Genomic DNA, 576,716 nt, shown 5'->3' with positions numbered 1-576,716 from the left:
AAGAGAGGAAGCAGGAGGCAAAAGAACAGAAGAAAAAAGTGTGAAACTGACCTTGGGACATTAACCTATCCCACTGTCATCCCTGCCTTGCGTCTGTACCCCTCCCCGCAAAGTTGAAGGAGGTGCCACCATCCCGGCCTCAGAGACGCCAGTTCCTGAGACTGCCCAGCCCTGGTTCAGCCTTAGCAAAAAGGTGTAACCAGGGGCTGCAGCTGTCCTGGAACTGTGGGAAAGCCTGGGGTCGGGTGTTGGGGGATCTGAAGCTGGGGTTGAGGAGGAGCTGATAGAAGGACTCTAGGAGGCAAGGTCCCACCTCAGCAGGGTGGGGCAGGTGCCTGGCACGTCACTGTCAAAGGTGTTGGAACCAGAGTGACTCCATCTTGAATAGGGGCTGGGTGAAATGAGGCTGAGAGCTGCTGGGGCAGCATCCCCAGGAGGTTAGGTATTCTCAGTCACAGGATGAGACAGGAGGTCACAAGATGCAGGTCACAAAGACCCCACTGATAAAGCAGGATGTGGTAAAGAAGCTGGCCCAAACTTGCCAGAACCAAGATGGAGACAAAAGTGACCTCTGGTTACCCTCACTGCTGATTATATGCTGATTAGAATGCATTAGCATGCTGAAGACACTCCCATCGGTGCATGACAGTTTACAAATGCCCAGAAGTTACCATGTACATCTAAAATTGGGAGGAGCCCTCAGTTCCTAGGGAAATCTCTGTCCCATTTCCCAGAAAACTCATGAATAATCCACCTCTTGTTTAGCATATGATCAAGAAATAAAAATAGCCAATAGCAGCCCTCGGGGCAGTTCTGCCTATGGAGTAGCCACAGTTTTATTCCTTTACTTTTTTTTTTTTTGAGACAGTCTCACTCTATCGCCTAGGCTGGAGTGCAGTGGTGTGATCTCGGCTCACTGCGACCTCTGCCTCCTGGGTTCAAGCGATTCTCCTGCCTCAGCCTCCTGAGTAGCTAGGACTACAGGTGTGAGCCACTATGCCCGGCTAATTTTTGTATTTTTAGTAGAGACGGGGTTTCACCATGTTGGCCAGGCTGGTCTCAAACTGCTGACCTCTGGTGACCCACCTCGGCCTCCCAAAGTGCTGGGATTACAGGCGTGAGCTACTGCGCCTGGCCTATTCCTTTACTTTTTAAATAAACTTGCTTTCACTTTACTCTGTGAACTTGCCCCAAATTCTTTCTTGTGTGAGCTCCAAGAGCCCTTTCTTAGTGTCTGTAACAGGACTTCTTTCCGATAACATCCTGACAGTGGTTGGGGGGCAGGGCTGTCCCATTCCTGCCTGAGGGAGGCTAAATAACAGCCCCCAAATATGTTTATGCCCTAATCCCTGGCACTAGGAATATTAACATATATCAAGAGGGACTTTGTCCATGCGGTTAAGGACCTTGAGGTGATTAGCCTGGCTTATCTAGGTGGGCCCCAGGTAATCACAAAGGTTCTCATCAGAGGGACCCAGGAGTCAGAGTCAGAGGAGAAGGCAGGAAGATCTGGGAAGCACAGACTGAAGTGATGCGCTTGCAGAGACTGGAGGGCTGTGCTTTGGGGACGGAGGAGGGGCCAAGGCAGGCCATGGATTGTCTTCCCCACACTTTGGAAGGAACCAGCCCCGCTGATACCTTGATTTTAGCCCCATTAGCCTTATTTTGGACTTCTGACCTCCAGGACTGTAAGAATAATACTGTGTTATTTTAAACCTCTGAGTTTGTGGTGATCTTTTGCAGCAACTGCAGGAAACAGAAAATTCACTGCCTATATGGACCCTCTGACTCCCCACCACCCAGGCTGGAGCGGCAAAGGCTGCCAGGAAGAGCCAGGAAACAGGTGAACCCAAGGCCACTCCCTCCCCAGCCTGAGGTAAGCAATTCTGGGAGGCGTGGGGCCGTGTGGGGCCTGCTGAGGCGGTGTGGGGCCTGCTGAGGACAGCAGCCCTTCCAGGTAGGGTTGGGGTCTTCCCTGTGCCCAAGGCAGGAAGGGATCTGAAGCCCAGGCGCCCCTCCCCTGACCCTCAGGACACTAGCCCCAGTGCAGGGGCCCTCCAGCAGCTGCAGAGCTCCTCTAGCACCTGGTGTGGCACAGCAGCTTCCTTTGTCTGATGATAGTTCACTGACCACCTAATACAGGCCAGGGCTGCTGGGAGGCCAGGAATATGGCCATGAGGAGCACAGCACGATGTTCCCTCTATCATGTGTGTATATTCTAGTGGAGGAAGACTGACAGTAAGTAGGTAAATATATGTACATCAGGTGGCGGCAAGGGCTATGGAACAAATGAGCAAGAGAGGGGCACAGAAAGTGGTAGGATGGAAGGGAGATAGGGTGGGCAGGGAGGGCCAGATAGAATGCAGTTTGAGCCACGTAGGTCTCTGAAGGAAGGAAGAACATTCCAGGGATATGGACCAGGAGGACACAGGTGCTGGGACAGGAGCATGCTGGGCATTTTCAAGGACAGGATGGAACCCAGTGTGGCTGGTGTGGAGTGACAGGTGGGGAAGGGATAGGAGCGGGAATGTGGAGGGAAGATGGCCTGGGGTCCTGTGGGCATTAGCCGGGCTCACAGGGGAGCTCTTGGAGGGTTCTGAGCAGAGGAGTGAGCTCCTCTGTGCATTCCAAGGGTCCCTCTAGGAGACCTGAGATACCTCCTTGCCCTGTTCTGCAGCTGTGCTGGCTGCAAGGTACAGATTTGGCCCTCAGCTAAATGGCAAGGAAGACATGGGAAGAGAGAGGAAGGTCCCATTCTCCTGTTTCTTGCCCATTTCTCCTCATCAGTGGGACCCTGCCTATGCATGGTCTTCTTCATTTGCACGCAGCTCCCTGCCCTCCCCAATACCTTACCAATGATTTACACTTTAGTAAAATCAAGGCTATGCATCCCATGACCCCTTCTCCAAAGTGATAAATTATGTCTCCAGAAAAGATATGTTGAAGTCCTAACTCCCAATTACTGCAGAATATGACCTTATTTGGAAACATGGTCATTGTAGATGAATTAGTTAAGATGAGATCATGCTGGAGTAGGATGGGCCCTTAATCCCATATGAGTGATGTCCTTTTAAGAAGATAATGTGGGCTGGGTGTGGTGGCTCATGCCTGTAATCCCAGCACTTTGGGAGGCCGAGGCGGGTGGATCACCTGAGGTCAGAAGTTTGAGACCAGCCTGGCCAACATGGTGAAACCCCATCTCTACTAAAAATACAAAAATTATCGGAGCGTGGTGATGGGCACTTGTAATTCCAACTACTCAGGAGGCTGAGGCAAGAGAATCACTTGAACCCAGGAGGCAGAGGTTGCAGTGAGCTGAGATGGCACCACTGCACTCCAGTCTGGGTGACAGAGTGAGACTGTCTCAAAAAAAAAAAAGAAGATGATGTGCGATACAAGGGAGGAATGCCACGTGAAGATGGTGGCGGAGGTGGGATTAGGCAGCTGCATACCAAGAACAAGGCCAAGGATTGCTGGAAACCACCGTGAGCTGGAAGAGGCAAGGAAGGACTCTTCCCCAGAGCCTCCCGAGGGAGCGTGGCCCTGCTGACTCCTGGATTTCAGGCTTCCGGCCTCCAGAATAATGAGAAAATGCATTTCTGTTGCTTTAAGCCACCTGGTTTGTGGTACTTTGTTATGGCAGCCCTGCAAACGAGTCCCAGGGATGTTTCTTAGGGTCCGATTTCTAATCATGAAATTTGAGATTTTATCCCATTCAAAGAGATATCCAAAGTCTTATTAGCCTACTAGTCAGCCTTTACCTGAGGACAAAAGTGCTTTGTTTTGGGGGAATCCTGGGGCTGTATGGGAATTCCGAAGGGCACATTTGGCTCAATGGCCTGGATGTCTTACCTTTGGGAAGCAGGGAGCTGGGAGGAGCCTAGCTGGACCCCTGCCCCTCTGCTGGATGGGTTCGGCTCAGGGTGTGGGTATTGGGCAGGTGGGGATACAAAGGCTTGGTCCTTGCTGTGGCAGAGAAGGTTGATAAAGGGGCCTGGGGAAAGTTAAATTAGATGCCAAACTTTGCCTTTTATTTATTTGCCTGAAGATTAAGCTGTCTGCAGGTTAATCTGCAGGTCTGTTCATAAGCCAGGGAAACAAAATGATCAAGACAGAGTCCCCTTCAAACAAACACCACACATGTATGTTCACTGTGGCATCATTCACAATAGCAGAAGGTGCAGACAATCCAAATGTCCATCAGTGGATGAATGGAGAAACAAAACATGGCACACCCACACAATGGAACGCTCTTCAGCCATAGATGGAATGAAGTACTGCCCCCTGCTACAGCATGGACCAACCTCAAAGACATCACGCTGCGTGAAAGAAGTCAGCCGGAAAAGGCCACATACTGTATGATTCCTTTCATGTAATATACCCAAAATAGGCAAAGCCGCAGAGACAGAAGGCAGAGTGGTGATTGTCAGGGCTTGGAGGAGGGAGAAATGGGGAGTGGCTGCTTAATGGGTATGGGTTGTTTCCTTTAGGGTGGTGAAAATGTTCTGGAACTAGGTAGTGGTGATGGTTGTCTAACACTGGGAATGTGCTAAATGTCACTGAATTGTGCAATTGAAAGTGGTAAATTTTATGTTATTTTACTACAATTTTAAAAAAACAACAGAGTGAGAGAAGACAATCAACAGAGAAATAGATATTTAACATATGCGCTATGAAGACCAAGAAGATGGGCTAAGGAGGCAGAGAGTGATGACGAGGGTGCTATTTTATGGGGTGGTCAAGGCTGGCCTGTCTGAGGAGGACGTGTGGGGAGAGCCAGGCACATGGCTGGGAGGAGACCCTTCCAGGATGTGGAGGAGGAGCAGCAAAGGCCTGGGGCAGAAGCGAGAAGGAGTGCTGGGGAACCAGCAAGAGGCTACCAGGACTGCAGCTGCAGTGGGAGGGGGTGGTGAAGGGATGGGGCGCGGGGGCGGCGGGGAGAAGAGGCCAAGCACCTGCAACCACTGTCAGGGGTGGGAGCAGAGTCGTGGAGGGAGGGGCGAGCGTGGAAGCAGGAATTCAGCCAGGAGGCGGTTGCAGACAGGGATCTGTTTCTGAAGATCCATCAAGACCGGAGACTAAACACTTGCTTCTTGCTTTGGCTGTGCTGCTATTAATTAGAGCTCTGCAAATGGCCTCTCTCCTGTCCTCAATTCCAGTGCTGCAGAGTCATGATTAAGCAGATCTGTCACTAAGTGAGGATTTTGTTGTGCTTTTTGAATGCAGTGCCTAGGTATGTTCGTTTATTTTTCATTCAAGTTTGTATTGAACGACGTATTATATTTCACATGGTAGGTCTCCTGTGCCCCACTGCCTGGGGCTCCCTGTCCCTCTCCACCTGCTTTCTTTTTCCCCATTGCACTTACTTATCACTACCCAACACATTGGACATGCATTTGGCATGCTTGGTTTTATGTGTCAAACTTGGCTAAGCTATAAGACCCAGTTATTATTTTTTATTTTTTTATTTTTAGTTTTGAGATGGAGTCTCGCTCTGTGGCCCAGGCTAGTGTGCAGTGGTGCGATATCGGCTCACTGCAAGCTCTGCCTCCTGGGTTCATGCCATTCTCCTGCCTCAGCCTCCCGAGTAGCTGGGACTACAGGCGCCCAACACCATGCTTGGCTAATTTCTTTTTTTTTTTTTTGTATTTTTTAGTAGAGATGGGGTTTCACCGTGTTAGCCAGGATGGTCTCAATCTCCTGACCTTGTGATCTGCCTGCCTCGGCCTCCCAAAGTGCTGGGATTACAGGCGTGAGCCACCGCGCCCAGGCAAGACCCAGTCATTGAAGCAAACGCTAACCTAGTGTTGCTGTGAAGGTATTTTATAGATATGGTAAACACGATCAGTTGTCTTTAAGTAAAGGAGATTACCCTTGATAGCTTGGTGGGCCTCATCTAATCGGTGGAGAGGTCTGAAAAGGAAAACTGACGTTTCCCTATGGAAGAAGAAATTCTGCCCCAAGACTGCAGCATGAATTCCTGCATGAGTTTCCAGCCTGCTAGCCTGCTCCACAGATCTCAGACTTGCCAGCCTCCAGAACTGTATGAGCCAATTCCTGAAATAAATTCCTTTATACATATATGTAATATGTCCACATACACACATCTATGTCATCTAGATTTAGAGCTAATCTAGCTCCTCCTGGCTCTGTTTGTCTGGAGAACCCTGACTGATACTGATGTGTTTATTTGCTTATCATCCTCCCTACCCCAGATGCAGGCTCTCTAAGGGGAAGATCTTTTGTCTGTTTCCTTCATGCTGTGTCTGAAGTGCCCGGGACAGCAGCTGGCAATAGGAGGTGCTCAGTCGATATTGTACAATGGATCTTCATAATTCTTGCTTATTTGTGTGGTTGTTGACTGTCTGAAATTCAAGAAAGAAGGAAATGAGAAAAGAAAAGGATAAAAGCACACTGGTCTTATCTGAGGCTGGGGATTTCCCCGTTGGGCCCAGCGTTGTGGATTCTGCAGTTGAGTGTGTGTCTGTTTGCAGCTGAAAGAAAGCTGTCGCAGTGAGGAGAGGTTGCAAATTTAAACTCAAGTTCAAGTTCTCCTAGCAACATGCATACCCCCACTGCTGGCTGGTGTGATCCAAGCAGCAAACCCGTGCAGCTGGGGCAGTGTGTGTTGCTAGGAGAACAATGACTCCTTTGCTTCCAGAGCTGGTAGGTGACTGCGGTATTACCAGGGGCGCACAAAGTGGGTGTTGCCCTTTGTCTCCCAAGTAATTGTTTTAAAGCAAGGTGAGGAGGAGCCTGGGGAGGGGTAGAATGAGAGAGAAAGCACGAACCCTGATTTGTGTTTGTTTGTTTAGGAACTAGAGGTTAGTGAAAAGCCTCTTGTTTCAGAATGGGTTTACAATTAGTGACAGAGTCTGTAGGAGCTTATGAAACAACCAATTCCCCACACTGTTTGGCTCTCAGCATCCACAGACCATCTGGATCAGCTGAGCATGAAGTGTGGGGGCGTGCATTGGGGGTGGGGTCCAGAAACAAAAAAGATCAAGCTGGCATCGGTTGGGGCGGGAGAAGGATTTGGGTTTTCAGATTTTGCTTTCGCTTAATTACATTCGCAGGCTGTCCTGATCCTCATTCCCCTTCCCCATTGTTTCTGCCCTGTCAGCGGGGTTGATCGGCTGAAAACAAACCAGACCACCCGGGCAGCCAGAAGAACTCGTGCCTGTCCAGGCAGCCCTGACTCTGGACAGGTGGTGTGGGGTGGTGTGAGGTGGTTGGGGGATGGGAGAACAGGGAAGCAGGGCCAAGGACAGTAATATCCCTGGCCACTCTTCATATACGTAGTCACCAGTGCTCAAAGTCCTCCACGCCCCCACTTCCATCCTGCAAAGGAGGAAGCTGAGCTGCCAAGGAGCGGCAGAGCTGAGAGCAGCACCAGCTCCGTCTCTCCCGAAGACCGCCTTCTTTCTCCCATGTCTGCCTGCAGGATTTGATGATGAGACATCGTCTGCTACAGGATTTGCAGGGAAACATGGAATATCACTTTGGGCCTATTTTCTAAGAGAATGGCCTGAAGAGAATAGATTCAAGTTTTCTCCCAGAAAAGCCTCTGCTTCAGGAGCAGGTAGCAGAAAAAATACAATATGTTCATCAAACAGGTTTGATTCCCCTCCTGGACACATGGAAAGGCTATCTTTTTTTTTTTTTTTTTTTTGAGACGGAGTCTCACTCAGCCACTCAGGCTGGAGTGCAGTGGCATGATCTCAGCTCACTGCACCCACTGTCTCCTGGGTTCAAGTGATTCTCCTGTCTCAGCCTCCCAGGTAGCTGGGATTACAGGCACCTGCCATCATGCCTGGCTAATTTTTGTATTTTAGTAGAGATAGGGTTTCACCATGTTGGCTAGGCTTGTCTTGAACTCCTGAACTCTGCCCGCCTCGGCCTCCCAAAGTGCTAGGATTACAGGCGTGAGCCACTGTACCCGGCTGGAAAGGCTATCTTTCTGAGCTTCCACTACTGTAAGGTGGAGTCATAGTGTTAGAGTAGGTAGCTAAGCAGACATGAGGAGGACAGGAGAGGACTCCCCACCCCCCCGCCCACAGGAATGTCAGGCAACCATCAGGTGATGGTCAGGCAGTTGTTAACTGTCAGTCTAAAATAATAATAGGGCATAGCTGGCACCAAGGAAAGGAAGTCTCCTAAAAGAAAACACCTGAAGCTGGTGAGCAGCCGCTTCCTGGTAAGATCTCAGGAGCTGGGCGAGTGGGCTCAAGCCTGGGCACTAAGAGGCAAAATGACAGAGTTTAACCTGTATATGACCTTCCTCTAGGAACGCTCAACTGGTAAGGGGAGAAATGCCTCAAATGAGCATATGCACAACTTCAGTAAACATGCTGTGCATGTGGCCCCTCCCGAGTGCCTGCAGGCCACCATGCAAGTGGACAGCCCTGGACAGCCCGCCCCTAGGGAAGAATCAAGGGAAGAGAAACAAACCCTGGAACTGTGCCAGTATATAAAACCCCAAGTCAAGGGCTGAATGGCACACTTGGATCTCTCAAGTCACCTGCTTGCTTGGCCCCCTTCCAAGTGTACTTTACTTCCATTTGTTCCTGCTCTAAAACTTTTTAATGAACTTTCACTCCTGCTTTAAAACTTGCCTCGGTCTCTCCCTCTGCCTTAAAACTACTTCTGCCCCTCAGCCGAATTCTTTCCTCTGAGAGGGCAAGAATCAAGTTGCTGCACACCCCTGCAGATTCACTGCTGCTAACAATGGGACTAGTTTTCTGGCCTGTGGTTTTCAGCCCTGCCTGGCTCGGTCCTAAAACCTGCCATACCATCCTCCCCCTGTTTTCTTCCCATCTGCTTGTTGGATGCAGGGGACCCAGGGTGGTACTCCAAGGCCCTGAAAGACAGTGGAGCTACTTGGGAGCCCAGGTCCCCGAATGCCTTAGTGGAGCAAAATGTCCCCTACACTCGACTCGTATTGGACTCTGAAGGCAAAACTCACCTTTGTTGTGTTGAGCCACTAAGCTTTGGGGGAGGATATCTGAAACAGGATGTGCTGATTAATACTGAGCGGCCAGGAGGGCATGGGAGATGATCAGTTTTGTGGGCCGGGGGAGAGGCAGTGGGATTTGGTGGAAGTGTTTCCATGAAGAGGCAGAGAGGAGCCTCCTGGGATAGAAAGATGAAGTGGAACGTGCTACCCTAAATTGAGAAAATGGAGCCAGTGTGTGTGCACCCTCTTATATTTGTAAATTAGAGTTAACACTTCTGGTGGGGCCCTCTGTAAACTGTAAATACAGATAATAATGAAGGTTTGTATTGCATACTCACTTTTCTAAGTGCTTTAGGTAGATGATCTCATTTAACCCTCATAACATCCCAATGAGGTAGGAACTATTAATATCAGCCTCATTTTAGAGGTGAGAAAACTGACCCCAACAGAGATGAAGCACTTTCCCCAACACTACCAGAAAGTAAGTGGCAGAGCCAGGATGGAGTTGAGGTATCCAGGCTCTTGAACCTGCCTCTTAACCATGATGTCTCTCTCTATGGACTGCGCACTAACACCTTTCTAATGAGGATGAAGAATTCTGCTGTTATACCTGGTGGTCTGAAATAAAGCAGGAATTTGGCTGGCTTAAATGTTCCAGGTTTGCTCAAGAAGCCATGCCATTCAATCCTCTCTGAAACGGTGCTGTATATTCCTGGAAGTATCCTACAGGGAACAGGGAGCGCTGGGCTGATGGGGGAAAATGAGGGTGGAGAATGGGGGAGGCCAGCCTGCATTATTTGTAGGCTCAGAGGAAGGGTCCTGAGTGGAGGACTAAAGGAGCCACCATGGCTAGACCCGTGCTCTTCTGACCCTGGTGCCACCCAGGAGTGTGTCTCACTGCTGGGGCTGGCCAGCCCTGGCACATCTGGAGAAAGGACTATTGGTGGGAGGAGACCTGGGCCACTCTCTCCAGACTGTGTCCTAAGAAGGAGGATGGGTCCGAAGGTGGGAAACATATCCTATACATCTTTTTCTTGAGACGGAGTTTCGCTCTTCTTGCCCAGCTGGAGTGCAATGTTGTGATCTTGGCTCACTGCAACCTCTGCTTCCCAGGTTCAAGCGATTTTCCTGCCTCAGCCTCTCAAGTAGCTGGGATTACGGGTGCGCACAAGCACACCCAGCTAGTTTTTGTATTTTTAGTAGAGATGAGATTTCACCATGTTGGCCAGGCTGGTCTCAAACTCCTGACCTCAGGCGATCCATCCACCTTGGCTTCCCAAAGTGCTGGGATTACAGGTGTAAACCACCACACCTGGCCTCCTATACATCTTTATATCTTATACAAGAGAGGTGTATAGCAAATCCTTAGCAAGGGCCTACTATGTTCCAGATGTAGTAGATGCTGTGATAGTGAACCATGGCATGGCCCCTTCCTCATGGAACTTTCAGTCTAGAATCTTCATCAGAGGAGGAGCTGAAGGTCATAGGCACTACAGGGGTGGGACTGGGATGGCAAAAGGGCTCAGAAGTTCAGAAACCTCCAAAGCTAAGTCATACAGTTTGAATGGGATTGGGTTGTTTACTTGCAAGTGTTTTCTGACAACTGGAAGCTGTTCCTAATGGCAATTTGTCCACAAGAACTTACACAGTGCGTTTTAGAGTTGTGGGAGAGTGAAGGAGCCCTCACCTGAGCTGGCTGCCCCCAGGGAGCCAGAAGGAGAGTTCTTGAATGGGAGTTTGGATAACTCTTTTTTAGGACAAGCAGAAATGATGCCCAGAATAGGGTCTTTCCATTTTCAATGTCACTTTGCATGAATAGCTACTTGAGAGGCTGAGGCAGGAGAATTGCTTGAACCCGGGAGGCGGAGGTTGCAGTGAGCCAAGATCATTTGGGATTAATTAAATCTACATTTAATTTTCTCAGTGCCACAGGCACTCAGATGGAGCTGAAACCTTGCATTGAATTAGGAAGAGAAGAAAAATCATTGGTGGGTCTAGAGCCTGCAGACATGATTTGCTGCTGGGACACTGCATGGAGGCAACTGCGCTTTTCCCCACGGTCTCTCACGCTTCCTTGGACAGCAGCTTTCGGTAGTGTAAGCGTTGGATGCTCAGCTGATGTTTGGCCTTAGGGTGCAGGCAGACTTGGTGTCTTCATTCCTTCAACAGATGTGCTCTAAGTGGGAACAGCCTCCCTGTGCCAGGGATGTGTCTGTCCCCTGTTCATGCAAAAGCAGTGCTGGGAGTGCAGAGGCAACGTGGTTGGGAGCTTGCTCATTTTCTTCATATTTCCTTTAAGCTCCGAGACCCCCATGCACTTTCCACATCAGGTTTAGTGCAACTCACACGAACTTACAGATGAGCAGGGCAGAATTCCAAAAATATCCCTCTGTGGTCACCTCTCCTGAGCTCCAGCCCTCTGTTCCTAGTTGCTTTCTGGATGTCCTGCAACATGTCCCAATCATTATGCCTCCTTTTACTCCACCACCATTTATTTAGAGTCTTCTCTGTGCCAGGCCTTGCTAGTGGTGAAGAATAAAGAGTCAAAGAAGAGCTAGCCCTGCATCGGTCCAAACGGCCACCTTCTTCCTCCACCGGACCAAGCATTCCTTGCTCCACAGTGAGTTCTCAGCACCTGGGAGTTAGAACATAGTAGGTGCTCAATAAATATTGTTGCATACATGTTGGATAAACTAAACACCTGTCTTCAAAAGGCTTTGGGAAGATTGGGGAAACAGAAGTGAACCAGTAACTGCAGTTCACCCAGCACAAGTGTTAAGATGGAGGTGAGTAAGAAGCTGTACTGGGGATGAAGAAGGGCATTTGACTAAGTCTGACTGTGGGACTCAGGGGCTGCTTCCAGGAGGAGGCAATGCTGGAGCTGAGAACTGAAGAATAAGTGAGAGACAGCCTGGTGAGGAAGGGGAGGGGAGTTGGGGGAATAACATTCCAGCTCTTGACAACAGCAGCCCAGGGACACCACTGCAGGTGTGTTCTGGGAGCAGTGGTAGTAGGTGAGGTGGAGAGGTCTGGGGCAGGTGGACAGGCTCATCTTTTTGCAAACCAGCCCCACCTTCCCCATCTTCCCAGGTTCTCTGGCAGGCACCCTCATTCTCCTGGAGCCGTTAGAGCAATCCTCCACAGTCCAGCTTGTCTCTTCCTTGGGATGAAGCCCTCCAGGTTCCATGCGCGCTCCAGCTGGGGCCTCTGGTCTAGCTCCACCACCCGGCCCTCACGTTCTGCTTGCCTAGATTGCTGTCTCTGCCTCCTAACTGGTCCTCCCGCCCCTTGTTTGGCTCCAATTCATCCTGCACACTTCTGCCAGAGTCATCCTTTTAGCGCTCAGATCCTTCCCCTGCTAAATAGCTTTCAGTGGCTCCCAGGTACCTACTAAATTAGGTGAAAACTTCTCCTTTTTTTTTTTTTTTAAGAGATGGGGTCTCATTGTCACCTAGCCTGAAAGTGCAGTGTCACAATCACAGCTCACTGTAAGCTTGAACTCCTGGGTTTGTTACATAGATATACATGTGCCATGGTGGTTTGCTGCACCCATCAACCCATCATCTACATTAGGTATTTCTCCTAATGCTATCCCTCCCCTTGTCCCCCACCCCCCGACAGGCCCTGGTGTGTAACATTCCCCTCCCTGTGTCCATGTGTTCTCATTGTTCAACTCCCACGTATGAGTGAGAACATGCGGTGTTTGGTTTCCTGTTCCTCTGTTAGTTTGCTGAGAATGATGGTTTCCAGCTTCATCCATGTCCCTGCAAAGGACATGAACTCATTCTTTTTTATGGCTGCATAGTATTTCATGGTATATATATGCCACATTTTCTTTCTTTCTTTTTTTTTTTTTTACACAAGTCTATCTTGATTTATTTGTAAATTTGCAAACAAAAGAATCATCTCATTTTTCCTACAAAACTTGGAAGGAAGATAGAATGATAAATCTATAAAAGCATATTGAACCCCTTGGGGAGTAGCCTTATCTACTTATATACATTAAGGTTATGTCAATTTTCAGCTTCTGATGGTCTTGTCAAACCAGAGCACTATTTCCAATAGAAATTTCTCCTTGACATTCACATTATGTTACGTCCTCAGTCCTCATATTTTAAGCTTGTTTGGCTCAAGCAGAAAAAAAATAGAAATTAAATCCAAAAATTGAAAGAACTGGCAAATAAAATCATAGTTTCAATCCTTTAATCCAAGAGGACCATAGAAATTAGATTTTTGGATCAACTTGAATACCTCACAACAGAAACAGCTGTTTTGTGTTGAAGCAGTTTAAATATTTTAAAGCTCATAGCTTGGAGAAGACTGTAATTCAGTAGTTTCTCTCTTTACCCACTTTCCTCAAGTGTTCACTGTTCCTCCCTGTTACCCATAATTGTGATTTCTTTTCTTCTATTTTCTTTTTTTCTTTTTTTTTATTATTGTACTTTAGGTTTTAGGGTACATGTGCACAATGTGCAGGTTTGTTACATATGTATCCATGTGCCATGTTGTTTTGCTGCACCCATTAACTCATCATTTAGCATTAGGTGTATCTCCTAATGCTGTCCCTCCCCACTCCACCCACCCAACAACAGTCCCCGGAGTGTGATGTTCCCCTTCCTGTGTCCTTGTGTTCTCATTGTTCAATTCCCACCTATGAGTGAGAACATGCGGTGTTTGGTTTTTGTCCTTGCGATAGTTTACTGAGAATGATGATTTCCAGTTTCATCCATGTCCCTACAAAGGGGATGAACTCATCATTTTTTATGGCTGCATAGTATTCCATGGTGTATATATGCCACATTTTCTTAATCCAGTCTATTGTTGTTGGACATTTGGGTTGGTTCCAAGTCTTTGCTATTGTGAATGTGCCACAGTAAACATACATGTGCATGTGTCTTTATAGCAACATGATTTATAATCCTTTGGGTATATACCCAGTAATGGGATGGCTGGGTCAAATGGTATTTCTAGTTCTAGATCCCTGAGGAATCACCACACTGACTTCCACAATGGTTGAACTAGTTTACAGTCCCACCAACAGTGTAAAAGTGTTCCTATTTCTCCACATCCTCTCCAGCACCTGTTGTTTCCTGACATTTTAATGATGGCCATTCTAACTGGTGTGAGATGGTATCTCATTGTTTTGATTTGCATTTCTCTGATGGCCAGTGATTATGAGCATTTTTTCATGTGTCTTTGGCTGCATAAATGTCTTCTTTTGAGAAGTATCTGTTCATGTCCTTTGCCCACTTTTTGATGGGGCTGTTTTTTTCTTGTAAATTTGTTTGAGTTCATTGTAGATTCTGGATATTAGCCCTTTGTCAGATGAGTAGGTTGCGAAAATTTTCTCCCATTTTGTAGGTTGCCTGTTCACTCTGATGGTAGTTTCTTTTGCTGTGCAGAAGCTCTTTAGTTTAATTAGATCCCATTCATCAATTTTGGCTTTTGTTGCCATTGCTTTTGGTGTTTTAGACATGAAGTCCTTGCCCATGCCTATGTCCTGAATGGTAATGCCTAGGTTTTCTTCTAGGGTTTTTATGGTTTTAGGTCTAACATGTAAGTCTTTAATCCATCTTGAATTAATTTTTGTATAAGGTGTAAGGAATGGATCCAGTTTCAGCTTTCTACATATGGCTAGCCAGTTTTCCCAGCACCATTTATTAAATAGGGAATCCTTTCTCCATTGCTTGTTTTTGTCAGGTTTGTCAAAGATCAGATAGTTGTAGATATATGGTGTTATTTCTGAGGGCTGTGTTCTGTTCCATTGATTTATATCTCTGTTTTGGTACCAGTACCATGCTGTTTTGGTTACTGTAGCCTTGTAGTATAGTTTGAAGTCAGGTAGCGTGATGCCTCCAGCTTTGTTCTTTTGGGTTAGGATTGACTTGGCAATGCGGGCTCTTTTTTGGTTCCATATGAGCTTTAAGGTAGTTTTTTCCAATTCTGTGAAGAAAGTCATTGGTAGCTTGATGGGGATGGCATTGAATCTATAAATTACCTTGAGCAGTATGGCCATTTTCACGATATTGATTCTTCCTACCCATGAGCATGGAATGTTCTTCCATTTGTTTGTATCCTCTTTTATTTTGTTGAGCAGTGGTTTGTAGTTCTCCTTGAAGAGGTCCTTCACGTCCCTTGTAAGTTGGATTCCTAGGTATTTTATTCTCTTTGAAGCAATTGTGAATGGGAGTTCACTCATGATTTGGCTCTCTGTTTGTCTGTGATTGGTGTACAAGAATGCTTGTGATTTTTGTACATTGATTTTGTATCCTGAGACTTTGCTGAAGTTGCTTATCAGCTTAAGGAGATTTTGGGCTGAGAAAATAGGGTTTTCTAGACATACAATCATGTCATCTGCAAAGAGGGACAATTTGACTTCCTCTTTTCCTAATTGAATACCCTTTATTTCCTTCTCCTGCCTGATTGCCTTGGCCAGAACTTCCAACACTATGTTGAATAGGAGTGGTGAGAGAGGGCATCCCTGTCTTGTGCCAGTTTTTAAAGGGAATGCTTCCAGTTTTTGCCCATTCAGTATGATATTGGCTGTTTGTCATAGATAGCTCTTATTATTTTGAGATACATCCCACAATACCTAATTTATTGAGAGTTTTTAGCATGAAGGGTTGTTGAATTTTGTCAAAGGCCTTTTCTGCATCTATTGAGATAATCATGTGGTTTTTGTCTTTGGTTCTGTTTATATGCTGGATTACATTTATTGATTTGCGTAAGTTGAACCAGCCTTGCAACCCAAAGATGAAGCCCACTTGATCATGGTGGATAAGCTTTTTGATGTGCTGCTGGATTCGGTTTGCCAGTATTTTAGCATCAATGTTCATCAAGGATATTGGTCTAAAATTCTCTTTTTTGGTTGTGTCTCTGCCAGGCTTTGGTATCAGGATGATGCTGGCCTCATAAAATGAGTTAGGGAGGATTCCCTCTTTTTCTATTGATTAGAATAGTTTCAGAAGGAATGGTACCAGTTCCTCCTTGTACCTCTGGTAGAATTCGGCTGTGAATCCATCTGGTCCTGGACTCTTTTTGGTTGGTAAGCTATTGATTATTGCCACAATTTCAGAGCCCGTTATTAGTCTATTCAGAGATTCAACTTCTTCCTGGTTTAGTGTGGGGAGGCTGTATGTGTCCAGGAATTTATCCATTTCTTCTAGATTTTCTAGTTTATTTGCATAGAAGTGTTTGTAGTATTCTCTGATGGTAGTTTGTATTTCTGTGGGATCGGTGGTGATATCCCCTTTATCATTTTTTATTGCATCTATTTGATTCTTCTCTATTTTCTTCTTTATTAGTCTTGCTAGGGGTCTATCAATTTTGTTGATCTTTTCAAAAAACCAGCTCCTGGATTCATTAATTTTTTGAAGGGTTTTTTGTGTCTCTGTTTCCTTCAGTTCTGCTCTGATTTTAGTTATTTCTTGCCTTCTGCTAGCATTTGAATGTGTTTGCTCTTGCTTTTCTAGTTCTTTTAATTGTGATGTTAGGGTGTCAATTTTGGATCTTTCCTGCTTTCTCTTGTGGGCATTTAGTGCTATAAATTTCCCTCTACACACTGCTTTGAATGTGTCCCAGAGATTCTGGTATGTTGTGTCTTTGTTTTCGTTGGTTTCAAAGAACATGTTTATTTCTGCCTTCATTTCGTTATGTACCCAGTAGTCATTCAGGAGCAGGTTGTTCAGTTTCCATGTAGTTGAGCGGTTTTGAGTGAGTTTCTTAATCCTGAGTTCTAGTTTGATTGCACTGTGGTCTGAGAGACAGTTTGTTATAATTTCTGTTCTTTTACTTTTGCTGAGGAGAGCTTTACTTCCAACTATATGGTCAATTTTGAAATAGGTGTGATGTGCTGCTGAAAAAAAATGTATATTCTGTTGATTTGGGGTGGAGAGTTCTGTAGATGTCTATTAGGTCCACTTTGTGCAGAGCTGAGTTCAATTCCTGGGTATCCTTGTTAACTTTCTGTCTCGTTGATCTGTCTAATGTTGACAGTGGGGTGTTAAAGTCTCCCATTATTATTGTGTGGGAGTCTAAGTCTCTTTGTAGGTCACTCAGGACTTGCTTTATGAATCTGGGTGCTCCTGTATTGGGTGCACATATATTTAGGATAGTTAGCTCTTCTTGTTGAATTGATCCCTTTACCATTATGTAATGGCCTTCTTTGTCTCTTTTGATCTCTGTTGGTGTAAAGTCTGTTTTATCAGAGACTAGGATTGCAACCCCTGCCTTTTTTTGTTTTCCATTTGCTTGGTAGATCTTCCTCCATCCTTTTATTTTGAGCCTATGTGTGTCTCTGCATGTGAGATGGGTTTCCTGAATACAGCACACTGATGGGTCTTGACTCTTTATCCAATTTGCCAGTCTGTGTCTTTTAATTGGAGCATTTAGTCCATTTACATTTAAAGTTAATATTGTTATGTGTGAATTTGATCCTGTCATTATGATATTAGCTGGTTATTTTGCTCGTTAGTTGATGTAGTTTCTTCCTAGCCTCGATAGTCTTTATAATTTGGCACGATTTTGCAGTGGCTGGTACTGGTTGTTCCTTTCCATGTTTAGTGCTTCCTTCAGGAGCTCTTTTAGGGCAGGCCTGGTGGTGACAAAATCTCTCAGCATTTGCTTGTCTGTGAAGTATTTTATTTCTCCTTCACTTATGAAACTTAGTTTGGCTGGATATGAAATTCTGGGTTGAAAATTCTTTTCTTTAAGAATGTTGAATATTGGCCCCCACTCTCTTCTGGCTTTTAGAGTTTCTGCCGAGAGATCTGCTGTTAGTTTGATGGGCTTCCCTTTGTGGGTAACCTGACTTTTCTCTCTGGCTGCTCTTAACATTTTTTCCTTCATTTCAACTTTGGTGAATCTGACAATTATGTGTCTTGGAGTTGCTCTTCTTGAGGAGTATCTTTGTGGCATTCTCTGTATTTCCTGAATCTGAATTTTGGCCTGTCTTGCTAGATTGGGGAAGTTCTCCTGGATAATATCCTGCAGAGTGTTTTCCAACTTGGTTCCATTCTCCCCATCACTTTCAGGTACACCAATCAGACGTAGATTTGGTCTTTTCTCCCATATTTCTTGGAGGCTTTGTTCGTTTCTTTTTATTCTTTTTTCTCTAGACTTCCCTTCTCACTTCATTTCATTCATTTCATCTTCCATCGCTGATACCCTTTCTTCTAGTTGATCGCGTTGGCTCCTGAGACTTCTGCATTCTTCACGTAGTTCTCAGCTCCATCAGCTCCTTTAAGCACTTCTCTGTATTGGTTATTCTAGTTATACATTCGTCTAATTCTTTTTCAAAGTTTTTAACTTCTTTGCCTTTGGCTTGAATTTCCTCCTGTAGCTCGGAGTAGTTTGATCGTCTGAAGCCTTCTTCTCTGAACTCGTCAAAGTCATTCTCCATCCAGCTTTGTTCCGTTGCTGGTGAGGAACTGCGTTCCTTTGGAGGAGGAGAGGCGCTCTGCTTTTTAGAGTTTCCAGTTTTTCTGCTCTGTTTTTTCCCCATCTTTGTGGTTTTATCTACTTTTTGTCTTTGATGATGGTGACATACAGATGGGTTTATGGTGTGGATGTCCTTTCTGTTTGTTAGTTTTCCTTCTAACAGACAGGCCCTCAGCTGCAGGTCTGTTGGAGTTTGCTAGAGGTCCACTCCAGACCCTGTTTGCCTGGGTGTCAGCAGTGGTGGCTGCGGAACAGCAGATTTTCGTGAACTGTGAATGCTGCTGCCTGATCATTCCTCTGGAAGTTTTGTCTCAGAGGAGTACCCAGCTGTGTGAGGTGTCAGTCTGCCCCTACTGGGGGGTGCCTCCCAGTTAGGCTGCTCGGGGGTCAGGGACCCACTTGAGGAGGCAGTCTGCCTGTTCTCAGATCTCCAGCTGCGTGCTGGGAGAACCACTACTCTCTTCAAAGCTGTCAGACAGGGACATTTAAGTCTGCAGAGGTTACTGCTGTCTTTTTGTTTGTCTGTGCCCTGCCCCCAGAGGTATAGCCTACGGAGGCAGGCAGGCCTCCTTGAGCTGTGGTGGGCTCCACCCAGTTCGAGCTTCCTGGCTGCTTTGTTTACCTAATCAAGCCTGGGCAATGGCGGGTGCCCCTCCCCCAGCCTCGCTGCCACCTTGCAGTTTAATCTCAGACTGCTGTGCTAGCAATCAGCAAGACTCCGTGGGCGTAGGACCCTCCGAGCCAGATGCAGGATATAATCTCCTGGTGTGCCGTTAAGCCCATCGGAAAAGTGAGGTATTAGGGTGGGAGTGACCTGATTTTCCAGATGCTGTCTGTCCCCCCTTTCTTTGACTAGGAAAGGGAACTCCCTGACCCCTTGCACTTCCTGAGTGAGGCAATGCCTCGCCCTGCTTTGGCTCGCGCATGGTGCACTGCACCCACTGTCCTGCGCCCACCATCTGGCACTCCCTAGTGAGATGAACCCGGTACCTCAGATGGAAATGCAGAAATCACCCGTCTTCTGCGTCACTCATGCTGGGAGCTGTAGACCGGAGCTGTTCCTATTCGGCCATCTTGGCTCACCACATTTTCTTTACCCAGTCTATCATTGATGGGCATTTGGGTTGGTTCCAAGTCTTTGCTATTGTGAATAGTGCTGCAATAAACATACATGTGCATGTGTCTTTACATAGTAGAATGATTTATAATCCTTTGGGCATATACGCAGTAATGGGATTGCTGGTTCAAATGGTATTTCTGACTCTAGATCCTTGAGGAATTGCCACACTGTCTTCCACAATCGTTGAACTAATTTACACTCCCAACAGTGTAAAAGTGTTCCTATTTCTCCACATCCTCTCCAGCATCTGTTTTTTCCTGACTTTTTAATGATCGCCATTCTAACTGGTGTGAGATGGTATCTCACTGTGGTTTTGATTTGCATTTCTCTAATGACCAGTGATAATGAGCTTTTCTCATATGTTTGTTGGCTGCATAAATGTCTTCTTTGGAGAAGTGTCTGTTCATATCCTTTGCCCACTTTTTGATGGGGTTGTTTTTTTCTTGAAAATTTGTTTAAGTTCTTTGTAGATTCTGGATATTAGCCCTTTGTCAGATGGATAGATTGCAAAAGTTTTCTCCCATTCTGTAAGCTGCCTGTTCGATCTGATGATAGTTACTTTTGCTGTGCAGAAGCTCTTTAGTTTAATTAGATCCCATTTGTCAATTTTGCCTTAAAATTTCTATGGAATCCTATGTGTCTTTCAAGGCCAGTGTTAAACGCCACTGTCTCTGTGAAGCCTTTCCTAACTCCCTGATGAAATCATATTCTAGCTCTTCCCTCTTCCCTCAGCACTGCGCTAGCCTCCTGCTGAGCTGGAGGGTGATGGCTCCTTATCAAAGCTATTGGCAGTACTGAGGTGCTAAACCATGTGTAAGGGCTAGGGCATCCAGGCAGACCTAGCCTCTAGCAACAACTACCTGCAAAGTCCCAAAGGGAGCCCTAGAGGAATAACAGAGGAGAAAGCAGAGTCACCTTTGCTGGTAGCTGGGCTTGGACCATAAACCCCATGCAGTGAACTGGGGTCAGCTGGGCTGAGTATGGGGGCCTTGTTCTCCCCAGATCTCTGTTCTTCTTGTTCTCTGGCCAGCCACATGGAAGGACAAGGACAGTGCCTCAGCCTGGGCCAGTGAAATGCATCTGCTGGGTGAACAGAGAACCTCTGCAGCCACATCCTCAGCTTATCTTTTATGCATAGTGACCACACCCACTTCCAAATATGTCAGTGTCCTGAAATCTGACCAACCAGATGAGTGCTCTTCTTCCTTGGGTCAGAATGAAAGGCGAGGTGAGGGAGTCTTGAGATCTTCTTATCCTGCCTTTAAGTTCCCCAATACCCAGCACATTGTTGAAGCCAGAGTAAGAGCAACAGGGAATTGTCGAATTAATTTGAAACCAATACTGCTACCATGAGACTGGGTCTGCCCCTCACCTCAGAATCCAGGACCTAGAACTTCTAAACAGGGTGAGAATTGACATCAGAGTGCTGTCCACTTGGCTGCTAGGCATCTCATCCCTCTGCCTGCCTCCGTGTGAGTGCACTTAGACATTGGAGCTCAGTAAAATCCAGCAACCCACGGGGCTTGGGGGACTCAGAGGAGATGTCTGTCAAGGCTCACTCCCAGAGATTCTGGCACTCTGGAGGACCACAGAGGAAATAGATATTGCATGGCACCATGTGATGCAAAGGGGAAGAAAAACCTGAGAAATAGAACAAACTGGGACAAAAACACTGTGAAGCAGAAATACACAGGCTGTGATGGTGTATGCGACCCCCTCTACTTAGGAAGGAAGACAGTAAGAGAGGGGGAAGGGAGGAGGAGGAGGCTGCTAGGATCTGCATAGGACCCTGCATGTCAAAAAGGACTTTAGGGCCGGGTGAGGTGGCTCACGCCCACAATCCCAGCACTTTGGAAGGCCGAGGTGGGCAGATCACGAGGTCAAGAGATCGAGACCATCCTGGCCAACATGGTGAAACCCCGTTTCTACAAAAAATACAAAAATTAGCTGGGTGTGATGGCGGGCACCTGTAGTCCCAGCTACTTGGGAGACTGGGGCAGGAGAATGGCGTGAACCCGGGAGGCGGAGTTTGCAGTGAGCCGAGATCGCGCCACTGTGCTCCAGCCTGGCAACAGAGTGAGACTCCGTCTCAAAAAAAAAAAGGACTTTGAGGAGATGTGTTAATCAGAGGAGCCGAAATCCCTCATTCGGGTCTGCCTTGCCAGGTGCTGGGCCCCTGCTCAGCTTGCCCCAATCCTCTTCCTGAAGCAGGTGATCTCGCTTTCCCCGCAGCTGCTACCCATGGTATCCAGGCAGTGAGGGAATGCTGTTTGGCTCGCTGCTCTGTTTTGGGGGTAGAGGTTGGGCCAGGGCTGCCTCTCTCCCTCACTCTGGGGTCAATTTTCATCCTGCCTTGAGATTCCAGGTCTGAACTCCGAAGTGGGGGACAGCTTTGTTCTTATGATACTGGGCCAATAGTCAGGGGCCTGGGTTCCACCGCTGTGGCTATCAGAATGGGGTCTGCAGGTGGATTTGTTCTTGTACAAGGAATAGCCCCGTACAAGTGGGCAGGTGGAGGTGTTCATGCGCACTCTGAATAGATGCTGGTGGCTGTAGGGATGTCCGAGGTCACTGTGAGGTTCTGTGATTGTGCTTTTGAAGTGGATCAAGTAGGATCCTAGTTAACGTTTGGCTTCTCCTTTGTCCTCCAAACGTCTTTGGGGATTGTAATGTCGATTCTACTGGTTTCCTGAAGAGTGAGCTGCCTTCTAAATTTTATATAGTAAAATCCTTAAGATCATTTAAATTTCCCATATGGAACTTTGTATTTTTGGATCTCAACTGCATGCTCCTTTCTTTCCTCTCCAAACAAAAGTCTCTTGTTTGAGGAGTTTTTAATGTCAGAACTTGACGGGCTTACTCTTTAAGTAAGTGTATTTGTAATTTCTTGTATTCACCTGGTTACTAAAGCTATCACAGATCAGAAAATTGGAATACCATGGTTTTTGGTCTTCAAAATGCTTTCGTCAGCATTATTTCGTGCAAGCCTCACCTCCCCCACCTCCGGAAAGGAGGTTGGGTAGATTTTTATTTTTATCATCATTTTTCCACAGATGGGCTGGGGCACACGTAGAGTCAGGGCAGAGCTGGGATTAGAACCTGGACTCGCCGCCAAGTGCTATTCCCCAGAGACCCCAGCCATGGAGTGAGGCGCTTCTCCAACGTCAGGGTGTAGAGTCCCGTCTTTGTCTTCTCATCAGCCCATAGCTGTGGCGCTGTGGGTGTAATGCGCTTGGCAGAGGGAAGCCAGGGATTCCAGGAGCAGGAACCTCAGACTCATGCCAAAGATTGTCCTACGGGAGGGGTCACCTGGAGCCGGGGATATCTAACCTACAGGGAGAAAAGGGCCCCTGCAGGCTCTGCGCACCGGCGTCCGTGCAGCCCTGCCCACGGATCACTGTTCCTGGACTGAATGAATTGCTCTATGACCTACAGACTAGCAGTCCCTTTGGTGATACGCCCTTCCTTCCACCTTCTCTCCCTTTTGTCACCCCCGATACCCTCTGGGCCTCCAGGCTCTTGCAGGCCGTCTCCGCCGCCGATTCCGCAGATGGCCACTGGGTGGCGCCCGCGGTGTGCGGGCCGGGCCTTGGCGCTGACTGGGGCGGTGCGTCCAGCCTGCAGCTTCCCGGACCCCCCAGCCCGCAGCGGGGCTGCTGGGGCACCTTCTGGAACACAACAAAAATAAGTGATGGCTCCCGAAGTTGTGCACTGCAGCAGCCCTGTCAGGAAGGTTACAACATAATGGTAGATAGCAGAATTGATCTCTATCTAAAAACTTGTGCTTTTCCCATTATAACATACTATCTCTTACCATGGTATCTTATTTATGGGTATGTAGCATACCTAGGGTTAAACACTGAATTAAAACAAAGAAACAAATCAAACACATCCCAGATATGGGTTTTTCGTAAGAACTTCATAGGCTTATTAAAGTGAATTTAATGGAATCCTGTAAGCACTAGCTACTTAACAACAAATTAAGGTGCTTGATATATTCTTAAACCATTACTTAATAGGAAAAATAAGGGTAAAACAGATATAAGAGCCCAACCATTTACTTTGGACTTGTCCAAAACAGATGAGGAGCTTTACAAAAACAAACAAACAAACAAAAAACCTCAAAGGACTAACACAAAAATTAAGATCATAAATCAATTTTCTGCAGACATTTCTTGAATTATCCCAAAATTTTAAGGTCAATTTCCCCCACAAAATGTTTTTATCATTGCTATTTTGACAAAAAATACCTAACCTTAGAAAGAAGCACATATTTAACTAGTTCTTTAAATATAAAAAAACTATTTAATTCATATTTATGCCAAGAACACTACAATTTACAAACATTTCATCCAAACTCTTACCCTGTGTCTACCTACACCAGAGGGAGGAACATGTCTTTGTGGAGAGGATTTCTTTGAGACTCTAAATATGCTTTGTTCAGGAAAGGGGAAGATGCAAAAATATAAAACAAAAAAGAATATTGGCTCATTCTACATAAGACAGGCCAGCCATTAAGAACTGTTATCAATACAATAAAAGGGAATACTGGCTAGAGATCCTCTAGGTGAGTAGCTAAAATGTGATCAAAAGGAGAAAGAGGAAGAAGCAAATACAGAAACGTTTTATGGGTATTAATAAAAATAAAGACATCTCTGAACAAATGATAAAATCCCTTCCCTGAAAAATTTCAAATGAGATCCACACAAATGCTGAAGCAGAATAAACTTTAGAAACATCTCATTTGGGCTGGGTGCAGTGGCTCACGCCTGTAATCCTAGCACTTTGGGAGGCCGAGGCAAATGAGTCACCTGAGGTCAGGAGTTCAAGACCGGCCTGGGCAACATGGTAAAACCCCAGCTCTACTAAAAATACAAAAAAAAAAAAAAAATTCCCAGCTACTCTGGAGGCTGAGACAGGAGAATCACTTGAATCGGGGAGGTGGAGGTTGCAGTCAGCCGAGACCACAATATCATACTCCAGCCTGGACAACAACAGCAAATCTCCATCTCAAACAAAACAAAACAGAATAAAATCTTATTTGACTGATGATAAATTTCACAGTAGTTAGATGACCTGTCCAAGGTCACATAATGCCAGAATTGTGACTAGGACACAAGTCTCCTGGCTTCCAAGTGTGTGTTTTCTTTCATGTGCTATACTGCCTATTATTTATCTGTCCCTAACCACTTGAAGTGGTCCCCCTAACTCTGCCTCCACAATGTCCCCCTTTGGGACAATTAGAGAAAGAATTCTGGACTGTGTAGACCGTGGAGCTACTGACCTAACACTGGATGAGGCATTATTTCAAACAATTACTGCACTAACATTCATTTACAGGTGGAGGGTAGAGGAATAATATAAAAGGAAATTCTGTACACAACATCAAGAAAAGCACAAGAGGAAATATTCTCCTCTTTTGTACTGTTATTTTATTTTGTTTAGTCCATATATTATATAAAACATAACAGGAAAAATGAACGAATTTATAAAATAAATTGAGGTGTTTGGATGAAAAAAAAATACAAGAGCTTTGCCTTCATGTCTACAGATCTCTTAATATATTGTTGGTCTTGCACCTTAGATATCAAATAAAGATATCTAGCTTGACACAAAAGTTGGTAGCTGCAAGGTTAAGCTGTATTAGTTTGATGATGGGCCAGGAAATGATGTATTTTCTAAATTTTGTCCTTAAATATTGGCTGTAACAAATGCTGACATAGCAAAAAGTAAGCTTCTATTAGACAGCAAGAGGGAAACTTGAGTGAATGAATGCAACTTACCTCCAAGTCCTCTTAAAGGAGGTAAAAAAATAAATACTGTGTTTTACCAGTGCTCCCCCCAAAGCATTATTCTAAGCATGCAGGAGGGTATAGTGAGCAGCTACAACAGTAAGATCCAACCCAGAGGTAGGTTCAAGGCCGAGAGTAGGAGAGTGGTTGAGGAAATCCTCCTAGAGCCAGTACCATTTCATAGAATGCCCATTTGTGCTGGGGGATGAGTCTATGGCCTATTTTCTTCTGATTCAAAAGGATATTCCCAGTTTCAACCTTGCTGAAAAACAGGCATTTTTGTACCTGCTATTACGAACAGCTAGGATACAGGATAAGGTTGGCATAAAATTATTTAGCAAGCACATGCTAGGTATTCCAGTTTGAAATCTACCAAACTGTAACATCGGGGAGAAATAAAAAGTTGAAGATGAAGTTGTTCCTCAAGATGAGGGAACAAAATCTTACAAAAGGAGGGATTAGGCACTCACTTAACTCTATATGGAGAACATCCTTCTCAAGTTAGGTGGAAGATGAGGAAGAATATTACCAAAAGCTGACCAGGCCATTTGGAGACCAAAAGGAGAGGAAAAAAGGCATTTAGGAAGCAAGCTAGTAAAAGAAGTTCTTCTGGGTCTGACTAGGTAAGTTAATCTACGGCAACCATACCAAAGATATGTTACCCATTACTCCAGCATGAAGCCAGTGGCAAAATACCTCAAGACATTTTAAACCCAGAGAAGTGTATGAAAAATATGATAGTTAACCAAGCAAATTAAAATCAAACCACTAATGGTAAAAATCTCTTCAGATCTGAAATCCAAGATACCCACTTTCCATTAATTCTGTGTCTTATGGGGGGAAATGAAAGGTAACAAATGTAAAGATTTTTTTTATTTCTACTGGGGAGGGAGGAGGATAAATAGAAGTGTTTTCCAATTTGCTCTCCACTGTATACACACATACCCACACACATACATAAACATACATACACCAAAAACACCCCAAACAAAAAACAAAAAAACCAGGAATCAAAAACCAAAACACCCTCAAACTGCACCAATACTTCATATTTTGACCAAAAAAATATCCTGGGAGGAAGTGCAAAATGCAAAATCAAATGACCGAAAAATGCTGAACAAACAGCATTATTAATATACAAAATATTTATATTACTGAACTAGTAACAGGTGATGTTCTCTGTGTCTGTAAAACTTTGGAACCACATAGCTGATTTGTTAAATCTAGTCCATGCCAGCTTCCAAAAACCAAACTTTTAGTTAGCTTCATTCTTTGAGGCCTCATCAAAATTTTCTACAAGATCTGAAAAAGAAAAACAAAGCATATGAATCAAAGAATACAAAAAAGGAAAAAGAGGTAAATGGAACTCCTAACTTCTAACCCCCCCAAAAAATAAACTTAGTACAACCAGAATTAGCCTGAAAACATAAGAAGGCAGAAATGAACTGGTGGCATTTTACTACCAATGATTTAATTATTTGCTTAGGACAGTAATCCTAAGGAAATGTTCATCTTTTGTCTATGCAAATTACTGAAGTGAATAGCATTTTCATATGTCAATTATAATTCACACGGAAATGTTATAACAATAGCTATGCAAATTTATAATCACAGTGATTTCAATTTAATAAATCCAGGCAGCAGAGCTTTGTGTGACAACTTCTGATTCTAGGTTCTAAGGTGGAGGCTTACATTGTTTTTCATTAGATCCTATCCACATTATTGTGAATCTATTTAAATTCATGAGCTTACAATCAACACAAACCTAAAAGTCATCTATGCAATGACTGAAAGGAGATAAACAGGATGCTTAAAATCTTAAGTCTAAGGAAATGTCACTTACCTGGAACATCATCATCTTCTTCATCAATGTCTTCTGGTTTTGGTGCTTTACTGTCCAAGACTACAAAAAGTTTATTTTAATATTAGTCATTGAGAACAAAGACCTTAAAGAAAACTTATAATGTTTATCCCTTTTTTCCTGTATAAATCACATACAGTTGCTCAGAAATAGCTAAATATTGTCAATCTAAAATGCCATTCATATTTTTTTGCTTGAGTAACATTAAAAATAAAAACTTTATCAGTTAATACATTGATAACACAGCTGGCAATTTCAATGTGTGACAAAGATGAAATTTATTTTATTTATTGAGACAGGGTCTCACTCTGTTGACCAGGCTGGAGTAGAGTGATGTGATCTCGGCTCACTACAGTCTCCACCTCCCAAGTTCAAGCGATTCTCCCTGCCTCCCAAGTAGCTGAGATTACACGCAAACGCCACCATACCCAGCTAATTTTTGTATTTTTAGGAGAGATGGGGTTTCACCATGTTGGCCAGGCTGGTCTTGAACTCCTGACCTGAAGGGATCCACCTGCCTTGGCCTCCCAAAGTGCTGGGATTACAGTCATGAGCCACCACACATGGCCTACAAAGATAAAATTTATATGCAAAGTGGAATAACTGATCACCGAATAAAAAGACTTTACAGTGGCCATATTCTCCAAATAAAAAATTAATATTAAGTTTTTTTTCAGCCAGGTATGGTGGTTCACGCCTGTAATCCACTGCACTCCATCCTGGGCGACAGAGTGAGACTCTGTCTCAAAATGAACAAACAACAACAACAACAAAAAGCTGGGCACAGTGGCTCATGCTTGTAATCCCAGCACTTTGGGAGGCTGAGGCCGGTGGATCACGAGGTCAGGAGTTCAAGACCAGCCTGGCCAAGACGGTGAAACCCTGTCTCTACTAAAAATATAAAAATTACCCAGGCGCGGTGGCGGACGCCTGTAATCCCAGCTAACTTGGGAGGCTGAGGCAGATAATTGCTTGAACCCGGGAGGTGGAGGTTGCCGTAAGCCAAGATCACGCTACTGCACTCCAGCCTGGGCAACAGAGCAAGACTCTGTCTCAAAAAAAAAAAAAAAAAAAAAAAAAAAAGATTTTTTTCATTTCTTTTGGTGTAAGAAAATATCTAGCTAGGTAGTATGGGCACTGCAATACTAGATTTTTTCATTTTTAGGGGCAACTTGACACTTTTGAAACCAGGACTATCTTGGAAATTCAGAACTTATGGTTGCCACATTATTAGGGCAATCAATATTTAACAAAAACATACATGTCTGACAACATTATTTTCTTTTTTCTTAGAGACAGGGTCTCCCTCTGTCACCCAGGTTGAAGTACAGTGGCATTCCATAGCTCACTGCAGCCTTGAAGTCCTGGGCTCAAGTGATCCTCCTGCATCAGCCTCCTGAGTAGCTATGACTATAGGCACGCGCTACCACACCTGGCTGATTTTTGTATTTTTTGTACAGATACGGTCTCACCATGTTGCCCAGGCTGGTCTTGAGCTCCCGGCCTCAAGAAATACTCCCTCCTCAGCATCACAAGGTGCTGGGATTACATGAGTGAGCCACTGCACCCAGCCATACAACAGTATTTTCTGATTGTCATTAATTAGCAGTGAATATCAAATTAACTATTTAAAATGATGGGCCAGGCATGGTAGCTCACGCCTGTAATCCTAGCACATTGGGAGGCAGTAGGTAGGTGGATCACTTGAAGCCAGGAGCTCAAGACCAGCCTGGCCACCATGGCGAAACCCTGTCTATACTAAAAATACAAAAATTAACTGGGTGCAGTGGTGCACACCACCTGTAGTCCCTGCTACTCGGGAGGCTGAGGCATGAAAATTGCTTGAATCCACAAGGTGGAGGTTGTAGTGACCTGATATCGCACTTCAGCCTGGGAGACAGAGCAAGACTTTGTCTCAAAAATAAATAAAATGAAATAAAATAAAATAAAATTATGGCCTGAAGATCTGGGCACTATCCTTTTAGGTAATTACTTCTCAACTTACTATTATTACTACCAAAATGTTTCTGAATATTTTTTTTTTTTTTTGAGACGGAGTTTCCCTCTTGTTGCCCAGGCTAGAATGCAATGGCATGATCTGAGCTCACTGCAACCTCCGCCTCCTGGGTTCAAGCGATTCTCCTGCCTTAGCCTCCCAAGTAGCTGGGATTATAGGCGCCCACTACCATGCCTGGCTAATTTTTGTATTTTTAGTACAGATGAGGTTTCACCATGTCGGTCAGGCTGGTCTTGAACTCCTGACCTCAGGCAATCTGCCCGTCTCGGCCTCCCAAAGTGCTGAGATCACAGGCGTGAGCCACCACGCCCAGCCATGTTTCTGAATATTCTGTGTCACACTACATAGTCATTAAACAAACTCAAAATTTTATGAAGCATAGAAATAACTTTATAGAAAGTAAAATAATTACAGGCAAATCCAAATTAAGATGGGACACCTTTTAAATGATTAGGTTCTTTAAGTAAGGTGGGGAGAGAAAGATTTACTAAATTGAAATACCTACCTTGCCGCGGGAACTGTTCAGCTAACTTCCTAAGGCTTGTTAAACTGTCAGCACCAAGCTGACTTAATATTCCAGGAAGCATTTCTGTGATTGGTTTGGCTTCTGCATGACCAGTAATTGCAAAGGTATTAGCAGAAAGGGAAGCTTGGACTTTGGGATTGTTGAAATGAATAACTGTCCCATCATCTTTAATCATATTCACCTGTATGATCACAGAAGAAAAATGTACTTCACATGCTAGGTACACTAAAACAATATATTTTTAAAAAGCAATTCAGCCAATTATGGTTTTTTACTTGGTAGTTATGTAATCCCAAGGTAGTAACTGGCCAAGCAATGGACATTCGTGGAAAAAGATCATAGTAATAAAGTAAAATGGTGTAGATGGCACAAATTACTAGGATGGACAAGAAATATTCAATTCATTATAGAATCTAGATTTTAAACTCAAAGACTTCCAAGAGAAAGAAGTACATGCCCATGTTTTTTAAAAAAATGGAAGTAGCAGCCACAAACCAGCTTCTTAATGAAATTACTCATTATCTTACTCAATTTATACTGTCAAACAAAATCAGTGCAATTTCCACTTGGTAGGGTAGCATCTTACTTAGGGGACTGGTTACAAAGGGGAAGTAGTATATGGTAAAAACAACCACTGAAAATCCATAAAGAACACTCAGAAATGTAACCAGGTGTTTCATTCCTTCAAGCACTTAGTACATTTATAAAAATTTCAACTTGTTCTAATCATGCCATTCTTTGTAGGGGATTTTGCTAGTTCCTCTAATTTTTTTTTTTTTTTTTTTTGAGACAGAGTTTCGCTGTGTCATCCAGGCTAGAGTGCAGTGGCATGACCTCGGTTCACTGCAGCCTCTGCCTCCCAGGTTCTAGCCATTCTCCTGCCTCAGCCTCCCACCAGGTAGTTGGGATTAGAGGCACGTGCCACTATGCCCGGCTGATTTTTGTATTTTTAGTAGAGATGGGGTTTCACCATGTTGGCCAGGCTGGTCTCGAACTCCTGACCTCAGGTGATCTGCCCACCTCAGCCTCCCATGGTGCTAGGATTATAGGCATGAGCCACCACACCCAGCCAGTTCCTCTAATTCTTAAGGGTAGCTTCTCAACAATCTTTAATGACCCCTGTAAAGGTCAAAGAAGTTGTCCCACCCACTTGCCTAGTGACCTGAACATGCTTTATCAACTAGGAAACCTTTAAAAATCATCCTCACATTCTTTCCATGACTTTCACCAATATGAACCGACTATTTCAGATTTGATTTCATCCATTGCCTGGGACTTACTGAAATGGAAGGTTTAACATGTGCTACTTAAGATTGTTATTTTTCTCTCTCACTCATGTACTTTGTTTTTTTCAGTAGAGTTGAATTTGCGTAAGTTAAATGTGTGAATAATGTGATTCCACTATGTAGTTGATTCCCCTGGGTAAGTTACCTTGGTGGTAACATGCTTACTATATAAAAAGGTTAGGAAGAGTTAACTCTTGGCTACTTTAGAAGCATTTCATGATCCATCTAAAATCTGCCCTGTCACAATCAAGCATAGATGCTGAGTGTTCTCCATGGACAGTGGGAAGAAGGCTTTTCTTCCTCAGAGGTGATCACCACCATTGATAGCACCAGAAAGGAAGGGCAAGAAAGGGACTTCTAAATTTCAGGCAAGACCTGAACACAGAGAAAATAAAGGCAAATCCCTGGAAAATTGTAACTAAACCCACAAATAATTTCCCCAGGTTTTTCTGACAAAAATCACTATTTAAATTCTATATCCTTCCCTCTCTCACTATTACACTTAGGGTTCTACTAATTATATCACACAATAAGCATTCAATCCATCTGTTCTAAAAACATGGCACTGTGAGTTATATTAACTTTGGAAAAGATAAATTATATAGTTTCGAAGATAATTACAGTTTTGGTAAAAAGTTAAATGTTAAAGTGGGTGAAATCTGGGCTTGAGAAGGATGACAGTGGATGTGAAATGGGATGTTGCTCTGCATTTAGCCTAGAATCACATAATTTTAGAATGGGAAAAGAATAAAAGATACGGTAGGACTATATTTTTCAAATCAAGACCAAATCCCGTGGTTTAAAAAAGGATTTCAGGCCAGGTGCGGTGGCTCACACTTGTAATCCTAGCACTTTGGGAGGCCAAGGTGGGCAGATCAAGAGTTCAAAATCAGCCTGGCCAACATGGTGAAACCCTGTCTCTACTAAAAATACAAAAGTTAGCCGGGCATGGTGGCAGATGCCTGTAATCCCAGCTGCTCGGAGGCTGAGACAGAAGTGGCTTGAACCGAGGAGTCGGAGGTTGCAGTAAGGTGAGATCGCACCACTGCACTCCAGCCTGGGTGACAAGAGTGAAGCTCTCTTTCTCAAAAAAATAAAAGGGCAGGCGCGGTGGCTCAGGCCTGTAATCCCAACACTTTGGGAGGCTGAGGCGGGTGGATCACGAGGTCAGGAAATAGAGACCATCCTGGCCAACATGGTGAAACCCTATCTCTACTAAAAATACAAAAATTAGCTGGGTGTGGTGGCATGTGCCTGTAATCCCAGCTACTTGGGAGGCTGGGACAGGAGAATCACTTGAACCAGGCAGTCAGAGGTTGCAGTGAGCTGAGATTGTGCCACTGCATTCCAGCCTGGCTACCCAGTGAGACTTTCTCAAAAAAAAAAAAAGGCCGAGCGCAGTGGCTCACGCCTGTAATCCCAGCACTTTGGGAGGCCGAGGCGGGCGGACTGCCTGAGGTCAGGAGTTCGAGACCAGCCTGGCCAGCATGGTGAAACCCCATCTCTACTAAAAATACAAAAATTAGCCAGACATGGTGGCAGGCACCTATAACCCTAGCTACTCAGGAGGCTGAGGCAGGAGAATTGCTTGAACCTGGGAGGCATAGGTTGCAGTAAGCCGAGATCGCACCATTGCACTCTGGCCTGGGCAACAGAGTCAGACTCCATCTCAAAAAAAACGAAACAAAACAAAACAAAAAAACCCCCAAAGATTTCTAAAATACTTCTGTGTGCAGAGAGTCTCAAATATTGGAATCTGAGACTTTTTTTATTTACAGACATTAAAGTCACAAGAAATTTGAAATCAATATTGTTCAAAAAATTCACGCTATATATTTGTTGAACTTAGAAGTCTTCCAGTTCAAATCCTTTATGTTAAAGAAATAAACACTGAAGACAAAAGCTCTTTGTTAGCAACATACCCAAGGACAAATAGCTTGTTAAGTGCAAACCAAGGACTTTAACCTGGGTTTTCCAACTTGTTCTTTAGTTTCCTTTCTACTAAGTCATTCTCATACTTAAAATGCTTATTTGCCTATAAAAATTCAATTCAGCTGGGTGCAGTGGCTCATGCCTGTAATTCCAGCACTTTGGGAGGCTGAGGCGGGTGGATCACCTGAGGTCAGGAGTTCACAACCAGCCTGGCCAACATAGTAAAACCCCATCTCTACTAAAAATACAAAAATTATCTGGGTGTGGTGGTGGGTGCCTGTAATCCCAGCTACTTGAACCCGGGAGGCAGAGGTTGCAGTGAGCTGAGATCATGCCATTGCACACTCTTCTAGCCTGGGCAACAGAGCGAGACACTGCCTCAAAAAAAAAAAAAAAAGAAAAGAAAAAGAAAATTCCATGGCCTCATGAGAGCTTGCCAGAGAATGATTTATTTCAGGATATAGGCCAAATCGAGAACACAAAAGAAAAACAACACAGGTATATAGATAAAATGTATCTTATTGGCTACAAAACAAGAGGCTAACACGGAGCCAAAAACAATAAACTCATGGAGTTTTTCCTTATGTTCAAGTTTCTCTTCTGAAGGCTAAATGTTGTTATATTTTACACCCTGATATATAGGTCTTTCTCGTTTGAAACATGCTTGAGTTTACTGTGAAAAGCAAGATGAATTCCATCTCAGATTGTGAAACATAAATAAATTTATTCATGGCTGTTTTAAATGGAGTGGTCTAAAAGATGCAGCTTCAGGAACAGAAAGGTCCAGAAAGGGATGGAGAGTTTAGTTAATTTTAGAATACAGAGAAATACTAGAAGGTAAAACAGCTAGCATATTTTCTTTCTTTTTTTTTTTTTTGAGATGGAGTCTCACTTTGTTCCCCAGGCTGGAGTGCAGTGACCTCTGCTCACTGCAACCTCCTCCTCTCCGGTTCAAGCGATTCTCCTGTCTCAGCCTCCCAAGTAGCTGGGATTACAGGTGTGCGCCACCATGCCTGACTAATTCAAATTATTTTATTTCTATCTAACATTCCTTCCTTCTGAGCAAATGACATGGTTATATAAGGCTTCTGGGCACAAGCTATTAGAAACTATCAAACGAATTGTTTGGCTGAACAAGAGCAGTTAGACACCTCTCCTGCCATTTTGGGTAAAAGAAGGGATAAGGAACTTGTTAAAAGTCATAAAGCAAATTACATGCATTTAATATCGAGACTTCACTTCCTTCAGTGATTTTATACTGTGTGGTTTAAGTAAGCCATATAATATATGTACAATATAAGAACAAGGAGCAGCCAAATAAAAAGGACTACTAAACTAGCAACTATACCAGCACTGAGGTCTCTTTTTCAACCAAACATCCCCTTTAGGTCAAATTTTTTTTTTTTTTTCCTAAAGATAACTGAAGGTAAAGGATGCCACTTGAGCTAAGGAGAAAGAGGCATTTTGAGACCCCAGTCCAAACCACAGAATGCCCTTGCTCTCATTTTTTGCTTTAATACTGATGTGTCTAGTAGTTAGCAGTAAACTTTGTCCTCTCATTCCTAGTGTATTTATATATGTTGTTTCACTGTTTAGAAGAACCATTTCCTACTTCTCCATCTTGCACATTCCCATTTATTCAAGGTTGAGGTAAGATGCTTCTTTCTCTGTGAAAACTTAAGGTGGTTTATGCACTTACTGCTATTATACAGAATCGTCTTGTAGTTTAATTGCATTTGTAAATCACTGACCATACTAGAAGGTTAATTTCTTAAGATCAGAGACCATGCCTTATTCGACATAGTACCTCCCCCAATATCTAGTACATAATAATCACTCAAATCTGCTGAATGAATGAATGGATACCTCCTACACAATTTATTCTAAAATCATGGCTGGGCATGGTGGCTCATGTCTGTAATCCCAGCACTTAGGGAAACTGAGGCAGGAGGATCGCTTAAGTCCAGGAGTTCAAGATGCCTGGACAACACGGCGAGAACCCCATCACTACCAAAAAAAAAAAGCAAAAGCAAGCCAGGTGGCATGGTGGTACATGCCTATAGTCCTAGCTACTCAGGAGGCTGAGTGGGAAGACCGCTGAGCCTAGGAGGTCGAGGCTGTGATCACACCAGTGCATTCCAACCTGGGTGACACAGCAAGACCCTGTCTCAAAAAAGAAAAAAAAAAAAAAAGGATGTTGTCAGACCAACTCCCCAAATGCTAGATGATGGGTCACATTAAGGTTTAAATATAGCACCAGCAGTGCCTCCAATGAAGATGCCCAGAATCTCCTGGGCTGTATCTTTAGCCTGACTTTTCCTATAGTTTTGACCTTTCAGAATCAGCCCAACCCACCCTCCAGAATTAGGGGCATTTTAAGTCACTCTTGGCAACTGCTGGGTGGCCCTTTTATGCTGCTATCAAACACTTTAACAAACCCTACCTTTGCTGGGCTCTGCATAGGGTATGTAAGTTAGTCCTAGCAGCCTCCTACCTGGTAAATCTGATGCTCACTTTGTTCCTATACTGCAGTACATTTTTGTGGCTAGAGGAGGCTCACAAAGTTATATTTGACTCCATAGCTCTTGCTAATAACTGCCCTCTCAGTTCATGGAGGCTTGAATTCTTCTTTGTGACTTTTTTTGAATCCAACTGAGAATGATAAAAGAGAATTAGCAGTTGTCTCTTTTTTTTTCTTTTTGAGATGGAGTCTCGCTCTGTCACCCAAGTTAGAGTGCAATGGTGCAATCTCGGCTCACTTCAACCTCTGCTTACTGCAACATCTGTTTCCCGAGTTCAAGTGATTCCACTGCCTCATCCTCCCAAGTAGCTAGGATTACAGGCGTGTGACACCACGCCCAGCTAATTTTTATATTTTTAGTAGAGATCGGGTTTCACCATGTTGGCCAGGCTGGTCTCAAACTCCCGACCTCAGGTGATCCATCCACCTCGGACTCCCAAAGTGCTGGGATTACAGGCAGGAGCTACCACGCCCAGCCAGCAGTTGCCTACTCCATCCTACATGTAATGGCAGTTAAATGTTTACCAGAAAATTCATCTTTTACTGACTTCTTCCTATATCTTTTAAGAGACAGGGTCTCATTCTGTCTCCCAGGCTGGAGTGCAGTGGCTTGATAAAAGCAGCTCACTGAAGCCTCAAACTCCTGGGCTCAAGGGATCCTTCCGCCTTAGCCTCCTAAGTTGGTAGGACTACAGGCATGTGCCACCATACCTGGCTAATTTTTTATTTTCTTTAGAGACACGGTGTCATGATTTTACTCAAGCTGGTCTTGAACTCTTGGCCCTAAGTGATCCTCCTGCCTTGGCTTCCCAAAGTGCTGGGATTACAAACACAAGTCACCACACCTAGCCTCTTCTTACAGCTTAATAGGGCGAAACAACAGACTTCTTAAGAATAAGGCACATAAGCGTCTGGGGTGTTGTGAGACTGAAGAATGTGAGATTTTGAGGATTATGGGCTTTGCACACGCTCTTACAAGTCAGTCAGTATCCTTCACATTCAATTCTAGCTCAGCATCTGCTTATTTCTAATGGCTATTATTAAGCTAAAGCTTAACGCTGTCATTAGTCTATAACATATGCTGGGATCACTTTCTCTTATTCTCTGGTGACAAGTCTGACAAGACAGGAATTCTTTTTTTTTGAGACAGAATCTCGCTCTGTCACCCAGGCTGGAGTGCAGTGGTGCGATCAATCTCGGCTCATCGCAACCTCTGGCTCACTGCAACCTCCACCTCACGGGTTCAAGCGATTCTCCTGCCTCAGCCTCCTGAGTATCTGGGATTAGAGTCATGTGCCACCACCATGCCCAGCTAATTTTTGTATTTTTAGTAGAGATGGAATTTCACCATGTTGGTCAGGCTGGTCTCAAACTCCTGACATCGTGATCTGCCCGCCTCAGCCTCCCAAAGTGCTCGGATTACAGGTGTGAGCCACTGCGCCCGGCCTTTTTCTTTCTTTCTTTTTTTTTTTTTTGAGACTGAGTCTCGCTCTGTTACCCAGGCTGGAATGCAGTGGCACTATCTCTGCTCAATGCAACCTCCACCTCCTGGGTTCAAGCAATTCTCCCACCTCAGCCTCCCAAGTAGTTGGGATTACAGGCGCACGCCACCATGCCTGGCTACTTTTTTGTACTTTTAGTACAAAAAAGAATTCCCGTGCCCCTCTAGGAATTCTCTTTATCTATGTTGTAGGTAGTGTGAACTGGCATATTCTTTCTGAAAAGCAATTTGACAAAATGCATGAAGAGTTCTAAAAATGTTCATGGCTCTTTCAGCCAGTAACTACACTTTTAAGAATCTACAGAGGCCGAGCGCAGTGGCTCACTCCTGTAATCCCTACGCTTTGGGAGGCTGAGGCGGGTGGATCACCTGAGGTCAGGAGTTCAAGGCCAGCCTGGCCAACATGATGAAACCCCGTCTCTACGAAAAATACAAAAAATTAGCTGGGCGTGGTGGTGCATGCCTATAATCTCAGCTACTCAGGAGGCTGAGGCAGGATAATTACTTGAACCCAGGAGGTGGAGGTTGCAGTTAGCCGAGATCATGCCACTGCACTTCAGCCTGGGCAACAAGAGAGTTGAAGGAACTCAGATTTATATATATATAAATATACATATATTTTATTACATATAAATATATAAAATATTTATTTACATATAATATATATAATTTATATATATATTTTAAAATATATAATTTAATTATATATTTTTTATTATATATATACAGTTTTTTTTTTTTTTAGACGTAGTCTCACTCTGTTGCCCAGCAGGCTGTAGTGTAGTGGTGCGATCTCGGCTCACTGCAACCTCTGCCTCTTGGGTTCAAGCAATTCTCTTGCCTCAGCCTCCTGAGAGTAGCTGGGACTACAGGAGCGTGCCACCATGCCCGGCTAATTTTTGTATTTTTGTAGAAATGGGGTTTCACCATGTTGGCCAGGCTGGTCATGAACTCCTGACCTCGTGATCCTTCCAAAGTGCTGGGATTACAGGTGTGAACCACCGCACCCAGCCCAGAGAGATATATTTATGTATAGGAAAGTTCAACACATGATTATTTTATTATCAAAACATTATAATGTATAATAAATAATAAAAAAGTGTTAAATTACAGTACAGTATATCCATATACTGGAATGTATGTAGATACCTACACATGATTAAAAGGAGGTTTTTTAATGACATAAAACAATTTTTATAATACAATGCTATTTAAAAAAATGATTATTGGCCGGGTGTGGTGGCTCATGCCCGTAATCCTAGCACCTTGGGAGGCAGAGGTGGGAGGACTGCTTGAGGCCAAGAGTTCAAGACCAGCCTGGGCAACATAAGGAGACCTCATCTCTACAAATAATTCTAAAAAGTAGCCAGACATGGTGATGGAATCACTCAGCCTGGGTGACAGAGTGAGACCCTGTTTCAAAATAAAAAAATTAAAAATTAAAAAAAAAATGATTCTTTTAAAACAAAAACAAGCCAGACACAGTGGCTCAGGCCTATAATCTCAGCACTTTGGGAGGCCGAGGCAGGTGGATCACCTGAGGTCAGGAGTTCGAGACTAGCCTGACCAACATGGAGAAACTCATCTCTACTAAAAATACAAAATTAGCCGGGCATGGTGGTGCATGCCTGTAGTCCCAGCTACTTGGGAGGCTGAGGCAGGAGAATCGCTTGAACCTGGGAGGCCGAGGTTGTGGTGAGCCGAGATTGCCCCATTGCACTCCAGCCTAGGCAACAAGAGTGAAACTCCGCCTAAAAAAAAAAAAAAAAAAAAAGAAATTAGCTGGGTGCAGTGGCACACACCTGTAATCCTAGCTACTACTTGGGAGTTTGAGGCACGAGAATCGCTTGAACCTGGGAAGCAGAGGTTGCAGTGAGCCAAGACTGTGCCACTGCACTCCAGCCTGGGCATAGAGTGAGACTCCATCTCAAAAAACAAAAAACAAACAAAAAAACCAAACCAAACCAAACAAGCAAAAAAAACAAAGTCTCGCTCTGTCACCCAGGCTGGAAGTGCAGTGGTGAGATCACAGCTCACTGCAGCCTATAACTCCTGGGCTCAAAGTATCCTCCTGTCTCACCCTCTGAGTAGCTGCGATCACAGGCGCATATGCACCATCATGCCCAGCAAATTACATTTTTTTTTTTTTTTTTTTGAGATGGAGTCTTGCTTTGTCGCCCAGGCTGCAGTGCAGTGGCACAATCTCAGTTCACTGCAACCTCCGCCTCCCGGGCTCAAGCAATTCTCTGCCTCAGCCCCCTGAGTAGCTGGGATTACAGATGCCCACCACCACGCCTGGCTAATTTTTGTATTTTTAGTAGAGATGGGGTTTCACCATCTTGGCCAAGCTGGTCTTGAACTCCTAACCTCATGATCCACCTGCCTTGGCCTCGCAAAGTACTGGGATTACAGGTGTGAGCCACCCAGCCCGGCCTTTTTTTTTTTTTTTTTTTTTTTTTTGTAGAGACAGCATCTCACAATGTTACCTCGGCTGGTCTCAAACTCCTGGCCTCAAGCAATCCTTCCACCTCAGCCTCTCAAAGTGTTGGGATTACAGGCATGAGTCATTGCACCTGGCCAAAAAAAAAAGGATTCTAAACTGTACATCTAGCTGTAATCATATATATATGTGTGTGTGTATGTGTGTATATGTAGCATATATATATTGCATATATATAGTGCATATATATAGTGCACATAAAGATGGGAAAGATTAAATACAAGACTAATAGTAGCTCTTTCTGGGTGGTAGAGATTATGGTTGAATATTGTCTTCTTGACATTTTCTCTATATTCCTGCTTTTCTACAATGGCAATATCTATTATCTATATAGATATACAGATACATATTTTTTTTTGAGACGGAGTTTCACTCTTGTTGCCGAGGTTGGAGTGCAATGGCATGACCTCAGCTCACTGCAACCTCTGCCTCCCAGGTTCAGGCAATTCTCCTGCCTCAGCCTCCTGAGTAGCTGGGATTACAGGCGTGCACCACCACGCCCCGCCAATTTTTTTTTTTTTTTTTTTTTTGAGACAGAGTCTTGCTCTGTTGCCCAGGCTGGAGTGCAATGGCACGATCTCGGCTCACTGCAACCTCTGCCTCCCAGGTTCAAACGATTCTTCCGCCTCAGCCTCCTGAGTAGCTGGGATTATAGATGCACGCCACCACATGTGGCTAATTTTTGTATTTTTGTAGAGATGGGGTTTCACCATGTTGGCCAGCCTGGTTATGAACTCCTGGACCTCGTGATGTGACCACCTCAGCCTCCCAAAGTGCTAGGATTACGGTTGTGAACCACCGTACTCAGCCGGCAATATATTTTTATACTGAGGGGAAGAAAGCTATTTTAAATACAAAAGATGCCAGTAAGGATGGATAAAATGTGGTATACGCATACAATGGAATATTATTCAGCTATAAAGCAGTGAAGTTCTGATACACTATGACCTAGATGAACCTTGAAAACACTAAGCTAAGTGAGGTACTCCAGGCCTCCAGGCACAAAGGGACAAATACTGCATGATTCTATTCATATGAAATATCTGGAATAGGCAATCCATAAAATAGAAAGTAGATTGGTGGTTACCAAGGGCTGGGGTACAGGGGAATAAGGAGTTATTGTTTAATGGGTATAAAGTTTCAGTTGAGGAAAATGAAAAAAGTTCTAGAGATGAACAGTAGTGACGTTTGGCCAACATTGTGATGTATGCCAATGAATTGCATAGTTAAAAACAGCTGGCTAGGCGCAGTGGCTCATGCCTGTAATCCCAGCATTTGGGAGGCCAAGGCAGGCGGATCACGAGGTCAGCAGATCAAGACCATCCTGGCTAACATGGTGAAACCCCATCTCTACTAAAAATACAAAAAATTAGCCAGGCGCGGCGGCATGCACCTGTAGTCCCAGCTACTCAGGAGGCTGAGGCAAGAGAATGGCGTGAACACGGGAGGCGGAGCTTGCAGTGAGCCCAGATTGCACCACTGCACTCCAGCCTGGGCAAAAGAGCAAGACTGCGTCTCAAAACAACAACAAAAAAACAAACAAAAAACAAAAACAAAAAAAACCCTGGCTAAAATGGCAAATTTTGTGATATATGTATAGATATATCTACACACACACACACACACACACACACACACACACACACACACAGTAAAAAACAAAACAAAAAGCCAAAAGAACAGGACCCTAAGAGAGAAAGAAGGATGCTATGGAATGGTAAGGTGAATAGGACATGGTGCTTCCCTTTTATTCTCATGTACTCACTCACAGCTGTCTATCTATGGGCACCTGAGGCTCTAGCTGGAGGAAGAAGGAACTACAGGAAGAGCCTGCCATTAACTTTAGGTCCTCTTTCTGTACAACTGGTTCAGAAAAAACAAGAACCAGGAAGAGGAAAATGTAAAAAGTAAAACTTATGTGTCCAATTACAAAATTTATATTCCCAGCCTTAAGCTTTCTCTAAGCCCTAGCTCCCTATAGCTAACTTACTGCAGAACAATCCCACCTGGAATAATCAGTACCTCTTAAATTTAACAGGCTCTAAGCAAACTCATCACAGAGAATCAGCATAAACATGTTCCCAGCCGTCAAGACTCTTTATAAGCTACTGAAAACAGACTACTGGGTTAATAAGTTACCATTATACACCACGATATGAGATAGTGGAAAACATACTATAGAAGAGCAACTTAGGCTAAAGCAGTAAAAGTACAGAGAAAGGGTTGATTACACCTGGAAAGACAGGGAAGGGTTTCATGGAGGCTGAATTATACCCTAATTAAGACAGAAGCTGTCCTCTGAATATAATTATAAAACTCTATGAAGCAACTTAGAACAATTAGGGCATCTGAATCAGCAAGTGCTTTTTGGTTACACTTCTTACTAAATAACCTGGAAAAAATCTGTTGTTTCTGAGAAATAAAACAGATCCTTTTGTCAATGGATTTATGCAATTAGGGGAAGAAAAGGTGCCAGCACAGTCACTACATTCAACTAGATTACCAAATAACAAGCACATTCAAATATTTTCAAATGTTACAGAACATAAAACATTTTCAGAAATTTGGTTCTGGATGATACTCTGTAAGTCTGCCTAAGAATTCCTTTCAAAAAGCTGGTTATTGGCCAGGCGCAGTGGCTCACGCCTGTAATCCTCCCAGGACTTCGGGAGGCCGAGGCAGGCGGATCTTCTGAGGTCAGGAGTTTGAGACCAGCCTGGCCAATGTGGTGAAACCCTGTCTCTACTAAAAATATAAAAATTAGGCCGGGCGCGGTGGCTCACGCTTGTAATCCCAGCACTTTGGGAGGCCGAGGCGGGCAGATCACGAGGTCAGGAGATCGAGACCACGGTGAAACACCGTCTCTACTAAAAAATACAAAAAAATTAGCCGGGCATGGTGGCGGGCGCCTGTAGTCCCAGCTACTCGGAGAGGCTGAGGCAGGAGAATGGCATGAACCCAGGAGGCGGAGCTTGCAGTGAGCCGAGACTGCGCCACTGCACTCCAGCCTGGGTGACAGAGCAAGACTCCGTCTCAAAAAAAAAAAAAAAAAAAAATATAAAAATTAGCCAGATGTGGTGGTGCGCCTATAATCCCAGCCACTCAGGAGGCTGAGGCAGGAGAATTGCTTGAACCCAGGAGGCAGAGGTTGTAGTGAGCCAAGATCGTGCCACTGCACTCCAGCCTGAGAGTGAGAACATCTCAAAAACAAACAAACAAACAAACAAACCTGGTTATTTCCTTGACCTTTATATGAAACTGTCTCTGAAATCCCCCTATCTCTTAGGTTTTTTTTTTTTTTTTTTTTTTGAGATGGAGTCTTGCTCTGTCACCAGGCTGGAGCACAGTGGCACGATCTGGGCTCAATGCAACCTCCACCTCCAGGGTTCAAGCGATTCCCCTGCCTCAGCCTCCCGAAGTCCTATCCTTCAGTTTTTGACAGCCTCGGATTTTTCTTTGTTTGGTAACATTTAAAAAAAAACCAAAACCGATATATAACTTATTATACCAAATCAATGAACTAATGAATACAAAAAAGGTCGGAGAAGCTTGTCTTATTCCAAATAGTCTTTTAGTTTTTTTTTTTTAGACAGAGTCTTGCTCTGTCGCCCAGGCTAGAGTGCAATGGCACGATTTCAGCTCACCGCAACCTCTGCTTCCCAGGTTCAAGCGATCCTCCTACCTCAGCCTCCTGAGTAGCTAGGATTACAGGCATGCACCACCACACCCAGCTAATTTTTGTATTTTTAGTAGAGACAGTGTTGTACCACATTGGCCAGGCTGGTCTTGAACTCCTGACCTCAGGTGATCCACCTGCCTTGGCCTCCCAAAGTGCTGGGATTACAGGAGTGAGCCAACCTTAGTTTTTAAAGTTTCTGAAGAGGACACCAATTAAGCTCCGGAAGGGGAAAAAAAAATCACAAATACTGATAGCTTGGATAGTACTAATGTTAGTGACATTCAGTACTGACAGTAGAAAATTAGGGGTATGGAGAAACTTTACTTGGCCTAAGTGCATTCAATGAATTTTGAGATCCACTACTGCTCTCCCTGTTCCTCACTCCCTAAACTGAGCACTTTCTACTTCTTTCATGTTTTGAAGGTCTAAGCACAGAAAGTACTATCATACTGTTTCACAATAATGGCAACAAGTGTCTTTTCTTCTCAAAAGTTTTTATCTCCTTTAAACTGCCAAAACTCAAAAAGGCAGTGTATTCCTGAGTTCACACTTTGTAACAAGTTTTAAACATCCCAAAGTAAAAATAGCAAAATTTTAATTAATGTGTTTCCTATTCTAAGACATATATATATGTTCATATCTGAGTGTTTCTGAAAATCATATCCATATTTTCATGTATACATTTAATGCAACAGCTTCTTTTTTCCTTCTCAAGAAGCTGTTTTTAACCCAAGTGTATGAGCAAGCCAGGTTATATATAGTATACTAGATGTTTCCCAAAGAGGAATATTTCAGATTTGTTAAGGGTTATATAAAGTAACAAATATCTTGGTTCTCAAAAAATCAATTTTAGAAAGAGGGAAAGAAGAACAATAAGTAAAACTCCTCTCCATCTTAGGTTCAAATATTCAGAAATTTTATGGTTGCCACCTTGTATTATTACTTTGTACGTTTTCCCTGCACAACTACCCTGTGAGGGTTAGAAGACAACACCAGGATCGGGGGAGGGCAGAGAAGCTGCTATAGTGTACACACATGCCACATACCTATTATGTGGCATTAATTCTCTGTGTGATGTTGTGAGGTATATTAACTCCTCAAAAAAATTGCAGTGGCAATATTAACAAAAAAGAATTCACAATATAATTTAGTAAGTGCTATAACAAAAAGCAGATACAGGGCATTGTGGAGGCACACACGAAAGGCACCTAACCCTTCTCTGCACAAATGCTGTACAGGTGCTACCGGGAAGGCTTCTGGGAGGAAATAATGCCTATATTAAGACCTGAAAAAGGAGAAACAGCAATGTCCTTGGAAATACTGATGGGGATTTCTTTTTTATAATGGTTTAAGGAAAGAATTCTGCATGGTAGGTGCTCAGTACCTATATAAGGCAGGTAAACCTCTTACTTTCCCTTTTTTTTGGTGGGGGAGGAGGGACAGGAGGAAATTAAAAGGCCAAGAATGAGTATAATCAAGTATAAATGAAAACAGCAAAAGCAGGATAAATTAACAAATAGTATGAACTCTGGTTTTGACACACCTTAGTTCAAACCTGGAATTCTAGCACTTACTAGGCTACGTGGTCTTAGGTAGGCACCTAACTCTCTAAGCCTCAGCTCTCTCATCTGTAACCAACAACAACCAACTCGAAGGGATATTGTGAAGCTGAAATGGGATATGATACATACTGATTTGTCTAGTTGTCTAATTAGTCTCCCCACCAGATCGTAAGCTACAAAAGACAGAGGCCATGCAAAATATCTTGTACCACTGTCTAGTAAGTCCTTGGCAAAATGCTTGGCATGCAGATGTTTAATAAATGTTGACTATCATTAAGTACTTTGTTATGATGATTTCAATTACAGCAACACCATGACCTCGGCACAGTATTATAGGTTTGATTATATTCTGAAGAGATAAAAAATTACTAACTGGTTCCTTATTTCAATGTAAAACACTTATAAAATCAATGCTGCCCCTACACTAAAAGTTTTACTAATTATGAGAGGCATAAAGTCTTCCAAATCTGAACAAAAACTTTAGAAAAACATGTCCTTGGAGATATTACACAGTTAAATCTATACTGCAAGGAAGGTATAATTTTTTTTCCTCTCTAAAGAAGTGTTTCTCAACTAAGGGTGCCTGCCCTTTGCCTGCAAGGTACATATATATGGCAATCTCTAGAGATATTTTTGATTGCCACAACTAGGAGTGTAGGGGTGTTACTAGCATCTAGTGGGTGAAGGCCAGGGATGCTGCTAAATATCCTATAATGCACAGGACAGCTCTCACAGCAAAGAATTATCTAGTTCAAAATGTCAACAGTGCTGAGGTTGTGGGGCAGAAGAGTTGAAGGGTAGAAAGGTAGGCAAAGATATAACATTGCATAAACATTTACAAGTAGGTTAGGTTTAATATTATCAGAATTCATGTGTATTACTGCAACTTATTCATTTTTACCAAGTTTTAGATTTTTAAAAAGGGGTTTGAAAGGACTTAGATTTGTTTTTTCTAATAATATCTAAGATTAAGAGAATGGTCTCTCTAAAAATATCTCAGGTCCATGAAAATATATAAAAGCTTTCAATAACTCAGAAAAAAATAATGTCTAAATATAATTTCAGGTCTTACAAATGAAGCTCTACTCTGTGTCTCAGAGTAAGAACGCACAGTCACATCAAGCTGAAAGGAAAAAGATGCATGTGGCTTACATTTTCTACTATTTTATCAGTACACTGATTTTCAATGTACAAAGCAGATTTAAATGATGTGTTAATTTTATTCATTTATATATGCAAGGTGGAAGGAACATGTGGCACTTTGCCATTCCACTACCTTTTCTTTGCCATTTAACTCTGCTATTTCTTTATTAATGATCCCTATCCACACTATTATTATTTTTTTTGAGACAGAGTCTCACATGATCTCTGCTCACTGCAAACCTCTGCCTCCTGGGTTCAAGCCATTCTCCTGCCTCAGCCTCCCAAATAGCTGGGATTACAGGCACGCACTACCATGCCTGGCTAATTTTTGTATATTTAGTAGAGACGGGTCTCACCATGTTGTCCAGGCTGGTCTCAAATTCCTGACCTCAGAAGATCTGCCTGCCTTGGCCTCCCAAAGTGCTGGGATTACAAGTGTGAGCCACCGTGCCCAGCCCCTACCTCCACATTCTTTCTGATTCATGTTTTATAGCACATGTACACTAGTCACCTATTTAAAATTGTGAGGTCATACCAAACACAGTAATGATTAAATTTTTTTTTTTTTTGAGACGGAGTCTCGCTCTGTTGCCCAGACTGGAGTGCAGTGGTGCGGTCTTGGCTCACTGCAAGCTCCCCATCCTGGGTTCACGCCATTCTCCTGCCTCAGCCTCCCGAGTAGCTGGGACTACAGGCACCCGCCACTGCGCCCGGCTAATTTTTTTTTTTAATTTTTAGTAGAGACGGGGTTTCACCATGTTAGCCAGGATGGTCTTGATCTCCTGACCTCGTGATCCGCCTGCCTCGGCCTCCCAAAGTGCTGAGATTACAGGCGTGAGCCACTGCGCCCGGCCGGTTAAATTTAACTTATGGCAGTGAAAGCGTAAACTTTGGTTACTATCACAGATGGAATCAGCTGGGTACGGTGGCTCACGCTTGTAATCCCAGCACTTTGGGAGGCCAAGGTGGGCAGATTATTTGAGGTCAGGAGTTTGAAACCAGCCTGGCCAACATAGCGAAACACTGTCTCTACTGAAAATACAAAAAAAAAAAAAAAAAAAAATTTATCCGGGCGTGGTAGTGGGCACCTGTAATCCCAGCTACTCTGGAGACTGAGGCAGAAGAATTGCTTGAGCCCAGAAGGCGGAGGTTGCAGTGAGCAGGGATCACACCACTGCACTCCAGCCTGGGTGACAGAGTGAGATTCTGTCTTAAAAAACAAAAAAACAAATGGAATCATCAGGCAGAGGTGCATCTAGGTGGTAACATCACAAGTAGTTGTTGTTGTTATTTATTAAGTATCTTCTGGAATAACATTAATCTTTGGTCTCATATTTGAGAAAAATAGTGTCATCAAAATACAATAAACTGACATACAATTTTTTTTTTTTTTTTTTTTTAAGACGGATGCTCACTCTGTCACCCAGGCTGGAGTGCAATGGCACAATCTTGGCTCACCGCAACCTCCGCCTCCTGGGTTCAAGTGATTCTTTTGCCTCAGCCTCCCGAGTAGCTGGGATTACAGGCATGTGCCACCACAGCTAGCTAATTTTTGTATTTTTAGTAGAGATAGGGTTTCACCATGTTGGCCAGGCTGCTCTTGAACTCCTGACCTCAGGTGATCCGCCTGCCTAGGCCTCCCAAAGTGCTGAGATTACAGGCGTGAGCCACTGTACCTGGCTGACTAACACATTTTAAACAATTTTTGAAACAGTTTTAATAAGAAATCTAACCCATGTAAAGCTATTGCTAAAGCCTTTTGGCTGAGGTAGTAACTAATGAGGCTCTATAGAATATAAAGGTGCATTAGGGTAAAAAAGTCTACCTCTGTTGAGCCATGAGTCCAAAATCTTAAATAATAAAAAAAGTCTGGCCAGGCGCAGTGGTTCACACCTGTAATCCCAGCACTTTGGGAGGCTGAGGCAGGCGGATCATGAGGTCAGGAATTTGGGACCAGCCTGGCCAGCATGGTGAAACCCCGTCTCTACTAAAAATACAAAAATCAGCCGGGTGTGGTGGTGCGCACCTGTAGTTCCAGCTACTTGGGAGGCTGAGGCAGGAGAATCGTCTGTACCGGGGAAGCGGAGGTTGCAGTGAGCCAAGATTGTGCCATTGCATTCCAGCCAGGGTGACAGAGCGAGACTCCATCTCAAAAAAAAAAGTCTATTTCATCTGAAGAAATGTTGGGGTTTATTTCTACCTTATTAGAGACATATTTTATATTAATATTCAAGAACAGTTACATAATTTTGTCATATATGCAAATATCTTGAGCCTGAAAAGTATGATGAAAATCCTTAACTGTCTACTAAAATTATTTTTTTGACCATCATTTAATTTCATACAAAAATCAAAGTGCCACAGTCCTTCAAAGACATCAGAGTGACAATATCAAAGATTTTTCTAAGCTGACATTTTACATCTGAAAGGTCTAGACAATTATTTGTGCATGTACCCACATAATTTAACAACTTGATCATACCTCTTCAATACCAGCTATATTATTCACAGCCAGTTTTTTTAGAGAACTCTGAAGCTTTTTGTCATCAGCTGTGGCTGTTCTATGTACCACCTTCTTCTTTCTGCGAGCTGTACCCTGAAAAAATAACCAAACAGAAGTGTTAGCATTCTTGGCATCTGGCAACTGCAATCACATCTTATGTATCACAATAATCTAAAACCCACATTAAAAAATGGACAAAATAATAATGATTAATATTATAAGACTTCTCAGAGGTTGTGATTGTCAGCCTAATGCAGATTTTTAAAGGTTGGTTCTAGCCAGTTCCTTTTTTTTCCTTATCAGCTTTCTCAGGTTGAATTATTCTTATCTAATATCCAGCCTTTATCATTTCAACACAAGATACTGTTTGCTAATAAAACATAATTTATAACTTCAAGACAATTTAAATACTTTATAACAATTTTAAAACATTATCTTTTCTTATAGTAACTACCACCCCCTGCCAGTAGTCTACAGATATTCTGAAATTTGGGGAATTAGGACATAACTGAAAATTAATGTCTACATTACAGTAGGAGGAAAAGAATCAATAAATATATAAACAAATTAGATAATTTCAAATGGGATTAAGTACTATTAAGACAAAACAAAACTAGAGCACAGCAAGAATGACTAAGTAGGGGTAAAGCACTACTTTATTAGAAGGTCCAGGAAAGCCCCCTCTGAAGAGGTAACATATGAGTTGAGACCCATAACTAGGGCAAGAATGATCCAAGCAGAATGAAACAAAGTTGAACTTGTCCTTTCTAGAAGAGAGAAAATGGGCCAGTATGGCTAGAGCAGAGTGAACAATGGGAACGGAGGAGGAATATGAAATCAGAAAGATAGGCAAGGACAAGATTATGTAGCCTAGAATGCCATGGGCAGGAGCTAGATTTTATTCTGATTGCAGTGGGAAGCCACTGAAAGGTTTTAAGCATGGGAGTGACTTGATCTGATTACTTATGACTGAAGCTGCTATGTGGAAAATGGATTATAGAGAGACCAGTCAGGAGGCTCCTGTAGCCATCCTGGCCAGAGATGAGGGATATGGCAGTGAAGATGGTGAGGGGTCAGATTCCCACAAGAGCCCACATGACTTTGCTGATGGATTACACGTGGGATATGAGAAAAAGAGGACATTTGGATGATGCTTAGAAACTTGGCCTGAGCAAACAGGTTGAAAATTATACTAGTTACTGAGAAAGAAAAAGTTCATTTCTAAATTGATACTATGAAACTCTAAATACATTTTTCCATTGAAATACAATTTAAAATAATAGATTAAATTCCTGGATCAGTTTATTAAGTCTTGAGGGTTAAATCTTTCTAAAACTGGTAGGAGTAAGGAGAAAGGAATAGTGGTTTCAATCTCTGGGTAGCTCCTATAGTAGTACTCAGGGAATCAGCCTTATAGAGGGAAGGTAGGGGCTTCAGTCTCAGCAATTCCGGTGGGAGTGGAGGAGAGATCTGACAACAGAGGATGCCTTGAAATCTAGTTGCTGAAGGACTATTTACATAGGCACTCACTTGAGTAGCATTTCTGACTCAGGGATAGCTCAATTGCTTGGTGAATACCTCAACTCGAATGATCCTCAGGCGCCTCAAATTCAATATGTCTTAAAGCTTATCAGTCCACCAATCTATTCTTTCTATATTTCCTAACTTTTGTAGCTGGTGGTACCACCATATACTCAAGTCTCTAAAATCATGAATCTGAGGGTTATCCTAGATTCTTCTGCATGCCCTCTACCCCCCATATCCCATCAGTCACTAAATCGTGTCAATTCCAACTCCTACATTTGTATCCCATATAACAGAGGTCCCCAACCCCCAGGCCACTGACCAGTACCAGTCTGTGACCTGTTAGGAACACAGCAGCACAGCAGAAGGTGGGGCAGGGGGCATGAGCGAGCATTACTGCTTGAGCTCCACTGCCAGTCAGATCAGCAGCAGCATTAGATTCTCGGAGCGCGAACCCTGTTGTGAACTGCATACGCGAGGAAACTAGGTTGCACACTCCTTATGAGAATCTAGCTAATGCCTGATGCTCTAAGGTGGAACGGTTTTATCCCAAAACCATCATCCTCCCATCCGTGGAAAAACTGTCTTCCATGAAACCAGTCCCTGGTGCCAAAAAGATTGCGGACTGCTGCCTTATACTATAGCAATAGCCTCTCAATTGTTCTCCTACATGCCAAACGGAAGACATTTCGTTCCATTTTCCACAACGCCAGCAGTTACCTTTCTAAAATGGCAGTCATTTCCTTCTGAAAATCCTTTAATAGTTGCCCACTGCCTATAGGATAAAACTCCAAGCTCCTCAGTATGGCATATAAAAGTATAACGGAATCCCAAACTACCTGGTCATTTCATTTCCTGCCATTCTCTATCCATTACGTACTCTACAGAATAGCTGTACTGGCCGAGCGCAGTGGCTCACGCCTGGAATCCTAGCACTTTGGGAGGCCGATGCGGGCAGATCACGAGGTCAGGAGTTTGAGACCAGCCTGACAAACATGGTGAAACTAAGTCTCTACTAAAAATACAAAAATTAGCCAGGCGTAGTGGCACATGCTGTAATCCCAGCTACTCAGGAGGCTGAGGCAGAATAATCGCTTGAACCCAGGAGGTGGAGGTTGCAGTGAGCCGAGATCACGCCACTGCACTCCAGCCTGGGTGACAGAGTGAGACTCCGTCTCAAAAAAAAAAAAGGCCGAGGCGGGCGATCACGAGGTCAGGAGATCAAGATCATCCTGGCTAACATGGTGTTAGCCATGTTAGAAACTCTGTGTCTACTAAAAAAAATACAAAAAATTAGCCGGGCATGCTGGCGGGTGCCTATAGTCCCAGATACTCGGGAGGCTGAGGCAGGAGAATGACATGAACCTGAGAGGCGGAGCCTGCAGTGAGCTGAGATCGCGCCACTGCACTCCAGCCTGGGCGACAGAGAGAGACTCCATCTCAAAAAAAAAAAAAAAAAGACTCCATCTCAAAACAACAACAACAACAACAACAACAACAAAAACACGCTGGGCGCAGTGGCTCACACCTGTAATCCCAGCACTTTGGGAGGCTGAGGTGGGCAGATCACCTGAGGTCAGGAGTTCAAGATCATCCTGACCAACATGAAGAAACTCCATCTCTACTAAAAATACAAAAATTCAGCTGGGCGTGGTGGCATATGCCTGTAATCCCAGCTACTCAGAGGCTGAGGCAGGAGAATTGCTTGAACCCGGGAGGCAGAGGTTGCAGTGAGCTAAGATTGTGCCATTGCACTCCAGCCTGGGCAACAAGACCGAAACTCCATCTCAAAAAAAAAAAAAAAAAAAAAAAAAAATAGCTGTACCAAATTAAAGCAAGCTATTCCATTAAGTACTGTGTTATTTTGGCACCATATCTGCCTTTGCAAGTATGGAAATGACAACCCTTTTTACTCTATCTCCATGAACCCTCTTACCTATTTTTTTTTTTTTTTTGAGATGGAGTCTTGCTCTGTTGCCCAGGCTGGAGTGCAGTGGTGCGATCTTGGCGCACTGCAACTTCCACCTCCCGGGTTCAAGTGACTCTCCTGCCTCAGCCTCCTGAGTAGCTGGGACTACAGGTATGCGCCACCACACCAGGCTAATTTTTGTACTTTTAGTGGAGACAGGGTTTCACCATGTTGGCTAGGCTGGTCTTGAACTCCTGACCTCAAGTGATCCACCCACCTCAGCCTCCCAAAGTGCTGGGATTACAGGCGTGAGCCACCACCCATTACCTTTCCGCCTAGTGATAAATTCTTGTTTATCCTTTAAACAAGAGCTCAGTGATAACTTCCTTGTCTCCACTAGGCAACAGCACCTTGTACTTCATTATAACACTCACTATTCTGCATTATAATTGTGAGCATCTCTCCCAAGCAGAGCTGTGATCTTGTTTATCTTCTATGTGCCTGGCACACAGTAGGTGCTCAATATACAATAGCTAAATTGAATGTACCAACCACAGTTTTAAAATACACAATGGCGATGTGGTACATCAAGCTCTTCTAGGTATATTCTATGGTTCTTGAATATCCCTAGTTTCTGCATTGGCACATCACATCACACTTGATGCTACAATGTGACTACTGTGGTTTCATGAGTGTGTTAATCTAACTCCAGACTCATATAACTGTATCACTGTGGAAGAAGGAGAAAGTACTGGCTCTTCTTCCCTTCCCTTCCCTTGTGCTCATCCCCAGGAACTGTGGTTTTCATCAGTGTAAATGACATAGTGGGAACCACTACAAAAAGTAGTGTCCTACCTACCACTTCAGGTCTGAGGTAAGTACTATTCTTTCTTTTGCTTTTGCAAAGATTGTATTGGGCAGAGATATGGGTAGAATATTCTCCTTGAGCCTGGTGCCACAGCTGAAGAGAATCAAAGACTTCGGTTGCTCACAACTAGCTCTTCCTTAGGCTTTAAAAAGTACAGGGAATAAGAAAGCTCATATTCATATTTACCAACATGGAAGAACAGGTAAGAATTTGTGAGGAAAACCTGGCAATGAACAAAATATATAATCAACTTAAGCATCTCCAGCTAAACCTCTGTACAAGTAGGTAACATCCAGTCAAGATGAAGTAACCCTAACATCTGGTACGCCCTGCAAGTGAGTCTAACCATAATAATAGGTATCGTTTATTAAGCATCTACTCTCTGCTAGACACCATGTTAGGTGTCTTATAAATATTACCCTAATCTTTAAACACCTTATGTAGGATTACTTCTATTTTGCAGATAAGAAACTGGAAGCTTAACAAGGTTGGATAACTTGTTCACATCATATAACTAGCAGATGGTAAGAGTTAGGATTCAAACAAATGTGGCTATTTCCATTGCATCATCAGAGAGAAAAGTGTTCTAGTTACCTATTTTAGATCTAGACAAGTTATTTTCAAATTGGAATGTGGTTTGATCTTGATTATTGAAAAGATTTTAGATTTTCAATGACCACAAATCCGAAATAATAACACTATCTGGTAATCATACATTCTCCTATCAATTTTTCTTATGCCACACTCACCTTGCCCCCTATCCGGACCTGAGCCTGAAGTTTGGCTAACTTTTCTTGATTCATGCTGTTGGTAAATCTAGGGGGGGAAAAATAGATTTGTTAAAGTCACTCTTTTGCCGAAATTAACAAACTGTTTATGCAACAGTACCTTCTGGTTCACTGAGCTTGTAGTATGCATCAACACCATGACCGTATTAATACTGTCTATATTCTTAATAAACATTAATAACTTGTTCTAGCTTCATAAACCAGGTATTTTTAAAAATCAAAATTAAATTACCATGAGGGAATCAAATATACAAACAGAAAATAGAATGGGATTCAAAGTCACCTATTCAAAGATCCCTCCTTAAAACATGATTCAATCCTTTAGCATTCAGTTAAGCCTAACCAATTATGAAATCTCTGTAGGCAAGCCAGTTTTTTTCCCCCAAAGATTTTTACAGCAGAGAGCTGTTACCAAATGTTATTAGCAAAATCTTCAAGTAGATTTTTTTCCTCCCAAATCACATTCTGTATTTCTTATAAACCATAAAGATGACAAAAGGAAAAAAAAGCTGAACAAAGAAGAAATTCAACAAAAGGCTGTCTAGCTGTCAAGATACCAAGTAGTCACGTCCTCTATTCAAGGTCAGATGGTATGTTAATAATGGAGAAAGAGAACCAGGTTTTCAGACATTTGGTGCTTCTGCAGCACTCTCCAGAGTTCATTCAATACCCTGCACTGATATAGTATGTTATACTTGTCAAGACATTGTTGCATACAGGGTAAAATGCTTCATTGCACAATTTAACAAAAACATATCTTTGCTACAGTAATAAATGCTGGGGGGGAGAGGAGACTCCTAAAACAAGCTTTTTAAAGCTAATCTTGATTTTGAAGATTCTAAAATTATAGTCATGAATCTAGTCTGGTCAGTGATATTCCCACTAAGAAAAAAACATTCTTAAGTTTATAATGGGTCATCACGTTCCGCATTACATAAACAAAGAAAAGCCAAATTCAGGCCGGCTGGGTGGCTCACGCCTGTAATCCCAGCACTCTGGGAGGCCGAGGCGGGTGGATCACCTGAGGTCGGGAGTTTGAGGCCAGCCTGACCAACATGGAGAAACCCTGTCTTTACTAAAAATACAAAATTAGCCGGGTGTGGTGGCACATGCCTGTAATCCCAGCTACTCAGGAGGCTGAGGCAGGAGAATCGCTTGAACCTGGGCGGTGGAGATTGCGGTGAGCCGAGATCGTGCCATTGCACTCCAGCCTGAGCAACAAGAGCGAAACTCTGTCTCAAAAAAAAAAAAAAAAAGCCAAATTAAAAGTCTTGTTTTACTTGTTCTGTGGATCAACAAATCATTACTGAGATGTGAGGGAGGGAATAAGGGACTAGGTTGTTATAAAATCTTCTTTGGCCAATTCTCTAAACCCTGTATAGTCATCATTCACATGAAAAAAATAGTTTGCTTCATTTGAGAGATTAAAAAAAGGAGCATCAAAGACTATATAATTACTAACCATTTTGTACTTTGACACTGTCCTTAGGCAATAACCTATATATATCTCTCTCTTCTTTAAGGCTAATGTCCAGATCCCAAATAATATTTAGAATTTATGAATCTTCACTCTGCTCAGCACTGCATCACAATGCTGAAGCAGCTAAAAACACTTTTATAAGAGGAAGTGTGTTTAGAGTCCAAAACAAGAAGTCTTCAGTGTGTGCCAATCTTAGCTCTGCCATAGACTTAAATTTGATGACTTAAATCCCAATTCCTATGCTCAAATATCCACAGAAAAGGACCAACATTCACTTTTCTCAAAGGAATGTGGCCATGAGAGGGTACTGAACTAACAAAGAGCCTAAGGAATTTATTGCAAAAAAAAGGGGCTAAGGAAAAACATTAGACCTAGATACTGGGTGAACCCTTTGGGATTCTTCTGCATTTTGAAGTAACAATTCCCAAGACAAGAGACAGAGGTTGGGATGCCAAGACAAAGTCTTGACTTGTTTGAAATAAAAGCAAGAACAAAATTAACTCTTCAAATCAAGGTATAGATGAAAGAACAGATTCCATTCCAGGTGGTCAGGACAACAGAATTGAGAAATTTTGTTCCTAAGGAGTATCTCAGAGAAAAATGATTTTAGGGAGACTGAGAGCTCAAGGCAGTAGGAGAGGAACAAGAGTAGTCTTTTGTTTCTTGGCAAGTTGTGGTGTGTGGAATTCAAGTAGGAAAGAGGACTGGACTCAGTCTATGAGATGTCAAGCTCAGAATCTGGAGTAGACCTCCAAGATCACCTGGTTTAATTCTCTATTCTCAATCAACCTCTACTTTATTGCACCCATCATTCATATCTGTGATGTCATCTCAACACCTGCTAGCAGCAGCAAAGTATAAATTACAAACAAAACAGTTCCCTCCCTCCCATCTTAATAGATGAGCAAATAAGGGCCCAGAAGGGAGAAGTCCCTTCCTAGGCCCAAAAGGGAGAAGTAACTTCCTAAAGCCACATGATTAATGAGTTCTTCCTTGGGGATCTCAGGATCTTTTAGCACTGTTCTCAAAGACTCAAGAAAGGGTGTAAACAGGTTTATCTATATTTATTAAGTGCCTAAGTTAGAAGCATTGTGGTAGGCACTTTCACATACATCATGTTTACACAGAGATAAAAATAATTGCAACCTTGAGTCCTGACTTTTTCTTATGCAGGGTTTCTCTAAGACAAGCGCAGGCTTTGGAATGAGAAAGACCAAGGTTCTACCACTTGGAAAAAGTATTTTTCTTCTCTGAACTTGTATTCCTCCTGCATTTGGAAAGGTGTAACACCACATACTTCACAGGGTTGTTTTGAGGGTTAAAACAGTATCAATCACAGGGAATGGTTCACAGAAGATACACAGTTACTGGTAACTATTGTTACCATTCCCGAGGGGACAACTATGGTAAACTGCAAGAATGTGGGAACGGAAGTTGAAACCGCCATTCACTAGCTGTGCAACACTGAGCCTGTCGGTCAGCAGGCAGTGGGAGGGGGGTTATAAATATGGGCAAGGGACGCCGACTTGTAAACAAACATTGCCATTACAAGGTGAAGAGCGCTGCAACTGAGTTCGGTTCCCTGGACTCAAGGGCGGGAAGTGGTAACTTCAGCTTCCCTATCTGTAGACTGGGAGCATCAAATGAGATGACAACAGAGAGCCTGTATAAAGCTCAAAGCACACAACACTACAGTTGTGAACGAGGAGTAATGGGACAGAGGAGGGGCGTCCACCCGCCTCCTGGGACAGGGTCTGGGCGGCAACAGCGCGGGCCCGCTCGCTCTCACAGGGGGCAGTGGTGCTGGGGACCTTCCCACAGGTGCCGACCCCCAGCTGCGCCGCCGGTAATCGACAGGCCAAGCCAGCCGCCTCCGCCCCCGCTCGCGGCACCACGGCGGAAGTGGCAGCCTGAGCGGTTGGCGGGTGTCGGAAGGAGAGGGCGGGGGGAGACCGTGCGCAGCGGCCGATGGCCGTGAAGTGGCGGGACCGCCGGGGGTCTCACCTGAAGCAGGGAGGGTCCTCCAACACCAGCACGCGGCAAGAGCAAGATGGCTGCCTCAGCCGAGACAGAGAAAGACGACGGCTGCGGCGGCGGCGGCGGCGGCGGCGGGAGCAGGTCCACGTGATACAGCCGACCCCGCCTCTCCCTCTCCGGGGCAGCCTATCCCGGGAGCGCACATCTGAACTCTAACGCCCCGCCTGCTTTGCGCATCCCTCTAGTGCTAGTGGCAGCAGGTGCAGGTGGCCGCGCGGCATCCTGGGGCTTGCAGTCTCCCGAGCGTTCCATTGTGTCCCTGCCTACAATTTTAGGGAAACGAATAAAAAGGTGGTCGGTATGTTTTTGTTTGGGTGTGTACTTTTATTAGGTCGCTTTTTCGCTATGCATGAAATACGGACTTTAGGACTCAACTAGTACCAGGAAGAAAAAGACCGGACATTTTCACCTGTTTGTTATACAGCGAAGGGGAAAAATTGGGAAGAAATCCTCAAGCTACAAGAAAAATAACCAGAAGAAGCTTTACACTTTAGCCTGCAGTGACTTCTATCCTGGTGTCCTAAGTCCACCTAAGTCAGTTTTGCAATAAGAGGTCCCAAGTTTGGTTTTCTCGGAGCTTGCATCAGTTGGTTGCATCATCCCTGAGTAGAAGATTTGCGGTTGCAAGGAAAAATAAGGTACAGAGCTTCTCCAGCGGGAAACTGCATGTCTGCACGGCACGAGCCCACGCACCGCAGAACAGGCTTGTCAGGTCTCCTCAGAGACCCTCGCAGGAACCTAACAATGAAATCCAGTTGTCCAGTCTTTATTTGTGGAGGGGTAAGGAGAATCCGAGGCCAGTAGGCAATCCGCCCACTGTTGGGAGCGACTGACCTCACGAATCAATAATTTGCTTTTGACTAGGAAGTGCAGCGGTTCTTGGGGGGAGGGGCTGGACTGAGTGGCGGACGCGAGCAGCAACGGTTCTCCCGAACCTCTCCCCCGCCCCTACTATCTTGGCGTACATTTTCCCGCTCCGTCCCGGGACCCGGACACCCAGAATCCACGGAAAGCAACTCGCTCTCGAGAACAGCTCTCGTACCCTTCTACGTGATCTGCACCTTTAAACTCACTCCATCCCAAACCGGACCCCGGAGGCACCACCCACATCCGTCTAACATCACTTCCTTCAGAGTTTGAAAAAAAAAAAATCTGGGAAGAAGAGGGGTTGTGCTGAGCCGCGCTCGGCGAACGGTGTGGACCATCTGCTGGGACTCCGGCCCTGCGTCCGCTCAGCCCCGTGGCCCCGCGCACCTACTGCCATGGAGACGCGGCCTCGTCTCGGGGCCACCTGTTTGCTGGGCTTCAGTTTCCTGCTCCTCGTCATCTCTTCTGATGGACATAATGGGCTTGGAAAGGGTCAGACCGCGTTCTTATCTTCTCTTTACTGATCCTGGGCCCCAGCCCAGTATAACCTCTTCTTGCCCTAGCACCGTTCCCCTCCCGTACTATCTCTTAGGCCACTCCAGATTTCTTTTTATCTTCCCCAACCGCTCCTGGAGTTTGAAGATTTCTTGGGGTAGAGAGTAGCGGGTCTGGGGAATGGAGAAGCTGTACTTGAGGCCTCTCTAAATTATTGGATTGTGGGGAAGGAATGGCCCGTAAATTAACGAAAGCATGTTTAAGAGCCCGGCATTAATGCCTAGCACTTGGGAGGTCCTGAGGAACGGTCACCTTCCCACTTGGGAGAAATAGAGCCGTTGGGGACCTGCATATGCAGAGAACCCTGTTCTGGGTCTGAAGATTTCTCTCCTTACCTCTTCCGCGAAGAGCTAGGTTACTGCCACTTGTCTGCCTTTGGGAGACAGCACCTGCATCCCAGGTAGCTGTATCTAGTGCATAAGAAGGGCCAAGTGAATGGTAGAAGGTCTGCTGTTTAAGGGTCCCCAACAATTGTCCTTGCTGTGGTTCAGCGAAGTTTTTTTGTAAGTGAGCGATCAGCGGTTATGAATGGAGGTTAGAAGGTGTGGCCCCCTACTCCACCCATTACCTACATCTCTATTCTAAGTTTTAACACCTCTCTCCTCATCAGCCCTTACTTAGTTGAAAGTTGGATTGACAGTCTGTGAACTCAGAGTTTATGCTTTTCTAAGTAGATGAATTGTAGCATGGATCCCAACCCCTCTTCCATTTTTTTTTTTCACTGACCTTACTGTATGGAATGATTCTGCTGCAATCCTTCTGTTTTTGTTTTCTCTTATCCTCTCTATTTTCACATCTATTGGTGAGTAATAAGATTGGGTGGGCATTCATTTTGCCTGAATGCAATCATTCCTTCATTCCGTAAATAATTTTTGATCACCTCCTATATTTCAGGCACTGTCCTAGGCACTAGGGATATAGCTGTAAACAGGACAGACAAGGTGCCTACTCTCGTGGAACTAATATTCATGTCAGAGAGACAGAGTAGACTCATGAACAAATTAATAAGACAGTTTCAACTAGGAACAAGTGCTGGGAAAACAAGACTGTGATGGAATAGGAAGTAGAAGGGCTGGGGAGGTTGCGGGAGCTGGCATCACTTGAATTATGAAGGTCAGGAGAAGCTTTTTGGAGAAGGTGATATGTGGGTTTCCATCTCAGTGATGAAACTGCATGACAAATCCTGTTAGGCCAGAAGTTTTAAATACTAACAATCCCATTTTAAAACAGACTACTGTTTTTTTTTGTTGTTTTATTTTTTAGATGGAGTCTCGCACTGTTGCCCAGGCTGGAGTCCAGTGGCATGATCTCGGCCCACTGCAACCTCCGCCTCCTGGGTTCAAGCGATTCTCCTGCCTTAGCCTCCCAAGTAGCTGGGATTACAGGTGCCCGCCACCACGCCTGGCTAATTTTTTGTATTTTTAGTAGAGACGGGGTTTCACTATGTTGGCCAGGCTGGTCTTGAATTCCTGACCTCATGATCTGCCCGCCTCGGCCTCCCAAAGTGCTGGGATTACAGGCGTGAGCCACTGTGCCCAGCCAGCTACTGTATATTTAAAGTAAAATTGTAAGTACTGAGAGTAACAGTAGAGTAGAGTGTTAGGTATGTGGGTTTAGATCTGAGTTTTTTCTTTGTTGTTTTTTCTGTTTGTTTGCTTTTGTTTTTGAGACGGAGTCTCACTCTGCCAGGCTGGAGTGGAGTGGTGCGATCTCGGCTCACTGCAACCTCTGCCTTCCGGGTTCAAATGATTCTCCTGCTTCAGCCTCCCGAGTAGCTGGGACTACAGGGATGTGCCACTATGACCAGCTAATTTTTTTTTTATTTTTTATTTTTTTGTATTTTTAGCAGAGATGGAGTTTCACCATGTTGGCCAGGCTGATCTCAAACTCCTGATCTCAGGTGATCCTCCCTCCTTGGCCTCCCAAAGTGTTGGGATTATAGGCGTGAGCCACTGCGCCAGGCCTAGATCGGAGTTTTAATTTCTTCTGCCACTCACTAGCTGAGTAGCCTTGGGCAAGTTTCTTAACTCTCAAAGCCTCAGTTCCTCATCTGCAAAATGGGCATCATAACTACCTCAGACACTCAACAAATAATTTACTGTGTTCAAGTTACTGTGTTAGGTGTAGGTAATACCTCGGAATCAGGTATTTTGTATCTTTATTCCTTGTTAGATGTTAAGCTTTATGTGGTTGTTCCAGTTACCATTGTTGTGTAATAAATCACTCCAAAATTTAGTGGGCATGAAGAAATCATTTTATTATGCTCACAATTGTGTGAGTAAGGAATTCAAACACGGCACACTGGGAAAGGCTTGTCCCTGTTCTATGATGACTGGGGCCTTGGCTAAGCTGGTTACCTCTCCATGTGATCTTTCTGCATGGGCTACTATGGGTTTCCTCACAGTAGCTTTATGGGAGGCTGGATTCCAAGAGTGAGTGCCATAAGAGAACAAGGTAGAAATGCATGGCATTTTTGTCACCTAGCCTTACAAGGCACATAGCATCACTTCCACAGTACCCTGTAGGGGCAGATTCAAGGTAATGGAATATTAGGACCCCCACCCTCACCCCCAGTGGGAGGTATGTTGAGGTCACATTGTAAGAAGGGCATATCTGCCACAGTGAACTAGGACTATTTCTGTCTTGTTCATGCTCAGGAATATTTGTTGAAAGAGGAAATGAATGATAAACATGATAATTGTGATTCCTGTCCTTTTTTAGCTTGCAGTCTGGTAAGGTACCAAGACAAGTAAGCAGACAGTTACATGGCAGCATGATGTGTGCTTTGAGCAGGGAAATACCGGGTAGCTGCAGGAGCACATAGAAGGGGAGCTTAGGGCAGTGGGGCTGGGTTGGGAGGATTCAATCAAAAAACAAAAGGCACTTAATATTGTGTCAAACACTTAGAAAATATTTAATAAATATTAACCAGTATTATTTCCTCCCATGGAAATAATAATAATAATCCCTAAAAGGAATTAATACTATTTCAAACTTTTGTTTTATGTATCTCTTGGGTATGGATTCTTGGGAAGTAGATTATACCCCACTTACCCTACCTCCCAAAAAAGTGCTACCTGAGGCAATCGTTGCTGAAAGTCTTAATGAGATGGATTTCTTCCCAGATGTTTAGCTCTAGCTCTTTCCGGACGATGGCCTGGTGGTTTGCAGAGAGGAAAGACTGAATGATCTCTACTGTATTCATTAAGAAGCAGCAGCACAGTGATGTGGACTTAGCACTAAATAGAAATTAGGAGGCCCAGGCTGGGCACAGTGGCTCACGCCTGTTATCCCAGCACTTTGGGAGGCTGAGGCAGCTCGATCACCTGAGGTCAGGAGTTCGAGACTAGCCCGGCCAACGTGGTGAAACCCCATCTCTACTAAAAAAAATACAAAAATTAGCCAGGCATGGTGGCACACGCCTATAATCCTAGCTACTTGGGAGGCTGAGGCAGGAGAATTGCTTGAACCTGGGAGGCAGAGGTTGCAGTGAGCCGAGATAGTGCCACTGCACTCCAGGCTGGGCAACAGAGTGATACTCTGTCTCAAAAAAAAAAAAAAAAGAAATTAGGAGGCCTGGATTTTAATCCTGGTCAGGCCATTTAGTTCTGGTCCTACGTGACAACCAATTAATCAATGAGAGAGTTGGACTAGAAGTACTTCCTAAGATCTCTTCCAGCTCTAACATTCTATAGAGTTCCAAAATAATTACATTGTTCCCCATGGACTAAAAATTTGGAATACATCACCCATGGGGAGAAGTAGTGACCAATATTTACTGTACATTTACTATCCTCCAGGTGCTGTTGTGTGCATTTTTCATGTATTGACTAAGCCTCATAATAACCCTATGAGATGGATAATGTTTTTATCATTATCCCCACTTCACAGATGAAAAAACCTCAAATGAGGCACAGGAGTCCAGTGGACTAGCTGGAATACAAATCCCAGAGCCAGTTCCCTTAACCAGCATACCATTTCAGTCTCTCAGTGCAGAAACTCCTCTAAAGTTTAAAGGAGAAACTAGAAAGCTGTCATTGGGAGTGGTTCTTGTGCTCTTCTGCCTGAAACAAAAATGGATAACTTTGTCAAGTCTCTGGAATAAAAATTTGGCACTAACACATATGAAGTGTGTTTACCTCCCACACAGTGTTCTACTCACATTCACAACAGCCTATGGGATACATGTTTTTGTTAGCCATATTTTGCATTTATGAAAATGGTAAGTGGCTGAACAAGAATTCTAATGCAGGTCTGTTTGACTGAGACAATCAATATTTAGCCACTGTGTTTTATGTCTCAGGTGCAGTGTTCCCTGTTTGAGAGGCTTGGCTGCCAGCTCTGATGCTTGACCTTTTGTTATTTAGGTTTCATCAGCTAGGAGGGGTGGATAATACTTTTCAGATGTCTTTAGCTTACATTCATTAAAACAATTTTTGGATGAAGGGATTGAAAATTCTGATGGAATGCTGTGTTTAGAAATGGTTGCTTTTCTTTCTTTTTTTAAAAATTAATGTTATAGGGTAAGAGCTGCTGATGTGGGAGACTTTACTTTGCAGATAACTGGCATAAATTAAGTGGCTATACAGGTGACACTTTAGGAAATTGGACTGCCTTCAGATGTTCCATGTTGGCACGGGTGGAAGTGTTAGTGGTGCTGGGGAATAGATGTTTTTAGTAACAAGGTAAACACTGTACCTTTTAAACATCTTTTTGAGGGGGAAACAAAAAGCCCAAGTTTTCCAGATCTGAAGTTGGTGTTCCCATTCTGCTTTGGTGAAGTTTCATTCATTTGTTCATTTAATCTTTGCTAGAGAGGCAGTAAAGTGTGGTGAATGGTTGTTAACTACAGACCCTGGAACCCAACCACCTAGATTCTAGTCCCTCTCTGCCACTTACTGGCAACATAACCTTGGGCAAGCTGTTTCAGTTCAGCTTCCTTATTTATAAAGGGATAATTAGAGTTTCTACCTCATAAAGTTATTGTGAGGATTAAATAAGTTAATACATATAAAAGCATTTAAGTACCTGGCACATAATAAATTTCATGTGTTAGTCATTAATATTGTTATTATAATATAATTATTACATAAAATAAGCACTTAGGCTGGGTGCAGTGGCTCATGCCTATAATCCTAGCACTTTGGGAGGCCAAGGCAGGCGGATTGCTTGAGGCCAGGAGTTCAAAACCAGCATGGGCAACATAGCAAGATCCTATCTCTACCCCCCCCCCCAAAAAAAAATGCAATTGCTTAATAAGTGATGGTGGTGATTATTACTATTATAAAAAGTTCCAATGTAAATTTTAATATGAATTCTCAAGGACATTTTGTACATGCAGTAGACTATTTTGTTGTTGTTGTTGTTGTTGAGACAGTCTTGCTCTGTTGCCTAGGATGGAGTGCAGTGACACAATCTCGGCTCACTGCAACCTTCCCCTCCCGGGTTCAAGCGATTCTCTTGCCTCAGCCTCCCAAGTAGTTGGGATTACAGGCACCCGTCACCACACCTGGCTAATTTTTGTAGAGTAGAGACAGGGTTTCACTGTGTTGACCAGGCTGGTCTCAAACTCCTGACCTTGTGATCCACCCGCCTCGGCCTCCCAAAGGCTTGAGCCACCGCGCCCAGCCACAGTGGACTATTTTCATGTTACACCTCTAGACTTACTCTAGGGATATTGCAGCAGAACAGCTTGGGAAGTATTGGGGTATTAGAAAAGAATGCTAATTAGGAGTCAGGAGACTTAAATTTTGGTTGTGGTCTACCTTGGAGTGTTGGATAACTTCTTTTCTAGGCCTCAGTAAAATAAGAGGGTTAGACTAAATCTCTAGTGTTGTGACTCTTTAAATTTATTAAAGTTAAATAAAAGAAAAAATTGAGCTCAGCTGGATTGTCCACATTTCAATTGTTCTGTGGCCACATGTGGCTAGTGACTACCATATTGAACAGCTCATTGCAGTAAGTTCTACTTTACAGTGCTGTTCTAGGTCTCTACTAGTAATAACCTTACATGATTGTAAGGTTTGACACCTAGCTTCTGAGTGGCCTGGGTACATGGAGAATTTATTTTAATTAAATAATTCTTTTTTTTTTTTTTTGAGACAGAGTCTCAGTCTGTCACTCAGGCTGGAGTGCAGTGGCCCGATCTTGGCTCACTGCAACCCCTGCCTCCTGGGTTTAAGCGATTCTCCCACCTCAGCCTCCCAGATAGCTGGGATTATAGGTGTGCACCACCACACCCAGCTAATTTTTAAATTTTTGGTAGAGATGGGGTTGGCCAGGCTGGTCTTGAACTCCTGAGCTCAAGTGATCTGTCTGCCTCAGCTTCCCAAAGTACTGGGATTACAGGCGTGAGCCACTGTGCCTGGCTGAGAAATTTTATTTAACCTTATATTAATCTAGCTTAATTGACTCTATTTTGTTTGGCATTGGACTTCTGTAAGTCCTTCTGTTTTAGGCATGCTTTTTTTTTTTTTTTTAAGAAAAGAAACAGGGTCACCCTCTGTTGCCCAAGCTAGAGTGCAGTGGTGCCATCATAGCTCACTGCATCCTCGAACTCCTGGCCTCAAGCAATCCTCTGACATCAGCCTCCTGAGTAGCTGGGACTATAGGCACATGCCACTGCATCCAGCTAATTTTTAAATTTTTTTTGTAGAGGTGAGGTTTCACTGTGTTGCCCAGACTGGCCTTGAACTCCTAGCCTCAAGTGATCCTCCTGCCTTGGCCTCCCAAAGTGCTGGGATTATAGGTGTGAGCCACCACAACTGGCTAGAGATGCTTTTGTAAGCATCATAGAGGTATTTTTTTCTTAAACCAAGTCTGACAATTTTTGTCTTTTCACTGTAATTGGCAAGTTTAGTCCACTTACGTTTGTTGTGATTATTGACAGAACTGCTTTTGTTTCTGTTATCCAGTTTCTACTCTACTGTTTTTTTCTGTGCTTTTTTTTCTTTTTGCCCTTTCTTTGGGTGTTGAATATTTGCTTGTTCTTATTTTATCTCCTTTATTAGTTTGGAAGTTGGCTTTCTAGTTCTTTTCTTTTAGTAGTAACTCTTGAAATTTTACTTGCATACTTAACAAAATCTAACACTATTATACCTCCAGTGGTAAGAGGGACTTTAGAACATTTAACTTCAATCACCCCCTCTTTACTTATAAGGAGTTGTCTCACATTTAGTTCTAATTTTAATTTTTTTTTCTAAACTTAGTTATTTAATTTTTAGAGATAGAGTCTCATCCTGTTTCCCAGGCTGGCCTCAAACTCCTGGGCTCAAGCGATCCTCTTGCCTCAACCTCCAGAGTAGCTGGGACTACAGGTGCACATTGTGCCTGGCTTAGTTCTCTCTTTCTTTTTTAACTCTACAAATTGGGCGTTATAAATTGCTATACAGACAATATTTACATATTTATCTCCATGTTTGCTGGTTTATTTGCTCACTATTCTTTGTATCTAGGCCTTCCTCTGGGATCATTTCCTACCTGAAATACATCCTTTAGCTATGCTTTTTATTTTCTCTGATTCTCTCCTAGGGGACTATTTCATACTTCTTCCTGTCTTTTCAAATCTCCAATACTTCTTCCATAGTCCTTGCTCTCAGTTAGTAATTATGGTCCTTCTTTACCAGAAGACAGAAGGAATCGGAAGAGGCCTTTCAAAAATTTTCACTACGGCATTTACCCACTAGTGTTCATATATGCTCCCTTTCCTATTGTTACCTGATAAACCATCATTATTCCTAGCAAAGGCTAATCCCTCGACTTGAGTGCTAAATCCCGTCTCCTCTCACCGACTCACCAACATTTTACCAGTGAGTCTCCCTTCTCCTGTTGTATTACCCCTTTTTCCTATCTTTACTGTATCATTTCTATCAGCTTTCAATTGTCCCTGGTACAGCAAAATTCTTTTTTTTTTTGAGACATAGTCTCACTCTGTTACCCAGGCTGGAGTGCAGTGGCATGATCTTGGCTTACTACAACCTTCACCTCCCAAGTTCAAGCGATTCTCATGCCTCAGCTTCCTGAGTAGCTGGAATTACAGGTGCGTGCCACCATAACTGGCTAATTTTTTTTTTTTTTTTTTTTTAGTAGAGATGGGGTTTCACCATTTGGCCAGGATGGTCTGGATCTCTTGACCTCATGATCCGCCCGCCTTGGCCTCCCAAAGTGCTGGGATTACAGGCGTGAGCCACCATGCCCAGCCTAAATTTTTGTATTTCTAGTAGAGATGGGGTTTCTTTTTTTTTTTTTTTTTTTGAGACGGAGTCTTGCTCTGTCTCCCAGGCTGGAGTGCAGTGGCACGATCTCAGCTCACTGCAAGCTCCGCCTCCCAGGTTCACACCATTCTCCTGCCTCAGCCTCCCGAGCAGCTGGGACTACAGGCACCCGCCACCACACCCAGCTAATTTTTTGTGTATTTAGTAGAAACGGGGTTTCACCGTGTTAGCCAGGATGGTCTCAATTTTCTGACCTTGTGATCCACCCACCTCGGCCTCCCCAAGTGCTGGGATTACAGGCTTGAGCCACCACGCCCAGCCCTACAGATGGGGTTTCACCATGTTAGGTTAGACCAGGCTGGTCTCGAACTCCTGACCTCAAGTGATCTGCCTGCCTTGGCCTCCAGAAGTGCTGGGATTACAGGCGTGAGCCACCGCACACTACACCCAGTCAAAAATTTTTTTTTTTTTTTTTGAGACAGAGTCTTGCTCTGTCGCCAAGGCTGGAGTGCAGTGGCGCGATCTCGGCTCACTGCAAGCTCCGCCTCCCGGGTTCACGCCATTCTCCTGCCTCAGCCTCCTGAGTAGCTGGGACTACAGGCACCTGCCACCATGCCCGGCTAATTTTTTTTGTATTTTTAGTAGAGACGGGGTTTCACTGTGTTAGCCAGGATGGTCTCGATCTCCTGACCTCGTGATCCGCCCGCCTCGGCCTCCCAAAGTGCTGGGATTACAGGTGTGAGCCACCACGCCCGGCCCCAAAATTTTTTGAAAGAGTTGTATGTATTTGATCTAATTTTTCTCCTTGGACTGTCTTGGTCATGCTCTAATCATGCTTTCATCCTCACTGTAAATGGCAGCTCCATCATTCTACTTGTCCAGGCCAAAAACCTTAGAGTGATCCTTGACTTCTCTTTTTGCTCTCATATCCCATATCCGTAGCAAAATCCTGCTAACTTTGCCTTTGAAATAAATCCAGAACGTATTGGTATCTTACCCCTCTACCACCCCAGCTGGTCCAGTCCACTATCATCTCTTGCCTGAATTATTGCAGTAGCTTCTTTATTAGTCTCCTTGCTTTTGCCTTGCTCCCCTGTATTAGTTTGCTAAGGCTACAGTAACAAAGTACCACAAACTGTGTCTTTTTTTTTTTTTTTTTTTTTTTTTGAGACAGAGTCTTGCTCTGTCACCCAGGCTGGAGTGCAGTGGGGCAATCACAGCTCACTACAGCCTTGAACCCCTAGGCTCAATCGATTCTCCTGCCTGTGCCTCCCAAGTAGCTAGGACTACAGGCATGCACCACCACCCCTGGCTAATTTTTCTGTTTTTTATAGAGACGGGGTCTCACTATGTTGCCCAGGCTAGTCTCAAACTCCTGGGCTCAAGTGCTCCTCTCACCTCAGCCTCCCAGAGTGCTGGGATTACAGGCATGAGCCACCATCCCCAGTCCAAACGGTGTCTTAAACAACAGAAGTTTATTGTCTCACAGTTCTGGAGGCTAGGAGTCCAAAATCAAGGTGTCAGCAGGATTGTTTTTTCTGAGGGCTGTGAGGGAAGGATGGAAAAATCTCTCAGCTTATCTAAAAATGTGTATTTTGCTTTTATTTTTGAAAGATAGTTTTGCTGGGTACAAAATTCTAGGTTTAGAGTTATTTTCTTTCAGTATTTCAAAGATGATATTCTGCTGTCTTCTGATTTCTGTTGTTCCTGTCAGTCTAATCATTGATCTTTTGTAGGAAATATGTCATTTCTCAGCGGGTCTGGTGGCTCACGCCTGTAATACCAGCACTCTGTAGGAGGTTGAGGCAGGTGGATCACCTGAAGTCAGGGGTTTGAGACCAGCGTGGCCAACATGATGAAACCCTGTCTCTACTCAAATACAAAAATTAGCCAGCCATGGTGGCAGGCGCCTGTAATCCCAACTACTCGGGAGGCTGAGGCAGGAAAATTGCTTGAACCCAGAAGGTAGAGGTTGTGGTGAGCCGAGATCACGCCACTGCACTCCAGCTTGGATGACAGAGCCAGAGTTCGTCTCAAAAAAAAAAAAGTCACTTCTCTTTGAGTGCTTTTAAGATCTTCCCAGTGTTTTTGTTGCTCTGCAGTTTCAACATTTAAATGTTTGTTTTTATAATTTATCCCAGTTAATACATATTATGAAGGAATCTGTGGATTCATGGTTGTATTTTGTTTATTTTTGAGATAGGATCTCTCTGCCACCCAGGAGTGCAGTGGCACAATCATTGCTCACTGCAGCCTCAAACTTCTGGGCTCAAACAATCCTTCCACCTCAGCCTCCCAAGTAGTTGGGACTACAGGCACATGCCAGTGTGCCTGGCTTTTAATTTTTTGTAGAGACAAGATCTCTCTGTGTTGCCCAGGCTGGTTTCCAACTCCTGGACTCAAGTGATCATTCTGCCTTGGCTTCCCAAAATGCTAAGATTATAGGTATGAGCCACTGTGCCTGGCCATATTAATGTTTTATCTTGTTCTTGAAAATGCTTGGCCATTATCTCTTCAAGTATGCCTAAAAAAAAAAAAAAAAAGACAGTTTCCTCTGTTGCCCAGGCTGGAGTGCAATGGCACAATCTCAGCTCACTGCAGCCTCCACCTCCCAGGCTCAAGTGATTCTTGTACCTCAGCCTCCCAAGTAGCTGGGACTACAGGTGTGTGCCACCATGCCTGGCTAATTTTTGTGTTTTTAGTAGAGAAGAAGTTTCACCATGTTGGCCAGGCTGGTCTTGAACTCCTGGCCTCAAGTGATCTGTCTGCCTTGGCCTCCCAAAGTGCTGGGATTACAGGCGTGAGCCACCATGCCCTGCCTTCAAATATGTCTTTTTCCTTCACCCTTTCATTCTGAGACTCCAAATTTATGTGTATTAGACTTTCACAATCTATTCTGTATCTCTTGGCCTCTCCATAACTTTCATCTCCTGTCTCTTTGTGTTGCATCCTGAATAACTTTTTCTGATCTATGCCTCTGCCTGCCTCTAATTTGCTGTTTTAACTTATCCATTGCATTTTTAAAAATTGATACTTTACGGCTGGGAGCAGTGGCTCACGCCGGTAATCTCAGCACTTTGGGAGGCTGAGGTGGGCAGATCACGAGGTCAGGAGTTCGAGACTGGCCTGACCAACATGGTGAAACCCCATCTCTACTAAGAATACAAAAATTAGCCAAGCATGGTGGCGCGTGCCTGTAATCCTGGCTACTCGGGAGGCTGGGGCAGGAAAATCGCTTGAATCTGGGAGGCAGAGGTTGCAGTGAGCCGAGGTCATGCCACTGCACTCCAGCCTGGGCGACGGCGAGACTCCATCTCAAAAAAAAAAAATTGATACTTTATTTTTGGAGCAGCTTTAGGTCTATAGAAAAATTGAGCAGAAAATACAGGGTTCTCAGTGAGAACACATGGACACAGGAAGGGGAACATCACACACCGGGGCCTGTTGTGGGGTGGGGGGAGGGGGAGGGATAGCAATAGGAGATATACCTAATGTTAAATGACAAATTAATGGGTGCAGCACACCAACATGGCACATGTATACATATGTGACTAACCTGCACATTGTGCACATGTACCCTAAAACTTAAAGTATAATTGAAAAAAAAGAAAATACAGGGTTCTCCTATATTCCCTTCCCTCTGTCCCTCCCTCCCCCAACTTCTAGTAACATGTGGCATTTATGTGGTACATTTGTTACGATTGAGGAACCAATATTGATACATTATTATTAACTAAAGTTCCTAGTTTACATTCGGGTTCATTCTTGGTACTGTACATTCTGTGTGTTTTGACAAATGTATAATAACACATATATTCGTTTGCTAGGACTGCCATAACAAATACACAGACTAACTGGCTTAAACAACAGAAGTTTATTTTCTTACAGTTCTGGAGGCTAGAAGTCCAATATGAAGGTCTTGGTAGGGTTGGTTTCTTCTTGTGGATGACTGTCTTCTATGTCTTCACATGATCTTCCCTTTAAGTTTGTCTGTGTCCTGATCTCCTCTTCTCATAAGGATTAGGGCCCACCCCAATGACCTCATTTTACCTCAGCTACCTCTTTAAAGACTTTAAGATATGAACTTTGGAGTGGGGCGGGGGACACAATGGAGGCCATAACAGTATGTATCCACCATTACAGTTTTATATAGAATAGTTTCACTGTTACAAAAATATCCTGAGCTCCACGTATTCATCTCTCTCCCCCAGAATCCCCGTTAACCACTGATCTGTTTAGTATCTCCATAATTTTGCTTTTTCCAATGTCATGTAATTGGAATTATGTAGTATATAGCCTTTTCAAAATGCTTTTTCCACTTAGTATATATTTAAGGTTCTTCAATGTCTTTTCGTGGCTTGATTACTCCTTTCATCACTGCATATTCATTCACTTTGTATTTCAACAAAACTGTATTTTTAATTTCTAGAAGTTCTATTTGATGACTTCACAGATTTGACTTTTTTTTTTTTTTTGAGACAGAGTCTTGCTCTGTCACCCAGGCTGGAGTGTGGTGGCGTGATCTCAACTCACTGTAAACTCTGCCTGCCAGGTTCAAGCAATTCTCCTACTTCAGCCTCCCAAGTAGCTGGGACTACAGGCTTGCACCATGGCACCTGGCTAATTTTTTGTATTGTAGTAGAGACAGGGTTTCACCATGTTGCCCAGGATGGTCTCGAACTCCTGAGCTCAGGTAATCCATCCACCTCGGCCTCCCAAAGTGCTAGGATTACAGACATGAGCCACCACACCTGGCCAGATTTGACTGTTTATTTTGCATGCTGCATGCCTGTTTTTGTGATTCCATGTGTTATTTCTTTAAACATTTCATGCATAGTTATTTCTGTATTTTGTGGCTGATAATATCTGAATTCCTCAGGGATCAAAATCTGTTTGTTGCTTCTGTTGTTGTGGTGACTTCTTTTCTTACATTTTTGGTGATCCATGATTGTGAGCTCATAATGGTGGTTCTTCTTCATTGGCTATCCTGGAGGCCTAAAGTGGAGAGTCTTTTCCTCCAGAAAGTTTTGGCATTGGATTCATCTGAAAACCAGGGGGTACCACTCACGTGGAATCACTTCAGTCTCTCTGGAGGGTTGTGTTAATGTGGGAGTTTCAGATTCATCTCCATTTTGCCACATCATAATGGACGCTTGCGTTCAGGGCAGCCTCACTTACTTGTTGCTCATAGGTTTTAGCTTGCTTTGTGTTTATGGAGGGGTTCTGTCATTACTGAGTCTAGTGAGCACCTTCTGAAAGTCCATTTTATCTAGGATTTCATTGTTTTGTAGGTGTATATCCCTTCAGACTGTCTAGTTGGACATCTTGCCAAAGCAGGATTCAGTTGCCTGAGTTTAGATATTGACCAATAGAATGATGGTGATCATGTTAGACACCTTCCAGTTCTCCTGGGCATCCTCTCAATTTCATTCTCAATCACTCACTCTTCAGAGTCAAATCTTGAGCCTTAGGCAAGTGACAGCATCTCATGCTGTTGGGAATGAAAAGTGAGGATGGTTAGTTTCGATACTGCCTGCATGTGCTAATCTGGATGACCTTTTGTTTCCCTGTGGTAGCACTGATGAAAATTAGATTTGAATTTATTTCTGAGAAGAAAAATCTGAAAGATCAGTGTGGTAAACCAAAATGGCACACGATTGCAATTTAAATCTCAGCTTGGCAATTTAGCAGCTATGTGACCAGTACAGATGATGTAACTTCTCTGAGCCTCAGAAGTCTCAATCGTATAGAATAACAAAAGCTACTACTTACTGATCATTTACAATATGCTAAGCACTATGCTAAGTTTTTGCATATATTTCTTATTTAATATTCAGTAACCTTATGAGATGTAATTATTATGCCTCTTTTAAAGATGAGAAAACTGAAACATACAGAGATTAAGTAAAACTGGGTTATTAATAAGGCCAAATTTAAATGAGATAACACGTGGTGTGTCAGGCACATATAAGGTGGTCAGTAAATAGCAGCTAGCATTATGATCACTAATAATTTTTGGATATAAAATTCTTTTATGTGATGTGATATAAATAAGATTCATTTGCTCAACAAATATTTTATGGAGCACTTACTGTGGCCATGTGTACTGCTAAATGCTAAGGAAACCGAGAGGAATAAGAAAGATATGGTCCAGAGATGGACACATAAACATTTACAAGTCAGCCTGGGGAGTGCTGTGATGGGGTAAGAATAGGGTGCTTTGGGAGTCAGGGAAGATATACCAGAAGAAATGCCCTCTAGGCTTATACCTGAAGAATGAGTTGGAGGTGAGGGACAGAAGGAATTGCATAGGTAGTAGTAATTGTGAAAGCCTGGAGGGGAGAGAGTGCGTGCTACTCTCATTTAAAGAAGTGAAAGGGTCGGGTGCAGTGGCTCATGCCTGTAATCCCGGCACTTTGGAAGGCTGAGGAGGCTGGCAGATCACCTGAGCCCAGGAGTTCGAGACCAGCCTGGCCAACATGGCGAAACCCTGTCTCTACTAAAAATACAAAAATTACAGTCCGGGCACAGTGGCTCACGCCTGTAATCCCAGCAGTTTGGGAGGCTGAGGCGGGCAAATCACCTGAGGTCGGGAGTTCAAGACCAGCCTGACCAATATGGAGAAACCCTGTCTTTACAAAAAGTACAGAATTAGCCAGGCTTGGTGGTGCATGCCTGTAATCCCAGCTACTTGGGAGACTGAGGCAGGAGAATCGCTTGAACCCAGGAGGTGGAGTTTGCAGTGAGCCGAGATCGCGCCATTACACCCCAGCCTGGGCAACAGGAGCAAAACTCCGTCTCCAAAAGAAAAAAAAAAAATTAGCCAGGCGTGGTGGCAGGCGCCTGTAATTCCAGCTACTCAGGAGGCTGAGGCACAAGAATCGCTTGAACCTGGGAGGTGGAGGTTGCAGTGAGCCAAGATCATACCACTGCATTCTAGCCTGGGTGACAGAGAGACTCTATCTCAAAAACAAAAAAAAAAAAGTGAAAGTATAGGGTGTGTATATAAGATTTTAGGAAAAATGTGGAAAGTGAGGCTGGAGAGGTGGGCAGGTGCCATATTCTGAAAGGCTTTGTAAACCCTACTGCAAGAGTTGGACCTTTATCTTTAGGGCATTGGAAAGCCTTTGAAAGTTTTTTTGTTTTTGTTTTTGTTTTTTTCCTGGAGTAACATGATTTAGAAAGACCATTCTGTGCTATCCTACAAAACATGTTCAAGAGTTTCAAAAAATAAAATAGAAAGATTACTCTGGGTGAATTGTGGGAATAATAATAACAATAGCTTTAAATACTTACTTCATTTAATCCTTATACTAACACTTGGAGGTAGGTCTTATTGTCTTGCTTTTACAGATGAAGGAGGAAAATAAGAAAGAAATTGGGACTTGGAGAGCTTATTTCACTCACAAAAATTCACACATGTAATAGGAAGTGGAGTCATGGACCTAGGTCTTTCTGAATCTAAAGCTGTATTGCTGAATCACCTTCAATTGGTTATGATTTGTTATAACCTGCTTTATGTTTACTCTGTGGGAAATTCTCATTCATTCTTATAGTATTATTAGCATATTCCGTGATAGTTTACAAAGCATTTAACGTCATTTTTTAACTTAGCCTCCTTTGAAACTGTGAATTAGGTGGTGGTGTCTCCATTTTGCAGGTATGAAAACTGAGGCTTGAGGTATGGTCCCATACACCTAGAAGGTGGCGGAGCTGGGACTTGAACACCAAGCTCTTGACGGAAGAAAACCTTCTTAGTGGGTATCTTGTGAGCATGCACACTTCCTTCTTGGGAGTGTGCCCTTTGTTCATTGTGTGAATGCTTATAAAGTTCTTTCCTTCCAGGTTTTGGAGATCATATTCACTGGAGGACACTGGAAGACGGGAAGAAAGAAGCAGCTGCCAGGTACAAGACATGGTTTTAGGTCATTTATGGTGGTAAAACACTTTTCAGCTATCAACTTAACGTTAATTTCAGGTGAAGGGCTATACCAAGGCAGAGCAAGAACTGAACAGTTGCCTAATTACAACAACAGCAATAATACTGGCTAACATTTGTAGTTGAGCCTTGAACAACATGGGTTTTTTTTCTTTTTTTTTTTTTTGAGATGGAGTCTCGCTCTGTCGCCCAGGCTGGAGTGCAGTGGTGCGATCTCAGTTCACTGCAAGCTCCACCTCCCGGGTTCACGCCTCAGCCTCCCGAGTAGCTGGGACTACAGGCGCCTGCCACCATGCCCGGCTAATTTTTTTGTATTTTTAGCAGAGACGGGGTTTCACCGTGTTAGCCAGGATGGTCTCGATCTCCTGACCTCGTAATCCGCCCGCCACGGCCTCCCAAAGTGCTGGGATTACAGGCGTGAGCCACCGCGCCCAGCCTTTTTTTTCTTTTTTGAGACAGGGTCTTGCTCTGTTACTCAGGCTGGAGTGCAGTGGTGTGATCTTCGTTCATTGCAACCTCCACCTCCCAGGTTCAAGTGATTCTTGTCAAGCCTCAGCCTCCCACGTAGCTGAGATTACAGGCATGTGCCACCATGCCCGGCTAATTTTTGTGGTTTTTAGTAGAGATGGGGTTTCACCATGTTGGCCAGGCTGGTCTTGAGCTCCCAACCTCAGGCGATCCGCCTGCCTCGGCCTCCCAAAGTGCTGGGATTACAGATGTGAGCCACCACGCCCAGCCAAACAACATGGGTTTGAACTGCACAGGTCCACTTATATGTGGATTTTTTTCAGTAATAAATGTATTGGAAAATGTTTTGGAGATTTCAAGCAGTTTGAAAAAACTTGCAGATGAACGGCATAGCCTAGAAACATCAAAAAACTTAAGAAAATGGTATGTTACAAGTGTATAAAATATATGTAGGTATTAGTCTATATTACCATTTGCTACCATAAAACATATAGAAATCTACAAGTTAAAATTTATCAAAACTTCTGCACACTGGCTGGGTGCGGTGGCTCATGCCTGTAATCTTAGCACTTTGGTAGGTTGAGGCGGGCAGATCACTTGAGCCCAGGAGTTTGAGACCAATCTGGGCGACATGGTGAGACCCCTTCTCAACAAAAAATACCAGTTACTTGAGGGGGCTGAGGTGGGAGGATCAATTGAGCCTGGGAGTTTTGAGGCTGCAGTGAGGTAAGACCATGCCACTGCACTGCAGCCTGGAAACAGAGTTAAGACCCTGTCTAAAAAGCTTCTGGCCAGGCATGATGGCTCACGCCTGTAATCTCAGCACTTTGGGAGGCTGAGGCGGGTGTTCAAGACCACCGTGGCCAACATGGTAAAACCCTGTCTCTACTAAAAATACAAAAATTACCTGGGTGTGGTGGTGCATGCCTGTAGTCTCAGCTACCAGGGGAGGCTGAGGCAGGAGAATCGCTTGAACTCAGGAGGCAGAGGTTGCAGTGAGCTAGATTGCACCACTGCACTCCAGTCTGGGAGACAGAGCGAGACTCTGTCTTAAAAAACAAAAATAAAAAATAAAAATAAAAATAAAAAAATAAAAAACTACTGCACACAAACACCTATAGACCACACATGATGCCATTTGCAGAAGGGAGAAATGTAAACAAATGTAAAGATGCCATATTAAATCATAACTGCATAAAAATTAACTGTAGTGTATAACATGACTGAAATAATTTTGTGGCCACCTCCTGTTGCTATGGAGGTGAGCTCAAGTATTGTGAGTATCCACTTAAAATGCTGTGCAACATTAATCTTCAGTGAGCAGTACGTCTCTCCAGTGTATCGTGTATCGCAGTATAACGTAGTTTCTCAGATGGGCGCAGTGGCTCACACCTGTAATCCCAGCACTTTAGGAGGCCGAGGTGGGTGGATCACTTGAGGTTAGGAGTTCGACACCAGCCTGGCCAACATGGTGAAACCCTGTCTCTACTAAAAATACAAAAAACTTAGCTGGGCGTGGTGGGCACATGCCTGTAATCCCAGCTACTTGGGAGGCTGAGGCAGGAGAATCGCTTGAACCTGGGAGATGGAGTTGCAGTAAGCCAAGATCATGCCACTGCACTCCAGCCTGGGAGACAGAGCGAGACTTGGTCTCAAAAAAAAAAAAAAAAAAAAAAAAAGTAATCTCTTACAACTCTTGCATATTTTTCCTGGTATTTAGTATAATATCATAAACCTAGAAAATACCATGAAACCCATACAAGGTGCCATTCGTGATGCTGGAAGTGTTCCCAAGAAGTAGAGAATGCTTATGACATTACAAGAAAAAATTGAATTGCTTGATATGTACTGTAGACTGAGGTCTACAGAGGTAGTTGCTTGTCGTTTCAAGATAAATGAACCCTTTTTCTTTTTTTTTTTTTTTTTTTTTTTGAGATGGTGTCTTGCTCTGGCCTGGCCAGATGAATCCATTTTGAGAGTTGAGGCAGGAGGATTGCTTGAGCCCAGTAGATTGAGACCAGCCTGGGCAACAAAGTAAGACCCTGTTTCTACAAAAAAAATTTTTTTAAAAGGTAAATCCAGCGTAAGGACCAATTGTGTAAAAAAGAAAAAAAAAGAAAATTCATGAAGTTGTCACTGTAGCTATGCCAACAGGCGCAAAAACCTTGCACTTTTTGCCAAATGCCTTTTTATGTGCATAATATGTAGCTTTTATGTGGGTACTATAAAAAGGCATACCTATTGACTCTAATATGATTTGAGAAAAAGCAAAGTCATTATATGGCAACTTAAAGCAAAAAGAAGGTGAAGGATCTAAAGCTGGAGTATTTAATGCCAACAAATGATGGTTTGCTGATTCTAGAAAGAGGTTTGGCTTAAAAAATGTCAAGATAGGCTGGGCGCAGTGATGCCGGTAATCCCAGCACTTTGGCAGTCCAAGGCGGGTGGATCATTTGAGGTCAAGAGTTTATGACCAGCCTGGCCAACATGGTGAAACCCCGTCTCTACAAAAAATACAAAAACTAGCCAGGTGGTGGTGGCCCATGCCTATAATCCCAGCTACTTGGGAGGCTGAGGCAGGAGAATCGCTTGAGCCTGGGAGGCGGAGGTTGCATGAGCCGAGATCCCGCCACTGCACTCCAGCCTGGGTGACAGAGTGAGACCCTGTCTCAAAAAAAAAAAAAACAAGATACAGGAGAAGCAGCTTATGCTGACCAAGAGGCAGCAGATGAATTCTCAGACACCATTAAGAAAATCATTAAAGAGAAAGGATATCTGCCTGAACAGGTGTTTAATGCAGATTAAGGTACCCTACTCTGGAAGAAAAAAAAAAAAGCCACAAAGGACATTAATAGTAAGGAAGACCAACCTGGGCAACATGGGAAACTCTGTCTCTACAAAAAAATACAAAAATTAGCTGGGTGTGGTGGCACACACCTGTTGTTCCTGCTACTCAGGAGTCTGAGGTGGGAGGATTGCTTGAGCCTGGAAGATTGAGGCTGCAGTTAGCCATGACTGCACCACTGAACTGTAGCCTGGGCAACAGAATAAGACCCTATTTCAGTTTTTAAAAAGGAAAAAAAAAATAGGAAGAGAAGCAAGTACCAACATTGAAGGCAAGAAGAGACAGGCTAACTCTACTGTTTTGTGCAAGAAAACCCAGCACATTGGGAGGTAGAGGTGGGACGATTACCAGAGCCCAGGAGTTTGAGTCAGGTTTGTCATCAGAACTGCCCTTGTCTATAAAGCTGTTAATCTCCAGCCTCGAAGAGCAAAGATAAACACCAGCTGCCAGGTGTTAGGTTGTGCAATAAGAAGGCTTAGGCAACAAGAACCCTTCTTCTGGATTGGTTCCATCAATGCTTTGTCCCTGAAGTCAGGAAGTACCTTGCCAGTAAGAGACTGCCTTTTAAAGTTCTTTTGATATTGGACAGTACTCTGGCCACCCAGAGCCCCATGAGTTCAACACCAAAGGCAAATAAAAAAGTCTATTTGTGGCCGGGCCCAGTGGCTCATACCTGTAATCCCAGCACTTTGGGAGGCCGAGGTGGGGGGATCACCTGAGGTCAGGAGTTCCAGACCAGCCTGACCAACATGGAGAAACCCTGTCTCTACTAAAAATACAAAATTCGCCGAGCGTGGTGGTGCATGCCTGTAATCCCAGCTACTCAGGAGGCTGAGGCAGGAGAATTGCTTCAACCTGGGAGGTGGAGGTTGCAGTGAGCCGAGATCACGCCATTGCATTCCAGCCTGGGCAACAAGAGTGAAACGCTGTCTCAAAAAAAAAAAAAAAAAAAGTGGTCTATTTGCCTCCAAACACAATATTTAAATCAGCTACTACATCAGGGGGTGATAAGGACCTTTAAGGCTCATTACACACAATACTCTATAGAAAACAGATTGTCAAAGCTATGGAAGATAACTGCAATAGAGAGAACATCATGAAAGTTTAGGAGGATTATACCATTGAAGATGCCATTGTTGTTATAGAAATAGCTGTGAAGACCATCAAGCCTAAAACAATAAATTCCTGCTGGATAAAACTGTGTCCAGATGTATACAAGACTTCACAGGGTTTATGACAGATAATCAAAATCATGAAAGATTGTGGATATGGCAAAAAAAAGGTGAGGGGTAAAGGGTTTTAAGATATGATCTTGGATAAATTCAAGAGCTAATAGACACCAAACCAGAGGAATGAACAGAAGATAACTTGATGGAGATGAGTGCCAGATGATGAGGAAAAACATGTAGAAGAGGCAGTGCCAGAAAACAGATCTGGCAGAAGGTTCTAATTATTTAGAGCTGCTTTTGACTTATTTTACAACATGGACCCTTCTAAGATATGTGCCCTGAAACTAAAGCAAAGAAAAAGGATTGGTATCGTATAGAAACATTTTTAGAGAAATGAAAAAGCAACAAAGTCAGACAGAAATTATAATATATTTCCATAAAGTTACACCAAGTGTGCCTGCCTGTTCTGCCTCCCCTTCTACCCTCTTCTGCCTCTGCCATCCTGAGACAGCAAAACCAACCCCTCCTCTTCCTCCTCCTCAGCCTACTCAGTGTGAAGACAAGGATGAAGACCTTTATGAGTATCCATTTCCACTTAATGAATACTAAACATATTTTTGCTTCTTTATGATTTTTTCCCCCCTGCTTCCCGGAAAGATTTTCTTAATAACATTTTCTTTTCTCTAGTTTACTTTATTGTAAGAATACAATATATAATATTACATTCAAAATATGTGTTAACTGAATATATTATTAGTAAGGCTTCCGGTCAATAGTAGGCTATTAGTAGTTAAGTTTTAGGGAGTCAAAAGTTATATGCTGATTTGTGTCAGGGGTCAGTGCCCCTCATCCTGGGGTTGTTCAAGGGTCAGCTGTACTAAGTGCTGCTGTGCATTAGGCATTAAATTATGCAAATCAACTCATTTAACTCTCACAACAACTTTTTGAGATTGGTGTTATTGTTATCTTAATTTTAGAGATGAAAAAAGTAAGGCACAGTTTTTTCTAAGTTTACTAAAATAACTTGCCCAAGAGCACACAGCTAGCAAGTGGCAGACCCAAGCACTCTGGCTTCAGAGCCTGTTCTTTAAACCTGTATACCATACTGCCTACTAGAGTCAAGTTGAATAGTCTATAAAGTCTCAAGTAGGTTTAGTTTATGCACAGACAATTCAGTGCATAAGGAGGAGGAAAAGGCAGGGCAGGGGAGGGAAAGCTAAGCACTGGTCTGTGTTTACTTTTATTTTTTTGAGACAGAGTTTCGCTCTTATTGCCCAGGCTGGAGTGCAATGGTGCGATCTAGGCTCACTGCAACCTCCGCATCCCGGGTTCAAGCAATTCTCCTGCCTCAGCCTCCTCAGTAGTGGGATTACAGGCACACGCCACCCCATCCGGCTAATTTTTTTAAAAGTATTTTTAGTAGAGACAGGGTTTCACCATGTTGGCCAGGCTGGTCTCGAGCTCCTGACCTCAGGTGATCTGCTCTCCTCTGCCTCCCAAAGTGCTGGGATTACAGGCGTGAGCCACCATGCCAGGCCTGTGTTTACATTTATTTAACCCTCACAACAACGTACTAGATTGGTAAACCTGTGAAATAACTGTTGTTATTTTATAGAAGGGGAAATTGAAGTACAGCAAAGTTATATAATTTGCCAGTAGTTACAACACTAGTAAGTGGAGGAGCCAAGACTTGAATGTTTTTTACTATACTGTACAAGAGAGATACAAAGACCCCAGTATATGTGCATCTACAATATACACACATGCACAGGCACACTCACATTTCTGCACCTACCATCCTATAGTGCTTGCTGTTTATACAAGAGATCCAACAGTTTCATGGCTCTGGGTCTCAAACCTTCTGCAATAATAGAGTTGCCAGATTGAGCAAATAAAAATAAAAGATGGCCAGGCATGGTGGCTCATGCCTTTAACCGTAGCACTTTGGGAAGCCGAGGCGTGTGGATCACCTGGGGTCAGGAGTTTGAGACCAGCCTGGCCAACATACTGAAACCCTGTCTCTACTAAAAATACAAAAATTAGCCAGATACGGTGGCGCACACGCGTAGTCCCAGCTATTTGGGAGGCTGAGACAGGAGAATCGCTTGAACCCAGGAGGTGGAGGTTGCAGGGAGCTGAGATTGTACCACTGTAGTCCAGGCTGGGTGACAGAGTGAGACCCTGTCTCAAAAAATAATAATAATAAAATAAAATAAAAGATGCAGGCCAGGCACCTTGGCTCACACACCTGTATTCCCAGTACTTTGGGAGGCAGAGGTGGCACAATTACTTGAGCCCAGGAGTTTGAGACCAGCCTTAGCAACATACACCTCATCTCTAAAAAAGAAAAAATAAATAATAATAAAAAAAGATGCCCAGTTAAATTTGAAGTTTAGATAAGCACCAAATAATTTTAAATATATCTATGCAATATTTGGGACACACTTAAGCTTAAAAATGTTTTTGGTGTTTATCCGAAGTTCAAATGTAACTGGGCATCCTATATTTTATCTGGCAACCCTACTAAGGAGAAAAATTCCTATTTGTCTTTCAAGTTCTAAGTCAAATGACTATTTCTACATAAAGTCTTCAGTGATTTCTCTGGGTAGTTTGTTTTTCCCTTCTCTTCTTTTATAACCTCACCTGCATCTATCCATTATAGTATTTATTACTCTGATTGTAGGCGCCTGATCCTTCCCATTCAGACCTTTTATCTTTTGTGGGGAAAGCGTTTTATGTTCATCTCTGAATTCCCAACCTTGGAGATGTTGAATGATTGAAATGGTAATTGAATAAACATTTACTGAGAGCCAGTAGGTTTAACAGGAGGAATGAAGGAGAACCAGCATTTATCAATTGCCTTCTATATGCTAAATATAGTGCTGATTGCGTACAATATTTAATGCCCCTTAGGCCTTACTAGTAAAATGGACGGGCAGTCTTTGGCCGCAGGAAGATCACATTCTCCTGAGGCCTAAACATTTGGCATAAATAACTGATGCCATTATAGTCTCTGTATCTCCTTTCTGAGAAAGCTGAACCTGGGCCTAGTTGGCGTAGAACTCCTGTTTCCATAGAAACAAGAGGGTCTGTAACAGTCAAAGGAGACAGGAAGAGCAGTTTGCACTTCCGGCTTACGTCGGAGACGCGTACAACGCGGAAGTTGACGCAGCGCGGTTGCCTACGGTCGCTCCCGGAGAGGATGCCGCTCGTGGTGTTTTGCGGGCTGCCGTACAGCGGCAAGAGCCAGCGTGCTGAAGAGTTGCGCGTGGCGCTGGCTGCCGAGGGCCGCGCAGTGTACGTGGTGGACGACGCAGCTGTCCTGGGCGCAGAGGACCCAAGCGTGTACGGCGATTCTGCCCGTGAGAAGGCATTGCGTGGAGCTTTGCGAGCCTCCGTGGAACGGCGCCTGAGTCGCCACGACGTAGTCATCCTGGACTCGCTTAACTACATCAAAGGTTTCCGTTACGAGCTCTACTGCCTGGCACGGGCGGCGCGCACCCCGCTCTGCCTGGTCTACTGCGTACGGCCCGGCGGCCCGAGCGCGGGACCTCAGGTGGCGGGCGCGAACGAGAACTCCGGCCGGAACGTCAGTGTGAGTTGGCGGCCACGCGCTGAGGAGGACGGGAGAGCCCAGGCGGCGGGCAGCAGCGTCCTCAGGGAGTTGCATACTGCGGACTCTGTAGTAAATGGAAGTTTCCAGGCCGACGTACCCAAGGAACTGGAGCGAGAAGAATCCGGGGCTGCGGAGTCTCCAGCTCTTGTGACTCCGGAATCAGACAAATCTGCAAAGCATGGGTCCGGTGCCTTTTACTCTCCCGAACTCCTGGAGGCCCTAACGCTGCGCTTTGAGGCTCCCGATTCTCGGAATCGCTGGGACCGGCCTTTATTCACTTTGGTGGGCCTAGAAGAGCCGTTGCCCCTGGCGGGGATCCGCTCTGCCCTGTTTGAGAACCGGGCCCCACCACCCCATCAGTCTACGCAGTCCCAGCCCCTCGCCTCCGGCAGTTTTCTGCACCAGTTGGACCAGGTCACGAGTCAAGTATTGGCCGGATTGATGGAAGCGCAGAAGAGCGCTGTCCCCGGGGACTTGCTCACGCTTCCTGGTACCACAGAGCACTTGCGGTTTACCCGGCCCTTGACCATGGCAGAACTGAGTCGCCTTCGTCGCCAGTTTATTTCGTACACTAAAATGCATCCCAACAATGAGAACTTGCCGCAACTGGCCAACATGTTTCTTCAGTATTTGAGCCAGAGCCTGCACTAACCAGAGGAGGTAGGGGGGGAAGCCGTGGCTTCTGATCTCCACTCCACTTTATTTCTCTGGGAAGAATAGGCTGCAGGTCTCCAGAGCATATCGATGCAGTACTGTACTAGAGCTGTTGTGACTGATTCAAACTTTCCTGCATACCCCTGTGCCAGGCCTTGGGTTTACAGCATAAGTTCAGACTAAAGAGAATGGAGAACTATTGTGGTGCAACCTGGCAAATCCCGCCAGTGGACAGAGCTGAGGTGGACAGGGATTACCTAGATTGGATCCTGCTTGGGCTATCACAGAGCATTGACCATTGGCTTCCCTCATGTGAGGCGTGGGAGAGCAGACTGGACAGATGAGAATTGTTTTAAAACAATTGTGAACAGAAACTGAAGATGGCACAGTTCTACATCTGCACCTGCCCTTTTTTCATACCACAAAAGTATTTTTTGAGTACTGTACTGACTTTTTGCTAGTCTCTGTTCTGGGACTGAGTTCACAGATAAATCCATTGGTTTGTATCCTTGGGAAACTTTGTTTTTGTGGAAGTAAGAAAGTTATCTACTAGATTATTTCCTCTAATAAAATCTTTTAAAATAGTCTACTGGAATCTCTTTCACTTAATCTTCCCTGTGTAACTTCATGTAACATTTTAGGTATACTTGTCATTGTTCTGCCTTTAAGTGAAGTAGTATTTTGATAGTTCTGAGAGAGTAGATGTTTTGATCTACTCTACAGTAATTATGATAATTTCCGTAACTGTTTTGCGTCATTCTGCATTTCAAGGCAAATATCATTGTAAGCTTGTCTTTCATTCTTCATGGATTTCATTGAACAAACGGTAGGTACCTACTTTAACAGTGGCTGTGAATTTCAAAGACCAAATAGATACACTATTTTTGCTCTTGAGATATGTGGTGAGAAGCCGGGTGTGGTGGTTCATACTTGTAATCCCAGCACTTTGGGAGTCCAAAATCGAGTCAGGAGTTCGAGACCAGCCTGGCCAACGTAAAAACCCCGTCTCTATTAACAATACAAAAATTAGTTGGGCGTGATGGTGTGCCTGTAATCCCAGCTACTCTGGAGGCTGAGGCACGAGAATCGCTTGAACCTGGGAGGTGGAGGTTGCAGTGAGCTGAGATCACACCACTGCACTCCAGCCTGGGCAACAGTGAAACTGGGTCTGGAAAAACAAACAAAAAGAGATAATGTGGTGAGAAATACAAGTAAAGGAATTAGGCCGGGCGCGGTGGCTCATGCCTGTAACCCCAGCACTTCGGGAGGCCAAGGCAGGTGGATCACAAGGTCAGGTGTTCAAGACCAGCCTGACCAACATGGTGAAACCCCATCTCTACTAAAAATACAAAAATTAGCCGGGCATGGCAGCACGTGCCTGTAATCCCAGCTACTCAGGAGGTTGAGGCAGGAGAATTACTTGAACCCGGGAGGCAGAGGTTGCAGTGAGCCGAGATCGTGCCACTGCACTCCAGCCTAGGTAACAGAAGGAGACTCCATCTCAAAAAAAAAAAAAAAAGATAGGTTGAAATGGGCTAGTGGTCAGAGGATGATGACAAAAGACAAAATGCTTTGGAAACCTGGTGAAGAGGACTAACTAGCTGTTGGGAGAGGTGGTTTTGGAAAGGTTTTACAGAGGAGTTAACATTTGAACCATCACTGTAGAATAAAGTCAGTAAAGGGCCAAATGGTAAATGTTTTTAGGCTTTGTGGACCATCAAATGCTGTTGCTACTTATAGATGGTAAGTAAACAAATAAGCATTAATGTATTTTCATAAAACTACACTGAAATGTGAATTACAATTAATTTTAACATATCACAAAGGAGTCTTTAGATTTGCTTTGCAAACATTGAAAAATGTAAAAATATACAACAAAATATTTGCATATCATGGGCCCTATGGAAGCAGACAGTGGGTTGGATTTGGCCTGCAGACCCTAGTCTGCCAACCCTGCTCTAGAAGGATAAATAGATGTTTGCCAGGGAGAAAAGAGAAAGCAAGACATTCTAAAACATGCGTGCTCTGAAACTATGGAGCTGTTAAAAGATAGGGTAGATGGGCTGCCTTGGTCGATGGTACATTCCTAGCTCATCAGGTAATCTATATCACCTTTTGTTTCTGATAAACAGGATTCATGTGTGAAATGGAAGTTTGGATGAGGCAAACTCAAATGGCTTTTTCCAACCTTCATTCAGTTGGTTATTGATTGAATTGGGTTTAACCATGGATTCTGGATTACCATTCTAAATTGAAGTAGACTGTAACTGTCAGAAAGAACATTGGTTTTGGAGTTGGACTTCTGAGTTAGCTAGTAAGTGGCAGAACCTAGGTTTTTGTTTTGGGTTTTTTTTTTTTTTTTTTTTTTGAGACGGAGTCTCGCTCTGTCACCCAGGCTGGAGTGCAGTGGCTCAATCTCGGCTCACTGCAAGCTCCGCCTCCCGGGTTCACGCCATTCTCCTGCCTCAGCCTCTCTGAGTAGCTGGGACTACAGGCGCCCGCCACCACGCCCGGCTAATTTTTTTTTTTTGTATTTTTAGTAGAGACGGGGTTTCACCGTGGTCTCGATCTCCTGACCTCGTGATCCGCCCGCCTCGGCCTCCCAAAGTGCTGGGATTACAAGCGTGAGCCACTGCGCCCGGCTTTGTTTTGGGTTTTTATTTTTATTTATTTATTTATTTTTGAGACAAGGTCTGGCTGTCTCCCAGGCTGGAGTGCAGTGCTGTGAGTAGCTGGGACTATAGGCGCACACCCCATGACCAGCTAAGTTTTGTATTTTTTTGTAGAGACGGGTTTTCACCATGTTGCCCTGGCTGGTCTTGGACTTGTGAGCTCAAGTGATCCTCCAGCCTCAGCCTCCCAAAGTGCTGAGATTACAGGTGTGAGCCACTGTGCCCGGCCTAGAACCTAGATTTTATGGGGCCAAATATTTACTCTATTGAGCATCTCAGCTTTCTCATTTCTATTGTGAGACCATTAATAGTATCTACCCTAGGGTTATTTAGAGGATTTAAATGAGATAATGCATATACAGCACAATGTCATATAATAAACGTTCAGCACATTTTGGCTATTATGGTTACCTATATCCTACTACCCACCTAAACTTGCCCTGCTCATTTGGTTTACAAGCTTTTACAAGTATTGGAGGCAGAAGTCCATCCAGATGTGAGGTAGGCCTAAGGTGAGGTGACTGAATGATTCATTTGACACTTATTAAATGAGTTAACTTATGTATATTTACAGTAGTGCCTGGCACATGGCAAATGGTATATAAGTGTTTGCTATCAATAATATATGTGTCAGACGTAAGGGATATAGAGGCAGCTAAGAGTTCCTTGTCTTAGGAATCTCCAAGTCCAGTGGAGGGAGATGTGTAAATAATAGGTACAGATCAATATGTTAAGTGCATGGTAGCTATTAATACAGCGTATGTTGTTATGGTGACATGGGGTTGTGTGATGGAGAAAGCTAATGGCTACCTACTTACATGGGGTCTTCCTACTGTCATTTGAGCCAAGGCTTAAGAGCGTCCTCTAGCCAGTCTGTTTCAGGTGGATTGCATTGCTCATTGTGAACAGTTTCCTCCCTGGTTATGAAAATTATATTGTAGAAAAATCATGAAATACAGATGTAGTGTAGGAAAACATCCACAGTCCCATCATCCACAGAAAGCTGCTATTACTATGTTTTGGTACATTTTCTTTTAGGCTCTTTTCTCTGTACATATTTTATAATTAAAGCCAGACTATAGATAAATTTGTATCCTAGTTTTTTATATAAGCTACCAATGAAAAATTATTTTCAATGATTATATAACAATAATCATTTAGAAATACTGTAACATTTTGTTTGTTTTGAGACAGAGTCTGTTCTGTTGGCCAGGCTGGAGTGTAGTGGTGCGATCTCAGCTCACTGCAACCTCTGCCTCCCAGGCTTAAGCAATTCTCATACTTCAGCCACCCCAGTAGCTGGGACTACAGGCACGTGCCACCACGCCCAGCTAATTTTTGTATTTTTAGTGGAGACAGGGTTTTGTTATGTTGGCCAGACTGGTCTTGAATCCGTGGCCTCAAGTGATCTGCCCACTTCAGCCTCCCAAACTGCTGGGATTACAGACACGAGCCACCGTGCCCAGCCCTCCCTAACTTTAAAGCCCAAATTTGCAGAATTTACAGAAGTGTTAGAATTTAACAATAATTTTGTTACAGCAATTATCTATTATTATTGAACATTTAAGTTGTCTAAAGATTTTCCCAATTGAAATAATACTACAGAAATGTCTTCATATATTAATCTTCATCATTAAATTTCAAGAAGTAGAATTACTAGATTATAATTTCTTTGTTTTGCTTTTAAGTGGACTGCCCCTGATGGTGATTATTCATAAATCCTGGTGTGGAGCTTGCAAAGGTAAGTGCAAATGCTCAATCTAAATTCAAAACTCAGATGTGTTGTTAAATATTAACATTTAACAAATATTGGCACTGACTCTGGCCCAGCACTACTGACTGTTTAACGAATACTAAAGAAATATATGACATAGATTTCCTGCCTTCATGAAATTTGCAGTTATATTTGGAGGGGATTTTAGGGAAGTTAAGGTGATTAAGATACAGTTATGTCACGTATGGGATTAAATGCTAAAATGTCACATGAACAATACATATTAGAGGAAGCTGAAATGTACAGACAGAGACATGAGAAGGAAGTAGGAACCAAATTAGAACCCAAGTTATCTGACTCTGTGGCATGTATTCTTTCTGCTATACTACCTTGCCACTTCCCCAGCCAGGTTTTTTCTTTTATTTGGTATGCTGCACTTAAAATCCTAGACGGAAAAGGAGTGTAGAAAATAGTGGAAAAGGCCAGGCACAGTGGCTTGTGCCTGTAATCCCAGGTTTGGGAGGCTGGGCTGGGCAGATCACTTGAGGCCAGGAGTTGACCAGCCTGCCCAACATAATGAAACCCCACCTCTACTAAAAATGCAAAAAAAGTAGCTGGGTTTGGTGGCATGCGCCTGTAATCCCAGCTACTCAGGAGGCTGAGAATCGCTTGAGCCTGAGAGGCGGAGGTTGCAGTGAGCTGAGATCGTACCATTGTACTCCAGCCTGGGTGACAGAGTGAGACTCTGTCTCAAAAATAATAATAATAATAATTGGAATGTATGTGTATATATAACATATATACACACATACATATATGTATACACACACATATACACATGTGTGGCACACTGTCACTCTATTGTCTTTCACATCAATGGTTTTTGAAATGTAACTATAAAAAGCAAATAATGCTTTCCCCCCTATTTGTATGCCATTATCCTTATTTTATAAATGAGGTAACAGCTTCAGAGAAATGAAGTAAGTCACTGAAGGTCACATAGCTGTGCAGGTTCAGAATCCAGGTAGCCTAATTCTTGTTTTTTAGAGTGTAAAAAAAAGTTTATTATATGAATCAACTAAACAAATGCCTAAACTACCAAAGAGAAATAGTGACGCTATGTTTGTTAAGGTTTGGTTGTGACAATGATGTTTTTTCTTCTATTCCAAAATCTTTTTCCCCCCAGCTCTAAAGCCCAAATTTGCAGAATCTACGGAAATTTCAGAACTCTCCCATAATTTTGTTATGGTAAATCTTGAGGTAAGACTTTGAGAGTTTCTCCTTTCTGCTATGATTTTAAGACTTTTAAAGTTAGTATCATTCATGCATATTCATTACAGCTTCGTTAGTGGTATAAAGTCAAATTTATGTATGTGTTTTTCTCTTGACCTCTAATACTAAGGCTTGCATCAGATATGTTAGAAAGCCATCTAACATCTATTTCTGGGAGGAACTAGGAGAGGAGAGATTGAATAAGATGACTAAATTTTTTTTTTTTTTTTTTTTGAGATGGAATCTGGCTCTGTTGCCCAGGCTGGAGTGCAATGGTGCGATCCTGGCTCACTGCAACCTCCTCCTCCCTGGTTAAATCAATTCTCCTGCCTCAGCCTCCCAAGTGGTTGGGACTACAGGCGTGTACCACCACACCAGGCTAATTTTTATATTTTTAATAGAGATGGGGTTTTGCCATGTTGGCCGGGCTGGTCTCGAACTCCTGACCTTTGGTGATCTACCCGCCTTAGCCTCCCAAAGTGCTAGGATTACAGATGTGAGCCACCGCGTTCGGCCAATTTTTGTATTTTTAGTAGATATGGGGGTCTCACAATGTTGGCCAGGCTGGTCTCAAACTCCTGACCTTAAGTGATCTGCCTGCCTCGGCTTCCCAAAGTGCTGGGATTACAGGCATGAGCCAGCATGCCCAGCCTTAAGATGACTTAATTTTAAGGTCCTTTTATCCTTAGTTTATGATTATGACATGTTTTATATCTTTGTAAAGCTAGACTAAAGGTATAGTCATACATGCAGACCACAACTTTCTGCAAAATGTGATTCAACTGAGCACCTAATCTGTGCTGGGCTTATATGTGCAACCTGCTTGTTTCCTTATGAAAATAGCTTTCACATACCTCATATAGGCTGCAGGTCTTGGAATCCTGAGTCATAGAATGTCAGATCTTAGAGTTGGAAGGGATTTTTAGGCTATTGGTACTATCCTCATTTTACAGAAAGAACCATCTTAGGCCTGAAGCAGGTATGTGATATGGTCAAGATCATAGAGCCTAATAAGTGATAAGAATAGGTACTCTCACCTAGCTGAGCTCTCTTTTAGGCCATACTTTTCACATATGAAGTACTCAGATGCTCTATGATGATACTGCTAGCCATATGTTTCTGTAAAAATAATGTTTACTTGGGCCAGGCGTGGTGGCTCACGCCTGTAATCTCAGCACTTTGGGAGGCTGAGGTGGGTAGATCACGAGGTCAGGAGTTCAAGACCAGCCTGGCCAATATGATGAAACCCTTTCTCTACTAAAAATATAAAAAATTAGCTAGGTGTGGTGGTGCATGCCTGTAGTCCCAGCTACTAGGGAGGCTGAGGCAGGAAAATTGCTTGACCCAGGAGGCGGAGGTTGCAGTGAGCTGAGATCGCGCCACTGCACTCCAGCCTGGGTGAGAGAGTGAAACTCCATCTCAAAAAAAAAGAGAAAAAAAAGATAATGTTTACTTAAACATAGGTCTGGGACTCTTGTGAACACATTAACAGTTAACAGTGAGGCAGCTAAGGGATTGCTTATATAGCTAGTGGATAGCCTGAATGCTGATACACCTCACCGTAGCGAAGTATTTAACCCCTGAAATGGGAACCACATCATAAATTGTAAAAGTATTGATTGCCTTTGCACATGAATTCCTCACCACTTTCTGTGGTGAATTAGGATTCCTACTCAAAGGAAACAGTAAAAACGTCTTCATAAAGGATTCTCCAACTTTGGAAATTTCTTAAAAAGAAAACTGATTAGGCGGGGCGTGGTGGCTCATGCCTGTGATCCCAGCACTTTGGGAGGCTGAGGCAGGTAGATCACAAGGTCAGGAGATTGAGACCATCCTGGCTAACATGGTGAAACCCTGTATCTACTAAAAATACAAAAAAATTAGCCGGGCATGGTGGCGGGCGCCTGTAGTCCCATCTACTCAGGCAGCTGAGGCAGAAGAATGGCCTGAACCCGGGAGGCGGAGCTTGCAGTGAGCCGAGATTGCACCACTGCACTCCAGCCTGGGCGACAGAGCGAGATTCCGTCTCAAAAAAAAAAAACAAAGAAAACTGATTGTGTAGGTTTTTAATCTCCTGGGAGGACTGTGAGTCCACAACTTTGACTAAAATGCCAGTCTTATTAATTCATGCACTAAAGAAATACTATGTGCAAGTCAATGATGTAGGTACTAGGAATATAGCAGTGAACAAAACAGACAAAATTTCCTTGTTGAAATAACATTCTAGTGTGGGAAGACAGAAAATAAGTATTTTAGAATATGTCAGATGGTGGTAAATGCTAGGGCTGAAAAAGAAAGGTGGAAGGGATGACTGTAGTTTTAAATAGATGGTTTGAAAATAAAGGGATATTTGAGCAAAGGTCTGAAACAGAAAAGGGAGTCAACCATGTGGATAATAATGGGGGAAGTGTGTCCAGCAGAGAGTAAGAGCAAGTCCAAAAGCCTGCGTTAGGATTATCCCTGGCTTGTTTAATGACAGCAACAGCAAGAGGTCAGTGTAGCTGAAGAGGACTTAACAAGGGGTAGGACATTAAGTTAGAGAAGTGCCTAGGTGACAGATCATGTAGGGCCTTATAGGCCACTGCAAGGAATTGGGGTTTTGCCCTGACAAGTGGGGAAGCCACTGAATGGTTTTGAGGAGAGAGAGGATGTTATCTGACTTAAGGTTTACATTTCATCTTAATAGGATGAAGAGGAACCCAAAGATGAAGATTTCAGCCCTGATGGGGGTTATATTCCACGAATCCTTTTTCTGGGTAAGGCACATGATCTTAACCTGGGAATCCATGATGTGGATGGAGAGAGAAATGAATCAAGGCACTGACTTCACCTAAGTGAAACTATACCGGGATGACCACAAACAAATAAAAACCAGTTTCAAGAGAGAGTGGGGGAGTTCTGAATGCTAGAACTACAAGTCTGAAGGAAAACTTTTCCCATTAACTAACTGCTTTTGTGAGCAATGACAAAAGTTTGGCCGGGCACAGTGGCTCATGCCTGTAATCTCAGCACTTTGGGAGGCCGAGGTGGGTGAACTGCTTGAGTCCAATTTGAGACCAGCACAGGCAACATGGCGAAAGCCTGTCTGTACAAAAAGTACAAAAATTAGCCAGGTGTGGTGGCATGGGCCTTTAGCCCCAGCTATTTAGGAGGCTGAGGCAGGAGGATCAATTGAGCCTGGGAGGTCAAGGCAGCAGTGAGCCATAATCACGCCACTGCCCTTGAGCCTGAATGACAGAAGGAAACTGAATGACCCTGTCTCAAAAAAAAAAAAAAAAGAGTTTGATCGTTTATTCACTCAATAGCCATTTGCGCATCAGCCATATGTCAAGCACTGTATTAGACACTACAGAGACAGATATAAGCCTTCTCATATAAGACAGATATAAGAATTCTCACCCTTGAACCTATAGTGCAGCTAAGGCAATGGAATAATATAACCAGACAAATGTCTTTCCACAAACAATTTTATAAGAGATATTTAATGACCATCTGATCTTTGTTCAGCATAAATTCTGCTAGGTTTTATGGGGGATAGAAGTCAAAATCATCAAGCAGAAAAGGAAGCAGAAATGTAGGAGATATTATGGTGAGGTAATGGGCTGCAAATATGGGCAGATCTTATTTCCCAGAGAGCCTGATGTACCATGTAGTGTTTGAAGTACCTGTCTATTGTAATTACTGCAAAACCCTGTGTCATTTTGTCTATAACAGATCCCAGTGGCAAGGTGCATCCTGAAATCATCAATGAGAATGGAAACCCCAGCTACAAGTATTTTTACGTCAGTGCCGAGCAAGGTATAGTTATGCTGAAGGGAGGGAGGATTATTGCTAGATTAAACTAGGATGAACCACATGCAAGGTCTGTGATAGGAAAGTAAATTCAGTATGTTAGCTGAGCATCTCCTGCATGTCTGTAGCTTTTGGCTAGATCCTGTGTAGGATATAGGAGGAAGATGAGACTGAGCCCCTTCCCTTGGAAGAGCTGACTGACCCGCAGGCAGCTGTGAAGAACTGAGCCACACAAGTGACTAAGGTAGTCACTTGCCCATAGTTTCATAGTTAATAAGTAGCAGAGCCAGAATTTGAGTCCAGAACTTAGTTTTTTTCCTACTGAGCTAATATTGTTTTTCCTATGAAAATTCAGTGGAAGAGGAATAGCGTTAGGTGAACAAGTCTAAGAGATGTTATAGATATTAAACTTAAATAGGCCGAGCGCAGTGGCTCATACCTGTAATCTCAGCACTTTGGGAGGCCGAGGCAGGCAGATCACTTGAGGTCAGGAGTTCAAGACCAGCCTGGCCAACATGGCGAAGCCCCATCTCTACTAAAAATACAAAAAATAGCTGAGAGGGCCGGGCGCGGTGGCTCATGCCTGTAATCCCAGAACTTTGGGAGGCCGAGGTGGGAGGATCACAAGGTCAGGAGATCGAGACCATCCTGGTTAACATGGTGAAACCCCGTCTCTACTAAAAATACAAAAAATTAGCCGGCACGGTGGCAGGTGCCTGTAGTCCCAGCTACTCGGGAGGCTGAGGCAGGAGAATGGCGTGAACCCGAGAGGCAGAGGTTGCGGTGAGCCAAGATCGTGTACCATTGCACTCTAGCCTGGGTGACAGAGCGAGACTCTGTCTCAAAAAAAAAAAAAAAAAAAACCCGAAACTTAAATGGACCTAGAAGGATAAAAATTTCATCTCTGGACAGATATGAGGAGGACATTTCAAGCTATGGAAGTGAAGTAGTGGTGGGGGGAGAATGTAGCCCAACATAGAGTTTGTAAGGCTTGCTAGAAGAAATGACAACTGGATTAAGCCTTAGAGAATGAGACCTTGTCAGTAGCAGAATGGGAAAAGCATGTTCCAGGAGAGAGAAGAGCACCAGCACAAACAAGTGAAGGAAGTTTGCAATCGTCAGCCAGTCATGCTTTTTTGTTCTCTAATCTTTGAGCACAGTCATTCTGAAGGCAGGGGTTGGAATTCATGCCATGTATTGTTGCTTTTTTCCTTCCTTTTCCCCTCATTTATGAAAGGGAGTTGTGTGCTAAGTTGCCATGTGTCCCTATTTGCCATGCTGCCAGGTTGTTGATCACTTTATGATTTGAGTCCTTGATACTCTTATTCTCAGACTAGCGATGGGGAAGAGATCTGTAGAAGCTATTACCTTCTTCCCCTGAGTAAGGAGAATGTCATGTTCCTTAACCAAATGCAGATCACTGGAGATTGGTATCAAAGGGAAATTTTCCACGTGGAGAAGGGCAGCTGGGCTTTAGGTCTCCAATTCTTGTATCTTGAGATTCACCTTCCCTTTAGAATTTCATCCAAGTTACCACTGCTGTCTCCACACTGACATAGTCCAGATGTGAACATGAGACCCTTCCCTGAATCCTCCATCTCTCAGCTGACATGAAACTGGAACATTCAAACCCAGCTTTACTAAAGGCATAGGCAAAACAAAACAGAAATAACAAACCATATTATCTGCCTCTTATGAGCTTATGGTTTGGCTTTGCAAGATTCATAGACTCTGGCTCAACCCAGCTTCTGGCCTGCCATTATATAGGGGTGCTTTGTAGAACCACCATTCAGGAGCCTATACTGAAATAGCTGTCCTCCTTGAGTCTAAATCCATAAGCAGGATGCCCCAAGACAGACAAGAAGTTTCATCTCGAGTCTACTTAAGGCCCTCCTTCCAGATTTCTCTCTTTCTCTCTCTCTCTTTTTTTTTTTTTTGGCCTGAGAACTTGGCTTCATCCATGTATAGTTGATACTGGAAATGATGACCCCCTTCAGTAGAGACACCCCCGCCCCAGCACACACACCCCTCAGTGTAATCTGTAACCTCCACAGGAAGTAAAATAAGTGCAACGTTCATCCAAAAGATACAATGGGGACGGTAGGAAAGTGTTTCCTCTTCCCTGGGGGTGAAGTGAACATCTACAGTCTAGGACAGGGGATCAGCTCTAATCCTAGAGGGTAAGCCAAAATAACTGCTAAGATTTTGGTATGACTTTATAGTTGATAAAGCACTTTTATTATCCATTCTCCCATTTAACTTTTATAATACTGTGTGAAGTGAATTATATTATTTCATTTTATAAATGAGGAAACAAATTCAAAGAGATAAATGACTTGCCAGGGCCAAAATCCAGAGCTAGATCTTGAGTCCAGATCTTGTACTTCTCTCATATTTCTTCTGAAACATTTAAAAGTGTACATTGGTTGTCAAATGTCAAACATTACTTACTTCATACTTTTTTCCTCCAATCTTTATTTCACAGTTGTTCAGGGGATGAAGGAAGCTCAGGAAAGGCTAACGGGTGATGCCTTCAGAAAGAAACATCTTCAAGATGAATTGTAACGTGAATATGCCCCTTCTTTCATCAGTTAGTGTTCTGGAAGGAAAGCAGCAGGGAAGGGAATATTGAGGAATCATCCAGAACAATTAAGCCGACCAGGAAACCTCATTCCTACCTACACTGGAAGGAGCGCTCTCACTGTGGAAGAGTTCTGCTAACAGAAGCTGGTCTGCATGTTTGTGGATCCAGCAGAGAGTGGCAGACTTTCAACCCCTTTCCTCTTCTCATGCTTGAGCTTCCCTGTTTGCACGCATGCGTGTGCAGGACTGGCTGTGTGCTTGGACTCGGCTCCAGGTGGAAGCATGCTTTCCCTTGTTACTGTTGGAGAAACTCAAACCTTCAAGCCCTAGGCGTAGCCATTTTGTCAAGTCATCAACTGTATTTTTGTACTGGCATTAACAAAAAAAGAGATAAAATATTGTTCCATTAAACTTTAATAAAACTTTAAAAGGAAATGTGCTGTGATGGCCTTTTTGTTATTGGAAAAGGAGGGAGGGATGGAGATCACTTCAGGAAGAAAACTAACCTAGAAGACCTAATCTAGGAGTCCTAAGCTAGGACTCCTGCTCCTTCGCCTCCCACATTCAAATGAGCACAATGGCTCATCTCTTTTACTTTTTAAATACCTGAATTTCCTCTCTCCACACTATCACTGTTTTAGCATGGGGCAGGCTTTTTCTCTCCTCGACTATTTATTGCTATAGCCCCTTAACTTGCCTATTGGCTCTAATATTCCCTCCTCCTGCAGTCTATCCATATCACTCCCCTGTTTAAAACCTTTCCTGGATGGGCACAGTGGCTCACTCCCGGCACTTTGGGAGGCCAAGGTGGGCAAATCACCTGAGGTAGGGAGTTTGAGACCAGCCTGGCCAACATGGCGAAACCCTGGCTCTACTAAAAATACAAAATTAGGCCGGGCGCGGTGACTCACGCCTGTAATCCCAGCACTTTGGGAGGCCGAGGCGGGCAGATCACGAGGTCAGGAGATCGAGACCATGGTGAAACCCCGTCTCTACTAAAAATACAAAAAATTAGCCGGGCTCAGTGGCGGACGCCAGTAGTCCCAGCTACTCGGAGAGGCTGAGGCAGGAGAATGGCGTGAACCCGGGAGGCGGAGCTTGCAGTGAGCCGAGATTGCGCCACTGCACTCCAGCCTGGGCGACAGAGCAAGACTCCGTCTCAAAAAAAAAACAAAACAAAACAAAATTAGCTGGATGTGGTGGCACATGCCTGTAATCCCAGCTACTCAGGAGGCTGAGGCAGGATAATCGCTTGAACCCGGGAGGTGGAGGTTGTGGTGAACTGTGATTGTGCCATTGCACTCCAGCCTGGGCAACAAGAGTGAAACTCCCATCTCAAAAAAAAAGAAAAAAGAAAAACTTTCCTGCCATCTTTAAGATAATAGTATTAATGGTAGGAAATATGTGAACCTCAGTCTGTGCCAAGTACTTTTCTAAGTGCTTTATATATGTTATCCCATTTAGTTTCACTTTAGTACTCCTAACAGCCCTGTGATAAAGGTACTACTGTAGTCCCAGAGTACAGAGGAAGAATTTGAAACATGAGGAAGCCAAGACACAGGATAAAGTCAAGATCTTTACCATGGCCTTTAAGAAGCTACCTACTTCTTCAACCTCATTTATTCCCATTTATGTCTTTGCATTATGTGTTGTTGTGATACCAGATTGCTTTGAGTTCTCCTGACAACATGCTGTTTTATGCTTTTCTATCTTCGTTCATCTTGTTTCCTCAGCCTAAAATATGTCCTTTCTGTTTTGAACCACTTCTTCCAGAGAGTCTTCCCTGATCTTTCTCATGAGGATAAAATATCCTTTTCCCAATACATCTATCATAGCCCTGGACAACTTTATATTGAAGTAACCCAATTGCACACCTGGGGCTGTCATCAGGTGGCCATTCTCGAGGGCAGAAGCTAGTCCTCTGTCCTGTGTATCTAAAACTTTCAGGTGACTTGCCAAGGTCTGTGTTAGGTTCCTTTCATCCATTCTCTAAACACCATCAGTGGTCCCGTGGGATAGGTATTAGTAACCTCATTTTAAGGGGAACTTTGGAAAAGGCAAAGACTAGCCAGGTTCTTTTGTTGTTGTTGTTGTTGTTGTTGTTTGAGACAGATTTTCGTTCTTGTTGCCCAGGCTGGAGGGCAATGGCGAGGTCTTGGCTCACCGCAACCTTGAACGCCTCCCGGGTTCAAGTGATTCTCCTGCCTCTGCCTCCCAAGTAGCAGGGATTACAGGTGCCCATCACCATGCTCATCTAATTTGTTTTTGTTTTTTTATTTTTGGGACAGAGTCTGACTCTCGTCGCCCAGGCTGGAGTCCAGTGGTGCGATCTCGGCTCACTGTAACCTCTGCCTCCCGGGTTCAAGCTATTCTCCTGCTTCAGCCTCCTGAGTAGCGGGGATTACAGGAGCCCCCCCACCAGGCCCAGCTAATTTTTGTACTTTTAGTAGGGACAGGGTTTCGCCATGTTGGCCAGGCTGGTGTCGAACTCCTGACCTTCAGGTGATCCACCTCCATCAGCCTCCCAAAATGCTGGGATTATAGGTGTGAGCCACTGAGCTCAGCAGACTTCAGGTTCTAAACTAAGTAAATACTGGATTCTAACCAGCACTGTCTGATTCCAAATCCATGGTTTTCCAACCACATTACTTCCTTTATGTTCTGAGGTGTCTCATTGGAATGAGTTTTATTTTTTCTTTCTTTTTTTTTTTGTTTTGAGATCAAGTCTCGCTCTTGTCCCCCAGTCTGGAGTGCAATTGTGCGATCTTGGCTCACTGCAACCTCCACCTCCCAGGTTCAAGTGATTCTCCTGCCTCAGCCTCCCGAGTACCTGGGATTACAGGTGCGTACCACCATACACAGCTAATTTTTTGTATTTTAAGTAGAGACAGGGTTTCATCATGTTGGCCAGGCTGGTCTTGAACTTCTGACCTCAGATGATCCACCCACCTCAGCCTCCCAAAATGCTAGGATTTTAGGCATAGCCACCACGCCCAGCCACCCCATTCATATTTTAAAGTCCTAACCCAAGTACTTCAGAATGTGACTGCATTTGGAGATGAGGTCTTTAAAGAAGTAATGACGTTAAAATGAAGTCATATAGGTGGGCCCTAATGCAATAGCACCAGCATCCTTATTAGAAGAGGAGATTGGGACATAGTTGAACACGGAGGGAAGACCATTGGAAGACACAGGGAGAAGTAGGCCATCTACAAGCCAGGGAGAGAGTCCTCAGAAGAAACCAATCATGTTCTCAGACTTCTAGCCTCCAGACTTAGAAAATAAATTTTTGTTGTTTAAGCTACCCAGTCTGTGGTACTTAGTTATGGCAGCCCTAGCAAATGAATTCACTCCTCTTCACCCCCATCATTACTACCATGGTCTAAACCATCAGCATTTGTTGCCTAGACACTTTCAGTGTAAGATCCACCATCAGGATGGGGCTTTTATCTGTCTTCTTGTTCACTGATATGCCTTCAAAACCTAGTATACTGAATGTCGTGAAGATATTGTGAAAGAGGCCAGGCTCGGTGGTTCACACCTTTAATCCCAGCACTTTGGGAGGCTGAGGCGGGTGGATCACCTGAGGTCAGGAGTTCGATGCCAGCCTGGCCAACATAGTGAAACCCCATCTCTACTAAAAATACAAAAATTAGCTCGGCATGGCGGTGTGCACCTATAACCCCAGCTACTTGGGAGGCTGAGGCAGGAGAACCACTTGAACGCTGGAGGCAGAGGGGTTGCAGTGAGCCAAGGTCTTGCCACTGCACTCCAGCCTGGGTGACAGAGCAAAACTCTGTCTTAAAAAAAAAAAAGGATATTGTAAAAGAAAGAAAAAACAAAACCTAGTATATAGGACCTGCTGTGTGTGTGTGTGTGTATTATATACATGTGGTATATATATATAGCCATCCCACAAGTATTTATTGAATATATATGTATATATATAATGTCTGAGGTCCAAAAGTAGTACAAAGGAAGGGGTGATTAAATTATCTCCAAGTAAGTTGGATGGGATGGCAGGATGTGTAGGAAGGAATTTTCTAGATCAGGGAGGGGTATTGAGGAAGTCACCTAAGAAAGAGACAAAGGCTTGGGCAAAAATGCTGAGATTTAAAGCAATTTCTGAGAACTCTAAGTCATTCTGTGTGGCCAGAGCACAAGGACCAAGGGGGTTAGTTGGTTGAAAATAAAGTTGAAGATAAAAGAATTTAATCATATTTGCTAAGGAGGTTGGATTTTATCCTGTAGTACAATCGATATCACTGATTTTTTTCCAGTTTTTCCCTTTAGGTCTGTTTTATATTTTATTATCCACGAATACCTGGAGAAGTCATTTAACCTTGCTGAGTTTCAGTTTTCCCTTCTGTTGAATGGTTGATGAAACATGAGATAATATATGGAAGTTACCTCAGAAGGTTCCCGGAATATAGCAGGTGCTTAACAAACATTAGTTCCCTGCCATTCAGCCACTATACCCAGGTTGATTTCAGCACCATGGCTACTGGTCAGTCCACAGAGAGTACAGTTCCAATTTTGGACACAAGAGGGAGTATGAGACTTACCTTTGCCAAAGGTCACAGGCTGGCCTAACAGCCTCCCTTACTTAGCAAGCCCTCTAGGAAAGACAAATAGGAGACATTCTTCCAAAATTAGAAAGGCATCTGTCTTATTTTTGTTTCTCTGAGAAACAGAGTGTTTTTTGAGAAACAGAGGGTCTCACTCTGTCACCCAGGCTGGAGTGCAATGGTGCAATCACTCCTCAACCTCCCTGGGCTCAGGTGATCCTCCCACCTCAGCCTTCTAAACAGCTGGGACAACAGGTGCACATCACCACACCCAGCTAACTTTTGTATTTTGTAGAGATGGAGTTTTGCTATGTTGCCCAGGATGGTCTCAAACTCCTGGGCTCAAGCAATCCCCCTGCCTCGGCCTCCCAAAGCGCAGGGATTACAGGCATGGGCCACCACGCCCGGCCTACTCTGACTTGTTTTATAGATACTAAGCCATTGGTAACTGTTCTTGATTTCCTGGACGCATATTTGAAGGTGGACTCATTGGCAAGCATAATGTACTTAGTTATCATGCTGAAAGTAGCTGATGTTATTCAATAGTCTAGTATGCACCACCTATTTTACATACATTAGCATCTTTAATTTAACTCTCTCAAAGAGCCAATGAAATAGTCCTCATCCTCATTTTAGAGATAAGCAACCTATGGTCTAGAGGAATTCAATCACATAATTAGTGAATGGTAAAAGTTGGATTTGAACCCAGAAATGCCTGTTTCCAAAACTTAAATTTATCATATTATATTAATTGATTTATTTAATGTATTTATGTATTTGAGATAGGGTCTCACTCTGTTGCCCAGGCTGCAGTGAAGTGGCACAATCAGGGCTCACTGCAGGTTCAACCTCCTGGGCTCAAGTTAACCTCCCACCTCAGCCTCCCGAGTAGTTGAGACTACAGGTACGTGCCACCAAGCCTGGCTAATTTTTTTTTATTTTTAGTAGACATGGGGTTTCGTCATGTTGCCCAGACTGGTCTTGAACTCCTGGACTCAAGCAATCTGCCCATCTTGACCTCCCAAAGTGCTGGGATTACAGGTGGAAGCCACCACACCCCGACGATTATACTTATTTTAATTCAATTCCCTCATTTAACAGAGGTCATCCAGAAAGGGGTCTGGTCAGTGGTGGTTGATATGAGACCAAGGAAGAACTTTGTGCCTAGGGTGAGCACAAATTTTTTTTTTTAGATGGAGTCTCGCTCTGTCACCCAGGCTGGAGTGCAGTGGCACAATCTAGGCTCACTGCAACCTCTGTCACTTGGATTCAAGTGATTCTCGTGCCTCAGCCTCCCAGGTAGCTGGGACTACAGACGCACGCCACTATGCCCGGCTAATTTTTGTATTTTTAGTAGATATGAGGTTTCACCATGTTGTTCTGGCTGGTCTCGAACTCATGAGCTCAAGTGATCCTCCCGCCTCGGCCTCCCAAAATGCTGGGATTACAGGCATGAGCCACTGTGCCCAGTCAAGGGGGGAAGGTTCTAGTTAGTTGTTTACCTGTTGTCTTGCCCTGGGAAAACCATTTGTTCTCTCTGCATCTTAATTTCCTAAATCATCTCTAAAATGGATTGATTCTTTTTCATCCATCAGGTCTCAACTCAAATGTCACTTCCTCAGAGAGGCTGTCCCTGTTTAATCATCCTAAGATAATCATCTCTTTGGAATATTTCCTTAAATATGGTTATCACCATCTGAAATTATCATAGATAATTTGTGTACTTGTTGTTTGTCTCTTCTCTGCGGATTCCTAACTTATGTGTGAGCAGGGGTTCTGCCTGTCTAGTTCACGTTTGTGTACTCTGTGCTTAGAACAATGCTTGGCACATACTAAGTGATCAACACATCTTTGTGCAATGAATGAACGAATAATATAATGGACAAAGAACCAGGACCAGAGGGTGGAAGCTACAAACAGGCAGATTTTAGCAGAGGACTTTACTAACAGTAAGGGTTATCCCAAGGCAAAGTGGTCTGCCCTAGAGAAGGTGGTCTCCCCATCCTTGGAAGTGAGCAGATTAGGGCTACAGAGGGGACCCCATGTTGGTTTGGTGGGCGGCTGATTTGAGGTTCCTCTGGCTCCTCATTAAAACCTTGATTAAGTTTTAAACTAATACTCCGATAACAGGATGCTATCCAGTCATTGTGTTAAATTATAGAATGGGTATTCTCTCTGTTTAATAACTGGAATAAAAGAGGCCCAGAGGGCCAAGGAAGCAGAGACAGGGGACGGATAGTGCTAGATTCTGCTTCTGGGCTCTGTGGGAGAGGCCTGACTGAGACAGTAATGGGCTCTATTAAATTTAAATACAATAAATAAAGTATAATAATTATTTCCAGAGCAGTTGCTGCTTTTACCACCATTCCCCTTCTTCTGGCCCCTCTGTCCCCATGACTGTCTCTTTTGTTCTCTTGCGCACAGCAAATGATACTACCCAAGTTAGAAAGCTCTCCTGGTTGCCTCAATTTTCTTTTGCCTCATCTACATCCAATCAGTCACCAAATCTTGTTTCTTTCATATCCCAGTGCATTTCCCAGGTCAGGTCTTATAATCTCTCTCTCTTTTGTTGTTGTCGAGATGGAGTCTTGCTTTGTTGCCCAGGCTGGTCTCAAACTCGTGGTCTCAAACTCAAGCGGTCCTCTGGCCTCAGCCTCCTAAATAGCTGTGACTATAGGCACATGCCACTGCTCCTAGCTATTTTGTTTTGTTTTGTTTTTTGGAGGCAGAGTCTTGCTCTGTCGCCCAGGCTGGAGTGCAGGATCCTGGCTCACTGCAACCTCTGCCTCCTGGATTCAAGTGATTCTCTTGCCTCAGCCTCCCAAGCAGCTGGGACTACAGGCTTGTGCTACCACACCCGGCTAATTTTTTGTATTTTTAGTAGAGACGGATTCTCACCATGTTGCCCTGGCTGGTCTTGAACTCCTGAACTCAGGCAATCTGCCCACCTCGGCCTCCCAAAGTGCTGGGATCACAGACATGAGCCACTGCATCCAGCCAGCTGAGCTATTTTTTTTTTTTTTGAGACGGAGTCTCGCCTTGTCACCCAGGCTGGAGTGCAGTGGCGTGATCTCGGCTCACTGCAAGCTCCGCCTCCCGGGTTCACGCCATTCTCCTGCCTCAGCCTCCCGAGTAGCTGGGACTACAGGCGCCCGCCACCTCGCCCAGCTAATTTTTTTGTATTTTTAGTAGAGACGGGGTTTCACCGTGTTAGCCAGGATGGTCTCGATCTCCTGACCTCGTGATCCACCCGTCTCAGCCTCCCGAACTGCTGGGATTGCAGGCGTGAGCCACCGCGCCCAGCCAGCTGAGCTATTTTGAAGTCACTCCACCAGCATTTTCTCTGGTGTCCCTGCTCCCAGTATCTTGGAACTTCCAATCCAATCCCTATTGTGCAGGCTATAAGATCTTTCTAAAACACAACTTTTGCCAAGTCTTCCCCTCGGATAAAGGCCTGTAACAGCTCTGCACTGCCCTGATCATGGAATCCATTGTCCTTAGCATGGCCACCCAGGCCTTGCCTGACCTCTGGCTCCAACTTAGCTCTCCTGCCTCACTCATCACTTGCTGCTCTGCCCATTACGCCTATGCTTCTAGAGACTCCAAGTTCTCTGAAGACTTCACATCATTTCTCACCCTTTGGGCCTTTGTTCATGCTGGCCTATCTGCCTAGGTGGCTTCTCCATGCATTTAACTCCTACTTTTCCTTGGTGGCTCAGTTTAATTAATTCTTAAGTCTACATCCCAGGACCTAGCATGGGGCCAGGTCTAACATCTCAGGTTCCTCCCAGCTGATCTGTCCCACTGTGAGAAAATAGTCATGTCTCACCAAATCTCTTATTGTGGCTAATTTGAGTCCTGGCTTTCCTTGCTTGCAGTAGCTGAGAAACCATGGGCCAGTTACTACTTGCTCACATCTAAGATGGCATGAATCAGTCCCAACTCCACAGGTTCATTGTGAAAGTTAAATGAGATGGTAGATATGAGAAGAAATCCTTTGTTAATACTTATATACTTATTTATTCAGCATTAGTATAAGTATTTAATATTTATATACTTATCCCTGAGCTCTTTTAAGAATGGTTTAGGAGGCCCCGTGTTGGGTACTAGTATGGCCTTTCCTCTTGTGGAGTACAGATTAGTGGATCTTGTAGTCTACTGTCCTACACCAGACACTGAGTTCCTTGGGTCAGGGACCATATATTAGTCATCTCTGCACAGCAGGTGTTCAGGAGATATTTGCTAGTTGGGTGAGTGAACCAGCAATGCATTGAATAAATGACTGAATGGCATTCTAGGTAGAGAGAAAAAAACAGATGCAAATTCACAAAGATGTTATGGAGCAGGCCACATTCAAAGAATTGCAAGTAGTTTAATGTCGTGGGAGCTCAGGGTGTGAAGGGGGTGTGACCAGCAGTGAGGCTGGAGGGTAGATGAGGCCAGATCACCAGGGGCCATTAGGCTTATTAAACAGATAAGCTTCTGAGTAGAGCAATGGGAGGTTTCAAGCTGGCTTTAGGAAGACTCCTATGCTGCAGTGTGGAGTGCGGACTAAGGGCAGATTGCAGGCTATTGCAGGAGCAGGATAGGGAGGAGACTGTGGCTATGGAATGAAGAGTTCCTGGGAAGTAGGATGGGCTGGGCTTGGTGAAGGATTGGCAGGGTTGGGGTGGGGAGGGAAGGGTGGTGGGTGGTACCGGGGTTCTGACCATTCACATGTTGAATGTTTCCCATGTGTGTGTCTCAGATTCCACCCCTGCTGACAGTGTGCGCCCTGGCGATGGAGCAGTGTCCTTGTTGTACATTTTAACCACTTTCACCTCGTAAACAGCAGCTGGTGAGAGGAATGGACTTGCACATTCATTCATTTTACAAACGAAGAAACTGAAGCACAGAGAAGGAAGGAATGATTTGCGCAGGAGGTGGTATTTGAGGTACTCATCATTTTCTCTCATTACCCACATTTGTTTCTACTCTTGTAGTAGTTTGGTTAAAGGCAATAGACTCCTTGTTCCTTATATTGTGCCTTTTTGTGATGTGACTTTGCTCTTCTTCCCAATCAAAAGTGGAATTTATTTCTTCCACCCCTTAAATCTGGACTGGGCTTGTGACTTGATTTGGTTAATATAATGCAGCATATGTGAGGTTGTGCGATTTCTAAGGCTTGGTCTTTAGAGATTGTGTCTTCTGCCTTTATACTCTTGGAATGCTGCCTTGAGACCACCATGTAAGCTTGTCTAGCCTACCAGTGGATGAGAGGTCACATGCAGAAAAACTGGGGTGCCAGTCCTCAGCTGGCACTGATTGCCAGACCTATGAATAAGGACATCTTAGACCTTCCAGGCCAGCAGCGCTTCCAACTGAATGCAGCTCCTGAATGATCGCAGGTGAAACCAGCAAAGGAGGCAGTTAGCCACTCACAGAATTATGAGAAATAGTGAATTATTGCTGTTTTAAGCCACTAAACTTTTGGGAGTGTTTTTTAAATGCAGCAATAGATAACAGAGACAACTTCTTTGCTCTCTGTTTCAGTAAATGGTTTTACTATCTACCTGGTTGTTTAGGCTGGTGCCCTTTTCTTTATATCTCACATTTAATCTGTCACCAAGTCCAGGGAACTTTACCTCCTAAATATATATCAAATCCCTCTGCTTTCTACCTTTCCCATTGCTATGACATTAGCTCAGGTACTAGTCATCTCTTATCTAGATTATTACAGCAATCTCTTGTTTTCTCTATCTCCTATCTCTCTGCTCCCTATCCTTCCCATCCAATCTATTGTATTCCCTCCCCGTAGGCAGAGCTATCTTTCTTACAAGAATATGTAACCATGTTACCCCATTGCTTAAAACCTTTTTGTTTGCAAGGTAAGGTCCCAAATCCCTAATATGATGTACAAGGCCTTGGACCATCTGGCTTCTGCTTCTCTTTCCTCCCCAATCTTCCATCACTTCTCTCACTGAATCCTGTATTTCTGAACTGTTTCACAGGTACCTGCTTCAGCTACCCTATTGCATGGAGCAATCTATTGAATGGGTTGGATGGAAATGTCTGACCTGTCAACACATCTGAGTTCCTAAGCTGGACATGAGGGACTCACACTAGGGTCAAGATTCACCTTGTGAAAATTTGAACATTCCAAATGACATCCACTTGTGCCATTTTCTAAGCCACTGATTCTCATTCAATAAAAAGCTTACACCTGTGATCTTAGCTTCTTGGAAGGCTGAGGTGGGAGGATTGCTTGAGACCAGGAGTTCAAGACCAGACTGGGCAATATAGGAAGACCCCTGTCATCCCTAATAACAACAACAAAAGAGCATCAATTTTATACTTCTTATAAAACTAGGAGTTGGAGAAGGCTGATTACTCTGGCAACTACAAAAGGAAATTTTGTTGTAGGACTCTATTATTTATTTATTTATTTTTTGAGACAGGGTCTCTCTCTGTCACCCAGGCTGTTATGCAGTGGTGTGCTCTCGTCTCACTGCAACCTCTGCCTCCCACGTTCAAATTATTCTCCTGCTTCAGACTCCTGAGTAGCTGGGACTACAGGCGTGTACCACCATGCCCAGCTAATTTTTTATATTTTTAGTAGAGACGGGGGTTTCACTCTGTTGGTTAGGCTGGTCTCGAACTCCTGACCTCAGGTGATCCGCCCACCTGAGCCTTCCAAAGTGCTGGGATTTCAGGCATAAGCTACCGTGCCTGGCCTATTTATTTATTTTTCAAATATAGAGACAGGGTCTCTCCATGTTGCACCAGCTGGAGTACAGTGGTTATTCACAGGCATGATCCCACTACTGATCAGCACGGAAGTTCTGACCTGCTGTTTCTGACCTTGGCTTGTTCACCCCTCCTCAGGCAACCTGGTAGCCCCACACTCCTGGGAATTCACCATATTGATGCTGAACTTAGTGAGAACACCTGATCTGCATAACACACTATAGCCCAGAACTCCTGAGCTGAAATCATCCACCCGCCTCAGCCTCCTGAGTAGCTGGGACTACAGGCAGGTGCCACCTTGCCCTTGCAAGACTCTTAATCACAATGATGTTCGCTGGGCAATCAAAATATAACTTTAGAGTCTAATAGAAAACGCCCTGGCCTTGGAGTCAGACAGACCTGCTATCTGGCTCTGCCACTTACCAGTTGTATGACCTTGGGCAAGTCACTTAAACTTTCTCAATTCTCTTTCTTTGTCTATAAAAAAGGGATGATAATCTATAACTTGCATAATTATATTGAGGATTAAATGAGATAAAAGATGTGAATAATCTTAGTGTAATTTAAGGAGTCAATGAATATAATTGTTAACTAATCTCAGCCAAGACAAAAGGTAGAATTTTGTCTTCATTCAGGGGCCGGGTGCAGTGGCTCGTGCCTGTAATCCCAGCACTTTGGGAGGCTGAGGAGGGGCAGATCACCTAAGGTCAGGAGTTTGAGACCAGCCTGACCAACATGGAGAAACCCTGTCTCTACTAAAAATACAAAATTAGCTGGGCGTGGTGGTACATGCTTGTAATCCCAGCAACTCAGGAGGCTGAGGCAGCAGAATCGTTTGAACCCAGGAGCCGTAGGTTGCAGTGAGCCAAGATCACGCCATTGCACTCCAGCCTGGGCAACAAGAGCAAAACTCCATCTCAAAAAAAAAAAAAAAAAAGAATTTTGTTTTCCTTCCCATTCTGACTTGGGCATTTGGATCTGGAAGTGAAGACAGTCCAGTATAATTTGATTTGTGTTGTTCTTCCCTCAGGTGGTTACCTTAGTCAATAAGAAGGTAGCTTATGGGGGCATAAATGATACAACCCAAATGTCACATGTGGCCTCTCTGCCTCCTTTTTTTTTTTTTTTTTTGAGATGGAGTCTCGCTCTGCCGCCCAGGCTGGAGTGCAGTGACGCGCTCTCGACTCACTGCAAGCTCCGCCTCCAGGGTTCATGCCATTCTCCTGCCTCAGCCTCCCGAGTACCTGGGACTAAAGGCGCCCACCACGACGCCCGGCTAATTTTTTGTGTTTTTAGTAGAGATGGGGTTTCACCGCGTTAGCCAGGATGGTCTTGATCTCCTGACCTCGTGATCCGCCTGCCTCGGCCTCCCAAAGTGCTGGGATTACAGGCATGAGCCACCGTGCCTGGCTTTTTTTTTTTTTTTATTTGAGACCAAGTCTGACTCTGTCACCCAGGCTAGAGTGCAGTGGTGCGATCTTGGTTCACTGCAACCTCCGCCTCCTCGGTTCAAGCAATTCTCCTGCCTCAGTCTCCCAAGTAACTGGGATTACAGGCATCTGCCACCATGCCGGCTAATTTTTTTGTAGTTTTAGTAGAGATGGGGTTTCACAATTTTGGCCAGGCTGGTCTCGAACTCCTCACCTCAGGTGATCTGCCAACCTTGGCCTCCCAAAGTGCTGGGATTACAGGTGTGAGCCACTCTGTCTGGCTGCCTCTCTGCCTGTTCAAGATCCAAATGCAATGGGCTTGAACCTCAATATTCACATTTCCCAACTCATGTAGGTGCAAAGTCCTACACAAGTCTTTGCAAGTTCTACAAGGGCTTGTGGTCTCACAGTTACCTCTGCTTCCAGTCCCCTTTTTCAACTGAGACCTAACAATGCTCATGCTCAACTCCCTACTCATGCACTCTCACAATTCCCCTCTCTCAAAAAGCATTCCTGGGTGTAATAGCCCTTCCTGAAGTCTTGAGGGTCACATAGGATGGTCACATCCTAGTGTAACAAACAACTTATCCCATTTTAGGCATCCCACTGCTGAAACACTCTTGTCAGCATACCATGGAGAGTTTCTTCTGACTCTTTACCTGTGTAGCACCTATCCTTACACTGATTTTCTTACTCATCTTTTTTCCTTTTCCCCTTCAATCTCTCTTTATTAGCTTGCCCTCCCATTTTGTCAAGTGAATTCCAAATTCTCCCTCCCCCAACCCTCCCACCCCCACCTTTTTTTTTTTTGAGATGGAGTTTCACTCTCATTGCCCAGGCTGGAGTGCAATGGCGCAATCTCAGCTCACTGAAACTTCCACCTCCCAGGTTCAAGTGATTCTCCTGCCTCAGCCTCCCGAGTAGGTGGGAGTACAGGCACCCACCACCACGCCTGGCTAATTTTTGTATTTTTAGTGGAGACAGAGTTTTACCATGTTGGCCAGGCTGGTCTCGAACTCCTGACCTCAGGTGGTCCCAAAGTGCTGGGATTGCAGGTGTGGGCCATCATGCCCCACCTACCCCTACCCCCTTTTTAAACATAGAAAGCAATTTATTCTCCCAAAGTTACATATTCACTCTCATCAATTGAGGCCCCAAGCAGGACAAAAGGACTTTCCGTGCATTGGAATCTGTCATTCCTGGAAGGCAGTTGTGGTTTAAAAATAGCACTTTTTTTTTCTGTTATACGAAGCACAGTGTTTCCTATTTATTGAATGCTTACTGTGTGCCTAGCACTCTATCAAGTCCTCTCCAGTAGCTTCTGTTCTCATTTGATCTTCCCAACAACTCTGAGAAGCAGCTCTTATTATTGCTCTTTTTACAAATGAGGAAGGGGTGTGGGTGCGAGAGAAATGAGGTAATTGGCATAAGATCACACAGCAAGCAAGGACTGAAGACCAGGTCTGTCTGGCCCCAAGCCTGTGTGTGCCCTTTCTAATTTACTATACTGCCTTTCAGGGGAGGGAGAAGGAGAAAGCAACCAGAAGAACTGAGGCTACATAAAAGCAATACCATCTGTTCTCATATTGTCTCACAACTTTAAAAGGATGGCTCTATATGCTGTCTCATTATTCCTGGGAAGAAAGAATAATCATTATCATCTCATCTATTTTGAAATGAGGAAAGTAGGGCCTTGTGAGAGAAAGGGAGTGAGGGAGCAGTTCAGCATAGCATGTTTGATTTTGCTATTACAGAGGTACCAGTAGTGGGTGACTAAGAGCTTAAGAGTGACCACGGGAGCTGGTGGCCAAGGTGATGTGGAGGCCAAGGACTGAGGGACCAGGAAATCCCATAGCTACTGAAGTCACCAGGAGGATGGCAGGACAGGGGCTAGTGAAGATGACCATGAGCCAGGGGCTGCAATCTTTAATGCATAAGGAGCAATTGGGGGGTCAGTGATGAGGAGGGGTTGAGGGGGTTATGGCTGGAGAGCACAGGAGAAAGAATTTTTGTACAAGGGTGGAAATGGCCATGCCAACCCCACATCCTGGTTTTATAGTATATAGGGAGTGGAAAAATGAGATGCCTTCTAGCAGAGGGTAGCAAAGGAGGCAGTACCTGGAGGAGGCTCAGGCAAAGAAGTCACCTGAGTACTCTGAAGAAGCAGAGGGTATAGGAGAGTTTGTTGACAAAAGAACAGTATTCTAGGAGGCACAGAGGAAAGGGCTGGCAACGTGGCAGGCAGTGTGAGTGAAAGGGCTGGGCAAGAAGCTCAGAAGAGTAAGTGTCTGAGGCAGAGGCCAGACAAGCAGAGGAGCTGTCAGCTTGGGTGGTTCCTAGGCTGGAGATGTACACTGTAGACAGGGTAATAATGGAACGTGGGGGGAAAATGGCTTTGGTATTTGACTCAGACCTCTAAGATCTGAGATGGGGGAGAAGTGTGGGGAAAGACAATGATTCTAGACCAAGCTGTCAGCTGGCTCCTGTGACCTCAGGAAGACTGGAAGTCCACGTCAAGATTTGAGGGTAGGGTATTTATTGCCTCCTGTATCTGCCTCCTCTGGTGGAAGTGGGACTTCCTAGGGCCAGGCCAGGCAAGAACATTTTCCTACTCCTGTTGTCAGCCTCCTGGTAATGGGAAACCATTGAGAGGTGTTTGTTTGTTTGTTTGTTTGTTTTGTTTTTTTGACGGAGCCTGGCTCTGTTGTCCAGGCTGGAGTGCACTGCTGGAGTGCAGTGATCTTGGCTCACTGCAACCTCTGCCTCCTGGGTTCAAGCAATTCTGCCTCAGCCTCCCAAGTAGCTGGGACTACAGGCATGCGCCACCATGCCCAGCTAATTTTTGTATTTTTAGTAGAGACAGGGTTTCACCATGCTGGCCAGGTTGGTCTCGAACTCCTGACCTCAAGTGATCCGCCTACTTTTGCCTTCCAAAGTGCTGGGATTACAGGCGTCAGCCACTGTGCCTGGCCGAGAGTTTTCTTAAACAAGGTTGATGGTAACATGGTGACATTTTTTAAAGGGTTGCTCGGGCTTATGCCAAAATGATTTTGGTATCTGACTCAGAATGAATGGGACCAGGAAGTCTCATGGCTACCGAAGTCACCGGGAGTATGGCAGAACAGGGGCTAGTGAGGATGACCATGGGCCAGGGGCTGCAATCTTTAATGCATAAGGAGCAATTGGGTGTCAGTGATGAGGAGGGGTGGAGGGTGTTATGACTGGAGAGCACAGGAGAAAGAATTTTTGTACAAAGGTGGAAATGGCCATGCTGACACCACCTCTTGGTTTTACAGGAGGAATTGGAGAGTGAAGGCAGGAATTAAGAAGCTGTTGCATTAGTCCAAGCAAGAAGTGATGATGCTGGGGTCAGAACAAGGGCAATGGAGACACAGAGGAAGGGCAGGGATATGTTAAGGCGGTGGGATGTGGGGTGTGAAGGAAACACAGATAGGGTAGAGGACAGCGTCCAGGTTTCTGGCTTCGTTTCTGCTTGTAGTCAGCCTCCCTCTCTGGGCTTTTGTGAAGACGGAGCCATAGAACGGACCAGAAAGCAGTTTGGAAATGGCAAAACTGCTACCCATCATCAGCTACATTATCATCAAAGCTCTCTAATTACCCTAGTAAGTTCAGTCAATGGAACGAGGCATGACAATTAAGATAAATCACGAGAGTCACCCAGATATGGGGCACCTGGAGGTCCTGAGTCACCTCGGATTCCTTACACCTGCTAGGAGTTGGGGGCCGGGGCGGGGCGAACACAGACTCCGCCCCTGGGCGGGGCCTGGATGCGGCCGGAGCCGAGCCGCGCTGGAGCCGGAGCCCCAGCCCTCAGGCGCCACTGTCAGGACCTGACCGGACCTGACCGGACCCGACCATCCCGCAGCGCCCCGCCCCGGCCCCCTCCGCGCCCTCCCGCCTCCAGGTCCTGCCGTCCCGCCGACCGTTTGGGAGCGAACCCGTCGTCCCGCACTCGGAGTCCGCGGTAAGGGGCGCGGCCCCGGCAGCCCGTCCGCGGAGGATCAGGGACCGATCCCCGGCGCGGGGCGCTGGGCACCGAGAGCGGGCGCCGAGAAGGAGCGCGGGGCAGCGGAGGGAAGCCGGGGGAGGAGCGAGGGAGGGGGCTCCGCGGCGGCAGAGGTGGGGCTCACCTAGGGAGGGGGCGCCGAGGGGGTCTCCCGGACCTTGGGGGCAGCCGGGGGAGCTCCAAGGGCGTGAGGGGAGCAAGAAAGACGGCGCTGGGGCTGGGAGGAGAGATGGGGGGCAACAGGAGGGCAGTGAGGGATCGCGGGGGGAAACGGGGGCGTGGGGAGCGGAGGAGCTTCGAAGAGGGCGGAGAGGGGCTGTGCGGAAAGGGGGTACCGGGCAGCCGAGGGGCAGCGAAGGGGGCGCTGAAGGGAGCGGACTGGGAAGCTAGAGCGGGGGTGCGGGGGGAGGCATGGAGGTGAGGAGCTGAGGGGAGGGGACTGGCTGGGCGGGGGTCGTTTGGAGCTGGAGGGGACTGAGGTGCCGAGGGGAAGGGGCGCTGGGCAGTTGGGGAGTGTCTGGTCGGGAGAGGGTCAGGGGGTGGGGATGTGGGTATGGATAGCTGGGATGGAGAAGGGCAGCAGGGCAATGTCTGGTAGAAAGAGGGTCATTTATGGGGGATGTGGGTATGGATAGCTGGGGTCGGAGGTTGAGCCCGGCTGGGGACCGGCGTGGGGGTAACTGTAGATGGAAGGTGAGGGGTGGGGCTTGGGGGCGGGAAGCTTGGGAGAATGGAAGGGTGAGAGGCCAGGTTGGGTCTACCCTGCTGCAGAGGAAGGGGGCAGGGAGCCGGTGGAGACACAGGGAAGTGGCCTTGGAAATGGACACAGGGGCCTATATTCTGGTCAGGAGTGGGGAGGAGGCTCTGGAATAGAGTAGGGTCTGGCGGCTGCAAGTGGAGGAATCGTGAGAGAACTTGGAGTGTATAAATAGGGTGGTGGGGTGCTGGGTCAGGCTGGGGAGGAGGCCAGGTGTGGGTTGTGGTGTAAGGGTGGAAAGATAATGGGGGCTGGAGTGGTGTCCACGCACTAGCGGTGTCTTGGCCACTCAGGAGTCCAAGGAGGGGACCCAGGCACTGGACCCTGTTACACGGGCACCGGGGATCACAGAAAATAAGAGAATCGTGGACAGAAAAAGTCATCCAACTCTGTTCTGTAGTCCAAGCGTGGAAGCAACTTTGGGGAGAGCAGGGCAGCAGCCTTTGGAAGCTAAGAGAGATGTGGAGGAGGTGGGAGAAAGATGGGCCCTCAAAACACACACACACACACACACACACACACACACACACACACACACAGAAACAAGATGGGCCCTCTTCCCCCAGCTTCCTGGAATCCAGATGGAAAGGGGTGGGAGACAGTAAAAGGAGAGGACACGTGTGTGTGTGTGTGTGTGTGTGTGTGTGTGTGTGTGTGCGCGCGCGCGCGCACAGGTGGGTGTCCACCTGTTCTGTGCCTGTAAACAGAGGAAGACAATGGAAGCCGTGAAAGGCCCTACCTATAGAAGTGGAAAGCCCTGGTGCCCTGTGGGAGCCAGAGAAGAGGCACAGGGAGGTGGGTGGGTTGGGGAAGGCTTCCTGGTCATGAAGGATTTAGCTAGCAGTGGAGGAAAGTGTGTTCCTATCAGAGGAAACCGTATGGGAAAAGGCAAAAATCTAAAAGCATCTCCAGTCCAAGAAACAGATCTTCAGTTTCTTAAAGATTATGACATGAATGGAGGCATCAGTAAGCTATACAAAATATTTAAATAGGTTCCCCCTCTAAGCTTGAAGCTCCTAGGGTTTCTCTCCATCTCCCTAAAGTATAGCACAGGGCCTGGTGCATAGTAGGTGCTTGGTGAATGTTGATTGAATGAATAATTGTGCTCCTGCCTCAATTTCTTCATTCTCAAGAATTGTTGTGAGAATCAAATAGGATAATGTGGGCGAAGAGAACTTTGTAAACTGTAAAACAATGTACAAAGAGAGAGGCCACTGATGTTATTCTGCAGGTGTTCCTCTGTTTTGTCAGTGGACACACCCATGGCTATCTCTTTCCAATCTGGAGGAGGAAGGAAATGAATATCAAGCATCTGTTGGTGCAAGATGGAATGCATTGAAAGCATCTTGTAGAATGCTAGACATTTAGTAGGTGCTCAATAAATGGTAGCTATTGTGATATTGTTTCTGTGGCTCTAGGAGACCTGGGAAAACAATGAGAAGGTGGTGATGGGTCAGCAGTGGGGAATGGTCTAAAAACAGATTGAATTAGAAAAGTAGGGTATGACTTAAAGGAGGAGGATGAGGTCCACATTTGCCCAACTCCCTTCTTATTCTCACTGAAATGCTCCAAGTGGGAAGACAGGGAATTACATTTATTGAGCCCCTGCTATATTGCATATACAGTTTATCTTTGAACAGCATGGGTTTGAACTGTGTAGGTCCACTTATACCCGAATTTTTTTTTCAACCAAACACTGATAAAAAAAAAAAAATACCATGGTGGGTCAAGCGCAGTGGCTCGAACCTGTAATCCAAGCTATTTGGGAGGCTGAGGTAGGAGGATTGCTTGAGCCCAGGAACTTGAAGCTACAGTGAGTTATGATCAGGCCACTGTACTCCATCCTGGGAAACAGAGTGACACCCATCTCTTAAAAAAGAAGAAAAAGAGAAGAAAATACAGTAGTGAAGGGAGGTGAAGTCTGTATATTCAGAGGACCAACTTTTAGTCTAGGTGGGTTCCACTAGGCCAACTGTGGTTCTTGAGTAGGCATGGATTTCAGTATATATGGGGGTCCTGTATCCAATCCCTTGCCTATACCAAGAAATTACTGTACTATTCTAGATGTATTACCCACATTACCTATAATTTTCCCAACAACACTTGTTTTATGAACGAGGAAACTGTCTTAATCATGTAAAATTTCTTGCCAAGGTCTCATAGGTAATAAATGATAGACCTGGAAACTGAATCTAGTTTGTTTGATTTGGAAATCCGTGGTCTCGATCTCCTGACCTCATGATCCGCCCGCCTCGGCCTCCCAAAGTGCTGGGATTACAAGTGTGAGCCACCGCGCCTGGCCTACAGCTTTTAATTCTTGCAACAGTTTTGCCAGGAAGCCATTTTATGAGCTCCTTTTATAGATAAGGAAACTGAGGCCAGGAGACTGTTTTGCCTAAGTTTACAGGACCACTGAAAGAGCCAGGGCTTATCTTTCAAATGCCAGGTCTCTTGGACTCAAGTCTCATGTTCTTTCCAACAAAAGGTAAGTTCCTTCGTTCACTTCTTCACTCCATTTATTGAGCTGATCTCTTCTCGCTGGATTTTAGGGCTCTCTCCTCCTCTTCCCTGCTGTTTCCTGGCTGAAGTTGGCTTCTTCCTTAGGTGCTTATTTCTGCTGCCTATCAGACTGAAAGGGTTGTTTTTCACAGCCACCCTTTGAGGAGTCATTTCTTTCCCCCAGCCTGGGACAGGGATGACTTCCCAGATGGTCCCTGGGCCTTCATCTGTATTGCTTGTCACGGAGATAGCTCTATCATTTTATGTGACTGTCACAAAATAGAGGAAAGATTTGATTGATGCTTATCTTACAAATGCAGTTCTGCACGCACCACTGTGCAGTGACCTGTCTGCTTAGATCTGCCTCAGGCAGCTGCCTGCTGGGATGCTTTTTGCCTGTCTTCCAAATGTCTGAGTAGCCCCTGGCCGCCCCCTCCTAAGAAGATCCCCTTGGGGGCTTCCGTCTGAATGAACCTTCCAACTGAACTCAGCTCTCTGCCTCTCCCCGTTCTCACACCACCTACTGGGAAAGCCATGCTGTGTGTGCATAAGCAGATGTTGACAGTGTGGTATGGCAAATACAGTACGGCAGCAAGACACTCAGGATGTTGGGGATGCTTCTTTTTTTTAATTTTTATTTTTAGAGATAGGGTCTCACTCTGTCACCCAGGTTGGGATACAGTGGTGCAATCATAGCTCACTCTAACCTCGAACCTCTGGACTCAAGTGATTTTCCTGCCTCAGCCTCCCAAGTACCGAGGACTACAGGTGCACACCACCACATCGGGCTAATATAAATTTTTTTGGCTGGGCGCAGTGGCTCACGCCTGTAATCCCAGCACTTTGGGAGGCCAAGGCAGGCACATCACAAGGTCAGGAGATCAAGACCATCCTGGCTAACACAGTGAAACCCCATCTCTAGTAAAAATACAAAAAATTAGCTGGGCGTGGTGGCGGGCACCTGTAGTCCCAGCTACTCTGGAGGCTGAGGCAGGAGAATGGCGTGAACCTGGGAGGCGGAGCTTGTAGTGAGCTGAGATCGCGCCACTGCACTCTAGCCTGGGCAACAGAGTGAGACTCTGTCTCAAAAAAAAAAAAAAATTTTTTTTCATAGAAATGGAATCTCACTATGAAGTTTCCCAGGCTGGTTTTGAGCTCCTGGCCTCAAGTGATTTTCCCACTTTGGCCTCCCAAAGTGTTGGGATTACGGGCATGAGCCACCGTGCCCAGCCAGGATGCTTCTTTATTCACCCTAAAATTGTTGTGGTTTTCGTTTCCTTAATTCCGTCAAACCTGGAAGCCATTAGGTAACAGAAGTTCCATTCATGACCCTGCAACTGACTTGCTCTGTGAGCTTGGACAAATCACTTGTGTTTGCAGAGCCTCAATTTTTTTTTTTTTTTTTTTTTTTTTTTTTTTTTTTTTTTTACCTGTAAGATAAACGGAGGTAGATCGGGAACTGAAACAATTTTTTACTCTTGCCATCACTTCCTAGTCTCATATCTGTGGCAGTCATAGCTAATAAAAGCAGGCAAATTTCTCACTGATTCTACACGAGGCTACATGTATTTTTCTCAGCACAGTGTATGAAACATACTTATATACGTTCTCTTATTTAAAATTCACAGCACCTTGTGAAGTAGGTATTATTGTCAGATGAGGACACTGAGGCATAGAATTTAAGTAACTCGGCCAAGTTTACACATTGAGTTACTGGGAAAGCTGGGCCCAGTAGCCAGGCTTTTTGTTACAATAAAAAGCTACTACTCCAAAGTCCCTTCTAATTCTAGCAGTTTAAGAGTGTGAAGCTGGGCTACATCAGAAAAATGAGGACCAGTAATCTGACATTTACAGTGATAGTCTGGCGCTTGAAAAATGCTCTATATGTGTTTCTTGAAAGACATAACACCCTCTAAGGATTTACTATAGGTCTAGCGTTGACCAGATGTAAGGATGGATAAAGCCCTCTTGAATCCAGAAGAGAGAGCAAACCGTTAATTGTAAAACAGGCCCAAATAATGGAGCCACGATCAGGGAGAGGGCAGTTGAACAAGATTTGCCTACAGAAGTGAAATAAAGGGGCCAGTGAAATAATATGTATTCAGTACCTCCATGGGCCGACAAACCGTGTCAGACTGTTTACATATAGTACTACTCATTCTATTTGTACCAAGCTCTGTGAAGTAGGTGGTATTTTCTCTATTTTAAGGTAAAAGTGCTGTGGCTTAGAGAGTCAATCCTAAGAATTCATCTGAGGGGTAGAGCATTGATTTTAAACTTTTTCATAACACTGCAGGGTACTAAATCTAGTCTCGCTGTTAGCTGTGAAATTTGGGCAAATCCTTTTAATTTTTCATTTTCAGTTTCCTTCTTGATCAAATGGAAATAATAATCCCTGTCTTTCCAGCTTTATTTCCCAGGTTTATTTAGAGATAAAAGAAGATAAAGGATATGAAATTGTGGTAAAGATCACATTTATGTTTTAGTAAAGTGACTCTTTGACCAGCAATTCCACTTCAAGGAATCTCTCTCAAGGAAGTAATCAGGAAAATTTACAAAAATTTATGTAAAGAAATGTTCACTGCAGTTTCACATATAATAATTAAGAGTAGAAAAACAACTTAAAAACAACTTCCTAAAGAGAGTGACAACATTAAATAATTGATCTGGCTGGGTCAACATGGTGAAACCCCGTCTCTATTAGAAATACAAAAATTAGCCAGTGTGATGGTGAGCACCTGTAGTCCCAGCTACTTGGGAGGCTGAGACAGGAGAATCGCTTGAACCCAGGAGGTGGAGGTTGCAGTGAGCCAAGATTGTGCCATTGCCCTCCAGCCAGGGTGACAGAGCAAGACTCCATCTCAAAAAAAAAAAAAAAAATTATTGGTCTTATGACACATCTATAGGATGGAATATAATGTAGTCAACTGAAATGATTTTTTTTTTTAGAGTTTTCAAAGTCTCATTCATATATATATATTTTTTTTAATTAGAGAGTCTCCACTATTGCCTGGGCTGGAGTGCAGTGGCACAATCTCCGCTCACTGTAACCTCTGCCTCCCAGGTTCAAGTGATTCTCCTGCCTCAGCCTCCAGAGTAGCTGGGATTACAGGCGGCTGCCACCATGCCCAGCTAATTTTTTGTATTTTTAGTAGAGATGGGATTTCACCATGTTGGCCAGGCTGGTCTCGAACTCCTGACCTCATGATTTACCCGCCTCAGCCTTCCAAAGTGCTGGGGTTACAGGCATGAGCCACCGAGCCCAGCCCATACTTTCTTTTTTTTTCTTTTTGAGACAGTGTCTTGCTGTGTCACCCAGACTGGAGTGTAGTTGTGCGATCTTGACTCACTGCAGCCTCTGCCTCCTGGGTTCAAGCAATTCTTGTGCTTCAGCCTCCTGACTAGCTGGAATTACAGGTGTGCACCACCACGCCCGGCGAATTTTTGTATTTTTAGTAGAGACTGGATTTCACCATGTTGGCCAGGCTGATCTCAAACTCCTGAGCTCAAATGATCTGCCTGCCTCAGCCTCACAAAGTCCTGGGATTACGGGCCTGAGCCACTACGCCTGGCCTCAAAATCTCATACTTTTGTAGTACTTTCGGAATTATTGAAGTACAGTCTTGCATTGCTAATGACAAGGATATGTTCTGAGAAATGTGTCATTAGCCGATTTCATAGTTGTATGAGCATCATAGAGTATACTTATACAAACCTATATGGTATATGGTATAGCTTACTATACACATAGTCTATATGGAATAGATAGCCTATTGCTCCTAGGCTACAAACCTGTACAGCATGTTACTGTATTGAATATAGCAGGCAATTGTAACACAGTGGTATTTGTGTATCTAAACACATCTAAACATAGAAAAGGTACAGTAAAAATATGATGGTTTTTTTTTTTTTTGAGACCGAGTCTGGCTCTATCACCCAAGCTGGAGTACAGTGGTGCAATCTCAGCTCACTGCAACCTCAGCCTCCCGAGTAGCTGGGATTACAGGTATCTGCCACCATGCCTGGCTAATTTTTTGTATTTTAATAGAGACAGAGTTTCATCATGTTGGCCAGGCTGGTCTCTATCTCCTGACCTCAAGTGATCCACCCACCTTGGCCTCCCAAAGTGCTGGGATTACAGGTGTGAGCCACTGCACCCAGCCATAATATGGTATAAGAGATAAAAAATGGTACACCTATGTATGACACTTACCATTAATGGAGCTTGCAGGGCCGGCAGTTGCTCTGGGGGAGTCAGTGAGTGAGTGGTGAGTGAATGTGAAGGCCTAGGACATTACCATACACCATAGGAGACTTTATAAACACTCTACACTTAGGCTACACTAAATTTATTTAAAAATATGTTTCTCCAATAATAAATTAACTTTGGCTTACTATAACTTTTTAAACTTTATAAACTTAAAAAAATTTTAAAACCTCTTAGACTCTTTTATTTTTTTATTAATTTTTTTTTTGTTTTTTGAGATTGAGTCTGCTGAGTAGCTGGGATTACAGGTGCACACCACCACACCCGGCTAATTTTTGTATTTTTAGTAGAGATGGGGTTTCACCATGTTGGCTAGGCTGGTCTCGAACTCCTGACCTTAAGTGATCCGCCTGCCTCAGCCGCCCAAGTCTGGGATTACAGGTCTGAGCCACCATGCCCAGCCATAGACTCTTTTATAATAACACTTAGCTTAAAGCACAAATACACTGTATGGCCTTTTTTGAGATGAAGGCTCAGTGTGTCACCTGGATTGGAATGCAGTGGTACAATCATGGGTCACTGCAGCCTCAAACTCCTTGGCTTGAGTGATCCTCCCACCTTGGCCTCCCAAAGTGTTGGGATTATAGGCATGAGCCACTGAACCTGGCCTTTTCTTTATTTTCTTCCTTAGTTTTTAAATTTATGTTTAAAATTATTTTGTTAAAAAGGAAGACACAAATACACACATGAGCTTAGGCCTACACAGGGTCCAGGAGCATCAATATCACTGCCTTCCATTTCCACATCTTGTCCCACTGGAAGGTCTTCAGGGGCAATAATAGGCATGGAGCTCTCATCTTTTATGGCAATGTCTTCTTCTGGAATACCTCCTGAAGGACCTGCCTGAGGCTGTTTTACTGTTAACTTTTAAAAAAATATTAAATATAAATAGAAAAAGTACACTCTAAAATAATAAAAAGTGTAGTAAGTAAATACAGAAACCAGTAACGTAGTCATTTATTATCAATATCAAGTATTATGTATAGCACATAATTGTATGTGCTATACTTTTATACAACTGGCAATGCAGTAGGTTTGTTTACACCAGCATCAACACAAATATGTGAGTAATGTGTTGTGCTACAACGTTACCATGGCTACTATGTCACTAGGCAATAGGAATTTTTCAGCTCCATTATAATCTTATGGGACCACCATTGTACGTGTGGTCTGTCATTGACTGAAATATTGTTATGCGGTTCATGATTGTACTTTTAAAATTTAAGTGATTTGCTAAATGATAACATACCATATATTCTAGCCTATACCTTGTGCATATGATGTCAGCTATTACAATATGCATAGAAGGTATAGACTAGAATGCACGGTATGTTATTTATATAGAAATAAAAATTATAAATAGGCCTCTTTGCTTATATATGCAAGGGCTATCTCTGAAGGATATATAAATTGATAACATGTATGCCTCTGGGGAGGGGAACTGGATCAGGAATCAGAGATGGAAGCAAGACTTACTTTTCAGTGTAAACCTGTAGGTTTCATATTACTTGTATTTTATGCCAGGAATTAAGAAAATAATGCGGCTGGGTGTGGTGGCTCTCGCCTGTAATTCTAGCACTTTGGGAGACCACAGAGGGCAGATCACTTGATCCCGGTTTGAGACCAGCCTGGACAACATGGTGAAACCCCATCTCTACAAAAAGTACAAAAATTAGCTGGGCATGGTGGCACATGCCTGTAGTCCCAGCTACTCGGGAGGCTGAGGTAAGAGGATTGCTTGAGCCCAGGAGATCAAGACTGTAGTGAGCCAAGGTAGCGCCACTGCACTCCAGCCTGGGCAACAGAGTGAGACCCTGTCTCAAAATAAAATAAAATAAAATAATAATAATTGAACTACAGCTGGTAAAAAAGGTAATACTTGCAAGTAGGATATACTTGAATTATTTTCCATAAGTATGTATTACCTTTTAAATTAACAAATAAAATATAATATTAAAATAGATTGCTTTTTTTTTTAAGTACAATTTCCATTTTATTTTTCTCCAGAGAATAGTCCATCTTCAGTCTTTAAGGACTCAGCTCCTTACATAGGCTTTGGTGGGGGTCGTGGGGCAGCACCCACAGGTCTAAATCAGGGTCGGGTGTTTGGTCCTTGCAGACTTCACGAGATCGATTCCTGACTACTTTGCTGTGAATTGCACAACTCACACAGTAATGTAGCTTCACATACTGCTTGGGAAGCACATAGGCATCGAAGACGCTTGTTTCAGAAATGTCCCTGACTGCTGTGGCCTCCACTATGTTTCGAATGCCGAATTTCTTAATGGCCTTGTCCTTGGGCACACATTGGGCACAGTTCATGCAGTGAATAGGCTGCACGTGGCTGCGGGCCTTTTTGGCACGACTGTTGTTCCTTCTTTTCTTTGTCGTCTTGGAGGCACGGACTGGAGAGAGGAGGTTTTTTGTTTTTTTTTTTTTTGGTAGAGACAGTCTTTCTCTGTTGCCCAAGCTGGAGTGCAGTGGCACAATCATGGCTTACTGCAGCTTCAAATTTCTGGGCTCAAATAATACTCCTGCCTCAGCCTCCCAAGCAGCTGGGATTATAGATGTGTGCCACCATGCCTGGCTGTTTTTTTACTTTTTGTAGAAATGAGGTCTCCCTATGTTGCCCAGGCTGGTCTTGAACTCCTGGCCTGAAGCCATCCTCCCACTTTGGCCTCCCAAAGTCCTGGGATTACAGGTGTGAGCCATTGCACCTGGCCTTAGGTGGCACTCTTTTGTATGAAAAAATATTGGAGGAAATACACTAAAATGTTAACAGCCATAGTTTCTGAGTGGGTGGGATGTCAGTTAATTTTTTTTTGGGGGGGGCAGAGTCTCGCTCTGTCACCCAGGCTGAAGTGCAGTGGCTTGGATCTCAGCTTACTACAACCTCCGCCTCCCTGGTTCACACCATTTTCCTGCCTCAGCCTCCTGTAGCTGGGACTACAGGCACCTGCCACCACCCCTGGCCAATTTTTTGTATTTTTAGTAGAGATGGGGTTTCACCGTGTTAGCCAGGATGGTCTCGATCTCCTGACCTCGTGATCCACCTCGGCCTCCCAAAGTGCTGGGATTACAGGCGTGAGCCACTGCGCCCAGCCGTCAGTTAATTTTAAATTCTCTTTTTTACACTTTTGCATAATATAATTTTCAAATTTTTTATAATGAATACATTCATAGTAGAAATTTTCTCTTGTAAACAAAGAAAGATGACTTGCAGGCAGCAGAGTGGAGGATGGTGTGAGGTTGTTGTGGTTGCTTCCCTTGTTTTAATGTAGAAAAAGCATAATGTGGTCGGGTGTGGTGGCTCACTCCTGTAATCCTAGCGCTTTGGGAGGCTGAGGCAGGTGGATCACCTGAGGTCAGGAGTTCGAGACCAGCCTGGCCAACATGGCAAAACCCTGTCTCTACTAAAAATACAGAAATTAGCTAGGCATGGTGGCAGATGACTGTAATCCCAGCTACTTGGGAGGCTGAGACAGGAGAATCGCTTGAACTCAGGGGGCAGAGGTTGCAGTGAGCCGAGATTGTGCCACTGCACTCCAGCCTGGGCGAAAGAGCAAGACTCCATCTCAAAAAAAAAACAAAAAACAAAAAAACCATAATGCCATTACATGGCAAGTTCTTGCAACAGCCTTTGCACCTAGTACCATGAAAAGCTGAAAAGTTAAGGCTGTGAGACAGTTTAAGCAGCCAATGGCACCCTCCCTTCCAACCTCACTTTCTTCCTCCATGTGAGTGCTATGCCTCAGTCTCCAAGTGTCCTGGGCATGTTCCACACTTGCCTAGTGAGTCTTGTCATGGGACAGATTGATACAGGGATGTAACTTAGAGTTTCAGATAAGGATTGAGAGCTGGGAACAAAGGGAAGGAATAACAGAGACCACAGGAGTCCAGTGGTGACATATGCAAGAAACTTTTATTAAAAGGCTGCTAACAATCTTACATATTTGTCTAACTTTTCTTCAAGAGAGCTTTAAACCTACGTTAATCAGCTCCTTATCCTTACAGCTCACCTGAGAGGCCCAAAGAGCCACACCCACCAGCCTCATGCCCTTTCTTTGCCCTTGGGGAAAAAAGCAGGAATTCCTAAAAAGAATGAAAACCCAGACACCATCACACTTGAATGCTGTCCTCCCACCCTCCTCTGACCACTCATCCAGCTACCTGGGTACCCTTGTGCTGAGAGGAAGGGGAGATTTCAGGTGGAGAAGAAGGGTACCTGAGGCTTCCAAGACATAGGAGAAGCAATTAAAGACTTAAATAAGACCACGTGACCAAGTGCTGAATTATGGAGTTCAGATTCGGGTGTTCTAGGAAAGCAGATGGTGACAGAACTGAGAAGGCTGGGGTCTCAGGAAAGGCCTGGCATGTATTAAATATTTACTGAATGAACGAGTGAACAAATAAAGGACCTAGGCTTTGAAGGCTTTGGAATAATAAGGACATATGTTCACACCTGTGTGGAATTTACCAGTTGATAATGGTTTCATCCATTCTTATCTCATTTGAGTCCTGTGATAGCCCTGTGAGAAGAGTAGGGTGGATTGTTCTCCCCATTTTCCAGATGAGGAGATTGAGCCCGAGAGTGATGAAGTGACTGTGATGAATTCAGCACACATTTCCTGAGTGCTTATTATGTGCTAGGATTCATGCTGGAAGCCACACATGTAGGAATGAAGTCCATTAAGGCCCAGATGCTCATTCCAACAGTGCTGAAGTGATACAAGGGCTGTTACAGTGTTCTGGGAGCACAGGGAAGCTGGCACTTGACCTGGACCTCCAAGGATGGGTAGGAGTTTGTTAGGAGGAAAAGAGAATTCTAGGCAGAAGGAATACACGTATAAAGGGACAAAGGTAAGGAATAATGTGGCTTATTTGGCGTAAAGTGTGTAATTAGATCTAAGGGAAGCACAGGTTGGTAAAGAGAAGGGGTATGGGAAAATAGTTTAGAGAATTGGCTCTTTGGTTAGTTGGTTATTTGTCAAGTTGAACAGTTTGGACTTGATCTTTAGAGCTGTGGAAAGCCATGAAAGTTTCTATTTTTTATTTATTTTATTTTTTAGAGATGAGGTCTTGCTCTGCTACCCAGGCTGGCATTCAGTGGCATGATCATGGCTCCCTGCAGCGTCGAACTCCTGGGCTCAAGTGATCCTCCCACCTCAGCCTCCTGAGTCATAAAAGTTTTTAAAGCAAGAGAATGATAGCCCTTTACTGAGTCTTTCCTTGGATGTGCATGTGTTTGCTGTTCTTGGCTTTTTTTTTTTTTTTTTTTCTTTCCCCAAAATAGCTCAGGAGCTGCTTCCTCCAGGAGCCTCTCCTTGATCACCGGGCCTCCAGGCTGAGTGAGATGCTTCTCATGGACTTCCTCAGCCAGGACTCCTCTGTATTATCACTTATCTACTGCTTTGTTACTCTGTGTTGACCCACCTTTTATTCTAGTTTTTGTCCACCTAGAGGTCAGGCACCATGTCTGACTCATGTTTGTAAGCCCCATGCCCAGCACAGGGCTTGCCCTAGATCAATGTGCCCAGTAAATATTTGCTGAAGGAATGAATGGGAGGAGCTGGGTTCCACCTCAGTGCTGAGACAACATTTGGGGCAGGTGTAGTGATGGGGTGATTCTGAGTAGTGTGCATTTCCTCAGTGGTGCTGGAGTAAGGAGTGAGTGTGTGAATGATGGGGTGACCATTAGAAGGTTGGTGACTCAGGGTGACACTGAAGGTCTGTTCCTGAGTGACCCTAGGTCTCTCTTGCAGATGGCTTCAGTGACGGATGGTAAAACTGGAGTCAAAGATGCCTCTGACCAGAATTTTGACTACATGTTTAAACTGCTTATCATTGGCAACAGCAGTGTTGGCAAGACCTCCTTCCTCTTCCGCTATGCTGATGACACGTTCACCCCAGCCTTCGTTAGCACTGTGGGCATTGACTTCAAGGTGAAGACAGTCTACCGTCACGAGAAGCGGGTGAAACTACAGATCTGGGTGAGTCCCGGGAATCTTGGGCAGGATTTTCCTGAGAAGCGGCTGGCCTGCCAGTACAAGGGCTTAGAGGTGGGGCCAGCTTGGAACTTCTGGGCCTTACAGCATCAGGCATTAATGCTCTTTCAGGTGTGGCCCCTGATCTACCCTCTGCTAGTTTTATACAAGTTTGCTCTCCTCCAGGGGTTCAGTTGCTTCTGCTGTTTAACTCTCCAGGAGGTTTTATGTTGGCTTGTCTAAATGAGTGACCAAGAAACTGGGGCTTGGAGTTAGAGACTTGGGTTCAAATTCTGCTTCTACCACTTACTAGTCATGGAAGTTGACTGAATTGCTTAACTTCTCTGGACACCCTTTCTTCTTTGGGGATTGTAATAGCATCTACATCATAAGGCTGTTGGGTCCTTAGGTCCTTGGCTTAGTTCCTGGAACATAGTAAATGCACACTAATGTTAGCTATGGTATCAGTTATCTACTGTCGTATAACAAATCACTTCATAAGTTCATAGTGCCAAACTGGGCAACATTGTGAGACCTCATCTCTACAAAAAAATAAAACAAATTAGCTGGACATGGTGGTGGGTGCCTGTAGTCCCAGTTACTTGGGAGGCTGACGTGGAAGGATTGCTTGAGCCCAGGAGGTCGAGGCTGCAGTGAGCCATGATCATGCCACGGCACTCCAGCCTGGGCAACGGAGCAAGACTCCATCTCAAATAAATAAATAAATAAATAAATTGGTAGTGTCAAACAACTATAATAATTAATTATCTCATAGTTTCTGTGGATCAAACATTTGGGAGTGGTTGGGGCCTCATGAGGTGTAGCCAGGTGTTGGCTTGGGTTGCAATCATCTGAAACATAGACTGGAGCTGGAGGATCTTTTTTTTTTTTTTTTTTTTTTAAGACGGAGTCTTGCTGTGTTGCCCAGGTTGGAGTGCAGTGACATGATCTCGGCTCACTGCAACCTCTGCCTCCCGGGTTCAAGTGATTCTCCTGCCTCAGCCTCCCGAGTAGCTGGAACTACAGGTGCCCGCCGCCATGCCCAGTTAATTTTTGTATTTTTAGTAGAGATGGGGTTTCACCATGTTGGCCAGGCTGTTGGCCAGGCTGGTCTTGAACTCCTGACCTCGTGATCCGCCCACCTCGGCCTCCCAAAGTGCTGGGATTACAGGTGTGAGCCACCATGCTTAGCCTGGGGCTGGAGGATCTTAAGACTGCACACTCACATATCTGGTGCTAGCTGTTGGCAGAAGGCCTTACTTCTTTCCCATTTGGCCTCTTGGAGTGTCTTCACAGAGCTGCTTAAGTGTCTTTATTTGTGTAGCAGCTGGCTTTTGCCAGAGTGAGAGATGTAAAAGGCCAGAGGAAGTGGCAATGTCTCTTATGAGTTAGCCTTAGCCTTACAGCGTTCTGTTGGTCACTGATTCAGCATGGGAGGAACCTACACAAAAGTGTGGATATTGGGAGGAAAGTATCACTGGGGACCATCTTGGAAGCTGGCTGCCACAGCTACTATTATTATTAGTATCTGCCAATAGTACTAATAAATTATGTACATATTTTAGATGATAATAGCAACATGTAGATCATATAGTTTTCAAAAATGAATTAGTACCTGGATTGGAAATTTTGAAAATTTGTGATTTAACGTATTTAAAACATGTATTATTATTATTTTATTTATTTTTTTTTCGAGACAGAGTCTCACTCTGTCACCTGAGCTGGAGTGCAGTGGCACTATCTTGGCTCACTGCAATTTCCACCTCTTGGGTTCAATCGATTCTCTTGCTTCAACTCCCCAAGTAGCTTCAATTATAGGCGTGTGCCACCACGCCTGGCTAATTTTTGTATTTTTAGTAAAGATGGGGTTTCACCATGTTCACCAGGCTGATCTTGAACTCCTGACCTCAGGTGATCCACCCGTGTTGGTCTCCCAAAGTGCTGGGATTACAGTTGTGAGCCACCACGCCCAGCCAAAACATATATTATTTATTATCTTTCTATTCTACGTGTTAAATGTACATTAATACATTATGCATATATCTTATTGGGGCAGTCTGTATATAGTACTTTTCTTTTTACAAATTATTTCCCATATTCTATCTCACAATTAACACTATGAAGTAGGTATGACTTTAATACACTCCTGTTTTGTAGAATAAGAAACTCAGAGATTTGTTAACTTGCCTTAGGTCAACGACACTGCTATAAAGTGGGATTTCAACAAGATCTTCTGATTCAAAAGTATGTGCTCTTTTCTCTACACTGTGCATCTGAGGTATTATAGAGTTCATATTTCCCTTCATGATAATGTCAAATATTATATAGGGATAAAAGTTCACTTTGTTCATTTGCTCTCTATTAAAGGCATTGAGGATTCAGAGATCATTAGAAATAGAAGAAGCTATACGGGTCGTCTAGTTCACTGATTCCCAGACCCATGGCATCAGCATCACCTTGGAATTTGCTAGAAATGCAAATTCTCAGGCCCACCTCAGAACTATTGAGTCAGAAACTCTGGTGGGTGTGTGACAACCATCTGTGCTAGAACAAGTTTTCCAGGTGGTTTTGTGGCTGGCTAACATTGTAGAACCACTTTGTTTAACTAGCTTGAGGTGAAAGTCAACACGCATTTACTAAAAGCACCTATTAGGTGCCAGGTGCTTTCACTTGTGTTATTTGATCTCATCCTTGCAGTTCGTGCACAGGGGGATGTGAGAGCACAGAATATTTGGGGCGTGGTGAGCAATACAGTAAAACTGGATCAAGGTTGTGAAAGAGCAGAGAATGGGTGCTGAGAGAAATTTGCTGGAGAGGCTATAGGTGGCAGATTGGGGGTCAAAGAGATCTTCCACAGCAAACAGAAAGTTCTTGTCATCGGTCAGAGGATTCATGATTGATGATTCCTTAGGGAACTGAAGAAATTATTAGAGCTTACTTTTAATCTTTGAACATAAGATATTTTTTATTGATATTTACTATGTGGATTGACAGAAGTGTCTTTGTTTGACCCCCATATCAGATGGTCAGATAGCCTACACTCAAAAAATCTTGAGATAGGAGGAGGCATTCTGCCCTTCTGAGGGGTTGACAGTGGACTGACTCACTTCTTTGTTTATGTTCAGCCAATTGTGAGCTTTTGTGGTTTTCTTGTGCCTGGTTAAGTGGATTTATTGATTACATGGTCTAGTTTTAACTAAATGAAACCTCATAATGGATATGTGGCTTTTAAAGAGTCCTATAGAGAAACCTCTGATTGAAGACTATACTAGAAGATTATAGTGAACCCAAGTGAGCATAAAGAAAATGGCTGAACTGATGTTTTTCCAACTCCCAACACAAGTTCATTGTCAGCCACGTTTCGAGGTAAAATCAATGATAATCTAATTAGATCCGACATAGTCAATCTCCCATCCAAGTACTAACCAGGCCCAACCCCTCTTAGCTTCCAAGATCAGATGATATTGGGCGCGTTCAGGGTGGTATAGCCATAGATGACATGGTCAATCTCATTGCTTTTGCTGAAGGGAAATTAGCAAAGGGTTTTTATGTGTGTGTATGTGCTTTTATGCAGCAAAAAATAAAGTTTTCTGGACTATTCATGAATACATTAGATTTTAAACATTTAAATATTGTTTATTTTAATTTTATATATTTTAATATCTTTTGTGTATAGAAGTAGACATATAGATAAATAATCTAAGGAATACACATATACTGTGCATGCTGTACCTACATTTTTCTTACTTAAAGGGATACAAGTTGGAGACCACCACCATAGGCACTGGGGAGCCATAGAAGGGTTTAAACAAGTTAGATCTGCATTTTAGAAAAATTCCTGGCTTCAGTTTGAAGGGTAGATGGAAATGAGGCAAAGAAACCAGGGTTTTGGATCCAAACTCATCAAATTGTATACATTAAGTAAGTGTATTTTTTTGTGTATCAATTATACCTCATAAAGCTATCTAAAAATTAATAAACAAATATAGTAGTGACCAACTATAAAAGAAAGGAAGCAAGCAAGCAAGGGCTTGGGTAAATTATATGGGGCTGAACTAAGTGTATTATTCTGCTCTGGCTGCCATAACAAAATACAATTGAAATTAATTTTCTCACAGTCTGGAGACTGGAAGTCTAAGATCAAGGTGCCAGTAGGGTTGATGTCTGATGAGAGCTCTCCCCTCGGGCTGCCTTCCCACTCTGTGTTCTTGTGGCCTTTCCTTGGTGCATGGGCAAGGGGAAGAGATAGTGCAAACTCTTTGGTGTCTCTTCTTATAATGACACGAATTCTGTTGGATCAGGAACTCACTCTTATGACATCATTTAACTTCGATTACTTCCTTTGAGGCCTCATCTCCAAATACAAGCACACTGAGGGGTGAGCGAGATTCCATCTCAAAAAAAAAAAAAAAAAAAAAGAAAAAGAAAAGAAAAAGCATAGTGTATACTGTATAGGATTAGGTACTATCTAGGGCTTCATACAAATTTTGGGAGGCCATAGACATTCAGTCCATAATGCTAACAGTGACAAAATGACATAAGGGATGGAAATGAGGAGAAAGATTTGGAACTAGAATTTACAGAATTTGATGATCAATTACTGTCCCCTCTTATCCTTGGTTTCACTTTCCAAGATTTCAGTTACCTGGGGTCTTCTAGATCTGAACATACTAAACAGAAAATTCTAGAAATAAGCTAATAAATTTTAAATTGCACACTGTTCTTTTTTTTTTTTTTTTTGAGATAGTCTCACTCTGTCGCCCAGGCTGGAGTGCAATGGCATGAGCTCAGCTCACGGCAACCTCTGCCTCCCGGGTTCAAGCAATTCTCCTGCTTCCGGAGCAGCTGAGATTACAGGTGTACACCACCACACCCGGCTAATTTTTGTATTTTTAGTAGAGATGGGGTTTCACCATGTTGGCCAGGCTTGTCTCGAACTTCTGTCCTCAAGTGATCCGCCTACCTCGGCCTCCCAAACCTCTGGGATTACAGGCGTGACCCACCGTGCCTGGCCTAAACTGCACACTGTTTTGAGTAGCATGATGAAATATTGCACTGTCTTGCTCTGTCCTGCCCAGAGCGTGAATGATCCCTTTGTCCAGCATATCCATGCTGTATCTGCTATCTGCCCATTAGCCACTCAGTAGCCATCGTGGTTATGAAATTGAAAAAGCACAGTGTGGTCTGGGTGCAGTGGCCCACGCCTGTAATCCTAGCACTTTGGGAGGCTGAGGCGGGCAGATCATGAGGTCAGGAGTTCGAGACCAGCCTGGCCAACATAGTGAAACCCCGCCTTTACTAAAAATACAAAAAATTAGCTGGGTGTGGTGGCAGGCACCTGTAATCCCAGATACTCAGCAGGGTGATGCAGGAGAATTGCTTGAACCTGGGAGGCAGAAGTTGCAGTGAGCCAAGATTGCGCCATTGCACTCCAGCCTAGGTGACAGAGCGAGACTCCATCTCAAAAAAAAAAAGAAAAAGCATAATGTATACTGTATAGGATTAGGTACTATCTGAGGTTTCAGGCATCCACTGAGGGTCTTGGAACTTATCCCCCGAGGATAGGGGGAGACTGCTTTCATTGTAAAGGGAAAGGGGGAACATTTATGTGTGTTTATACATATCACTTCTGTACACAAAAATTTTGTGATTTTTTTTTTTTTTGGTTTTGTGAGCTTTGATAAATCATTTCATTTTTATGAATAGTTAATGTCTTCAACTGTAAAAGCCTCACAGGTTTGCTGGTGGTGAGGGGGCCTAAATATGATAACATAATATTGTGTCTGGGGAATGCAATAAATAATGGGTTCCTTCCTTTCTCTACCTTTGGGTCCACATGGAAGGGGTCACTAGGTTGCTTTCTTTCTTTCTTTCTTTTTTTTTTTTTTTTTTGAGACGGAGTCTCGCTCTGTCACCCAGCCTGGAGTGCAGTGGCACGATCTTGGCTCACTGGAAGCTCTACCTCCTGGGTTCACATCATTCTCCTGCCTCAGTCTCCCGAGTAGCTGGGACTACAGGTGCCCGCCACCACGCCCGGCTAATTTTTTGTTGTTGTTGTTGTATTTTTAGTAGAGACGGGGTTTCACCGTGTTAGCCAGGGTGGTTTCATTCTCCTGACCTCATGATCCGCCTGCCTCAGCCTCCCAAAGTGCTGGGATTACAGGTGTGAGCCACCGCGCCCGGCCTGAGGTTTTCCATCTGTGGTTCCAGTGTTGGAACAGCATTTAGTGACTCACTGGCACAGTATGAAGTGTTCAGTTAAATTCCTCCAGCCCATTTGATCTCTCTTAGGGGATTCTAGACACAAGAAGAGGAGGTTATGAGCATTGCTGAGCAGGGCCACCCACAATAGGAATTTCTGTCATCTCTGGGGGATGAGGGTCTTGGGAGTGCCTTATTGCCTGGAGCCCTTCACCGCAAAGGTCCCTGAGAGCTCCCTTTGTTTCCTGAGAAGTTAATGATTGTGGATCAGACAAGAAAGTCTTACTGGGGAGGTAGGGATAGGAGAGAAGCCTCATTGTTAGGGAGCGAGAGCATGCACAGGTGTGAGAGGAGACTTGGTAACTCCACAGCAACGGATCCAACTAGAGGCTACTTATTGCTGGGTCCTGGTTGCCAAGCAACCCCTGGAGACCTGTGGGAATGGAAGAGCGGAGGGGGCTTCCACCACCTCTATGTGGAGCCCGTTGCAGAAGCTGTCTGGTGCTGATCAAGAGAAAAATCCAGAGGACTGAGCTCACCTAGGACTCTGGGTCCTGGATTCTAGTTTTTGTTTGTTTGTTTGTTTGTTTGTTTGTTTTGAGATAGGGTCTAACTCTGTTTCCCAGGCTGGAGTACAGTGGTGCGATCTCAGCTCACTGGAACCTCTGCCTCCTGGCTTCAGGTGATCCTCCCACCTCAGCCTCCCTAGTAGCTGGAACTACAGGTGTGCCTGGCTATGCCATGCCTGACTAAATTTTGTATTTCTTGTAGAGACTGAGTGCAACCAGCACCCAGCAGTAAGTGGCCTCTAGTTGGATCTGTTGCTGTGCTGGTGATGATTTAAAAGCTCTTAGTGTAACTAAAGACATACATACATAATATATATAAAGCACTAACATAGTGCATGGCACAGAGTAAACACTCAACAAATCGTAGTTTTTATTAAGGTTCTAGGGAGATTGATAAATAGCATTCCTTTTCTTCCCCACCTAAACCCATTGAGAAATAGATGCAGGAGTCAGAGAGATGAGGAGTAATGGGAAAAAAAAAGCCTTATTACTCATAAAAGTGAGGATAAAGCCATGGCTAAAGTCTTCCGGCAAGTGCGGCTTGCTAATACTTTACTCTGGAGTCAGAAAGACACACAAACCCAGTCATAGGCCAATGTGGGCTGCTGGCTATAATTAGCCCATACACCATTCACTCAAAGTCAAAGTCCATGTGGCCCAGATTTACTAATATTTAAGGCCTAAAGCATTCCATCAGGTCTGTAGGAGGAGCCTATATTTCCATGGACAAGCTTCCTCATGGACAGAGAAAGGAGGGTCCCTCCTCCAACAGCTCTTTTTTAAATTATCATTTTATTCATGTATTTAATTTTGAGACAGGGTTGCCCAGGCTGGAGTGCAGTGGTATGCTCATGGCTTACTGCAGCCTCGACCTCCTGGGCTTAAGCAATCCTCCCACCTTAGCCTCACCAGTAGCTGGGACTATAGGCATGTGCCACCATGCCTGGCTAAGTTTTGTATGTTTTGTAGAGACAGAGTTTTGTCATGTTCCCCAGGCTGTTCTCAAACTCCTGAGCTCAAGTGATCTGCCCGTTTAGGCCTCTCAAAAGTGCTGGGATTACAGGTGTGAGCCACTGCTCCTGCCCAATAGCTCTTACTGTAATTAAAGACATAGATAAGAGTGACCATGGATTCCAAAGTGGGGTTAGACAGAATGACAAACACTGGGACAAATAGAAGGAGTCTTAAGAGATTTCCTGGGAATCTGAATTCCACAGTGATGCGAGTAACTCCTCATATAAACAGGAACTGAGAACAAGGTCAAGGTGAGATGGGGTGCTGGGCAGTCAGCAAGGTTCGATTATCAGTCATCTGCCTTATGTCCACACAGCAGGCTCCATGAAATGTTAGGTCACAAAATGGCTTTGGAGTCATAAATATTAAAGCTAGTGAGTATTAAGTCTGGGATTGTCAAGGATCTGTATCTTAGGGCCAGTAATATAAGAACAGGTGAAATGTAAGGGAGCATAGAAATGTGGGAAAGGTAATCATACCAGAAACTTGGAAGGAGGATTGTGGCTCTTCAGCAGCCATTTAACAAATATTTACTGTGCCAGACACTGGGGATAGAGATATTAATATAAATGTGACGTTCCCTGCTCTCCAGGAATTAATGAGACTGAAATTATGAGCCCAATAAAATGAATACCATAGCTCTCTTGTTCTGATTAGAGGAAGAAGAATAGGATATCAAGAGACTTTTCCCTAGAATTTAAGAATGTATAGTAATGGATTATTATATGAGATTGGGTAGCTGTCTAATGGGCTTCTGTATTAGTTTCCTATTGCTGCACTAAAATTACTACAAACTTAGTGGCTTAAGACAAAACAAACTTATTATTTCACAGTTCTGGAGGTCGGAAGTCTAAGGTGGGTCTTACTGGGTTAAAATCAAGTTGTTGGCCGGTTTCAGTCTGTGTTCTCTCTGGAGGGCCTCATCTGGGGGGGCATCTTTAATTTGCCTTTTCCAGCTTCCAGAGGCTACCTACATCCCTTTGCTTGGGGCCCCTTCTTCCATCCATCTTCAAAGCTGCAGTGGAACATCTTCCAACCTCTCTGAATCTCCCGCTTGTCTCTTATAAAAACCCTTGTGATTATAATGGGCCCACCTAGGCATTCCAGGTCAATCCTCCACTTTCAAGATCCTTAATTTAATCACATTTGCAAAAATCCCTTTTGCCATGTAAGGTAACATATTCACAGATTCTAGGGATTATATATTTGGGGGACTATTATTCTGACTACTATAGCATCTGTTAGTAACATATAAAAAACCTGGCTGGGTGTGGTGGCTCATGCCTGTAATCCTAGCACTTTGGGAGGCCAAGGCAGGAGGATCACTTGAGCTCAGGAGTGAGACCAGCAACATACTGAGACCTTGTCTCTACAAAAAATTTAAAAATTAGCTGTGTGTGTGGTGGCATATGCCTGTAGTCCCAGCTACTCATGAGGCTGAGGCCAGAGGATCACTTGAGCCTGGGAGGTCAAGGCTGCCTTGAGCTATAACCACACTACTACACTCCAGCCTGGGTGACAGAGCAAGATCCTATCTCAAAAAAAAAAAAAAAAAAAAAAAGAAAAGAAAAGAAAAAGGAAAATACCTGATGTAAATTCCCTCATCCTTTAAGACTCTGAAGGAGGTAATGTCCATGTTTTAAGTTCACACTGCCGATTAAGATTCCCTGTTACCTTGTTAGGTGTCAGCAAGCCTGTGAATTTAGAGCACATCACATCTCAGTCTCTCATTTAATTAAATTAAATTATTTATTTTTTGAGGTGGAGTTTCGCTCTTGTTGCCTAGGCTGGAGTGCCATGGCGCAATCTTGGCTCCTCCCTGCAACCTCCACCTCCTGGGTTCAAGCGATTCTCCTGCCTCAGCCTCCCGAATAGCTGGGATTACAGGCATGCACCACCACGCCTGGCTAATTTTTGTATTTTTAGTAGAGACGGGGTTTCACCACGTTGGCCAGGCTGGTTTCAAACTCCTGACCTCAGGTGATCCTCCTGCCTTGGCCTCCCAAAGTGCTGGGATTACAGGCGTAAGCCACTGTGCCTAGCCTCAGTCTTTCATTTTAGACAGGAGGAGGCTGAGGCTCAGAGTGAGATAGGGACTTTACTGAGGGCTCATGGTGATGTCCCTTGACCCATTCCAGTGCTTTTACTGCCACCTTCAAGAAGGTGCAATCTAGTCTTGAATGTAAGCTGGAGACCTGTAGAGAGATCAGCAGGCAGCACAGAAGAGTCTGGAGGCTGAACAGGGAAACTGGGGCTCTGACAAGTCTCTGTGTCTCCAGGAATGTGAAGACAGTTCCTGAGTACACCATCCTGTGCTCAGCTCTTATGATAATCAGAATTGATTTTTCTAGGCAGCAAGTTTCCTGGTGTGGCTGCAGAAACATGCTGACACTTTTATCTCCCCAAAGCCTGTAGGAACCAGCTGCTGGAGGAGGTTTAATCTGATTTTTAAAATCACAACAAAGACCATGGGAAGTCAAATCAGGCTTAGTCGGCCTCTGTAATTTTCAAATGACTTAACAAGCTATCCTGACTGACTATTCAAGGGGTCTCCAAGACACACCCCCCTTTCCTTCGGACCACAACCCCCTTTCCTTCCATCCAAACTGGCATGGGAGAAAAAGAAATAATCTACAAGCCATTTGTGTATTCATTAATCCATTCAATAAACATGTGTCATGTACATATTATATGCCAGGCACTGTCATGAGAGGGCAAAGAAACAGCTACAATGTGATATAAGTGATGTAATAAAGGGATGAAGAGAGTGTTGTAAGAACAGCTACCTCTGCCTGGGAAAATCATTGCAGGCCTCATAAAGGAGGGGACATTTGAGCAGGGTCTTGACAAATGAGTTGAGTTTTTTCAGGTTAATGTAGAGTAAGAGCTTTACAGGTGGAAGAAATGACATTTGCAAGAGCATAATTGCTTTCAAGGACCCTTTGTGTGCCTAGCTGTGCTAGGCTCTGCAGCGATTGGTGAGAAAACATCCCTACCTCTTAGGGGCACTCAGTGAAGCAGGGGAGAAGGGGGATATACAACAGGCACACACACATTGAAATGCATTGCAGACATTGAGCAGTGGAATGACATGCTCTGTCTTACATTGTTTTAATAAATTTTTAAATCTTTGGGTAATTTTAGGTTTATAGAAAAATTGTAGTGATAGTATAGAGTTCCCATGTGTCCTTTGCCCAGTTGCCCTAATGTTAACATTTTATATAACCATGATACATTTGTCAAAACTAAGAAATTGACATTGGTACAATATGATTAAACTACCATCTTTATTTGAATTTCACTAGTTTTTTTCCCACAAATGTTCTATTACCATTGCAGGATCCAATCCAAGATACCGTATTGCATTTAATAATATTTTTTCAATTGACATATAACTTATATACCATAAAATTCACCTTTTTTTTTTTTTTTTTTGAGATGGAGCCTTGCTCTGTTGCCCAGGCTGGAGTGCAGTGGTATGATCTCAGCTCACTGCAACCTCCGCTTCCTGGGTTCAAGCAATTCTCCTGCCTCAGCCTCCCGAGTAGCTGGGATTATACGTGCCCCCCACCGTACCTGGCTAATTTTTGTACTTTTAGTAGAGATGGGGTTTCGCCATGTTGGCCAGGCTGGTCTCGAACTCCTGACCTCATGATCCACCCATCTCAGCCTCCCAAAGTGCTCGGATTACAGGTGTAAGCCATCAGGCCAGCCAAAATTCACCCTTTTAAACAGTATAGTTCAGTGATTTTTAGTATATTTACAGACTTGTGCAACTATCATCACTAATTCCAGAACATTTCAACATTTTAGTGACTTACATCTTTCTTTCTTTCGTTTTTGTTGTTGTTGTTGTTTTTGAGACAGAATTTCACTCTGTCACCCAGGTTGGAAGTGCAGTGGCGCAATCTCAGCTCACTGCAACCTCTGCCTCCCAGGTTCAAGTAATTCTCGTTCCTCAGCCACCTGAGTGGCTGGGATTACAAGTGTGCGCCACCATGCTAATTTTTGTATTTTTAGTAGAGCCCATGTTGGCCAGGCTGGTCTTGAACTCCTGGCCTTCAGTAATCCACCCGCCTTGGCCTCCCAAAGTGTTGGGATTACAGGCGTGAGCCACTGCGCCTGGCCAGGTGACTTACATCTTAACACTTAACAGGATTTCTCTGAGGCAGAGTTATGCCTGTTTCAAGAATAAATTATGAAGAGCAAAGTGCAGAAGCAGGGAGAACCAGTTAGGATTTGTAACAATTGAGGCTGGGAATGATGGTGGCTTGAACTAGGGAGGTAGTAGCGGTGGTAGTGAGAGTAGTCAGATTTTGCATGTATGTTGAAAATACTGAATATTGAATTGGATGTGGAGAGAGAAAGAAGGAGAGAAGTCAAGGATGTTGCTGAGGGTTTGGGCTGAGTGACTAGAAGTTTGGAGATTCCTCTAACTGAGATGGGGAAGACTGCAGGAAGAACAGGGTTTAGGGAGAGAGTTGGGGATTCAGTTTGGTTATGCTAAGTTGGAGATGCCCGTTAGATAACCAAGTAGAGATATGGAATAAGCAGTTGGATAAATGAGTCTGCATGTATGTATTAGCAAGTAGTATTTTAAATGATGAGACCAAATAAGATTAACAAGGGAAAGAGTGAAGGCAGGAAGAAGAAAAGGTTCACAGACTGAGCCCGGAGACATTCCAACACCAAGGTGTTGGGAAGATGAGGGAGAATCGGCAAAGGAGACTGAAAAAGAGCAACTGAAATGAGAAAGTGTGGTGTCCTGGCAGCCAAGTGAAGATAGTTTTTCAGAGGAAGGAGAGATCAACTGTGTCAAATATGGCTGCTAGGTTATGAATATGGGAACTGAGGATTGACTGCTGTATTTAGCAACACAGAGTACATTGATAACCTTGATACAAGTTGTTTTGGTGCAGTAGGAGGGGTGAAAGCCTGGTAAAAATGGCAGAAGAGAAATTGGAGACACCAAGTATGACATAGCACTTTCAAGGATGTTTGCTCTAAAGAAAAGGAGACAATTGGGGTGGTAGCCGAAGGGGAATGGGGAAGTGAATCAGAAGAGGTTTTTGTTTTTTAAGATTTGAGAAGTAGCAGCATGTTCGTATGCTGGTAAAACAATTGAATAGAGATCAACAAACCAAGCCAACAAAGAAACAAAAATACAAAGCTGATGCTTTGGAAACAAAGGAGAACTGCTGGGACAATATCCTTGAACCGGGGAGAGGGGATAGGATCACATGCAGAGGGTGCGTCCTTGCTAGGAGCACAGACTGTGCACCTACATTCCCAGGGGAGAAAGCAGAGGGTTTGGGCACAGGTGCAGCTTGGGGTTCCATGTGCTGGTTCAAGTTCTCTTAAGCACAATTTTCTGATAAAGCGAGGTCATCAGTGGAGAGTGAAGATGAGGGAGAAAGTTTGGAGAGTCGGAGAGGAGAATGTCATCTAAGAAGGTGGGAGAGTGAATAGACTGCGGAAATGTAATTTGATTGCTGATTAGCATGAAGACTTCATTTGAAATTAGCGATCATAAATTTAAATTCATCAGCTCATGAATTTGAAGCATGGTTGTGTGTTTTTCTCCAGCCATGTTTTGCTCTGAGGATAAACGCATAGAATAGGCAAAGAGTTGACTTTAAGTAAAGTGTAGTTATGTTGAGTATAACAAAGCAAGAGGACCTGGGGAGTCAGGGGCATGTGAAGGGAAGCTGTTGTCATGATTGACCTTAGAATTCAAGTTGGGCCGAGAGGGAGGTAACAACACGAGGTATGAAGGGCAGTGAAAAGGTGGTAGGGAAAGAAGACTGTTGATGCTGGGAATCTACAAGGAGTGAGCTGGAAAGAGCATAGTGGTCTGAGTATGAGAGGCTTGAAATTACTATTGGTAATGATAAGGTTCAGAATATGACTGTAAGAGTGAGTTACTGAGGTGGGGTCAGAGATCAATATCACTGGAGGAGAAGCATTCAAGGAAATGAGAGTCCAAGGTGATGGAAGCCTCATCTATGTGGATATTGAAATCACCAAGAATTATGGAGAGAGTAACAGTGAAGCAGAAGCTGTTCACTGGCCAGTAGAGGGATAAGTGGGTGGTATAATCTCATGATATTGAAAGCTGGAGGTGTTTTATTTTGTTTTTTTGAAGGAGGGAAAGAGAGTGATACGAAAGCAGGGGTGAGAAGCAACAACATCTATCCCACCTCCGGCCCGGTGATTCAAGGGTGATGAGAGAGGAAGTGAGCAACAATTTAGAGGCTTTAGGAGAAGCCATGTCCTCAGGGAGAGCCGAGTTTTGATTACAGCAAGGAGGTAAAAGAAACGTTCGGATGAGAGGCTGAGCAAAAATAGATTTTTCTGATGACTGACTGAATTTCAGAAGACTCAGGGAAAGGTTTCAGTGGGGAGGGGAGGAGACAGTGTTAGAAAAGATGATGATGTACCGAGCTATACGGCAATTGGAGTCCAGTGATCAGGGATGGCTTTGGAGACATGGGCTTCTTGCCATGATTGACATGAACAGAGGGATAAAGAGAATACAAAACAAATTATAAAGCAGACAGGTGGTCCCAGGACAGACAGTGGTTGTGTGGCGTGTGTGGGAGGATCCCTGCTTCCTTTTGATCCCTGCATTTAGAGGCCCAGAGTCTGGCAAAAGTGCCGTTCTTATTCTGAATGCCTGGCATCCCTCTTGACTTCACACAGCAGTAATTGTGGCAATGAACAGCAGCTTTCATTTAGACCTTCACCTGTAAATGGGACTAATACTATCTCCCACAAGGCTGATGTGAGCTGACAGTGGCACGGGCTTTCATGCCAGCACTGTGCTCAGTGCTTTTATGAACTGATTTCATCCTGACACTAACCCTGTGAACTAGGTGCTGTTATTATCCCCATTTTACAGAGAAGTAAACTGAGATCCAGAGGAGTTAGATGGCTGTCTCAAGTTCACACAAACAGTAAGTGGCAGAGTCCAGATTTGAATCAGGGTCTATCTGGCTTCAGGCTGGGTGCGGTGGTTCACGCCTGTAATCCCAGCAGTTTGGGAGGCCAAGGCAGGTGGATCATTTTAGGTCAGGGGTTCAAGACTGGCCTGGTCAACATGGTGAAACCCTGTCCTTACTAAAAATACAAAAAAAATTAGCGGGGCTTGGTGGCTGGCACCTGTAGTCCCAGCTACTTGGGAGGCTGAGGCAGGAGAATCACTTAAGTGCAGGAGGCAGAGGTTGCAGTGAGCCGAGATCTCCCTACTTCACTCCAGCCTGGGTGACAGAGCGAGACTGTCTCAAAAAAAATAAAAATAAAAATAAAGGTCTGTCTGTCTTCAAAACCCATGTATGGAGTTTTGAATCCCTTGTTATATCTTCACATAGGTAAAGCACTCTGTAAATGGTGAAATTGTTAATAATTATAATTTTTTGGGCAGCAATTACATACTTTACAGGTGCTTTACTTGCAGTTTTTTCCTTATAATTATCACAGTGATAGTACCCAGAACAGATGAGGAAACTGAGACTCAGAGAAGTTAAGGGACTTGACCAAATCTTACTAAGCCTGGAAAATAGCACATCCGGGACTCAAAATTAGGGATGTTTGCCACCAGAGTGTTCTTTTCACATCAAACTGCCTTCCCCACTCTTTCCACTGCCCTGTGGTACCCCAGGAACCTCACAGGTGGTTGAGAGTCAACGTCACAGCTAAAAATCAGAACCTCCAAGCAAACACTCTCAGAAAGGGAGGTGTTATCTGTTGCAAACTATCACCTTTTAGTTTCCAGCTCCCCTCCTTTCCTACCAGCCCTCCTCTCTCTCTGTCCCACTACAACTTCACAGGAGAGTCTAGTGGGCATCCAAGGTTGAGCAACACCAGTGTATAGGTATGTAATTAAGTGACTTGGCACTGAATGTAGTGGTCTCTGAAGAAGCCGCTGCACATTCTGGCATAGGGTGACAGGAGTGGTTGGGGGCTTAGTTACTTCAGCTGTGGTGTAAGTGGAATGAACACATGGTACCAGCAGTGTGATAAGTAATGTCTCTGAACCTCTGTTTCCTCAGCTGTAAAACAGAAGAATATTAATGCCTACTTCTTAGTGTTGTAGTAAAGATTGAATGAGATAATATAGGGAAAGGATCTAGAATGCAGCCTGTAACATACTAGGTGCTAAATAAACTTACCCAAAGTCATACAGTGAAGGGGAGAGCCAGGATTAGCTCATGAGGTTTCTATTATGCTGTACTACCATGACTAATCTTAGGGTTACCACCACTTTAAGATTGCGAGCCACGGGACTTACAAGGCGGAGTCATCAACAGAGAAATTAGTTGTGAGTTGTGGCCCATTTACTCCCATTTTCAATGGATGGAGAGAGCAGCAGCGCTCTGCCCCTGAAGACGTCCAGTTGCCATCTAAGGCTGGAGATTCTCCTAGCTTGCTTGGAACCTGCCTGATGTGTTGCTAAGGACAGGGGTGGGATGGGGGAGGCCATTCAACTGAGGATTTATAATCCCTTCCTTCTACAGAATCCTCCTTCCCCCACACCGTTGCCCAACACCATTGCCCCACACCTTGGGTTGCCAGGCGACAGTTGGAAACTCTTATCCTGCCTGTGCTCCTGTGCTTCTCACCTTCCTCTGTGAAGTCTGTCAGCTCTGTGCTAATGACGCAGGGGCTCTGCGCTCAGGCCCAGAAGGCTGGGAGGGCAGGTCCCAGGGGATACTGTGCCCCCTCTCTTGAGTGCCCCACCACTACCCCCAGCTCAAAACTGAGGGTCATCCTTTACTCCTCTCTGCTCTTGTCCTATTCATCTGATTGTTCATGAGAAATATCCATTCTATTTCCCAAATTTCTCTTGAATGCATCCCCTAGTCAGTTCTGTTCCATAAACATTTATTGAGAGCCGACTGTGAGCCTGGCGCTCCCCTTTGTCCTTTCCTACCTTAGATTGCTATTCCCCTTGGACTGCAGCTGCCGGAGTGGCGCTCCCTGCCCTCAGGCTTGCCCTCCATAATCGCTGTCACTGCAGTGCCTAAAACCCAGGGGGGCTCCCCTGCATACCCCTCAACACATTCTTGGCCCTTTCTGCCTCCCCAGCCCCACCTTCACCCGTCAGGCAGTCCATGCACCACCCATGTGTACTCTAAACCCCCAACCCAAACACAGGATGCAGTTTTAAAAAAACAAAACCTTTATTTTTTAGAACAGTTTCAGATTTACAGAATTGCAAAGATAGTACAGAGAGTTCCCATTTACCTCACACCTGGTTTTCCCTGTTATTACCATCGTACATTAGTATGGTACATTTGTTATAATTAACCAATATCGATATACTATTATTAGCTAACGTCCCTAGTTTATTCCACTTTCCTTAGATTTTACCTAATTCTCCTTTTCTGTTCCAGATTCTAGATTCAAGATGGGAATCTAGAACACAACTGACTTGAATTGTCGTGTCTCCTTAGGCTCTTCTGGGCTGGGAGTCAGGATGCACTTTTTCTCTCCTTGCCTTGCCCAGGTTGTTTCCTCCTCTCTAGAGATTCCCCCTCTCCCCCCATTTCCTTTTTGTTTCTCTTCCATTTTTTTGGAATAGAGTCTTGCTTTGTCACCCAGGCTGGAGTGCGGTGGTGTGAACATGGCTCACTGCAGCCTCGACCTCCTGGGCTCAAGCCATCCTCCCACCACAGCCTCCGGAGTGGCTGGGACCATAGGTATGTGCCTCCACACCCGACTAATTTTTTTATAAAGACGGGGTCTCACTTTTTTGCACAGGCTGTCTTGAACTCCTGGGTTCAAGTGATCCTCCTGCCCAGGCCTCCTAAAGTGCTGAGATTACAGGCATGAGCCACTGCACCTGGCCTCCTCCCCCATTTTCTATCAGCAAACTCCCATTTGACTTTAAAGACTCAGTTCAAGTATCATATCTTCTGGGAAACCTTTGCTGACCCACCTCCCCGCAACTCAGTGGCAGTTAAGGACCCTCCTTAACTTTCCATACTAACCAGCTGTATTGCATGTGTCTGGAACTCACCTGTCTTCCTCCCAGTCTGCATGCTCCCTGAGGGCAGGGGCCAGGTCTGACTCATGTCTACAGCTCCAGCACCAGGCACAGGGCCTTGCCAATTGTAAGGGTTTAACAAAGATTGGCAAAATGAAAGTGAGTGCTCAAGCTAAGGCTGTATACCTCTCAAAGTTGAGGCCATCTCTTCTCTCTGCACTTGCAGTGCCTGATCTCTCCCTTGGCCTCAGATCAAGTTTTGTGCCACTCCCACCCCTATCAGTTCTGCCCCTCAGTGGCTGGGAGGTCTGAGGCTCCTCTTGGGTGAGGCTCTCTGGAATGAATGCCACTTTCTTTTTCTTTTCTTTTTTTTTTTTTGAGACGGAGTTTTTGCTCTTGTCGCCCAGGCTGGAGTGCAATGGCACGATCTCGGCTCACCACAACCTTTGCCTCCCGGGTTCAAGCGATTCTCCTGCCTCAGCCTCCCAAGTAACTGGGATTACAGGCATGCGCCTCCACGCCCGGCTAATTTTGTATTTTTAATAGAGACGGGGTTTCTCCATGTTGGTCAGGCTGGTCTCAAACTCCTGACCTCAGGTGATCTGCCCACCTCGGCCTCCCAAAGTGCTAGGATTACAGGCGTGAGCCACTGCGCCTGGCCGAGTATGCCACTTTCTTACCGGCTTTCCTGTCAGCACCACTGTGGATGCCAGTCCAGTCCGATCATCTGATACATATGAGATCTCATTTGATCACAAGAGGAGGTCTTGTCATCCTCATTATACACTTGAGGAAACTGAGGCCCAGAGGGTAAAGTGTTGTACTGTATTAGAGTTGATAAATGGGCTAAGTGGGCCCTGAATGCAGGCTTTTAGGACTCATTCCCTTGCCTGGGCTCTTCCTACTGGACCCCACTTCTGCATATAAAAAGTGAGACCTAACCTCAGTCAACAATCAAGTGCTGTACTAGAGCCATCCCAGGACATCCCAGCCTCCTCTGTGCCTGGCTGAACCCTTCAGGTTCTTCAGCTAGAACATGGGGAGAAAGAGATAAGGAAGGTAAGAGAGAAGAGAAAGGGAAGATAAAGAAAATTGGTGGCAATTCTGAGGTTGGACCCTGTGTTCAGGCTGCCACGAGGTGCCATTTTTTGAGGAGAGAAAATGTCCTCGCAGGATACTGGCCTCCCCCACTGGTGTGTTGCTGTGTCAACTGATTGAGCCCAAAGGCTGGCTTGGAAATTTACCACCAACAGAGGCTTAATTAGCCCTTTAATTTCCTTCCAGCGGAAGTTTGCTCAGGCAGCTCCCAGCCCTGCTTTCTTGGGCTCCTCCCTCCTCTCACTTTCCTACAGCTCTAGCTCACCAGGAATCTGAGGCCCATTCTGGGTGTTGACACCAGGGGGAAGAACAGCAGATTACTGAGGGCAAGCAGTAAATTAAATGAACACTACTGTTTATACAGAACTTTACCAACGCACTGTCACAACACTTATCTTACTTTATCCTCCCAACAATACTAAGAAAAGGATATTATTATAAAACCGGTTTTGCAGTTAACAGATCTGCAGCTCAGAAAGTCAAAGACAGCAACTGGTCCGAGATCACATGCCAAGAAGTGGCAAAGCTAGAATTTGCCTGACCCCAAAATGCATACTCTTTCTGCTGCCCTTCACACTCTCTGTTCATTAAGTGCTTACAGTGTTTAATTAAATGACACATAAGTGCTGAAGGGACACTAAAATTGAGGGGCGGATGAGAATGAGGGTAATTTTAAGAGGCTTCTTGGAGGATGTGATGAGGACAGAAGTGGGTGCCAAGGTGCAGGGAATATTTTTAAAATATATTTTTGTCTTGTTCCCATAGGGATTTAAAGTGGCAGGGAAAGATCGACAGAGTGAGGGCCTTCACCATTTTTTTCTTCCTTCTAGTCCTGACTCTAGCCTAAGTTTTCCACCAGTTGTGCTGCTACAGATTATCTCCCAGCAGTTCATTTGATCACTCAAAAACAAACAAACAAAACCATGAAAAGAGTTTATATAGACTTTACATAAAAACCACTAGAAGATTTTATAGTCTGGTGGAAAGACAAGCACCTGGGCAATTCATATACACAGTTTCATTGGAGAGAGGATAGAAGATAATTTAGGAAGGCTGTGAAGTTTGACTTTCTGGCTCAGGTCTTTTACCAGCTGTATGGCTTCAGGCAAGGTGTTTAATCTCTGAATCTCATTACTTCATCTGTAAAATAAGTATGAAAATGGGACCTCGCTCAGAAAGTTGTAAGAATTAGCACAGTGCCTGGCACAGCCCATCTGAACAAATGGCAGCCAGTCATTATTTCTGCCTGTGGGTATGGGAGGAAATGCAAGTCATACAGGACGAAGCATTTGAGCTGAATTGGAATGGTAATTAGCTACTGCTTTGGCAGGGAAGGGGAAAAGGCTGATCCAGGCAGAGGGTGCAGCATGAGCAAAGCACCGAGACTTAGAGGAACACAATGTTTGGGGCCTTTGGAGTTGTCCAGGTTGGTCAGAACCTGAGGAGAGAAGAATGGAGAGGGGTGGCAAGAGCTGAAGGCAGTGAAATTGTTAGGTTAGAAAACCAGGGATAAGTTTAGCATCCTAGCAGGCAGTATAACATAGGGGTTAAACTCCCAGCTCTGACATTTGCTAACTTGGGCAAGTACTTAACCTCCCTGTGCCTCTCAGTTTCTTTGTCTTACTCCAAAGAGCTGGTTGTGAAGATTGATGAAGTAGTGCATGAAAAGTGCTTGTCACAGTGCTTGACAGTAAGTACTCGATTCATGTTAACAATTATTATTATTTGATTATAACAATTATTACTATTTATCCTGACTCCTTAGAGCTAGAAGGGGCCTTAAAAAAGTAATCTAGTCTAATATCCCTATTTAAAGAGGAGAATCCAAGGCCCAGGGTGCACAGTATTCATAAGCCCACAAAGCAAGTTAGTGGTAGGATTAAACCATACCCAGGCCTCCTGCCTCCCAGCCTCACAGCTGTGTGGCTCCCTTGCCATTCATTGTCAGGCTGCCTCTGACAGGCTCTTCCTCGCTCCTCAGATGTTTGTCCCCTGTCACTTGTAAATAAATTTCAAGGCATTTGCTTTGTGGAGATGAGTGTTGATCCTATTTTTAGAACACTCTGCCACCTGTATGCAAATGATCCTCGGGGGACTCGCCTGCTATGGTGACTTGGGCCAACTCCTGAAAGAAAGCAGCTATGAGACCAGAGGGAAAACAGCCCAGGGTAGGATGGGGATCCTGGACTCCTGATTTCTTTCTAGTTAAGTCTCAGAACTCCTCTTGCCTGCTCTGTATATGTTAACTCCTTGTGTCTCCATTTGGAAATGAGTTCAGAAATAGGTCCCTGGGGCCAGGCGCAGTGGTCCATGCCTGTGATTCTAGCACTTTGGGAGGCTGAGGCTGGCGGATCCCTTGAGGTCGGGAGTTTGAGACCAGCCTGGCCAACATGGTAAAACCCTGTCTCTACTAAAAACATAAACATTAGCTGGGTGTGGTGACACATACCTGTAATCCCAGCTACTCAGGAGGCTCAGGCAGGAGAATCGCTTGAACCCGGGAGGCAGAGATTGCAGTGAGCCAAGATTACGCCACTGCACTCCAAGCCTGGGAGACAGAGGGAGACTCTGTCTTTAAAAAAAAAAAAAAAAAAAGAGTAAGTAAGAGTAAGTCCCCGGGTCAGGTGCCAAGCCGAGGTTTTGGCTTTGGAATGTCATGTCAGAGGGTGCTGTAGAACCCAGGGCTGTGGACATTCACATCAGCTATGGTGTTGGCTCAGCTTCTGGGGAAATATTTATTGCTTTCAGGAAAATAGAAGTAATTGGGGGATTAGAGGGAGAAAAATCACCTTAATATACAACCCAATGATTCTGCCCTGCAAAACGGGAGAGAACTGGAACTCATGAGATGACAAGAAGGAGAGGGAGGGCAAGGCCTCAAACTTCGCTCATAAAGGTCAACGCCCCCGGGCCTTTGGCAGAAGCAGCGGTGACCTGATCTTCAGTGGCCTTACTATTTAGCACACACTAACGGAATGTCTTCCGGGTGATAGGCCCTATGTTGGACACACTAAACCCTTCAGTGGCTTTCTGTTCTCGTCAGGACGACATCCAAGCACCTTGACCTGGCATTCAAGACCTCCATGATCTAGCTACAGCCTCACTTCCTACTTCCTCTCCTGTCTACTATTTTAAGTACTATGTTTCCAAGAATCTAAGATGCTATCCATTCTAAGATACATCCTTTTTTAAAGATGCTAAAATGTGAAAAAGTGGACATCTGAGAATCTATAAAATACGGTATTTTACAAACCATTGAAAATGGAACTGCTTGCTTTCTCCCCAGATGCTGTGCTGTTTCAGGCTTCTCCATTTTTTAAGCTACTTTTTTATGGAAAATTTCAAACACACACTCAAGTAGGGAGAATAAGTAGTACATGAACTCTGTCCCCCAGCTACAACAGTGATCCACTCATGGTTGGTTCACATCCTTTTCCTATACTTCCTTCTCCCTGGACTAGTAATAATAATAAGAATAGCAACTGCCAGTGCTTACTAAGGATTTAGTTTTTTTCTTAACTATGTAAGTTAATATATGCTTATTTAAAACATATTTTGAAATCACAGCCAAGCATAAAGAAGAAAATGTTACTGACATTTGGGTTGGTGGTTGGTTCCTTTCCAGTTTCTTTTCTATGAATTTTTAACATAGTTGAGGTCAGATTATATATTAAATTTTATTAAACATAACATTATAACATAAACATAGCTAACATTGTTAGAAAATCTTTATATGTGTTTGATGAGTTCATTGTACTTTATACAAAAGATGAACCATATCCATTCATTCATTTATTCCAGCAATATTTGTTGCACTTACCATGTGTCAGGCACTCTCAACAGTGGTAAAAGAGTGAGGCCCAATCTCTGGCCTCTCAAAGCTTAGTTTCCCCCCATTGTTTGACATTCAACTACTTTCCAATTTGGAGCTGTTATCAATAATGTGGCAGTGATTATCCCTGTGTGTAAAACTTTTCCTAGGTTTCAGATGATTTCCTTTAGACAGATTCTCGGTAGTGAAATTCCTATTTTACTTTACCTTTGTGAACACTGAATGTTATCTTAATTTTAGTTTAGCTAATTCAATAGGTTAAAAAAAGTATCTCATAATTTCAATTGCATTTCTTTGATTATTTATGGAATAAGTCATCTATATATTCATTAACCATTAGGTATTTTTTTGTTTTTTGTTTTTAAGATGGAGTCTTGCTGTGTCATCCAGGCTGGAGTGCAGTGGCACGATCTTGGCTCACTGCAACCTCCGCCTCCCAGCTTCAAGTGATTCTCCTACCTCAGCCTCCCAAGAAGCTGGGACTACAGGCGTGCGCCACTGCGCTCAGCTAATTTTTGTATTTTTAGTAGAGATGTGTTAGTATGTTGGTCAGGCTGGTCTTGAACTCCTGAACTCAGATGATCTGCCCGCCTTGGCCTCCCAAAGTGCTGGGTTTACAGGAGTGAGCCACCGTGCCTGGCCTACCATTAGTTTTTGTGAATTGTCTTTTGACAAGAGTCCTACTTTTATCACCTGCAATTTCTCAGCACAAGGCCTGACTCTGTTCATTTCCTTTTGCTTGCTGTGATCTGGGGATGTATTAAGTATAATCATGTTTCATGCTGCTTTTTTTCCTCCTGGCTCTCTTCCACCTCACTTCTTTCCCCACATTTTCCTGTCTTGAAAGGGAGTTGGGTGAGTCACATAAAGGGTACAGCAGGTGGCATATGAAGTAAATTCCCCAGAGAGACTTCTCAGAATGCTGTGAATGGTGCTGATGTCAATTTGGAGGCAAAAAGAGTGATGAGGAAATGGATTGGCAACTCTGATGCTAAATTTGTCCATGCCAAAGCACTGGGATATTATGAATGATGGTTCATTCTGCAGGCATCTTTAGAATACTGCTATATGCCCAGATGTGTGTGGGGTACTCATAAGGGCTTAATAGCTGGAGAAGACACAAATGAAATAGGTCATAATTAATAGTCAACCATATACATGTTGGAAAGTGGAGATGCCCAGCAGACAGTTGAAAATTTCCATCTGAAACTTGAAAGTGAGGGCCCAGGGGAGGATAGGGAGCCAGTGTAGGAGACACAGCAGGAACCGGCAGAGCTGAAGGGAGAGAACAGGGGAAGAGAGACTTCACAGAAGCTGAGGAAAGAGGGAGTTTCCAGAAAAGGGGTGTGTTTGGGGGTGATGTCATGTTTTTTATTTAAGGCAACAGAGTGATTATATTATCCATCCTTCTTTTATTTTCCTTTTTCTTCATTTTTATCTTCTTTTTTCTTCATTTATTCATTCCTTTGTTCATTCCTTTATTCATTTATTCATTCCTTTGTTCATTCGGTATTTTTGGAGTACCTTCCAGGTGCCAAGTATTGCTCTAGACACTGAGGGTACAGAAACAACAAGGCACAGGCCCTCCTCCACAGTCTAAATGAGAGATATAGGTGAGAGTGGAAGCAAATTCCTGACATAGGTGCTATGATCCATTCATTAAAAAATATTTATTGAATACCTAAGATATGCCACATACATTGAGGAACAATGCAAGGAAGCCCTATGACCTTCAGCTACTCCACTTGAAGTAAAAAGTAATGCCTTTATCTTGGTGGAAATCGTGGAAATCAATAGCCATATCCATAAGAGTTTTTGAGTTTAGAGTATTTGAGGGCTTTGTGTGAGAGACCAATGCCAAAAATAAGAATACAGGGCATTCATCTCTCTCCTGTTTCCCATCTGTAAAATGGGTGTGTACACCTCTCATAGGATTCATCACATGTGTCTAACTTCCCCACTAGACTGTGAGTGTTCTGAGGGTAGGGATCACACATGGCACAGACTAAGATCAGTGAATATATGTGGAATTAATTACTGTCATAAAGTCGTTCTATCTTTAATGGTCTGTGCTCTGCTGTCACTAAAATAAAGGTCCAAGTACATTCTGTGGAAGGCCAGAAGCGATAGTGATGAATTTAGACACGGTCCTGAAGGACTTCCCAAAAAAGGTACACTTTGACCTGGACCTCAAAGGTTAGATAGGATTACAGAGGGCAGGGAGGCTCTTTAGAATCCTTAGTCCTGGATTCCAGTGACTTCTTTTCTACCCTCTGCCCTCAAGGACCTAACCAGTTGCTACCTATGTGTTCTTGGACTCCAATTATTTATTTTTTTGAGACATGGTCTTGCTCTGTCACCCAGGCTGGAGTGCAGTGGGATGTCCATGGCTCACTGCAGCCTCCATCTCCTAGGCTCAAGTGATTCTTCCATCTCAGGCTCCTGAGTAGCTGAGGGACCACAGGTGTAGGCCACCATGCCCAGCTAATTTTTTGATTTTTCGTAGAAACACAGTCTCACTTTGTCGCCCAGGTGGGCTCCAACTCCAGGGCTCAAGCAATTCTCCCACCTCAGCTGGGACTGCAGGCATGAGTGACTGCACCTGGCTGACTCCATTTTTATTACCTGTTAATCAGTAATGACAATGACACATGGTGGGCTAGAAAGAGCACTGGATGTAGAGTCAGAATATTTGAATTTGAGTCCTAGTTGAGCCTAAAAATAAGGAGCTATGTGGCCTTGGGAAAGTCACTGAGTGTCTAGGTCTCAGTTTTTCTGTCTGTAAAAGAAAGGAGTCAGACTGGATGAACTCTAAGATTGATTTCTTCTGGTTCTAAAATGTCTGCACTGGGGACAAGGGCTGCAAAACTGCCCACTGGGTACTATGCTCATTACCTGGGTAATGGGATCAGTCATACCCCAAACCTCAGCATCATGCAGTGTACCTATGTAACAAACCTATACATGTACCTCCTGAACCTAAAACAAAAGTTGAAATTGTTTAAAAAAAAAAAAAGTCTGCATCACAGAATCATTGTCGGGCTCCTGTGAGATGATGTAATAAAAGTACTTGTAAACCGTAGGGTGCTCTATAATGTGGTCTATATGGCTAAGGACAGATAGGTATAATATTAAGTTAGCTCCAAAGGACCATTTTTACCACTTTCAGTTCTCTGTGTCTCCCAAGCTCCACTGAACTGCTCTCTCCTTCCTAAAGAGCTCTCCCCTTCCAGTTTCCTTCCATTCCCATGGGACATAATTTAGTCTCAGCTCCCAGCTGCTGCAGAAAAGCAAAGTGCTTGGAGCTGAGCAGCTGTGGGTGGGTCAGAGGGTAGGGCATGGGGGAAAGCTAGCTTGAAAGTTCTCATTACTTGCCTCCCTGGTGCTCATCGTCCCCCCAACTAATCTTGCCTGGATCGAAGACGGGAAGAGAAAGCAGTCTGGCTGGAGGAATGCACAGGCAACAGGGCATGACCCAGGGATGAAGATCCCAGAGATAACCTCTCACTCTTTGTGTGACCTCTCAAGTTGTCACTGCTCTGGGCCTCCCTCTCTTTGTCTATGACAGGGAAAGTGCCTAGAAAAAGGAGGTGGTATGTATGAGCTCACAGACCCTATTCCAACCAGTCCTGAAGTTCTAAATGAGTTTTCCCTTCTCAGCACAGTCAGTCCTTGAGTTTCATTTGCTAGCATTTTTATAAGTTCCTAGTATGTGGCAGGTGCTATAGTTGAGGGCCTGATATTTAGCTAAATATGACTTGATTTTAGGGTGCTCATAGCCTGAAAGAAGAGACAGAAAAACAAACCGGTAACTATAACAAATGTGATGTGTGCAGTGATATTGATAGCAGCAGGAGGCAGACAAATGCCTAGGCAGATAGGGACAGGTCCCTGGTGAAACCCCACCTTCAAGCCCAAAACAGCCTGGACTGCTGCTGGTTCTGGATGAAACCCATGACACAGAGTGAGAACTTCTGTTCCTGTTTGCCCACCCTTTCCTGGTTGGTTCTTTCTGAATAATACTTTTTAACCAATTAAATGTTGCCTTTTCCAATACTACCCATGGCCCACCCCTCCCCTGTCCTGTGCCTAAAAATACCCCAGACTCAGCCACACTGGGGGAGATGACTTGACTTTGGGTGAGAGACCCCACCTTCCTGATCCCTCTCTACTGAGAGCTATTTCATTGCTCAATAAAATTCTCCACCCTCATCACCCTACAGTTGTCAATGTTACCTCATTCTTCTTGGATGTGGGACAAGAACTTAGGACCCACCAAATGGGAGTACCCAAAAGGCTGTGGCACTGTGGCCCTCTGCCCTCCACCGGTGGAAGGCAGCCATCCCGTGTGACAGAAGCAGTGGTGGGGCCAAGCCAGTCCCGGAGCTGTGGGCTAGAGTGGAGCAAGGAGCTGACTGAGCTGTTAGCATGCCACTGTCTGTCGGGCTGCTGATGGTGGGGCTGAAAGAGCTAATTAGCACACTGTAACAGCCCTCTGGGGCTTTGGGGTTGTAGGCATCCCTGCCTGGCACTGCCACCTTCTCCTTGGGGTGACATGCCTGGTCAAGCCACAAGCCCCTCACAGAGCCTGCTTTCATGTCAGCACTCAGAATGGCTGGCTGGACCCTGCACTTGCTCACTCACACATCCCCTCCCGCCAGGGGCTGAATGTGCAGTTGCAGTGGCCATGGGATTTGTGCTGGAGGCTTGCCCTCAGTTGCAGCCCAGAGGGCCCGAGTCGATGGGGTGTCTCCTTCTGTAAGTCTGGCAAAAGGACTGAGAAAAATCCTGTGCCAGTGTAATGGCAAACATTTAAAGGGCAGGGGAGGAATTAGTGGGGAAAGAAGGTTAGGGGAAACTTCAGGGGATTTGATCTTTGAATATGTTTGTGAATTATAGAAGGCAAGGGCATTCCAGGCAAATATCAGCATATGCAAAGGCCCAGGGGTGTGAATGAGCTGCGTGTTTGGGAAACCACAAGTAGTTAAGGCAAAAACTGGAGCTCACTGTTTCAGTCAAGGAATGACAGGAAAGGAACTAGCAGGCAAGCCTGAGCTAGATCCTGAAGGGTCTGTATCTACTGAGAAGCTTGGATTCCATCTTGTAGGCTTTGGGAGGCCAGCAGATGGAGATGGGAAGGTATGGATTTTTCCAAAGGACCATCTGACATTCTGTGTGCTCTATCCAAATTGTTACAGACACCCCCATACATTTATCCTTTTAACAAATATTTATTGGAACACTCTGGCCCTGTGTTCCAGGTGCTGTGGCATGCACTGGAGATGCAATAGTAAGCAAAACCAGACATCCTGTTCTTGTGGCACTGGTAGTTTGGCAAGGGAGACAGACCTTAATCAAATAATTACACAAATAAATACAAAATTACAGTGGGAGTGAGTGGTACAAAGGAGAAGCTCATGGTGCCAGCAAAGCATATAATTGGAGCATGTGACTTTTCCAGGATGGTCAGCTTCTCTGCTGAGCTGAGCTCTGAAGAGAGGGCATTACCTCAGGGAAGGGCACTAGGAAGGCTCTCTGGGAATGGGCCTCTGTCTGGGAATGGGCTTCAGAACCCCCACCCAATACATGTTTACCTCCTATGGTAACAGACACTGTAGACTTTAAGCAAGTACCGGCTTGTATTCATCTGTTTGTCTTCAGGACCTAACCAATGCTTGGCACAGAGTCAGTACCAAGTGAAGATTTGAAAGGAAAAGAGAAGTGCCTTTAGGTGCTCTAAATAGTTGAAGATAGCAGTACTATCCCCCCAATGGTTAAACATCTTCCTTCACCTGGTTTCAAGTTCCCTTCACTCTTCTCTGGCTGTTCTGCTAATAGTCAAGGCCCCTGTGACAAGAGATTTAAATCGGTGAAGTAGCCTTGTGAAAGAGGATGGTCTGTTGGGAGACAGAAGACCCGGTTTTATTTAAGCCCCTTTTCATGATTTCCTGTCATTCACCTCTTCAAGCCTAAGTTGCCGTTTTTATAGAATAGAGATATTGGTCCTTCTCTCACAGGGTTTCCCAGGGAATAAACTGAGATAATAAGAAAAAAACATTGTAAACTCTATGAGTTAAGGAAGTGTAAGGATTTGAATATTTGGAGGGCTGCCACATGAGTAAAGAATTAGATTTATTCTTTGTGTCTCCAGAGAACAGTATTAAATCAGTGGATAGAAATTACTATATGTAGATTTCAGCTCAACAAAAGGAAGAAATGTTCTAATAATCAGAACTGTCCATCAGTGGAATGGCTGCTTTGTGAGGGGGTGGGTGTCCAAGTTGGAAGCACTCAATACAAGGATGTTGTGGAAGGAATTCCTATTTTAAGTGAGAGGATGGATTGAATGACTTCTAAGGTTTCCTTTTAACCCTAGAATCCAAAAATCTGATGGTCAAGACAAGCAGAGAAGCTGGGAGAGGGTGTATCGTGGCAGAGAGTGGCATGAACAGAGATATAGAGCAGAAATGAATGTGGCATATGTGACGACCATGAGGAAAACTTTACGAAGAAATGAAGAGTGTGTGTTGGGTCACATGTGATTTCATTTAAGCTTTCCAGGTGATTTCCGATCTTATGCTCTGGTGGAGGGGAGACTGTTGGTCCCTGGAAGCCTTAGACATGGTTAGAGGACTTCCTGTATTGGGAGGCTGCAGAGGATCTTGGGGGCTAAAGAGGATCAAGAATACAAATCAGGTTGGACTTTAGGCTGTGTTGAAAATGCACAGGCTTTGGTCAAAAGACAGAATTTGAATTCTTTTTTTTTTTTTTTTTTTTGAGGCAAGGTCCCACTCTGTCGCCCAGGCTGATGTGCAGTGTGCAATCTCAGCTCACTGCAACCTCCACCTCCTGGGCTCAAGTGATCCTCCCACATTAGCCTCCCAAGTAGCTGGGACTACAGGAGCATGCCACCATGCTCAGCTAATTTTTGTATTTTTTGAAGAGACAAAGTTTCACCATATTGCCCAGGCTGGTCTTGAATTCCTGAGCTCAAATGATCCGTCTGCCTCGGCCTCCCAAAGTGCTGAGATTACTAGCATACGCCACCATGCCTGGCCAGAATTTGGATTCTGTCTGCCTCCTTATTGTTTGTGACCCTAGCAATTTACTTAACCTCCATGAGCCTCAGTTAATTCGTATATCAAATGGGGACTCAAACTTGTCGTCCTTCAAGCTGATACAACAATTAAGAGAAATTATGTAAACGGCATCCTGGAAACAGCACAGGCTTTGGAATCAGACAGACCAGGTTTGAATCTGTCTGGAATGAACTGACTGCAAGATCTTAGGCAAGTTATTTAAAACTTTACCTCATCTGTAAATAGAGATGGTAGTATTTCAGAAGGGTGTTTTGAAAATCAAATAAAATAAGAAAGGTGCCTACTAACATGTGCCTGGCATGTAGTAATGCTCAACTAACAGTGTTACTTTGTTACCACAAATAATATAATGGTTCTCATATATAAAGCACTTACCAAAGTGCTCAGAACATAGTGGGTGTTCAGTTAACATTAGTCCCCTTTTCTCTTGCCCGCATGTCTGTCTGACACACTGACTGGGCTATGGGAGACCGGAGCAGTGGTGCTCACTCTCATGTCTGTTCTCTAGCATAATCCTCTGCCCACATGAAGAGCTCAATGAACGTCTGTTGCGTAGAAGTGAATTGATTTCTCTTGATGACATGGTCTCCTTCCTCAAGTAGCCAGTGAGTCATTCCTCTTTCTTTCTCCTCCTTCCCATCTCCTCTGTGGTTCTATTTCTGACTCTCATCAGTAGGAGGAGAATCAATGTTCCTCAATGTGATTTTTAAAAATAAAAGGGAGAGATTTAGGAGTGATTCTCTGGGCTGCTTTCCATAGAGCACAGGATAGTGAGAGCTGGAGTGTTGTGTTTCCAACTTGCTTTTCTTTAAGTGAAATAAAAATGTCAACAATATCAACAGTAATAGCAGCACTTACTATGAGCTTTATTGAGCACCTACCATGCGGCCAGTGCTCTGCTAGGCTCTACCCCTACATTATCTGTCATTCTCACACAATCACTTCAAAGTATAATATTATTATCACCACCTCACAGTTGAGGAAACTAAGGCTCAATTACTTAAAAAAATTCATTTAAAAGTTAAATAATAAATACTTCTATATTTGGATACCTATTATAAGCCAGACACTTAAAAAACCTCTTATTATGAAAACCCTATCAAGTAGGCATTTTTATTTCCATTCCAGATGTGAGGAAACTGAGCCTCAGAGAGGTAAAATAACCAACCAGTCCAAAATCACATTGCTGGTGAATGGCAGAGCTGGGAGTTAGGCCAAGGCCTGCTCAACTCTTAAGTTCACCCATTCTCTTTCTAACAGGTCATGTTGCTACTCTTTAAGGGACACATTATATTGACACACTGGCTGGAGGCAGCCCTGGGCAGGTTTGAATGGAATGGGAAATGACACATATAGCATGAGACCCATCCACTCTAGCAGGGCAGACCCTGGGAAGCTGGCCCTGCTCCTGGAACTGTCTTTGGAAGTGCAAAAACAATAACTGATGCCTATATGGTATTTACTACACACCAGGAACTGTACTAAGCATTTCGCATATGATAACATTATTAATCCTCACAAAACTCTGAGGTAGGTACAGGCATACCTTGGATATGTTGCAGATTCAGTTCCAGATCACCACAATAAAGTAAATATTGCAATAAATCAAGTAACATGAATTTTTTGGTTTCCCAGTGCATATAAAAGCCATGTTTATACTGTAGTAGTCTATTAAATGTGTAGTAACATTATGCCTAAAACAATTTACATACATTAATTTAAAAATCCTTTGGCCAGATGTGGTGGCTTATGCCTGTAATCCTAACACTTTGGGAGGCCGCGGTGGGAGGATCGCTGGAGCCCAGGAGGTTGAGGCTGAAGTGAGCTATGATCTCGCCACTGCACTCCAGCCTGGGCAACAGAGTGAGACCCTGTTTCAAACAAACCAACAAAATACTTTATTGCTAAAAAATGCTAACAATCATCTGAGCCTTCAGTGAGTGTTAATCTTTTTGCTGGTGGAGGTCTTGCCTTGATGTTCATGGGTGCTGACTGATCAGGTTAGTGGTTGCTGAAGACTGGGGTGGCTGTGGCAATTTCTGAAAATAAGACAACAGTGAAGTTTGCTGCATCGATTGATTCTTCTTTTCATGAAAGATTTCTCTGTTGCATGGTGATGCTGTTTGATAGCATTTTACCCATAGTAGAACTTCTTTAAAAATTTGAGTCAGTCCTCTCAAACCTTGCTACTGCTTTATCCAACTATGTTTATGTCATATTCTGAATCCTTTGTTGTCATTTCAAGGATGTTCACAGCATCTTCACCAGAGTAGACTCCATCTCAAGAAACCATTTTCTTTGCTCATCTGTAAGAAGCAGCTGCATCCATTCAAGTTTTATCATGAGATTGCCGCAATTCAGTCACATCTTCAGGTCCCACTTCTAATCCTAGTTCTGCTATTTCCACAAGATCTTAGATCTGCAGTTACTTTATCCACTGATGTCTTGAACCCCATAAAGTCATCCATAATTCCAAAGTTTGGAATCAATTTATTTCAAACTGCTATTAATGTTGATATTTTTATCTTCTCCCATGAATCATGAATATTCTTAATGGTAGAATGGTGAATTCCTTCCAGAAAGTTTTCAGTTTACTTTGCCCAGGTCCAAATAAGCCTTGAAAGTCAAAATTACTCCTTGATCCATGGGCTGCAGAATGGATGTTGTGTTAGCAGGCATGAAGACATTAATCTCCTTGTATATCTCCATCAGATATCTTGGGTAACCAGGCACATTGTCAATAAGCAGGAATATTATGAAAGGAATATTTTTTCCTGAGCGTAGGTTTCAACAATGGGCTTAAATTATTCAGTAAACCATATTGTAAACAGATGTGCTGTCACCCAGGCTTAGTTGTTCAATTTCTAGAGCACAGGCAGGGTAGATTTAGCATAATTTTGAAGGGCCCTTGGATTTTCAGAATGGTCAATTAGCATTGACTTCAAATTAAAGTCATCAGCTGCATTAACCCCTAACAAGAAAGTCAGCCTGTTCTTTAAGCTTTGAAGTCAGGCATTGACTTCTCTCTAGCTATGGCATATTCTTCCAATGCTGTTTTGTCTACATTGAAAATCGCTTATTTAGTGTAGCCACCCTCATCAATGATCTTAGCAGGTCTTCTGGATAACCTTGCTGCAGCTTCTACATCAGCATTTGCTGCTTCACCTTGCACTTTTAGGTTATGAAAATAGCTTATTTCCTTAAACCTCATGAACCAACCTCCGCTAGCTTCAAACTTTTCTTCTGCAGTTCCTTCACCTCTCTCAGCCTTCATAGAATTGAAGAGAGTTAAGGCCTTGCTCTGAATTAGGCTTTGGCTTAAGGAAAGATTGTGGCTGGTTTAATCTTCTATCCATAAACCAGTAAAACTTTCTACATATTGCCAATAAGGTTGTTTTGCTTTCTTATCACTTATGTGTTCGCAAGAGTAGCACTTTTAATTTCCTTCAATAAATTTACATTTGCATTTACAATTTGGCTAACGTTTGGTATAACAGGCCTAGCTTTCGGCCCATCTCAGTTCTTGGCATGCCTTCCTCACTAAGCTTAATTATTTCTAGCTTTTGATTTAAAGCAAAAGATGTGTAACTCATCCTTTCACTTGAACACTTAGAAGCCGTTGTGGTGGTATTATTACTATTATTATTTTGAGGCGGAGTCTTGCTCTGTCACCCAGGCTGGAGTGCAGTGGTGTGATCTTGACTCACTGCAGCCTCCATCTCCTGGGTTCAAGTGATTCTCCTGCCTCAGCCTCCTGAGTAACTGGGATTATAGGCATCTGCCACCATGCCTGGCTAATTTTTGTATTTTTAGTAGAGACAGGATTTCACCATGTTGGCCAGGCTGGTCTCAACCTCCTGACCTCAAGTGGTCCACCTGCCTCGGCCTCCCAAAATGCTACGATTACAGGCATGAGCCACCACGCCCAGCCCATTGTAGGGTTATTAATTGGCCTAATTTTAATACTGTTGTGTCTCAAGGCATAGGGAGTCCTGAAGAGGGGGAGAGAGATGGGAGAATGGCTGGTTGGTGGAGCATTCAGAACACACACAACATTAAGTTCACTGCCTACAATTACAATAGTAACATCAAAGATCACTGATCACAGATAAACATGACAGATATAATAATAATGAAAAGACTTGAAATATTGTGAGAAATACCAAAATGTGACACAGAGACATGAAGTGAGCACATACTGTTGGAAAAATAGCTCTGATAGACCTGCTTGAGATAGGGTCATCGCAAACATTCAATTTGTAAAAAATGCAATATCTGCAAAGTGTAATAAGTTGAAGTGCAATAAAATGAAGTATTATTATTATTCCCACTTCATAGATGAAGAAACTAAGGCTCCAATAGGTAAGTTGCCTAAAGAGAGGATTACACAAAAGCATGAATATCAGGAGACATTTTAGAAGCCATTTTAGAGGCTGTGTACTATAGTCACATAGTGAGTAAGTGGTAGAATAGGGATTCACACCCAGAAGCCTAACTCCAAAGATCATGGTCTTAACCTCAAGACTATATGGCCTTTTTGTTTAACAAACAGTGGTTGAATTGCTACCGTGTGCACAGCCCTGTGCTACGTACTGGTAGTACTGAGATAAAACTGACTCCATGTCCAAACTCATTTATGGGGTATATACCAGAATTTCTAATTAGTTGGGATTCAGTTGGGTGACAAGACTCTTCTGTTGGAGAGCTTGGGCACAGGGCTAGCCTCCAGGCAGAGATGGAAGACTAGACACTCTCACAGAATAACAGGGCACAGTGTAGGGAGACTGAGGAGAGCTGAGGCCTGATGGCAGTGCAGGCACTCAGAAATCCTGCCTGGGCCTCTAGACCAGGAAGAATGGCTTAATTCCAAATCCTGCAGGACAGGATTTAGGGACTGAACCTACAGATTGGTGGGAGGTCTATTCTTTGGAGTTGGCTCCGAGCAGCTCAGGAAGCAGAGGCAAGGGCATAGGAGTGGATCAAATACTCCTTCGATGTTTCTTAGTCACAAACACACAGAGCTTTGATGTGGATATGGCAGATTTCTCTCAATAATGTCTAAGATTTCCAGTGTTAAATGTTCACTCCCTCATTTATTCATTCACTCATTTATCCATTCATCTATTCATTTATCCTCCCACTCACTCATGAGCTGGAGAAAATATCTTCCAGAACTCATAGGGAGAACTGCTGTACATACAGTCAGAAGGAATACTTTGATAAGCTGATTGTGATGGAGAGTAAGATGCTCAAAGACCTTGCTCAATGAAAAGAAGATGGTGATTCATATGCTCTCCAAGGAGGGTGAGTATGTTAGATGCAGGTTTTGTTTTATGGAGTAAGGTTATGCAAGTCTGGGCCAGAGCTGAAATGCTGGGGACATGGAGAAGCCAAGCCCTGACAGAAACAACTGCTATCTTTGTTTTTCTTCTCTTCACATCTAATCTATCACCATTCCCTATAATTTTACCTCTTAAATACCTCAATGAATCTGTTCTTACTCTATGCCTGTTGTTACCACTCTAGCTCAAATTCTTATTTAGTCTGACCTGTACTACTGCAAAGATCTTCTAACCAGCCTTACTGCCTCCTCTCTCTTCTCCTTCCATTCCGTTCTCTACACCATTGTTAGAGTGATCTTTCTAAATCTCAGATCTAATTATGTTAATCCCTTGGCTCAAAATCTTTGATCTTAAAAAATAAAGTCCATACCCCATAGCATAGTATTCAGAGCTCTTTCTAGCTTCATCACCTACCTATGTCCCATCTCCTACCATTCCTTAAGTTCTTCAGGAGTACTCACTGTCAAAAAGCCTCCCTTCTGCCAAAATACCACTCCTTTACTTTTCTGCTTGGAAAACTCTTCTTTAGAAAAGTTGTTCTCCTTATATTGCCAAATAAGCACATTTTCATGTGATGCTCCTGGGCTTGGTGCAGATTCCACCCATGGGAATCATTATGCCTTCTACCATATAGTCCCAGTTTTCCTCCTGAGCCTATGATAGTATTGCACTTTCTTACCCCTTGAAAGTTGGGTGTGGGTTTGTGACTTGCTTTGGCCAGTGAAATGGGAAAAGTGGAAGTTTTAAGAGCCAATACATGACTCACATACTTTCTTCCCCTCTGGTAGTTGCTCTGTCAGTCTTTATCCTGGAATAAAGGTGACAAAAAGCAGAGCACCCAGCCAATCCTTAATGGATATGTAATAATAATAAAAAATAAAACCTTGTTGTTTAAGCTACTGAGATTTGGGATTGCTTGTTCCTGAAGAACCCAGCCTATCCTACAGGATATATTATCTCCACTTTGACATCTTCCATAACTACCCCAAATCACTATGTTTCTACTTTACCTGAACTTGTGTGATTCTTTTTTTTTTTTCTTTTGAGACAGTCTTGCTCTTTCACCCAGGCAGGAATACAGTGATGCCATCTCAGCTCCCTGCAACCTCTGTCTCCCGGGTTCAAGCGATTCTTGTGCCTCAGCCTCCCAAGTAGCTGGGATTACAGGTGCACACCACCAGGCCTGGCTAACTTTTGTATTTATTTATTTATTTTTTTTGAGATGGAGTTTTGCTCTTGTTGCCCAGGCTGGAGTGCAATGGCTCAGTCTTGGCTCACTGCAACCTCTGCCTCCCGGGTTCAAGCCATTCTTCTGCCTCAGCCTCCTGAGTAGCTGGGATTACAGGCATGCGCCACCACACCCAACTAATTTTTGTATTTTTTGTAGAGATGGGGTTTCTCCATGTTGGTCAGGCTGGTCTCGAACTCCCAACCTCAGGTGATCCACCCACCTAAGCCTCCCAAAGTGCTGGGATTACAGGCATGAGCCACCACGCCCGGCCAACTTTTGTATTTTTAATAGAGACAGGATTTCACCATATTGGCCAGGCTGGCCTCAAACTCCTGACTTCAAATGATCTACCTACCTTGGCCTCCCAGAGTGCTGGGTTTACAGGTGTGAGCCACCATGCCTGGCCAACTCATTTTTTTTTTTTTATACCGCTTATCTGGTGCTGATGACATATTACCTCATATTGCTAATTATCAATTTGCTATTATATCTTAGCCACCTTCACAACTCTATTGAGGCTTCCTGAGGGCAGGGGTGGTGGTTGTTCTATGTTATTATCACACTAAGTATAGTTCATGGCTAAGGCAATATGTTGTAATGGGTGCAGGAGAGAGACAGATTAGTTCTGAATGAATCTTAGTTTCCTCACCTGTAAGATGAGAGTAACAACATATATTCTCCAGGGTTTTCTAGTATTTGTGGATAACAGGTGCAACCTATATAAAAATAGTGGCATACTGAAATTATTTTTCTCATTATTTTTATTATAACTATAGATGGTGTTCAGTAGATGCTTGTGAATAAATCAATCTTTCATTGATGGAGGTGTGGTGGTACCTGCATTAGACATGGAACCAGAAGTCCTGGATTTGGCTGGGCACGGTGGCTCATGCCTGTAATCCCAGCACTTAGGGAGGTTGAGGTAGGAGAATCACTTGAGTTCAGGTGTTCCAGACCAGCCAGGGCTACATAGTGAGACCTTGTCTCTACAAAAGTAAAAAAAATTAGCCAGGCGTGGTGGCACGTGCCTGTGGTCCCGGCTACTTGAGAGGCTGAGGTGGGAGGATCACTTGAGCCTGGGAATTTGAGGCTGCAGTGAGCTGTGATCATGCACTCAGGACTGGGTGACAGAGTAACATCCTGTCTCAAAACAAAAAAAGCTGGATACACTAGCGAGCACCTGTACTCCTAGCTATTCGGCAGGCTGAGGTGGGAGGATCACTTGAGCTTAGGAGTTCAAGGCTGCGGTGAGCTATGATGATTGCACCACTGCTCTCTAGCTTGAGTGACAGAGTGAGACCCTGTCTCTTTAAAAAAAAAAAAAAAAAAGTCCCAGATTTAAGGCCTAGATTTGTCACCAGCTTTGTGACCTTGACCTTGGGAAAGTCACTTGCCCTTTCTGCAATTTTTGCATTCTCAACTATAAAATTTAAATAATAATGACACCTACCTCACTGGAATCTCATAGAATTTAAATGAGATAATATATGAGGACATGTTTTATACATGCTTAAGCATCACACATTCTGAGACTTTAATGGTACAGAGAAGATTGGCTGGTCCCTCACACGAGGACTGTGTGGAAAATTTGGAAGCATCCCAATGTGCCCTGATAACCCTTTGCTGTTGGTCTGGTCTTTGTTGCTTGCTTACGTGTTTGTCTTTCCAACTAGACTATGAGCTACTTGTGATTAAGAATTGTCGTAAAGTCATTTTTTGAAAAAATGTTTCTTTCTCCTTACATAAGAGTAATACGTGCTCATTGTAGAGATAATAAAAATACATGAAGAAGTCTGGGCACAGTGGTTCACACCTGTAATCCTAGCACTTTGGGAGGCTGAGGTGGGTGGATTGCTTGAGCTCTGGAGTTTGAGACCAGCCTGGGCAACATGGTGAAACGTCATCTGTACTAAAAATACAAAAAATAGCCGTGTGTGGTGGTGTGCCACTCAGGAGGCTGAGGTGGGAGGATCATTTGAGCCCAGGGGGCGGAGATTGCAGTGAGCCAAGATTGCTCCACTGCACTCCAGCCTGGGCCACAGAGTGAGACCATGTCTCAAAAAAAAAAAAGTTTACATGAAGAAAATCAAAATCTCAGTAATTCTTGTCTCTTATTCAGAGAAAATCTCTATTAACCTTTTGATGTGTTTCTTCTATTTTTTTCTGTGCCCATATAGTTATAAAACTAATAGATCACACATACAAATATTGTTTCATATCGTTAAATATTCTTACATACATGAACTTACATAAAAATTCTTACATTTTAACCATTCTCCTATTGTTGAATATATAAGTTGCTGATATGTTTTTACTGTCTAGATAAAATTGTAACAAATGTGTTTTTGTACATACATATTTGTCTGATTTTCTATTTTTATAGGGAAAATTTTTCTAATTTTGTGGGAAAAATTCCCAGAAGGAATATTTCTGGGTCAAAGAGTATGAACATTTTTAATGCTCTTAAGACTTCCAAATTGATTCCCAGAAAGGCTAAACCAAGTTCCACTCCCACAAGCAAGATGTGAAGTTGTATATTTCACTGCATGCTTATCAATCATGGGAATTATTATTAAAAATAAGGGGCTGGGCACAGTGGCACAAAACCTTAGTCCCAGCTACTCAGAGACTGAGGTGGGAGGATTGCTTCAGCCCAGAAATTCAAAATTGCAGTGAGCTATGATTGTGCCAGGGCACTCAGCCTGGGCGACAGAGTAAGGCTTTGTCTTTAAAAAAAAAAAAAAAAAAAAAAAAGAAAAATAAGGTTAAAACTTTTTATGTAATAATTACCCACTCAACATTTCTTCTGTGCTTGTTCATGCCTCTTGTCCACTTTTCCATTAGGATTTTAATTATTCTTATTAAATTCTATGAGATTTAAAAAATCGTTTTAATCTAGTCAGCAAGCACAATACAAGACACATAATAGATGCTCCTTAAATATGCCTTGGGTTGGGCACAGTGCCTCACCCCTGTAATCTCAGCACTTTGGGAGGCCGAGGTGGGTGGATCACTTGAGGTCAGGAGTTCGAGACCTGCCTGACCAACATGGAGAAACCCTGTCTCTACTAAAAATACAAAATTAGCTGGGCATGGTGGCGCATGCTTGTAATCCCAGCCACTCAGGAGGCTGAGGCAGGAGAATCACTTGAACCTAGGAGGCAGAGGTTGCAGTGAGCTGAGATCGCGCCATGGCACTCCAGCCTGGGCAACAAGAGCGAAACTCCATCTCAAAAAAAAAAAAAATGCCTTGGGTTATTAGTTAATTGTCTTGGGGACTTTTTAGGAACCAAAGCAGACTTTCTAAGAGATTGTTTCTTTTCTTTTCCTGCCCAGGACACAGCTGGGCAGGAGCGGTACCGGACCATCACAACAGCCTATTACCGTGGGGCCATGGGCTTCATTCTGATGTATGACATCACCAATGAAGAGTCCTTCAATGCTGTCCAAGACTGGTACGAGACTCATATTCATTCATTCATTTAGCAAACTGTTCATTAAAACTTAACATGTGCTAGGTCCTGTATTGTGTGCTAGGGAAGCCCAGATGAATCAGACATGGTTCCTGGCCTCAGTTCACAGATGAGAGGAGAAGACAGATCCATAAGCAGGAATGAAAATATCATGTGATAGGCCGGGTGCAGTGGCTCACGCCTGTAATCCCAGCACTTTGGGAGGCCTAGGCAGCCAGATCACCTGAGGTCAGGAGTTCGAGACCAGCCTGGCCAACATGGTGAAACCCCGTCTCTACTAAAAATACAAAAATTAGCCAGGCATGGTGGCATGTGCCTGTAATTCCAGCTACTCAGGAGGCTAAGGCAGGAGAATTGCTTGAACCTGGGAGGCAGAGGTTGCAGTGAGCTGAGATCACACCACTGCACTCCAGCCTGGGCAACAGAGTGAGACTCTATCTTAGAAAAAAAAAAAAAAAAAGAAAAGGAAAGAAAAGAAAAGAAAATGTGTGCTAGGTGCAGTGATGAAGCGAGGCATCAGGGCTGTGGGAACCCAGCAGAGGGCTCTCTGACCCAGTTTAGGGAGTCAGAGAAGGTGCCCTGGAGTTGCTGACACATATGCTGCATTTTGTAAGATGAACAAGAGTTAGCCCGAGGGACAAATGCATAAGGATGTTCCAGAAAACAAGTACAGATGTGCAAAGGTGAGAAGGTAGGTGCGAGTGTCGAAGGGCATAGGTCATGAAGGGTTTTGTGTACTGCTATAAGGAGTTTGGATTCTGTCCCGTAGGTGATGACGTATGAATTAGAAACCAACAGGTTCACATTTGTGTTTCAGGAAGATTACTGTAGCTCCAGTGGAGAGTGAATGCACATAGCTCTTAAAGTTTATCCCTAGGCTGAGCCAGGTGTCCAGGAGCACATACAGTCCAAGTTCATCAAGGCTCAATATGCAATGGAAATCAGTACAGCACCCCAGAGTTGCAACCTCCGAGCAACTTATAGCTTTCCTCCTGGGGCACGATTCCCAGGAGAAGGGAGCCTGAGGGGAAGGACATGTGAGAGGGAGGGCCAGGACCCAGTGTCCCTGCTCAGATGAGGATGGGGGAAGGTAGGACATCTGTGTGGTGGCTGTCCTTCAGAATCGGAAAGGCCGAGCAGGCCAGGCATACAGCAGCAGTGCTGGCCAGTGCTGGGCTTGTCTCCTCCCTTTTGCCTAATAGTGACCTTCGAGGACTTCGCTTCTCCCAGGGAGCAGTTGTCATAATTGTGTGAAGCTGTGTTGGCTTCACATACACAGCTTGAGCTGAGAGTGACCTTGTGGGCTGCCTGCTGCACTCCCCTGTTCTGACCAGCAGTTCAGGGTGTCATCAGCATGTCTGTCATTCCTGGGGGTCTCTGTTCTCCTTTTCTGCCTCTTGGTTATCCTCTTCTTCCTCCTTTCTGCCCCTTCCTTTTTAATAACTCTTTCTTCCCTCTACCTTGGATCTTTCTCCTCTCCTTCCTCTGTTCTCTTCCCCTTCCCTTTACTTTCTCCACTCATCATTTTCCTCCCTTCCTCCCCTCTCCCTGCTCCTCCTCTTCTCTCTCATCACATCTCCCCTGAAGTGTCTCCACACTGCCCATTTCCCTGTTGGCCTTGACCCCCTTCCTTTCCTCCCTCAGTCTCTGTTCATTCTGCCTCGGGAACACGGTGACTTTAACACCTGGTGACGATTCCTCCAAGAATAACCTGAGTTTGTTGCTAATCTGGGAGCTGAGAGGAAATGGGGTGGGAGAAGGGAGGAAGATGAAGGAAAGAGTAGCATGGGAGATAAGGAGAGCTGGCCCCAGTTACCTGCCTTGAGTCTGAAGACTGAGGGTCTATCTCTCCCAAGCCCTGGCCTTTGAGTTTTGTCTGTGAGTAACTTGGTCTCAGCCTCACCCCTACCTGCCATCCAAGCCCCAGTGCCCAGAATTTGGCCTGGTTTCCTGTGGGCCCACAAGAAGTGGTGTTTGAGTGAATTCCATCCTTTGAGGGAATGGCTTTTCACCATAAATGAGAAGGTTGCTGGTAAGATCAGCTTTAAGAGCAGGGTCAGTAATAGGTTCAGGTTGCAGTTAGGGTTGAGTTAGGTTGTCAGTGTCAGGGTAGAGTCAGATTCAAGATCTGCTTCAGGACTAACCATTCACTGGCTCGTTCATTTATCAACATTCACTGACACCTTCTTTGCTCTGTGTTCTGTGCTGGGTATTGGCATCCCAAAGATGAATAGGCCGGTCCTTGCCCTCAAGGAGAAATAGAAATTCAGCCAAGTGTAATAGGTGTCATGGTAAATGTGCAGGAGACCAAAAGAGGAAGTAATCATTTCTACCTGATGGGGTCTTTGGGGAATGTTAGGCCCATCTCCACAAAAAGATGTCTTCATAATATAAGAGAGTCCTTTTTTATTTCCTCTTAAAATTTTGTTTTTAATTATAGAAGTAATACATGCTCACTTTCAAAAATGTGAAAAGTACAGAAATTTGAAAAGGTTTTTGTTTTTTTTTTTTTTTTTGTTTTTTTTTTGAGATGGAGTCTCACTCTGTCACCCAGGCTGGAGTGTAGTGATGCGATCTTGGCTCACTGCAAGCTCTGCCTCCTGGGTTCACGCCATTCTCCTGCCTCAGCTTCCCGAGTAGCTGGGACTACAGACGCCCGCCACCACGCCCGGCTAATTTTTTTTTTTTTTTTAATTTTTAGTGGAGACGGGGTTTCACTGTGTTAGCCAGGATGGTCTCGATCTCCTGACCTCATGATCTGCCCACCTCGGCCTCACAAAGTGCTGGGATTACAGGCGTGGGCCACCGCACCCGGCCGAAAAGTATTTTTTAAAAGTCTTATAATCATCTTATATGAAGGTAACCACTGCTGACATTTTGGTTTCTGCAAATAATCATAATCCGAGGCTTCAAGGAAGGTTTATGAATCATATAGGAGGAGGTGGAGGCTAAGTGGATCTAGGGGAAGCTTGAAGAGGCTCCCCTCAAGGTGTTGTGGGATCAGCACTGGGCCCTCGAGGATGAGTTAGTTGTGGGGAAGGAATTCCCAGTGTAGGCAAAAGCACAAGCTGTGGAAGCGTTTTTGGGGAATGAGTAAAAAGGTTTGGGAGGCAGGAGAATGGGTAATGAGGCTGGAGAGACACAGCATGAGTAATCTTGAACTGAGGAATCTGGACTTGATCACATAGCTAGCTGGGGGCCAGAGAAGGCTTTTAAGAAAAGATACCTTGTGATCAAATACCTGTTTTAGAAAGACCTCTCTTCCCAGTGAGGAGAGGGATGGCCAGATATGGTAGAGGTGGACTTCAAAAAGATGGATGAGGTTTGCAGCTAGGGCTTAGGAGTCAGCATCTGTGACAGCCAGCAGGGACAGGTATCTGTCTGTCCTCAGCTGAATTAATTGGCAATAACTTGGGTGTTGCTAGTCCTGTGGAAGAGAAACCATTTCTTCACACTTTGCAGTTTTCTTTTTGTCATAGGAGGGTATGTGTCTTGGTCGGTTTGGGCTGCTATAACAAGAATACTATAGACTTGGTGGCTTAAATAACAGACATTTCTTTCTCACAGTTCTGGAGCTAGGAAGTCTAAGATCAAGGTGCCAGCAGCTCCAGTATCTGGAGACAGCCAGCTTCTTGTTGTATCCTCCCATGGCCAAGAGAGAAAGAGAGCTCTAGCTTCTTTCTCTTCTTATATGGACACATTTATTAGGACTCTAGCCTCATTGACATAATTACATCCCAAAGACTCCACCTCCAAATACCATTACATTGGGGATTAGGCTTCAACATGTAAATTTGGAAGTGGGGACACAGACATTCAGTCTATAGGAATATGATTAACATATCTCTTTCTATCTCATTTTAGGGCTACTCAGATCAAGACCTACTCCTGGGACAATGCACAAGTTATTCTGGTGGGGAACAAGTGTGACATGGAGGAAGAGAGGGTTGTTCCCACTGAGAAGGGCCGGCTCCTCGCAGAGCAGCTTGGTATGTACATGACACATGTGTGTGCACATGTGCATTTGTACACATGTTCATGAGAGTGGAGTAAACAGAAGGCACGAGTGTGTTTGTATTTATGACATTAGTGTTGTGATTGTGAATTATGTACCTATGTGATCTGCGTGTATTGTTTTATATTTGTATGATGTTCATATGGGCTTTGTGCTGTGAGTTTTAGATAATTCATCATTTTTGATATATTTTTATATCAATATATATATTTATATATATTTTATTATATTGAATATGTAAAATAAATTTATATTGAATATGTAAATAAATTTTAAATTTATAAACTCTTATTTTAGGCCGGGCGCGGTGGCTCACGCCTGTAATCCCAGCACTTTGGGAGGCCGAGGCGGGTGGATCATGAGGTCAGGAGATCAAGGCCATGGTGAAACCCCGTCTCTACTAAAAATACAAAAAATTAGCCAGGTGCAGTGGCGGGCACCTGTAGTCCCAGCTGCTTCGGAGGCTGAGGCAGGAGAATGGCGTGAACCCAGGAGGCGGAGCTTGCAGTGAGCCAAGATCGCGCCACTGCACTCCAGCCTGGGTGACAGAGCAAGACTCCGTCTCAAAAAAAAAAAAAAAACCTCTTATTTTTACCAGTTCCTTCCACAAAGGACTTGAGATGTCTTATAAAAATTGTCACAATACAACAATAAAAATAAATAAATAAGTGAGAAAATTGGAGCAAAGGGAAAGCAAGGGTGAGGGAAAAATAAGACGAAGCTAGGATAAGTATTAAGTTCTTGGACACCTGCAAGAGTTGGGCCAAAATGTTGCCTTTGAGCTTCCTAGCAACCTTTGCCAAGAGGGAAACATAATCAGTTACATGGTTTAGAGTGTCCTAGTATAAAAACAAACCCATTATTCCAGAGAAGCACTACTCTTCATCATCAACTGTAGAGCAGACTCTGTATGCTGAATGTGACCATGTTCTGAATATCAAACATCCTTCCAGCACTGAGTATTTATATGCTGTTCTTACAGTTTATCTCAATGCAAATTCATGCTTCTCACCAAAACACAATTCACAACGAAAGTAATAGTATGAAGGAACAAAACTATGTGGTTTGAGTATGTAGCTCATCGATGTCCTGACTTTTTCCAAGCTTAACATATTTTGATCCTCGTGCTCCTTTGAGGCCTAGGTGCCCAGGCATGTCTCAGTGGCCCCAAAGCAGAACTCTACCTACCTTTGCTTAAAAGAAGAGCTTTTATTTTATGTATTGGGGTCCAGGGTGAGGTTGCCTTACACAAAGAGTTCCATGCCTGTAGGTGTGAAAGTTTGAAATCTTCCTCTAGAATAGATGTACTGCTTAGCTCTTAGCCAGTCTCCCTAAGTATATCTCACATCCTAAGGGTTGTAAGTATTGAGGAGTGGAGAGTTTAAAGTCTCTGACAGTTTCTGAAGAACAGATATTTGGGCTTATAGGTGGGTAATCTGTATAAAATACAAGTGTGAATTGTGTGTGTTATATATTTGCATTATGAGTATGTGTGTATGTGTGTGTTGTATACTTTTTTCTCCCCAAGGTGGCCTGTAAACTGTAGCAAACTGTAAGTGCTTAATAAACAGGGAGGTTGGGTCATCTTGGGCCTTGCTGTTTCTACACTATCACAGAGGTTCTCAGAGTCCAGAAAATGCCTCCATGTGGTCCATAGAACAATAAGCAAGTGATGAAGCCCACACCTGGAGAACTTCAGATGCTCCCTTTAGGCTTTCAACCTGTAGTCTCCCTGGAGGCTCCCAGCCCTCTCCTTGGACTGACTATATTTCATCTGCTTGGAGTGCTGTCTTCTACTCCCCATCTTCTACCCTCATCCAGCTGGTGAGCCCCCACTCAGCTTTCAAAACAGCTCACACTTCACATCTTCTATGAAACCTTTCCTAGCCCCCCGCTGGAGCTCTTTATTTGTTCTCTCAATGCACCCCATACATAGAAGAGTCACAGTACCCATCACACTTGGATGCACTCATTTACTTGTCTGTCTCCCGAAAGTTCCTTGCAGACAGGAAATGAATCTTGTTTGTCTTTGTGCCTACTGTGCCTAGCATACGGCCGGGCACGGAGGATGCAAAAATATGTTTTGATTAACTTTGTGATGTTAAGTATTTGGGTACTTCATTTTATTGTCCAATGAAGACTTCCTGAGTGCCTACTCTGTTCTAGGCCCTGAGCTGTGAAATAGCCTACATTTCCTGGTCTGAAGAAGCTCGATCCAGTGAGAGAGCCTACAGTGACAGTCATAGTCCAGTTGGTCAGGGCTGTGACAGAGGGATGTTGGGGGAGCATAGAGGAGGAATCTGATTCTCCTGGGATCAGAGAACATAATGCCCAAATGGAGTCTTGAAGATAAGTAGGACCAGTCAAGTGAAGAAGAGAGTTAAGGGCATTCCGGGCAGGGGCATAATCCCGGCAGAGGCAAGGAGCAACCTTGTAGGTCAGGGAACCATAAATCACCGGATAGTGTGAGTCTGGAGTAGTGTTGCCCAAAGAGGGGACTCACGCCACTGGAATTGTGCAGGATGATTTTGTGTATTTATTTTCTAATACATATTTGGATATGTATTAGAAAAAAATATACCAGCATACCAAGCCCTTCTCACTAAGATTTTTTTTTTTTTTTTTTTTTGAGATGGAGTTTCACTCTTGTCACCCAGGCTGGAATGCAGTGGGATGATCTCGGCTCACTGCAACCTCTGCCTCCCGGGTTCAAGTGATTCTCCTGCCTTAGCCTCCCGAGTAGCTGGGATTATAGGCACCCACCACCATGCTCGGCTAATTTTTTGTATTTTCAGTAGAGACAGGGTTTCATCATGTTGGCCTGGCTGGTCTCGAACTCCTGACCTCAGGTGATCTGCCCACCTCAGCCTCCTAAAGTCCTGGGATTATAGGCATAAGCCACCTCGCATGGCCATTCTAAGATTTTTTTTTTTTTTTTTTTTTTTTTTTTTTTTTTTTTTGAGACGGAGTCTCGCTCTGTCGCCCAGGCTGGAGTGCAGTGGCGCGATCTCGGCTCACTGCAAGCTCCGCCTCCCGGGTTCACGCCATTCTCCTGCCTCAGCCTCTCTGAGTAGCTGGGACTACAGGCGCCCACCACCATGCCCGGCTAATTTTTTGTATTTTTAGTAGAGACAGGGTTTCACCATGGTCTCGGTCTCCTGACCTCGTGATCCGCCCGCCTCGGCCTCCCAAAGTGCTGGGATTACAAGCGTGAGCCACCGCGCCCGGCCCATTCTAAGATTTTTTAAAGGTGAATTGGTTAAACATTTATTAGGTGCTTACCATGTGTCAGGCACTATTTATTCTAAGTGTTTTAAAGTATTACACATCTAATTTAATCCCTCTAAAACTCTCCAAGATATGTTCTTTCCTTATCTCCACATTTTGTGTGTGTGTGTGTTTTTTTAACAGATGAGAAAAGCGAGGCACAGAGAAGTTGAGTAACTTGCCAAAGTCACACAGCTAGTAACAGGGTAGAACCAGTATTTCAACTCAAGCAGTAGTCTGGCTCTCAGAGCCTGTGCTCCTAACCACTTAACTTTACTACATAGCAAATGTGGTAATCATAGCTGATATATATTGAACAAGGTACTATGTGAAATGTTTAGCATTAATTATCTCATTTAAGTCTCTTTATGAACCTTCAAGCTAGGTACTATAGAGCATGTCCAATACTCTCAAAAATGAGGTTCAGAGAGGTTAAATAACTTGCTCAAGCTTATACCATTAGCAAGTGGTGGACTCAGTATAAACCTATCAAATTTATTTAGGAACACGTGAGATTAAATCTTAGTGCCGTGTTTTTAGGAAGGCACTTGAAGAAGACCTTAATGAATTGGTTAGGTTTGGGCAGGTCAAGGTAACCCATCTCTGCCTAACTCAACTCCCTGAGCTTTCTGCTACTGATCACCAGAACTTGCCTATTTACATGTTTATCTCTCCTTCTAGGCTTCTACTGCATGGATTGTGTCTGATTTGTTTCATTATCCTAAGGACCCAGCATAGGGTAGATATTCATTAATACATTTTACTTATTCAGCGAAAAACATTTATTGAGCCCGCTGAGCCAAGTTCTGCCCTGGCACTTAAGACATAATGAATGATGAACAAACAGCTGCAATCCTTACTGTCATGGAACTAATGGGGAAAGAGACATTAAACAAATACTTACACAAATATTAATTAAAAATTGTGCAAAAAAATGGGTGAATTGTATGGTATGTGAATTATGGCTCAATACAGTTGTTAAAATTGTGATAAGTTCTGCTTGAGTTAGGACTTTTGTTATTGCAAGTGATAAAATTGCAAATCAAACTAGCTTTAATAAAAAAAATAGAATTGGCTGGGCGCAGTGGCTCATGCCTGTAATCCCAGCACTTTGGGAGGCTGAGGTAGGTGGATCACTTGAGGTCAGCCTGGTTTGATACCAGCCTGGTCAACATGGTGAAACCCCATCTCTACTAAAAATACAAAAATTAGCCAAGCATGTAGTTCGGGAGGCTGAAGCAGGAGAATCCTTTGAACCCAGGAGGCAGAGGTTACAGTGAGCTGAGATTGCCCCACTACACTCCAGCCTGGGTGACAGAGCAAGACTCCATCTCAAAAAAGAAAAAAAAAAAAAAAGAGAGAGAGAGAGAATGTATTAGCTCCTGTAACTGAGAAGTCCACGAGACCCAGGGCTCAATTGCACTCTCCATTTCTCAGCTTTACTTATCCCCTCTCCTCCTTCTATAGCCAGACTCTCTGCATGGAGAGTTAGAGGGATGATGGCAGATTCACGGCTTCCCAATTCCTCTGAAAAGAGACCTTCTCTCTCCCAACCACTATGAATCAATCCCCGGGAATACTATGATTGGTCACCTGTGAGTCATGTGCCCATCCCAGTGGCTGGGGGAGGCAAGTATGGCAACATAGTCCCAATATAACTGTTTAAAATGGTGGTTTCCTAAAGGAGGGAATGAAGGGGGCAGATAGAAGTTAACATAAGTCCACCACAAGTGCTATGAAGAAGTGCAAGAGAGAAACCTAATTTTAGGCTGGAGAGTTAAGGTTTTCTGAGAAAGTAACACTTAAGGTGAGAACAAAAAGATGAGAAAAGGCTAGCCAGGCAAAGAGTAGAGTGTGGGGAGGGGCATGTTCCACATCCAGAATAGTCCCAATGTGGGTTAAAGCGTGAAATATTTATGAAATTGAAAGAAGGCCATGGCACAGGGACTAAATAATCAAGGGAGAGTAGCATGAGATGAAGATGGACAGATGGGCAGAGATCAGATGATGCAGGATCTTGTAGACCACGTTAAGAATTTCGCAAGGATATGATCAGATCTGGGAACAGTGAGGGGGGATGCTCAGCCTTCCTCACCCTCACCCAGTGACTACCCCTCTGCTGTCTCAGGTATTAAGTCAGTTTCAGTGGTATCTTTGCCAGTGCAGTAATGCCATTCTCTGCTTTATGGGATCCCTCCTCAGGATTCCCTTTCTTGTAGCTTTTCTCAGCACACTCAGTCAAGACTATTGATATGGCCAACAATTCGCATTTATTAAAGCTGTGAGGCCGGGCTTGGTGGCTCACGCCTGTAATCCCAGCACTTTGGGAGGCCAAGGCAGGTGGATCACCTGAGGTTGGGAGTTCGAGACCAGCCTGACCAACATGGAGAAACCTCATCTCTACTAAAAATACAAAAATTATCCAGGCGTGGTGGTGCATGCCTGTAATCCCAGCTACTCGAGAGGCTGAGGCAGGAGAATCGCTTGAACCTGGGAGGCAGAGGTTGCGGTGAGCAGAGATCGCGCCATTGCACTCCAGCCTGGGCAACAAGAGCAAAACTCTGTCTAAAAAAAGAAAAAAAAGAAAGCTGTGTGTTGTGGTCGGCCTTCCATATCCTCAAAGTTCCTGGGACTTTGTTGAGATCATATAGATGCTGAGGCAGATGGGTGTTTGGAACAGTAGAGGAGTTTTAGGGACTTTTATTTCAGGAAGCATGACCTTTTAGGGTTCTGCCTCCACGTGCTCCTCGGAAAGGGGCTTCTTGTCCCTTTCCTGGATCTGACTGGAGATCTGGCCAGAACCCAGGGAAGCTAGTAAAAGGGAAATGTGCTTCTGCCTACAAAGGAAGGAGAGACCATCTACAATGTATTTTTTTGTTTTATTTTGTTTTGAGACAAGGTCTTGCTCTGTCATCCAGGCTGGAGTGCAGTGACGCAATCTTGGCTCACTGCAACCTTCACCTACTGGACTCAAGCAATCTTCCTGCCTCAGTCTCCTGATCCCAAATAGCTGGGATTACAAGCATGGCATGCACCACCATACCCAGCTAACTTTTATGTTTTTTGTTTGTTTGCTTGCTTTTTTGGTAGAGATGGGGTTTCACCGTGTTGCCCAGGCTGGTCTCAAACTCCTGGGCTCAAGTGATCTGCCAGCTTTGGTCTCCCAAAGTGCTGGGATTACAGGCTTGAGCCACCATGCCTAGCCCAAAATGTAGTTTTGAAACACACACATACCAGCATAGTGTAATGGGAAACGCACACCCAGACTAGGAATTAGGAGATTCAGAGTTTTATCCTGCTTCTGCTACTACTTTACTATGTGACTTTGAGCATTGCATTTGCTGTCTCTGGGTCTCTGCATTTACCTATCTGTAAAACATGCAGTTTGGATTAGTTGAGTAGGAAGATCTGTTTGGCCCTTTCCCACTTTGATTCTGTGATTTCAATTTACCCAATTCCCCATTCATCACTCAGACCCCACAGACTCTCATACACTGCCTTGCTTATTTTAGGGGCTCAATAAATGTGTGTGTGTGTGTGTGTGTGTGTGTGTGTGTGTGTGTGTGTGTGTGTGTGTGTTTTCTAGATTGAAATGAACCAAGGAACCTTGCGTCATTGAGTCTGGTTGCAGAGAAAGAAAGGCCTAGTTGGCATTGATAATAACTAACAGTGACTTAAAATTCACAATATGCTTTCACGAAAATCCTCTTGTGACCTTTGCTGTCATTCCTAGCATGGAAGGCTGCATTATCATCAGCTATAGTAATACAGTATCTGTATTGCTGTATAGTACATAGTATATTATCACCAATACAGTAGTAAACCAGTGATTTTCTTGATGAAGAAGCTGAGTCCAGACCACTTGCATTTTCTTGCACACCATGAGCTGTGCCACACTTCTGTATCTTTATTTTCCCACTCTAAGATTATGTAACTTTTCTAAGCCATGTAAGTAGTAGATGGCAGGCCCCGTACTCAAACTCAGACTTTGACTCAAAATCCTAATGTTCTCATATCATCCAATGATGTTTTCCCGAAAGCCTGTCATAGTTTCTCTTCACATTTCCACCCTCAGCCACAATGTTGGTGAGATTTCTTTAGATTATGCTGTGGTAACACACAACCTGAGTCAGGAGAATAAGGGTTTCTTTCTCACTCATTACATATCAGCTACAAGTCAGCTGCAACTCTGTTCCATGCATTTTCTTACTCTGGGGTCCGTTTGGGATGGCTAAACCACGCAAAGCCTCTTAAAGCTTCCTTGGGACTTAGATCACATCACTTCTGTCCACATCCATTGGCCAAAGCAAGTCACATAATCAAACTTGATGTCGCTGGAGTGGGGAGACGTATTCTTCCCACAAGGAGGCACTGCAAGCTAGTGGTAATGTGGAGGTATAAAATCTCTTGCAGGCAGGGCAGTTCACAGTCACTGAACACATCATGGACTCTGGGGACACAGAGATGAATGGGTTCCCTTCCCTCAAGATGCACACTGACTAGGGAAACAAAATTGTAAACAGATAATTATAACCTTCTTTGAGTCGATGGCTATGCCAGTCCTCATCCTACTTGTGATTATTCTTCACCCTCTCCTGTTGTTTTTCCTGCAACCCCCTCTGAGGGGTTGACCTTTGCAGGCTATGTTTCCCAGGCTCCTGTGATAGTAGCTTCTGGCTGGGACTAGCCAAGGGAAGACATTGGCAGGTGATTGGAGATGCAGAAAAGGGAGAAATCCAGGTATTTTCCCCCTGCCTCAGCTGGCCCCCCCAGCAGGGGCTGCTCCTCTACTGTGACTCCTGCTCTCATGGTTCCAGCTTCTTTTAGCTCTAATACTAGTATTTTTTGCTTTTGATAATCTCTGGGTTTCCTCAATATTCTGTTTAGCTTCTTAGTTCTTCCATCACCTATATAAGCAATTCCTTCTGGTGTAAAGAAGAGTTCCCATTTTTCTGGTTGGAATCTGACTGAAACAATCACACAAAGTTCCATGAGAGTACAGGGGAGAGAGATATTGTATGTTCTGAGTGGTAGAGGTGTTGTGGGGAAGAAAAAGTGAAGCTTCTCTGGGATCTGTAATTCCACAGATGAATAATGAAGATGATTAGGAGTAGTAGCTAGAGATTAATAACATGAGCAGTGGCACAAAACGAGGAAGCACTGATGTTTCTGGAGCATAGTGTGAGCCAGGAAGATGAAGCTGGGGGAGTAGAGACCAGGCCATGCCAGGTCTTGGGTGTTCAGCCAGTGAGGCTGGATATTGAATTGATCAGACCTCTTTCAATTCCAGTGACACAAATCCAAGTCAAAGTAGCTCAATTTATAGGGACAGGTGAATAGCTGAAGCAAAATGGAAGAGAAGGTCCATCCAAGGTGCCGGATGGATTGTCCACATGACACTCAAAGTTCCAGAGAATGAAAACAAGCCTTGAATAGAAAGGAAGACAGTGAGTCCCACTGAGCCCAAATCATCAGTGACCAGAGGATGTGAGTTGAAGGCTGATAAATGACAGAGATGAGGTGGTGTCAGAGCAGGATGGACAAGGGATCTGAACCGTGGAGGACACATGTTCTGGAGCAGTGTTGGGATGAGGAGAGGTGAGTTTAGCTGGTTGCAAGTTTCTGAATAGAATTCTGAGGTCATATTCAGAAGCAGGCAGTGTGGATGCAGTCTATGGGTCTGTGACAGCTGGCTTTGGACAGAGTAGATAAACATGATCATTTTGGTGGGGGGGGGGTGGGGGAACATCTCAGATTCAGTTAAGAATGAGCCCCATTAAAGACAGCAGAAATGTCATTGTTCTGAAGCCAGTTAGGAGGAGAAAAGGACTGGGGGCTAGTCTGGTTAATTGGTTGTCATCTTCCTGGCCTCACTAGATTCTCAGCTCCTAAAAGTCCTTATTAATGAACTGAGGAAAAGGTTACCATATGGACCTACTAATGAAGAATATTTCAGGAATCTGACAGTAATTGGGTGCGGTGCATTTGGGGTTATTCTGCTAAGCAAAAGAGGCCCTTGAGCTGGCTAGACCCATGAGTTGGTAACTTGAGTCACAGTTCTCACATTCCGGGTACCTTTGAGATGACAGTAAAGACATCTCCTTGCATGACACAAGAGCTCCCCCTGTTTGGCCCCCTGCTGACTCAACTCGCACCACTTAGGGTTTCCTGCTCTAAGGATAACAAACTGCTATGGCCCTTTTTGCATAGACCAAGGCTGATTTTGCCCCCTTATATGTGCTCTATTCATGCTGTCTCCCCTGCCTGTTGTGCTATGCTAGACATGCCTGTGCTCACACATACACTCACAGTGACATGTCTTTGTCTAGCTGATATCTGCTTAAGCATCAGCTTCTCCAAGAAACCTTCCCTGGTCTCCAGGCCTGGTTAGATGCTTTCTCTGTGCCCTGACAATCCCCTGGCTTCCCTCCATTCCAACACTTACTGCCCTGTAATATTGTCAATGTGTCTATCTTCCACAACACACTAGGGGCTCCTCAAAGGTAAGGGCTGTGTCTGATTCACCTCGCTGTCCCCAATGCCCAGCACAGGGTCCACCGTGCTCATTGAGCTGAGCTTTCATGACCCACACTATCCGCATCCCCTCAACCACAGCCTCCTTGCTCATTCCCACCTCCTTAATTCAACTATTCATTCCACCAACATTCACTAAGCACCTACTCTTCCAGGTGGTGCTGGGGCTCAGAATGACATAGTTCCTGTTTGGGGAGCTCCCTGTCTATATGGACTTCTGCCATGCAGGGTAAAAAGTGCTATGGCAGGAGGAAGCACAGAGGAGAATGAAGATACCATATGTAAGCTGAGTCCTAAAGAATGAGAAGAAGTTACGTGAAGAGTTTTGCTTAATTATTTTTAATGTAATTTATTTGTGTATTCATTTATTTATTTATGGTCTCGAACACCTGGCCTTAAGCAACCTTCCTGCCTTGGCACCCCCAAAGCACTGGGATTCCAGGCTTGAGCCACTGGCACCTAGGCAGTTTTGCTCAGTTCTGACTTTTTTTTTTTTTTTTTTTTTTTTTGGGACAGAGTTGCACTCTGTCGCCCAGGCAGGAGTGCAGTGGTGCAATCTCAGCTCACTGCAACGTCCGCCTCCCAGGTTCAAGCGATTCTTCTGCCTCAGCCTCCCGAGTAGCTGGGATTACAGGCAGTGCCACCACACCCGGTTAATTTTTGTATTTTTAGTAGAGACGAGGTTTCACCATGTTGGCCAGGCTGGTCTCTAACTCCTGACCTCAGGTGATCCACCCACCTTGGCCTCCCAAACTGCAGGGATTACAGGCATGAGCCACTGCACCCGGCCTGAGTTCTGACTTTAAAGGCTCACATCCTCACTAACTTCAAGAAGCTTCCTCCTCCTCTCCTTCCCTGCCAGCTTCTCTCTCTCCTGCATCCCTGCATGGCCTCTGGTTTCTTCTACCTGGGTTAGAATGTTACAGCTTGTTCTGTTGCTGTTCCAACTGAGAGTGAGACAAGGAGGCATAAGGGATAGACCCCTGGCCCATCTCTGAGTCTCAGTTTTCCTGTCTGCAAATTACAAGTGCTAACCTTTGCCTTGCCCCACCCCACTCACATGGTTGTTTTCGTATTTGTGAACTGTTAATGTGAACTGCAGATGGGAGAGACTGATGCCTTTATTAGTATGTCTTTTCTACAACTATAATTGATCTCCCTGTATCTGTATCTCTAACACTCAACACAAGACATGGCACAAGGTCAATGCTCAATAAAGACTTGGTGGGCCAGTCACTGTGGCTCATGCCTGTAATCCCAGCACTTTGGGAGACCGAGGTGGGCAGATCACCTGAGGTTGTGAGTTCCAGACTAGCCTGGCCAACATGGTGAAACCCCGTCTCTACTAAAAATACAAAAATTAGCCGGGTGTGGTGGTGGGCACCTGTAATCCCAGCTACTCGGGAGGCTGAAGCAGGAAAATCGCTTGAACCCGGGAGGCAGAGGTTGCAGTGAGCCGAGATTGTGCCATTGCACTCCAGCCTGGGCGACAGAGCAAGACTCTGTTTCTCAAAAAATAAATAAATAAATAAATAAATAAATAAATAAATAAATAAATAAAAAAGAGACCTGGCTTATTGATTGACCATAAGTGATGAAGACAAAGAGATTTCCCCAAAGGCCCTGGAGACAGTAGAGGTGCAAGGAAGCTGGGAGTAAGGTAGGCCAGGAACATATAGGAAAGAGAATTGCCATGTATTCACATGCCAGTCACGTCATATACTTTCATGGATTTAATTTTCATTACTATCCTATGGGGTAGGTAATATTCGCCTCATTCTATAGATGAAACAGAGACTGGGAGCAATTAGGCAACTTGTCCAAGATCACACAGCTAGTAGCTGCCCTCTGTACAATGTGGCATGTCCTCCCCTCAGTGCCACTTCCTCACAAGGGATTTGTGCCCCTGGCCTTGAACTGTGTCCTCATCTTCATCTGAGCTGAAAACCTATTTACTTATTTACTGGTCTGCCTCTTTCCTAAATAAGCAATGCACTCCCCGCACCTCCCCAAACACTGCCACTTGTGATAAGGCAGTCAAAGACTGGGGAGTCAATTTTTGTGATGTTCATTAAGGAAAAACGATATGCTGGAGGGTCTCTGAAGCTGACTGGGTTTCTATGGCCTGAGGATAATGAGCCAGCAGCTGCCGCCTCCTTCATCACATGTCCACAATTAGCAGGCACTTCTGCTGCTTGTCTTTCTCAGGTCAGGAAATGGGCCATAGGAGAGGCTGTCAGCTGGAGGTGGGCTGGCAGGAATGGCGTGTGCCTTCCAGCCAAAAGGCTGGGAAAATAGAGGCCTTGTTTATACCTGGGGGGCTTCAGCCCTCTCTATGGACAGTGGAATAATAGGGAGAAAGAGGGAGGGGGGAAAAGATCCCTCCTTTGTTAGAGAAGATGATAAAAGAGGGAGAAAGAGATGGAGAGGAGGTGGGAGGAACAAGTTGAAAGAACAGAAAGAAACTGTCTTTATAACAGGCCACTTTTTTACAGCAATGTATTCATCATCTCACTCACTCCTCCCACCTGTTCTTGGTAGGAAGACACTGTTGTTTTTCTTATTTGACAACAGGGAGTCTGAGAATTGGAGAGGTTAAGTGAGCAGAGAGCTGAAGTGACTTGCCCAGACTCAAATACTGTTAGTCAGATTAAAGCAAAGGAGGCCAAAGAGACTTGTAAAGGAAGAAAAAGGTATAATCGGAAAAAAAAATGCAAAGTGAAAGAGAAAAGGGGGAAGAAATGAGAAGCAGAGCTGTGTGTGGACTTTGGAGACAGCCAAACCCAGGTCTAAACCCAGTTTCCACTAATACAGCCACATGACTTTGTGTGAGTTATGCAGTCTCTCATATTCTCATTTATAAATTGGAGATGATGTTATTTACCCAACTGGTTATTGTGAGGATTAAAGAAGATGATATCAGTAAAGCTCCTAGCATAGTGTCTGGCTTATAGTAGTTGCCCCAAAGATATTAGGAATCCCAAGGAGAGAGAGCAAGGGACACAGGGGAAAGGCTCCAAAAGAAGGGAAAGAGGAAGGCAGACAGACAAGAGAAGTGGGAGAGGGCCGGGGACTGATGGAGAGGGCCACTTTTGCTTCTAAGGGCTGCCACCAAGCTGACCAAGATTCCTCGGGTGGAAAGCAGCCTTTTTGAATCAGGAGGGCCTTTGCTGTGTCTCTTGGGACAACCAAGTTCTTTTCATCACAGAAAGTGATGCTAAGGGTCTCAAGATAAAATAGACAAGAATGTTGCACACCTCAGATGTAGTTTTCCATGGGCCTTTTGCTGGGTTTGTGGAGGGAGGGTGAGATCTATTGGATCGTTTTAGTGGAATTCAGGGAGGAGGAACCCCACTGAGTGGAAATAAACCAGTGTGGCTATGGGTGGAAAGGGCAAAGAAGACTTATTCAGTGTGAATCTTGAGGTGCCTCCTAGAGCCCAGACTAGAGCTGGCCAGCCTAGGGGGAATGAGAGGCAGGGGAAAGAGGAGGAAAATCCCTGCGAAAAAGTCCAAAACTGCGGCTTCTCATACTGGTGCTTTTCCTTATCTTGGACAAGCTAGCTTACTTCTGTAAGCTGGTGCTTATATTAGTGAAGTGGAGAAGATCTGACTGAGACTCCTTCCTCAGGGGCAACATGAAGATCAAATAAAATAATCTATGCGATAAGCGCTTTGGAAACTGTAAAGTGCTGTGGACACAGATTTATGCATTTGCTCTGTCAGCAAACACTAATGACCCCCTCTGTGTCAGGCACAAGGCTATACATTTCACATACATTGTCTTGCCTGATCCTTGAAATAACTCTATGAAGTAGGTAAAATTATCCCTTTTTGCAAACCAGGAAATTGATTTGTAAAGAGAATAAGTGATTCGGCCCAGAATTGAACAGCTGGGCAGTGGTAGAGCTGGGATCAGTCTGACTGAAAGACCAGTGCAGGAAACTCCTGCCCTGTACCATCTCCTTGAAGCAGAATCCCCTGCCTGTGGAATTGGGCCTCTTTGCTTCACTGCTGAGCACAGGACATATTAATCCAGAGTGCTTGGGCTGAGGGCACAGAAGGGTTCCAGCAGAAGGGATGTGAAAAGTCCTTATCTGTATCTCTCCTCTTTCCAGGGTTTGATTTCTTTGAAGCCAGTGCAAAGGAGAACATCAGTGTAAGGCAGGCCTTTGAGCGCCTGGTGGATGCCATTTGCGACAAGATGTCTGATTCACTGGACACAGACCCGTCGATGCTGGGCTCCTCCAAGAACACGCGTCTCTCGGACACCCCACCGCTGCTGCAGCAGAACTGCTCATGCTAGGCAAGGCCCACCTTCCTGACCTCCCCTCATTGTGGCCCCACACCCAGTCTGCTTCTCCCTGTTATACACTGTCCACTCTCAGCCCACTCTCCCTGTTACACACTGCCCACACTCAGAGCAAGATGAGTTGCTGCTATTCTTTGCCTGCCCCTGGGGTTCTCTGCAGATGGTCCCAGTAATAGATACTCAGCACTAGACTAACAGGACAGGTCACTACACGGGTGGGGAATCACTTTACAAAAGAAGACTCTGTTTTACCAAGGGGATTCACTACAGGGACTTAGAAAACAGTCTCTTCTCTGCCTTTAAAATGAGAGTTCCTCCATTTAGCAAAATTTGACGCACACACATTCTTCAGGGGCATGCCAATTGCGTAAAGTGAGGCTCGCCTGCATAGCTAATCCTGTTAAAGACAACTTCTCAAAGCACAACGTGCTTGTTTCCCATCGGGCTCCCTGTGGAGCTTTCTCTCACTACAAGTCAAGCTTGGGCCCTCAAAGCCCTGTGCCTGTTACCACCGATGCCCACAGGGCCGGGGCAGTTGCTGTGGCGACAGGAAGAGCTAATCTTCAGAGAGCGCAGACTCTCTAATGATGCTGAAGGAGCAAAGGCTGAGCCAGAAACACACTTAAGAGAAGGGATTATCCCCTACAAAACGCCAGAGGTTCCTGCTATATGAAAGAGCAAGTAGGTATGCTCAAGAAAGACAAACAGAGAAAAAGAGAAACAGGCAAGATCAAGAAACAGATCACGAGTTTCTGATTTTGCTGCTTTCCAGTTGGTTCTTCACTGTGGGAACTTAGTGAAATTGGTTATTGGTTCTTAGACTCCTAGAACCTGAGGATTTTAGATTTGATGGGATTCCCAAATTTACCTAGTCTGACTAGTCAGGTCTAACCTTCCTTTTTCTGACAAGTGACTGTCAAGCCTAACAATCAAATCTCTTTCTTGTAAAGCACACCTTCTAGGCAGGGACAGGAGCTCATTTTCCACACCATCTTTGTCAACTCTCATAGAAAGTTTTCCTTGCTTCAAGCTCAAATCTGCCTCCTGGAAATTCTTCTTCTTCTTCCCTCCCTGTTGGTACCAGCTGTGCTGTCAGAGACTTCACAGTCTGTGCTTCCTCTGCCCTGTGACACCTTCAGACTATTTGAGAACAGGAATCATGACTCCTGGGACTTGCCTTTTCTCTAGGTCAAATACCTCTATAATTCCATCTGCTGTTCTTCACAGGGTCTTCTCCCTATCTTGCCCCTTTCCTCCAATCCATCTTTTAACTGCTCTTGATCAGTCTAACTGAGAAGTATGATTCAAAGCAAAATAAATCTTAAGGTGGCATGACCCTGAAAAAATTGAGAAAATTGAACTCAGAGATCCTGATCCCAACCCCTTTCTCCTAGGAGTGAAACCTTAGTTTCTACCAGAGAGCATGGGAAACCACTTCTGGTGGAAGCCCCTTAATTAAACACCTGAGGAAAAAAAGAAAAGAAACTCAGAGACCAGAATAAATTAGCTCATTATTCTAGCTTGCTTGGCCACAGGGACATATTTGGTTTTGGCTGAAATAATGACGTGGAACTGGCAGTGATTCCAGAAAACCTTTCTTCTCTGTCATGGCCTGAATCCTCAGCCACCTCAAAAGTCAGCGGGCAGGGGGAGGCTCGCCCCAGTTTTCTCTTCATTTCAAATGCGGCTCATTGTCCTAGAAAAGTACATTAACTAGCACCCAGTCCAATGACTAAATAAAAGGACCATCCAGCGTGCTGTGGCTCACACCTGTAATCCCAGCACTTTGGAAAGCCAAGGCAGGAGGAACACTTGAGGCCAGGAGTTTGAGACCAGCCTGGGCAATGTGGTCAAATTCTATCCCTACAAAAAAAAAAAAAAAAAAAAACAACAACATTAGCCAGATGTGATGGTGCATGCCTGTAGTCCCAGCTACTTGGGAGGCTGAGGCAGGAGGATTGCTTGAGCCCAGGAATTTGAGGTTGCAGTGAGCTGTAATCATGCCACTGCATTCCAGTCTGGGTGACAGAGTAAGACCCTGTCTCTCTCTCTCTCTTTCTCTCTTTTTTTTTAAAGGAGTCAGCTCTACAAAGATGTTGCTTTCTTTGATGCAATGCAGGGAACCAGAGACCTGGACTCTGTCATTCAATCAACTGTGACTCTGGGCCAGTTACTTTCCATTTTTGAGTCTTGATTTCCTACTTATAAAATGAGGGAGCTTATTTGGATGATCTTTAAGGTCTCTTTTGGCACGAATAACTCGGTGACTCTTTTTTTTCACCTTCGCCATTTTAGTTGATCCACCAAACAAACCTGAGAGATCCAAGAGTTGTTTTAGCCAACTCTGATGTCATGCTTACCCTGTACTAGACATTGTTCCAAGCATTTTACATGCATTAACTCATTTATCTTCCCAGCACCTCGTGAGGGAGGCACTATAGTGAGCCTCATTTGAAGATGAGGAAACAAAGGTACAAAGAGGTTCTAGCTTGACCTCTAAGGTCACATAATAAGTAAGTGGTTGAGCTGGAGTTCACATCCAAGCAGTAGGCTCCAAGGTCTGTGCTGTTAACCACATTCTGGGCTGCATCTTTTATAGACAAACTATGATCCAGAGAGACTACGAGACTTGGATCACATACCAAGAGAGTGTTAAAGCCACATTAGGATTCAATTCCAGGGCCATCAGATTCCAAGTCCACTGGAGAAAAGACGTATATCTCTAATCTGTTAACAAATTGCTCAACTACTCAGACTAATCCCAGGTGATGGATGTCTCATGCTGAGGAAAGGCGAGTCAGTCTCTGAGATAACAGATCCCATGGGCCTGGGTAGAAAATGCCCAGTGCTTCCCAGTCCCAGGTGCTGGCTTTCCCTGTATCCGCCTCTGCCAGGCAACACTTATCAGGCTCCCAATCAGCAGGAGCCTCCATGCTCCACTTTGAACAGCCTCTGTGCTCCAGCAATGGGGTATTTGTGAAGAGTGACTTGATTAACTTTTCTGACCATGGGTATAATACAGTTGCTTCAGAGGGTAGTGGTTCTGGGTGTGATTTTTACACCGTAACGTTGTATACACTGTCATGGATAATTACTATTTTTTTCTGGTCATTAACACTCACCTACTCTAGTACTAGGATTTCAGACCAAGGTCCTCATGACGCCTGGATATTTTAGTATCTATATCCAATAATCTTTTCTCTCCTACTGAACATCCAGGCAAAGATCAAATCGTTTTCTTTAAAACTGTCAAATTCTGTAAAACTCAGGAGCCAGTTCAAGGGAACAAGCACCTTCACAATAGATGGAATCAAGGGTTAAATGTTGTAGTGGCAAGCTCGTCTACTGGGCAACAGACAACCAGACCTGCTTGTGAGATGGCAGCTCCCAAGCCCTGCTCTGTGACCTCATTTCTGTCAAATGAAAGGCAGCAGCTTCCAGCTGATTGCAGCATAGTGTTCATCAATCACAGTAATAGCGCAATTAGCCACCAAGGTTCAAGCTGTGTAATATGCGTTAGTGGCAACTTGTCCTGGATTTAATCTTCCTAAACAATCCAAATAAAATATTTAAAAACTCTTGACTTCTGGCTGGGCGCAGCAGCTCATGCCTGTAATCCCAGAACTTTCGGAGGCCAAGGTGGGCGGATCACCTGAGGTCAGGAGTTCAAGACCAGCCTGGGCAACATGGTGAAACCCCATCTCTACTAAAAATACAAAAATTAGCCAGGTGTGGTGGTGGGCACCTGAAATCCCTACTCAGGAGACTGAGGCAGAGAATCGCTTGAACCTGGGAGGCAGAGGTTGCAGTGAGCTGAGATCATGCCACCGCACTTCAGCCTGGGTGACAGAGCGAGACTCCATCTCAAAACAAAACAAGCAAACAAACAACAACAACAAAAAAAACCCTCTTGACTTCTAAAGAGGCAAAAGTGCGACACAGTATTGTGTTTGTTTACATCTATTTTAAATGCATGTGTATCTGTAAATACAAAGTGATTCGTGACTTTTTGTCTCCTCAGTCTATAGCATTATTAACTTCTAGGAGCAGCAGTGGAGTAGAGTGTACTGAATGGTCACAGACTCATTATCAGATCTGGAAAGGAGCTTAGAGAAGATCTGTTCCAGGCTCCTATTTTATAGAAGGGAAGGTTGACATGCAAGGAATGGAAGGAAATCTCCTAATTATTCTGAGAGTACCGCAGTGATGGAGCCAGGACTAGGTCCTGGATCACCTCTAAGAAGACACTTAGCTATTTGAGTATCGACTAGGGCCTAGCATTATTAAGCACTAGATAAATACACATGAAAGAAAATGATCCCTGCCTGCAAGGTCCTATGATCTAATGCAGATGCTGTTTCTAAAATATTATTATCCCAATTTGGCAGTCAAGGAAACAGTCCTGGAAAAGTTAACACGCTCAAGTCACCCACTAGCATCATTTGAACCTTCCTTTGTCTGACTCATGCTCTTTCAAATTTTTTTCTTCAGATTGTCTTAGAAGAAGGGTAGATGGGATATACCCTCTGGTAGTACCAGGCTCCCAAGGATTCTTAGAGTTAAATAACCTCAGTTAATTAAATAACCACAATTGCCTGGTGACCGAAGCCTTATAACATCCACAGAATAAGACCATTCTCCAGACCTGACTCCCCAGCTCATATCACCTGCTCCTGCCGGCCACTAAGCTCCTTGCTTGGCTATCGAGTTTTCTGGAGTATCCTGAGGAATGTTTGTTTGACTTTGTTTGCCAACAGTTTGGGGGAAGGGGAAAGAACTACACAATAATCAGTGTCCCGGGATCTCATTGATTTCAGATTCCCTACCCCAAGCCAACACCCAATTACCTGCCATAGTTGGGGAATCAAGAAGCATCCTGTGACTGGAAGTAGATGCAAAACACTAGTCCATGAGATATAAATACTGTTAAATGATGGTTTTTTAAGGTCCTGATCCACTCTATGAAGTAGACAAAATTCAAATTTATTTATTCATTTATTTTCTCAACAAATGAATATATATTATGTGCCAGGATACAAGTAGTGGCAAATTGGACACAGTTCTTGCTTTCATGAAACGTGTAGCTTCATGATTTAGTCTAGACATTGTCAAATCATCACCCAAATATAATTACAAAGTACTCTAAAGGAAAGGCACATGATGCTGTGAGAACACTCAACTGGGAAACCGGAATCACCTTTGAGAAACTGTTTCAGGGGCTCTTGGAAGAGTCTACTGCTCCCAAATATCTCTGCTACCCACTGGCCATTGCTTTACATTCCTCAACTAAGCCTCATCTTTTAGTACTAACCTTTGATGGCTGATCAAATACAAATGCCCCAAGAAAAGTGAGGATAGGAGAAAGAACATCTCTACCTGTGAAACATTGTTAGACTGCCTGGCTAGGAGTTCATTGTTGTTTTCTGAAGGACATAACCAACCACTCCAAAACCTATAGGCTTAAAACAACAAATATGTGTCATTTCTTATGATTCTGTGGGTTGGCTGGGTGGTTCTTCTGGCTGAGGCAGGATGGTCTAGGATAGCTACATCCACATATCTGGGGTCCCAGCTGAGATGACTGGGGCTGTTGAGGCCTTTCTCCCTGGGGTGTCATCCTCCAGAAGGTTGCCCAGATTTGTCCATGTGGTAGCAGGAGTTTCCTCCAAGCAAGAGAGGGCAAGATCCAACACAGAAGCACTTTTCAAGCTCTGTTTCCATCACATTTGCAAATGTCTCACTGATGAACCACAAGTTCCATGGCCAAGCCCAGTTTTAAGAAATGGAGAAATAGGGCTGGGCTCAGTGGCTCACGCCTGTAATCCCAGCATTTTGGGAGACCGAGGCATGCGGATCACTTGAGGTCAGGAGTTCCAGACCAGCCTGGCCAACATGGTGAAAACCCATCTCTACTAAAAATACAAAAATTAGCTAGGCGTGGTGGCGGGCATCTGTAATCCCAGTTACTTGGGAGGCTAAAGCACGAGAATTGCTTGAACCCGGGAGGAGGAGGTTGCGGTGAGCCTAAATCGCACCACTGCACTTCAGGCTGGGCGATAGAGCCAGACTCAGTCTCAAAAAAAAAAAAAAAGGGAGAAATAGATGACATCTCTTTATGGGAAGAGCTACAAAATATAGTGACCAATATTTCAGTCTATCACAGGAAGCATCCTCAGTCCTCTGAAACTAAGTCTGGTAGATGTCCTGGGGTCTTAAAACATGGCTCTGATGATATCACCAAAGACAAGTGGCAAAATCGTTTAGGGCAGGGCAGTCTTATCATTTGTTTAGTAGTTATCTAAAGGATTTACTTTGGAGGAATCGAGACACCTCTAGATGAAGAAGTTTTGATGCTTGTTAAACAGTCCGTTTGGATACTTCTTAGCTATCCCCGAGGGACGAATCTGACTTCTCATTTCACAGGATTCACTGTAGATAATGGCTGTAATTCCTACCTGAAGTTCCTGGCCAGAAGCCCAGCAGAAAGATTCAGTATATACAGAAAAGGTGGCTCCAAGAACAGCTGGGTCTTCTGTTCTAACTGTACTTCCTTCCTTCATGTATTCGTCTAGTCCCAAGGCTTTAGATGTCAAGTCTTTGATAATAACATGTGTACCTAAGAGCCTACTGGACATTTTCGTGTCTGAAACTTAACATGTCCAAATTGAAACTCTTGATTCTGCCCCCAAACTTGTTTGAACCCCAGTCTTCACAGAAAACTCATCCTTAATTCTTTGATTTTTCTCTTTTTCTTAGCCTCCTTGTCTAATCTAGCAGCAGATCCTAGGGTTTTACTTCTAAATATATCTCAAATCTGATCATTTTCCTCCATTTTCATTGCCATGACCTTGGTCCAGGCCACCATTGTTTTCTGTCCTAGAGAGCTACCACAGAGTTCCTAACATTTCCCTACTCAGATAATTACTCCACTCTAGTCCATTCTCTCTCACAGGAGTAACATCATATATATATATATATATATATATATATATATATATATATTTTTTTTTTTTTTAATAGAGGCAGGGTCTTGCTATGTTGCCCAAGCTGATTTCAAATTCTGGCCTCAAGCGATCCTCTTGCCTTGGCCTCCTGAGTCACTAGGATTGTACGTATGAGCCACCGCATCCAGCCTCAATGGCAATCTCTTAAAAATCTAAATAAATCAACGGCTCAGTAACACTGAGGTTTACTTCAGTACCCCACGCGAAAACAATCCAAACCTTGGCAAGATGGTGAAACCCTGTCTCTACAAAAAATACAAAAAATTAACTGGGCATGGTAGCCTGCACCTATAGTCCCAGCTACTTGGGAGGCTGAGGTGGGAGGATTGCTTGAGCCCTGGAGGTCAAGAATACAGTGAGCCATAGCCATGATTGTACACTGTGCCACTCCAGCCTGGGTGACAGAGCAAGACCCTGTCCCCCTCTCAAAAAAAAAAAAAAAAAAAGAGAAAGAGAAAAGAAAAGGAAAGAAATGAAGAGAATTCAGAGACTTCCATTATTATTAATACCTATTTTATTGATTCTGTTTCTAGCCCTGAGTCCGCTCCTAACTTGCTATAGGATCTCTGGTAAATAATTTCCTGTAATAAGCAGCTATCACCTCTCTCCTTGTTTCTTCCAGAAATAGTAATGTCTTCTTTAGTAGTACTGCTACTCCCTAACCCAAACCAGGTGATTCTAGTGAAGACTGTGAATAAATGGAGCATGTGATCAAGCAGGGCCCATCAGAATCCTTCCCTAAGATTTTTATAAAAAGCTGGACCTATTCTTTTTCCATTTGAGTGGCAAATATTTGAAGATATAAGGCCTAAAGCTGTGATGGCTTATTCTCCACCCCTGTGTAAATTCTGGTCTATAGTAAGTGAAAACAAGGCCATTAGGCAGAGGGCAGCAGAGACATAAGGTGAGAAAGAGTGTGGCCTCTGGTTTTCCAGACCCTGATTCTGGTTTGGAGGCCTGGCTGATCACCTCTTCCTTTGATTCTGATAGAAAGTTCAGCGTATCTTTCTAATAAAAACCCCCTTTGCTGTGCTTGTTGGAGTTAGATTCTTATTACCTGCAACCAAAAATATATTGTCTCCTCTTTTGTCCCTCAGTTTTCTCATTTATATATCCTTCTAGCTCCAAAGCACGGAAATTAAAAAAAAAAAAAAAAAAAAAAAAACTGGGCCTTTCAGAAAATCCCACTGATACAGACTTTCTGATCCAGAATGTATAATCTGGAAAAGAAGCCTACCCTTGTCTCCATCCTCTCTTCTTGTACCTGAAGGAACGAAGAAGAGGGATTTCTCAAGGTGAGAAGCAGTTCTCCGTGGACACTGATGACAGCACAGGCAAAGGTTCCTATGACTAGGGATCACTGTCCGCACAGAGTCTGGCTTCCCAGGTATCCAGCAGGTAGACAAAACAGCTAACTCCACTGCCACTCCTTTCTCCACATCCGTTCCTATTTCTCAGCCATCTCAGTGACATCCGCCATCTTGAGGGTCAACTACTGACTGGACTGAGTTGGGTGGTATATGCTTCTGTTTACTTCTCTTCTGTCTTTTTTAAGTGGCCAAATAGCAAACGCTTAAATAGGAAATCTCTGGGAGACTTGAATAAAAGACTTTGCTTCGTAGAAAATCATGTCACAGAAAGGCTAATAGACAGCGAAGTAAGTCAGCAAGTCCCTGAGCAGTAGGATTAGGATTCGTGTCTCCTTTCAGATTCAACTGCATCTCTTTCTGGGGTTAACAGTGGACTCAAGAGGCTGTGCAGCTTGGGTTAAGTCACTCTTATCTCTGGGCTTCAGGAGCTTGGTCCAGATAGTTTCTACAGGCTCTCTTGGTGCTGATGCCTTGGGATTCTGTGGCTGTTTTCTGTAAGAGTTGCAAGGCGCAAACAGGATTTTGGCAGCAATCCTTTCATTACTAAAGCTTCCTTTCTTTTTGGGTACAGTGAAAAGAGCCAAGGCTGTGTGACCCCCTCATCACTTAGCCAGGCATATGGTCCTGGTTTCTGAGGCTGCCAGAAAGCATCTTAGCAATGTGTGTCTGGATGGTCCATGCCTGACTATTCTAGGCTGGAGGTTCCTAAAGAGTAACAAGAGGAAGAGAAACAAGAATCTCTGACACTTGTGGAGAATAGAGCACAGTCCCATTTGTTTGAGAAGAGACACCAGGCAGCTATGTTTATGTGCCAGAAATGCATTCCACCTCAAGGAGGACTTAATTTATGGACCAGTGTGTGCCAGGCTGAGCTGGGCAAGATCTTTCTGAGGACAAACTCTGCCATGCAGCTAAAAGCCTGGAAACTAAAAGGATTTCATGTAGTAAACTATCTTCCAACCCCTGTAAGCATCAGACCACAGGATGAGGTTTCAGAAGGTCATAAGGCAGAGTAGTTAAGCCTACAGGGCTTACAGTCTGACAGACCTGGGTTCAATTCTTGGGTCTTCATCACTAACTAGTTTTGTAACTTTGGGAAGATGACTCCCAGAGCCTCAGTGAGCCTCAGTTACTTCATATGTAAGTGAAGTAATAATGCCTACTTCACGAGGCTGTTGAAAGGATTAAATGGAGAATGGGTGTAAAACCCTTAGTGCAGTGCCATGCACACACTGTAGATGCCGAACGTGTGATGTTGGCAATACACAATGTGTAATCCCAATCAGGCAGAGCTAGGCAGGCAAATCTAATCCAGGATCTTTGTAAGGGGACTGAGAACCAGAGACTGGAGAAAGCCAGTGTAAACACCATGAGCAAAGGAGCAAGAGAAGGGGTGTTGTGTAAGTAGGAGATGGAGCCTGGACTTACTAAGTGGATCAGGGTAGAAGAATCCAGTCAGGACCAAGGGAGGAGTGTCCAGGAAAATGCCGTGAGCAGCTCTGTAGCATGAGCTTTTTGGCTGGGTTAAAGTAGGGTCTGCCACCAGTCATCTGACAGAAAGGTACCTCCTGCACTTCCTCCTTACCCCAGAGATCAGCCTCCAGGAGTGAGGAATGAGCCCAGAATGAGAGTTTAGAGTGCTCCAGAGCCTTTGTTAGAGGTGCCCTCCAACACTCAGAAAACCAGGGTTCCAGAGACCTGGGTTTGAGTCCTGACTTTGCAGCATACTAACTGTGTGATCTTGAACCAACTTATTTTCACCTAATGAGGCTGACAGTCTTTCCTACTTCACAAAATAGTTATGAGAGTCAAATAAAAGTACATTTTAGAAAGTGAAATGCTGTGGACATTTAAGGTGGAGCCACTGTTGAGAGTCTAGGGGGGTAGATGGTATTCGTCTCCAAATGAAACTGAATACACCCCTCCCAGAGCCCTTTCCAAGGATCCCCTCCTTCTTTCAGCTCCTTCCCTCCACCTCAATACACATTCCTGTCCCAGGAATTCCTACTTTAACCTCATCTAGAAATACCAGGGCCAACATGCCTTACACCCAGAGGTTTGGTTGGCTTCAGAGAAACTTCTGGAGGCTAAAAGCAGCCAAGAAGAATCAGCCACTACATGTTGGGCCTGGATGAACAGAGCAGTGAGCTGTGATGGGGCTGGGGCCCAGGAGGAGCAGGCAGGAGAGTTTGTATGCACCATGATTCAAATATTATAACAAAAATCATCGATCATGTGTTCAGCACTTTACAGTTCCCAAAGCGCTTTCCCATCCATGCCCTGATGATCTTTAACACAACACTGTGAGGTGGGTTTTATTATTTCCAGTACAGATGAGGAAAACTGAGGCCTGCGTCAGTGAAGCAACCTATCCAAGGCTAAATAGAGAAGGCAGTAAATGGCAGGGTTAGTCTCAGAACAGGGGAGGGTCTATACCCCCCGCAGGAGGCAGTCCTAATTCTGAACTTCACCTATCTGGGGGTGATAGAGGGGAGCAAGGGGAAGGCTGCTGAAGAGAAAACCTAAACATCTGTTTTGTCTACATATGACTTCCTTTGCTTGTGGGAGAGAAGGAAGGAAAGGAACACATTGTTGTCAGCCCCACAACCCCAACAAAATTAAACCCTGGAGCAGGTTGAGCAGCAGACGCTTCCCTCAGATCAAGGAGCCAGGGGCAGATGATCTATCTCTGCGGCCACACAGAGAGATGGCACCTTACGCAATTTGCATATCATCTTCAATTCCCCCAGCTGCTCTTTCTAATTTATTCAACTGGGGGCCAGGCTGGTCTCATGCCAACCTAGGAGATGCACCATAGCAGTATGAGCAGAATTCCTCAGGAGGAACAATTAGCAAAAACTGGAGTTGCCTCTCAGCAGGCCTGAGCAGAGAGAGGAGCAATAGCTCTCACGTCTCTCCTCATTAGATTCTAACTAAGCAGATGTTCTCATGCTTTTTTATTCTTCCTATGTTCTGTATACTGACACCTCTTCTCAGTGGCATATGAAATATGAAGTGTCATGTGTTGTGAGTTTGTATAAATATAAAGGAATATATATACACAGTAGCAAAAGAGGAGATCTCATTTACAAATATCTATGGTGTTTCCTTGTTCTGTGTTGATCTGTTTTATTGATACTGAATTTTCTTAATGTATCTTCTATCTTTATTATAGTGGCAATGATGGTATATGCATTAAAATTCATCTGAATTATATATCATTTGTAAAGTGACTCTTTCCTGAGTTTGTGCTAAGAACTTTGGGCAGAGAAGGCTGGGCGCAGTGGCTCATGCCTGTAATCCCAGCACTTTGGGAGGCCAAGGCAAGTGGATCACTTGAAATCAGGAGTTCAAGACCAGTCTGGCCAACATGCCAAAACCCCATCTCTACTAAAAATACAAAAATTAGCCAGATGTGATGGTGGGACCTGTAATCCCAGCTACCGGGGAGGCAGAGGCAGGAGAATTGCTTAAACCCAGGAGGCAGAGGTTGCAGTGAGCCGAGATTGCTCCACTGCACTCCAGCCTAGGCGACAGAGTGATACTCTGTCTCAAAAAAAAAAAAAAGAACTTTGGGTAGAGATTCTTGCATTCAGAAATATTTAAGAGGAACTGGGAAACAGGTCCAGCACCAATGCAACAAGAGACACAATATGATGCAATAGCTCATGATGGACTCAGGAAAGGGGGAGATCAGGATGGACTACAACAGTCAGGGAAGGCTTCATGGTAAAGGAAGGACTGACATTGCAAGAGGTCAGCGAGTGCCTATTAGTGTGCACTTCTGGAGACCTGCTGGGCTGTGGCTCTCTGCTAGGTGGTGTAGAGGTTGCAGAGAATAACAAGGGGCAATGTGTGCCTCCCAGCAGCTTAGCTCAGTGTTAGCTCATAGCGGAGATTTAAGATACACTGCTGGATGGGACGTGGGAACAAGGCTGCTGAGCTGGAAAGTAGAGAGCCCACAGGAAAATGAAACCAAATGTAGACAGAACTCGCAGCCCCAGGAAGGGGCAGAACCTACTCCCTACCCCCACCTCTCCTCAAAAAGTTTAATAAGTCTAAGTAGGCGGGATATTCAGTACAATTTTACACCCATCTCCACCATGATGTGCTAGGAAACCTTTCCCCTTTCTTAGCCTCGTTAACTTCTACTCATCTGCCAGGACTCAGGCATGGAGACCCTAGTGGGCCAGGGAGGACACAGAGCTTTGGAAGCACAGAGCAGAGATAATGGAGGTGTCAGAGATGCATTCAGAGATTGGAATACCTTCCTTCCTTCCTTCCTTCCTTCCTTCCTTCCTTCCTTCCTTCCTCTTTCCTTCCTCCTTCCTTCCTTCCTTTCCTTCCTTCCTTCCTCTTTCCTTCCTCCTTCCTCCCTCCTTCCTCCTTCTTCCTTCCTTCCTCCTTCCTCTCTCCTCCCTCCTCCCCTTCCTTCTTTCCTTCCTTCCTCCCTCCCTCCTTCCTCTTTCCTCCTTCCTCCTTCCTCCCTCCTCCCTCCTCCCTCCTCCCTCCTTCCTTCCTTCCCTTCCTTCCCTTCCTTCCTTTCCTTCCCTTTCTTCCTTTTCTTTCTTTTCTTTCCTTTCTTTCTTTCTTGGCATTTTAAAGAATCCCTGTATAGGATTCTTTCAATTACAAGGGACATAGACCCACTTTTAGTAGTCACACAGTAAAAGGGGATCATGGTGGGAGGGAAATTTGTTAGCTCATGTTACTTATAAAGTCCAGGGCTATATCTAGCTTTAGGCATAGATAGAAGCAGGTGACTAAATTATATTATCAGGATTCTCTCTTTCTCTCAGCATCACTTTTCTCTGGGTCAGCTTTATTCTCAGGCCACTCCAGGCTTATCCTATTCATATAGCCATCTGGACAGGGAGAGAATGCCTCTCCTTCAGTAGTTTTGGCAAAAGTCCCGGTCATGTTTAGAATAGTCTGGGATTAATCATTATGCCAGGGGATGGGGTGTTCTGGTTGGCCAACAGTAGATTTTATGCCAATCTCAAGTTGGAATGTGGGGTCAGTCCCACCCAAACCAGATGAACTGCAAGTGGGAGAGGGATGGTTGCCCCAAAGGAAAGTTAGGGTGCTGTTTCCAGAAGAGAAGAGAAGAGAATAGATGTTGTCCAGGCAAACATACCAGCTAGTCACAGGAGCTACAGAATCAGATCATTCCACAAAAGACATCCAAAAACTGGACTGAGAATGAGAATGGGTTATACCCTCAGGATATGGGGATGGAAGGAATAGGATGGGTAGGGATGTGGGGAGGGGCAGAATGGAAGCAGCCAGCTGAGGGCAGAGTAGTCAAAGGTCAGTACGTATGATTGAACAGGCTGTGTCCTGCTGAGAGGGCCAGAGGGAGGCTAAATGGGGGTTGAAATCAGCCTAGATTCCAAGTGCAAAGCCTTGTGTCCTGGTGTGGGGCTGCACGAGGAGAAAGGGCTCTTTGGTGTAATTCACACAAGGGTGCTGTCTCCTCACTAAGCCATGAGCAGAGGGGCAGCATCCATCCAGAGGGGATACTGTCTCCATTCTGCACAAAGATGCAGTCATGGGTTGAATTGTATCCTCCCAAAAGATTTGTTGAAGCCCTAACCTCTGGTACCTGTGAGTGTGACCTTATTTGGAAATAGCATCTTGGCAGATGTAATCAAGTTAAGATGAGGCCATACTGCATTTGGGTAGACCCTAAATCCAATGACTGATGTCTTTAGAAAAGAGATGAGAGGGAGATTCAGACAGAGGGACAAAGGGAAGAAGGCTTTCCAGGGACAGAGTCAGGGATTGGAGCACTGCAGCCATGAGCCAAGGAGTGCAAAGGATTGCTGGCAGCCACCACAGGCAAAGAGGTGGGCATGGAGCAGATGCTCCCTCAGAGCCTCCAGATGCATCCAGCCCTGTTGACACCTTGATTTTAGACTTCCAGCTCCAGAACTGTTAAGAGAATCTGTTTCTGTTTTTTGAAGCCACCCAGTTTTGTGGTACTTTGTGACAGCAGCCTAGGAAAGGAATCCAGGTGCTATATGAGCTAGCAGCAGCCTGAGAGTAAAACTCTCCCCCGCCCTGCCCCCTCAGTGTCCTGGTGGAAGATAGAAACACTTGAGGTACCCAAGAGATCCCAGCAGAAGTATGAGGGCCTCCTCATGGGCACTACTGCCTACAATATCCTGAAGTGCCTGTTTCCTCCACCTTCACACACAAAGTAAACAGTATTTTGAAACTATAGGGCTACCAGAAAAATGAGAGGCAAGCTTTCATTGAGAAGATGACCAGGGCACACTTTATGTATTTATTTGTTTATTTATTATTTTTGGGGGCACACTTTAGATGAGAGCCTCTGCATATGCTATTCTTTGTACTCCTCTGCCCACCAAGCTCAGTTAGGCACCTCCTCTGGGAAGCCACAGTCCCTTTTCCTTTCCTTTGCCGTAGAACTTCCTGTGCCGTATTGTAATTTTCTGGTTATCTGTGGAGTAGGTTGTCCAATGATGCAGAATACATTTTCCTGTGAAGTAAAACAAATAAGCAGTAGGCAAATGGCCATTAAGGGGTCTGCGGACCTCCTTAAACAAAGGAAATGAGACTCCAGTAGCTTCACCAAGATGCAGAATTACTGAAGTATGTTGAGGTAAACCACAGTGGCTCTGAACACAGGCCAGTAGCAGGAAAGGGCAACAAGTCCCTGGAATGTCACTTCCTTAGAGAAGTGACCGTATCACGTACCTTCATCTTTTTTGTTTTGTTTTGTTTTTTGAGATGGAGTCTTGCTCTGTTGCCCAGGCTGGAGTGCAATGGCATGATCTCGGCTCACTGCAACCTCTGCCTCCCGTATTTAAGCGATTCTCCCCCCTCAGCCTCCAGAGTAGCTGGGATTACAGGCATGTGCCACCATGCCTGGCTAATTTTTGTATTTTTAGTAGAGACAGGATTTCGCCATGTTGGCCAGGTTGGTCTCAAACTTCTGACCTCGGGTGATCCGCCCGTCTCGGCCTCCCAAAGTGCTGGGATTGATGACAGGCGTAAGCCACCGCGCCCGGCCTACCTTCATCTTATTTTGTTTTCTTCATTGCATTTATCATCATGAAATTATTTCATTTGTTTAATGAAGTTTCCATGATAACAGAGATCTTGCCTGTTTTGTTCACGCAGTACTGTCAGAGGCTTGGGCAAGTTACTTAGCCGCTGTTTTACTTAAAACTTCTGTTACAAAATCTCTCATTGATAAATGTACCAACCCCTTAGGGTGATTGTGAGGATTAAATGAGTTAATATTAGAACTTAGATCAATTCTAGCTAACATTTATATTGCTCTTAGTATGTTCCAAGCACTATTCTAAGCCCTTTATATATTCATCAATTTAATCCTCACAACGACCTTATGAGACAGGTTCTATTATTATCCTTATAGTAATATTATTATCCCCAATTTATGATGAGGAAACAAAGAGGACAGTTAATCAGCCTAAGGTGATACAGTTAGTAAACACACAGCTGGGATTGAACTCCCAGAATTTCCACCCTTAACCTCTACATTGTACTTCTGCCTAGTAAAAATCCTTCTTGAATGAATACAGTTACCAAGAAAATGGAAATAGATGGAAGCAATGAACTAACTCAGGAATCAGGACAGGTACTGAAGGGGAACAGTGGCTTGGGATCTGTCAGTGATACTGGAATTTGCATCTATTCTAACTAAGCAGGCTTGGATCTGGGAAAATGGCTATGAGGGTCAATTTACAATGCAGTAAGGAGGAAGGAGCAAGGTAATTCTTGGCTGAGTGTAGCACTGGAATAGGGTATTGTCTTCCTTCACATCCGGAAGAGCCTCCGAAACCTGCGCAGGGATTCACGCTGATAGCAAGAATACGGACTGGTGCTGGAAACACAGCCCCATCACATCTCATGGGACACATTCAAAGGAACCCACTCCAGCACTGGCAGTAAGAGAAGCAAAGAAGAGGACCTCTCTCAACTATCCACGTTTCAACCTCCTCTGGCCTTGGCAGCTGCACCCAGTGTTTTATGGGATACTACTGGGAGATCCTTTAAGATACAGAGTGTTAGGTGACCCAGCTAGTTATGTGAGTCTTTGCCACCACTAGTAGTGAGCTTCTGGAGGCTGGGGAAGAAAGTTTTGTTTCCTTTTCAATCCCTGGGTCCCACACAGGTTCTGGCACATTGAGGGTATCCAATGCCCATTTTTTGAATGAAGAGAACTGAATGCTCATTCTGAACAGATGGGATGATACCTAGAGAAGGAAGTTGCTGAGATCTTAGATGTTTTAGCTGAAGGGTAGTGGTAATGATGGTATTTTGGAAGGACATTGAGAGAATGGAGAAATCATAGTCTAGCTAGTTCTAGAGAGGTCCGTGAAGAAAACTGTTTAATCCATCACAAATTTAAAGTCCTGCCCAAGGTCTTATTTAAATCCTTTCCTAAAACCTCTGCAGTCTGCTTAAGTTGGAGAATTCTTTTCCCTATTTTTATTCAAGAATGAGTTGGTAACAGTACACAGAGTCCACTATTGTGCACCTATTGGAACTGTTTTTCTTTTCTTTTTGGGGGTGAGGGGCAGTGTCAGGGTCTCACTCTGTCACCCAGGTTGGAGTGCAGTGGTGCAATCATAGCTTACTGTAAACTTGAACTACTGGGCTTAAGCAATCCTCCCACCTCAGCCTCCCAAGTAGGTAGGACTCCGGCACATGCCACCATGCCTGGCTAATTCAAAAACAATTTTTTTGAGAGATAGGATCTCGCTATGCTGCCCAGGCTGGACCTGAACTCCTGGCCTCAAGTGATCCTTTCACCTCAATCTCTCAAATTACAGGCATGAGCCACAATCCCCAGCCAGGGAGCTGTTTTTCCAACTCCCAGCTTTTGCAAGAACTGCCTGAATAAAAATTGTGCCTATAGAAAGGGAGGCCTCTAGCCCCTCCTTAATGATGTGCTTCTGCTTTGCACAGTGGATATAGAGGATGTCTTTGAATCAGCTATTAATTTTCTACATTAAATACTTGGGTTGTCTCTGTATGACTCAATAAACCAACTCTTTAAAAGAACAGTAGCTAAAAATAAGTATCTATTTTCAACATAGGTGTGTGTGTGTGTGTGTGTGTGTGTGTGTACAATATGCATATGTATGTATATATTTTACCCATCACATGAGCAGATTTCTTTACATTATATTAAAAATATGATTGTAGAAATACTTCTGTTCCATAAGACTGCTCATCCTCAGCAAGTTAGATCTGCATAAATATCCCGTGACTACTAGGATCAGGGTCACCCCTTTCCCTTCCTTCACTTGTTCCCTTTTCCAAAGGACTCCACTTATCTTTGTTCGTGCTGCTATAACAAAATACCCAAGACTGGGAAATTTATAAATGGCACAAATTTATTTCCTCACCGTTCTGGAGGCTGGAAAGACTCCATCACAACTGGTGTCTGGTGAGGGCTATTCTCGGCTTCCAAGATGGCACCTTGTTGCTGCATTCTCTGGAGGGGAGGAATGCTGCATCCCCACAAGGTGGAAAAAAACAGAAGGGGCAAAAAGGGCAAACCCCCTCCAGCAAGCAAGCCCTTTTTTTTTTTTCTTTTTGAGACGAAGTCTTGCTCTGTCGCCCAGGCTGGAGTGCAGTGGTACAATCTTGGCTCACTGCAACCTCTGCCTCCCGGGTTCAAGCAATTCTCTTGCCTTAGCCTCCCGAGTAGCTGGAACTACAGGCGCCCGCCACCACACCCGGCTAATTTTTTGTGTTTTTGGTAGAGATGGGGTTTCACCATGTTGGCCAGGCTGGTCTCGAACTCCTGACCTCAGGTGATCCGCCCACTTTGGCCCCCAAAAGTGCTGGGATTACAGGCACGGGCCACTGTGCCCAGTCCCAGCAAGCCCTTTTTTTTTTTTTGAGATGGAGTCTCGCTCTGTCTCCAGGCTGGAGTGCAGTGGCACTCAGGGAATAATTTCCTAGGACTACTGAGTCATTCATTCATTCAACAAATATTATAGAGTAGTTACTATGTGCTTCATATGATAAGAGTAACTAAGGATAAGGGTATAAATCAGGACTAGTGGAGCGTGGCGGGGAGAGAGACATATAAACCAATAAATGTGATATCAGAGTTCAAGACAGTCATAAAAACAACAAAAGTACTGTGGGCATCCAAAGGAAAGGAAGGGCTGGTTTGATCTCAGGGTGGTCCTTAGCCACAGAGGATGGCACTTGAGAGCTAATATTTCTAAATTCCAACAGGTGCCCCTCTGTTTCTCTGGGATGATTTATTAATAAAGATTTATTAAGAGCCAAGTGTGGTGGCTCACGTCTGCAATCTCAGCACTTTATTTGGGAGGCCGAGGCAGGTGGATCCCCTGAGGTCAGGAGTTTGAGACCAGCTTGGCCAACATGGTGAAACCCCGTCTCTACTAACAAACAAACAAAAAAAATTAGCCAGGCGTGGTGGTGGGCGCCTGTAATCCCAGCTACTTGGGAGGCTGAGGCCTCATCCAGCCCAGGTGACAAGAGCAGGACTCCATCTCAAAAAAAAAAAAAAAAAAAAAAAAAAAATCTGGCACGGTGGCTCACGCCTGCAATCCCAGCACTTTGAGAGGCTGAGGCAGGTGGATCACCTGATGTCAGGAGTTTGAGACCAGCCTGACCAACGTGGTGAAACCCCGTCTCTACTAAAAAATTACAAAAGTAGCCAAGTATGGTGGCAAGTGCCTGTAATCTCAGCTACTGGGGAGGCTGAGGCAGGAGAATCACTTGAACCCAGGAGGAGGAGGTTGCAGTGAGCCAAGATCGTGCCATTGCACTCCAGCCTGGGCAACAGAGCAAGACTCAGTTTCAAAAAAAAAAATCTGTATTCATAACCAATGCATCTCATTGCTTCTTGCTCTCAATTGATCCTCCTGGGATTAGCAACAATCTCTCTTAAATTTCTTCATTTTTCCCCATTCCATTGATATTGCTGCAATTTTTTTTTTTTTTTTTTTTTTTGAGACGGAGTCTCGCTCAGTCGCCCAGGCCAGAGTGCAGTGGCACAGCTCACTGCAAGCTCTGCCTCCCAGGTTCACGCCATTCTCCTGCCTCAGCCTCCCGAGTAGCTGGGACTACAGGTGCCTGCTACCACTCACGGCTAATTTTTTGCATTTTTAGTAGAGACGGGGTTTCACCGTGTTAGCCAGGATGGTCTCCATCTTCTGACCTTGTGATCCGCCTGCCTCAGCCTCCCAAAGTGCTGGGATTATAGGCGTGAGCCACCGTGCCCGGCCTATTGCTGCAATTTACACCATCAACTTACCTCACTAGAAGAGCCTAGTAGTTAAGAACACAGGTTCTGGAAACAGACTATGTAGATTTGAATTCTGGCTCACTAGCTGTGCATTTTTGGGAAAATTACTTAATTGCCTTAATCTCTCTGTATCTCAGATTCCACATCTGTAAAGGAGGGATACTTCTTAGGGTTGCTGTGAGAATTAAATGAGTTAATATATATAAACTGCTTAGAAGAATGCCTGGGAGGCAATAAATGCTAGCTACCACACTATTCCTGGTTTCTTTCTGTATCAGAGTCCTGCAGGAATCAGATGGCACACTCAAACTAGATAATTTGAGGAGTGCTTAATAAAGGAATCATTTACAAAATGAGTGCAGGGTTTAGGGAGACCAAAAAGGGATACGAAGTTTCCCCAGTGCTAGCTAGCAACAGCTAGCTAATCATCACTACCCAAAGGTAGTAACAAGGGATGGGGTGGGAGTGATTTGATTACCAGAATCTGAAGAGGGCAGTTGTGTGGCAGATGCTGTCTGCTAAGAGCAGTGACCTTTGGTGGAGAGAAGTGTCCTCACACAAAGACTCGCTAGGGAGGGAGATGGGGGATAAATTCTTGGACCTGTCTTTCCCCTGACCTCTGATCTCCTACTGCTATCTCCCAATGCTGGACTCGACCAAAAGCCAGAGGGCAAAGGAGTCCAGCAGGAGCCCACATAGGTCAAACTTTTGGGATACGCAGCAGGTAGAGTAGAGGGAGTACAGCAGGTCTTCGAATAATGTCATTATCTTCAACGACGTTTCATTATAACGTTGATGAAAAAATAGATTCCTGGCAGAGGCCACTGTGTGGGAAGTCTGGACATTCTCCCCATGACTGCGTGGGTTTTCTCTGGGTACTCTCGTTTCCTCCCACATCCCAAAAATGTGCACATTAGGTGAACTGGTGTGTCTAAATGGTCCCAGTCTGAGTGAGTGTGGCGTGTGGGAGAGTGTGCCCTGTGAGGGAATGTCGTCCTGTCCAGGACTGGTTCCTGCTTTGTGCTGTGCTGCTGGGATAGGCTCTGGCCACCTGTAACCCTGACCTGGAATAATTGAGAAAATAATTATCTTATACTTGTTTTTATTAATCTTTCTTAAATGTATGTACAGCTCACATTTATTATATTTCAAGGTTTAATATTAGAAGTGTTTTGGGTCTTTATTTAGATATTTGATGATGTTTTGTGACCAGAAATATGCCATAGGAACTTAATTATTTATATCAATTAGACTACAGCTAAATTGGTTTCTTTATATGTTGTTTCCCTTAGTCACGGTTTCCAAGAATCTATCGATGACATTGAGGACTTACTGTATATGGAGATGCAAACAGAAAATATCTAGCACACCTTCCCCCTAGCCTTGCCCTCCTCCGTTCTTTGTCTTGCAGCCAGAATGATCTTTCTAAAGCAGGAAATGATATTGTTCTGCCTCATCTGATACACGTTGGTAGCTCCCCTTCTCTCAACATAAAGTCTATACTCCTTAACATAAAATGCAGGGCTTAATAACTATCTCCAGTTCACCCCTCCAGTTTTAACTCTCGCCATTTTCCTCTCGACCTTTCCAGTTGAGCCATATGTAATTACTTTCAAACCTACAAGAGCATTCCTTTCTTTGACCTTTCTCATGTCCTGGAACTCTGCCTGGAATCATCCTTCTCCCCTTTCATTCTCCTTCACTTAACTAACTCTTACTCATCCTTTATTTATACAGAGAAATGAAGGGGTTTCTCTTACCCAGCTAGATTCTGGGGGAATCTAAGCTCTGTTTCTGTGGCAATGCTTTTTTTTTTTAGATGGAGTCTTGCTCTTGTCACCAGGCTGGAGTGCAGTGGTGCAATCTCTGTTCATTGCAACCTCCGCCTCCCAGGTTCAAGTGATCCTCCTGCCTCAGCCTCTTGAGTAGCTGGGATTACAGGCAGGAGCCATCTCACCTGGCCAGTAGCAATGATTCTCTGAGTTCTGAAAGTAGTGTCATGTTAAGGCTAACATTTGGTAGTATTTTCATTTTTATGTGGATTTTTTTTTATTCTCATGAGGTTCTAATTATATATGATAGGTACTTAGCCTACAAGATGGTACTGAAAGTAATGAGTTGAGTTTTTAATGAGCTTATCAATATATAACTTCAAAGGGATCATTTGAAAACCACTGAAACCTAATCTATATTCCTGGAATCTTTGGATGCTAAGATAGACTTCTAGGAGTCTTACTTACATTGAGAAATATGGGAGCTATCTCTCGTATTTCCCAATGAGAAATATGGGAGCTATGATAAGTATTCCTTTTGGAAAGATGACTGGGCTCTGACTGGAAGTCAGTCACATGAGTGGAATGTAGACAAAAGCTGCTTTTGGCCTGTGGGCTGAAGAATGAGAGGAAAATAAAATGTAATAAAGGTTTGTTTTTTCAAAACTATATAGTCATCTTCTATGTACCAGATAACGTATTTTCTCCAAGTAGAAGTGAACTCACAATATTAAAGAACTTCTAGGCTGGGCGCAGTGCTCATGCCTGTAATCCTAGCACTTTGAGAAGCCAAGGTGGGAAGATTACTTGAGCCTGGCCAACATGGCGAAACCACCCACCTCCCCCAAACTCCGATCCCCACACAACCTCCCCGCTTCCCCCACTCCGTCTCTACAAAAAATACAAAAATTAGCTGGGTGTGGTAGCACATGCCTGTGGTCCTAGCTACTTGGGGGCTTAGGCAGAAGGATGGCTTGAATCCCAGAGGTAGAGGCTGCAGTGAGCTGAGGTCGCGCCACTGAATTCCAGCATGGGCGACAAAGTGAGACCCTGTCTCAAAACAAAACAAAACCAAAACCAGAACAACATCTATTGAATGCTCCTTTGTCTGACTCTTTTTTTGACAACAAAACCCAAAACAAACAAACAAAAAACCCCAAAGGCTCTCATAATGGAGGAACATAGGTGGTGGTTTAAAGGGAGATAGGATGTGTCCTGGCAAAATTAAGATGGAAAGTCTGCTTCTTTTTCCCCATTAAGACCAAACATTCGTGTTGAAGAAGACACACGCTTCTGTGTCTCTAGCTCCACCTTGAGGTTTATCAAGAAATCACCTATTCCGGCCACAAGGGGTGAATTAGGTTAAAAAGAGCCGAGATCTTTATGCTGTGCCAACAGCTCTTGAACGTGTACTTTGGGCCACGCTCTGTAATAAGTGCTCATTGTGCATAATGACATTTAATCCTCACAATAATCTTATGGCAAATGTATTTTATAATGAGAAAAATTAAGATTAAGAGAGTTTCAAGAATTTTGGACTCGTCTAAGATCACACAAGTGGCAGAGTCAGGATTTGAACCCAGCATCTTCTAGGCCTTTGTTTTCGTTCACAAGTGTCTGTGTATACACTCTGTGCACATCTATCACATATGTTTTTCTTGTCCTTTACAACACACTTGTACATCAATCATTTTATTTAATTCTCACAACAACTCTATTAAGTGGGAATTAATGTCCCTTTTTAGAAGAAGGTGAGGCTTAGAGAAATAACCTAATTTTCCCTACGTCATATGGCTCTTAAGTAGTGAGTTTAACCCAGGGCTCCTTTCTCAACTATATGAATAACATGCAACTTCTCAAGCTGACTTGTGATGACTCCTCACAACTTCTTGTCAATAGCTCCTTGATATTACCAAAGAATTCATCTGAAGACTTGCAAAACCCCCTACTTTAGGAGTGACACTGTAGAATATAATGTCCAAACAAGACACACGTACAATGAGAAGAGTACAGTAAATCAACGTTAAGGCTTGGATGAGGTGGGGCATGGTGGCGCATGCCTGTTATCCCAGCACCTTGGCAGGCCGAGGTGGGTGGATCACTTGAGCTCAGGAACTCAAGACCAGTCTGAGAAACATGCTGAAACCCCGACATTACAAAAAATACAAAAATTAGCCAAGCATGGTGCTACTCATCTATAGTCCCAGCTACTCGGGAGGCTGATGTGGTAGGATTGCTTGAGCTGGGGAGGCAGAGGGACTTGGATGCTATAGGAGATTGACTAGGCTGATTTACTTTTCCCACATTTTCCCACAGACCAGCATCATGGTGCATGATCTAAACTGGCCCTGTAATGTTAAAAATTATTCCAGGTCAGGGACCACTGGGGTTCATCACTTTTGATTAATGGAAATGAATATTAATATTAAATCCATTAAATTCAAAATATATTTAGTGATGGTATGCTCCTACTGCTTGAATTTGCATTTTCTTTCTTTTTTTGTGTGATGTCCTCCTTTTGCCTGCAAACACTTTCTCTCCTTCTGCCAATGGAACAGAAAATTTGAGAGTTGTGAGATAAATGATAACACCAAGTGCTAGAGGAAAGAAGACAGGTATCTGTCTGTACCTGGAGAGCAGGATAAAGTTGAGAAACAGGGCTAAAGGACTAGGAAGTATTCTCTAGGTATAAATGTCTGGGTGTTAGGGATGGGAGAGAGTTGAGAGGACCTCCCAGGAAGAGGGAAAAGAAAGGGCAGATACAAGAAAGTCCGCACACAGAGTGGCGTGAGTAGGTCATGTGGCTCCTGATGGTTGAAGTTTAAAATCAGAAGGGAGATTTGAATAGATGCTTACTTCTCAACAGGCTGCTCTGTTTTCTAAATATACCAGAGCAACAGTAAATAAGCATTTAATGCAAAACTTGCCTTCTTAAAACAGTGACTTTGGGATCATCAAAATTGCATTGTAACTGAGGACAACAGAAGCACAGGGGAGTGAATAGATGACCTCAGGACAGCTTATTCTGGGCTGAGATAGAATACAACATTCTCTCTCACTGCTTTTTTTTTTTTTTTTTTTTTTTTTTTTTTAAGTTCTGGGATACATGTGCTGAACATGCAGGTTTGTTACATAGGGATACATATGCCACGGTGGTTCGCTGCACTTATCTAACCATCCTCTAGGTTTTAAGCCCCGCATGCATCAGGTATTTGTCCTAATGTTCTCCCTCTCCTTGTTCCCCACCCCCTGACAGGCCCCAGTGTGTGGTGTTCCCCTCCCTGTGTCCATGTGTTCTCATTGTTCAACTCCCACAAACGAGTGAAAAACATGCAGTATTTGGTTTTCTGTTCCTGTGTTATTTTGCGGAGAATGATGGCTTCCAACTTCATGCATGTCCCTGCAAAGGACATGAACTCATCCTTTTCTATGGCTGCATAGTATTCTATGGTGTATATGTGTCAAATTTTTTAATCCAGTCTATCGCTGATAGGCATTTGGATTGGTTCCAAGTCTTTGCTATTGTAAATAGTGCTGCAATAAACATAAGTGTGCACATGTCTTTATAGTAGAATGATTTATAATCCCTTGGGTACATACCCAGCAATGGGATTGCTGGGTCAAATGGTATTTCTGGTTCTAGATCCTTGAGGAATCACCACACTGTCTTCCACAATGGCTGGACTAATTTACACTGCCACCAACAGTGTAAAAGTGTTCCTGTTTCTCCACATCCTCTCCATCTGTTGTTTCCTGACTTTTTAATGAACACCATTCTAATTGGCATGAGATGGTATCTCATTGTGGTTTTGATTTACATTTCTCTAATGACCAGTGATGATGAGCTTATTTTCATATGTTTGTTGGCCACATAAATGTCTTCTTTTGCAAAGTGTCTGTTCATACCTTTTGCCCACTTTTTGATGGGGTTGTTTGTTTTCTTGTAAATTTGTTTAAGTTCCTAATAGATTCTGGATATTAGACTTTTGTCAAATGGATAGATTGGCAAAATTTTCTCCTATTCTGTAGGTTGCCTGTTTAGTCTGATGATAGTTTCTTTTGCTGTGCAGCTCTTTAGTTTAATTAGATCCCATTTGTCAATTTTGGCTTTTGTTGCAATTGCTTTTGGTGTTTTAGTCATGAAGTCTTTGCCCATGCCTATGTCCTGAATGGTATTGCCTAGGTTTTCTTCTAGGGTTTTTATGGTTTTAGTTTTTTTGTTTAAGTCTTTAATCCATCTTGAGTTAATTTTTGTATAAGGTGTAAGGAAGGGGCCCAGTTTCTGTTTTCTGCATGTGGCTAGCCAGTTTTCCCAGTACCATTTATTAAATAGGGAATCCTTTCCCCATTGCTTGTTTTTGTCACGTTTGTTGAAGATCAGGTAGTTGTAGATGTGTGGCATTATTTCTGAGGCCTCTGTTCTGTTCCATTGGTCTACGTATCTGTTTTGGTTCCAGTACCATGCTGTTTTGGTTACTGTAGGCTTGTAGTATAGTTTGAAATCAGGTAGCATGATGCCTCCAGCTTTATTCTTTTTGCTTAGGATTGTCTTGGCTATACAGGCTCTTTTTTGGTTCCATATGAAATTTAAAGTAGTTTTTTTTCTAGTTCTGTGAAGAAAGTCAGTGGTGCTTGATGGAAATCGCATTGAATCTATAAATTACTTTGGGCAGTATGTTCATTTCCACGATATCAATTCTTTCTATCCATGAGGATAAAATGTTTTTCCGTTTGTGTCCTCTCTTATTTCCTTGAGCAGTGGTTTGTAGTTCTCCTTGAAGAGGTCCTTCACCTCCCTTGTAAGTTGTATTCCTAGGTATTTTATTCTCTTTATAGCAATTGCGAATGGGAGTTCACTCATGATTTGGCTCTCTGCTTGTCCATTATTGGTGTATAGGAATACTTGTGATTTTTGCACATTGATTTTGTATCCTGAGATTTTGCTGAAGTTGCTTATCAGCTTAAGGAGTTTTTGGGCTGAGACTACGGGGTTTTCTAAATATACCGTCATGTTATCTGCAAACAGAGGCAATTTGACTTCCTCTCTTCCTTGAATTTGCATTTTCAAGGCAGTCCATAAAGAAGTGGATAATCCAAATGAACGAATTAAGGTTTAAACCACAGGCATTTGATGTAGGCCCTAGGAGTAGCTATTATTGGTGATAAAATGGTGTAATGGAAAAGCTGTAAGCTTTGTAGTAGGACCTAAGACTGAATTCCTGCTCTGCCACTTGCTAGCTGTGTGTCCTCGGGCAAGTTATTAATGTTTCTGGCCTCAATTTCCTTATTGTTGAATGAGGAGTCAGTGGACTCAGAGGATATTAACTTTTGTAAATCTGTCTTATTTTTCATAGAAAGTAATTGCTAAAGTTGGTATACCAGTAAATAAATTGTCTTGTTGGAATCTAATGACTGATTTTCAATAGATGGAAGAAGTGGTCACACCATGAGTTAAGGTGTGAAAGCACTCAGTAGATCTTTGGGAAGTGAAATTTTGAAGAACATATACACAATAGGCAGAATAATGGCCTCCCAAGGATGTCCACGTCCTAATTCCTGGAATCTGTGAATATGTTAAGATATAGGCAAAGGAGAATGAAAATTGCTGAAGAAATTAAGGTTACTAATCAGCTGAATAGGGAGATTATCTTGGATTATTGGAGTTGGCCCAACGTAATCTCAAGCATCCTTAAAAGTAAAATAGGCCGGGCATAGTGGCTCACGCCTGTAATCCTAGCACTTTGGGAGGCCGAGGTGGGTGGGTCACGAGATCAGGAGATCGAGACCATTCTGGCTAACACGGTGAGACCTGTCTCTACTAAAAATACAAAAAATTAGCAGGGCGTGGTGGCGGGCGCCTGTAGTTCCAGCTACTCGGGAGGCTGAGACAGGAGAATCGCTTGAACCCGGGAGATAGAGGTTGCAGTGAGCCAAGATCGTGCCACTGCACTCCAGTCTGGGGGACAGAGCAAGACACTGTCAAAAAAAAAAAAAAAAAAGTAAAATAGAGAATCAGAGGAAGATACACTATGGAAGAAGTACAGAGAGATGCAATGTTGCTTTGAAGATGGAGGAAGAAGAACACACACTAAAGAATGTGAGCAACATCTGGAAGCTGGAAATAGCAAGGAAACAGACAATCTTCTAGAGCCTTTAGAAAAGAATGCGACTCTGCTGACCCCTTAATTTTAGGCCAGTGAGAACTGTGTCGGACTTCTATCCTACAGAACTGTGAAATAATACATTTGTATTGTTTAAGCCACTACGTTTGTGGTAATTTGTTACAGCAGTAATAGAAAATTAATACAACCCACATAAGTCCATCATTGTCCAGTGATGTTACCTGTTTCCTATAGTGGAGTGGAAAAACCACTGGACTTGGAAGTTGTGGGGTTTTTTTGTTTTGTTTTTTGTTTTTTGTTTTTGAGATGAAGTCTTGCTCTGTCGCCCAGGCTGGAGTGCAGTGGCACGATCTTGGCTCACTGTAACCTCCACCTCCCGGTTTCAAGCAATTCTCTGCCTCAGCCTCCCTAGTAGCTGGGATTACAGGTGCCCTCTGCCACGCCTGGCTAATTTTTATATTTCTAGTAGAGACAGGGTTTCACCATCTTGGCCAGGCTGGTCTTGAACTCCTGACCTCGTGATCCACCCACCTCTGCCTCCCAGAGTGCTGGGATTACAGACGTGAGCCCCTACGCCCGGCCAATGCATCCTATGCATGTAGGAAATTATTATTTACAGTGCCTGATACACAGTTGGTATGCAAAAAGCATTTGCTAAGTGAGACTAATTATTACTTGACAGTCCTTGGGATGTGGAAATGTGATTGCAAAACATGCGTTCGGTATTTTGGGAAGGAAAAGAGATCATATATGGTATCTACTCCTAGATTAATTACAATATAATTAGGGAGGCAATATTCACAAGAAGATTTAAACAGGAGTTCAAAATTTATATAAGACAATAGTACAAGAGAAGTCACAGGTTATATATGATTTACTGCCAAGGAAGTGATACCAACAACATGTATCCCAAGTTCAGGTATGGAATGGATATGGGCTATAATAGTCAAAGTTCAGGTATGGAATGAGTGTGGGCTGTAATAGTCAAAGAAGGCTTCTAGGAGGAGGTAGGTCAACCAGACTGGAGCACAGTAGGATCTTGGGGAGTGTGGGTAGAGGAAGAATAATCACTACTGTAACCCCCACAAACACCATTTTTCTGCCCCCAATTTCAGGAATTTACATTGTTCATTTAAGACAATGATAGTTCCAGTGTTTCAAATGGTACCTTTTTTGTCTCCCTTCTGTAACATTTTTCCTTTTTATTTTGAAATAATCTCCAACTTATAGGAAAGTAACAAGAACAGTACAAAGAAGTCATTTTTTCCCCTCTGAACCTTTCGAGGGTAGGTTACTCCTGTGATGTTCAATCATTCACAAATTCTCAAAATCAGGAAATTAACATTGATGTATTACTATCATCTAATCCACAGAACCCATTCAAGTTTAAGCAGTTATTCCCAATAATGTCATTGAAAGTGATGCATTTAGTTATGTCTCATTAATCTTTAATCAGAACAATTCTTTAGTCTTTCTTCGACTTTCATGACCTTGCTACTTGTAAAGATTATAGGTGAGTTATTTTATGGAATATCCCTCAATTTGATTTGTCTGATGATTTTTCTTGATTAGATTCAAGTTATGCATTTTAGGCAGGAATAGCACAGAAGGCATGCTGGGTTTTTCCTCATGACATGCTATCAGGCTGTAGCAATTTCAATTTGTCTCCTTACTAATAATATTAGTTTACAGATTAAGTGGTGTTTGCCAAGTTTTTCCACTTTTAAGTTATTCTTTGTCCCTTCTTAATTAATAAGTATTTTGTGGAGAGGTACTTTGAGACTATGTAAATATTCTATTCCTCATCAGATGTGTACCAAGAAGTTTAGCATACATAGATGTTTCTTGGTTGATTTATTATGGTTATCATTGCCAAATGGGGATTTTCTAATTCCATCATTGCTTGTACATTTATTGTTGGTATTATACGGTAACAAAAAGTTTTCTCCTTTCATTCATTCATTCAGCAGTTTAGACACATTAATTCCCATTAATACTATTGTTATTTATTTTGAGGCTCAAATTGTCCACACTCTGGCCCTGGGAGTGAGAGTCCCTCCAAGCTGGCCTCCGTGTCTTTTTGACATGTTCTCATTATTCTATGAATACTTCTTTACTTTGTGGCTTAGCAAGATGTTCCAGGTTCATCTTGTACCTTCTCTGCCCTAGGCTTGGAATCAGTCATTTCTCCAGGAAGCCCTGGTTCTTTTTATTGGAAAATGGCCTTTCAGTGCAGAATGCATTTGGAAACCAAAATGGAGGTGTTAGGTATGCTCATTGCTGTTGGGGTGTCACTGCTCCTAGGTCCTCTTAGTGAACATAGCTAGAAAATATATGTATGTATATACGTACTCACATACACATACACACACACATCTTATTATTATTTTTGAGACAGAGTCTTGCATTGTCACCCAGGCTGGAGTGCAGTAGTGCAATCTCGGCTCACTGCAACCTCCACCTCCCGGGTTCAAGCGATTCTCCCGCCTCAGTCTCCCGAGTAGCTGGGACTATAGGCGAGAGCCACCACGCCAGGCTAATTTTTGTATTTTTAGTAGAGACGGGGTTTTGCCATGTTGGCCAGGCTGGTCTCAAACTCCTGACCTCAGGTTATCCACCCACCTTAGTCTCCCAAAGTGCTGGGATTACAGGCATGAGCCACGGCACCCGGCCACACACACACACACATCTATGTTTTATTCTGTGTCCACCTATTGCAAATCATGAGTTTACACAAATACCTACAATTCCAATCCAACACCACAGAGTTCATTCTAATTTTCTGCTTTTCCATATTTGTAACTCCTTACACCTACAGTGAGAAGCCTGGCTCCCATCTCCCATTATCTTCAATATATTTATTTATTTGGTAAATCACCCCTGTTTGTAACCAATCTCCCATTGTTACTGCGGCCCTCACCCCTCCCCTCCTCCCTCTGCTTGGATTTTGACAGTTTGCACTATCAGCCTACGTGGTCACCCTCCTTAACTGTGCATGCTCTAACAAATATCATCATGCTGTTACCACACATGCTGGGCACAGGTGCCAGGCTTGCTTAGCTCTACCTAAGTAAATGATTTTTATTCTTCATCTATAAACTGGTGAATAACATATTTAGGTTGCTGTGAGGATTAAGTGAGTTAATGAAAGTAACAGTCTTAGAGGCCGGGTGCGGTGGCTCATGCCTGTAATCCCAGCACTTCGGGAGGCTGAGGCAGGCAGATCACCTGAGGTCTGGAGTTCGAGACCAGCCTGACCAACGTGGTGAAACCCTGTCTCTACTAAAAATGCAAAAATTAGCTGGGCATGGTGGCAGGTGCCTGTAATCCCAGCTACTCAGGAAGCTGAGGTAGGAGAACTGCTTGAACCCAGGAGACATAGGTTGCAGTGAGCCGAGATTGCACCACTGCACTCCAGCCTGGGCAACCGAGCGAGACTTCTTCCCCCTCACCCCACATCCCCCCAAAAAAGAAAGTAACAGTCTTGGCACAAAGTATTACAGTTACTCAAGAAACAGAAACTACCACCTGGGCTTGGCTTCAAGACATGTGAAATTTAAACAAGCAAAAAAAAAAAAAAAGAAAAAAAAAAGGCAAATATCGCATTTACCAGTTCCCATGAAAGCAGAACTTTCTATACTACTACCTATCCTTTCAGTCCCAACATTGACTTTGTATCATGTTTCAAAACAAAACAAAACAAAACAAAACAAAAGGAGGCTGGGGACTATTAGAAGGGAACTCTTTTAAATTCCTGTTGCTTCTTTCTGCTTCTTTCTTCCTAAAACTATTTAAAATTTTTGTTGCATTTGCACCTATCTGTGTATCTTTCCTTCTAGGCCAAATGATAATGGTGTTCCTCTCCAATTTAAGGCTAATCCCACTCTTCTGTCTCTCCAGGGATCTTGAAACTTCAATTTCCCGTATCATTCATTCATCAATTTGACAAGTATTTATTGAATACCCACTACATGCCAGGCCCCATTTTTGACTCTAGGGATGTAGTGGAGAACAAGACAAATGAACTACCAACTTTCTCATGGGCCTGTAACATAGAGAGAGTATGTATAGACAGTAAGCTTTTTTTTTTTTTTTTTTTTTGAGATGGATTCTCGCTCTGTCACCCTGGCTAGAGTGCAGTGGCACGATCTTGGCTCACGGCAACCTCCGCCTCACAGGTTCAAGGAATTCTCCTGCCTCAGCCTCCCGAGTAGCTGGGACTACAGGTGCCTGCCACCATGCCCGGCTAATTTTTTATTTTTAATAGGGACGGGGTTTTACCATCTTGGCCAGGCTGGTCTCGCACTCCTGACCTTGTGATCCACCCACCTCGGCCTCCCAAAGTGCTGGGATTACAGGCGTGAGCCACCGCGCCTGGCCTAAACAGTAAGCTAATAGACAAATAATATAATTTCCAATGATGAGTATTATTTTAATTAATTATTTTGAGACGGTATTGCTCTGTCATCCAGACTGGAGCACAGTGGCATGATCATGGCTCACTGCAGCCTCACTCTCCTGGGCTGAAGCAACCCTCCCACCTCAGCCTCCCAAGTATCTGGCGTGTACCACCACACCTGGCTAATTTTTTTTGTGTGTGTATGTTTTGTAGAGACGGGGTTTCACCATGTTGCCCAGGTTTGTCTCAAACTCCTGGCTTGAGCAACCCACCCACCTCGGCCTCCCTAAGTGCTGCGATTATAGGTGTGAGCCACTATGCCTGACCATGAGTACTATTTTAGATAGAATAAGAAAAGGCCTCTCTTAAGAGTGACATGTTTGCTGACATATGACTGGTGTGAAGAACTCAGCTATGCAAAATTTAGAGTAAGAACACTCCAGGCAGAGGAGCAGCGGTAATGGCCCTAAAGCAGGAACTACTCTAGTGTGTTGAAGAACATTAAAAAGCCAGTGTGACTGGAGCAAAAAGCTGAATGGTAGATGAGATGGTAGACTTAGAGGAAGGACAGAAATAATTAATAAGCAAGCCATATAAGCGATAGCAAGAGGCTGGATTTTATTCAAAGTGCAAAGGAATGCCATGATGGGTTTCTTAAAAGCGAATACTATAATTAGATTTTTAAATATTGTTTTGTGACTTCACATTCTTCTTTCCAGGCAGAATCTCAAAAAATATGTATCTTTACTCCAGAGATGAGGAGCAACTTAGCTTGATCTGTGATAAAATAATATTTCATTTGTCACATTTTTTAGAGTCACTCTTTATCATGAAGTTTTGAACATCAAATTCTTCTAGAACTATGTTTATAGTATAGGAGAAAACTTTTTTTTTTTTTTGAGACAGAGTCTCACTGTGTTGCCCAGGCTGGAATGCAGTGGTGCAATCTCAGCTCACTGCAACTTTTGCTTCCTGTGTTGATTTTTCTGCCGCAGCCTCCCAAGTAGCTGGCATTACAGGCATGAGCCACCATGCCCGGCTAATTTTGCTATTTTTTAGTAGAGATGGGGTTTCACCATGTTGGCCAGGCTGGTCTCGAACTCCTGACCTCAGGTGATCCATCTGCCTCGGCTTCCCAAAGTGCTGGGATTACAGGCATGAGCCACTGTGCCTGGCTGAGAAAACTATTTTTATGGTCACACAAATTGCTTGGTATATTGTGCACACATTAAGTTTCGGGGGAGAAGACTCCATAAGAACATGCCTACTTCTTGACCTAGATACAAAGCTGCCAAATGTGGATAGCAATCAGTGGGTGGGACAATTAATAACCAGAGCTCCAAAGGTATAATTTCTTAGCACGTGGGCCCTGGACAAAATGTTGAAGTGGGTAATATTTCTCTTGTTACCTACCTCTTCTTTCTGTGTCTTTCCCCCTAGATTTAGCAATCTCTTCACTTACCCCAGATTCATAGTGATCTGAAGTTGCCTAGAGTGTGCTTCAAACTAGAGGAAATAAAACATATCCTTTCACAAAATGGGTTAGCTTTTCAATCCTTTCGAGGGTGTTATTGGCATTTAACAAGAGTTATAAAAAGGGACATAAATCACTAATGGAGGAATTTTAGACATTAAAGCAAGGGGGAGATAATTTTGGGTTTGAGATGTTAATGGGCTCATACTATTCCAATCTACTCAATGTAGAATCAACATTCCACATTTCTGCCTTATCCTGACTTTCAATTATAAAGATGGATAATTAAGAATAATTTATCTTTTAATTTTTAAAAGTAAGGCTGAGGCTGGGCACGGTGACTCACGCCTGTAATCCTAGCACTTTGGGAGGCCGAGGCAGGTGGATAACCTGAGGTCAGCAGTTCGAGACCAGCCTGGCCAACATGGCAAAACCCCGTCTCTACTAAAAATACAAAAAATTAGCCAGGTGTGGTGGTGCATGTCTGTAATCCCAGCTACTTGGGAGGCTAGGCAGGAGAATTGTTTGAAACTGGGAGGCAGAGGTTGCAGTGAGCCGAGATCACGCCATTGCACTCCAGCCTGGGCAACAGAGTGAGACTCCATCTAAAAAAAAAAAAAAAAGTAAGGCTCAGATCTGACCCTTCTGCATTGACTAGGGGATTGAACACAGAAATGAGCTGTTTTTAATTTTCATGATTTCTAAACTTTCACCAGAATAGGGAGACAAGGCTCACCAAGTCTGATGGGAGGGAAATCCTTGAGGTAAAAATGGAAAGGAGTTTAGGGTGGCTGATGACGAAGTGGAAATGTAAAAAAGCCTTTAAATACTGTACTCTAAGAAAGTCTGTCAGGGTCTGAAACCGAAGAAATATTAAAAAATTAAAAATAAACTTAAAGAAAAAGTCTGGGTTGAGCCCAGTGGTGCACACCTGTAATCCCAGCACTTTGAGAGGCCAAGGTGGGAGGATTGCTTGAGGCCAGGAATTCAAGACCAGCCTGGGCAACATAGTGAGACCCCCATCTCTTAAAAATAAATTAGCCAGGCATGGTGGTGCATGCCTGTAGTCCCAATTACTTGGGAGGCTGAGGTGGGAGGATTGCTTGAGTCTAGGAGGTTAAGACTGTAGTGAGCTATGAATGCACCACTGCACTGTAGGCTGGGTGACACAGAAAGACCCTGTCTCAAAAAAGAAAAGAGAAGGTCTCGGTAAATGAGGTTAAAAATTATAATCTTGTACTCTTTAACTTTATTGGGGATCTCAAGTTCTTTTTAACTTTCTGATGCCTCAGTTTCCTTTTTTTTTTGGAGACAAGAGTCTCACTCTGTTGCCCAGGCTGGAGTGAAGTAGCACAATCTCGGTTCATTGCAACCTCGGCCCTCAGTTTCCTATATAATAGTTATACTTTCACTGGGTACAGTGGCTCATGCCTGTAATCCCAGGATTTTGGGAGGCCGAGGCGGGCAGATCACTTGAGCCCTGGAGTTCAAGACCAGCCCGCACAACATGGAGAAGCCCTGCCTCTACAAAAAGTACAAAAAATTAGCTGGGCATGGTGGTGCATGCCTGTGATTGTGGTTCCAGCTACTCGGGAGGCTGAGGCAGGAGAATCACTTGAGCCTGGGAGGCAGAGGTTGCACTGAGCCGAGATCATGCCACTGAATTCCAGCTTAGGTGAGAGAGCTAGACCCTGTTTCCAAAAAGGAAAAAAACAAAACAAAACAAAACAAAAAACAAACAAGCAAAAAAAGTAATAGTTTAATTTACCTGTTTCCTCTGAGGAATACTCTTTATAATACAAATGAGAGATGGTAACTTTCCAAATTATTTTAAATAGGAAAACAATACTTCCGGTTTGGAAGTCCTGGCTATGCCTATTGGTCATTTTTGAGTTTCACCTGAATAGGTATTTTTCTTTATATCTGAAGACACCAGACTAAAATACTTCTGAGATCCCTTGCCAAATCTTATATTTTATATATCTAATCTGACGCTTCTTTTTCTTTGAGGCAGAGTTCAATTCTCCTGCCTCAGCCTTCCAAGTAGCTGGGATTACAGGCATGCGCCACCCAAGTAGCTGGGATTACAGGCGTTACCACCACAGCTGGCTAATTTTTGTATTTTTAGTAGAGACAGGGTTTCGCCCTGTTGGCCAGGCTGGTCTTGAACTCCTGGCCTCAACTGATCCTCCCGCCTTGGCCTCCCAAAGTGCTGGGATTACAGGCATAAGCTACTGCACCGAGCCTCTGATCTGACACTTCTAACATGTGCTGTGGGTCAGAATTGTATTGGGCTCAGCATCAGAGGTATTTTTCCTGTGATCACACAGGTTTTCTTCTTAACACCCTGGTAGTTCCTTCTCAGTCTCTTTTGTGAGTTCTTCCTCTTCTGTAAGTTCCTCAAGGCTTTCTCCTTGGGCCCTTTTTTGACTTCACAATCTCAGTGGAGGTGATCTCATTCAATAAGCTTTGGTTACCACCTAGAAACCAACAAACCTCAAATTTTTATCTCCAATTTAGGTCTCTTTTCTGAGCTTCAGACCTGATCTTCATCTGTGTGTCTCACAAATAACTCAAACTTAACATGTCCAAAACTGAGCTAGTATACTCTTCTCCTACCAAAACTGCTCCTTTTTCAGAATTTCCTGTTTACTGAGTTACTGGCACCATCATCGATCCATGCAGAAAACCAGACAGCAGGAAGTTATACCTAACACTTCTCTCCTTATTCTCCCACATCAAATCAATCACTACCTAAAACTGGGCAATTCTACTTCCTGAATACATATTATTTATCTACATCTTTCCATCGCCACTATCACTCCTCAAATCCAAGGTATCATCTTCTATTGCCTATATTACTTCAGCAGCCTTCTAACTGCTCTCTTTTCTTCCAGTCTTGCCTTTGCCCCCACCATCCAATGTTTTTCATACATGAGCCAGAGTGGTCTACTTGGAAAACACTTGTGATCATACCCTCTCTTTCCTTTTGTTCAACCATTATTTACTGAGTACCACAGTGTGCCAGAAACCATTCTAGAAGCTGGGGATCCAATGATATATAAAATAGATAAGGCAATGACCTCTTACTCATAGGAAGGTTCTGTATGATCTCAACCATGGACTCCTTTCCTCTTTGCTTCCAGATTAGTACACTACAATTTAGCCATACTGACTTGCTTTCTTAGGGCTTTCGAACAAGTATGTATATTCCTACACCCAATTCCTATACATTTTTCAAATGTTAATTTACATTTCCCTTATTTACCTTTTTTTTTTTTTTTTTCAGTTGGAGTCTCGCTGTTACCCAGGCTGGAGTGCAGTGGCACGATCTTGGCTCACTATAACCTCCGCCTCTCAGGTTTAAGTGATTCTCCTGCCTCAGTCTCCCGAGTAGCTGGGATTACAGATGCATGCCACCATGCTCAGCTAATTTTTTTTTTTTTTGTATTTTTAGCAGAGACAGGTTTTCAACATGTTGGCCAGGCTGGTCTCGAACTCCTGACCTCGTGATCTGCCCGCCTCTGCCTCCCCAAGTGCTGGGATTACACAGGTGAGCCACCACAGCTGGCCTATTTCCCTTCTTTAGAGAAACTCTCTGACCAGTCTAGGTCCCTTTGTATGTATCTTTCCAGAACTACTCACAATTATAAATTTAAAATTTGTGTGTTTGTTTAATGTCTGTCTCTCCCACTAGTTCTCTTTTATGTTCCAAGAGAACAGGGAAATTTCTTGTTCATCACTGTATTCCCAGTTTCTGGCACATATCATGAGCTCAATTTGTTGGTTGAATGAAGAATGGACTGCCTCACATGTGCTATGGAGTTAGAACTGTATTGGGCTCAGCATCAGAGGTATTTTTCCTGTGCGTGTTACCATATTTCTACAGTCTGGTAACCTTTAAGATTCAGAGACTTTTATTTTTATTTATTTTTGGGGGACGGAGTCTCACTCTGTCGCCCAGCCTGGAGTGCAGTGGCACAATTTCGGCTCACTGCAACCTCCGCCTCCTGGGTTCAAGCAATTCTCTGGCTCAGCCTCCTGAGTAGCTGGGATTACAGGTGCCCGCCACCACACAGACTTTTTTTTTTTGAGACAGAGTCTCGCTCTGTCACCCAGGCTGGAGTGCAGTGGTGCAATCTTGGCTCACTGCAACCTCCGCTAGAGACTTTTTTTTAAAGCAGCTCACACTCAGGATGCAATTTTTGTCTCTTTTTTTTTTTTTTTTTTTTTTTTTGGAGACAGGGTCTCACTCTATCACCCAGGCTGGAGTGCAGTGGCATGATCATGGCTTGCTGCAGCCTTGACCTCCTGGGCTCAGGTGATCCTCCCACCTCAGCCTTTCAAGTGGCTGGGACTACAAGCATGCAACACTACACCCAGCTAATTCTTTGTATTTTTTGTGGAGACAGGTTTTCTCTATATTCACTGGTCTCAAAATCCTGGGCTCAAGTGATCCACCTTCCTCGGCCTCCCAAAGTGCTGGGACTACAGACACATGCCATTGGATCCAGCCCATCTTTGTATCTAGTTAGAAAAATTTAATTAAAAACCACTGCTGTGAGCTAGGTGCACTAGTTTATGCCTATAGTAATCCCAGTGATTTGCGAGGCTGAGGTGGGACGATGGCTTAAGGCCAGGAGTTTGAGACCAGCCTGGATAGACATAGTGAGAACTCATTTCTAAACAAACAAACAAATAAAACCAACAACAACCCACTGCTCTGAAGAAGGGAAGTCTAGTGGAGTTGCTCAGTTTAAAAAGTGGTAAGTTCTTGAAAAGATGTATGGAAACAAACTGGGATATTTGAACAATATTTTTCAATTTACCTCATCTAATGCTCCAGTTTAGGTTCCATCATTTTCTACCTGAATCATTGTACCCTTCCTCCCTAACTCCTTATCTTCCGATTCCATACAATTTGTCTTCATTGCATTCATTGTTTTTTGTATATGTGAGACAAAGTAGCAAACATAAGAAGCCATGTCTGCTCATTCTGTTTACCCGCAGAATTTCACAAACTCTCTTGCCAGCAGAATTTCACAGCCTCAGTGACTGCGCACAGCCCTCCAGAATACCCTGAAGATAAGCAGGATACAGCACAAGTTCCCATGTCTCTTGCCTGAATCACTGCATTTTTAGAAAAGATAAATCCAATGATCCTTGACTTTGCCTCTTCCTGTACATTTCTGACAGGATTAATGACTATGCCTCCATGATCTATAAACATGTGTATTCTTCCACCTAAACCTTCATGAGATTTTGCTCTAGTGTAACTGCTGGGTACATTTTTTTCTTTTTTATTAGAGACAAGGTCTTGCTCTGTCACCAGGCTAGAGTGCAGAGGCACAATCATAGCTCACTGTAACCTCAAACTCAGGAGTTCCAGCAATCCTTTTACCTCTGCCTCTCCCGTAGCTAGGACTACAGGGATGTTCTACCGCGCCTTGCTTTTTCATGTGTGTGTGGAGACAGAGTCTTGATACGTTACACAGGCTGGTTGTAAATGCCTGGCCTCAAGCAATCCTTCTGCCTCAGCCTCCTTAATCACTGGGATTACAGGCCCAGCCTTTCTGAGCACATTTGATTTAACTTCCAGGCACATGCAGAGCGGCCACCACCTGTGTAGAAGCTGCGGGCTGAAACACTGCTTTGGAGCAGTCTAAAAAAAACTCTGACTCTCCCAGGTGGCAGTCCTCAGTAAGACTTCTGAAGAAAGCTAACTTGAATTATTTAAAAGCCTGATTTACTTTAGTTGACATATGTTACTGTTCCTTCCCATTAGAATGCAAGCTCCTCCAAGGCAAGGCTCTAAATTTTTGTTGTTGTTTAGACAGGCTCTGTGTCAACCAGGCTGGAGTGCAGTGTTGCAATCACGGCTCACTGCAGCCTCGACTTCCTAGACTCAAGCATTCCTCCTGCCTCAGCCTCCTGAGTAGCTGGGACCACATGCACGCATCACCAAGCCTGGCTAATTTAAAAAAAGAATTTTGTAGAGACGGGGGTCTCACTATGTTGCCCAGGCTGGTACCAAATTCCCGGGCTCAAGCAAACCTCCCGCTTTGGCCTCCCAAAGTACTAGGATTACAGGTGTGAGCTATCACGCCCAGCCTAAGGCAAGTTTTGTTTTGTTCATGGTTGTATTGCTTGCATTTGGAACTCAGAAGAGGCCTCGAAAACCTCGAAGATACAGTAAGTATCAACACATCTCCCTGCTTCACGTCTTTCTCCGCTCATTCATATGTATGAGCTAGGATCTCTTACCCCACAGTGTCAGTATAGTGCATCTTACTAATTTCGGCTGCTTTTTAGCTTTCATTTATGTTCGTATTTCCGTCACATTTTACATTGCTCACCAAAGACCACTGCTAGCGGGAAAAACTGGGAAAGGAGACTTGAAGGCAGCAGACGCTGTAGCTACTCGATAAAAATTGGCCGAATTTAACAGGTTGGAGGAGCTAAAAAATGTTTTCGCATAGAATAGTGAGCACATCCAGACTGGTCTTTTTAGCACTTTCTTAGGCCTTGAGGATGAAACCCCACCACTGTCGGGCCGACTGTAGGGTAAAGAAGAGCCAATTAGTATTTGCGGCGCCCGGGAGCAGCGTCCATCCGGCGGGTGTAGGAAAAGACTTCCGGCGTTCTGGTTTTTTACGTGCTGAGTCACAACCGAAGTCTCGCCCCGGGTCTGAAGGGTAGGGTACCCAAACTATGACACGAATGGGAAAATTTAAAACTTTGGAATTAATTCTCTGCACTCGTTTCTCAGTTTTCTTATTAGGGGAATATTTTTCTATGACACGCGGAGCACTACTCAGTGGTTACCACAAAACACTCCCCGCGTACGTCATAAACGCGCCGGATGCCCTTTTCCCGTCGTCCTCCGCGCCACTCTCTCCGCCTCTTCTCCCTCGCCCCGCCCACTTTGGGTTTCGAAATGTTCGCTGGCTGTTCCGAGAATCAGTCCGGGTCACGTTGGTTCCTCTCCTTTCCTGTTCTGATTGGTTGCTTACGTGAGCGTGACTACTTTCTTGCCTCATAATTGGCTGAAATCAGTAGCGTCATCGGCGGCCTGGAGGGCGGAGGGATGAGGGAAGTCGGCGTGAGGGAGACTGGGTTGGGGGAGGGGTTCAGGCCTGTTCCCCGCGGCTGCGGCAGCACCAGCGCCGGCCGCCACCGCCTCTGGAACGCGGAGGAGGTGGGTCCCGGGAAGCGGGATGTCCATCGCTCCAGTTTGGTGGTGAATGCTGAGAAGAGTCACTGTTGCTGCAGTCTGTGCCACCCGGAGGAAGTTGTGTGAGGCCGGGCGGGAGCTCGCGGCGCTCTGGGGAATCGAAGCGCGGGGTCGGTGCGAAGACTTTGCTGCTGCCGGACCCTTTCCTATTCTGGCCATGCCTGGAAGGAACAAGGCGAAGTCTACCTGCAGCTGCCCTGACCTGCAGCCCAATGGACAGGATCTGGGCGAGAACAGCCGGGTTGCCCGTCTAGGAGCGGATGAATCTGAGGAAGAGGGACGGAGGGGGTCTCTCAGTAATGCCGGGGACCCTGAGATCGTCAAGTCTCCCAGCGACCCCAAGCAATACCGGTGAGGGAGGAGGCTTGCAATGGGGAGGCGAACAGTGTGCCGGTTTCTCTGTCGGTGCCGCCGTCACTTCTTGTCTCCATGTCTCCCAGTGGAGCAACAGGGCACACTTTCCACTCCAAATGTTTTCATGGGTGGAGGTGGCAGGCGTGATTAGAGGCTTCCCTGTGGTGTCAGCTGGGCAAGTGGGAGATCTTGGGTTCTAAGATGTCAGAATGGGAGAAGCTTTTCGAGTCATTTGAATACAGTCGCTAAAGCAAGAATGGAGGTTTCTTTGAGGAACGCAGCCTGAATGGTGAGGGAGTCTTGATATTATGTTACCAGGAAAGGTTGACGGAGTTGGATACTTTAATTTTGGAGGACAGGGTATTTAAGGGGCGTATTATCACTATCCAAAATATTTGAGGGACACTTAAGTGGTAGGTGAAACTAGTGGACGAAAGTTACCAGAGGATGGTGTGGCTTCAGTAAAGTAACTTTGCATCATACTTGGTCTAAGTTGAAGTGGCTTGTTTCCGTGGGTAGTTCTCCGTTACCAAAATGGTTGGGCGACCTCTTCCAGGAATATATTAGAGAGGACTTGGGTCTCAGTTGGGTGAGTTTCTTCTAATCTTGAAATTCTCTACTTTTGGTTTGTGCAGGAGTCCTCTAAACATTTCTAATAATTGGTGATTCAGTCCCCACCTGAATTATTTCCCTCAGAGGTAGCTTATTTCATGGAGTATCATGACTATGATGTATCTTGTGTGTGTGCGTGCTTGTGTTTTAATAAGAGTCTGGGTCTTGCGATGTTGCCCAGGCTAATTTCAAACTCCCGGGCTTAGGGAATCCTCCTGCCTTGGCCTCCCAAAGTACTGGGATTACAGGCGTGAGCCACTGTGCCCGGCCTGGACTTTGATGTATTTTAAATAGAGTTCATATTGTCCAATAACTTCGTTGAACAGGTTGAGGAAATTGAGACCCAAAGAGTTTGCTTCTTGCTCAGAATCACACAGCTAAATAACAGAGCTGGTATGATGACCCCTACTATCTGACACCAAATTCAGTGTATCATTTGCTGATTTTTTTTTTTTTTTTTTTTTTTTGAGACGGAGTCTTGCTCTGTCACCAGGCTGGAGTGCGATCACTGCAACCTCCGCCTCCCGGGTTCAAGCGATTCTCCTGCCTCAGCCTCCCCAGTAGCTGGGACTACAGGTGCTCGCCACCACGCCCGGCTAATTTTTTGTATTTTTAGTAGAGACGGGGTTTCACCATATTGGCCAGGATGGTTTCTATCTCTTGACCTCATGATCCGCCCGCCACTTCTCCCAAAGTGCTGGGGTTACGGGCATGAGCCACCGCGCCCAGCCCATTTGCTGATTTTTTACAAAGTTCTTGCTCATGTGAATTGAAAGCTGAAGGATTCTAGTTCTAAATTTGTTATAAGCCCCTACAGCATTAGCGCAAGAAAGAACTTTATAATCTTTTCCACTTCCCACCACACGTCTTTGACAGATGACACTTAGCTCCAAGTTCAGGACCAGCCTAATTTCTCCTTTCACTTCAAGTTTAGATATATTTTCTCCAGGCTGCCAGAGTCAAGAGATCTTTATAAGTGAGCTAAACTTTCATTCTCATCAAAGATGTGGTTGTACAGGTTGAGTATCCCTAATCCAAAAATCCAAAATGCTCGGAAATCCAAAACTTTATGAGCGCCAACATGACACCACAAGTGAAAAATTCCACACCTGACACCTTTGCTTTTTGATGGTTGGTTCATGTACACAAACTTTGTTTCATGCACAAAATTATTAAAAACATTGTATAAAATTATCTTCAGGTTATGTGTATAAGGTATATATGAAACATAAATGAATTTTGTATTTATACTGCGTCCCATCCCCAAGATAACCTCACTATGTATACGCAAATATTCCAAAATCCAAAAAAATCCAAAATTTGAAATACTTTTGGTCCCGAGTGTTTCGGATAAAGGATACTCAACCTGTACTGGCAATGTATAAATGAGCAAGTTGAAAACTTGATAAAAGGTGCTTAGTTTTTGCCTTCCAGATCAAATGTTCAATAATGGTTTCAGGGTTTTTTCTTGCCTATATAAAGTTATATAATAACTAATGTTTATGGAGTCTACACTATGTTTCAGCTACTGTTGTAACTGTTTTAGATGTGTTATTTCATTTACTGACCTCATTTTTGGTAAATTTGTTTGATAAATACCTGTTAAGTCCTACTGTGTGCTAGGCACCAAGCTAGATTAAATATTTTCTGAAACTTGGTCAAATATAATGTAATAAATAACATGTTAGTCTGGGTGAATATACAAAAATGATTGAGCTAGTACCTTCCTTCAGGGAGCTTACAATATTAGAGAGGGACACAGACACATAAAAAAAAAAAATAAAGGCTGTTGTGGTGGCTCATGCCTGTAATCCCAGCACATGGGGGCCGAGTTGGGAGGATCACTTGAGCGCAGGAGTTCGGGACCAGCCTGGGTAACATAGTGAGACCCTGTCTCTACACAAAAAAAATTAGCCGGGTGTGATGGTGTGTGCCTGTAGTCCCAGCTACTTGAGAAGCTGAGGTAGGAAGATTCCTTAGCCTGGGAGGTTGAGGCTGCAGTGAGCCATGATCGTGCCACTGCACTCCAGCCTGGGTGGCAGTGAGACAGTCTCAAAAAACAAATAAATAAAATTAGGGCATTAAAGTTTTATAGAAGCCATAATGGAGGTATGTCCTAGATATATTGAGGAATGAAATACGTTGATAAATTCCACCGGGGGAGAAAGGAAAGACTTCAAAGAGGAGATAATGCTTAAGAGTTGTTCTTTGAAAATTGTTGCGTTTTTGTCTTTATATGGCTTTTGCCAAGTCATTGTCCTTCTTAGTGTCTCAGCTTATTTTAAAAACGAAGGGGGTTGGTTAGAACAGCAGTGTTTTTCAATAACCCTCCCCTTTCAAAAGAGCAGTTCTTCCGTATTACCTGTTTTATATACTGGAGTTTCAATTAGACTTTTGAAGAAAATATGTTATTAGTTTAAAATAAAGGTGGAAAACCTCAGGACTAGGTGATCTTTAAAGACTTATCCAAATTCAATTCTATGAATTTTTGTAACCAGAAACACACTCAGACGCATCTGCAGCCCACAGAGCTGAATTATCCTTCCAGATTCTGCTGAGATATTCCCTCTGTGAAGTCTTTCTAGGCAGAACTAATTCCTCCTTCCATTGTATTTCAGTAGGATTTTGTACATGATCCATTACAGTATATAGCATCATATTATATATCTTTTGAATAAGTACCAGAGGAGGACCCATTTAGAGGAATATTGTGGTGAAATAATACCTTGAAAGATTTACCAGTCTGCATTTATTAATAGCCTGCGGAATTTTACTTCAGCATATGTGTAATTTGTATTCCGGTTTTTTGAAATGTTGGGCATATTTCCAGGACACCTATTATGCTTTTATAGGGATCTGTATTAAATGCTTACGAAGTATTGATTCCCTTCCCTTCTGGAAGGGTTAAGGGACTTCAGGTTGGGAATTGATATTCAAATTTTTATTGGTGTTGAGTGGAAATTCTAGTTGGGCAGGATTAGTAGTGGTGTATTCTATTTATTTTTTATTTTTATTTTTATTTTTGAGATAGGGTCTCACTTTGTAACCCAGGCTGGAGTGCAGTGGTGCCATCATGGCCCACTGCAGCCTCGACCTCCCAGGCTTAGGTGATCCTTCCACCTCAGGCTCTCCAGTAGCTGGGACTACAGGCACGTGCCATCATGCCCAGCTAAGTTTTTGTAGGGATGAGGTTTCGCCATGTTGTCTAGGCTGGTCTCGAACTCCTGACCTCAGATGATCTGCCCTCCTTGGCCTCCCATAGTGCTGGGATTACAGGCACAGGTGAGCCACTGCACCTGGCCTGGCCATGGAACATTCTGAATAGTAAATTTTAACAATGAAGAACACTTAACGTTAGGTATTTTGGATTGACTAAAACAAGTACAGAGCACTTTCCATGTTTAACCTGCTTATAAAAAGACCTGTATTTCTATGGAGGAGGAAAGAACAAATGAAAAGGTATGTAAACTTCTTTTTTATTTTTTTTAACGATTAAAAAAAATTTTGAAACAGAATTTCAATTCATTGCCCAGGCTGGAGTACAGAGGCACCATCACAACCTGCCCCACCATGTCTGGCTAATTTTTGGGAGGCCGAGGCAGGCGGATCACGAGGTCAGGAGATCGAGACCACGGTGAAACCCCGTCTCTACTAAAAATACAAAAAATTAGCCGGGCGTGGTGGCGGGCGCCTGTAGTCCCAGCTACTCAGAGAGGCTGAGGCAGGAGAATGGCGTGAACCTGGGAGGCGGAGCTTGCAGTGAGCCGAGATTGCGCCACTGCACTCCAGCCTGGGCGACAGAGTGAGACTCCATCTCAAAAAAAAAAAAAAAAAAAAAAAAAAATGGAGGTAGGGGGCAGTGTCTCACCAAGTTGCCCAGGCTGGTCTCGAACTCCTGACCTCAAGAGATCTGCCCGCCTGTGCCTCTCAAAGTGCTGGGATTACAGGCGTGAGCTACCACGCCCGGTCAAAAAGGCATATAAACTTCTGAAGGGCAAGTCCTTCTAATTTAAATTTTGGTCAGACTTACAAGTGAGGAGATGATTATCTTAATAAATTTTCAGGCTGGGAGTGGGGGCTCACGCCTGTAACCCCAGCACTTTGGGAGGCGGAGGTGGGTGGATCATCTGAGGTCAGGAGTTCAAGACCAGCCTACCCAACATGGTGAAACCCTGTCTCTACTAAAAATAAAAAAATTAGCCAGTTGTAGTGTCAGGCGCTTGTAATCCCAACTACTTGGGAGGCAGAGGCAGGGGAATCGCTTGAACTTGGGAGGCAGAGGTTGCAGTGAGCTGAGATCGTGCCACTGTATTCTAGCCTGGGCAACAGAGCAAGACTGTCTCAAACATAAATACATAAATAAATAAATAAAATTTCCATATATTATAGAAAATAATGGGTGGGTGTATGCTGAATAAGTACAGGCTATTTCTGAATATTATGTTGTTTACTATTGTATGCTGTTGAACAGGAGGAGGATCACAATTCAAGTGAGTGGAACAGTTGCATTGAGAACACTAACATTTGTTGGCTTCCTGAATAGTTTGCTAGTGAAGTGGCTCACTTCTGAGCAGAAGGCTTTTGCTCACTTTGGCAGCACGTATACTGAGCAGAAGCCTTATACAAATCTGAGGTATCAGAGGAAAACTATATACCAGAAAAGAAGAGAACTTTTTTTTTTTTTTGTATTGGATGGGAAGAACAGGTTTATTTGTTGATATTTACAATGAAAACTCCTGGAACAGTAATGCTTCAATACGTGAGCCAGTAATTTCATTTGTGTGTGTTTCATTTCACATACACACAGACACACAAATATTGCTAAAATGATCACAAAATCTCACAGCTACGAAAGAAATCATTATGACTTCCATGTGTATAAATTCCATGAGATTGACAACAATTCCTTAGTCTGATACAAATGAACAAATGAATCTAAATCTCTTTTTTTTTGCACTCCCACTTGTAAAGGTAACCTAGGTGTTACTTCACGAGGTGCAAACTCATTTAACAAAGTAAGCGCTTTTAAGATTGAAATATGTTAAGTCTTATGAATACTAGTATAACTTTAATAAACATATCTTTTGTCTCTTACTGTTCCTTAGACTGATTTCCTTATTTTGTTTTGTTTTGTGTTTGAGACACTCTGGCTCTGTCACCCAGGCTGGAGTGCAGTGGCATGATCTCAACTCACTGCAGCCTGCGCCTCCCAGGTTCAAGCCATCCTCCCCACCTTGGCCTCCTAAGTAGCTGGGACTACAGGTGCACACCATCATGCCCAGCTAATTTTTGTACGTTTTTGTAGAGTTGGCTTTTGCTCTGTTTCCCAGGCTAGTCTCAAACTCCTGAGCTCAATCAGCCCACCTTGGCCTCCCAAAGTGCTGGGAGTACTGGCATGAGCCACTGCACCCGGCCTGACTGATTTCTTTAATGTGGGCTGATGGGCTAGTAAGAATAGAAAGAGTATATATTGTTTCTAACTGAAATTGTGTGTGTGTGTGTGTGTCTGTGTGTTTTAGGAAAATAAGATTTAGTGTTAAAAAGCTCTCTGTTGGCCAGGTGCAGTAGCTCACACCTGTAATCCTAGCACTTTGGGCGGCCAAGGCAGGCGGATCACCTGCCTCTGTCTCAAAAAAACAAAAACAAAAAAAGCTCTCTGTTTTTCTGGCTGGGCGCAGTGGCTCACGCCTGTAATCCCAGCACTTTGGGAGGCTGAGGCTGGCAGGAGTTGAAGACCTACCTGGTCAACATGGTGAAACCCTGTCTCTACTAAAATACAAAAATTAGCTGGGTGTGGTGGCGGATGCCTATAATCTCAGATACTGGGGAGGCTGAGGCAGGAGAATTGCTTGAATCCGGGAGGCAGAGGTTGCAGTAAGTCGAGATCGTGCCCACTGCACTCTAGCCTGGGCCACAGAACCAGACTCTGTCGCAAAAAAACAACAAACAAAAACGCCCTGTTTTTAAGGAACTGAATGATGGTAAAAGCTCTTTTGCTTTTAAGCTTATGATCTGCTATAGGAGAGTCAGATACTGAAACTGAAATGCATTAAATATAATAGGTGCTAGAATAGGGATATGTAAAGTATGACTTTTTGTTTTGTCATTTGTGTTTCTAGTTTGCTATCTACTGGTTATGTGACCTTTAGCAAGTTAACTAATGTCTCTAAGGCTAAGGATCTTCATAAGGACACAGAATAAGAGCAACCTGTAAACAATTGAAATTGAAAAGGAGCAGTTGGGAAGCAGGTGATAGTGGCTTTTTTTTTTTTTTTTTAATGAACCAGTGGAGGAGAATGCTTGAAGCAAGGAGCGATGATAGATAAAACTGAGAGGTCAAGTAGTACTAGGACTGAGTCTCTTTTGGAGACTCAATAAATTATTACTGGTGAAAGCAGTTTCAAAGGAATGGTATGGAGGCAGAAACCAGATTGTAGTGAGTTAAGGATGAATGGAGAGTGAGAAATTGATTGATTGAGATGGAGTCTTGCTCTGTCACCCAGGCTGGAGTGCAGTGGCGTGATCTCGGCTCACTGCAACTTCCACCTCCCGAGTTCAAGCAATTCTCGCGTCTCAGCCTCCCAAGCAGCCGGGATTACAGGCATGTGCCACCATGCCCAGCTAATTTTTGTGTTTTTAGTAGAGAGGGGGTTTCATCATCTTGGCCAGGCTGGTTTTGAACTCCTGACCTCAAGTGATCCGCCTGTCTCAGCCTCCCAAAGTGCTGGGATTACAGGCTTGAGGCACCACGCCCGGCCAAGAGTGAGAAATTTTGAATGGTGAGGTACACATTGTTTGGTTTTAAAGGGGAAGGGATGAGAAGAGATTTTAGGATAAAAACAGTACATTGTAGCAAGAGAGTGTTTTTTTTAAGATGAGTAAGAGGTGAGCATGTCTTGCTTGAGAAAAAAAGAATCAGTAGAGAAGTTGAAGATACAGACAGTAATAGATTACTAGTAATAGTAATAGATTCTTAGATAGTTGTGAGGTGACAGGATTAATCTTAAGAACATACCCAGAGAGACTCATTTTAGAGAGACGAGAAAATGTCTTCACTTAAAGTGAAGGAAGTTGTAATGAGTGTGGATGCAGGCAGTGAAAACTTGAAAGGGTGACTTTCCCCTCTTATTTGTAAAGTAGTCATTGAAATGTACTTAGGTGGTCCTCTGGGAAACTAGGGGAAATAGTGGGATGCATAGGGGAAGCCTTGAGTATGAAGGTTTGAAATGGCTAATGTAGTAAATGGGTGAAGTATATACGTGGTAAATACTAAGAAAATCTGTGGGTTCTTGAGCATGAAAATGATAAAAGTAAGCAGTAAAGCAGTAGTTTAAATCCATAGGATGTGGCAGACTGGTTTAAGAATCAGTTATAATTGTGTGTTGACACAAATGGTACTAGTCTTTCTGTAGCTGATGTGTTCCCCTCTTCACTTTTCTTTTTGCTTTCCACTTAATTCACTTTAAATGTTTGCTAGGCTAAATGCCCATGAGTATGGAGATCATGTCTGTTTTATTCACTCAAGGTCCAGTACATTTTAGGTTCTCAAATAATATTTGTAGAATGTATGAATGTATGAGTGCTTACATGCCAGGCATTTCCACAGAACTCATGGGGATATTTTGCCAGAAATTTCTTAGATTAAAATTGTATTCTGAAGCTGGGCACAGTGGCACATGCCCATAATCCCAGCTACTTGGGAGGCTCAGGTGGCAGGATGGCTTGAGCCCAGGAGTTTAAGACCAGCCTGGGCAACAAAATGAGATCCCTCCATCTCTTAAAAAAAATTTTTTTAAGTGTATTTTGGCCAGTTTTAAAGCAATTGATTTTCAGAGAAAATGAATGTGGACAGGTTACAGAGGTGCAAATAATACAAATACTACAAATGCATATGCTGATATTGTATATTTTATGTGGAAGCTTGTGCTTAACATAGTAAGCACTCAAATGTTAGCTATTACTGTTTTTATATGTTTACAGTTATTGGATAAGGCCATGAATAAAGCTTGCTTTGTAGCATTTTTTGTAGTAGTAAAAAGTTGGTACAACTTTATTTTCCATTGGTTGAATAAAGATTAAATTATGATACAGTTTTACAATGAAAATAATACATAGCTATAAAAAAGGTTAGGTGATTTTATATATTGAAATAGATCTCCTCTGATTTATTGTTGAATGAAAACTAGTGGCAAAACAAAATGTATAATTCCATTTTTAAAAGGAAAAAACGTTACTGTTATATGTTTACTTAAATTATAGTTTTTAACGTATTCATATGTATGTACAGAAATGATTATGGATGGTATTCAGCAAGCTTATTTCTCTGGGGAAAGGAAGGTGAGATTTAACTTTTGTTTTATTTATTTTTTAGTAATTACAAGAAGATAAGTGTTAAATAACAATAAAGAAGTATTATGTGGTCATCATAGGGAAGGAACTTTAGATAAAAAGAAAATTTAAGAATTCCTGGCTGGGCGCGCTGGTTCATGCCTGTAATCCCAGCATCTTAAGTCAAGGCAGGAGGATCGTTTGAGATCATGAGTTTGAGGCCAGCCTGGGTAACAAAACAAGACCCTACCTCTACAAAAAATTAAAAAATTAGCTGGGCTGGGTGGTGTGCACCACCAAGCTGGTGTGGTCCCAGCTACTTGGAAGGCTGAGGTAGGAGGATGGCTTCAGCACAGGAGTTTGAGGTTGTAGTGAGCCATGATCACACTGGTACACTCCAGTGTGGGCAACAGAGTGAGACCCTATCTCGAAAAAAGAGAATTCTCCATAATTATTCTACCCTGCATTAACCAATGGTAACATTTTAAATAATTTCTATGCCTTATTTTATTTTTTGAGATGGTGGCTCACTCCATCTCAGGATGCAGTGCAGTGGTGTGATCTCAGGTCACTGTAACCTCCACCTCCCAGGCTCAAGTGATCCTCCCACTTCAGCCTCCTGAGTAGCTGGGACTACAGGCACGCACCACCACACCTGGCTGATTTTTGTAGAGACGGGGTTTCATCATGCCACCCAGCCTGGTCTCGAATTCCTGGATCCTGGAGTCAAGTGATCCTCCTGCCTTGATCTCCCAAAGTGCTGGAATTACGGGCATGAACCACTGTGCCCAGCCAGACAGTACTGTTATTACATGATAGATTTAAGTGCTATTCTATGAAAATACATTACTGAGCAGGTACTAAGCAGTAATTAGAGTATAAATGGATTGTATTCTCTCATTTTATTCCTTCTAACAAACTTCTCATAATGGCAGGTAATGTCCAAGGCCTTCTATTTTGTTCTTAACGTTCTATCTTCATCTTCATCTTCTGTTGTGCTATTTTATGCTCCTTTTCTTGGCACATGTTTTGTTTGGTCATATTTGCTTTTTGAATTCATGCATGAGTATCTCCTCTCTTCTTTTCCTTCAATTGTCCCTTCCCACATGTAGTTAGTGACTCTTGTGTGGCCCTCTAGCAATGTTTTTTTCCAAGCGATTTCATATTTTTGTAGTTATTAGTTGTCTTTCCACGCTATTATGTTGAAATTTTTGAAGGGAGGGAATTTGTTTCTTTTAGTCTTTGCATACCTTCTCTTCTGTTACTAATAAATGAATAGTCTGTACTCCTAAGACCTATCTCTACTCTCCAGTTGTGTACTGGATCCCATCTCCTTACACCTTTTATGTTCCACTAATTATTCCAGCAATTGTTCTCCTTCCATCCTGCATCATCAGTTTGTCTTTTGCTGGATCATCCCCAGGAGCATACGAATATGCTGTAATTGTTTCCATCTTCAGGAGAAAAAATTTCTTTATTCTGTATCCCCTTGGAGCTATGTCCTTCTAGCTATTCAGTTTCTCTGGTAACTCTGTAGCAAAACTTGTTGAGTTATCTGTACTTGCAGATTGTAATTCATCTGTTCCCATTATTTCGTAAGCTCACTCAGAGTAGACTTCTGCCACTATTGTTACACTGAAATAGCTAGTTCAAGGCCACCAATATCTTTACATTAGTCAATTCTCAAGTTATCTTACTCAACCTATCAGCATCATATTGCATAGTTCACCATTCTTTCCTTCTTGAAATGCTTTGATCAGTTGACTTTCAGGTCACCACTGTTTATAGTTCTCTTTCTGCTTATTCACAGATCTCTTCTCATTTCCCTGACTTCTAAATTTTGGATTATCTAGGGCTCAATTTTCAAACTTCTCATCTACCCTTACTCCGTATGTTGTCCGGTCTCATGACTTTAAATATCAGCCTGTATAAAATAAGTTTTGTTTTCCTACCTCCATGTTTTTTCTTACTCTTTTTTTTTTTTTATAGCACTTATTGTCATTTGACATAAATTTACTTGTGCATTGTCTTTCTGCTGCACTGGAATGTTTCATCACAAGGGCAAGGAATTAGTTTTGTTTACTGCTTATATCCCCAGTGCCTAGAATAGTGCCTGTTTTAAACTCTTGCTTCTATTTCTGTCTTCTTCCTTTTCTCCTTTGGCTTGTTACATAAGGATATACTTTTCAGTCTTTTTTTTTTTTTTTTTGGTTACTTTATTTCTTGCTTTTTGTCTGGATCAAAACATAATGTTTAGGCTGGGCACAGTGGCTCATGATGCCTGTAATCCCAGTGCTTTGGTAGGCTGAGGCAGGAGTATTGCAGGAGCCCAGGAGTTTGAGGTTACAGTAAGCTATGATCACGTCATTGTGCTGCAGCCTGAGTGACAGACTGAGACTCTGTCTTTGAATATATATATGACATATATGTATATATAAAACATACATATATATAGAAACAAAACCTTACAGATACAGTTGAAGCCCTCTTTATATTGCCTCTTTCCATTACCTTCTCTGCCTTCTTTTTTCAGTGTTAACCATTATCTAAATTTCATGTATATACCATACTATTTCTATCTATAGTTGTATACTTTTTATTAAACATACTTTTTAAACAGTATATATCATTGTTTTTGCATGTTTTAAAGCATTATAGAAATAGAAAAGTATCACATTAGATGTCTCATAATCTTTTTTTTTTTGGTTTAACATTGCTTTTGAGATTTATCCATGTCAATAAGTGTAATACTAGTTATTTGTGTTAACCAATGTTTAATATTTTGTTGATGAATACATCATTATCTATTTTCCTATTGTCATTTGGTTACAATTTTCTGTTATATTTCATTTTACGACTATGCCACAATTTAGCTTTTTTCTTTTTGTTTTTCATTTAAGTTGTTTCTGGCGTTTCAGAGGACTGTCTATGGTTCCTTGTGCACACATTTGAGAATTTATCTAGGGCACATACCTATGAGTGAAATGATACCTATAAGTGAAATGACTGGGCATACTCATTTTTAACCTCACTAGATATTACCATTAGTACTCTTCTAATGGGTTGTGCTCTTTTACATTGACACCAATAGAACATGAGAGTTCCTGCTTCTTTACGTTCTTACATTTTTGGCAGTTATTGATATTGTTAGTTTTTTTCTTTTTTTTTTTAAAGATAAGATCTCACTCTGTTGCCCAGGCTGGAGTGCAGTGGTGGAATCATAGCTTACTGTAACCTAGAAGTCCTGGGCTCAAGGGGCCCTCCTGCCTCAGCCTCTGGAGTAGCTGGGACTGCCACCACATCCAGCTAATTTTAAAAAATTTTTCCTTTTTTTTTTTTACTTGAGATGGAGTCTTGCTCTGTTGTCCAGGCTGTGCAGTGGCGCGTTCTTGGCTCACTGCAACCTCCGCATCCTGGGTGTAAGTAATTCTTCTGCCTCAGCCTCCCGAGTAGCTGGAACTACAGGTGCCTGCCACCATGCCCAGCTAATTTTTTTTTTTTTTTGTATATTTAGTAGAGATGGGGTTTCACCATGTTGGCCAGGATGGTCTCGTTCTCCTGACCTCCTGATCCGCCCTCCTTGGCCTCCCAAAGTGCTGGGAATACAGGCGTGAGCTATCATGCTTGGTCGATATTGTTAGGTTTTAAAAAAATTACTATCTGTGGAAAATTGTATTTCTCACTTTTTTTTAAAGGCTAGTCAAAGTGAAGCAGTGGGAGTGGAGAAGGCATCATTTAGTTGTGAATACCACTGTACTCAGATCAGCCTATATTTTTCTTTCTTAAAAAACCTTTTTAGGCTGGGCACAGTGGCACATGCCTGTAATTCCAGCACTTTGGGAAGTCAAGGTGGGCGAATCACCTGAGGTCAGGAGTGCAAGACCAGCCTGGCCAACATGGTAAAACCCCATCTCTACAAAAATACAAAAATTAGCCAGGCATGATTATGGGTGCCTGTAATCCTGGCTACTCGGGAGGCTGGGGCAGGAGTATTGCTTGAAGCCGGGGAGGCGGAGGTTGCATGAGCCATGATCGCGCCATTGCACTCTAACCTGGGTGACAAAGCGAGACTCTGTCTCAAAAAAGAAACCGAAAAACTTAAAAAATTTGTATTTCCCCTTATTACTAATAAGATCAGGCATTATTTCATACTTTCTAGACATCAGGATTTCTCCTTTTATGAATTGCCTGCTTTTCTGTTGGGTTTTTTCTTTTTATAAATTTGACTTGTAAAAATTCATTTTATTTTGAATGCTAATTTTTTGTTGATTATATGAGTTGCAAATGTATTCTCTAAGTCCATAGCTTACGTTTGCTCCTTGTTTATAAAGTCAAACATTTAATCAGTTATTGATCTTTTATGGTTTGCACTTTTTGTATCTTATTCTAAAAATTTTATTATAGTTTTTTACATTAAAAAATCTAATTTTTTTTTTTTTAAGACCAGGTCTCACTCCGTCACCCAGGGTGGGGTGCAGTGGCATGATCTCAGCTCACTGCAACCTCTGCCTCCTGGGCTCAAGTGACTCCCACCCCAGCCTCCTGCGTAGCTGGAACTACAGACGTGCACCACCACGCCTGGCTAATTTTTGTATTTTTAGTAGAGACAGGGTTTTACCATGTTGGCCAGGCTGGTCTCGAAGTCCTGGCCTCAAGTGATCCGCCCTCCTTGGCCTCCCAAAGTGCTGGGATTATAGGTGTGAGCCACCATGCCTGGCAAAAATCTAATTTTATTACTATTTAAAAAAATATGGATAACCAATTGTCCAGTCATACTTTTAAAAAAGTATAAATCCCAGAGATCACCAAATATTTTCTGTTAAAGTTCCAGCTAATAAATACTTTGGGCTTTGTCAGTCAGGAGGCGAAATTGAGGATATTATGTAAGTACTTGTATATCAAAAAAGAAAATAAATTTCTGCAAATTTTTGGTGAAAATTTTTATGAAATTCAAAATATAGTATGTTTTTTGGTAATACAGTTCTAGTAAGAATGATGGAATTGTTTTTATTGGGATAACATTTTGCTTTATTGGGATCAAAATTAAGTGTTCATCAGTCAGTTGCCAATGTTCATCTGTTAAATCTGATTTGCAATGAGATTTTACATATCTTATCTTTGAAAATGTCTTTCCACATAGCTAGGTACCGCCAATATATTAATATTGAAATACTAATAGCAATCTATGAGTACAGATGGTCCCTAATTTATGTTGGTTCAACTTAGGGTTTTTCCACTTTCCATGGTGCAAAAAAGTGATATGCATTCAGTAGAAACCGATCTTTGAGTACCCATATGATCTTTCTGTTTTTCACTTCAGTGTTGTATCAGTAAATTACATGAGATATTCAATGCTTCATTATAAAATAGACTTTGTGTTGGATGATTTTCCCCAGCCGTAGGCTATGTAAGCATTCTGAGCATGTTTGAGATAGGCTAGGTTAAGCTATTGATGTTCAGTAGGTTAGGTTAAATGCATTTCCAATTTACAATATTTTCAACTTAAGATGGGTTTTTCAGGACCTAACCCTGCTGTAAGTCGAGGAGCATCTGTATGTGACTTTAATTGAGCATATTCATTGCTTGGAAAACATTTATATAATTCTATTAGATTCTTCTCATATTTTTTCCTTTTAACATTATTACAGATTAAATAGATCAAACACTATAGATCAGTCACTTCCAATTAAATTAGGTGCGATCTCCTCAATTGCACAGTTAATCGGACTTTGAAATATGGAAGTTTCTTTGTGGTTGCAACAAGGTCTGGAAGGCACTGTTGAAACTATAGTTTGTGGGGGAATGGAGGTATTGCTTCTTGTTTTAACTTTTTATAGCACAGGAAGTATATGAAGTAGCTTGCCATTACTTGTGATTCAAACATCATTGTTGATTGAAATGACTTAAATACTGTTTTGTCTTGTAATTTTAGGTTGAATTCATTAAAGAAACATTATTAAATCTGCACCAAAAGCTAATTTTTTTTTTTTCTTGAGACAGAGTCATGCTCTGTCACCCAGGCTGGAGTACAGTGGTGCAATCTTGGCCCACTGCAGCCTCTGTCTCCCGGGTTCAAGTGATCCTTCTGCTTCAGTCTCCCAAGTAGTTGGGACTACAGACGTGCGCCACCATGCCCAGCTAATTTTTGTATTTTTAGCAGAGACGGGGTTTCGCTGTGTTGGCCAGGCTGGTCTTGAACACCTGATCTCAAGTGATCCGCCTGCCTTGGCCTCCCAAAGTGCTGGGATTACAGGTGTGAGCCACCATGCCTGGCCTCGTTTTGAACTTCTCTGAAGAAATTCAACAGTGATGTGATACTTTGTTTTAAATTTTCTACTTCTTCTGGTTATTGCTTGTTTTTTTTTTTTTTCACACAGAGTCTCACTCTGTCATCCAGGCTAGTGTGCAGTGGCCTGATTTTGGCTCGCTGCAACCTCTGCCTCCCAGGTTCAAGCGATTCTCCTGCTTCAGCCTCCCGAGTAGCTGGGATTATAGGCATGTGCCACCACACCTGGCTAATTTTTGTATATTTAGTAGAGACAGGGTTTTGTTGTCCAGCTGGTCTCAAACTCCTGGCCTCATGTGATCTGCTTGCCTTGGCCTCCCAAAGTGCTGGGATTACAGGCATGAGCCACTGCTCCCGGCCTTTTTTTTTTTTTTTTTTTTTTTAAGACAGGGCCTCCTCAGTCTGTTCCTAGGCTGGAGTGCAGTGTCATGATCATGGCCCACTGCAGCCTAAACCTCCTGGCTCAGGCCATCCTCCCACCTCAGCCTCCTGAGTAGCTGGCACCACAAGTGTGTGTTACCACCTCGGGCTAATTTTAAAAATTATTTGCAGAGATGAGGTCTCCCTTTGTTGCCCAGGCTGATCTTGAACTCCTGGGCTCAAGCAATCCTCCCACCTCAGCCTCCCAAAATTCTGGGATTACAAGCATGAGCCACCACACTCAGCCTCTTTTTTTTTTCTTTTTTAGAGAGATGATCTTACTGTGTCACCCAGGCTGTACTGCAGTGGTGTCATCATAGCTCACTGCAGCGTCAAACTCCTAGGCTCAAGTCATCCCCCCGCCTGTGCTGCCCAAAGTGTTGGAATTACAGGCCTGAGCCACTGCTTCTAGATGGATGTTTTTTATTTGGGGCAAAAGCCCTATATATATATGTATGTATTTTTTTTACTAATTCTAAAACTGCTAACCCAAGCAGGACAAAATTTAATTGAATACCAAGAAAATAACCATGCCAGATTTTCATGCTAAATCAGCTAATACTAACATTGTTTAGATACGCAATTGGAATGAACTCCATGGTCCGAAGTCAAATTACCTATGATAACTCATTCTAATAAACAGTTCTATGCATCTAAATTGGAGAGACAAAATTGGCATTTAGGAGGATATTAAGTCCAGTGTTATCCATGGACTCATGGAGAACCTGGACCCACCTGGCCCTTCCTGAGTTGTCAAAGTTTCCATTACTAAAAGCTCTGCAGTCAGTGACTCATCACAGACGAGACTAAGTAATCCCAATTGAATATAAATGTGTACGTGTGTGTGGCGAATGTTCTAAATGCGAAAATGGTTTATGACCAGTGTTTGGTTTGTCAAACCCATAATCAATCCTGGGAAGATAATAAAAACTTCAGGTATATTTCTGCCCTGGTGGGCCATTTAAACATTTATAGAGGTATTTTCTTCACTTGTCCTTTTCAGTGTATGTTTTCAGGTGGTACAGAATCTTTCTCATGTGGCCAGGCACAGTGGCTCACCACTTATAATCCTAGCACTTTGGGAAGCCAAGGTGGGTGGATTGCCTGGGCTCAGGAGTTCAGGACCAGGAAACATGGTGAAACCTCGTCTCTACTAAAATTAAAAAAAAAAAAAAAAAAAAAAAAAGCCAGGCCTCATGGCACGCGCCTGTAGTCCCAGCTACTCGGGAAGCTGAGGCACAAGAATTGCTTGAACCTGGGAGGCGGAGGTTGCAGTGAGCCAAGATCGTGCCACTGCACTCCAGCCTGGGCAACAGAGCAAGACATTGTCTCAAAAAAAATAAAAGAAGAAATTTGATTATCTCTGTGGCAGAGTGAGACCCTGTCTCAAAAAAAAAAAAAAAAAAAAAAGTAATACCACTTGGGCAGCCGGGTGCAGTGGCTCACGCCTGTAATCCTCATACTTTGGAAGGCCAAAGTGGGTGGATCACCTGAGGTCAGGAGTTTGAGACCAGCCTGGCCAATGTGGTGAAACCCCATCTCTGCTAAACATACAAAAATTAGCTGGGCATGGTGATGCCCGCCTATAATCCCAGCTACTCGGGAGGCTGAGGCAGGAGAATCACTTCAACATGGGAGGCAGAGGTTGCAGTGAGTCAAGCTCGCGCCACTGTATTCCGACTTGGGTGACAGATTGAGACTCTGTCTCAAAAAAAAAAATACCACTTGGAACATCTTTGTCCATATAATTTTTCATACTCTGGACAACTTAATTGGGAAATATTAACAAAAGTAGAATAATTACGTCTAATTAATAAAGATGTTTTTAAGGCTGATACTGTCCCACACTATCTCTCTTGTAATATTCTAGCTACTATATTATAAAGGTGGTGATAAGAAGAGAAAGGAAGATTCTTGTAGGTAGCACTTCTCTGTTCCTTATTATTCTAGACACGTAAGTTTATACTGTGAATAAACATATTTTTGGTTTTGATTTAAAGTCACCCCCAGAAAAGTAATAGTAATTGCAACAGGAAGACCAATTGGAAGAAAACTTTTACTTTCTACTGGGGATGAAAAAGTAGATAGAAGTAAACTCTCCCGGTGACCAAGATGTATGTGAAATGCCATTTTAAGCTAGCTGTAGTGGCCAGAAGGCACTGGGAGAGTCGAGTAAGAGAAAGAGGTGGCAGTCTCTACAATGAGCTAACTGCGGCAGCAATGAACACAGAGGCAGCTATGAGTGTGAATGATAGACATAAGTCTGTATACAACTGTAGTTAAACTGTCTCCAGATAAGAAAGTTCTAGAGCAACTATCCTGTATTTTTGAAGAAAAAACAATTCTATCTGGGGAAGTTTTATTCTTTAGGAAGAAAAACTTACGGAATAGGAAAATCAATCCTATCTAAATCAACCCTGACTAGTCAACCCAAGTCAACTCCGAGTATCTCTGAGGTGAAAGATGAAGCATGCTGATGGGTCTCAAATCCAATCTTGTATGAATAAAATAAGCATCGGGGAAGCATAGATGTCATCTTCTAAGGCAAACATTCTGAGGATCTGGCAGCATAAATCCATCAATTAATTTATAATATAATTGGACACCACTATGGCCAAAGTGAAAGACACGGGCAAATCTGGATCACCTTACAATTTTCAAGATACCTTCAAGATCCCTCTTGTCCTGTTATGGCTGAGGGAAGCAGTGATGGGAGTAGGCACCATAGTCTGTAACCCCTCCCCTTCTGTCTCAGTACAGACAAAGCAGATGAGCTGGGGCTCTGGTAATCTCACACAGTTTACTTCATGCCAATTTTTACGCTCCATGAGATCCAGGTAAACAGAATGCTATGCATCTCCTACATCTAACTACATCATTTCTAAATACTTAGAAATATTTTAAGTTTTAATACTTAGAAGTATTTTAAGTTACACTTAGAAGTATTTTAAGTTACCGTAAAGACTTTGAAACTGTGACACAGTTACCCTCCCCTCTGATGTTTTTCCTGGTCATCCTGGGTCTCAAGTAGCCACATGGCACCCAAGATGGGTATGAAGGGCAGGTCCTGTCTGAGTCCTGAATTTACGCACCAGCTGTAGACCTCATGACAGAAGACAGAAATGGGAAGACAATGCCTGGAGGATGGAACCCTCCCAGAATAGCCAGGAGGCAAAGCTAGGGCAGGGGAAAAGGGGATATATTGGGCTTGATTCTGCCTTGCAGCTGGTGGCCTAGGCATTGAGAATGTGTCCTTATGCCTCACTGTGGGCATACATCCAGACCTCTGACTCCAGAGGCTCAAAACCAAAAACAATCAAATCAAGCAAGTATCAAATTATATTTAACTGATAATTTTGAAGCCATTTCTATTTTAGTAACAATTTAAACCTACCTTTATTTACTAAATATTACATACACGTAACACATATAGACACAGACACAAAGTCAGAAGCAGATATTATAGGTTTCATAAAAGATTCTCATTTGCTGGCTTTTAAATAGTTTTTCTTTTCCCCATTGAGACTATCATTCTTCCATTACCTGTTTCATTGCCCTAAGCAGTTGTTAGCTAGGCAACCTTAAATTTGCATTTCTAATGGGACAACTCTTAGGTGAAATAAGGTAGAAAATTTATATCTCAAAAGCACAACCTAAGACTTTAGGCGTACATATTGTACCATCGTTTGCTCAAACCAAGGAAAAAATGGTGTGAGTAAAATTTTAGTTAAGATGTCCAGAAAAGCACCTTAAACAAAGGTTTGACTTGTTACATAAATTTAAAACTATGGTAAAAGTTTCTAATATACACAGGAAGACACCCTTACAAATGGAGATTTCCTTTATAGATGTAAATTTCTTTTACAGAAGAGTTTCAGGATAGCCAGTTAAATGCCAGAAAGGTGTATTTTAGTTGGGTAGGTGGTTTATTTAACTTAGCTACTGTCTCTTAGCTAAAATTACTGAGTTCAGGGTAGATGGAGCCCACTGAGGAATAGGGCAAAGAAAGCATTACTCTGTGCTTGGACTCAGACTGGATAGATCTAAAAAAGAAGCAAGTCTGCTTTACCCACTGGTTTACATTTTATAAACATTTTATCCAGGATATCTTTATTTTCACCCTTGAGGCAGGATAGTATTTATGCCAAAAGTTTAGCAGATTTAATTTTTCTTGTCAATTATTCACCTGAGCTTTTTATTTGCCTTTTTTTTTTTTTAAAGACAAGGTTTCCCTCTGTGTAATCACAAAGGCGCAATCACAGCTGATTTGCAGGCTTTACCTCCTGGGCTCAAGTGGATTTCCCACTCAGCTTCCTGAGTAGCTGGAACTACAGGTGTGCACCACCACATCCAGCTGATTTTTAATTTTTTGTAGAGAGGAGATCTCACTATGTTGCATAGGCTTGTCTTGAACTGCTGTGCCCAAGCGGTCTTCCTGCTTTGATCTCCCAAAGTGCTGGGATTACAGGCACGAGCCACCACACCTGGCCTTATTTGCCTTTTATGAAGTCTTTTAATGAAGCAACAAAAATATTGAAATGTTTTTAGAAGCTTCTGCACATCAATAGGCATCCTTGAAGACTAATTCAGGAGCCCTCATTTTCAAGTGCTGTGTTGTTCATTAGGAACGGTCCACTGTAATTTTAAGTTACAAAGATTTTGCCATTTCTGTAAGTAGTTACTACTTCTGGGGCCTAATATTTATACATTCTACCTTCTAGCTGGAAGGTAGAATACTGTGTTCTTCACATACTAAGGATCCAATATTTCCCTTGAATCCTGGATTTGGTCCTGAGATCCCCTTGATCAATTTAGTTAATGATTTTTCCCTACCTAAGGGTACAAGAAAAAGAATGTAGAACACAAAAATCTCTGCAAATTTCTGAAGTCTGCACCCCCTGTAATATTACAATTTCTGCTAGTTTCTGCCTGATCCTGGACATCTGCGGCCTCTTAACTGAATCCAAGTCAGTTAATTATCAGATTCAATCCAATCATGGACCCAGTCCAGTTTCTGTTGTGACTTCCAAACCCTGTTTGGATCAGAAGTTTTCTCAAAACTCAGTTCCAAACACAAATCTGTCGAGCTTCAGAATCTCAGCGAGAACTTACCACGGTATCAGTTGCTTCCAGAAAGCAATGGACAAAATGAGTCTGAGGGGTACCTTGCTTAGTCACTCCATGCTCCTGGGCATGACATCTATTGAAAACCTTAGACATATTAAATTTAACAGCGTTTAACTGAGCAAAGAATGATTCACAAATTGGGTAGCCCAGGAACCAGAATAGGTTCAGAGAGGCTCTGGTGCAGTCCCATGATTGAAGATTTATGGACACAAAAAGGAAAGTGATGTGCAGAAAACAGCTGAGGTTCAGAAACAGCCAGATTTGTTACAGTTCGGGCATTTGGAGTATTTGAACATAGTTTGAACAGTTGGCTGCCTTTGATTGGCTGAAACTCGGTAATTAGCACAAAAGTAGGTTACGGTCTGTTTATACATCTAGTTAAGTTTCAGTTCACTGTGTAGAGAGAAACCTTTAGGCCAAACTTAAAATATGTAAGGAGGCAGCTTTAGGCTCGACTTAATTTAACAAATGTTATATATATTGGTTTTCATCCATTGTTCCTGGCTTGTAACTCCCATAGCCCTTGTTAAAGTCTTTTTGTTACAATGTTGGGTGTGTCAGGTCTCATGGGCAGGCCTCAGGAAATAGAATTTCTCAGAGGTTCTCCTACCCATCTCTCATCTGCCCCAAGACAAGACCCTATAATCTTCCCTGCCTTTCTGATTGGGAGTTACAAGACCCTCCTCAGAGGGCATCCCACCCTATCCTTGGAGGAAGGAATGCTGATATTTTGAAATTTCCATAAAAACCCAGGAGGACTAGGTTCCAGGAGCTTCTGGATGGCTCAACACGTGGAGGTTCTTGGAGGGTGGCCTGCACAGGAAGGGCATAGAAGCCCTGTGCCCCTTCCCCCATACCTCACTCTGTGCATCTCTTTATCTGTAGTATCCTTTACAATAAACCAGTAAATGTAAGTAAGTGTTTCCCAAAGTTCTGTGAGCCCTCCAGCAAATTAATCAAACCCAAAGAGGGGGTCGTGGGAACCCCAACTTGAAAGCCGGTAAGTCAGAAGTTCCAGAGGTCTGGACTTGAAACTGGTATGTTTGTTTGTTGGCAGGGCAGTCTTGGGGACTGAGCCCTCATCCTGGGGGATCTTATGCTATTTCCAGGTAGTGTTGGAGCTGATTTGGAGGACACCCAGTTGGTGTCCACTGAAGAATTAATTGCACGGATTTGGTCACAGAAGACTTTGGTTGATGACCATTGTAGTAGTAGGAGAGAAAAAGAAAAACAGTTTGAGAGTTTTTCCAAAACAAATACCTAGAAATGAAATTACTGGATTAAATATTCAGTTTACATTAAAAATAAAAATGGCTGTATTTCCCTACAAGAATGTGATAGCATTTGAGATACATCAGAAATGTGTGAGAATAATCTGTCCACTTATCAGCACTGGATAGCAATTGTTTTTATTTTTTGTTTAATTTGTTAGATGAAAAATATTTCATTGATTTAAGTTGATTATCTTTTATTTCTAGTGAGATTGTGCATGATTTTATTTGACATCTTGTGTTCTTGTAATGTGTGTAGTATATATTATTATCATTATTACTATTTTTTTTTTGAGACAGGGTCTCCATCTGTCGCCCATGCTGGAGTGCCATGGCGCAGTCTTGGCTCACTGCAACCTCTTTCTCCCTGGCTCAAGCGATCCTCCAGCCTCAGACACCTGAGTAGCTGGGATTACAGGCGTGCATCACCATACCCAGCTACTTTTTTTTGTATTTTTTGTAGAGACAGGGTTTTGCCATGTTGGCCAGGCTGTATAGTACATATTTTTAAATTTTTTTTAATAGGGTTTTTTTTCTCTTAATGATTTGAAGGAACTCTTACATGTTATTAGTTTTTCCTCCCAGTATGCAATTTGCCATTTGATTTTGCTTATGATATTGTTTTATAAAAGCTTAAAATTAGTATACAGTGAAATCTTTTCTTTTTGTTTCTTTATAAGGGTCTGGATTTTTTATCTTGTTTGGTACAAATTTTCTTCACCCAAATATTATACCAATTTTTTTTCTTAAAAACGTTCTTTCCTTTTAGCTCTGTTATGGAACTGAACTTGGGTCTGCTTGCCTGGCACAATAAGGACATAACCACACTGAGGTTTTGCAGCAGTAGAAAGGAAGGCATTTATTTTCAGGATGCTACGCAAAGAGGACCAGGTAGCTAATGCTTAAATCCTGACCTCCCCGATGATTTGCAGTAAGGGTTTTTAAAGGCAGGGGTAAATTTCTGAATAGCAGAAGTTGAGGCAAAATCATAAACCATACATGGAGGGTTACACATTGATTTTGGCCTAAAAGGTTGGGATATCTTGAAGCAGCGGTGTATAGGTCATAGGTATAGTAGAAGATTTTCTGATTTGCAATTGGTTAAGGAGGCAAATCTTTGTCTAAAAATTTGAGATCAGCAGAAAAGAACGTTAGCACTGGCTCATGGGTATAACCTTCTCCAGGCTCCTCAGAAAGAAATTTAGAACAAAGAAGGGTAGTCAGAGTTCAGTCCCCAGTTCTTCTATATATGAGGTTGCTGTGCTGGCAGGTTCTTTTGGTGTGAGCCCAGGTTTCTGAAAAACAACTGGAAACATATGTTAACATGTTATCTTTAGTTTTTATAGGGAAGCAAACATTCTTGTGACTCTTAACTTCCTTGGCTATTTTTGTTGTTGTTGTTAGAGATGGGGTCTCGCTATGTTGCTCAGACTGGTCTTGAACTCCTGGCCTCAAGTGATCCTCCCACCTTGGCCTCCCAAAGAGTTGGGATTACAGGTGTCAGCCACCATGCTGGGCCACCTTGGCTATTGTTACTATTACCTGCTTGTTTATCAAGTTGCACATTTATTTTTCAGGGCTAGCTAGGTGCCTGAAGTTTCCCTTGAAATAACTCAAGATTTTCCTTTTTTCTATGCTTGGGGTCCCTGTGTCATCTCAATTCCCCATCTTTTGTCACCCATCAATCTTGTGGGGTACGTGGATGCAGACTGCTCTGCCTACTTCCTGTTGAATTGGGGCAAAGATTGAGGACTAGGATATGAGGATATTAAGTTTCTTTTATTTATTTGTTTATTTTTTTGAGATAGCATCTTGCTCTGTCGCCCAGGCTGGAGTGCAGTGGCATGATCTCGGCTCACTGTAACCTCTGCCTCCTGGGTTCAAGTGATTCTTCTGCCTCAACCTCCCGAGTAGCTGGGACTACAGGCACGCGCCACCACACCCAGCTGTTTTTTGTATTTTTAGTAGAGACGGGAGTTTCCTCATATTGGCCAGGCTGGTCTCGAACTCCTGACCTCATGATGCACCCACCTCGGCCTCCCAAAGTGCTGGGATTACAGGTGTGAGCCACTGCCCCCGGCCGAGGATAGTAAGTTTCTAGCACGGAATTCAAGGTATCCATGAGTCACAGGCATGGCACCATGGTGCCGAACTGTCATTATTTGTATTAGTCACTGCTTTATTACATTTTAACACACATTTGGTTATTATATAAAGCACAAGAAAAATTGAGATTGATATGCGTAAGTTTAGCAATCCAGAAAACATGGATTTTATTCCATGAGGAATCCAAGAAAATAAAGAAGAAAACCAGTCCTTAGGGACAGTCAGGGAGACCTGTTGTAACCAAGTGACTTGTTCTCTAATTTATCTTAGATGAGTTTCTACCTCAGCAGATTCATTTATATAAGTATAGCATGTGGGATTTGCAACCATACACACTCCTTCCTGCTTGGCTAAGATGTAATCTAAGGCTATCCTATTATCTAAGACACCTGAGCCAATGAATTCATTCTTTTCTGCTAGGCAGCTATTGCTGTTGAAGTTTCCTTAGCAAGAATTCCTAAAGTAAGAGATTTCTAATCATGTGCTCATAGGATGCCAATCCCCACCAAGGTAACAAAGTCCATCCAAAGAAATAACCCACCTCCATCTTTTTTGGGCAAGAATAGATTTGTGGATCCCAGAGTGAGTATGTGGACTTGTTTACTTTTAATGAGTTAATTTATTTGCAGCTAAGATAGGGCATTTCTGACATGTTTAGAGAGCAGACTTCTAAAGAGGGAGTAGGGCTCTTGCTCCTCTCAAGAGGCAAAATCAAGGTAAGCATTTTATATAGAGGCAGAGTCTCGTTATTTCTGGCAAATCTGTTTGAGATAGCTTCAAGTGAAGGAACTTACAAAATAAAGGAATTCTTTTATATAATATTCGTTTTTTTTTTTTTTTGGAGACAGTCTCCCTCTGTCACCCAGGCTGGAGTGCCACGTCTTGGCTCACTGCAACCTCCGCCTCCTGGGTTCAAGTGATTCTCCTGCCTCAGCCTCCTGAGTAGCTGAGATTACAGGCACATACCACCACATCTGGCTAATTGTTTTGTATTTTTAGTAGAGACGGGGTTTCACCATGTTGGTCAGGCTGGTCTCGAACTCCTGACACCATGATCTACCTGCCTCGGCCTTCCAAAGTGCTGGGATTACAGGCATGAGCCACTGTGCCTGGCCAAGAATTCTTTTATGTAATATTCTGAAAGGGGCCCTAAGAATATGACAATTGAAGGAACTTGAGTATTATTGTTCTATTAGCTGGGTCGGATGACATATCTATAGGTTACCTGTCTTTGTCAATGTCTCAGAAATTCTAATTATAAAATTGCCCTTTTAATTTGGGAGGATGAAAGTCCACAAGGAAGCATAACAGAAAGGCAATTATATTTATAGTTCACTGTGATCACCTGAAGTAATTAAGTCCCCAGGACAGCACACAGAATTTGCTAAGCCAGTAGTAGAGAGAGAAAATAAGAAAAGTGGCTGGGCGTGGAGGCTCACATAAAAAACTGTAAAAAGCTATAAACTATATAAAACTCTAAAAAACCTATAAACTATATAAAACTATAAAAATATATATAGTTTAAACTATGAAACTATATATATAAAAAACATAAACTATATATATAAACTATATAGTTTAAAACTATATATATAAACTATATAGTTTAAAACTATATAAACTATATAGTTTAAAACTATGTAAACTATATAGTTTAAAACTATAAACTATATAAACTATATAGTTTAAAACTATAAACTATATAAACTATATAGTTTAAAACTATAAACTATATAAACTATATAGTTTAAAACTATATATAAACTATATAGTTTAAAACTATAAACTATATAAACTATATAGTTTAAAACTATAAACTGTATATAAACTATATAGTTTAAAACTATAAACTATATAAACTATATAGTTTAAAACTATAAACTGTATATAAACTATATAGTTTAAAACTATAAACTGTATATAAACTATATAGTTTAAAACTATAAACTGTATATAAACTATATAGTTTAAAACTATAAACTGTATATAAACTATATAGTTTAAAACTATAAACTATGTTAACTATATAGTTTAAAACTATAAACTATGTGAACTATATAGTTTAAAACTATAAACTATGTGAACTATATAGTTTAAAACTAGAAACTATGTGAACTATATAGTTTAAAACTAGAAACTATGTGAACTATATAGTTTAAAACTAGAAACTATGTGAACTATATAGTTTAAAACTAGAAACTATGTGAACTATATAGTTTAAAACTAGAAACTATGTGAACTATATAGTTTAAAACTAGAAACTATGTGAACTATATAGTTTAAAACTAGAAACTATGTGAACTATATAGTTTAAAACTAGAAACTATGTGAACTATATAGTTTAAAACTAGAAACTATGTGAACTATATAGTTTAAAACTAGAAACTATGTGAACTATATAGTTTAAAACTAGAAACTATGTGAACTATATAGTTTAAAACTAGAAACTATGTGAACTATATAGTTTAAACTATAAACTATATAGAGTTTAAAACTATAAACTCTATATAGTTTAAAACTATAAACTCTATATATAGTTTAAAACTATAAACTATATAGTTTTAAGGCCTCATATACATGTTATATATAATTATGTATATATAGTTATACAGTTATATAATTTTATATACATAGTTATATATACATACACACACAAATATGGCCTAAATATTAGTTTTAATTAGACTTTTGACTATAGAGTTCTTAAAAAAATATCCTTTCAAATCTCTTATCAGATTTTTAGCTAGGACAAACAGTTGATATTTCTGGCTTTTGAACTCATTCTCACCCCAAAGATATTCTCCCCCACGAAACTAAGAAGGCTTAGCCAGGGTTATGACTTCAACAAGGACACATGAGGTCTCGAAAGAGGTGGAAAGCAGTTTTCACAAGATTCAGAGCTGCCCCAAAGACAGCTTAAAGAAAGGAAAATTTCGTCAGCCATAAATGGAGTACAGACCACATTTCTGTTTGGCCATATTCTCTAGAGCCTCAGTTTATCAGCTGACTATCCACACACAAAACCCGTACCAAAAAACATACCAAAAAACCTGTAGGCTGTGCCCCGCACAGATGGAGGGCAGGAAATCAAAAGCTGCCCATAGAAGGAAAAAGGAACAATAAATGGCAAAAGTCACACAAATATCAAACCAAAAAAATGATGTGTTCCCTGGCTGGGAATTCAACCCAGGCAGCCTCAGTGCTTCACCACTGTTCCTGGAGGGGATCTAAAGCAGGCAGTTTTGAGCTTGCAAAGGATTTTAACCTTGTTTTAGGTGAGATATTTGTTCTATAATTTAGTCAAGTGAATTCTCAAGGCTAGTCACGACACTATTAAGTGTCCTTTGTAAAATTTGTTTAGAAAATAATTTTTTTTTTGTAAAATCAATTGTTTAGAGAGATGCCTGAGATTATTTTAAAATTTAGGGGTCCAGTTTAAAGGTTCCCCTTTTCAGGCTTTTTTCTGGAGTCTAAAGAATATTGTGGCCAAGCACTACTGCAATAAAAAAAAAAATCTGTGTTTTTTTTTCCCTTGGGCCCACATCTAAAAATGGCCCAATTCTGCAGAATACACCCTAATGGGCTACAAAGGAAATAGAACTTGTGTTTCTCAAGTGAAACAAAACCCTGGCCAAGGCATTAAAGATTTGTCACAAAACCTAGGTGACAAACTTTTTAATGCCTTGGCCAGGTGTTAAGTATTAAATAGATTTTCAAGCAAGCAAATCACAATCAATTTGTGATTTTTCAAGGTTTCAGTCTTCAGCTCTGGGGTATCTCCCACCAAGTGCATTCTGATGAAGTAGAGCCCAATACCTTGCTGAAGCAAGGCCAGATTTCCTGCTGAAAGGAAAAATACTATGGGGCTATCACACATCAACCCCCCACTTACCAAAAGACATCTTCTCAGGTGATTGTTTCTAATGCTGTGAAAGTAGAAGCACCACAGGCCAACAGTGTCTGATTGCCCGCCAAATACATGGATCTGTCCCTGAATAAAGTAATTTAGGCAGCTGCTGGATTGGGCCCAAGGGTGGCTGCGGACAGGGACACGTGGTACAGATGAGGCACCCACTCTAGACTTTTGTCCCTTTTTGGTTGCCAGTGTTTAGAGAACCAAACCGGAGTTGGCTCAACCAGTGCAATAAGGCCGGATATCCATACCAAGATTTTGCAGTGGTAGAAAGGAAGGCATGGTGTTTATTTACAGGGTGTCAAGCAAGGAGGACCGGGTGACTAACCCTTAAATTCTGACCTCCCCTATGATTTGCAGGTAACAGTTTTTAAAGGCAGGGGTAAATTTCAGGATAGCAGACGAGTTCAGTCCCCAGTTCCTCCTTATTTGAGGTCTGTGTGCCCGCAGATCGTTTTGCTGGGAGTTCAGGTTTCTGAAAAACAACTGAAGAGACAGATGTTGAGATGTTATCTTTAGTTTCTGTAGGGAAGCAAACGTTCTCATGACTCTAACTTCCTTGGCTATTTTAAAGTTACTATTACTTGCTTATTAAGTTGCATGTTTACTTTCCAAGGCTAGCTAGGTGCCATAAATTTCTCTTGAAAGAACTCAAGATTTTCTTGTATTTCTATGCTTAGGGGCCCACAGGCCCTTAAGAGGTGTCCCTGTTCTGTTTCAGCTCTAAGTAATCTGGAATTTATATGTGTTGAAGGTAAGGTAGACATGGCTACATTAAGGTAGACATGGCTTACATTTTTTCCCCACTGAATGAATAGCCTGTTGTTTCAGCATCATTTGTTGAGTTGTGCTAGTAAATGGCATTGTAACGGTATTATATACACTGTTCTGTTTTTAGAACCTCTTCTCTTTCATTGATCTGTTGGTGTTCCTGTTAGTAGTTTAGCTTCATTTCAGTCACCTTAAAAGTCTTTTTAAGTTTTTTTTTTAAGTCTTTTAGTTTGTTTTTGTTTTGTTTTGTTTTTTTTTTTTTGAGATACAGTCTCGCTGTTGCCCAGGCTGGAGTGCAGTGGTGCAATCTTGGCTCACTGCAACCTCCGCCTCCTGGGTTCAAGTGCAATCTTGGCTCACTGCAACCTCCGCCTCCTGGGTTCGAGTGATTCTTGTGCCTCAGCCTCCAGAGTAGCTGGGATTACAGGCACGCACCACCAGCCTGGCTAATTTTTGTATTTTTAGTAGCCACAGGGTTTCGCCACGTTGGGCAGGCTGATGATGAACTCCTGGGCTCAAGTGATCTGCCTGCCTCAGCCTCCCAAAGTGCTGGGATTACAGGCGTAGGCCACTACACCCAGCCTAAAGTCTGTATTTTTATACCTGGTAAGGCAATTCCTTCCCCTTGTTCTTCCTTTCCTTTTCTTTTTTTTGAGACGGAGTCTCTCTCTGTCGCCCGGGCTGGAGTGCAATCTCGTGATCTCGGCTCACTGCAAGCTCTGCCTCCCTGGTTCACGCCATTCTCCTGCCTAAGCCTCCCGAGTAGCTGGGACTACAGGCGCCAGCTACCACGCCCGGCTAATTTTTTGTAGTTTTAGTAGAGACGGGGTTTCACTGTGTTAGCCAGGATGGTCTTGATATCCTGACCTCGTGATCCGCCCGCCTCAGCCTCCCAAAGTGCTGGGATTACAGGCGTGAGCCACTGTGCGCGGCCATCTTTTTCAAAATATTCTTGGCGTTTTTGTGTGTTTTGGTCCACATGAATTTTAGAGTCAGTATGTCAAGTTCCACAAAAAAATCTTGGGTTTTTTTTTTTTTTTTTTTTTTTTTTTTGATACGGAGTCTTGCTCTGTCGCCCAGGCTGTAGCAGTGGCGGGATCTCGGCTCACTGCAAGCTCCGCCTCCTGAGTTCAGGCCATTCTCCTGCCTGAGCCATTCCCCTGCCTCATTCTCCCACGTAGCTGGGACTACAGGTGCCCACCACCATGCCTGGCTTTTTTTTTTTTTTTTGTATTTTTAGTAGAGACGGGGTTTCACTGTGTTAGCCAGGATGCTCTGGATCTCCAGACCTCATGATCCGCCCATCTCGGCCTCTCAGAGTGCTGGGATTACAGGCATGAGCCACCGTGCTAGGCCCTTGTTGGTTTTTTTTATGGGAATTGCCTTGAATTTATAGATTAATTTGGGGGAAGAATTGGTATCTTTATAATATTGGATATTCCCACCGAGTAATATAGTATGACTGTTTAGTGAGGTCTTTTATTTCACCTGTAAAATTTTCTAGTTTTCCTAACGTTGGCTGTTTAGTAGTATTGAAAAGAACGTGTTCTAGTGTCATGCTACTTACAGTCAGTCCCTGCTAAGCCACAATAAGGTTGGGCAAATAACAGACCTTTTTTGTGCTTCAATTTCCTCATCCATAAAATGGGAATAACTCATTAGGATTATTGTGAAGGTTAACTGGGTTAAGACACACAAGTTAATACATTTAAAATGTGAGCTATTGTTATTAGGTATATTTATGCATTTATAGTTTATATTGCTTTTGCCAAAGGGATTTTAAAAAAATCTTACTTACCTTTGATGTATAGGAAAGCTACTGATTTTTGTTTATAGTTCTTTGATTTTGGCTACTTTGCTGAACTCTGTTTATTAGTAATAGTTTTTGGGTTTTGTTTTTGGTAATTCTCTTGCTTGTTCTAGGTAATAATATGTTTTGCAATGATTCGTTTTAGCTTTCAATATTTGTACCTCATTATTATTATTATTCTGAGAAGGAGTCTCGCTCTGTCACCCAGGCTGGAGTGCAGTGGCGCTATCTCGGCTCACTGCAAGCTCCGCCTCCTGGGTTCACGCCATTCTCCTGCCCCAGCCTCCTGAATAGCTGGGACTACAGGCGCCCGCCACCACACCTGGCTTTTTAATTTTTTTATATTTTTAGTAGAGACGGGGTTTCACTGTGTTAGCCAGGAAGGTCTTGATCTCCTGACCTCGTGATCGGCCTGCCTTGGCCTCCCAAAGTGCTGGGATTACAGGCATGAGCCACCGCACCTGGCCATAATTATTTTTTATTTATGTACATTTTGCATCTTTTTGCATTAATAGGACCTCCAGTATAATATTGAATAGTAGTGACGATAAAGGACATTTTGTTCATGAGTGTCTTAAAATGGATTTGATGTTGATGTCTTAAAATGGATTTGATGATTTATAGAAGTGATCCTCCATAAAGCTAAGGGCTTTATGTGTATGTTCTTAATTTGCTAAGGAGTTTTGTATTTTTACAAAATCATTTTTATTGTACAAATCATAAATGAGTATTTTTTATTACAAAATGAGAGGTGACAGCGTGCTGGCAGCCCTCGCAGCCCTTGCTTGCTCTTGGCACCTCGGCCTCAGCGCCCACTCTGGCTGCGCTTGAGGAGCCCTTCAGCCCTCCACTGCACTGTGGGAGCCCCTTCGTGTGATGGCCGATGCCGGAGCCGGCTCCCTCAGCCTGTGGGGAGGTGTCGAGCGAGAGGCATGGGCGGGAACCAGGGTTGCCTGTGGCGCTTGTGGGCCAGCTAGAGTTCCGGGTGGGCGTGGGCTTGGCGGGCCCCACAATTGGAGCCACTGGCCGGCCCTGCCGCCGGGGCAGTGAGGGGCTTAGCACCCAGGCCAGCAGCTGCGCTAGGTCCCCCAGCAGTGCTGGCCCACCGGCACTATGCTCGATTTCTTGCCGGGCCTTAGCTGCCTCCCCGCAGGGCAGGGCTGGGGACCTACAGCCAGCCATGCCTGAGCCCCTGCCCCACCCTCCATTCTCCATCCCGTCCGTGGGCTCCTGCTGCACCGCGCCGGGTCTGGACTACCCAAGGGCTGAAGAGTACAGGCGGAAGGCTGGACTAGCAGGAAGCTCCACCTGCGGCCCTGGTGGGGGATCCACTGGGTGAAGCCAGCTGGGCCCCTGAGTCTAGTGGAGACTTGGAGAACCTTTATGTCTAGCTGGGGGATTGCGAGTACACCAATCAGCACTCTGTGTCTAGCTCGGGGTTCGTGAATACACTAATCAGCACCCTTTGTCTAGCTCAGGGTTTATGAATGCACCAGTCAGCACTGTGTGTCTAGCTCAAGGTTTGTAAATGCACCAATCTACGCTCTGTGTCTAGCTGATCTGGTGGGGACTTGGAGAACCTTTATGTCGAGCTAAGGGATTGTGAATGCACCAATTGGCACTCTGTGTCTAGCTCAAGGTTTGTGAATGCACCAATCAGCACTCTGTGTCTAGGTCAGGGATTGTAAATGCACCAATCAGCACCCTGTCAAAACAGACCAATCAGCTCTCTGTAAAACAGACCAATTGGCTCTCTGTAAAATGGACCAATCAGCAGGATGTGGGTGGGTCCAGATAAGAGAATAAAAGCAGGCTGCCCAAGCCAGCAGTGGCAACCAGCTCTGGTCCCCTTCCACACCGTGGAAGGTTTGCTCTTTAGCTGTTTGCGCTAAATCTTGCTGCTCACTCTTTGGGTCCACGGTGTTTATGAGCTGTAACACTCACTGCCAAGGTCTGCAGCTTCACTGCTGAAGCCAGCCAGGCCACCGGGAGGAAGAAACTCTGAACATGTTGAAACATCAGAAGGAACAAACTCCGGACACGCCACTTTTAAGAACTGTGACACTCACTGCAAGGGTCGGTGGCTTCATTCTTGAAGTCAGTGAGACCAAGAACCCACCAATTCCAGACACAAAAAGATTGAAAAAGTTTAAGAATTATCAAGTGTCGCCTGGGTGCAGTGGCTCACGCCTGCAATTCCTGTACTTTGGGAGGCCGAGGCGGTTGGATCATTTGAGGTCAGGAATTCGAAACCAGCCTGGCCAACTTGGTGAAAACCCCCTCTCTATTAAAAATATAGAAATTAACCAGGTGCGGTGGTGCGCGCCTGTGGTCCCAGCTTTTGGGGAGCCTAACGCAGGAGAATCACTTTGAACCTGGGAAGTGGAGGTTGCAGTGAGCCGAGACAGCACCACTGCACTCCAACCTGGGCGACAGAGTGAGGCCTGGTCTCAAAAAAAAAAAAGAAATAATTATAAAGTATAAAAGATCTTTGTACCTCTCTTTACTTTTTCTCCTTTCCCCAGATATACATTACCATTATATTTGGTTTGTATACTTTTCTATTGTTGTACCTTTATATGCATTTAATGTATACATGTCTTACACATAGCTTTCATTTTTTTTTAAACTAGGTGTTAGATTTTGTCTCATATTTTGTTTAAGTAGATATTAAGTACCTCCTATGTATCAGGTCCCCTCCAGGTATTAACATTCTTTTATTGGCCGGGCGCCGGTGGCTCACGCCTGTAATCCCAGCACTTTGGGAGGCCGAGGCGGGCGGATCACGAGGTCAGGAGATCGAGACCATCCTGGCTAACACGGTGAAACTCCGTCTCTACTAAAAATATAAAAAGTTAGCTGGGCGCGGCGGCGGGCACCAGTAGTCTCAGCTTCTCGAGAAGCTGAGGCAGGAGAATGGCGTCAACCCGGGAGGCGGAGCTTGCAGTGAGCCGAGATAGCGCCACTGCAGTCGGGCCTGGGTGAAGGAGTGAGACTCTGTCTCAAAACAAAACAATACAAAAAAAAAATTCTTTTGTTTATTCAACATCTGTTTCTTAAATGTTCGGTATATATATATGCCTGGTGTTGTCTCAGGATATAACTGTGAAGGAAAGAAAAGCTCTCTACTCAGAGACAGCATTCTAATGGTGCAGGCAGAAAATAAAATCAAGTAATGATAAATGGTGCAAAGAAGGTTAAAGCAGGATGAAAGAGAATAGAAATGGGTGAAAGAGCTGTTTTAGATAGTGTGGTCAGAGAAGGCATTTCTGAAAAGGGGACATTTCTTTTCTTTTCTTTCTTTTTTTTCTTGAGGCGGAGTCTCGCTCTGTCGCCCAGGCTGGAGTGCAGTGGTGCAATCCTGGCTTACTGCAACCTCGGCCTCCCGGGTTCAAGTGATTCTCCTGCCTCAGTCTCCTGAGTAGCTGGGACTACAGGCGCGTGCCATCACACAAGCTAATATTTGTATTCTTAGTAGAGTCGGGGTTTTGCCATTGTTGGCCAGGCTGGTCTTTAACTCCTGACCTCAAGTGATCTGCCTGCCTTGGCCTTCCGAAGTGCTGGGATTACAGGTGTGAGCCACTGCGCCCGGGCCAAAAGGGGACATTTCATGAAAGACTTGGAAGAGGTAGAGCAGTCGGACAAATACTTTATCTGGGTCAAGAGTCCCTAAGGCCAACGGAACAGCAAGCACAAAGGCCCTGGACTGAGAGTGTTGGCAGTGTTTAGGAAACAACAATAAAGTCATTTGGTCAGAGCAAACAGAGTGAAGGAAGAGTAGTGGGAAAGAAGGTTGGAGAGGTAAACGGGAACGAGATTACGTTGAGCACTGTATAGGCCATGGTAAGGATTTTGGATTTTAAGTATGATGGGAAGCCAATGATGAATTTTGAAAAGGGAAATCGCCTCGTATTAGTTTGATAAGGCTGCCATAACAAAATAACAAAGACAGAGTAGCTTAAATAACAGCTATGGGGTCTAGAAATTCAAGATCAAGCTGTCAGCCTATTTGGTTTCTTTTCTTCCTCTCTCCCTCCCTCCCTCGCTCCCTTCCTTCCTTCCTTCCTTCCTTCCTTCCTTCCTTCCTTCCTTCCTCCTCCCTCCCTCCCTCCCTCCCTCCCTCCCTCCCTTCCTTCGGAGTCTTGCTCTGTTGCCCAGGCTGGAGTGCAGTGGCATGATCTCGGCTCACTGCTGCCTTCGCCTCCCAGGTTCAAGCAATTCTCCTGCCTCAGCCTCCTGGGTAGCTGAGACTACAGGCACGCGCCGCCATGCCTGGCTAATTTTTTTGTATTTTTAGTAGAGTCGGGGTTTCACCACATTGGCCAGGATGGTCTTGATCTCCTGACTTCATGATCCGTCCGCTTCGGCCCTATTTGGTTTCTTCTCAGGCCTTTCTGGCTTGCGATTGGCCTTCTCCTTGGTATCTCCTCACATGGTCTTTTCTCTGTGTGCACATATCTGGTGTACCATTGTGTTTCCAAATTTCTTCATTTTATAAGGATACCATTCAGATTGGATTCAGACCTACTCTAGAGGCCGGATGTTTAGCTTAATTACTTCTTTAAAGGCCCTATCTCTAAATACAATCACATCCTGAGGTAGTAGGGTTTAGGGATTCAACATAGGATTTTGGGGGAACACATTTCATCCCATAGCAGGGCCCATTTGCTTTACTTAGCCTGCTGAGAATTGACTTGAGGTGTGTTGGGGCGTGGGGGGATGGTGGTGGTGGAGGCGAGTATAGCCAGGGTGTTGAGGTTAGAATGGAAACAGAGAGTTAGGAGGACATTAGACATGATGGCAACATGCTCTAAGGAAATACCTGTGGAGTTGATGAGAAGTTATCAGAATTGTGATTTATTTTGAAAGTAGAATGCATAGGATTATTTTGATAGTAGATTTTTAGATTTTTTCTGTTCTGTTTATTTATGAAAACTTTAAGCTGAAAAAAAAAATGCACCTTACAAAGACCAAGTAAAGTTCCCCTTCCCTGGCTTTTTTTTTTTTTTTTTTCCAACCTGAGTTGATATCTGATACAGATATTGGGACTACCTCAAACTCTGCTTCTCTATGATTCTGCATCTCTGAGATTCATCTTAGAATTTATTTCTGGACAGATTGTTCATATTCTTGGAAAATAGCTCTTGGATTTTAACTTGTCCTGCTGTTGGGTTGTGTAAGGGAGGAAAACAATTTTTTTCAACCCTCATAAGTTATTATTTGGAATGGTCCCCTGTAACAAAAGAAAAACAAATATAAGTTTGTTAACATGTATAATTCACAAATACATGGGAGATACTCAGAGAATGAGTTGGCTTTTAATTCCAGCTTATATAGTATCTTCAACAAATGTTTAGCAAAGTGTCAAGACAAAGAAAAAGGACTTTGAGTCTGTAGGGGCAGCAACTTGTGGAAAGGCAAATAATGGCAGGCAAAGCATAGTTAGTAAACTTGTTAATGTGAATTCCTTTGGTGTTGTATCCAGACCAATACAGGTGTAAGGTTGTATTTGGTGGTTAACTTGTGTTCTTCCACAGTAAAAAGGGGGTGGGTTTTTTTTTTTTTAACCTTTTTGTCTTTGGAGTAAATTTATGTCGTCCTGCTTTTAGGCAAGTGGAGGGCAGAGAGCTTTCTTGCATCTGCTTTTTAATTGCCTTCAGTTCAACAGTCCTTATGCCAAGGAGGCATATTTTGAGGTGGCATATTGCTGTCTCCTGCAGTTGACTATTTAGCACAGAAGTACATGGCCTGACTAGCCAAGTTATTATAGAATGAAGACCTTTACAGCTTCTTTGGAAGTGGTGAATGACAAATCCAAAACTCCTCAATTTAAAAACTAGGATCTACTTCTGGTGGTCTCGAACATTTTAATCCCTCTGTATCCTTACATGTTGCCCTGCCCTCCCACCCCAACAAGTAGTTAGCTTTTTTTTTTTTCTTTGAGACAGGTTTTTGCTCTGTTGCCCAGGCTGGAGTGCAGTGGCATGAACATGGCTCACTGCAACTTCCACCTCCTGGGCTTAAGCCATCCTCCCACCTCAGCCTCTGGAGTAGCTGGGACCATAGATGCACCTTGCCTAGCTAATTTTTGTATTTTTTTGTAGAGATGGGGTTTTGCCATGTTACCCAATCTGATCTTGAACTCCTGGACTCCAGCGATCTACCTGCCTCGGCTTCCCAAAGTGCGGGGATTACAGGTGCAAGCCACTGTGCCTTGCTCTGTTTTGCATTTTGTGTTTATCATTCCTTTGCTTAAAAAAAGTTTGATCACATATATATATATGTATACCTAAATAATATACTGTTTACTTTTGCTCGTTTTTTGGCATTATATGAATGGTACTCATGTAGTATTTTTTCATGATTTGCTTTTTTCATTCATGTTTTTAAGATTAACTTAAGATTAACCACTGTCGTAGTTTGCTGAATTCTGTATTTCCCTGTGTTACAATATTCCACTGTGAAGAAAATTTTCATTATATGAATATACCACAGGTTTTTTATTCTGCTGTCAGTAGACTTGGATTGCTTCCAGTTTAAATAATTGAGCTTATTGCCCTGAGGCTCTCTTTGCTCTTATTTATTGATCTGAAGCTTAGACTTTTTCTAGGGTTTCCTGGGAAGAACCAATATCTTACTACATGTTTATAGGTCTGTGGTTTTCTCTGCTGTTTTCTCCATTAATCTGATCAAATTTGCGTGTCTTCTAATGATTTCTAAAAATTTGTGATCTGCTAACAGTGTCCTTTCCTGTTTTCTGTCTGTCATGATTTTATTTTCACAAACAACAACAAAAAAAACATTTTTTCTATCACTTAAATGTGATTATTTTTTATTATTTATTTATTATTTTTTGAGACAGGGTCTCATTTTTCGCCCAGACTGGAGTGGAGTGGCCTGATCTGGGCTCACTGCAGCCTGGACCTCCTGGGCTCAAATCATCCTCCCACCTCAGCCTCCTAAGTAGATGGGACTACAGGCGCATGCCACCATGCCTGGCTAATTTTTTGTATTTTTTGTAGAAATGAGGTTTCGCTACATTGCCCGCTGGTCTTGAACTCCTGAGCTCTAAATGTGATTATTTTATATGGAAAGTAGATAAATCCCAGTGTTCAGTCTTACATCTTAGGCCAAAGGTTCTCTTCCTTGTCTTTCTTTGCATGTTATTCTTAGTTTTTGCTTGACTTTTTATCTTCAGGGATTTACTTAAGTGTACCTTGTCTTAGACGCCTTCCCTGACTGCTTCTTTCTTACATTCTGTATTTATCTCTGTCATTCTGGATTATATTGGCTTATCTCATTATTAGACAGTGAATGCCTGATGGTGAGGAATTTTGTTTTTACCCTTTTTATCCTTAATGCAACATGGTATCTGATATGTAAAGGGTGCTAAATAAATGTTTATTGAATGAATACATGAAAAAATTAGTATAAATGGGGCTGGATGCGGTGGCTCATGCCTGTAGTCCCAGCACTTTGCAGGGCCAAGGTGGGTGGATTGCTTGAGCCCAGGAGTTCAAGACCAGCTTGGGTAACACGGCAAAACCCTGTCTCTAAAAAAATACAAAAATTAGCCAGGTATGGTGGCCTGTGCCTGTGATCCCAGCTACGCTGGAGACTGAGGTGGGAGGATTGCCTGAGCCCAGGTGGTAGAGGCTGCAGTGAGCTGAGATCGTGCCACTGCACTCTAGCCTACACAACAGAGTGAGACCTTGTCTCAAAAAAAAAGGAAAAAAAAAAAAGAATTAGTGTAAATGGGAGTGGTCTGTAATAGATACCTAGTCATCAAACTGGCACAGTAGTTTTGCAGATAAGAATCAGGAGCTTGAGATGATGGCACATGCCTGTGATCCCAGCCACTCAGGAGGCTGAGGTGAGTTGCTTGAGCCCAAGAGTTTAAGATCAGCCTGGGCAGTAAAGCAAACTCTGTCTCAAAAAAAGCAGAATAATCTTCCTGCGGGGCTACCAGTCTGTGGGGGATTTCATTTTCATAGAGATGTAACCACTTTTTAGTTCATAAAGGCAGCTTTGGAGACTGATATGTCAAATATTTTATAGAAAAGAAAATCAACAGTTTAATTTTGTGTAATTTTGCTTTAATATTAAGCTGACATGACTGCTGTGTATATTGAGGGATACAATTTATCTTAGGCTAAGTCTTCTGGTATGATAGAATGTTTAAATACTTACAAACTGAGAAATAGGGGAGGCCGAGTGGTGAGTTGTATTTCTTTAACTACTAAAATGTGTTTTTTGAATAGGTAAATATATTTATGTAGTTCAAAATTTAAAAATACAAACAGCGTATATTATGAAGTGTTCTTACCTTCATTTCCCTCCAGCTGTTCAAAAACTGGTTAGCTTTTGGGGTTACCTCTCCAGAGCAACCAATTTTATTAGTTTACAGATAGTGTTAGTTGTGTGTGTGTGTGTTTGTACTTGTACTTGGATTCTTTTTTTAAAATTCTGCTAAGCTGATTACTTGTATGGGTGTAAAGAACAGCTGAATCAAAATGTGTGGTTTTTTTTTTTTTCCCCCAGATACATCAAATTACAGAATGGCTTGCAGGCACTTTTGATTTCAGACCTAAGTAATATGGAAGGTAAAACAGGAAATACAACAGATGATGAAGAAGAAGAGGAGGTGGAGGAGGAAGAAGAAGATGATGATGAAGATTCTGGAGCTGAAATAGAAGATGATGATGAAGAGGGTTTTGATGATGAAGATGAGTTTGATGATGAACATGATGATGATCTTGATACTGAGGATAATGAATTGGAAGAATTAGAAGAGAGGGCAGAAGCTAGAAAAAAAACTACTGAAAAACAGGTGCGAGTCATGTCTGTTTTCTTCTAATTTGGGAATTCTTTGGGTAACTTCTAAACTCAAGCTTTATTTCTTAATGGCAAAAAGGAAGTATATAGTTATCTTTTGGTCTTCAGTAAAGGTCTATTCTGTATCAGGATTACATTTTGAAAACATTTTGCTCCAATTATAAAAGTAATAAATGCTCACTATATAAACTAATGGAATATAAAGAAAACAAAAATACAAAAATCACCCATAGCTATGTCTCTCAGAGGTAATCAACACTCAGAGGTATTTGAATTTATGTGTATTTGTATACATTATATATTTTAAAAACAAATACTGGTAGATGAGGAGCTGCAGAATTCTTAGCCTGGATTAGAGAAGTAAGAGTATGTTATCCTTGGTGAGACTGGAAAAAGAAGAAGAAAATGGGGCTAGTGTGAAACCTTTACATGGGCCTAGGGCTCTGAGAGTTATTGTATGGGTAGCTTCTATATAGATAATTAGATAATTGAGTTTGATTTAGCTCTTTATATGGGAAAGCAAAGGTCTGGACAAATAAGTACTTTGGAAGAGTTGAAATAGAAACTGGGCAGTTAAGCTTATTTAATATGTAACAACAATCAGTGGATAGATAAATAAGGCTTGATAGGGAGAATTTCTTAATATCTTTTGAAGAATACCCCCATTTTCGTAGTAGGGAGTACCCAGAGGATAATTTTCGGAGCCAGTACAGTGGAATTGACCAGCAAAAGTTGGTTAAAGCTAGTTTCTTGAATACTGATAATATATTAAACATGGTACAGTCTACATACAAAGAGGCCGAGATGGGCAGATCACTTGAGTCCAGGAGTTCTGAGACTAGCCTAGGTAATGTGGTGAAACCCTGTCTCTCTAAAACATTAAAAAAAAATTAGCTGGGTGTGGTGGCACATGCCTGTGGTCCCAGCTACTTGAGAGGCTGAAGATGGGAGGATCACCTGAGCCCAGGGAGGTTGAGGTTGCAGTGAGCCTTGATTACACCACTGTACTCCGCCCTGGCTAACAGAGTGAGACTTTGTCTCAAAAAAAAAAAAAAGAAAAAGAAAAAGGAAAAAAGTGGTCACCTTAAAGATGGGAAGAGTTGAGATATAAGTAGTAGATATGATTTAATAGTCATTCTTTTGGAAAAAGTTATTTTTTTAAAAAGAAAGGTTGTACCAGTTTTTTACTAAGTTGTTGGATTGAGTAATATTTTTAAGAAGCTTTTTGCTGTTTGCTACTCAGATTATTAGTGATCCTATTTTTGGGTAGCATGATAGACCAAGTATTAAATAGTTTTAACTTGGAAAGCTGTAGAGATGAACATCAAAACACTGGGGGAAAAAAAGGTATATATATGTCACTTGATAGTCTGTATGCTAAGGTCTCTATGAACAGATTGGAAATTAATAGATTCACTTTTAACTTAAAATAGATCTCATAATTCCAAATAGAGCATTAATAGGAAGAAATTATAAAAGTCACAAAATGAAAAGAACACTGACAGGAAACCTGGGTTCTACTTCTGGCTCTGTTCCTTTCTTTCTGCATGATTTCAGGTGTTTTCATTTTCTTTCTTTTTTTTCTCAGTTTTAAAACAAGAATATAAAATTCTGAGGCCTATTTTAGCTCTAAGCCTGACCATGTTATAACTTCTTAACTGAATACTTCTTATCTATACATTTTTTTCTATATCTTTCCATCTATCTATAAGTAGCTTTTCCCATGATCTGACTTTATATTTCCTATTAACTGACAAAGCATTTTGAAACAATTAAAAATTGTTTTGACAGCCATTTTAATGTCAAAACATTATAAAATACTTTAGATTTATACAGGAATTGTGAATACCTTTGACAAATGAACATGTCTGTTCAGCCTTTTTGGTACCCCTTTTTATTTTGCTTAGGTAGATCAAATTCTAAGTTGATCTTTTCTAGCAGCAGGGTCGGAGTCTAGTGATCGTTTTTAAAATGGCTTAGACGCTACCTTTCTTTTCTGAGAACTCAGTGTGATATAATCCTTATAAGATATTGACAGCTAATTTTATGGATTATCCTACTGGGACAGTGGAACCTAAGTAGTTTGAAGACGAGATCAAATTGTTTTGATTCAGAAGCGATGGGTTCACTAGTGAAAGGAAAGATCCCACGATCGTAAGTGGTAAATGTTTATATTTGTTGAATAACTTTCTGAAAAAAGGAAATATAGTAGATTAGCTTTGGTAAGAGGTGGCTTAAGAGTGGTTTTATGATCTAGTTTTTATTTGAAAAATGTGTGAACCTTGTTTAAGGTAAATGTGAGAATTATTAAAGGAATTGAGAAGAAAGATATTTGATCGTTTTTGGGATAACATTTACCTAATTAAGAAGTTAACTACTTTTCTGAGGCATCTTTTTTATCTCTCTCCATTTTCCTCCTCCCAAAAGAAGTTGTTCTTGATTTTAAAAGTTTGATAAATTAACAAGGTTGAAATTTAAATATGATATACCTTGAATTAAGATTTGTTCAGGGCTTTCTTAATTCAATTCTCAAGTATGAATTTCTCAGGTATGAATTTTTTAGGTAGAAAATTCTCAAGTATGAATTTCTTTTCTAGCAATTGCAGAGCCTGTTTTTGCTGTGGTCAAAGCTGACTGATAGACTGTGGTTTAAGTCAACTTATTCAAAAATGTCTTCAACCCTGCTGGTCGAGACAAGAAATCTTTATGGGGTAGTTGGAGCTGAAAGCAGGTTAGGCACCTATTAAAACATCACAGAACAGGTTAGATTGTGGTTTGAAGAACTGGATATTCCCCAATGTTTTAACTGAGTTTATGTGCCTAAGTCTTCAAAATGGGGTTTATAGTATCAAGTGAGGCTGTTTGGTTCTTCTGAAAACACACTTTCATTTTCTGACACATGGCTAGACTTTATGCCAGGTACATGCTATTTTTGAAAAGCCTTTTTTTTTTAAGAAGTTAACTGTTTATTAAAACAATCTGTTTCACCAAATATGTTAGCCCTGTAAAATTGACATTTACAAAGTTTGAAGAAAACAAACAAATTTGGGAAAGTTAATAATTCGCCTTTCTATCCTCAAAGATTCAAATTGACCATTTTTTCTCCTTTTTTTGTCTTTTAACTTACTGTAATTATGCCCCAATAGTTCGGGTGCAGTGGCTCACGCCTATAATCCCAGCACTTTGAGAGGCTGAGGTGGGAGGATTGTTTGAGTCCAGGAGTTTGAGACTAGCCTGGGCCTCATAGCAAGACCCCTGTCTTAAAAAAAAAAAAAAAAAAAAAAAAAGCCCCAATCATTTTAAGTGCAATTTGGTGTACCTCTTGGCCATCAATTTTGTTAAAAACTCTGATTTTCCCAAAGTATTGGGAGAATATATACTGATAAGTAATGTATGCTATATATCTTCAATTAGAAGTGAAGAACTAAAAAGCCTCTTTAAAATTTAGTTATACTTTTTAATGGCTACCGATTTTATCTTTTTTATCACTTACTATTTTTGTTAGATGTTTTCCTAAAATATTATCTTATTCTATCTTAACAAAATTTTCTAAGTTACATGTTGACAGGTTTCACATCTAGTAACTGAGTCACTCAACACAAAGCTTTTAATTGCTTAGAGATCTTCAGAGATATCTACCTAGATATGTTACTTCCGCAGATTTCCAAAATCTAGTAATTCAGGGAAAAAACTTGGTTCAGAATTCTGAAATGCTGATATGAAATGATATTTGCGTGGGCTGTCCAGTCCCTCTTCCCTTTTTTTCTGTCTGTTTCTGCTTTTTTTCCTTAGGTCTGCACCTGTTCAGCATTTGGCAGGATGGCAAGCGGAGGAGCAGCAGGGTGAAACTGACACAGTTCTGGTGAGTTTCACTTTGCTGCTCCTCCTGATTCTCAGGGAAAGAATTTTGTTACTCCTATTGGAAAACATCCATCTCCAAATGAATCCTTAAGATAAGATGCGAATATTATTCCTTTAGGGTTGACTCAACTATCTGTATGTGTTCTAATTACTCCAGTCTGCAGCGGCTCTTTGTGTTGGAGTTGGGAGTTTCGCTGATCCAGATGACCTGCCGGGGCTGGCACACTTTTTGGAGCACAGTAAGAATTTGTAAAATATCATTCCTGGTGTGTTTTTTTTCCCCCTCCGAACTTATATGAATTGATATCAAAGATTAGTAGTTGATTTGACAGAAGTATGATATATTTAGCAAGAGAAAAGGCCAAGAAAAAATCCTTGATTTATGGATATCATGGGGGAAACTTAATCTGAGTGTACTTATATTGAGAGTTAGAATGAAACCACATAGAAAACTTTTAAAGTGTAGATGTCACTATTGTTGAGCTATGTTAAGGCCAATGGATCAGAAGATGATTGCCATTTTCTAGGAAATGACCAGTCCTGGGGAGGGCAGTCCCTTCCAGGGTTAGCAAGGCCCCCAGCCAAAGCATCAGAAATACAGGAATTCCCTGAGTGAGGTGGCTCATGCCTGTAATCCCAGCACTCTGGGAGGCTGAGGTGAGTGGATCACTTGAAGTCAGGAGTTCGAGACCAGCCTGGCCAACATGGTGAAACCCTGTCTCTACTAAAATACAAAAATTAGTCAGGCATGGTGGCATGCGCCTGTAGTCCCAGCTACTTGGGAATCTGAGGCAAGAGAATCATTTGAACCTGGGAGGTGGAGGTTGCAGTGAGCCGAGGCTGTGTCACTGTACTCCAGCTTGGGTGATAGAGCGAGACTCTGTCTCAAAAAAAAACAAAAAACAAGAAACAAAAAAAACCTAGAAATTCAAAAGGCATGATTAATATAAAAAAAAACAATAGAAACTTTTCATTTAATTTGGAATGTACCTAAATAAAACTTAGGTGGGGCCGGGCATGGTGGCTCACTCCTGTAATCCCAGCACTTTGGGAAGCCAAGGCAGGTGGATCACCTGAGGTCAGGAGTTCGAGACCAGCCTGGCCAACATGGTGAAACTCCATCTCTACAAAAATGCAAAACTTAGCCAGGCATGATGGCGCACACCTATAGTTCCAGCTACTCTGGAGGCTGAGGCAAGAGAATTGCTTGAATCTGAGAGGTGGAGGTTGCAGTGAGCTGAGATCACGCCACTGCACTCCAACCTGGGTGACAGAGAGAGACTCCAGCTCAAAAACAAGCAAACAAACAAACCCTATGTGGATGTTATATAGTTACAAATATTTATTTTTATTTTACAAATATTTATTTTAAATTACTCTTTTTTTAATGGTCTGGTTTTCTAAAGTATTTGAGGGTATACTTCTTACTTTGTGAATTTTTATAGTAGCCATTAATCTGCATATATTTGTGCTTAAATTTTAATCTCCTTAAATTTAATTAAAGAGATTAAGTTGTAAAAGCAGTAGCAGTTAATCTGCATATATGTTTGTGAATTTGTTTGAATTTTAATCTAATTAATAAAAGGTGAATTTTAATCTATTTAGACTTAAATATCTTTTTGATCTCTTTGTAAGTTATATGTTCATCTTATTTTTAAAGATGAAATATTTGTTTTTTTTTAGTGTAAAAGTAACATGAGCATTATAGAAAGTTACAAAAACAAATGTAATGAAGAAAGTATTACTTAGGGTCAGGTGTGGTGGCTCACGCCTGTAATCCCAGCACTTTGGGAGGCCGAGGTGGGCGGATCACTTGAGGTCAGGAGTTGGAGACCAGCCTGGCCAACCTGGTGAAACCCCATCTCTACTAAAAATACAAAAATTATCCAGGCGTGGTGGCACGTGCCTGTAATCCCAGCTACTTGGGAGGCTGAGGCACAAGAATCACTTGAACCCGGGAGGCAGAGTTTGTAGTGAGCGAAGATTGCACCACTGTGCTCCATCCTGGGCAACAGAGTGAGACTCTGTCTCAAAGAAAAAAAAAGAATTCAGACATAACCATTTGATGTGTTGGTCTATTTTCTTTCAGTTTTTCTATGCATATAAGAAAGTTCATACATGATAAAAATATTGTTTATATCTTTGTGTTATGTGACTTTGTGTTCTTTCCATTTAGTGGTATTCATGGGTAGTTTGAAATATCCAGATGAGAATGGGTTTGATGCCTTCCTGAAGAAGCATGGTGGTAGTGATAATGCCTCAACTGATTGTGAACGCACCGTCTTTCAGTTTGATGTCCAGAGGAAGTACTTCAAGGAAGCCCTTGACAGGTAACTAACTCTAAATGTATTTTAATTTTAATGATCGAATGACACTTTACAAATGTGAATAGAGTGTTCTTGTACGGTAGAATTGTCACAATACTTTACTTGGACCAGGCATGGTGACTCATGCCTGTAACTCAAGTAGTTTGGGAGGCTGAGGTAGAAGGCTCGCTTAAAGCCAGGAGTTTGAGACCAGCTTGGGCAAAATAGTAAGAACCTGTCTCTACAAAAATAAGTAAATAAAAAATTAGCCAAGCATGATGGTGAGTATCTGTAGTCCTTGGTACTCAGGAGGCTGAGGTGGAAGGATTGCTTGGGTCCAGGAATTCGAGGCTGTAGTGAGCTACAGTCACACCACTGCACTCCAGCCTGGGTGACAGAGTTTGTTTGAGACCCTGTCTCAAACAAACAAAACTTTGTTTGGAGAAAAAAGCTGTTAAACTGTTAAATACAGTTTGATTCTTGTTCTGTTATATATAGTCTTTGTATTAAAGATTAAAATAAAACTCAACACCTTTTGGGTTTTATTAATTTTATTAATAATGTATTCTCTATTGACTCATTATGACTTTTTTTATTTTTATTTTTTAAGAGATATGGTCTTGCCATGCTGCCTAGGCTGGAGTGCTGTGGTGGAATTGGCCATCAATTGCATGAATGCATGGCTCAGTGCAACCTCAGCCTCCCGGGCTGAATGTGCCACCACCCCCAGCTAATTTTTAAATTTTTTTGTAGAATTGGGAGTCTCACTGTATTGCCCAGGCTGGTTTCAAACTCCTGGCCTCAAGTGATCCTTCTGCCTCAGCCTCTCAAAGTGCTAGGATTATAGGTGTGAGCCACTTTGCCCAGCCATTTAAAAAACAGAATTTAGTAGAAAATATGGAGAAACAGAGAAGCAAAAAAGGGATAAGATTGCCTCCAATTTTATAATGTAGAGATAACCACCATTAATGTTTTGTTATAGACCCATCTATATTTTTTAATGTATACTGATCATATTGTTCATACCCTTTTATAATTGTTAATTTTAACCAAGATATATCATTTTAACTTATATAATTTATAAAACATGATTTTTAGTGATTATATGTTATTTACACTGTATAGAAGTACCATAAGGTGTTTAATCAGTTGCATATGATTGGACAGTTGAGTTGTTTCCAGTTTTCTAATACTGTGATGACTATCCTGATCTCTGTGAATATCCTTAATTATTTCTATTAAGTTCTAAGAAGTGAAATTGCTGAGTATATTTGCAAATATGTGACTTTTTTTCTTTAAGCTTTTGATATTCATTGCAAAATTGTTTTCCAGAAAGTTTGTCAGTACAATAGTAGAAGTTTGAGATTACAAGGTTGCAGACCAAAGTCTACACTGGAAAAAAGTAGAAAAGTAGAAAAAAGTTATACCTAATTCTAGATATATGCAAGATTGAAATGTAAAAGAAAAAAGAACCCTCACATTTGTCTAGCATAATGTAAGCTCCTTCAGAGCAGGAATTTTTGTCTATTTTTTGTTGATACATCTGCAAATCAAGAATTTGGTAGATACTCAGATTTGTTAAATGAATTAATGCAGTTCCTTTATAGCAAAAATTACCATAAAATCAAAAAGTAAATGACCAAAAAAAATTTTTTTAAAACATGACAGAGATCTAATATTTTTTAAAAAAATTGGCCTGGTGCGGTGGCTCACACCTGTAATCCCAGCACTTTGGGGGGCCGAGGTGGGCAGATAACTTGAGGCCAGGAGTTCGAGACCAGCCTGGCCAACATGGTGAAACCCTGTCTCTACTAAAAACAAAAATTAGCTGGGCTTGGTAGCATGTGCGTGTAATCTCAGCTACTTGGGAGACTGAGACAGGAGAATTGCTTGAACCCAGGAGGTGGAGGTTGCAATGAGCTGAGATCATGCCATAGCACTCCAGCCTGAGTGACAGAGTGGGACTCTGTCTCAAAAACAAAAAAAGATAAAATAAGAAGAAATTATCTCTTTTCTTAAGAGATTAGTTTGATCTGGAAAAATCTTTTGGACATATTCCTATAAATTGGAAGCATATGCCACTTTTTTTTTTTTTTTTTTTTTTTTGGAGACAGTCTCACTCTATTGCCCAGGCTGGAGTGCAGTGGTGTGATCTCGGCTGACTGCAGCCTCGTGCCTATAATTCCAGCACTTTGGGAGGCCAAGGTGTGCGGATCACTTGAGCCCAGGAATTCGAGACCAGCCTGGCCAACATGGTGAAACCCCATCTCTACTAAAAATACAAAAATTAGCTGGGTGTGGTGGCGCAGGCCTGTAATCCCGGCTGCTTGGGAGGCTGAGGCACGAGAATTGCTTGAACCTGGGAGACAGAGGTTGCAGTGAGCTGAGATCGCACCACTGTACTCCAGCCTGGGTGATGGACCGAGACCCTGTCTCAAAAAAAAAAAGAAAGATAAATCAATGAAGGCAATGCAAATGGTGCTTGAGATGATCTTTCCTATAAATTTAGACAGGATCAGCAATACCTTCAGAGGAGGCTTTAACCATACAACTTTGAAGAAAACTGCATCTTTACTCTTGTTACAGAGTTCTCAGCTCTTAAGTTTTACAAAATCCAAACAGGTCTTTGTATGTGTGAAGAAATCTTAAGCAGAAGACAAGCTGAATTTTTACAACTTTATATTTAGCTATGTCTATATATAAAGAAGGAAAAATAACTGATTTTATTGGGAAAAAGGATAGGCAAATGGTATGTATGATATGAATACATTCTGGCCATCTCAGAGATGATGAAATTTGGTATAAAATGTAGTTAAGAAATTTGTTTTGTTTCCCTTTAAAGAGTTGTTCTAAATATATTTTGTACAAGGACTGCTTCAGCATCTAAGAATATCACCTTACACATTTATTTTTATTTAAAAAGAAAGCCACCCAATTAATAAGAAAGCCACTGCATTAATAGGATAAATTAATGAGAATATCAAATCATAAATTTATGCCATAAGTAGAGCATTATAGGATGCAAATACTATAATAAATGCTGTAATATTATACTTCTACAGTGTATAAGGAAAAGCCTTTATACATGTGTAATATGCTCTTACATAACATGGATTAAGTACCTGTTTTTAATAGGTTAGCAAAATCTGATTCCCTCACACAGGCCACATTGTTTATAAGTATCTTGGATCATTTAAATAAACAGCTGAGGAAATGACTAAATTTTTACTCCAGTTAAGTAAATGAGCATGGAAGCTGTCTTTACCATGGTGGCATCTTCTGTTTTCAGTAAATTTGAACTTTATTTTATCAGTATTTCATGGTAAGAGTGACAAATATCAAAGCTTAGGATGTCAACTTCTAACAGGAGACCCTCCCCATTATAAGCTGGGAATACAAAATCTTCACCTTCAGGTTGTGGAAAAGGATGAGGCATCCTGAGTAGTTATAGCCTAGATTCCAAGTGCCTGAGTATTCTGGGGAGCCCCAAGTCTTGATTGTAGCTTCAAAGGGCCAGAACTGGTAGTGTTCCCAGGAGCCTGGGAGAAGCAAACATAAGGCATCTCAAAAGGAAGATGCCTTCCTCCTAGGCCCTAAATTGTTACAAATATTTTTTCAAGTAAAATAACCAACATTCAGTCAAAAATAAGCTGGTACTCAGGAAAATAATACAACATGATTGAGAACAGATAACACAAACAGCTTCTTAGACATCTCAAGTATTGGCATAGTTACGCACAATTTCTAAAATAATTATACTTTCTATTTTTTAAGAAATAAAGGCCAGATGCGGTGGCTCATGCCTATAACCTCAGCACTTTGGGAGGCCAAGGTGGGTGGATCACGAGGTCGGGAGTTTGAAACCAGCCTGGCTAATATGGTGAAACCCCATATCTACTAAAAATACAAAAATTAGCTGGGTCTGGTGGCGGGTGCCTGTAGCCCCAGCTACTTGGGAGGCTGAGGCAGGAGAATCACTTGAACGTGGGAGGCAGAGCTTGCAGTGAGCCGAGATAGTGCCACTGCACTCTAGTCTGGGTAACAGAGCGAGACTCCATCTCAAAAAAAAAAAAAAAAAAAAAGAAATAAAGGACAAATTTGAATATACTTGCAAGGAATAAGAAACTGTCAAATATGACCTAGGAAATTTGTAAAATGAAAAGATACATCTTGAACTGAACTATGATAAAAAAAAAAATGGAAAACATCATGGACAAGTTTAAGAGTAAATAAAGTTGAAGATAGAATTAGTAAGCCAGAAGATAAGACAGATGGAATTAACCCAAATATAGCATAAAGAACATATATAACCCAAATATAGCATATAGCACAAAATTAAAAATACAAAGAATATGAAGCATAGAGGATAGAATGAAAACATCCCATGTATTTTACTTGTAGTCCTAGAAGGAGGAGAGAGAAAATTGAAGTAGAGACAACATTTGAAGGGATGATCACTGGAAAATTTTTAGAACCTGTTGTAAGACATCAAATCAGAGGTTAAAGTCTAATAACTTCCAAAAGGATACATTAGAAGAAATATAGAAAATTTTTGCCAGATAAATGAGAAAATTCTCTTCAAAGGAAGATGAGTTACACTTACAGATGACTACTCAACTTCAGTGCTCTGAAGGAAAATAACTACCAACTAATAACTAGAATCATAAATTGTACACTAAATAAAAATATCTTTTAAGAATGTTAGTAGGCTGGGCATGGTGACTCATGCCTATAATCCCAGCACTTTGGAAGGCCAAGGCAGGTGGATCACTTGAGCCCAGGGGCTGGAGACCAGCCTGGGTAACATGGTGGGGGAAAAAAATTTAGCAGGGCATGATGGTACATGCCTGTAGCCTCAGCTACTTGGGATGCTGAGGTGGGAGGATCACCTGAGCCTGGGGAGGTCAAGGCTCCAGTAAGCCATGATGTGCCACTACACACTCCAGTCTGGGTAACAATTAAATAAAATTAGTTTCATTATTTAAGTCAACAGAAATTATCCAACCCATCATTAATCATACCAAGTACTGAAAAGAAAAAAATGCCCCAATATATCTAGCAGGTAGTTAAGTTAAAAGTTACCTTATTGCAAGCAAAAGTTAAAAGTTTTTAAAAGAAGCCTGAGCAATGTAGGGAGACCCTGTCTCTACAAAAAATTTAAAGATTAAAAAAAAAATGGTAGTGCACATCTCTAGTCTCAGCTACTTTGGAGGTTGAGGCAGGAGGATTGCTTGAACCCGGCAGTTTGAGGCTGCAGTGAGCAGTGATTGTGCCACTGCATTCTAGCCTGAGTGATAGAGTGAGACTCTATATCCAAAAAAAAAAAAAAAAGGTTTACTAAACATTTTAGGAAATTAATTTTTTAAATTGTTTTATTTTGCTGGAAAAACACCAATACACCAATTTTTGAATAATTTTTAACAATTTAATTGCATTAGTATTATGTATTTATATAATTTGTATATGTAATTTGATATATCAGTTTATATAATTAAAAATTAATTTAAAAAGCAGATAAAATTATAAGATTAACTTAAATACCAAGTCTTTAAAATTCTAATTTAACTTTTAATTGAAACGTTTTTAGTCATCTGTAACCTTGCATTGAACTAAAAAAGTAAGCCTTATATACTCTCTATAAAAACATGGATATACATAATATTACATAGACTATCTGTGGTATTACAATTTTACAAAGGAATGAATAGGAGAAAATTTCTGAAAAGGCTCCTAAGGGTTGATAATGGAAATAAAAAGGGTTGATAAACATTGGTTTAGAAATAGGTATATAGGTAATAAAACTATAAAGAAAAGGAGAGAAATTACTACTATACATTCAGGATATTTCTTGAGGTGAGGGTAGGAGCCGGGTGCTTCTAGAGTGTTGACTGTGGTCTGTTTCTTCACCTGGGTGGGCCACTCAGGTGTAGTTTATATGTTCATGTTTTGTTAACTTTTCTGTATGATTGTTATTAAATATATTTCACAATGAAAAAGTTAGATATTAGTTTAAAATATAGAAACACGGATTATTTAGATTTTATATACTTAGGATTGTGAATTAAATCTCCAACTTAGTAAGTTTCTTAATTAAAATAATAGATGTTGATTGATGAAAGTGAACAAAAACAGAAATGCCAGTTTTGTTTTTTGTTCAGATGGGCCCAGTTCTTCATCCACCCACTAATGATCAGAGATGCAATTGACCGTGAAGTTGAAGCTGTTGATAGTGGTAAGAGGAGTACTTTATGTGTAACTACAGTTTTTTCCTTCATGAAACCACTTATTACATTTATCCTTCTTTATCTCTAGACCATTTTATCTTTATGTTTTAAAGGACTAAATTGAAATATGTGTTATGTTTGTTCCTGAAGTCATTAAACATCTAATTCAGTGTAGATTTGAAGTAAATGAAAAGGATGGTGGATTTTAGTTTTTCCATCCTTTGTTTTTCGAAGGTTTTGCCATAGGGGCTAATCTTTTGAGATTCAAAGATTGAAGACTTTTATAAAGGAAAATAATGTGCTTATATAGGGTGAGCCTTCATTATAGCTCTGTGCTATAAATATTCCTTAATTACATAGTACCAATAAATATCACCATTGTATATTATCCCTGCTTGATTTATTTAAGTATTAGAAGCATTTAATACTAGACTTGAGGGGACTTCCAGTTCATATAGGTTAGGCTTGGCTTATAGCGACTGCAAGTCTCTGTATTTGTTCCACTTTTTGTAGTATTTTCCTCCTTGGTTTGATGCAGTGTCTAGTTCTAATAATGATGTAAAGCATTTACTAGGCTGAGTAAACTACAGACGGCTAGAGTGATCTCTCTGGAAGTCAACAGACCCCTGTTTAACTTACAGAAGTGTCTAGCTGTGGCATTCAGTTTATTTGTAAAAAAAGGATGGAATGGTTAGGCTCTTTCTAGCTGTAGTAGCTCCTTGGAAATCAAGGATTTATTTTCTTCATTTTTTTACTTGCCTACCACAGTGTCTGTTTTACCTTAAACCCAGTTAAATACCTGTTGAATGCATGAAAAAAAAAACAACTAAGGATAACTGTAAAAGCACTTTCCCTGTTTTGAGACTCAAGAACTATTATCTGTGTCTTAAATGCTTTCTAGTATGTTTTTCTTTATACAGTTTCTAGAGTGGGTTGACACCAGTGTTTAAACAAGCAGACCTTTAATTAGATTTTACAATTTTAAGCCAGAATATATTTTATTATGCTTTGAAAAATTATGCTGAAAGAAAACATATGTATATACACACACAGTATGGAGTTTTGGTTTATGCTGAACTAAAGTAAAAATTCTGTTGTGCTTTTGTTCATGATCTGCCTGCCTTGGCCTCCCAGAGTGCTGGGATTACAGGTGTGAGCCACCACGCCCAGCCGAGAAATTATTTTTAATAATTGACTTTTTATTTTAATGATGGTTTATACTCACATAAACATATATAATTGCCTACATAGTATGTCTTAGTGATTGAGATGAAAGGCATGTCCAATGCCTTTTTAAATCTTAATTATGTGTCAAAGTGCAGTCTCTATTTTTATTTACTTCTTTATTTTTAATGTTTGTTTCCTTTCCAAATATGGTCTCTAAGTGCTCGTATATTTATACTCTTTTTTATCAATTGCAAGGGGTCTTAAATCACTTTTCGTAGATATGTTTACATGTCTGCTATATTACCTGTTATTGCAGAAACATGGTGGTTTAAAATAAAACATTTATTTTCTTACAGTTTTGGAGGAATGGAATCAGGTACGTTGGATAACTTCCTCAAGGTTGTTGGGCTTAGTGTCAGAACTGCAATTCTAACGGTTTTTAGTCCATTTGGGCTGCCTAACAGAATCCCACAGACTGGGTGGCTTATAAACCACAGAATTGTTTCTTACAGTTTTGGAGGCTGAGAAGTCCAAGATCAAAGAACTGGCAGATTTGGTGTCTGGTGACAGCCTGCTCTCTGGTTCATAGAAAACTGCCTTCACTCTTTGTCCTCATACAGCAGAAGGGGCAAGGGAGCACTCTGAGGTCTCTTTTACAAGGCACTAATCCATTCATGAGGGCTTTGCCCTCATTACCTAATTATTTCTCATTGGCCCCTACCTCCAAATACCATCACATTGGGGATTAAGTTTCAACACAGAAATTTTGGGTGGGGGGGGACATAAACATTCAGTCTTTAGCGGTAGCTAAAGGTATTTCTGACTTCAAAGTGGATTGTTCTTAGCCATCATACTTTATTACCAACATAGTTGGTTTTGGAAGAAGTTTAAACAATATATATGACCAAGTTCCCAGATAAAAGGATTAATATTTTATTAGCATTTTCATCAGTAAAATCTTGTACATAGCATCCTAGAGCTGAAACTTTCAGATCATTAACTACCTTGTGTTTCATTTGAAAAATAAGGATAAGACTCTGGTAAGCTGAATTGATTTACCCAAAATTACAGGTCATATTAAGTCATAGAGCCAGGCCTGGATCATTGAGTTTCCCACTTCAGTCTTATAACACGTGATTCATGAAGTTAATTTTGTTACTTCCTTGCTTTCCGTTCTGTAAGTTTGAATTTCCATATAATAAAGGAGATACTGAATTTTGTTTTATTACGTGTTTCTTTAAAATTGACAGAATATCAACTTGCAAGGCCTTCTGATGCAAACAGAAAGGAAATGTTGTTTGGAAGCCTTGCTAGACCCGGACATCCTATGGGAAAATTTTTTTGGGGTAAGATACTAAATACATCATCTTATTTCATATTTTCTAGTTAAGATTTAGAATAAGAAAAGTTGATAAAGAACTGAAAATTATAAAGCTAGACCCCCTAGGTACCTTTTACCTTTTAGGATAGCTAGTTAGCCTTTCAAACACGAAGTTGTTAAATATACCTGTATTTGGTTCTCTAACAGTGAATGTAGCAAGAGTAACACCTAACATTTTGTGAATGCTTTTTAAGTGCCAGATACTATGCTAACACTACATGAATTATTTCATTTGATCATTATCACAATGTTCAGAGATAGGTACCATTATCATCTCCATTTAAAGATAAACAAGTTTAAGCCAGGCGTGGTGGTTCACACCTGTAATCCCTCTGGGAGGCTGAAGTGGGAGAACCACTTGAGACCAGTTCAAAACCAGCTTTGGCAACATAGTGAGACCCCATCTCTATTTTAAATTTCAGTCAAGTTATCTCATTGTTTAAATCACACAGATAGTAAGTGGTGGATTTGAGATTTGAACATCTGTTTATCTGATTATAAAGTCTGTGCTCTACCTCAGCCTGACATTTCCATTTGTCAACAGAGTTGGCAATAGTTTCTGTAAGAGTTTTGAACTGTGACTTAATTTTGTTCATCTGGTAAACTGTTTAACTGGTGTCTGTTTTTCATAATGGCATTTTCTTAGTGGTAGGATTTAGTTACAGCCTTATATTAATCCTATTGACTATAGAGTAAAATTTAGGATGAGATGATCTAAATTATTCTTTAAAGGGTGTTTTGTCTCCCTGTATATTTCTGTACAGTTATATACATTTTATAGGGCATTCTTGCTTCATGTGTTTTATTTTTAAGAATTAAATAGCCGGGCGTGGTGGCTCACGCCTGTAATCCCAGCACTTTGGGAGGCTGAGGTGGGTGGATCATGAGGTCAGGAGTTCGAGACCAGCCTGGCCAAGATGGTGAAACCCCGTCTCTACCGAAAATACAAAAATTAGCCGGGTGTGGTGGCTCATGCCTGTAGTCCCAGCTACTTGGGAGGCTGAGGCAGGAGAATTGCTTGAACCCAGGAGGTGGAGGTTGCTGTGAGCTAAGATCATGCTAATTGCACTCCAGCCTGGGCGACAAGAGCGAAACTCTGTCTTTAAAAAAAAAAAAAAAAAAAAAAAAGAATTAGACAAAAATATTATTAAAATAATTAGAAAGAACCTGGATTGAATACTGCTGGACTAATTATTAAGCAAGGAAGCTTAGGGAGTTATTGTCTGTTTTTTTAAGGTTTTCCCAACCAGAAATTAATTCCTTGGATATTAAAATATACTTCAGAATTGTTTCTTATGCATTTTTGTCTTATTAATACATTATTGCACACTGGTTCAATATTCTTGAGTCCCTTGGGTTATTTCATTAATCATGTATGGCAGCAAAATATGCATTGATGATGTAGAAGACTTTTAACAAAGTGAACTTAGTTATATCTATGATTTTTTTCATTCTTTTATAGGAAATGCTGAGACTCTCAAGCATGAGCCAAAAAAGAATAATATTGATACACATGCTAGATTGAGAGAATTCTGGATGCGTTACTACTCTGCTCATTACATGACTTTAGTGGTTCAATCCAAAGGTAACTATTTATTATGGCTCTTAGAGTTACCTTGAAGTAGTGCTTTCTTAGGATTTGTTTGCCTGTATCAGTGTTGCAGTGTACTATTAATTACTTTAGTGCTTGACCTTAATACAAAGTAAAGGAAATCAGAACTTGGAGATGTCACATAGCTAGTGGCAAAGCTCAGGGAAACACAAGATGATGAGATTCTCAGGCAAATTTTTTTCTCTTACAGAAATAGGTCTTATCTGTAAGATAAGATATGTAGGCTGGTCTGTGAATGTACTAATATTCTAATAGGTCATGAATTGATCTTTTAAGCCACCTTCAGCTGCAATTGTATCTGTGGTTTTACATTTACTCTATATTGATTACAAACTCTTACAGGGCAAAGTGTTGGTTTGTTCATTCTTCCATAAGTTCCTGTAAAAATGGCATGATTAATTGAGATTGATCATGGTGACAATGGCAGAAGTATCTTAAATATAAAATACTGATGAATACCTCTATGGCAGAAGTATCTTAAATGTAAAGACTGATGAATATCTCTATTTTCCTTCTTTTATCATTGTCTTCAGTAACTCACATTAACTTCTTCTCATTAAGGAAGTCATGGAAGCTTTCTTTTGTTTTCTTTACATTTCAACCTACTTGTTTTTCAAAGTCCGTAAATTGCTAAGTTATTCCCTTTAACATACCTTATAGTTTGCACATTCCTATTTGAAAGGCTAATCCTCTCACCCTAATGTGATTCCCCTTTTTATAAAGTTTTGCTTTTTACATTATCAAAATTAAGATCAAATCTGACTTGTCACTTAGATGTAAAACATTTTTGCATTTATGATCAAAACGAGTTCACTAAAGTTGACTTGAAGGTAACGTTTCATGGTATGGTAGATTCTTTTGTTCAAATTGCTTCTAGTTTCCTTTTACATTTGCTAAATTAGGTAATTCCATATTTGGTATTCCCCAAGTTAATTCACAATTTTTGATTATTGTGTTTGCAAATAATTCCATGTGTTTTTCTTGAACTAGTTATTCTGTTTCTTTTGTATTCTCTTCCTGTGTGATGGCAGATATAAGAGCTTATTAATGCTTATTTCAAAATTTTAAAACAAGTCCTAGAGTTTTTGTTTTTTAACAAGTAGGATTTTGCTCTGTCATTCAGGCTGTAGTGTAGTGGCACAATCATAGCTCATTGTAACCTCAAATGCCTGGGCTCAGGTGATCCTCCTGCCTCTGCCTCTGAGATAGCTGGGATTACAGGTCCCAGCCACTGTGCCTAGGCTAGAGTTTTGTTGAAAACTATGTACAATGTAGATTTCATAGGATTTAGAATTTTAGCATTAATTATACCATTTAAGAGTCAAACATCTATACAAATAGTATAATATAAATTCAGAAATCGATTAGTCTGAATCCCATGTTTTATATAATGGGGTTCTCTATTGAGAATTAGTGAAATTCATGTGCCTGGTAGAACTAACAAATACTCTTCAATGATGGTCACTCAGATAAAGCAGAAAGTTTCCTTTTTCATTTAGATCTTATTTTTTACTATACATTTCAGAATAATTTCTTATTAAATATAAGAAGTGAATCAAAGGAAAACATAAATCATATATATGTATGATTTATATATATAAAGCCTAAAAAGAAGACCTGTGAGTTAAAACCTCAGCAAGTATAAATTAATGTAAAACAAGTGGAATATAAAAGTACTGATGAGATGGCAAAAAGGAGAGGTTAATGTAATATGGGTTAGTATGGAAAAACCTTCCAAGAGGATGTAAGTTTTGGAATGGGCGTAGGATGGTTGGCATACTCTTATCTCTTGGTCCTTCACACTAGCCTAATGCTAAAGATACATTTTTTGTTAAATTTGTGTGCCTTTTCTAACTCTACCAGGGAGAAATAAAGGAGTCTCACAAAATTCTGTGTGTCATAAGGTTTTCTTTTCTACTGTTATTTTTCCTGTTAATCCATTACTGGTTCAGGAGTGGCAAGTAATGGCCAAATTAAAATATCCCTTTGTTTTGTAGCTAAAGATCTCTGAGAAATCTAATTGCATTTCTACCTTGAATAATGTCATTGCATTTTCCTGTCTCTTCCTTGCCCTCCCCTCTCAAGAAACACTGGATACTTTGGAAAAGTGGGTGACTGAAATCTTCTCTCAGATACCAAACAAGTAAGATATTTATTTGCATACATCATACATCTTCAGAGTTAAAGAGAGCATTATCTTATATGAGTCCCAAAGGTTTTTTGCTTTTTTATTTTTATAAAGGTGATAGAATTAAGACCTAAACAAACTTAATGACTGTCAAGATCACACAGCTTTTGAGTGGGTAAACTAAGATGATAAGCCAAATTTCCATAGTTCAAAATTTACAGGCTTGTAAATGTATATAGTAAGCAATAATTCTGAAAAATTTATGCCTCCTTTTACATTTATTTAGAGCTTTTCTGTGATACAAAAGAAAATACTATATGAGAGGCAGAAGAATATGCACACTTACATCCCCCGCATTGGGACAAATTGTGTTCTGAAAATTTGTTTTTTTTAAGTCAGTTGTTTGGATATTGCACTGGTTTTCCCCATAATCTTTTAGATGATGGCTGACTTTCCATACTGCCTGAAAAACTTATTTCATATAGTCAAACCAGATGTTCTTTTATAAGAAATTGTATGTAGAGTTTCAGTTCAGGATGATATAAACATTTTTTCTCCACTCAAATTCATCAAAATAGTACAAATATTTAAAAGATACATTACTGCTACCTTTTTGTTACAAGTTTACAAAAAATTTAATTCTAAAGCAATGAAATCTTTCTTCCCATACCTAGTAGTTTGCATTTTAACAAAATTAATGAAAACAGATATTTTTTCTTGCATCAGACGAGTAACCTGTGGATTTTCCCAGTTAATCTTCTAATACATAATTATTTTAAATTTATGAAAGAAACCAGCATAAAATGTTAGAATAATTTATAATGACAACTGATTGGTTATTATTAATTTGGCTTTATATGAATTGCCATTGATAATTAGCAGTGCTTTTTGGTATGTAAAGGTAATCAAGAGCATGACAAATTTGTGGGGCTTTTTTTTTTTTTTTTTCTGATTAGAAGTCTTGAGTGTGAACCATGGAAATGTCAAATGTGAAACTTTAATGAAATCAGAGGTGTAAGTTTAATAGAGGAATTCATTAGGTTCTGTCAGTCCCTGATGAGCATTAAAAAAAATCTCATATATTATTCACTAATAACTTTGGTTCCTTAATTAGACAGGTTAAAAATTCTTCAAGGCATTTAATATTAATTTGCATCGACTGTGTTTTGGAAGAAATATTAAAGTTACGATATCTTCAACCAGAGTAGAAGCCCCTAGGAGGGACCAAGTCTTTTAAATACCACAGTGCCTAATATAGTGCTTTATACCTAATATTCACTTCATGTATAATCGTTGATTTTAAAAAAGTATTATCTCTAGTTTAAGTTTCTTTCTGAAATGGCTTTGTCTAGGAGGAGAACTGAAATTAAATGGGGCTGATAGAGTCAGTAAATATTGGGGTGAGAGGTGGTCCTTTAAATTCATTCTTCTCTATCTCTTGAGTTGTAAAAACTTTTGAGTTATTGGGCTGAGGCTAAGAACAGATTGTGTAACTGAAGATTTTGTGGCTGTGTTGCCATCTATTTGTTCATGCCTGGAATGCTTTCCAAGAAGGAGTATGTAGAATAGATTATAAATATCTCTCAGTTAGATATCCCTAAAGGTATTGCTTATAAAGGCTTTTGCCAACTAAATTTGTATGTATTTGTTTTATTTTCAGTGGGTTACCCAGACCAAACTTTGGCCATTTAACGGATCCATTTGACACACCAGCATTTAACAAACTTTATAGAGGTTTGTGAACCAAAAGTTTAAAACTGTTTGAAATAATGTTAGCACATTCTCTATAACCTAATTGAAGCTGCCAATTTTCATTGAAAATGAGAACACAACAGAAAATACAGCTGGGTTGGAAAGGGAGTAGATGGGCAATGGAGATCTAATTAATAATAGATAGCAGACCATTGACTAGCTGCAGATCGATTGATTCTGGTGCCCTGCTGCTACTCAGTCTATTTTCATGCTTTCTCCTTGCTTTACCTTTCTTCCCTTTTGTTCTCTGTTTTGTTAAATTTCATTCATGTTTCATTTTATTTATATTCTGTTCTTTTTTGCCTTTGAATAAAAATAGAGGAGAGGGAAAACACTTTGGAAATAGTTTCCTTTTAAATTCATTATGAAAGCAATATTTGCTAAATAAAAATATAAAATGTCAAGAAATGGGAGAAAAATCACCCTTAAATCTTACCATCAAGAGAAGTCATTTGTATCGGATTTCTTTCTTTTTTTTTGAAACAGTCTCACTCTGTTGCCCAGGCTGGAGTGCAATGGCATGATCTCAGCTCACTGCTTCGCCTCCCAGGTTCAAGCGATTCTCCTGCCTCAGCCTGCTGAGTGGCAGTGATTATAGGCACTCACCACCATGCCCAGCTAAGTTTTGTATTTTTAGTAGAGACAGGGTTTCACCATGTTGGCCAGGCTGGTCTTGAACTCCTGGCCTCAAGTGATCCGCCTGCCTTCGCCTCCCACAGTGTTGGGATTACAGGCGTGAGCCACCACGCCCGGCCTCCTGATTTCTTTCTGATTTTCTAATAGGTGTATTTTCTTAACAAAGTTGAGATTATAAAGTATATATATAATTCTGTCTCCTGCTTTGTTTGGATTTAATAGTATACCTGTAATAACTACATAATGAGTTGTGTGATTACATTATAATTACTTAACAATTTGCCTACAGTGAATATTGCAGAAACATTCTTAATTCACCATCTCTCTTTCTTTATTCTATGACGGCAGATTTTTTTTTTTTCTGTTTTTACTAATTGCCTTAGGTATTCCCTCTTCTTCACCCCATTACCAGTCTCTTTCCTTTTGCTTTCCTCTAATTAATGACTGTTTTGTTACACCCTTCTGCTGCTGGCTCCATTCTGTTAATATTAAGCTAGCTCTTTCCAGAGACAACTTATTTTTGATTGTATTCTTTCTGGTTTTAGGTTGCCTGTTCATAGAATAATAGCATTGGGAAGAATCCTAGAGATACTTTAACCCAACTCACTCATTTTACTATGAGTAAACAGATTCAGAAAGATTTAAATGCAAGTGATTTTCTCAGGTCATATAAGCACATATAGCAAGATAGTGGTAGGACTGGATTTCAGCCATGGGTCTCCTGACTCCTAGTTTTGTATCCTTTCTTGCAAGAAGAGATCCATACACAGCAGCATTTCATATCCTCATAGTTCTTTTATCCCTGCTTTCTCTACCTCTGAAACCAAATAAAAAAGAAATTTACAAAAATTGCATTATTTGAATTGGAAAATTGGCAAGTTGAAATAATAAGTGCATTGTACTTAACCTTCCCTTGTTTATTGGAGGATAAATATATTGAATTTTAAACATTCTTGTAATGTAGTAACAGTTATAGAGAAACACTTATACCTGTTCTTCTGGAAAATATTTTTGTTTAGTTGTTCCAATCAGAAAAATTCATGCTCTGACCATCACATGGGCACTTCCTCCTCAACAGCAACATTACAGGTAAGAGTTTAAGGGAAAATTTACTTCATTAGAACCGAGTGAGAATAATTTTTAAAGCATGCTAAATGGTTTAAGTTTGGGGGTTCTGAATTTATAAACATAGCACTACGGTAACCTGGAACTTGATTACTCGGGGAGCTTTTAAGCCTTGCTGTGTATTTTGCTATTTTTTGGATATAAAAACTAGAGCTTTCTCAGTTATAGTGGCCTTTCTTAAGTCTTTGAAATTAGGTGTTTAGTGTGAATGCTAACTTTTGTAATTTGTTTTGATCTTGTCAAAAGTAAAGTTAAATAGTTTGGGCCTGGCAGACTGGCCAACATGGTGAAACCCCGTCTCGACTAAAAATATCAAAAAACTAGCCAGGCATGGTGGCACACACCTGTAATCCCAGCTACTCAGGTGGCTGAGGCACGAGAATTGTTTGAACCTAAGAGGTGGAGGTTGCAGTGAGTTGATATTGCACCACTGCACTCCAGCCTGGGTAACAAAGCAAGACTCTGTCTCAAAATAATAATAATTTGGACTGGTAATATGATTAGGGTACATAAATCCCAAGGATTTACTCCTCTGAATTAGGGCAGGTTTATGCAAATTGGGAAAGGAGTTCCACTTGTCTATATAGTTATCTTATATGAGCAGTATAGCATGGGCCAGAGAATTATTTAAGATAAGGATCAGTCAGTGCCTACAAATGCTTTTCTAATTAGAAATAAATGCTAATCAACTGATAAAAATTTAACTTTTTGGTGGGGTGGGGCCCAAGCAGTCCACCCACCTTGGCCTCCCAAAGTGCTGGGATTACAGACGTGAGCCACTATGCCCAGCCAAATTCATATTTTAAACAAGGTTGTATGGGCTTTAAGGATTGCTTAACATAGTTGAAAATCATATCTTGACTTTCAAGAATTTACTGAATTTAACTGTGTAACCTAATTAAATTTTCTCATATATACAGAAATATACAGAAAACTCAATTTTTTTCTGTATGTCTTTGTGGTAGGAATACTTTAACAAAATTACAGTAGAGGCCGGTGGGAAAAACAATTTGAACAGCATGTGCACAATTACTCGGACTATTACATTATTAGTATGTGATAAAGCATTTTTATACTTGTTATTGCATTTTCATGAAAACTCTATGAGTAAGTAGTTGGGCAAGTGAAGAGAAAAAGAAGAATATGGTTAAGTATCTTGCTGAAGGTCATGATCTACTTAAAGGAAAAACTAAAACTAGAACCAAGATTTTCTGACCCTTTGAACAACACATTTCCCTTTACCGCAGAGCCCAATGTAGTACCAAAAGCTTTTACAGACAGTGATTCATACCTATATTAGGTTCTAAACCGATAAGGAATCTACATTTCATATTGGTTGAAGCAAAAAGATTTATCACGAGAGCAGGTAAGTTTGGTGTCCAAGAGAAAAAGTGGTGCCCTTAAATTTGGGGATGATTGTACTCTTCAGTAACCTCAAATGAAAGAGTTAATTTTACTATATTTTCTGTTTTTATCTCCCTGCTACTAAATTAATTACAATTTCATGTTTAGTGGACATATGTGAGAATAAGTTTGTGATTATATTTTCAATTATTGTAGCCTTAGAGGTAAGATTTTCTGGTGTATTTATACCTTTTATTTTTTTCTTCTGACCATTAAATTTTTTTAAAAGGGTGAAGCCACTTCATTATATATCCTGGCTGGTTGGACATGAAGGCAAAGGCAGCATTCTTTCTTTCCTTAGGAAAAAGCAAGTATTCAATTAATAAGTATTTTCAGTATAGCAATCTCTGAAAAATAATATACAATAAGTATTATATAATGCATTCTTTTACTTTAGCTGCCAGGAAGCCTAGAATAAAATTTAATGCTTAATTATAGTCATTTTAATAACTTACATTATTTTAATGGCCATATTATATTTGTGTATTTCCTTGTAAGCTACCTTTTAGCCCATTGTTGGAAGTTATTTGTACACAAAATTTTAAAAAATCATAAATGAAATTAATAGATTCCAGAATTACATAAAAGAATTAGCTCTAATCAAGAATTTGTATTTGACTGAATGGTAAAGAAATCAATTATTTAAATGCTATGGATCTCCAGGCTTTCCCAACCCCCAAGGCTAGACTTTAATGAAAACTTCATTGGGTAGGTAAATCATAATTAATAGCTGGGGCTGCAAATGGTATATGCAGCCATGTTAGCAGAATGTTTCCTAAGCATTAAAGCACCTGTTTAAGTCACCTATAGCCAAATAATAGAAATATAATTTTAGAATCAGGACTAATACATTAAAGTAATTCCTTGTTTGATTTTTCTATAAATGAATAGTATGAGAATGGAAGGATAGATGAGACATTTAAATAAGTATTTTTAAGACACTTTTGTGTACTAGAACATTCAAAGAAAACTAAGAGGGGAGAGTTAACTATAAAATAATAAACTAATGGTATTGGGTTCATATGTACCTTACACAATATATGTTATATGCTTTGAGCTGTGCACAACCTTTCTACCTTACTGAGCTTTATTAGAATTGCAGACTCTATTCTGGTGTCCTCTCTTTTTAATTTTTCAGAATTAATCTAGTCAGGGAAAGGTATAGTCTCACTGCTTCTTTCTTAGACAACCTATGTAGGTTAGCTGACAGCCTCAAAGAACTCACTTGACATTCAATGTAAGTATGTATTAGAAGTGTCTTAAGGCTTCTCCTAGGAGACAGGTTCAAAAATGATGAGGCCGGGCGCGGTGGCTCACGCCTGTAATTCCAGCACTTGGGAGGCCGAGGTGGAGGATTGCTTGAGCCCAGGAGTTCGAGACCAGCCTGGGCAACATTGTAAGACCCTGTCTTTATTTAAAAAAAAAAAAAAAAGGTAAGCAAAATGCTTTCCAGCAGCCGTCATTTTAATATTTTGTGCTGTTCTCTTCAAAAGGAATGGTTTTGGCTTAATAAAACTGTTAATGTTTTACTATGTTGCCATATCTATTCGTATTTGCATTAAGCAAAGACTGTTATTTCCTTCTGGTGATTCCTAAATGTACCACAATTCCTTGGGAGGGCTTGTGCTTTTAAAATTCACACTTTTAAATTTACTGTTGGAAAGTATATGTTTACATCAAAGGCTGAGGTTTCCACATTTTACATAGAAAGCCTCTATATTTTGTTAATTTGAATGTCTGTAGACTGTCAATCCAGGAATATTGATTGGGTTAATTTTTCCCCCACCTGTAGATGCTGGGCTCTTGCACTGTTTGGTGGAAATGGTGAGACAGGATTTGAGCAAAATTCTACTTATTCAGTGTTCAGCATTTCTATTACATTGACTGATGAGGGTTATGAACATTTTTATGAGGTAAATAATTCAAATTCAGTTGTTTTTTCCTTTTACGTAGATATCATTTTATGCAAAAGACTAATTGGATGTTTTGTTTTCAGGTTGCTTACACTGTCTTTCAGTATTTAAAAATGCTGCAGAAGCTAGGCCCAGAAAAAAGGTAATAAACACTTCCTGGAATGAGGCCAGGAGCCAGTCTTGGTATATTTGAGGCTTCAGGCTGTCAGTAGACATGCTTTAGTCTTGCTTTGATGGCTTTTCAGGCATTTTCTGCTCTGTTTCCTTTATTGGCTCCATATCCTTATCCTTCTACATGTGAGTGTACACTAAGGCTTTACACATATGTGGCTAATCCCTTTATTTTCATGCTGCTCTTTTATTGTTGATGTTTCTATTGAGAATTTTTTAAACTTTTATTATAGGTTCAGGGGTATATGTGCAGGTTTGTTATGTAGGTAAACTTGTGTCATGGTGGTTTGTTGTACAGATTATTTTGTCACCCAGGTACTAAGCCTACTACCCAATAGTTATCTTTTCTGATCCTCTCCCTCCTCCCACCCTTCTCCCTCAAGTAGGCAGAAATTTTAATGTATCTTCTAATTATAGTTTTCTCCTTTACAGAATTTTTGAAGAGATTCAGAAAATTGAGGATAATGAATTTCATTACCAAGAACAGGTACTGGAAGTCAAATTCTTTTTGCATGTTATCTGTGACTGAGTTGAAACTGGTGTCGACATTGTTCCTCTTTTTGAAAGTGTCGGTGGAGTTTTAATTTCTGTCATTCTGTGTCATGGGAGTCTCCAGGTGGCCTTGAAGCTATCTGAAAATTAACTATTGGGTTTTTGAGTATTTATATTGAGTAAGATAAGGCAGTGAGAGGATTAAGCAGATGACACAGATGATGATGTGTCTTAATCATTTATCTACATAGTCATCCATCTATCCCTTCAATAAACATTCATGGAGACTTGTTATGGTATTTAATATTTTGGGAATTCAAGTATTGTGAAGACATTCGATAAGGTAATTTATGTTTACCATGTATAATGTTAGAAACATTGTGCTTTGGAGTTCAGGGGAAGGAGAGCATTTTCCTTCATTGAAATAGGCTCACAGGCTGGGCAGTGTGGCTCATGCCTGTAATCCAAGCATTTTGGGAGGTCGAGCAGGCAGGTTGCTTGAGCCCAGGCTTCTAGTAAAGGACTGGGCAGTGGTGTTTTGGGAAGCATATGGGATGCTATGAGGTCAGAGTTCTGATGTCTGCTCTGCCTGTCGTTTACTCACTGTGTGACCTTAGGCAAGCCATCTAGCCATCTAGTCAGGAAAAATCCGACTATGTTTCCTCATTGTAAAACATGGGACTGGAACCACTTGGTATCTGAAGGACCTGTCAGTTTTAAGAGTCTGTGTATCTGGGTGCTCAGTAAATACTTGAATTGACTGCGTTCCTCTGGAAAAATATTTCCATTTCATGTATCAGTGAACCGGTGATCATTCTTTCAGTTTTAAATTGAAATAATGTTTTTATTAATATAACTTCTTATCTTAAGACTTTTATCTGACACTCACATTTTAATTTTTTTAGAATTTTAATTAGAGATGGGGTCTTGCTATGTTACCCAGGCTTACCTCGAACTGGGCTCAAGTTATCCTCCCGCATTGGCCTCCCAAAGTGGTAGGATCACAGGCATGAGCCACCATGCCTGGTCAACACATTTTGATTTTTTGTTTGTTCGTTTTTTTTTGAGAAAGAGTCACACTCTGTCATCCGGGCAGGAGTGCGGTGGCATGATCTTGGCTCACTGCAACCTCCGCCTCCCAGGTTCAAGCGATTCTCCTGCCTCAGCCTCCCAAATAGCTGGAACTACAGGCATGAGCCACTGTGCCCGGCCCAACACATTTTGATTTCTACATTGATTTGATTCATGCTTACAAATAGTTTTTAGTGCTGTAGTGATAGGTCGCCTGTCTTTATTGCTCACATAATCATGTGGGGCACTTGACTGGTAAACAGGCATTCATAGTCCAGTGTGGTAATTGCTCTCATGAAGAGGCTGTGATATGACTAGAACCTAATGGGTTATAGGGCTCAGAATGATGCTTGAGGGGTATGAGTTTAAGCTCCCTAAGGGAGTAGCTATGGCTGTATTTTCTTAGAATTTTTTTTTTTTTTGGAGATAGAGTCTTGCTCTGTTGCCCACGCTGGAGTATAGTGGTGCAATCTCAGCTCACTGCATCCTCAACCTCCTGGGCTCAAGCAACCTCCTACCTCAGCTCCCCAAGGAGCCGACACTGCAGGCGTGCACTGTCATGCCTGGCTTATTTTTGCATTTTTTGTAAAGACAGGGTTTTGCCATGTTGCCCAGGCTGGTGTCAAGTAATCTAACCACCTCTGCCTCCAAAATGCTGGGATTACAGGCGTGAGCCACTGTGTCCAGCCTACTGAGCATCAGATTCTTAAGCTGCAATTATATCTCGTTATGTCTGTTCAGAAGCTTTTGGTTTTATTGTTAATAAGAAGGGGAGAAAGTATTTGTATGTTGTGGTAAATCAAATATAATAATGGAGAGGTTCTGGTGTGAAATAATTTACCTCTTTACAGACAGATCCAGTTGAGTATGTGGAAAACATGTGTGAGAACATGCAGCTGTACCCACTGCAGGACATTCTCACTGGAGATCAGCTTCTTTTTGAATACAAGCCAGAAGTAAGGAGGTTTATGTCTAAAACTTACTTTTAGGGGAAGAGGAGGGTGAGAAAGTATGAAGATGTATTTAAGAACCATGGGAACGAAGAAAACTTAGTTATATTTAGTCAGGATTTTTGTTTGTTTAAACAGAAGTATCAATGGTTTTGTGAATAATTTCTCATGGTTCTTTTACATAATTAAGTTTTAATATAAGAGGAGAAAATCAAAATCAGTACTTGTTAGGTCCTATTTTAATAATTTTCAAATGTTGAAACATGTACTGAAATAGATGAAGTGATTCCTAAGAATTATGTGGTTTCCCTGTGAAAAATACGTAGTTGTTTAGCTTACCTTTTAATTCAGTTGGAGAGTCAGGACAATTAAATTTTTAATCATTTTGAAAATATTTATTAAAAAAAATGTAAGGTTCCCGAATTAGAAACATATGACTTAGGGATAATGTTACCCAATACATTGTTGGTCAGGGTCATTCCTTCACTAGTGGAGAATAAGTCACTTTGTTTCATACAGGGTAGCACGTGTCAACCAGAGGTGACTTTTGCCTTCCAGGGGATATTTGTCACTGTCTGGAGACATTTTGGTTGTCACAACTCAGGATGGGGCGTGGGGTGTTCCTGGGATCCAGTGGGTAGAAGCCAGGGATGCTGCTAAATGTCCTATAATGTAGAAGACAGGATCCTACAATAGTTATCTGACCCAAGATGTTAATAGTGCTGAGATTAAGAAATTATAACATAGGACATTCCTTGAGAAATTTTAGCATAGACGTTCCTAAACTATTAATTTTAAAGAGGACAGGGAAAGGTAAAGGAGGAAGGAACAACCACACATTCTTGCCACGTCACTAGGATGGTTGTGCCCGGTAGTGGCTGGTTGTGTTTTTTTCTGAACCACCATTTGTTGTTTTATACTTAAATAAATGGTGTTTAAGTAGTAGTTAAGGCTCCAAACTAAGCCACAAAATTCTGTTTAGTCCTTATTGTAGCTGGAGGATTATTGAAGGAGGCCCTACCTTGGCAGTGTTTTGCTGATTCCTGGATATGAAGTGATATAAAACATAGCTGTTAGGAGCATAGTCCTTGGTAGCATGTACAAATTTAGTTAGAACTCCACTTTTGCCACTTCTAGCTGGTTATTCTGTACAAGTTACATAATCTTTAACCTGAGCAAATTACTTAACCATTACCCAAAGCTGACTGTTACTTTGTGTAAATAAGTATATCTTAGGATTGTTTTTAGGAATAAATGAAATAATGTATGTTAAATACTTCCTGGCTCACAGTAGAAGCTTAGTAGTAAAGGATAGCTATTTTTACTGCTAATGCTGTTAATATGTAGGATTTAAGATAAACACTGTTTAAAGCATTATCAAGAATATACTTGATATTTGTCAACTATACCTCAATAAAGTAGGAAAAAAGTTTTTGAAACACTGATGAGACTTTGTAAATTAGGGTGTTCATGAACTGTAGGTATTTTTATGAGCATAGATCTTGGAGGTGCCTAACAATGTGATTTTTGCCTTTTTAACAGAGATGTATTAGGTTAAAATTGTGTGTGTGTATCTCTTTCCCCTCTTCCCACTTTACTAGGTCATTGGTGAAGCCTTGAATCAGCTAGTTCCTCAAAAAGCAAATCTTGTTTTACTGTCTGGTGCTAATGAGGGAAAATGTGACCTCAAGGAGAAATGGTTTGGAACTCAGTATAGTATAGAAGGTAAAATATTTTAACAATTGTCTTACATTTAGGTATATTTAACTTACCTGGAAATGTTTATTCTTTAATAATTTAATGGTTCTAGAGGTGGAAAAAAGTATAATTTTTTAAAAAGTTCACTTTGAAATGAAAATTACTTATACTACTGCACAGGAAGTTATTTTCTGCTATGTTTATATTTACTAACTAGTGAAAAAATTCTGTTATCTTGGTATTTGGGGGGCAGAGTTTTGACTTAGTTTTGGAAGAATGCTTTTCAAATGTCAGTGTGCATTTTTGTCACCTGGAGATCTTAATAAAATACAGATTCTGATTCAGAGGGTCTGGGTAGGGCCTGAGATTCTGCATTTCTCTTTTTTCTTTCTTTTTTTCTTGAGACGGAGTTTTGCTCTTGTTGCCCAGGCTGGAGTGCAATGGCGCGATCTTGGCTCACTGCAACTTCTTCTGCCCCCTGGGTTCAAGCAATTCTCCTGCCCCTGCTTCCCAAGTAGCTGGGATTACAGGCATATGCTACTATGCCCAGCTAATTTTGTATTTTTAGTAGAAACCTGTCTGGGGTTTCACCATGTTGGTCAGTCTGGTCTCGAACTCCTGATCTTAGGTGGATCCACCCACCTCAGCCTCCCAACGTGTTGAGATTACAGGTGTGAGCCACCGTGCCCGGCCAGATTCTGCATTTCTGACAATCTCCCAGGTGATGCCAGTGCTGCTAGGATCACACTCTGAGTAGCACGATTCTAGAATGCCTGGATATGTGTCAGTCACAGTTTTTCTGAGAAAGGAGAATTGATTTGTAGGCCAGTTGATAACTAGTTTATTATTAAGAGAATGTTGAACATTGCATTGTTTATTGGGTCAGTTTATTTTTCTCCTTTACAGATATTGAAAACTCTTGGGCTGAACTGTGGAATAGTAATTTCGAATTAAATCCAGATCTTCATCTTCCAGCTGAAAACAAGTACATAGGTCAGTAAAATAGCAATTTTTATACATAATCCATCCATGTAGTAATAGGCACCTGTATAGCACATTATATTTTACAAAGTATCATAGGAATTTATATTTGAGATTCCCAGTAACATTCTGAGGTTGGCATTACTATTTTCTTACTTTTCCAGATGAGAAAACTGGGGGTCAAAAAAGCAAAGTGACTGGTACAAGACTATTCAGTTGGTGAATGAGAAACCAGGATTTAAACACAGATCTTGGGACCCTGAAGTTTATGCTTTATCTTGTATAGCGTAGCTGATCCTTTCATACCAGTCTCCTTAGGGATTGCCATTATCTTGCCAGATTGTTCTATTGCTTTTCAAACTGCAGGTGGCAGCCCATTAGAAAGTTGTGAAGTCAATATAATAGATTGTAAGGTCAGTGTAATGAGCCATGAAAGCATTAAAAAATCAGTTAGAATAGAAAATAGCAAATCATTGCATGTAGAAAGAATGTTATTTTAAGAAGTTTTGTTTCAGATATCTGCCTGTCTACTAGCTTGCAGTGGAAAACATATTTCTAAGTGAGTTGCAGAAAAAAATAATTGAAAGCTACTAATCCTAGGTCCAAGGTTTTAGAGTTGCTTATAACTGTAATTTACTCAGAACACTGTATTTCCCAGCCATTCATTACATGTCTAAGTATATACCCAAAATAATTGAAAACAGGTACTCAAACAAATACATGGACCTTCATGTTCACACGGCACTATTCACAATACTCAAAAGATGGAAACAGCCCAAATGTCCATCAGTGGATGAATGTATAAACAAATCGTGATGTATACATACTTTACAATATTACTCATAAGAAGTGTAGTACTGATACATGCTATAATGGGGAAGAACCTTGCAAACATCATGCTAAGTGAAAGAAGCTAGACACAAAAGGTCACAGATAAGTCCATGTATACGAAATGTTCAGAATAGATAAATCCATAGAGACAGAACATAGACTGATGATTGCTAGGGGCTGAGGTGAGTGGGTAATGAGGAGCAGTCCCTTAAGGAGTAGGGGGTTTCCTTTTGGGGTGATGAAAATGATTTTGAACTAGCAAGAAGTGGTAGTTGCACAACATCGTGAACGTATTAATGCTTCTGAATTGTTCACTTTGAAATAGCTAAGTTTATGTTATGTGAATCTCCCTTCCATTAGGAAAAAAAAGCCTTTTAAAAAAAGTATTAGCCAGGTGCCGTGGCTCATGCCTGTAATCCCAGCACTTTGGGAGGCCAAGGCGGGCGCATCACCTGAGGTCAGGAGTTTGAGACCAGCCTGAGGAACATGGAGAAACCCCATCTCTACTAAAAAATACAAAATTAGCCAGGCGTGGTGGTGCATGCCTGTAATCCCAGCTATTTGGGAGGCTAAGGCAGGAGAATCACTTGAACCCAGGAGGCCGAGGTTGCGGTGAGCTGAGATTGCACTGTTGCACTCCAGCCTGGGCAACAAAAGTGAAACTCCATCACACACACCAAAAAAAAAAAAAAAAAAAAAAAAAGTATTATCTGTGTTAGACATTTCAGTTTCGTATCTTGAACTGTAAATAATGTAAACAACCCAGTTAGCTTATTATTTTAGTTTTTTGAGTTAGGGTTTTACTCTGTTGCCCAGGTTGGAGTGCAGTGGCATGATCATGGCTCACTGCAGCCTTGACCTGCTGAACTCAAGCAGTCCTCCTGTGTCAGCCTCTTGAGTAGCTGGGATTACAGGTGCGCACCACAATGCCCAGCTAATTTTTTATTTCTTTCTAGAGATGTGGTCTCTCTATGTTGCCCAGGCTGGTCTCAAACTCCTGGCTTCAAGTGATCCTCCTGCTTCAGCCTTCTAAAGTGTTGGGATTACAGGCATGAGCCACCATGCCTACCAAATCCAGCTCTTTTACCTAAATATAGCAAGTACTCAAATTTTAAAAATTAGCTATTTTTCATCTATGTGTTGATAAAACTGTTGTTTTAATTAACCAAAAGGACAAGTTTGACTTTGAGCAGAACTATTTTGTAACTTTTCAAATGTATAGCATAAGGTTGGTAAAAGGCATTCTTATGAATTAATGGATTGTTTAATAAACTGGTTTATGAAACTATCCTGACTAAAGGCTCCTCTCTAAGTTAAAATTGTCTTTAAGAAAGGGAATGAAGCAGAATGTGTAGCAACCAGAATCAGTTCTTGGGAAATTCCAGATCTTTAGGGTTTATTTATTTTAAGACCAACATAGTTTTCCCTTCAGTATTGGTCTACTAATTTAATGTATTCCAGCATTGGAATTTGGCTTATTTTTACCACAGAGAAAAGTTACTTAGACTCCTGAAGCCAATAACAGATTACTGGGGCTCCTGCTGAAATACTTGAGTGAATTATTATTATCTTCTTTTATTAGCCACGGACTTTACGTTGAAGGCTTTCGATTGCCCGGAAACAGAATACCCAGTTAAAATTGTGAATACTCCACAAGGTTGCCTGTGGTATAAGAAAGACAACAAATTCAAAATCCCCAAAGGTAAAATGTTGCCTTCCTGTTACTTCCCTGCTGAATTCCAGTGTTCTCTTTAGATGCTCTGTTTCACATGTGATTATCTTCTTGCTATTTTGGTTTTCCTTTGTGGAGGAGGCTGGGGCTGGGTGCCTCTATCAGCCACCTTGACACCCTCTCACCCTCCCTAAAAGGAGTAAAATAAATAAAACAAATATTTCTCCACTTTGCAGTAACTTGTTTCCCCTGTGTATATCACCTGCTTCTCTTTCCTTTTCCCCTTCCGTTTGAAGACCTTTTCTAGGCTTATCTACGAGATTTATACTGTGCTCCTATGCTGTCACAGAAATCCTTATGGACACTCCAGTGTCCAGGAAATGAAAATTTAAGGCTAGAATGAAATTGTTTTTAGGTTTTTTTCTTTCAGTTAAATGAAAGCAGAGCCAGGTATTTGGCCATCTTAAGGAACTGGTGTTATTTGAACGTTGTTTTTAAAAAGAGATAAGAATACACAAAGGAATTATTCATAGACATAATAGCCTAGTCCAGCATTACAAATGTGAAAGCCCCACCAACTGCCTCCTTCTACCATTTTGTTTTCAGCATAAAGGAAGCATAGTATAGAGTTAAGTAGACTCTAAAGTCCTTATCTGTAATGTTGTGGCCCTAACTGTGTTGCTTTTTACCGTTCTGTTCTTGAACATGGCATAAGGAACTTATTGAAGCCACATGGAATCATAGGCTGGGTGCTCTTGTATGTCATTTAACCCATATCCCCAACCTCAAAACACAACTATATTGTAGCTCTGTGGGAATCTTGAGTTTATTGGGAAGTTATTTTCATCATTTTTTTTGAATAGCTTATGAGTTTCTAAAAATCTCCTTAAATTCAGTTTCCTTGGAAAGCCTTTGCTGTAAATTTGTGTGAACGTTGGGGTTGTTCCCTTAATGTTCTTAACATCTGTCCTCTAAAAATTTTTCCTGACTGAAGCTATTAATAAATAAGAGTATTTATAGGCCTCTCTATGTATCTGCCCATATGTCTGGTCTTCCCATAAAGAATGCCTTTTGAAACTCTTTATTTGGAATGGTAAATACTACTTTTTAAAAACCCTTAAGAATAAAGATGTAATGAGGATTTAAGGATTAGTAGTTTACTTCAGAATTAAAAAAATATATGTATTGGGGAAAATAACAGATGTATAAAATATTTGAGGCCCCTAACCTTTTTTATCTATGGTCTTTTTTCTTTTAGCATATATACGTTTCCATCTAATTTCACCCTTGATACAGAAATCTGCAGCAAAGTAAGCAATTGTCTTTTTTTTTCTGGAAAATATATTTTTTAGTTATTGAAAAACTATTTTGTCTGTTTCATTCTAAATCATTCTGTCATTTTCTCTATCCATATTTGAGCTATGTTGCTGATTTATGTATTTTCTTCTGTACTCCAAACAAGTTATTTGTATTATTACCAAACATTAAAATGGAACTGTGGCTGCTCCATTACCAGCACCCATTGGTAAAACATGCTGATAGTGTAGACTAGAGCAATTAGTTCCCAGTTACTGGATGGGGAAAAATCCTTAAAGATCAGTTTGGGTGAGTGTCCAGTCTATAATGAGACTGATGGAGCTGTTGATTCTGTATTTATAGAATACCAAGGAATGTGATTGTTCCTGTTCTTAGCAAATCCCTTATATATTTATGTGGATAGCTTTCATCGTGGGAGGTCAGAGAGCCTAAAGTGTATCTGAACATAGGAGATACTTGGGAAATGTATATGAACGTAGGAGATACTTGGGAAATGTGTCTGAACATAGGAGATACTTGGGAAATGTTGGTGCAGTTCTTCTTTCTTTTCCTACTTGACTGTAAAATCCAAACTTAAAATGACAAGCAACACTAGAATTTGTTAATATTCACTCTAAAAAATGCATTCCCGAACTCATACTTTTAATTAGTCAGAATGCCTAGACTTGGAGGGTAGACAGAACCTTCAGGCCAGTGCTGCTGATGCCTATTCCATTTACCTCATTGTACAATATAAATATTATCATTTTGTATGTGTACATGACATGAAAAAGATTGGGAAACACTGCTGAAGGTAGGAATTCTGTAATACACCTCTGAAACTGAATCCTGAGTAAGCTGTATTACCTTTTACATTCTGGAGTAGAGAATTTATACTTTCTAAGAATGAAGCTGCTTACTCTAAATTGAAGCAAATCTATTTCATGTGTCTTTCTTACCAATTAAAGATGCCATTTGCATTTTGTACTTCTTAGTGTGGTCCTCTTTGATATCTTTGTCAATATCCTTACGCATAACCTTGCGGAACCAGCTTATGAAGCAGATGTGGCACAGCTGGAGTATAAACTGGTAGCTGGAGAACATGGTTTAATTATTCGAGTGAAAGGATTTAACCACAAACTACCTGTAAGTACAAGTACTCTATTTTCCTTATAGAGAGCATTAAAATACCATATTTATATAGAGGTTTGTGCATGGGATGCTGTACAGAGAAATAAATGTTTATTAATGTGGATTATCTTGAATATTCTTGGCTTATGACAGCTATTCTAACTGTGACTGACTATACATATGTTTCATTAATTACTGGCAGTGCATGGGATTATAGCCCGTGCTTTAGGATTGATTGCACTTCCCTTTGCTGTCAGTTTCTCCACAACCAACACTGGCATTTAGGATTGGTTCTAGCTAAATTTTTTACCATATAGGAATAAACTTTTTTTTTTTTTGAGACAGATACTTACTCTGTCACCCAGACTGGAATGCAGTGGTGTGATCTTGGCTCACTGCAATTTCCGCCTCCCAGGTTCAATCAGTTCTCATGCCTCAGCCTCCTGAGTAGCTGGGACTACAGGCACGCACCACCACACCCAGCTAATTTTTGTATTTTTAGTAGAGATGGGGTTTCTCCATGTTGGCCAGGCTGGTCTCGAACTCCTGACCTCAAGTGATCTGCCTGCCTCAGCCTCTGAAAGTGCTGGGATTATAGGCGTGAGCCTCCATGCTGGCTGTGGAATAACAAATTTGGTGTTTTGTCTGAAATGGAGTAGAACTCAAATGCTTGTGCCCTTACTTCCTTATCTTATGCTCCTTCTCATTGTTTCAAGTATGTGTGTCTTGTTTCCCTTCTAAGTTTATGAGCCTTTTCGAAACAGGGTCTGTATCATGTCAGTTATTAATCTCTTAGTGAGAAATATGTTCCAGTATTGCTTCATCAAAAACTTCTTAAGAGGAGGGAAAAATAATGGGTTGTCAGCTAAGAGAGTTAGATTACTGAATACCAGGTAAAGTAATATCAGATACTCAATAATAAATTTTATATCTAGGTTTCTTGGGTAGCATATATATTATATTAAGATTTAGGGAAATAGGTTTATACAAGAAAAATTTTAGAGGAAAGGACCTGCCAGAAAGACCTGTGCTAGGTGGTAATAGCCTTCATCTGGGCAAAAACCCGAGAGAAGAGTATAGCTCTCACCTTTTTATGCCTTTTCCCTTCTCCATCTCCCCACGGAACAAAGATTGGTCTCAGAAGGAGACACCATGGAATATTTTACTTTGTCAACCTTCTAAGGCCTAAATATAATGTAGCTTAAGTTTCAAGCAGATTAAAGCCTAATTCAGTGGTTGTCATTTGGAAAATATGTTTTAGAATTACCTGGAGAGCTTATTAAAAATACAAACCATGGAAAAGTATTTGATGTTGTTGAATTTGTGAGACTTACTTAGCCTTAATATTAAAACCTAATATAGAACATATATATATATATGTATGTATGTATGTATAGAAAACTAGAGGTCAATTTTATCTGTAGAATATAGATGTAAACTTTCTAAAAATTAAGTCCAGTTTAGCAAAAAGAATAATTCAAGTACCAGGAATGCTAGGGTTGTGGAATATTAGGAAATTGATGATTGTAAGTCACCATAACACAAATCAAAGGAGAACCACTGTATGAATATAGTGATAAATGCTGATAAATCATTTGATAAATTTGAGTTGGCATTCCTAATAAATAGGAATGGAAGGAAATTAATTAAGTATAAAAACCTCGGCCTGGCGCAGTGGCTCACGCCTGAAATCCCAGTGCTTTGGGAGGCTAAGGCAGGCGGATCACGAGGTCAGGAGATCGAGATCATCCTGGCTAACACAGTGAAACCCTGTCTCTACTAAAGATACAAAAAATTTGCCAGGCATGGTGGCGGGCGCCTGTAGTCTCTGCTACTCAGGAGGCTGAGGCAGGAGAATGGTGTGACCCTGGGAGGTGGAGCTTGAAGTGAGCTGAGATTGCACCACTGCATTCCAGCCTGGGCAATAGAGCAAGACTCCTTCTCAAAAAAAAAAACAAAAAAACCCAAAAAACCTCAGGTAAAGAACTATCAGCAGACATTACATTAACTGATAAAATGATGAACACTGACATCAGCAACAAGCCAAGAATAATCCACAATCATCTCTATTATTCTGTTATTGTTTTAGAGGTTCTGGCTATTACAGTAAGATGAAAAAATGAAATAAAAACTTTTTTGGAAAAAATATTTTTCCTTGCAGATGATATGATTGTATTCTTAGAAAACCTCATATACCACTAAAATTAAAAAAAAAAATTAGGTGTGATATGGCTGGTCAAAAGACTAGTATATCAGAATCAATGGCTTTTTTTCCCCCATAGTAGCAGTAACCACTTAGAAATGGAAGCCAGGCACAGTGGGATGTGCCGGTGGTCCCAACTCCTCCGGAGTTTGGGATGTGCCGGTGGTCCCAACTCCTCCAGAGTTTGAGGCAGCAGAAATACTTGAGTTTGAGGATACTTAGCTATGATCGTGCCACTAGCCTGTGCGATATAGCGAGGCTCTGTCTCTTAGAAAAAGAAACAAATGGATGGAAACAATCTTACATTTATTTACAATATTGAGAAAAAAAACCAATAAAGTGGCCAAGAATAAACAGGAAAAGTATAGGATCTATCTAAAGACAAACTACAAATCTTATTGAGAACACCCATGAAATGATAAAAAAGGAATAATTGTTCCAAATTTGACAATTATTTAGAATTTTGGACCCTTAAGATTCTTTGAGGCCAGGAGGCTGAGGCAGGAGGATCACTTGAGGCCACGAGTTTGAGACCAGCCTGGCAACATAAGAAGACCTTGTCTGTACAAAAGCAAAAAAATTAGCCGGGCATGGTGGCCCCTGTCTGTAGTCCCAGCTACTCAGGAGGCTGAGGTGGGAGTATGGCTAGAGCCCAGGCATTCGAGGTTACAATGAATTATGGTCGATACTACCACTGCACTCCAGCCTGGGTGACCAGAGTGATATCCTGTCTCCAGGTAACACCCAAACAAACAAACGAACAAACTGAGTTGTTAGTAATTTTCTTATGTCCCCCCACAATGCCTAGTACCATGCTGGGTACCTGGTAAAAACCAAAGAGAAACATTTCCCTCCCTAATACCTAGTGGATTTCCATGCTTCTTAAAGTGCTTCCTTCTTTTTCTTTTAGCTACTGTTTCAGCTCATTATTGACTACTTAGCTGAGTTCAATTCCACGCCAGCTGTCTTTACAATGATAACTGAGCAGTTGAAGAAGACCTACTTTAACATCCTCATCAAGCCCGAGACTTTGGCCAAGTGGGTATAAATGAGATGAGCTTATATTTTGAGGACCTGAAAGTATTAGTCTTCCTAGTGGGTAGGTGTGGGGGATAAGGCTATAGTTTCAGTGCTAATTTTCATCCATGTTTGAACTGTGCTATAGTTTAGGAAACCCGTCCATAGTGTTATAGTATTTCTAAACCCAGCTTATGTAGCTAGCTGTGAATGGAACTGAAAGCAGCCTACTGTAGAGACTAAAAGTAAAGAAGGGTGTTTTCACCAATCATTATACCTAAATAATAGTTAAAGAAGTACTGGTTTTGGGCCGGGCATAGTAGCTTATACCTGTAATCCCAGCACTTTGAGAGGCTGAGGTGGGAGGATCACACGCCTAGAAGTTCAAGACTCGCCTGGGCAATATAGCAAGACTTCATCTCTACAAAAAATTAAAAAATTAGCTGGGTGTGGTGGCACATGCCTGTAGTCCCAGCTACTTGGCAGACTGAGGTGGGAGGATTGCTTGAGCCCAGGAGGTTGAGGCTGCAGTGAACCATGATCATGCCACCGCACACCAGCCTGCATGACAGAGATAGACCCTGTCTCGTAAAAAAACAAAAAACAAACCAGAAGAAGTATTTAGTGGTGATTTTAGTATGTTGGTGATTAGTAGCTGAGTTAAATTGCTAAACATGTCACTTATCTAGCAATCTTAACTATCCAGAATTCAGCCAAGCTTCCAGAAGAGAGCAGAAAGGCAGCTACACAGTCTGTATGCTAATACTTAAACCCTCTGCTCACAGGCAACCCCCTTGGGTCTTCATTCAGAGCCTGTTCTTACTACTTTAGTCCAGGGCTAATTGTAGCCTGTGGGATACTTTTGCGTGAATCAGAAAAAAGTATCCCTCTGGGGTACCCTCTATTAGCAGGTAGAGCCTGTGGGAGGGAGAGAAAAGTCCTCTGAACAGACCTACCCCTTTGTGCACATGACTGGCTAGCCCCTACTTGACATTTTTGCCCTGGGCATCTATAAATAGTGAACAGCGTAAAGGTTCTGCTTTTGACACAGCTATAATGAACCCATCGGTTTCCAGAATTAGAAAGAAGGGATTAGGAGTCAGTCACGTAATAACTGATATTCTGATCACAGAAAGTTGCAAAAACTATTAACCAGATATATGTTAGAAAGGACATGGACACAGGGAAGGAACATCACACACCGGGGCCCGTTGGGGGATTGGGGAGCTGGGGGAGGGATAGCATTAGGAGAAATACCTAATGTAAATGACGAGTTGATGGGTGCAGCAAAACTAACATGGCACATGTATACCATAACAAACCTGCACATTGTGCACATGTACCCTAAAATTTAAAGTATAATAATAAAAAAAAGGAGAGTTATCTGCAACCATTGATACAATGAATAGCCCTGCCAATAACTCATGAATACTACTTTATTTATAAAAATACATTATTAAACACAACCTTCTATTTTATTAAAATTCAGCTCCTGAAATTTACTTTATAAAAGATAGAATAATAATAAACCTGTTTGTTGAAGATTTTTGTGCTAGATCTAAGAACTTTTATATAAATTCATTAATTTAATTCTATCCAAAACGGTTACCTCTCACGAATACTTCCCCTATTTTACAAATGAAGAAATTGAGTCATAGATGTTAGTAGATTTGTCAAATTCAAACAGCTTATTTGGGGTGGGGTTGTGGAGATGGGGGATGAAGTTAATCTGATTCTGGACCAGAGCTGTTACCTATATTATATTGTCACTGCAGTAATAGATATCCCAAATGATGGCTTCTAGTAATTAATAAAATATTAGCGAGATTTCAAACCAAAATAGTAATAATTTTAAGTCAGTGTACAACTAAGTAAACTTGACTCATCTGGCAGCTTTACTTTTATATGAAATATTTTACCCTGCAACTGAGGCAGGTAAGTGCATTTTTGTACTGCTAAGTAAATTTGTTTAAAAGTTTGTGTATGTGATTTTCAGTACTTTTTTGGTGAATCTGATACTGTTTTGCCATCTTACATTGTGATAAAAATGGTCTCTCTTTAGAAACACATCCTTTATAGAACTTTGACCAAACATTTCTTTATTCCGAAGATTCATTTCTAATAACAAAACTTTGAGTATTTTTTTTTTCTGCCCTCTGTACAGAGATGTACGGCTTTTAATCCTGGAATATGCCCGTTGGTCTATGATTGACAAGTACCAGGCTTTGATGGATGGCCTTTCCCTTGAGTCTCTGCTGAACTTCGTCAAAGAATTCAAATCCCAGCTCTTTGTGGAGGGCCTGGTACAAGGGAATGTCACAAGCACAGTGAGTGTGAGATGCTCTGTAGGCCAGGTCTGAATGCAGTTGTGAACTCTGGAATTGCACTAGTTCTTCCCTAAAGGGGAAGCTGTAGTTTTGGCAGGCCAGCATTATCATATTCTGTTTAGAAGGGAACCTGACCCCTCTGATGCTGGGCAGCCTTCTTCTTAAGATGAAGACTGCTGGGCTGGGAATGGTGGCTCACGCCTGTAATTTCAGCATTTTGGGAGGCCAAGGCAGGAGCATTACTTAAGGTCAGGATTTCGAGACCAGTCCAGGCAACATAGTGAGAACTCTTCCCTACAAAAAATAAAAAATTAGCCAGGCATGGTGGCACATGCCTATAGTCTCCGCTACTTGGGAGGCTGAGGTGGAAGGATCATTTGAGCCCAGGGGTTTGGGGCTACAGCATGCTATGATTGCGCCACAGTATTCCAACCTGGGCAACAGAGTAAGACCCTGTCTCAAAAGAAAAGAAATAGAGAGAGAAAAATTGATTGCTGGTAATAGACCAGGACTTTGAATGAAATGGGTTTGGCGTGTCTATACTGTTAGTTACCTTTGTTGAAGATTATATGTGGAAACCATAAACAGTTTAGTATAGAGGCTAAAATGGGAAGAAGGAAATGGTGAGGGATGTGTGTGCATACATATGGATACATACACAGCTACATACATACATACATAGCCAGAACAAGTATGTCAAGCCTGTGTGTGAAGCTAAGTTGCTGGGCTTTATCCTGTAGAAATGGAGAACCATTAAAGGATTTAAGAAGATTTGTGCTTAAGAAATATCCAGAGAGACAAGTTATGAAGCTGTTTTAAAGTGTAGATATGATTTCACTCATAGGAGTTACCTAAAGTAGTGAAACTCATAGAAGCAGAAAATATAATGGTGGTTTCCAGTAGTTGGGGAGAAGAGGGAAGAGACAAGTTATTTTATGGGTACAGAATTTTCGTTTTGCAAGATGAAAAAGTTCTGAAAATCTAATCTACTGCACAACAGTGTGAATATAGTTAACATTATTGAACTGTACCCCCTTTTTTTTGAGACAGAGTCTCGCTCTGTCACCCAGGCTGGAGTCCAGTGGTGTGATCTTGGCCCAACTGCAATCTCCGCCTCTCCGGTTCATGCCATTCTCCTGCCTCAGCCTCCCAAGTAGCTGGGACTACAGGCACCTGCCACCTCACCCAGCTAATTTTTTGTATTTTTAGCAGAGACGGGATTTCACCGTGTTGGCCAGGATGGTCTTGATCTCCTGATCTCGTGATCTGCCCACCTCGGCCTCCCAAAATGCTGGGATTACAGGCACGAGCCACTGTGCCGGGCCCTGAACTGCACACTTTTAAAAATGGTTGAGATTGGCCGGGTGCGGTGGCTCACGCCTGTAATCCCAGCACTTTGGGAGGCTGAGATGGGCGGATCACAGGGTCAAGAGATTGAGACCAACCTGGCCAACATGGTGAAACCCTGTCTCTACTAAAAATACAAAAATTAGCCGGGCTTGGTGGCACGCGCCTGTAGTTCCAGCTACTCGGGAAGCTGAGGCAGGAGAATTGCTTGAATCCGGGAGGCAGAGGTTGCATTAAACTGAGATTGTGCCACTGCACTCCAGCCTGGGCGACAGAGTGAGACTCCTCATCTAAAAAAAAAAAAAAGTTGAGATTATAAACTTTATATTATTTTATCAAAATAAAAAGCGGGAGTGAAGGCTGTGCGAGGTGGCCCACGCCTGTAATCCCAGCACTTTGGGAGGCTGAGACAGGCAGATTGCTTGAGGCCAGGGATTCAAGACTAGCCTGGCCAACATGGTGAAAACCCGTCTCTATTAAAAATGCAAAACTTAGCCAGGTGTGGTGGTGGGCATCTGTAATCCCAGCTTCTTGGGAGGCTGAGGCAGAAGAATCACTTGAGCCTGGGAGGCAGAGGTTGCAGTGAGCTGAGATCACGCCACTGCACTCCAGCCTGGGTGACAGAGTGAGAGTCTGCCTCAAAAAAAAAAAAAAAAAGTTGGAGTGAAAAATATTGAAGCCTGATGTTAGGCCAAATAAATGAAAAAGAATTGCTTAAGGCTGGACATGGTGGCTTATGCCTCTCATCCCAGTACTTTGGGAGGCTAAGGTGGCAGAATCGCTTGACCTCAGTAGTTTGAGACCAGCCTGGGCAACATAGTGAGACACCACTTCCATAAAAAATAAAAAAGAATTAGCTGGGTGTAGCAATGCACACCTGTAATCTCAGCTACTTGGGAGGCTGAGGTGGGAGGATTGCTTGAGCCCAGGAAGTGGAGGCTGCAGTGAGCTGAGATCATGCCACTGCACTCCAGCCTGGGCAATAAAGCAAGACCCTGGTTTGTTTGTTTGTTTGTTTGTTTGTTTAAAGAAGTGCTTAAGAAATAGAAGATGATGGAAATTCACTCAGGGGGAGTGAGAGAGAAGGCGGTCTAGAATGATGCCCAAATTTCTTTCTTGAAGCAGTGGGTTGGTGGAGCAGGATCAGTAGTAAGAGTGGGAGCATATGAGGAGTTTGTTCTGATACATATTGAGTTGGAAATGTCTGTGGGGCCTTGTACCTGACTAAGGCCTTTTCCTCAGTCAGATGCTTGTTCAAGATTCTCTCCCTAAACTGTTTGGTTATTAACCATCCTCCTCCATGGCTTCCCAGTTTCTCAGGGCTGGCCCTTTGATTGGAATATATAAATGGTCACTCTTGAAATTGTGGCTGCTATCGTCCCCTTTCTCTCTATCTTCATTCTGCAACCCCAAAACCAGCCTTAGTTTCTGTCTTGGCCACCAAAAGAATTTTAAGTCTCAGTCCACAAAGGAAGAGAAGAAATAGGCTGCCTGTTTTTCCAAGCACTGTTGAAGTACCAGGCAAGGGCTTTTGGCACAGAGTCCTTAGTACCATGAATTTCCTCCAGTAGAAATCACTTTAGAGAAGAGCTAATCCCTCCACTTATCCCTTATTTTATAGTTAAGAAAACAGAATTCTTAAGAAGGGAAGAGGATGTATTCACTCAGTATTAAATGTTATTTTCTTTGCTTTATCCAGGTTCTGTGTCAATGGGCCCAGGATTCTGAAACATAGTCCATGTTGTCATAAAGGCCACAGCCTAGTTGGGTAAACCAACACTGAACAATTAAGTTTGATCCAGTTGGGAAACTGTATTATGGGTAAACAGATTGCCAAGAGAGCCAGAACAGTTAAGAGCCACTTAGTGTTCCACAAACACAATCAATCTTGAATCAGTCAATGAATAACTTGCCAGCATTTAGGTCACCAACTATATCTGCTTTCCTAAAGCTATGCAGGGCTCCCCAAGCAATTGGGACATTGATATTAGCTGATCGTGGGTGAAATGAATGTCTAAAGAGCTTAATGTAGTTATTCTCTTTTGCCTCTTAGGAATCTATGGATTTCCTGAAATATGTTGTTGAGTAAGTATTTGAATTTTCTCTTTGGGGTTATGTGTTCTTACCAGCGAGAGGGCATGGAGCCACAATTCAGTTAATTATTACTAAACACCCAATTGAAATACTACTTGTAGTAGATTTTTTTGAGGCTGGTGTACAAAGCAATTGAAAAGTTAGAAGGCCTAGCTTCTTAACAGTTTTTGGGTGCCTCAGTGACCCATACTGATTCTCTTGCAGCAAACTAAACTTCAAGCCTCTGGAGCAGGAGATGCCTGTGCAGTTCCAGGTGGTAGAGCTGCCCAGTGGCCACCATCTATGCAAAGTGAAAGCTCTGAACAAGGGTGATGCCAACTCTGAAGTCACTGTGTACTACCAGGTCAGTTGGCGGTACTAAAGACTGGCGGAAGGTCTAGTACCTGGGGATAAGGGACCCCGTGACCTTCAAGGCCCTTTTATAGTTACTTCTGTAGTTTTATGCTCGGGGCCATTTGTCCTTTAGAAGCAACTATATTTAAAAATTGCTCCTGTTGGTAAAATGGATCCTTTTTCAATCACAGTGAGGTATTGCTTCATTAATCACCTAAGTACTAATCTAGAGGGCCAGAAACCGAGGTGTGGGTGGAAATCCCTACATGTGCCCCGATAGAACTCCAAGTAGCAGAAGGACATTTGTTAACGGGCAGTTTTGAAAAGAAGACAGAAGGAAACACAGCCAAACAATTAAGACACAGCAAAGAGAATGACTACTAGAGTCATAAATGTTTAAAGCACCTGAGAGGAAGGATTTATCACCTCTGTTTTAGGGTGACAACTCCATGATCCAGAGCCCCTTACTTCTTGAGGTCATACCAGCTGGGTCTCAAATTTATTCCTTTTGTCTTCAGATTCTGTGTTCTTTCCACACCATTCTATTGGGGTGTGTGGTGCTTAAAGGAAGGAAGCACTCGGCAGTATCACAGTTAGCTCTAGCCCATAGCCTGCTTTAACCTGTGGTTGGTCCCACTCGCTTCTAGAGCCATGGGGATCTTCCTTAAACCTTGCCTGTCTAGTCTGATTACTGACTTCCGAAATTCTGGGGCTCCTGTAGCCGCTGCTGTTATTTTTGTCAGGTCTTGTGAAGATCCCTGACTGGGCTTTGGGTGGGATGGCCTGATTATCATTTCTTTGTCTTGTATCTCTGGCCCTGGGCCTCAGCCTTATTCTGACATTATCCTGGTCTGGTTGTCAGGAGCAAATTCACTTGCCCGATGTCACGGTCATCTCTTGTTAGTGAAGTTGTGTCTTGTCCTAGTCTTCTTAATGAGTACTTTGATTCAGGAGCAACAGCAGTTTTGGAGCTAGGTTGATAATATTTTTGTCCTTCCGTAGAGGCCCTGCTTCTCTCTGGAGCCTCTGTGGCTGTAGCATTCCAACCTGCAGCCTCTTCTAGGTTATGACTACCAGGTCCCAAACTCCACAAATGGTACAGCCTAGCCTTTCTTAACCTAGTCTGCATTTTCAGTGCCTCTGACTGCTTACAACCCCGGGACTGGAGTACTCATTTTCGGCAGGATTTCACATTGTAAGACTATGAATGCTTTCCATCAGTCACCTCTTAGCACTAGCTTCTAATACAAACTGTTCCCTTTTGGAAACCATATCCTTTTCCAGAGAGCATTGGTTTTGTTGTGGTCTGTTTAGAGGGAAACAGAAAATCTCAATGCTGACTAATCAGGTCTTGCAAGGGCACATAGGCATTAGCCTCTTCCTCTGGTGAGTGGAAAGCAAATGAGTCTGTGTGAGAGGAACCTGCAAGATCCTGACTCTGGGAGGCACTAGCAACATCCTTGTTTACTGGCCTCGTGTTCTTTCATTCTGAATGCATTATTTTGCCAGTCTTGGGCAGCTAGCATGTGGTCCCAAAGCGTGGCTTCTTCCTCTGAAGTATTTTTCTTATCAACTGGTTTTGGTCCTTGTGTGTGGAACTGATTCTTGTGTGTGGCACTGTTCATTTTCTCTCCTCCTGAGGAATAGATCCAGATACATTTCAGGATCCCAAAACATTTCTTGCTGTCTTCCTTAGGGCTTTGAGTTGCAAGTACTTAATTTTAGAACGTGTCCTCTGACAGGATCTGGCAGGTCAGGGATTATTAATCTCACCGTCGTTTGCACCTGCAATTCTATGCTAGTGCCGGGAGTACAAATGGTCAAGCATGACTCCTGTCCTCATAGACCTTCAGTCTGGTGGGAAGGCAGATATGTAAACAACATCAAAGTATGATTAACTCTCTTGGGGGAGAGCGATTGGTGGTGATACCTAAGTGGTTGCCTAGAATAGCTGGATTATTTAAAAGCCCTATAAACCACTGGATATTCAGTTGGCCTGACAACCTTCTCTTTTCAGTCAGGTACCAGGAGTCTAAGAGAATATACGCTTATGGAGCTGCTTGTGGTAAGTGCATAAAGGAGATGCTGAGGTTTTCAGCAGCCCCTGACCCACTATGAGGCCCAGCCTTTTCTGCCTGGGATAGGGACATGGGGTAGTCAGAGACCTGTGATTTGAAGGTGAGATGGTCATCTACTGTTCTCACCCAGTATAAGCCTGGGCCAATTAGGAAAAAGGCACTTAAGGGAGGCTGGACTTGGGAGGTATGTGAAACACTCTGGGGAGAGAAATGGAGGCTTCTCTGCTGGGAGGAGTTGGGCTGATGGGCAGTATGTTGAATTACAGATGCACATGGAAGAACCTTGTTTTGACTTCCTTCGAACCAAGCAGACCCTTGGGTAAGTCTGCTGGCAAGGCCACTGAGCTCAAATAAGGGCCTAGGGCTTACTTTGCAGGCTGAAGTTCATCAGATATCCTTACTGAGCAGTCTGTTAGAGCTTCCTTCCATCTCATAGGGTGATACTTACTCATCCAAACTTTTGGAATTTGTATCTTTGACTATAATCAGGTTTTCAGTTTGGTTAAGTTTCAAGATAAGAAAAAAGGCTAGTTTGTGGCCCCCAATTCAGGAGAGGTATGGACACCTTAACATTTTTGGGTCCTGTTTCAGGACTTCCAGTTCCAATAAGGATGGGCAGAAACTTTTCCCACTCCTATCTAGTGCCTCCAAGGCCAGGGCCCAGATGATCACCTGAGCTCATATAACTTTTCTCTCTGGCTGTAGGTACCACGTCTACCCTACCTGTAGGAACACATCTGGGATTCTAGGATTTTCTGTCACCGTGGGGACTCAGGCAACCAAATACAAGTGAGTGAGTGAATAGATGAGTGTAACCTCCTATTATGGGCATGGAGAGTAGGGGCTACATGTGTTTCCTTAAACCTTGGGCAACCCTGACCAAGCAGGTTTGCTCTGTTTAGTCAGTGGAAGCTGGGAAGATGGAGGTTGTTATAGATGGCCTGTTCCAGGACTGATCAATAGTTCCAGTGGCCCTTTAGAACTTGATTCAAGTCCTGTGGTCATTGTGTGGGGCTTGCCAGTGTTTATCTTCAGGCAGACCTGCGGACAAGAAGAGAAAGAATGCCTGACCTGACAGGCATGCTGAAACCTGTTAGTTTTCAGCTTTGGAATGGTGAAACATGGTTGTGACTGCTTCATTATGAGGATACCAGGAAACTGGGCTGGAGGTGGGGTGAGGGGGAGGGTTCTGTTCTCTTCAACGTCAGGTGGAATATTGAGGCCTGGGAAAACACTTTACCTTTTTTTCCTGGAAATATGTCTTAGTCTTAATTCCTTCTTTTGCCTTCTGCCTGAGATCAGGTTTCTGATGACTTAACTGAGGATGTTTCAGTTCTGATTGAAGATGTTTTGTTTCAGTTCTGAAGTTGTTGATAAGAAGATAGAAGAGTTTCTTTCTAGCTTTGAGGAGAAGATCGAGAACCTCACTGAAGAGGCATTCAACACCCAGGTGACTGTGCCAGCCTGGTCTTTTGGCCTTTGGCCCACACAAGCCCCCAGATACAAGTCTTAACAGGGCTTCGCCGGCCAGTTTTTGAGCTTTGCAGCCCTACCTTCCTCTTACCATAGTGTCTCCCTAGCTTCATCCATGCCTCTCATACTGGCATGTCCATCACAAGCCAGGCTGGACAGTGCCCAGTGTGTTCTGGGGGAAGTGGTATGTTGCCCCACCTGAGCATCTTTCTTTTTGGTGGGAACAGGTCACAGCTCTCATCAAGCTGAAGGAGTGTGAGGACACCCACCTTGGGGAGGAGGTGGATAGGAACTGGAATGAAGTGGTGACACAGCAGTACCTCTTTGACCGCCTTGCCCACGAGGTAACATGGTTTTCAGAGTAAGATGGCTGAAACTGGTCAAGGTTCCTGATTCTACAGGAATCACAGGTCCGTGCACACCAGCATTGTGTGGAAGAGAAACTCGAAACACTAGTCCTGACCTGATTACTCGCTCACTTCTTGAGTTTTCAGACTGGCCTCTCTAGCACCTTAGGTGGCCACGTGAGCTGGGTGCTAATCCTTACCACACCACCACCAATTTCAATCAGAGCAGCTCTATTTTTGCGCTATATATTGAGGTTTACAAGATTTTGTGGAGAAAAAGAGTTTTGCTATTTAAAGAAAATTGAGGACTCTTTGTCTTTATGGAGTTCATTATTCCAAGTGCGTGTCTTTTGACAACTTCTATTCCAAAGTAGTAAAACCTATGAAAAAGATCTGGATCTTGTACTCCAGTGTGACTTTGGTTAATATATAGCCCCTATATGGTGAATTACCATAGGACATCATTGCTCTGTGATGGAAAGAGGTTATTTAGTAAAAGGCTTCATCTTAACACATTCTAGTTTTCTTAATAGAAGCAAGGTAGATTTCCTCAAGCCGTGGTATGCAGCTACCATGTAATTGGGAGGTGACACTAAGGAGATGTGGGTGTTGGGCTCAGTGTATGGTATTTAGCTGTAATTAGAACATCTGCTAACCTCTCTTGCCATTGTAGATGATTGGTATAAAATGTGAAGGCATGCCAGAGAGCGTCATCATCGTTTTGGTCTGGAAGGTTAGGGGTAACCTGAGAATAGGAAGAATAAAATGAGGTCTTCAGATGCTAAGCAGGTCTAGGGACATCTGCGTGGGGGTTAGGTTTAAGAGCTATCTATCTTTCTTCTTGAATTTCTTTCCTATCATCTTCCCTTCCCTTGTAAGATTGAAGCACTGAAGTCATTCTCAAAATCAGACCTGGTCAACTGGTTCAAGGCCCATAGAGGGCCGGGAAGTAAAATGCTCAGCGTTCATGTGAGTATGTTTAACTAACTCCATGCATTCTAGGGTTGTCATTTACTGAGTCTGGGTGGTTATCAGAACTCTTAAACCCCTAAATCTGGTCAGCATATTTTTCACTTTTGTCTTTGTCCTCTTTCAGGTTGTTGGATATGGGAAGTATGAACTGGAAGAGGATGGTACCCCTTCTAGTGAGGATTCAAATTCTTCTTGTGAAGTGATGCAGCTGACGTACCTGCCAACCTCTCCTCTGCTGGCAGATTGTATCATCCCCATTACTGATATCAGGGCTTTCACAACAACACTCAACCTTCTCCCCTACCATAAAATAGTCAAATAAACTGCAGTCACATTGGCCTGAAGCAATGTGTATTTTAAAATGTGTTTGTATTTTATGGAGTTAGTTATACTACTGCCTTAGGGCTGCCATTGAAGTTTTGCATTGGCATCATAGCATTTGATTTACTTTTTATCCTTTCTTTGTTGAGACTAATAAACCCAGGGTTACTGTAGGAGCTGGCAAAGGAAAATTAGCAGAGTGGGCCAAGTGAGACCAGAAAGCCTGCAGCAGCACTTTGAGAAGCCCTGGCCTGTGTCCTCTCAGACTGAGAATCTACTTCTTGAAAGGCCTTATGTAACCAGTATATTGAATAACTAAATGCTAGGTACTAATAAATACCTGGTTTTTTTTTTTTTTGATGTATTTTTAAATAAAGATAGTTCTGTATTTCCCTTCAGAATGAGCCATTTGCTGCTCTGGCATTCATTTTATTATATTTATTTATTTTTGTTCACTGTGGGGTGGGGATCTATAAATACATACTCTTCCCAAACCCTCTAAGGCAATAATACATTTTTGGATAAAATGTTGGTAGACAGCCCTACATGTGCAATATGAGTTAAGTGAAGATTCTGGGGACTTGCCTGGCAAGGGCTAAAGACAGAACATACAATCTGAGACAGGAAAAGAATGGATCTTCCATTATTTCAAGTGTCTTTTTGAAAAGCTAGCTCTTATATTCAAGGTTGCCAAATAATTGGCTTCCAAGTTTAACCATAAAAGATAATAAAAGATGCACATTTTTTAAAAAAAGTTTGGAAAAATTACTTTATGAAGCCTTAAACACTAAGAATAATTAATTAAACTGTAATCCAGGATTAGATACAATTTAATAAGTTCAATTCCAAAATAAAAGTTATTGTAGGTAAGACCATGAAATTTCCTAACACTTGATTTTAATACATTGCGCTAATTTTCTAAAACAACTCAGGAACCCATATTTACAGTAGGCAGAATATGAAAAAATCTGGCATCAGGTATATTTATATATATGTATGTGTGTGTATATATGTGTGTGTGCGTATATGTGTGTGTATGTATCCCGAGATTATATGAAGAAACAGGTTGTATATCTTAACAGCAGTACTAGAGCGCAGAGTTTCAGACTTGGATTTATAAATGCTTTCAACATGTGGTGTTTGGAAAAGGAGAAGACATCTGGTTTTCAAAACCTGAAGTTTTTCTCAGGACTGAAGTCAAAATCGTAACTGCCACAGAGGGAAAAGGGAAGCTTTTCCCCTTAATTGTTCATCTGCGTCAGAAAGTCCAGTATCCCTGAGATAGGAACCACTGTAATTAGAAGGGAGTGAACAGGTTTCTCCCAAAGGAAGATTGTTTGTTGCTGAATTATGCCTACTGCCCTGATCATCAGGTATAAACTTTGCATTTTCCAACCTAATGCTTGGCAGCACCAAGACGTTTCAGTAACGGTTCATCATAAACCCAGCATTCTCCATCTTCATGAAATAACTGTAAGGCAAAGAGGAAGAATTTAGTTACATATTTGCTTTGTACTTCTATAATATACTATTTCATGTCTGCTCCCCACCCCGCCATTAGACTGAAATGAGTTTCAAGTAGGGACCAGCGATCATCCTGTTTATAAACAGTGTTTGGCACATCACTTCTTCAACATTCACTGAAATAAATTAGGAGGAACAGCACTTAGGAGGGTGGGGCAGGCAAGCTTACCCTTGTCTCCCACTGAATTTCCTTCTCCTTCCTTTCTCGGGCTTCTGCTCTTTGTCTTTCTTCAAGCCTGTGCTTTGCTTCAGTTGCTGCATCAATGTCTCTGATTTTTAAGTTGAAAGTGACATCCTTCCAAAGGCTAAAACAAAGAGATAAGAGGAGCTGGCAATGTTGAGAATGAAAGCCTGCAGCCATCCTGAATATAGTATAATACAAGTCAAATGGCTTTAAGTGCTGTAGGTCACAGACTAAATCTCCTTATGCTGGCACTAGGGCACTGGAGTAAGGAACAGAGATATGGGCTCAGAAGACTCCACTGCTAGTTGTCAAAGAAGGAAATAAGGGCTGCCTGACAATATGATAAGGTCAACAGAAGAAAAAGAATAGTGGAAGCTGAGACCTGGGATTCTACTTCTGGCTCTATGTCTAACTTACTGTGCAACTCTGGGTCAATCAGTTTACCTCTGTAGGGCGAATGTCCCTTAATAGATACTGTTGTTAGAGGAACTGAGAAGTTCCATTTCAGAAAAACTCCCTTGGATTTAGCAATATGATGGAGAAAATAGTATGAATGGAGAGAATAAGGGTCAAGAGGTAAATTACAGAGGATTAAGGTAGTTAACATGTGGCTTCCTCCCAAGGCCTTTATTCCCATTTCAGGAAAGAAGGTAAAGAGAAGTTAGCTGACTGAGCCATCCATGGTCACAAAGGTAGTAAGTGGTAGTTCTGACATACGAACCTGGGCATTCAAACTTGGTCTATACTATTATGCTCTGCCCTACTGTCTCTCAAACCCAGTCCTGTGCCTACGCCCAGGCAAAGTTTAAGCACTGCAGCAATGGTTCCACTTAACAATGTTGGCTTACCTGCGGGATTCATACTCGTTCTGATCTTCCAACTTCCTCACTTTCTTCTTGATTATAGGCAACTTCTTGGTATCTACAAAGACTGTATTTTCCTGGAAAACAATAGAGGTGGATGGGAACTAGACCCATAAACCCCTAACCTAATGATAGATGCACTGTAGTGCTTTTGACATTTCAAATTCTCTAGGTCCAAAATGCAGTTCACTGGCTCCTCCTGTTAATTTCATAACATATTTCCTCTGTTTAAGAACACTGAGTGGGCAGTAGTACAGAGTGCAAGTTCCGTAAGGAAAGGTCTATCTTAACTCATTTTGGTATCTCTGGTGCCAGGCAGTCAGTAAATTTTATTATACAAAATCTTAAACTGTGTGTATGGAAACACGCAGATTAGTGCTTCATATTATAAACATACCCCACACACCTAACATTTACTGGGTTCTTACTGTGTGCCAGGCATTGTTTTACATATATTATTCTCAAGTGTTTTGAGAGCCAAGAGAAAAGTAAAAATGATTATAATTACCTATACTGCTGGGAGAAGGTGGGGGAAGGAAAGAAAAAGCTTGCCCTGAAGAGATGACATACATTGGAGCTGTCCTAAAGTTCCAGCTCTAATATACTGTAGAAGGAAGTGCATCATGAAGGAAGTACTGATGAAGGAAGCCAGAAAAAGGGATAGAGTACAATCTAATGTGGCCTAAAACAAGTGGCAAAATGAGGATCTTACCCCTGTTGCATATTTTGCATACATCACACCATTCCATTCCCCTTCAATTGAGCAAAAAGACTTCTTGTCATTTGGAGAACTGAACAGAAAAGGAAATGCTTGTGTTAGTCTCAAGTTGAAAATTATTCTACCAAAGAATCTGCTCAGTGTGGCCCAACTACAGAGTAGAGCACAGAAGAGCAACTGTGAAGTTTCTGATGAAAGCATCTTAACTGGATAAGTCCATGTTAGTTAGAACTGGACTCCCCAGGGCTAACTATAAATGAGGGCCTTCAACAAGACACTTATGAACTTGAGATCCCAAGAACAGTGGGTATGGGCAAGAACGTCCTATTCTGGGTGCAAGGACCATAACAGAGTTGGCAAATTCCCTATCCTCAAGCTGTTCACAGCCTAGTGGAGAGAGACATCCCACTATTGAGATTCTAGGTGGTAGGTGCTGTGGTGAGCTTACATAGGCACTGGGGGTCAGGGAAGGCTTTGCTTAAGAATATAATGCAGGCTTTCATCCTCAGGTTGAAAGGGACCTCTGTGCCAGATGGTGTGAATACTTTCCCTGAGCAAGGATCCATTCTGCAAAAGCCGTAACAGACCTCTACTTGGACAAACAAGTATGGAATGTGAGAAGATAAGCAACACAGCAAAGGCCTGGTTAGGAAGGGCAAGGCATAAACAAGATTGAAAGAGGCCAGAAGAGGGAGAAATGACCAGGGCAGAGGGAGGAGAGCTGCTATCAACGCCTGAAACTTTCTTTCCCACTGTCCCCTTCCCCCCAATTAAGGGTTCCAGAGGCAGAGAAAGTCATGGTGCCATCACTGTAGACTTTCCACTGACTGGCACAGTCATCTGCATCTGACCCAAGAGTATCAAATGGAAGCAAGCCAGATGCCTGCAAAATGTGATGGTTACTGTGTTTCCCCGGCAAAGGTACAGAAAAAGGGATAGCTGTGAGGACTTGGAGGCAGTGCTGCAGGGGTCACGAAGTCTGCTGTAAGGACCAGCTCATCATTCAATCTGGCAAGAATAAATTAGGGATCCATAATCTGGTTTAGCTAGGCAACCTACAAAGGCCTCTTTTAGTTCAACACTGCAAGTCAGGTTCTTAGGAAGGAAACCTATCAATGACCTCTGACTGCTCTGAATATATGTTTTAGGTCTTCTTCTGATATGGGACTTTAGCAAAAGACATGACACATAAAATGTGAAACACGCTTACAAAGACAGAACCATTCTTTCACACTCCTAATCCAGAGGCTATAGTTCAAGACAAAAGGCAGTTATTTCAGAAAAGCATAAGAGCTCTAAGGCAGAAAAAATACCTACAAAATCTCAGCAGTAATTCTGTGCTTCTTGCCCCCATAGAAGGGTTTAGTGTGGAAGATGATAATTGCACTATAGCCTGTTTTGGAACAATTAATATTGCATTCTCCTCCTAATTCCACCCAGGGCACTGTGAGGATAGACCTGCAAAATCAAAAGTTTTTAGGTAAGGTTGACAGTTAAGAGGAAGAGGGGGAAGAGGTATGTCTCAAGGAACAGCAGAGTCTACTGCTGATCAGAGGAAATGAACACACTTGCCTTCCATAGCCATTGGGGAATGTGAGAATGTAATGTTCATCATAGTCTAGACATGAGACACAGCCTGTGGAGAGAAAGGACAGAATCTCTGATGAGTAGTGCCAAGTGGCCACAAGGCTTTCTTGTCGAGTTGATGGTTACTCCAGGATACTCCATTCAATTTAGGGATAACCTATCTAGTTCCCCACCCTTGCTCTCACCCCCAATACCAACGCTTAGTTGCTAACAATGACATCTAGTCTAGCCATTTTCTTTTACTAGACAAGTGTCCATCACACATTAGAATGACATAAAATTCTCCTATAACATTGTAGTCCACCCAATGCCAACACACTTACCCTGCCCTATGTTGTGCACCCCAATTGACATCCCAAGGAATTTTGATTTGGTCCAGATATGAGCATTGAATTGTATTTTCTTGTTAAAACACTCAGCATAAAAGGCTGAAACTGAATAGAAATTTTCAGTTAGTAGATTATATATACCTACAGCCACCTCTCCAAAATCACATAACCTGGGGGAAATAATTGGCTTCATGGGGAAATCCTTTACCCTTCAAACAGCCTCCAATTAGGCCAGGAGGTACCTACCTGCCTTTTATACCCTTTTCCCCAATGCAAGCATTCATTCAGAGCCACGTGGGCAGGATCATGCCTGAAATGATGCTGTGGCCAACCCAGGAAGCTTAAAACCAAAAGGGCTATCTGTTCTGGTCTGCAAGTATGCCCAGGCTCCAGCCCCAACCTAGGCCCAGCCAGTGTTTCCAGTTTTAATACTGCACTCAACAAACAAGATGTTGAGGGTATGTACAGTTGACCCTCCATATCCATGGGTTTTGTACCCACAGATTCAGCCAACTGTGGATTTAAAATATACAGAGGCTGGGCTCAGTGGCTGACGCCTGCAATCCCAGTACTTTGGGAGGCCAAGACGGGAGGATCATTTGAGGCCAGGAATTTGAGACCAGCCTGGGCAACACAGTGATACACTGACTCTAAAAAAAAAAAAAAAATAAGAAAATTAGTTGGATGTGGTGGCACATGTCCATAGTCCCAGCTAATTGGGAGGCTGAGGTGGGAGGACCATTTGAGCCCAGGAGGCTGCAGTGAGCTATCATTGTGCCACTGCACTCCACCCTGGGGGACAGAGCAAGAGCCTGTCTCAAAAGAAAAAATAAAAAAATACAAAATAAAAATAATACAAATAAAATAAATAGTGAAACAACTATTTACATAGCATTTACATTGTATTAGGCATTATAAGTAATCTAGAGATGACTCAAGTATACAGGAGGGTGTGCATAGGTTATATGAATATAAAAGACACCCTTTTACGTTAGAGACTTCAGCATCCTCGGATTTGGTATCTGCAGTATGCCAGGAATATACTGTGTAGAAACTACATATCACTTATATAAACTGTCTCACAGTTGCTGAGGTCTCTACAGCACAAATTACTATATATAAGATGACTCTGGAAGCATTAAAAGTTGGTTTCCTAAATCCCTTCTTTTTATACACACTTAATTTGTGAAGCTAAGAGTCTGGAGCATACAAAAGGAAAAGATATGAGGAACCAATCAACTTGAGTTTCCACTTCAGGGAATAAGAAACACACAGCTAGTCACACAACTGACAGTAACCTCAGCCATGGAGCTTTTAATGACCCTCTTTAGACAGAATAGTTTTGAGAGCAGAAGTTGCAGAGGAGCTCTGTAACTTACTGGGTGGATGATGGGAAACCTGCTCAGCCACAAATGTTACACTGTTTTTGGAAACCCAGGGAACTGGTCCTTCTGAAACTAGTTCCTGCAAGCAAATATAACATAATTTTCTTTTGATGAGAAAACACAAATGACATTTCAGAGAATCTGATAATTGGGGTCTCTGCTCGCTCTACACACACCAAGCACCCTATATATATATTTCTATTGTAGAACTTAATTACAATATTTTAATTGCTTTGTGTCAGTCTCCCTGACTAGACTAAGACATTCTTAAAGGCAAGGATTGTGTGCCTCACTCAGGGCTGCCAAGAGTAGGCACTTACCAATGTCGGCCAAATGAGTAAGAACAGACACATACTTGTCTGTCTTCAGTATAGACTATATGTAATGTGTCACTTGGAGAGGGAACTATATGGAGAATCATGTTTACCGACAGATTATTATGTGTCAGGTGCTGTGGGCTATGGTTTTGTTTTTTTCACTTCTTAAAGCCTTTTTACATGCATTTGAGTCTTCCTTGTTGGTCATTTTCTTCAACCACTAAATTTGTTGGAGCCTCAGAGCCAGTTCTGGGTTACCTACTCTTCTGTAGCTATGCTGTCTTCCTAAATAATTTTATCCAATCCTAGAGCTTTAAAATGTCATCTAAATACACTATAATCTTTGAAAGCCCCATCTCCATCTCAGACCTCTCCTTAAACTCCACACTCTTAAATTCCATCTCCCTACTTGACAGCTTCACAGACCTCTAATACTCTATATTTTATATTAGCTTTTGATTTTTCCCTCCCCAAATCCAATCTTTTCCTTATCAGTAAATGACACTGCCACTGCTTAAGTCCACATGCAAGGATTCATCTCTGATGTCTCCTTTCCCTTACCTCCCCCAATCCATCCATCAGTTCTACCTCCAAAATAAAGCTTGAATCACCATGTCTCTCTTGAAATAATGTCAAAGCCTCCACAATGGTCTCCATGCTTCTATATTTGCCCCTTCTCAATTTATTTTTCACAAAATCATTCTAATGATCTTCTCAAAACAAAAATGAGATCCTGAAAAGCCATAAAATTATATCATGGTCTACAAGACCTTGCAAGATCTGATTTCTACATCCCCATCCTCATCTCATCCTACTCTTTTTCCTCCTCCTCACTACATTCAAACTATGCTGCTCTAACAACAATTTCTTCTATGGGTGGTGACCATCTTTTGATCATTGCTTTCATCATTATTATCTGCCCCTAAATAAAATCTTGAATCAGTATACAATTAAGATAATTTAAAAATGTCAATGCAGAACTCACTGTGTTCTCTTCAGTATCATTTGGTAACGTCCAATGACACTGAAAAATCTCGCCCAAAATGGGATTGTATGGCTTTTTGGCAACTGATCCTTTCCTTCCCGCATGAAAGGCTGAGAGGTACCATTTCACAACCTGAACCATTCGATCCTTGGGATCCTTCTGGTCACTAATGCTGCAAGGGAGAAAGACAAAATTTAATGTCCTGCTTTCTGGTAGAAGACAAGATGATGCAACAACCCCCAGTATGGTCCACCTAAGTCAGGCTGAGAGGACTGAGGACCTAGGACCAGGAGTTAGCTTACAGTTTCATTTTAAAATTGAAGTATAATATATATAATTAAATGCATTGGTCTTAGTGGTTTTTTTCTTTTTTTTTTAAATTTCAACAGGTTTTTGGGGAACAGGTGGTGTGTTTGCTTACATGGATAACTTCTTTAGTGGTGATTTCTGAGATTTTGGTGCACCCATCACCTGAGCAGTGTACACTATATCCAATGTGTAGTCTTTTATCCTTCACACCCCTCCCACCCTTCCCGTTGAAGCCCAAAGTCCACTGTATCATTCTTTTTTTTTGAGACGGAGTCTCGCTCTGTCACCCAGGCTGGAGTGCAGTGGCGTGATCTTGGCTCACTGTAACCTCACCTCCCAGGTTCAAGCAATTCTCTGCCTCAGCCTCTCGAGTAGCTGGGATTGCAGGTGCTCGCCACCAGCTTGGTTTTTCATTGCTGAGTTTCTTCACTTAGAATAATGGTTTCCAACTCCACCTAGGTTGCTGTGAATGCCATTATTTCGTTCCTTTTTATGGCTGAGTAGCATTCCACGGTATATATATGCCACATGTTCTTTATTTGCTTGTTGATTGATGGGCATTTGGGCTAGTTCTATTTTTGCAACTGCAAATTGTGCTGCTATAAACGTGTGTGCATGTGTCTTTTTCATATAATGACTTCTTTTCCTCTGAGTAAACACCCAGGAGTGGGACTGCTGAATCAAATGGTGGATCTACTTTCAGTTCTTTAAGGCATCTCTATTCTGTTTTCCATAGTGGTTGTACTAGTTTACATTCCCACCAGCAGTGTAAAAGTGTTCTCTTTTCACCATATCCACATCAACATCTATTTTTTTTTTATTTTTTGAATATGGACATTCCTGCAGGAGTAAGGTGGTGTTGCATTGTGGTTTTGATTTGCATTTCCCTGATAATTAGTGGTGTTGAGCATTTTTTCATGCTTGTTGGCCATTTTTTTTTTTTTCTTTTTGAGATGGAGTCTCGCTCTGTTGCCCAGGCTGGAGTGCAGTGGCGCAATCTCGGCTCACTGCAAGCTCCACCTCCCGGGTTCACGCCATTCTCCTGCCTCAGCCTCCCCAGTAGCTGGAACTACAGGCACCCGCCACCACGCCTGGCTAATTTTTTTGTATTTGTAATAGAGATGGGGTTTCACTGTGTTAGCCAGGATGGTCTCAATCTCCTGACCTCGTGATCCGCCTGCCTTGGCCTCCCAAAGTGCTGGGATTACAGGTGTAAGCCACTGCGCCCAGCCAACCATTTATTTTATTATCATGATCTTCTTTTGATAATTGTCTATTCATGTCCTTAGCCCACTCTTTGATGGGATTATTATTATTATTTTTTTTTTTCTTGCTGATCTGTTTGAGTTCCTTGTAGATTCTGGATATTAGTCCTTTGCTGGATGCATAGTTTGCAAATATTTTCTCCTACTCTCTGGGTTGTCTGTTTACTCTGTTATTTCTTCTGCTGTGCAGAAACTTTTTAATTTGACTAAGTTCCATCTATTTATCTTTGTTGCATTCACTTTTGGATTACTGGTCATAAAGTCTTTGCCTAGGCCAATGTCCAGAAGTTTTTCCAATGTGATCTTCTAGAATTTTTATGGTTTTAGGTCTTAGATTTAAGTCTCCAATATATGTTGAGTTGATTTTTGTATAAGGTGAGTGATGTGGATCCAATTTCATTCTTCTACATGTGGCTTGCCAGTTATCCCAGCACCATTTGTTGAGAAGGGTGTCCTTTTCCCACTTTATGTTTTTGTTTGCTTTGTCAAAGATCAGTTGGCTGTATTTGGCTTTATTTCTGGGTTCTCTATTCTGTTCCATTGGTCTATGTGCCTTGGTCTTAGTGTTTTGCTTGAGGATTTGACAAACGTACATATCTATTTAATTAATCATCACTTAATCAAAAAACAGAATATTTCCATTAATCCAGAAAGTTTCTATATCTCCCTTTCCAAACAATCGCCACATCTTACTTACCCTGAGGCAAACACTGCTTCTGGTTTCTAGTATCATAGATTAAGTCCATGTAAATGCACTGCTTAATTGCCAAATAATTGGAGATTTTCTGTATGTTACTAATTACTAATTTAATTCATGGGTGTAGAATATACACCCTGTATGATTCCAATTATTTTAAATTTATTAAGACTTCCCTGTATATGTTCTATCTTGATAAACATTTCACATGCACCTGGAAAAGACTCTGTTATACAATTGTTGGGTAGTGTTTAGAAAGGCCAACTGGGTCAAGTTGATTTGATAATGCTGTTCAAATCTTCTAGAGCCTTCCTGATTTTTTGGGGGGGGGGCGGGGAGGTGGTGAAGGCAGAGGCTACTTGCTTCATGAGACCCTGACGGATGAATTTGTGGACTTGGCTATTTCTCTTTTTAGTCAATTTTTGTTGCTGCATGTATTTTGAAGCTGTGTTATTAGGTACATACATATTTAGGAGTATTATTTACTCTTGATAAATAGATGCTTTTATCATTACAAAATATTCCTATTTGTCTCTAATAATATTTATTGTCTTAAAAGTCTCCTTTGATACTTATACAGATACACCAGTTTTGCTATGCTTAGTGTTTTGCATAGCATATCATTTTGCATCCTTTTACTTTTAACCAGTGTCTTTAAAGTTTCTCTCTTGAAAATATCATATAGATAAATCCTGCTTTTTTAATCCAGTCTGACATTAAATGGAGTGGTAACTGTTGATATAGTTGGGATTAACTCTACCATCTTGATAGGTTTTCTACATGTCCCCTTTGTTCCTTGTTCATGCCATTATTTCTCCTTTCTTAGAGTTAATGGAGTATTTGTACGATTCTGTTTAATCTTGTCTATTGGCTTTTGAACTGTACTTTTATTTTTTTAAAGATAGGGTCTTGCTCTGTCACCCAAGCTGCAGTGGTGTGATTACAGCTCACAGTCACAGCCTCAAATTGCTGGGACTGCATGACCCTCCTGCCTTAGCCTCCCAAGTAGCTGGAACTACAGGTGCACACCACCATGCCTGGCTTATTATTATTATTAAAAATTTTTTTGTAGGGACAGGGTTGTGCTGTGTTGCCCTGGCTGGTCTCCAACTCCTGGCTTCAAGCAATCCTTCTACTTTGGCCTCCCAAAGTGCTGGGATTACAGGCATGAGCCGCTGCACCTGGCCTGTAAATAGTTCTGGGGGCCTCAAAGTTTAAATTCTCACACATAAAAACTACCCTTAAATCTCAAATCTATACCCAATGAACAACTGGTATGCTCCATTTTTGCTTACACGTTACTAATAAATGCTTAAATTTTACTTCTTAAATTATCTGTTAATTTAAACACTGCCATATTTATTTAAATTTCTGCCTTTGGCGAATTGGTTGTTCTTTTAAATCTTCATCAAGAAAAAAATATACATATATTTATCAATGTCGGCCAATGTATCCACCCAGCAAGAAACTTCAGTGGTATGTATCTAACTTCAGTAAACCACAGTCCGAGACTACGGAATGCAGAGAAGACAAACTAACAACATTCCCCATTACAAAAAAATTTCCTGCTACCAGCGAAAGGCAATGTGAACTCACCTCCTTGTAAATCAATTTCACCTTTACATTACTTCTATCTCATACATATATAATATTGCAAGCTTTATATTTAAAATTTATAAATCATCTATAATTTGGATACTATATTGTAAGCTCAAGGGCAGACACTGACTTTTCCTTTCTCCAACTTGTAAGAAAGTGCCTAGCAAACAACAGGTGCTTTAGAAAGGTTTGCTGAACTTAGAAAATTAAGCTTCATTAGGATATAGTACAAATAATTTGACAGTGATTGCCAGTGCCTGGATTAAATAAACTTATACCATTGGCCTTGTGAATATTGGCTACCTATTAATGAGCTCTTCAGAATTTTTTAAAGTGTTAAACTTGGTTGCCTAACAACATCACCACCATATAACTTAAGCAAACAGATACGCATCCAGTGTAAACACATTATTCAATACCACAGAATACCCAGAAATGTTTGAAAGGTGACAAGGAATCCATCTATCCTGCAAAAAAAGGGCAGAAAGCTGCTGAGTAACATCTGTAAACACTGGAAACTACCATGTTCAGTCAAATACCTCACAAACAGGTCCGGATGTGCAAAAAAGTCTGCATACATTTCTAAAAGAGATCTTCTTTCAAGAATAAACGTTGGAAGAACTACCTGAAAAACATACACATTCGACCCTTGAAGATCAAATTTCTCTTCAGATAAACAGATTAAAAAAAAGAAAAGAAAACAAAACAAAACACCACCTCATCATTCAAATCATGGTAACATCCACCACATATTGCCCAGGCATGCTCCAAAAACTAATTCTCAACCTGTCAGATTCAGAAATGACCATTAACCTGCCTAGCAGATCAAAAACAGAGAAGGGGTTTTGAATGTTCAAATGTCACTTCCTCTATGCAACTTCCTTTTTCTCCCTAAGTATAGTAACAACAACAAACCACTCAACAAACTCACTCAGAGGAATCCTTTGATGCCTCCTATCTGCTGGACATTACATATACATTATTTTATTATTTGTATATTACATACATATTATCTTACAATAGCCCTATGATGAAGAAATTATTACAGTGAAGAAATATGAAGCTCAGAAAGGGTGAGAAATTTTCTCATTGTCCCACTATTAATGTGGAATTCAAACTGGATCTGAGTTTGGGGCGTGTGTACACTTTCCTCTCTACTGCTGTTGCTCTATCATCATTAGACAAATGTATAGGAAATACATGATGAGCACCTACAATCCAAGGATTAAGTTTTATTCATACTCACGCTCTCACTACTATTTACACAGTAAGAAACTTTTAAATGAGCAATTAAAGGAATAAACAAAAAGAAGAAGAGAATACAGACGGGGAAACAACAAACTGGAATATGGGAAGACATGAGAAAGATGAGGATTAACCAATAAAAAAAAAGAGAAGAATTTCATTAGAGAATGGGAATGGAAGAAGAGTTTTTGAAATGAGTATCAGATTATCAATTATTCATTATGAAGTAGAACACCTCAGAGTAAGCAAAAATTTCTTAACATTTAGTAATAACTACATATCCACTATATTCAAGGTCCTGTGTTAAAAGCTATGGTGGAGGCTGGGCATAGTGGCTTGCGCCTATAATCCCAGCACTTTGGGAGGCTGAGGTGGGTGGATCACCTGAGGTCAGGAGTTTCAGACCAGCCTGGCCAACACAGTGAAACCCCAACTCTACTAAAAATACAAAAATTACCTGAGTGTGGTGGTGCACACCCGTAGCCCCAGCTATTCGGGAGGCTGAGGCAGGAGAATTGCTTGAACCCAGGAGGCAGAGGTTGCCGTGAGCCAAGATTGCACCACTATACTCCAGCCTGGGCGACAGAGCAAGACTCTGTCTCTAAATAAATAAATAAATAAATAAATAAATGCAAGCAAGCTATGGTGGAGACAAAGGTAAGTATGAGAGAATAAAAAAAGCATTTAAACTGTAGGTGGAATGTGACAAACATCATACAAGAAATGCTCTAAGCACCTTGGAAGTTCAGTTCAAGGAAAGATCATGTTCTGTTTGGGGGACCAGAATGAGGGCAGAGCTGGGAAACAATTTACTGAGGTGGCACTAGAGAAAAGCCTTAAAGAAGAATAAGGCTGTGATAAAAGAATAAGACATGGAGACGGGAGAAAAAAAAAAAGACAAGGAAAGGATACGAAGAGGAGTGTGACAGAGATTAATCAGTGAACCAGTGTGGCTGGACATATAATCAAAATATAAAGTGGGCTGATGAACACAAGCTTGGAAAGGGACACTAAGACTGTAACACTTAGAATCTCTATTATCAGACTCTCAGCATTTAAATTTTAGGTAAACATTTTTCTTTCACAGAACATGTAAATTCATAATCCAAATAGGGTTAGATTAGCAGGTAAGCTTATATACTGACTTGGTACAATTTCTTACCACTTTAGGTAACGCAGAATTATAAACCACCGAGTAAAAATGCTGAAGAAGAAAACACATTCAGTAAAAAATAATTATGATAATATCATTTATAATATAACAAGCTTTTTGCTATGGACTCAAATATGGTTTATTTGGCAGAGAAAATTATGTGAGGCAAGAATTACAAACTTGATTGTGGCAAACACATCTGGTTACCTCTTCACATCCATGCTTCACCCCCAAGAACTCTGATTCAGTTCAGGTTCAGCTGTGGGCTGCCATGGCCTTCTCTCCCACGTCTCAAGGGGTGAATGTGGATTCATTTAAACCAATCATTTAACCTCCTCCTTGCCAGTGGCAGGTTTAGGCACGAGAATATGCCTGATACTGGCCAATGAGATTCAACAGGAAGCCTAATGAGCCACTTCTGGAAAAGAATATCCTTCCTAACAACAACAACAACAACAACAAAGCCAGCAGCTGTGCAATCTAATGATTACTGAAGCAATTCTGGGGACAAACTCCTGCAAATGTTCTCCTACCTAGAACATTCCTGGTAAGTGTGTTGGGCTCCACAAATAAATGTTGTCCTTGTGTTTCTGTTCTCACTTAGATTAGGGGTAAAAGGTTTTATTACAGACACTTATTTGAAGGTATTATGAATTAGTCTTTTTCTTAATGGCCCTCTAAATCCAAAACAAAAAGGAGTTCACTACTGACAAAGACTGTAACACTGGAGTTGATTTTGCCCTAACAAAAGTGAGAACCTAAATTTAATCAACTCCCCAAAGCTCGGCAGAACAATAATCAATATGAAAGTTACTACAGTTCAAGCCTTCAAGACAAAGGCAGTAGTGGAAAGATTACAGGTTTTAAAATCATGGAGCAGATTAGAATCTCAGTCTGCCACTTAATATGACTTAACACGACTCAGCCACATTACTTAACTTCTGAGTTTTAGTTTCCTGATGAAATGAAGTTAATAACACCTACTCTGTGGTACTGTGGTGAGAATTAAGTGAAAGGTGGGTGTTTCTAGCACAGTGGCAGGAATATACAAAGGCACCCGTACACCAGTCTCCTAATTCAAGCGTGAATTCTGTTGAGAGCTCCAAGTTTAAATTCAAATTCAAATCCAGACTATGGTAATTTTGCATGACTCAATATGTGTCATTTTGCGTGCCTGTAATCCCAGCTACCAAGGAGGCTGAGGCAGGAGAATCGCTTGAACCTGGCAGACAGAGGTCACAAATATGTCACAATTTTACATTTACTACCACTTCCAATCCTTACAACAACCCTCTGAAACAGTTAACTATGTGTCCAATTTGCACAGAGAACCCTGAAGTCCACAGAGGAAGAAACAGAAGAAGAAACTCACTGAAGCCCGTGCGTGGTTTGCTAATATTAGAGATAGGACGAAAACACAGATCCTCTGACCCTAAGATTAGAACTCTAACAAATCTTAATCCATACAACTCATACACACTGTTCTCTATGAAATTATCCCAGCTTGACTTTTTCATCATTTATAAAATTTTGTTTACTTATCTACATCTATATTAAATCATAAGAAGACACAAGTATAAAAAGAAATTATGTCATTTTACTACATTTGCAGGCACACTCACCACGCAATCACTGAGAATCCATACATACCCATACAGACTTACAGCAAATTTGGTCTTACCTTAGTAAGATCCATTCCAAGTCTAACCTGTGACAAGAGGTGCATGATAACGCTCTTGTGCTCCTCCACAGACCCTGCCTCCGCATCATCATCTCTGTCATCATGTGAATCGAAAAGGTCTAATAAAATAAAGCAGATCTTATTAGAATGGTGCTAAATTGGGCCAATCTGTGCTGATACTAGAATTACAATTTTTTTTTGTTTGTTTGAGATGGAGTCTCATTCTGTCACCCAGGCTGGAGTGCAATGGCACGATCTTGGCTCACTGTAAACCTCCGTCTCCCAGGTTCAAGCGATTCTCCTGACTCAGCCTCCTTGGTAGCTAGGATTACAGGCACACACCACCACACCCAGCTAATTTTTTGTATTTTTTTTAGTAGAGACAGGGTTTCACCATGTTGGTCAGGCTGGTCTTGAACTCCGGACCTCAAGTGACCTGCCCACCTCGGTCTCCCAAAGTGCTGGGATTACAGTGTGAGCCACCGCGCCTGGCCACAAATATTTTTAAAGAAAAAAAAGTTAAATTATCAAAGGTCACTCACCAGCATCACTTGTTCCATTGGACATGGAAGAATTAAGTGATTCTGTGGTATCTGGGCGTTTTAGACTATTTCCCGAGCTGCTGTGTGTCAGGACTGAGGCAGATCCAGAAGAACTATAAAAACATTACCTTATTTAAGCTAAAGAAAGCAATTTAGAATCATAGTAAGCTAGACTCGTACAGTTAGCGGGTTCCATGCATGCATATATACACTTTAGAATTCTCTCAATGACAAGGTCTCCTGTCTTATCCTTTATGCATGGGGTGTGCTCAACAAAGCCATGTTGATAGTCAAGACCTAGAAGTCATCAAAACTTAGTGAGATCTTTGCCTCTGCATTTAAGTTTAAAACTAGAGTTCCTTTTCTGATTTTGTTACTGGGTATAAATCTAAATGTGTCACAATTCTTGGCAACAATTCCAGAAACTCAAAAACAGCAAGTCTCAGAAACATGTCTTGTCTTTATGTTTGAGATCTTTGATAAAAGCCCACATTGGTATTAATGCTCTTCCTAATCATTAAAAAACTGTACTTGAAATTATAAAATAAAAAAAATCTTATTTATGCAAGTAAATTTATGCTAACTGGCTTTTATGAGCCAGTTAACAGGTCTAAAGAAAGATTATTCTATTATTAATAGATTATCATACCTGTGATATTTTACCCACGGAAGTGTGTGTGTGTGTGCGCGTGCGAACACACGCACGTATACTTATATTTTTCTTAAGAGACAAGGTCTCCCTATGTTGCCCAGGATGGACTCGAACTCCTGGCCTCAAGTGATCCTCTCACCTCAGCCACCCAAGTCACTGGGTTTACAGGTGTGAGCCACCACACCCAGGTGGTATTCGTATATAAATAAAGGAAAAATAAAAAAGGCACACAATTTACTTATTAAATGTAAAAACTGAAATCAAATTTCTCACATTGTAGATACTTATATAACAGTACACATATAATAGTCTTATTACAACTCTACATGTGTGAAAACATATTATGTATTCTAATCTAATCATAATTTGCCCTTGTTACTTACCTTCTTTTGATTTTTTAAATTAATAAACTTTATTTTTAGAGCAGTTTTACGTTCATGGCAAAACTGAACAGAAAATATAGACAGCATGCATATATTCCCTGTCTCTACACCTGCAAACCTCCCTCACGATCAACATCCCATACCAGAGAGGTATATTTCTTACAACCAATGAGCCTACATTGACACATCATTATCACTCAAAGTCTACAGTTTATATTAGGGTTCACTCTTGGAGTTGCCTGTTCTATCGGTTTTGATAAATATATGACAACATGTATCCACCATGGTATCATACAGAATAGTTTCACTGCTGTAAAAATCCTCTGGGCTCTGCCTGTATTAGAACACTAGAATATTAGGATATTCTAAAATTAGAATATATTATGTATTCTAGTTTGCCCTGGTTACTTACCTATTTTTCAAAATTCCTTGAGTAACTAAGTATTACTTCTTTGATTATTTAGTAGTATATATCACAAGGTACTATAACTAATGTCCACCTCACCAGTTTTGAGAGGCAATGAAAAATATGTCTAAAAGACGCAGCTAAGAGAAATCAAATGATCATTAAATGACAGAACTGGGGCCAGGCATGGTGGCTCAAGCCTGTAATTCCAACGCTTTGGGAGGCCAAGGTGGGAGGATCACTTGAGCCCAGGAGTTTGAGTCTAGCCTGGGTAACATGGTGAGACCCCATCTCTACCAAAAATAAAAAATTAGGCTGGGCATGGTGGCTCAGGCTTGTAATCCCAGCACTTTGAAAAGCCAAGGTGGGCAGATCACTTGAGGTGAAGAGTTCAAGACCAGCCTGGTTAACATGGTGAAGCCCCATCTCTACTAAAAATACAAAAAGTTTGCCGAGCGCGGTGGCATGCGCCTAGTCCCAGCTACTCTGGAGACTGAGACATGAGAATCGTTTGAACCTGGGAGGTGGAGGTTGCAATGAGCCAAGATCGCACCTCTGCACTCCAGCTCCAGTTTGGGCGACAGAGTGAGATTCTGTCTCCAAAAAAAAAAAAAAAAAAAAAAAATTAGCTGGGCATGGTGGTGTGTGCCTGTGGTTCCAGCTACTGGGGAGGCTGAGGTGGGAGGCTCACTTGAGCCCATGAGGTTGAGGCTATAGTGAGCTGTGTTCATGCCACTGCACTCTAGCCTGAGTGATGGAGGGAGACCCTCTGTCTCCAAAAAAAAAAAAAAAAAAAAAAAAAAAAGCATGAAAGTTACCTTTAAAATGCTTTGTGCCTCTGTGATGTATCTCAAAATAGAGTCAATCTTTTAAATCAATTGACCTAAAAACCCCAAATCCTATAATATATGAATCTTATTTTAGATGTAATTTCAAAGGTCCTATTTATGCTGTGTTTTTTCTCCTTACCCATGGTTAGAAACCATGTCTGAGCCAAGTGAAATACTCAATAAGACTGTAAATTGAAAAAAAATGGGATAAATTTTCAGCCATTTCATAATTTACCTTGTTCAGAACAAATGATATAAAGAAAACAGTTAAAAACAACATCTGTGTATACAGGAAAGTTTTATCTGCAATGGGCTAAGTTGTCTAGAATTTAGGCATAAAATCGTAAAGTATGCAAAAACAATTTAAAGCTATGAATTATAGTAACAATTTATTGAGTATCTTGTATGCACCACACATGGTGTGTCTGTATCTACATTACAACCCTAAGGTAAACACAATGACGCTCATAATACACACATGCTCAGAGGTTCAATGACTGGCCTGAAGTCACACAACTGGTGAGTACTGGAGACCTTTCAAACACTTCTGGCTCCAAAGTACAAGTTCTTTCCAACATGTACTTTTATCTAATTTATAAATGTGTAAACTACAGTGCTCAGTTACACAGCAGCTATCATTAGTATAGGTCTTTAGAAAAAGAATAGTGAAACGACTTAAACTTTCAAGTTCTCTTCCTTCAGAAAGACAAAAACAAAAAATAGTAAAAAGAAATTTGATCTCAGAGTTACAAAATCAGCAGTAGCAGCTGATGACCAGCAGGTGTCACAAGCTCAAATACCTACAGATGCCAGGCAGAGAATATGTGGATAGGACCAAGACATAAAGATATATATGGAACTGGGGAGCCAGCATAACCTGAAAGGATCTAAAGCCTTGTTAAAACAAAAAACAAGTCAACAGAACACTGTGCTGCCCAAATAAAACATCTGCAGTCCTTAGTGGTTTGGGCTTCTAGATTAGAGTATACAAACAAGGAAGAGTGAAATTGAGGGAGAAAAGGAACACAGAGTGGGTTAGTTGGACATAAAAACTCAACTCTGGACCCTTTCAAAGAGATGATCATGAACTGTGTGTTTATTATGGGACAGGGTACTGGGAGAGCAATGAAGGAACCTTAACAGCAGGAATAGAAGAAGCCCATGAGCCTGTGCATGACTGTAGACCTGCCTATTACAGGTACAACAGGTGTTTTAAATGTTTCGATTTCATAGAAATTTTGGGAGAATCCCTTAAACCGGGGCCAGAGAGTGTCTATCAGTGATGTTACCAAGAGCTAACCACATATTACCAAGCTTTTACTGAATACAGTCATATGCTTTTAAAGGATGGATAGATGAGTGATTTACTAGCAAGTGACATTCAATTGCACTTTGTTTAGAACAACAGCTAACGTATTGTCTTTAGGCCAGGTGCAGTGGCTCATGCCTGTGATCCCAGCACTTTGGGAGGCCAAGGCGGGCGGACAGCCTGAGGTCAGGAGTTCGACACCAGCCTGGCCAACATGGCAAAATCCCGCCTCTACTAAAAGTACAAAAATTAGCTGGGAATGGTGGTGGGCACGGTGGTGGGCACAGTGGTGGGCACCTGTAATCCCAGCTATTCAGAGGCTGAGGCAGGAGAATTGCTTGAACCCAGGAGGCGGAGGTTGCAGTGAGCCGAGATTGCGCCATTGCACTCCAGCCTGGGCAACAAGAGTGAAACTCCGTCTCAAAAAAAGGCTGGGCGCAGTGGCTTATGCCTGTAATCCCAGCACTTTGGGAGGCCAAGGCAGGCCGATCATGAGGTCAGGAGATCGACGCCATCCTGGCTAACACGGTGAAACCCCATCTCTACAAAAAATTAGCCGGGCGTGGTGGTGGGCGCCTGTAGTCCCAGCTACTTGGGAGACTGAGGCAGGAGAATGGCGTGAACCCGGGAGGCAGAGCTTGCAGTGAGCCAAGATGGCACCACTGCACTCCAGCCTGGGCAACAGAGACTCTGTCTCAAAAAAAAAAAAAAAAAAAAAAAAAAAAAAAAAAAAAAAAGATGGTCTTTGATTCTCTTTTAAAAAAAATAATGATTGAACCCTTCAAAAATTAATAATAACCTTTCATTTTGGAATTTTCTTCCAAATGCTTATTTTCTTTTAACCCATTATAAAAACTTTTTTCCAAAATTAAATTTCTATTGGCAAACTGCTAACAATGGTTCCTCAATAGTTTATGTTTTAACATTCAAAATGAAGAAAAGAAACCAATATGCTAAACTAAGCCCTTTCTGCTACACTGGCCTTCTTGAGTTGTAGATTTAAACCTCCCTTCCATGTCTTAACTATATATATTCACCTAGACCACATATATTTCACTTTTTCTCACATTCAACAGCTGAACTGATCATAAGACAAAAAACTTGATGAATAGTCATTTTCCATATACATGCTAACATTTTGAGCAGTTATGATACAGTCATAATACAAATGCTGTATTTCTCAATTCATGTGCATACTTAAGAGAGCTAGAGTCTTAATGCAACATTTCTTATTTAAAGAAACCAGCATTCAAGGTCTAAGGACTGGCTGAAGGTAATTGGCTTGCAAATTCACCTTTAATTATTTCCAAATTTGTACTGTCTTAAAAAGCAAAAACCCTAGCTATAGTAACAGTACTAACTCCTGAGAAAGCAGAATTAGAAGTAATTCCCAACAAAAACTAAGCTAACTATTAATACATCTACAACAAACACAAGTAAAATGAAAGTAAATCAGTAATTCTACTTCTTTTTTTTTTTTAAGACAGAGTCTCACTCTCGTCACCCAGGCTGGAGTGCAGCAGCCCAATCTCGGCTCACTGCAACCTACACCTCCTGGGTTCAAAAGATTCTCCCATCTCAGCCTCCCAAGTAGCTAGGACGATAGGTGTGTGCCACCACACTCAGCTAATTTTTGTACTTTTTTAGAGACAGGGTTTTACCATGTTGCCCAAGCTGGTCTCAAACTCCTGGGCTCAATTGAGCCTCCTGCCTCAGCCTCCCAGATTGCTGAGATTAGGGGCATAAGCCACCACACCTGGCTCCCTAAACTGTTTTTGTTGTTGTTGTTTGTTTGGAGACAGAGTCTTGCTCTGTCGCCCAGGCTACAGTGCAGTGGTGTGATCTCAGCTCACTGCAACCTCCACCTCCCAGGTTCAAGCGATTCTCCTGACTCAGCCTCCTGAGTAGCTCGAATTTATAGGCATGCACCACCATGCCTGGCTAACTTTTTTTTTTTTTTTTGGTATTTTTAGTAGAGACAGGGTTTCACCATGTTGGTTAGGCTGGTCTCAAACTCCTGACCTCATGATCTGCCAGCTTCGGCCTCCCAAAGTGCTGGGATTACAGGCATGAGCCACCACACCTGGCCTCCCTAAATGTTTTTAAATAAAATTAGTGCCTTAAAGCCAGTGCAGAGAGACAGATTTGAAGTGGACTTCTGTTTCCCTGTAAGTAGACTTGCAATAAAAAGCTTTTCTTTCCTCAAAAACCTGGGACTTAGTAATGGCTTCTAGTGCATTGTGCAGCAAACCCCTTTTGCTCCGTAACACTGTAGGAAATAAATTTCTGTTGTTTATAGCTACCTAGATTACTGTATTTTGCTATGGCAGCTTAAAGGGACTAAGATACCATACCATGTATTCCATTAGATTATAAATGCCTGCCTATTCCCCCAAAAGTTCCCTGTGGGCAGGGCCTGGATCTTTGTAATCTTGATATCAACCTAGCACAGTGCCTGGCTGATAGGTGTTGAATATTTCCACTCTAATTAAAAAAAGAAAAAAGTAATAGAAGCCTCTTATTTGAATAATGCTTCATAGCTTATTCACTCTCATTGGACCCTCTCCTAATGTTGGTACTGTAGAAATGGCCAGGGTTCAACTAATAATAACACTGGTACATTACTATAGGTGATACTATTTATTCCATTTGGAGTAACTCAGGACTAAAATCAAAACTCTCACACAACTGGCTTTGCTCAATAAGCCAACTAAAAACAAGTTGTCCATACGAATATTATTTATCAATAAAAAAACTTCTATTAAAAAGGTTGCCCTTTTAATTTTCCCAAATAATAACTGATGAGGCAAGTCTGTCATTAACACTAGTCTCAAAATCAAATTAGATTTTTAAAAATCACGAGAATCATTTAAATACGTATTCTGTTCATCTACTTACTCTATTAAGCGCTTTGGGGATGAGCCACTTTGATGGAATTCATCAGCATCATAAAATTCATCTTCACTGCTGGAGTAAGAGAACTCTGGGACTGTATTTGGAGACAAGTTCACATGGCTTGGAGAAGTGAGACTGCTACTCGGTGGTGAATGCCCACTGCCTAGGAAGTTAAAAGGGTTTTAGAGAAAAATGTTGGTGAAAGAGAAGAAACTAGGGAGATGGAGTCAAAGCAGACTTTTCTAAAATCAAAAAAGAGTTTGGTTAAGTTTGGAAAAGTCGCTACACTATTTATAAAGAAAATCAACATTTAAACGCCACACAGAAAATGGCAAATCATGATATAAAATGAGGACACAGCCTTTTAAATAAATGAAACAAAAAGCTATGTCCTCATTCTATAATTAAAGATTATCATTAATACTAGGAAGGGGGCCCTTTTGATTATATGAGTTGTGGAGTTGCAAGTCCAACAACAGATACGATTACCAATGGGATACTGGGGCTCTTATTTTACACTGCAGATCCAGATACCTAAAAATGCAGCAGTGAGCCACTGGGAATGCAAACTGGAAAGAATATTAAGACCACATAAACATTAAAATATTGCAGGATATCACATTCTTATCATTCGATATTTTTTGGCAATCACATGGAAAATACACACACCATCCAAATTCCTCTCTTCTTTTCCACCTAAGTCAGGGGCTCAGAGGTGGAGATAAAAATAGAGGACTACAATGAGAAGAATGCAGAAAATGAAAAGATTCAGAAGAACATTTTTCTATTCCTAAACAGTCTAACTAAAGAAATGGAAATTAATGAAGACCCAGAGAAAGAAGCCTGCCATCTAATCTCTGAGATGATCATCTGGTACCTTGTCTAGTAGTAAAGCAAGAACAAAAAAGTATCAAACCAATCGACAAATGGAGTATTAAGATCAGTTTAACTTATTGAGCATTTAAGGGCTGTCAGGCAATTTATACTAATCTACAGATGTCTGGTGAAGACTAAAGTTTATTAAGACACTGATGGCAATCTGAAAGCCAGGGCCACAGTTCTGGAAGAAATTGAAGACAGCAATAAAAATGAATCCAGGCTAGGCACAATGGCTCATGCCTGTAATTCCTGCACTTTGGGAGCACCAGATGGGAGGACTGCTTGAGGCCAGGAGTTCAAGACCAGCCTGTGCAACAAAGTGAGAGCCCCATCTCTTAAATAAATAAATAAATAAATTAGCTGGGCATGGTGGCATGTGCCTGTGGTCTCAGCTACACGAGAGGCTGGGGCAGGATCACTTGATCTAAGGAGGTCAAGGCTGCAGTGAGTTGTGTTTGTGCCACTGCATTCCAGCCTGGGTAAACAGAGTGAAACCTTGTCTCAAAAAAAAAAAGAATCCAGAGTCACTTACAGATTTTTTGCCCATTCCTATATCTATGGTTCAATAGCTGTGAAAAAGAGCACATCAGTTTGCCACATTTAGTCATCATATTCACAAAGGTATTTTAAAAAGATAACACAAAAAGTTTAACCCCTAAAAGGTAACGCTTATTTTGGAAATTCCAAAGGTAGCTCACCTTATTAGTAAACAACTTCATATTCTTTTTATTACCCAACAGAAAAAGTCAGAGAGAAAAGCAGCTTTTTCTTATTGGAATTAAAAAAAAATTGACCAAGAATTGCAAATGATTAAGTAGCATGCAAATATTCCAGGTGATCACACAAGTGAAACTGTATCTAAGAAGAAAAGTTTGAGTGGGAACTGCAAACAAAAGATCCTGAGATTTACTTAGGAGAGCAAACATTGTATCTTATTCCTTTATTTCTTTTTTGTATTAACAAGAGAAGTAAGGGAAAGAAAAGTGGAGAAAATGAAGTTAGGATGAAAAATCAAGTAAGATATAAATCACAGAAATTTAATTTTAAATTTTTCTTTAAATCTACTCTAAAGTGTTAGATTTTTGAAATATCTTCGACTGAAATAGTTTTCAGAAGATTATCTTCTGGAAATAATTTTTACTAAAATTAATGTACATAAGAAGAGCTTCTCACTTTCTCAAAGTCTGTTGCTAGTTTTATGTATTTCCAAACAGGAAAATTTTGGAATTTTGGTTGTTTCAAAATTCCGACATACAAATACGAACAACAACAAACAGGTACTATTTTTTAAATGAAGAAGAGGTGACACAGCTCAGGAAATACAGAAGTCAACCAAAATATTTCAATTTCATTATTTTAATTGCTTATCAGCCTTTTCCCAAGAGCTTCAAGTAAGGGAGCTATTTTTTTTCTTTTAAAATTCAAAGGTGACTGCCCATGCTGTTAAATAGTAAAGATCAAAGTAATAGCATCAGTACTTTTACTAACTCGAATTTTTAAAATCACAGGGTAATTATTCATCATTACATAGGAAAAATCCTACCCGGGAAAAAAATCTGAGGATGAACAAAAGGGGCTGATCTCCCACTTCTTCAAGAGTGGTTTTGGTTTTGGTTTCCAGGTTTAACAGCGTGAAAAGTGCTAGATGCTTCCTTGAGTTTGGTTCTACAAGTTATTCAGCATACATTTAATTTTAAAACAAGATAAATCTACTATCTAACACTGATAGTATCCCTGTAAAATAGACAAAAAATAAAGACCATAAGCCTAAACGAATTAAGAAAATGCAGGCTGGGCGCGGTGGCTCACACCTGTAATCCCAGCACTTTGGGAGGTGGAGGTGGACAGATCACCTGAGGTCAGGAGTTCGAGACCAGCCTGGCCAACATAGTGAAATGCTGTCTCTACTAAAAATACAAAAATTAGTGGGGCATGGTGGCGCACACCTTTAATCCCAGCCACTCAGGAGGCTGAGGCAGGAGAATCACCTCAACCCAGGAAGTGGAGGGTGCAGTGAGTCGAGATGGTGCCACTGGACTCCAGCCTGGGCGACAGAGTGAGACTCCATCTCAAAAACAAAAAACAAAACGTTTAAACAAACAAAAAGAAAATGCAAATTAAAATGAAGTATCTTTTTTTCTGACTATAAAACTAGCAAAAAGGTGAAAGATTGATAAATGTTTTCTAAAAAAATACACATATGCCAAAGGTGCTGTACAAGGATATCACCGAAGTGTTGCTTCTAGTGGAAGAACACTGGAAAAAACTTAAATGTCCATCAGTGGAAAAAACAAGCAATACCTGCCCAGGCAGCTGTAAAAAGAATGCTGTAGACCTAATTTTACAAACATGGAAAGTGCTCTAAGTGTTCTTTGTTAAAGGAAAAACGCAAGTCACAGAAACACATAACCTAACTTAGGTTCAAACAAAAACAATAAAAATACACAACATAAGTGTATATGCACATACATGCATGCAAATTACTGGGGGGAGAGTAAAGAGGACTTTCACTTTTTATTCTGTGCACTTCTGTGTCAGCTTCATAATAAGAAAGTATGCAAGTCTAGCTGGAGTACATTTTTCAAAAAGTCAACACAGATCACCAAAAAAATGTTAAGGTAACAAACAAACAAAACTCCGTAATATTTTATTTTATTTAAATTATTCCAGGCATGGTGCCTCATGCCTGTATAATCCCAGCACACTGGGAGGCTAAGGCAGGAAGACTGCTTGAGCCCAAGAGTTTGAGACCAGCCTGAGCAATACAGGGAGACTCCTCTCTACAAAAATTAAAAAATCAGCCAAGTGTGCTGTGTGTGCCCATGGTCCCAGCTACTTGGGAGCCTGAGGCCTGGGACGTCAAAACTACAGTGAGCCCTGATCGTACCACTGCACTCCAGCCTGAATGACAGAGTGAGACCCTGTCTCAAAAATAAAAATTTTAAAAATTTAAAAATAAATAATACTTACTTACTAAAGCTTCTCTTTCAAACACAAAGCTAACCACTTCACGTATGGAACTGTAATGTTCAAACTAAGATATCTCCAACAGAAAATATACAACACATTTCTTCAACTTTCCCCCTCCTCATGAGAGGTCACAAACCAACCTCAAATGTTAATAAATAGTTATGAGACATAAAGAAATTATGCCAATCTGTACCTGTACTATTTGGTGTAGGAGTCTGATGATGTCCCAAGGTAGCCAACACAGGTCCAACTGGTAGGGAAGATGGACGCTGCTCTGACTTACACAACTGAACAGGTTCTAGGAGATTTGAACGTATAAAATAAGGTACAGAAACAGCCAAACACACATTCTATTGGCTGTAATTGTCTGGGATTCAAAATCCTAAAGGCCAGTAATTTTTGAAACTTTATTTCATTAAGTCTAGTTCCATGCTACTCCTTCCTTTTGACTTCCTAGCCTCTTAAACTCAATGATGATAGGCTACAGAGTACGAAGATACCAGGCAGGATATCAAAAGACCAGCCACAGTAGGCCAATACTGCAGTATAAGTACGCTGTAAAATCAACAAATGCTTCTGATGATAATGTGTTTCTGAGCCTCAAATCACATAAAATCTGAAGTGGAGTACAGTACCTCCTCCTCTTTAGCCCGAGAGGTAGTTTAAGCTAATTCACTTAAGAAGTAAAAACTCGGCCGGGCGCGGTGGCTCACGCCTGTAATCCCAGCACTTTGGGAGGCCGAGGCGGGCAGATCACAAGGTCAGGAGATTGAGACCATCCTGGCTAACACGGTGAAACCCTGTCTCTACTAAAAATACAAAAAAAATTAGCCGGGCGCAGTGGCAGGTGCCTGTAGTCCCAGCTACTCGGGAGGCTGAGGGAGGAGAATGGCGTGAACCCGGGGGGCGGAGCTTGCAGTGAGCCGAGATCGCGCCACTGCACTCAAACCCGGGTGACAGAGCAAGACTCCGCACCCAAAAAAAAAAAAAAAAAAAAAAAGAAGTAAAAACTCACAAAAGGATTTCACATACTTACTAGTATCTTTAAAAAGAGTTTTCCCTTTTACAGTACAATTTCTGACTTCACTATGCCATCATTGAGAACATAGAAATGTTGGCTATAACAAAAGGGCAAAATGAATCAGTTAGTATAGCTAGGTATTGGTCCTGAGTCCTTCTTTGCCAGTTTTAAAAAAAATTGCATTTATTGCTCTAAAAAAAAAACCAAAAAAAAAACCAGATGTCATGTGATCAGTAGGCATCATAAATTTCCTTCTTCACTTTCTCATTATCTTAAAATCTACCATGAACATACCATTTGTATAGTTCAGAGCTACACAGAATACCTCAAAACGGAACATCCCTGGATTATCCAGAATAAGGTATAGTAATTTTTCCTTGCTAGCCATGAATTCTGAGTCATAGAATTCTGTCCTACCAGGGAATCCAAATCTTAGTAACCACGTTTGTTTTCTGTCTCACTTTGAATAACAAAACCACTTTCATCACACTTCAGTAAAGCGCCAATATCAAAACATTATCGTCTTTTTCCAGTTCACTTTCGGCTGTATTATTTTTTGAGTCCTTTTATTTATTAAAAACAATGAAAACCAAAGATAAACAGTAATAGCTAAGACTGCTATGACAGCCACACAAATTATTTTTTTCTCATCAATGAATCTAAGAAACATTTTCCCAAATTACCTGGAGGTAACACAGTCTGGGAAGGCATTGTGCTGATCACAGGTTCCAAAGGACTAGGTTGATATATTGCATCTACAGGATTAATAGTACTCTAAAATAAAGAAACACAATATAGTTATTTTTAATTAAATGCTCTTCTCATGCTACCCTCCCAAATGCCCACATTTATGACTGCAAAATCCTGAAGGTAGCTATATAGATATGTTGATGAAAATGAAAAGAGGAAATGAAACACCTCTTCTATACAGAAGTGTTAAGAGTTTCTTAAAGCACAGTAAGGAAAGAAAATGAATGAATCTCTGTCACGGAAGAAGGTAAAGCTAAATGGAAAAACTGAGGAGTTATAAAATGGTGTGGGGAGATTTCAGGAAGTCAAAACCACCTCTCAATTCAATTCGGTGCTTCTCAATTTCTTAATTCACCACAAATACTGTTTCTCTGTTTTTTTCACTTTTGGTGAGTTACACCAAATGTCCAACTAATGTACCTGTACCACCAGGATCTCATCTTTCCATCCCATACTGCTGCTATCACACAGCACAGTCACTCCTCAGGTATCCAGGGGAACTGGTTCCAAGCACCCCCCAAGGATGCCGAAATCCACAGATACTCAAGTCCCTGATAAAATATGGTGTAGTATTTGCATACAACCTACACATACGCTCCCATATAAGTTAAATCATCTCTAAATTACTTATGACACCTAATATTATGTAAATATTACATAAATCACCATTATACTGTACTGTTTAGGAAATAATGACAAGGAAAACAGTATATACATATTCAGTAAAGAGGTACTTTTTTTTTCCTCAAATATTTTTAATCCACGGTTGTTTGAATCCACAGATACAGAAGGCCGACTGTGTGTCTAGTTTTATGGTCAATAAAGAGAAAGAGATGTGTCTTCTAATTGGGGAGTGTAGAGAAGAGGGCTTGCTTTCTGAGGATTTGGAAGAGAGGGACAAAAAAATTCAGACATGTAGTTAATTTTAGAGGGGAGAAAAGTCTAGGATTCTCTGATTCTAAGTCAAGAAATTATTCTGACAGCATGAAGGCATTTTAAAAAGAAAACTCCATAACTTACTGATAGGGCGGCGGGGGGGTGCGGGTGTGTACATGTTAAACCAAAGTCTTTGCCACAGCAAAGTTTACATTTACCATTTAGAAGACTAAACTGGGAAAACCCAAGAAATAAAAATGTAAGTTCTTTACCTTTAATTGATCTGGAAAACTGAACTTCACATATATATTAAGTAGTGCTTATAACAGAAGATACTAAAACAGAAATATAAGGGAAATACTTTGCCAATAAATAAGTCCAAAAAAGCAGTTGTAAAAACTTAAAATCACCTAATAATAGAAACTGAAGTAATGGTAAAGTTTTTGTAGCATTCTCATGTAATATCTAAGTTAAAAATTTTTTTTCCAGGCCATGTGAAAAACAAACAAACATACATTATGTTCAGGACTGTTAAAGAAAAAAAATTTTAAACCAAAAAAACCCAGCCCTCTTTCTGCATGAATATCTAAAACTCATTAAATAAGGTCTTTTCAATCAAGTGACTTGAACACAGGAATTCTGATTCTTGTCACTACAATAGTTTATCTGCCATAAATACTTTCACTGAAAAATGAAGGACACTTAGAGAAAACACCCCCAAAACAATCAGTAATAATTTAAAAAAAAAAAAAAAAACTAAGAAACTGAAGTGGGGAATGTTTTGAAGCACTGAGAAAAGCAAAGAAACAGAGACTTGGAGTTTTTAATAGCTTAGAATCTTTAAGTCTCTTATCCTCTATGGGCCTCAGTTTCCCGGTCTGCAAAATAGAGTCTGTATTTACATGGGTGCTAAGGGTTTTCTGGTTATTACTTTGATTCTATTTTCAGATACCAGACCAAGCCATAACAACTAAACAAGTATCTCAACAAATGTGGAGTTGTTCTTAAAATAAATTCCTTGTTTATACAGCGCTTTTCTTGAAAATAACTCCAAATGTTTTACAATGACAAAATTCCACCATTAACGCTTTGATATATATAGCAGTGAGAATATGTCACACTTCCTTACCCCTCCCACTGAGGGGAATAAGAAATAAAATAACTTTGGAACAAGGGACCAGAATTCTCTTTTGGATGTAATCTTTTATTTTCCAGATGAAACGTTCTTACAATTAGGCTGGTCAATCAAAGAAAACACTTAAAAACTTTTTGCACTGTTAAGCAAAAATTATGGGAGGCCACAGTTTTGGATTGAGCTCTCATACTAGGGCCCAACAGATCAGACCAAACCAAAATGGAGTCACTCTTGCTAAATGCCGTATCATTAACCTCTAAGGAAGCAAGTAAATCCCAAAATAGAGCAGTTTTTTTTTCTGAAAATAGGAGATTCCAGTCTACCCGAATCAGTGTAATATGGAAATGCTCTGTTTTAATCCTTAAAAGAAATCTGATGTTAACCAATCAGCATTTTTTCCTGTTACAGTTCTCACCTTACAAAACCCACTGCTTTGCCACTGCCCAGTGAGACCTCTCATTCTATTTCGTAGAATGGAGGCTGATCCGATTTATGCATCTTGAATAAAAGCCAATTAGATCTATGATTAAATTTGTTGTAATTTTGTCTTTTGACAGCATGGATATTAAAAGTACTTAATCTTTTTGTTATTGCTGTTGTTTTCGATAGAAAAAATAACTATGCTACACTTATCCACAGTCCTTGGTCAGTCAACTTCAGGCTAAAATATGTCACATTACATTCTACAACTTGCTTTAAAAATAAATGCACAGAACTTGAGAAGCGAAAATACTACTACTCAGCCCTAATCTGTTTTGACATTAATGAAACCCATGTAATACAACGTATTGCACATACACATACATGTGCGTATAGCTAACATTTATTGAATACTATGTGCTTGTTCTGTACCTTACAACAAACTTCTAAGGTAGAACCTTTCAGCTTTCTTTACAGGAAAAGAAATTAAGACTCAGAAAGGGTAAGTAATTTGCCAAGGTCACAGGTAGTGAGTGGCAGGGCTATTTTATTTGAACCTAAGCAGACTGCCTCTAAGGCCTATTCCATGAATAGTTCCTCTATTTTTTCAAAATAAAAATTCTTAAGGAAAACATGCTCTAGTCCCTGGGCAAATGATTCAAAGATATTTTTCTATTACTTTAAATTTTCTATGAGTATAAACTTTCTATATGTTTTTCATTGCAAATGATCAAGTGTTTTTGGTATGTTTTATAAAATCCTGCCTGTTTTATTTAACATAATATAACTAATTTGGCTTTGAGGGAAAAAGAGATAAAAATAACAGCCAACATGGTTTTCCTCTGGAGTGTTTGGGGACCATAAAATGCTAGACAATACATACAGTCCTTTCCCATGAGGCTAACAATCTTCGATAGTATCTCATGAAGAGATTATTTCAGTTTGTATTACATTTACATCATACAATTGTATTATCTCACCATGGATCATACTTTGAACTGGCAAAAATTCTGATGTATTTAATTCAAATTCCAAACATGCTTATTTTACTTCTGCTTTCTTAAGAAATACACAAACACAGATTTAACTTAAAAAAAATTTTTAAACCAAATATAAAGATAACATGCTCATCCTTTCAAGTACAATCAGGAGATGTTTTTGAAAATTTACAGAATGTTTTTCTAGATCTCAGACAAGCTGGCATTTGTAAAGTCTAGGACAAACAAAAAAGCTGCCTCCTGCTTCAGGAATACAGACTGAGGTCACTCAGTTACCATAAAACTAGGGTACACACAAACTACAAACCTTCAAACTCTTTTATTTCCATCTGGAAAATACTAACAATACAATTTTCTTCTTTCTTTTTAGAGGGGAAGTTGAATATAAAAGAAAGGTAAAAAGATAAGAGAGAGGAAAGAGTAAGAAGATGGTTATAAGAGAAAGAATTCATGTTGTAAATTGTTCCAACAAAAATGCAGTACATACCACATTAACAATGATAGTTAACACACACACAAAAACTAAAAATAAAAGATAAAATAATAGGAACCTATTAAATATATTCAAATAGAATAAGGTGTGTTTCAATATTGTACTCCCCCCACCCTCACTTTCATCTGAGAAAAAAAGAAATTAGACAAGAAATGTGGCACTGAGTTATGCATTCTTTAATTGTAAAAGCTGAGTATTCATACCATGATTAAACCTTCAAGTTAATACATGCAAAGTGATTCAATCTTAACCCACACTTAGAAAAATTTTAAGATTGTCATTTCCCCTGCAAATGATTGCTGAAAGAAGGGAGCTTAAAGGAAATTGCAAGAGTCAACAACAAAAAGCAGTGAGTAGTTGGCATTGAAAAATGAGTAGTAATTCAGGCTTCTCCTGATATGACTGGTTATAATGCTCTGCAGAAGTAAAGGGAAACAAAAAGATTAGATTAAACTTACTATCATTCCATCTGCGTGCTTCTCCGCATTACTCTGGTCCTTAAGGAAAAATGTTAAAAATATTAACTTCATTCTTACATTTAAGTAACTCCTTGTGTATTTCTCCTACAAGAAAGCTTATTTACTAGGTAAGTAATAATGTTAGAACATGATTTATCTGCCTCCACTAAGATTTTAATTCCATGTGTACATTCTTAGCCAAACATAATTCTACCTCTGGCTACACAACAATCAACACCAACAGCATGGCAATTATTTTCCTATATAGGGATTTAACTAAGTTCATCATGGAAATATCCTGTAGAACTGCAGTCACGTTCAAAATTCCAGGCAAAAGCGATCTCTACATGGATGAACCTTTGAAAACATGATGTTAAGTGAAAGAAGCTAGTCACAAAAGACCACATACTGTAAGATTCAACTTACATGAAGAGTCAAGAATAGACAAATCTAGAGAGAGAAAGCAGATTAATAGTTGCCAAGGGCTGGATGGGGTGGGGGGTAGGAGGCTGTTGGAACAGAAAGGGAGGCACTGACGCTCCTCAACTTACAATGGAGTTTACCTCCCAATAAACCCATCTTAAGTTGAAAATATTTTAAGTCAAAGATGCATTTAATTCATCTAACCTACCAAACAGCATAGCTTATCCTAACCTACCTTAAACGTGTTATAGAACACTTACATTAGCCTACAGTTGGGCAAAAACCATCTCGCAACACAGTACACAGTGCAGTTTCAGCTGGCTACCCTTGTGACTGCGTGGCGGACTGGGAGCTGTGGCTTGCTGCCACTGCCCAGTATAGTGAGAGAAGATCATACAGCATTATCAGTAGCCTGGGAAAAAACCAAAACTCAAAATTCAAAGTACAGTTTCTATTGAATGCATATTACTTTTTTGCCATCATGAAGTCGAAGAATCCTAAGTAAAACCATTGTTAAGTCAGGGACCATCTATATAGAAAATCTATATAGAAAATGATTGCTTAATAGGTATAGGGTTTCTTTTGCGGTGATAAAAGTATGCTAAAATTAGATTATGGTGATGGCTGTACAATTTTGTAAATATAATAAAAACCATTGAAATAAACCATTTGTTTATCTCTTTATTGGCCATCTACCCTAGAGTACAATCTTGGTGAGAACTTTGCTTATCTTACCACTTGTATTAATCTGCTTGGGCTGCCATAACAAAATACCATAGACTAGGTGGCTTAAAGAACATCCACGACTTTCAAGATTTGGTGCAAAAAGAGAAAGAGTCATGCCAGCATTTTGGAAGGCCGAGGATGGAGAATCACTTGAAGCCAAGAGTTTGAGACCAGTCTGGGCAACAAAGCAAGACCCTGTCTCTACAAAAAATTAAAAACTAGTCAGGCACAGTGGTGAGTACCTGTAGTCCCAGCTACTCAGGGGGCTGAGGCAGGAAGATCGCTTGAACCCAGGAGTTTGAGGTTGCAGTGAGTTATTTATGATTGTGACACTGCACTCCAGTCTGGGTGACAGAGCAAGACACTATCTCTTTAAAAATGAGAGAGAAAGAAAGAAGAGAGAGGGAGAATATGAACTATCTCATTAGTAAATTTTTATACTGATTACATGTTGAAATAATATTTTTGGTACACTGGGTTACTAACATACATTATTAAAATTAATCTCACTTGTTTCTTTTTACCTTTCAAAATGTTATAAGAAAATTTTAAATTACATTTATAGCTCTCATATTTTTATTGTATAGCACTGGTCTAGACTTAGGATATTCAAAAGGAACTGACAAAATTAAAGCCCCAAATTCTAAGTAATCAACAGTATTTATTTGCATCTATTTTATGCAAGACTATAAAAACTACATAAATCAAATTGATCTGTGTCTACCTTGAAAAATGTTAATAGTCTCTATCTTTGCCTGTAAAAATAACCATTTAAAGTGCCTGATTTTAATTGTATTGAAATACTGTTTTACTGCATGATTTAACTGGTGAAAATCAACCAGAGTTTAAGTTTGTAGCAACTATACCTCATAACCAAAGCATGCCTAGCATAGCCTTTCTCTCAATTTCAGTGATAATTAAACAATGCAAAAATAGTGTTCTAGTAAATCACAGTCAACCCCCTGGCACATGCCATTCTGACAGGCATTCTGAGTTGTGGTATGTGGTCACATCACCTGACTCTGATACTGGTTAAGTCTCCACCTGCAGGGGCCTCCTAGCTTATCTCCACTCTGTCCTGCCCTACTCCCCTTCTCTCCCCTTACTCCCCAGCTCCACTGCAGTCTCCCAGGAGAAGAACAGCAGCTGTCTCCACCAAGGGGAAGGGGAAGGATGTCTTCTGAGATAACAAAGCCCACTTGAAAATTCCACTAACCAGGTGGTCTCAAAACTTTGTTGCACATTAAAACCACCCAGGGGTTTAAAATAATCCCAATACCCAGGTGATATCCCACACAACAGAATTATAACAGAATGTCTAGGGATGGGAGCCAGGAATCAGAACTGATTTCCAAATGAGTCCAATGTGCAGTAAGGTTTGGGAACCAATACACTAATCATTTAGGCAGGAGAGAATCTACTGGGAATGGGAATTCAAATGAAAGAATCAAAACTGGAAGGAGCTTAAAATTAAAATTTTTACCTACAGCATGCTGCCTCTAAGAAGCCGACACTAATCAGCCCCAAACAAGAAAGGTATCAAATTAGCTATCTTCTCATAGCACTGTGGGGTCTCAAATGGCATTATCTCCCTCAAAGTAGTTGATTCTGATATTTTATTAACCTGCCAGTGAATAACAGTCTGCCAAATTGGCTATAACAATTTATATTTCCATCAGTACTCAATGGAAGTTCTCCAATTTTTACCAGATGTGTTACTGTCACTTTAAAATTTGCATCCATTTTTTTAAATTTAATAAACACTTATTTAGAGCTTATTACATGCCAGCTACCAAGAGCATCACAAATAATCATTTAGTCTCACAGCATCAGTAAAAGACAGACATTACTATTATCCCTCTCGTATATGGAATATAAACCAAAGCACAGAAAGGATAAATAAACTTGCTTCAGTGGTGTGGCTTGGATTCCAACTCAGTATGGGGCCATAATCCGTGCTCTTTAAGACTATGCAAAGTTGACTGTTGTTATTATTTTAAAATCTTTTATCTTAATCACAGATTAACTGATTAAATTTACCTATAGATTAGTTTATAGGGATGGTGATCACAGCACATCAGAGAGGTGGCTAAGTAAAAAAAATCATACATATAGTGAAAATACTAAACCATGCAACCATTAAAAGTAATGCATTAGAAAAATCACTCAGTAATTCAGTTATTTATCAGGCACCTCCTATATGGTAAGCAACTGTAGGCACTGAGGATACAATGGGGTTATGGACTGAATGTTTGTGTCCCTCCCCAAATTCCTGTGTTGAAGCCCTAACCCCAAAGGTGGCTATATTTGGAGATGAGACCTCTATAGAAGTAACTAAGGTTAAATGTGATCATAAGGGTGGGGCCCTGATTCAGTAAGATTAGTGTCCTTGTAAGAAGAGAAACCAAACAGCTTTCTATCTCACATGTGCACGCTCCCTCTCTCTGTACATACTCACCAAGGAAAGACTATGTGAAGACATGGCTATCTACAGACCAAGAGAAGAGCCCTCATCAGAAACTGAACACGCCAGAATGTTGATCTTGGACTTCTGGCTTCCAGAACGGTGAGAAAATAAACTTCTGTTCTTTAAGCCACCCAGTCTATGGTATTTTGTTATGGCAGCCCATTCAGACTAATACAAGTGGTAAGACAAGCAAATTCCTCACCAAGATTGTACTCTAGGGTAGACAGCCAATAAAGAGATAAACAAACAAATATATCGTGTAAACTTGACTAGTGATATAAGGCCATGAAGAAAAAGAAACCAGTGGGAAGTATAGGCTATTTTAGATACAGGAGTCAGGAAAAGTCTTTCCAAAGATGTTCCTTGTGGCAGAAATCTGAATAAAGTGAGAGAGTCAGCCTAGTGGAAATCTGTGGTAAATGCCCTCCACGTGGAGGGAAGAGCAAGTAAAAATCCCTAAAGCGGCGGGGAAGCTTGTCTTGCCTGAGAAAAAGAGCCAATGTTACTGGAATGGTGTGACCAAGCAAGGGTAGGACACAGGTAAGAGGGCAGTGAACGTAAGTAGTTTCTATTTCATTCCAAATGAGATGGAAAACGTCAGGGGTATTTGAGCAGGCAAGTGACATGGTCTCATTTACATTTAAATTAAGTTTAAAGATACAGAGTCCCTATATGGTACAAATATAATTGAGGATTGTATTTGCACATAAGAAGCCTTAACAACAATAAAACTTCCTTCTGGAATAAATAAAAGGCCAAATTTCATTTACGTGATCCAAGTTACCCATTGTGAAGAACCCTAAAACGTAGTTTTATTAAGCCGGGCTAACACAGACAGGTAGCAAGTACAAATTACACTAAAAATGTTCTCGATGAGTGGCTAAACAGTGAGCTACTGAAATATGCTAGGCTGACCTACTGTACAACTATCTAAAGTCCTGAATGATTGTCAGAGATCACCCAAACTGGCCTAAACACTGTATCAGCTCCTCTGCTTCCTTAATCTTCAAGAGAAGGCAGTATGGATTCCCTAAAATACCTAGTCACTCAAACAGGGCATGGTGTAGTTTACTGGTTATCTGTAGGTAAGCTTTTGGTTATCTGTAGGTGCTTCTACTCACCTATGTAATTCCAGAGCCAAGAAAAACTAAAATAAAAACCTTATCTCTTTTGTGCCTCCAATCCTATTTTTCCTTCTGCTTGGCTTTGGAATATACTATGATCTACAACAGGAAATGAAAAGTTTAGACACATACATAGGAAATCTAGATATCACTAACATCTAGAAACAGAACATAAGCCCTAAGTTCTGACACTTTAAGTATAATATATTGGGCTGGGTTTGGTAGCTCACGCCTGTAATCCCAGCACTTTGGGGGGCCAAGAGTTCAGACCAGCCTGGGCAACATGGTGAAACCCCCGTCTCTACTAAAAATATAAGAATTAGCCAGGCGTGATGGTGCATGCCTGTAACCTCAGCTACTCAGGAGGCTGAGGCACGAGAATCAGTTGCACCCAGGAGGCAGAGGTTGCAGTGAGCCGAGATTGTGCCACTGCACTCCAGACTGGGCAACAGAGCAAGACTGTCTCAAAAAATAAAAAATATATTTTAAATCTGGCCTCAAAAGAAAATGACATTGCCCCATTTAATTTATAAGCTAAATATCCTTACTATCCAAACACAAATGGATTGTCCTATGCCATTGTGTCATTAACAACAGTAGGTTAAAAGTCTCTATTATTTGGCAAACAAACATATGCAACTGAAGAAGTAAAAGAGATGAGTAATTATAAACTCATTCAAACAACATTTCTCAACTTGGCTGGTCACCCACCCCTTGCTAGCCACTTGCTGGAAATAAAGGGGTGTAGTGAGGTAGAAATAGTTTTAAAAATTCCTATTCTCAAACAATAATATTCTTATTTCAGAAACTCTCAGGCAATAAAATATATATTTAGGTTGAATACACCAAAATTTTTCAGAAAAAGAGAACATACAAAATTTTTAACCCACAATAATTCAAAATATATTTTGTTTCATGAATAAAGAATAATTAAAATCCACTAATGTAGTTCACTAGCAGAAAAAAATTCATAAAATTTTTAAAAATATATCTCTATTACATTCTTCATTATGGACAATAACTGTCAGAACTTACTTCTCTATTTTCTAAGACAAACTTTTTTTGTGGAAAGTTTTGTAAAATATGTCGCTGTTCCAAGCAGTGATAATGGATAAAATGGAAGGAAGGGATGAGTACTCAAACATGCTCCCCTCCTTCCCAGCTACCAGAAATGACATTACCAGAAACAGTAGCTAAGATAATATCCAAACACAATAGTTGTTCCATAGAATAAGCTTACAATACAGTTTAATGTAGAAAGGTACTGTGTTTCAGATCCGAGTTTTTTCGCTATTAAAGAAAAAAGCCATTATAATTTTTGAACTCCATACACAAAGGTAATTGAAAGTAAAATTTACTTACTTTGGCAATCTGCAGCAACACAATGCAGTGTTTAATTGATTCTACCATGCTCTATAAAAACAAAACACTGATTTTAGGATCTTGGCTCAAATAAATGGATATGTAATGTTAAAGCTTAAAATATAAAAATCAGTTCAAATGTATAGAGTTTAAGTCTATACTATACAAGAAATATCCTCTTTGGATCTAGTGGGTTCTAGTATGCTGATAATGCCAAATGAAGTTATTCATTAGCAGTTCTATGAATTTTAACGAATGCCACAAATTGTTAATTTGTACTAAATAATATCTAATTTTTTTCTTTTTTTTTAAGAGACAAGGTCTCACTATGTGATCAGGCTGGATTGCAGTGGCTATTCACAGGCATGATTATAGCACACTACAGCCTCAAACTCAGGGGCTCAAGCGATCCCCCTGTCTCAGCCTCTGGAGTAGCTGGCACTACATGCACATGCCACCGTGCCTGGCTCTAAACGGTTTTTCAACACTTCAAACAGAAAGACATACGAATCTGATTAACTTATGAATTCTTACATCAACAGCAAGCAACCCTAAGAAATCTACCTAAGACGTTGATAGGCTGGGTATGGTGATTCACACCTGTAATCCCACTGCTTTGGTAGGCCAAGGAAGGAGGATCGCTTGAGGCTAGGAGACCAGCCTAGGCAACATAGCAAAATCCCATCTCTATAAAAAATTAAAATAAAAATTAGCTGTGCGTGGTAGCGTGTGCCTATGGCCCTAGCTACTCAAATGGCTGAAGCAGGAGGATTGTCTGAGCCCAGGAGTTCGAAGTTGCAGTGAGCTATGACTGCACCATTGTACTCCAGCCTGGATGACACAGCAAGACCCTGTTTCTTAAAAAAAAATAAAAAGACTTTGATGGAGGTATGGAGAATAAAGGATCCAGTCAAAACACTGGTGAATCAAATTATTATTTTACCTGTTTTAAAATTTTGGGCAAGGTACACATCTCATTAGTAGCCCATTATAGAATGTCCGAAGTCCACTATATCAGAAAACTTGAATTACAATATATTTTAATAAGAAAGAAGCCAGCTGCAGTGGCTCATGCCTATAATCCCATCATGTTTTTTTGTTTTTTGAGACACAGTTTTGCTCTTGTTGCCCAGGCTGGAGTGCAATGGCACAATCTCAACTCACTGCAACCTCTGCCTCCCCGGTTCAAGTGATTCTCCTGTCTCAGCCTCCAGAGTAGCTAGGATTACACGCATAAGCCACCACGCCTGGATAATTTTGTATTTTTAGTAGAGATGGGGTTTCTCCATGTTGGTCAGGCTGTTCTGGAACTCCCAACCTCAGGTGATCTGCCCACCTCGGCCTCCCAAAGTGCTGGGATTACAGGTGTGAGCCACCGTGCCCGGCCAATACCACCACTTTTGAAGGCTGAGGCAGGAGGATCGCTTGAGCCCAGGAGTTGAGACCTGGACAACATAGTAAGACCTTGCCTTAAGAATCAAAGAAATTAATTAATTTTTTAAAAATATGAAATAACATATCCATTGTGCGTGGAAGACACCTTTTATCCAAGGTTTCAGACGAGACCAGAAACAGGTAAATGGTACATGAAGTCAATTTCAATTAAGGGGCTTATTCTATTGGTATTATTTTAAATTCCTTTAAAAAATAATACAATGCTTAAGCACCCCTGCATAAATTCATAAAAACTAACATCTCAATTGCTGCCATCAATAGTGGCAGCTTAAAATAGAAACAACTTTTTAAAACATTTTCTAATGCAAAGTCAGTGTATCAAACATATAACTTACATTTGTTGTCTCTTTGAGAGTTTCAATTTTCTGTGAAAAATAATAAGTTTAAACAGAAATAATCAGAAGCACAAAGAAGCACAGTTATTTTTTACTGGCTAGTCATTTAAAGAATTTTACCAAAATGTACTCATTCTAAGTGAGTACAAGCAAGTTGGGAAGGGAGTACTTTTTGTTATATTTTGTTTTTTATCTAAATCAATTATTTGTATAAAAATTCCGGACTTTTATGAATTATATACTCTCCTTAATAAAATTCATGTGATTCAATTTAAGGTTTGTAAGAATAATATAAAACATTCTTATTCCTGGCTGGGCACGGTAGCTCGAGCCAGTAATCCCAGCACTTTGGGAGGCCGAGGTGAGCGGATCATGAGGTCAGGAGATCGAGACCATCCTGGCTAACATGGTGAAACCCCATCTCTACTAAAAATACACAAAATTAGCTGGGCATGGTGGCAGGCACCTGTAGTCCCAGCTACTCGGGAGGCTGAGGCAGGAGAATGGCGTGAACCTGGGAGGCAGAGCTTGCAGTGAGCTGAGATCACGCCACTGCACTCCAGCCTGGGTGACAGAGCAAGACTCCATCTCAAAACAAAACAAAAAACAACAACAAAAAAAAATTCTTATTCCTTACCTGAAAACAAGTTTTGGCGTTTCTACGAATTTCACTTATTTTAAAATCACGTTTATCTTTCCTAAGTTGTTTTAAATTGACATGGGACTAAATCCCAAAACTAAAAATGAAAGGTGAGTTATAACATGAGTTACTATTAACAGGTATAAAAGAGCCAAATGCAAGGCTATACAGTCAACAGAAAAGCAAAAAAAAAAAAAAAATAGCCAAGGAGAGGAAAAATGTTAATTAGAAAAAAGACAATATGCAAACTACAAAGTAGCTGTCAGAAATGCAAGTGGGGGGACAATAGCAGAACCATAATTAAAGCAGTATTTGATTTGTTTCTTCATATATGGCTTTTTATTTATTCTGAACATTCTTGCTGGTTGGTTTATTGGTATCTGAAGTGACCATATGTAACCAACTTTCTACCTTCAACATATGATACATGAAAAGGAAATAACTTACTCCTAGGAATATGATACAGAAAAGGTATTATATTAAAACTCTGGGCTGGGTGTGGTGGCTCACACCTGTAATCCCAGCACTTTGGGAGGTGGAGGTGGGTGGATTACCTGAGGTCAGGAGTTCAAAACCAGCCTGGCCAACATGGTGAAACCCTGTCTCTATTAAAAATACAAAAATTGGCCAGGTGTGGCACATGCCTGTAATCCCAGCTACTTTAGGCTGAGACAGGAGAATCGTTTTAACCCAGAAGGTGGAGGTTGCAGTGAGCTGAGATCGTGCCACTGCACTCCAGCCTGGGCAGCAGAGCAAGACTGTCTCAAAACAAAACAAAACAAAACAAAAACTCCACAACTCTGTACATTATCCTTTTGTTTAATTATGAAACGATAACAGAAATTTATCAGAAAAGTGCCCTTGAGGTCCATATGGCAGTAATATTATACTAGGTCAATAACATTATTATAGTAAGTAAAAACAAACTAAGATACTTAGTGTTCTCCAAAAGGCTGAATTTAAAATTTTTAACGTCAAAATCATAGTTATGGAAGTTACCTTTCTCTGTTCATCTTCTTTGCAGTTTTGAAGCTTGTCATCAAAAAGCTACAAGATTTTAAAAAATGGTTATAGTATCAAGCCACTTTACTACACGGTGTACATTCACTAAACACAGAAAAACAAACATTAGTTCTTAAACACATTTCGTCCAGGGATGATTTATATGTTATTTTCAAGACAACATGTATTTTTTTTCAAGGCACTCAATCAAAGTCAAATTCTATTGTATGAAATCATTTCAACTGGTCAAGATCAATCACTCTGGAAGAATTATAAGCAAAAGAAAACAGATGACTTTTAAGAAATTAAACTATCAATTCAAACTTGAAGTTTTTTTCTGCTTTGTTTTCCAAGTTTATCAACAGTCCTTTTCCCAGCACCTCTGCTTTTAATTAATTTTAAGTAGGAACTGAAGGAGACAATTCATTTCAGTAATGATAAAAGAGGTAGAGAAATCACCTCCCCATATTCCATCTCCCTCAAATTAAAAAAGTGTTAGAAATTGAGCTGCTAGGCAGGGCACGGTGACTCATACCTGTAATCCCAGCACTTTGGGAGGCCGAGGAGGGCGGATCACAAGGTCAGGAGTTCAAGACCAGCCTGGCCAATATGGTGAAACCCCGTCTCTACTAAAAATACAAAAATTAACCACGTGTGGTGGCAGGCACCTCTGTAATCCCAGCTACTTAGGAGGCTGAGGCAGAAGAACAATTGCTTGAACCTGGGAGGCGGAGGTTGCAGTGAGCCGAGATCGTGCCACTGCACTCCAGCCTGGGTGACAGAGTGAGACTCTGTCTCGAAAAACAAACAAACAAATAAAAAAAGAAATTGAGCCACTGAAACACAGTTTCATGGAAATTTTAAACAGAATATGAACCAAATCTTGCCTTATTTTTTTCTAATTATGCCTACATATTTACCTTTTTCTTAATGACCAAAAAAGCATTATATAAATATGGTATTTACCAATATAATTAGAGATAAAGACCTTTAAATAAGTCAGCTAGATCTTTTAAGTCTGCTTTAAAAACTGCTGAAGAACCATAAGAGGGCTGTAAATTAACATCAAGTAACTGTTTTTACTCAAAAATCAAGCTCAGTAACATTTTCTATTTATATAAATTTAATATACAAACTAATGCCATACCTTTAATTGTTCAATCAAGATTTGTAGGTAAGCATCAGCTTCTGTAAGTTTCTTATCAAAATCTTGGACACTAGGAACAAATCCTGAATCCAAACCCTAGAGAAAGAGAATTTGCAATAAATCTACCAGAACCCAAGCAATGGTACAAAAAATATTTCTTCCTTCATACATGAAGACATTTCACTTTTTAAAATACAGTTCTACTTTGACACAAATAATAGGTCTATTTAAGTGTTAGGTCTATTTAAACAGTGCTACATCAATCTTCCTCATTAACTTGGAGCACTGCTTCCCTTCTCAGCCGTTACACATGCTGCTGCTCATATTGGATTTACTCTTTTCTCCCGAATCACTTTCTTATCTCCCCCAAACCCTGTAATTGGCTCCCAGTCACCACCAGAACAACAGTAATTTAACAAAGGAACATAAACAAAACCCACGTAGGTTACCTCCTATTTTCCCCTTTTTCGTTCAGTTCATTCCTCTCTTCCCTTAATGTTGACTTCATACTCTCACTGTTTAGTTCTCCCATTCCTCAACCCACCCCATGATCTCTGAAGTTTTCCTCCCTCCTCCCCTACTAAAGAAAGAACCTCTAAATTTTCTCCTCTTCTAAGAGGTGGCCCCTCTCTAAGTAAAGTAACAATACCTCTTCTAATCAAGTTTCCTACTCACTTTCACCCTTGGCATGAACATTACACTTAGAGGTGGTATAGATGTTTATTTATTTAGAAGGCCTACTTACTTCTCGGTCTAAAAGTGCAGCATTTGCATGTCCTACTTTTTGCATACTTAAAAGAGTTTTAAGCTCCAAGAGCATGGGATTCTTATGTTTTAACTTTAGCCAAAGAAACTTTCGAGTTCTTAAACTTCTCTGACTAAAAAATACATCAATCCTGGGTATAAACCACAAAACAGTTGGAGACAATATGACAACCACCGTGCCACATTTTCATGCCTAGTCATCATACTGTTAAGCAGGGGACTGAGGGTTAGGAACCGCTACTGTAAAAATCCCAACCCAACCACAAAATTCTGTACTAAATGGGTAAAACATACTTGGATCAACATACCCATCTCACACTTGACTTTCACTTGTCATCTCCTCCCTGCCTTCGCCCAAAGCATGCTGATTATTTTCACATTCTCATTTTAGTAAACTGAAGCCAAAGTTTATTTTATAATACAGCAACACCTGATCTTTGTATACTTTATCATTAAAGCACTTTTACAACCATTATCTCAAAACACCAAATTGAGATGGTATGGTATTATGGAAACAGCAATGGGCTGGCAAATCTGGTTTCTAATTCTGGTGCATTCACTAACACAATATTGTGGCTGTCCAAACCTCGGTTTTCTTACCAGCCAAATACGGGCATCCTCCTCCTCCTATTATTAGTACAGCAGCTACTACCTCTACTAAAGGCAATAACTAATTACACTATCAATTACTACTATTATAGTACTTTTGTTGCTTTTCCCAAACTAAAATTCAAAAATTCAAAAAACAAAACCAAAGAAAAAATCGCATTTTATTAAAAATCTAAGTCCTATTAAGACCATGGGAAAAATCAACTTATCTCATAATTTGTTTTCTTTTTCAAATTCAAAGGCGATAAATATGTCTATTTTACATACATGTCAAGAAACTGTTTGACAATGAGTATTACAAAGCCCCTTCCCAATGAGAGATGACATGTACAAAAACAAAGTTGAAAAAAAAAATCTTAATAAACAATGTATACAAAATCCAGACATATTTATAAAACTGTGTTTAAACATCTTCATTTTTAAAGATAACCCAAAGAAGTTCCTGTTAGAGACATTTAAAATACACAGTTTGGTGACAAAAGATATAGAAATGGATAAATACATCATATTTCATAGATATTAGAGTACTGTACTATGAAAGAAATGAGCAATTTATTTCCATGTTACTGTGCCACAGAAAAATCAGGACTGTTTGGCTTGTTTTTTGGTTTTATTTTGTTTCACACAGCAATGTAACATGATTATCAATAATTAAACTATCAAAACCCAGTTAAAATCAGCTAAATACATTGTTTTTAGTAAACATTTTAAAAGGTTAATGGCATATTCATAAATGAATAAAAAAAGCATCTAAATGAGAGGGGAAACGTGATCTTTAAGTATTTTCATTCTTCTGAATCCATTTAGAATTAACATTGTAAAAATCTAACTAAAACATCCTTGTTAAACAAATTACCGATTAGATTAAAAATTGTTCAGTGACTGAATGGAAACAGATTTAAATTACTGCTATCTAAACCTTACCTAAATCAATTCTTCAGAAACAACTTTTTGATGTTCGTAGAATCATATAAACCTCACCTTGCCTCTCTTCTTAGACTTGCCTTTAGTCTTCCTCAACCTTCTTTTAACTCAAGAATAAACTTTACACTTCGCAAGGTCCAAGCCAAAGATATACTCATCAACCCATTTTTCTTTAGGTAATGTGTAACAGGAGATTTATAATGACAGTCCCAGAACTGGCCCAATCACTCCTGCATAGTAATGCACACATTTTTCATGTACTTAAAAGGAAAATTTATGTATATAGTTGCCCCATCTGCAACCAATAAAATATCATGTAAAATTCATCAATAACATGAACAAGTAGTTAACAAGTGTTTTCTCAAATCTAGTAAAACTAATACTCTAGAAGAAAGCACAAGTATGACTTTATATTGTGACTTACAGCAGTCACCTAATCCAACCTCCCATTCACAGTTCTTTTCATAACATCTTTGAAAGTCATCTAGTCTTTTCTTAAGTATCTCATGAGACGAGAAACCCACTACTTCCTAATGTAGAATATTTCATAAAAATTCTCCTGAAGTATTAACTGTTCCTCTTTCCATTTGACATTTAGAACATTAAGCCACAACACTTATTCATATTAATCCTTTTTAATGGAGATTTATTTTTATTTATTTTTTGAGATAGGGTCTTGCTCTGTCACCCAGGCTGGAGTGCAGTGGTGCAATCAGGGCTCACTGCAGCCTCAACCTCCTGAGCTCAAGGAATCCTCCCACCTCAGCCTCCCAAGTAGCTGGGACTATAGGCATGTGCCACCAAGCCCAGATAATTTTTTATTTTACTTTTTTTGTGGAGACAGGGTCCTGCTATGCTGCAAGACCCTGTCTCCGCAATAAAATAAAAACTCCTGAGCTCAAGCAATCCTCCCACCTCAGGGTCCCCAAAAGTGCTGAGATTACAAGGTGTGGGCCAATGCACCTGGCCGAGTTTTAAACAGGACTAAGAATATATAGTCCTTTACCATATTGAGGGTGGTCTGTCTTTGAAAAGAACTGAAAATAGGGCAGATCCTTTCAGACGGAGTGTGACTTCATACTTCTTACGGTAGCTGTTGAGAACAAGTAAGCTGGAATTCAAGTAGATACACATTCTAGTACTCTGTACTTGCTCTATCTAACATTTATCACATTTTATCATAATTGAATATTTGAGTGACTTCTCTGAAGGATTAAAACTCCACAAGGGCAGGAACTATGTCATTCATTCATCACTAGACCCATCAGGGCCAGCTCAGTGTTAAATGAATGCACATGGCACTGGCTACAGTGACTGGAAATTGTTGATGCCACAACATCGGTCTTCCCCCGATCTCCTCTCCCGAGATTTCTCTTGCCTTTCTGTTCTCTTTCTCCTATTCTCTACTCCCTCAAGACTTTTCTCCATGTTGTCTTTTTTTCTCTTTTGTCCAGGTCCTTCAGTAGTAACTGAAGGGATTATGTCGCATTATTGGCACTCAGGACCAAAGAGGTTGCTGCTCTTTGGTTTATTACACTGATGTGAGCCACAGCTCTAATTAGATGATTCCTGTATGAATTCATTTAAAGTTTAAATTATACGCAACAATTACAGAGAAATAAAGACAAAATGGTCTGCGATGTAATAAGAAATTAAATTAGAAGAATCTCAATAGAAATTAAACTTCACTCTAACCATAAAATTTACAAATCTATGTAAAGAAAAACCACTTTTGTGGTGAATATGCTAAAAAAAAAAGTCTCTGGTTTTCAAAAACACTTTATTAATAAAGCTACTCTAGCCTGGGCACAGGGTAAGACCCTGTCTCAAAAAAAAAAAAACAAAACAAAACAAAAAAAAGAGAGACAGACAAAGAAAGGTTGGGGGAGGGAGGCGGGAGACGAGGAAGGGAAGGGCAAGGGGAAGAGGAAGGAAAGAAAAAAGGGAAGGAAAGGAAAGAGGAAAGGAGAGGAAAGGAGGAAGGAAGGAAAGAAGGACAGGAGAGAGAGAGAGAGAGAGAAGGAAGGAAGGAAGGAAGGAAGGAAGGAAGGAAGGAAGGAAGGAAGGAAGGGAGGGAGGGAAAGAGAGAAAGAAAAGAAGCAAAACCTAAAGTAGATACATAAAATCAAGAAGAATAACACATACTTCTGTATCATCCAGGATCTATGTATCCAGTTTAATAGAGAGAGAAAGAGAAACATATACATCTGGACCAATTTAAGGGGAATTTCTAAAATAATGTATCTAGACTTGTAGAAGAATATCAAACTGCCTCAAAACTGTATGTCAGTACTTCCTACTACCTTTCTAATACTTAAGTTAAATAACGTTACTTTTCTCAGAAGGAACTTAAAAGCTAACAAATGTCAGCAAAATCAATTCTTAATGATTTCAGTTGGGACATTAAACACTATTTATACTTTACACATACACATAACTGAATGTTTTACCCCCATTAAAAAGAGTACTGCAAGAGAAGTCCTTAAAACTGTCTGAAGTACATATAAATTATAGTTGCTTTGGAGACACTTCCTTAGTAAAACAATACAAGAGTCAATTCCTGAGGCAGAGTAGGAGCTTTTAAAGTAATTCCTGCTGACAGAGGAAGAGTAATGAACAGTGGAGATAAAGGTGAAGTTCTTGAGTCCAGAATCCGGAAATTAAGAAACCTATGGGCGACCTGAGGAACCGAGAATAAGGTAGAACAGGAAGTCTGAGTAATAACATTGTAAAAAGAAATTCATAAATGAGTAATTGTTTTCATATCTAATTTTATTTCACAGTGAAAACTTAAAGGATTAAGTGTCCTATATGCAGTACTTTCTTATAGGGCAAAATCAAATATAATAAAAACATGTTGTAAAAAGAGAAAAAGAAAATATATTAGAAGTAAGTTATTCTTTATCTCACAGAAAAAGTCAGAATAACGAGAAAAACAGGTAAGTTATCAGTAGTAGAACTGTAAATTAAACAACAGCTTAAAAATTTAACAAAGGAAAAACACAGAACAAGCCTCCTAATGAAAAATAAATGGCATGAATCTGGACAAAAGTAGACATTTTTTTTAAAATTAGTAAAACACACACCCTATAATAAAACTAATGAAAACTTAGCAGGAATGTAATTTTGATTAAAATGTGAGAATATTGGAAAGTTTATGTTCACAATTAGCAATTTGAGATGACATGCATCACAGATAAGCTTTCATCCAATGAAAGAAGTATAGAGCATACTTACAATTCAATCACTTACAATTATTTTTGAAAATTCAAGAACTGGAGAGATACCAGAAGACTGGAAAAAAGCAAGTGTGGTACTGATCTTCCATAAAAGTAAGGAAAAGAGAGAATAGAAAGTTACCATGCTGTGAGTCTAACACCAATAATCAAGTAAAGGAATAATAAGAGAAAAATCTGTAACTACACAGAGGAAAAGTAGGTACATGAGCAGCAAGTGGCAAGTTAAAAAAAAAGATTATGCCAAACATAATGGCTTTTCTTAGAAATTTAAGTTATCAAATTAAGTTTTTAGAGAAATGACATCTTGTCTCCCTACCAAAAGTGGTTTGATGATGAAAAAAAGTATATTAAAGAGACCAGAAATATTAATTATACTATGATTTTATGTGAGGCACACTAATCTGTGGTTTCCTTGGATAACTGAAAATTCGGAAACATTTACAATCCCTACTGTCCCCGTGGTTTATCCATTTCTGCTAAGGGAAGAACAGGACTTAGAAGAACAGGGAAGTTCTGGGGTTAAGATTTTCACCTCTTTTAATCCTAAGGAATAGTCAACTATCAATTCATTTGGAGTGAAGATTATCAATTAAAAAATATCCATAAAATTGAGCCTAGTATTAAACCTTTCCTTTCACTATACCTTAGAGAAGTTATTTTCCATTTAAGCCAATGTCTTGATAATCTAAGGCTTCAAATTAGGTTCTTTATTGTCAACATGGTATCTGTGGCTACCTTACCAACTGCTAGGTGCCCCAAGAATGCCCTGAAAAGTAAGGTCTTTTTCTGTAGTGCTAAGTAAGCAGCTCTAACACCATGGATGCACAACGTATATTAAATTTTTTTCAGAGTATTAGGTACTCTACTAGACATTTTACAAGCTTTCTCACTTGAGCATTATAATACAGTAAGGTAGACAGATATTAAACCTGTTTTTTTTTTTTTTTTGAGACGGAGTCTCGCTCTGTCGCCCAGGCTGGAGTGCAGTGGCGCAATCTCGGCTCACTGCAAGCTCCGCCCCCCGGGTTCACGCCATTCTCCTGCCTCAGCCTCTCCGAGTAGCTGGGACTACAGGCACCCGCCACCACACCCGGCTAATTATTTTGTATTTTTAGTAGAGACGGGGTTTCACCGTGGTCTCGATCTCCTGACCTCGTGATCCGCCCGCCTCGGCCTCCCAAAGTGCTGGGATTACAAGAGTGTGCCACCGCGCCCGGCCTTAAACCTGTTTTATAAGTGCTTACTCAAATCATCCAGCTGAATTTTTTTTCAATTGGGATATCAACCTAGTCCTCTGACCAAATCCATTATACTTTTCTATTAAATCACGATGATGTTTAAAAGGAATTAATGACAGAAGGGCACTAAAATGTAATCTAAAAACTGCCTGAAGACCCTTGACATAGTGGAAATGAGCACAGCTTTAAGCACTCATCTAGTTTTAAATCCTGAATCTGCAACTTTCTAATGAATTACCTGTGTGATCTAGCCAAATTACTTTTTCCACCTCCATTTTCTCATCCACAAGTATAATAATAAACTACTCAAGGTTACTGGAGAGATTAAATGAGTAATGCGTGTAAAGTAACACAGTGGTAGGTGTTCTACTTCCCCTTCATAATTTGGAGCCTTAGATAACCAGGATTCACCACTATATCTCCAGGCCCTTATGTATAGAAGGCACTCAATGAGTACTGATGGACAAAAACAAAACGAATGAAGAACTAGATAATACTATAACCACAGGCAATTTTCATAGAGATCTACAATCAAGTAAAGGCTATATGCATAAGTTAAATTGTATTTAACATCCGTTTTAAAAACAAGCTATAAGCTGATGAACTCCCAAGAAGATAATAGAGAATGGTAATAAAAAAGAAATGAGTAATGGACAAAACAAGTGGTAAAACACAGTATGGAAAACAGACCAGGAAAAATATTCCAATATGAGATGTTCAGGAAAGCACTGGGTATTATGACTGAACCACAAAAGGTAAACTGTACTTAATTATTACCTTGGTAACAAAGAGTCAAACAATATAAAGAAAGGTTTTTTTTCATAAAAGAATCTAATTTTTGAACATGTTAGTGCTTTGAAAAACCAGAATTGCGTTTATCTTTAAATTTACAAAGAAAGGTTTATGTGTAATGTTCAGTTTCTGCTAAAAAAATAAATAACACAAAACAAATCTGAATTACTCGCATATAGTCCTGACAGAAATGAGCTGCTTTACAAACAGGAATCAGGTACAGCTAAAATGCAAGAACTTCAATCATAACCCTTAGTACAATGCCTTACTCTTCATGATACCCTCATCTGATACTAATACACCCTTTGACTTATAGAACAAAACACAAATACTAACTCCATAAAGTGATTTGGTTACTTACACAACTAAACAATAAAGATTTGGAATTCGTACCATTTTCCTCTATTTAAATCACTGACAGCTTGTCTTTCCCAGACACTCCCAATTTATTCAACAAACCCATATAAGAAGTTACTAAACTAACCAAAACAAACAAAAAACTTAAGTCTGTAAATAGGATGACCATATATTTTAGTTTGTCTGGGATAGTCAGTGTATGCCTGGTTGTCTCAGCAAAGTTATTATTAGCAGCCTCCTTCACTCTCAAGTATCCCAGTTTAGGCAATAAATTATATGGTCACCCTCTCTATATAGGATGTAGCTAGGATTTTTAAGACACAAATGTGATTAAAGGCATATAAAATTGCCTCAGATGATTCAGAATCCAGCAAACTGCCTTTTAAAAAAACTACAAAACCTAAAATGAAATGAGTTTACAGGTTCTGAATGCAGAAAGCAAGCTACAGAAATAAAAGACACTGGAATTCAATGCAGTTAATATTAACTGAGTGCTTACCTCATGCTAGATAAGTACACACATGAATAATACTGAAGTTGCAGTTTTATGTAATTTTACTTACGCACAAGAAGTTTCATTTTAAAAAATGTACACACACACACACACACACACACACCCCTGAAATAAAACACATGAAACAAAAGAAACAAAACACCTGCAGTTACCCCTAGGGAATGGGGCTGAGGAATGGGGGCATTTGAGACAGGGACTCTGAGTTTTTATTTTACACATTCATGTTGTTTAATTTTTTAAAATAAATACGCATTTATTTTATAATTTACATTCAAAAGCTTTAGGTAAAAATGTTCGGAAGCTACAGGTTATGAACATTTTTAGAAAATTTTATAACCATTTTAGCATGCAAGGTGATAAGCATTATTCTTTTAAAATTATCTATAAAATTCTAAAATGTTTTCCAGGAGTAAATCTGGCAAATGCTAAAGCTGCTCAGATACACCTTTCCAAGCAAAAACGTAGACTAACAAATTTATAATATCATTTAAAGGTAAAGCACACACTAGCAAAAAGCAGTTAAAACTTCATAATCACTATACTGGAATAAATAAAATAATGAAAAGTGGCCAATACAACCAAGCGAAATGGCAAAGTTTTTTTTCCACATCCTTCCTGCCAACAACATGATCATGACTCAACATCCAAGAAAGCAATCTCTTAAAGGAGAAAACACCTACTACATCACACCACCTAACAAAAGCACTGCTGGACTATGTAGTGCCGGCAATCAGCCAACACTTTTCCTCTGAGATACTTTAGTTGGTTAGGCTACTTGCAGTATCTTTCTTAAAAGTCATGGAGTAAATCATTCCAGGATCTAAATAAACTCTGAGAGGTTTACTAGTACAGGATGAAAGAAAAATATTCTTCCATTCCCCAACCTCAGATTAAGAGCATTTTGGAAAGCCTATCTGGAGTCTACTTTTAAGGATCCATCAAAAATGAGTAAACTTCCTGGAAATGTGTTCTACAAATAACTAGGAAAAATTAACATTAAATACGTGAATCCTTAAACTGAGTATTTTAGTAGTTAGTTCAGGTTTTGAAATAACTGCAAAATTCTTACAGCCTAATACTTGTTGAAAATTTGATTATGAAATGTTTTCAAAAACAAAACCTGATATATTAATCTAACAAGACTGAATCTCTACAGCAGAATATAACAAATTGACAAATTAACACTCAAGGTGATAGCTAGTCATGACTAACAGATGATCAGTCACAGGCAAACAAAATAAAACAACGACCCTGACTTGAATAGACTCAACGATTGTTCTGACACTTATCTCTTAGAAATTATATATGCCAAAGCTGTCTTCATATATCTGATTTTAGCTGCCAATGAGTATCAGAAAAAAACAGATTTGGTTTTCACTAAAGTTGTTAAAAAGTGCATACAAAATTACTGATTTCGTTTAATTGTCAGAAATCTATCAAGATGATATAAAATACAAGCCAATGAAGACAGGACTTCGTTTTATTCTCTACTATCTCCACCAGGCTAGTGTTTGGTTTGTAGCAAGTCCTCAATAAAAATTTTGTAAATGAATTAAGGAATTCTGCAATGTGCCCACCTGTTAACATTTAAACACAAAAAGTAATCAAGGAACTAGAAGTTCTTGCAGATTATAAATCAGAATATTCATGGAAAAATCATAAATAATTCAGAGTTATTTTAATGGATTTATTATATTAGTTGGTTGCTGTAATGTATGGCTGCTGAATTTTTCCAAGGCTAAACGTTTTTAAGAAGAAAGAGAAACTGACTAGGAGAAAAAGACATTGAAATAAATGGTAGTAAAACAAGAAACAAGATGAGGCAATGACAATCTTCTTGTCTCTCTAAAAACTCATTCTCTCACACCAAATCTTATCCTAAGCACATTTTTACACACACTATGCTGGGCCTTAGAATTCAGTGTTACAATAATTACTTATTCACTGGGCATCTCTTATGACTATGGCCCTGTGCCGGATGCTTTGGGGATGCCAAGATGAAGCAGACATAGATCTAAAAGAGTTTCATTCTATTAGAGGGAATATATATCTGTCTACAAATAATTGATTCAAGCATGGTAAAATGTTATCAGAAAGGCACTAAGAAATTCAAAGGAGAAAGTTACAAGGATGAGAAAGCTTTCACAGAGGATGCAATTGAGAGTGTAGGGTTTGGACAGAAATGGGAGGGGTAAAGTATTATAGCAGTGGGCCCTGGTAGGAAACAGCATAATCAGATACAATGTTTGAACTTTTCTTTAACCAAGTGACTACAGTACCCGTAGAAGTGAGAGTAGGGCTAAGAAAACTAACAAGAGATGCTGAGGTACTCAGGAACTAGGAGCTGCAAGTAGCCTGAAGGGGCAAGGAAACAAACAAGGTTCCCACGGGCTAGAGGAGGAGCTACTCAGTGGACGTGGATGGCTGTAAGACAGTCACTGCCAGAACTGCCTCAAAGCATGGAAGGAGCAGAAGGAATAAATACTCCAAAGGCCTTTTTTCCCTTCCATTTTCTGTCACTGCTTCCCATTTGCTAAACCCCAACCAGAAGCCAAGGGATAAAGGATCCCAGATGCTGCAAGTTGTAAAAGTCAGCCTCCTAGAGCACAGAAGAGAGAAGGCCAGAGAACAAATCTGCAAGAAAATGGAGAATAACCAGAAAAGGCATACTCCCAGACTGAGGAGCAGAGAAGCACAAGGAGGCCAACTGAGGAACAATATTCTCTTACAGAAGAATGTATGTTTTTTGGATCTGGATGCTGAATCTCAAGGAAACCAAAATTAGTGGCTAAAAATGGTAATAAGTACTAGGGTTTGAGGGGAAAGGTGACCAAGGGGTGGAGACTGCCAGGGCAGCACCCTGATTCTCTCTGGAGAAAATAAAAGAGCAAGAGTCATCTAGGCTCTGGCCCTAGTCATTCTACTCTCTAGCTATGCGGCCATGGGCAAATCGTTTGGCTCCTTTGAGACTGATTTCTCCACAATAATAAAAATTTTAAAAAAGGTAGAAATGGAATTAGAACTTGAAAATTCTCTCCAGCTCTAGGATTCTGTGATGCCAATACTTCCAGGTAAACAACTAGGTTCACTCAGGAGGATAAATTCCTAACCATATTGGAAAACCTGGGGCCCATGTATTCACCTTAATAAAAATTAATTTCATTTAAATAAACACAGTAAGAATTTATAGGTTCTAACTGCAGCCAAGTCCTCCAAGGTATGACAAAATATGTCAAAACACAAGCAAACTCTGTCATTTAGTGTAACCTTGAAACTGAGTGAGAAAGACTAACACAACCAGATTTTAAAACATGCTCTGGAACGCAGAGAATGCAAAGAAACAACGGAGTAAGCAGAATAACTTAATTGAAGTGGCACATTATGGAAAAAATGAGTTGTTCAGTCAATACAGCAAAGAAGCCAAGTTCCTAAAGGTATCTCCAGAAATAAATGAACTCCAATATGGGAGGAACTACAGTGCTCTTCTCTCTCTCCTGCGCACGCACATGTACACACACACATACAGAGCAACCAAACCATTCATTCATGATACATATATTTATTTAATGTCTATTACAGCCAGGTACTATCATCATCTTCAAAGGATGTCTTTAAGGACAATAGAGATAATATTAATAGCAAATATAATTAAGCATTAGCTAATCATCTGGAATGAGCTCAAATTTCATCCCTTTAAAGCAGTTTCCCTGACATTCTAGCTAGCCTACATGCTATTTCCTATGATACTAACAGTACTCCAGAACCAATTAGTACTCGTACTATTAGCATTATTTTAATCACGTTAGAGGTCCTATAGATTGGGTAGGGGAAGGTGGGGAGTCCTGGGAGTCTGCCCACTTTTTTGTTTTTTTTTTTTTTTTGAGACAGAGTCTCGCTCTGTCACCCAGGCTGGGGTGCAATGGTGTGACCTCGGCTCACTGCCATCTCCTCCTCCCAGGTTCAAGCAATTCTCCTGCCTCAGCCCCCCGAGTGGCTGGGCTTACAGATGCCCACCACCACGCCCAGCTAATTTTTGTATGTTTATTAGAGATGAGGTTTTACCATGTTGGCCAGGCTGCTCTCCAACTCCTGACCTCAGGTGATCTGCCAGCCCGGGCCTCGCAAAGTGCTAGGATTACAGCGTGAGCCACCGCACCCGGCCCTGCTCACCATTTTTAACACAGTTTCTAAACATTTTTCCAATCTCCTGTTTCTCATGTCTGGTAGCAACCAGAAAGCTTGGTGACCTAGGAAGCATTTTTAACTTGCAGGGAAAAACCTAACTCCAGTAAAACTGAGTCAAAGGTTTACACACTTAAGCTATTATCGTCACATATTTTGATCACTTAAGCACTTATTGAACACCTACTATGTGCCATGCACTAAACTAGGGACAAAGTCCCTGGGGATACAAAGATGAGTAAGAATCCCAGATCTCTAGGAAATCAGGGTCTAATGCAAGTATCAGATATGTTTAAAAATTTACAATACAACTTAGTGATGGCTGTGATATGGAGAGATGAGCAAAGTGCTGTAGTAGCACACACAAGAGTAACAAACTCACCCTGCCTGAAGGAAGGCACCATAGAAAAGGTTAACACAGGAGCTGTATGCTAAGGAAGAACTGCAGGATTACCACTTGAGATACAGTGGGGTAATCTAAGCAAGAAGGAAAGGCTGTGAAAAGACAAATAACTGTGAGAGGCGATGGCATGTTCTCAATGAGAAACAGTTTACAGCGGATGCCGTGGGTAAAGCACCTGGAGCTAAGTCTGGACTCAGAGATAAATCAGGACCAGAATACGAAGGGCCTCCAGGACATGCTGGGCAGCTGGACTCTGGCAAGGAGGAGCCAAAACACATTCTTAACTATAAGAGCGGCGACCCATTCCAAATTTGTTTTTGGATAAAAAGGATGGGTAAGAGGAGTCCAGTGACAGACTAGTCAGAAAGCCTTGCAAAAGTCTAGGTGAGAGACCATGAGGGCCTGAATTAAAGCATTATCATCTAGAAAAAAGTGACGAATCTGAAAAATATTACTAAGACAAACGTAACAGGACCTGGTGACTGGAGATGGAAAATAAGGAAGATGGAAAGTAGCTTTAAATGCCTGTGTGTGGTAGAACTTCATTAAAATATTCAAGGAGGAATACTTGGCTTAATTACATTGTCAGCGTAAGAACTATTCTTTCAAGCATAACAATCTTTGTTTAAACCTTTACTGAAAAGCTTCCTAAATATAATTTTCTAAGTATACTACAGTAATCATAAAAAGTCTTTTTCCTATATAACAATCATCATAAACATCTGTTTTCACTCTACAGTATAAAGTTTAGCTATAGATAGAACTCAACATACCCCAGGGGACATCCTAGAATTTGCTTCTCTGAACAAAAGCCTGATTATCAGATTTTCTTGTCATTGTCCTCTTTCTTAATCAATAGCGTGCAAACCACGTGAGTGCCTGACTTTCCAACCAGCAGAACACGGTGCTATCAAAATAATGCTCTTTCCTGGCTGAACCAAACTTACAGTTAAATTCCCTGCTAATCTTAATATCAACAGAGATTGAAGTGGGGATGGCTGAGCGTACAAAATATAATAATCTTTTCACATTAAAAAACATTTTAAAAAGTTCACATTAAAAATATCATAGAACTTTAGAAATACCAAAATGAACGTGACCAGTAGACAGCCTTTGCAGCCTCGTATTTACTGAAGGGCACTTCCAAATACATCGTCATCTCTGTCAAAGTCAAACTCAGGACACTTTGGAAACAGATGAAACTTATCTGTTGTCTTTCTTGTTTCTCATTTAAGCTCTCAAATCAGACTACAAATCTGTGTTTTTCTTTGAGAGATTTTTTTTTTTTTTTTTTTTTTTGGAGACAGACTCTTGCTCTGTCGCCGGCTGGAGTGCAGTGGCACAATCTCGGCTCACTGTCAGGCTCCCCCTCCCGGGTTTATGCGATTCTCCTGCCTCAGCCTCCCGAGTGGCTGGGACTATAGGCGCCCGCCACCACGCCCGGCTAATTTTTGTGTTTTTAGTAGAGACGGGGTTTCACCATGTTGGCCAGGCTGGTCTCGAACCTCTGACCTCAAGAGATCCGCCCACCTCGGCCTCCCAAAGTGCTGGGATTACAGGCAGCACTGTAATTACAGGCGTGAGTCACTGCGCCCGCCTTTTTTTTTTTTTTTTTTTTTTGTTCTGTTTTGCTTTGAGACAGTCTTGCTCTCTGTCATCCAGGCTAGAGTGCAGCGGTGCAATCATAGCTCTCCACAACCTCAAACTCCTGGGCTCAAGGGATCCTTCCGCCTCAGCATCCCAAGCAGGTGGGACCACAGGTGCACATCATCACCATGCTCAGCTCACTTTTAAATTTTTATTGGGGCAGGGGCGGGGGGAGGGTTCTGGCTTTGTTGCCCAGGCTGGTCTCCAGCTCCTGGACTCAAGCAATTCTCCTGCCTCAGCCTCCCAAAGTGTTGGGATTGCAGGTCTGAGCCACCACGCCTGGCCCAAATCTGACTTTTAATCATACACCTTCCCTGAACTAGAAAAGGTAATACGGTATTTTTATTTAGGTTGTCTCTTGTCGGGCTGCACCAAAAAAAAAAAAAAAAAAAAAAAAAAGGGGGGGGTGGAAGGAGTAAAACAATATATTTAAAGTACAAATAAATGACAGATGCTAACAGTATTCATTAAAGGGCTTCATCACCTACTTAGTTCAATACAGGCAGTGTTCAAGAGAGATTATTCATAATTAACTGCGTGAGAATTTCCAGTTTTAAAGTTCACTGTAAAAACTTAAAACTGCTACTACTATTCTAAGATGCTTCCAGCTTCTCCACTGAGAAACTAGGAATTACTTGATTTTTTTTAACTTCCTTAATACAGCTAAAAGTAAACAGTTTAATCAAAAAGCAAAACAAAGTATTACTTCAAATTAGCAAAACTAGTTTTCCTGTTCAATACATCTCTCAACCTTTCATAACAAATACTTATAATGTATGTATTATATGTATGAATGTCAGCAAAAAGTGCATTACTCAAATATGCTTCCTAGTCCATTAATTATACTCAACTTTCCATAACTCAGCTGGGCTAAGAACCCCATAAAACTATACCAAAGTTGTCAGTATTTTTGCACAAGCTACCCAAAAAGCGTAAAATCACCTCCTTCCCGACACACATACTCAAAAACAATAGCATCCGTAATTACTTTATACACATAAAATACAGAGCCAGGCACGAACACAGTGCCAAAAATAAACCACCACCAAAAAACACTTGGCCTGCAACCGGAGATTCTATTAATGGGCAACTGGTCAAAATTAAGCTTTCACATAAGAGAAAGCTTAACTTTTCTGCTTAAAATCATATTCTGAGACAGCTTTCAAAAGGAAAATAGAGTTCCACAAAAATGAATACAAAAAAAGAGACCTCCTCCAAAGCCTGATTTGGGGGCGAATGCCCTCTCGGTGGAACTGGAGGCCCTGACCTCAGCCTCCACCCCATCTAGGCTGAGGAAGTGAGGAGAACTCCCGAGGAAGAGGGGCCCCGGCAGCCACGTCGTCCTACTCACCCCAGGGGGCGGCGGGGAGGAGGCAGGGTGAGCACGACATTCGCGCCCCGGCCTCGCGGCCGGGACCCCGGGGACTCAGGGGTAGGGGCCGGCCCCTCTCTCAGACCCTCGGGGTCTACTCACTCCGCAAGTGGCCAGCAAGAAAGCCATTCGCCAAGGCCCCCGCCCTCTGTGCCTCCAGGGGAGGGAGACGGGGGCTGCTCCCGAGCACCCCTTTTTCTTCTCCCCTCGACCGACTCCCCGGACTGCGGCGCAGGCGGTCCTGACTGAGGTTCAGCCCGTCCCCCGGGACACCCCCTTCACCTCCCACCCCTTCCCCGTCCCGGGGCCGCCCCGATTGGCTGGCCCTGGCGGCTCCTGGCAAAGAGACCCCTGGCGATTGGCCATGGGTCACCTGCTGTAGGAGGTGAGAGGCCGACGATTGGCGCTTGGGCCAGTTTTGGGTGGAGAGGTCGAGGAAGCCAGCAGCTCGCGGGGGAGGTGCGCAGCGGCGAGAGTGTCCGGACGGCCCCGCCCAGACCCGCGACCCAGCCGCCTCCGCGGGGTGCGGAGGCTCACCTTGGGGGAGTGCGCCTGGGGACACGCGGCTTCTGCGGCGCCGGCGCTGCTGGGGGAAAAGGAGGTTGCGCTCTGGGAAGCTCAGCCTGGTTTCGGGGCTGGACCGCGGATTCCCACTGGGTAGCGACTGGAGAAGGGCCCGCGGGCGCCAGCGTGCCTCACCTACACCCACCGGCTTCTAACGTGCCATCTAGTTTATGGCAGCTGTGGAGCCTGGGCCCCGGAGTTTCATCTTGATAACGGATTTTGCTTACTTCCGGAAAGTTATGTCGCGTGGGGGTTGATGGAGTGACGGGAGGAGGAGATACTATATCAGTAAACAAAAGCATGAGCGCCTATATTTTTATTAATCCGGTGAGACATCGTGGGCTTGCTGTTGTGCCACAGCTCCATAAGGAATGTAGGTGGCTTGTAAAGATGCTTCAGGAATCCAAATGGCGCAAACTGCAAATTATATCAAAAGTCTGGACTTAAGAGGACCTCGACAGAGAATCACCCAAAATGCAGGGTATCACAGACATAAGTGATTAACTTATTGATCTGGAGGACGAGCTCTTTTTCCGCTCTTGCTGGTTTTTCTTATGGTTAGGTATATTCCTATTTCTCCCCCTTTCAGGACTCTACTAAACGTCCAATTATCTTTTGTACTTTTATGGCTCTACTGGTACCCACTGCAAGACCTAGCACAGGGCACACTGCACAAACAGCGCGATGCTGGCCAGGCACGGAGGCTCACTGCTGAAATCCCAGCACTTTGGGAGGCGGAGGCTGGGAGAGGTGGGGGAAGGAGGGGAAATCCGAGGCCAGGAGTTGAAGACACCAAAAACAACAAAAAAAAGGCGCAGTGCTTGCTGAATAAATATGCTAACCTGCTGGACTCAGTGTTAAAGATACCTTCAGTTTGTTTTATGTAAATCACTTCAAAATGCCCAACACCAGATGCACTCTACCCTTCCCCCATCCACTCTAAAAGCTGGGTACTCTGCCAGGGCTCCCTGTCTCAGTAAATGAAACCGCTACCATCCACCCTAATATGCAAACCATAAACCTAGCAGTCCGCCTAGACACCTTCCCCATTCCACATTCAGTGCATCACCAAGTTCTGTCATTTTTACCTCCTAAATACACTCTCCATTCTGTCCATCTCTCTCCATTGCCACCACCCTATAACAGGTCCTGGCCTGTTGGAATAATCTTACTAAAGTCTTCTTGAATCTACTCTGGCTACTCCAATTCATTCTCAACACTATAGCCAGAGCAGTATTTCTATAACCAATTTTATTACCCCTTCATTGCCTCCCCCAATTAAAGAACTTTAACTGCTTTCCACTGAGTTGTGCTTAGGATACAATTCAATATTTAACAATGGCTGACAAGGTTTAGCCTTACCTACCGCTTAGCTCCATCTTTTACCTTGTAGTACCTATTTTCTGCTTTGCACACAATGGCCTTTTTTAAACTCCTTTATTTGCCAAGGACTTTCCAATTTTAGGGCCTTGGCGCATGCTGTTATTTCTTTTATACTGTCCCCTTAACATCAATCCCCACACTTCACTTATTTACTTCTACTCGTCATCATTTCCTCCCTGCCAATGTCAGTTCTTGCTATCTTACATCGTCATAGCCCATGTAACTCTCCTTTGTGGAACTTACTACAGCTGTAATTTTACATTTATCTTAGTTATTTATTTAAATTTTTTTAGAGACAAAGTCTCACAGGTCTCATGTTGCCCATGCTGAACTCAAACTCCTGGGCTCAAGTGATCTTCCTGCCTCAGGAATAGCTGGGACTACAGGTGCACATACCACCTTACCTGAGTTATTCTTTTTAATTAACTTTATTGAGTCATAATTTACATGTGATAAAATGTATCCATTTTAAATGTACAATATATTTTCATAAACATATGCACACATGTAACCACCACGATTAAGAAATAAAGTATTTTCCATCACCTGGGAACTTCCCTCATGCTTCTCTACAGTCAATCCCATGAACCACTGCTCTGCTTTCTGTTTGTGTTATTCTTTGATTAATGTTGATCTATACCACTAGACTGTAAGCTTAATGAAGTGAGGATCCTATCTAATTCTGTTCAGCATTATATCATTATTTAGTAGAATTCCTGGCACATACAAAGTCCTCAAATGGATTTCTTATGGTAATAGATTCTGAAAATAAACATTAATTCTCTGATAATAACAATAAACTATAAATAATGGTGGAGGGGAAAAAAACATCAATTTTGCCAGATGTCTATGGTCAGTATTTAACCTTCACTAATACTCTTTTAAATTTTCCTTTAATAGCTGCTTTTCTAGCAGTTAATGTTGTGCCTGGGCAGCCCTAAGGACTTAATGCCATATTAGCTGATCAAACGGTTCTCTAAGCCAGGGGGAAAAAAAAAAGCCTACATCTCTAATTCTGCCCATGCACTGTACTGTTTGACCCTACAAGGGACAAAATACTTATTTACTCTATGTTACAAGTACATATTAAGAGATCCCAGCTCCAATCCAAAGTCTACATTTTAACAATTTAATACTACAGATAGCTATTTGTTGCAGACATGCAGTTCTCATTTTCCTAATCTTAGTGTAAAGTTAGTGTTCATAAATGAGGTAGCATTTAAAATAAAAATTACACGACACAAAGCAAATTTACCCATCTTGTACCAAGAAGCTACAACCAAATTTGACAACTCATGTTGTTAAAAAAACAGAAACAAAACTAAAAGCTGTTAAAGCCTACTATGAGTTGAAAAAGGAAAAAAACCCAAAGCTGTTTCAAAACAAAGTGACCAGTGCCTAAAACTCATATGTGACAGGTGATTTCCAACCCATGAATCAGATTTTCAACTCTTCTTTCAACTATATAACTAAGGCTATTAGGTGACTAAATTACTATTTTAGTCTGTTGAGCAAAAAAAATAGGTCGTGCCTATTACCTATACCTATTAAGATGAAAAGAAAATTTTAATTATACAGAATTCATGTACTACTTTCAAAAATTTTTCTGCTAGGGAGCCCAATAATGTTTACCTAGAAATCACATTCTGCTCTAATGTCACCCCAGACACAGATGAAAAATGCTTTTGGTAGCAATGGAAGAATAAAAAAGAAGAAAAAATATAAAAAGCCAAATCAGGTGAGACTTCAGGTTTCTGATCTAGCATGTTAAGAAGCTTAGAAGTACCACTGTGTTCTAACAACACGTAACAAACTGAAAAACCAACAACTCTTCTTAAATCTATAAGAGAAGTGAGGTCACAGGGAAAACTGATGACTCCCAAATTAGGAGACCAACAGGCAAATACAGAGAATCAAAACTTCCCTGAGCAAAAACTCACAAGGGGCAACCTCCATGGGAACCAGCACCCACGGGAACCACTTAATGAACAGTAAATATATTTTATCTTCCTTATGATTTTCTTAATAACATCTTCTTTTCTCTTTATTGTAAGAATACAATATATGATAGAGAAAACATATAAAATATGTATTAATCAACTGTTTATGTTATTGGCAAGGCTTCCAGTCAATAGCAGGCTATGAGTAGTTAAGCTCTGGAGGAGTCAAAAGTTATATGTGGGTTTTCAACTGCACGGGTGGTAGGGAAACCTGATCTGTATTTGACAAATTGGTGGAAGCTCAGTGCAGACAAGTCTGAAAGATATAAACTCCGGGGACACGTAGTAATATGGGCAGCGGGGGAGAACCACAGTTTTGTGAGTTTTACCTCCAGGAGCTCAATAAGGGTCATCGCAGTGAATACTGGGGGAAAAAAAATCCCCTAATGCGTCCCCTCTAGGCTTCTTTGTAGGAGAAAGTATTTAATATATACCCAACTTCAGTCCTCTCTAGCCCTACTGTCCCACTTACAGGATGGACTTGAGAAGCACATGTGAAGTTGACAAAAGTTCACTAACAGACTGAAAATGTTTCCCCTCCATGCACACCTTACCACCACATTACTAAAGGTCCACTCACAGCAGTTCCTGTTACCTAATGCATCATGTCTGGCTATCAAGAAAAAATTATAAGACATATTAAATAGGAAAAAACACAGCTGCAAGAGACAGAGTAGACTTGGATGTTGCAGGGATATTGGAATTGTTAAACCAGAAATTTGAAATAATTATGATAAATATCCTAAGAACTCTAACGGACAAAGTAGAAACCATGCAAGAATAGATGGGCAATGTAAGCAGAAAGACAGAAACTTTAAGAAAGAATCAAAAAGAAATGCTACTGATCAAAAAGACTGTAACAGAAATGAAGAATGCCTTTAATGGGCTTATTAATAAACTAGACAAAAGCTGAGGAAAGAATATCTGCACTTGAGAGTATCTCAGCAGACACCTACAAAACCGAGAAGCAAAAGAAAAAAAAGACTAGAAAAAAAAAGCCTGGAACAAAATATCCAATAACTGTACGACAACTACAAAAGCATAATGGGAACGCCAGAAGAAGAAACAGAGAAAAGAACTGAAGAAAAATTTGAAACAATGACAGAGAATTTCTACAAATTAATGTGAGACATCAAACCACAGAGGAAGAAAGCTCAGAAAACACCAAGCAGGATAAATGGCATAAAAATGGCACAGACACCCTTTCCTGCGCCCTTTTAAGGTTGACGCAGTGCTTTAAGGGGCTAACACAGAAGGGTAAAGGAAGTCTCCATAAACCCCAGAGAAGAGATTGTAAAGCTCCTCTTTAGATCCTTTCTGGAGTCACACCTGAGAAAACAAAAACAAACAAGCAAAAAACCCTGACAGCTAGGCATATAATTTTCAAACTACTGAAAATCAAAGATAAAGAAAAAAAATCCTGAGAGAAGCTAGAGGGGGAAAAAACTCAACTTGCCTATAGAAGAGCAAAAATAAAAATTACATCTGACATCTCCTCAGAAACTATGTAAGCAAGAAGAGTGGGCCAGGAGTGGTAGCTCACACCTGTAATCCCAGCAATTTGGGAGGCCAAGATGGGCGAATCACAAGGTCAGGAGTTCGAGACCAGCCTGGCCAATATGGTGGAACCCGATCTCTACTAAAAATGCAAAAAATTAGCTGGGCATGGTGGCAGGCGCCTGTAATCTCAGCTATTTGGAAGGCTGAGGCAGGAGAATCACTTGAATCCAGGAGGCAGAGGTGGCAGTGAGCTGACATCGCGCCACTGCACTCCAGCCCAGGCGACAGAGTGAGACTCCATCTCAAAAAGAAGAAAAAAGAAGAGTGGAATGAAATATTTCTTTAAAGTACTGAGAGAGATCAGGCACGGTAGGTAGCTCAGGCCTGTAATCCCAGGATTTTGGGAGGTTGAGGTGGGTGAATCACTTAAGGTCAGGAGTTTGAGACCAGCCTGGGCAACATGGCAAAACCCTGTCTCTACTAAAAATACAAAAATTAGCGGCCGTGGTGGCGCACTCCTGTAATCCCAGCTACTTGGGAGGCCAAGGCACAAGAATTGCTTGAACCTGGGAGGCAGAGGTTTCAGTGAGCCCAGATGGCACCACTGTACAGCAGCCTGGGCAACATAGCGAGGCTGTCTCCAAATAAAATAAAGGACTGAGAGAGAAAAAAATACCAACCTAGAATTCTGTACAAAACTAAAGATACGTTTACCATATGATCCAACAATGGCACTCCTTGGTATTTGCCCAAGGGAGATGACAACATACGTCCACATAAAACTTGTATACAATGTTTATAGTAACTTCACTCATAACTGCCAAAACTTAGAAGCAACCAAGATATTCTTCAGTAGGTGAATGAATAGGTGGTACATCCAGATAATAAAATATTATTCAGCACTAAAATGACTGGAACCTGTGATCCCAGCTACTCAGGAGGCTAAGGCAGGAGGATCACTTGAGCCCAGGAATTTGAGGCTGCAATGAGCTATGATTGGGCCATTGCACTCCAGCCTGGGCAATAGAGTGAGACACTTTGTCTCTTAAAAAAGGAAGAAGAAAGAAGAAAGAAGAAACAGGAAAGAAGAGGAAGGAAGGAAGAGAGGGAAGAAAAGAGGGAGGGAAAGAAATGAGCCATCAAGCCATGAACAGATGAGGATGAAACTTAAATGCCTATTACCAAGGGAAAGAAGCCCATTTGAAAAGGCTGCATACTGTGTGATTCCAATGATATGACATTCTGGAAAAGGCAAAACTATGGAGATGTTAAAAAGTTCAGTGGTTGCCAGGGATGAGGGAGGAGGGAAGGAGGAACAGGTGGAGCACACTGGATTTTTAGGGTAGCAAAATTACTACGTATGGCACTACAGTGGTGGATAAATGTCATTATAAAATCAACCAAACCCATACACAACACCAAGAGTGGACTCTAATGTAAACTATGGACCTTGAGTATAATGATGTGTCAATGTAGGTTCATTAATTGTAACAAACCACTCTGGTGGGGGATGTTGATAGTAGGGGAGGCTGCACGTGTGTAGGGGAAGGAGGTATAGGGAAAATCTCTGTACATTCTGCTCAATTTTGCTGTGAACCTCAAACTGCTCTAAAAAATAAAGTTGTTGTTGTTGCTGTTGTTGTTAGTTAATCAAATCATATTTACCCTAGGTATTAGCCTAGCAAGTCAGGCCAAATGAATGAAGCAGATAACCTTAAAAGACAACTCTTGGAAACAGGATATGTAGTTTCACTATTTTGCCTGACTGGTTCCCAGAAGCCTCAAAACTAAAGTCAGCCAATTTCCATGTAGAAACTTTAGCCAGATGTCACAAATACACCACCTAGCATGTATACGGTAGAAGCAGTCCCTACTTTATGATCAAGGCCACCATTGTTCCAAAAGTTTGTAAACTGTTTGCAATTTTTAATGCATTATCCAACAGAAAGAAATATTTGGTTCAAGGTTAGGAATGAATACCCTCTATACAACCCCACAATGCCTTGTTCACCACTGTATCCTTAGCATCCCTTCAAACAAGGAATGGCATGTATTAGATACTTAAGAAATGTCTGTTGAATAAATAAAATGTCAGGTACTATGCTATAAAACGGCAAAATAAACTACTAAAAAATGTTGAAAATGGTGAGTCTGGGAAGTAGGAAAGTACAATGACAGGAGGCCATATTTTTGCTATATGAGCCTTTCAGTACCACTTAATTTTCAAAATTATTTTAGATAGCAACTATTGCTCTGATTTTTACAGGTAACATTCTGTGTTGGTCACTTTATTCTGAAAAAACATGTAGATTTTGTTGAAAATGCTTGAGTTGCCAAATTTGATTAGAAATACATAACTCCTTGCCACAAGATGAGTGAAACTGCTTTGTGTTGTCTAACTACTTATATCTATCTATCTGTCTGTCTGTCTGTCTGCCTGCCTGTCTGTCTATTTATTTTCAAGATGGAGTCTCATTAGGTTGACCAAGCTAATCTTAAACTTCTGGCCTCAAGCAATCCTGCCTTGGCCTCTCAAAGTGCTGGGATTACTGGCGTGAGCCACCATGCCAGGCAATCTTAAATTTTTATACTAGACTAGTTCCATAAAGTCAAGGGCTACGCGTAGTTGTATTCAATTATATCCTCTACAACTAGTATAATGCATGAAACATAGTAAGTGCTTAAAAAATATTTACCAAATAAATAACTTTCCTGTATGTTCTAAATGTTCCCAATTGAGCATGCACTATTTAACTGGCTACTTCTCCATTCCACTTTACCTGTGGAAGAGGTGACACATCTGCTGTGGAAGAGGTGACACATCTGTATTGCAACCATTTCCTTTGGGAAACAAAGGACTTCAAGGGAGAACGAATACACCTATTTTTCTACATGATATGAAAATATAATCTAATGAGGCCAGGGAAAACAATACAGTTGTGATAAACAGATCCTTATATACTGAGAAATTAAAATGGATGCTCAAAAAGCTAATCTTTAGTGAAGAAGTTTAACGGTCAAGAAAAATGCTCAAAAGATTTTTATTAATCTACTCAGACATATAATCCATTATAGCTATTGAGGGTAGAATCAAGGCATCTCAATACTAAAGATTAATTTTTCAGCAACTCTCCTAAATTGTACTTTAAATACAATTAAGTTATGTTAGTCTATAACAAAAGTTGGGCAGACATGTAATTATCATACCTGATACTTCTTTTGGGAAAAAAAAAAAAGGTTTCACAATGTCTCCATTGATAATGACTTGTAATTCTATTAGGCTGGTGCAAAAGTAATTGCACCACCCTAAAACCACATCTCCTTTTCGTATAATGTTTTACTCACAGACTCAGTGGTATTTCTAATGAGGCTTGTACCAGCCCACCCTGTTCCCTTCAGCCCTCCCTGTTCCCTTGTATACTCTTATACCCTTGTATACAAGGTATCATGGCCTTTCTCTCTAGGGGCTTTAGATAAAAGCTAGTGACGACAAAAATAATAATAATAATAATAACATAAAATTACAGGTAGTACCAATGAAATTCCAATTTCAGCCAGGTGTGGTGGCTCATGCCTCTAATCCCAGCACTTTGGGAGGCTGAGGCAGGTGGATCACCTGAGGCCAGGAGTTCAATACCAGCCTGGCCAACAGGGTAAAACCCCATCTCTACTAAAAATACAAAAAACTAGCCGGGTGTGGTAGTGCGTGCCTGTAGTCCCAGCTACTTAGAAGGCTGAGGTGAGAGGACTGCTTGAGCCTGGGAGGTCGAGGCTGCAGTGAGCTGAGATTGCACCACTGTACTCCAGCCTGGGAAACAGAATGAGACTCTGTCTCAAAAAAAAAAAAAAAAATTCCAATTTGATAACCACCAAAAATAAAATCTACATGAAGTAGCTACAAAAACCATACATATGAGGACAATTAATGCCCAATTTCTTAGCCCAAAGAATAATCATAGAAACCATTTAAATTTTTGAAATATCAACTGATGTATAGCATAAAGTTAAGAAACATAAAGGTCAGTCAGGCGCGGTGGCTCACGCCTGTAATACCAGCACTTTGGGAGGCAGAGGTGGGTGGATCACGAGGTCAGGAGATTGCGACCATCTTGACAATATGGCGAAACTCCGTCTCTACTAAAAATACAAAAAATTAGCCAGGTGTGGTGGTGCACACCTGTAATCCCAGCTACTCGGGAGGCTGAGGCAGGAGAATTGCTTGAACCTGGGAGGCAGAGGTTGCAGTAAGCCGAGATCACACCACTGCACTCCAGCTTGGGTGACAGAGCAAGACTCTGTCTCAAAAAAAAAAAAAGAAAAAGAAAGAAACATAAAGGTCTATACAACTCAGTTAAACATCTGCATGAGCATCTTCAAACTTGAGTCTAAAATATTTGAATCTACAACAATCTCCTGTGTTTTCATTCCTGTTAGCCTATAAAAATTTGTATAGCCACACACTGTTACTCAGCTTAGTAACAACCTTAAAACCAAGTTACTTCATTGTCCATACTTGTACTTATAATCAAACTGGCACAACATACTACTTGTCATAGAAGTGACACTGACCAAGTAAATGGCATATCTATATGAAGTCAAAGCCAACTGACCCCATGGCATGTGCTATGCCAAGGAAGGCTTCCCAGTAGTTAGAACAGAGAACACATCATCACGTTCCACATGGTAGTGTACGTATGCCATAGTTTAAAAGAATCTATACCCTAACAGTGAGTACCATTTGCACATTGTAAGTAGTGACCCACTTTTAGCAAGGCAATATCATTCATCACATTAAGTTAATGTTAATTTAGATTATATTGCTTTGTATTATGTTCAACTTGAAATTTTCTTTTGGATGTATAGTTCTGTAAGATTTTAAACCTAAGAAATTTACACCTGGCTTTGTGTTTGCCCACATTAAATAACATTATAATACTTTACTTATACATTGGCATTCACAGCCTGCAAGAGTTTTTTCTAAAATGGGCCCCAATTTACTCAAGTTTATAAAACTGATTTTTATACCTGTATGACAACCAGACAAGCTGCTATAACTCATTATATTTTGTACAATATAGGAAACTATAAAACCTACAGGATGTAACATCCTGAGTCTTCTCGTCATGATCAATCCCTTACTTGATAATCTCTCAGCATTTAGTTTGTACTAAAGCTTACTAGGGTTAAAAAAAAAAAAAGAATCTGAAAAGTTCCCCTCTATTAATCAGTATCATCAGATATCTACTGAATACCTCTTACTGGGTAAGAAAGAGGGGATTAAGAAGCACAGCATGCCCTCTGGTCTCCCCTTCAAGGAACTTCCTCTTTGGCTGAATGTAAAGACATGAAAAGATACCATAAGCTGACATACAACAAATTTAGAATGACTACTGGAATTCAGCTTCCATAGGAGCTGAAAGGATGAAGAAGATCTTAGTTGTCTTCTGTCACCTTCAGTCTATCCTAATTACAATTTGCTTTGGGGAGAAAAGAGAAGACAAGCTCAGTCTTAGCCATGCTGAAGTAGAATTCCAGGGAGACATCTAACTGGCAAAATCCAAAAGGAAAAAAAGTGAGACTAAAGCTACACATCAAAAGAGATATAAAGATTAGGGGGGAAAAAGAGTCATCTTAGACAAGGTTTAGCTGAATCCATGAAAATGGTGGGGGCTGCTGAAGGGTGATGGAATTAGGTCACAATCTGCAAGAAAACATCATGTGGTCAAGGTAATGTATGTAGTGTTAACCTTGGGAAAGAGCAAGAATATGTTTTCTTCGAAATATTCAAAGCAGAGAAATAAAGTATAGGTGAAGTCACTAAGAACTGTTGAAGAAGAAAGCCTTGATTTATGAAGAAGGGAACAGACTATAATTCGATACTGAATACAATGAAAAAAGTCTACTGTGAGGATTCAACTGGAAACCAACAAGAAGTCAATAAGATGACTATTAAATCGTAACAGATATCCAGTTAAAGTCAGACAAAAATTGTGATAGATACAACCATCTTGCTTTTGTGACCTCTAACAGTTCTAGAAGCAGAAAAATCAGACAACTGGGGCCCTGGGGAATGAAGACCAGAATGGTATACAGACGAACTATCCAGTGACAAGAAATTCTAAAGGTGATAGCAAAAACAATATATATTTTTTTAAATTTTTGTGGGTACATAGTAGGTATATATATTTTTGGAGTATAAAATATTTTGATATAGGCATGAAATAAGTAATAATCACATCAGGGTAAATAGGTATCCATCACCTCAAGCATTTATCTTTTGTGTTACAATCTAATTATACTCTTCCAGTTATTTTTAAATGTATAATTACTGTTGACTATAGTCACCCTGTTGTGTTATCCAGTAGATCTTATTCATTCTATTTTTTTTGTACCCATTAACCATCCCCACTCTCCCTACACTTATACACCCAACCACCCTTCCAGCCTCTGGTAACCATAATTCTATTCTCTAGCTCCATGAGTTCGATTGTTTTAATTTTTAGCTCCCACATATAAGTGAGAACATGTGAAGTTTGTACCTGTCTTATTTCACTTAACATCATGACCTCCAGTTCTATTCAAGACAGGATTGCAAATGACAGGATTTCATTCTTTTTCACAGCTGAATAGTACTCCATTGTGTTTATGTACCACGTTTTCTTTATCCATTGATCTGTTGGACACCTGGGTTGCTTCCAAATCTTGGCTATTGTGAATAGTGCTGCAATAAACCTGGGTGTGCAGGTATCTCTTCCATATATTGATTGCCTTTCTTTTGGATATATACCTAGCAGTGGGATTGCTGGATTATACGGTAGCTCTATTTTTAGTTTTTTGAGGAACCTTCAAACTGTTCTCCACAGTGGCTGTACTAATTTACATTCCTACTAATAGTGTATGAGGGTTCCCTTTACTCCACATCCTCACCAGTATTTTGTTATTGCCTGTCTTTTGGAAAAAAAAAAAAAAGCCATTTTAACTGGGGTGAAATGATATCTCATTGTAGTTTTGGTCTGCATTTCTCTGATGATCAACGATGTTAGGCACCTTTTCATATACCTCCTTGCCATTTGTATGTCTTCTAACAAAAGCAATGATAAAGCAGCAGACCAAAAGGTCTCCACTGGGAAACAGGATGAGCAAAACAAGAAAATACTACATGGCCAGGAAAAAACGGAGAAGTAGGGGTCAGATCAAAATGAGAGAAGAAAAGTTCAGAAGTAAAGTCATAGAGGAAGATGAAGATAAGAAAACTGTTGTCAAAGAAAACACTTTTTAACTTAATATTTTGCAGGTGGTTCAGCTCTTAGTAATGACAAGACCAGTGCAGTGGAGTTTAACGGCTAAAGTAGAGATAAAGTTCAATGAAAAAGGAGAACATGGCTGGGTATGGTGGCTCATGCCTATAATCTCAACACTCTCAGAGGCCAAGGTGGGCAGATGGCTTGAGCCCAGGAGTTTGAGACCAGCCTGGCCAACATGGCAAAACCCCATCTCTACAAAAAAATACAAAAATTAGCCAGGCGTGGTGGTGCATGCCTGTAGTCCCAGGTGGGACGATCACTTGAGCAGGGGAGGCAGAGGTTGCAGTGAGCTGTGATTGTGCCACTGCAACGAGTGAGACCCTGTCAAAAAAAAAAAGGTACATATAAATACAATGAGGTCAAGAATTAGACTGGGAAGCACTATTATGTAGTAGGAGCTTCCTCATCTATAAACCGAACTGGGTGGGGGGAGTTTTGTGAGAATTTTTTTTTAAAAAAAAGCAAAAGAAGAGAACCTAACATGGCAGTAGATATTCGGATATGTTTTAAAGGTAGGTTGCTGAGATCACTGCGTCTCCTCTCCTATACCCCTTTGGAAGACAGCTCCATGAGTGCCCATCCCACAGTGCCTAACAGACAGTATGTTATACATCTCAAAATACTCAATAAACAACAATGGAAAAGCAATCTCTACATCAACCGTTTGTTCATTCATTCCTTCAGTTATTTCTTCATTTAACTAACATTTACTGAGTGCTACTGAATACCAGGCACTGGCAGAGGGAATGGTAGGAACAGTAGTTGCACTGTAATGGCAACTAACATTTACCAAGTTCTTACTATAGCCAGGCATTATTTCAACCAGTTCTCATCCAATATTAGTTTATCAAGTTCTAGCAAGTTTACGTTAGTTTATTTAACCACTAAAACAACTCTATGAAGTAGGTACTCTTATCCTCATTTTATAGATGAGGCCACTGAAACTCAGACACAGTAAGTTGAATGTGAATGGTTAAATATAAGTGGTGGGCTCTGGGATACAAACACAGATATTCTGGCTCTAGAGCGAAGTTCTTTACCACACTTCGCTACGTCTGAGAAGATAATCTTTTGCCAGTCAAATGAACATTAATTCCATATTTCTAAATGTCCTATCTTCTCCATGCATTAAGTGTAGGAAAAAAACCTCTTGTATTACATGTACTTTTAAATATCAAAGCTATTAGAAGTCTAAGACTTCTCAAAGTTATCTTTTTCTGCCCATTATTCCCAAAGACATACAAGCTCTCTTCTTAGCAAAAGCTGAAAAATTCCAATATTGGATCTAGTTAGGAGCCTGAACTTATGATGTCAACATCAGCTGACAACAAATAAACAAGAAGAATATGACAAGGAGATAGTGAATTGTGCAAATACTATAGTATTCAAACGAAAGAGATCATTTTGAACTTGGGGGATTGGGGAAGGAAAGGCCAGTCGGCAGAGGGTTCACAGAAGAGGTCAGTTCTAAACTAGGCTTTGAAAAAAAGGGTAGAAGACATTTCACAGAGAAAGGACATCACACACAAGAATGTGGAGGCCAGAAATGAAAAAATGTATTTGAAGGAAAGCAAGTAAGCAATAGCACTCTAGAAGGTTCATGTAGGGGTATAGTGGCAGAAATGCCTACAAGGGCAGGTGGCTCTTGTTGAATGTTGAATGTCAGTCTAACCAACCATGGGGGGGCGGGAAATCTCATCTGCCACATTCAGTCTAATATGATCATTAAAACACTTATCCTCCCCTCTTAGGCCAGGTATGGTGGCTGAGGCAAGAGAATTGCTTGAACCCAGGAGGTGGAGGTTGCAGTGAGCCGAGACAAACCACATCTAACTAGATTTACTTTCTGGGGTACAAAGTGAGACTGTCTCAAAAAAACAAAAAACAAACAAACAAAAAATACTTATCCTCCTCTTACAAGATCACAAATTTGCTAAAATGATGCTATAGTCATTTATGAAACTGCCTAAATTTAAAAGAAATCTACAGGAATTACAAATTGCTTTTAAAAAGCATAACTCATAGAGTAGCTTAAAGATTTCCTACTTCAATTTCATATTCATTTCTTAAAGTCCCCTAATAACCACATCCTTTAATAATGTTTTTTAAGCCTCTACTGAACACTTTGAAGTGATTGGGGGTTTACTATCTTGTAGGGTCTAAGATACCCTACGCCACCTTATCTAATCAAGTCAATTCCTGATATAGAACAAAGTAGAGAGAAAGGGTTATAAAACATGTTTTTTTTTTTTTTTTTTTCTTTTTTTTTTTTTTTTTTTTTTTTATTATACTTTAGGGTTTTAGGGTACATGTGCACAATGTGCAGGTTTGTTACATATGTATCCATGTGCATGTTGATTTCCTGCACCCATTAACTCGTCATTTAGCATTAGGTGTATGTTTTCTACAATTAAATTTCCTAAATTAAAATAAAACAAAATCCCCTATGTGCCACAAATATAAGCTCTTTCACTGGAGAATAAACATAGAAAAATATCTTCAGTGTAGTACGGCAGACATTAGTTGCATATCACCCAACATCTGTTTTTCCCTATTCTGACTTTGGTGCGGGTCGGGTGGGGTAGGATGAACACACCTTCTACCCTAACAGCAATGTGTTTCTAGTGAGGCCAATAACATCCCAGCTCCAGGGTAGAATCTATGACTGTGAAATTGTGACTGGCCAGGATTTGACACATGGCCAAATCTAAGGTGATGAGCAATAATTGTGTTACTCTTATTAAGGTCTAGAAAGAATAGCCTCTTATGGACTCGGTTCCAAAAATGGGAGGCTGACATTGCTACAACCACCTTACCACCACCAAGGGAGAACCTAACCGAAAATGAAGCCAATGCAAAAGAAGTGGAACGTAGAAATAGAGATGGGAGATATGAGTCCTCATGACATGAATTATCTAATTCAAACCACATCTAACCAGATTTACTTTCTTCTTCATGAATCAGTTTGGTTTGAGTTTTCTTTCACTACCATATGAAAGAGTACTAACTGACACATACAGTAATAGCCAAATCCTTTAACAAGAAAATGAGGTGAACTTCTCAGTATTTACCTATTATCATGCATAATTATGTAACTTGGTTGTATCAATAACTGACTACAGATATTAAATTTTTAAAATGAATCTGGCATATTTTAACATAGAATTTCACTTTCAACATTGTCTTGCACTGTCTTGTTTCTAGACAAAAATCAGTATTTTACCCTGCAGAAAGCAGGAGAAAATAAATGAGTATAACTTTACTATAACTATAAAGGAAAAATAAGCAACTCAGAAATTATAAGTTCCTATTACATCATATCACAGTTATTTAAAAAAAAAAATAGAAAACAGACAAAACAAGAAAGCAACAACTAATGAATTATCTGGAAACCATGTAAAGACCCTTACTTGAAGCTGGAGAGTATGTCGAAGAATTGTTTCTTCTAAGGCATGGATCCACTTCTCTCGCTCATCAGCATCACGAGCTGGAATAAAAGATTATACGTTAAAATTAAAAGTTTAATTTCTATAATATATCTCCATATTTGAAAGTATCATTTTAAAACTATGATGGCTAACAGAAAAGGTTTTTAGTTGTACCATTTCCTTAATAGGTTCGGCATGATCTATTAATATTTCTTACAGACATGCAATCTACTTGCAACAATTTATAAGAAAGGGAATAATTGTGTTCAATAACAACAGGCTACATAGTTCAGACCAACCTTCCCACTGAGAACATTCAGAAAAGCTAGACTGATTTTTAAAAAACAACTGGTTGAAGGCATCACAAACCAACAAGGTAATAAAGAATTACCAAGGAAAGATCTGGGAGAAGATGAAAAATTTAGAAGATAAACCCTGTATTTAGGGACACTTCTCCTGGAGGCATTGCAAATTCCAGGAGAGGAATTGCAGACTGGACAATGCACTTAAAAGCTTGTCAGTGTGTGGCGGAAGCCGTTATATGAGAACTCTACTTTCTGTTCAATTTTGCTGTGAACCTAAAACTTCTTTAAGAACAAAAAAATCCGGCTGGGTGCAGTGGCTCATGCCTGTAATCCTGGCATTTTGGGAGGCTGAGGCAGGCGATCACCTGAGGTCAAGAGTTCAAGACCAGCCTGGCCAACATGGTAAAATTCCATCTCTACTAAAAATACAAAAATTAGCTGGGCATGGTGGTGGGTCCCTGTAATTCCAGTAACTCAGGAGGCTGAGGCAGGAGAATCACTTGAACCCGGGAGGCGGAGGTTGCAGTGAGCCAAGATCGTGCCACTGCACTCCAGCCTGGGCAACAGAGGGCGACTCTGTCGCAAAATAAATAAATAAATAAAATAAAAATTAAAAAAAAAAAAAAAACCACACAAGCCTTTTCAGGCCAGAAGTTGGAAGCCAGGGCCCACCAACAATGGGAGCTCTGGTAAACAGTCCATGTTCTAGTTGGGACACCAAACAGCTTCTCTGTGGGAGTAGTGATAAACTAGAATTAAAACAATTGCTTGGTCATATGGGTGGCCCAGAAAAATCTTGATGCCTGAAATTGATTTAAATGATCACAGATTTTTAGTGACTCCAGGCATCTACTAGCAAAAGCAAATGAAAATCTTTTCTGTAGGAAGATAACATCATCTTAGCTGCTGAATTAAATTTACATAAACAATTTTTAAAATACAATGTCTAGCACATAAGCAAAGATAACCAAATATACATAAATGGAGACACTTTTGGAGACAAAACCACACATAAACGAGAACCAAAAGACAACAGAAACAGATCAACAGGAGCTCCACATTATCATATAAATGACATAATTTTTTCCTTTTTTATTTTTAGCGTTTTTTTCACTTAGCTTTATAAAATAATCAATTCAAATATAAATTCCAAAAGTGACAAATAATCAAAATTAAGAATTTAATAGATGAGTTCAACAGCAGATTAAGTGCAACTAAAGAGACAATTACAGAACTGGGAGCAGTTAGAAGAAACCCAGCAGAACAAAAGACAGTAAGTCAAAGAGACAGAAAATATAGAAGAAAGGGTAAGCAATACAGAGTATGAGAAAATGTAACACACATGTGATTGGAACACCAGAAGAAGACAAAAGAGAGCATGGCATGGAAGCACTGTCCGGCTGAGAATTTTCCAAAACTGATTAAAGACATTCAGAAGTCCTAGGAATCCCAAGCAAGATAAATCAAAGAAATCCACAAGTTGGACACATCTCAGTAAAACTTACTGCAAACCAAAGATATAGGCCTATCTTTAAAACAGCCAGGGAGAAAAAAGGACAGGTTACTTTCAAAGAAACAACAATTAAATTCAGGTAGGCTCTCAAAAGAAATAATGAGAACCAGGAGACAATACAGTATGACATTTAATGGCTAAAAGAGAATAACTGTCAATTTAGAATTCACTGAAATATATCCTTTATGAATTAAGATGAAATAAACTCATTTTCAGACTGACAAAACCAGAATCTGCTATCAGCAGATGCTCATTAAATAAAATTCTAAAAAGTACTCTTTTCTAGGTATAAACAATGCCTGATGGAAGGTGGTAGGAGCGGACAGAATGAAGAGCAACAGAAATTGTAAGTATGTGGCTAAAACTAAATATTCTCTACATACAATCATAACATTTAATAATATCTTGTGGGGTTTTTTCTGGCTCTCAGTGTCCTGTTTTTATTGTTTTGCAGCAGCACGCCTAACACAGAACATAATTACAAATACTCACTGTGCAAAAGCAGAGCTAGTGCTTAAGTACAAATGGGAAATACAATTCTTTTTATTTAAATAAATACTTAAACACAACTCAGGTCCTATAAGCATCTGGACTCTAGGTCTGAGCTGGAGTTGCCTCGCCTGTGTGCTCACAATGACGTCATGATTTTCCCACCCCCAGTAATCAATACATGGAATCAGGTGCCAATGGGGAATGTGATCACAATGAGCCCCTTTTCTAGAGCCTACCTCAGCCCTCTACAGACATGATCTCTGGCCAGGACAAAGACGACCGGAATTTCTTGAAGGTCCATAATCTGTAATAGTTAAGTATTCTACATGATTCTCTGGGTTGCCATTTCTATGGATGAGACATAATGCACTTAGGTGACTTTCTTCAGCTCATAATACAGGCCCAGACTTGGCCCCATGCCTGTGAGGATGTTGGACCATGCACCCTTGATGGAGGCTTTGCCCCTTCATCTTAGGAGAGCTTCTGCCAACAATCAAGGGCACCTGTGTTCGTAATAGCACCTCCTTTGCACCTGGACTGCATCACCATCCGCCCGCACTGTGAGGAGTGGGTAGGAGGCCACATGGGCCACTGTCATGGCCTGGGCAATCATCCAGCTCACCATGTGGTGGGTGTTCTTGGGGTCAGGGAGCATGCCCTTGGCTGTATCATACACGCTGAGGTAGGTTCCCCAGTACATATGGATGCCCTGCACCGAGACGCTGAAGCCCTGGGACAGGCCTCAGATCCCATCGGCCTTGATCTTCTCCAGGCAGTCTGCCAGGCCTTTGAGCTCCCACTATGTGCCCAATTTCCCAATGTTGGCTGCCAGGTGGGTTCTGGCAAATTCCAGGGGGTAGAAGAAGCACAGGGAGATGGCCCCAGCCGCCCCTCAGGAAGCCAGGTTGCCTGCAAAATATCTCCAGAACTGTGCATGCTTATGCACGCCTCCCAGAAAGACCCGCTCGTACTTATCCCTAAAGGCAAAGCTGAGGGCTTGAGGGCTTGCATGGGGAAGCAGTGGATGGTGCTGGCCAGGTGCCCCTCCAGAAGGACAAGTGCCCTGCTCCTTGGGGATGCGGACCTTGCAGCCCACCACACCACACCTTTGTACTGTGTCGCCACAATCTGCTTACTGGCATGTTGCACCTGCAGCAGTGCCTTGACTGGCTCAACTTGGGTCGCTGCCCTCTTGGAAATAGCGACGGCAATGCCTCCGGCCAGTAAGTCCTTGACAAAGGAGTGTGGCCTGTTCCATCCTGCTGGCCAGCGGGCAGCGGAGGGAGGGAGGGAGCCGCTTGCTCAGCTCTGCTACTGCTGGGACCAAAAGGCTCTCATGGGATTTTAAATAAATATATGCAAAATTAAACTGCATATAGATTGTATATACAAAACAATTGCATATAGATTGGAAAAGGGAAAATGGAATAAAAAGTTTTAAGTTTCTTACATTGGGAAGAAAATAAAATTATCAATGATTTTGATAACTGAAGGATTCATGTTATAATATCTAAAATAATCACTAAAAGAAAAGCTTTTTAAGTGTTTAACTTCTAAAATTAAAAAATCCAATAATAAAGATAATCCAAAAATTGACAAGAAAGGAGAAAAAAGAAATCGAATATACAAGACTGAAAGAAAGCATAGAGTAAGATGGCAAATGTTTAAGCCTAAAAAATCAATAATTAAATGTGAGTGAAGTAAACGTGCTAATTAAAATACAAAGGCTTTAAGATTTGTAAAAGTATATGATGCTTACAAGTGACACATGTTATATCACTCTCATTAATCAATAAAGCAAGCAGATGAAACATTAATAAGGACATAGAAGATTTAAACAGTCTGATGAATAAACTTGATTCAATGAGATAGACAGAATGCTGAATACAACAAATGTAAAACAGATATTCTTTTTAAGCAGAACACAGAATATTTCTAAAAGCTGACCAAATATTGGGCCCTAAAACAAGTCTCAACAAATATCAAAGGACTGAAATCATATATTCTCTAACCATAGTGGAAATTTAAGCTAGAAACCAGTTAAAAAAAAAAAGAAAAGAAAAAAAGATAAATTAGAAAATACTAGGGTTTTTGATGGTCTCTGCTCCTCTCATTTGACAGACAGCCGCCCCTTCTCATGCAGCATGCAGCACCAGCCGTGTCCCTGAGACACCATGGTGAAAATGAAGGCTGGAGTAAACGGATTTGGCTGTATTGGGCACCCGGTCACCAGGGCTTCTTTTAATTCTGGCAAAGCAGGTATTGTCATCAATGACCCCTTCTTTGACCTCAACTACATGGTCTACATGTTCCAGTAGGATTCCACCCATGGCAAGTTCCATGGCAGCATCAAGGCTGAGAATGGGAAGCTTGTCATCAAGGGAAATCCCATCACCATCTTCCAGGAGTGAGATCCCACCAAAATCAAATGGGGGTGACACTGGTGCTGACTATATTGTTGGGTCCATCAACATCTTCACTACCATGGAGAAGGCTGGGGCTCACTTAGAGGGAGAGCCAAAAGGGTCTTCATCTCTGTCCTTTCTGCTGACACCCCCATGTTTTTGATGGACATGAACCATGAGAAGTAAGAAAACAGCCTTGAGATCCTCAGTAATGCCTCCTGCACCACCAATTGATCACCCCACCCCCATCCAAGGTCATCCATGACAACTCTGGCATTGTGGAGGGACTCATAACCACACTCCATGCCATCACTGCCACCCAGAAGATGTGGGTAGATGGTACCTCTGGGAAACTGTGGCATGACGACCATGAGGCTCTCAAGACCATCATCCCTGCATCTACTGGTGCTGCCAAGGTTGTGGGCAAGGTCATCCCCAAACTGAATGGGAAGATCACTGGCATGGTCTTTCAAGTCCCCACCACCTACGTGTCAGATCTGATCTGCCATCCAGAAAACCCTGCCAAATACGATGACATTAAGGTAGTGAAGCAGGCACTGGATACCCTAAAGGGTATCCTGAGCTATACCGAACACCTGGTTGTCTCCTCCGACTTTAAGTGAGAACCACTCTTCCACCTTCCATGATGGGGTCAACACTGCCCTCAATGACCACTTTGTCAGGCTCAATTCCTGGTATGACAATGAAAATGAATCTGGCTACATCAACAGTGTGGTGGACCTCATGGTCCACATGGCCTCCAAGGAATAAGTGACCAGGACCACCAGCCCCAGCAAGAGCACTAAAGGACAAGAGAGGACCTCAGCTGCTGGGGAATACCTGCTGCACTCAAATCTAACAGAATAAACAGACATGCAAAAATCTCTTCTTGACACAGTTTCCATGACAGACCCCCTGAAAAGGGAGGGGCCTGGAAGGCCCCACCTTGTCATGTACCATCAATAAAGTCCCCTGTATGCAGCCAAAAAGAGAAAGAAAGAAAGAAAAATAAAACAAAATACTGAGATGTTTTGGAATTTTTAAAAATAAATACTTCTAAATAATCCATAGGTCAGGAAAAAATATCTGCACTAGAAATTAGAAAACAAGTAGAACTGAATAAATGAAAATATGACATATTGATTCATTGGATACAGTTAAAGTAGTGCATAAAGGGAAATTTGTAGCCTTAAATGCATATATGTATATAAAAATTCATATATATATTAAATGCATATATATAAAAGCAAAAAGGCTGAAAACAAGAAGTTCAAAATGAGTAGAAAAGGAAATGATAAAGAACATAAATTAATGAGATAAAGGGCAAACATTCAATACATAGGTCACTAAAGTCTAAGTTGGTTACCTAAAAATAACTAATGAAATTGATCAACTTCTAACAAAACTGACAGGAGGAGGAAGGGACGAAGACAACACAAACATGATGGCACAGATCATTAATGTCATGAATAAGAAAGAGGACATCACAACTGATGCACATACTCATAACTCCCTGACTATAAAACTGAAAATTTTAATTAAGTGGAAAATATTATTTAAGGAAATACAATTTACCAAAACTACCACAATAACAAATTTAAAAACCTAGATAGTGCTATAACTATTAGGTTGGGCCACAGGAAAGTACCCTTTTGGTAGGTCAAAAACACTCTAATATTAAAATAATTGAAAATCATCTCACAAAGAAAAATCCAAGCCTAGAAGCCTTCACCAGAGAATTCTTAAGGAAAAAAATAATGCCAATCTCTAATACAAAATCTTCCAGATAATGGAAAAAGAGTGAACACTCCACAACTCTTTTTTAAGGCCAGCATAACTTTGACACCAATCTGACAAGACTGTTATTAGAGAAAAATTATAGGCAAATCTAACAGAATAAACAGACATGCAAAAATCCTATATAAAAACATTACAACAGAACAGCACAATCTATATACTGATGCATGACTCTTTCCTCTCCCAGTGGAATGCACTAAGAATAAAATGTGAAATGAATGAATGACCATGACCTTAAAAAATTAATAGATCATGTCCAAGTTGGGTTTATTCCAGAAATACAAAGTTGGTTGAATATGTGAAAAAAAATCGATCAACATCTAACAATACAAAAATATATATGGAACAAGGTTATTTACTACAGCATTTTTTGTAACTTTAAAATATTGGGGCCAGGCGTGGTGGCTCACGCCTGTAATCCCAGCACTTTGGGAGACTGAGGCCAGCAGATCACCTGAGGTCGGGAGTTCCAGATGAGCCTGACCAACACGGAGAAACCCCATCTCTACTAAAAATACAAAATCAGCTGGGTGTGGTGGCATATGCCCGTAATCCCAGCTACTATCAGGAGGCTGAGGCAGGAGAATCGCTTGAACCAGGGAGGCAGAGGTTGTGGTGAGCTGAGATCGCGCCATTGCACTCCAGCCTGGGCAACAAAAGCGAAACTCCGTCTCAAAAAAAAAAAAAAAAAAAAAAAAAAAAAAAAAAAATATATATATATATATGTATATATAGGAAACACCCTAAATACTCATACAGAGGAGAATGGTTGAATAAATCAAGGAATAATATGCAGGTATCAAAAAGAATAAAAGCCAGTTGCAGCAGCACACGCCTGCAGCCCCAGGAGATGGAGGCTCACTTGAGCCCAAGAGTTTGAAACCAACCTGGACAATACAGTGAGACCCCATCTCTTAAAAAAAAAAGGGATGAGGAAGATTTCTTTGGTGATTTGGAGTGATTTTCAGATATACCATCAAATAAAAGTTTTTTTAAAGTGAAGTGTGTCTTTACTATAAGAAAAAAGGAATATCAGAAAACATACAACTATTTTCTTATTTGTACAAAAGAAATATAAAGATTCTAAAGAAAACTAAATAAATTGGTTACCCTTACAAGCCACAGGTGAGAAAGGATGGGAAGCCAGGAAGAATAGGAACAGATCAGTAAGAATTAAGGAGGTAGCAACACTCTGAATATATCTTTTTGTATATATTCAGCCTCTCAGAACCATAATATTTCACATAATTGAACCTCAGTGCCATGGAGTGAATGTTTGTGTTGCCCCAAAATTCCTATGTTGAAATCCTAACCTTCAATGTGATTGTATTAGGAGGTGAGGGTAGAACCCTCTTTAATGTGACGAGGCACCTCAGAGCTGTCTCACTCTCCTTCCAACACATGAGGATATAAGTACAAGAAGTTGACTATGCAACCTGGAAGAAAGCTTTCACCAGAACCTGACCATGCTGGCATCCTGATCTAAACTTCCAGCCTCCAGAACGGTGAGGAAATAAATGTTTGCTGTTTAAGATACGTAATCTATGGTAATTTGTTATAGCAGCCCAAACTAACTAAAACACGAAGTAACTTTGAAAAATCACCACCGATCCCACAGAAATACAAACTACCATCAGAGAATACTATAAACACCTCTATGCAAATAAACTAGAAAATCTAGAAGAAATGGATAAATTCCTCGACACATACATCCTCCCAGGACTAAACCAGGAAGAAGTTGAATCTCTGAATAGACCAATAACAGGCTCTGAAATTGAGGCAATAATTAATAGCTTACCAACCAAAAGAGTCCAGGACCAGATGGATTCACAGCCGAATTCTACCAGAGGTACAAGGAGGAGCTGGTACCATTCCTTCTGAAACTATTCCAATCAATAGAAAAAGAGGGAGTCCTCCCTAGCTCATTTTATGAGGCCAGCATCATCCTGATACCAAAGCCTGGCAGAGACACAACCAAAAAAGAGAATTTTAGACCAATATCCCTGATGAACATCGATGCAAAAATCCTCAATAAACTACTGGCAAACTGAATCCAGCAGCACACCAAAAAGGTTATCTACCATGATCAAGGGGGCTTCATCCCTGGGACACAAGGCTGGTTCAACATATGCAAATCAATAAATGTAATCCAGCATATAAACAGAACCAATAACAAAAACCACATGATTATCTCAATAGATGCAGAAAAGGCCTTTGACAAAATTCAACAACGCTTCATGCTAAAAATTCTCAATAAATTAGGTATCGATGGGACGTATCTCAAAATGGTAAGAACTATCTATGACAAACCCACACCCAATACCATACTGAATGGGCAAAAACTGGAAGCATTCCCTTTGAAAACTGGCACAAGACAGGGATGCCCTCTCTCACCACTCCTATTCAACACAGTGTTGGAAGTTCTGGCCAGGGCAATCAGGCAGGAGAAGGAAATAAAGGGTATTCAATTAGGAAGAGAAGAAGTCAAATTGTCCCTATTTGCAGATGACATGATTGTGTATCTAGAAGACCCCATCGTCTCAGCCCCAAATCTCCTCAAGCTGATAAGCAACTTCAGCAAAGTCTCAGGATACAAAATCAATGTGCAAAAATCACAAGCATTCTTATACACCAATAACAGACAAACAGAGAGCCAAATCATGAGTGAACTCCCATTCACAATTGCTTCAAAGAGAATAAAATACCTAGGAATCCAACTTACAAGGGATGTGAAGGACCTCTTCAAGGAGAACTACAAACCACTGCTCAATGAAATAAAAGAGGATACAAACAAATGGAAGGACATTCCATGCTCATGGGTAGGATGAATCAATATTGTGAAAATGGCCATACTGCCCAAGGTAATTTATAGATTCAATGCCATCCCCATCAAGCTACCAATGACTTTCTTCACAGAATTGGAAAAAGCTACTTTAAAGTTCATATGGAACCAAAAAAGAGCCCACATCGCCAAGTCAATCCTAAGAAAAGAACAAACCTGGAGGCATCACGCTACCTGACTTCAAACTATACTACAAGGCTACTGTAACCAAAACAGCATGGTACTGGTACCAAAAGAGATATAGACCAATGGAACAGAACAGAACCCTCAGAAATAATGCCACACATCTACAACTATCTGATCTTTGACAAACCTGAGAAAAACAAGCAATGGGGAAAGCATTCCCTATTTAATAAATGGTGCTGGGAAAACTGGCTAGCCATATGTAGAAAGCTGAAACTGGATCCCTTCCTTACACCTTATGCAAAAATTAATTCAAGATGGATTAAGACTTAAATGTTAGACCTAAAACCATAAAAACCCTAGAAGAAAACCTAGGCAATACCATTCAGGACATAGGCGTGGGCAAGGACTTCATGTCTAAAACACCAAAAGCAATGGCAACAAAAGCCAAAATTGACAAATGGGATCTAATTAAACTAAAGAGCTTCTGCACAGCAAAAGAAACTACCATCAGAGTGAACAGGCAACCCACAGAATGGGAGAAAATTTTTGTAATCTACTCATCTGACAAAGGGCTAATATCCAGAATCTACAATGAACTCAAACAAATTTACAAGAAAAAAAAAACAACCCCATCAACAACTGGGTGAAGGATATGAACAGACACTTCTCAAAAGAAGACTTTTATGCAGCCAAAAGACACATGAAAAAATGCTCATCATCACTGGCCATCAGAGAAATGCAAATCAAAACCACAATGAGATACCATCTCACACCAATTAGAATGGCAATCATTAAAAAGTTAGGAAACAACAGGTGCTAGAGAGGATGTGGAGAAATAGAAACACTTTTACACTGTTGATGGGACTGTAAACTAGTTCAACCATTGTGGAAGTCAGTGTGGCAATTCCTCAGGGATCTAGAACTAGAAATATCATTTGACCAAGCCATCCCATTACTGGGTATATACCCAAAGGATTATAAATCATGCTGCTATAAAGGCACATGCACACGTATGTTTATTGCGGCACTATTCACAATAGCAAACACTTGGAACCAACCCAAATGTCCAACAACGATAGACTGGATTAAGAAAATGTGGCGGCTGGGCGTGGTGGCTCACGCCTGTAATCCCAGCACTTTGGGAGGCAGAGGTGGGTGGATCACGATGTCAGGAGATCGAGACCATCCTGGCTAACACAGTGAAACCCCATCTCTACTAAAAAAAAAATACAAAAAATTAGCCGGGCATGGTGGCGGGTGCCTGTAGTCCCAGCTACTTGGGAGGCTGAGGCAGGAGAATGGCATGAACCCGGGAGGCAGAGCTTGCAGTGAGCGGAGATTGTGCCACTGCACTCCAGCCTGGGCGACAGAGCGAGACTCCATCTCAAAAAAAAAAAAAAAAAAAAGAAAGAAAATGTGGCACATATACACCATGGAATACTATGCAGCCATAAAAACTGATGAGTTCATGTCCTTTGTAGGGACATGGATCAAGCTGGAAACCATCATTCTCAGCAAACTATCGCGAGGACAAAAAAGGAAACACAGCACGTTCTCACTCATAGGTGGGAATTGAACAATGAGAACACATGGACACAGGAAGGGGAACATCACACACTGGGGCCTGTTGTGGGGTGGGGGGAGGAGGGAGGGATAGCATTAGGATATATACCTAATGTTAAATGATGAGTTAATGGGTGCAGTACACCAACATGGCACATGTATACATATGTAACAAACCTGCACGTTGTGCACATGTACCCTAAAACTTAAAAGTATAAAAAACAACAACAACAACAACAGTATTTTGACTATAGTGAAAGGATAGGCAAAAAAAAAAAACAAAAAAAAACCATATACAAATACAATACTCTAGTTAGTAAATTTGATTTTCATAGGAGTACATGTTAGCAATTCTGTAACTACAGACAAGTGAATATATTATAGATAATGAGAACCAGGTTTCTTACTATCAGAAAAGAATTAGAAATACAGAAAGGGAGAAGGTTAGAATAAACCTTGTGATGTTGAACTACAATTGGAGATTTCAGTATGAACTCATGATTTTAGGTAAATAAATTCACAGAGTACTGGACTATAACCCATAGAATATAATAAATATCCACAAGTCCAATATTAATATAAAATAATTGAATAAGTGAATAAATAGGGGAGATGGGACATCTCTTCCTTTAGAAGAATTATAATGGGCCGGGCGCAGTGGCTCACGCCTGTAATCCCAGCACTTTGGGAGGCCAAGGCAGGTGGATCACCTGAGGTCAGGAGTTCGAGACCAGCCTGGCCAATATGGTGAAACCCCATCTCTACTAAAAATACAAAAATTAGTCAGGTGTGTTGGTGGGTGCCTGTAATCTCAGCTACTCGGGAGGCTGAGGTAGAAGAATTGCTGGAACCAGGGAAGCAGAGGTTGCAGCGAGCCAAGATCGTGCCATTGCACTCCAGTCCGGGTGACAACAGGGAGACTCCATCTCAAAAAAAAAAAAAAAATTACAATGAATAAGTGTAGAAGGACTGACAAAAATTAAAAATCACCATTAGACCAACGCCACAGCAATAATTACATCAGGCAAGATCCACTGATGGCTAACATCAGTGGGCAAAAGTGAGGAGAAACAGGAAATTGGCATAGATTCAAAGTATCTCCTACAAGAGAATAAAGTATCTCCCCCAAATGAATAAATAACAATTTTACAATGGAAAAATCTGGTACACTATCTTAATCAAGTGATCAAGGTTAACATCACTAGTAATAAGATTAATTGACATCCTATACCTCCTAATACAATCCACTGAGACAAGGAAACAGCATCATTTTTGTGGTATTCTTGCCAAAAATACATAATTGCAATCGAATCATGAGAACATATCAGATAAATCCAAAATGAGAGACATTCTACAAAATAACTGACCAATACTCATAAAAAATGTCAAGGTCATGAAAGATAAAAAACAAATAAAGAACTATTACAACTAAAAGCAATGTGGCATCCTGGATTGAATCCTGGAACAGAAAAGGAGCATTAGAGGGAAAATTCAAATGAGCTCTGTAGTTTAGTTAAAAGTACTGTACCAAATGGGTGGAAGATCCGGCTCAGGACATTAGAGCCTGAGTAGGGTGAAGAGGGCATGCATCATGTAAAGGCACAACCTAGCATAGGGCATGAGAGCCCAAAGCAAGAGGAAGAGGGAAGCTATACAATGGGAAAGTCCAATATGAGGAGTCAGAACCCAAGAAAAAGAAAGAAGGTGTCCACATTGCAGTGAACAGGCTCCGCATGGCACAAGGTTTCCAAGGCTGAATGGAGTGATGGTGACATTTACAAAGGGTCATGGATGATTGGAAAATAATTACATACAGAAGGATTGATCAAATAAGTAAATACAACAAAGATAAAGTTTTTCTCACTTTTGGAAAACGGAGTTAAATATGGTAAGGGAAAAAACAGAATTATTTCTGTTGTGATAGACTGTAACTGGAGGTATCAGCATGACCTCATCATGGTTTTCAATATACATGTAGATAAATACATATGGAAATAAATATGAACATGGATGTACACATGTGTACACACAAGCACACCCCTATGTATGTAACATTCATATGTTTCTTAGCTCTCTGTACATAACATTCATATGTTTCTTAGCTCTATGTACATAACATTCATACGTTTCTTAGCTCTCTAGAGGGCCTGGGAGCCATAACACTTTATAAGCAGTAACTACACCTAGCACTAGGTGTTGATTTCTAAATATCATTTCCATTAGAAGAAACCAGCGCTCCCTGGAAAAATGGTTGATTCCAGAACTAGGACAGAGAAGGTATAAAATGAGCCTGGAATGTCTTTTTGTGCCAGAAAGTAAGGAAATACTTAAAGAATGACAGGGGCATGTTAAAAGGACACAGAGGTCAGCTTAAATAGGATTCCTCTGGTCAAATTGAGGACAATTTGAGCATCAAAATAAATAAAGACATTTGTGTTTGTAAAGGTGAACTCAAGGAAAGCTTCTGAGGCAAGGAAATTAAAGTTGAGTTTTAAAACTGAGTAGAATTAGAGGCAAAGGTATGTGAGTGTATATGTGTGTGTCTGGGTGAGAGGGAGAGAGAGAGAAAGAAAAAAGTGGGGGTATGTGGAGAAGGAGGGGGGCACTGACAGGGAAGAAATTCCAGGTAAAAAAGACAGACTAAGCAAACGAGGGCAAATTACTATACTACACAAAAAAAGAGGGCAAATTACTATACAGGAGCAGGAGCAGGACTAATGTATACATGTAGCTTTGCTACTTCTTTCTACTGTTGACTTTAATAAGCCACTTGTATTGTCTGAATATGTATTTTTGTGCTTTTTTATGATAGTCTCGAAAAAATGAATATTCATTTTGCACCTTAAAATTGGAAGTTGAACTAAATTCTCCCTTCCAGCTGAAAATTCAAGAGTCAATATTATTCTGACTAATCTAATCCACCTTCTCCCACTCTCCTAGCATGTCAGTAAACAAACCTCTACTCTAATGGATCTAATAGAAAAAAGGGCTTTGTGTCTATGAAGCACCAGAGATGTCTGGTTATTATTCAATCACAACAAATTGTTCATATGAGAAATAAAAATACAATAATGATATACACAATTCAAAACCACCTGCAGACGCAGCTCTGTAGAAGTAAAATTAAAGCTATACTAACTCTGCGTGAATCCCTACCAAAAAGGGCCTAACTTAATGAGCTAGTTAAAACAACTTTGAGTACTACAGTATTTTACCAAATATATAAAGTTAACTCTTCTTCCCTTTTTTAAAAATGTTATTTGTACATTCAGCTTATCTCTAGACTTTCTTCTCTAGCAGCTACCACTTCTATTCATTATATTTTCCAGCTTGCTTTCCATCCTCTAAGCCAGTGGGCTCCAAATTTTGTTTGACTGTGACCCACAATAAGAAGTACATTTTATAACTTCACCCAGTTAATACATACGTATATACACATATGTGTACATACACATATACATATAAACTGGAACATTCGTTTCATAAAAGAGTGCTTGCTCTTATTATATGCCATACACATTGATATTTTTCTGTCTGTTGTAATTCATTTTTTTAAAATGCTGATTTGGGCCCACTAAATAGACCTTTATAATCCATTAATGGACTGCAATCCAGTTTGGAAAACACTACTCTAAGCCACCCCAATGTCCCACAAAGGTGTTGCTTTTTAGTATCTCTTAAGCTGCACAGTGTAAAGGCCAAGAGGGCTGACTCTTGGGTCCAAATCCTCGTCTGATACCTAGCTTTGACCTTATTCATTCTGACCTTGGGCAAGATACTTAAATTCTCTAAGCTTTACTTTTCTCATCTATAATCTAAGGATGATAATATTACCTATGGGGATGGTAACAGTACCTAGGCCTTATAAGGTTGTGAGATTTAAATGAGATAATCTGTACAATATTTACCACGATGCCTGACATACATGAAAATACCAATATGTTATTAATACGTTATTATTACCACATGTTCTATCAATCCAACAGAGAAAATTAGTTCTACGAATCCAGAGAACAATTTGCCAGAGAAAATTAGTAGAGAAGAGATTACTGGTAACTCCTAATTCCCAATAATGCCTGGTTTATATGGAAACAATATAAGGTACACAGAGGAAAACAGTATTTATCTAGCACGTAAAATACATTTTCAGGATTTTATCATCTTTGCTCATTTATTACATATCTAATCACATTTCCTATATTATACACATTTGAATAAGAATATGAAGTTATTCAAAATATTTCACTCTTCCAGTGTAACTCACACAATCTAAACTACAAGAAGTAGCTTTTAGGACAACTTTCTAAAACTCCTTCACCTTACCATTCCTGATCCACTGCTTAGGAATCTGTCCTCCTAAAGTCATATCTTCTCCTTTAAGACACAAACAACTAAAAGGACACAAACAACTATGAACATATTACTGCCTGTATACAAAAGAAAGTGGTTATCTGCCTGTTCTGCAATTTAAGTTAAAAAAAAAAAAAGTAACCTCTATAATCAGGAAGGCCTCCTTTTCTCTGAAAGTTATTGTGAAATAAAAACATTACACAAAAACCACGTTTACAAGATTAACTGCTGAGACACTGCTCAGGGAGCTACTGAGCCCCAATATGCGTGGGGTACTATGTTTGGGATACGAGCAAGCATAAAACAATTCATGATCTCAAGTAATTAAATCTCCTGAAAAGTACAATAACTTGGGTGGGTAGTATATCGTTTGGTGAGGTATTATCTTCACCCATTTTTCTTTTTTTTTTTTTTTTTTTTTTAAGAAATACGGTCTCACTCTGTTGCCCAGGCTGGAGAGCAGTGGCATGATCATAGCTTATTATGACCCCAAATTCCTGGGCTCAAGTGATCCTCCTGCTTCAATCTCCCAAGTAGTTAGGACCACAGGCACAGGCCACTATGCCCAGCTAATTTTTTATTCTGTCAGAGATGGGTATGGGGCTGGGTCTTGCTATGTTGCTCAGCTGGTCTTGAACTCTTGGCCTCTAGGGATCCTCCTGCCTCAGCCTCCCAAGCAGCTGGGATTATAGGCATGAGCCACAGTGCCCAACTATCTTCACCCATTCTATCAGCCTCTGTCAACTAAGCAAAAAAAATAAAAACCGGGACAGGGGAGCTTTTAAAGAATTAAAGTTAGTTTTATTTAGAAGTCTTACTGAGGACTGTTACCTAGGAGAGTCTTTTAGAGAATTTTTGTTAGACTGTTTCAAAGTAGGGTTTTAGACACAGTTTATAAATTGGTGGTGGCAGTTTTGTATGTGCTTATAAGTTGTAGTAGAGCAAAATCTCATTAAAATTTGGGTGTATGGGCATATCTGGTTATATATTATGGAGGCATAATCATTAATCTTGTTGGACATTATCTTATGTGCAGAAAGAGGCAACGACTAGAATCACTGAATTTGCGTTTTCTAAAAATGCAGTGATTTAAGCTGGAGATGTGGGAAACTGTTCTATTTTATTTATTGTCTTTAGGGCTTTTTGTTGTTGTTGTTGTTGGAGGACTGTGCTCAGTCACTGAGTCAGGGCCTTTGTGAAATTTTGTTGGCAAGGGATTTTGTGAAATTCTGGCAAGTAGAACGAGAAAATATCAAACATTCTCATTTTCTTACATTTGCTGCTTTGTCTCACACCTCTAACATCTTTGCTTACTAGAATTCTATTCACTCTTCTGGGCAATACTACAATGTCACTTTCTCCACCTATGTTGCTCATGGTAAGAGCACCTGCTCTCTCCTTCCTTAAATTTATTCAAATATTCCAATGTTCAGGCAGTATATAAATACATACACCAGGTACCAGTCATTGTCTTAGGCATTAGGGACACAAATTGGAGCAACAGTTTAGAGCTCTAGGCCAGCAATAATCAGCGTTCAAATCTACCTTCCTGGTTTTACTTCCCCACATACTCTTCCATGAACCACTACATTTCTGTTAGATTGTATTTACTGTTCACATGACACGATTCTCTGCTTTTGCTCAAGTTGTTCCCTCAGCTGGAATGCCTGAGCCCCATCTCTAACTGTAAATAATAAAAGCTAAACCTATTGAGCATTTAATTTGTGTCAGCATGGTTCTAAGCATATAACATGTATTAACTAAATTTTCACAACAACTACATGAGATAGGTATTATTATTATCCTTATTTTCTAGAATAAGGAAACAGAAAAGTTTAGTATTTCACAACAACATAGCACCTAAAAAGCAGCAATGAGAATGGAATCTCTAGGCTTCAGACATCCCTAGATCTGTTAAATAAACTCACCCCATCCCATTCTGTTTTTGCTGGACAAAGTCCTTCTTAAGGAATAACAATATAAACTTTTCCATAGTTTGGAGATATTGTAGCAAACAGAAAGAATGAACGACAGAAATTCTGGTCAGGAAACTTGCGTTCAAAAGGGGTTAATATCACCAACTACCTCATGGTTCCACTGTGAAAATCAGGGGAAATAAGGTATGTAATAACGCTGGGAATCCAATGAGATTGGGGTCCTCAGTGCAAAACTATTTTCGCACTAATACTGAAACATAATCTGCGTTTGTCATGTTTGCAATGATGCTGTAAGAACAATGGTGGTAAAACTGCTGGCACATGAGCACAAATCAAGGCAATGGCACCAAACAGAACTGGCAGTCACTAAATTCTTTACCACCTCATGCTTGCAGGGAAAAATAAAACATTAATATTTCTTTTAAGAATGCTCTTGAAGAAAAGCAGTAAACATTATTAAATTTTGACCCTCGAGTAAATATTTAATACATAGTCTCTGTGACAAATGGGAAGCACACATAAAGTACTTCTGCTACATACTAAAATATGATGGTTATCTCAAGGAAAAGCATTTGTGCAAATGTCTGAGTTGGGAACTAATGGGCACTTTGTTAACAGAATATCATTTTTACTGCAAAGAACAAATGACAAACTAAATTATTCACTCTCGGGTGTTTGGCAAAATGAATGAAGTGAGTTTGTCGTTTCAGGAAAAATTGACAGCATTTATTGCCAATTATAAAATTCAAGCTTGTAGGCAAACATTAGAATTTTGGAAAACATGTATTCACCAGCCACCACGACCTTGACAGATTCTGAAAACTTAAAGCCTTTTCTGATTAGTTTGGAACAATATCAACAAATGTAATTTTTTTATGTCATAAAATGAAATGTGTCAATATTTGGAAGATCCATATAATTCAGTAAACCAATTTGATTTTCAAATAACCAACGCATGATGTTACAAAATCATACAAAGCATAAAAGATCTATTCAAAGTGCCACATAAACCGATGGATTTTAATGTCATAAGAATATTTTCCATATATCAATGTCATTAATACAATTTCAGATTTCACATTGCAACTAAACTTTAAGTAGCTATCACTTAAATTTTGGTGAAGTATCAAAGAACATTCGCAGTTATCTAAAAAGGCTATTAAAATATTCCTCCCTTTTCTAACCATGTATGTGTTGAGGCTACATTTTCATATACTTCAATCTGAACAACTCATCATAATAGATTGAATGCATAAGCAGATATGAGAATCCAGCTGTCTTCTATTAAGTCAGACGTTAAAGAGAATTGCAAAAATCTAACATGATGTCATTCTACTCACTGTTTTCTTGGGAAAATTATTATTTTCTCATTAATGTTAGTATAATGGGTTTCTTGTGGCTATTTTTAAATAAATAAGTACATGTTTTCAAAATCCCTCAGTTTTAATTTCTAAACTGGCAAATTAATAAATATAACCCACATAAAGAAAAGCTGTTTAAAGTCCTTACATAACGTTAAAAAGTGTACAAGGATCCTCGGACCAAAAAGTCTGGGAACTGCTGGTATATAATACATGGGCTATCTTACTTGATTGCTTCCTCCAATAGAATGTAAGCTCCTAGAAAGCAGAAGCTTGTCAGCCTTATTCAGGGCTGTATCTCTGGCATTTTGCAAAATGCCTTGCACATTTTAGTGTCTTGCTCATTATGTATCTGTGGGTAGTTACACTACGAATAGCAGCATCGATGCTGAATACAAATATTCCGCTTAGATAATTAGACGGTTCAAAATGCAACTGACTATAGTTTGGAACAAGTTGGGACATGCTGAGTAGTCAGATGGTATATACAGATTTTTTAGAATTAAAATCAGCTCACATGAATTCAACCTAAGATGGTATTTTTTAAAAAGGTAAAAAGAGGTGAGGAGAGAGAATGACCAATTGACATGACTAAGACTAAAGTAATCTAAGCCCATGCTTTGATATCCAGGAAGTCTGAGTCATTATTTAAAAACTGCTATCGCTGGGGGCGGTGGCTCACGCCTGTAATCCCAGCACTTTGGGAGGCCGAGGCGGGCGCATCACGAGGTCAGGAGATCGAGACCATCCTGGCTAACACGGTGAAACCCCGTCTCTACTAAAAAATACAAAAAAATTAGCCGGGCGTGGTGGCGGGCGCCTGTAGTCCCAGCTACTCGGAGAGGCTGAGGCAGGAGAATGGCGTGAACCCGGGAGGCGGAGCTTGCAGTGAGCCGAGATCGCACCACTGCACTGCAGCCTGGGTGACAGCGTGAGACTCCGTCTCAAAAAAAAAAAAAAAAAAATTAGCCGCGCGAGGTGGCGGGCGCCTGTAGTCCCAGCTAAGCGGGAGGCTGAGGCAGGAGAATGGCGTGAACCCCGGGGGGCGGAGCCTGCAGTGAGCCGAGATCGCGCCACTGCACTCCAGCCTGGGTGAAAGAGCGAGACTCCTTCTCAAAAAAAAAAAAAAAAAAAAAAAAAAAAAAAACTGCTATCATATTAAGAACAGAGGTGAGATCACATTAGAAAGATCTGTGTGCCTTACTACACCTCATATATGCTTCTGTCAAAGCACATACAACACTATAATGCTCTAATTTGTTTACATTTTTTTCCCTTCCCTCGCTCAGCTATCCCTGAGGTTTGGGATAAAATCTGATCTATATTTTCTTCTTTTCTTTTCTCTCTCTCTCTCTCTCTCTCTTTTTTTTTTTTAAAGACAGAGTCTTACAAAGGATTCTGTTGCCCAGGCTGGAATGCAGTGATACTAACATGGCTCGCAGCAGCCTCGACCTCCTGGGCTCAAGCGACCCTCCTGCTTCAGCCTCCTAAGTGGCTGAGACCACAGCTAAGTGCCATGCCAGGCTAATTTTTTTTTATTTTTTGTAGAAACAGGGTCTCAGTACGTTGCCCAGGCTGGTCTTCAACTACTGGGCCCAACCTATCCTCCTACCTCAACCTATCCTCCTACCTCCCAAAGTGTTGGAATTACAGGGGTGAGCCATCACACTCAGGCTGATCCATATTTTCTTTATTTTCAGAGCCTGACATTTTCTTAGCAACTAATTGGTAGTCATAATTATAGGACAAGTGATAATTTGTCACCTTTTCAGATGCTATCTTCTCAATGAACTCTTCTAAACAGCATAGACTAAAACCTGGCCTCCTAACCCAGCATTCCCAATTTCCATTATCCTGCACTACCTTTTTCTTTTCTCTGTTGTACTTATCCCTTCTAACATATACAGTCATGGACTGCAGTAATGACATTTAGTCAAAGACAGACTGCAGGCAGGCTGCAGTGGCTCACTCCTGTAATTCCATCACTTTGGGAGGGCAAGGTAGGAGGATCGCTTAAGCCCAGGAGATCAAGGCTGCAGTGAGCCATGATCACGCCACTGTACTCCAGCCTGAGTGACATAGCAAGACCCTGGAAAAAAAAAAAAAAAAAAGAAAGAAAAGAAAGAAAAGTAAAGAAAAGAAAAGAAAAGAAAAAGAAAGAAAGAGGAAAGAAAGGAAGGAAGGAAGGGAGGGAGGGAGGGAGGGAGGACAAGGAAGGAAGGAAGGAAGGAAGGAAGGAGGGAGGGAGGGAGGGAGGGAGGGAGGGAGGGGGAGGGAGGGAGGGAGGAAGGAGAGAGAGAGAGAAAGGAAAAGGAAGGAAGAAAAGGAGGGAGGGAGGGATTGCATACATGACAGTGGTCCCGTAAGATTGTAATTCCTATCACCTAGTGACATAGCCATCCTGATGCTGTTCTAACTTTGTAGGGCAATGCACTATGTGTTTGTGGCAATGCTGGTGTAAACAAATCTACTGCTCTGCCAGTCATATAAAAGTATAGCATGTACAATCATGTATAGTTATAATGCTTGATAATGATAATAAATGACAATGTGACTGGTTTATGTATTTACTATATTATACTTTTTAACATTATTTTACTTTATACTTACTTTAGACGAGGTCTTACTCTGTTGCCCAGGTTAGAGTGCAGTGACACAATCAGAGCTCACTGCAGCAGCCCTGACCTCCCAGGCTCAAGTGATCCTCTCACCTCAGCCTTCTTAGTAGCTGAGAATACAAGGTGCATGCTACCACGCCTGACTAATTTTTAAAAATTATTTGTAGACACAGGGTCTCGCTATGTTGCCCAGGCTGGTCTCAAACTCATGGACTCATGCAATCCTCCTGCCTAGCCTCCCAAAGTGCTGGGATTATAAGTGTGAGCCACTGCACTCAGCCTTTTTATCTTTTAGAGTGTATGCCTTCTATTTATTTATTTTTTAAAGCTGTAAAACAGCCTCTGGCAGGTCCTTCAGGAGGTATTCCAGAAGAAGGTATTGTTATCATAGGAGATGATAGCTCCAAGCCTGTTACTGCCCCTGAAGACCTTCCAGCGGGACAAGATGTGGAGGCAGGAGACAGTGATATTAAAGTTCCTGACCCTGTGTAGGCCTAGGATCATGTGTGTGTTTGTATCTTCACTTTTTAAAAAAAAAAAACTTTAAAACATAAAAAAAATTCTTAAATAGAAAAAAGCTTAGAGAATAAGGATATAAAGAAAATATTTTTATAACTATACAATATGCTTGTGTTTTAAGCTAAGTATTATTACAAAAGAGACATGAAGTTAAAAAAATTAAAAAGCTTATCCAGTAAAAAAAGTTACAGCAAGCTAATGGCCAGGTGCGGTGGCTCAAGCCTGTAATCCCAGCACTTTGGGAGGCCGAGGCAGGTGGATCACAAGGTCAGGCGTTCGAGACCAGCCTTAGGTGTACATTAGGCTGGTGAAAACCCGTCTCTACTAAAAATACAAAAATTAGCCGGGCATGGTGGCACTCGCCTGTAATCCCAGTTATTCAAGAGGCTGAGGCAGGAGAATCGCTTGAACCCGGGAGTCAGAGGTTGCAGTGAGCAGAGATCATGCCACTGCACTCCAGCCTGGGCGACAGAGTGAGACTCCATCTCAAAAAAAAAAAAAAAAAAAAAGTTACAGCAAGCTAAGGTTAGTTTATTATTGAAGAAAGAAAAAAATTTTAAATAAATCTAGTGTAACCTAAGTGTACAGTGTTTATAAAATCTACAGTGGAACACAATAATGTCCAAGGCCTTCACATTCACTCACCACTCACTTAACTGACTCACCCAGAGCAACTTCCAATCCTGCAAGCTCCGTTCGTGGTAAGTGCCCTATACAGGCATACCATTTTTTATCTTTTATGCTATATTTTTACTGTATCTTTTCTATATTTAAATACACAGATAATTATCATTGTGTTACAACTATCTACAGTACTTACTTCAGTAATACTCTACAGGCTTGTAGCCTAGGAACAATAGGCTATCTCATGTAGCTTAGGTGTACATTAGGCTATCCCATCTAGGTTTGTGTAAGTACACACTGTGATGCTGGCACAATGATGAAACTGTCTAATACGCATTTCCCAGAACCGATCACCATCATTAAGCAACACATGATTGTATACTTATTCATGTTTATTTCTCCCTCCTGCTTCTGAAATGTAAGCTCTACAAAGGCAGGGATCTTTATCTGTTTTATATATTGATGTATCCCAAGCCCCTAGAATAATGCCATGCATATAGGTGCTCAATAAATATTTGTTGAATGAGGAATGATGATCCACTAATTTATTATTCAGTGCAGGGTTCCATTTTATATTTAGAGACTAAAATTAGATTTCCTAAGAAATCTTTATTTTTGCTTAATGATCCTTTTAAAGCTGCCACAATTGGATCTTTCAACAATTTATGAATAGTTTTAGCTGAAGTCTCCAAAACTGTCAGACAAAACGCAGGCAAATATTTACAAAAGTGTTTCTCCCCTACAACTTCCACTTCGACGATATGAGGCAATGCTGTGAGTCTCTGGAACAAAGTCAGCACTGTAGTGGGCAACCAGGTATCAGTGATTCACTCAAAGCAGACAATGAAAACCAAATGTAGATTAATGGGTTCTTTTCAGTTCATTCTAAAATTACATGCTTCTTAGTTAAATTATTCCTAGTCAATGGAAAGCCTCACCAAATTTATCTGTAAATATATCCTAAAAAATATAGCTCCTACAGTAAATATTTCTTATTTTAACTCTAGGCTTCAGAGAAGACATAATCTTAGGTCATTATTTCTTAATTTTGAAATCTAGAAAAATCAGGATGTGAGCTTTTAATCTTTAAGACACATTAATACAATACTGAAAGGACTAGAAAAAATGTTAGAAATAGGATGGTTTTAGAGAATTCACTCAAATGTCAAGAAGGAGGTTGCTTTGGCAGAAAAGAATCCAGAAAAAGGGAGAACAGGAAGCTTAAAAAGCTATAGGAAGAATGAACCTGGGTCATGTCATTGACAGGAGAAAGAAGAAAAGATGGAATCCAATGGACATGGTAACTCTTCAGATATAGAGAGAATGTAGGGAATGTAGACATAGGGAAACAGAAGGCTTCAAATTTGGCTAATTGGGTAAATGAAGTGCTGTTCTATAACACAGAGAAGACAGGAAGAAAATCAGATTAGGAGGTGGTAGGTTACCAAAATTTTATTTGGGGCTGGAAGAGTCTCAGACTCAATTAATCCTGAAATTAGGTAAACTTGACCCCTGCAAGAATCTTATTAAAAGAGGTTTCATTGAATATTAACCTTCCTTCTCCAGGGAAAGCCAAAATGTAAAATATATCTTTAACATATTCTGGGGAAGAAAAGAGAACGATGACAGGAGGTAATTAGAAGAAGCTAAAGCTAAATCTCAGTTCATGAGGAAAAATATAGAACTTCAAAAATACCTGCCCATTGATTACCAAGGCTAAGAGTTTCAGAAAGGAAGACTATTACACATCATTCAACTTTTGAGTAAGTCAATGAAAGGAAAGAAAGAGAAAAAAAAATGCCTGTTAGAAAATTCAGGAAAGAAACTAAAGCAAGGCCAAAAATATAAATCTATAGGAAAAAAGAATTTGCTACTTAATTCTTTTGTTGGCTTCCAAGGCAAGCAAAGCCAAAACAGATGTGGCCTAACAGAGTAACAGAACCACATTATAAGAAATTACCATGATTGATTTATGTTACTATAAATAAAATGTTTAGAGAATTTTCTGAAAACAGATGTTATTCCTTACACATTGCAGGTAAGGAAGCCCGTTAGACTTAAAAAGAATAGGCAAATATTTCTTCAGGATATAAGGTAGAGTGAAGGTACTTCTGCATTATAATCTTATAATATTCCTGGTAAACAATCTTTCTGAAGGCTTCACTTTTTGCCCTCAGTAGCTTTCCAAGGACTTCTGCTCAGGGCAAAGAACTAGCAGTAAGCCACTTCCTCCCTTCTCTATATTTAGCACAAGCTGTTAATATAATATCTTTACCTTTCTTTCAGAGAGCATATGGTCCTAGACCAAGGCTGCAATATAAACTCAGACATAATCCAAGTACATTCCACAAGCTTTAACTCCATCTCATAAAACACAATCTATGTATAGTAAAATGTCACTGATTCAGCCCTCCATACATTTAGGACTTATAATGATTTATACCAAATCACTATGCTTAAATCAAATTCATTAAGTACAAAGTGTAAAAACATTTTTTTAAATTATTTAAAAAAATTTTTTTAGTTTATTTTTATTTTTTAGAGACAGGATCTTGCTCTGTTGCCCAGACTGGTGTGCACTGACACAATCATAGCTCACAGCAGCCTCGAACTCCTAGATTCAAGTGATCCTCCCACCTCAGCCTCCCAAGTAGCTAGGATTATAGACGCATACCACCATGCCCTGGTAATTTCAAAAAGGATCTCGCTTCTTTGCTCAGGCTGGTCTTGAACTCCTGGGCTTGAGCAATCCTCCTGCCTCAAACTCCCATACAGTTGAGATTACAGGCATAAGCTACCATGACTGGCCCAAGAAATTCTTAATGATGACGTGCCAAAAAGTATATAGTAGACAACAAAGTTAAACTTAGTTCTAGTTTCTATATATAAAGCTAGAAAAGGTATTTCTTTTCAGATAGGCTATGACTCAGATTCACTTCTCTCTACCATGAACCAACCTGTCCACATTGCTAAAATTCAACTGCACATTGCATTTATGGCATTACCCTGATTTATCTCATTAGTTGAAAATGTAAATTCCTCAAAAGTTTTGTAAGCTACCTAAAAACTCTCACAGAAAGAACATGGTCAAGCGTCAATTTTTATACTTCAAATAGTCATATTCCATTCATAGTCTATCCATTGACAATCAGGATGTACTCTGTGTAAGTAAAAGCAACCACCGTTACTGCCTTGGTTCAAACCTTCACCATCTCTCACCAGAGCCTCTGCAGTAAGCTCCACACTAGGCTCCTTGTCTCCAATCTCACTTCTCTTCACTCTGGTTCCTAGTGTTCCCTCTGAGCCACAAATGTGATGAGGCGGCTTCCCTGACTAAAATTGCCTTTTCCTAACTTACAGAAAAGGTGTTTTAACCTATCATTCTGGTGTATGAGATATTTGGTGATCTATCTAGTTCCAGCTCAACTCAAGCCTCCTTCTCCTCACCTCTCGTGTATTCTAAAATACAGGACACTTCTTACATTTCTCAAACAGGTCATCCTTTTCCACACTTCCAAGCTTGTGCACACATGGTTCCCTTTACTTAGAATGTGCTGCCCCTTTCTCTGCAGGTTGCTAAGTGATCCTTCTTTCCACTTCCAGCCTTGCCAATCTCCACCTCTATTTCATCCTTCAAAACCCACATCAAATATTATCTCTTCTGTGAAGCTTTTCCTTGCCTCTACTAGTTTTCTCTTCAACATTTCCATAGGTCTCTATAGCACTTATGTTGTACTGTAATTATTTGTTCCAAATTACATACTATGCATAAGTTATTTGGCATCCTGTGCTTAAGTTTCCTCATAGTTGTTTTTGGGTTGTTAAAAGAATTAAATGAGAAAGTGTACTTAAGCCTTTGGTACAGTTCCTGCTGTACCAGCTGCTATGTTCATCAGTCATTCCTCCTATCAAACTGAGACCCCCTGAATAGCACTCCATCAGTTGTGTATCCCTTGTGCCATCCTCAGTGTGTGGGATTTTCAAGAACCTATTTCGGTTCTAGCCAAACCCTAGACTAGAAAAAGGAGAAATGGGGAATCCCAGAAACAGCAGCAGCATTATCACAAGTAAATTCACAGAGTAACAGCAGCAGCTAAGGTGTTTCGAGCCCTGCTATTTGCCAGGCACCATGTTGAGTATTTACATGCATTTCTCTAATCTCACAACACTTCTAGAGTCAGCATTGGCATCCTTATTTTACTGGTAACCTCATGCTCTACATTCAGTCTTCTTTGGAAAGCAGGACTTCTGCAAAGAAGGAGTAAATATGAGAAAACATATTGGTTTGTTTCCTTCAACAATCTGGGAATACTCCCTTAGTTGACATAGTAAGAGAACTGTGCATTAGAACAGGATTAAAATTAAATTGGGTACAGGTTAATGTTTGACTCCCTGACCCTTAAATCCATACGGGGAGCATCTCTAGGCCTTTCTCTGGCCAGGTTTCCAAACCTCCCACACGGCTAGTGACAGACTTGCTCATCTTATGCCTCATGCCATGACTCGAGCCCATCTTTTCCAACCAATGCCCCAGTTCCTTTGCCTCAGCTGGGTCCCTGCCCAGTGACAAGCATCAACACGGATATACACTAAGCATAGGAGAAACATGACAACCAAAACCACCTGACAGCATGAAAACATTGCTAATACAGTCAGTGAAGGAAGGATGCTATGCTGTTTAGGAGAGAGAACAGCAGTGAAGCTAGAGCTGCAAAGAGGTTAAGCCATGGTAAAAGAGACAGACATGAGTATAGCCAAGAGTAACAAGGAAGGAAAGGCATGAACGAGCAGCACCATGTGATGAAAAGAACATGGGTTTGAATCCAGGCTCTGCCACTTCCTACATGTGTGACATGGAATAAAAACTTACACAAGCCTCAGTTTCCTTATCGATAAAATGGGAATAAAAATACCTACTTTTTAAGTATGTGTGAGGTACCTAGGCGAATTATACTCCCCAGCACGTTAACTGAACCTGAAGTAAGCATTTGCATCCTCTGCACCCCATTTTTATGCACCAGAGGCTCACTTCTATATCATAATAATCTTCTCCAGAAAAAATTTACAATCATCCCCTCCAAGAAAAATTCCCACTTACACCCATCTCCACTTGATTTAAATCATCCATATTCAACGACCAGTTCAATTTTCATTTATTTGATCCCCTGATTCCTCCCACTAGGCAGTTACCTAAAGCCGATGTCCCCTGGCAAAGGTAGAGACTTTCTTATATTTATTTGAACTCGATTTCCTTTTTCCTGGGTATTCAAACTGTCTTATGGTCCCAAATTTAATATTAAGAAAATGTAATGATAAAACTTAACTTTAATGTATACGCTGTATCAGTGTTACATGTGGAATACATTAATGAAAGCACCATGATCATAAGAATGAATGCCTTGTAGAGGTCTTTTGTAAGAGGTTAATGGAGGAGGTTCAAAAGACAAAAATGAATGTATGAAAAGAAGGGAATAAATTGAGTACTGGTATTTTCTAGAAGTGAAGGACTGCCTAGGGAAGGGCAGTAGGGCTAAAGTAGGAGGATCACTTGAGCCAGGAGTTCAAGGCCACAGTGAGCTATGATCGTGCCACTGCATTCCAGCCTGGGTAACAGAGCTAGATTCTGTTGCAAAAAAAAAAAAAAAACAAGAAGAGCAGTGTTCAGGCAACTATTTGAATATATTTTGCATCCTATTTTAACATTCTTTTTAAAAACTGTTTTCTTGGCCAGGCACGGTGGCTCACGCCTATAATTCCAACACTTTGGGAGGCTGAGGTGGGCAGATCATTTGAGGTCAGGAGTTCGAGACCAGCCTGGTCAACATGGTAAAACTCCATCTCTACTAAAAATTAAAGAAAAATTAGCCGGATGTGCTGGTGAGCACCTGCAATCCCAGCTACTGGGGAGGCTAAGGCAGGAGAATCACTTGAACCCGGAAGGCAGAGGTTGCAGTGAGCCAAGATCATGCCACTGCACTCCAGCCTGGGCGACAGAGCAAGACTCCACCTCAAAAACAAATAAATAAATAAATTTTTTTTCTTAATTGACAAATACAAATTTTATATATTTATCATGTATAACATGTTATCTTGAAATATGTACATTGTGGAATGGCTCCATCAAGCCAGTTAACACAAATATTACCTCACATACTAATTTTTTCATGGTGAGAACACTTAAAATCTACTTTCTTAGCAACTTGCAAGAATATAGTACATTGTTATTAATTATTGTCACCATGTGGTATAATACATCTCTTCATGGCTCAGACCTGTATTCCCAGCACTTTGGGAGGCCAAAGTAGGAGAATCACTTGAGGCCAGGAGTTTGAGACCAGCCTAGGCAACATAGTGAGACCGTGTCTCTACCAAATAAAAAATAAAAAAATTAGTTGGGCATAGGAGTGAGTGCCTGCAGTCCTAGCTACTCAGGACTCTGAGGTGGAAGGATCACTTGAGGCCAGGTGTTTGGGGTTACAGTGAGGTATGATTGTGCCACTGCACTCTAGCCTCGGTGACACAGCAAGACCCTGTCTCAAAAAATAAATAAATAAATAAGACTTCTTGAACTGATTCCTCCTCTCTAACCGAAACTTTGTACCCTTTGACCAACATCTCCCCAACATTCACCGCCTCCAGCCCCTGGTAACCACCATTCTACTCTCTGTACTGTAAGTTCAATTTTTAAAGTTTATACATTTAAATGAATAATGTCCTTCAGGTTCATCCATTTTATCACAAATAACAAGATTTCCTTTTTTTTTGAGACACAGTCTTGCTCTGTCGCCCAGGTTGGAGAGCAGGGGCGCGATCTTGGCTCACTGCAACCTCCGCCTCCCAGGTTCAAGGGATTCTCCTGCCTCAGCCTCCTGAGTAGCTGCGATTACAGGCATGTGTCGCAATGCCTGGCTAAGTTTTGTATTTTTGGTAGAGACAGGGTTTTGCCATGTTGGCCAGGCTGGTCTCGAACTGCTGACCTCAGGTGATCTGCCCACCTCGGCTTCCCAAGGTACTGGAATTACAGGCATGAGCCATCAAGCCCAGCGAAGATTTCCTTCTTTTTGAAAACTTGGTCTCGGCTGGACACAGTGGCTCATGCCTGTAATGCCAGCACTTTGGCAGGCTGAGGTGGGTGGATCACCTAAGGTCAGCAGTTCGAGACCAGCCTGACCAACAAGGAGAAACCTTGTCTCTACCAAAAATACAAAGTTAGCTGGGCATAGTGGCGCATCCCTGTAATCTCAGCTACTCTGGAGGCTGAGGCAGGAGAATCACTTGAACTCGGCAGGTGGAGGTTGCAGTGAGCTGAGATCGCACCACTGCACTCTAGCCTGGGCAACAAGAGCGAAACTCCATCTCAAAACAAAGAAAAACCTTGTCTTAACTGGGCATGGTAGTTCATGCCTGTAGTCCCAGCAATTTGGGAGGCAGAGGTGGGCGGATCATGAGGTCAAGAGTTCAAGACCAGCCTGGCCAACGTGGCAAAACCCCATCTCTACTAAAAATACAAAAATTAGCCAGGCATGGTGGCAGACACCTGTAATCCTAGCTACTCGGGAGGCTAAGACAGGAGAATTGCTTGAACCTGGGAGGCGGAGGTTGCAGTGAACCAAGATCATGCCACTGCACTCTAGCCTGGGCAACAGGAGCAAGACTCTGTCTCAAAAAAACAAAAAACAAACAAAAAACTGGTCTCAACACACTACTCCTAGCCAAAAAAAAAAATTAGAAAGGAAAATAAAGTTGAAGAGTATTCCATTGTGTATATATACACATTTTCTTTTCTTTTCTTTTTCTTTTTTTAAGATGGAGTCTCACTCTGTCGCCCAGGCTGGAGTGCAATGATGTGATCTCGGCTCACTACAACTTCCACCTCCTGGGTTCAAGCGATCTCCTGCCTCAGCCTCCTGAGTAGCTGGGATTATAGGTGCGCACCACCACGCCCGGCCTATTTTTGTAATTTTAGTAGAGACGGGGTTTCCCCATGTTGGCCAGGCTGGTCTCGAACTCCTGACCTCCGATGATCCGCCCGCCTTGGCCTCCCAAAGTGCTGAAATTACAGGCATGGGTGACCACACTCGGCCACTGCATTTTAATAAATAAGCAAGCTCTAATGGACTGAGGTGAAACCAACCATAGATAACTTCTACTAAGACTTACATTTTTTAATGCTTAAAAATTATGTCTTTTGTCTGAGGCAACTTGTATTGCTTTGAAAGTATATTCAAATAAATTTGTAAACCAATTTCATACTAAAAAGTATTTTTATTTTTTTGAGGCAGGGTCTCACTCTGTCACCCAGGCTGAAGTGCAGTGGTGTGATCCTAGCTCACTGCAGCCTTAAACTCCCAAACTCAAGGGACTCACTTGCCTCAGCTTTCAGAGTAGCTGGGACTAAAGGCACACACGCCACCATGCTCAGGGGAGTTTTTTCTTTTTTTTTTTTTTGGTAGAGACAGGACCTCACTATATTGCCCAGGCTGGTCTCTAAGTCTTGGCCTCATGCCATCCTCCCACCTCAGCCTCCCAAAGAGCTGGGATTACGGGTGTGAGCCGCTGTGCCCAGCTGAAATTATTTTTGAGAACACACTGCTTAAAAAATGTTCTCTGTGGCCAGGCACGGTGGCTCACGTCTGTAATCCCAGCACTTTGGGAGGCCGAGGCAGGTGGATCACAAGGTCCAGAGTTCAAGACCAGCCTGGACAATATGGTGAAACCCCGTCTCTACTAAAAATACAAAAATTAGCCGAGAGTGGCGGTGGACGCCTGTAATCCCAGCTACTCGGGAGGCTGAGGCAGGGAACTGCTTGAACCCGGGAGGCAGAGGTTGCAGTGAGCTGTGACTGTGCCACTGTACTCCAGCCTGGGCGACAAGCCTGGGCGAGACTCCGTCTCGAAAAAAAAAAAAAAAAAATGTTCTCTGTAAAGTCCTTTGAAAATGAAGGATTATTTTATGGAAAATTAATCACATACATATCCTTAATTTTTATCTTTAAAATTTTATTTGATTTTTCACACATCAGATTTGCTTAAGGCAAGACATGCCTAATATATAGGTTAGGACGTACAGACAATCCAAAATCAAGGGCAAGTCACTTAACTCTGTGTCTCACTTCTCTTTATCTATAAATTGAGGACAATTCCTTCTTATGTGTAAGTGGTTGTTATGAGAGTAAACTGGAATAACATGTTAAACCATTGGATCCAGACCCGTGGTTCTCAAACTTAAAGAGTGCATCAGAATCACTAGAGCGGGCCCATTCCCAACGTTTCTGATTCCGCAAGTGAGGGGCAGAGCGCAAGAATCTGCATTTCTAACAAGTTCCCAGGTGATGCTGACCCTCTGGTCTGGAACCACACTTTGAGAATCCCTGATGTAGACCAACGTGGGCACGAATCTTGGCTCTGCCACTTAGCTTCTCTGAAACTCAGTTACTCTAACTCTAAAACTAGACATAAAGCCATCTCACAGGCTGTGGAATTTAGGAATTATGTAAGTAATCTACAGTGCCTGTTATACAGTACCTGGTTCATAACAGATATTTAGTAGTAGTAATAATAGTTGTTACCACTACCACCAACACCAACACCGCCACTAATATTTCTACGAAGTCATGGAACATGTAGAACATTAACAATGCCAAATTGGGTTTTCTGTCATTTTTTAAAATTGTATTTATCATGTACAACATATTTTGAAGTATATATACATTGTGGAATGGTTTGAACTAGCCAATTAACAAATGTGTCACTTTACATAATTATCAATTTTGCGGTCATTGTCAATTTTTTTTTTTTTTTTTTTTTTAGATAGAGTCTTGCTCTGTTAGCCAGGCTGGAGTGCAGTGGCGCGATCTTGGCTCACTGAAATCTTTGCCTCCTGAGTTCAAGTCATCCTCCCACCTCAGCCTCCCAAGTAGCTGGGATTACAGGCACATCATCGCCACTCCCGGCTAATTAGTGTCAAATTTTTTAATTGCATTAAACTGCATTGTAATTTAAGGTTCCTTATTTTATATTAATTCCTTTCTTTTTTTTTTTTTTTTTTGAGAAGGCATCTCACTCTGTTGTCCAGGCAGGGGTGCAATGGCGGGATCTCGGCTCACTACAACTTCCAACTCCCGAGTTCAAGCAATTCTCCAGCCTTAGCCTCCTGAGTAGCTGGGACTACAGCACGCACCACCATCCCTGGCTAATTTTTTGTATTTGTCGTAGAGACGGGGTTTCACCATGTTGGCCAGGCTGGTCTCAAACTCCTGGTCTCAAGTGATCCACCCACCACCTTGGTCTCCCAAAGTGCCTGGCCTCTTAATCCCTTTTCTGATAAATGTTAATTATAAACTAGTTGACAAATCTCTACAATATATTTTATAACAATGAAGAGGAAAATGGCTCTAGGGTACAACTGTTTGTGTTCAAATTTCAGTTCTGTCTTATATTAGCTATGTGTCTGTGGCTCCCAGTTTTCTAATCAATAAAATAAAAACACTAATAGTATAACAGTACCTACTTCATAAGGTTGTGAAAACTGCATGAGTTAAAATGTTTATTTTATGGTAGGCACTATTCAGTTAAAACTCATAAAATAAACATTCAATAAATGTTAACCATTATTATTATTACCCCAATATATTATCAGTAACATTATGAATGATATATATTAAATCATTAAACAGATACAATTTTATGTGAAGGTAAAATTCAAATAATTAGTTTTTTTCTAATTATTAGTATGAACTAGTCTTCTATTAGATTGAGCCATATGAACTGCTGATATGCAACTACTTTTCACCTATAAAAAACAGTAATTCCATGTGGTTGAAGCTAATAGCTTTCATCCTAACCTCTCTGATCATTCCTCTGAGCCTGTTAGCAGCTCCACCCTAGTATGATCCAAGGTTTAATCATCAGCTCTCTTCTCACTCTGATCTTCCAGAAGGATAACACTCACTACTACCACGGCTTTAATCAAAGACTAAAAATCCAAAGGTTTTATCTAGCCCATAGATGCATTTTATTTGGTCTACATAAAAAAATTGTTCCTAAAACTGGAGAGTTCACACATAAACACACTCAACCCCATTCACACACACACACACAAAAATTAAATTTCTGGCTTCTCTTGAAAAAAAAAAAAAAAAAGATAATCTGACAATGGGCAAACATTCCAAGCCTACAACTGTCTGGAACTAAGTGGCAGCTATCCCTTTACACAGGGTGTGACCTCTCCAACTTGCTAGTCTTTACACAGCCATACTCTTCATTCATTTACAGTTATGCACTGCTTAATGACTGGAATCTGTTCTGAGAAATTATGTCCTGAGAAATGCATCATTAGGCAATTTCATCACTGTGCCAACATCAGTACATGAACCTAGATGGTAAAGCCTACTACACACCTAGGTTATAGGATTTGGCTATCATTCCTAGGCTATAAACCTGCAAGCTTGTCCAATCTGCGGCCCACAGGCTGCATGTGGCACAGGATGGCTTTGAATGCAGCCCAATACAAATTCACAAACTTTCTTAAAACATTATGAGGTTTTTTTGTAATTTTCTTTTTTAGTTCATCAGCTATCGTTAGTGTATTTTATGTGTGACCCAAGACAATTCTTCTTCCAATGTGGCCCAGGGAAGGCAAAAGATTTGATGTCTTGCTATAGAGTATGTTACTGGACTCAATACTGAGGGCAACTACAACACAATGGTAAGTATTTGTGTATCTAAACATAGAAAAAGTACAGTAAAAATATGGTATTATAATCTTATAGAACCACCATCATATATGTGGTCCATCGTTGACCTAAATGTCCTTATGCAGCACTTGACTGTATTTATCTGCCTAGCCGTTAGGCTTCATATTTTCAATTTCTAGTTCTACCTACCAGCAGTATGCTGACAACCACAAATCTCCATTTCCAGCCCAGACTCAGATCCAACTACCATCATCTGTGTGTCCCACAAACAGCTTAAACATAAGAGGTCCCTCATCACTACCTCTGCTCTCCTATATTCTCTATTTCAGATGCTGACAGTGAGGCACAATGGCTAACACCTGAAATCCCAGTACTTTGGGAGGCTAACGCAGGAGGATCGCTTGGGCCCAGGAGTTCAAGACCAGCCCTGGCAACATAGTGAGTGATACCTCAATAAAGTTGATTAAACATACATACATATAAATTTTAACTCAAAAAATAACTATTAAAATAAAAATTTTTATTAAAAAAAAAATTAGTCAGCCATGGTGGTGCAGGCTAATTTTTTTAGTAGTTCCAGCTACCTGGGTGGCTAAGGTGGGAGGATCACTTGAGCCCGGGAAGTCAAGGCTGCAGTGAGCCATGATCATGCCACTACACTCCAGCCTGGGTGACAGAGCAAGGCCCTGAAAAAAAAAAAAGAAGAAGAAAAGAAAGGAAAGAAAGAAAAAGAGAGAGAGAGGATGGAAGGAAGGATGGAAGGAAGGAAGGAAGGAAGGAAGGAAGGAAGGAAGGAAGGAAGGAAGGAAGGGAGTTGATAACATCCAACAGTAAGCCAAGCCAAGAGCATCACCCTTAGTACCCAAATTCTCTCACCTACCATTTCTGAGCAATTATCAGTTCCTACAGATTAAAAAAAAAAAAAACTTTTTTTAGAGACAGGGCATCACTATATTGCCCAGGCTGGAGTGCAGTGGCTATGCACAGGTGTGATCATAGAACACTACAGTCTTAAACTCCTGGTCTCAAGTGGTCCTCTGGCCTCAGCCTCCTGAATAGCTAGGACTACAGGTGCATACCACTGTGCCCCAGTTCCTATAGATTTTTTAAAATCTCAAATCTAGTCCATTTTCCTCCCTATTATCACTGCTTTAATCTATTTAAGGTCTCATCAACAACCACAGCTATGTTATAACACTATGGATAAACTGCCCATGCTCCAAGCCAAAGACACTGCTCCCACCTGTGTGTTAGATCCCATTCTCTCTTGTTTTCTCCAGGACATTGATCCAGCAACTCTCTCCTTTCTCTCTTGCATCATCAATTCTTCCCTCTTTACTGAATCACTGCTAACAACATAGAAATGCTATTATTTCTATTATCCTACAAAAACAAAACAAAAGCTCCCTTGCTGCCATTTCCCCTTCCGGTTACTGCTATATTTCTCATCTTCCCTTTACATCAAAACTTGAATGCACTGTCTCCAATCCTATCTTAAAATCACTCTTCTCAAGGTTACCAATAAACTTCTCATTATTAAATCCTGTAATCATTTCTCAATCCTCATCTTATTTGATCTGTCAGTAGCATTTGACATAGTTGCTGATCCTTCTCTCCTCCTAGAAACACTTTTTCTTGTGGCTTCCAGAGTACCACATTCATTTGGTTTTCCTCCTCCTTTTTGGTTGCTTCTTCTCAATCTCTTTTGCTGGTTTTACCTCATCTTGCGCCCTCTCAATAAATGTTTGAGTGCCCCAGGGCTTGGTAGTCGGACCTCTTTTCTCTCAACATTTATTCCCAAATTCTTGTGGCTTTCAATACCATCTATGTGCCAATGACTCCCAACTCTATTTCTGCAGCCCAACTTTTCCACTGAACTCCAACTGCCTACTTGACATCTCCATTTGCCTATTTGGTGGACATTTAAAACTTGTTTAGTAAACATGTCCAAAGCTAAGCTCTGATGCCCCTATTTCCCTCACCCTCCCAAAACTAGTTCCTCCTGCGATCTTCCACTTCAGTTAATGGCAACTCCATTCTTGTTACTCAACCTAGACTTGTCTTTCTGTCATATGTTACAGCTCAACTTTCAAAATAAATATACTATCATACAACGAAGTATTACTTAGCAATATAAAAGGAACTATTAATATATACAACAACATAGATGAATCTTAAAAACATTATGCTGAGCTAAAATAAAGCCAGAGAAGAGAGTACATACTGTATGATTCCATTTATGTGAAATTCTCCAAACAAAACATCTATTCTACAATGATAGAAAGCAGATAAGTAGTTGCCTGGGGCCAGGGGCTGGGGCTGGGGACTGACTGACAGGAGCATAAAGGAATCTTTTGGAGTGATGGAATCTATATCTTGATTGTAGTGGTAGTCATGAGTAAATAAACTGATTAAAACGTATAACTGTATATTGTGTACATTTTATTGTATGTTAATTACACCTCAATAAAGGTGATTCAACACACACACAATTCGACCACTTCTCACTATCTCCCCATCTCCACTGCTACCATGTGGGAGCCACTACCACCTCTCTTCTGGTTTACAACAGCCTCTTACTGCAGAAATAGTTTCCCTACTTCTGTCCTTGCCCCTCCGAATTTTACTCCCAACACAGTGGTCAGAGTCATCCTGTTAAAACATAAATCACACCATGTCACTCCTCTGCTCAAAACCTTCTAATGGCCTTTTATCTCAGTCAAATTCAATGCCCTTATAAAGGCCTCATATGGTTGGACTTCCTGTGTCCTCTCAGATTTCATTCCCCATTACTCTCCCCCCATGGTTACCTGCACTCCAACCAGAGCTGGCCTCTAGCTGTTCTTCAAATATATGAGTATAAACTACAAAAAGAAAAACAAAACAAAGTATATGACTGTGTTGCGGAGGGAGGCAGGGTGGGTACATCATTCCAGGCAGAGAAATGACATATTCACCCCACCTCCCCCACCAACATAGCCATATACTTTGTTCCCTGACTTTCTTCAGCTCTTCACTAAAAGGCACCATCTCAGTGAGTCTTTCCCTAGCTACCCTATTTAAAATTTCAACACCTCCCCTCTCCCTGCAACCTCACTTCTATTTCATTTTCTCCTTTCCTATTTTATTTTTTTCTCCCCAGGACTTATCACTCTCATTTACTTATATTTTGCTAACTCATCATGTTGATCGTGTTGATTACCTTTCTCCTTTCCTGGAATGGATGACTCAAAGGGCAAGGAGTTTTATCTGTTTTGTATACCACTGTATCCCCAGAATAATGTCTAAAATAGATGTTGAATGAATAAATGAATGTATCTGAACAAACTCTAGCTTTCCCTTTAATAGTTGACAGAATTTGTTTTATAATGCATCAACTGATTATTTCATTTGCTTAAAAAAAACTGGTGTATTCAATAAAAACTTCAGCACATTTAAACATATGTTCACATATATAGCTAAAATTTGCTTTCAATTCTAATCAAGAATTTAAGATCTCTCAGATATTGATAACTTTTTATCAAATTTGCAGGGATTTTATGATCAAGGACCTATGAATGTGAAATAGCTCTCATTATTAACAAAAAAAAAAATAGTCTTACCAACTTCTTTGCAAAATCCAGATCTCATGCTAAAACTCCCATAACTACTACAATAGAAAATAAACTAATTATTCTGACAGTTTCAGAACTATGAATCCATTTTTAAAATGTGCATAACTCTTATCATTTAAATCCTTCCTGAGGAAAATTTCTTGTTTTATAAGCCAAATAAGTATGAGAGTGCCAATGGGGACATAAATAATTTAAAAGTAAATCAGAAGGTAGAGGTACAGCTTCTGAGGTTCCAAAGGAGGTGTCTCCTTCTTAGTAACAGCAGAGAAGAGAATTCCATACTGCAGCCTTACCTGCACCCAGCAGCTCTTTCTTGAAATGCATTAAAATATTCAACTTCATTCAAGTAAAGAGTTACAGAGTGTAGGAATTATCTGCTTTGATTTATAGGCAGCATTACATATTTAACCTAAAAATAAAAACTCTGGGCTTTCATAATAGGATTTAAAATGTTTTGTGAAGTTAAATATAGTAGAAAATTTCAGGAGAGCATCGTTATTGAAGCAGCTCTGAATAAATAATATCATCAAACACAGTAAATATTTTAAGGATATCTGGAAGAAAGCATTAGAGATATCACTATTGAGTACACTGGTTTACGTTTGTCGAATATAACCTGCATCTTTCATTACTATCTGTCAATTTCTGAAATAAGACAATGAAGAAAAATAACTGCAATTCACTATCCTAGCACAAAAAGACAACAGCTGCCTAAACGCCTCATATAACATATCTGGCCTCTGTTAGACTTCATAACCAAAACATTTTTAAGCAATAAATGTATTTAATATTTATTTACCTTGGCATATCTAGCATCTCTAAAGCAGTGCACTGTTACTTGTAGTTGAGAGAAAGTGCTAACCTCTCCAAATCTTTTCATTTCTAAGTTTCTTGGACTGCTCTAAACATAAAAGAGAGATTACTCTGGAAAGGCAAAATAACAAAACCATTAATACTAAAACTAACAGTCACTCCTAATAGACAAGAGGTACTTTAGGACAAGATCATTAAAATTGACTTTTATTTGCTGGTTTAGAGTTTTCAAAGCAAGATGAAATGAGAATGATCATACAGTACCTTACCCTTTCTACCGGTGAACCATAGCATGCAATGCCGAAACATAGCAGTGGCAGATGACATTTAACTATAAAAAGGATAATAGCAGAGAAATGATAGCTGGCAGACAAAACACAGAAATACAGATGAAATGAATGCAAACTTGTAGTTCTTGAAGCAGAGGAAAACCTTTAAGCCAAAGGTTGCCACTAAGCTTCAATTTAATTTACATTTTGAGTTTTACACGGACAAACACTGCAACCTTCACAATCAGTCTTTAGATTCTTCATGCAGAAGCAGAACCATACTCCTTGATAAAGAAGATCAGCAACCTTCTGTAAACACAAGCCAGCAGCAGCAGCAGCCCATTACTCTCTCCCTTCACTGATTTTTATCCTTTAAAATTTTTCATCTCCAACTGCAGCCAGATCCACAGTCGTTTCAAATTGATCTACATCCACTGCAGATACAAATCCCTGCCTAACCTGCAGCACCACTTCATCCAGAATCTTCCTATGCACTCGTTCATGCAGGATCAGTTGCAAAACCATTCAAGTCATCCAGCAAACAACCCAAAAGAGAAAAGAAGCAGATGGGACTATGAAGAGAAAGAATCTCTTCTTTCAGCTCACCCTGGAAATGGAAGGTTTTCTGATCAACAGTTATTGTGAAGGTGCTGTCGTCCTCATCGTCTATACCAATCACAGCTCCCTGTGAAACAAAGAGCAAAATCCCAATAAGGCAAACAATGACATCAGCAATATTCACTACTGCTATAGCCCTGGAATACTCAATGCACCAACGACACTGGAAGCAGGCTAGACACAGAAAAGGGGAATCTGACTCTAGTTTTGCTTAAGGAGAAAGAACTAAAGGAGAGGAGCTGGCAGGACACTCTAGTACCATGCATAGGTACATTCTATGCCTTCCTTAAGGGCATAGATGTGCTGGGAGGGGGAAGGGACAAACACAGAAGCTGAATCTAGGATCTGTGTTTTAAGAGCCAGCCACTGAGCCTTTCTGAACTTCAGAATGCTCTCTAAAACGGGAGTCAAAAACCTACACCTCACCAGGTTGTTGAAAGGCTGAAAGAAGGCAGGTGCTCTTCATCAGGCTGCTTCTGCGATAGTATATACTTGTTAGTGTAGAAATGCCAGGTGACATTTCCTTCAAAACACTGTCCCAACCCCTTCTTCCAAGTGCTCCCATAACCACTTGTACATTGCCCTCCAAGAGCACTTTTCACAGTATATACTGTGATTATCTGTTCCTATGTCAGCCTCTTCCTACAGAACCACTATGAGATCTTAGAAATCAAGGACTACTTTATTTGATACATGGCACTTAAGTACATACTTAGTATATGTTTCTAAATAAGAGCACAAACAACTCTCCAAACTGGGGGTGGGCAGGCACACACAATGGGGAACTGAATTTATAAGTTGTTTTGGGAAGGCGGACTGGGTAGGTTTTAACCCTTTTAAAAAAAATTTTTTATTACTATTTTTTGAGACAGAGTCTCACCCTGTTGCCTAGGCTGTCACCCAGGCTGGAGTGAAGTGGCACGATCTCGGCTCACTGCAACCTCCACCTCCCAGGTTCAAGCGATTCTCCTGCCTCAGCCTCCCAAGTAGCTGGGATTACAGGCGTATGCCACCACACCCAGTTAACTTTTGTATTTTTAGTACAGACAAGGTTTCACCTTGTTGGCCAGGCTGGTCTCGAACTCCTGACCTCAAGTGATCTGCCTGCCTCAGTCTCCCAAAGTGCTGGGATTACAGGAGTGCGCCACCACACCTGGCCCCCTTTTCTTAATATTCAACTACATGCATTCTGTGAAGACAATAGGAATTAAGATAAGAGACAGGAAACTAAGCAAAATAGGGAATCTATTGTTCAATGTCCTTAAGAAAAAAGTATCTTAAGTATTCCAGAGAGAAAGACTAGAGAACACAGAATAGGTCAAATGCCTCAGGTGGTAAGAGAAGCAGTATGCCCTTGATAAAACCAGAGACCTTGACAAGGGGAGTTGAAATGACTCAAGGGGACAAAATACCTAATCCCATGAAAAAAGGCTACATAGGGGGACTACTCCTATACCAGGAATATTAGGGAATAGGATCAAACATTTATTCATTTCTTCCCCAGAGGCTATCTGGATGAACCCCAACTCTATCCAAATTCCACCTACTTGAATTACTTTACTTATTCCTCAGTGTCAGATGGGGTAGGAAATTTTATCTCCATTTTCAAATAGGGAAAGTGTCTCCAGAGAGTATAATGACTTGCCCAAGGTCACACAAAGAGTTAACAGCAGAACCAGTACCAGATCACCATTGGCATGGAACCTAGCTATTCCACGACAGCAAATACAGACACACTTCAGTGGGTAAGCACGTGCAGAAACAGCTCATTCTGGTTAATGTAATTTGTGATTAACTGAGTTAACCTTCTAACTTGTGATGTACCAAATATTTCCTGAGTCATAACTAAATACCAAAATATATGCTATATACAGCTCTGGAATATATGCCCTGCCTTCAAGGCACTTACATCCAGTACAGGAGATAAAACATGCAAAGAGGTGACTATAATACAGGGTAAAAAGTTATCTCTATCTGGATGAACCTTGAAAACAGTATGCTAAGTGAAAGAAGCTAGTCACTAAGGATCACGTTACATGATTCTACTTACAAAAATTGTCCAGAATAGGCAAATTCATAGACTGAAAGTAGATTAGTGGTTGTCTAGTGCTGGGAGGGTTGGGGTGAAATGGGGAATGGCTGCTAATGGGTATACTAGATTTCTTTACAAGGTGATGAAAACATTCTAAAATTGACTCTGATGATGGTTGAACAACTCTGTGAATATACTAAAAACATAAATTGGATACTCCAAGTTGATAAATTGCATAGTATTTGTATTATATCTCAACAAAGCTGTTGCAACTCACTCCACTCTCAAATGCCTGCTCTTTCTCTTGAGTTCCTTAATTAAGAACCCAAATGTAAGCTCAAAAAGTCACTTAGTCAACTCTGGTAGAAACCTCCAGGTCTGTACAACTTCCCCTTGTTCCATTACCACAGGCTGTGCTCATTCTACCTCTCAACTATTAAGTTCACCAACTTGTCTCCATCCTCTCTGCTACTTCTGTAATTCAGGCTTTCACTGTTTCTTGTTTGATAACAATCTGCCTGCCTTCAGTCTGGACACTTTACAGTTAGTTCACAGTCCTTGCTATTGCCGGAGTAATATTTCTGAAGCACAGACTCTTATTAGAGACTCACATGTTTAAAACCTTCCTTGGCTCTCTATGAACTAACAGATAAAGTCAGCATTACTTCATAATGTCATTCAAGGCTGTTCAAAATCTGGCCCAACCAACATTTCCACTATCGTCACCCAGCTTCCTTCTGCCCCACCTCACAGAGACCCCATATGAATTCAGCTTCCACATTTCTTCCACATACCTCACTCATGAAAATGAGTTCAGTGCAATAGCTGGCAGCATTAACTAGTCACTGTGGTTTAGTGCTCTGTGATGACAAGATCGATGGCAGTGTTATCCAACAGAACTTTCTGCAGTGATTAAAATGTTCTGTATTTGTGCTGTTCAGTTTAATAGTCATTAGCCACAAGTGGCTACTGAACATTTGAAATATGACTAGTATGACTGAGGAACTTATTTAAAATTTTTAAATTTTAAAATAATTATTTTAATATTTTAAATTTTTAAAAACACGAAGCAATTTCACTTTTTAAGGTCATTCTTCAAGCTCTATTTCTCACCATTTGTTAAACAAGAGCAAAATCCCACATCTCCCTCTAGCTACCACATCCCCTCACATTGCTTTCAGAGAGGAGCTTTTTGAAAATTGGCTGTACCTTAACCTTCCATCCACTCTTGCAAGCTGGCTTCCTTCCTCTCACGGCACCAAACTTCTCTCTCACAGATCTCCAACGACCACATTACTACTCTAGTTTTGTTGTACAGAACTTCTCTGGAGGCCAGGCGCGGTGGCTCACACCTGTAATCCTAGCCCTTTGGGAGGCCGAGGCGGGCGGATCACCTGAGGTCAGGGGTTTGAGACCAGCCTGGTCAACATGTTGAAACCCTGTCTCTATTAAAAATACAAAAATTAGCCGGGCATGGTGGCGCATGCCTGTATTCCCAGCTACTCAGGAGGCCAAGGCAGGAGAATCACTTCAAGGCAGACATTGCTGTGAGCCAAGATCGCACCACTGCACACCAGCCTGGGTGACAGAGCGAGACTCTAAAAAAAAAAAAAAAATACAAAACATTTCACTGGAGCACCTGTTGCTGCTGCAGAAACATTTCTCTCTGCGTACTTTAGATAGTCTAAATGGAAGAAAACATTACTTTCTGTACCTTTGCACTTTCCCCTCTCTAACTGAAGGCTTCTTTGAAGACTCGAACCTAGCTAACAGTCTCCTACTCCAATCAGGTCTTGTCATGATCCTGAGCATTCTTCAGTGTATATATGCACAATTGATCTGATGCTCTGGTCTCTCAGTGTCTTGATTTGTTGAATGACTCAAATGAACTACATTGCTATTCTCCTTCAGTCATTCACTTCCTATGACAAAAACCCTACACCCACACTGTCCAATACAATAGCCATTAGCCACATATTGGGTATTTAAGTTCTAATTAAAGTTAAGTAAAAATTTAAAATAAGTCCCTCAGGTCAGGTGCGGTGGCTCATGCCTGTAATCCCACCACTTTGGGAGGCCAAGGCTGGCGGATCACCTGAGGTCGGGAGTTCAAGACCAGCCTGACCAACATGGAGAAACCCCGTCTCTACTAAAAATACAAAATTAGCCAGGCATGGTGGTGCATGCCTGTAATCCCAGCTACTCGGGAGGCTGAGGCAGGAGAATCACTTGAACTCGGGAGCTGGAGGTTGCAGTGAACCAAGACTGCCCCATTGCACTCCAGCCTGGGAAACAAGAGCGAAACTCTGTCTCAAAAACTAAATAAATAAAAAAAATAAGTCCCTTAGTCACACTAGTCATATTTCAAATGTTCAACAGCCACTTGTGGCTAATGACTATGAAACTGAACAGCACAAATACAGAACATTTTAATCACTGCAGAAAGGTCTGTTGGATAACATTGCCGTGAATCTTATCATCACAGAGCACTAAACCACAGTAAATAGTTAATGCTGCCAGCTATTGAACTGAACTCATTTTCATGAGTGAGGCGTTATGCTAAGCATCTGACACATACTATCTCATCTGAAAATAACACTACATTGAAATGTAACATATATGTTACAAATCGTAAGTGTACAGCTCAATGAACAGAAAAGCTCCCCTTGTAACACTTCCTAATCATTAACCCAACCCTCCATTCCAAAGATAAATACTATCCTTAGTTCTAATATAACAAATTAGTCTGTCTTTGAACTTATTTATTTATTATTTATTTATTTATTTATTTTTGAGACAGAGTCTCACTCTTTTGCCAAGGTTGGACGGCAGTGGCGTGATCTCAGCTGACTGCAACCTCTGCCTCTGAGGCTCAAATAATATTTGTGCCTCAGCCTCCTGAGTAACTGGGATTACAGGCATGCATCATCACATGCCTGGCTAATTTTTGTATTTTTTGTACACCATGTTGGCCAAGCTGGTCGCAAACTCCTGGCCTCAAGTGATCCACCCATCCCAGCCTCTCAAAGTGCTGGGATTACAGGCAGGAGTCATCATGCCTGGCCCTGTCTTTGAATTTTATACAAATGGACTCACACCATTTATTTTCCTTTGTGTCTGGCTTCTTTCATGTACCATGTTTGTAAGATTCATCCATATTGTTGCATGAAGCAGTAGTTTGTTCACTTTTATTTCTATATATATCATTCCTCTGTATAGATCTACAATTATCAATTCCATTGTGGATGGACATTCATGTTGTTTTCAGTTTTACATTATTAGAATAAAGCTCCTATGAATATTCTTATTCATATCTTTTGTTATACATGTATTTATATTAAACAGAAATCTAGGAAAGTAAATTTGCTAGGTCACAGGATATGCATATATCAGTTTTAGGAGATACCATCAAACCGTCCTCAAAAGTGGTTGTGTCGGCTATACTCCCATCAGTGGTATACGACAGTTTCAACTGTTCCACTAACTTCACTAACAGTTTTTCACCTTAGTTATTCTTGGCAGGTAAGTAGTGACATCTCCTAATGGTTTTAACTTCCACTTCCCTAATAACTGACAAGGTTAAGTATCTTTTCATGGTTTTTGACCATTTAAATATCCTCTTTTGTGAAATAGTTTAAGTTTCTTCTCCATTGACAAGACTGGACTATCTTTTTCTAATTACTTGTAGGAGTTCTTTCTATATCATGAGTATGAGCCCTTCAATGGTTATAAATTAAGCAAATATCTACTTCTACTCTGTTGCCTGCTTTTGCACTCACATAATGATATCTTTTGATGACGAATTAACTTTAATGTAGGACAGTGTATTGACTTTACATTTTATAGTTCTGCTTTCTATGTCTCCTTTAAGAAGTCTTTCCCAGTCCCAAGGCCATGAAAATATTCTCCTACATTATCTTCTGGAAGGCTTTACATTTGGATATCAGGTGGAGTAAATCCTCCAATTTAAAAAAATTTTTTTAATAAATAAACATCATCAACATAGTCATAGCCAGCCATCCCCAAAGGGGCAGATGAAAGCAAATCACCATTTCTACTGGGTCTGTATGTCAGCTGAGAAGGCAGGAATCAGGAATGGATATTCTTGACTCTTTATAAATTTTTAGTCAGCTACACATGTTACACACACAAACACACACACACACACACACACTTGCCAGCATAATGACTCAAATGACTGGAAATAAACTGGGATTTGCCAGTCTAAATAGACTGTCACTTATTTAGGTCTTTTTAAATTTCAGTAATGCTTTATCATTTCATGAGTAGAGGTCTCACTCATCTTTTGTTAATATTTATTCCTAAAAATTTGATGCCTTTTGATGCTATTATAAATGTTCTCCATTTTAAAAAATTCATGTTCTGATTGCTAGTTGTTAGTATATAGAAATATCACTGATTGGCCGGGTGCGGTGGCTCACGCCTGTAATCCCAGTACTTTGGGAGGCCAAGGCGGGCGGATTATGAGGTCAGGTGATCAAGACCATCCTGGCTAACACGGTGAAATCCCATCTCTACTAAAAATACAAAAAATTAGCCAGGCGTGGTGGTGGGCGCCTGTAGTCCTAGCTACTCAGGAGGCTGAGGCAGGAGAATGGCGTGAACCCAGGACGTGGAGCTTGCAGTGAGCCGAGATCGCGCCACTGCACTCTGCCTGGGCAACAGAGCGAGACTCCGTCTCAAAAAAAAAAAAAAAAAAAAATTCGTTGATTTTTATATAATGACTTTGTATCCGGTTATCTTGCTAGATTCAATTCTCAATTCTAATAGTTATATCTATAGATTATTTTGGATTTTCCATATGCTCAATTAAGTTGCTGTGAATAATAGTCTTAGTACTTCTACTCCAAGCCTTATACCTTATATGTCTTTTATTGCTTTATTCATTGGCTAGGACTCCCAACAACAAAAGCAGTCATTGGGTCGAAATTCTAAACCTTCCTGATATGCCCTCCCACCCGAAGACTCACTTGCATCTAAACCCAGCGTGCTTCCTTTCCAATTATCATAATGGAAAAGGCATCCATTCTTCTATCTAAAACCCAGTCCTTCCACACTCATGCTCCATATCCCTGCCAATTTTCAATTTCTGTCTCTCTCTCTCTCTTCTTGGTCTCTATTTCTCTTCTGTCTCTCTCTCTCTCTCTTTTTCCCAACTGTATTTACACATACTCAAGACTCAAGTCTTCACACTCTTTGACAACAGCCCTTTTCAATTCCATGTCCTCACCAAGCAATTGGCCAGCCTCTCTCATTCCCTTTTAGTCAAGATTATTCAGCTGTCCAATCCTCTAGTTTGTAATTTATTTTAACCTTCCGTTCCTTGGAGGATATGTTACCACATCAATGGTTCTTCTTCACCTTCACACAAGGTGACCATACGACCTGGTTTGCCAGGAACAATCCTGGATTATTCCTGTTGTCCTGACTCAATAATGAATAGATCCCCCTTTCATTCTCAAGCACTTCTGGTTTAAGGGATGTGGTCACTCTCCGCCACAGCCTAGCCTACAAGGCCCTTAGTGATTTGCTCCATGCCTGCCTCTCTATTCTACACTTAAATAGCTTAAGGTTTACCAATTGCCCCAAGTTCTCTCCTACCACCATTTTTTGCACATGTTCCCTCTGCCTGAGACATCCTTCCTCTCCCTTTATCTGAGTTTAGAGTACTTTTTTGATTATATCTGGTAAAGCAAAACTCCCTTTGATAATCTATATATGAAATGGTGTTCTGTTGTTAAGAAAAGTTACTTATTATACTTACCCACAAAAATATCAATGTTTTTCTTTCAACTCCACTTTTATGATCCCCATTGTGCCAACATAATAAACATATACATCTTTCAGTGACTGCTCATGATTTTTTTCTGAAGGTTTCAGATGGTCAACTTCTTAAAGTTCTATCAGTACTTGAGGTCACCAAGGTGCCTGTTGCTCCAGGGTCACACTATCAAGGCACCAAAAAGAAACTAGAGCTACACAGTCTTGTCCCACTGGATGAATTTCCTGACTTTCTCTCTTTTCCTTTTTTTTCTATACACACAGACATACTTCAGACATGAATCATCATTCTGATGCCAAAGACAGAAAGATAGTTTTGCTCTCACGGCTTGGGGTAAAAAAAGAGAAAGAAACAGAATTCTGGCTATTTTGGGGCCAATCTCCCTTTGCAAAAAGAAAAGTAGGCTGTTGAACTGGTTCCAAAGATAATAAAAAAGAATGATGACTCCTCTGAGACATAGATTGCTCACAGGCTCCTAAAAGGAATGTAGACAGTGCTAAGAATACACAGCATAGCTACTCCCATTATAACTCTACAACCACATACTTTTCATCACTGCTTAAATGACATTGGAAGTCTATTTACATTCACATAGTGCATTTAAATGTGGTCCCTGAGATTTAGGCAGAACAGGTCACTACTCTTCTTTAGAGATTAAGAAACTGAGACTCAGGTTTAAAAAAAAAGTTTTTTTAAGTTTGTCAAAAGTCCAACAACTAAAAGGGAGAAGAATACTAGGTCTTGCAAACCCTGATCCAAAGCCTGTTCTTAACAGGACATGGTGACAGTAAACAATATTCACTAATTACTTCAACAAACTTATTAAATACCTATTCTGGGCCAAGAACAGTAACAGCCAGGGGATACAAAACATATCTATGCCCTGGAGGAACATACAGTCTAGAGAGGAGTGACAGAATCAATAATATAGAAGAGAGCAGAATGGCTTGCGGTTCAACCTGCTCACTAAAGAAGACGCTGCATGGAGGACCTACTTTAGCATCATTCATTCATTGATTCAACAAGTATTTATTGAATTTCTAGGCACTGGCCCAGATGCCAGTAACAGAGTGGTAAACAACTTGCTTTGCTTTTGCATTCAACATTTTACCTTCTTTTCCCCCTTATATGAATTGAAAGTATGTAACTTTTCTACATTTTGAGTATTCGTCTTTTTTACTGATTTGTATGCATTTGGGGGTATTTTCTTTTTGTCTTCTTTATTAATATGCAGGAGTTATTTATATATACACAGGATATTAATCCTTTGCCAACTGATGTATTTTAAGTATTTTCTCTTCTGTCCATGAGTTGTATTTTCCCTTTGACTGTGGTATCTTTTTTTGTTCAAAGGTTTTAAATTTCGAATGTTGTCAAACCCACAAATATTTGCCATTGTAGTTTATGCTTTCTGCTCTATCTTGATATCATAAAGATATCACCTATGCTTTTATCCTAAGTTTAAAATTTCATTTTATACCTCTTATACATCTGAAATTTGTTTTTGTGTATCACATGGGGTAGAGTAATATTCTTTTTTTCATATGGACACCCCATTGATCCAGCTTCATTTACTAAGTGATAATGTCTGATTTGTAACGCTCTATCATATACCAAATTTCCAGCTTTTTCCAAGACCCAAATCCAAATGGTTCTGTTTTTCAGCTTTCTCTTCCATTCCGCTAATCTATTTCTTTCTCTTATAACACCACCATACCATTTTAATTACCACAGTTTCAGTTAAAAACTTAGTATCTGGAGTGGCAAGTCCACCAACTCCTTATTCTTTAAAAATATCTCTCCCCTCTCCCAAATTTTAAATGACTTTTAGAATCATCTTGTCAAGTTCTTTGACAGCCTAATTTTGTCGATTTATGCTTTTTTGAGAAATTATCCATTTTCATATAAGCTTTCAAATTTATTGGCAAAATGTATTTGTAGTAGCTTCCTGCCAATTTTTCATCTCTACTATTATGTACTTTTCTTTTTTTCATTCTTAATATTATTTATTTGTGCCTTTGTTTTTTTCCTCCCAATCTAACCAGGGTTTATTTTATTACTTTTTTCACAGTTCAGTTTGTTTATGCTCTCTACTGTTTATTTCCTATTTCATTAGTGTATTCTTTTTGTTATTTTCTTCTTTCTATTTCCTTTGCTATTACTTTTCTTTTCCTAATTTTAAAATTTTAATGTTTAGATCATTAACTCTCAATCTGTCTTGTAATATATTCATTTAAGATTATAAATCATAGACTTCCATAGATGCAGTTTTAACATGTGGTTTTCTCATTATCGTTCAGATTTAAATATTTCACAATTTCTATTATCATTTCTACTTTCACCAATGAATTATTCAGAAGTATGTGTCTGAGGTGGGTGGCTACTGTTTCATCAAGGGATTTCTAATTTATTTCATTGTTGTCAAAGAATGTTATCTATGTGATACTGCGTCTTTGGTATTCTCTTTTTCCATAACAATTTAATTTATTTTCTTAGTATTCTATGTCTGATATTAATTCTGTTTCCCAGCTTTCTTATGGTTAGCCCTTGCCTGGAATATATTCTTCCATCACTTTCTTTTTCATTTAATTTTTAATTTGTAATTATGAAAAGTATAAACATTCATAAAATATAGCACTAATGACATCTATGTACCAATCACAGAGATTAAATAGATCTTGCCCAAGGGAGGATATTTTCAATATTAAATTCATAGAGAAGAGAAAGAGCTTACAAAAAGGCTACTGAATTAATAAGAAAAGCCAGAATGAATACAGTGACTTTTCACTGTGAAATAACAAGACAATTGATAAAAGTTCTTACAGGATACAGATCCAAGGGAAAAAGGAAGACATTCTTAAGGTTATACATTAACCTAAAAATAACACCTTATTGCATTGTGAAAAAAAAAGTGATGGTATCAATGAAATAGGGCACTAACAGAAGTCATTACTGAAAATATTAATATTCTGTGATGGTGTACCACCGACCTCTCTTGTGATAGACTAAAAGAAAAGAGAATAGATAATGCATCCCTCAGGAAATCACATTCAATTCTGATACCTAGCACAACAGGTAAATGGAATACTTAGTTTCACTGGATGGAGTAAAAGAGGGTTACTCTAAATCATATGTGGATTAATAGCTTTCAAAGATGTATAATAAATTTACCATTAAAACTTTGTTTAATATAATTCATTTTTCTTTGGTGATTCCTAAGGCCCTTTAGAATTCTTCAGAATCTGAGATTCATCTGTATTAATAGAAACCATGAATTACAAAAAAAAAAAAACTACCATTCATTTAGATCCTATTAAGCACCAAAACTGTGTTTGAGTACTTTTCAAAATGTATTAACTAATTTAGTACTCACAATACTATGAGTAAATGGCATGATGTCTATTCCAGAGATATGGGAAATAGGGCTCAGAGCTGAAAAGTTGCCTCAAGTCACAAAGCCAGAATGTGGCAGAATCCAAGTCTGAATTTCATTACATACATGCCCTGTATTTGTTTTTGCCACTACACCCTACTTTTTTTTTTTCTTTGAGACAGGGTCTTGCTCTGTTACCCAGGCTGGAGTGCCCTAGTATGATCTCAGCTCACTGCAGCCTCAACCTCCTGCACTCAAGTGATCCTCCCACCTCAGCCTCCCAAGTAGCTGGGATAGAGGTGAAAGCCACCACACCCAGCTAATTTTGTTCTTTTTTTTTTTTTTTTTTGTAGAGAAGAGGTCTCATTATGTTGCCTGGGCTGGTCTCAAACTCCTGGACTCAAGTGATCCTCCTGAATCAGCATCCCAAAGTGCTGGGATTACAGGCATGAGCCACCAAGCCCGGGCCACACTGCCTCTTTAATGTTGTCATGTCTCCATTTTCCAGATATTATCTGAAAATGTCAATGTTTTGTTTTTGACTAGTATGGGAAGGGATCAGACCACAGGACTCAATCAACATTTTACTTCTTCATCAAGGAAAGGGCACCATCTAGTGGCACACACTTCATAACCAACACAAAGAAGGTTTTTCACTTTTCTGCTTTCCTCCACTGGTTTTACACTACCTTATAATAACTTATGGTATCTGAATTCACTCTTCTAGTCCAGAGGAATGGGAGCCTAGTAACATTAAGAATTGAACAGGGCTTTGAAATAAGACCCAAGTCCAATCTCAGATTCACCATTTCTATGTGACCTTGATAAGTTACTAAGAGTAGTTTGCGTCTCAGTCTCCTCATCTGCAAAATGAAATATGAGCATTTACCTGACAGGGTTATGATAGGAATGTGTATGAAAATCATCTAGCACAGCACCTGATCTGGGTTTCCTCTATGGTCCCTTTCTCCATTCTCCTTTTACATACCCTATGTTCACATGGGTGTTTTGCTTTGTTTTTTTAGAAAATACATCATACCACTGGCTCACATTATGTTTAAGATAAACAACTCCCACAGTTCTTTCGTATGCAAACCATAGTAAAGGCAAATTTCCCAACATTTACTGATTATTTTTATAAATACATAAAACTAACAATAAGCATTTTTGAGTAAGTATTTATTATGTGCCAGGCAATTGTGACACTGAATAGGAACTTATTATCCAAGTGGAGAAAACAGAAAAATTAACATGTAATACAATGTAACAAGCAATTTCATGCCTCTAAATTACAAATGTAAAAAAATAGGCCAGGCATGGTCGCTGGTGCCTATAATTCCAATGCTTTGGGAGACTGGGTTAGGAGGACTGCCTGAGGTCGGGAGTTAGGAGACTGAGTTAGCAAGACTGCCTGGTCAACACAGTGAGACCTCGTCTCTAAAAAAAAAAAAAAAAAAAAAAAAAAAATTTAATTAGCCAGGTGTGGTGGTGCACACCTGTAGTCCTAGCTAGTCAGGAGGTTGAGGCAGGAGGATTGCTTGAGGCCAGGAATTTGGGGATGTAATGAGCTATAATCACACCACTGCACTCCAGCCTGGGTGAAAGAGCAAGATCCTGTCAAAAGTTGGGGGGAGAGCAAGGAGGGGGAGGAGAAGCAGGACTGGGGGAAGAAGGAAAAGAAATGTAGAGGACAGGGGAGAATTAAACCTGTTAGAAGTATGTGGATCAGAAAGGCTTCACAGATGAGGTAACATTTGAAAAGTCTCTTTAAGCAATGAGCTCATCAGATAGGGGGTGCAGAACTTCCATGATACAAGAAAAAAAAAAGTCAGAAGCAATGAGGAATGAAGAAGCACAGTGAGGGAACAGGAAGAAACACTGTGATTCAAATATAGGATGGGATGAATGCGGCAAGGGCAAGATCAGTAGTGCAGTCAATGATAGCTCATTAAGCTCATTTGGAATCTAGATGCAGTATCTATCACCACCATACTCATCACCGTCATCATCACTGTCATCCATAGCAGTTACTATTCCTATACATACATAATTGCTAAGCCTCACAACAACCCTACCAGTTATATCATGGTATCCTCATAAAAGTTAAGAAATTTGCCCAGTGTCAGAGTCAGTAAGGGAAGAGCTGAGTAAAATTAAGCCCCAGGTCTCTCTGATTGTTTCTACACCAGTGGTCCCTCTTGGTTACACAACATAATTACCTGGATAATCTGTTTAAAAATAAAGGTTCCAGAACACTACACTAAAGCAGCCTATCTAGAAGGTGGACTTGGTAACTGTATTGTAAACAAACCCTCCAGATATTTCTTGACAAGAAGCCTCGGCAGTCTAATTTTTGGAAAATACTACAAAGCCTAGTAAAATGCACGTGTGTGCACACAGAGGGACAAACACACACATACATGCTTCTAATTAATAAGTTCCATCTATGTGCCAGGACCTAATCCTCACAAAATTCTGCAAGAAGAGTATTATCTCCACCTTAAAGAAGAGGAAACTAAAGCTCAGAAGCTTATGATAGCTTCCCTTTTCCAGTCAACAAAGGAATGGGTAAAAATGGGATTCAAACACAGGTATATTTGGTTCTTCTCTGTCATGCTGTGTAGTAGGCAGAATTTTAAGAATGACTCTCACAGACCCTTGCCCCTGGATAATCTCCTCCCCTTTGGGTATGGATGAAAACTGTGAATATGATGGTATCACAGGAGTAATTATGTTACATTACATGGCAAAAGGGAGATTATTTGGTGGACCTAATCTGATGTCATCACATGAGGTCTTTTAAAAGCAGAGCATTTTCTGCAGCTGATAGCTGAATGGGAAGTCAGAAAGATTCAGAGCACCAGAAAGATTCAATGCACATCGCTGACATGAAGATGGAGGGGTCTAGGCCACGTGACCAAGAATACGTGCAGCCTCTAGAAGCTGAAAGCAGAACACAACTGACAGCCAACAACAACAAAAAACAAAAAACAAACAGGGGCTCAGTTCTACAACCACAAGGAATTGAATTCTGCAAATGCCCTGAATGAGCCTGGAAGAGGACTCTTCTTCAGAGCCTCCAGATAAGGGCCCAGTCCAGCCAACTCCTTGATTTCAGTCATACGAGACCTTAAGCAAAAAACCCAACTGAGATGTCTGACCTATAAAACTGTGAAATAAATGGGTGTTTTTGTGTGTATGGTAAAACATACTAACATGAAATTTATTATTTTAACCATTTTTAAGTGTACAGTTCAGTGGCATAAAGGACGTTCACATTGTTCATGATGTGATGATCACCATCATCAATACCCATCTCCAGAGCTTTTTCATCTTTCCAAACTGAAAACTCCATACTCATTAAACACTAAGACCCCATCTCCCCTACTCCCAATCCCTGGAAACCACCATTCTACTTTCTGTCTCTGATTTTGGCTACTCTAGGTATCCCACATAAGTGAAATCATACTCTTTTTGTCTTTTTGTAACTGGCTTATTTCACTTAGTCTCGTGTCCTCAAGGTTCATCTATGTTGCAGCATGTGTCAGAATCTCCTTCCTTTATAAGATTTAATAATAATAATAATAGACTGTATTTATATACCACATTTTTTATCCATTCATCAGTGGATGGCCACTTGGATCCTTTCCACCTCTTGGCTACTGTGAATATTGCAAATAATGCTATATATCCATGTTATATATCCTATGAACATGGACATATAAGCATCTGTTTCAGTCCCTGCTTCCAATTCTTTTGGAAATATATATATAAACACATATATAAGTGGTTGTTTTTGAAGCCAATTCATTACCTTTAAAATTTGGTAAATAATAGGAAATAATCAAGCAGTCATCTTGCCTATTTTAAGTGCACCACTGGATAACCAAATAATAGATGAAATGTCTCCTTATAAAATTATTTCTGATAAAAATTAGAACAAAATGATAGACTGTCATCATTTTGCAACCCTCAATGAGATTAACTGGAGGTATTGAACATCAATAGCTGCTAATATCAACAAAGGGCAAAAACTAGACACTATGTTCTTCCTGCTAAAGAACACACCACCACCTACAGTCTTGCCAAAGGGATCAAACCTAAGTCTGATCCAGTCTCTGGATCCAGCTGCCAATTTGCAGCAAAAACAATGGACAGAGGAATGTAGTGAACTGCACCACCGTGCAATCGGTAAAATCTATATTATGGAAAATTCTTATAGGTCAAAGGGTCTGGATTCCTTTTTTTTTTTTCTTTTTCTTTTTTCTTTTTTTTTTTTTCCAGACAGGGTCTCAGGGTCTCACTCTGTCACCCAGGCTGGAAGGCAGTGGCACAATTATGGCTCACTACAGCCTTGACTTCCTGGGCTCAAGTGATCCTCCTGCCTCAGTCTCTCAAGTAGCTGGGACTATATAGGCATGTGTCACCACATCCAGCTAATTTTTTAAATTTTTTGTAGAGATGGGGCTCTCACTATGTTTCCCAGGCTGGTCTCGAACTACTGGGCTCATATGATCCTCTGCCTCACTCGGCCTCCCAGTGTTGGGATTAAAGGCGTTAGCTACAGCACCCAGCCGGTCCGGATTCTTCAACAGACAAATTGTAAACAAAACACATCAAGTTAAACAAATAGATAAGAAAACTATAGGACTTAGGGATGCACATTTGGGTAAAAAAGTTATAACCAAATGTAAGAAGTGATTAGGAGACATATAAGGGATGTAATTTATTTAATTGGGGCACGTGGAGAGGCTTCAGGTGCAGCTGGCAAAATTCTATTTCTTAAGCTGGTAGTTAGAAGGGTTAATAATTAATTAAGCTACATTTAAAAGCAAAAACAAAAAAATAAAGACAGACAAAACCAGTGGATTAACTGTAACAATGAGACAGTGGCCTAAATCCAGATGGAATTCAAATGCAGTGCTCTCTCAAGATAGTTCTGCCAAAGTCTCACTACTGAACTTATCTCAAGCCAAAAGAGCAGTTAATACCAGACTGACTGGTGACTGAGGTCAACAGCAAGTGCTTAGAAAAGTAATTACACCAAACAGACAAAAGAGAAACCAAAGGAAAATTGTAAGAAAAAAAAACAAACTAGAAGTTGAATTTTTAAAAATCTTTGTGCTATCACATATATACCATCTGCTTGAAACAGGCCTGTCTCATTTCCATCCTGCAAATCTCCCATACCTACTCCTATCTCAGTGCCAGGATTTTTCTATTATAATTTGGTGTCTTTCTTAGCAGTATTTCCCAATTCTATCAAGGACTGTTAATAAGGGCAATAATATGTTTAGCAAATATATTCACATCTTCAAAAGTAAGGATGCAGAAAAAAAAGGTGGAAGAAAGAAGTCAACAGGGTCCTGAAGAAAAGGTTCCTAGAAGCTGATTAACCTAGTTATGATAGAGGCCACTTTTCTTCATATACAATGGGATACTAGAAACTGTATCCCTAGCCATGCATTCTTTCTTGCCTTTACCTATTTGAACAATGGTGGAAACTGAAAGCAGCATGAAGCTATAGGTCTGCACCATAAGGCAGCAACTAGCCACATGTGGCTATTGATCCCCTTCTCTGAAGTACAGCTAGTCCTAATTGAGATGTACCCTTTGTATAAAAAACACACTGGATTTTGAATAGTTAGTATGGAAAAAAAGATTGTAAAATATTTTAATTTTTTTTATTAATTACATGTTAAAATAACAATATTTCAGATATACTGACCCAGACAAAATATTAATTTTGCCTGTTTCTTTTTACTTTTGAAATGTGGCTTACTAGAAAATCTTAAATTATAGATGTGGCTAACACTGTATTTCTACTGGACAGCACTGCTATATATACCATGACTAAATAGTGCTGAACAGGAAAAACAAAGCAGCAGCAGCTAACAGTTGGGATTTTTCCATTTTTTCTACTGTTGATATACCACCAACACTATAACTCATTTAATTTCCAGCCCTTGTCTCTTGTCTGTAAAGTAGAGGTTTAAGAAAATCAGAACATGCATTAAGTCATAAATACAACATTGAATCATGGGCCAAAATAACTGAGTACTAGTCCTGGTTCTGATACTAACAGTTACTTGGAGAAATCACATTTTCTCTCTGAGACTTAGATACCTGCCCCAACAATTATGTAACGAAGCTAAACTAAATTTAGACTTCCATAATTCTATCAGAATACAATTTTCTTCTTTCTGTCAAAATTGATTTGCATAAAAATGAATAAATACTCACTCTGAGTCTAACACATCCTCTGCGAGAGCCTCTCATCATTTTGTCCTTGGACTAAAAGAAAAACAAAGCATTCAATGAATAAAACATTAACAGACTGGTAAATTGTTTTTAGAATCATCTGGGCATAAAAGGACAAGATTTACAGTAATACCCATCCCTTCTGCCAATTCCCCTTCCAAAAAGAAATTACTTATGGATAGGAAAATAAACAGATTTTAAATGAAAATGTCATACAGTCTATATAAATTAACCTAATCATAGAACTTTACACATACCTTTAATGTAACATGTATTACATCATTATTTTCATTCCTTCTTCATTCCCTTAAGTACGAATGTTTCTCATACTTTAGGGAGTCAGAGAACCACCTAGAAGGCTAAGAATCACCTGGAGGTTTAAGAATCACTCCCAGATAATTATTTTTTGTTGTTTTGTTGAGATGGAGTCTCGCTTTGTTGCCCAGGCTGGAGTGCAATGTCTCAATCTTGGCTCACTGCAACCTCTGCCTCCTGGGTTCAAGCGATTCTCCTGCCTCAGCCTCCAGAGTAGCTGGGATTACAGGCACCTGCCACCACGCTCGGCCAATTTTTGTGTTTTTGATAGAGACGGGGTTTCACCATGTTGGCCAGGCTGGTCTCGAACTCCTGACCTCAGGTGATCCACCCACCTCGGCCTCCCAAAGTGCTGTGATTACAGACGTGAGTCACCGCACCCGACTGCCCCTAGATAATTCTGACAAAGGCAAACAGAAGACCATACCTCAAGAAGTATTGCTTTAGCTTTACCTCTGCAATTTCCCAAATGGGTAACATTTTTTGCTTCTGTGACTTCTCATCCAATGTCCCTCAGTTTGGAATTTTCTTGACCCAAATGTTCTGCCTCGTTGTCATTCCAAGCACCTTAGCTCTGTCTGATTTAGATTTCCACCCTGGGCTCCCAGAGTCTTCTGTGTGTTCCCCTGTTGTGGCATGCATCACCCTGTGTTACAATCGCTGGTTTACTTCACCCACAAGACTACACATTCCTTAGGGGGTAGGAATTGTATCTGACTTATGCCTCAGAACAGTATCTGGTACACATCAGGTGCTCAAAAAACATTTACTGATGAATGTAACTTAGCCTTTCTGTGTCCCTTACTAAACTGAGCCAAGCAAAGCCTATGTTATGCAAAAGCGCTATGTTTACATTCAGTAAATATTCCTAAGAGTAAATTAGTCATGTGCAATACAACAAAGTAACATCTCAAATAATGGAAGTTGAACAAATACTTAATACTTGAACAACTGGTATTTTCCTGTACTCCACCTGTGTGACAAAGCAGCAAAACAAGCCAATATTGAATGATTATGTTTTAAAGATGATTATCCCACTTGAAACCATAGATGCCCTACATCCAAAGTCTTGAGCCATAAGAATTCATGTTCAGAAGTGATTACTGAGATACTAAAGAGAGTATTCTTTGTGTTCTACCTATAAATATCAGGACTCATATATTTTAGGAAAAAAATTTCTCAATACCAAGCAGAGTTGAAAAGAGTTCTTTACTAATAACACAGTGAAAGAAAACAGTTGATGAAAACATTCCTTAAGCATTTAGTAGCCCTTTTACTGTACCCTATACTTATCTTCCCTTCAAAAGTGTAAAGGAAATACACAAAAATAATAATTAGATTTGAAAATCCCTGATGAGGTTAGAATGCAAAATTAACCCAAACAAGGTAAGAATATATTCATCCTTGATCCGCTTCTACTATAACACAATTTTTAAAATAAAATTACAGTAAATAGAAAAAAGGCAATACAGGTCCCAGTGGTAATACAACTATTAGGGTTACAAATTAAAAAACATTAAGAGGGCCAATTATAATCCTAGTCGTTTCCTAATTTCCTAACCCAGCACTTTGGGAGTCCGAGGCAAGAGGGTGGCTTGGGCCCAGGAGTTCAAGATCGGCCTAGGCAACATGGCGAAACTCTATCTCTACAAAAAATACAAAATATTAGCTATGTGTGGTGGTACAAACCTATAGTCCCAGCTCTCAGGAGGCTGAGAGGTGGGAGGACTGCTTGAGCCAAGGAGGTCAAGGCTGCAGTGAGCCATGACCACACCACTGCACTCTAGCCTGGGTGACAGAGCAAAACCCTTTTTTCAACAACAACAAAAAAGAAAAAACTAAGAGAGATAACTGAAAATAATTAAAACAAATACAACCAGGAAATAATCACGCAAATCCAGAATGTGTGACATTCTACAAAACAACTGGCTTAGATTCTTGCAAAATGTAAAAAAAAAGGACTAACATGTAAACAATTGTAATAGAGCAAAAATAAGTGCTGTGGACTCCAGAAGGCTCCTCCCTGTCAAGGAAAAAGATCAGGGAAGGAAGCAAAACTGAAATGATCAGGTTTCAAGTTTCAACCTGGGGCTTTAAAAAAGAAAGAAAGAAAGAAAAAAGAAATCTGATAAAAAAAAAAAAAGGAAGGTAGTGGGGGAAAGGCCATTCCAAGACAAGGGAACAGCATCAGCGAAGGCACAGATGTAGAAAACTTTACTTTCCTATTCACAGGAGAGTAGATGTATAGACAAGAGAACAAGGTGCAGACAGGAACTTACAGATAAGACTGAAGGCCAGGAACAGTGGCTCACGCTTGTAATCCCAACACTTTGGGAGACTGAGGTGGGCAGATCACTTGAGTGAGGCCAGGAGTTCAAGGCCAGCCTGGCTAACATGGTGAAACCCTATCTCTACTAAAAATACAAAAATTAGCTGGGCATGGTGGTGCACACCTGTAATCCCAGCTACTTGGGAGGCTGAAGTAGGAGAATCCCTTGAGCCTGGGAGGCGGAGGTTGCAGTGAGCCGAGATGGCGCCGCTGCACTCCATCCTGGGAAACAGAGTGTGACTGTTTCAAAAAAATTAAAATTAAACATTTTTTAAAATGAGGCTGAAAAGAAGATTACAGGGACCAGATCCCAAAGGGTCTGAAAAAAAACATGGAGTAGTTAAGGAAATTTAACTTTATTCAATAGTTAATGGGGAGCTACTAAAGGTTTACAAAGAGGGCAATAGCATTCTTAAAGGTGTATTTTAGAAAAATAACACTGTTAAATATGAGGACTTGGAGAAAGGGATAATAGCAACATTAATAGTAACAATAGCAGAAGCAGCAGATTCTCACTCATTGCTGCCCCTTATGTAACAGGCACTTTATATATAGTAAACCTTACAAGCCTTTGCATGGTAAGAATTATTCCTATATTATAAATGAAAGTGACACTAGGGTTATCAAGTAAGTTACCCAGTGTTACATATGTAAAATGTGGCTGAGTTGCACAGTTGGAAATGCCTGTCCGGCAAATCATTCTCCCAGACCTTATCTGAGCTGTAATAGCATCAAACTATCCTCTTTCACAATAGCACAGGGCCCTCTCCCTCCCTCTCTCCACTCAGCTTTAATGTGGGGCTATAGGGAAGCTGGTGTGACTGCTTCCACCAGACACAGCCTTTTCTGACAAACGAAGCTGACCAATCACAGGACCCACTACCCCACAGGGCAGGACAGAGTCATCTCCCAGGAAGTTTTTCAACCAGGGCAAAGGGAAGAGCTCCTTCCTATCTGCTCTTGAAGCTGTGAGGTACAGAGGCCACTGGTCCTGTGCCTTCTATACGAAGAAAGCAAGCCTACACAGCAAGAGAAGCAGAGAGATAAGGAGGAAAGTCCCAGCTGCCAGTGATCTTCAGCTACCTCCTGGTCTGAAGCAAATCTGTCTAAGCCAATGCCATTCACCAAATATTAGGCTATTTCTGATGAATCCTAGTAGCTTCTGGTAATGAAAGAAAGGTAGCTGACATAATGCCAGCAATCTTCCTACTGAGTGTTATCTTACCAGTGTTCTGAAACCTGCTAACAAATGTCCTTTTTTAAGCAAATTGGCACAAATAGATATGTGGTCTACAGCCCAGTAACTGTCACTCTCTCTGCCTCCAGCTACAAGGCCCAGTAAAAGGACCACTCTGAAATGAATGCTACTGTCTTTTCAGCTGGATGACAAAACAGGATTATCCCCACAAAGTGGGAATATCGAACTGATATGTTCTACTCGGAAGGGGTTCTCAGGCTACTCCTGAGCTCAAGCAATCCACCTGCCTCGGCCTCCCAAAGTGCTGGGGTTACAGGTGCGAGCCACTATGCCTAGCCAAAAGTTAGTTCTTTAAGAAATCAACAAAATTAATAAATCATTAGCTAGACTGACCAAGGAAAAAAAAGGGATTCAAAGTACTAAAATCAGGAATGAAAGAAAAAAACATTATTACCAATCTTACAAAAACAAAAAATTTCTAAGGAAATACAATGAACAACAAATTAGATGAAACCAACAAATTCCAAGAAAGATATAAACTGTCAAAACTGACTAAAGAAAAAATAGAAGGCCGGGCGCGGTGGCTCACGCCTGTAATCCCAGCACTTTGGAAGGCCGAGGCGGGTGGATCACGAGCTCAGGAGATCGAGACCATCCTGGCTAACACGGTGAAACTCCGTCTCTACTAAAAATACAAAAAAAAATTCTCCGGGCGTGGTGGCGGGCGCCTGTAGTCCCAGCTACTCCGGAGGCTGAGGCAGGAGAATGACGTGAGCCCGGGAGGCGGAGCTTGCAGCGAGCGGAGATCGCAACACTGCACTCCAGCCTGGGTGACAGAGCGAGACTCTGTCTCAAAAAAAAAAGAAAAAATAGAAAATCTGAATAGACGTAAAATAAGTAAAAAGACTGAATTAGTAATAAAAAAACTTCTCACAAAGAAAAGCCCAGGCCCAGATGGTGAGTTCTATAAAATGTTTAAAGAACTAACGATATACCTTCACAAACTCTTCCAAAATATAGAAGAGTGAACACTTTCCAATTTTTTCTATAAAGCTAGTATTATTCTAATACCAAAACCAGAAAAAAAATCATAGGTAAAAAACAGTATCTGTTTCTAATACAGATGCAAAAATTCTCAACAAAACACTAGCAAACCAAATCCAGCAACATATAAAAAGGATTATATGCTATGACCAAGTGGGATTTATCCCAAGAATACAAGGTTGAGTCAACGTATAAGAAACAATCAATATAATATACCATATTAATAAAATAAAGAACAAAAATCACATGATCATCTCGAAAAACACAGAAAAGGTACTTTAAAAAAAATCTAACACCATTTCGTGATAAAAACCACTCAACAAACTAGAAACAGAAGGGAACTTCTTCGACTTAATAAGGGGCATCTATGAAAAGCCCAAGGTAACCTCATATGTAATGATGAAAGATTAAAAGCTTTATACCTAAGAACAAGACAAAAATGTCTTATCTTGCCACTCCTACTCAACACTGTACTGGAGGTACCAGCCAGAGAAATCAGGCAAGAAAAAGAAATAAAGGCATCTAGATTAGAAAGGAAGAGTTTAAAGTATCTCTATTTGAAGAAGACATAACCTTACATATAGAAAATCCTAGGGGGCTGGGTGCAGTGGATCACACCTGTAATCCCAGCACTTTGGGAGGCTGCAGCAGGTGGATCACTTGAGGTCAGGAGTTCAAGACCAGCCTGGCCAACATGGTGAAACTCCATGTCTACTAAAAATACAAAAATTAGCTGGGAGTGGTGGGCACCTGCAGTCCCAGCTACTCAGGAGGCTGAGGCTAGAGAATCGCTTGAACCCAGGAGGTTGTAGTGAGCCAAGATTGTGCCACTGCACTCCAGCCTGGGCAACAGAGCAAAACTCCATCTCAAAAACAAAAAACAACAACAAAAAAGAAAATCCTAAGGAATCCACACCAAAAACAAACTATTAGAGCTAATAAATGAGCTTACCAAAGTTTCAAACAGAAATTCAATAACAAAAATTAATTGTATTTCAACACGTTTAGATTTAAAAAATTTGGAGATATAATTAAGAAAACAATTCCATTTATAATAGCAACAAAAGGTAAGATACTTAGTAATAAATTTAATAGAAGCATAAGACTTGTACACTGAAAACTACAAAACAACATAAGGAAATTAAAGAAGACCTAAATAAATAGAAAGACACCTCACGCTCTTAGATTGAAAGACTTAATGTTGTTAAGATGGCAGTACTCCCTAAATTGATTTACAGATTCAATATAATCCCTATAAAAATCCTAACTCCCCTTTTCTGTTGTAGAAATTGATAAGCTGATGCTAAAATGCAGTGGTTTTGCAAGGGACCCAGAATAGCCAGAACAAACTTCAAAAAAAGAACAACACTGGAGGACTCACACTTCTCAATTCCAAAATGTAACAGAAAACCACAGTAATAATAGACAGTGTGGTACTGACATTAGGATATGCATAGGATCAACGGAATAGAATTGCAAGTATAGAGGCCGGGCGCGGTGGCTCAAGCCTGTAATCCCAGCACTTCGGGAGGCCGAGGCGGGCGGATCACGAGGTCAGGAGATCGAGACAATCCTGGCTAACATGGTGAAACCCCGTCTCTACTAAAAATACAAAAAATTAGCCGGGCGTGTTGGCGGGCGCCTGTAGTCCCAGCTACTCGGGAGGCTGAGGCAGGAGAATGGCATGAACCCGGGAAGCGGAGCTTGCAGTGAGCTGAGATCGCGCCACTGCACTCCAGCCTGGGGGACAGGGCAAGACTCTGTCTCAAAAAAAAAAAAGAATTGCAAGTATAGAAATAAACCCATACATACATAATCAAGTGATTTTTTTTTTTTACAAGAGTGCCAAGACTATCCAATAGGGAACAGTCTTTCCAACAAATGATGCTTAAACCATATGTAAAAGAATGAAGCTGGATACCTACCCTATGCCATATAAAAAAGTTAACTCAAAATGGATCCAAGACCTAAATTTAAAGGGTAAAACTATCAAGTTCTTAGATAAAAACACAGGTATAAATCTTTGTGACCCTGGAATCAGCAATGGTTACATGATACCAAAAGCACAAGCAATAAAAGAAATATTAATAAACTGGGCATCATCAAAATTAAAAACATTTGTACTTCAAAGAACACTATCACGCTAAGGCAGGAGGATCCCTTGAGCCTAGGAGTTTGAGGTTATGATGAGCTATAATTGTGCCACTGCACCATAGCCTGGGCAACAGAATGAGACCCTGTCTTAAAAAAAAAAAAAAACAAACAAACAAACAAAAAACACTACCAAGAAAGTGAAAAGACAAACCAAAGAATGGGAGAAAATATTTGCAAATCATATATATCTGGGTAGGGGTATAGTATCGAGAATATATACAGAACTCGTACAACTCAACAATAAAAAGACAACCCAATTTAAAAATGGGCAAAGGATGTCAGTAGATATTTTGCCTAAGAAAACCAAGTTAAGAAGATAGTTTCAGCTGGTGATAAGTGTTAAGAAAATAAAGGAAGGTGATTGTCTTAGTGCATCTTGTGCTACTATAACAGAATACCAGAGACTGCATAATTTATAACAGAAATTTATTTTCTCAACTTTCAAGGGGCTGGGAATTCCAAGATCCAAGCACCAGCATCTAGTGACAGGCTTCTTATTTATCGCAGAGCAGAGGGTGGAAAGGCAAAGAGTACAAGTGAGCAAGTCCTTTTTGTGATGGCATTGATCTGTTTACAAGGGGACTGCCTAAACACTGTCCATTAGCCCCCACTTCCCAACACTGTTGCAGTGTTGCAGTTAAGTTTCCAACACATGAATGCTGGGGGACACATTTAAATTAGAGCAGTGATGATCAGAAAGTTATTGTTGGGAAAGGAGGTTCTACTTTAACTTAAGTAGCTTGAAAAAACTCTTCAAGGAGTTCATACAAGAACTGAGATTTGAATTAGAGGACCGAGTGAAGTGAAGTATCTGGGGGCAAAGTCCCAGGCAGAGGGAAGAGCAGGAAATGATTCATCAGTAGACTTGCTCTCCCATTCTTGGCAAGAGCTATTTCACATTTTCTCCACTCTCTCCCTCAGCACATCTCCACCTGGCTTTCTCAAAGGCATTTAAAACTCAACATGGGCTGGGCACGGTGGCTCATGTCTATAATCCCAGAACTTTGGGAGGCCGAGGCGAATGGATCACATGAGGTCGGGAGTTCGAGACCAGCCTGGCCAACATGGTGAAACCCCATCTCTACGAAATATACCAAAATTAGCCGGGTGTGGTGGCACACGCCTGTAATCCCAGCTACTAGGGAGGCTGAGGCAGCAAGAACTGCTTGAACCTGGGAGACAGACGTTGCAGTGAGCCGAGATTGCGCCACCACACTCCAGCCTGGGCAACAGGGTGAGACTCTGTCTCAAAAACAAAACAAAACAAAACAAAACAAAACTCAACATGTATAAAACTAACTCATGATCCTGTCTCTCTTCCATCCAATCAATCAAAGTCCCCTCATTTCTGTCTCATAAAAACTCTCAAATCTTCTTTCATGAGGTCATAATTGAAAAAGAAAAATAAACGCTCAAAACCTTTCATTTAACCTCATCTCTACTATCAACCACCCCAATCCAGCCCTCTACAATACATCCCAATATTGTATCACCTGCTTTTTTTTTTTTTTTTTTTAGACAAAGTCTCACTCTGTTGCCCAGGCTGGAGCGCAGTGGCACAATTTTGGCTCACTGTAACCTCTGCCTCCCAGGCTCAAGTGATCCTCCCACCTCAGCCTCCAGAGAAGCTGGGACTACAGGCACGTGCCACCACACCCAGCTAATTTTTTTTTTCCTTGTAGAGAAGGGGTTTCACTTTGTTGCCCAAGCTGCCTCAAATGCCTGGCTCAAGCGATCTACCTGTCTCAGCCTCCCAAAGTGCTGGGACTACAGGAGTGAGCCACCGTACCCAGTCTGTATCACCTTCTAATTCTTCTCTATCTCCTCTTCTTCTCCTCCAATCCTTTCTCCACACAGGAGCCAGGAGTCTTTTCAAAACATGAATCTGATCAGGTTACTTCTTCGATTAAAAAACAAAACAAGCAAGCAAGAAAAAACAAGTACTTCGTGGCTCTCTATTGCACTTAAAATAAAATGCACATTTATCAATTTGCTCTCTCTAGAGACCCTGCTTGGCCTAGCTCCAGCCTACCTCAAAATACCCCATCATCCCTGGGCCCCACCCACACTAATCTTTCAGTTCCCTGAACCAGCCAATCACTTTCTTGCCTAAGGACTTTTACAAGGATTGTTCTCATTGCCTGAAGTGCCTTTACTCATCTACCCTCCTTTTACGGCTAATTCCTACTTACCCTCAGTTCCCTGAGGAGGGAAGCTTTACCTGAATCTCTAGAGCAGATAACCAACCTTTCACTTCTAACAAGGATATAATAAAACCCTTTTTTTCCCATAATACTGTGGGAAAATAAAATCCTGTGGGCTTGAGTGTATCCCCCAAAAGTTCATGTGTTAGAAACCTAATCCCTCCATCCTCATGAATAGATTAATGAGGACTCTGTCCTCCTTGATGGATTAATGTCACTATCACAGGAGTGTGCTCTTTATTGATGGAGTGACTTTGTCGTAAAAGCAATTTCCCTCACCCCTCTTGATCTACCTCTCTCACCGTGTGATGCCCTCCACCATGTTATGAAGCAGCAAGAAGACACTATGCTCTTCCAGCTGCTAGAACCATGAGCCAAAATAAACTTCTTCCCTTTATAAATTATCTAGTCTGTGGTATTCTGTTATAGCAACAGAAAACAGACTAAGACATAAAATGTCCATGGATTTCTCAATGTTCTTCTAAAAAGCTCTAGGGTCCTGGCAACATTTCTGCATGCCATAAGGATTAGATCTTTTGTTTTCAACTGGTCTGGAAGGATAATAAAACCCTCTCTCATTTCCCAGAGAAGTTTGAAAGGTTACAGCCTGCAGCAGTTCCCTAGGGCTAAGCTTCCAAGGTGCTAAGAAAAGGGGTACAGCTATCTCCCTAGATATTTGTATGTAAAAAGAGATAAAACTCCAGATATGCCAAAGAGTTGGAGTTAGGATTTCGGCTTATTACCTTTCCTAAGTGACCGTTTCATGAGGGGAGGGGGACAGTTACCTATTTCCCCTTCATAGGAGAGAAAAATAATTTTGCCTTGTCCCCCACCTACAGAGTGTCTGGCTACTCATGCAGGACAATTGACCTGGCTTTTATAGCATCATCGTAGGGGTAAGGACCAGGGCAAAAGCAGGCCAACACATTTATTATTATGAAATGTCTCTGATCCAGAATACCTTGTGTGCATTCATGATAAAATTAACAAAGATAAATAATTAAGAGCCTGCCAAGTACTTTATAAATCTGTAATTAAACAATTCTGAAATTACTTAATTTCATCATCCCTATTAGCCTTAAATTCTAGGAAAATATTGACCTATTACACAGAGGAAACAAAAAATATTGAATAGCCGGGCGCGGTGGCTCACGCCTGTAATCCTAGCACTTTGGGAGGCCGAGGCGGGTGGATCACCTGAGGTCAGGAGTTCGAGACCAGCCTGACCAACATGGAGAAACCCCATCTCTACTAAAAATACAAAAAAAAATTAGCCGGGCGTGGAGGCGCATGCCTGTAATCCCAGTTACTTGGGAGGCTGAGGCAGGAGAATCGCTTGAACCCAGGAGGCGGAGGTTGTGGTGAGCCGAGATCGCGCCATTGCACTCCAGCCTGGGCGACAAGAGTGAAAACTCCGTCTCAAAAAAAAAAAAAAAAAAATTGAATGAATGATAAGAAGGAGACACATAAGTACAGCTAGCCATTTAAATTTTCATTAACGTAACCCTCAATTTTATGTACTATGCCTCAATAGCCAGTAATTTGAAGCTTCTATTATTATTCTGATTATGTTGGTCAGAAAACTAAAATCAGCTGCCCAAAGACAAATTAAACTTCATAGATTTTAGTGTGTTACTAAGTCTGTTAAACCTGCCTCAAAGGAAAAGAAAATTTGGCCTTTACCCTAGCTACCATCTTATACCCACTTGACACTTACCTTTTTTAAAAGTCAGTACTTTTTCTGTAAAGAAACACTAAGGAATGCTGATTCCAAACATTCTAATCAATACTGTGTGCCTAGCTCTAGGCAGCAAACACCTTAGGATATCTAGATTCTCTTCGATATACTGTCAGTGTGAAAATCAATTTATTCTGTAGATCTAAACAGATATTTATCTCGGCATTGACCTGGTGCTCCCAGGAAGCTGAGAAACAGATCCTAACCTCCAACTGTTACGTTATCAAAATAGTTGGTGATATAATCAACACATTTGTAAGCCCCTGCTAGAAGTAATCTAGGGCGGGGTTAAGCAATCAAAAGCAGCTTTTTGCTGGCTATAAAGAACCTTCTAGAAATCAGTAAATTAATAAAATCAGAAACAATTTTTATTTTCCCAGGGTAAGAAATTTCTGAAAGAGTCACATAAGTCTATCAGAAAGTAGAACTTATCTTGCCAAAATTAATTTCACAAACTATTCTAGAAAATACCCTTCTAGGGCTTACTTAATGTGAGAAACATGTATTTATAGGAATACATACTGCAATGGACTGAATGTTTACAACCCCTCAAAGTTCATATGTTGAAATCCTAACCCCCAAGGTGATGGTATTAGGAGGTGGGCCTTTGGGAAGTGATTAGGTCACAAGGGCAAAGCCCTCATGAATGGAATTAATTCCCTTATAAAAGAGGTCCCAGTCAGAGCAAGGTAATGACCAAAAATGAGATGACCTGCATTCTCAAGAGAATAGCTCATAATAATCTCAAATCACCCAGCAGTCTTCCTGCTTGGTCCATTTCTTAAATCCTTAGGAAAAAGTAATTGTAAGAACATACTAAGAACTATTTAGCTAAATGTCAGTCTTAAATCTGCTTTAATATGGCAACGCATAGTGGCTCACACCTGTAAGTTCAGCACTTTGGAGGCTGAGGCAGGGGGATCACTTCAGGCCAGGAGTTGGAGACCAGCCTGGGCAACATAGTGAGAACCTGTCTCTAAAAAAAAAAATTTTTTTTAATTAGCCAGGTGTGGTGGCACACACCTGTAATCCTAGGTACTCAGGAGGCTGCGGTGGAAGGATCCTGTTAGCCCAGGAGTTAGAGGTTACCGTGCACTGCACTCCAGTCTGGGCATCAGAGTGAGAGCCTGTCTCAAAAAAAAAAAAAAAAAAAATTATCTTTACCTTACTATTATTCCCACCCTATCTTTCAGAACCTAATTAATGCCTGGGACCTGGAAGGTATTATTAATAGATAAATAAATGGCCAGACGCGGTGACTCACGCTTGTAATCCCAGCACTTTGGGAGGCCGAGGCGGGCGGATCACGAAGTCAGGAGATCGAGACCACGGTGAAACCCCGTCTCTACTAAAAATACAAAAAATTAGCCGGGCATGGTGGCGGGCGCCTGTAGTCCCAGCTACTCGGAGAGGCTGAGGCAGGAACCCGGGAGGCGGAGCTTGCAGTGAGCCGAGATTGCGCCACTGCACTCCAGCCTGGGCGACAGAGCAAGACTCTGTCTCAAAAAATAAATAAATAAATAAAAAATAAATAAATAAAAATAATAAAAAAAATAGATAAATGTCTGCTCAATGAATGGTCCCTGACCACTTTCCCAGTTATCTTACTCATCTAATAAACATAATTCACTCAAAATATGCCCATTCAGTCCCAATTCAAGCTATTCAACACTCCCAAGTAACACAGGGGAAATCTTTTCCCCTGTTCTGTTAACTTTCAGTCCTCTTCAATCAAATTTTTTACAACTGTATTTTAAATTATTATGATAAAACAATTAGAGATTAATAATATCTAATAAAAAGCACTAAATCAAAAGCACAAAAGTAACTACTTGATTATATCTTAATTGTAACTACTTAATTGTATCTCCAACAGGACTGCAAGCTTTTAGAAGATTAGTTCAGTTCATTCCTAGCATATACTAAGTACTAAAAATATCTTATTAAGTTTAAAAATTAACTCATAAAATCTAGCTTGGTGCCAGTATATAGTGCAATCAATAAAAACCTGTTTAATTGGAAATATAAATATGAATTTACAAAGTAAATGTGTCTGAAAAAGTTTTGTGCAAACATATTTAAAATTCAGTAAGGAAGATTTCCTTGCCATTTAAATTAATTCTACAATCCTTTTATAAAGCAAAGAATGGCCGAGTATGGTGGCTCATGCCACAATCCCAGCATTTTGGGAGGCTGAAGTGGGAGGATTGCTTGAGCTCAGGAATTTGAGACTAGCCTGGGCAACATAGTGAGACTTCCTCTTTACTAAAATTAAAAAAAAAAAAAAAAATTAGCCAGACATGGTGGTGTGTGCCTACAGTCCCAGCTACTGGAGGGCTGAGGCAGGAGGACTGCTTGAGCCCAGGAGGTCAAGGCTGCAATGACCCCTGATTGCACCACTGCACTCCAGCCTGGACGACAGAGCAAGACCCTATCTCAAAAAAAAAAAAAAAAAAAAAAAAAAAAAAAAAAAAAAAAAACCACTAAGAATGCCTCCCCAAATCTGTTACATAAAGACACTTAAATTTATTTGAATGTTAATTTTACTTTGCTTAAAGTACATTGTGTTAAAGATCAAGCAAGAAACTCACTGACTTGCTATGAATCTGTCACAGCTAAAAGTGAGGTCTCCTTCTGAACTTATTAATACACAGCATGCCATATTACTTTTCTTAAGGCACTTATTATTTCTATCTTATATGATAATAACGTATGTGCATGTCTCATCACTTCTCCCAAACGTAGTTTCTGACTCATCCTTGTCCCCACCGCCCCCAACTCAATATGCTACCCTTGCTACACTGTACTTTGCAAAGAACATTTAATATGTTGATGGTAGAAGATCTGAGGACAATGAATGTGGACAAATGTCACAACAGTTCCTCTCCTTTACACATAAATATATACACTGTTTCCACATTGAGAGACATGTTGGTTCATTTCCAAGTGCATATGAGGTTGCACACATAGCCAGTGTTGTACCTTGGACCATCTACTACTGGCACACAGGAGGAAAACTTGACAGGCAAACTAACCCATGAAGATAGGAATCACAAGACGCTGGTTCTAGGGCACGGGACAGACAGGAAAGGGACAGGAGGGAATTTTGCAGGAAGATAACAATGCTTCATATTTTGATTGGGATATTAGTGACAAGGCCGTAAATAAATGCAAAGACTCATCTAATTATACACTTAAAATATGTGTTTTTTACTGGAAGAAAATTATACGTCAATAAAAGTAAATTAATAAATAGTACTTGACAAAATTCTACACAGATACACTAATTACAACAATTACAAAATAGGAAATGATAGCAGCAACACCCACTCACTCCTGTAGTTTTTTTTTTAAGGCATTCTTCCTATGTTGGCCAGTCTGGTCTTGAACTCCTGACCTCAAGCAATCCTCTGGACTTGGCCTCCCAAAGTGCTAAGATTACAGGTGTGAGCCACTGCATCTGTTCAGATTTTTATTTTTATTTTTTTGAGACAGGGTCTTACTCTGTCACCTAGGCTGGAGTGCAGTGGTGCAATCATAGCTCACTAAAGGGGCACACCACCACACCCAGCTAATATTTTCGTATTCTTTGTAGTGACAGGGTTTCACCATGTTGCCCAGGCTGGTCTCTAACTCCTGAACTCAGGGATCTGCCTGCCTCAGCCTCTCAAAGTGATGGGATTACAGGTATGAGCCACCATGCCTGGCTTTTTCTTTAAAAAAAATTTTTTTTATACAGGCAGGGTCTCACTATGTTGCTCAGGCTGGTCTCAAACTCCTGGCCTCGAGCAGTACTGGGACCACAGGAGTGAGCCACCACACCCAGAATGTAGTCTCCTTTCTATTTAACAGAGCACGGAATCCTAAAGCCATCCCGATAGCATTTAATGTACTACAGACCCTTCCCCAGTTACTGCTTTGGGACACTCAATAGCCCTAAATGTCATTATGCTTCCAGAAAGCTACACCAACAAAAACTTCGAGTAGTCACAGACTCACAATAACGGAGAAATTTTCCCCATCACTCATCCTTCAAGTTATCATAGGTAACTATCTCATCCTTCCCTCCTTTCCCTGTCAGTTACAGATGGTCTCATTTTGAGCATCAGATTTAACGTCTATTGATTCAATATACAAAAATATTCAGTAAACAAGGTAACGGTGATTTTGGGGGTCTCTCCAAGATCCTGGGAACAAGGCTGCCTTCCCTTAAAGAAAAGAGACATATATCAGAACAGAGATATATACCAGGTCATCTTTAAGAGATGGAACAGCCTGGAGATCATTATACTAAGTATTTTAGAACTGGAGAAAGAAGGCCAGAACAAATATCAGAAGGCAAGGATAGAAGTTTTTTTGACCCAAAGATTAAACCTGTTACATTCTGATAATATGTATGTCTCTAACATGGAGATACTGCATCTTGATGTCAATATCTAATGCCACCAAATACCTATAACATATAACTTTGGTCTGATGCTGCTTATAATTTAGCATCCCAAAGAGTTTGCATTCAGAGAATAAATGTATCAGTTAGATAGCCTAAATGTAGAGTCTTCTTCAGTTATATTTCTTGTTGTGAATTAATAAATTGGAATACTGATTCATATAATGGTGACCACAGTGTACATTTAGTGAATATTACTATGTCAAACACCTCCATAAACTTTAGCTTTTTGTTATCATTTACTGAGCACTTACGTGCCAGACACTGTGCTAGTGCTTTAAATACTATTTTATTTAATTATCACAATGATCTTATGATATTGGTTCTTTTATCATACCCATTTTATTTATTTTTATTTATTTATTTTTTTGAGACGGAGTTTCACTCTTGTTGCCCAGGCTGGAGTGCAGTGGCGTGATCTCAGCTCACTGCAACCTCTGATTCTCCTGCCTCAGCCTCCTGAGTAGCTGGGATTAAAGGCATGCGCCACCAAGCCCGGCTAATTTTGTATTTTTAGTAGAGACGGGGATTCACCATGTTAGTCAGGCTGTTCTTGAACTCCTGACCTCATGTGATCCACCCACCTCAGCCTCCCAAAGTGGTGGATTACAGGCATGAGCCACCATGTCTGGCATGTTATACTCATTTTATAACTGAGGAATCAGAAAGGTTGGAGTAACTTGTCCACAGACTCACAGATAGCAAGTGAGAGAAACAGGATTTGAACCCAGGTATGGATCCAAAGGTACATTTGTACCACAGTCACTATAAACCTGGTTAATTTAAGTCTTCCTTAAAGGTTTTTCTCAACCACAAAGGCTGGGTGTAAAATCAGTGATCTTTCTGAATTCAGAGGAGTATGTCACCCTGTAAAGCCTCTCAGCAGTGCCTCAGAGGGCAGTAACGCTGACTTCTGAACCATCTCTAGCATGTAAATTCCTAGGTCACTAGATTACAAATACATGTCAACATCCCTTATCCCAAGACCTTTGGATCAGATGTGTTTTGGAAATGACAATTTTATTTCTTTATTTATTTATTTTTAAAGTAGAGATGGAGTGTTACTCTGTTGCCCAGGCTGGCCTTGAACTCCTGGCCTCAAGTGATCTTCTCACCTTGGCCTCCCAAAATGCTAAGATGACAGGCATGAGCCACTGTGCCCAGCCTTCACAATTTTAGAAAGGTAAGACAATTTGGGCTGGGCGTGGTGGGTCATACCTGCAATCCCAGCACTTTGGGAGGCCGAGCCAGGAGGATTACTTGGGCTCACAAGTTCAAGACCAGCCTGGACAACATGGTGAAACCCCATCTCTACAAAAAATACAAAAATGAGCCTGGTGTGGCAGTGTGCACCTGTAGTCCCAGCTACTTGGGAGGCTGAGGTGGGAGGATGGTTTGAGCCTAGGAGGCAGAGGATGCAGTGAGCTGAATCATGCCACTGCACTCCAGCCTGGGTGACAGGGCCAGACTTTGTCTCAAAAGGAAAAAAAAAAAAAAAAGAATGAAGTGGCATCCAGGAGAGGTGGCACATGCCTATATTCCTAGTTACTGGGGAGGCTGAGGTGGAAGGATTACTTGAGCCTAGGAGTTTGAGGCTATAGTGAACTATGATCATGCCACTAAACTCCAGCGCGGATAATGGAACAAGACCCTGTCTCAAAAAAAAAAAAACAAAAACAAGAGAGAGAGAGGAAGGGAGGAAGGAAGGAAGGAAGGAAGGAAGGAAGGAAGGAAGGAAGGAAGGAAGGATTGATTGATTTTAGAAAGGACATATATATACACACACACACACACATACACACACACACACATATATACAAACTGTGTCACCTGCAGTGAGGTCTAGGGTAGCCAAGGATATTAATTCCACAACCAAGCATATTAATATATCTATAGTACAACAAAAAATATTTACACTATGCATGATAAAGATTATAAATAGCCACATATCAGTTCAAGATAGGCTTTACTTCCAAATGAGTATATTATAAATTTAGGGGGAAAAATCTTTTTCATTCAGGGCTGTAGGGATTTCAAAATTGCAGGCAAAGGATTGTGGACATATGGACTTTGATCTAGTGGCCTACAACATTGTCGAGCCTCAGGTTTTTCACTGTTTTTAAAAAAGGACAATTCTATCTTCAAGTCAGAATTTCAGGACAACAGGTCAGTGGAGAGAACCACTTTCACGGAGCTCAATTAAGCACAGCCATGATGACTTAGGGTTTTTGCATCCCTTATAAAGTTAAATATTAAAAACTAAATAGTAGCCCAAGTTCTGCAAACTACTGATAGCATGTTAGTAATATATGCCGCACCTTGAAGGAAATCAAAATATACCACCCCAAAATATACTTCTTTGGCATATTTTGAGATAGCTATTCTCAGAGGGGCTGCAGACACGAGAATAACTCTGAAAAGCTGTACTTTGGTAGGGGAGACTTGTATCTGTAGAGGTAATCTACATTAACGGAGTAACAGCAAGGTGCAAACACCTTTTTCTGAGACCTCCTTATCTGCCTTATCTAATCTAGCAAGATTACCTCACAGGAAAAGGAGACCAAAGTTCTGACATTTTTTTTTTTTAATAGAGATGCGGTCTACCTATGTTGCCCAGGCTGAACTCAAACTTCTGGGCTCAAGGGATCTTCCTAACTCAGCCTCTCCAGTGGCTGGGACTATAGGTATGACCCACCACACTCTGCTCTTGACACACTTTTCAAAGTCTGACACAGAAACTTTTCCCACAGGTAAAATGACCTACTGAGTGATTTCTCCTGCATAACAAGACGGCCCAGCCCTTGCTGGCCATGTGATATGTTTGGCTGTGTCTCCACCCAAATCTCATCTTGAATTGTAGCTCCTGTAATTCCCACATGTTGTAGGAGGGAGCTGGTGAGAGATAATTGAATCATAGAGCCAGTTTCCCCCATACTGTTTCTTGTGGTAGTGAAAAAGTCTCATGAGATCTGATGGTTTTAAGCGGTTTCCCTCTTCCCTTGGTTCTTATTCTCTCTTTTCCTGCCCCAGTGTGAGACATGCCTTTCGCCTTCTACCACAATTGTGAGGCCACCCCAGCCACGTGGAACTGTAAGTCCATTAAACCTCTTTTTCTCTGTAGTCCCAGCTACTTGGAGAGGCTGAGGCAGGAGAATGGCGTGAACCTGGGAGGCGGAGCTTGCAGTGAGCCGAGATTGCACCACTGCACTCCAGCCTGGGCGACAGAGTGAGACTCCGTCTCAAAAAAAATAAATAAAAATAAATAAAAATAAATAAATAAAACCTCTTTTTCTTTATAAATTACCCAGTCTCAGGTATGGCTTTGTCAGCAGTGTGAGAACAGACTAATACACCATGTTTCCTCCCCTCACTCTCTCATACACTGCAGCAACCCCTTCCCCACAACCCCAGGATCCCCTTAACCCTTTATTCCTTTCTGTATGGTATAAAACTTCAGTTGGCCCTTCTTTGAGTCTCATATTTTGTATGGCTCCCATGTTTATGCACGTGAATAAATTTGTATACCTTTTCTCCTGTTAATCTGGCGACTGTCAACTCACTTCAGCCGACTTGGATTCAAACTTTCAGAGGGAAAGTTTCAACTTCCCTACAACCTCGACACAGATTTTCTATTTTTGTTTTTCACATACCACCCAAAATACTAAATATTGACTCGTGTTTATTCAGAGTTGATTAAAGGAAATAATGAGGGAGTGTTAAACTCTGTTTTATGCTCCTCCACTATCAGTACTTCTCCCACCAAACTGTGAAATGACAATCCATTATTAACATTCAAGTTCACTCCTCTATCAAAACTTGCCCAAGGACCTTTTTCCCTATTAGCAAAGACTAATAGAGGGCCCAGAATAACAAGATTATAAAAAGGGAACAAGAAGAAGAACACTACAAAAATGTATAGAAGATAGAAAAATTTGTGCAACACACAAAAATGTGGTTAGCAAGAACAACAGCTAGACCCATGAAATTTCAGATGCTTAGTCCTAATTCCAAGTCTCATCCTATAGACTCCAATTTAGAATGGGGCTATGCTCCAAAAGCTCCTTGTTCAAATCTGGAGCTTGGGGCTCAGGAAAAATGTTTGCAATGAAAAACTGTTAATAATTATTTCCAAGCCAGGTAAGATGGCTCACACCTGTAATCCCAGCACTTTGGGAGGCTGAGGTGGAAAGATCGCCTGAGCCCTGAAGTTTGAGACCAACCTGGGCAACACAGTGAGGCTCCATTTCTACAAAATGGTTTTTTTAAAATTAGCTGGTGTGGTGGTTCACACCTGTGGTCCCAGGTACTCTGAAAGCTTAAGTAAGAAGACTGCTTGAGCCCAGGAGGTTGAGGCTGCAGTGAACCATGATCATGCCACTGCACTCTAGCCCCCGTGACAGAGTGCAAGACCCTGTTTTTATTTTATTTTATTTTATTTTTTATTTTAATTTACTTCATTTTATTTTTTGAGACAGGGTCTTGCTCTGTTGCCCAGGCTGGAGTGGAGTGGCAGGAACACAGCTCACTGCAGCCTCTACCTCCCAGGCTCATTGATCCTTCTACCTCGCACCCATCCCCCATCCCCACCCAGTAGCTGGAACCACAGGCGTGCATCATCACACCTGGTTAATTTTAATTTTTTATTTTTTTGTAGAGACAGGGGTCTGCCTACATTGCCCAGGCTGGTCTCAAACACCTGGGCTCAAGCCATCCTCCCGTTTTGGCCTCCAAAGTGCTGGGGTTACAGGTGTTAGCTACCTCGCCTGGCCTTATTTTACTTTAATAATAAAGATAAAAGTGGCCAGGTGAGATGGCTGACACCTGTAATCCCAGCACTTTGGGAGGCCAAGGTGGGTGGATCACCTGAGGTCAGGAGTTCGAGACCAGCCTGGCCAACATGGTGAAACCATGTCTCTATTAAAAATATAAAAAAATTAGCCAGGCATGGTGGCGAACACATGTAATTCCAGCTACTTGAGAGGCTGAGGCAGTAGAATCACTTGAACCCAGGAGGCGGAGGTTGCAGTGAGCCAAGATCCAGCCTGGATGACAGAGTAAGACTCGGTCTCAAAAAAAAAAAAAAAAAAAAAAGAGAAAAGTATTTTTTAAAAGGCAATCTAAAAACTCTCATTTTTTTTAATCAAGTCTAACTTTACTTCAAAATATATGGGTTTCCAAAAAGAAATGAAGGCAGAAGAGTCAAAATGACTTTCATTTTAACTAGTCACAGAGGATGTTGCCTATCAGAAATTTAACCTTACTCCTCTTCCAGGTGATAAAATTCCAAGGTAGACCCTATCTTCTTTGATAATTTGCCACTGCCTTTCTATACTTATGCCACGTAAATATAAAAAACCCATCACTCACAAATTCTGAGACTTTAGTAGCTGGTCCCCGCCACTTCTCCCCCCATCACAGGCTTTCCATTGAGATAAGAGGAAGAGTCTTTGCTTAACCTAGCATTACAATAGATCACTGTAGTTTACAAAGGCCTCTGCAGAAAGAAGTTTATTTAATTGTGATAATGACGTAAATTATTTATCATCTGCCAGCAAACCAGTGATAACAGGTTTACCATCATTCTAATCACTACTAATCTAGTGTATCCCAGAAAGAACATTCTATTTGAAGTTAGACCTTGATCACACACATAGAAACTACTACGTGATCCTCTTAAATTTCAATGTCTTCACTGTCCAAAGGAAATAATACCAACTACTTCACAGAACTGTTTGTAAGATTATAATGGAGCTGAAAATTTCTTATTGCCTAATGATGTTGTACTCATGTTTGTGGCAATGCTGTTATAAACAAACCTACTGTGCTGCCAGACGTATAAAATATAGCACATACAATTATGTACAGTACATAATACTTGATAAGTACATTACCTTATATATTTACTATACTGTATTTTATTGTTATTTTAAAGTGTATGCCTTCTATTTATATATATGTGTATATATACATATATTTAAAAGTTAACTGTAAAACAGCCTCAGGCAGGTCCTTCAGTAGGGATTCCAGAAGAAAGCATTGTTATCACAGGAGATGACAGCTCCATATGAGTTATTGCCCTAAAGACCTTCCAGTGGGACAAGATGTACAGGTGGAAGACAGTGATACTGATGATACTGAGCCTATGTAGACCTCTGCTAATGTGTTTGTATCTTACTTCTTGAAGCCACCTTTGCAAAAATTCTATCAGTGAGAAAATTATGGCAGTTGAAGAAACCTGATCTAGCCAACGCCCCCTTGCCTTTAGCTTTCAAGCTGCAATTATTTCTAGGCTTAAGCCAAGCTAACTTTGGGAGACATTTTTTATAGTTTAAATGATAATAATCCTTCCCCAAAACTCAACTGCCTTTGTAAATCTAATGAGAGACCACCAGGCTAGGAGATTAGAGGAGCCTGAATTCTGCTAAGGCATAGACATAAATGATTGTCAGCCATTATTCCGGTGGTCACAATTACTTCTGCAGATAACATCACTATTGAAGAACCTAAGCTTGGTCTTTTTTTTTTCTTTTTGAGACAGGGTCTTGCTCTGTTGCCTAGGCTGGAATGCAATGGCATGATCATAGCTCACTGTAGCCTCGACCTGTTGGGCTCAAGCAATCTTCCTGCCTCAGCCTCCAAGTAGCTGGGGCCACAGGTACACTCCACCATGCTTGGCTAATTTTTTTAGTTTTTTGTAGAGATGGGGTCTCACTATGTTGCCCAGGATGGTCTCAAACTCCTGGGCTCAATGATCCTCCTGCTGCTACTTCCCAAAGTGCTGAGATTACAGGCATGCACTACCGTGCCCAGCCAGATTGGCCTTTTTGAGATCTCTTTTCAAGTTTTTTGCATGTCTGACAACTGATGGCTCCACATGGACATGCCAACTGCTCCTGTGGCCTCACCTAGAAGCAACTCAGCATAAGAGGACAGCTCCAACCCAACCAATCAGCACTCCCCATACCATAGGCCCCAGCACACCAAACTATCTTTGAAAAATCCCTAACCTCAGAGTGAGGCCAGCCTCGTGTCAATTAAACTTTCTTTACTGTAATGCCATGGTCTCCACAAATTGATTTTGTTTGCGCAGTGAGCAGAAAGAACCCACTGGGCAGTTGTATTTTTAACAAGAAAAAGCTTAAAATGAAAAACATAAAATAAGAAAACTTATAAATAGAAAAGAGCTTATAGAATAAGGATACAAAGAAAGAAAATACTTTTGTACAGCTGTACAATGTGCTTGTGTTTTAAACCCAAGTGTCAATACAAAAGAGTCAAAAAGTTAAAAAAAAAATTAAAAGTTTATCAAGTAAAGCATTACAGTAAGCTAAGGTTAATTTATTGAAGAAATTTTTTTTGTAAGTTTAGTGTTACCTAAATGTACAGTATTTATAAAGTCTATGGTAGTGTATGGTAATGTCCCCTGCCTTAACATTTACTCACCACTCACTCATTGACTCATCAGAACAACTTCCAGTCCTTCAAGCTCCATTCATGGTAAGTGCCCTATACAGGTGTACCATTTTTTATCTTTTATACCATATTTTTATTGTATCTTTTCTATGCTTAGATACATTTAGATACACAAATATTTACATTATATTACAACTGCCTACAGTATTCAGTACAGTAATGTTGTAGTGCAGAAAATGACTAAACCAGAAAATATGGCACTTGGGCATGGTGCTTTTGAAAATTGAAAGGCCTTAGAAATAAACCTTAGGATCAAGGTCCCTCTAACCTTGTCTTGTTTCTCCCTGACCCAGTGCCGGGAGAGACTCTCTGTCATTTCCTTATCTGACCAAAAAAGCATCTTACCAAAAAAACCACAATTGCCTTCTATCCCCTTTCTGAAATCTCATTATCTATCTCAGAAAAGAAGACTGAGAAATGCAACTACACCTGGATGGACTTTTCTGTCTCCTTGATTCATTCACTCCCCCCAGTAATCATTTAGTACCCTTTAAAAGAATTGTCTACACTCCCCATCTCCTCCATCCCCTGTGAAAAAGGGTATATAAATTACTGTACTCCATTACGGGTTGGGGTAATCACTCCATAACTTCCCCTCCCCCATGCACATTAATAATATATATATTTTTTGAGACGGAATATGGCTCTGTCGCCCAGGCTGGAGTGCAGTGGCACAGTCTTGACTCACTGCAACCTCCAACTCCTAGTTTCAAGCAATTCTCCTGCCTCGGCCTCCCAAGTAGCTGGGAATACAGGTGCACACCACCACACCCGGCTAATTTTTGTATTTTTAGTAGAGACAGGGTTTCACCACGTTGGCCAGGCTGGTCTCAAACTCCTGATCTCAGGTGATCCACCCACCTCAGCCTCCCAAAGCACTGGGATTACAGTCATGAGCCACTGCACCGAGCCACATTAGTAAATTTGTATGCCTTTTCCCCTATGAATCTGCCTTTTGTCAGTTGCATTTCAGCGAACCTCCAAAGGCCAAGAAGTTTTCCCTTTGGCCTGCCCATACAGTTTCACACTGTAGAGCGTTGCAGCCTACCACATGGACTACGTATGTAGTAAACTATATGATCTCAGTTTGCGTAAGCACACTTTATGACATCCACACAATGATAAAATCATCTAACAAATTTCTCAGAAGATATCTCCCCACACCCCTGCCCCATTGTTAAGCGACCCATGACTATATTTACTGAAAAGCCACTAAGTGCCAGGCACTGCTCTAGATGCTGGAGATAAAATGATGAAGATAAATAAAGTCTCTGTTCTAATGGAACTTACATTCTATTCATACAAGACAGAAACAGACAATAAGCAAGAGAAACAAAATACAGCAATAACAATATATGCCATGAAAAATCAAATGAGATGATTATGATAGCGACTGAGGGTGAGAGGCCTACTTTCGATGGTTTGTTATAGAAAGGCTTCTCTGAGCAGTGACATATGAATGAAAACCTGTATAAGAAGTAATCAACCATGCTAGCTAGACCTGTCCAAGAAGACAGAAAACATTCAGAGGCCCTGAGGCAAGAACAAGTTTGAAGAACTTCAAAGGAACAGAAGAAAAGCTAAAGTGGATAGAGAGTGTTAAGCTAAGGCCGGGCATGGTAGCTCACACCTGTAATCCCAGCACTTTGGGAGGCCGAGGAGGGTGGATTACCTGAGGTCAGGAGACCAGCCTGGCCAACAAGGTGAAACCCCGTCTGTACTAAAAATACAAAAATTAGCCGGACATGGTGGCACGCACCTGTAATCCCAGCTACCCAGGAGGCTGAGGCAGGAGAATTGCTGGAACACAGGAGGCAGAGGCTGCAGTGGGCCGAGATCACGCCACTGCACTCCAGCCTGGGCAACAGAGCAAGACTCCATCTCAAAAAAAAAAAGAAAAAAAGAAAGATAAATTGAAGCAGATCACGAAGTCATAGTAAAGTCATAATAAAAAATTTAGATATTTTTCTTTTTCTCTTTTCTTTTTCTTTTTTTTGAGATGGAGTCTCGCTCTGTCGCCCAGGCTGGGGTGCAGTGGCGCAATCTCAGCTCACTGCAACCTTCGCCTCCCGGGTTCAAGCAATTCTCCCACCTCAGCCTCCCAAAGTATTGAAATTACAGGCGCGAGCCACTGCACCAGGCCAGCGTAGGAATTTTAATTTCCCAAAGCCAGATGACTGAGATCTTATTAAATAAAGATGAAGAAAAAATGTTATCTTTTGTTCATTTGCCTCTTGAAGAAATACAATACAAAATGGTACAATAACTTACACAGAAAAATCTTAAAATGCTTTTAAGTTGTAGAATATCATGTATAAAATGATTCCATTTATATAAAGTATACAGATGTGTATTTGTGCATAAAGAGTTGTTAGGAAAGCTATTCTCCAAAACACAGATAAGTAGGATTTCAGGTGTGCCTTTCCTTCCTTCTACTGTATAGACCTTTCACTATAGTTTGACTCTTCTTTTAAAAATTTAGAGTAATACTGCAATAGTCCTTTCCAAAGACTTCCAAATACTGCAATAGTCCTTTCCAAAGAGTAGGCCTTCATTAGTACAGTGGTAGAAAAATAATTAAGAGTACAATGTCATCTCTTCAAGAACAGTAAAACAATTTTTAAAGCTGTAAAAGAGTAACCAGTGTCATCAAATACTGTAGAGACAGTGCTAAGATTAAGAGCGAAAAAAGCACCCATTGGGACCTCTGCTGGAATTTTCAGTGAAATGTGGAGGTAAAAAAGAGTGCTGTCGAGCAAATGCAAGATGGAGTAACAGAGACAGGGATTTCAATATACAATGTATATTGAGGAAGACAGGTTAGGATGATATTTTCAAAAAAAAAAAACCAGAATTAGGAGAGACATTTTTCAAAGTAGGAGAGATGAACATGTTAATACATTAATGAAAAAGCCAGTCCATCCTAAAATTCATATGTAAATTCAAAGGATCCAGAATAGCCAAAACTATCTTGAAAAAGAACAAAGAAAGTTAAAGGATTTACATTTCCCAATTTCAGAACTTACTACAAAGCTACAGTAATTGAGACAGTATAGTACTGGCGTAAGTACAGGCAAATAAGTCAATGGAATAGAACTGACAGTCCAAATACAAATCTTCACATTTATGGTTAGTTAACTGCCAACAAGAATGCCAAAACAATTCAACGGAGAAAGAAGTCTTTCCAACAGATGATGCTCGGATAACTGGATATCCACATGCAAAAGAATAAAGCTGGACCCTTACCTCATTCGATAACAAAAAAAAAACTAGCCAGGTGCAGTGGCTTACACGTATAATCCCAGTACTTTGGGAAGCTGAGACAGAAGGATCATTTCAGCCCAGGAGTTGGAGAACAGTGTGAGCAACATGGCAAGACCCCATCCTCTACAAATAAAAAAATGAGCCACATGGTGGCACAAGCCTGTAGTCCCAGCTACTCAGGAGGCTGAGGTGGTAGGATCACCTGGCCTGGGAGGTTGAGGCTGCTATAAGCTATGATTGTGCCACTGCACTCCAGGATGGACAACAGAGAAAGACCTTGTCTCAAAATGAACAAACAAAAAAAAACCATGACCAACAACAAAAATGGATCAGACCTGCCCAATATAGCTAAAATAAACAACTCTTAGAAGTAAACATAGATATGAAACTTTGTGACTTTGGATTAAGCAATGATTTCTCAGATACGACACCAAAAGCATAAGCAGCAGAAGAAGAACAGATAAACTGGACATCATCAAAATTAAAGATGGCCAGGTGTCATGGCTCACATTTGTAATCCCAGCACTTTGGAAGGCCAAAGCAGGAGTATCACTTGAGTCCAGGAGTTCAAGACTAGCCTGGGCAACACAGTGGGACCCTAACTCTACAAAAAAAAAAAAAAATACAAAAATTAGCTCGTGTGGTGGCACATGCCTGCAATCCCAACTACTCAGAAGACAGAGGCAGGAGGATTGCTTAAGCCTGGGAGGTCGAGGCTGCAGTAAGCTGTGATAGCACACTGTACTCCAGCCTGGGTGACAGAGTGAGATTTGGTCGTAGGGGGGAAAAAAAAGAATAAAAAGCAACAGACTATCTAAAAATGTCTGTATAAAATGATTACAACTGTTTGTTATACTGCATAATAATAATAATAATATTCTTAAATAAGAAAAATCTGTAGTGAGGAAGAAGTTAAATAGAGAGAGAAGAGAAAGCAGATAGAGGAGAAAATCTATAGACTGAGATCCCCGAAAAGTTTGTGAGCAAATGGAATCCAGAACACAGGATTACCTCTTCTACTATGATAGGGAAAGGTAAAAGCAAGTATAAAGAGGAAAATAGATATATTAAAACAGGTGGGAGAACAAGGAGTTGAGAGTGTTCCCACCAAATGAACTATTGTCTCTGGTAAGCATGGCATCTCTTATGAGTGATGGAGGAAAGAAGAGGATTGAGAGACAAGAGATAGCTGCCAGAACGACAGATCACATTTTTATCCAGTGTATTTTCACCCAGCTGTGCCATAACAATACTAAGATAAAATACAAGAAATAAGTAGACAATCTTATAATGGGGCCTCAATGGAACAAAACTCCAAGAAATAGAGAATCAACTTTTACAATAATTTTAACATTGTCATGTGAATAAAAAAAAATTAATTATGAATACCTGGAAATATTTTCCTTGAATATAATTCCATTTATATGATCCCATGTAACATGTAAACTTAACTTCTGCAAGTAAATTCGATTTTTAAAATAATCCTGGGCTGAATGCAGTGGCTCACAGTTATAATCACAGCACTTTGGGAGGCCGAGTAGGGTGGATTGCTTGAGCTCAGGAGTTTGAGACCAGCCTGGCCAACATGGTGAAACCCCATCTCTACCAAAAATACAAAAAGTTAGCCAGTGTGGTGGCGCATGCCTATGGTCCCAGCTACTCAGGAGGCTGAGGTGAGGTGGGAGGATTTTGAGTCTTGGAGCTGGAGGTTGCAGTGAGCCAAAATCATGCCACTGCACTCCAGCCTGGATGACAGAGCAGTACCCCATTAAAAAAAAAAAAAGAAGAAGAAGATAATCCTTTACAATTAAATAAATGAGAAGGAAACAACTGATTGGGGTGGCCATTTCTTTGTCTGTATTTCTCTATAAACAGTAAAAGAAATTCAATCCTTAATCTAAATCACTTGTACACTGTTCTAGTTTTGATCGGGATTACCTATTTGAAAATCTAATCCTTCCAACTGGTATAGTCTAGATTAGTTAAAAATAAATTAAATTACATTAAAAAAAGAAAATCTAATCATACAATTGCTACTTTTGGAGTGGCATATTTAAGAACAACTCTACATCTTTCTACAAATTATCACCATCAAGAAAACTGCTTGCAACAGAAGCAAGAATTGACTGCTTGTCTGCTACAACACAGGAAGCAAAAGATCGCACACAGTTCCACAGGCTCTGGATGACTAAACAAAAAACCTCTGTTGTTACTATAAACTCAATCAGGTTTTACACAAACTGTGGAAACATACATATTTGCTATTAGTATATTCTGTAAAACTTACAAGGCTGTGTAAACAAGAATTCCAAACAGCCTTCTGCCTCACTCACCTATAATTCGAATTAGAAGGGCCATTCATATTCTATTCACAAGGAGAATAATATGCCTCATTGTCGGGCTTGAAGATTATTATAATGTTCAGTACTGCCATCAAGGAGTTTACAAGCTTGCTGTACAGATAAAGAATGTACTAGAGATACGTTTAGTTAATTGTAGCAGTTGTAAAATGATTAATGCCCAGAAGAATTACATGAGCAAGGCTCAGGAGTTTTAGAAAAGGGAAAAATCAAGACTGTCTAAAGTATTCAAGGAAAGTAAAAGAAAAAATTTCCAAATAATTCTTCCCACTGATACTACTCACTATCTTAGGGAGTTTCTTTATGTCTTTTCAGGGTGTTTAGATTTTTTTTTTTTTTTTTTTTTTTTTGAGACAGAGTCTCACTCTGTCACCCACGCTAGAGTGCAGTGGCACGATCTCAGCTCACGGGTTCTGCCTTCCAGGTTCAAGCGATTCTCCTGCCTCAGCCTCCCAAGTAGCTGGGATTACAGAGGTGCACCACCACGCCCGGCTAATTTTTGTATTTTTAGTAGAGACGGGGTTTCGCCATGTTGGTCAGGCTTGTCTTGAACTCCTGACCTCAAGTGATCCACCCGCCTTGACCTCCCAAAGTGCTGGGGGATTACAGGCATAAGCTACTGCACCCGGCCCATTTAGATTTAGATACAATTTTTCTTTTGTTCCTTTTATAATTCTAAAGCTACTCTATTAGATTTGGACTATTAAAATGTAACATATAGCCAGGCGAGGTGGCTCACACCTGTAATCTCAGCACTTTGAGAGGCTGAGGCAGGTGGATCATCTGAAGTCAGGAGTTCAAGATCAGCCTCATCAACATGGTGAAACCTCGTCTCTACTAAAAATACAAAAATTAGCCAGGCGTGGCGGTGGGCGCCTTAATCCCAGCTACTCGGGTGGCTGAGACAGGAGAATTGCTTCAACCCAGGAGGTGGAGGTGGCAGTGAGTGGAGATTGCGCCACTGCACTCCAGCCTGGGTGACAGAGCGAGACTCCGTCAAAAAAAAAAAAAAAGTACCATATATAAGCTCAATAAATATCATATTTGATATATTCCAGAATGATTTACTTAGAAAAGAATAAATTTGCTTTTAAATATTTGATGGGAGTGGTGCTGGTATCTTTCTAGGAGAATCTGGGACTACTTTAACATGTTTGCAAGAGAAATATATACATTTAAGCTATTCAAAAATCTAAAATCCAATAATTAGATGGTAGTTTTTTTTTATCATCTACTAAACATTGCTAAAGACTGCCAAATAACACTTAAATGTGTTTTGACTAGCAGTGGTTTTAAAATGCAAAGTCATTACAAGTCTCTTCCAGACAGTGTGTAACAGCAAAGAACATATGATTTCTCTAATGACTCCTTTTACAAGGAATATCTTGAGTAGCCCAGGTAACTTACTAATTCAGTTTCTAACCCTCTCTCCAAAAGCAATACAAATCAAGAAAGAGGGTTAAACATTTGTGGGTAATAACTAAACAAATCATATTTAGCTATTCCTTTTTCCAGTTCCCAGTGTCATTGTCCTAAATCTTTACTATATTCCTTGTGTCCTGACTGTATCCTCATTTTTAACATGGACCTTGCTTCCCATCCCTACACCATTTAAGCATATTCCTATTTTAGAAACTGTTCCCCTCCATTCCACATTCCATGTCCTCTTTGCCCTTTCTACAATGAAACATCTTGAATAACCTCCATTCACTTCATATACTTCCTGCCTCCTCTTTACTCTTCAAGCCATTCCAACCTGCATTCCATACCTACCACGCCATGGAAACTGCTCTCCCTAGGAACATCAATGATGTTCATCAATCCAATGGATATGCTTTAGATCTCATCTATTTAATCCTTTCAGCAGTATTCAGGCCAATTTACTACTTCCACCTTGCCATCCATGACTGCCACATTCTTCTAGTTTTTCTCTTACATCTCTGGCATCCCTTTTCACTCTCCTGTGTGAGCTTTTTTCCTCTGCCAATCCCTTAAATTGTGATTGTGGTAGTTTAAAATTTGTCCACAAATTCTTTTCAAAAGATAAAGCCTAATTTCCCTCCTCATGTCTGAAATTCCCATCCCCAGGAGCATGAGTGGAATTTAATGGCTTGTTTCTAATGAACAGAATAAGGCAGAAATGGTGGTCTCTGACTAGGTCATAAAAGGGATTGAGGCTTCCTCTTTGCTCTCACTTGGATCACAGCCAGCTGCTCTGTCATGATGACACTTCAGCAGCTCAATGGAGAGGCTACCTGGTGAGGAATGAGGCCACCTTCCAACAGCCAGCAATGAACTGAGGCTTTCTGACAACAGCCATGTGAGTCATGTGGAAGCTGATCCTCCTGCTCCAGTCAAGCCTTTCAGATGACTGCAGCACTGGCTAATATATTGACTACAACTTCATAAGAGACCCTGAGCCAGAACTCAAAGTTCTGACCCACGGAAACTATGAGGTAACAAACTGTTGTTTTAAATTGCTACGTTTTGGAGTAATCTGTCATAACGCAATAGATAACTAAATCCAGTGGTATTTTCCAGAGTCCTATCCAAAGATCTCTGTTCTACTCACTCTCTCAACTCTCCATATGTGAAAAACTAATATTTACCTGCAGCCCAGATTTATTTTATGTTTTACTGACTGATAAGAGGATATGCAGCCCAGATTTTTGTCCTAAGCTCCAGACTATAACACATCTTTATGTCAATTTCAACATGCCCCAAAGCAACCACTTCTCTCCCTCAATCTGTTCTTCCTATCTTCCTTTTTATCATTTAACCAGCTCAAGCTGAAAACCTGGATGTCTTCAGACTCTTCCCTTCACTCACATCCAGTCACTAAATCCCAACAAAAGTGACCTCCTGATTACTTCTCTGCAACCATATTCTTTAAAAAAAAAAAAAAAAAAAAAAAAAAACACACACATTTCACCTGACCTACTGATCAATTTTAACATCATAGAGAGACAAGCTAACATCATATGCCTCTTGATTTGATAGGTTCCACCTATATTCTTACCCAAAAGAAAAAAAATAAATTTGATTAAGCTTTCAGCTCAAATTATCAATTTATATAGGAAATACAGAGGACAAAGGAACATGTTTAAACATACCAAAATGATGCTTCCAACAAAATCCAAAATGCGGAAAATTCTACAGAGTAAATGACCTGGTGTCTTAGACAAATAAATGGCCAAGAAAAAAAGAGGGAGAACTAGAGATTAAAAGAGACTCTATAATTTTATATGCAGATCTTCTTTGGAATTCTGACTCAAACCAACTGGTAAGGAAGAAATGTTTGCGACATTCTAGGAAATTGAACAGACTGGATATTTGATATTAATAAGTACTACTATTTAGCTGTAATAAAAGCGTTTTGATAACATTCTTTTGAAAATAGAGGGACCTTAACTTACTTTCTTTTTTTTTTTTTTTTGAGACGGAGTCTCGCTTTGTCACCCAGGCAGGAGTGCAGTGGGACCATCTTGGCTCACTGCAAACTCCACTTCCTGGTTCAAGTGATTCTCCTTGAAGGGAGAGGCTGAATTCTCGGCCTCCCAAGTAGCTGGGATTACTGGCACTGGCCACTGCCCCCGGCAAGTTTTTGTATTTTTAGCAGAGATAGTGTTGGCCAGGCTAGTCTTGAATTCCTGACCTCACGTGATCTCCCCGCCTCAGCCTCCCAAAGTGCTGGGATTACAGGCATGAGCCACCATGCCTGGCCACATACTGAAATATTCACTAAGAAATAATAGTCTGGGATCTGCTCTAAAAATAATTCAATAGAGGAGGAAGGAGTTAATGGGAGTACTAATAAAAGAAGACTGGCCATATGCTGATACTTGTATAAGCTGAATGAAATGAATTCATTTTACTGTCCTCTTTACTTTTATGAATGTTAAAAATTTTCTATACTAGGCTGGGCACAGGGGCTCACGTCTGTAATCCCAACATTCTGGGAGGCTGAGGCAAGCGAATGCTTGAGCCCAGAAGTTCGAGGCCAGCCTCAGCAACATGGTGAAACCCCGTCTCTACCAAAAATACAAAATTAACCAGTCTTATCAAAATAAATGAATAAATAAATTTTTTTAATTTCTATAATAAAAGATTTTTCAATAATAATAAAAAGTGCTTACAACACTGAAATAGCTCTCCACTGCCCTAGGGATAAAGTTCAAATTCCTTAACATAGTTTGCCAAGAAAGCCTTTCATTATCTGTCCTCCTGCTTAGCTCCCCAGTTCATCTCTCACTACTACCTACCTCACAGCCCAACCTCCAGAACGGACAAGCTGCTTACTCTTGTCTCCTCCAAAAAACTTTTATTCCCTTTGTCTCAAGCACTTTTCCCTCTCTGCTCATACGGCTAATCTCTACTCATCATTCTAGTCAAAACAAACCTGCTTCTCCAAGGAAACCTTTCCTAACCCTCCAAGACTGAGTCAAGTAGCCCACCTATGTATACCCCTGTGCTTCCTCTATCACGGCTCTTATCTGGTATGTCCCCCAACATATTATAGGTACCATGAGAGCATGAACAATTTCCATCTTATTTGCCACTTTAATCCCACTTCCTAACAAAGTGCCAGGCACACAATAGGTACTCAGTAACCTTTCATAAATTAACAAAAGGCACAAACTCCTCTAACTTTCTAAACTTCTAATTCCTCATAGATCTATACCTCCCCCAATTTCCTTCCTTCCATATCTTCTTTTGTGATCATGAGCCACATAAACAATTGGTTGCTCACATAGTGTTCCCAAATTTATATCGTTAGTTCTCTCTGGCCATTTCATCTAATAAAAATTCAACTAAGGTGAGGCTTGTGTAAATCTATTCAGTTCACAGCAATCACAATGATCCTAACCCAATCCTGAGATTTCCTCGAGAAGAATTCTCAGTAAGGCCAACTCTAAAGCAAGGTCACTTTAGTTTAGTTCAGGGTTTTCAGGACCACCCTAGAATATATTAATAAGCACAGAGACCCACTACAGGCCAAGCGATTTTGGAAACAAGAAACAAAGTTATGCTATTCACTGCCTTGCTTGGAAGGCAACACAACTAATTCAGATATTCTTCCTGGAAGATGTAGCTCCAAGTTATTAGCCACATGCAAATCATTAATATGTACCTTCAAATCCTTCAGAATCCGAATGGACTGAAATAATGTCATGTGTGTAGAATTCATTGCCAATATCCAATGTGTCTCCTACCTTCCCTTTTAAGTAAATATCTATCCTTTTCCCCTCTTCACTAGACCTCCTCTAATTTGAGATTGGGTATCATTTTATTTTCACAAGATGGTACAACAATTGTCTGTTGTTTCTCTGTAAGCAAATACTTTAATATCAAGGAACTAGAAAAGAAAAAAAATCTTCTAAACAGCCGTTAGTGAGAAATATGATACTTCCTTCCTCTGGCAAGGATAATATTTTAGGGAATCTAGTCTCAAAAAGAAGGATAAGTATTGAGGGGGAAAAAAAGTATTTTTTTAAACCCTATATTTAGCCAGTAAGAAAGGAGATATTTGTCCAAGTATTCAAAAACTAAAAGGGCAACAAAGCAGAAAAAGGATACATGAAAGGAAGAAAAAACAGGAAAAAGGAAGATTCTTTCTGGGCTAGGCATTCCCAAGAACCTCAGCTGGGGGCCTCTCCAGTATGGTCCTAGATTCAGATCCACACAAATTTGGGATTTGTAAAGTAACTCAACTGCATAGTGTCACTCACTGAAATCACTCTATCTTGAATAGAGTTTATGGGATTTTCTGATTATCACATCTACTTAAACCCAATATTACTTTTCCTTTATCTAAGCCATGGCTTTCATAATTCCAGAGTTTTCAGGATATAATATTCAGTTGCCTCTCTTTCATGCCTACCTAAAGACAATCTTGAACAATGTGTTTAAGACTCATTAAGGTTTAGTCTTTTTCCCTTTAAAAACTATGTAGAGAAAGAAAGCTGATAGTTGAAGGATGATGAAAGTAATACTTTTACTCTTGCAAGCTTGCCTTTAGTAACTCACAACTTACACTTTTCTCCTTCCTGTAGTGAAAGTGAAGTTTAGTAGAAAAAGTCAATAATTTGGCATCCTGATTCCATCACTTAGTGCTATGTGATGTTGAGCAAATTGCTTTAAAAGCCTGGAGCCTCAGATTTCAAAACTGTAACTGGGGACATTAAATGGAGATAATGAATAACCACCTTGCAGAGTTATTAGGAGTGAAATGAATTAAAGGACTCACCAAGCTAGTATATAAGCTCCAGAGAAGAGGAACAGTGAATGTCTTTTTTACTGTCTATTCTTGCTGGCATGAAAACGCACATAACAGCTCAATGCTATTTTTTAAATGAACAAATAAATTCAGTGTCCCCTTTCTCTCATCAACCTTAATCCTTCTTCCATAATCATGTTTTTCTTTCTGTCTTCTATTATTTTCTAAAGCTTTCTGGGCATTCTGTTTTGTCCTCTTAAGTATTTTCTTCCCGCATATCGGCTATCGCCAACTATACACCATTCAGAGAAAGTACCTTTCTAAGTAAGTTATCTCCCTAATACCAACTACTCTCCATATCGAATGCGATGAGGGTGGAGGGGATAGTCAAAACATAAGATTCCGCCGGGCGCGGTGGCTCACGCTTGTAATCCCAGCACTTTGGGAGGCCGAGGCGGGCGGATCACGAGGTCAGGAGATCGAGACCACGGTGAAACCCCGTCTCTACTAAAAATACAAAAAATTAGCCGGCGTGGTGGCGGGCGCCTGTAGTCCCAGCTACTCGGAGAGGCTGAGGCAGGAGAATGGCGTGAACCCGGGAGGCGGAGCTTGCAGTGAGCCGAGACTGCGCCACTGCACTCCAGCCTGGGTGACAGAGCGAGACTCCGTCTGAAAACAAAACAAAACAAAACAAAACAAAACAAAACAAAACAAAACAAAACAAAAAAACCCATAAGATTCAAGGCCGGACACGGTGGCTCGTCTGTAATCCCAGCACTTTGGGAGGCCGAGGCGGGTGGATCACCTGAGGTCAGGAGTTCAAGACCAGCCTGGCCAACATGGTGAAACCCCGTCTCTACTAAAAATACAAGAATTAGCAGGGTGTGGTGGCGCATGCCTGTGATGCCAGCTACTAGGGAGGCCAGAGGCAGGAGAATCGCTTGAACCCGAGAGGCGGAAGTTGCAGTGAGCCGAGATGATGCCACTGCACGCCAGCGAGGGCGACAGGGAGAGACTCCGTCTCAAAAAAAAACCATACACACACACACACACACACAAAACCACGTAAGATTCATAGCAATTCATCTACTTGTCCACGGCCACCAACTCATGTTAACAACAGTGAAGCCCTGAACCCAGAATATAACTGTAAGGGGACACTGCACTATCACTTGTCTCTCTTCGCTGACAAGAGTCTCGCGTGTAGGAAATCCTCGGCTCTCAAAAGTTAAGGCGTCGTTTGAGCTCGCCTCCCGCTAAATAGAAGGGTGCGTCCCTTGAATGAGACACACAACCTGAACCGAGTGGAGGGATTTCGGACTCCCTGGTGTTGCCCAAGAGCTGGTCACTTTTGGACCTGTCCCGGCTCCTCTGGCCACTCCTCCGAGGAAGCAGAGCTTTTCAATCTCTGGAGGGAAGCTAAGGGGTGCGGCCGGCTACGGGGCCTTGGTGGGACAGTGTAAAGTCCATGACAACATATGAAGACAGCATGAACCGCACGACTGGACCTTTTAAGCCATGACTACGATCACCCTTACCCGCTCACAACCATGCCGGACCCCACTACCGCTTAATAGCGGACCCTAAAAAAGAAACTTGGCTCACCCCCAACCCATAAATCAGACAGCTAGTTTCTATTTATTGGCTGCGCCCCTCTCTCCCTCACCCTCATTGGCTATCCGAGACGTAAAACCCTCCCCAACAAGGGAACCCTCTCGTACGGCGGCCCCCAGACTAGCAACCTCAACTCAGCCACCTAAAACCCCGGTCCCCCACCTCCACCCAGGAAACGCGGCCCCGAGGCGCCTGGAGCTGTGCCCTGCAAGGACTCACCGTGTAGTAGGAGAGCAGTCCTGCATTGTAGTCCAGCACGAACCAACGGTACTGCCAGCCCTTCATCACGTTAGTCCATTTGCTCAGCGGCCCTTCCATGATGGACGCCATCTTGGGAGCCGCCAATGACAACAAACGGCCTGACGTCACTCGCCTATATGGCAATCAGCATGCGGGGGGCGGGGCCGCAGGGGGCGGGGCGGATCCTGGGCGGGTCCTGGGCGGCGCCGGCAGATGCTCCAGCGATCAAGTCAAACACGCTTTCTTAGGGCGCCTATTGTGTGTAGGACTCCATGCCAGGGATACGAGAATGCAAACGTGAATACTGCTATTAAGATTATTTATAATCTGTCATGGGATTAGAGTAAAGAAAAAAGATTATGAACATATTAATAAATAATTTTACTGGCCATGATACCTTCCACTTCCAAAAGATTTCATATCTGATATTCATTTATGCATTCATTCCACAAATCCATTCATTTAATAAATATTCGCTGTTTTGTACTAGGCATTCTTCTAGGCACTGGGGTACAACAGAGCCTTCATGACAGGTGAGGGGAATGGTAAAATAAATAGTAAATTATATCGTACATTAAAAAAATCATAAATGCTATGGAGAAAAACATAAGCAAGGAAGGAGAGAGCGCTGGGACTGCTATTTTAAATTCCCAAACAGGGAAGGCCTGAATGAAAAGGTAACTTTTGAGGAAAGACCTGAAGAAAGTGAAGGAGGGAGCCTGGTGGAAGAGCCTTCCAAGACGAAGGAATAGCAAATGCAAAGACCAAATGTTAGGAGTGAGCGTGGCATCTTGAGGGATCAACAAGGAGGTCAGTGTGCGTGGAGCAGTGAGCCAGGGAGAAAGTGGTGGCAGATAAGGTCAAAGAAGTAGGGATAGATCACTAACAGCCTACAAGGGCAATTTAAGTATTTATTGGCCGGGCGCGGTGGCTTGCGCCTGTAATCCCAGCACTTTCGGTGGCCGAGGCAGGCAGATCACTTGAGGTCAGGCGTTCGAGACCAGCCTGGCCAACATGGTGAAACCCCATCTCTACTAAATACACAAAAATTATCCGGGCGTGGCAGCGCACCCTGTAGTCCTAGCTGAGGCACAAGAATCACTTGAACCTCGGAGCCGAGATTGCATCACTGCACTCCAGCCTGGGTGACAGAGCCAGATTCTACCTCACAAAAAAAAAAAGGATTTATTGAACACCTAATATATCTAGGCACTGTTGGAGGTCCTGGGAATACAGCAGTGAATAAGCTCTCTCAGAGCTTGAATTCTGTGATGAAAGCAAACACTAAACAAGCAAACAAGAAAAATATCCAATACTGATTAACACTGCAAATAATTTAATAAATTATTTTAATAGGAAGTCAATGGGTAGCTAATTTATACTGGGTGGTTAGGGCAGGCCTCTTAGGAAGTGGCTTTAAACTTAGATATGGAGGATAAGAAAAAGTCAGCCGTGCAAATATCAAGAGAGAGCTAAAAAGGAAACTAAAAGATGAGGCACTAGCTGGAAACGGAGGTGTGGTCAAGGGAAGGGCTTTCTTTGTCCTTTTTTTAAATTATTATTTAGATTGAAGACACTAGAGAATATTATTTTGCTGATTTTCAAGAGAGGGAAAAACTGGGGACATCCTAGAGAAAATAGAGATAGCAGCAGTGAAGCCCTTTATAAGATTGAGATCTCTTTTTGTGTTGGCAAAACACTGGAAAAAACACAAAAAAAAAGAAAGAAAGGAAAAGACTGAGACCCCAAGCCCAAGTGCAAAGGTTGACTTTTGATAGTAGCAGAGACACTTTATCCAAAGTAACAAGAAGGAAGAGCAGAGAGTATGGGTTCAGATGCCAGTGGGTCAGTAGTTAGATGGTATAGAAATGAATGAGTTTGAGGCCGGGCGCGGTGGCTCACGCTTGTAATCCCAGCACTTTGGGAGGCCGAGGCGGGCGGATCACGAGGTCAGGAGATCGAGACCACGGTGAAACCCCGTCTCTACTAAAAATACAAAAAATTAGCCGGGCGTGGTGGCGGGCGCCTGTAGTCCCAGCTACTCGGAGAGGCTGAGGCAGGAGAATGGCGTGAACCCGGGAGGCGGAGCTTGCAGTGAGCCGAGATTGCACCATTGCACTCCAGCCTGGGCGACAGAGCAAGACTCCGTCTAAAAAAAAAAAAAAAAAAAAAGAAATGAATGAGTTTCTGTTTTTGTTTTTGTTTTTTTTTTTGAGACGGAGTTTCACTCTTATCGCCCAGGCTGGAGAGCAGTGGCGCAATCTCAGCTCACCGCAACCTCCACTTCCCGGGTTCAAGTGATTCTCTTGCCTCAGCCTCCCAAGTAGCTGGGATTACAGGCGCGAGCCACCATGCCTGGCTAACTTTTGTATTTTTAGTAGAGACGAGGCTTCACCATGCTGGCCAGGCTGGTCTCAAACTCCTGACCTCAGGTGATTCACCCACCTCGGCCTCCCAAAGTGTTAGGATTACAGGTGTGAGCCATTGTGCTGAGCTGAGTTTCTATTTCTAGTTGAGGAGAGGCTCAAAGCTTAGTAGTTAAGAATGTGGATCCTGGTGCCATAGTACCAGGGTTTTAATATCCAGATTCATCACTTAGTAGCCATATGGCCTTAGGCAAGTTTGCTAACTTCTCTATGCCTCGGTGTCCCCTTCTTTAAAATGTGAGTAACAATAGTAGCTGTCTACAAAGGTTGTTTCAAGGATTAAATGAGCTCCTATGGGTAAAGAGCTTAGAACAGAGCCTGGTAGATAGTAAGCACTCAATTAATATTAGCTCTTATTCTGCAGTTATACAGGCAACAGGAGAAATAAATAAATAAATAAATAAATAAATATTAGTTCTTAGAATTTTCCCAAAGAAATGTGGTGTGGGCCAGGCTTGGTGGCTGACACCTGTAATCCCAGTGTTTTGGGAAGCTGAAGTGGGAGAATCGATTCAGGCCAGGAGTTTGGGACCAGCCTGGGCAACATAGCGGGACCCCATCTCTACAAAAAAAATAAAATTTAAAATTAAAAAAATTTGTTGGCTATGGTGGCACACATCTGTAGTCCTGCCTACTCAGGAAGCTGAGGCAGGAGGATTGCTTGACCCATGAGGTCAAGACTGCAGTGAGCCAAGATCACGTCACGGCACTCCAGCCTGAGTTGGATGCCAGAGTGAGACACTGTCTCTACAAGAAATTTGAAAAAGAAGTAAATAAGAATATATCTGAAAGGGATAGCAGCCAAAAAAAATGAGCATCCTGTTTCTCCTTTCCTTTCTTTTCCTTGGGATAGCCTCTTTTCTATAGATTACAATTTAATAAAAGTTTCTGGGAATAAGGTAGACATTTGGCATCTTCAAGAAAGCCAGGCCAGGCTCAGTGGCTCATGCCTGTAATCCCAGCACTTTGGGAATCCAAGGTGGGAGGACAGCTTGAGCCCAGGAGTTACAGACCAGCCTGGGCAACAAAGTGAAACTCCTGGGCAACAAAGAACAGCCTGGACAACAAAGTGAGAGCCTGTCTCTACAAAAAATTTAAAAATTAGTGAGGTTGTGGTGGGGCATGCCTGTAGTACTAGCTACTTAGGGGGCTGAGGCAGGAGAATTGCTTGAGCCCAGGAGGTCAAGGATACAGTAAGCAGAGATCACGCCACTGCACTCCAGCCTAGGCAAGGCAATAGATCAAGACCCTGTCTCAAAAAAAAAAAAAAAAAAAAAAGGCTGGGCGCGGTGGCTCACGCTTGTAATCCCAGCACTTTGGGAGGCCGAGGCGGGCGGATCACGAGGTCAGAAGATGGAGACCACGGTGAAACCCCGTCTCTACTAAAAATACAAAAAATTAGCCGGGCGTGGTGGCGGGCGCCTGTAGTCCCAGCTACTCAGAGAGGCTGAGGCAGGAGAATGGCGTGAACCCGGGAGGCGGAGCTTGCAGTGAGCCGAGACTGCACCACTGCACTCCAGCCTGGGTGACAGAGCGAGACTCCATCTCAAAAAAAAAATAAAAAAAGAAACACACTATATACACTTCCTATAGAAACTTGATGTTCCAGACTGATCAGCAGAATAGCTCATGTTGCGGATGTCTTTTGGGATAAGCAAACTGTGGGGATCTTGAAACATCATGACTCAGATTGAGTTAAAAAATTTACATAGTGTTCATTAGTATCCCTCCATTAGCTTCTTAACAGCAGGAACCAGGCCTTATCTTTGTAGCCCTAGAAACTAGCCCAGTTCTTGGCACACAGAAGGTGCTTAATAATTATTGTTTGATCTGAATTATGTGTTCTATTGAAACTGACCAAAAAGTTTCAAGGATTGTGCTAAACTCCCATCAGTACATTGTTTCCTTTATTCCCCTCAACAATCCTTCAAGATTTGTACTAGCACACCCGTTTTAAATATGAGGACACTAGAACACAAAGTTATTTAGTGGCTTGCCAAAAGTCACACAACTAGTAAACAGCAGAACCAGAATTAGAATCTAGGTCTTTGCATGCCAGATCCATTTCACCACAGCAGCAAGCTATATCTGCATTGTTTATGTATAAATGTCTTGATCACTTCTCAGTCATTTGGCTAAGATTAAGTGTAGTAAATAAATGTCTTGGACATGACACAGGCAATATCATCAACTTCTAAATCAGTTTTAACTTTCATCAGGGTCACCAGGCATCAGCAGGCTTTACTTAGCTTCAAATGTCAAAACACAGGTCATCAGGGAAAGCCAGGATCAAGTGCAATTCTTGACTCATAAAACCATGTCCATTTCCACAGCACTTTTTCTACATTCTACACAAAGTGTCAAACTACATTCTTTAAATAATTAGCTAAAGTGACACATGGTGGAGACACATCGGCTGTAGTTCCTACATTCCTCAGTGACTGGCATCTTGTGGAACTGATGTGGCAGCTGATGCATAGCAGAAAAAGAGGATTAGACTCAGAACTGAAAGGTAGAGTCAATGTTAACCATAAAACATCAAAAACTCATCAAGGACAGGAGCTGGGACAGATTCATCCCGCCATTCAGAATATCAATAAATATTAAACTAAAGACATGATTTTTGAAAGACCATTCTGGCAGCAAAATTGAGGACAAAATGGAGAGGAGCAAGATGAGATAAGAAGACAAAGAGAATTTTAAAAAGCTAATCAAGCAATAGAGAGTTTCAGTTTGGACAATGACAGCATGGATGAAGAATAGGAAAGATACTATTCTGTATATTTATTGAGAAACATTTTGGAGATAAGATTTTAAAACTCACTAAGCAATGGAATTAAATGAGGAGGGAGTAAGGAGAATCAGAGATAATACCAAGGTTTCTAACTTTTGTAACTGAATAATCATTTAGCCAAGTTTTGTTTTGTATGTATGTATTTATTTATTTAGAGACAGAGTCTCACTCGGTCACCCAGGCTAGAGTGCAGTAGTGCCATCTCAGCTCACTGCAACCTCCCTCTCCCAGGTCCAAGCGATTCTCCTGCCTCAGCCTCCTGAGTAGCTGGGACTACAGGCGCCCGCCACCACACACCCGGCTAATTTTTGTATTTTTAGTAGAGACGGGGTTTCACCATGTTGGCCAGGCTGGTCTCAAACTCCTACCTCAGGTGATCCACCCCCCGCCCCTTGACCTTCCAGAGTGTGGGATTACAGGCGTGAGCCGCTGTGCCTAGCCTGTTTTGTTTTTAAAAAGGAAGAACAAGAGTGGCTTGTGTTTCTCAATAGGAAGTTCCCTTCCTTTACACAGCATTTAGACCACTAATTTTTTCCCTTAGTTTCTAGCAAAAATGATTTCCAACTTTTCACAGCCAAGAGTGTAGGTACAAATTACTTCATAATGCATTCTGTTGTTGTTGGTTTGCTGTCTTCTCTTCCTAAACTTCACACCAACTGCTTTTTGTTATTGCTGTTATTGCTGCCATGTTTCTTAATTGGTAGTCGAGCATCAAATAAAACAACATTTCTAGAGTGTTGCTTTATTAAGGGAAAACACAGAAACCTACAAGACATTGACTGTCCTTTGCTGGGTGTAGAGGAAACAAGATCATGCTTATATTTGGGAGAAGCAAAATAAGGCATAGCCTGTTTTGTTCACAGTCCTGTTTTTTTTTTTTTTCACCCTTTCCACTAGCTACAGAGCAAGAAAGTGAAACATCAAGTTTAGGAAAAGCTATGATTTTCAGGCAAAAGAGAGTTGAGAAAGGGAGAGAAAAGATTTTAGGAGATTTAGGTTCTGTGAGTGTTCTAAGGAAAGAAAAGAGGAATGAACTGATCTTTTGTCTTCTCCTTCCAGTGTCCCCTTGGAGACCCACATCTCAGCTACCTTGGGCTTTAAACATTTTACAAACACCCTCCTTCACAGATGGAAGTGACCTTTCATTCTTTACAGCCCCATCTATACCCTGAACAAACATGTAACAGTGTCTGGGACAACCTATTGCATCTACTCATTGAGTGCCTGGTTCTCCTATCTCTTGGGTTCTTTGAGGACTCAGTCACATGTGCATCCACAAGCTTAGCACAGTGCCTCACATAGACAACACGGAACAGAAAGCAGCAGGCAATCTGCTTAGCAGCAGCAGGCAATCCGAATAAAAGGGTCAGGGAAGGCTAGGGAAGCTGGATTGCCAGAAATCGTTTTTACTTACGCTTTGTACTTATTTGGGTTGGCTGAGAGAAGCTCTTAGAGATTAAGGAGCTAATTCTCCCAAGCCACTCTCTTGAATAAATGATAGTCAAGGAAAAAGTAGCTTCTCTAGCTAAAATCTCATTGAGGTCAGTGACTTATTCACCTCTCTATCTCCAGTATAACAATACTGCCTGGGGCATAGCAGCCCATGTTGAATGTTTGTGAAAATGATCTGAATTAAGGTTAGGAGTTCAAAACCAGCCTGGCCAACATGGTGAAACCCCGTCTCTATCAAAAATACAAAATTAGCTTGGCATGGTGGTGCACGCCTATAATCTCAGCTACTCAGGAGGCTGAGGCAGGAGAATTGTTGAACCTGAGAGGCAGAGGTTGCAGTGAGCAGAGATTGCACCACCGCAGTCCAGCCGGGTCAACAGAGCAAGACTCCGTCTCAAAAACAACAACAACAACAACAACTATCAGTTCCTTTTTGAGAGTTTCTTTGGACACCCACACCTGTGCCCACCCCCAGATAGAGCTAATCTTACCTTTACTATGTTCCATAGTGAATTACACATTCTAATTCAGGTAGCAATTATCTCACAGCATCCTTAATGAGTTCATCCACAGTGTATTGTGACAAGAATATTCTACATTGTAAGATATATGTGTGTGGCCGGGAGCGGTGACTCACGCCTGTAATCCCAGCACTTTGGGAGGCCAAGGCGGGCAGATCACGAGATCAGGAGTTCAAGACCAGCCTGGCCAACATGGTGAAACCCCATCTCTACCAAAGACACAAAAAATTAGCCGGGCATGGTGGCGCATGCCTGTAATCCCAGCTACTTGGGAGACTGAGGCAGGAGAATCGCCTGAACCCAGGAGGTGGAGGTTGCGGTGAGCCGAGATCACGCCACTGCACTCCAGCCTGGGCAACAAGAGCGAAACTGCGTCTCAAAAAAAAAAAAAAAAAAGACATTCAGCTGGCAAATGGATATCCTAATTTGGAGCTCAAGAAATAAACCAGTGCTGGAATTACACATTTGAGTTTTAATCCATAGGCGGTAGCTGGCCAGGAGTGATGGTTCATGCCAATAATTCCAGCACTTTGGGAGGTTGAGGCATGAGGCAGGAGGATCACTTGAAGCCAGGAGTTCAAGACCAGCCTGGGCAACATAGCCAGACCCTGTCTCTGCCACAAAAAAACAAAAAAACAAACAAAAAAAACAGGCATGGTGGCACATACCTGTAGTTCCAGCTACTCAGGAAGCTGAAATTGGAGGAGCTCTTGAGCCCAGGTGGTCGAGGCTGCAGTGAGCCTCGATGGTGCCACTGCACTCCAGCCTGGGCGACAGAGTGACACCCTATCTCTAAAAAAAAAAAAAAGGAGAGAGAAGGTAGCTGAAGGCATGGGAAGCACTGAGATCAGGGAATGTGGATAGAGTGTATGGTTCAGGATGGAACCCTAGAGGACAGCAAAATTGGAAGAAGAGGAAAAAGAAGAGAAACCAGGAAAAAAGGTTAAGAATCAATAATTAGAATGGGGAAAAATGAGAGAGGGTTGAGAAAGCCAAGGCCTAGGGAAAATACTTCAAGATCAAATGCAGGAAATTAAGAGGCATTCTCCTTGGTGAACTCTATTTCTATGTAAATTAGGTCATTAACAGATAGGAAGGGGGAAGGGGAGGTCATAGAATTAGATGGTGAACTTTAAGAAGGTAATGAAGTGTAAAAGGCAAGAGGGAAGGGCTCTGTGAAGTGAAAAAAAAAAGGGATGGAAGTAGCAATAAGGGTCCAGCTGAGTTTAAACATACAAACTATTGGTAGCACTGGCTTATCTTGTTTTGAATGGTTGAGGGATTTTTTTTCCCCCAGCAATTCTCAGCAACCTGTGTCTAGGAACACAGGAGGTACATTACTGGAATTACCCAAGGTGAGAGAGATTTATAAGGTAGGTGGAGGAAGGAAGGAGTTGAGAGTAGCTGGTTAGCCTATATGTTAGAGTAGGTAGTTAGGCGGACAAGAGCAGGGCAGGAAAGCCCCCCCACCCAGGAATGTCAGGTGACCATCAGATGATGGTCAGGAGATTGTTAAACTATCTCTCTCAAATAATCATTGAAGGCCACGTGCGGTGGCTCATGCCTGTAATCCTAGCACTTTGGGAGGCTGAGGTGGGTGGATCACTACTTGAGGTCAGGAGTTTGAGACCAGCCTGGCCAGCATGGTGAAACCATTTCTCTGCTAAAAATACAAAAAAAAAAAAAAAAAAAAAAAAAAAAAAAAAAAAAAAAAATTAGCTGCGCGTGGTGGCACATTCCTGTAATCCCAGCTACTGGGGAGGCTGAGGCAAGAGAATCACTTGAACCCAGGAGTCAGAGCTTGCAGTGAGCTGAGATTGCACCACTGCACTCTAGTCTGGGTGACAGAGTGAGACTCCGTCTCAAAAAATAAATTAATTAATTAAATAAAATAATTATTGGTAGCAGCTGGTGCCAGGGAAAGGCAGTCTCCCAACAGATAGAAGACACTTGAAGCTGATGATCAGCAGCTTCCTGGGAAGATCTCAGGAGTTGGATGAGTGGGCTCAAGCATGTGCACTAAGAGGCAAAATGGTGGAGTTTAACTTGTATATGACCTTCCTCTAGGAACACTAGACTGGTAAGGGGAAAACGCCTTAAATGAGCATATGCACAACTTCAGTAAATACAGTGTATGCGGCCTGCCCAAGTGCTGGCAGGCCAGTGTGCATGTGGGCAGCCTGCCCCAAGGAAAATCAAAAGAGGAGAGATGCAAGTCCCGGAACCATGCCAATGTATAAAACCCCAAGTCAGGGGTCAGATGGGGCACTTGGATTTCTCAAGTCATCCACTTGGCCCTCTTCCAAGTGTACTTCCTTTCGTTCCTCCTCTAAAATTTTTTAATAAACTTTCATTCCTGCTCTAAAACTTGAGTCAGTCTCTCACTCTGTCATATGCCCCTTGGCCAAATTCTTTCCTCCAGGGAGGTGAGAATTGAGCTTGCTGCAAACCCGTGTGGATTCACTGCTGCTAACAGATAGACATAGCTCATGAGATCTAGGCTGATTATGGCAAGATGGCAGGAAAGGAGAATAGATTAGGAGGAAGAAGCCAAGAGATTGGATTGGATCTCCTTTGAGGTTAAAGAAAGTCTTAGTGGGAATAAGAGAGCTGGGAGGATGGTAAGTTTTGTGCATACATACACACGCAGTATGATTCCAATTTTATAAAAAATATACCTATCTACCCAGAAGATTACATAGATATACTACAGAAAAACATCTGTAGGCCAAGTGTGGTGGGTCACGCCTGTAATCCTAGCTCTTTGGGAGGCTGAGCCGGGCAGATCACTTGAGGTCAGGAGTTTGAGACCAGCCTGGCCAACATGGTGAAACCCCGTCTCTACTAAAAGTACAAAAATTAGCTGGGTGTGGTGGTGCACGCCTGTAATCCCAGCTACTCAGGAGGCTGAGGCAGGAGGATCACTTGAATCCAGGAGAGGGAGGTTGCAGTGCCGAGATCGCACCACTGCACTCCAGGCTGGTTGACAGAGCATGACTCTGTCTCAAAAAAAAAAAAAAAAGAAAAGAAAAGAAAAGAAAAACATCTATAGTCAGTTTGTGGGATTATGGTTGGTTTTATGTTTTTTCTTTACACTTCTGTGTTTTCCAATTTTTTTTTTTTTTTTTTTTTTTTTTTTTTGAGACGGAGTCTCGCTCTTTCACCCAGGCTGGAGTGCAGTGGCACGATCTCTGCTCACTGCAAGCTCCACCTCCCGGGTTCACGCCATTCTCCTGCCTCAGCCTCCCGAATAGCTGGGACTACAGGCGCCTGCCACCACACCCGGCTAATTTTTTTGTATTTTTAGGAGAGACGGGGTTTCACCGTGTTAGCCAGGATGGTCTCGATCTCCTGACCTCGTGATCCGCCCGCCTCGGCCTCCCAAAGTGCTGAGATTACAGGCGTGAGCCACCGCGCCTGGCATGTTTTCCAAATTTTCTACAAGTAACAGACGTTGTACTTGTAACTACTTAAAAAGCCATTTTGTAAAGGATAAAAAATATATTTTAAAAAAGTACCACCAGGTAATTATAAGTCAGCTCTGAATTTGCCAGGCATTTGCCATTTATAATCATATGCCTGCCTCCTGAAGGAGCTGAAATAAGCAAGCATTATTGTTCAAACAGGGACATCCTGTCAGATTGCAACAGCCTTCTGTGCCAACCAGAAGTCTTGCAGAATTCCCATGCCCTCTTCCTCATTCTATATCCACCTAGGTCCCCATAACTTAAAGACAAATCATCACAGCCATAAATTTGAGGTATATTAATTCACTACATTTTTCCAAGAAAGTAGCCTTCAGTGAACAGCAATTCTATGCTGAATCCTGAAGTGCTAAAGATAGTGCTGAAGATACAGAGATCAGTCTTACATAGTTCCTGTCCTCAAGGATCTCAGAGTCTGTGTTGCCACACAGGGCAACACATACCAAGTCAGGGGTAAATGTGCTCTGGGCAAAGAGGGGAGCCTAAACCAGCCTGCACTGGAATCACATAGCCTTTCCTTTCCATGTCCACTGCTACTAACTGGTCTCAAACCAGCACCATTTAATGCTTGGATTGCTACAGTAGCTTGGCGTTATCCACTCCACTATTGCTACCTTAAACCTAGCCTCTACACTGACTGTGAGAACCAGTCACATTTCTTTCTTTCTCTCTTTCTTTCTCTATCTTTCTTTCTTTCCTTCTTTTTCTTTTTCTTTCTTTCCTTCCTTCCTTCCATCCTCCCTTCCCTTCCCTTCCCTTCCTTCCTTCTTTCTTTCTCTCTCTCTCTTTCTCTTTCTTTCTTTCTTTCCTTCTTTCTTTCTCTCTCTCTCTTCTTTCTTTCTTTCTTTCTTTTCTTTTCTTTTCTTTTCTTTCGAGACGGAGTCTAGCTCTGTACAGTGGCGTGATCTTGACTCACTGCAACCTCCACCTCCCAGGTTCAAGCAATTCTCCTGTCTCAGCCTCCCGAGTAGCTGGGATTACAGGCACCTGCCACCACGCCCAGCTAATTTTTGTATTTTTAGTGGAGACAGCGTTTCACTATGTTGGCCAGGCTGGTCTCGAACTCCTGACCTTGTGATCCATCCACCTCAGCCTCCCAAAGTGCTGGGATTACAAGCGTGAGCCACCGTGCCCAGCTGAGAGCCAGTCATTTTTCTAAGGAAAAGACAAAATTTAATTCCTTACTTCCAAACTTATTTTTTGTGTCATTTATCTCCCCACCTCCAAATATGATACCAGTTCCCTAAATTCATGTCATTATTGATCCTTGGGACATTTCTGCTATTTCTGTCTTCTCTGTGTTGAATGTCTTTACTCCTCTATTCTGGAAAATACCTACTCATCTTTCAGGACTCTATTAAAGTGTCTGTCATCTCTTCTATGAAGATTTTCTTTTTTATCTTCTTTTTTGTTTTTTGGAATGGGGTCTCACTATGTTGCCCAGGCTGGTCTCAAATTCCTGGACTCAAGCTATCCTCCTGCCTCTGCCTCCCTAAGCGCTGGGATTGCAGGGGTGAGCCACTGCTCCTGGCTGATTTTCTTGATTTATCTCTCCAACTAGTTAGAAATCCCAGTTCCCTTATTTAAATGGCTCTTGTAGCACTTGTAATAATTTCCTGCCTTTATTGGCTTGCACATTTGTCTTGTTCATTAGATTGTAAACTCTTTAAGGACAGGGGAATAATCTTATTCATCTCAGTATCCCAAATACCTAACTCAGGGGCTGGCAAACATTTTCTATAAAATGTCAGATAGCAAAATATTTCAGGCTTTGAGGGCCAGATGTTCTTTATCAGAAACACCCAACTCTGCCATGTAGTAGGGCAAAAGCATAAGTGAATGGACATGGCTGTGTTCCAATAAAACTTTATTTACAAAAACATGAAGCTAGGCCAGGTGCGGTGGCTCACGCCTGTAATCCCAGCACTTTGGGAGGCTGGGACGGGTGGATCACCTGAGGTCAGGAGTTCAAGATTAGCCTGACCAACATGTGAAACGCCGTGTCTACTAAAAATACAAAAATTAGCCAGGTGTGGTGGCAGACGCCTGTAATCCCAGCTACTTGGGAGGCTGAGGTAGGAGAATCCCTTGAACCCAGGAGGCCGAGGTTGCAGTGAGCCAATATCACACCATTGTACTCCTGCCTGGGAGACAGAGCGAGACTCCATCTCAAAAACAAAGAAACCATGAAGCTAGCCATATTTGGTCTTCAAAACCAGTTTGCTAATCCCTTTAGTGTATGATGGACTTACAATAAATACCTAATTTTTTTTTTTTTTTTGAGACAGAGTCTCACTCTGTTGCCCAGGCGGGAGTATAATGGCGGGATTTTGGCTCACTGCAACCTCCACCTCCCGGGTTCAAGTGATTCTCCTGCCTCAGCCTCCTGAGCAGCTGGGATTACAGGCGCCCACCACCACTCTTGGCTAATTTTTGTATTTTTAGTAGAGACGGGGTTTCATCATGTTGGTCAGGCTGGCCTTGCACTCCTGACCTCAGGTGATCCACCTACCTCGGCCTCCCAAAGTGCTGGGATTACAGGCGTGAGCCACTGTGCCCAGCCCTAATGAATTTTTTTAAACGTAAAATGAAGTGGTAGAGGCAGTATTTGCATCCCATTACATTCTGTAGCAGATGCTATTGGTTTCCTGTCCATATTTTCCTGGCATTCACTTCTAGACACTGAAGGTTATTATAGGGAACACACGCAGCTCATTGCCTGAAGATTTTGGTTTTCTTTCTTTCTTTCTGACCAGGGAACACGCGTGGCCTGTGCACAGAGCAAGCTGGGAGTTTCGGAGACTTAATGTTATCAGCACCAATGATGTATAGGGAGTTGAATAATACCCCAATTTTCTCACCCCTCCATTGGGATACCCTGAATGTGCCCTGCACTGTCTCCCAGAGTTCCGCAGCATAATTGAGGTGCAGTTGCCCACTGTGGTAACTAGCTTAATAATGTATACATTATTGACTATCTTCACTTCTGTCTTACTACCCAACTCCTCCCCAGGTTTACTGATATCGTATCCTAAATAATTTGCCTGCACTCCAACCCAAACCAAGACATACTTTTTCTACTACATACACCACAGGGCTTAGCCAGAAGACCCCGGCTGAAATGTTTTTATTGCCTATAAAGAGAAATGTATTAACTACTAGTATCTCCTAAAATATTGACACAGAGTAATACAACTACAATAAAAAAAGAAGAGGACTCTTAGAGACTAGAACATAGAATAGGCTCTGCCATAACCCAGCTGTGTGACTTAGGGCAAATCACTTAACCTCTTTAAGATTTTGTCCACTTCCTAGGAAAGAGAGGCAGTATCATGCACCTCACTGGGTTTTTGTGAGGATGAAATAACATAAGGTACTTAAAATGTCCCATCCAGTTCCCTAAATAGAGCTGTAAGATCATTTTCTCTCCAAATCTAAAAATCTTGTTCTCAGTTCTCATTCTCTTTGGCCTCAGTAAATTTACTTTATCTGTATACAATACTGTTATTTCTGATACTGTTTTGTGCATTTTTGTTTCACCAGCACATAACTTGTTTTCTTGTTTATATTGCTAGTTAACAAAAGCAGGAACTTTATCTTATGCTTATTCATACTTAAGTGAAATCATATATTTGAAAATGGTTTGCAAACTGCAAAGTGTTTCTTTGTTTTTGTTTTGAGACAGGGTCTCACTCTGTTGCCCAGGCTGGAGTACAGTGGCACGATCATGGCTCACTGCAGCCTCAACCTCCTGAGCTCAAGTGATTCTCCCACCTCAACTTCCCTGTAGCTGGGACTACAGGTGCATGCCATCATGCCCGGCTAATTTTTGTATTTTTTGCAGAGAAAGGGTTTCGCCATGTTTCTCAGGCTGACATTGAACTCCTAAGCTCAAGTGATCCTCCTGCCTTGGCCTCCCAAAGTGCTGGGATTGCAGGTGTGAGCCACCACCCCAGGCCTAGTGTTTTGTTATTATTTACCTTATTCCATCAACATATTTTGAGCACCCACTGCATGCTAGTCCTTGTGCCAGGCATTAAGGATACAGAAAGAAACAAGATTTGCTCTCTGATTCAAGAGTTTAGTTGGTTGCGTACAGTAGCTCATGCCTGTAATCCCACCACTTTGGGAGGCAGAGGCGGGAGAATCCCTTGAGCCCAGGAGTTTGAGACCAACTAGGGCAACATAGTGAGACACCCCCTCAATCCCCTCCTCATCTCTACAAAAAAAATTTTTTTTTAATCAGCTGGGTGTGGTGACTTGTGCCTGTAGTCTCAGCTACAAGGGAGGCTGAGGTGGGAGGATCCCTTGAGCCCGGGATGTCAGGGTTCCAAAGGGCTGTGATTGTGCCACAGCACTCCAGCCTGGGCAACAAAGTAAGACCCAGTCTCAAAAAAAAAAAAAAAGAGTTTCATGAATGAGACAGATTATGAAAGTATATGAATAAATTACCATACAGTGAGACATGTGTTAGGGTAGAGGAATGATGGAAGAATTTTAAGAGCCCCAAGAATGGAACAATTGACTGGCCTGAGGGAGACAGCCAGGCAGACCGGATTCCATTTCCACCTCTGCTGTTTACTAGCAGAGAGATTTTGGCCAAGTTACTTAACCATTTAGACAGCAAGTTCTTGACCTAGGTACTGAGGATAAGAATACCTTCTGCACAAAATTGCCCTGAGGATTACACAAGATGATAAATGTAAAGGAACCAGCAAAGTGCTTGTACTTAATTGGTGTCCAATACAGGTGCATTTCTTTTCTTTTCTTCTTCCTAGGAAGGTAGGAAGGGCTTTCACAAGGAAAAGTATTTGAGCTGAGCTTACTGACATGAAACCTTTGCCTTCTTACTCAGGGAGAAGAAACTAATGCTTGTAGAGTAGCTACTAGAAACAGGCACTCTCTTTGGGGTTTCCCGGAATGAAGAGGGGAAGAATGTTCCATCAAAGAGAACAGTATAGGAAAAGGCAAAAGGCTTGATACTATTTATTGTGCATCTTCCAGATGTGATGGGACAAGTGAACCCATGGGAGAGATGAAGCTGAAGAGGGACACCTGAGCAGGATTGGATCACTGCAAAGTTCTTTTCCTCCCAATAGCTAGTGTTTGGAGTTTAAATGTCCAGCTAGCCCTGCAGAACCACAGACAAATTGTCTTTAGACCAAAGTTCTCACTGATCTGCAGGGTTTCAACCCTTAAGTGGAAGTATATCAATTACAAAGATCTAACCTCCTATCTAATTCCCAGGACTACACAGTAATTTCCCAAACATGGGCCTTAGTGCATAATTTATGCACTCACTTTGTAGCTTTGTAATTAAATCTGCAGAGGATTTGGAGCTACAGGGCAATGCTGGTACAACTCCCTGCATATGTAAATATACCAGGCTGGAGTATAGTATTGATGGTTTTGAACACATCCTTTTCCTACCTACGCTGCTAATGACAGTGTTATGGCTGTAGTTAAGTGGGATGGACGCACTGAACAAATAAAAAATTAAAAAGCATGCTAACCGACCGATCCACACAATCCTTCCTGATCTGAATTCCTGTGACATTCAGGGTCTGTACCATCCACGACAGCTTTCTGATATCTATTATGTACGTCCTGAACTGTCCCCTAGGAGGTCTGTTGAACTAAATCTGATATTTATCAAGTGTTTACTGTACCCTGACACTATGTTAGTATTTTCACATTCATCTTATTGAGTGCTTATTCTGTGCCAAGTGCTCCAGGTACACTGTGGAAAACAAATCGGACTTGGTTTCTGATCTTATGCAACTTCTAAGTACCTCAAGTAATCCTTATAATAACCCTTCAAGACCAAAATTTTATAGAGAGGGAAATGAGAACTAGATGAGGTTAATACTTGGCCCCAAAGTCGACTTACCCCTTAGGCACAGTAGGCACAGTGCTTACAGCCCATAATACTTACAGGAGCCTAAGAAAACACGTTTAAATTTTAATTTCTTTTAAAACCAGAAGAAAAAAATGAATATAATAATAATGAATATGTAATAATGAATCCAGCCTGTTTTGTGTTTGTCTTTATGCTGATGCAGTCATAAATATATCTTTAAATACTTTTTTATGGAAGAAGGGGTCCATAAGGGCAAAAGTGCCTAGAGCCCACCAAAATCATGATATGGCCTCAATGAACTCAGGATCACGCAGTTGGTAAGAGACAGAACAAGGTGAGGCATACCCTGTAAGCCTGCCATCTCTTTCATTAGACATATCTAGAGGATAACTACTGTGCTTTTATATCTCTCCTAGTGCTAGTTTCATAGGGGTAGCTGCATAGTTATTGAACTAAATCACACTGAGTTAACCCAAAGTGCTTTATATACTGGTGCTACGGTTTGAATGTATGTGTCCCTCCAAAATTCATATGTTGGAACTTAAACCCCAAGGTGATGGTTTTGAGATGAAATGGGGCCTTTGGGAGGTGATTAAGCCATAAGGGCCCTGCTCTAATAGGTGGGATTAATGCCCTTATAAAAGAAGCTTCAGAGAGCAGCCTGGTCCTTCCATCTATTCTGCCATGTGAAGACACAATGTTCATCCCTTTTTGCCTCCTTCTTCCAGGTGAGGACACAGCAAGAGGCACCAACTTGGAAGCAGACAGCAGCTTTCAGAGAGCAGTTGACACCTTGATCTTGAACGTCCCAGCCTCCAGAACTGTGAGAAATAAATTTCTATTCTTTATAAATTTCCCAGTCTCAGGTACTTTGTTATAGTAGCACAAATGGACTAAGACAAGTGAATAATTAATAATATATTCTTACAGATTGAAGAAAACCCTGTGGATGCTGCAAATATCACATGGATTTTTTTCATCTGGAAAATAGACCTGAAAATAAAGTCTACACATTTTATCAGCTTGTAGGATTTTTGGATCAAAAGATTAAAACAGATATTGTTGCTTACAAATAAAGATGCTTTTTTTTTTTACTACATATTAGACTTATGACAAATCTCTGATCTAAGCATGATATTCTAAAAATTAATATAAATGTGTGTATAATACTTTTTTTTAAATTCATCTATTCATTTAACATTCACTGTGCTAGGAACTTAGAATATAGAAACAAAGAAGCCACTGTGCTCACTGCCCTTGAGGAGCACATGGTAGACTCAATCTATCCTTTCACAGAAAATGAACAGACTCCATGAGAATGTAACCAAAGTAGTACACGTGATTCCAACTTACCAGAATTGAAACATAATACAATTTCTCACAAGGGCTAACACATTATGAACATAACAGTGCTTGTTATAACAGAAGTCGTTGGTGTTTTGTTTTTTGTTTTAGAGATGAGGTCTCAGTCTGTCACTGAGCCTGGAGTGCAGTGGCGTATTCATAGCTCGACCTCCTGGGCTGAAGTGATCTTCCAGCCTCATCCTCTTGAGTAGCTAGGACTACAGTCATGCAGCACCATGCTGAGCTAAGTTGCTAGTGTTAAAAGAGCATTCCTAATGTTCTAATGTTCATCATGTCAGACTTTTTTTTTTTTTTTTTTTTTTTTTTTTTTTTTTTGAGACAGAGTCTCACCTGTTGCCCAGGCTGGAGTGCAATGGCACGATCTTGGCTCACTGCAACCTCTGTCTCCCGGGTTCAAGCGATTCTCTTGCCTCAGCCTCCTGAGTAGCTGGGATTACAGGATGTGCCACCATGCCCGGCTAATTTTTGTATTCTTAATAGAGACTGGGTTTCGCCATGTTGGCCAGGCTGCTCTCGAACTCCTGACCTCAGGTGATCTGCCCGCCTCAGCCTCCCAAAGTGCTAGGATTACAGGTGTGAGCCACCGTGCCGAGCCCATGTCACACTCCTTTTAAAACTGCACCTGACTAGTGCCTAGAGCAGCCATTCTCAACTAGTGGTCGAATTAGTACATGCTTGTGCACCGGCACACACACACACACACACGCACGCACCAGGAGAGATTTGGTAATGTCTGGAGACATTTTTAGTTGTCATAACTGTCAGGGGTTGGGGAGTGCTACTTGCATCTAATGAGTCAAAGCCAGAGACACTGCTAAGCATCCTACAATACAGCGGACAGCCCTCTACCCCCACCCCACTACCACCGCACACAGAGTTATCTGGCCCCAAATGTCAATAGTGCTGATATTGAAAAACTCTGGCCCAGAGGAACTAAATCCAAACTCCTCCAGCTGGCATTCAAGGCCTGGGCCAATTCGGCCCTATTCCCCCTTTTCTCTTTATCTCCCTCTGCCTTGTTCTCTGGACGCTCCATCTTCCCAGGAACCTTATGTTCCAGCTCTATCAGACCGTCACAAAATGTAAGAGTGATTAAGCACTTGGGCTCTGAAGTCAGACAGACCTGGCTGTGTATGCAGACTTTACTACTTGTCAGTTGTATATCCTCCGTCTTAGAGACTCAGTTCTTTCTTCTGTAAAATGAGGAAAACAATAGTTATTTATATTGAGAGAACTATATGAGGTGATACAAGTTAAGTCATTTCACAATATCTGGTACATCTCTCTGCCTCTGTGCTTTTGCTGTTCTTTCCTTTATTAGGGCATCAAAACCAGGCTTCCTTGATCCTAAATTAGTCGCCTAAAGGTCCATGTCCCTAACTGGCCTGAGAATTCCTGGAGAACAAGGATTGGGTCCTATCTGTTTTTGCTTCCCCAGAACTTGGCATAGCACCCTGCCCATAGTAGGTGATTAGTAAATATTAGTTGAATTGCAATTTTGACACTCTCTTTAAGAGAAGACCACCCTGCCAATGGACAAACAACCTAGAATTCTAAAGGAGGCTCTTATTTTTAGAGCCAGTCATTGTTTTCCTTGCTACTTCCATTTTCTCTTTCCCCACCTCTCAGGGCTCGGGTTCTCTTCTTCAGTTCTGGGTACTTGGCATGGTTCTTGGCCAATTGCTCCTCTCTCTTAAAGATCTCATCTAGCTATGTGGCTTAAAATACCACTTATATGCCTCCAAATTTATATTTGTAGCCAAGACCTCTTCTGTGGGATTATGTATGTGTGTGTGTGTGTGTGTATATATAACATGTATATATATATATATGTTATATATATACATGTTATATACATGTATATATATATGTTATATATATACATGTTATATATATATACACACACATATATACACATGTTATATATATATACACACACACATATATACACACACACACACATATATATACATATATTCCATAGGACTCTGATTCATGCAGGTTAATATATTTTAACTGTGTACTTGACATCCTGATTGATTATACACTGACATCCCAACTTAGCCCACAGCAGCTAAAGTGACCTTTTAAAAATATAATTCTGATGATGTCACTCCCCTTAAAGGCTTCCCACTATACCAGTTATAAATCCTTCCCATGGCTTATATCATGAGAAGTCTTGACTCCATCCTTTCTCCAGCCTCACCTCCTTCCTCACTGTGCTTAAGCCACATTGGCTTTCTTTCTGATGCTCAAATGTGACAAAGTCATCCTCCTTCTCAGAGCCTTTGCACTTGTTGCCTCTTCTTGGAACACTTGCCCCAGATGAATACATGGCAGCCAAAGTGTCACCTCAAGGAGGACTTCCCTGACCCCCTTTCCTCTCCCAGCATGAAAGCTTTTTCCATCTCTCTCTAACTCTCTAAGTCATTGCCTTGTTTTATTGCTTCCTTTATGACACTCTGTGTCCCCTACTGGAAAGTTAGCTCCGTGGGAGCAGGAGACTTGCCAGTCTTGTTCTCTACGGTATCTTCAATCCTAGCCCAGTGCCTGGCATATAGGAGGACCTTAATAAATAGATACTGGATTTTTTTTCTTTTTTGAGATGGAGTCTCGCTCTGTCACCCAGGATGGAGTGCAGTGGCACGATCTCAGCTCACTGCAACCTCCACCTCCCGGGTTCAAGCAATTCTTCTACCTCAGCCTCCTGAGTAGCTGGGATTACAGGCACATGCCACCATGCCCGGCTAATTTTTGTATTTTTAGTAGGGATGGGGTTTCACCATGTTGGTCAGGCTGGTTTTTTTTTTTTTTTTGAAACAGAGTTTCACTCTTCTCGCCTAGGCTGGAGTGCACTGGCATGATCTCGGCTTGCTGCAACCTCCACCTCCTGGGTTCAAGCGATTCTCCTGCCCCAGCCTCTCAAGTAGCTAGTATTACAGGTGTGAGCCACCACACCTGGCTAATTTTGTATTTTTAGTAGAGACGGGGTTTCACCATGTTGGTCAGGCTGGTGTTGTACTCTTCAGGTGGTGATCCATTCACCTCAGCTTCCCAAAGTGCTGGGATTCCAGGCATGAGCCACCATGCCTGGCCTTTTTTTTTTTTTGACACGGGGTCTCACTCTGTCGCCCAGACTGGAGTGCAGTGGCAGAATCTCGGCTTACTGAAACATTTACCTCCCAGGCTCAAGAAATTCTCCTGCTTCAGCTTCCCAAGTAGCTGGGATTATAGTCGCCTGCCACCATGCCCGGCTAATTTTTGTATTTTTTAGTAGAGATGGGGTTTTACCATGTTGGCCAGGCTGATCTCAAACTCCTGGCCTCAGGAGATCCACCCACTTTGGCCTCCCACAGTGCTGGAGTTACAGGCGTGAGCCATCATGCCTGGCCTGATAAATAGATATTGAATAGATGAATGAAGTTAAACGAAAGTGTAGTGAAGGCACTGGAATGAGAAGGCCTGGTTTCTAGCCCCTATTCCATCTCCGTGTGGCCTTGGAAAGCTACTTCGTCTCTTAGAATCTCAGTTTGTTCATCTGTAAGGTGAGCATGATAACATCCTCCTCACACTAGTGTGAGGATTAAATGATATGCCTATTAAGAGCCTGGTGCAGTGCTTAGCATATAGTACAATAATCAACAAATGCTGGTGCTTTGTTCCCTCTTTGAGCCTCATTTTCCTCACAATAGGGTAAATAACATTGATTGTACAGTATGGAGTTGTTATAGAAATGATATGAATTTACAAGTCTTTCCTTTCTCTGGCCTTTGCCCATGGTCTTCTCTTTGCTCCTCCTCCTCCCTCCCCCATTTCTTCCTCCCTGGTTAACCTCAGTTGTCACTTTCTTCAAGAAGCCTTCCCTGAGACCCCATGCTGGATCAAAGCCTCTTCTGGGCCCCCTCAGGCCCTGCATTTCTGTTAAAATAAACAGATATCATTGTGGTTTCTTCAAAGGCCCAGTAGATGGATGGATGAATGGAAGGATGGATGGATGGAAGGATAGAAGGATAGAGGGAAGCAAGGATGGAGGGACAGAGAGATGACGAACAGAATCATGTGAGAGCGACTTCAACCAGCTCCACCAAAGTTGAGCACCCCAGAGGCAAGCCTCAGCTGCCCATTCCACTCCCTAACTCCCAGAGACCCTTCCCTGCCGCTCCCTCAACACCTGGTTGGCCCCCATTAGCTCCTCTGTCCTCCAGCGCTCTCAGTGGTGGTGCACCGGGATTGGTCCTCATTATTCTCACTACCCCCAGGCCTCAAATGGAGGGCAGCCAGGTGTGGGGATGCAGGTGATCTCAGCCCCTGCCCCTGGGTCAAGGTAGAAGTGGTGGCAGTGGGGCCGAACTCCTGGCGAGGGTAGCAACGTTCTGAGGCTGGGACTCGAGCCTCCGCAGGATGAAGGGGCTGCGGCTGCTGCCACTGCTGCTGGTGACCTGCACCCTGGGAACGTGCGCCTGGCGCCGGGTCTACCTGCACGAGGAGTTCGAAGACAGGGGTAAGCGGTTCGGTGCCGGGCAGACAGCGACTATAGAACAGACTCCATGCCCTTGCCTGTCACCTGTCCCAGCGGTCAGGCAGGCCGACTTTCCCAGTTTGGAGCCCGTTTAGAGACAGAAAGACTACAGCTGAAATCCCCACTCGCTACGTCCTAGCTGTGTGACGCTGGGCAGGTAGCTTCCTAAGTCTGCATTTCAATTTCTTTCTCTATTAAATGAGGACAATACGGATCTTGCGAAATTGTTCAAGCGTTAAATTAGGTAAGGTGAGTAAAGCATTGTCCCTAGCATATAGTTGGAGCACATAATTGGCATGCAGTAAACGTTTGTTCCTTCTCCTTCATTCCGAAAACACAAATGGGTGAACCCTGGAGGAAAAAGGGGATCATTGATTGTGATCGTGAAATTTTCTGTGTTTCTTTTTTTTCTTTTTTTTTCTTTCTTTCTTTTTCTTTTTTTTTTGAGATGGAGTCTCGCTCCATCGCCTAGGCTGGACTGCAATGGCATGATCTCGTCTCACTGCAACCTCTGCCTCCCGGGTTCAAGTGATTATCCTGCTTCAGCCTCTTGAGTAGCTGGTGACCGCCACCACGCCCGGCTATTTATTTATTTATTTATTTATTTTTATTTATTTATTTTTTGTGAGACGGAGTCTCGCTCTGTCACCCAGGCTGGAGTGCAGTGGCGCAATCTTGGCTCACTGCAAGCTCTGCCTCCCGGGTTCACGCCATTCTCCTGCCTCAGCCTCTCCGAGTAGCTGGGACTACAGGCGCCCACCACTACGCCCGGCTAATGTTTTGTATTTTTTAGTAGAGACGGGGTTTCACCATGGTCTCGATCTCCTGACCTCGTGATCTGCCCGCCTCGGCCTCCCAAAGTGCTGGGATTACAAGTGTGAGCCACCGCGCCCGGCTATTTTTTTTTTATTTTTTATTTTTAGTAGAGACAGGGTTTCACCATGTTGGTCAGGTTTGTCTCGAATTCCTGACCTCCCGTGATCCACCCACCTCGGCCTCCCAAAGTGCGGGGGTTACAGGCGTGAGCCCCTGCGCCCAGCCAAATTTTCTGTGTTTCATAAAATATCAGAGTTCAGAGGATCTTAGAGGTCATCTTGTCCAGTCTCTTCCCTAGAATGCCTCATGAACTTCAGAGAATTATGGAAGGGCTTACTTATCTAAGGACAAATGTTCAATAGTACTGTTTCAGCCCACAAACAAACAATGCTCTTCGTGTGTGTGTGTGTGTGTGTGTGGTGTGTGTGTGTGTGTGTGAAATCTAATTCTTTGAAGGTGCAGTAGAAAGGGCACTCGCTGGGGAATTGGGATGTTTTGGATTTGAGTCCACATTCCACCATGGACCCCTGGATAAGCCTTTTCCCATTTCTGAGACTCAAATTCCCAATTTTACTTACCTAAAGACAAGTGTTCAATGGTACAGATACTGGTGATACAAGTAATACTGTTTTGAGGGTAGCAAAGTATAGAGGTGCTACAGAGGAAGGTGGGCATAAGCCCAGGCAAAAGGCCTGGACAGGAAAGCTTCAGGGAGAAGGTGAAACTTAAGCAATGTTTCGAAGGAAAAATCAGTGTATCAGATGGGCAGAGAAGGGGAGAAGGGTATTCCAGGCAAGAAGAACAGCATGTACAATGATACAGCCAGCAGTGGCATCTTCAGGGAACAGGAAAGTGTGAAGGGGAGGGGAGTTAGAGTGAGGCTGGAGAGCAGGTGGGGAATATACCAAGGGGGTTAGGGAGCCTGACCTTTTGCTGAAGGCAGTGGGAAGCTAGTGAAGGTGATAAGTGGGGAGAAATAAGATCTGACCTGGGTATTAGAAAGAGTGCTTCAGAAAGTAAGTGGACCTGGATTGTGAAGCTGACTAAAGTTGAGTTTGAAGACAGAAAAACCATCCAGGAGGCTATTGTAATCTTTTTTCCCCACTATTTATTTATTTCTATTTATTTCTCTCTCCCCCTCTCTCTCATTTTTCCCCTCTTCATGGTGAAAAGTAGAGAGGCTATACCAGAGTGGTAGTGATAGGAATACAGGGAAGGGGCAGACAGGAAAAATGTTCAGGAGTTGGCTGCAAAGTGGGATGTAAAAAGCCCCTCAGCTTCACTGTAACAAAGCACAATCCTTTTCCAAGGATAGGTTCAAGGTCTTCTACTTCCTGATGGATTTCAGCCATCCTTTGTAATGAGCCCTTTGAGGCTAATCTTGTGACTACTAGCTTGAAGGCCCATCTCCCTGCCCGGGCTGGCTTTTACTCACATCATAATTCCTCCCGGTAGAAGGCCATTCTCCTGCCTCAGCCTCTCCGAGCAGCTGGGACTACAGGCGCCCGCCACCGCGCCCGGCTAATTTTGTATTTTTTAGTAGAGACAGGGTTTCACCGTGTTAACCAGGATGGTCTCGATCTCCTGACCTCGTGATCCACCCGCCTCGGCCTCCCAAAGTGCTTGGGATTACAGGCGTGAGCCACCGCGCCCGGCCATCTCTCTTTTTTTTTTGAGATGGAGTCTCACGCTGTTTCCTGGGCTGGAGTGCAGGGGCGCAATCTCGGCTCACTGCAACCTCCGCCTCCCAGGTTCAAGCAATTCTCCTGCCTCAGCCTCCCAAGTAGGTGGGATTACAGGCACCTGCCACCACGCCCACCTAATTATTTTTATTTTTATTTTTAGTAGAGACGGGTTTCACTATGTTGGCCAGGCTGGTCTTGAACGCCTGACCTCGTGATCCACCTGCCTCAGCCTCCCAAAGTGCTGGGATTACAGGCATAAGCCACCGTGCCTGGCCCCTGCCTACCTCTCTTATCTCCTGCTTGTTCATTATGTTCCAGCCACATTGGCTTTCTTGTTGTTTCTCAGACACACAGACTTGCCTTTGCAGTTGATGTGATTTCTGCCTGGAATATTCTTCTCTTAGATCTTCATATGGTTTGCTCCTTCTCATCATTCAGGTTTCTGCTTAAATGTTTTCTTCTTAGAGGGGATTTTCTTGTTTGCCCTATCAAATATTATTCCCCTGTATATGGTTATACTCTATCCCTCTATGTAACTTACTTTTAAAAAATGAACTTTTTAAGATATAATGTACATGTAACAAGATGCACTCAATTAATGTGTATTATTAATTGAATTTTGAAAAATGTAGGCCAGGCGTGGTGGCTCACGCCTGTAATCCCAGAATTTTGGGAAACTGAGGCAGGCAGATCGCCTGATCTCAAGAGTTCAAGACCAGCCTGGGCAACATGGCAAAACCCTGCTTCTACAAAAAATACAAAAATTAGCTGGGCATGGTGGCATGCACCTGTGGTCCCAGCTACTTGGGAGGCTGAAGTGAGAGAATCACTTGAGCCCGGGAGTTCAAGGCTGCAGTGAGTTGAGATCGTGCTACTGCACTCCAGCCTGGGTGACAGAGGGAGACCCTGTCTTAAAAAAAAGAAGAAAAGAAAAGAAAAAGAAAAATGTATACACCTGTGTGACCACTGCCACAATCAATATATAGAACACTTCCATTACCCCAAAAAGTTCCCATGTAAGCCTTTGCATGGTTACTATCTCTCTCTGTCTCTCCATTTTTCTCTCTCCTCACTGTTAGATTCACTTCCTGAGAGCATAGTGCTTCTCTGCTGTCTTCACTACTATAGCTTCAGAAACTAGAAAAGTGCTTGGATCAGGCACATAGTAGGTGCTCAATAATTTTTTGTTGACAAAGAATGAATTGCCCTGGGAAATTATTCTTTTCAGAGATCCAAATGCTCATATGAGCCAAGGCAAACCCTTCCTGGTTATCAGAGACCCAGGAAACTAAGTTCAATGAGTCTGAATTTTATCTTATTGAATGCTTATTGTGTACCAGTGAGTCTTTTTCTTTTTTCTTTTGTTTTTGAGACAGGATTTCACTCTGTCACCCAGGCTGTAGTGCAGTGGTGCTGTCATGGCTCACTGCAGCCTCCACCTCCTGAGCCCAAGTGACCATCCCACTTCAGCCCCTGAGTAGTTAAAATCACAGGTGCACACCCAACTAATTTTTTAATTTTTAGTAGAGACAGGGGTATTGCTATGTGGCCCAGACTGGTCTTGAACTCCTGGGCTCAAGCAATTCTCCTGCTTTGGCTTCCCAATGTGCTGGGATTGTTACTATTATTATTTTTTTGAGGCAGAGTTTTGCTCTTGTTGCCCAGGCTGGAGTGCAATGGCGTGATCTCAGCTCACTGCAACTTCAGCCTCCAAGGTTCAAGCAATTCTCCTGCCTCAGCCTCCCGAGTAGCTGGGATTACAGGCATGCACCGCCATGCCTGGCTAATTTTGTATTTTTAGTAGAGATGGGGTTTCTCCATGTTGGTCAGGCTGGTCTCGAACTGCTGACCTCAGGTGACCTGCTCACCTCGGCCTCCCAAAGTGCTGGGATTACAGGCATGAGCCACTGTGCTTGGCCGAATTTTTTTCTTTATACATAATTTTACTGAATTTCTCAGCAGTTCTATAAGGAAGATTCTATTATTCACTCTTTCAGTGATGAGGAAACTGGGGTTCAGAGAGGTTGGGTGATTTTCCCAAGGTTGTACAGCTAATGTCAAAAGCAGTTGGGAAGCCAAGGAGGGGAACATCTGGAAAGCATTCATTGCATTTGACAGTTAGGAAGACCATTTGACAACTCAGTGGAATGGTGGGGTGGAAGCCTCACTACCTTAGGTTGAAGGGTAGAGGGGAGCTGAGGAAATGAATACAGCAGGGTTGGGTTACATTTTGGAGAATTCTGGCTGAGAGGGAAGTAGAGGAGTGTAAGTAAGTAATTTGGAATACAAAGTGCGCGTGGAAGGTTTGGGTGACACAAGGTGGGGATTTTGCAGAAAGGCAAATGGGCAAGGGGGTTGAGAAGAGCAAGCAAGTTGATGGATCTCCACCTCTTTTCACTTTACAACCCCTGTACCTGGTAAAGTACCTGGCACACAGAAAGTGTTACAAGTTTGAAGGAAGAAGGAAGGAAGGAAGGACTGTGAGAGCTAGGCAGAAAGAAGCCAAGTGACTAACAAGAAATGGGATGGGAAGTGTCAAAGAACAGATGCAGTTCAAGTAACACAGTGTGAGAATTGGAGGATAAGAGGCCATGGTCATGGAGGTGGATGGAAATGGGTGTTTGAGTTTGAGATTTCTTCTTCTTTTTTTTTTTTATTTTGAGACGGAGTCTGGCTCTGTCACCCAGGCTGGAGTGCAGTGGCATGATCTCAGCTCACTGCAACCTCCGCCTTCTGGGTTCAAACAATTCTCCCACCTCAGCCTCCTGAGGAGCTGGAACCACAGGCACATGCCACCACGCCTAGCTAATTTTTGTATTTTTAGTAGAGATGGGGTTTCATCATATTGGCCAGGCTAGTCTCGAACTCCTGACCTCAAGTGATCTGTCCACCTCGGCCTCCCAAAGTGCCAGGATTACAGGCGTGAGGCACTTTGGAGTTTGAAATTTCAAAGCAGTTTGTGCTGATGACAAGTCCTAGGGTGTGAATGTAGTGACAAATGGCTAACTTGGAGTAGAAACAGAGATGAGGAAACTGAGAGGCTAGGGAGTTGGATGGGCTGTCCTATAGACATCACCTGGATGATGATGGACCTGAGTAGAGAGGAAAACTGTGACCAGGGTGCCAGTTTGCAGCAAGTGATGGGAGGGACTTGGAGTGGTGACTGATCAGGGCAAGAAAGCAATAACGTCAGTGACAGCATGGAAGATTCCACCGATAGTCCCTTACCTGCAATCTGTAAGAGCTTCCCACCACAGCCCTGGGACCAGCCACCCCAAGGGGCCTCAGCCTAGTGGATTGGGGCAAAGCATTAGCCTCTGCTGCTTCCATTGTGACCCAGCACCTGGGGCCTGGCTGGTAGGATTGTGAGTACAGCCTTTCTAAGCCACAGTAAACAATTCTGGCCAAAACCTTAAAATTGTACGTATCCTTTTCCTAGGTAACTCCCTTCCTAGGATTTTTTTTCCTCTCAAGAAATAATCAGAAATGTGAGCAATACTTTACGCATATGTAACATATAAATCATGTGAGCATTATTTGTAATTGGAAACATTTGGAGACAAACCTAAATGCCCAACAGTAAGGGCTCAATTAAATAAAGTATGATATATCCATAGAATGTCTTGGAAGTTTTTAATGTCATGGGGAAATGTTTATGACCTAATGTCTTGAAAAATTTACAAAATTATATATATATAGTCACTATGTAAAATATATTTGTGCATAAAAAAGAATAGAAGAAAATGTACCAAAATGGTAAATAATGGAATTTCAGATTAGTTTAATTTTTTCATTATTTTCTGCAATGAACTTGTGTTACCCTTTTAATTTTTTATTATTATTATTTATTTTATTTTGAGACACAGTCTCACTCTGTTGCCCAGGCTGGAGTGCAGTGGCACGATCTCGGCTCACTGCAACCTCTGCCTCCTGGGTTTAAGTGATTCTCCTGCCTCAGCCTCCTGAGTAGCTGGGATTACAGGTGTGCGCCACCTATGCCCGGCTAATTTTTGTATTATTAGTAGACACTGGGTTTTGCTACGTTGGCCAGGCTGGCCTTAAACTCCTGACCTCAAGTGATTCACCTGCCTCGGCCTCCCAAAGTGCTGGGATTACAAGTGCGAGTCACCGCTCCTGGTCGTTACCCTTTTAATTTAAAAAAAACTATTAAAAATTAAGAGAACTGTTTGCTCTTTCCAGTTTTTGGAGTTAAATTTCCTGCTTTTGAACTTTATTTATTTATTTATTTGTTGAGACGGAGTCTTGCTCTGTTGCCTAGGCTGGAGTGCAGTGGCAAAAATCTCAGCTCACTGCAACCTCCGCTTCCCAGGTTCAAGCAATTCTCCTGCCTCAGCCTCCTGAGTAGCTGGGATTACAGGTGTGCACCACCATGCAGGGCCAATTTTTGTATTTTTAGTAGAGACAGGGTTTCACCATGTTGGTCAGGCTGGTCTTGAACTCCTGACCTTGTGATCTGCCCACCTCAGCCTCCCAAAGTGCTGAGATTACATGCGTGAGCCACTGCGCCTGGCTGAACTTTATTTTTTATCTCTAACCTGTACCTGATGCCTTAAGTAACCTTTATTAAGCATAGTCTTAGTCACTAAGCATGATGCTTTACACACTCCAGTCCTCATCTCAGCTCTGCAAAGTAATTATTATTTTCCTAAGCTACAGATGGTAAAACTGAAGCCCAGAGAAGTCGGCTAATTTGAGGTCACATAGCTGCTGAGTGGTAAAGCCAGGGTTTGAATCAGGTCTGAAAGTTTTTTTCTTGCATTATTCCTGCTACCCACCCCACTCACTGCCTTCCACAAGTCCAATAAGTTGAGGGCCTTCTGACTCACTTTTTTTTTTTTTTTTTAAGAGACGGGGCCTCACTCTGTCACCCAGGCTTGGAGTGCAGTGGCACGATGATAGCTTATGGCAGCCTCGAACTCCTGGGCTGAAGTGATCCTCTCACCTCAGCCTCTTGAGTAGCTGAGACTATAGGTGTGTACCACTGCACATGGCTAGCTCACATTATAAGTAGTGCTTAGCACCCTCCAGAAAGGTAAATCTTACATTCTTCGAATGGCCAAACTGAAAGGCTCCTGAGAGCTCATCTAACCCCAAATGCCCGCCTTTTCCCCATTTACAGGTGAGAAACCTGAGATCCAGAAGGGAACATGACATGCTAGGGGCATTTAAGGGATTTGTAACAGAAATTGATTCAGGGTCCTTTCTTTCTGCTGTTTTCCCAGACTACAGAGCAACACAGCAACCAGAGAATGTGCAAGGGCTTTATTTTTTTATTTTAATTTTATTTTATTTTATTTTATTTTATTTTGAGCCAGAGTCTTGCTCTTATCGCCCAGGCTGGAGTGCAATGGCATGATCTTGGCTCACTGCAACCTCTGCCTCACAGGTTCAAGCGATTCTCCTGCTTCAGCCTCCTGAGTAGCTGGGATTACAGGCACCCACCACAACACCTGGCTAATTTTTTGTATTTTTAGTAGAGATGGTGTTTCACCATGTTGGTCAGGCTGGTCTCAAACTCCTGACCTCAGGTGATCCACCTGCCTCAGCGTTGGCATCCCAAAGTGTTGGGATTACAGCGTGAGCCACCGCACCCGGCCATGCGAGGCCTTTAGAATCCAACCCTTTCATTGTACAGATGGGGAAAATGAGACCCAGAGAGAAAAGATGGTTTTCCTAAAGTCACATGGTGAGTCCGTGGCAGAAATGTTTGTTGAATCCAGGTTTCATCCTTCATAAAAGATTCTCTAGCCACTGCTACAAGCTGCCAAGTGTCAGGTGGCCAGCAGATGATAATATCAGCGGCCTCAAGGACAACATGACGTTTTGGAATCCCAGACCTTGCATAGGGACTGGCATATTAAAATATGCAGAAACCGGGCACAGTGGCTTGCATCTGTAATCCCATTTACTTTCAGGGCTAAGGCAGGAGGATCACTGAAGTCTAGGAGTTCAAGACCAGCCTGAGTGATATAGCAAGACTCTGTCTCTAAAAAAAAGTAAATAAATAAATAAACGTTGGTAGATTGAACTGTGGGATCATCAGTTCAGGCATGGGGGAGGGCTAATGGTGACAGTAGTGACTGTTGAAAAAGTACAAAATCAGGCAGAAAGAAACTGGAATTCAAACGAGGGACTGAATGATGTAGGAGTCACAAGGGGTGTGTGTGCTTGTGTGTGTGTGTGTGTGTGTGTGTGAATGTTAATTCTGTCAACACTCAGACTTGACTATGAAAACTTGGCCAAAGAGACGTTCTGAGACAAAGGGCCTCTGTTCGCAGCTGGCTCAGACCCACCGAGGACAGCTCAGCAGGGCTGAAGAACACTCTGCTGCTCAGGCCCCCGACTGATAAGTGATTGAGACTGTCTGTGAATCATGGATACTTGGACATGCTGAGCCTGGGGAAGAATCACCCTGGACTGATGCCCGAACCGAATAGGCCTGATCCAGCTGGCCTTTCCAGGTCTGAAGTACAAACTGATGGCAAGGATCTCTCTGGACACCACAGGGATGTGGAGGCGAGAGTGAAGTCTTGGAGCACACAGATGATGCTTCAAGTCCTGATTCTGCCACTTGCTCAGTGGGTGACCTTGGGTAATTTACTAACTTCTCCGAGTTTCCATAAAATGGAAGTGATTATTCTAACTTCGTTGTTGAGCACTGTGAGGACTGAATAAGGTGAAGTATGGAAGCCATTTTGCACAGTGTCTGGTACATAGTAAGGACTCAGTAAGCACTAGCTCCCTTTCCTACACCCTTCTCCATGGCATTCTACCTGTGTAGCTCACCTGGGATGTGGCTGACTCCCTGTCCTTGTCAATCTCTATTCAAATCTTATCTCGGCATAGAGGCTAGCCACCATATGTTAAATAACACCCTACTACTTTTAATTTTCCCCACATAATTATTATTGCCTGATATTATATTACATATTTATATATTTTTTTCTCTTTTTGAAACAGAGTCTCACTTTGTCACCCAGGCTGGAGTGCAGTGGTGTAATCTCAGCTCACTGCAGCCTCAACTTCTTGGGCTCAAACGATCCTTCCACCCCAGTCCCCAAAATAGCTGGGACTACAGCACCTGCCACCACATCTGGCTACTACTTTTGTACTTTTTGTAGAAATGGAATTTCACCATGTTGCCCAGGCTGGTCTCGAACTCCTGAGTTCAAGTGATCTGCCTGCCCGCCTCAGCCTCCCAAAGTGCTAGGATTACAGGTATGAGCCACTGCAGCCGGCCCTTTTATATGTTATTTTCTTTAAAGTTTGTCATCTTACCTGCCAATTGGGATATAAATTCCATGAATGAAGGGATTGATTTTGTTCACTGCCTGACACATAATAAACCCTTAATAAACAAGTGAGTATATAGAAGGAGGGAGGCAGGAAGGAAATCTATTGAAAAGACTGTTGGCCAGGTGTGGTGGCTCACACCTATAATCCTAGCACTTTGAGAGGCCGAGGTGGGTGAATCACTTGAGGTCAGGAGTTTGAAACCAGCCTGGCCAACATGGTAAAACCCCATCTCTACTAAAAATACAAAAAAATTAGCCATGCATGGTGGTGCGTGCCTGTAATCCCAGCTAATCAGGAGGCTGAGGCAGGAGAATTGCTTGAACCCAGGAGGTGGAGGTTGCAGTTAGCTGGGATCACACCACTGCACTCCAGCCTGGGTAACAGAGCGAGACTTTGTCTCAAAAGAAAAGAAAAGACTGTTGAAGCTGCTTCTTCTTCTCTTGTCAGATGTGACCACTTGGTTTTAGTGATTTTGTTTTGAAGATATGGGAGGGGATGCATGAGTTGGACGCAGTGAGACTTTGGAATTAATACATCAGTTAACAATTATAATTCCAGGTACCTGGAAAATTTGCCTTAAATTTCTCTTCTTAAAATTTCGTTAAGCTATACACTTATGGTTTGAATAAATGTCATCTGAATAAATCTGAATAAATGTTATACTCCAATTAAAACATTTACTTTCAAAAAGTAAATGACACCAGAGCCCATATCATGGTTTATAATACCATTGTCCAATGAAAGGAACTAGGCCTCCTTAGAGAAATGGCTGATCTAGGGCTGAAGAAGAGAATATACAAGATGAGCCTTGAGCATCGTATAGTTCTAGAAAGTAAGGAAGTGTTCAAAAATCACAATGATGGGGGTGTGTCAAAGGGACATAGGAGACAACTGAAAGAGCTCCCAATGGCTAAAGACATTTGAGCAACAAAAAGCCAGTTGTGGTGGCACATGCCCAGCTACTCAGGAAGCTGAGGTGGGAGCATCCCTTGAGCCTAGGAGTTCAAAGCTATACTGAGTTATGATTGTGCCACTGCACTCCAGCCTGGGTGACAGGGTGAGACTCTATCTCTAAAAAAAAAATAATAAGGTATAAAATAAATATCCATGAGTCCATATGGGTATAAAGAAATGATTGAGTAAATAAACAGGGACAAATAGGCAAATCTCCTGTACAGAAGAATTCCAAATAATTTATGTAAATACTCTGCCCTCAAAGAGATGGAGCATATCTCCCCACTGCTTAAGTGTGGACCGTACATATTAACTTTCTTTTAAAGAGTGCAGTATGGAAAGAAGGGGGAAAAAAGAGTAACTTTGCAATGGAGAAACCTGACACATACCACCTCAGTCGGGTGATTGGTGTTAACACCATCAGTGATAAGTCATGTTAATAGCATGCACCATTAATATGATGTGATGAGAATGGCCGTTTACCTCTGTGGTCTTCTTCCCCCAAACCTATAACCTCTATCTAACCAAGAGAAAAACATCAGACCAATACCAGTAGAAAGACATTCTGGCCAGGAGCAGTGGCTCACCTTGTAATCCCAGCACTTTGAGAGGCCAAGGCAGGCAGATTGCTTAGGCCCAGGAGTTTGAGGCCAACCTGGGCAACATGGTGAAACCCCATCTCTACAAAAAAAAAAAAAAAAAAAAAAAAAAAAAACAAAAATTAGCCAGTATGGTGGCACGTGCCTGAGGTGGGAGGATCACCTGAACCTGACAGACAAGGTTGTAGTGAGTAAAGGTCATGCCACTGCACTCCAGCCTGGGCAACAGAGCAAGACTCTGTCTCAAAAAAAAAAAAATGGCTAGAAGGAAATACAGTGTATCAAAATGTTAACAATGGTCATCTCTGAGCAGTAGGTATCATGGATGTTTTTACTGCTTATTTGCTTCTTCTAGGCTGTCTACATTTTCTACAATAAATTATTTTACTTCGAAAAATGAAGATATATAAAATAAGAAAAGCAGATAATTTATTTGCCTGTCTCTCCCATTAGACTGTGAATTCCTTGAGGACTTAAGGGCTTGAGGAATTGTCTTGCTCACTTTAGCACCCTGGCATCTAGCACTCAGACTGGCACAGCATAGTTTCTCTGTAAATATTTAAGTGAAAAGCTTATATTATTTTCTGCTTTGAGCATAGAGGCTCTTATTTAATGTACACTTTTTTTTAGCAAATTTGGCCTGCTTTCTAGGGTATAGTTGATTAGAAATGACAGCCTCCAAGATAAATAGAGGACCTGCTAAAGGCTCTCATTCAATGACAGCAGCAATAGTTATATTTATTATCTTAATTAATTTGGCCCTCATGCCAATCTGTTAGTCCACAAACATTTATTGAGCACCTACTATGTGCACAGGATTCCTTTCTTTAAAGAGTTTAAATATAATCCTTATTTATAAATGAGGACACAGATTCAGAAAAGTGATTCACGCAGGTCATATACAGAAATGGGTGGAAAGGCTGAGATTCTTATCTCATGCTGTTCACCACCCCACAAGGCTTTTTAACACTTGATAAATATTTGAATTATTATGGTCTATGTGGCAGACATACAGGTAGACCGGCAGGCAGGAAGAAAGAAAAGGCAGTAGGCAGGTAAATTGGCAGTCAGGTAAGCAGGGATGTAGGTCTACTGGTCTCATGAGAATCAGTTGGATTGCTAGAGGCAAACATGGATCTCAGAGAGAAGTGAGTGCTCACAGCAGAACAAGGACAGTGGAGACAGAAACACTACAAAACCAGACCCAAACCTCTGCCGTACATTACAGCCTAAAACAGGCCTTGAGTCTTCAAGAACGTTTAAATTATTATTATTATTATTATTATCATTTTGAGACAAAGTCTCACTCTGTCGCCCAGGCTGGAGTGCAGTGGCACAATCACGGCTCACTGCAGCCTTGACCTCTCTGGGCTCAGGTGACCCTCCCACCTCAACCTCCCAAGTAGCTGGGACTACAGGCATGCATCACCATGCCTGGCTAATTTTTCTATTTTTTGTAGAGACGAGGTTTTGCCATATTGCCCAGGCTGGTCTCAAACTCTTGGGAAAGTATAAATTTTGTTTAGGATTCTATATATTAGAGGTCAGGGTCTTTTATTACGTCTAGAAAAATTTCTCATTGAAAATGTAGACAACATGTTTGTACCTGAAGAGATAAGCTTTAACTTATCTAGCAAATTCTCTTTTGCAGAATACAATCTGATTATGTGGAATAAAGGCAGCAAATACGTATTTTTATCTAAATAAGCATTTCTAATGGACCTATTCTGTCTGAGGCTAAGGACTAGGTGCCCAGAAAGCACAACTTTTACCTTCAAATCTAAAAATATTTACATCTCTTTACCTATGTATATCTTTGTATACATATACACATGTGCACAGATTACATATGCACACAAATACTCAAGTAGTATTTATTGATCACTTCTAGTGTGCCTAACATGGTGTTGCATGCGGTTTCACTTAATTCTCCCAGAAGAAACTCTATACCTTTGGTAATCCCTTTCTACAGATGAAGAAACTGAATCTCAGAGAGGGTCAAGATTCTGCTGAAGAGGCTGCAGTGAGCTGAAATTGGACCACTGCACTCTAGCCTGGGCAACAGAGTGAGAAGCTGTCTAAAAAAAAAAAAAAATTCTGCTGAAGGTGGTGGCAGAAATGAGTCCCTAGCCAGGTCTTTTGATTTGAGCTACATCACAAGCCAGACACTCTGGGAAGTACAGGTACAGAGATAAGTTCGTGTGACATTCAGGCATGCCTTCTCTGAAGTCTGCCTTGACCCCGAGGAGCAGTCAGTGTTTTTCTGAATTTTATTGCCCTGTGCTGTCTATCACTACCCCTACCACACTGTTGTTTGACTTGTCTGTTTACCTGTTTACTGTTTAGTTGTTTACTTATCTGTCTCTTTCACCAGATTATGAACTCCCTAAAGCTCACAGGTCCCTGAAAAGACTTGTCGGATTCTCATTTCTGTGCACCTGATACCTGGCACAGAGTGAATGCTCAGTAAGCATTTCTTGAAGAAAGGAATTAATGAGCCCGAAACAAGGGTGCAGAAGAACTAGGTTCTAGTCTCAGATCTCTAACTGACAACTCTGTGTGCATGGGCAAATCATTTCCTTCTCTGGGTTTCAGTTTCCCTACCTCTAATATGAGGAAGTCAGATTAAATGACCACTAAAGGGTCATTCTGGCTTGAGCCTTTTATGATGTTATGATGTTAAGAGAAAAAATGTGAAAAGTTAAAGGAACTTCATTAATCATATGATATTATTCTCCTAACAAAAAGAGAGACTCCTTATGTTGAGACACCCTAAATTGTGTCAGGTTTTATTTGTATTGATACTGTTCACCCAGAAAAATAATTAGCACTGAGAAGTTTTGAGTTCTATTCTAACCTCTTCTACCATAAAGTTCAAGGCCAAAGTTATACAACTATTTCTGCAAGCTCTTTAGAATCAATTAACATTTGTCAAATGGAGAATAAAAGAGTTAGCAAGGCTAAGAATCCGTTAGCAAGGCTAAGAATCTTATGGCTTAGGCAAAAGACATGATCATGCATCCATTCAGTTATTCACAAATATTTTTGGTTATTACTCTGTGCTAAATACTGGCACACAATGGTCAGCAGAATAGTTATAGATTTTACTAGTCTGGTAGGGAAGACAGACATTCTCAAATTATACACAAACTATTAATTACAGACCATGAAGTGCTACTATGATTGACTCTTACATTTGTGACACACTCTTCGGGTTATAAAGGGCTTTTCTCACACGTGATTTCATGGGAAGTCATATATAGAAGTTAAAAGTACAGATTTTGGTGCTACCTAGAACTGGGTCTGAGCCTGGCTTACCCACTTACTTACAACTGGGCTTTTGGGCAAGATTCTGAGCTTCCGTTTCTCTATCTTTTGAATGAGGAAAAAATAGGACATTCATCACAGGGCTATTAAGAGAATGCAATGACATGATGCATGAAAGTACTCAGCACAATGCCTGACATACAGTTCTAAACAGTAGCTATGGTTATCACACACGTTTTTTCTACATTGCACTTTTTCTTTCTTCTTTCAGAGAAAAGACAATGTATTAGGCCATTCTTGCATTGCTGTAAAGAAATGCCTGAGACTAGGGCCGGGAGCGGTGGCTCAGGCCTGTAATCCCAGCACTTTGGGAGGCTGAGGTGGGTGGATCACGAGGTCAGGAGATGGAGACCATCCTGGCTAACACGATGAAACCCCGTCTCTACTAAAAATATAAAGAATTAGCTGGGCGTGGTGGCACACTTGAACCAGAGGCATTGGTTGCAGTGAGCCGAGATCATGCCACTGCATTCCAGCCTGGGCCAGAGAAAGACTTCGTCAAAAAAAAAAGAAAAAAGAAAAGAAAAAGAGAAATGCCTGAGACTGGGTAATTTATAAAGAAACAAGGCTTAATTGGCTCACGATTCTGCAGGATTTACAGGAAGCGTGGTTCTGGCATCTGCTCAGCTTCTAGGGAGGCCCCAGGAAGCTTATAATCATGGCGGAAAGTGAAGGGGGAGCAGGTACCTCACATGGTGAAAAACAGGAACGAGAGAGAGAGTAAGAGGGGGAGGTGCCACACACTTTAAAACCACCAGATCTCAGAGCAAACTCAGAGGGAGAGCTCACTGATCACCAAGGTGATATCCCAAGCTATTCATGAAGGATTCTCCCCATGATCCAAACACCTCCCACCATGCCCCACCTCCAACATTGGAAATTACAATTCAACATGAGGTTTGGTGGGGACTTACATTCAAACTATATCAGACAGTTTTGAAATCAGACAGATTTGGGTTCAAATCTCAGGCCTACCACTTACTAGATGTGAAATGGAATTTAAAAATGCCTATCTAACAAGGCGTGGTGGCTCATGCCTGTAATCCCAGTACTTTGGGAGGCCAAGAAAGTAGGATCGCTTGAGCCCAGGAGTTTGAGACCAGCCTGGCTAACATAGTGAGATCCTAATTTCAACAAAGAATCAAAAAATTAGCCAGGTGTAGTGGCATGCTTTTGGTCCCAGCTGCTTAGGAGGCTGAGTTGGGAGGATTGCTTGAGCCCAGGAGATTGAGGCTGCAGTCAGCCATGATCATGCCACTGCACTACAACCTGGGTGACAGAGCAAGACCCTGTCTCAAAACAAACAAACAAACAAAACCCAAAAAAACCCTAAAAACAAAAAACAAAAACAAACAACAAAAAACCTATCTCACAGCATTGTCCATGAGCATGAATAAGGTGAGGTTTTTAGGGAGCCCCATGAAGGCCTAACACATAATACATCTTTTTGCCTTGGCATCTACCCTTATCCTTCACTGGGTCAATGATGGTCAGAGAAGCAGGATCCACTTCATTCAAGCCACAGCAAGTTAAGGCACAAAGAAGCTCTGGGGCCCCTCCCTCAGGAGGGAGTGACAGAGGTGGTCACCAAGACCTGTCTAATTACCATGACCTTGAAAGAGACAGGGGGAGACCACAGAAAGTGTTGAGGAGGTAAAACCTCTTCCCTCTTAGAATTTTTTCAGCTGGGCCTGAAAATTAAATTGACATCAGACAGATTAACAGGAGAAAAGCATAGAAATGTATTTAATGTAAGTTTTATGTGACATGGAAGCCCTCTTAAGGAAATGAAGACCTATAGAAGCAGTTAGAGTCAATTATTTATGTGGTGAATTGGACAAAGAATAGTAAGTTGTGAAATGTGGTAAGGGAAAGTGGCTTGGGCCAGGATAATTAGGTAGAGAAGTGATGAGGGAGATAAGGGTTAGTTTAACAAAGTTTGTTTATATAGATTTCCTTTGGCTTCAACTTCCTGTCTTTGATAATAAAAATGTTACTTTCCTTTTGGTATAGGGAAGACATCTTTCATGTGGGGATTTTATCCTCTGCTTTTCAGAAACAGAATGAAGGTCAGAGTGATCTTCTTGCACTTGCTGTTTTATAAGTGCCTTTAATTCAAAATAGTCCATATGGAAGAGCAGCATATTTTGGAGTGGCATGCTCTTAACTCTTTCAAAAGCAAGCTCAAGTCCCCTGGGTCTCATAAGGGGAAACAGTTGAGTCATCAGATGTGAGTAATAGGAGCTGACAGAGCCAGCTCAGGGTGGTCTTACTGGATATGTGTTGATGTGGGATATTCATAGGTAGAGATAGGGTAAGAAACCTAGATAGTGGGGGCTGGGCACGGTGGCTCATGCCTGTAATCCTAGCACTTTGGGAGGCCAAGGTAGGCAGATCACTTGAGGTCAGGAATTCGAAACCAGACTGGCCAGCGTGGTAAAACCCCATCTCTACTAAAAATACAAAAAAATAAAAAAATAAACCGGGTGAGGTGGCGGGCACCTGTAATCCCAGCTACTCAGGAGGCTAAGGCAGGAGAATCCCTTGAACCTGCGAGGCTGAGGTTGCAGTGAGCCGAGATCAGCCCACTGCACTCCAGCCTGGGAGACACAGCGAGACTCCGTCTCAAAAAAACGAAACAAACAAACAAAACCTAGATATTGGGGAGTGGGAGTAGAGAACTATCCATTGAACTACAAGGAGAAGATCAAATAAAGGTTACCCCAAAGGCCTCTTCCAGCTCAAGCTGCCAAATTGCCCTGTGACTCTGGGACCCATAGTGGGCCCAGGAAATGGGAATCAGCAACTCTGAAGCATAAAATCAGAAAGGCACTGAATGTTTGGTTGGAGTGCCAGGACCCAAGAAGAATGCCTCTTTGTCTACATGCCATCCATGCCAAAGCAAAACAAATTTATCAGCATCTCCTTGAAACTACAAGAAAGAGATTAGAAAGTGTAAGCAACAGAACAGGGTAAATGGAAATTGATTGTTCATTGTCATCTTTACTAATTCAAGAAGGTATAAAATGTTGTTGCTAATCTCTTTACTTGGTGAGCTGATTTTATTATTTTACTAAACATAAATATGTATAAGGGATGAGTCCCTCTAAGCACATTTTTCCATCTACTTTTATGAGAATAAATGTTTCATGCCTTTCTTTTGCTTTTGTTTTTGTCTGTGATCACCCAGTCACCAAATTCATTTCCTTTATTGTTATTATTATTATTTTTTGATACGGAGTCTCGCTCTGTTGCACAGGCTGGAGTGCAATGGTGCATTCTCGGCTCACTGCAACCTCCGCCTCCTGGGTTCAAGCGATTCTTCTGCCTCAGCCTCCTGAGTAGCTAGGACTACAGGCATCCGCCACCACACCTGGCTCATTTTTTATATTTTTAGTAGAGACAGGGTTTCACCATATTGGCCAGGCTGGTCTCAAACTCCTGACCTTGTGATCTGCCCACTTTGGCCTCCTAAAGTGTTGGGATTACAGGTGTGAGCCACCTCGCCCGGTCTGTTTCATGCCTTTCAACCATACATTCCCATGGTGATTTTTAGCTCTTAACTGTCATGGAGGAGGGTGAAGTAAGGTATTAAAGTATAAGTGCCTCAACTACTTGGTATTCAAGCCACTTCACATGGTAATACACAAATAGTGGGATTCAGACAATTGGACAATGAAAGGAATTTCAGGAATATTGGAGTCGTCCCTTGACATACCCTTACCATTCCTGTAAGTCTTGGTCAGTATTAGCTGCATTTTGTCTTTACGTTCTTTTTTTCTCCTTTACTCATAGATGAATGGAAAAAACGATGGGTGCAGTCTAAACACCAGCCGGATTATGGTAAATTTCAGCTCGCTGCAGGAAAATTTTATGGAGACAAAGAAAAATTAAAGGTAAATACTGGAACTCAGTATTAGCACATATAATTATTGTATATTAATACACTGATTGGGAAAATTCTGACTTCTATACGACTGTTTTTGTCTGTGATATCACCCAATCACCAAATTCATTTCCTTTTTTTTTGAGATGGAGTCTCGCTCTGTCACTCAGACTGGAGTGCAATGGTGCAATCTCGGCTCACTGCAACCTCCGCCTCCCGGGTTCAAGCGATTCTCCTGCCTCAGCCTCCTGAGGAGCTGGGACTAAAGGCGCATGCCACCCTGCCCAGCTAATGTTTATATTTTTAGTAGAGACGGGGTCTCACCTTGTTGGCCAGGATGGTCACTTTCATGCACGTCCGTGTGAAGAGGCCACCAAACAGGCTTTGTGTGAGCAACATGGCTGTTTATTTCACCTGGGTGCAGGTGGGCTGAGTCCGAAAAGAGAGTCAGCAAAGGGTGGTGGATTATCATTAGTTCTTATAGGTTTTGGGATAGGCGGTGGAGTTAGGAGCAATGTTTTGGGGGCAGGGGGTGGATCTCACAAAGTACATTCTCAGGGGTAGGGAGAATTACAAAGAACCTTCTTAAGGGTCGGGGAGATTACAAAGTACCTTCTTAAGGGTGGGGGAGATTACAAAGTACATTGATCAGTTAGAGTGGGGCAGAAACAAATCACACTGGTGGAATGTCATCAGTTAAGGCTATTTTTACTTCTTTTGTGGATCTTCAGTTACTTCAGGCCATCTGGATGTATACGTGCAAGTCACAGGGGATGCGATGGCTTGGCTTGGGCTCAGAGGCCTGACAGTCTCCATCTCTTGACCTTGTGATCTGCCCGCCTCAGCCTCCCAAAGTGCTGGGATTACAGGTGTGAGCCACCGCGCCTGGCCTTTTTTTTGTTGTTGTTTGTTTTTTGAGATGGAGTTTCATGCTTGTTGCCCAGGCTGAAGTGCAATGGTAAAATCTCGGCTCACCGCAACCTCAGCCTCCCAGGTTCAAGTGATTCTCCTGCCTCAGCCTCCCAAGTAGCTGGGATTACAGGCATACGCTACCATGCCTGGCTAATTTTGTATTTTTAGTAGAGACACGGTTTCACCATGTTGGTCAGGCTGCTCTTGAACTCTCAACCTCAGGTGATCTTCCCGCCTCGGCCTCCCAAAGTGGTGGGATTACAGGTGTGAGCCACTGCACCCGACCTTTTTTTTTTTTTTGGAGATGGAGTCTCACTCTGTCACCCAGGCTGGAGTGTAGTGACACGATCTTGGCTCACTGCAACCTCTGCCTCCCTGGTTCAAGTGATTCTCTGGCTTCAGCCTCCCAAGTAGCTGGGACTACAAGCATGTGCCATCACGCCCAGCTAATTTTTGTACTTTTAGTAGAGACAAGATTTCACCATGTTAGTCAGGCTGGTCTCAAACTCCTGATCTCAGGTGATCTGCTCACCTCAGCCTCCCACATTGCTGGGATTACAGGCGTGAGTGCCACTGCACCTGGCCCACCCAATTCATTTCTCTGTCCTAAAATAAAAAATTAGTAGATGGAATGCTCACTTTGGCAGCACATATACTAAAAAAATTAGCAGATGGAAAAGAATGAACTCTCCACAAATATAGTATGTCCATTCATTGAATAACTGGAGTTCAAAACTAAGCCCTTCCACAAATCCCCATTAGTCTTCCTAACAACTTTAGTAAGTGATTACTATTATTTTCCCAGTTTTTCAGAGGAGCCTCAGAGAAGTTATTTGCCCGAGGCTATATACACAGCTGGCAAGAGGTAGAACCTGATTCTGGATCTGACTCTAGGGACTATATTCATTACTGCTGGACTATGCTGCTTTCCCCAGCCCCCTAGGATTTTAAAAATAGCACGCTGCACTTGAAACAGGGGAAGGCACTGTATAACATCCAAATGTTGTTCTTCCCTAGAGGAGCTTAGTGTGACCCAGAGAGGAGCAGACAGACCTAGGGCTAACTCCCAGACTTACTAGCTGCATAATTTCGGCAATTCTTATTTCTCTGAGCTTCAATACTAGATGGAGATAATAGCCATCCATCGCCTGCCATGCTCATTAGACAGGGCTTTTGTTAAGAGCCAAATAATATTGTGGAGGAAGGGCGAGCTCTGAGCACAAGTTCTGCAGGCTTGGGTTTTTTGTCTGAGAAAGCTTTTGTCCTCTAAGTAGAATCCATTGATCATTCCCTGAAGTGATTTCCTATCTTCTTCCTCCTGGCTACTGTTATGAATCTCATTTTCATATTGATTAAAGGAGAGAATTATGAACTGGCTTGAGAATTTTAAATTTTAAATCCACTCTGGAAAACTGTTCCCAGAGTATTAAACGGTATTAAAGGGAAAACCATTTCCAGAGTAGAAAGAAATTGGAAACGGCCTGATCCACGGGAAGCTGTGCCTTGGTGATGCCAGTGAGGGTAGTCTGCTCAGCCACTCATGGTTTCTTGGTTGTTGTCCCTCACATTGTATCCTATTCAGGTTCATTAGATACCTCCTGGTTCTCTAGAAGAGTCCTGGGTTACAAAAGAGGCTCAGAGAGAAGGCAGGTGGAATTGAGCTACAAAGTAGGGTTTGGCAGAATAGAGACTCAAAACTTGGTCTTGCCTGCAGGTTCAGTGCTCTTTCCCTTGTGCACACTCCCTCCTCCATGAAGTCTTCTCTGGTTATTCTAGCTGTTCTTGGGGTCTTTGGGGAAGTAAGCATACTTTGTTCAATTTTGTTTTGTTTTGATTAAGACAGGGTCTTGCTCTGTTACCCAGGGTGGAGTGCAATGGTGTGATTGTAGCTCACTGCAGCCTCAAACTCCTGGGCCCAAATGATTCTCCCATCTCAGCCTCTGGAGTAGCTGGGACTACAGGCATGTACCACCATCCCCAACTAATTTTTAAATTTTTTTGCAAAGACAAGGTCTCATTATGTTGCCCATGCTGGTCTTAAACTCCTGGCCTCAAGCAATCCTCCTGCCCTGACATACTAAAATACTGGGATTAGAGGCATGAACCACCATGCCAGGCCAAGCATATTATTTAAAATGTAGACCGCTCCTAACATAATGTCAGACATGAAAGTGTTTACCACAGAGCCTGGGGTACAATAAATGCTCATGAGATGTCTGAATCAGGATCTGTGATTCTTCCGTGTAATTTAACATATACTTATCGAGCCTTTCTTCTATGTCAGGTCCTGTTCCAGATTCAGGGAATACAAAGATGCCCCTGTTCTTCAGAAACTAAAAATTATTCAAAGAGACTGAAATAAACCTAGTTTCAACATAGTGTGACCCAGGAAAGTACAGAGAGCTGTGGGATCATAAGGAAGGACCCAGCTGGGTGTGGTGACTCACGCCTGTCAGGAGTTCGAGACCAGCCTGGCAAACATGGTGAAACCCTGTCTCTACTAAAAATGCAAAATTAGCTGGGCGTGGTAGTGGGCACCTATAATCCCAGCCACTTGGGAGGGTGAGGCAGGAGAATCATTTGAACCTGGGAGGCGGAGGTTGCAGTGAGCCGAGATTATGCCACTGTACTCCAGCCTGGTGATAGAGCAAGACTCTGTCTCAAAACAAAACAAAACAAACAAACAGAAAAAAGGACCTTCACCAAGTATGAATAATGATAGCCCCTTGCATTTTATGTTGACAGTTTACAAAGTACTTCTCAGATCTCTTACTGAGATCTGAGTGGACCTTCACCAGGAATCCTATGAGATAGGAATAATTCGGCATGTTTTGCTGATGTGGAACTGAGACTCAGAGAGTTAACAGAGCCCTAACCAGTAAGCTGGGCAGCAGCATGGAATAATAGAAAGACCACTAGCCTAGAAGCCAGGAGACTTGGCTTGTATGGCATGATTTCATTTGTGAGTCTGTGATCTTGGGTAAGTAACTTTTCCTCCCTGGGGCTTGGTCTGCTCATCTATAAAGTAATGTGGTTAGACTAGAAAGGCTCTGAGATCTATTATTGCCCTGATACTCTCTGGAGGAGGAAGTAAAGTCTTATAGTTGAAGATGGGGGCTCTAGAATTAAATGAACTGGTTGAGTGATCCTGCACAAGTGAAATAGCCTCAATGGCTTCATGATAAAGCAGAGAAATTAGGAGAACCCACTTCATGGGGTTATTATGAAGATTAAGTACAGTAGTAATATATGTGAATGAAACACATTGGTAACAAGTAAGTGTTCAGTGAATGCTAGCAATGATTACTATTTGATCTATGAGGCTATGGTAGAAAGATGTCTGGAAAGTGCAGGGACTCTTTCTACCACAGCACTTTTGTGTGGTAGAACCTCATTCTGGTCACCCAGGGAAGCCTCGGAAAAACAGGCCTTTGTTTTGTAAAGTTGTAGAACAGTCTTCAAGTATCTCTTGAAAATCAGAGGTAGGATGGTATGCGGAAAGAATCAGACAAACATGGCTTAAAATTCCAGCTTGGCTCCTTACTAGCTATGTGGCCCTAGGCAGGTGACTCACCCCCTTATGACTCAGCCTCCTGATTGAAAGTGGAGATAATACTCATTTTGCAGGGTTGCTCTGAGGCTTGAATAAAAGAATGTGTGCAAAGCTTTCAGCCCAGGTATGGAAGAAAATACCAGAGATTGGTGAGGTCAAGTGCTGGATCTCTCTGGCTGCTTTTGGGGTATTTAAGCCTGAAGACTGTGCTTTCTGCTTCTAGGTCTCCAAACCAGTGAATATGCCAAGTTGTATGCCTTCTCAACCAGGTTGAAGCATTCAGCAATGAGAATGAGACCTTGGTGGTTCAGTTTTCAGTAAAACACGAGCAAAGCATCGATTGTGGTGGCAAATATGTAAAACTCTTTCCTGCCACCCTGAACCAGGAGGATATGCACTCAGGATCCGAGTATTACGTCATGTTTGGTAAGCTCTCTGATAGCAGTCACTGTCAGCTCCATTAGGTCCTAATGACAGCCACTGTAGTTGTTGAAAACGTTCAGATTCCCTTGGAACAGAAAATGTCTAATATGGTAACTCCACCCCTGCCTCCATGTGGTAGGACTCTTCAAAGACCTGAAAAAAGCAACTCGAAACCTGAATGTTAATATAAGTAAACCACAGAGGTGGGGAGGCACATGGTACCATATTAAGAAATCTATAGCACAGGGAGACATTCTCCAGTGCTCAGAAGAGGAGAAGGAGGTCATCAGCTACATAGACCCTCTCACAGGTACACTACAATAAGGCACTATACTCTGCCTCAGTGAGAGAAAGGCACAGGAGGTCAAGGAAGTGACCTTTTTTTAGCATCTGAAATGTGTCCAGAGTGTTGTATCTGTAACCTAAATATGTAACTAGGCCTCCTTGGGGCAGTCCAGCTCTTACTTAAGCACGTGTATGTTTTGGATAGTCAGAGAGTGGTAACATGGGAGGTAAGGTTGAAAATTAAGTTAAGGCGGCCGGGCGCGGTGGCTCACGCCTGTAATCCCAGCACTTTGGGAGGCCGAGGCGGGTGGATCACCTGAGGTCAGGAGTTCGAGACCAGCCTGGTCAACATGGTGAAACCCTGTCTCTACTAAAAATACAAAAATTAGCCGGGCGTGGTGGCACACGCCTGTAATCCCAGCTACTCAGGAGGCTGAGGCAGGAGAATCGCGTGAATCCGGGAGGTGGAGGTTGCAGTGAGCCGAGATCACGCCATTGTACTCCAGCCTGGGCAATAAGAGTGAAACTCCATCTCAAAAAAAAAAAAAAAAAAAAAAAAAAAAAAAAAAAAAAAAAAAGAAAATTAAGTTAAGGCCGGGTGCAGTGGCTCACGCCTGTAATCCCAGCACTCTGGGTGGCGGGAGGCTGAGGTGGGTAGATCACCTGAGGTCAGGAGTTCGAGAGCATCCTGGCCAACATGGTGAAACTCCATCTCTACTGAAAATACAAAAATTAGCTGGGCATGGTGGCTGGCACCTGTAATACCAAGCAGGATAATTGCTTGAACCTGGGAGAGGGAGGTTGTAGTGAGCCAAGATCACACCACTGCACTGTAGCCTGCGTGACAGAGCAAGTCTCCGTCTCGAGAAAAAAAAAAAATTTAGCCGAGTGTGGTGGCAGGTGCCCGTAATTCCAGCTACTCAGGAGGCTGAGGCAGCAGAATTGCTTGAACCTGGGAAGCAGAGGTTGCAGTGAGCTGAGGTTACACCACTACACTCCAGCCTAGGTGACAGAGTGAGACTCTGAGACTCTGTCTCAAAAAAAGAAAAGAAAATTATGTTAAATCTATTCCTAACTGTTGCCAGATAAGGCTTTTTGGGCTCGGAGACACTGATGATCTCTAGAGTTCCCTCTAGAGTTTTTACAAAGCATAAAGGGCCCCAGGCTCTGTTTCTAGGTAGGCTTAGGTTTGAATACCAACAATGCTACTTCCTAGCTGTTTGACTTTGAGCAACCTGCTTAACTGTTCTGAGCCACAATTTTCCCAGCTAAAAGTGGGGGATAGTAACACCTACTTGTAAGAATTAAATGACATGGTATAAAATGCCTGGCACAGAAGGGGTTTCTGGTTGGGTTTGGTCAATGGGAGCCTTGGGAGATCAGAGGTGGAAAAGAGAGTTGTGTTCCTCAACTGAAAGTCAGCTTCTCTCTTGCCTGTCCTTTCCACAGGATTCTTTCTTCCAGGCTCTGCCAAGCACTCCTTCTAGTCCCTTTAGCCTAGGGGTAGAACCCCATTGTTGTTAGCCCCGAGCATAGCACTATACTTTATGTTTTCACAATGTCCTGCCCCAACCTTTGTAAATAGTCCTTTTATTAAATCCTTCTCAAATAATCCCAAATTTGATTGTGCCATCTGTATCCTGCTGGGACCCTGATTAATACACATGCTATGTTTGTCTTGGGTCTTGGCCTTAGACCAGGCAAACTGCCTTAAAGTTATGTGAAATTATGCTTTGGGGTTTAATTTCCAGGCCCTGACATTTGTGGCTTTGGCAACAACAAAGTACAGGTCATCCTTCATAACCATGAGAACAAGACCATCAAGTACAGGGTGAGTGTGTGCTGGTCCTCAGCCAAGGGGGAAGGAGATGCATTTTATATGTGTTATCTCATTTAATTCTTACAAAATCCTATAAATTAAATACTGTCGTCTCCATTTTACAGGTTAAAAAGTAGATCTAGAGAAATGCTGTAAATTTCAGGATTTCATAAAGGAGCAGTTGATCCAAAAGCCTAAGAAGTTATATGAGGTCCTCTTGTGGAACAATGCTTGGCATTGTTCCCACTGCTAGACATGGGAGAGGATGGGGGGAGGGAGGGAGTGTTGGACTTAGAAACAGGGATGGGGAGTCAGTTTATCATAGTAACATCAAGTTAGAGACACCTAGGTTGGCTAGAGGATAGTAGGTGATTTCATCAGCAACTCAACAGGGATTCACCAAATACTAACTCTGTGTTGGGACTTAGGCTGGGGACAGAGTGGGCCAGACATAGCCTTTAACTTCACAGAACTCACAGTCAGTGAAGGTAAGAGTCAAGCAAAGTGACTACCTAGTATGACGGGCGTCTGTGGGAGCACAGAAGAGGACCGCTACCCAACCTGGAGTCTTAGGAAATACTTCTTAGATAAGAGTTCTCCTGAGCTGCACTTCAAAAGATGAACACGACTTGATCTTGTGAAGTGATAAGACATTTTAGGGAGAATTGAATTCTTAGAAAAGATAATCACAGGAGAAAAGTCAAAGGGACTTGAGAAAGAGTAGCACTGCAAGTGGGAGCATGGAGAGAGGCAGGAACCCAGCCTAGAAAAGCCCATAGGTGTCATTGGAGAATCAGTGTTTCACACCCAAGGCCTTCTTTAGCAAGACTGTATAAAGGTTGTACCATGCAGGAGCTCTCTGAGGTCCTCCTCTGGGGCAGGCCTCATGCTGCAAGCTGCAGACACAACAGATAAATCATATATGACCCCTGCTCAGTCTAGTGGGACAGGCAGAAAGACAGGTAAGATCAGAGAATGATGAGTGCTGCAGTGCAGGGAAGGATGAAGGCTAGGGAGACCAGAGGAGTGTGTACTAGGAGAAGAGGCCCAGAATCCATATATGGTTAACCAGAGAAATGGGTTAAAGAGTGTGGTAAGGTTTGTTTGTGACTATGTGGGTTGTGGCATTCAGGGAACTGAGGGTCTGGTGCATTTAATCCTTGGGATCTACAGATGTTCAAAATGGAACTGAAATATTCCCCCATTCCCTTTATAGGTCAATAAAGACACTCACCTGTACACTCTGATTATTTGCCCCAATGCTACTTATGAGGTTAAAATTGACAACCAGCAGGTGGCAGCTGGGGATCTGGAGGAGGACTGGGACTTCTTGCCTCCCAGGAAAATAAAAGACCCTATGCCCAGAAACCAAGGAAATGGGATGAATGCCTGCACATAGAGGATCTGGAAGACAAGAAACCTGAGATCAGAGGGCGTTTGGCTGGGAAGCAGGTGGGATCTCAGCTGTGCAGATAGGAGAAGGAGGCTGGGAATGATGGAGAGAGACCGGGGACATCAATCCCTCAAGGAGGTGTTCAGCTAGATATTGCTTTCCAAAGAGACATGGAGGGAACAGGGCAGCCACTTACCTTTGTTGGGGATCCAGCAGCCTCTGTGAACAATGTGTTATGATCCCTCTTTTGTGGATAAGGAAACTGATGCTTAGAAAATGAAGTAACTTGCCCAAGCATATATGTGTTAGAACCAAAATTTGAACCTACGTCTTTTTGACTCTTAAGTTACCAATATGGGGAATGTGTGGAGTATACTCACTGGCTCATTATTATACTAATTGGCTCATTATTATTATTCTGGAAAGCTGTACTGGATATAGCTATGAATAGAACAACCCTTGCCCTCTAGGGATTCTAAATATAGTATGGGAGGCAGATAAGAAAACAAAGATCAAAATATGTGATCAGTGCTGAGAGCCAGGGAGGCAAGCCAGTGAGAGGCCAAAAGCGGATCCCAGCCCAGCCTGAGTTGAGGTGTAGGCAGTGGTCTGAGAAAGAGAAGGAAATGCTTGAGTGAGTGAGTTAACCTAGGAGTTGGAAACATAAACTCTGGGGTCAGGCCGATATGGGTTTGAGCACCACCTTTTTCTAACTATGGGACCCCATCCTACTAGCAGTTAACCCTGCGCAAGGAACATAACTGCTGTGAAAGTCAACTTCACAAACAGGGATTATTTTAATACTTATGTGTGAAGGTTACTGTGAAGATTAAATGAGCTAATAAAAAATACATAATGTAGTGTCTGGTATATAGGAAGTCCTTAAGGTATGGCCTTTATATGTTCATAATATGCTGAATTTCAAATAATAGATTTATTAGAGAAAAGTAAGAGGGAAACTGGGGTGGAGGGAAGACATTCCAGACCCAGGGAACAGCAGGAGCAAAGGCACAGTGGTTAGTTAGGAAATAACATGGTGTGTAAAAAACTGAAAGCAGTAGTTCAGTATTTGGGGAACATAAGGTTCAAGGTGGGGCATGGTAGGAGGTAAGGTTGGAAAGGTCTGTTGGAGCCAGGCCAGGAAGGGCCTCACCCACCACATTGCTACTCTGCAGGTCAGAGCAGAGTCAGTGTCATGCAGAAGAGATGCTTGAGGTCAGGCAGGGGTCAGCATGGGACCAGGCAGCTAGAGTCCAGCCCCTAAAGAGAGAGAGAGGCCTGCAGAGAGATGGGCAGTTGCCTAGCCACGTATAGGGAGATTTAGCAAAGGGCCCCAATCCTTGGTGGAGGGAGGTGTAGTAAGGGAATTAAGGCAGATGATCAGACAAAGTGTCTGGGCCTTCAGAACCATGGAAAAATAAGGGGCTAGGTTGCTGCCATGCCCAGAAGGCAGGCTTAGGGTAGGAAGACTAAACATGGACCCTCCCCTCCTGGTAAGGACCATGCACCTGATGTAGTCAGGGTTGGCTTGGCTCAAGGGCTTGGGGAGAGTAGAGAGGCTGCAGGCCTCTATGCTCCCTGTTGAGCGGAACAAGGGAAGATGGAAACTGATTAAATCGACAGGGCACTGTCACAACTATAGCCCCCAGGATAGGATGCTAACTGTCTGTCTTAGGAATCAAAACGGCTGGGACAGGCTAGGAACCAGAGAACTTTCCTAATCACAATTGTGTTGAATGACTGTGAGTTTGGTGGGCTGGCATTGAAGCCTTCAGTCATTCTGGACAAATGGTCACAACCAAAGCAAACTGCCAGGCAGACAGAGCAAAGCCTTGGAGGCTCCACAGCATAGAAATATAAAAGTTGGGGTAGGCTGTTTTTGATCTTGTAGATCTCTGTCTTCGGAAATCAGAGGGTCCTGGGGTACAAAGAAGGACTGACACAGGACTGGGAGCATACTGGGATACAAAGCAGGTCAACAAGAGGCCTTCAAGAAGAGGGACCTAGGCTAAAAGATCTATTATAACAATAAGGGCCCATGATTGTGGGGGAGAGTGTGGCCAGAGACAAGGGAAATTCCCATCTTATTTAAGCTTAAAGAACTCAAGGTCAAAATGACAGTGAACCCAGAGGAGGGAAGTGCTTAAAGCCTCTTTCTTTTCCACCCTGCATTTGTTTACAGGTCCTGAGCTGGCCCTTCATATAGATGATGACAGGAGGGGGCAGAGGGAAGGAGCCAGGTCCAGCCTGACGGCACTCTGGACCCCCTTTTTCTTTTCTTTCTTTCTTTTTTTTTTTTTTTTAGATGATCTCGCTCTGTCACCCAGGCTAGAGTGCAATGGCATGCTCACGGCTCACTGTGACCTCTGCCTCCTGGGCTCAGATCCTCCCACCAGGTGCGTGCCACCACACTTGCCTAATTTTTAAAGTTCTTTGGGGTAGGGATGGGGTCTCACTATATTGCCCAGGCTGGTCTTGAACTCCCGGACTCAAGCAGTCCTCCCACGTTGGCCTCCAAAGTGCTGGGATTACAGATGTAAGCCACCACGCCCAGCCTGGACCCCAGTTTTATCCCAGCCTATGCATCTATCCTCATGAAGGAACATTTCATTTTAGGACTGGGAAGACTTTGAATATATCCTGGATCCAGAAGCCCAGAAGCCAGACAACTGGAATGAGGCTATGGATGGGGAGTGGGAAAGGCCTCTTATACCAAACCCAAAGTATAAGGTGAGGGGGGTCTCTCTTTCCAATGGGTGTGAGAAATGAGAGAAAAGACATGTAAACGCTAATTGATGAAACAGAAATTCTGAGATCCTGTGGTCATCTTCCCTTCCCTTAAACCCCGCAAATAAGACTGTAGCCTCATCTGAGCCCTGCTCACAGGGCTATACCTACGTAGGACGGGGTGGGCTGGTAAAGGCCAACTTTGACAGGTATAGGGCCAGGCAGCCCTGGGCCTGGAGTTTGTCCAGAGTGGTGGAAAGCAGCCAGTCACAGGAATGTGGTCAAAATAGGACATGGGTTTGGGGTCAGGAACTGGAAGTCTTAGAAGTAGGCCAGAAGGAGAAAGGGTGTACATGAATGAGCCAAAAATGCAAGGGGTAGGGACACTTTTTATTTTATTTATTTATTCATTTATTTTGAGACAGAGTGTTGCTCTGTCACCCAGGCTGGAGTGCAGTGACGTGATCTCGGCTCACTGCAACCTCCGCCTCCTGGGCTCAAGAGATTCTCGTGCCTCAGCCTCCCGAGTAGCTGGGATTACAGGCACACGCCACCACGCTCGGCTAATATTTTGTATTTGCAGCAGAGACGTGGTTTCACTCTATTGGCCAGGCTGGTTTTGAATTCCTGACCTCAAGCCATCCACCCGCCTTTGCCTCCCAAAGTGCTGGGATTACAGGAGTGAGGCACTGCACCCAGCCAAGGGACACTTATTTTTAAGAGCTAACTCCTGACCTCATGTTAGAAGCAAGAAGAACGAAAGGAATCAGTGTCAAATTGTCCAGAGGTAAAACTGACTGAAGCAAGCATGATTTTATTTGGCCACAGTTTCCTACACTACACACCAGGAAGAGAATGGCCTCAACTGCCAAGGTACTCAGATGATGTTCTCTGAGAAGCTACATTTTCTTTATTTCATGAATGAGCTGGTGCAGACATAGGGCCAAGCTCAGAATGGGTCCCTGCCACCTCGCTTGGCTTCCTCTGGGTAGCAAGGGGAACTTGAAAGAATCTTGTGGATTAACTCAAAGAAAGGGAAAGAAGCTTCTGGAATCCTTCTCTGAATCCTTATGTCTAATACACAACTGCCTTATAAATTGATTGGTGTATTAGTCCATTCTTGCATTGCTATAAAGAAATACCTGAGACTGGGCAATTTATAAAGAAAAGAGGCTTAATTGGCTCATGGGTCTGCAGGCTACAGCTATACAGGAAGCATGGCGGCATCAGCTTCTGGGGAGGCCTCAGGTGTACACAGTGATGGCGGAAAGTGATGCCAGGGTGTCTCACACGGTGGGAGCAGGAGTAAGAGAGAAAGGGGGGAGGTGCTACACAATTTAGAAGTAAACAGATCTCACGATAACTCACTCGCTATGCAGTACCAAGGGGGGATTGTGCTAAATCATTTATGAGAATTCTGTCCCCATGATCCAGTCACCTCCCACCAGGTGTTAGGTAACATGGGGTACCTTAAAACGGCGCCATACCTTAAGATGGGGCTGGTTCCGGGTTCTTCTCCTCTCCTTGACCGGGCACTGTCTGAACCCGCCAAAGGAGGGCCAATCAGAAAGAAGCATCTCCCGCCTTCCCTTGGGCCCGCCCCTAGCCCAATCCACGTAGGCCCAAGGGATATAAAACCCAGCACACCAGCAGCCCTCTCTCTCTTCTCTTCCTTCTCCTTGCGTGGTGCCGCTCGATACCTCCAATAAAGATCTCTTGACCGCGACCGGTGTAGTTTGGTCTCCGCCCGGCCCCTTTCACCAGGCCTCACTGCCAACACTGGGGATTACAATTTGACATGAGATTTGGGTGGGGACACGGATCCAAACCATATCAGTTGGCCTTTCTGATTGCATGCGATCAGAAGAATGACAAAATACTAATGCCATGTTCACTGTTTGGTTCTTTGCTTAGGGACAACGGAAACCTCGGATCATTGACAATCCCAATTACCAGGGGGAGTGGATGCATCCCAAAATAGACAACCCTAAATATAAGCCTGATGCCACCATTTGTCACTATTATAACATTAGTGTTCTCGGCCTGGACCTTTGGCAGGTAAAGCCCTCTGGTCTCAGAGCCACTGAGACACAGTCTCTCAGTTTTCACAAAGTAGAAAGAGCCTCAGGCTGGAAATCACAAGACTTGAATAAGTCTTGGTCTTTATAAGCCTCAGACTGCTGATCTTTTAAATGGGGGCAGTCATATTCTTCCTAATAATTATAACATTTACTAAAATTTACTGAGTCCCTCTCATGTACCAAATGCTGTATTAAAGACTTTGCATATGCCATTTAATTTTCACTAGCAAGTCTCCTACCTTTTTTTATTTTGGAAAAATTTAATATATTCTCTATTGTTAAGTGCACCAGATGCTGGACTTCTGAAACAACAATTATACTTCAGCGTAATAGCATTTTCTACATTTTTTCTGTTCATGTTGCTTGTTCCTCTGATTTACCTAGAATCAGTGAATCTGAAACAAAAAGATTCTTCAAGCACCTGGTAAATTTCAGGTCCCACATTAGAAAATGAGCAAGCATCAATAATATTGATGGGGGTGAAAATATGACACTGTGAAAGTCTCCTCCTTCTAAATGTGAAAAGGAGACTCAGAAAAGTTAAATAATTTGCCTGAAGACATACATCTGTTAAGGTAAGTAGAAAAGCTAGAATTTAAGTACAGCTCTTTTTGTGTTTGAGACGGTCTCACTTACTCTGTCACCCATGCTGGAGTGCAGTGGTGCAATTTCAGCTCACTGCAACTTTGCCTCCTGGGTTCAAGTGATTCTCCTGCCTCAGCCTCCTGAGTAGCTGGAACTACAGGCATGCACCACTACGCCTGCCTAACTTTTCTATTTTTAGTAGAGACAGGGTTTCACCATGTTGGCTAGGCTGGTCTCCAACTCCTGACCTCAAGTGATCCACCGCCTCGGCCTGGGATTACAATTGTGAGCCACCGTGCCCAGCTGAGTGCAGGTCTTTCTGATGTCACATTCAAAGTTCCAATACTTTACACTGCTTCTGCTGGTCCTACATGATCCTTGGAGGTGCTTCTAGGGATAAAGGGAAATCAGAGATGTGGTAAAACTCTGAAACATTAAAATCCCTGGACAGATGTTAGGGGCGATTGCCCCAGCCATGATGATAAGTCCTGACCCAGCTTCCCTCTTTCTGCCAGTCATCTTTCCTTTAATTGGAAGGTAAAGAGGAGGGGACAAATAATCCAGCCTTTGAAAAGTTGTTGTCCTCTCCATCTCTTTCTTCTCTGAGACTTATTACGAAAGATGGGGAGGACTCCTCCCCAAATCAGGAGAAAGGAGAGTGGCTCAAGGCCCCAGAGTAAAAGCCTTGGCCATAATTCCTCCCAGGAGTCTGTTAGAAACTATAATCTACAAAGTCCTGGATGAAGAATTCCCCTGGAGAGAAAGAGAACTCACTTTTGTTAAACACTGGCCTGGGGTCAGTGCTTTACCTACGTTACCTCCCCAAATTCTCACAACTCTATAAGGTAAGTACTATTATCCCTTATTATTTCCTCATTTTATGTTTGAGAGAATTGAGACTCAGAAATGCCAAGCGACATGTACAAGAGCACACAGCTAACGCGTGGAAGAGACACGATTCAAACATGGGTCTGTCAGCCTCTAAAGCCTTTGCCGTAATGATTACACCCACTGTACAACAGAGCCTCTGGAAGCCACAGCCACCTGTCCTTGGGTATATCCTGCGAAGTCCTATGGCCACGTGTCTCTGTGTCTCTGATCAGTGATTTCTACAGTTCAGAGCCACCGAAGGTTTCTGGGACAGACACCCTCTATTTGAAGCTTTCTTGGTTTGTTTATTGATTTTCTACTTTATTTATTTATTTATACTTTCTTGCTTCTCTGGCTCAAGAAGACCAACATAAGAGTACAAGGATGTCATGTATGTAAATAACCAGGAGCATGTGTGGGGGAGTGGGGAAGGGTTCAGAAGAAAAGGAAGGAAGGGAGGATGGGACACATCGTATCTTTCTTTTCTTTTCTTCCTCTCTAATTTGAAGAATGTGGATACACTTTGCATTGTTTTTTTTTTTTAAAGTTGTCTCTTTTTAATACATAAGGAGAACTTTCTACATCTTGTAAACATATGTGATCATATTAATATGCCTGATCCGATTATTTCATTAAAATGCTTATCCCCCCACTGACAACATTAAGATACACATTTTAAACTGTATGTTTGTTCATATACAAAATTAAAAATATTTGACACTAATTGCTCTGGGTTCTACCAACCTCTGTAAGCAGTCAAACCTTAGTATTTGAAGAATTTAAACCATGCCAGAGGAGTGCTTCTCAAACTTTAACATGCATATGAATAAAATGGGGGGTCTTATTAAAATACAGATTCTGATCCAGTAGGTCTGCAATGAAGCCCAAGAGACTACATTTCTAAAACTCCAGCATTGTCTCTTAATTTTGCCAGTGTGTGTGTGTGTGTGTGTGTGTGTGTGTATGTGTGTGTCTGTATTTTAGAGAGAGAGAGAGAGAGAATTCTGCACAATGCTGACATTTCCCTTGCAAGCATGTTTTCTTCTAACTTCTAATCGGGTCTGACATTCACAGGTCCTACTCCACCACCCCTCGCACCCCCCGCCCCCGCACTCAGCCAGCCCAGAACATCCAGGTTACCACGGGGTCCCTGCACTTTATTGGAAATCCAAGTGACTCTCAGTATGGAGATGGGTGGGAATTCCCTCACCTTCCCCCGCCCCAATTTCCAGCCTTCAGATGCTCTGGCAGCCCAGATCCCCTCCCCATCCCTCCTTGGTCCCAGCCTAGTAAGATGGTCAACTTTCCTGCCTAATCCCTGACCCCTCCTGTTCCCTGTTCTGACACCTCCAAACACAATCCCTTTACCTTTTTTTCTTTGGTGGAAGTGACTGCATTGTTTTTTTTGTTGTTTGTTTTGTTTTTTAAATCAGCACAGAGGCTGGGAGGAGATGGTAGAGAACAAAGAAAATCTTCCTCTTACTGTTGGTAATCTTCCTCCTCATGATCTTTGAAGGAATGAATATAGTTTAGCCACAATAAGTATAACCTAGTCATAATGTCATCACCCAATGGGTTCATCTAACCCGCTGCCCAGAAAAGCTGGAGCACTGAGAACAGCAAGTTTTCACAACAGAGAGTTTAATAAATGCAGAGCTCACTAAGCAGAAGGATAGGAATTTATTATTACTCATATTAGCCTCTCTGAAAATTTGGAGGCTAGGATTTTTTTTAAGGATAGCTTGGCAGGTGGGGGGCTAGGGAATGGAGAATGCCAGTTGGTTGGGTTGAGTGTGAAATCAGAGAGTCAAAGTTGTCCTCTTGAGCTGAGTCAGTTCCTGGGTGGGGGTCACAAGACCAGATGAGCCAGTTTATCAATTTGGGTAGTGCCAGCTGCACTCTACATCAGAATGCCGAGTCGGAAAAATACCTCAAATACCAATCTTAGGTTTTACAATAGTGATGTTATCTATAGGAGAATTGGGGAGGTGGCCTCTGGCTGTATGACTCCTGAGTCATAATTTCTATTTTGTTAGTTTTACAAAGGCAGTCTGGTCCCCTAGCAAGGAGGGGGTTTGTTTTGGGAAGGGGCTGTTATTGTCTTTTTTTTTTTAATTAGATTATAAACTAAATTTCTCCTATAGTTAGTTTGGCCTATGGCCAGGAATGAACAAGGGCAGCTTGGAGGTTAGAAGCAAGATAGAGTTGGTTAGGTCAGATTTCTTTCACTGTCACAATTTTCCTATGTCAGATTTTCCTCACTGTCATAATTTTGGCAAAGGTGGTTTCAATAATACAAAGCACATTGATATCCCTTACACCATATGGTCTGTGCCACAGCCCTGTGAGGCCAAGAGAATAGGACTTACCATTGCCATTTTACTGATGAGAACACTGAGGACTTAGAGAGGAGACTTGACTTGTCAGGGCCCATCTCTAACAAGTGCCCAAACCTATACTCTTTTTTTTTTTTTTTTAATGTATTTTTAGTAGAGACGGGGTTTCACCGTGATCTCGATCTCCTGACCTCATGATCCACCCGCCTCGGCCTCCCAAAGTGCTGGGATTACAGGCGTGAGCCACCACGCCCAGCCAAACCTATACTCTTTACGTGTTATTACTCAAGTGGGATAGCACAGGTAACTTTCAATGAATTCCTTAGGGCCTTAGGCTTTAGTCGAACACAGTTCACAATTCTTTTACAGAGAATATATAAGTAGACCATGATGACCAGTTAGGATGCAGAACTGGCACTCTCATAGCCCATGAGTTTAATGTAAGGGCAATGGGGGCAAAGGGGCACTAAAAAGAACAGAGAGATTAGGAGCAGTTCTCATGAAAGTAGGGAAAATGGAAAAGCCAACAAATAGGCAGTTCTCCTAGCAAGACTGCTGACAACTCAAAAAAAATCCCAAGGGTAAGAAAATATCTTAAAGATGCAGAAGGAATTTTAAAAACCAATTGTTAAAAAATGGCTCATAGCAAAATAATTATCTCTATTCAAAGTGGCTATTTTATCACTTGTTTTTCTCTTGGAGACAGGGTTGGTTGGGTAATGTAAGCCAAATAAAAGCCTTTCTTATTAAAAACAAGAAAACATTTTTGGCCATGAAACAGTAAGGCAGGGTTTTTTGTTTTTGTTTTCAATTTTTAGTTTTTGTGGGTACATAGTAGGTATATATACTTATGGGGTACATGAGATATTTTGATACAGGCATGCAACATGTAATAATCACATCAGGGTAAATGGGGTATCCATCACGTCAAGCATTTACCCTGTCTTTGTGTTACAAACAGTCCCATTACACTCTTTTAGTTGTTTTTAAATGTATAATAAATTACTTTAGACTATAGCCATCTTGTTGTGGTATCAAATACTAGATCTTATTCATTCTACTTAGTTTGATATATATATATATATATATATATTTTTTTTTTTTTTTTTTTTTTTTTTGAGACAGAGTCTCACTCTGTCACCCAGGCTAGAGTGCAGTGGTGAGATCTCTGCTCACTGCAACCTCCGCCTCCCAGGTTCAGGCATTTCTCCTGCCTCAGCCTCGCAAGTAGTTGGGATTACAGGCATCTGCCACCATGCCCAGCTAATTTTTTGTATTTTTAGCAGAAACAGGGTTTCACCACGTTGGCCAGGCTGGTCTCAAACTCCTGACCTCGGCCTCCCAAAGTTCTGAAATTACCTGATTATGTTTTTGTACCCATTAACCATCTCCACTACTCACAGCACCCTACCCCCAGCTCCACTCCCACCCTTCCCAGTCTCTGGTGACCATCATTCTACTCTCTACCTCCATGAGTTCAAGGCAGGGGTTTTTTCAAAGCCTAGGGAGGGCCATAGGATTACTCATGCTACAGACTTTCCAGTTGGTTATACAAATACTCCCATGAAATTGACTTCATGATTTATTTAACATACTGCAAAAGTAAAAAATTATAAAATGACCATTATTTTGCCCTTTTTGAAACTGAAAATTATGATAATAACCACTAGTGTCTATTGGGTGACTATTAATTGCTAGACAGTGTGTGCTTTACATATATTATCGCTAATTCTCATGAAACTACTGTCAGGGAGTTATTATTTTCCCTACTTTACTTATAAGGACTAGGCTCAGAGGGATTGAGCAAACTTGCCCGAGATCACACAGCTAGTATGTGGTTGAGCTGGTCTGACTCCATGACTTGTGTTCTTTGTATTCTGTTCCTCTCTCATTCAATAAACAAACACGGAAAATATTACATACCATGGATTTCATTAATCTTTTCCTTTCATCGTAAATACTAAAAATGTTATTTAAAAAAAATAGAGAACTATAGCACATGATCTACATTGTATAGAATCTGGCTGGGCACAGTGGCTTACACCTGTAATCCCAGCACTTTGGGAGGCTGAGGCAGGCGGATCATTTGAGGTCAGGAGTTCAAAACCATCCTGACCAACATGGTGAAATCCTGTCTCTACTAAAACACACAAAAAAATTAGCCGGGCATGGTGGCACATGCCTATAATCTCAGATACTCGGGAGGCTGAGGCAGGAGAATCACTTGAACCAAGGAGGTGGGGGTTGCAGTGAGCCAAGATCACGCCACTGCACTCCAGCCTGGGTGACACAGCAAGATTCCCTCTCAAAAAATAAAAATAAAATAAAAAAGGAATCTAAATTCTGCTTGCATTTCTTGTTGAAACTTTTCTTTTTCCTATGGTCTTTTAGTTTTTCTGATTAAGGAGATAACTTTTTTGTTGCCCAGGCTGGAGTGCAATGGCGCTATCTCAGCTCACCGCAGCCTCCGACTCCCTAGTTCAAGGGATTCTCCTGCCTCAGCCTCCTGAGTAGCTGGGATTACAGGCATGTGCCACCATGCCCAGCTAATTTTTGTATTTTTAGTAGAGACAGGGCTTCACCATGTTGGCCAGGCTGGTCTCGAACTCCTGACCTCATGATCCGCCCGCTTCGGCCTCCCAAAGTTCTGGGATTACAGGGGTGAGCCACTGCACCCAGCCACCTTTTTAAAGGCGTCTATATGTAAGTATCATCAGAAGTAGGCACTATCAATCTGAGCTGGGGCAAGAGCCAGTGGGCACCAATTTGGAGGCTAGCAGAGTGATAGAAGTTACTCCACAGCCGGGCGCAGTGGCTCACGCTTGTAATCCCAGCACTTTGGGAGGCCGAGGCAGGCGGATCACGAGGTCAGGAGATTGAGACCACGGTGAAACCCCGTCTCTACTGAAAATACAAAAAAATTAGCCGAGCCTGGTGGCGGGCGCCTGTAGTCCCAGCTACTCGGAGAGGCTGAGGCAGGAGAATGGCGTGAACCCGGGGGGCGGAGCTTGCAGTGAGCCGAGATTGCACCACTGCACTCCAGCCTGGGTGACAGAGCGAGACTCCGTCTCAAAAAAAAAAAAAAAAAAAAAAAAAAAGTTACTTCACAACCTTCTAAAACAGTGTTTAGAGGCATAAGGAGCACAGAATCTTGGGAAACTAAATTAACTTTGTTCTAGAGCAGATCAGCTAGGGCAGTACAGGATTTTGGACCCTCTGTGTTATTAATAACCCTTGTATTTCCTTGCCTAACCCAAATTATTGATTACAACCTCTGGGCCAGTAGCCTGGGAATATGCATTTAGCTAGGGTCTCCAGGTGCGTTTTAAGCCCTTCGACATTTAGGCACCTAGTTTTAATAATCCTGTTGTTTTCACTTCAACAGGTAAAATCGGGCAGCATCTTTGACAATTTCCTTCTTACAAATGATGAAGAGTTTGCTCAAAAAGTTGGAAATAAGACCTGGGGAATGTGTGACTCCTCAGTTGTTCACTATTCTTTGCATTTCAAAAATCAGCCGCATAGTCTTTGTCTTATTTTTGGTCGCTCAGCCCTGAGAGGTGGGAGAAAGAACTCATGTTCACTGGACATCTATAATTTTGTACTTGTGGCTCTGGCAGCACTTTCCAAACGCTATCCCACTTAGCCTTAAAACAACCCAGCAAGACAGATATTATTACTTCCATTTTTCAGATATGGGAACTGAAATTCAGAGTATAAAGTACTCAAAGTCATCCGCGGCCTTTGACTTGTTGAAGTTTTGCCGTCCCTTTTGAGTCACAAACTATGAGTCTCTTATATTTTTCTTTATAATTTTACTTTTCATGTTTATTGTATTTTTAACCATCTAGAGTCTACTCTTGTACAGGATGTAGAATTGTTGAAATATGGTAATTATACTATCCAAGCCTTGCTGTATCAGTTTCTGAGAGGAGGATGTTCAAGTCTTCAGCTACAATTATGCATCTATTTTTCCCTGCAGTTTCTCTCTCTCTCTCCCTCTGTGTGTGTGTGTGTGTATATATATGTTTATATTTATATCTATATCTGTAAGAGACAGAGTCTTGCTGTGTCTGCACAGAGTGCAGTGGTGTGATTTTGACTCACTGCTGCTTCGAACTCCTGGGCTCAAGCAATCCTCCCACCTTAGCCTCTCGAGTAGCTAGGAATACAGAAGTGCAGAAGTGTGCCACCACATCCAGCTAACTTAAAAACAAATTTTTTTCGGCCGGGCGCAGTGGCTCACACCTGTAATCCCAACACTTTGGGAGGCCGAGGTGGGTGGATCCCCTGAGGTTGGGAGTTTGAGACCAGCCTGAACAACATGGAGAAACCCCTGTCTCTATTAAAAATACAAAATTAGCCAGATGTGGTGGTGGATGCCTGTAATCCCAGGTACTCGGGAGGCTGAGGCAGGAGAATCACTTGAACCTGGGAGGCAGAGGTTGCAGTGAGCTGAGATGCGCCACTGCACTCCAGCCTGGCAACGAGCGAAACTGTCCGAAAAAAAAATTTTTTTTTGGAGATGGGATCTTGCTATGTTGCCCAGGCTGGTTTCAAACTCCTGGCCTCTCATGCTCCTTTTGTGTGTTAGACTACCTGCTATGGTGCATTGATCTAGAAGGGAGCTACTGAGCTCATTTTCTTTTTTTTGTTTGTTTTGTTTTGCTTTTTGTTGTTGTTGAGACAGGGTCTTGCTTCTTGGCCCAGGCTGGGGTGTGGTGGTGAGAATACAGCTCACTACAGACTCAACCCCCCCGGGCGCAAGTGATCCTCCTGCCTCAGCCTCCCAAGTAGCTGGGACTACAGATGCATGACACCATGCCAGCTTAATTTTTTCTTAACATTTTTGTAGAGATGGGGTCTTGCCATGTTGTCCAGGCTGGTCTCAAACTCCTGGGCTCAAGCAATCCACCTGCCTCAGCCTCCCAAAGTGTTGGGATTACAGAAAATAGGCCTGAGCCTATTTTCTGTTGGATGGCTACAAGAAAGAAGGAAGGTGATGAGTGCTGTTTACCAGCTTCCCCGGCCTCCTAGAACTATTTTATGGGTGGAGTGATAGCTGGGGCAATGGCCTCATGACCCTGACAAGCTCTATCCAGATGTCCTGGTTCTGCAGGAAGGTCCATTCAAAAGCAGGTTTGTGGCCAATACTTGATTACCCAATAGGCAGATTAAGCTCATGCTTAGAGCAGCCGCAAAAACACAGGCACAAAAAAAAGTTTTTTTTTTAAAGAACTTTGATACTTAATATTTCCTTAAAAAAAAAATTGAAAGACCAGGCGTGGTGGCCCACGACTATAATCCCAGCACTTTGGGAGGCTGAGGTGGGTGGATCATTTGAGGTCAGGAATTCGAGACCAGCCTGGCCAACATGGTGAAACCCCGTCTCTACTAAAAATACAAAAATTAGCCAGTCACGGTGGCGTGCACCTGTAATCCCAGCTACTCGGGAGGCTGAGACAGGAGAATCACTTGAACCTGGGAGGCGGAGGTTGCAGTGAGCTGAGATCGGGCCACTGCACTCCAATCTGGGCAACAGTGTGAGCCACCGTCTAAAAAAAAAAAAAAAAAAATGAAGTGGTCATTCTGGGAAAAATTGTTAAACCTTGTAATACTTTTTAGTCTGGTTTTGTCTTGTTTTACTTTGGGATTATATCTAAAATTGTTTTGTGAAGGTACTTTTTCATATTGGTTAGGAGTTTGAATTTTGGAGCTAGACTGCTTGAGTTCAAATCCAGGCTCCATTATTTATTAGCTGTATGAACTTAGGCAAGTTATTTAACCGCTCTTCATCTATAAGTGGAGAATAATGATAGCCTCTATCTTACAGGTTCCTGGTATATAGTAAGTGCTCAATACATGGTAGCTATTATTATTAAACCATACATTCAGTTGACAAGTACTTGAGTACCTGTTCAAAGCACTGTTGTAAATGCTGGGGTTACAGTAGTTAAATAAAGCAGAGAAGTTTCTACCTTCATGGGGCTTACTTTCAGTTTGAGGAGGCCACCAAGAAAAGTATAAGGAAGTCTGAACCTCAGATCGCTCATCTAGAAAGTAGGACAAGTAACACACCTCATACTTTGTTGTGAGGAATATACATAACGTGTGTAGATTGCCTATTATAGCACTGTGGTTAGCAATTCAGTAGGCATTCAATAAATATGTGCTAAATTGGAACCAATTTTATTTATGAACAAACTACACACACACACGTGCACACACACACACATATTTCTATTCACCCTACACATGCTGAAACTTAGCGTGTAAATAAACACTATCCCGGAAATCTTAAGAATGTTGGAAGGCTGGGCACAGTGTCTCACGCCTGTAATCCCAGCACTCTGGAAGGCTGAGGTAGGTGGATCTCCTGAGCTTAGGAGTTCAAGACCAGCCTAGGAAACATAGTGAACCCCCATCCCTACAAAAAATACAAAAAAAAAAAAAAAAATTAGCCAGGTGTAGTGGCTTGTGCCTGTAGTCCTAGCTACTCAGGAGGCTGAGGTGGGAGGACCACTTGAGCCCAGGAGGTGGAGGTTGCAATGAGCCAAGATGACACCATTGCCCTCCAGCTTGGATGACAGAATAAGACCTTGTCTCAAAAAATAAATAAGTAAATAAATAAATAAATAAATAAATGACTGTTGGAAGATGCCAGATATTTCTAAAGTTGGTTAACTTTTTTATATTATCTGTAAATTATTGTGAAATTCCACATTCTAAAAGGACCTAAGAGAAGCAATGGAGAAAACTGTATAAAGAAATTGAAAAAAGAAAGCAGGCAGAAGAGGCCAAGAAGAAACAGGAAATGGAGGAAGAAAAGGAAGATGGCATTTGGGGAACTGAAGAAGAGGGAAATGAATTGGATCCCACTACAGAGCCAGGAAATGACAGGCAGATGCAGGAACATGATGCTGACAGAGCGTTTCTGGGTAAAAATGAAGAAGTACTTGTTGACTAGAAGGGTGAACTGTAACTGGGATTGTGGAGGCAAATGTTAGGAGGAGAAATATTCATGAGGTTGGTACAATTTGGGGAGCAAAATAACTTACTTTTTTGAAATAAACTTTGTATTTGTATTTCCATCCCACTCTCTTTGCTCTGTGTGACCTGGGGAAAGTCACACTGCCTCTTGGGGCTTCTATTTCCTTAGTGGAAAGGGAGTGATCATTTCTCTTCTATGAGGTTGTAGGGATTAAATGAACTAATGTATATAAAATGACTGATACAAATAGGTAGTCAAAAATGGTTGCCATCACTACTGTCATGATTATGATGTTTATGAAATTAGTTATCAGTAAATAAACTTCTGTATAAACTTAATCCTCACTTTCAATTTATCCCAGGACACCCAAAGATTTTATTTTGTTTAAATGTATGGGGCCAGGCACAGTGGCTCACGCCTGTAATCCCAGCACTTTGGGAGGCCGAGGTGGGTCGATCACCTGAGGTCAGGAGTTTAAGACCAGCCTGGCTAACATGGTGAAACCCTGTCTCTACTAAAAATACAAAAAATTAGCTGGGCTTGGTGGCGGGCACCTGTAATTCCAGCTACTTGGGAGGCTGAGGCAGGAGCATTGCTTGAACCTGGGAGGCGAAGGTTGCAGTGAGCCGAGATTGCACTCCAGCCTGGGCAACAGAGCGAGACTCCGTCTCAAAAAATAAAATAAAATAAATAAAATAAAATATAAACATATGTATTGGTATTTACTGAGCAGTGCTGATGGTTATACTTGTGGACAGATGATGTTTTCCTTTTGCAGATGTATCAAGCACTTAACAACTAGATTTCCCCCAACATAAGAATAAATACTTTGTGAAAATCCATTTGCTTTTCTGCTGTTTTGTGCCCTTTTAAATAATTGTCACTGGTTTGCAAGTTTGCTAGTCTTATATTTTTTTCTGTACTACCTGCTCACACATCATCATGCACATTCTTGTAGCTCTTTATAGATTAGAAAGCACTTTGCCATAAATTTTTGGAGCTTCTACAATGTGTTCATCTAATCCTCATAGCAGCCATTGTAGAGGATACCATTCTTCTCTTCATTTTACAGATATGGAAACTGCTCAGAGTGGGTAAGTCACTTGCTCAAGGAAAAACAGCTAGTAAGGGACAGGACCAGTGTCTCAAGCTTGTCTGGTTTCGAAGTTTATACTTCCATAAAACAATAACTCTATAAATAACTCTAACAAAGCACTATAAAAGAAAACAGTTTATCCTTCCACTGCACCAGGCTGTGGAATGAGTGAGTGAGTATCTATTACTATTGAATACATAAAATAGGCAACATTCCACATGGAAAAAAATGCCTTTTTAAGTGCTTTTTGTTTTGTTTTGTTTTGAGACAGAGTCTTGCTGTGTTGCCTAGGCTGGAGTGCAGTGGCACAATCTCGGCTTACTGTAACCTCTGCCTCCAGGGTTTAAGCCATCCTCCTGCCTCAGCCTCCCAAGTAGCTTGGGACTACAGGCGTGCGCCACCACATCCGGCTAATTTTTGTATTTTTAGTAGAGACAGTGTTTTTTCATGTTGGCCAGGCTGGTCCCTAACTCCTGACCTCCAGTGATCTGCCCATCTCAGCCTCCCAAACTGTTGGGATTACAGGCGTAGGCCAGTGCACCTGGCCTTCAAGTGTATTTTAAATGACTATATCCAACAGCCACGGAGTCAGACCCACAGACATGGCTGTCATACAGTTCAGTAAATGATAAGCCAGGGCTCTGGAACACAGTAGGTGCTCAGTAAAAATCAGTTGAATAAATGAACAATTTTCTGCCTGGTGGTTTCGGTGGTTTGAGAAAAGACTTCACGAAGGAAGTGAATTTTGAGGCCAATCTTAAAGAATGCATGAGTGTGCATCTTTAGGGGAAGGTTAAAAACAAAAAAGAATGCACGGGTCTGCCCAAAGGAGAAGGGGATGTGTGGACCAGATGTCAGAGTTAAAGAGCAGAGCACCAGATGACAGGAAGTACGGTGGTGAGGTCAGGGAGCAGCAGCAAGAACTTCTTCCTTCCTCCCTGCAGACTGGTGCCTGGTGTGGTTTCTAGACCTTACAATCTTTGGAATATTCTGGTTTGGAAAACTTGACTTTATACCTATTTCTACAGCCTAAGAGTCTCCCTGTTGTGAAGAAGAGCTAAGCTTCAGGGGCTGAGGCTAAATATTTTCTTCTGGGGCTGGAGGACTGGTGTGGATGGTGATTTTTATTTTAGGGATGCCAGTCTGATATGAGCATTGTTTACTATAAATGTCTGCTCTGATTGCCCAGGTGTATGCTCTACCAATTGTTACATATTTTCAGTATCACCAGATGAAGATATTTTCAGGCAGGATTTTGTAATCCTTGTTTACGGTAAGGATTCATTTGAAAATTTTTTAAAGCTGCTCCTCTCACCTTTGATAAATTTTCTTTTGCCTTTTATTTTGATTGATTGTGCATACACTGTTTCAGAAATTATGGTATGCCAGGCATGGTGGCCCACACCTGTAATCCCAGGACTTAGGGAGGTCAAGGCAGGAGGATCACCTGAGCCCAGGAGTTCTAGGCCAGCCTGGGCAACATAGTGGAACTCCATCTCCACGAAAAAATTAAAAATCAGCGGGGCATCGTGGTGCATGTTTGTAGCCCCAGCTACCCTGAGGTTAGAGGATCGCTTGAGCCCAGGAGATAGAGGCTTCAGTGAGCTGAGATGATGCCACTGCATTCCAGCCTATGCAACAGAGCAAGACCTTGTCTCAAAAAAATAAAAATAAAAATATAAACCAGGCTGGGTGTGGTGGCTCACACATGTAATCTCAGCACTCTAGGAGGCCAAGGCAGGAGGATCACTTGAGCCCAGGAGTTCAAGACCAACCTGGGCAACACAGCAAGACTCTGTCTCTATAAAAAATCAAAATAAAAAAACCCAAAGCAAACAAAAATAAATTGTAATTTTAACAAGAAAAAATGCATGCATAATTCTACCTATTCTGCACATAGACTGAAATTTTTTGTGTTTCTTTCCAGGACACATCTGTTGAACACCACCATTCTGCAACTGAACCATATTCCTCCAGATGATTTTTTTAAATTATGATTGTAAATTTAATTTTGAAAATTAATAGGTATTCAGTGTAGAAATCTGGAGTCAACATATGTATTAGGAAAAAAGTTAATATTATTATTGTATAATGTACACTATTATTGTATTTCCTTCCAGTTTTGAGGATTTAATTAATCACACTACTTAGTACATGGTACTGTATCATCTTTGGTTGGTGACAATGTGACTTCTAAATTTTATTTTATTTTATTTATATATATATATATTTGAGATAGGATCTCACTCTGTCATCCAAGCTGGAGTGTAGTAGTGCAATCTTGGCTCCCTGCAGCTTCGACCTCCTGGGTTCAAGGCAATCCTCCTACCTCAGCCTCCCAAGTAGCTGGGACTACAGCTACAGCTGCACACCACCATGCCCAGCTAATTTTTGTATTTTTAGTAGAGATGGGGTTTCGCCATGTTGCTCAGGCTGGTTTCAAACTCCTCGGCTCAAGTGATCCACCTGCCTTGGCCTCCCAAAGTGCTGGGATTCACAGGTGGACCACCGTGCCCTACCTATTTGTTCATTTTTTTTCTCTTTTATTCCTTTTCTCTTCCCCACTTAGATAATTAAGTTTTATTTAAAGTGTCTGTTATTTTTATTTGTATCTGTTCTTATAGGAAGTGAATTTTTGTTTTGTATTAATACATTTTTAATTTCTGCAAATAGCATAATGTTTTAATCGCATTTTTTTCTTCATATATTTCACTGAGTACTGTTTTTAAATGCATTCATCTTGCTGTGTATGCATCTAATCCATTGCTTTTGATTGTTGCATAATATTTTACAATACAACATCTACCACATTTTAGCTATCTCCTCTCCATACGATAACTAGGTTGTCTTTGAATCCCCACGACCATAAATAGCACACAATAAATATTTTAATGCAGAACCCCTATGTGCCTGCATAAGAATTTCTTTGGGATATATCCCAGGAGTCTAACTACAAGCTCATACAGTGTATGAGTTCTGAATTTGCATACTTCATGTCAGATTGTGCTCCACAACGGCTGTATCAGTCCATACCCCCACCGGAGTTCCAGCATCCCCACAACTCCACCAGCTGGCATTATCAAGCGTTCTAATTTCTGTAGCTGGCCGGGGGCAGTGGCTCAAGCCTGTAATCCTAGCACTTTGGGAGGCCGAGGTGGGCGGATCATGAGGTCAGGAGTTCGAGACCATCCTGGCCAACATAGTGAAACCCTGTCTCTACTAAAAATACAAAAAAATTAGCAGGGCGTGGTGGCGGGCGCCTGTAGTCCCAGCTACTCGGGGGGCTGAGGCAGGAGAATGGCGTGAACCCGGGAGGCGGAGCTTGCAGTGAGCCGAGATGGTGCCACTGCACTCCAGCCTGGGGGACAGAGCCAGACTCTGACTCAAAAAAAAAAAAAATTCTGTAGCTTAGTAGATGTAAAAGGATAGTACGTTGCTGATTTAATTAGCATTTCTGTCGTACTTTGGGCATCTCTTCATATGCCTTTCGATTTTTGGAATGCCTCTCTGTTTGTATCCTTTTCTCTCTTTTTTTGGTGATAATGTTCATGCTATTTGTATGTTTTGCTTTTATTTTTTCCTAAGGGTTGCTGCCCTCTTATTTATTTACCAGAGTTTTGTGTGTTGCGTATTTCGAACATGTTCTCCCATTCTGTTTATCTAGTTATGTTGTGTCTTTTTTTTTTTTTTTTTGAGACAGAGTCTGGCTCTGTTGCCCAGGCTGGAGTGCAGTGGCAGGATCTCGGCTCACTGCAAGCCCCGCCTCCCAGGTTCACGCCATTCTCCTGCCTCAGCCTCCCGAGTAGCTGGGACTATAGGCGCCCTTCACCATGCCCAGCTAATTTTTTGTATTTTTAGTAGAGACAGGGTTTCACCGTGTTAGCCAGGATGGTCTCGATCTCCTGACCTCGTGATCCACCCGCCTCGGCCTCCCAAAGTGCTGGGATTACAGGCGTGAGCCACCGCGCCTGGCCATGTTGTCTTTTATCTAGTTATTTTGTTCAACAATGTTCTTTGTTGAACAGAAATTCTTAATTTTAATGTCATTATATTCATCAATATTTTTGTCTTACAGGCCTGGTGTGGTGGCTCACACCTGTAATCCTAGCACTTTGGGAGACCAAGGCAGGCAGATCGCTTGAGCTCAGGAGTTCGAGACCAGCCTGGGCAACATGGTGAAACCCCATCTCTACAATAAACACAAAAAATTAGCCGAGCATGGTGGCTCATACCTGTAGTCCCAGCTACTTGGGGGCTAAGGTGGGAGGATCGCTTGAGCCCCGGAGATTGAGGCTGCAGTAAGCTGAGATTGCACCACTGCACTCCAGTCTGGGTGACAAAGTGAGACCCTGTCTCAAAAAAAATTGTCTTACAGTTTGTGCATTTGAAGTTTTGCCTTTCCTTTTCAGTCACAAACTATAATTATCTCATATTTTTCTTTGTTAGCTTTTCATACTTATTATGTTTTTAACCCTCCTAGAGTCTACTCTTATACGATGTAGAATTGTTGACATATGGTAATTATTCTCTTCAAGCCTTGATATATCAGTTTCTGAGAGAGGGATGTTAAAGTCTTCAGCTACAATTATACATCTCTTGATCTTTCTCTGTAGTTGTTTTGTGTGTGTGTTTGTTTGTGTGTAGCTGGAGTGCAGTGGCATGATCATGGCTCACTGTGGCCTCAAACTCCTGGGCTCAAGTGATCCTCCCACCTCAGCCTCCTGAGTAGCTAAGACTACAGAATTGTTCCACCATGCTGGTAAATTTTTATTTTATTTTTTACAGAGATGTGGTCTTGCTATGGTGCTTGTCTTGAACTCCTGGCCTTAAGTTATCCTCTCACCTCAGCCTCCCAAAGCACTGGGATTATAGGTGTGAGCCACTGCACCTGGCTCAGTTATGTTTATTTTTTATTTTTTGAGACAGGTGGGACTGTAGCTGGGACTACAGGTGTATGCCACCATGCCTGGATAATTTTTTTTTTTTTAATTTTTAGTAGTGACAGAGTTTTGCTATGTTTGTCCAGGTTGAGTTCTGTATATTTTAAGACTGTGTGATTAGGTGCATCTGTGTGTTTTGCCTGTCGTATCTATGTATTTGTCTATTGTTCCTTTTAAGAAAAAATAACGACTTTTCATCTCATCTTTTGAAACTAAAATTTCTCTTTGACAGATAATAAGATCGCAACCCAGTTCACATTTGCCTGGTTTATCTTTCTTTTTATTTTTAATCTATCTCTTTAAGTATGTCTCTAGGTCGGATGTGGTGGCTCACGCCTGTAATCCCAGCACATTGGGAGGCCAAGGCAGGCAGATCACTTGAGGTCAAGAGTTTGAGACAAGCCTGGCCAACATGGTGAAACCTTGTCTCTACTAAAAATACAAAAATTAGCCAGGAGTGGTGGTGGGCACATGTAATCCCAGCTACTTGGGAGGCTGAGGCAGGAGAATTGCTTGGGCCTGGGAGGTGGATGTGGCAGTGAGCCAAGATCAGGCCACTGCACTCCAGCCTGGGTGACAGAGTGAAACTCCATCTCAAAAAAAAAAAAAAAAAGTATGTCTCTTAAAGTTAGTTTACTGTTGGGTGTAATTTTTAAAAATCCAATTGGTGAGATTCACTTTTTTACATTTTATGTTATTATTATATATTTAGTTCTATCCTCCATTTACTCTACATTCTTTTTTTTTAAATTTTTAATCTCCATTTCTGCTTTCCATTGAATAGGCTGAATTATCTTCTGCTGGTTTAAAATTTATACATAATTTTTTTTCCTAATGGTGGTAGCCCTTAACTTCAGACTCACACCCATGGGCTTAAGAGAGCTTCTCCCTCTCAACAGTTTGAACAAAAGCCTACACGAAAGTTCCAAGCTTGATTCTCAAAGAGTCAAGTGTTGTGTGTTCACGTTGATCGAATCAATGTTGCTGAAGCAAGGGATATTTGATCTTCAAAGGAAACACAGAGTACCAGTCCCAAAAGAAGGGGAAATGGAGGCTAAGAGATCATAAAATGGTATATGTCCATATCTTTCTTTTTTTTTTTCCTTCAGAGATGAAGTCTTACTATGTTGCCCAGGCTGGACTCAAACTTTTGAACTGTCAAACTCCTGGCTCAAGTAATCCTTCTGCCTCAACCTCCCAAGTAGCTGGGGTTACAGTTGTGTGCCACTACAGCTAGCTTCACATCTTCTCTCATATGAAATAAACTCCTCTGAGCCTCAGCTTCTTCATCTGTGAAATGGCAATGATAATACCTGTCTCCAAGGGGTGATATAAACAGCAAATTGGGTAACAGATATGAATGTTCCTTGTGAATCATCAAGTGCTATGCAAAGTTTAGTCATTATTCTCACTCTTGCATTCATCACATGGTATTATTGACATTTGTTTAGGTGTTGGTATTTATCTATAATGCTGCAAGGGAAGTATTGTCCTAGCCAGCATTCTCCCTAAAGTGTGCTGATGCACGTAGAATTGATTTTCATTTCTTGAGAATAATGAGTGAGCATGATGTCAGCACTATGTTTGACCTAGGAGTCAGTTTCCATCCAAAGAGGTCTACAGTCCTGAGGCAGCTAACTTACTAGCAGACTGGCCAGACTGCACACAGCTGAAAGCTTGGCTCCAGTTTCTTCTCTGCTTTGAGTTAGATGTGTGACTTTTGCCAGGTCACTTAAAATCTCTGAGCCTCAAAGTTGAGGCCGGGCGCTGTGGCATGCCTGTAATCCCAGCACTTTGGGCTGAGGCGGGCGGATCACGAGGTCAGGAGATTGAGACCATCCTGGCTAACACGGTGAAATCCCGTCTCTACTAAAAATACAAAAAATTAGCCGAGCATGGTGGCACGTGCCTGTAGTCCCAGCTACCGGGGAGGCTGAGGCAGGAGAATAGACTGAACCCAGGCAGTGGAGGTTGCAGTGAGCTGCGATCGCGCCACTGCACTCCAGCCTGGGGGCCAGAGTGAGACTCCGTCTCAAAAAACAAACAAACAAAAAAAAAACTCTCCGAGCCTCAAAGTACTTGCCTGAAAAATGGAGGTTGTGAGAAGACCTGCCTCTTAGAGTTGTGGTAGGATTAAGATTATATGCAAAAGGCCTTGGCCTAGGAGAAGATCTCAAGTTTATCAGACACAAATTCAAATCTCTTTATTGAGCATTTACTAATTTCTACTCTGATGCATTATGACTAGTTTAAGTGCAAGTTCTTTCTCATCTCTGAGATACAATAAATTGATCTGTTTCCTTGGAGAAACGGTTATTTCTCTCCAGGCCTTATGTTTTCAGAATTTGGACCAGGAATCCTTGCCCCAGGATTACAGTCTCACAAGAAAAATCCTGTTTCTTATAGGCACCTGGAGTTGATAATTCTGCTTCTTTTCACACATGAAGGATTTAGTTTCAGACTAAACTGAAAGATAGTGTATATCTGCTCTGTTTACTGAAATAGGTTTTCCCTCTATGTGATTGTTCATAAACCTACAATAATCCCATGAATTAGGCCCTGATATCCCCATTTTACCGATAAGGAAGTGGAAGTTCACATAAATCAAGTGACAAAATCAAGCTGATCACGAAAAGGGAGGTGGGCTTTGGAGTCAGACAGACCTGAGTTAGGATTCCAGCACTGCATTTACTAGATTTTGAACTTTGGTCCAGTGACCTACTTTCTTAAGCTTCAGTGTCCTCATCTGTAAAGTTGGGATTATAATAACATATACCTTACATGCATGTTGTGCGGTTGAATTGAGACAGTATGTGTAAAGTAGAGTGCCTGGCACATGGTAATTACTCCATAAATTCTTAGACACTTGATAATTATACTGGGAGCCCAGAGCCCATAGAACCTACCTATCGAGTGCTGCCTTATAGGAAACTTCAATTATCATCAAGCTGTTTTAGAACTTTTCACTGGCCATTCAAATGGTTGCCCTTAAAAATCCCTTGAGCTGTGATTCAAGATTAAAGTCCCAGGTAGGAAATGAGGGCAACAAGATATGTATGGTGAAAGGAAACCTTGCATGGGAATCTAGAGATCTGGGATGTAATGACGACTCTTATTCAGTGTGTTTGGGATCTTAGGCATAGCACTCTACCTTCCCAGCCTCAGTTTTATTATTTGTTAAATGGAAACTATTCTTTACCTCACTGGAGGTATAAATGCAGATGGATAAAAATGCTATTTTTGCAATTTTAGAAAGGCTGTATATGCCAGGTGCAGTGGTTTAAGCCTGTAATCCCAGCACTTTGGGAGGCCAAGGTGGATGGACTGCTTTGAGCTCAGGAGTTTGAGACCAGCCTGGGCAACATGGTGAAACCCCATCTCTACTAAAAATTCAAAAACTCGCTGGGCATGGTGACACATGCCTGTAGTCCCAGATACTCAAGAGGCTGAGGTGGGAGGATGGCTTGAGCCTGGAAGATGGAGGTTGAAGTGACCTGAGATCATGCCACTGCACTTCAGCCTGGGTGACAGAGCCAGACTCTGTCTTAAAAAATTTAAAAAAAAGCTGTGTAAATGTGGGTGCTTTCAATTTGTGTTTACTATTCTCCCCAGAGGGAGAGTAAACTGGACTCTACCATAACCTGAGACCTTCCTCCTAGAGAGCAACTACTGGGAAGCCCAGCACTTAAGTGAGGCCTGGTTAACTATTTGTTGCTTCTGCTGCAACAACTTGTGCTCAAATATCAGTCACCAAGCCTGCTACATACTCATCCTTGCAGAAAGGCAGCACTGTGCTGACCGTCCCCACCCACATCCTTCTCTAATACAGCTGTCTGGACTAAGACTGGGAGTATGACCCAGAGGCAAGCAACCCATGGGCTTGCCAATGACCTACAAATGTGTCTTGGCTCCTAAAATATGAGTTGGACAAATCAATATTTCTCTCTCAGGAATTTGAATCAGGCAGCATGAGGTGATTGAGGCAATTAGCAGCAATAAAAACTATGACTAACAGGATGTAAAGAGAGAGGCCATGAGGTTGAGTAGGGGTATGTGTGGGAGGAGAGGGAGTGTAGATGATGACAAACCAAAGGGATAAAGAAGCAGAAATTATGAATGAACAGATCTGTGAAGTAGAAAAGATAATATATCGATAGACAACAGATATTTCTAGAGTTCCTTCTACGAGCTGGAAACTGTGTTTGGCTCTGAACGTAAAGTGACTAAAACACAGCCTCTGCCTTCACAGCACTTAATTTTAGTGGGGAAGAGAGACAAACAAGCAAACAAATAAATAATTACAATTTTTTTTTTTTGAGACAGAGTCTCACTCTGTTGACCAGGCTGGAGTGCAATAGCATGATCTTGGCTCACTGCAACCTCTGCCTCTCAGGTTCAAGAGATTCTCCTGCCTCAGCCTCCTGAATAGCTGGGATTGCAGGTGCGTGCCACGCCTGGGGAATTTTTTTTTGTTTTTTTTTTTTTTTTTTTTTTTTTGAGATGGAGTCTCATTCCGTTGCCTAGGCTGGAGTGCAGTGGCGCTGTCTTGGCTGACTGCAGCCTCCACCTCCCAGGTTCAAGCAATTCTCCTGCCTCAGCCTCCCAAGTAGCTGGGATTACAGACGCCCACCACCACACCTGGCTAATTTTTGTAATTTTAGTAGAGACAGGGTTTCACCTTGTTGGCCAGGCTGGTCTGGAATTCCTGACCTCAAGTGATTTGCCCACCTCGACCTCCCAAAGTGCTGGATTACAGGTGTGAGCCACCACACCTGGCCAACAAAAATTTTTTTTTTTTTTTTTTTTGAGACAGAGTCTCACTCTGTCGCCAGGCTGGAGTGCAGTGGTGCTATCTTGGCCCACTGCAACCTCTGCCTCCCGGGTTCAAGTGATTCTCCTGCCTCAGCCTCCTGAGTAGCTGGGACTGCAGGCATGCGCCACCACGCCCAGCTAATTTTTTTTTTTTAGTAGAGACAGGGTTTCACAATGTTGGCCAGGATGGTCTTGCTCTCTTGACCTCGTGATCCGCCCACTTCGGCCTCCTAAAGTGCTGGGATTACAGGCATGAGCCACCGCACCCGGCTAACAAATTGTTTTAAAGGCTAAGAAGAAAACAAATATGGGGCCAAGATGGAACATATCAGGGAGGGTCACTGATGATCTTGGCAGGAGTAGGGAGGGACCTACTTAAGAAATAGCATGATTCTAATTAATGGTGTCCAGCTTAAAAAAACATTTTAAAATAATAATTTAAAAAAGCAATGGGAGGGAGAGTCTCTCTGGACAGAAAATTAAAATGACACCTGAAGAATGAGAAGGATCCAGCTGTGTGAAGATCAGAGAAAACAATATTTGAGATTTCTCAGAATAGGGGATTTAAAAGGCAAAAAGAAGAATACTTGAGATAGAGGATGTTTAAAGCCTGCTGGCAGGAAAGAGCTTATCATGTTCAAGGAAGACGATGGGGGTTGGGGTGTGAAAGCCATGTGGATGGAGCAAAGGAAAAGGAAGCATGAGATGAGTTGGGAGATATAGGCAGACGATAGGTCACACAGGCCTCTGTAGGCCTTGGTAAGGAGTTGGGAATTTAGTTCCAGTGTAGTGAGAAGCCATCAAATATTTGATGCTAGGTAGTGACATGATCTAGCATGGTGCGGCAGATAAGCTTGAAGGCTAAGAAGTCAACCTGGGTTCAAACCTAAGTTCTACCATTTACTGGCTGTGTGCCTAAGGCTGTGTGACCTTGGGCAAATTTCTTAACCTCTCTCTGCCCTAGTTTCCTTATCTGTAAAATTGAGGTAGGTTTGGGTTTTACTTCATGGAGTTGTTGTATAGATTAGATATATGTAAAACAGTTCCTGGCACATAATAGACACTAATAAATGTAAGCTCGTATTATTATTTTGTTTTTAGAAAGGTCATTGTAGCTGTTGTATGGAGAATGAATGTGGGGGCATAAAAGGAAGAGGGTAAAGAATAGGTGAGGGGAGGCCAGTTATGAGGCTTATGAGTAGCCTGGGTAAGAGATGATGAGCAAAGTGATGGTGGTAGACACAGAGAGAAATGGACTAATTTGACATAATTTTGGAGGTAAAATTTTCGTATTTTGCAGGTGGATTGGACATGGGGGTTGAGGAAAATGGAAGAATCAAGAATAACTTATAGGTTTCTGGCTAGAGTAACCAGGGGGATGGAAGTGACATTTACAGAGATTAAGAGCCGAGGCGAAGTAGGTTTGGCAGGGAAATTAGGAGTTCTATTTTAGACATGTTAAACCTGAGATGTCTTAAGACATCCAAGTGGATGTCTATTAGACAGTTGGCTATACATTTTGGAGACCAGAAGAGAGGTCTGGGATAAAGATGTAAATTTGGAAGTCATTAGCATGATCAGCATTTGAAGACACAGAAATAGTTGAGATCATCTAGGAAGAGAGTCTGCAGAGAGAAGTGAAGGGAGCCAAGAAGAGTCCAAAAGATTTTAGGGTGGTGGAATAGACAAGGAAAGTGAGGACAGACCTGCGAAGAGAGAGTGCTGGGATTACAGGCGTGAGCCACTATGCCCGGCCTATATAATAATTTTAAGTAAATGAATAAAGACATTGATGTTGTTGAGAGCCAGAGTTCTTACTGTGGGAAAAGGGAGATGCAAATAAGGAATAGGAGAAAGAACCCTGTGGTGTTAAACTGGATTAAAGTATCAGTAACGAATTCTTAATTTAAAATGGTTGAACAGGGCTGGGTACAGTGGCTCATGCTTGTAATCCTAGCACTTTGGGAGGCCAAGGTAGGAGGTTTGCTTGAGGCCAGGAGGTCGAGACCAGTCTGGGCAACATAGTGAGATCCCATCTCTATACAGAATTTAAAAATATTAGCTGAGTATAGTGGCCTGTAGTCCTAGCCTATTCCAGAGGCTGAGGTGAAGGGATCACTTGATCCCAGGAGTTCAAATCTGCAGTGAGCTATGATAGCATCACTGCACTCCAGCCTGGGAAACAGAGTGAGACCTTGTCTCTGTTAAAAATAATTATAATAATAATTAAAGAAAATTAGGTTGCTATTTTTCTCCTTTGGCTCTGTTTACTAAAATGGCCTAGAAGCAATTACACTCCGATAGGAATGAGCACATTTGATGCCCAAATCTTGGTTTCTAAATACCATTCCCCACTAAAGAGTAGCTCTTTGGAGAAATGGCTCATTTTCAGGACTAGGCAGTGAAAGTACAAGATAAGCCTGGAACATCTTATTATGCCAGAAAGCAAGGAGGTGTTAAAAAAAAGTGATGAAGACATGTCAAAAGGACACAGGAGCTAGTTTGAAGAGGCTCTCATTGGCCAAACCTGGGACAAGTTGAACATTTAAAAAATAATAAGGATAATGGTTTATAACTCATTAAATTAAGAATACATTAGTTTATACTCATGATAATAATTAGAAAGAAGGAAATTCTCTCTGTGTTCTTGCTTACAGTAGAATGCCAACTAAAAAATGTAGATGGAATGATAGAAGTAGAAAATCACCAGTTTGCAACTATCACAGTAATTGATTCAGACAAGAATTATCAGTAAGTGTTGAAACCATTGGGCAAAAGTTTGAAGACGAACAGGATATTTACATAGTTTCAAAGTCCCTCTCTACAGATTATCATTACTTACATAGGAAAAAATACTCTACAGTGAAGAAATCTGGTAGATACCACCTTAATCCGCTGATCAAAGTGAACACCATCAATAATGGGACCAAGTGACACCATGTTTCTCCCCATATGATGCACTGAGAAGGACACAACATCACATAACTAGTATTTCTGCCTGGAAAAACATGTAAATCCCTTCGTGAGAAAACATGAGACAAAGCCAAACAGGGGGAGACACTACAGAACACCTGGCCAGTACTCTTTAAAAATGTGAATATCATGAATAATAGTGAAAGACTGGGGAACTATTCTATATTAGAGACTAAAGAGTTATAACAGGCTAGATGTGGTGGCTCACACCTGAAATTCCAGCATTTTAGGAAGCAGAGACAGGAGGATCACTTTGAGGCTAGGAATTACAGACCAGTCTGGGCAACATAACGAGACCCCGCCTCTACAAAAATAATTTTTTAAAAAATTAGCCGGGCATAGCGGTGCGTGCCTGCGGTACTAGCTAGCTAGTCTGGAAGCAGGGGTGGGAGGATCACTTGAGCCCAGGAATTCAAGGTTGTAAGTGAGCTGTAATTGAACCACTGCCCTCCAGCCTGGGTGACAGAGAGCGATTCTGTTTCTAAAAAATAATAATTAAAAGAAAAAAAACCTTTTTAAAAGTCATGACAGTTAAGTATAATGCATTACCTGAATCAGGCGCTGGATCAGAACCTGGATGGGGGAAAATACTGCTATATAGGACATTATCAGGCCAATTAGTGAAATTTGAATATGGACTGTATATAAGCACTATGTCGATTTAAAATTTCTGGATTTGATTGTCATACTGAGTGGGTATGTAGGTATGTAAGAGAATGTCCTTGTTCTCAGAAAATACACACTGAAATATTTAAGGTATTAGGGGTAACTACTGCAATTCAAATGGCTCAGGAAAAAATATACATATCCATGTATATGCATGTAGGCATATGGCCACACATGGGAACTTCTGGGGCATCTGGGAATTCTTTGTAATATTTCTGCAGCTCTTCTGCAAGTTTGAGATTATTTCAAAGTAAAAAGTTAAAAAATAAAGTGTAAGGCCGGGCACGGTGGTTCATGCCTGTAATCCCAGCACTTTGGGAGACAAGTCCTGTGGGGGGGGTTAACATTTGAGGTCAGGAGTTCGAGACCAGCCTGGCCAACATGGTGAAACCCTGTCTCTACTAAAAATACAAAAATTAGCCAGGTTTGGTGGCGTCCTCCTGTAGTCCCAGCTACTCGGGAGGCTGAGGCAGGAGAATCACTTGAACCCATAGGCAGAGGCTGAAATGAGCCAACATCAGCCCAATGCACTCCAGCCTGAGTGACAGAGTGAGATTATTATTTTGTTTTTAAAAAATAAATAAAAAGTAATAATAATAATAAAGCATAGATGAAGAAATAGAAACAGTATGGAGATAACTCTTTAGAAAATTTCGCTGTGAATGGGATCAGAGAAATGGAGCCAGAAATAGAGTCAGCGTCATAAAATAGCTCTTTAAAGATAGAAGAAACTAGATTTGTTCACTGATCAGAGAACCAAGGTGGACTTCAGTCTCTCCTCTTCAAGACGAGGGACTTAGATCAGACATCCTGTAAGGGCCTTTCCACCTCAGGCCCTTAGTGACTCTATGACTCTCCTACCCTCTCCTAGATGCCTAGAGCTCGTCTGAAAACACGTTTTATTCCTTAAACTGCAACCAGGAAAAGACATTTGAGCCACCACCACTTGAGGGCAGTAGAAAATGATGCTGCACGCGATTCTGGTGGTTTTATTGTTTTGGCTGCTGGAACAAAACAAAGGCCTTCACATGATTTTCTCTCAAATGTCTTAGGGCAAATAAAGGTCTTGTGAACACACCACTTTTTCCAAATGTTTTAAACAAGAAAAGCCCAACATAAGTCATAACAGGGGGTTAAGGAGAGGAGTAAGAGGATGAGAGGGTCTCACATCTTGGAAAAAGCTGGCACATTGTAAGTTTAATAAAGAATAACTGATAACAGAAAAATTAGAGCCTGTCAGAATTGAAAGGGATCCTACAGGAGGGTGAATAGAGACCCTTCATTTTATAGGCAGGACCCTGGGTCCAGAGGAGGGAAGGGGCTTGCCCAAAGCCACAGTGACATGGTAGAGAAATTAATGGTTTCAATACTTATCTGGTTAGCCTGTGAAGACAGAGATTCTGATATTTTCAAATGACATAATAAACGTCACTTGCAAAAAGCTTGGCCCCATCATTGGTATTGGCACTGAGTTCTGAAAACACTGTGACAACACAGTTGTGAGGCTGTGTCTCTTGTGGCTTCCTCTCCCTGGGAGGATCTGACTGTTCACCTTTAATTCTTATCCACTTCAATGGGTCTGAATGCCCTGGACAGCATAGTACTGATCCTATCCAGCCCGCTCCTCACCTCTTTCTGAGAGGAGCTTCAGATTGCTGAGGGATCTTAGACTTTCCTACCAACATTAGGGGATGAAGTTGAAGGCCATTTGGAAGAAAAAGTGAATGAGCATGTGACAGAACATTATTTGGAAAGAAACAACATTTTCATTGCCATAGAGGGGAGATGATCTTAAAAGGACAATCAGAAAATCCAAAGCATAAAACTTCCCTAATATAACTTAAGGACATGATGGAGAATAAAATTACTACACTATTCAAAACAAAAAAACCAGTATGACTTCATAACATGATAAACAACCGGGAGCAATTTTTTTTTTTGAGATGGAGTCTCGCTCTATCGCCCAGGCTGGAGTGCAGTGGCGCTATCTCAGCTCACTGCCAACTCCTCCTCCCAGGTTCAAGTGATTCTTGTGCCTCAGCCTCCCGAGAAGCTGGAACCACAGCATGTGTCACCACTCCCGGCTAGTTTTTATATTTTTAGTAGAGATGGGGTTTCACCATGTTGGTCAGGCTAGCCTCGAACCCTTGACCTCATGATCCACCTGCCTCGGCCTCCCAAAGTGCTGGGATTACAGGCGTGAGCCACCACGCCCAGTCAGCATCAATTATTTAGAATAATAACCTCTAACCCCTAACCTCACTATTATCTATTCCTCTGCAAAAAAAAGAAAAGAAAAGAAAATGCCCAGGCATTAGCCTGGCATTCAAAAATCCCTTGCCTGTTCCAAATAATTTTCTAGTCTCATGTCCTGCCAGAGCTCCCACCCTGCACTCCAACCTCTCTTTTCTGAGCACTCACTGCAATGGTATAACTGTGAACATTTATTCAGGCCATGTGCTGCATTTGCTCGATTTTGAGGCTTGATTCAAATGCCACCTGCTTTGGAGGCTTTCCTCGATCTGACCCTCACATTTACTTGCAGCTAGCTTCCTTTTGGCTCCCACAGCCATTTCATGTACTTCCCTCTTTTTTTTTCTTTTCTTTTTTTCTTTTTCTTTTTCTTTTTCTTTCTTTCTTTCTTTTTTTTTTTTTTTTTGAGACAGAGTCTTGCTCTGTTGCCCAGGCTGGAGTGCAGTGGTGCGATTTCCACTCACCGCAACCTCCGCCTCCTGGATTCAAGTGATTCTCCTGCCTCAGCCTCCAGAGTAGCTGGGACTACAGGCATGCACCGCCATGACCAGCTAATTCTTTGTATTTTTTTTAGTAGAGATGTGGTTTCACCATGTTGCCCAGGCTGGTCTTGAACTCCTGAGCTCAGGCAATCTGCCCACCTCAGCCTTCCAAAGTACTAGGATTACAGGCGTGAGCCACTGCACCCGGCAGCATGTACTTCTCTTTAATATTTATTTCATTCTGTCTTGTCTTTCCCATCACAGAGTGAGCACTTAGAGGGCATGAACTGCGTCTTAATACTATGATTTTTTTAGAGGTTGCTTCCAGTTATTAATAATTATCTACCATTTATTAATTACCAATTAATAATTACCAATTATTGATAATAATCTACCAATAATCTCACTTATCTTGCTAAATCTCCTGTTTTTCAGCTCACTCCTTCCAACACCCTGACTCCAACACTTCTCTGATCCCTCCCTGGGCCTTGCAATCCAGTGATCCTAATATCTCTTCACCATTCCTCACCTATCTTGTGTCCTCACTTCCCTTTTAACCCACCTAGATTCCAAGGTCCAATGTTAAAATCACTCCCTTGATAGGTCCTCTTCCCTCTTGCCTCCTGTTGCATTCTCATTTTGCTTCACAAGATCCCTACCCTGAACAATCTAACTCTACCTACTGTCTGCCTTTGGGAAAGTGGATGAAGAAAAACCCACAACTGTGTCAACTGGACTCTTAAAATTCATCGCCACTGACCTCAAGTGGGCTTTTAATGCTACCTGGGAATCATACTACCTTTTGAAGTCCATCCACTTTTCCTAAATGCTTATTTCATAACTTTTTTCAAACTTTTCATATCCTCTCCTATTCCCTCCCTCTTAGCAGATAACCCATCCACCTGCATCCATGCCCACATACTCAGCCCTCTTCGGTATTCTCAAAGCCAGTTCTTTCCCCTGCACTCCAGCAATCCCCTCTCTTGCTTGTATCATCAGTGTTTCCTCTTCTACCAGATCATTCCATTCACTTTTTTAAAAATGCCGTGTTATTGCTCACCTTAAGAAAAGAAACCTCTCTTGATTCTGTATCCCTTACTAGGTATCACACCATTTCTCTGCTCTTCATTTCAGCTAAACATTTCTAGAGAATTATCTGTTTTACTTGACTCCAAGTCCTCTCTTTTCATTCTCTCTCAAGCCTTCTCTAATTATCCTTTTCTTTCTCCTTCCCCTGAAACGATTACCAAGGTCACCATAGACTTCCACGTTGCTAACTCTGGATATTAATTGCAATCCTCATCTAACTAGCTCTTTGATAAGATTTGACATGCTTTCTCACTCCTTCCTTCCTTGTTCCTTCCTGAAACACGTTGCTCATTTGGCTCAAGGACAGACATCATACTCTCCTGGTTTTCCTCTAAGCTCAGTTGCTCTTTCTTTGGTCCCCTTTACTAGTTCCTCTTCATTTCCCTGAGTCCTAACATTGGAGTGGCCCAGGGCTTGGTAGTTGGGCTTCTTGGGTTCTATTATAGACACTCTGATGCACAGACAGTCTCACCCAATCTCATGGCTTTAAATGCCTCCATATGCTAATGACACTCAAATTTATATCACCAACCCAGGCCTCTCCCCTGAACTTCAGACTCTTATTCCAACCGCATCCTTGACATTTCAACTTGGATATCTAAAAGTGTATCAAATTTAGTCAAAGGCCAAATTCCTGATATTCTCTCTAAATTGGCTTCTTCCATAGTCTTACTCATCTCAGTAAAAAACAATTTCATTAATCCAGTTGCTCAGGCAAAATCCCTGGCATCATCTGTGACCCTTTTCTTCCTCTCATACCTCATCCTTAATCCTTTAGCAAATCTGGTGTGCTCTACCTTCAATATGTACAGAATCTGACCACTTCTTACCACCTCTCACCACCAAGCCATCATCATATCTGGATTATTGCAATAATCTTATATTTGTTTTACCAATTTCTGCCCTTGTTGATCTACAGTTTATTTCCCCACAATAGTCCAAATAATATTTTTCTTTAAATGTATTTATTTATTTATTTATTTATTTATTTATAGACAGAGTCTTGCTCCGTCACCAGGCTGGAGTGCAGTGGCGTGATCTTGGCTCACTGCAACCTCTGCCTCGCAGGTTCCAGTGATTCTCCTGCCTCAGCCTCCCAAGTAGCTGGGATTACAGGCACACGCACCACCACACTCATCTAGTTCTTTTGTATTTATAGTAGAGGCAGGTTTTCACCATGTTGGTCAGGCTGGTCTCGAACTCCTGACCTCAGGTGATCTGCCTGTCTCGGCCTCGCAAAGTGCTGGGATTACAGGTGTGAGCCACCGCACCTGGCCCTATTTTTTTCTTTTTTGCAATGGAGTCTTGCTCTGTCGCCCAGGCTGGAGTACAGTGGCCTGATCTCGGCTCACTGCAGCCTTGGCCTCCCGGGTTCAAGCGATTCTCCTGCGTCAGCCTTCCGAGTAGCTGGGATTCCAGGCATTTTGATATTTTTAGTAGAGGCAAGGTTTCACCATGTTGGCCAGGCTGGTCTCAAATTGACCTCAAGTGATCCGCCTGCCTCGGCCTCCCAAAGTACTGGGATTACAGGTGTGAGCCACCGTGCCAGGCCATAATTTTAATTTCTTTTACAGACAGGGTCTCAGTCTGTCACCCAGGCTGGAGTGCAGTGACACAATCATAGCTCACTGCAGCCTCAAATTCTTGGGCTCACCACGCCTGGTTAATTTTTTTTTTTTTTTTTAGAGACTGTCTTGATATGTTGTCCAGGCTGGTCTTGAACTCCTTGGCTTCAAGGAATTCTCCAGCCTCAGCCTCCTGAAGTGCTGGGATTACAGGTGTGAGCCACCATGCCTGGTTTATTTGTCTTTTTCTTGTTGAGTTGTAAGGGTTCTTCATATATTCTAGTTAGAATTCACTTGTCAGGTATACGATTTGCAAATATTTTCTCCCATTCCTTGGATTGTCTTTTCACTTTCTTGATGGTGTCCTTTGAAGTACAGAAGTTTTGATGACATCCGGTTTATCTAATTTTTCTTTTGTTGCTCTGCTTTGGTGTTATATCTAAGAAATCATCGCCTCATCTAATAAAGATGGTTTACATCTATGTTTTCTTCTTAGAGGTTTTTTCTTTTTTCTTTTTTTTTGAGACAGAGTCTCACTCTGTCACCCAGGCTGGAGTGCAGTGGCACGATCTTGGCTCACTGCAAGCTCCGCCTCCTGGGTTCATGCCATTCTCCTGCCTCAGCCTCTCCAAGTAGCTGGGACTACAGGTGCCCGCCACCACGCCCGGCTAATTTTTCTGTATTTTTAGTAGACACGGGTTTCACCGTGTTAGCCAGGATGGTCTCGATCTCCTGACCTAGGGATTCACCCACCTCCACCTCCCAAAGTGCTGGGATTACAGGCGTGAGCCACCGCACCTGGCCTCTTCTTAGAGTTTTATGCTTAAGCAACTCTTAGATTCTTCTAAGAATTTTGTAGTTTTACATTTAGGTCAAGGATCCATTCTGAGCTAGTTTTGGCATCTGATATGAGGTAGGGGTCCAACTTCATCCTTTTGCATGTGAATATGTAGTTGTCCCAGTACCATCTGTTGAAAAGACTATTCTTTCTACCATTGAATTATCTTCATACCCTTGCTGAAAATCAATTGACTATTAATGTATAGAGTTAGTTTTGAACTCTCAATTACATTCCATTGGTTTATATGTCTCTGTTTATACTAGTACCATGCTATCTTGACTACTATACCTTTGTAGTAAGTTTAAAATCAGGAGCCTGTAATCCCAGCACTTTGGGAGGCCAAGGCGGGCAGATCATGAGGTTGGGAGATCAAGACCATCCTGGCTAACACAGTGAAACCCTGTCTCTACTAAAAATACAAAAACAAAAAATTAGCCAGGCGTGGTGGCAGCCATCTGTAGTCACAGCTACTCGGGAGGCTGAGGCAGGAGAATGGCGAACCCAGGAGGCAGAGCTTGCAGTGAGCCGAGATCGCGCCACTGCACTCCAGCCTGGGCAATAGAGCGAGACTCTGTCTCAAAAAAAAAAAAAAAAAAAAATTCAGGAAGCATGAGTCTTCCAACTTTGTTCTTCATTTTTAAGATTATTTGGCTATTCTGAGTTACTGGAAATTCCATATGAATTTTAGGATCAGCTTGTCAATTTATACAAAGAAGCCAACTGGTATTCTAATAGGGATTGCACTGAATCAGTAGATCAATTTGGGGAGTATTACCATATCAACAACCTTAAGTCTTCCAATTCATGAACATGAGAAGTCTTTCCATTTGTTTAGGTCTTCTTTACTTTCTTTCAATGATATTTTGTAGTTTTTATTTGCAAATCTTGTACTTCTATTAAATTTATTCTTAAGTATTTTTTCCTTTTGATGTTATTGTAAATGGAACTGATATTTTTTATTCTTTATTTTTGAGACAGTCTCGTTCTGTCACCCAGGCTGGAGTGCGGTGGCGGGATCTTGGCTCACTGCAACCTCCACCTTCTGGGCTCAAGCAATTCTCCTGCCTCAGCCTCCCAGGTAGCTGGGACTTACAGGCATGAGCCACCATACCTGGCTATCATTTTCAGATTATTCATTGCTAGTGTATAGAAATACAATTGATTTTTATATATTAATGTTGTATCTTGCAACTTTGCTGAACTCATTTATTCCAATAGATTTTTGTTTGTTTCTTTAGGATTTTCTATATATACAAGATCATCTCATCTGCAAATATAGTTTTACTTCTTTTTCCTTTTTTTTTTTTTTTGTTTTTTTTTTTTTTTTATTATACTTTAGGGTTTTAGGGTACATGTGCACAATGTGCAGGTTTGTTACATATGTATCCATGTGCCATGTTGATTTCCTGCACCCATTAACTCGTCATTTAGCATTAGGTGTATCTCCTAATGCTGTCCCTCCCCCCTCCCTAGTTTTACTTCTTTTTCAATGTGGATGTTTTTAATTTTTTTCTTGCCTAATTGCCCTGGCTGGAAACTCCAGTATAATGCTGAATAGAGTTACCTTTCTTGTTTTTTTTTTTTTTTTTTTTTGAGACAGAGTCTCGCTCTGTCACCCCCAGGCTAGAGCTCAGTGGCGTGATCTTGGCTTATTGCAGCCTCTGCCTCCTAGGTTTAAGAGATTCTTGTGCCTCAGCCTCTCAAGTAGCTGGGCCTACAGGTGTGTGTCACAGCGCCTGGCTAATTTTTTTTTTTTTTTTTTGTATTTTTAGTAGAGATGGGGTTTTGCCATGTTGGCCAGGCTGGTCTTGAACTCCTGACCTCAACTGCTCCACTTGCCTTGGCCTCCCAAAGTGCTGGGACTACAGGCATGAGCCATCGTGCCCTGCTGGTTACCTTTTTATAACATGATTTTGGATTTTTATTTTCCTTCCTAGGAACCTTTCAATGACTCCACATTGCCCTCAGAATAGACTTCACTTTTTATTAGCTTACAAGGCCAATTTAAATCTCACCCCAGGCAGGCACCCAGGCACAGTGACTCACATCTGTAATCCCAGCATTTTGGGAGGCTGAGACAGGAGGATTGCTTGAGTCCAGGAATTCAAGACCAGCCTGGGCAACATAGTGAGACCCAGTCTCTATAAAAAATAAAAACATTATCCAGGTATGGGGACATGTGTCTGTAGTCCCAGCTGCTCAGGAGGCTGAGGTGGGTAACTGCCTGAGCCCAGGAGTTTGAGTCTACAGTGAGCTATGATTGCACCACTGCACTCCATCCTGGGCGGCAGAGTGAGCCCCTATATCTAAAAAAAATTTTTTTAAAAGATAACCTAACTCTTAATCACCATCATCATCATCATCATCGGATAGTCCCCATTTGCTGAGCACTTACTCCCCATGTCTCAGATACTATGCAAAGTGCTTTATAATCTTTGTCTATTTAATTCTTTTACTCATTCTGTATGGTAGTCTGCATGAAACTGAGGGTCAAAGAGTTTTAATAACTTGACCATGGTGTTGTAGCTTACAGGTGGAGGACCTTGATTCAATGTCAAATTTGATTCCAAAGTCCAGCCTCTTAACCATTGTCCTGATGTTAGGAGTCCTAGCGTATAATTCTTACTTTTAAAAGGGTAAACAGGCCAGGCGCGGTGGCTCATGCCTGTAATCCCAGCACTTTGGGAGGCCGAGGTGGGCAGATCACGAGGTCAGGAGATCAAGACTATCCTGGCCAACTTGGTGAAACCCCATCTCTACTAAAAATACAAAAAATTAGCCAGGTGTGGTGGCGCTTGCCTCTAATCCCAGCTACTCAGGAGGCTGAGGTACGAGAATCGCTTGAACCTGGGAGGCAGAGGTTGCAGTGAGCAGAGATTGCGCCACTGCACTCCAGCCTGGTGACAGAGTGAGATTCCGTCTCAAAAAATAAAAATAAAAGTAAAAATAAATTTAAAAAAAAAAGGGTAAAATAGATTCCTGATTGGGCGCTTAAAAAATCCAGGCCACTAGATTTTAAAATGCCATCAATGGAAAACAGTAAGAATCTCCTTTGCTTCCAGTGGTGATTGTGAATCTCTCGAGCTAGTTTTGGGACGCTCTTGAGCTACTTTCCCCAATGACATAAACAAACTACCGCCACCTGCTAAGTGACAGATACTGAACTAGGCTCTCTCATACCAGTTGCATCATTTAACTTTCCCCCAAATCCTCAGAAGTAAGAATATCCTCATTTTACAAAAAAGAGAATCTCCAGAGAGAAACATTTCTCTCAGCCTCTTGTAGTCCAGCCATGAGTCCCTCTGGGTATTTTCTAACACCCCTTCCACCCTTCTCTGCTAGTTTCTTTCTCTGTCATCTCTACCATGCTCCATTTCACCAAACATCTCGCTCTTCTGGGCTTTGCTGACACATACTTTATGCACGGTAGGCCATGTTCAGGTGCTTGATGAGAAGTCCCTGTAGGATTTTAACCAGGAAAATAATAAGATCTGGTTTATGTTTTAAAAAGATCATTCAGGCAGAGTGCAGTTGTTCACCTCTGTAATCCTAGCACTTTGGGAGGCCAAGGCAGGTGGATTGCTTAAGCCTAAGAGTTTAAGACCAGCCTGGGCAATACGGCAAAACCCCGTCTCTACAAAAAATACAAAAATTAGCTGGGTGTGGTGGTGTGAACCTGTAGTCCCAGTTACTCCGGAGGCTGAGGTAGGAGGATCAACTAAGCCTGAGAGATGGAGGCTGTTGTGAGCTGAAATTGGATGACTGCACTCCAGTCTAGGTGACAGTGAGATGCTGTCTCAAAAAAAAAAAAAAAAAAAATCATTCAGGCTGAGGCAGGAGGATCGCTTAAGCCTAGGAGTTCAAAGCTACAGTGAGCCATGATCCTGCCACTGCACTGCAGCCTGGGTGATGTAAATAAATAAAAATAGATCATTCAGTTTATGATATGGAGAATGAACATAGGCAAAATCATGGAGGTGGGGATATTGGTTAAGAAATTTTAGCAGTGGTCCAAGAGAAAGGCCATGGTAGTGGAGGTGGTAAAAAGTGGTCACACCTGGAAATTAGGATCTTGGATATATATTGGAGATGGAGCCGACAGAACTTTCTGATAGATTGGACTTGGGCTATAGGAGAAAGCACAGAATCAAGGAAGAAAAGTGATGAAGGCCTGAACAAGGCATCCTCTATTTGTGCTATAATGTGAGATGTCATGTGTTTAAACTGAGACACAACTGTGATTATGGCTTTGAAAATCTTTGACTGAAAGAGTTGTCTATTTGTTATTTTGTGTTTGTGGGGGAGATATATTAACTTTTCCCAATGACATAAACCAACATTATCAGCACCTGCTAAGTAATAGATACTGAACCAAGCTCTCTCACACTAGTTACGTAATTTAACTTTCCCCGAAACCCTTAGAAGTAAGAATATCCTCATTTTACAAAAAGGGAAGCTAGACTTAGTTTATAATTTGACGAAGGTCAGGCAACCAGTCAAATGGGGCTGAGCTGAGATTTGAAATCAAATTTGACTCTGAAGCCCATGCTCTTTTTATTGCACTGATTCGGAATCAAGATTCCTCAAACTTTTTTCCTCATCACTTGAAGTCTTCTGTTGACTCTCATGTGCCCTACTTTAGAGCCCAAGTCTGGCAAACAGGACAGCTTTGTTCTGTCTGTAGCCCATCCTCTGACTTGCCTTGTGATTTAGGGCAAGCTTCTTAATTTGATGGTGTCTCAGCATTCACACATGGTAAGCAGGGCTAGTAATTACCTATGGAGAAAATGCTTTGAAACCTGCAGATGAAAGAATCTGCAGCCATGAGTGCAAGGTTTCTTTCCTATGGTGTTCCTTTTGGTTTCTTATGGCTTCCAGGATTCTTCATAAAGGATAGAGAGGAAAGGAAGGAAATAGGGCAAGGGCAAAACAGTGTTTGCTTTCTCACTAGAAGCCAATAGCCTTTGGGGACATAAATATAATAATCTCTCTTACTCTATAGTACTCAATAAATATTACTAATGGATTAAATAAATTTTATGTAAAAAACCATTAAGTGGGCTTTGGAAGGCCACTGAAAACCTTTAAAAATATTTCCTATTTTTGTATTCTGTTTACTTAAACCCTACATGTTCTCCAGTAGGAAGAAAAAGGAGCTAATGCTTATCTAGTTTCTGCTGTGTGCCAGGTTTTCACATGAACCTTCATTTAATCATTGTAATAGCATGAGGTATTATTATTACTTTTAGTTTACAGGAGAGGAAACCATGGCTTGGTATAGTTCCTGACTTCTGCAAAGTCACCAAAGAACCTGCAGCACCAAAACCGGACCAATCTGGGCCTTCCCAGTCCTAAACTCAACTTCTTCCCAGGGTATCCTACTGCCTTGAAAAGTTAGCAATGATGACAATTTTGAACTGTTCTATCACACCCTGCATGTGTGTGGCATTTACAAATCTCTTACTGCTTGTTCTTTTCATGGCTCAGTCCCTGGCACAGGGATGGTTATTTGCATAGCACAATTGTTGGTATTGTGCCGCCTCACATATTCTTTCTGCCCTGGGCAAATGCGAACAATGATGGACTATATTTATGAAACCAGCAGCTTAGAAGCATGAGCTTCAGATTACCATGAGAATTGTAGTAAGATTTTAAAATATAGTTTAGCACCATCTATATGGAAAGCCCATCTCTCAAAGTCTCATGCAAATAAACTGGCTCTTTGTGTATTCAGAGTTCCTCAGTTTTTTTTTTTATAGTTTCAATCACCTCACATTTCTCAACTTTCTAGATGCTGACATCACAGACATGCAGTGTTCATGAAGCGTTGATATGACAGTTGCCTCTAAAAGCTGGAAAATAAGAAAAATAAAAGTAGTTTTGATTTCCTTTGAGGATGGGTTGGGGAGGGGGGTTGGAGTTAGAGTAGGATAGAAAGATGGTTGGTGACAAAGCTGTTTGTGATTTAAGATCTTCTCTTTAGGCTCATCCTGGGTTTAGGGCTATCATAAATCCAGAGCCTCATCTTCAGCTTCCCATGTTCAAGGGCAAAATTTTAACAAGTCTTCTTGGGTGGTGATTAATGTCTGCAGGACATCAGCAACACACCCTAGGAAAAAGCGCATTTGAGTCAGAAGACCTGTGTGTAATTGTGTATTAATTCCCAGCTTTGTCATTATGAATTTGGACAAATTCCTCTTCTGTTAAAAAAAAAAGATTAAAAATAACCCTTGTAGAGCTGTTTTGAGGAATAAATGAAATAATGCACATTAAAGCAGCAATTTGCCTGGGTACGGTGGCTCACATCTATAATCCCAGCACTTTGGGAGGCTGAGGCAGGAGGATGACTTGAGCCCAGGAGTTGAAGACCAGCCTGGGCAACACAGCAAGACACTGTCTCAAATAAAATAAATAAATAAATAAATGAATGAATGAATAAATAAAAAAAACAAAAAAAGAAAACAGCAATTGTTGGTTATTAGTATTCAGATTTAAGTCATCAGATACAACTTTATTTACCTAGGGAACATCTACTTTTTCAATGACAGGGATATGTCAGTTGTTCAAAGCACCCCCATTCTTATTTATTTATTTATTTTTATTTCATTGATTTTTAAAAAAATAGAGACGAGGTCTCACTATGTTGCCCAGGCTGGTCTTGAACTCCTGGGCTCACGCAATCCTCCTGCCTCAGCCTTCCAGAGTGCTAAAATTACAAGTGTGAGCCACCTGGTCTGGCCTGGCACCCCCATTCATGTAACTAATATATCTGTCAAACCAACTTAGTTGTTGGAGGGTTGCCTGAAGGGTAGAGAGTTAAATGGTGATCTTGAAGAATGGTATCTTATAGCTACTACTTATTGAACATCTATTCCAGGCCAGTCTCTTTGATAGGCCATTATACATGAGCTCTAATCCTTAAACCATCCATACAAAGTAGATATTATTATCTTCAATGTAATCATGAGGAAAATGAGGCTTAGTGACCCAGAGACATTAAGTTGTCCTAGAAAAAAACAGATAAATTCTTCTTGTCTGCTCCATGCAGCTCATTCTTGTTATAATGAATTAGATTATAACATATATTCGATTGGCTACATTTTTCCTCTCCTAAAACAGATTTGGGATATGACCCAGTGCTCTGATGAGATCTGGGACACACATTTGCAAATTGTCATTGGTTTGTCATTAAAAAAAAACCAAAACAACAACAACAAAAAAACATCTCTCTCAGAAGTTCTAGGCCTCTTTTGGGAATTTGGCCCATTACTCTCTTCCCTATAGACATGCTCCCATCTCCCATTACATGTCATTAATTTAAACCAGAACCTACGAATGAAGAAAGCCGCCACTACAAATTACTAGTGGTCTGGAAGGGGACGT

General features: G+C 41.7%; 6 protein-coding genes, 1 long non-coding RNA gene, 1 other non-coding gene and 1 pseudogene across 22 annotated transcripts; 5 read left to right on the top strand and 4 right to left on the bottom strand.

Annotated features, from left to right (window-relative positions):
- Window positions 1–24,899: 24,899 nt before the first annotated feature.
- BTF3L4 (basic transcription factor 3 like 4) lies at window positions 24,900–57,173 on the bottom strand. Of its 2 annotated transcripts, XM_003258976.4 has the most exons (6): window positions 56,911–57,173; window positions 53,388–53,454; window positions 48,317–48,430; window positions 29,690–29,891; window positions 27,150–27,209; window positions 24,922–26,608 (listed from the first exon to the last, which is right to left on the bottom strand). In XM_003258976.4, the coding sequence occupies exons 2-6, from the start codon at window positions 53,439–53,441 to the stop codon at window positions 26,562–26,564; spliced, it is 477 nt and encodes a 158-aa protein (XP_003259024.1). In that variant the 5' UTR covers window positions 53,442–53,454; window positions 56,911–57,173; the 3' UTR covers window positions 24,922–26,561. The 2 variants fall into 2 exon arrangements, with proteins under 2 accessions (XP_004089848.1, XP_003259024.1); XM_004089800.3 differs by lacking the exon at window positions 29,690–29,891 and having other exon boundaries at window positions 24,900–26,608; window positions 56,911–57,029.
- A 708-nt stretch (window positions 57,174–57,881) lies between these two features.
- TXNDC12 (thioredoxin domain containing 12) lies at window positions 57,882–95,737 on the top strand. Its single transcript, XM_030823907.1, has 7 exons — window positions 57,882–58,302; window positions 74,424–74,484; window positions 87,630–87,682; window positions 88,842–88,915; window positions 91,614–91,683; window positions 92,642–92,725; window positions 95,205–95,737. The coding sequence occupies exons 1-7, from the start codon at window positions 58,206–58,208 to the stop codon at window positions 95,282–95,284; spliced, it is 519 nt and encodes a 172-aa protein (XP_030679767.1). The 5' UTR covers window positions 57,882–58,205; the 3' UTR covers window positions 95,285–95,737.
- On the bottom strand, window positions 60,485–62,388 carry LOC105740618. The gene is made up of 3 exons (XR_001116689.2): window positions 62,341–62,388; window positions 61,443–61,522; window positions 60,485–60,884 (listed from the first exon to the last, which is right to left on the bottom strand). It is a non-coding gene; the product is annotated as an uncharacterized LOC105740618 (long non-coding RNA).
- KTI12 (KTI12 chromatin associated homolog) lies at window positions 82,111–83,858 on the top strand. Its single transcript, XM_030823906.1, has one exon. It carries the CDS (start codon window positions 82,202–82,204, stop codon window positions 83,264–83,266), a length of 1,065 nt encoding a protein of 354 aa, XP_030679766.1. The 5' UTR covers window positions 82,111–82,201; the 3' UTR covers window positions 83,267–83,858.
- A 16,051-nt stretch (window positions 95,738–111,788) lies between the features above and the next one.
- RAB3B (RAB3B, member RAS oncogene family) lies at window positions 111,789–185,031 on the top strand. Its single transcript, XM_030823905.1, has 5 exons — window positions 111,789–112,011; window positions 125,339–125,566; window positions 165,272–165,390; window positions 169,273–169,397; window positions 183,342–185,031. Exons 2-5 carry the CDS (start codon window positions 125,339–125,341, stop codon window positions 183,527–183,529), a joined length of 660 nt encoding a protein of 219 aa, XP_030679765.1. The 5' UTR covers window positions 111,789–112,011; the 3' UTR covers window positions 183,530–185,031.
- On the bottom strand, window positions 121,621–123,631 carry LOC100584895 (annotated as a pseudogene).
- A 38,857-nt stretch (window positions 185,032–223,888) lies between the features above and the next one.
- Window positions 223,889–314,388, top strand: NRDC (nardilysin convertase). 4 transcript variants are annotated; one of them, XM_030823899.1, is made up of 33 exons: window positions 224,015–224,551; window positions 263,740–264,028; window positions 266,631–266,764; window positions 267,826–267,895; window positions 268,052–268,133; window positions 270,071–270,224; window positions 276,359–276,432; window positions 278,842–278,937; window positions 280,435–280,557; window positions 282,670–282,727; window positions 284,373–284,446; window positions 286,120–286,189; window positions 287,859–287,936; window positions 289,422–289,542; window positions 289,626–289,684; window positions 290,146–290,200; window positions 292,128–292,232; window positions 293,828–293,951; window positions 294,831–294,917; window positions 297,319–297,438; window positions 298,667–298,718; window positions 299,700–299,850; window positions 302,949–303,076; window positions 305,220–305,382; window positions 308,783–308,814; window positions 309,028–309,166; window positions 311,174–311,221; window positions 311,501–311,553; window positions 311,940–312,023; window positions 312,594–312,684; window positions 312,935–313,051; window positions 313,934–314,023; window positions 314,151–314,388. In XM_030823899.1, the coding sequence occupies exons 1-33, from the start codon at window positions 224,211–224,213 to the stop codon at window positions 314,346–314,348; spliced, it is 3,660 nt and encodes a 1,219-aa protein (XP_030679759.1). In that variant the 5' UTR covers window positions 224,015–224,210; the 3' UTR covers window positions 314,349–314,388. The 4 variants fall into 4 exon arrangements, 3 of the variants coding, with proteins under 3 accessions (XP_004089845.2, XP_030679759.1, XP_030679758.1); XM_004089797.3 differs by lacking the exons at window positions 266,631–266,764; window positions 267,826–267,895 and having other exon boundaries at window positions 223,889–224,551; XR_004032593.1 differs by lacking the exons at window positions 266,631–266,764; window positions 267,826–267,895; window positions 311,501–311,553 and having other exon boundaries at window positions 314,151–314,370.
- A 706-nt stretch (window positions 314,389–315,094) lies between these two features.
- OSBPL9 (oxysterol binding protein like 9) lies at window positions 315,095–483,962 on the bottom strand. 11 transcript variants are annotated; one of them, XM_012511289.2, is made up of 25 exons: window positions 483,615–483,746; window positions 447,021–447,071; window positions 429,558–429,636; window positions 390,090–390,166; window positions 363,437–363,505; window positions 357,887–357,982; window positions 356,737–356,784; window positions 355,098–355,127; window positions 353,308–353,358; window positions 347,206–347,244; window positions 342,759–342,849; window positions 341,248–341,352; window positions 337,209–337,368; window positions 330,731–330,843; window positions 330,189–330,307; window positions 326,649–326,734; window positions 322,240–322,411; window positions 320,932–321,016; window positions 319,547–319,657; window positions 319,209–319,272; window positions 318,954–319,094; window positions 317,631–317,709; window positions 316,904–316,995; window positions 316,041–316,176; window positions 315,095–315,818 (listed from the first exon to the last, which is right to left on the bottom strand). In XM_012511289.2, the coding sequence occupies exons 1-25, from the start codon at window positions 483,723–483,725 to the stop codon at window positions 315,744–315,746; spliced, it is 2,280 nt and encodes a 759-aa protein (XP_012366743.1). In that variant the 5' UTR covers window positions 483,726–483,746; the 3' UTR covers window positions 315,095–315,743. The 11 variants fall into 11 exon arrangements, with proteins under 11 accessions (XP_012366743.1, XP_003259029.1, XP_030679761.1 ...); XM_003258981.4 differs by lacking the exon at window positions 363,437–363,505 and having other exon boundaries at window positions 483,615–483,775; XM_030823901.1 differs by lacking the exon at window positions 429,558–429,636 and having other exon boundaries at window positions 483,615–483,751.
- On the top strand, window positions 379,085–379,206 carry LOC115837794. Its single transcript, XR_004032844.1, has one exon. It is a non-coding gene; the product is annotated as a small nucleolar RNA SNORA26 (small nucleolar RNA).
- Window positions 483,963–576,716: the final 92,754 nt, after the last annotated feature.

The sequence above is a fragment of the Nomascus leucogenys genome, chromosome 12 (genome assembly GCF_006542625.1).
Source record: "Nomascus leucogenys isolate Asia chromosome 12, Asia_NLE_v1, whole genome shotgun sequence".
Classification (NCBI taxonomy): Eukaryota; Metazoa; Chordata; class Mammalia; order Primates; family Hylobatidae; genus Nomascus; species Nomascus leucogenys.
Note: the sequence above shows the minus strand (reverse complement) of the source record. Positions and strands in the feature narration are given on the sequence as shown.

What these genes read in the sequence shown, in the direction of transcription:
- OSBPL9 (XM_012511289.2), bottom strand. Translation starts at nt 483,725, where the DNA reads ATGGCGTCCATCATGGAAGGGCCGCTGAGCAAATGGACTAACGTGATG. An exon ending in TTGAATTTTCAAAAATAATT is followed by an intron (nt 357,983 to 363,436) that starts GTAAGTGATTGA and finishes CTCTTTCTCTAG; the next exon opens with GGTTTGGATTCAGGATTTGT. An exon ending in TCTTGATTGAACAATTAAAG is followed by an intron (nt 356,785 to 357,886) that starts GTATGGCATTAG and finishes AAAATCTTGTAG; the next exon opens with CTTTTTGATGACAAGCTTCA.
- RAB3B (XM_030823905.1), top strand. Translation starts at nt 125,339, where the DNA reads ATGGCTTCAGTGACGGATGGTAAAACTGGAGTCAAAGATGCCTCTGAC. An exon ending in GGGTGAAACTACAGATCTGG is followed by an intron (nt 125,567 to 165,271) that starts GTGAGTCCCGGG and finishes TTTCCTGCCCAG; the next exon opens with GACACAGCTGGGCAGGAGCG. An exon ending in TTCAATGCTGTCCAAGACTG is followed by an intron (nt 165,391 to 169,272) that starts GTACGAGACTCA and finishes ATCTCATTTTAG; the next exon opens with GGCTACTCAGATCAAGACCT.
- TXNDC12 (XM_030823907.1), top strand. Translation starts at nt 58,206, where the DNA reads ATGGAGACGCGGCCTCGTCTCGGGGCCACCTGTTTGCTGGGCTTCAGT. An exon ending in CTGGTGTGGAGCTTGCAAAG is followed by an intron (nt 87,683 to 88,841) that starts GTAAGTGCAAAT and finishes TTTTCCCCCCAG; the next exon opens with CTCTAAAGCCCAAATTTGCA. An exon ending in TTACGTCAGTGCCGAGCAAG is followed by an intron (nt 92,726 to 95,204) that starts GTATAGTTATGC and finishes TTTATTTCACAG; the next exon opens with TTGTTCAGGGGATGAAGGAA.
- BTF3L4 (XM_003258976.4), bottom strand. Translation starts at nt 53,441, where the DNA reads ATGAATCAAGAAAAGTTAGCCAAACTTCAGGCTCAGGTCCGGATAGGG. An exon ending in AGGTCCGGATAGGGGGCAAG is followed by an intron (nt 48,431 to 53,387) that starts GTGAGTGTGGCA and finishes TTATTTTTTCAG; the next exon opens with GGTACAGCTCGCAGAAAGAA. An exon ending in AGAAGATGATGATGTTCCAG is followed by an intron (nt 26,609 to 27,149) that starts GTAAGTGACATT and finishes TTTCTTTTTCAG; the next exon opens with ATCTTGTAGAAAATTTTGAT.
- KTI12 (XM_030823906.1), top strand. Translation starts at nt 82,202, where the DNA reads ATGCCGCTCGTGGTGTTTTGCGGGCTGCCGTACAGCGGCAAGAGCCAG.
- NRDC (XM_030823899.1), top strand. Translation starts at nt 224,211, where the DNA reads ATGCTGAGAAGAGTCACTGTTGCTGCAGTCTGTGCCACCCGGAGGAAG. An exon ending in CGCTTATGGAGCTGCTTGTG is followed by an intron (nt 311,222 to 311,500) that starts GTAAGTGCATAA and finishes GTTGAATTACAG; the next exon opens with ATGCACATGGAAGAACCTTG. An exon ending in AAGAGGCATTCAACACCCAG is followed by an intron (nt 312,685 to 312,934) that starts GTGACTGTGCCA and finishes TGGTGGGAACAG; the next exon opens with GTCACAGCTCTCATCAAGCT.